Raw genomic sequence first — 576,716 nt, 5'->3', positions numbered from 1 at the left:
TCTCCAAGCATTAAAACAAAAAACCAGAGACAGGGAGTTAGTCTCTAATTTAAGGAAGACAAACAAGTTGGCAATTGCTAACCGTAAAAAAGATATTAAAATTGAGACCTGGAACAATCTTCTGTCATCAGACGTTCTAAGGGACAGCAGTAAATTTTGGGCAACCATAGACCATCCTTTTTTTTCAGGGCAAGAGAACTCAATTCTGGACTGTGTCATTGCAGATGAAAAATGGCTCTCACATTTTAGCGAGATCTATGGCAGTGAGGACATTGCCTGCCTAGAGAACGATAATATGTTCACGCAGTCATAACCACCTTTAATATTCAAAGAGGACGATGTACATAGAGCAATCCTCGAGATGTTGAGATGTCTAAAAACAAAGCCCCAGGTCCGGATGGTGTCCCAGCGGATCTATATGGTACTTTACCCAAATTTTGGGCAAAGAATTTAACTAATGTTTTTAATGCGTCTAGTATAAATGGGTTCCCGGCATCATGAGCTACTTCAATAATAATCCCAGTTTTTAAAAAGGGTCTGAGGGGGGACCCCTCCTGCTACAGACCTATCTCTTTGATAGACTCTGCGGTTAAAATCTTGGGCAGAGTCATCTTGCATAAACTTAGGGATTGGCTGGAGGACAGAGGGGTCCTCTCCAACCTTAAATACGGCTTCAGGGAGAAGAGAAGTACCCTAGACCAATGCCTAAACTTGCAGCTTTTGATAAGCAAATATACCCTGGCCAAGGAAGGGTTGCTCTATATGGGTTTTATGGACCTTTCATCGGCCTTTGACCTGGTTAACCGGGCAAAGCTTTGGTCAATTTTGTTGAGCATAGGGATTGACCCACCTTTGGTAAACTTTTTTGCTGCTCTTCACCAGGGGCTTTTAGCGTCAGTCAGGCTTACAAGGGAAGGTGGATGCACCAGTCACTTTAGATCCCAGCGGGGTGTTAGGCAGGGTTGCATCCTGGCGCCCCTTCTTTTACTTTATATATTAATGCTCTTGACAATTCCTGAGAGGGGGCTTCTCTGGATGTTCCTCGCTTAGGAGATTCCGTAATTCCAGTCCTCCTATACGCGGACGATGCAGTATTATTGGCCCGAACTGGCATGGGGCTCCAGAGGCTGTTGGATTCCTTTGGGGATTTTATGGGATCTTTAGACCTGCAGATTAATAACAAAAAGTCACATGTTATGGTTGCTGGTAAAAGCCCCTGGGGCCTAAAGCTAAAACCCTTCCTATGCAATGGTGCAGAGGTATCAAGGGTACCTGTCTTCACATACCTTGGGGTCCTCTTTGATGAAAGAGGTACATGGGGACCTCAGCAGAAGATTAAAAGTAACACCGTAGCCAGGTCGACGGCGGCACTAATGGGCTTTGCGAAGCGGTTGGGGGCAAGACCCATGGAGGCACTCCTGAATGTTTATACATCTAAATGCCTGGCTATAGCCTCATATGGTGCTTCTCTATGGGGTTTTATACCACAAGAAAAGATACAGGTTGCAGAAAACAAATTTTTAAGATCCCTTTTGGTGGTTCCTCAATCTACCCCACATTTTCATTGCATATGGAACTAGGGCTGGGATACATTACCGGCCAGTTGAAAGTTGCCCCATTTATCTGTTGGATAAAGACTTGGCTGAATCGAGAGATTACATTGAATCACCTTATTTTAAGAGATTGTATCTCTATGGAGAAGGTTGATAGGGTGCCCTGGTTGGTCTATATTAAAGAAATGTTTTTAAAACTCGGGCGCCCTGAGATTTACATATCACCTGATCTTATTAAAAAAGAGGATTTAAGCTGGACAAAGAAAAACCTTTTGGGTATGCTAGCATTGGATCGCGAGGAACTGGAGTTGAAGAAACCTTGTGTAAGAGCTAATTATGTTTTATTAACTTCACCGTCCCTCGAGCCGTACCTAAAAATTGTTACAATCCCTTTTCATCGTCACCTTTTAATTAGATTCCGATTCAATATAATTCATTTGTCTCTGGGTTCTTTTCCAGTCTGCGGCAAACCTGAAACTTCTATCCCTTGAAGTTGTGACAACTTTCCTATCCAAGACACGATGCACTTTATTATGTTCTGTGAGCACCACGCGGATATTAGTAAAAAGTTTCTAGTACCGATACTGAGAGAGGCGGGTTTTTTACAAGTTAGGCCCGGTCTCACTTATCTGCAATTGTTAAGTAGTAATCAAAGACATTTTTGGTGTTGCTAGTTTTTTGGTGGCTGCTGTACAGAATAACGCCAAAAGATCAGCTGTTCGTAATCTCCCTGTCTGATTTTTATTTTTTAAGATAGCATACACATTTTTATCCTGGAATTTTATTATACCTTGTATATTGTATGACAATTGTAATTATGATTGAATGTACATAGATGCAATAAATTGTTTATGTTGGCTTTTATGATTTTAAGTAATCGAATAAAGTGCTTTGACTGACTGACACAGTGCCCCCAGAAGGAGGCACTCAGGCAAGGTCACGTGGGTTCGCGAGTGGAAGAGTCTGTGTGCACTGGCAGATACACTGGTTCACCAGGACTCATTTCAGTGATGCAGATACCACAGACCTGCTCCATCTGGTGGATCCACCTGAAGGGCAGTGGGCAAAGACTGCAAGGCTGGAGAGACTAAACACTGAAGAGACTGCCGGAGAAGCCACCAATTTGGGGAGGGAGGAGCAACTGTTAGACTTGTAACCTTAGGGTGATTTGCTCCTGCTTGTTTCTTCTGAGGAAGTCAAGCACCTATAAGTAATACTGCTATTTAGAAACTTTGGGGCATATTATCAAGCGGCAGCGATAATTATCGTTGGCTGCGCTTAGCGTGAGATTTGTTATTGCGAGCTATCGCTGGAAATTATCACCATGCTAGGACTGTATTAACAACGCATAGCACAATGGCAATAATTATTCCAGTGATAGCAGTGTTTTCCATGGAACATCGCTGGTTTTCCAGCGATATTCCATGGAAAACAGTGATAACCTTGCTGATACGACCCTGTGGTCATATCAGCATAATCCACCCCCAATGTAAAGGATAGGTAAGTCAGTATTTTAGCAGACTTTGGGGCATATCAACAAGGGCCTTATCTCCGCTTTTTTGGATTTAAAAGCCAAAAAAGCAGAGATAAAACTATCGCCCTATTTACAAGTGGGTGCTGACATGCATTAGCGCACGTTAGCATCCATTTTCTCGATGCCTCGCTTTGCATCTCTAATGAGATGCAAAGTGGGCGTCACCGGGCAGTACTGCTTGTAAGATATCGCTGATGTGCACATTGCGATATTTACAAGGAGGCCCCTGCATTTAAGCAGATGTTAGTTTTTGGTGAAAACCGCAGTTTTCGTCAAAAAATAACGTCGGCTAAAATGCTGACTTACCTATACTTCACATTGGGGGTGGATTATGCTGATACCACCACAGGGTCGTATCAGCAAGGTTATTGCCGTTTTCCATGGAACATCGCTGGAAAACCAGCAATGTTCCATGGAAAACACCGATATCGCTGGAATAATTTTCACCATTGCGCGATGCATTGCTAATACAGCGCTAGCATGGCGATAATTTCCAGCGATAACAAGTCTCACGCTAAGTGCGGCCAGAGATAATTATCACTGCCGATTGATACTATGCCCCGTTAGTTTTTGGTGAAAACAGCGGTTTTTGCCAAAAACTAATGTCGGCTAAAATACATGGGCCTCCTTGTGAATATTGCGATGTGCACATCAGCTATATTTTACAAGCAGTACTGCCCAGTGACGCCCACTTTGCATCTCATTAGAGATGCAAAGCAAGGCGTCTGGAAAACGGGTGCTAACGTGCTAATGCATGTTAGCACCCACTTTAAATAGGGCAATAGTTTTTGGCTTTTAAAGCCAAAAGAGCGGAGATAAGGCCCTTGTTGATATGCCCCATTATTCTTTCTTTACTGTAGATGTTATTTGCCAGCATTTGTGCAGTACTGTAATACAGGACTAGTCTTTCTACAAGACCAAGCCCTGATTGGCCATTCTATCTATTGGGGGGTTGTTGTGTACACTGTTGAGTTCTGAGTCTCTAACTCCTCACCTGCTCCATGAGTGAGTCCTGGATTGCTCGCCAACGGCTACTTTGAGAGTCAAATTTTAAAGAGGTGTACTTGTTGCTCAGTTTGCAGAGACGCCATAAATCATGCTGGAGTACATCACTGGTAAGTTATCTCAACTTCCACATTTGGGGCCCAGCAGTCTTTGTAGGGGCCAGGACCCCGACGGAGGTCTAACAAATACCCCAACTAGAGCAAGACGGTCTCTATCATCTACGCTCACACTACATCCATTTGAGAAACACTTCCAGCCTTGGGATACACCCTCATACAGCCCAAGCATTTGTGCCACAAAGGATTACAGGTCAAATACCTTGATGAGTTTCCAAATCAGATGACAGAGCTTCCCCTTGAAATGAGCAGCCACAGTGCAGCAAATCTGGGAGCGGCCTATTCTCCGGACAAACCCCCTCGCATTGCTGTTAAAGGGTGGGGGAGGGGCACCTGCCCTTGTTCAAGTCGTTCCAATTTTCATCCAGATGAGTGAACCGTCTGTGAGTCCGAAAGGGGTACTCCAAGAATCTGTGCAAAGGGAAAGGTTCTGACCTCTCACCTGCAGCAGGAGCATGTGTGCGATCACAACGTTGCAAGAACAGTTTGAATGATCACAATCAGAAATAGTTGTAATCTCCCACCTTTAGTAGAAGTAATCTTGCCTTGTAGTCTTCGGGAGCACTTCGGACCTCTTACTTTAAGTAGGAGTACTTCTTCCATCTCGTCTTCTGAAGAAGTTGTTACCTCTTACCTTTCATGATTCTCTGCTCCCTCACTGCATGCATTTCTGATCTTTTTCCTTTAGGGACTTCTCGCCTTCTATACCAGCCCATCCCTCTCACTCCAAGGAGTTGTTTTAACCAATCAACTGCAAGAAGAGTCCATCTTCTCGTCTGGACCTGCACGGATTGACCTCTCACCATCAGTGTGAGCAGCTCTGACCTCTTACCTACACTGACAGGAAGCAGCTCTGACGTCCTGCCCTCTGGAGTCCTTTTAACTCCAAACCTCCAGGAGCTGTTCTGACCTTTCTCATCTTTATTAGCACTTCGGACATTTCTCTTCCGACACATTACTTTCAGTTGGTAGTTCTGACCCCTCACCTTCAGCAGGGACAACTTTGTCATTGTATTTTGCTACTCAAAAGGCTTTTTTCATTTTTTCTCTTCAGCTGGTTTTGACAATCTTGTTTGTGAAAGCGGGACCTCCATGAAAGAGGTGACACCTGCCTGCCATAGACAAAAGTATCAAATGGAATGTGCGCCTGCAGTACTTCTCCCTAGCCTCTGGGGGGCTGCACCTCTAAGAACCGGGATGTGCACCAAACCAACACGAGACTTGCAGCAGCTGACAAGAGACAGTCCCTTGACAAAAGCCAACTGCTGCTCGCCCTATCACTTAGCCTAAAATCCCAGGATGCATTGTCTTAAAAAGCGGATACATAAAATATAACTACATTAAACAATGTATTGAATGGAGACCATTTGCTGTGACGTCAAGTGGATAACATCAGCGAGCAACGCACGCGCACCCGTGGATCTAGAGGTGATGGAACTTTCCCGCCAGGAGGCACAGCAGGCAGCTCTCTGCATGACACGCGCTGTCGCAGCTCCCAGGGGTCTCGTTAGGGAAAGAAGGCGTGAAAGGTCACTCGAAGTCATTCCTCGACGCCCCCCGCGCAGCCACCCCTCTTTCCCCACACACCTCGGCGCACACCGTGGACAGAACCCCCAGGGCCGAATGAGTCGAACCAGTGTAGAGCCCGCAGCAGCCCGCGTCCCCCGAGCTCTGTCCCTTCTGTGAAATGGAGATGAGATTGCTTGCCCGCAGGTGCTGAAATAATTTCCGTAATGGCTTGACGGTAAAGACGTATGACGGCCAGGGGCATGTGATGATGGCCCAATTTAGATTTGGATGACAACTGAACATCCGTCGATTTCTGGAGGAAGCCCCAAAATTGGAGATCGCTTCTTCGCATGTTTTCCATCATCCTGTCCCCAGGGTAGGGGTTGTTCCGCAGGGGGATTCTATCCGGATTGAGCAATTCCTCCTAAAATCTGAGCACTTTGATTATCATCCAACTCTAACGTGGGCCCCAAAATTGGACTCCTTTGCTGCAGAGCAGAAACTCCATGAGAAGACAATGTCGTTTTCCGTCTTCCTGATATCAGAATCTCCTATGTGCACCTTGCAATGTATTCGTTTTACCCTTTTTAAAATGCTTAAGTGAATTTAAACAGTGCAAGCTTATGTAGGGAGAACTAGAGTGCTCCACTTCAGGACGTTTGTTTAGGCATTTTCTATTGTGCTGACATGACTGGTGACATCTCTAGAAGTGAATTTTAGGGGTGCCACACACTGAGCCACAGATAATACTAGCGGGCCGTCTACAAAGGTTAATATATTTATATATGTCCACTGATAGAACCAACACGACCATAAGTTAGTTATGGTAATAGGATCTTAGCTTACTTTAAAAACCACTCCTAAAAATTCACAGAAAATAAGGTTAAAGTCTTGTTATAGTTGTTGACATAAGATAAAAACTTCTAAAAACTAAAAAGTACTGCAATTCACCAGTTATACTTTTCTGAGCTAACTACAACTTGCACCCTTACCATTCACTGCTTATGACCTAATACATTACATCACCCATGACATTTTAAATGGCATAACATCACATCACTGTGCCCAACACTGTGCGTGCTACCAATATCCCACCATACACAGTCTTTGGCCACGAGTAGAAGAGGGTTGGCCACCAGGAGGGACATGCCTTTAGTCAGGCCCGGCACCCAACCCTCTGTGGACACCTAACCCACATTTGGTTTTATTATTTTGAAAAAAAATTCTCAAGCACCTAGGTACTCCCTCGATACTGGCACTCAATCTTCACCCCCATGGTAACAGAGCACAATGCAAGGTTCCACGAGTAAATATGCATGGTACCTGGGTACCATGGGGTTGAAGCTTGAGTAGGGACTCTCCCAGGAATACCATGGTTCCTCACGTGATGGCTGCTCCGGGACCCCTGGGAGTGCTGTGCTACCAGCGGCACAAAGAAACATTTTGCTTTACATCATGGCTCCTGGAGGACCCGTCTGCGTCCCCACTACAAGCCCCAGGGGGTCAGAGGGACGATTCCTTTTTAGGTCTTGTCTACAGCATTGCTTTGGCAATGCTTGTTTGGCAAGATTATAGTAAGGCTTTCAAAAGTCTACCCAAACTGCGGATTAGGTACAGTGCATGTGAGCCGGGCACGTGCACATCGCCAGCCACATAGCACATCGCACATCATTTGTCTGAGCCTCGGCATCGGACTTCAAAGGAATCCGCTCTCCCGCCCCCACATCAGACTTCAAAGAAATGCGCTCCCTCGCCCCCTCCACAGCAATGCCAAGAGCTTGTTAAATAAATGTTCTCCTAAATGCATTGCAGCTTTCTTAAAAGGTACTGCAGTGTTTTTAAATAAACGTTCTCCTTATACCATATTTAGAAAGGCTGAAACTGTTGGAATTCATTAGCTTTCGTTGTATATCTTTGTTTAAGCACATTCACTTATTACACAAGCACTTTTTGCAATAGGCACAGAGTACTTTGAGCTATACTACTTATAAAGCTAAGTAAACTATCGTAAGACAAGCAATGGACGTATTGGGTGTGTACATTTGTGAATAATTTGAGCAGAATTAATTTACCTTTGAGGAAATTGCTTTGCCAGCCTCTACCCAAGTACTTGCAGCATAATTAATAGATTCAACAGAACGGAATGTGTTTATATGTGCACAAGCTAGGATGTCATATTGTTTGTGTGCTCCCTCTCCACCTCGGGGCCGTACACTCTCCACGTGCACCCACGTCCCGTGACCCCACTCAGCCACACGCACTCCAGGTGGTCCCTGCACAGTCACTCACACGCCACAGGGCCCGCAAACTTCCACATTTTATGCCTGACAGAAAAAAAACCGAGCAGCCCACCTTTCGTGCAGCCCTGAGCACATATGTACTTCTCGTGTCACCCGGAAACAGCGGCCCTAACTACCAGGAAACATACGGTTCCTCCCCGCGCTTGACTCATGCAATAATTGAGCTAAAACAATGCATTTTCAGACCTTCGTTGCAAACTCTAGCAGTCGGGCTTTCCTGTTGGCTACTGGCTTGGCAGAGGTAATGGACTGGGCCCAAAAAGTTTCCAGAGAGCCGGCATTGATCTTGTCAGCTCTGCCTAATGTCGGTTCAGTCAGCTGCGTCCTTGATGATGTGGTATCGGTGACCACCTCCCCCCCTCCCAATTCAACTCTGCGTGCCCTGCGCCGTCCGCACAGGTCTGCTGACATAGGAACCCGTTTCTGAGGGCGTCAAGAGTGTTCACATCAACAGCCTTGATGCCAGGCATTGCATTCCCACTTTCTAACCTTGTTAAATAAACGTTCTCCTAAATGCATTGCAGCTGTCTTCAAAAAACGTTTGCTCAAATGTATTGCAGCATTCTTAAATAAACATTCACAGGTATTGCAACATTTTAAATTAAATGTTTTCTCAAATCTATTGCAGAGTTCTTAAATAAACTTTCTCTCAAATGTATTGCAGCGATTGCAGCGTTTTAAAATAAACTTTCTTTCTCTTTACCTCTCTTGTTTCATTCTTCACTCCTTTTTTTCTCCTTTCATCCTTCCTGTTCTCCACTCACTTCATTTTCTCCCTCTTCTCTGTATCTTAGTCTCTGTCAGTCTCCCTTTCTCTCCGTCTATAATTTTCCTTCCTCAGATATTTCTCTGGCCCTTCTACACCCATTCACACATATCACAATGTTTCTTCTTTCCTTTCGTTGTATCTCCCACTCCCTCCTCTTTCTCCTCGCCATAGATACGTAGCGCACTTTTCATTAACTTTCCTTTCGAAGCTTTCTCGTCACTCCTCGTTGTATTCTCTTTCATGGCTCTCACTCACCCATCTCTTTCCGTTCTCCCCATCTCTCCCACCCTTCCATGTTTCATTCTTTCTTCTTGACCACCTCGTCGCACTCTTCTCTTTCCTCGCATATCTCTCTGACTCTCTTTTACGTTTCCTTCTCACACATTGCTTCATCAGTGGTAGGACGCGCTTTGTAAATACAATTACTATCTTCTGCTACTCTTCCCTTTGTATCAAATCACTAGGCTCGCTTTCTTCACTCCATTCTTCATCTCCACTATCATATTTCTTCCAACATTCATGTTCGCCCTTCCTCTTTATTATTATTCGTGTTCCTATTTCTTGTTCACCCCTTTCTCTCTCCCTTGAGCTCACACATTTTTTCCCTCCACTGTCCCTTCTCTACCCTTGTCACTTTCCATATTTCCCTCTCCCTTATCTTCATTTTTGCTTTTCCATTCTCCTCCTCTTGCTGTACTTTCACTCCTGCCACTCTCATCTTTTTTGTTCTCTCTTGTCTTCAATTCTTCCTTTCATTCCGCCCCATATTTTACACACCGTCCCTCCTTTTTTATCTCTCGTTTTTATCTCTTTTTTCTCCCACTCGTTTTAGCCAGACTTTCCCTCGTTTTAATTTTCACTTTCTTCTCCCCATTTTCTGCCTGAAGCTAAGGTTAATGGGTCTGTCTGAATTCATGAAAGCCAATAAAACAATAGCAGTAAGGACATAAAGTAACTACAAGGAGTCTACTTGTTTATTTACAGTCCGTGTCAACTAATGGGCGCTGCTCACGAGCCCTCTTAAACGTCATTGTATATTGAAAATGTAAGGACGTCAAAGTAACGCACGCTCTTGTGTATGCACTCTTGCTCTTTGTCTTGTTTTTGACTAGCCCCCTCTCTTATACACCTTTCTTCTCTCATCCCTCCTCTGCTTTGCCGTCTCCCTACCATGACCATGCCACCTCTCCCCACCCTGTCCACTTTCCTCTCATCTTGACTCTCCCGCATTTACTGTATCTACCCCCTCTTCATCTTGTCTTCTCCGCCTGCCCTCTACGCTGCCCCCTGCTTTCTACAACTTCCCTATCCGCCGCTCTCTCCCTCTCTACTTCCCGCTTCGCTTCTCTCTCCCTTGTCTGTCTCCTTTTTTCTCTCACTGCCTCTCGTATTCAGCCCTCCTTACCACCACACCCACCACCACCACCACAACATCCACCACCACCACGTCCACCACCACCATGTCCACCACCACGGCCACCACCACGTCCACCACGAGGCCACTACCACGTCCACCACCACCATGTCTACCTCCACCACCAGGTCTACCTCTACCACCACCACATCCACTACCACCACCACGTCCACCACCAAGTCCACCACCACATCCACCACTACATCCACCACCAACACATCTACCACCACCAAGTCCACAACCACCACTTCCACCACCACAACGTCCACCACCACCACGTCCACCACCACCACCACATCCACCACCACCACATCCACCACCGCCACGTCCACCACCACGTCCACCACCACCACGTCCACCACCACCATGTCCACCTTCATGTCCACCACCACGTCCACCACCACCACGTCCACCACCACCACTACGTCCACCACTGCCACATCCACCACCACCACGTCCACCACCACCGCATCCACCACCACCGCGTCCACCACCACCACATCCACCACCACCATGTCCACCACCACATCCACCACCACCACGTCCACCACCACCGTGTCCACCACCACCATGTCCACCACCACCACATCCACCCTCACTCTATCTGTTGCCCTCACTCTATCTATCTATTGCCCTTACTCTATCTATCTATCTATCTATCTATCTATCTATCTATCTATCTATCTATCTATCTATCTATCTATCTATCTATCTATCTATCTGTCCACCTATCTACGAGGCCATTAATTTTGAAGTCACTTAAACACTGTTTCATATCCTCCAAGTTTTTGAGCAGCTTGTTTTTTTTTTTTTTGCACAATCCTATGGTATTGGAACACTTGTTCAGTCCACCATCTTGCCATAGTACTGGAGCACTTTAAGTGCTCACCCGTTACATTACACAAGGACACATATATTGTCGTAGGCAGGGGGAAGTGTAAGAGATTTGCCCAAAAGTACAGATTGTTCAGACGACCCCAAGATTCGAACCTCGTTTCCCAGTTCACCTGTCGGCAGCTCTAGCCATTATAACATATACTCACTTCCCTTTAATCCTTTCGATTCATAGTATGGCCCTAGGCTGTCCGACATTTTGGTGGGCGTGTGCGTCGGATGACATTTGTTCGGCAAGTCCCCGTCAACACTGAACAAGCATTGGCAAAATCAATAGATCTCGGTAATGCCCAAGTAATTGGCCTTGTCAAAGTGAATGTCTTTTAGCCATGATGTCTAGCAGCACATCTGCGTTCAACATGGCTGAAAGTAACTGAAAAAAGCACTATGATGTGGTCAGTGCAGGCCACGTCATAGCACTTTTTTGTGTTAGGAGGGGCAGGACGATAAACTTAACATGGGGGGAGGGAGTGAAGAGACTCAGCACCGGCTCAACATCCTGTGATTCTGGGTTTTCAGTAACTTTCAGCCATGCTGAAAAGCAGATGTGCTGCTAGACAACATGGCTAAAAGACATTCACATTGACAAGGCCACTAGCCCGGGCATTGCTGAGACCTATTGGTTTTGCTAATGCTTGTTTTATAATACCAGTATTTAATTATAAACTATTATTCACTAGCATAATAAAAAATATGCCACCCTCTGCCGCTTCCTGAGGCAATAAATCAGTCTGATGGCTGGCAAAAGCGCACAGAGGTACTGCAACAGCCATCAACAAGATTTACCAGGACTAGCACCTCCCCAATAGTGACATGCTGCAGCGTCACTGGTACAGGTAGCCATGGGCGGTTCTGTCATAATTCCTACTGTGCCCAGGGTTACCCACCAGTCATGCTGTCAGCTCATTTTCTCCCATCTCATCATGGGGGAGAGAGGTTGGCAAGACCCTCACTCACCGCACTCTACCTTATGACAAGATGAGGTAAAAAGGCAAGAAACTGAGAGCTGTAGCCTATGCACCATTCTGCAGACTCCAACTTTGGGCTTCAGGTCTCGAGGCTGGAAGAAGCTGTGTACCTGCCCTGAGAGTTTACCCAGTACTATCAGCTTAAACACAACTGGTCAAGTAGCTGAAGGTAAGTAAGTAAAATAAAATCCTGTGAAATGTTGAGTGTATGTGTGCATGAGTGTGTCTATGTGTGTATGAGGGATAGTGTAATTGAGTGACACTGAGGAGTCAGAGGGAGTGGGAAGAAGTGAAACTAAGTTAAAATTAGAGTTTGTGATCTAGAGTGACTGAGTGAGTGAGAATGAAGAATAGTGAAGGAGGTAATTCTTAGTATATGATGTACCTAGGTAAAATGCAGGCCCATAGCTGTAATTCTTGGCATATGAGGCAGCTGTGGCAAAACGCTGTTGTTGACATACTGGGCATAATTCTTGGTACAAGGGAAACCTTTGTCAAAATGCAGGCACTAGTATATTAGAGGGAATTATTGGCATATTGGATGGGGCAACCATGGCAAACTGCTGGTGCTGGCACATTAGAGGTAATGTGTTTTCCATGGGACACCAATGGTAAAATGCTTGCGCTGACATATTGGCGATCCTTCTTGGTTTATAGGACACCTGTAGCTAAATGCAGGGTTTGCCATATTCAAGATAATTCTGGGGATTAGGGTGGACAACCATGGCATATTGGGTGGGGGACACAGGCAACCACAACAAAATTCTGGCCTTGATATTCTAGTGGTAATTTTGATGTATGGGTAACCCATCATATATATATGGATGCAGTCAATGGAAATATTCTGAAACTGGCATACTGCATGCCATTTTTGGCATCAACAGAGTGCTAGGAGAGAATTATTAACATACAATGCACGGAGGTGATTATTTACATACAGGGGCACCCGTTTCACAGTTTGAAATACATTTGGTCAACTCTTGGGGAGTGTCTGTCTTCGTTGACCTGGCACACCTTCAACATATTTCAATATTTCATAAGAGCACTTTGTGAGCCAGTTTCTTTTTACCAAGTTTAAGTGAAAATTCTGCTTTAAAATACACTGTTTGACGTCGTTTTAAAAAACAAAACAATTTGGGGGAGACACCAAATGGAACCTTCCTAGAAGTTGGGCATGCTTACTTTGCTTGCTCACTGAAATTCAGAGCAGGTATTACACCACTCCTCTTTCAAAGCAGTTATTTGACTTTGATCAACCCATTTCTGTGAGGGACAGGCACAATTTTTTTTATTTTGTATCTCTTTTATAGTGCTATCTGTCCCAGTAATGGGTGTCATAGCGATTTACATCACACTCACATATTGTTCACAGAAATTAATCATACAAGTAAGTAAATAAATTCAAATGAAATGTTACATAAGACAATGAGGGTTACAAGGTGTAAAAGTAGCATATCTTCCATGTTAGTTGGCATTATATGTTAACCCCTTCTGTGCACAGGACGGCCCCCGGACGTCCTACCTTACGCTGGGCGTGTGCTCAGGATAGCCGGGGGCTGTCCGAACGCCTCCGATTCCCCAGCGCAGCGCAAATTCCCTGCCCGCGCTGGAGAATTAATTAGTGGGCGGAGTTCGGATGGCCGCTGTCCTGAGCACACACACCCAGCGTGACGTTTAGACGGCCGTCCTTAGCATGCAAGGGGTTTCGCCCCCTAATTAAATCCCCGCACCATGGCAACATTCACGCCGCAGGGAAGGGGTTATGAGTGCATGGTCTAGTGAAACACAGACAAGAATTAAAACATAGCACAGTGGTGGGGGTTGGCTGCACTAATGAGACTTTATTAACACCCAAATAACCCTTTTTTAGCAATATCAAAAGAAAGAAAGATTGATTAAAAATGGAATACGGTTCTATACTTTGCAGTTTGCATGCAGCTCCTTGATGCTGGTTCATAGTTAACTGTGCTTCAGTGGAAGGATTACAACTAGGGCCACTGGAACTGTGTGATTCAGCGGCTATGGCATTTTCTGCACGATTATGGATTTGTCGTATTTAGCACTTAATCCTTCATCAACTCCATAATATGCTGATTTCAAGGCACAAAATAGTTTCTAGCTCAGTCGGTTTAAAAGTTACTCAAAACTTGGCAACACGTGTTCCTGCGCATTGAAAGGCCCTTCTCAAATGTTGACTGGTCATCTTTCAGTTGTTTATTGCTGTATTGGATTGTTAAACAGATGCTATTGAGGTGAAACCTTTGTCCAGACTGGGTTACAATATTTTATAGTGACAGATTAATGAAGCAATACAATCACAAAAGTTGCATAATTTGTCTTTTCTTGGCCCAAAATTAAGTCACCCCTGCCGCATAATTTGGTCCTCTCCTGTCACATAGTTCTAATGGCCCTAATTATAACTAATAAGCTGCAAGTAACAAAAGAACTTGAGCAGTTACACACTGACCATTCAACATAAAATACGAATCTGTGATCTGCAAGCTACATGTTGTGCTTTGCATTCACAAAAAGATGGCCCTGCACCCTTCAGATATTCAAAATGTTATTTTAGTATTCTTGAAGGGGATCATATTGCATACAATTCAACAATAATTAATAGTTTTCCCAAGAAAAAGTGTAAAGAAGACTCTTCAGTTGAAATCAGTTCTTTATTCAATTTTCCGTTTAAAATGGATAGCCAACGCGTTTCGTCTGTTACCGGACTTCTTCAGGGCTATAGAAATACAAAAACACAAACGTGTTATTTACAATAGTGCAGACATACATTTTTTTTAAACACTACTACTTAAAAAAAAAGATATGAATATAACAGTGTATGTCCATAGTCACATTATGTACAGAATTTTCTTGCTTGGGAAAACATATTTGCCTAACAATTGTATCAGCTTACATCTGTTAAATCATCAGAACAATAATGCATTATCTTAAAGATTTTAGGAATTCATTAAAAATACCAATATGTCACGGAAAAAACTATACACATAGTTTTTTATTCATACAGCTGTATTATGCCACAAAAAGCACAATTTATACATTGCAGAAAGGTTTTCTATTTTTCCACATTTCAAAGATTTTTAAATACTCAATATGTAAAGGCGAAAAAATATACCTTTATTGGCATCATAACAGTCGTAATTCAAATCTTTAAATACTGGTAAATACTGCTAGACTTGTAAGATCTCAGGGGATGGAGGTAGTGTCGTACGCCGATGACACGCAGATCATGGTGTCTATGACCCACTCTGTGACTGTCACCGCTTCTAACTTTAGGTCCTGTATGCAACTTGTTGCAGAGTGGATGATTCTCAACTCTCTAAAGTTGAACGGTGACAAAACAGAGGTCCTGGTCTTTGGCAAAGACCAGGACATATGGTCTGGTGATTGGTGGCCTCCATCTTTAGGCAACTGCCCCATTCCCACTCAATCTGCTAGGAATCTTGGGGTCATTTTTGACACTCGGCTATCTATGGAAGCCCAGGTCAACAAAACTGTGGCCACCTGTTGGGGTGTTATTAGGACTCTGAAGAGAATCCTACATTATCTCCCCCCACAGGCACGCAAGCAGGTTGTAGTCGCCCTTGTTGGCTCAAGGCTCGATTATTGTAACTCCCTGTATGCCGGAGCCAACAAGGGCCTTCTGCAGCGCTTGCAGGTCCTACAGAATGCGGCGGCACGGTTTGTCTTGGCCCTGCCCTGGCTGTCGTCAGCGACTATGGCAAGGAAGAGTCTTCACTGGCTCCCCATCATCTCTAGAGTATCTTTTAAACTTCTTTGCCTCACATATCGTGCCCTTATGGCTGGCCCTGCTGATGCTCTTGGATCTCGGCTTACACGATATGTTCCGAGTAGGTGCTTACGCTCCTCAGAACTTAATCAACTGGTAGTTCCTCGCTCCATGAAGGCTAGATGGGGGAGTAAGGCCTTTTCCATCCTGGCACCCCAAATATGGAACTCACTTCCCCTAGAGATTAAGTCACAACCCTCATTTGATCTTTTTAGGAAAGCTCTGAAAACTTGGTGTTTTGTTAACGCATATCAGTAAGCTCTATCCATCCTTTGACTCAGCTAGGTTAATGTTAGGCGCCTTGACGCCCATTGGGCTAAGTCGCGCATGTGTAAATCCTACTTCATTCATTCTAAATGGAAAGATGCCCATCATCATACACAAGTAAAACTTTTTCACACCAACAGTATTTATTTGTACAAGCATATAACATTATTTCTATATACCAAGTTCTAAGGGTGCTAAACAAGCACTATTTACAACAAAAGAACAATACTTCTATAATATCACAATCCTAGAACATTATCATCTCTAGGTTAGGTTTTTCTTTTTATATCAACCATAGGTATTTAATTTAAACATGTTTTTGCCATAGCACTTTCTCACTTACTTTAAGACAAGTGGTCAGAGAATTCCAAAGGAAAGTTAAAATTCAAGTATAGTCTCTCAAATGAAGTATAAATCCTAAATAAGATAAATAAATAAATACACATAAGTGTTTTGAAACATGGGAGCCCACAAATATATCACCCCAAAATTTCAAACTTCTTAACAGTAAACCGAACATTATCAGTTATTTCCTCTAACTTTAAAGCCGCTCTTGTACTGTAAATGAGTCCAAGTAGCCAATAAGCCTCAAAGGGACATATGGGTATTAAACATAGCCCATAGTGTAAAAGTGATAACAACATTAATGGGACGTAAACCATCGGTCTCCATAAGATATTGGTTCGCACTTTTTGTAAAGAACTAAGGGCCAGATGTAGGTGGCCAATTACCGGTCGGTAACGGCCGAATTCGGCCGTTACCGACCGGTAATTGGATTTTGAGATGTAGGAGCATGCTTTACAGAATCGGTATTTTACCGAATCTGTATTTACAGATTCGGTAAAATTACCGAATCGATAAATACAGACTCGGTAAAAATACAGAGTCTGTAAAAGCATATGTAGGTAGCACATCTTTGAGTGTCGCAGGCCTTTCAGATTCAGTATTTTAACACCCAATCCAATTGGGTGTTAAAATACCGAATTCAGGTGTGCATGCACGTGTGCATGCACACCTAGCCATGTGACAGACAGACATGCCCTTAGGGCATGTCTGTGTGCCACATGGCGCACATGCCTATTTTTGGGGTGCCAGAGGGTGTCAAAGTGACACCCCCTGCACCCTTGCTAAAATCGGTATTTACCGATTCTGTAATTACAGAATCGGTATGGCCCATTGATTCCTATGGGCTTCACAGCCCATAGGAATCAATAGGAAATACCGATTCGGTATTTCCAGATTCGGTAAATACCGAATCTTAAAGATTCGGTATTTACACATCTGGAAATACCTACATCTCCCCCCTTCATATTTACCACTTCTTAAATACCGAATCGGTAAAATTCAGTATTTAAGAAGTGGTAAATAAGAATTACCTACATCGGGCCCTAAGTCTTTTTGGTCAACTGGCCCCAAATATCACCATTTATTTAGTATGGGCAGACTTGGATCCTGATATTATCACTACCCAAGTAAATGCCCCTCATCATAACCCTATGGTATACACCGTAACTCATCATATAGTCAAAAGTTGTAGGCATTTGGATTGTGTCAGCCATCTTTGTGAAGAATCAAGCCTTTCCCCAGAGATGCCTCAACATATCCATACAGCATGTGCCGTTATCATTGTGTCTGCTCTAAGCTAGTCAGCGGGCAATATATTACCATTATGGCTGCCCTCTTATTGGTGGGTAATATATTAATGTTATGGCAGCCCTCTTATTTTTTTCAAGAAACTCAGTCTCTTATTAGAAAGCCGATAATTATGTATTTTCTCGTATTTTGAAAATATTAAGTTTTTAAGTCGACAAGCCAGAACTATATGACAAGGAATAGTTGGTTTATATGATATTGCTTGCCCGAATCTTAGAAAGTGTCAATTGTCGCTACTGCAAATAAGCAATCGAATGTGTATCAGCTCGCCCGCAGCATGGCTCGCACTCACAACAAACGTGGCGGCCATCTTTTAATAGATTAATCCTCCAACTATGAACAGGGTCCCATTAAAACTCGCATGTACAAAAACCACAATTTGGTTTATGTCAAAACACTCTAGAGTTCAATCCGTAAACGCTGCATTATTTAAAAACAGCATTTGCGAGAAACGGCCGCAACAAACACCATTTCCTTCACCCATCGTGGCTCCCACTCACTGCAAGTAAGCGCGATACGTCCAACATGTGGTCATCTGGTTTTGCAAACTCTAGGGCGAAGGGACATTTATATGTTGTTTCATAGGCAATTAACCCCCAATTAGTTGTAATTAATTGCCCGTTACTCTATTTCGGCCAACATATGTCGCCTTAAAGTGACGTGTGTATTTTCCCAACGCAGCCGCCATTTTAGAGTGGTTTTGGGCTAACCCTAATCATAGTGGCACATACGGGCGTCGATCTATAGTCTTTTTTGTGTTTCATAGACACCCAGTCTAACTTGTTTTTCAAACGTTGTATTTATAGGAGTAACCCAATCTACTAGTATATTACATAACCCGCACCCATCTCTTAAATCCGTCTTTTAGTAACAACGCATCTTTCGTCAAAAAAACGCCTCCATTTTTAAATGGTATAGAAACAAAACTGTGCCAGTGATACAATGAGCGGCTATATTCTCCTAGCTATCACATTAAAAATTATCATTTCTGCCATAAGCGTTATATTTCAGAGACAGTGGCAACATGAATTTTAGAATTCTTTAGCATTCAAACATCACCCTCCTTAATCAGACCAAGTTGAGACGTCCTCTTTGAATGGTTAGTCCGAACATACTCGTTCTTCCTTAATGGTCGCCATCTTTAAAGAGATATTATTGCCCTACACCACTCTTATTGAGATGTATCTAACATGCCAGGTGTCACGTAACTACGACACCATAACCAGGAATAGGCATACTTTGCACCTAATCCCTCAAAAGTCAAAAAGGCATGTTATTTTGTCCCGGTGTTACTGACAAATACCTACTAAAAACTACAATTATGTAGCCCGTACCACCATTCACCTATATCAAATTGTCTCATATTCTTCACATCATCACATTTATCAATGTTTTTACCGAAATAGCTTCTATTTATTATACGTAACAATATCTGAACATAGACCGGCATTGCTTTGGCATGTGACTCCTTCAATAGGTCTTATACAATAGAGACACGTCTGAATAGCAAGCTACTCGTTACCTTAAACCTAAGGCTACGTACAAAAAAAAAATGGTCCATCACCAAAGTTAGAATGCATGGTAACCTTAATTCATAGCCATGGCCTCATCTTATGTGCAAGTTTTCATAGTATGTAATCCTAAAGAAAATGGTGGAACTCATTATTGATATTTTATCCCAGGTTTACAGATCTCAATCGACAAATCCATGGTGCTTCCATTTGCCTTAACTGTACTGTCCTATCTCCACCTCTGGAATTCAGTCCTACACTGTCTAAGGCATGAAACCTAATCTCACTATGTTCGGGATAACATTCAGCAATATGTTGTGCCACAGGACTGCATATGTCACCATGTTTAATGCGCCTAACATGCTCTTGAATCCTAGTTTTTAAGCTTCTGATACTGCTACCCACATAGATCATTTCACAATGACAGATGATCAAATACACCACATATGTAGTGTGACAATTGATAAAAGCCATAATTGAGTAACTCTTAGGTCCATTGTATTTAAACATCTTTGTTTTATTCAGCCCATACCTGCAGATAGAACAATTACCACACACATGGAAACCCAACGGTTTCCCTGGTAGCCAGGTAGTTACAGGCGTCACCAGAGGTTTTACATAACTGGGGCAGACACTACTCACTGTACTGGTAACAGTAAAAACTAATCTGAACTTTCATGGGTGAGAGAGCACAAGTTTGAAAAAATGTATAAGTACGCCATATTTACAAGCACGTAGTTAGTTAACATGTACTTTGCACCAGAGTGTTTATATTTAGAAGTGAAATACACCGAGTGTCTTATATTCAGTGGTGAAATGCATAGAATGTTAAGTAAAGTAACAATAATCATAACTGTGTGAGACTAATGTAGAAATGTTTGGAATATATGTGAAAACCTCATGTTCTCGTGTTAAAAGAATCATGTCCGAATTAAATGTAACTTTGAAAATCCAGTATAATGTGTAGGCCTTAGGGCAATTCACAGCAAACCTGAACGTGCTGCTAAATTAATGTGAGATAAGGTTGACATGGTTCTTCCAAAATGTACTATTGAACTTAGGGTTAAAAGTATATGCTTTATAGATGTGTTATTTTAGAAACGTATGCTAGTTAAGAATGTTTGCTGTTTAAATCAAGTTAACGTTTTAAGAGTGCAGGGACCTGCTGCATGTAAATCAAGTAGGCCAGAGGAGATAATGTCATGTCGTGTAAATCGTCATGTGCTCGTTAGAGAAGAGGTCGCGAGGTGTCCAGCACCGAGCTTTGAGAGTGTTTTATGACTAAAGATATGGTGGAGTCTGGAATTTGAGGCCCACTGCAGGACGAGCTGTATGCAGGTGCGAGGGTCCTAATCAGCTCGAATGAAAGGGACTTTGTTCAGTGGCGCCTTGCGCAGGCCTGTAGGAGTTTCCAGGAATTTCAGGGGGTATCAGCGCACTGAAGAAGAAGCCTGGGAACCAAGGTCAACTTTAACGAGGGTCTTCAAGAGTACCATCATGGAGTTTGCCGCGCAAAGATGTACCACGTGAGGGGCGTCCCAAGGGGCGTTTCTATTGGAAATGTGATTTGGTATTAGGGAAAGCGACCCGGGAGGAGAGCAGAGCAGATGATTTTGGGAGCCTAAGGAAGCGGATGGGAAGGCAGATAGGCTGATCAGGAGAGACCCATTATCAAGAGAAGAGACAAAGAGAAGTGCGTGTTCTTCTTAGGAAGTCACCACGGCTGACACCTAGAGGGTTAAGATCTTGCTAAGTAGGGATGTCATTTAAAATAGTGTAGGGACAGACTAACCTTAATTTTCTTTTCTGTAATGACTTTGAGATTGCAACTTATATCTATTTTGACAACCCTTATGGTCTTTGAGCTTGTACTTATTATTTTGTTCTTCAGACTTAGATTATTCAAGAAGTTCATGTTTATAGTGATACCAATTTACCTTTTGAATCTCATTTTGAGAAGTTTGTATCTTCAGTTATCTTTGACTTTATATTAAATCTTTAAAACTTAAATTTGGTCAGTGGTCATTTAGAGTGTTGTAAGTTCTTAAATTGATTGACTTATTGCGAGATTACCTTTACTCAACGACAGGTACCAACGATTCAGTCGACATAGTTTGGGATTTGGTAAGATAATTAGTAACCAGTAATCCCGCGTTAGCAGTTGGTAGCAGAGTGAGGATGGTTATCTTCTTGAGGAAGGTAATCTAGAGAGGTTAGTTTACCCCAAGGCCCGAGACGCCGAGAGACGAGCAGCGGAAGAATCGTGTGCCGAAAGGTGCAGACGGTGCGAGAAAAGCAGCAGTATCGGAGAGTGAGTATAAAAAGGGTCATGCGTGAACAGATTGCGGTGTTTTGTGTTGTATTTGTATTGTAATGTCTTGCGGAGTTGAATGCCTGTAGTGTGAATGAGAGAAGGTTGTGAGCGCGCGCAACCTGGTAAGCTGGTAACCTGGTAAACGGGTGAACTGGTGAAATCTTAAGTTCAGGCCAGAGCTTAAGTGGTTTTGGGTGTATCGAACATCCAGGGTAGTTGTCGACCATAGTACGGAGGTCACGAGGTACCATTGACCGCCGTGGATCCAAGATAGGGGGAGTGTAAGAGTGAGTGTATGAGTAACGGACGCTGGTCGAAAGTTACTGCGTGTGAGTAACCTATCGGAGAAGGCGATTGTCTGGAAGTAAACGGAAAGACATTTCGCCAAGTTAAGGTGACAACTACAGAAAGACTGTGGGCGTACAGTCAAAGAAAGGTGATCGCTTGGACGGAAGTAATCATTTTTCAGAGTATGAATGGGACGCGTGCATGACCGAGGAGACGAGCTGAGAAAGGAGGGGAACTGCTGCGAAGGGGGACGGGTGACGTCGGCTAGAGCCGCGCTCTGATTGAGCGGTTGGTGTGACGTTAGATAGAGCCGCGCTCTGGTTGGGCGGCTAGAGTGACGTCGGAGGAAAGTCGCGTACGGATAGGCCAGTTAGTGAGAACGGGGCTGAGATTGGTGGAATATCATCAGGAAGTAAACGAACGCGGAGAAAGAGCGAAATCATGAAGTGTTTTAAGTGTTTGAAAGGGATTTTTAAACGTAAAAGAAGTGAACATTATTACGGGGAAGAGGCACCGCCGGAGGGTACACCAGCTCATTACATGGCAACGAATGTGGGGCTGCATACGATATTGTGGATTGGGGCTTGGAATAAGCTTACGGAAGGGAATGAGGAAATGCAGTTCCCGAGGTACGGGACGTTTAAATTAGAGGTGTTACATCGGCTGAAAGCAACCATGTCCTCATTGAAACCCTCGCCCAGACCAACACAGTTTGAGGCTCTTAATGCATGGATTAAGGCTGCACACGACCGAAATTTGAACAGGCGTCAACAAAGACTGACGCGATCGGTAAGGGCAGTGCGAGATTCCAAATGGGATGAGGAGGAAAAGCGTTGGAGAGTACAGACTATTGAGGTGGAGAAAATGTATCCGATGAGGGAGGTGTCAGGAGGAGGAAACCTCATGGAAGAAGACGAGGAAAGCGAGTCGGAGGACAATCTGATAAACAGATTGTTAATGGATAGACCACCTCCGAGAGTGGGGTTAATAGAAGATAGAGGGCTCGCAAGGGAAGATGGAAATGACATAGAGGGATATACACCACTCCCTATATCGGAATGGACACCTATTAAAGGCGGAGAAACACCTCCAAACAACACTGTACAGAGTGTAGTGGGAAGGTTTGTGGTGCAGAAAACGCCAACCACAGAAAGGGTTGAGTCTGTGGGATTGCCAGACGCTCTTCAGGTGCCTGTTACCATAGGACCCATAGTTTCGATCTATAATTCTGAGAGAGATAGAGGGGAACAACAAAGGCAATTGGATAGGGAAAGGATTGAGATGGAAAGGAGGAATAATGTGACAAATGCATGGAAACAATTGCCAGGTTCAGTAACATGGAATACCCCATTAGACACAACTGTCGGTCCCAATTCAGAACAGGGAGGTCCGAGAGGACCAATGGATCTAAGGGGACCACGGCCAAGATCTTTTTCAGAGTTAAGAGCTGATTTGAGGGAATGGGACGGGTCCGTAGTATCTCCAAGTAACAGGACAAGAACAGAACCAGAGTGGGAAAGCAGGGGTAACGGGACTGTATCTCATTGTGGGGCCAGCGAAAGCAGTCAGGGCCGGGAAGGCCAAAGTCAAGAGAATAGAGGGGATGCATGTCCTGCAAATCAGAGAGAACAGCCGGAACAAAATACTAGGATTGTAGAATGTGAGGAAATGTCCCGTCTCTGGGGGAAAGGAGGAGATGAGGCGGTACGGGCTTTTCAGAATAGGTTTAGGTGCCTTCATCATACACTTGGGGAAGACGTTCAACATTGGAGAAAGGAGAACAGCGATAGGTCCCGCCACGCCTCGAATAATCAGGAATCACAGGGAAGTAGGGAAGAAAGAGGGAGTAATGGAACATCTTACCCTGCATCCCGTGAAACTAGCCAGGATGGGGAGAGAGAGGCTAGGAGGCATGAAGGAGTGTTTCACCACCCACCCCGAGAAGATGGAAAGGCATGGGATCTAGAGAGATGGGAACAGGGGAGGACTCCCTATAACTCACCAATACCTAAACGTAGATCTCGGAGCTGGGATGGGAGAGATGCGGATGGAGGAGCTAAATTGAGTGTCTTAAAAGCTGAAATTAAGGCAAAAAGGCTTGATGTTACTAGTTTAAAATCAGATGTTGATGAGATAATAGATGGAACATTACCTTTGGAAAGGATAGAATTGTATGAACAGGATGAGTTATTGTTCATGGCAAAGGATATTACTAGGAAAGCTAGAGCGTTTCATGAGAAATTGACTGATTTGGCAGACAGGTATGCCGTGGATTTGTCTAGGACAAGGGCATTACAGAGTAACCACAGATTACAGTACGCAGACCAAGATCTAGATGAGAAGAGAACTACTGGATTAAAAACACACATAAGAGAGCTGGTAACAGGGATAAGAGTGTGGAGGGAACTGGATAAATGGGAAGAAAGGTGGTCGAAAAAGGGCACAGTTAGGCGAAGTACAAATGTGATGACCCCTGAGGGAAGGGTAATGCAGATGGAGGCATTCCCTTTGCGAGAAATATCAAACGGAAATTATGTACATGTGCCCTGGAGTAGAGGAGATTTAGCTGCATTTACCAACTCATTTCCGAAGTTGCGGGACAATCCAGTCGAATGGTATAAACAGGTAGAGAGGTTTGTCAAAATCTCGAAAGTACTGTGGATAGATTTGAACACGTTGTTTGACATCGTGGTCCCATCTGATTTGTGGACCCCGTGCAAGACTAGTGTTGAATGGCCAAATACTGAACCAGTGAGGGATGCTCGGACTAATGGACCGTCCGAGATTGTCATGCAAAAGTACGAAAGGGTAATAGCATGGCTGAAAGATAAGGTACCACCACAGGATATAGATTGGGTAAAGATAGATCGAACAAGGCAAGAACCGAAGGAGACCGTGCATGAGTTTTATGAGAGGTTGCTGAAAACATTCAAGCAATACAGTGGACTAGATGTAATGGATCCCAAAGATATAGGGCAGTTTGTGTCAAAGTTTGTCTTGGGGTTGAGACCTGATATTTCTTTGATGATACAGCAACATTTAATCTGTTGGCAGAACAAACCACTAGATGAGATTTTACGTTATGCGAGGTACTGCAGTGACGAGATAGATTCTAAAGCCAAGAATCTAAAGGAGAAATTGATGGTGGTGCAAATGCAGTCCGCTGGGAAGGGTGGCCAGCAGAAACAGGGGATGGGACGAAAGCCAAACGGTCAGAATAAGGACAATGAGGAAGGGCAGAGACCTAGGATAGACTTTGCCACTTTAAAGAAAACGACAAAGTGTCATCAGTGTCACCAGGTGGGGCATTGGCGACGCGAATGTCCCTTTAACCCTGAAAATGGAGAGCTAGAAGTAGAAGAGCAGGTCCAAGAAGTCCCAGTGCAAAAGGTGACAGTCTCGAGCAGTAAGGTGGCCAAAGGGGGGACTTCGGCTCCACGGGCCCAATTCCCACAGCCACCGAAGATAGCAGCTGGAGGAAAGGTCTTTAAACAAATGCCTCTGTTTATCGAGGAAGAAAAATGTTATTACATTGATCCATTGACAGGACAACGGGTGAGCAGTGAAGAGGACTGTACCCTCGGGGCAGTTCTAGAAGTGGATCAGAGAGGGCCATTTGTTGAGGCAGAAGTGGCAGGGTGTCCCACTACGTTCTTAGTGGACACTGGGGCTACTCGTTCGACTCTGAGATCAGCGGTAGTTCCAGACTTGCCAATGTCAGGGGAAACAATTCAAGTGGTAGGAGTCGCAAATAAAAGAATGACTAGTCCCTTGACAGAACCAGTGTCTGTGAAAATTGGAAACCACATGAACGAACATCAGTTTGTGGTTTGTGACTCGAGTCCGGTATGTCTGTTAGGAAGGGATTTGTTGTGCAAATTGAACTGCACCATATACTGCACCCCGCAAGGAGTGGAGGTACAGACTACCGACGAAGATGCTACTTTTAAGGTGGCCAATTCCAAATCTTGTGTAGAACTATATCCTACTCTGACAATAGAAGATCTTCCCCAAGATTTAAGAGATGCAGTGGCGTCAGAGGTGTGGGATTTCACAGGAGAAGATATAGGATTGATTAAAGGGGTAGAACCGGTAAAAATTCTGGTAAAACCAAATGTTGAGTTTCCAAGAACGCCTCAATACAAATTGTCCCAGGAAACGATTGCGGGAATAAAACCTGTGATCGAGTCAATGATACAGCAGGGAATACTGAAAGAAATCGTGGGCAGTCCTTGTAACTCCCCGATTATGGGTTTGCAGAAACCTAGCGGGAAGTTTAGGATAGTTCAGGATTTACGAAAAATTAACAACATAGTCGTTTCATGTTGTCCCGTGGTACCGAATCCATCAGTGATATTGTTTCAAATACCATGTCAAGCAGAATGGTTCACAGTGATAGATCTTTGTCAGGCTTTCTTTTCAATCCCATTGGATGAAGAGAGCAGGTATCTTTTTGCTTTTAAAATGGAAGATCGCGTTTTAACATGGTGTCGAATCCCACAAGGATTCACAGATAGCCCATCCATCTTTAATCAGTTGCTGAAAAAGAATCTTGAGAATCTAGTACTGCCACAGAATTCGGTTCTGGTACAGTACATAGATGACCTACTTGTTGCGTCAGAGACAGAGGAAGCTTGTAAAGCAGATTCAATTGCCTTACTGAATCATTTAGCTGAAAATGGACATAAGGTATCTCCGAGCAAGTTGCAGTATTGTTTGACAGAAGTACAGTATCTAGGGCACAGGTTAGAAAAAGGGAAACGTAAGGTGTCCCCGGAGAGGATTGAGGCGATAATGAAAATGAATGCGCCTACAACACAGAGAGAAGTTAGAATGTTCCTAGGAATGGTGGGTTACTGCCGACAGTGGATAGTTAACTTTTCACTGAAAGCAAAGCCCTTACAGAAACTGACGCACAAGGAGGTGAGTGATCCGGTACCATGGGATGAAGAATGTCTGGTGGCGTTTTTACAGCTGAGAGACGATTTATGTCGTGCTCCGGCTCTGGGAATGCCAGATTACGAAAAGTCATTTTCACTCTATTGCTGTGAGAGAGAGGGATGTGCTTTGTCAGTCTTGGCACAGACCCACGGAAATGCCCGTAGACCAGTTGCATATTTTTCGGCTACATTAGATCCAGTAGCCGCAGCGTTGCCCGGATGTCTCAAATCCGTTGCTGCAACGGGTGTCAGCATTGAAAGGAGCGAGAGTATTGTGATGGGACATCCAGTAGTGGTGTATGTACCACATTCAGTTGAATTGTTAATGACCAGGACGAAGACGCAGCATCTGACCAATAGTAGGCTCACGCGCTACGAGCAAGTTATACTTGCCGCAGAAAACGTGAATCTCAGGAGATGCTCTGTCTTGAATCCTGCTACTTTGATGCCATTACCTACTGTAATAGAAGGCGAAGGATGTGAAGACCACGATTGCCTTGATGTGACTGAACTATGCACGAAACCCCGACCAGATATTGTGGATGAGCCATTGTCAGACCCCGATGAAATTTATTTTGTTGATGGCTCATGTTTAAGAGACGATACTGGTCGGTTGAAAGCAGCTTATGCTGTTTGTACTATTACTGGAGTTGTGGAAGCCGCTTGCCTGGAAGGAGTACATTCCGCACAGGTAGCAGAAATTATTGCCCTAACTCGTGCCTGCATAGCAGGAAACGGAAAAAGAGTCACCATCTACACGGACAGCCAATATGGTTTCGGTGTGGTTCATGATTTCGGGCAGTTGTGGTCTCAGAGGGGTTACATGACCTCCTCTGGTTCGCCCATTCGAAATGGAGAATTTGTGCGATTGCTGATAGAAGCATTACAAGGTCCTGTTGACATCGCAGTAGTGAAGTGTGTAGCTCATACTAAGAATACAGATTTTGTGTCACAAGGTAATAGATATGCTGATGAAGTCGCACGCTATTGTGCGGAACAAAGTTATTCTTTCTCAAAGGTGGAAATAGAAGGTGCAGAAGAAAAGACTGAATTAAGTATGATGTTAGAAACTGTAGACACTTGGGAGGATTTAAGAATAATGCAGGAGAACGCACCTGAAACAGAGAAAAAGGCATGGGAAATAGCAGGCTGTGTGCGAAGTGAAATGGATTTTTGGGTTTCAGCAGATGGGAGAGCTGTGTTACCTGAAGAATTAGCTAATCCCATGGCGAGAGAAATACATGGTCCAGTACATCTAGGAAGGGATGCTATGATGAGAGTTTTTAGGCAGACTTGGTATTGCCCGAAATTCAGAATAGCAGCAGAATCAGTATGTAAGCGATGTGTTACTTGCCAACAGCTGAACGTAGGCAAACGAACACCAGTCACACTGAGTCACATTGGGAGGTCGGGGGGGCCTTTCAATAGAATGCAACTAGATTTCATCGAAATGCCAAGAGTCAATCGCCTTCGGTATGTGTTGGTGATTGTATGCGTATTTTCCAGATGGGTTGAAGCGTACCCTACACGTAGGTGCGATACACTCACAGTGGCTAAATTGTTGCTCAGGGAGTTGATACCGCGCTTCGGGGTGCCTGCCTCTTTGGAATCTGACAGAGGAAAACATTTTAACAGCGAAATAGTGAAGATGTTGTGCTCCACACTGAATATCGATCAAAAGCTGCATTGTAGTTATCGACCAGAAGCTTCAGGAATTGTGGAACAAGTGAACGGCACGTTGAAGAATAGATTGGCTAAAGTAGTGGCATCCACATCTTTGAGTTGGCCAGATGCTCTTCCTTTAGTGCTCATGAGCATGCGCAGCACGCCTGATAGGAGGACAGGTCTCTCTCCCCACGAGATCCTGATGGGGAGGGCCATGAGACTTCCTACAGTTCCAACTACTGCTCTATTGAATATTACAGATGATCTGATCTTGGATTATTGTAAAGGACTGTCTGACGCCATCCATTCTGTGTCCCTTCAGGTGCATGCAGTTGAAGTTCCAGCAGCGAGGAACCTGTGTCATGACCTGAACCCAGGGGACTGGGTCTTAGTTAAAAAACACGTCCGGAAGAACTGCCTAGATGTTCGCTGGCGTGGGCCCTTTCAGGTAATCCTGATAACGAACACCGCGGTGAAGTGCGGGGGGCTGCCAAATTGGATCCATGCATCCCATACTAGAAGAGTTCCAGCACCTCTAGAAGGAACAGCTCCCATCCCAGACGAAAGCCCGGAAGTGGAAGAAGAGTCGCAAGAAGGGATAGAGGCGGCTGAGGGGGTGTCAGAAGAAGTTGGGAACGCAACGGATTCAGAAGAAGAGCCAAGGCAGGACGGCAGTGAGACAGAAGACGCAACTGAAGGAGAGAGCAGAAGTGAATACGACTCAGACTCAGATCCGTATCAGAGCGACCAAGAACCAAGTGAGAGGACAAGGAATAGGAGAATAAGGCTTGGAGCTGCCACTTGGCCAACAAGGAGAAGAAGGCTAAGTTTGAGGTCGGCCCAGGAAGAAACGCTTACTCCTATATCCGAAGACTCAGATCCAGAAGAAGATATCCAGGATCAAGCCGAGGAGGGTCTTAGAAGATCAAGGAGGGTGCGAGTGCCTAGTAGAAGATACTCTACTCCCGACTGGACCTACCTCGTTGCAGATGTCTGGGAGACACAGAACAGGGAGGATCAGGGAAGTGGAACTGATCAGAACTGACCCGATCATCACAGTGCAAATAAGGTTTCTACTGCCAGGAGCGGAGACCGAAAGGTTGCTGACACTCAACATCGTTCATCCTGCTCTCCTGAGTGGAATAAGAAAATTGATTTTAGAGACAGTTGAGTTTCCAGTTTGCTGTTCACGATATCCAATATTGGAGGGAACTCTTCTTCGTTTGGAAATGCTTGAGCGAGTAGTAGAAATGCTAGGAGCGCTTATTGTTGTGGATTAATACCATATTGTGAATGTCTTCAAAGGGGCGCAGAACTGGAAAGGTGAAGAAAGTGATCTTGATTAGAACGGACCCCTTTGTAATTGTGGATGTAGAACTGATAGTACCAGGAGTGGAAATTGAAAAAACGCTAACTCTCAATTTTGTCCGTCCACTTGTCTTGAGCGAAATAAGGAGAATAATCCTAGAAAAAGTTGACTTTCCATGTTGTGGTACGAACTGCCCAGAACCTGAGGGAATGATACTTCGGATGGACATTTATGAAGACGTAGTATCACTCCTTGAGTCATACATAACTTCAGACGAAAATAAGACTGTTGAAAAGAAATTGTAAAAACTTGTTGCAAGATAACCTAGCGCCGAGTGGAAGAAGAAAAGTGATAGGGGTTTCATTTTAGTGGATGGAGAAGGGCTAGGGTTGTCTATTTTCTACTGGACTTTGAACTGTTTTGCGGAAACAAATTGTTAAGCTTCCAAGTGTTCAAAGAAAGACATTGCAAGAGAGAAAGACTTTGTTTGAAAAGAAGAGGAAGTGAATGCTGGAAGAAAGTCAAAAACTACACTGTTTGAGAACATGGAGGCTGGCAACCCGAACCGCAGGGCAAAATGTATAGCTGTTACACTTTTAGGAGTAGTGGTTTCTCTTATAATTTTAGTGGTAACTGTTTCATTCCTAGTGGGACACGAGGGGGATGAAACCGCAGTCAAGGAGGATACGGGAGTGTCAACACCGAAAACTACCATTATTAAAGAGAAGGGAAACATCAATGAGAAAGACAAAGCATTGTTAGATGCAGAAATAAAAAGGCTTCACACCGACGAGTCACAGGGAAATTACAAGTCAAATGCTTATGCTAAATTGCTTTATGAATATGTTGATGCCATGGAAGTGAAGGATTGTTATGTTTGTATGCAATTACCAGCTTCAGTGGAGGAGGGTATCAGATACCATCATCTTCCGTTGACATATGGAATAACGTGCAGTTTATTGTTGAGCATGTTTTATGGACGAGAAGGATTCGAGTATTATTTCTCGAATTTCGACTCGACATTGCCAGAGGTTCCGAATTTCAAGCATTTGAACAAATGGGACTACTACAAAAGTGAAGACAGATTACACAAATGGTTTATTCCATGGAAAACGTTAGATACTTCACATGCTCGAAGGAACAATCTGACTTGTCAAATATCAGAAGTTGAGAAAAAGTTTATAGCACAGGTAGATACTAGATACAGGAGGCAGAAGATTTTGAAAGCATCAGGACAATGGGAAACAGATTGGACCAAGGAGGAAAGGGCACATCAAAGAAAAGGTAGTATTGGTCCAATTGCTTTGGATAAGGATAAACGGGGAAAACTGTGCATTCACAGGAGTTACTCATATTATGAAAACGTTTATGTAGGTCAAGTCCATTGTGAACATGCCTTTCAATTGGAGTATTACTCTAAGAACTTTTTGAAAGGGATGCAAGCAATACCAAATGTATATTTTGTATGTGGAAGAAATGCCTATGTGAAGTTACCAGATAATTGGTACGGATCATGCTATCTGGCTGTTGTCTTCCCTAAAATATATCATGTTGAGAATTTAGACACGCCTAAGAAAGAAATATCAACTAGATGGAAGCGAGGGCTGGGTGCAGCAGAAGTAGTTGGAGATGTACTCGGTGCTGCATTCCCTTTCTTAGGATTGATAATGAATGACATCAAAATTAGGAGGTTAGCTACAGTCGTAGATAGGCTATCTGCTAGTACTGCAAGATCATTGATGCTGATAGAAGGTGAGATGCAATCGATTAGGGCAATGGTTCTTCAGAACCGACTTGCTTTAGATGTTCTGTTAGCAAAAGAGGGAGGAGTCTGTAAGGCCTTGAAGGTCCAGGAATGCTGTACTTACATTCCAGACAATTCAAAACCTCTAGAGAAGTATATACAAAATATCACTGCCATACACTACGAAATTGAGGACCTAGCAAAGGTAAATGTGTGGGAAAAAGTAGGTCATGGAATGGGTAAAGTTGGAAGTTGGTTTGCCAACTTAGGAAAGGGTATCGTTTGGTACATATTGAAACCCATCATCATAATTGTGATTTGTGTAATCACTTTGTGGGGATTGGTGCGTTTGTATCAATGTTATAGAGCAAATAGGTTACAGAGAGCTATGAAGAAACAGGAAGAAGAGTTGACAGCGATGCAGGACACTCAATATAAGAGTCTGAAAGCATTAGAGAGTATGAAAAGAGGTGGAACTGCCCTGTCTTCACTTTAAAAGGTTCTACATTTTTAGTGTCTTGGTGATGATGACCCCTGAAGGTCATCAAAGGGGGGACTGAGAGAGCACAAGTTTGAAAAAATGTATAAGTACGCCATATTTACAAGCACGTAGTTAGTTAACATGTACTTTGCACCAGAGTGTTTATATTTAGAAGTGAAATACACCGAGTGTCTTATATTCAGTGGTGAAATGCATAGAATGTTAAGTAAAGTAACAATAATCATAACTGTGTGAGACTAATGTAGAAATGTTTGGAATATATGTGAAAACCTCATGTTCTCGTGTTAAAAGAATCATGTCCGAATTAAATGTAACTTTGAAAATCCAGTATAATGTGTAGGCCTTAGGGCAATTCACAGCAAACCTGAACGTGCTGCTAAATTAATGTGAGATAAGGTTGACATGGTTCTTCCAAAATGTACTATTGAACTTAGGGTTAAAAGTATATGCTTTATAGATGTGTTATTTTAGAAACGTATGCTAGTTAAGAATGTTTGCTGTTTAAATCAAGTTAACGTTTTAAGAGTGCAGGGACCTGCTGCATGTAAATCAAGTAGGCCAGAGGAGATAATGTCATGTCGTGTAAATCGTCATGTGCTCGTTAGAGAAGAGGTCGCGAGGTGTCCAGCACCGAGCTTTGAGAGTGTTTTATGACTAAAGATATGGTGGAGTCTGGAATTTGAGGCCCACTGCAGGACGAGCTGTATGCAGGTGCGAGGGTCCTAATCAGCTCGAATGAAAGGGACTTTGTTCAGTGGCGCCTTGCGCAGGCCTGTAGGAGTTTCCAGGAATTTCAGGGGGTATCAGCGCACTGAAGAAGAAGCCTGGGAACCAAGGTCAACTTTAACGAGGGTCTTCAAGAGTACCATCATGGAGTTTGCCGCGCAAAGATGTACCACGTGAGGGGCGTCCCAAGGGGCGTTTCTATTGGAAATGTGATTTGGTATTAGGGAAAGCGACCCGGGAGGAGAGCAGAGCAGATGATTTTGGGAGCCTAAGGAAGCGGATGGGAAGGCAGATAGGCTGATCAGGAGAGACCCATTATCAAGAGAAGAGACAAAGAGAAGTGCGTGTTCTTCTTAGGAAGTCACCACGGCTGACACCTAGAGGGTTAAGATCTTGCTAAGTAGGGATGTCATTTAAAATAGTGTAGGGACAGACTAACCTTAATTTTCTTTTCTGTAATGACTTTGAGATTGCAACTTATATCTATTTTGACAACCCTTATGGTCTTTGAGCTTGTACTTATTATTTTGTTCTTCAGACTTAGATTATTCAAGAAGTTCATGTTTATAGTGATACCAATTTACCTTTTGAATCTCATTTTGAGAAGTTTGTATCTTCAGTTATCTTTGACTTTATATTAAATCTTTAAAACTTAAATTTGGTCAGTGGTCATTTAGAGTGTTGTAAGTTCTTAAATTGATTGACTTATTGCGAGATTACCTTTACTCAACGACAGGTACCAACGATTCAGTCGACATAGTTTGGGATTTGGTAAGATAATTAGTAACCAGTAATCCCGCGTTAGCATGGGCATTGTCATTTAATTGTCTCAGAATGCACCCATTGCTAATGCGAATTAACTCGATAAATGCCATGTCACCGACAGTGATCCACCCTCGAACCTTCATGCCTAGGGGAACAAACTAACTGCACGATTGTTACAAACTACGTGCCCAGGAATCCTCTCGTGCAACTGTACAAACATCCAGGCATCCGACCGTGGAACAGTGTACTCATATTTGTATTTTTAAAGAGAGACCACCTAAATATTGTTCCACAATTCTTGTGTGGACCGTGATCGTTCAGAGATTCTGCGCCAGAGCTTTTAGGTGTCTAGTAAACCGGAATTGTGATGGAAGGATTTCATCTTTTGCACACAAACGGTCCAAAAGTTACTAAAACGCAGAAACACATGTTGCTGCACAGTGCCCTTTGCATAAGTCCACTGGTTACCTTTCTGTTGCTTATTACTATATTTGGTAGCTAAACCAACACTAATGATGTGTAACTATGTCAAGACACTGTTAAATGTAAAAATTGGAAAATAATGAACACTATCACAAATGTACCATACACCGAATAATTTTCCTTTTCTTACCACTTACTTTAGTAAACCCTGCCTCATAAATTAGCCCCCTGCTGTCGCATAATTCCAGTGGCTCTGGCGATACTGCAGTTAGCCTCAGTCAGTGGTTCACAATTAGGACATGCTAGCAGTGAACTACTTTAAGCAGAATGATACCAATATATTACCAAAATACACTTTGTTTTGACACATCTAATTTCTCTCTTTTGCAGTTTCCCACAAGAATGGTATTCTATTTGTCTACAACGTATTAATATTGCTGATTGAAGAGCAACTCAATCAATATTAAATAATACTTTATTGTGTGGTACCTACTGTTGCTTGCCTGTAACTTTACAAATGTTTTTATTTTAATTGTGTCACTAGACATGCTTGCAGAGATAAACAAGCATTTGCAATGCAATAGGTCTCGCATTTACGTGGGTTTGAGCTATTACCATTGTAATGGCATTGTTATTTACAATGCCAATAGCTTAAACTCTCGCAAATACGAGACCTATTGCATTGCAAATGCATGTTTCCTTCTTGTGTCCCGCAATGACGGAGAACTGCCTGTACCGTATCGCCACCATATGGGCATCCCAGATCGTCTGAATAAGTTCGCTGATGCCTCGTTTTCAGCAAAATAATGTTTAGTGGTGTCTATCAATCTCCCTCTAATCTGGGGCAGTTTAAGATACCAGGGGTTGATTGATATGGTGCGTCTAGCAGTATTTCCACCCAGGCCAAACGCCGACCATAGAGGTGTGGTCCGTAATGTCTCATGCCAGATGACGAACCTCCGAAAAACATTGAAGGTGGTGTGTCTAGGTGAATGGATAGTTTATACGGGAGAGACTGCTGTGAGCCCAGAAATGGAAAGGGAACTGCTGTTCCCTGGGATTGTGGATGCACCAAATGTCAGACAAACAGGGTTGTAAGGAAGTCGAATAGTTCAATGGCTTAGTGTCTCTTTAGCGCCGGGAAACCCTTTTTGGGTAGCTGTCGCGCTTTAAAAGCCCAATAGATAAATAAATGTCTGCTCTTAAGTACTACTGGGTCTGAGACCTGAACGGACCTAGCCCATGTAAAGCCCTGGTGCAACATTTCCTAATATGTCGCCAATTTGCCAGTTTGTAGCCAGGGACACATTGTTGGCTTCCTGTAGTTTGCCCAGTGAAGGATGTTTGGTAAATGAAGTAGGATCTTGTTATATTCCCTCTTACTCTTGTGCTGGTGTCCCGTGGTTTTTCCAGTCAAGGATGCTCGGTAGATGAACTAGAATCTTGTATATTCCCTCTTACTCTTGTGAGTGTGATCAGAGGGCAGTGGATTGGCTCAATTAATGGTGTTTCAAGGAGTAGTTGAATCATGCCACCTTCTTCTGAACCCATCTGCTTGTGATTGATGATTTTCTGGGGAAGGTGCATTTGGCAGCTGTAGGTCTGTCCGTACTGAAATGCAAAACACATATCCAAGAAACAATGGCAAAGTCAATCCTGGCTCGCAATGTGATTTAAAAACCACACTCACTGACCATAACAATGTTTTGGTGCAGCGGGAGGAAGCTGCTGGGCATGATTAACAACAGCAGAAGTCCAGCGGCAGGGGAGAAGAGTGCGCTAGATGCACTTCACAGTTGTGGCCCACCGACATGGAAGAACAGTCGCTAACTGCACTCTTGGTGTGAGAAGCATCCAAATGGCAGGGGAGAGGAACCACCGGGCGTGCTCACGGTGTGTGCATCATCTGAGCGGCAGGGGAGCCACTAGGTGGGAATTAAAAGTGACCCCTCTGGCACGGAGGAAACAGTGGCCCCAGCAGCAGGTGAGAGAAATCAATGGTTTGGGATGAGCAACAGTACCATCATCATCATCAAAAACTTTATTCTGACTTAAATAAGGCATAAAAGTACATAGTAAAAACGATAAATCATACAATTCAATGCAGTCCTAAAAGTTATGAAATATTAAACACAATTCATTAATCATCATGTCATATTTTTTAATTTTCCCACACCTCATGAGCGATGCCCCTTAAAACCAATAGCATATCGGTAGACAAAACATCATTAAAATACAAGGCATATTAAACTTTGATCTAATAATATGCAACTCAAAATGTAGTTGCAGTGGACAAACAGCAAGTAAGAACAGTAGGGCCAAAATCTCATGCAACGTGTCCACTATTCTATATTGGACCTCCGGCTATAAAAACGATTTCCTTTAACAAAGCTAAGGGCTGAACCCTGAGTCTACAATTCCACATCTGCTCACCTCTTTACGCGATTTTCTCAGCTTCAGAGATGGTGCCAAAAATACAAGCAACAGCAGAGGCTTTTCAGACATCTTGAAGTAATTGGAGAAATCCAAGGGTACATTTGAGATGTAAAACATTCCTTCATGCTTCATGCATATAAATGGTCGAGGAAAAATGCACCCAAACTCACAATAGAAACGGGAATGCCCTCTGCCAGAGGCAACTGGAAACTTGCAAGGTTAGTGGGATGGGCACACATTCACACACTCACACACATCCATCCAGACGCGCACACACACATGCATCCTGTAGTAAAGTGCATGTGCTTCTCCTTCAAACATGGGTGCATTGACATATTCCTGACTGGCATATTTTAACGTGCCAATAAGCCTCTAATATATGGTACAAAGTGTACCTAGACCTGGAAGTGAAATATCACCAGTGAACTGCAGGAACTTATTGCGCCACCCATCCCGGGGCCGTACAAACCTGTATTCAGGGGACCCTATGTAAACCCTTACACGTCAAAAGCTCCTTTTAAAATATTAGTAAGTCACCCACCCCTATGCTGACCCTGTAACCTACAAGGCAAGGTACATGGCATTAAAAAGTAGGAGAGGTGGAATTTTGATCTTATGTCCTTCCAGGCACTGGCCCCCAAAAGCCATTTTAGTCTGTGAGCATCCTTCTTGATATTACAGACTTGAATCCTGCTTCATTGTTAAATAATGCTTGAAAGGTAGAGAAAAGGCTGCCAAGACGGTTCTTGTGCATTACAAACAAAACTAGGTAGGGGAGGGCCTGAGGGGAGAAGTGTTTAAAGACTCTTTTGGTACCTTGTCCCCCAACTAAGCAATAAACAACAAGAGAGATACCAGAAGTCTGTACACAGGAGCCTAAATAGTACTCACTCTGTAAAACAAAACCAACAGGTTAATGTACAGGTCATCACAATCCAAAATTGACGTGTGATCGCAGGAGAAGAGAAAAGAACCAGGAAAAAGCCCCAAAGGTGCTAGAGAAAATCCCCATCAGCCCGCTCAATAGCGGAGTATCGTCATCTGGGTAGTATGGTTGACAAAAGTAGTGTCCAGAGTGCCCTTCCTTAGGAACAACCCAAGGCTAGCATAACTTGGACCATTACGTTGACCCTCAACCAACAGAGATGCAGACTGAAAAGGGTTAAGTTGCAGTGCTCAGAAAATGTGAAAAAGGAAAAGAAACAAAATTCATAATCCAGGTGTTCTAAAAATACCTACCTTGATGTCATGGGAAAAACTTTATTGGGTCTGACCATCAAGGTGGTATGGTTAAAAGCAGAGTGAACAATAGCATGCAAGGAATTGCTATTCACCATGAATCTTATTCGGTCGACATGTTTCAGCCTTCATAGGCTTTCTTCAGGACCTATGATGCACTACTGCAACAACGAATATTTGTGTAAAAGAAACTTACTGGGTGAAAGAATCTCAATAAGTGGTTCAATACTCCAAAATAAGGAGTAGAATGTCTTCTCCTGCATGTAAAACGATTGAAAAAGATAACAAAATGGCAAACATTATTGCTATTGTAAAAAGGAACTACTAAGTGTCCAGTACACTATAGATTCCTATGTTAATCAACTCACCCAAATTCTAGGGAGGAAAAACCTCACCTCACCTGGCACTTGCTCACAGTGAAGGAGGCCACGCACTAAAAAAGAAAGAAGAAAGGAAAGAACATACGTTTCATTTTAAAGTTTAGGCTTTGAAAGCAAACAACAGATGGCAATAGCAGGGGGTAAAGGATAGTGATAACACACCCTGACAAAAAAGCATCCTATGGGTAGGAAATGCATTGCAAAATACCACACACTCCGTCTATATCAAGACCCATGTAGGCACAACCTCCCATCAGGACACCCACTCCACAGATCCAGGTATGTACCTGGAACAAAGTATCCACATAATTGAAAAAATGTATTGCAAGAATGTGAGACAAGGAACACCAGTCTCAAAGTAATCACATGGTGTCCTGTATATAGGCGAGCAAGAGAGAGGGGTACTGAACTGTCCCAGTCGCTGCGCCTATTCCAACCCTTTGAAATCCTTCCAAAACGCGAGAGCCCCGTGTCCTCACCTCTCCGTCGTTGCCTCGCTCAAAAAATGTGAGCCGAGGGGGAGGTGAGGACATCGTGTGTCCAACAGGAAGAAATACCGAGGCTGCGGACGTGAGTTGGCTGTATCTCTGATTGGACGCGAGGGGAGAGAGTAGTTCTCTCTCACGTCCGCAGCCTGGTTATTTCTTCCTGTTGGACATGGGGCTCTCGCGTTTTGGAAGGATTTCAAAGGGTTGGAATAGGCGCAGCGACTGGGACAGTTCAGTACCCCTCTCTCTTGCTCGCCTATATACAGGACACCATGTGATTACTTTGAGACTGGTGTTCCTTGTCTCACATTCTTGCAATACATTTTTTCAATTATGTGGATACTTTGTTCCAGGTACATACCTGGATCTGTGGAGTGGGTGTCCTGATGGGAGGTTGTGCCTACATGGGTCTTGATATAGACGGAGTGTGTGGTATTTTGCAATGCATTTCCTACCCATAGGATGCTTTTTTGTCAGGGTGTGTTATCACTATCCTTTACCCCCTGCTATTGCCATCTGTTGTTTGCTTTCAAAGCCTAAACTTTAAAATGAAACGTACGTTCTTTCCTTTCTTCTTTCTTTTTTAGTGCGTGGCCTCCTTCACTGTGAGCAAGTGCCAGGTGAGGTGAGGTTTTTCCTCCCTAGAATTTGGGTGAGTTGATTAACATAGGAATCTATAGTGTACTGGACACTTAGTAGTTCCTTTTTACAATAGCAATAATGTTTGCCATTTTGTTATCTTTTTCAATCGTTTTACATGCAGGAGAAGACATTCTACTCCTTATTTTGGAGTATTGAACCACTTATTGAGATTCTTTCACCCAGTAAGTTTCTTTTACACAAATATTCGTTGTTGCAGTAGTGCATCATAGGTCCTGAAGAAAGCCTATGAAGGCTGAAACATGTCGACCGAATAAGATTCATGGTGAATAGCAATTCCTTGCATGCTATTGTTCACTCTGCTTTTAACCATACCACCTTGATGGTCAGACCCAATAAAGTTTTTCCCATGACATCAAGGTAGGTATTTTTAGAACACCTGGATTATGAATTTTGTTTCTTTTCCTTTTTCACATTTTCTGAGCACTGCAACTTAACCCTTTTCAGTCTGCATCTCTGTTGGTTGAGGGTCAACGTAATGGTCCAAGTTATGCTAGCCTTGGGTTGTTCCTAAGGAAGGGCACTCTGGACACTACTTTTGTCAACCATACTACCCAGATGACGATACTCCGCTATTGAGCGGGCTGATGGGGATTTTCTCTAGCACCTTTGGGGCTTTTTCCTGGTTCTTTTCTCTTCTCCTGCGATCACACGTCAATTTTGGATTGTGATGACCTGTACATTAACCTGTTGGTTTTGTTTTACAGAGTGAGTACTATTTAGGCTCCTGTGTACAGACTTCTGGTTCTTGTGCATTCACTGTCTGGTTGCAGGCAAACCCTGCTTTGCCCAATTCGATTTCTGTCTCTGGGTTTTACATATAACACTTGGAGCATACTTAAAAGGAAGAAAACAGAATGCCAAGACAATTTGTCTGTATCCACTGTCTGATTGCTGGAAAACCCTTCTTTTTTCCTACTTCTGTCTCTGGGTTTGGTCAGGGTACAGTGGCTGCTTCACAGAACAAGTTATTCACCTTCTGTAATGCTGTTTCTGGTAGATACTCTTATCTAACAACAGATTCCTCACCTTTTGAATATTTCACAAGTGTCAGACTGGATCCAGAGCACCAGTAGATGGCGTTACACAGCTCCATGGCAGTGCTGTTCTTCTCTGTATGTGAAGCATGGAACCACATGTATGCACCACTCACAATTAGAGGGGGGAGTTGGAGCAAATAACACCGGTAAAGTGATGTTTAGCTGATGTGAAAAGGAGTCACCACTTTTGGAAAAAAAAAGCTTGGGTTATCAGAACCAGCTTGTCTGGAAAGAAAGCAGCATGTGGCGGGATGACGGAGAGGTCTTACAGCTCACTCACCCACCGCTCTAATGTTATCGTCATGAGGAACACCGTCTTGAGGGTGACAAGCTGTAGTGGGGGAGTGTGTAGCAGTTCAAAAAGAGTAAAAATCAGAAAGGTGAGGACTAAGTCAAGGTCCCACCACCATATGATAAAGGGAGAGTGTGGAAACAATTGTTGCAAGCCATTCAAAAAAATGAATCACACCTGGAGATTTAAAGAAAGAAGTTTGATCCAGCAACTGCAAAACGCTGAAAGAGCCGACAGATACCCTTTAACTGTGCCCAAAGCAAGTCCTTGCTTGGCTAGGCACAACATAAAAAGCAATACTTCAGATAACCTGGCTTGAAGTGGGCAAATCTGTGGAGTACTGCACCAAACCACAAACTTTAGGTGAAGGGTGTTCAGGCCCTGATGCCGGACTGTACCCTACTTCTGTAACAGAAGATCCTCTCGGAGCTTCAGCCTTATGAGAGGACTGATGCTTATGCCCAGGAGTTATGGATACTACTCTCCTTGCCCAATATGGTGCCACTAGTATTACTTGGGACTGGCCGCTTATGATCTTTTCAGAACTCAATGCAGGAAAGGTATTGGCGGAAAGACATACAGGAGTCTCGAGTTCCACTCCTGGTGGACAAATCCCAGAGGAATATACTCCTTGGAAACTCCACTGTGTATGCGTGCTGACATTGTGCATTCTCTGTGGTGGTTAATGGATTGAATCAATGTTCTTCAAATTCCCGAAAGAGACATTGTACAACCTCCGGGTATAAGTGCTATTTGTGATCCTCTAGATGCCGGCAACTGAATTTGTCTGCCCTGGCATTTAAAGATCCTGCTGGACCATGCACCACCAGGGTTATTCTCTAGAATTCCAGTCACTTCCAAAGGCTTAGTGCCTCCTGGCACATGGTGCATGATCTCACCATGCCCTGTTTTTTGCGATACCATATGCCGGTGGTGTTGTCTGTGAGCACCTGTATCAGCCTCCCACTGATCGATGGTAGAAAAGCCTACAATCCAAGCAGATGGCCTATGGCTCCACAAGGTTGATGTAGATTAGGGACTCTGCTGAAGACCAGATTTCCACTTCTTCTAAGTGGCCGACCCAACCAAGAAGGGACAGATTTCTGAGAGCCACACTCATGGCAATGGCCCTGTATAGGCAATCTATGGTGCCACAGCAGCTGGTAAATTTTGCGTCATCGCAGACGTCCTGCGTAAGGGCAAAGCTCATGTCATCAGGGACAGACTGGAAATACTAGTGTGAGCCCCAAAGGCCATAAGTACAATAGGCTGTGTTTCATCAACCCCCGCCCCCGTTACAATAAACGATGTCTGCTTTAAAACCCAGTGTAAGTGGCTTAACCACTGAGCCTAACTCAGTGACTGTTCTGGCTGAAGTGCACCTGCTGCCTTCGACGCTAACTCTAACATCTAGAACTGCCTTGTACTGGAGCTGGACAATGCTCCCATTGTGTATGATTTACAGTGTTCCTTCTGGTATTAGTTTTATGCAGGTAGTGATTGCCAAAATGTTGGTAACAATATAAATCACCATAATTAGTAGATTCTAAATACAAATCTTCAGCATCAAAGGCAGCATATTATTTCAAATCAGATAACAAGGCTTCATCGGCCTGAACATCCCAATCATCAGAACGTATATTTTTTTAATTACATCCCCCATAGAAACTCTAAGCACATTAGGGACATTTATAACCTCAATGGGCCCATGAATTTGAAAACGAACAGCTTCCCATACAATCCCATCTATAACAGGCCAAGCAGTGATGTTAACAAAAGCCAAGTCTCTCTTCAATCTACGTGATGAGGAATGGGGAGCCAATGTTCCATTGATATGTCGAATGCATGTTCTCTCCTCGACATAGTGTCCATTGACAAGCCGAAAAAAATACACCACAAAGGCAATTGACATGAAAAGGTAAACTGAAAAAAGAACCAACCAAATGTAGGTCCAAGGGGGAATCAAAAAATGTTTTTTAAACAATTTAGCCAAAACAGAGACCTTTGAAGGTTTCCTCGATGTTTGTGAATCAGTGTCAAATGAAAATCTGGATTCTGTAGCCAAGCGAGTTTGCAAATCAGGCATTGATAAGTCAGTTGGGTAAGTGTAGTCAGTTTCATCAAGTTAAGTACCAGGCAGTGTACTCAATAAAGGACTAGAAATTGCAGGCATCTCGAGGGCAACATCAGGCACTGGATCAGAAGCCGAGGCCAAAACAGAATTTCTCAAAATCGAAGGACATGAGACTGCCAGTGTCATACTAAGAAGAATCGGCCACTCTGTGTATCTTGACATTGTCAATGGAGATATACCTGTTTCCCTTACGACCTGGAAGTGGTGGTAAAATGACTGTTCTTGTGCCCTTCACACCAAGCACTGGAACTGGAGCTCGATAAGAGGGACCAAATTCTTTCTTGTTTTTGATCTTCTCTCGAACCAGTTCTCCAAATTGGGGTAGCCAGCCAACTACCGGGATCTGCAACGCATCATCTGAGGTGGAGGGCAGGTGTTCCTTTGCAAGACTGGCTCTCGTCTCTTGTAGATTCTGTAAAACATTGCAATGTTCATCTACATCAAAGGAGGCAGCAACAGCCGCCTGGTCTAGACCGTCAAGGTCCGGTACAAACATCTTGATAACAAAGAGCATCTTGTATGGGGTCCGCCCACCCAGAGACCTTCTAGGGAGATTATTTAGAGCACGTTGCACGCTATTGAGATGGGCCAGCCAGTTCCTGCCAGTGCCTATAACTCTAGCTGTCAAAGACTGCTTTAAATCTCGGTTCATTCATTCCACTACACTATTACCCTCAGGTCTGTATGGAGACGAAAACTTGACTTGGACCCCCAATGAAGTCATGGCATCCTTATACGCCTTAGAGGCGAAAGCCGGATCCTGATCCGAATGGAAGGTACCACAGGCAAAAATCCCTACAAAGACACGCAAGTCTCTTATGACAGTTCATGAATCAGCGCTGCGGTGTGGCCAAACCCACACAAAGCGTGTGCATGAATCAACTGCTTCTAAGATATACTTATACGCAGTATCAGAAGAAAAAGGACCACAGTGATCTAAATAAACACAACCAAGTGGTTTATTAGAAATGTACAACTGTGTCTGGGGCGGGTGCGCAGCAGTTGAAGGCTTAATCTGCTGGCAAATGTCACATAAAAGGACATAATCACGCGTCTGTTTGTACAGTCCCCGCCACCAGAAACGTTGTTGTAACTGAGATACAGTAGCCGAAACGCCCGCATGCGCAGACCCAACACCTTCATGCGCATCGGTAATCAGCGCTGGCCTGCGGTCCGCGTTGGGAACTAACCTCTCACCAACGTCAGGTATTTTCACATAAGGAACTTTATCAGGACTTAAGTGGTATGAATACTTTGAAGGGAACCCCTTAGGATATTTACTTCCCTTCTCAGTCGCAGCAACGGCTGCCAATATATCATCATCAATCTTACTTTTGGAACGTGTAACTGCTGCAACCAAATATGTCGATACTGCTGATTTTGCGGCCTCATCGGCCAAAGAATTGCCAACAGCATGGACTCCTACGCGCTGATGACCGAGAGTACGAATTACAAACACGAGTGGCAACTGCTTTTTAAGCTCAGCCACTCAGACCCAGATCATTTTATGTTTTATTGTACTACCTTTGGAATCACGATAATCATTCTGAATCCAAAAGAACAGGTTTTCGTTGTAAGACTGGACACAGTAGTAAGAATCACTCACAATAAGAGTCGTCACACTAGGATCAGCGTACTCCAATGCAAGCATCAGAGCACGAAGCTCTGCCAATTGTGCGGTGCAGTCTCCTAAAGTCTGCTTGTGCACGACCCTGGACTTGAACTCATCATTCACCATGGCACCTACCACTATGGCGCAGGCTGAAACGTATGCGTGTCTAGACCCATGCGCAACTTGCGCTGAACCTTCAGTGTAAATGAAACAATGGAAATCCTCCAAAGGCCGCATAGCCAAAGGTGCAGGATGAACAAATTCATACTGCAAAAACTCTTGCAACTGTAGAGAGGCATCAAAAATAAATGTGACATCCAGAGACATCAATGATGCTGCCCATTGTATCCACCGTGGGTGCAAAGCCTTAGAGTTTGGTACACTGGCTTTCGTCACTACCTCTAGTGCAGGATAAGGGGTAACAACCAACATGCGTTTTCCCTGCGACAGTGCACGTTCCTTAAGAATCGCCATTTGCACTGCTGTCAAAACTTTTTCCACAGTGGAAAACCACATTTCAGCCGAAGTGTACAAGTGCGACTTGTAAGCAATAGGTACTGTGTCTCCTTCGTTAAAAGTAAGGTACGTGAAACCCACCGCCCCAGGGATGATCCTTATCACCAGGTTGGTGTGGTTATCACGAGTCAGTAAGAATTTAGATTCTAGAAGATCAGCCTGCAAAGATTGCAAAATAGCTGAATGTTCTGGCAGCCAGCAAGATTTGGTAAAAGTAGGTTGTATCAAAGCATACAAAGGCTTGATAGGCTAGGCATATTCAGGAATGTATGTACGCCCGAAATTCAAAAATCTCAGCAAGGACTAACTTTTTCAGAGTTGTAGGAGCGCGCAGTTGTGCGCATTTCTCCAAGAAGTGTGGAGCCAATCCTCGACCTTCATTGTTGAGCTCATAGCCCAGAAACAACACTGTGTACTCTGCAATATGAGACTTTGCAAAGTTGAATATGTAACCAAAGTCCGCAAAGTTACAAATTATGCGGTCAACGCGACACAGATGCGCCCAAAGCTCGTCGTCTGTGAGATATATGCCATCCACATACGAACACCCATCTGTGTCCACTCTTTCCAAGAGAGAGACTATACGGGCAGCAAACATGCCTGGACTATTCTTATAGCCCATAGGTAAACGTTTGTATTGACGCTGTTTGCCACCACTTGTAAAACTGTTCCATTGGGAACTAAGACCATCCAAATTGTTGGCAAAAAAATAGTTGGAAATGTCAAGTGTGGTTTTAAACCGTTTTCGCACACGACCACCCACTAAAGGAGAGCCGTGGGCATTCTGTACTGCACTGGTACGACAATGCAAGTTCAAATGCCGGTAATCCAATACCAACCGGTACGAGCCGTCTGGCTTGGTCACAGTAAAAAGAGGGTTATTTATCGGTGACACACAAGTTTCAATTACACCTTGATATTCCAATTGTTCAAGGATTTCCGCAACAGAAGCCTTAGCTTCGCGTCGGATGGGATATTGAGGTTGAGGCTGTGGCATAGACCGTAAGGGAATCTCGTGGTATGGGGAAAATTTATCCCAACCACAGTGAGTACGGTACAGAGCCGGCGCAAGGGCTTTAGCCCACTCTTCTGCAAAATTCAGCGCATGCTCCTTTGAGACAGTGTGCGTGAAACTAGGGAGGATTACCTCCTCGCCTCTTGGAGCCGCGAGCACAAAAGGTGGGGGCCAGTCAGCCTCTGCTAACAAAATGTCATAGGTAGTCGTAAGATTTTCCCAAAATACCCCTTTTATGGTACGTTGTATGTCACCTTCAATTGAAAGGACAATGTTATAAAGTCTATCAGGGGGAACTACTCTGGTATCAGCTGTCTCCACAATAACATACTGGGCAGTCGCTGTCACCTTCAGTAGTGGACGCAGGGCCTCTCGCACTATGGTAATCTCCGCCGTGCTGTCTAACAACATCAGCGCCCATGTCAGATTCCGAAGCTGCGTTCTCACTATCTGTGGCATATCTCGCTGTTAAAGCGGCAACTTTCTTTTTATGAAACTGGGGTCTTTTCGGTGTTGAATCGTCCTGCTTGCCATTACTGTCTTTCGGGCGGGGCTGGTCGCGTCCCTGCTGGCCACCCCGACCTCTGCCGCTTCCTCCACCACCGGTCAATGAGGCCGATGAGTCCTGAAAAGAACGAGGAGAGCATTGTTCAGAAACCTGAAAACGATCAGGAGATTTTATCGTCGCGCGTTTGCGCAAGTCATAAACACGTTCTGTAGGTGCAGGCACTGGTGATGCAAGACGTGGGCCCTGTTTCTGTTGCTGTTGTTTACCCTGTTTTTGTTTTTTCGGCCAATTTTCTTATTCGCCTTGGGCTGGTTGTCTGTTTCCAACTTCTGACCTTGGGGTTGTTTTTTCTCTTTTGTAGAAAAAGGCTTGACACCAAAACTATTACGGCCCACGGTCTTATAAGCCGCCGTAATGATTCTCGTTAACTGGCGGGGTTTATCGGCATCGGGAACAGCCTGCAAAGTATTAGACACCTGAAAGCTTACCCTATCTCCCTTGACATTCGCAAGTACGAGATCGGAAACTACTTCAAAACTGCCGCATAGCCGCATACCCAATTCAACCGCTGCCTCAGGTCCGTGCTCATCTTGAACACATTTAATGACCGAGGGTAGGACGGTCATTGACGGAGTGCCAAAGCACCTTGCATACGCCGCCGCAAAAATCTTACCCCAAGACTCACAGTCACCTGCCTCTGGTATCAAGTCTTTTGGCAAACTAATTGTCAGAATCCTGTGTTTTTCAACAAGAGTCGTATTAGGAAATACAGCTTCCAGCTGGTCAAATTTCTCGGCAAGCCAGAAAGGCACATATCCTTATCCTGGGGGCGCTTGCCCATCACTGCATTAACCATAACAGGACTAAGCTTCATACCGCTCGGTCCGGCTGGAAGCGCCGTAGCACCTGGGGCCCCGCCCGGGAGATCTAATTACACTAATTGCGACTGTATGTAGCAGCCGTAAATCCGCAACGGGAACCGCTCCATGTCGAGGATGCGGTGTAAATCCGGCCAAAACAGGCCAGGTATCGCCTGGAATGGACAAAGGACCTAACCTTGAGACCAACAAAGTGTAGGGTAGGGCACCATTAAACCAAACTCGGTGCTGCCAAGCATTAATCGGAACTTCCTGTGTCCTATATGGAACATATTCCTGAGGCACGGCAGTAGCAGTATAAGTGTCGAACACACAACTATTTGCGTTCACTGCAGGGAAGGTCACCCACGAATAGAAAATTTCATAAGGGTAAGCTACTTCCGCATTCACTACTATAATAACTGCCATGCCCTCCAACCCGACGTTATAAGCCTGCAAACGATTGCGAACTGCAATTCGACTATGTTGCGGTATGTCAACGTCAGCCCTAGTGACACAGTAAGAAAGAGGTACAACAAAAAACTATGTAGCACAACTGGGTAGTAATTCAAACGGAAACCATTTGAAAAGATTCAAGCTTGAAAAGACCTATGTAACTATAGGCAGGTTTGCCCGACACCACTGTCTTCCGGAAACAATAGTGAAGGGGGTTAAGGACTGATATAAGCACTACTCAAGCGTCATGTAATAAGACCACCAACGATTTGGCGCAATGTCACATGGATTCTGCTCCTACACAGAACTGTGCATAGAGACTTAGAACTCAGTGAGTGTACCAAAACTCACCTCAGTATCCAAAATCCCCTACCAGACTAGCAATCAGTGTCTCATTGGTTCTTCCATACCCCCAATGATTAGACAACCCAGAACATGGACTTAGAACACCTCCGGTAACGTGGAACACATGAACACTCTTTCGTTATACTAACATACCAGTCCAGAATGAGGAGTAAATGAAGACATGTGCAAGTTTGAAATATTTATTTCTAATGCCGTGTTCTCAGGTGCAGTATCTTAGCTAATACAAGCAAACATATTATAAGCAACAAGGTTATCAGCATAATTACTATTCTGTCATCCCGGCTGTTTGAACGACCTACGGACGGATTGCCTCACCTTTACACAGTGCGACCATTACTGAGTGGGTGTAGGTTTTGTCGATCCGACTTCCCCACCCGTGCGTCATCGACTGGAGACACTGTACATTATATATTTATTCACTTGGAGTGCGATCTACGCCGGGTAAAAAATTAATGCCGGGTAGTCCCTTTTCCGCATTTGTGTGGGTCCAGCCTTTTTGTTTGCGTAGTGCAAGTCTGATTATATCTGGCTGATAGACTTGTGTCTCCTGACAGAGACAAGAGGATTAAGTCTCAGATTATTACTGTGACTTCAGATTGTGCCCCCTTGTGACCGTAATATTGGACGGAAAACACTGTATTATATATATATTCAACAAAAAGAATATTTTGAATGGAAAAAATGATGTATTTGCGCCCTGATGAAGGAATCTAGGACCAAGAGTTCCTTTACGAAACTCGCGTCGGCGCTTTTCTTTTCCTTGTTTGTTCTTGTTTGTATATATAAATCATCTGTTGTGTGCAGTTTTTATGTTGTATAATTTCTGGAACTCATGTGTTGAGGCTGTGATACTGGTGAGATGGTGTGTCCGAATGAGTTGGATGAGTGGTTTGACTGGTTTGGTATGTGCAATTGTTTTCCTAGCTGGGGGTGCGTGTGTATATATTATAAATATCAGTATATAGGATATGTGTAAAAAATTGTTATCACGAGCATGATATTTTGTGATTATAATGTTCTATGCATCAGAAAATTGTGTAAATAAAAATATGACAATGCTTTTTCAATAATCTCTGTTTGTGGGACAATGTCATTATTCTTATTAATGTAGGATATATTACCTAATTTAAATCAGATTTTTGTGAGAGGCTTTTGTTCTTTTACTTGTGTTGCTTACGGATGTATGTCAGTACAACGCGATCTTTTAGATCGCGGTACTTGACATCGCGGATTTTACAACGCAAGTCGTTACAACGACTTGCGTTGGAGGGCGCGGATTTAGGAATTTTATAATTTTATATTCCAACACCAGTCCCCGTAACAGTTGGGAAGGTGTTGGAATATAAAATTACAACATTTCTTATCCCACAGAGCCATCCAGCGCAAGTCGTAGTAACGACTTGCGTTGTAATAGCTGCGTGGAAAAGGTCGTGCGGTGTAAACACCGCGTTGTAAACGACGTTTCCCGTTGCTTACCCTGCCTTCCTCTCATTGTATCCATTTTCAGGGACCCTCTTTTGTTCTTTTGACACCAACGATTGGGCGCAATGTCGCAGGGATTCTGCTCCTACACAGAACTGTGCATAGAGACTTAGAACCTCAGTGAGTGTACCAAAACTCACCTCAGTATCCAAAATCCCCTACCAGACTAGCAATCAGTGTCTCATTGGTTCTTCCATACCCCCAATGATTGGACAAGCCAGAACATGGACTTAGAACACCTCAGGTAACGTGGAACACATGAACACTCTTTCGTTATACTAACATACCAGTCCAGAATGAGGAGTAAATGAAGACACGTGCAAGTTTGAAATATTTATTTCTAATGCCATGTTCTCAGGCGCAGTATCTTAGCTAATACAAGCAAACATATTATAAGCAACAAGGTTATCAGCATAATTACTATTCCATAAAATACAAAGGGAGAAAGCATGTTAAAATGCTAAAGGGAAGAAGGCTAAATGACACCTCAGTCTTACCCTCCCTTGCTAGAATATTATATTATATCTACAGAAGGTCTCTTAGGGTTTTAGAAGGGCGTCCCCATACCTCTGGTTTTAGTAGAAAGGGATCACATCATCTTCTACACCAGCTCTCTGCATGCGAATATTCATCAAGTGTGTGTGCATGCTCTGCACAGTGCATTATTAAACGCGCCAAAAAACAGAGTTGGCCACAGCTGCATATATGTTATGTCTAGGACGTGCGCTGATCAGACCGAATAACAACCACTGTGTTGAAATAACCTTGAAGGCCTCGGCACTCACTGTTCAGACATAGTTTACCAAGCAAAGCTGATACAATAGAAAACATATTATTCTCATGTGAAGCAAAATATTCCACTAGGCTCAAAGCATTAATAACAATATGTGCCGTGTGCAAAAGCAGCAGAAAGGAAAAATGGCATTTAAACTTCCAATAAGCTCATACTAACTTAACACAGTGTGAAGGCAAAGCCTATCTCCATGACAAGTTTGAAGACCAACCTATCCTGCCACTTTTCTGCGATGAAGGTGTTTTTCATATTGCAGCTGACCTTTTTATGACCAATCCAGCAGAATTGAATGATCTTTATCCAAAGATGGGCGTTTTCCACATGACAAAGTTGTGTTGCGGTGTGCAGAAGTTATCTCAGTGGATGTGGCATAGACGATGCACTGATTGAGGTTGAAATCTTTGGAAACTAAACTGTCTAGTCAGTATTGAGCGGAACTCATTATGTTTGTTTGTTACAAGGTATGCTCATCATATCTGAGGCTATAGAAACATTGCATTGGAATGCTTTCTGAAACAAGAATGACAAATTAGGTTTTGCCTATCTTATCTCAGAAGTGAACAAGGCACAGGGTGAACTTCATTCAAAAGACATAATGCAAAGCCAGGCATTGTTCAATAAACACAATTCAAAATCAGAAAACCAGAAACCAAGTTCTTAGAGTTTGTCAAACACTTTGAAGAAAAATCAGAGCTTTGCAAGTACTGGGGAAATGTTTTACACATGATAGCTCTAGTGAAAAACTTGCTACATGCTCATCGGGAAGATAATTGAGAGCTGCACATGAAGACTGTGGAGTCATTGATTACTGTGTTTCATGAATTTGATTGCAAAAACTACCTGAGACATTGGTCCTCGTATTTAGAAAGAGTGAAGAAGCTAGTAGTGGAAAAACCTTACCTCTACATTCAAAGACATCTTGTGGTGAAAGACAGAGAGGGAAGGTTAAATGCTGTGGCTCCAGATATGAAACTGGAACAAATGATCCAAAGCTCCAAGGAAATTGTTGGTCAGACCCGTAAAAGTGAATATGTTGCTCAATGGCTGCTAGATTACCATGTAGTCCTTTTTATATGCAATGTTTTCAAAGAGATGTCAAATTCAATAGACCATCATGAAACTGTTCCTCATCACGAACCTGTGGGAAAGAGAGAGGAACGCTTCAAAAATTATGTTGACAGCCTTATTCATTTCATGTAGCAGCAAGGAAACCTCTTTGAAATGATTGAGCTGGTGCGACTACACAACTTCATGACCAAACGATATGTGGCTAACCATATGAAGACACGGCTACAAGATGTCCTGGAATGTGGATCGAAACTATACACAGAACTGAAGCAGGAGAGATTTGTTTTGAATGAGAAAAAGCTGTTTGACATAACCACTAAAGCTAAACGTCCACGCTTCACTTGCCATAGTAAGAGTTTCGTCCAACCAGTCACTACAAACAGGTTACAAAAAACAACTTCAGCAAGCACCTAGAGAGATGGATGTAGCAAAAGTAAGGGATGACTTTGTCAAGGACTTTTTGTTGCATTGTATTCTTCCAACAAATGTATTATTTGATGGAGATGCTGCAACCCAACCAGAGAAGCACAAACTCATACAAGAGCTTGAAAAAAAACCTTTCAGCTGAAGATTTTCAATTTGAAAAGGTGTCCTCATTGCAAACTGCTGTTGTTGTGGACTGTATGTCACAATAGCATATGGATAAGATTTCATCCATGCAGAACTTCGAAGAGGTCGTTCAGACTGTTCTACAGATATCAAAGTCAGTGTGCACCTTATAAGAACTGCACATTGTCTTTGACAGTTATCTTGAACTACCTGTCAAAGAATGTGAGAGAATCAGACAAATTACTGCAAATGGAACAATTGACCTTGCCTGCATCATAAATACAACACATCCCCTGTGCAACTTGATATATTCTGGTCATCAACATTCAACAAGATGAATTTGGAGAAGTTAACTCGGCAAAACATTACTTATGCTTCAGTGAACACTGAATTTCCAAATATTACAAGTGGAATGATTGTCAACGAGGAGTTGGTACCTGCAGAGATATATTCGAAATGTACGGGCACTATTGTTCAAGAATTTAACAGCAAATTGGAGGAAGCTGACCTACATGTTGTGCCAGATGTGGAGTGAGCTGTTCAAAATGGCACAGAAGTAATTATTGTGCTACTTAGATTTGTTGCAATGTTCACAAGCCAAGGATTGTCAGAGTTATGGATACGTTATGGAACAGGCGAGAAAATACATTTAATCTTGCTTCATATTCTGTGCATGAAACGTGACCCAAAGATGGCCAGTGTTCTTATCAAGGCACATATTCTTACGGAAGATGACACTATGAGCAAGAATGGAACAAAGCTCGAAGAATTAACTGCTGAACCTGTAAAGTTTCTAAAAGGATTTGCAGATACAGAAGAAGAATATGACTTTAAAGATGTAGAAAAATAACTTGTGCATGTGTGGAAAATAAGGTCTCATTGCCATAGATTTGATGATCTTCAGTACAGTGTGTTTAAGAGATCAGTCCCTCTAAGTGACCTTCCACCAATGCCATATTCTGTGCATGGACACTTTAAAAGAGCATTCTACTTGAACAGGATATGTGTAAATGTTTTGGCTCATGCACATGTAGAGAAAGATCTGTGTGAATTTGTTTGGGACGATATTGATGGCGTGCCAAAACCAACAACATTTCTAAAGCCTCTACCCACAGAAATTACACGTACATGTACTTGCAAAACATGTGCTACAAAAACATGTCCCTGTAGATAAGCTCTTCTCAAATGTTCAAAATTTGACAAATGTACCACAAGCGATTGGCGAAACAAATAAATAAAGTGAACAATGAAAATGTGTCTAAAACAGGTGTGATAAACATTTTTTTTCATATTCAGATCATAAACATTGTTTCATGAATACATAAGAGAATTAAAAAACATTATTATTTGTTTCATTTCTATATATATGTCTTCTTCCTCTATTATAGCCGCCATTTTGGAAAATGGCGGAAGGGTTGCTCTGAGGAGTTATTTTCTGTCTCTATAAGGCTGCTTGATCCCAAAACATATGCTTGACACCAAAATGAAGTATATAGGTCTCATGTTTCCTGAAATATTACATCACCATTGCAACACATCCGCCATTTTTTAAAATGTAGTCCAGAAAAATTCAGCCTGGATCAGCAATGTCTAACCAAACAAAATTACTTCTCTAATGATCCAAAATCAGGGAGCCGGGATTTTATGTGTAGAATGAACTGATTGGGAAAGACTTCGAGAACTCAAGTCAGGGACATGTAAGCCCACCCATATATAGATACACACGCAGCTACTTCATAGTGAATTTCACAGTCTGCAAGTTACACCACAATGTGAAACTAGCACTGGAAAAAACAATAGGTCTTGCATCGACAGTTTGTTTAGGATGTATTTGTGAATTATTTTGTATTAGCAGTTAATGAAAAACATCTGGCTGTTGTAATAAGTATAATCAAAGGTTGGATTTGAATGTGACATCATGTTATATTTTATAGATTTCTTTAAAAATTGAAACACCAAAGGAAGCAGTATCAGTCAATTGTCCTATTAGCTTTCAGTAGTTTTTATTGATTGAAAGTGTAAAACCTAGATGTTTCCTTAAATGATGTTGCAAACATCTACAGAAACGCACAAACGCCTGAATAAAGATTAGATTTAAAAAAAAGAAAAGTGCATAAAGCAAAAATGTATTTGGTATTCTAATTATTTTTGTAAACCTATAGTGGTGTTGTTATTAAGTGGAAGTGTTCAGTAATTAGGTGAGATAGATGTGATAGATATACTAACTGGCAGACGGGTGAGACAAGGAAATATATTAAACGGACAGGAAGAGACACAGAAAGGTGTGCAGATAAAAGACACAGGCTAGGCAGCGACAGATAAGCAGAGAAAAATGGATAAAGACATGCCGATGGAGACAAGTAGAGGTGGCGCACAGAGAAGGACCAGTAGAAAATGACAGAGAAGCGTGGCGAGATAGAGAGAGAGAAAGCTAAAGACAGATACAGGCTGAAACAGACAGGCAGGTGGATATAGATAAAGAGAAACTCATAGAAAGAGAGACATGCAGAGACGGATCGAGGCTGAGACAGATAGGTAGAGAACAGATAGAGGCAAATAGAGATAGAGGACACCGGTGTAGATAGCAATGGAGGCACTTAGTGATAGAGACAGAAAAATAGACAGAGAAGATGCAAAGGAGAGATAGAGGCAGATCTAGAGAGAGCTAGATGCAGGGACAGCTAGTTATAGAAGAGACAGAGACAATAACTTGCAAATAAAGACACAAGGACAGAGAGAGACAGTGAACTGACCGATACTTTCAGAAAAAGATAGATGGTAGGAGACAGCAAGAGATACACAGAGAGAAGAGGAGACAGGGACAAATATATAGAGAGGTGTAAAGGATGACTGATAGAGATACGGGTAGAGACTGGAAGGGCGAGATTTTGATCGATACCTTATCACTATAGATCTAAACCCCGATCTGGTCGACTGAACCTTTGTTGCCTGTCATTGAAGGAAGAAAGTGCCTCTCTTACCAAGTTAGTTCACCCAATAAAGGACTCCGCTCCAAAAGATCACAAACAACTTCTAGCTTTCAAAAGTTTATTGTAAGGTTAGGATAAGCTGCAAATACAGGCATCTCAGAATGAGATTCACGAGATACACAGGTCCAACTACATACATGTGCTCTCTGAAAGCCCTCAGACGAGCAACGGAAATTACCAGCACAAGTTCTAAGAATAATAAAGCTATCAGCATTGACGCATATTGAGATCTCTCCTTCATTTAAGTTGGAGGAAAACACACAGGTTAGGCTGTCCCTACCCTGCTCTAGATGGTATCCCTACTTAACCAAGTCTCAACCTAACAAAAGGTGTCAGCAGTGAATGACCCCCAAGGGAAGTCACTCACTCTTAGTCTCTTGGTGAAAACCTATAGTTCTCCAGTCATGACCCCTCTCTGCCTACCCATCCGCTCTCTAAAGGGTCCTCAGGCATCTGCTCTAACTCCACCCAGGGGTGCTGTCCCTAATACAAAACAGTCAACAACATTTGAGACGCCCCTCGTGAGACGCCCCTCACGTGGTGTAGCTTCTGGCTTTTTCCATGCTGCTTTGTATTGGGCCTCATACGTTGGAGTTGACCTTGCTTCTCAGACTCTTCTCCGGCCCGCTGATACCCCTTAAAACATTCCGGAACCCTCCTCCATGTCTGGGCCGTCTACTGAACAGACCTCTATTCATATTATTTATAATCGGATCCTCCCTTTTCTCTTGCAGACAGACATCTGCAGCCAAGAACCCAACTCTCATAGACTTCCAAAAAGGTTCGCAACATTTCTCGGCCCAGACATGTACGTGTAAATCAATGTTAAAACATTTCAGGCCTACAACCTTTCTCATAATGATTATAGCATTCAACTTCTTCATTAATCAAAGCATGTTAATACTCTTATTCTATTATTCAATAAACACATCTATAAATCATGGCCCATTAATGCAATGACCAAAACATTAGTTCAATCTATGTCGTGGAAAGAAACACCTTCCCCTTCCCTTCTAGCTCTGGCCCTGAGGCCTACCACATTCTGCGTTTAACCACATGCCATCTTACATTTTAACAGCTACACGACATGGATTCAGGAATAATCACATCTAATAAAATCATATAGTGTCACACATTTCTGTATTAGTTCCATTTCTACTTAAATCTCTACATTAGCTATACATTCAGAATATAATTGCAGATACTACTAGCACTCATGGCATTTCTCCTCATGATTTGTGCTTACTACGGGTAAGTGTGATGCACTCATACATTTAGGTCAGTTTGCGCTCTCTCAGTTCCCCCCTTTGATGACCTCTCGGGGTCATCACTAACATTTAAACTGCAGTTATTGCTAGCATAACTTGTCTCTGCGTTTCCAGAGCCCTCAGACTCCTGTACTGATTATCTTGTATGGCAGCCAATCTCTGCAGCTGCTCTCTTTGGGCCCTTTCTGACCTTCTTGCTCTGTACCATTTGAATACCCTCACCAATCCCCACAATATGATCCCACAGATCAATATTATGATGATAGGTTTTAGTATATACCACACAAAGCTTTTGCCTAAGGTGGAGATCCACCCTCCAACTTCACTCATTCCGTGGCCCACCTTTTCCCAGACATTTTCTCTACTCAAGTCTTCGATCTCCTTGTGAATATCAGTTATGTTCCTAATAACTTTCTCAAGGGGCTTTGAATTGTCTGGAATGTAAGTACAACATTCCTGGACCTTCAAAGCCTTACAGACTCCGCCCTCTTTTGCTAGTAGGACGTCTAACGCAAGACGGTTCTGAAGAACCATAGCCCTTATCGATTGCATCTCTCCTTCTACCAGCATTAAGGACTGAGCAGTGCTGGCAGACAACCTGTCGACGACTGTTGCCAGTCGTCTAATTTTAACATCATTAAGGATTAGTCCCAAAAGAGGGAACATAGCTCCAAAGACATCTCCAACCATTTCTGCATCTCCTATATCTCTCCTTCCCCTCGATGATGTCTTGCCCTCGATGATCTCTAAGTCTTGTGCATGATATATTTTGGGGAAGATTCATATAAGAGTTTAGCATAAGCATTTGACCTAAAGTCTCCTTGGGACTCATCTACGTGTAACCTGCGGGCTTCTGCAGCTAATAACGCTTTCTCTTGAGTGTTTTCCCTTTTCTCACCAGCAACAGTGGGTGTAAGCGTTTCTACAGATTTCACATCAGTTACCTTCGCCTCTTCCTCATGTCCCTTTACATAAGAAATTGTTACCACTAAAGCTATTAATATTATCACTCCTACTATTAGTGTACCTATTATACATTTAGCTCTGCGGTTCTGGGTGCCGGCTTCCATTTCGTCAGACAATATAGCTCTCTCTTATCTTGGCACAAAGTTCCTTTCTTCTCGTTCCTTTACAGTCTCTTTTTACTCCTTTTGTCTTTAGAATCCACACAACTGGAAGCTGACAACCTTCTTCGCAAAGGTCCTTTAACAGTTCAATAAAGACAACCCTAGCCCTTCTCCATCAACTCAAGGGAAGGTCCCTAATATTCTCTGCTTCCTGGGCGCTAGGTAATCTTCTTTTTCTGCTCGCTTTATTTACAAAGTCCTTTAAGCATCTACTATCAGGTTTGTGCCTGCAGCTTCGATAGCAAAGTTCAGTATTTCCAAACGAAGATTGTGCTCTTCATGGGCTGTTATCGTTGTACCAAAGTCGGGGAATTGCAATTCTGAGAGAAACATGTGTTTTAACTTGCTGAGGCGGGGAGGTCTGGGGAGCATGAATGTTAGTGACCCTTCTTGTTCGACTCCGGGTACCAACAGTCGTATTTCCACGGTGACGATGGGCTCAGAACTGGACACCACCACCGCTCGAATCCTCCCTGTCTCCTGTTTCAAAGACATTTGTCGCCAGATATGTCCACTCAGGGGTGGAGTATCTTCTGCTTGGCACACGCACTCTTCTTGACCTTCTTCGGTCCGGTGCTTCAGCGCCCTGAGCACCTTCTTCCGGGTCTGAGTCTTCTGATATTGGAGGAAGGGTTATCTCTGGAGTTGACCTCAGGCTAGAGCTCCTTCTTTGCGGCCAATTAGCTTCTCCACGTGCCCTTCTACTCCTTCTCCTTCTTGTCTGTTCTCGCTCTCTGTCAGACCTGTCAGTGTCTGACTCGTACTCCCAGCTACTTTCTCCTTCTGTAGCGTCGTCTGTTTCGCTGTTGTACTGACCGTCCTCAGCTTGGTCAGACTCGTTCCCTGCTTCCGCTGGCACCTCTACAGCTTGGCTAGCCCCCTCTATGGCTTCTCGGTCCTCTGCTGGACGTCTATCCGAGAGAGGAGCTGTTTCTTCCCGAGGTGCTGGAACCCTTCGCGTATGTGACGCGTGGATCCAATTGGGCAGGCCTCCCACCTTTACAGCCGTATTCGCGATCAGGATGATCTGGAAGGGCCCACGCCAACGAACATCCAAGCAGCTTCTTCTCACATGTTTTTTCACCAGGACCCAGTCCCCAGGGTACAGGTCATGGCACGGGCCCTGGCACGATGGAACCTCGGCAGCCTGCACCTGAAGGGACACAGAATGAATGGCGTCAGACAGCCCCTTACAATAGTCCAGGATCATATCATCTGTGATATTTAACAGTGCAGTAGTTGGGACAGATGGCAGCCTCATTGCTCTTCCCATTAACACCTCATGTGGTGACAACCCCGTTCTTCTGTCTGGGGTACTACGAAGGCTCATGAGGACCAATGGCAGGGCGTCAGGCCAACTCAGGGTCGTTGAGGAACACACTTTTGCAATTCTGGCTTTGATCGTGCCATTGATCTGCTCCACAATTCCTGAGGCTTCTGGTCGGTAACTGCAATGCAATTTCTGATCTATGTTCAGAGCCGCACAAATCATCTTCACAAGCTCGCTGTTGAAATGCGTTCCCCTATCTGATTCCAAAGAGGCCGGCACCCCGAAGCGCGGAATGAGTTCCCTAAGCAGTAACTTGGCCACTGTGAGGGTGTCGCACCTACGTGTAGGGTATGCCTCAACCCATCTGGAGAATACACAAACAACCACCAGGACATAGCGGAGGCGGTTGCACCTCGGCATTTCAATGAAATCTATCTGCATTCGATTGAATGGACCTCCAGACCTTCCTATGTGACTCAGTGCAACTGGTGTTCTTTTCCCTACGTTCAACTGCTGACAGGTCCCACAACGCTGGCACACTGCTTCTGCTGCTATTCTAAACTTAGGATTGTACCAGGTCTGTCTAAACACTCTCAGCATAGCGTCTCTCCCTAGGTGTACGGGACCATGTATGTGTCTGGCCATTGGGCTCACCATCTCATTGGGCAACACTGCTCTGCCGTCTGCTGAGACCCAAAAATGGGACTCACCCACTACACATCCTGCCTTTTCCCATGTTTCTTTTTCAAAATCAGGAGCATTTTCTTGCATGTTTGCCAGTTCGTCCCAAGTATCAACAGTTTCCAATATCATGGCTAATTCAGTCCTTACATTTATTCCACCCACTTCCACCTCTGTGAAAGAGTACCCTTGTTCTGCGCAATACCGCGCGACTTCGTCGGCATATCTATTGCCTTTCGAGACGAAGTCCTCATTCCTGGTATGTGCGGTGCACTTTACAACTGCGATACCTGCTGGACATTGCAACGCCTCTAACAACAGGCGCACAAACTCTCCATTGCGAATGGGAGAGCCTGAAGAGGTCATGAACCCTCTTTGAGACCATAACTGCCCGTAATCATGAACCACCCCATAACCATATTGGCTGTCGGTGTATATGGTGACTCGAATTTGATTGCTTGCCAAGCAAGCACGTGTCAAGGCAATAATCTCGGCTACCTGAGCGGAGTGTACTCCTTCCAGGCACCCAGCTTCTACAACTCCAGTAATTGTACAAACAGCGTAAGCTGCTCTCAACTGCCCAACTTCGTCTCTTACACATGAGCCATCGACAAAGAAAATTTCATCTGGGTCGGTCAGTGGCTCATCTACGATGTCGGGTCTTGGTTTGGTGCATAGTTCAGTCACATCGAGGCAGTCATGGTCTGTACATTCATCATCATCCTCGATATCATTTGGGAGTGGCATCAAGGTGGCAGGGTTCAAAACAGAGCATCTCCTGAGGGTCACATTCTCTGCAGCAAGAATAACTTGCTCATAGCGCGTGAGCCTGCTGTTGGTCAGATGCTGTGTTTTGGTCCTGGTCATCAACAGTTCAACAGAATGGGGCACGCACACCTCTAACGGGTGCCCCATGACGATATTTTCACATCTCTCAATGCTGACACCCGTTGCAGCAACGGATTTGAGACATCCGGGCAACGCTGCGGCTACTGGGTCTAAAGTAGCCGAGAAATAAGCAACTGGTCTACGGGCATTCCCATGGATTTGGACTAACACAGACAACGCGCAACCTTCTCTCTCACAACAGTAAAGCAAAAATGGTTTATTGTAATCAGGCATTCCCAATGCCGGAGCACGACACAGGTCCTCTCGCAGCTGTAGGAATGCCATCAAACAGTCTTTGTCCCATGGTACCGGATCGCTCACCTCCTTATGCGTCAGTTTTTGCAAGGGCTTTGCTTTCAGTGAAAAGTTCGCGATCCACTGTCGGCAATAACCCACCATCCCTAGGAACATCCTGACCTCTCTCTGTGTCTTAGGCGCATTCATTTTCATGATCGCCTCTATCCTGTCTGGTGACACCTTTCGTTTGCCTTTCTCTATTCTGTGTCCCAAGTACTGCACTTCTGTCAGGCAGTACTGCAACTTTCCCGGGGACACCTTGTGCCCATTGGCAGCTAGGTGATTTAACAAAGCAATGGAGTCCTCCCTGCAAGCTTCTTCTGTTTCTGACGCCACGAGGAGGTCGTCTATGTACTGGACCAGAACTGACTTCTGGGGCAGCACTAGACTTTCAAGATTTTTCTTCAAAAGCTGGTTAAAGATCGATGGGCTCTCTGTATACCCCTGAGGAATACGACACCATGTTAGGACGCGACCTTCCAGCTTAAATGCGAAAAGAAAATGGCTTTCTTCGTCCAGAGGGATCGAAAAGAAAGCCTGACAAAGATCAATCACAGTGAACCACTCAGCTTGATGACATGATAGATGGTACCCTGCCTTTAGAAAGAATGGAAATGTATGAGCAGGATGAAATACTGTATATGGCAAAGGACATCACTCGAAAAGCGAGAGCAATCCATGAGAAGTTAGTCGAACTAGCAGGCAAATATATGGTGGACCTGTCAAGAACCAAAGCATTACAGGGTAACCACAGGCTACATTATACAGATCGAGACCTAGATGAGAGGAGAACGATCGGGCTGAAAACGCACATAAGGGAACTGATCACTGGAATAAGGACATGGAGGGCACTAGATAAGTGGGAAGAGAGGTGGTCCAAGAAAGGGACCGTCAGGAGAAGCACGCTTGGTACGATACCAGGAAGGCTGCAGGGAATAGAAGCATACCCTTTGCGTGAAGTCGCAAATGGGAATTATGTACATGTCCCTTGGAGTAGGGGAGATTTAGCTGCTTTTACCACCTCCTTCCCCAAATTGCGGGAAAGCCCAGTGGAGTGGTACAAGCAAGTTGAGAGATTTGTAAAAATCTCAAAGGTCCTATGGATAGATCTGAACACGCTGTTTGACATTGTAGTACCAGGAGAAACAGTATCACTGATGGATTCGGTACCACTGGACAACACGAAACGACTATGTTATTAATCTTTCGAAGGTCCTGTACTATCCGGAATTTCCCATTTGGTTTCTGCAGACCCATAATCGGGGAGTTGCATGGACTACCCACGATTTCTTTCAGTATTCCCTGTTTAATCATGGACTCGATCACGGGTTTTATGCCTGCAATCGTTTCTGGAGTCAATTTATATTGGGGTGTTCTTGGGAACTCAGCATGCGGTTTCACTACAATTTTCACTGGGTCCACCCCTTTGACCAATCCAATCTCTTCCCCAGTGAAGTCCCATACTTCTGGTGCCACTGTCTCTCTCAAGTCCCAGGGGAGCTCATCTACTGTCAAAGTAGGGTACATCTCCACGCATATTCTTGAGTTTGCAACTTTGAAGTCTGCGTCATCATCATTGGTCAATACCTCCACTCCCTGAGGTGTACAGTATATTGTACAATTCAATTTACACAACAGGTCTCTGCCTAGCAGACACACAGGACTTGAATCGCAAACCACAAACTGGTGCTCATCGCTGTACTTCCCTATTTTCACCTGTACCGGTTCTGTCAATTGGCTGGTTATTCTCCTGTTTGCGACCCCCACCACTTGTATGGTCTCTCCAGACATGGGCAGGTCTGGAACTGCAGCTGATCTGATCGTGGACCTAGTGGCTCCTGTGTCCACCAGAAATGTCGTGGGGCACCCTGCTACTTCTGCTTCGACATAGGGTCCCCTCTGGTCCACCTCCAAGGCTGCCCCTAGGGTGCAGTCTTCTCTTTCCACTCTCTGTCCGGTTAATGGGTCCACATAATAGCACTCTTCTCCTTCTACAAACAGGGGCATCTGTCTATAGGTCTTACCCATATTCCCTACTCGGGGAGGTTGCGGGAACTGGGCTCGGGGAGGAGCCCCCCCCCCTTTGAGCACCTTTCCCTGGTATGGCGTCACCCCTCTCGTAGGCGCGCTCTGGACCTCTTCCTCCTCTTCCTCTTGTTCTCCTATCTCTACATTGTAGGGACACTCGCGTTTCCAATGCCCCACCTCGTTACACTGGTGGCACCTAGTCGTTTTCTTCAAGGCAGCTATGTCTATTCTGGGTCTAAAGGTGGAACTCTCCTCATTGCCCCTGTTCTGACTGTACTGCTTCTTTCCTCCTGTACCTGTTCCTTGCTGCTGTTGCTGCTGTCCCCCCTTCCCTGCTGCCTGCATCTGTACCACCATCAATTTTTCTTTTAGTTTCTTAGCCTTGGAGTCTATCTCATCACAGCAGTACCTGGCATATCTCAGTATTTCGTCTAGGGGTCTATTTTGCCAACAAATCAAGTGTTGCTGAATCATTAAACTAATATCCGGTCTCAGTCCCAGGACGAACTTGGACACAAATTGCCCTATGTCTTTTGGATCCATTACATCCAAGCCGCTATACTGTTTAAACGCCTTCAGCAATCTCTCATAATATTCGTGAACTGTCTCTTTGGGTTCCTGTCTGGTTCGGTCTATTTTGACCCAATCTATGTCTTGCATTGGCACTTTCTCTTTCAGCCAAGTCATCACTCTCTCGAATTTTGCCATCACAATCTCGGACGGCCCATTAGTCTTAGCATCTCTCTCCGGCTCCGTTGTGGGCCACTCAGCGCTAACCTTGCATGCTGTCCACAGATCTCCTGGTACTACAATGTCAAACAGCGTGTTCAGATCTATCCATAGGACCTTTGAGATTTTTACAAATCTCTCAACTTGCTTGTACCACTCCACTGGGCTTTCCCGCAATTTGGGGAAGGAGGTGGTAAAAGCAGCTAAATCTCCCCTACTCCAAGGGACATGTACATAATTCCCATTTGCGACTTCACGCAAAGGGTATGCTTCTATTCCCTGCAGCCTTCCTGGTATCGTACCAAGCGTGCTTCTCCTGACGGTCCCTTTCTTGGACCACCTCTCTTCCCACTTATCTAGTGCCCTCCATGTCCTTATTCCAGTGATCAGTTCCCTTATGTGCGTTTTCAGCCCGATCGTTCTCCTCTCATCTAGGTCTCGATCTGTATAATGTAGCCTGTGGTTACCCTGTAATGCTTTGGTTCTTGACAGGTCCACCATATATTTGCCTGCTAGTTCGACTAACTTCTCATGGATTGCTCTCGCTTTTCGAGTGATGTCCTTTGCCATATACAGTATTTCATCCTGCTCATACATTTCCATTCTTTCTAAAGGCAGGGTACCATCTATCATGTCATCCAGGTCTGACCTTAAGCTGGCGACATCGAGTCTCTTAGCTTTTATCTCAGCTCGCAATATGTCTTTCGAAGGGGGCTCACTGGTCTCCCTACCATCCCAACTCCGAGCTCTACGTTTGGGCTCGGGAGAGTTAATGAGTGCTCTCCCTTGCTCCCATCTTTCCAGGTCCCATGCTCGGCCATCCGATCTCGGAAGGTGATGGAACACGGGCCTGTTACCCCCACTCTTGCTCTGCCCACTCTCTCCTGCTTCTCTCCTTTCACCGTACTCTTCTCTGTTATTTTCCCTCTGGTCGCTACTCTCCCTTTGCCTAGTATCGCTCAGTATCCGATACGATCCTTCCTGGTTCCCCATATTCCCTGGGCTGCGCTCGTTTCCGTCATCACAGGGACTATGGTGCGACCTCTCACAACTCCCATTCAGTTCTCTGGTGCCAGGCACACAGTGGGTACACTTAAAGCTGTTTCTATACTCTTGCGTTCTCCTCTCCCCTTCACTGAGTATTGGGCGCGCCACCCCTCCACTCCCGGGGCCCCCGTTTTCCAGGTCCGTTCTATCTCCACTCCGGGCCCAATGGGTGACTCCCCTACTATCTCTCTCTCTCCAGTCCCACTCCGGGCTGCTCTCCCCAGCCCCGCAGTGAGTCCGAGCTCTGCTGTCCTGACTTTCCCTTTCAGCTTCTGCAGCTATGATGCTCTTGTGAGCCTCCACTGCCTCATCCCACTTCTTCATGTACTCATTTAGCTCTTGAAAGGATTTTCGTCCAGATCCCCTCAGATCCACTGGCCATCTAGGGCCCCCAGGATCCCCTCCTGGATCCCCTGCTGTGTGCATCGGGGTGCTCCACTCTCTGGGTATCGGCATCTGACTTGGGGAATTGATCGTATCGTTCCTCCTTGCCGTCTCTGCTCTTTCTCCGTCCTTCCGTACCCGTTCTTCCCCTCTTGCTCTCTCTGGGTCATATATCGATACTATAGGACCTATGGTAACAGGTACCTGTAGTGCAGCTGGTAATCCGTAGGATGTGGCGCACTCCGTTTCCGGCGCTCTTTGTACCACAAACCTCCCGACTACCTGTTGCACCTGACTAGGCTGAGACAGCTCTTTCTTTGCCTCAGGATCCCACTCTGAACTGGGAAGCGGTCCATGCTCCCCTGCATTGCCCCCCTTTTCTCTTTCACTATGCTCGACCTCTCCCCCTGCTCTATTATACGGGGGTGGCCTGTCTGTCAATAATCTGTTTATCAGGCTGTCCTCTGTTTCGCTCTCATCATCTTCTTCTAGGGGGCTTTTATTTCCGGGCACCTCTAACACCGGGTACAGTTTATTTACTTCCATGTTATGCACTCTCCATCTTTTAGCATCCGCATCCCACCTGGCATCCTGCACTGCCCTTACCGATCGTTTCACCCTTTCTTGTCGTCTGCTCATATTTTTTTCATGCGCTGCCCTAATCCATGCATCAAGGGCTTCAAACTGGGTCGGTCTAGGCAAGGGTCTCATTGAGGTCATGACTGATTTTAATCGATGTAACACCTCTAATCTGAACGTCCCGTACTTCGGGAACGTCAGTTCCTCATTTCCTTCCGTAATCTTACTCCACTCTGATATCCAAAGGATCGTATGCAGCCCAACATTCACTGCCATGTAACGAGCCGGCGTACCCTCCGGCGGGGCTTCTTCCCCTTCATCCGATCCCCGCTTCTCTTTTTTAAACGCCGCTCTCAGCCATTTAAAACACTTCATAATTATGCGCACAATATCCAGCCTCGCTACTCTGTTTACTTCCTGATGACAATCCACCAATCCTAACGCGGCTTTGCTAACTTGGCCTATCGCAGCGCGGTCTTTCTCCGGTCGGCCAATCCCAGCTCGACACTTTCTGACGTCTTTGCTAGCTGGCCTATCACAGCGCGGTCTTTCTCCGGTCAGCCAATCACTGCGCGACACTTCCTGACGTCTTTGCTAGCTGGCCTATCACAGCGCGGTCTTTCTCCGGTCAGCCAATCACTACGCGACACTTCCTGACGTCACTTTTCTCCGCTTCGCAGCAGCACCCCTCCTTTCTCAACTCGTCTCCCGGTCATGCATGCGTCCCATTCATACACCGAAAAATGACTACTTCCGACCAAGCGGTCACTTCCCTCGACTGTACGTCCACAGTCTATATGTAATTGTCAACACAACTGACGAAATGTCTATCGTCTCTCTGATAGGTTGCTTACACACACAGTAACCTCCGACCAGCGTCCGTTACTCACGCACTCACTCTTACGTTCCCCCTATCTCGGTCTTTCGGGTGATCAATGGTACCTCATGACCCCCTTCACACTAGTTGACAATTACTCTGGGTGTCCGATACACCCGAACCACTTAAGCTCTCCTTGAACTTAAGATTTCCACCGGTTGCGCGCGCTCACAACCTGTTCCACAGTCACTCTACAGACATTCAACTCCGCCAGACATTACAACATAGATACAATACAAAAACACCGCAATCTAACACGCATGACCCTTTATACTCACTCTCGACCGATACTGCTGCTTTTTCTGTCTCACATCATCCGGATCTTCTTCGGCGGGCGGTTCTTCCGATCATCGATCTCTAGGGGCCTTGGGGTAAGCTAACCTGGCCTAGGTCACCGTCCTCAAGAAGGCAACCATCCTCTGCTACCAACTGGAAGGGCGAGATTTTGATCGATACCTTATCACTATAGATCTAAACCCCGATCTGGTCGACTGAACCTTTGTTGCCTGTCATTGAAGGAAGAAAGTGCCTCTCTTACCAAGTTAGTTCACCCAATAAAGGACTCCGCTCCAAAAGATCACAAACAACTTCTAGCTTTCAAAAGTTTATTGTAAGGTTAGGATAAGCTGCAAATACAGGCATCTCAGAATGAGATTCACGAGATACACAGGTCCAACTACATACATGTGCTCTCTGAAAGCCCTCAGACGAGCAACGGAAATTACCAGCACAAGTTCTAAGAATAATAAAGCTATCAGCATTGACGCATATTGAGATCTCTCCTTCATTTAAGTTGGAGGAAAACACACAGGTTAGGCTGTCCCTACCCTGCTCTAGATGGTATCCCTACTTAACCAAGTCTCAACCTAACAAAAGGTGTCAGCAGTGAATGACCCCCAAGGGAAGTCACTCACTCTTAGTCTCTTGGTGAAAACCTATAGTTCTCCAGTCATGACCCCTCTCTGCCTACCCATCCGCTCTCTAAAGGGTCCTCAGGCATCTGCTCTAACTCCACCCAGGGGTGCTGTCCCTAATACAAAACAGTCAACAACATTTGAGACGCCCCTCGTGAGACGCCCCTCACGTGGTGTAGCTTCTGGCTTTTTCCATGCTGCTTTGTATTGGGCCTCATACGTTGGAGTTGACCTTGCTTCTCAGACTCTTCTCCGGCCCGCTGATACCCCTTAAAACATTCCGGAACCCTCCTCCATGTCTGGGCCGTCTACTGAACAGACCTCTATTCATATTATTTATAATCGGATCCTCCCTTTTCTCTTGCAGACAGACATCTGCAGCCAAGAACCCAACTCTCATAGACTTCCAAAAAGGTTCGCAACATTTCTCGGCCCAGACATGTACGTGTAAATCAATGTTAAAACATTTCAGGCCTACAACCTTTCTCATAATGATTATAGCATTCAACTTCTTCATTAATCAAAGCATGTTAATACTCTTATTCTATTATTCAATAAACACATCTATAAATCATGGCCCATTAATGCAATGACCAAAACATTAGTTCAATCTATGTCGTGGAAAGAAACACCTTCCCCTTCCCTTCTAGCTCTGGCCCTGAGGCCTACCACATTCTGCGTTTAACCACATGCCATCTTACATTTTAACAGCTACACGACATGGATTCAGGAATAATCACATCTAATAAAATCATATAGTGTCACACATTTCTGTATTAGTTCCATTTCTACTTAAATCTCTACATTAGCTATACATTCAGAATATAATTGCAGATACTACTAGCACTCATGGCATTTCTCCTCATGATTTGTGCTTACTACGGGTAAGTGTGATGCACTCATACATTTAGGTCAGTTTGCGCTCTCTCAAGACTGACATAGGCAATGAAATAGACAGTGATAGAGACAGAGAAATATGTAGTGACAGACGGCGAAAGACAAATATGTGCAAATTGACAATGACAGATCAAGACAACAGAGTCAGATAAATAGGGAGAGACATGCAGAGACAGAAAAAAAAGTGAGGCAAGGACAGAGAGAACCAGCGATAGACAAACTGAGATAGAAATATAGACAGCTAGAGATGGGCAAATAGAGACAGGCAGAGACGGACCCAGATGGAGACAGGTAGAGATAGAGACAGATAGAGGGAATAAGATAGAGACAGAGACATAGATAGAGCTAGCTAGGGACAGATATAGAAAGATGGTGACAGACTGAAGAAAACCTTTGAACTCTGTGTTTGCGTTGACCATGTAAACTGTATTCATTGTAAAGCTGCGATCACAAAAAATCAGACAGGAGTGTCTCTGGCAGCTGCTAAGGAGAGGACCTCCAAGAGGCAAAGCAAAGCTGCTAGGAGCTGCTAGATGAGGGTCACGTGACTATGGGTTTCAGTTCTCCATAAGGTAGGTGTCTAAAGGAGATAATGAGAGCCACAGAACAGAGCACGTGTCCTTCAAAAGTGCCTAAACACGGAGCTCAGCGCTTTGTATTTCTACACACACATCAAATTTCACATTTTCAGATTTCATCTGCAAAGCATGCCCCTGTCTCGCTGTGAGACAAAGGCCTTCAGGTAATGCGCCTATATAGAGATAGATAAATAAAGACAGAAAGATATCGACAGACAAATCAGTTAAATAGAGAGCGAAAGATAGAGGCAGGTAAATAAAGACAACCCACATGAATACAGATAACGACAGAAAGACAGATTTCAACAGAGACCGTTATAAATAATAACATAGAGACATATAGCAGACAGCCAGATAGGGACAGACAGTGACAGGCAGAGAAACCAAAACATTAAACAGTTAAAAGAGCAAGAGCACTATAAAACAATGGGGCTTATGTACAAGCCCCTATCGCCATCGTTGTGGTGGCGATAGGGGCTGAGCCTATGTACAAGGCAGCGTGAAGCCACTTAACGTGTCTTAACGCTGCATTGTACATAAGGCCCCCTTTCACGCTATGGTTAGAGTGAAAGGGGTGTGCAGTGGGTGCTGTGATCATCGTTCCACAGCAACACCCATTCATTTTGATGCTGGCCTCTCTGTAGAACGGTGGCGTACATAAGAGGCAGCGCCAAAATTAAGACCAGGAAAACCCTGGTCTTAAGTTGCCAAAATGAAGAGAAATGCATTATTTCTCCTCGTTTTTGCTTTTTCCATATGTGCAGTCTAGTGCAACACACATGGAAGAAGCAAAATGCCATGGTTTGTTTATGTACAGGAAGGTGTTCTTTCCTGTACATAAAAAAACCTTCAAAAAAATTCAATTTTGTCACTTTCATGTGTGCTGCATGTAGCAGCACACATGAAAGTGACAGAATGGCATTTTAGGATTCTTTATGTGCGGGAAGGGACACCTTTCGACACAATCCCCTTCATGTAGACACCCTTGCACTCAGGTGCAAGGGTGCCTGCGTTGGCGCTAAGTTGCTAAACTTAGCGCCATCGCAGGGGGAATCGCAAGGCTGCACCACATTCTTGTAAATATGGTGCAGCCTTGCGCTTCAGAAGTGGCAGAGCGTGTCTTTAAGCCAAGTTGGCTAAATAAACGCTCCGCCACTTCCTTATACATATCCCCCAATATTTTTAATTTAATGAGAATTCACAGAGCATTAGCCACTCATTTCCAAATTCTCGCTATAGTCCTGAAGGATAACTCAAGTTTCAATTGATGTGCGAACCAACCAATGGAAGAAGGCTGCCCGAAAACCCATTTCTTTATGCATGATTATATATTATTATGTTTGTGTACATCGCGAGCCAGCTTATGCTGTCTCTGGGTGATACTTAAATCACAGGGAGATAAGGTCTGACTACAGGACCCTCCCAGACATAAGTGCATGTACATATAAGGGCCCACGCAAGCCCTGCTATATGCACTCTTAATCCTGGAACCGCAGAGTGTGGTGCAGCAGCAGCGCTGTACAGAGGACACAATAGCATTCAGACATCACACTGAGGCACAATGTACCCTAAGCGGGCCAGCCACTGATAATGCAGGCCTTCAACTTAGATTGATTTTCTATAAAAAGGAATGTTCGTGCTATTCTTGGAAATGGCATTAAGCAGTGACAATCTGCTGCAAGATGAAACAGCTAATATGGAAAAAGCTAATATGAAGCGTAAAGCCAGGGAGAGGTTGGCGTTCATTTCCTGTATGGAAATAGAATGAATGTCAACACTGAAGAAAAAGGAATAAAAAGAGGATTAATCTTTTAAAGTGATGTTTCAAAAACAGTGCTGTGTGGGCCATATCTATCTATCTATCTATCTATCTATCTATCTATCTATCTATCTATCTATCTATCTATCTATCTATCTATCTATCTATCTATCTATCTATCTATCTATCTATCTATCTATCTATCTATCTATCTATCTATCTATCTATCTATCTATTCCCAGCTCGGCCTTTTATATGTACTTGTTAGCATTGAAAAGAATAAAGAAACAACAGTAAGAGTAATTGGGGGGGGCAGCCCTGAGTGTCCCTTGTCATTTGTCACCATAGGCCCAATAGTTGAAGGTACGCCTGGTTATTTTTGGCGTAGTGGTGGTTTGGCACTACTGGTGGAAACTATTACTTACGGAAAGAACTTACACAAAGTTTCTCAACTTTCCCCACCTTACAAAGAGGTCCTGCATTTCTGTGTATCGTGATTTAGCGCTCCTCCGTGTAAGCATGGTACCCTGATTCTGTTGTATCTACACGTTGCATCAGTCATGCTGAAACAAAGGCAGTGTGCTGTGGATAAAAAACTGGATAATAAAATCTAATATCGAGGACACCTATTTAAACAGACCCCCCAGGATTTTGTGATTTGCAAAAGAAAATTGAAATGAGCATTTTTATAAAATTGCAGCAATTTTTACAAAAGTGCCCGCAAAATATATTTAAAAAACTGCAGTTCACCCTCACTTTACTGGCTCTGTGCTGCCACTGAGCCAGTAAATGGAGGGTGAGCAACCTGACCAGCAGGCAGGAGAGGTATTAAATGCCTCTCTCCAGTATTGTGGCAAGGGGAGGTGGGGGGCAGTCTGACCAGGCGGATTGAGTTTTTGGTGCGGCAGCCGCCACAGGAATCACTAGCACCCTCACCATGTTCTTACCTATAGCTGCGGCCGCTGCAGGAATCGCCAGCACCCCACCCCCACTCTTACATGCCACCCCAGGACAGCTACGGGTGCCACATTGTCTAGCTATACCACTGCCTCTGTCACCAGCCTCTGAAAGCAACTAGCCCCCTCCAGAACAATTAACCTGCAAGCCGCCTCACACATTTGTACGACCCCTGCGGACCCTTGAAAAGCTCTCCTGTCCCCCACCATCCACTGCACTTCTCGCCCTCGGCTCCCCTAACCTCCGCCTCATCACAAACCTGGAGTATCCACGGGTCTATATTAAATATTCTGTACCATGCAAAAATCTGCAGACAACAACACTGAGACCGGAGTCACAAATAGGGAAAAAAACCTTAAAGGAAATTACAGATTTCCATCACTCACCAAACCATGCTACATCATCTGGGTCTCCTGTTTTTCGACCACACTGGTGGCTCTAAGGGCTACAACCTTATCATAATGTTAGGGAGCCTGAGGATGTTTTAGTTTGAGTATTTCAGGTCCTACCAGATGAGAGTGTTTGTTTTGTGTGGGAGCTAAGTGCAGTACTTGGGTGAAACGTGAAATTAAAATTGAGTTGTGACAGACCTAAACTTTATTGATGTCTCCCACAATTCAAATTAAAAACAGTGCTAAAAAGACAGTGTCAACAAAGAACTATCTAAGATGTTATAGTGGTCAACATGTTTCAGCACATGTGGTCAATATTCTACCTGTGCTTTCGTCAGGACCCACCCAAAATTTGCTACTGCAACGGAGTCAAAAGCAAATAATGAGAAAAAAACAATACTTTCATTAATTATGTATAAAAATGGTTGGCAACGATACAACCAAATTCACCTATATCTTGGTGTGTGTCAGAACTGGAGGTCTCTAGTTGGCAGGGGTAGGTAACACTGTCCAAATAGGGACCCTTGCTTCTAGTCAGGGTAAGGAGGAAACCCTCTGAGATAACCCCTGCTCACCCTCTAGGTAGCTTGGCACGAGCAGTCTAGGCTAACTAGAGGCAATGTGTAAATTATTTGTACCAACACTCACAGTAACACAGTGAAAACACCACAAACTGACTCCACAAATGTTTAAAGGTATTTAATCTAAACTACACAAGACCAAAACGACAAAAATCCAACATACACAGTTCAAGAATATGGTTGCAAAAGAGTTCTTGCGGTTTGCGATAAAATTCTTCAGGTTGCGATACAATAATCCACAGATGCGTGAAAAGTTCACAGTTGCGTCACGTTTACTCACAGTACCTTTTAGTTGCAACAAAGTTCCAAAAGCAGAAGCTGGTGCGGTGGAAAACAAGCGATGCGTTGCCCCTGAGACCCTGGGTAGGCGATGCGACAGCCCCGCTGCAGCAGCGGGCGTGTTGCGATGAATCCGGTCTGTATGGGGAGGAAGGCCACTTGTATGGATTCCGGTGCGGAGGTTCCGTAGGAAGTTTGTTCTCGCAAAGGCACGATGCGACGATCTTTGGAGTTGCGACGATCTCCGGGACGACGATGCGTGGACCAGCGGTGATCTTCTCTCTCTCAGCTCCTCGACGCGATGGTTTCTGCGACGACACTCGCAGCGACGTGATGCGGTCCGCAAGCAAGCGGTGCGACGATCTCACCCAGCGACGACAGGCTCTGTAACGACACTCGCAGAGATGTTAGACTTTCCCGCACCGGACTGGTGCGTCCCGCAAACAGAGGATGCGACGGCTCTGGCAGCGGCAACAGGCGCTGCGATGATCTCGGCCTTCGTAGCGGCAGGAATTTCCTCGCACTGTCGGGGATGCGCTCCGCAGCGAGCTATGCGATAACTTTTCAATTGCAAAAGTCTCTCAAGCTTAGTTTCAATCTTCCCAGCACAGGTACAACTTCCAGAGGCCCCACAACTGGCTCAAGCACTCTAGGAAGGACAGAACTCTCTCAGCAGAGTTCAGGGAAGCTGGGGTTGAAGCCCTTTTGTTCCTGGGACTTCAGAACAGGGAGCCAGCTCTTCTCAGGCCCTTGGAGATTCCTTCAAGACAGGGGACACAGCACAACAGCAAAGTCCTTCCCCTCTCCTTGGCAGCAAAGCAACAGGTCAGTCCAGCAGAGCAACAGCAGGACAGTCTTCCTTCTTCAGTTTCAACTTCCTCCTTGGCAGAGGTTCCTTCTTGATTCCAGGATGATCTAATTTTCTGTTGTCAGGGGTCCTGTACTTATACCCCTAAAAGTATTCGTTCTCTTTGTGCACATGGGCCCTCAGCCCGGTCTGAACCAGTTCTGGGTGTTTCTTGAGTACTTTGTTTTCCTGGCTTCTCCTTTCCTCTCAGAGTGAGGGGCAGGGTCGTCAGCCGCCCAGCAGGAGGTGGAGCCAGCATTGTGGAAGGCAGGCACAGCCCTATTTAGGCCCAGGTGCTAACTCCTCCCACCACTCAAGTTGCAAATGCAGTCATTCAGCCTAGGGCTGACTCAGCCAGCCTCCTGGGGAATCCCCAGCCCCTGTCACTCTCAAACCAGACAGTCAATACACAAACAGGCCAAGGCACACAGAAGGGTCAGACAAGAGAACAGCAACTTTCTAAAAGTGCTGTTCTCAAACACAGGATTTAAAAACAACCTTTCCTAAAAGATGTGTTATTAAATTCTGAGTTCAGGGATACTAGACTCTTATGTCCTATCTTGTTCCTATGAGAAGAAATGCTGGTCGCCACTGTAGCCAGCATCCCCCATGTTAATCTATGGAGCAAGATAGCCTTACAAATGGCTGCCATTCACTCCCAGAGCATGCCACCTGCACCAGTACATGCTCTACCTTTCACATACACTGCCCCCTGCCCAGGGGGGTACGTTGGGCCTTCCATAGGGGTGACTAATGTGCACAAAAAGGGAAGGGTTAAGCCTGGTAAGTGGGGACACTGACCAGGAGGACATGGCAGTTCACAGACTGCATGCAGGCACTGCGGTGGCAGGCCTGAGACACCATTTTAGGGCTACTCAAGTGGGTGGCACAATCAGTGCTGCAGGCCCACTAGTAGCATTTGTCATCACCAGCCCTGGCACACCCAGTGCACTTTACTAGGGACTTCATGGTGATACAAATATGCCAATCATGTATATCCAATCACAATATCAATGTACCTAGGGGACACTTACACTCTGGCACTGACCAGCAGTGGCAGAGTGTCCAAAGCATCTAACCCAGCAAAAACTAAATCCAGCACAGCATCAAAAATACAGGAGGTAGAGGTAAAAAGATAAGGGGAAACCACGCCAAAGATGCCAGGTCTAACACGTGTCCCCTCCAGCAGAAAGTGGGGAGAACTACCCACCCTCTTGGGAGTTATCTTCACTAAGGCGGAAAAATCTGGACAGACCATCAGCGTTGGCATGCTCTGTACCAGGGCGGTGTTCCACCATAAAGTCCATTCCCTGTAGGGAGGTTGACCACCTCAACAGTTTTGGGTTCTCACCCCTCATTTGCATTAACCATCTGAGGGGCCTGTGGTCGGTCTGAACACGGAAGTGAGTCCCAAACAGGTAGGGCCTCAGCTTCTTCAGAGCCCAGACCACAGCAAAAGCTTCCCTTTCAATCGCACTCCACCTCCGTTCCCTGGGGAGTAGCCTCCTACTAATGAAAGCTACGGGCTGGTCTCCATTCTCCTCAGTGACTTGTGAGAGTACTGCTCCCACACCATGTTCTGAAGCGTCTGTCTTCACTATGAACTCACTGGAAAAAGCGGGTGGCTTGAGCACCGGTGCTGTGCACATGGCAGTTTTCAGAGTTTCAAAAGCAGTCTGGCAGGCTTCGGTCCAGTCCACTCTTTTAGGCAACTTCCTAGAAGTGAGTTCTGTCAAGAGGGCGACAATGGTGCCATATCCCTTGACAAACCGTCTGTAATACCCGGTGAGTCCTAAAAAGGCTCTCACCTCTGTCTGGGTCTTGGGGGGCTCCCAAGCCAGGATGGTATCAATCTTTGCTTGGAGGGGCGCCACCTGGCCGATCCCCACCTGGTGTCCCAAATACACCACAGATCCCTGCACTATCTGGCACTTGCTGGCCTTGATAGTGAGGCCTGCCCTTTGCAGAGCCTTCAACACTTCACAGAGGTGTTGCAAGTGTTCCTCCCACGTGGAGCTGAACACAGCAATGTCATCCAGGTATGCGGCGCTGAATTCCTCCAGCCCGGACAGTACCTGGTTAACCAGTCTCTGGAAGGTGGCAGGGGCATTCTTCAACCCAAAGGGCATGACTCGGAACTGGAAGTGCCCCTCTGGCGTTGAGAACGCAGACCTCTCTTTGGCCCCATCAGTTAAGGCGATCTGCCAGTACCCAGAAGTCAAATCAAAGGTACTGAGGTGCTGGGCAGCTCCCAACCGATCCACGAGCTCATCAGCTCTGGGGATGGGATGTGCGTCAGTCTTCGTGACCGCATTGAGCCCACGATAGTCCACACAAAACCTGAGTTCTGGAGTGGCACCGTGCGCAGCAGCTTTGGGTACCAAGACCACTGGGCTAGCCCAGGGGCTGCTGGAGGACTCAATCACCCCTAGCGCCAACATCTTGGAAACTTCTTCCTTGATGCTGGCCCTGACCTTTTCAGCTACCCTGTAAAATTTCTGTTTTACAGGCAGACTATCACCAGTGTCCACATCATGGACGCACCAATTGGTGACACCTGGGGTCAGGGAGAACAGAGAGGAGAACTGACCCAATACCTGGCGACAGTCCCTTTGCTGTTCTGGGGTCAGGGTGGGCGAGAGGACCACACCATCCACTGACCCGTCTTGCTCCTTAGCTGCCAGGAGGTCAGGGAGAGGATCACTATCCTCCTCCCCTCCTGCATCTGTAGCCAGGAGCATTGTCACTTTAGACCTCTCAAAGTGTGGTTTGAGGTGGTTCACATGCAAGACTCTCAGGGGTTGCCTGGGAGTCCTCAGGTTAACCAGGTAGGTTACTTCACTGATCTTGGAGCGCACAAGGCTCCACTGGCGCCATCACCCACACTTTCTGCCCAGGTTGAAATTCAACCAGAGTGGTATTCTGGTCGTACCATCTTTTCATTTCTTCCGGGCTAGCTTCCAGGTTCTCCTGAGCGAGCTTCCTGAAGCATTGTGTCTGGTTGCGAATGGCCAGCACATAGCTGAACACATCCTGGGGGGTTTTCCCACGGGATTTCTCCCACCCCTCCTTCACCAGTGTGAGAGGTCCTCTAACAGGGTGGCCATAGAGGAGTTCAAAGGGACTGAACCCTAAGGACTTCTGAGGCACCTCCCTGTAGGCAAACAACAGGCATGGTAACAAGACGTCCCGCTTCCGTCTCATGGGCCCCACTAGGCCCATAATCATACCTTTTAGGGTCCGGTTGAACCTTTCAACCAACCCATTTCCTTGATGGTGGTAAGGAGTGGTGAACTTATAAGTTACCCCACACTCCCCCCACAGAGACTTCATGTGCCTAGAGATGAAGTTGGTACCCCGGTCGGAGACCACCTCTCTGGGGAAACCCACACGGGAAAAGATCCCCATCAATGCACGGCCCACCACGGGTGCTGTGATTGTCCTGAGAGGGACGGGTACCGGGTGGCATGGTCCACCAAGACCAGGATGAACCTGTTGCCTAAGGCTGTCTTGGGGTCCAAGGGCCCTACTATGTCTATGCCCACCCGCTTGAAAGGGGTGCTCACCACTGGGAAGGGTTGGAGGGGTGCCTTCAACTTCATTCCAGTCTTGCCACTGGCTTGACAGGTTTGGCAAGACCTACAAAAGGAACCAACGTGCTTCTTCATCTGGGGCCAGTGAAAGTGGGCGACAAGCTTGGTTAGGGTCTTGTCTTGCCCCAGATGTCCTGCGAGAGGCACGTCATGAGCCAGACCCATTAGGAAGTTTCTGAAGCGCTCGGGTACCACCAGCACACGGGCTGCACAGGGCTCAGCAAACTTAGGCTCACTATACAACAAGTCATCTTCCCAGTAGATAAAGTGATCTCTGGCTGCTCCACCTGCTGCCTGGTCTGCAGCCTGTTGCCGCAGACCAAAGAGGGAAGAGCATTCCTTCTGCGCCTGGCAGAATCCCTCCCTGGAGGGGCCACCTTCCTGCTGCCAATGGGTCAGCTCGGGGAGATCCTCCAGTTCGGCCACCTGTTCCCCTGTAGGTTCCAGGGCATCCCCCTCAGATTCTGCTCCTTCCTGGACCGTGGGAATTGCTGGGGTGGGTTTCCCGCGCCCGCGCCCTCTGCCTCTTCCTCTCCTGGCAGGTCTCTGGGCCGCTGTTTCAGGCTCCAGTTCTGCTGAGTCACCCTTACTGGCTGCCATAGCACGCTTGGTCACACAGATCCACATAGGCAAACCCAACATCTCCAAGTGAGTTCTGTGTTCTACATCCTTCCATGGAGAACTCTCCAGGTCGTTACCTAACAGACAGTCTACAGGCAAGGCATCACTGACAACAACTTCCAAAAGACCAGAGACTCACCCCCATTCAAAGGGAACACGCGCCAACTTGCAGAGGCACTCTGAGCTGTCAGCTGCCACTACAGGGCAGAGTACATCAGGGATGATTTGCTCTTCAGACACCCACTGACACCTCACGGATGTCACACTGGCTCCTGGTCTCTCAGAGCCTCTATCTCCCTCCCATTGATGGTCACCATCTGCCCATATTTCATAGTGTTCAGAGGCAGTAAGGTTTCCTGGACCATCTCTTGGTCTCCTAGAGAGACAAGGGACATAACTGCTAAGCCCTCCTCCCCACTGGAAATCAAATCCCCGCCCTAAGCTTCACTCGCTAACCCTGGGATTGGAGCACCAGTGGGTGTAGGATTCTTTTTGGGACAGTTAGGGGCTATGTGACCCACCTCATTGCAGTGATAGCAGGTAGGCGGAGCCCGGTTGTCTCTGTTATCTCTCTTGTCCCGCCTGCCCTTAGGGGGCCATGGCTGTCTAGACTTGGGGGGGTTAGGATTCCTTTCCCTGGGAACTATTTTGGGGCCCTTGTGAGAACTCCTTTTGGGTACCCTTGTCCCCCCCCACTCTTCTGCTGGGGACCCTGCCCACTTTTGGCCATGGTACCCACAATTCCTCTGTGGACCCTGGTACTGGTCCAGCGGTCCGCCTCCTTAGCCAGCTCAATGGGGTCTGTCAGCTTGCTGTCTAAAAGATGCTGGCATAGCTCTGGAACACAAAGACTACTCAAGTGCTCCCAACTGATTAAATGCAACAACCCCTTGAAATCAGTTACTTTAATGCCCTTCATCCAACCCTCCAATGCACGCGAGTACAAATTCACACACTCCATCCAAGTCACAGACTCTCTCTCCTTAGAGTTTCTAAACTGCAGTCTATACTGCTCTGGAGTAAGGCCATACCTGAGACATAAGGCTTCCTTCATATTGGGGTAGGTCATGGCACCTGCCATCTCTAAGAGCTCTAGAGCACTCCTCCCAGAAGCCTAAAAATGTTTCCACAGGCCCGCCCCAATGCTGTTCAGGCACACCATTCATTCTCAATGCAATCTCATACGAAGTGAACCAGACATAAATATCCTCACTCCTATGGTAATTCTGCACAAGGTCCTTGGGAATATATACTTTACCCCATGCACTGGCTGTGCGCTGCCACCGTTTGAACTGGCTTCCACCTCCTTGGCTTTAAGATCCAGTTCTCTCAGGCTCAACTCATGAGCCAAAAGCAATTTCTTCTCCTCTAGGGCACGGGCCTCTTTCTTGTCTTCCGCTGCCCTTTCTTTCTCCAATTCCAATTGCCTCATTTTCTCTCTGATTTTCTTGTAACTCTTCTGGGGTAAGGCCCCTACCGGAATGGTTGCTGCCAGCTCCTGAGCCTACTCTGCCCACTGGTAGATCTGTGACTTGAAAACCATTTCCTGTACTAACATAATTTCCCTCTTGTACCTCCCAATGGGCCTTCAAGATTCTTTGCAGCTCATCCTTCCTGTAGCCGCTCTTTATGGGGCACTCAAATTTGTTGCAGAATTGCTGAAGCTGTGTAACTTTGTAAGAATACAGATCCTCAATGCGAAATTCTAATTCTGACTCCATACTGGGTACCTTTCCATTCATAGACATGATGTTTTAGAAGAGTTATTCAAAAAACTAGAATCCCAAAAAATCAAAAACCAGTAGTATGCGGTGGCGTAGTGGTCTGCACTCACTAGTGATGTACATCAATCACTGTGGGTCTAGTACAAATACAAGTTCAATATCCCACCGCTGCCACCAATGTCAGAACTGGGGGTCTCTAGTTGGCAGGGGTAGGTACCACTGTCCAAATAGGGACCCTTGCTTCTAGTCAGGGTAAGGAGGAAACCCTCTGAGATAACCCCTGCTCGCCCTCTAGGTAGCTTGGCATGAGCAGTCTAGGCTAACCAGAGGCAATGTGTAAAGTATTTGTACCAACACTCACAGTAACACAGTGAAAACACCACAAACTGACTCCACAACAGTTTAGAAAAATAAAGGTATTTAATCTAAACTACACAAGACCAAAACGACAAAAATCCAACATACACAGTTCAAGAATATGGTTTCAAAAGAGTTCTTAAGGTTTGCAATAAACTTCTTCAGGTTGCGATAAAATAATCCACAGATGCGTGAAAAGTTCACAGTTGCGTCACGTTTACTCACAGTACCTTTTAGTTGCGACAAAGTTCCAAAAGCAGAAGCTGGTGCGGTGGAAAACAAGCGATTAGTTGCTCCTGAGACCCTGGGGAGGTGATGCGCTAGCCCCGCTGCAGCAGCGGGCGTGTTGCGAAGAATTCGGTCTGTATCGGGAGGAAAGCTACTAGTATGGATTCCGGTGCGGATGTTCCGTAGGAAGTTTGTTCTCGCAAAGGCACGATGCGACGATCTTTGGAGTTGCGACAATCTCCGGGGCGACGATGCCTGGACCAGCGATGATCTTCTCTCTCGCAGCTTCTTGACGCGATGGTTTCTGCGACAACACTCGCAGCGACGTGATGCGGTCCGCAAGCAAGCGGTGCGGCGTTCTCACCCAGCGACGACAGGCTCTGCAACGACACTCGCAGCGATGTTAGACTTTCCCGCACCGGTCTGGTGCGTCCCGCAAACGAAGGATGCGACGACGATCTCAGCCTTCGTAGCAGCGGGAATTTCCTCGCACTGTCGGGGATGCGCTCCGCAGCGAGCGATGCGATGACTTTTCAATTGCGAAAGTCTCTCAAGCTTAGTTTCAAGCTTCCCAGCACAGGTACAACTTCCAGAGGCCCCACAACTGGCTCAAGCACTCTAGGAGGGACAGAACTCTCTCAGCAGAGTTCAGGGAAGCTGGGGGTGAAGTCCTTTTGTTCCTGGGACTTCAGAACAGGGAGCCAGCTCTTCTCAGGCCCTTGGAGATTCCTTCAAGACAGGGGACACAGCACAACAGCAAAGTCCTTCCCCTCTCCTTGGCAGCAAAGCAACAGGTCAGTCCAGCAGAGCAACAGCAGGACAGTCTTCCTTCTTCAGTTTCAGCTTACTACTTGGCAGAGGTTCCTTCTTGATTCCAGGATGATCTAATTTTCTGTTGTCAGGGGTCCTGTACTTGTACCCCTAAAAGTCTTTGTTCTCTTTGTGCAAGTGGGCCCTAAGCCCGGTCTGAACCAGTTCTGGGTGTTTCTTGAGTACTTTGTTTTCCTGGCTACTCCTTTCCTTTCAGAGTGAGGAGCAGGGTCGTCAGCCGCCCAGCAGGAGGTGGAGCCAGCATTGTGGAAGGCAGGCACAGCCCTATACAGGCCCAGGTGCTAACTCCTCCTACCACTCAAGTTGCAAATGCAGTCATTCAGCCTAGGGCTGACTCAGCCAGCCTCCTGGGGAATCCCCAGCCCCTGTCACTCTCAAACCAGACATACACAAACAGGCCAAGACACACAGAAGGGTCAGACAAGAGAACAGCAACTTTCTAAAAGTGCTGTTCTCAAACACAGGATTTAAAAACAACCTTTCCTAAAAGATGTGTTATTAAATTCTGTGTTCAGGGATACTAGACTCTTATGTCCTATTTTGTTCCTATGGGAAAAAATGCTGGTAGCCACTGTAGCCAGCATCCCCCATGTTAATCTATGGAGCAAGATAGCCTTACAATAGTGAAAAACGAAAATGGCTGCCATTCACTACCAGAGCATGTCACCTGCACCAGTACATGCTCTACCTTTCACATACACTGCACTCTGCCCAGGGGGGTACCTTAGGCCTTCCATAGGGGTGACCAATGTGCACAAAAAGGGAAGGTTTAGGCCTGGTCAGTGGGGACACTGACCAGGAGGACATGGCAGTTCACAGACTGCATGCAGGCACTGCGGTGGCAGGCCTGAGACACCATTTTAGGGCTACTCATGTGGGTGGCACAATCAGTATCAGTGCTGCAGGCCTACTAGTAGCATTTGTCATCACCAGCCCTGGCACACCCAGTGCACTTTACTAGGGACTTCATGGTGATACAAATATGCCAATCATGTATATCCAATCACAATATCAATTTACCTAGGGAGCACTTACACTCTGGCACTGATCAACAGCGGCAGAGTGTCCAAAGCACTCTGCCACTCTGCCAAAACGAAATCCAGCACAGCATCAAAAATACAGGAGGTAGAGGTAAAAAGATAGGGGGAAGCCACGCCAAAGATGCCAGGTCTAACAGTGTGTATTTCTCTTCCTTTGCAATCAACCTATGACTGATGATGTCTAAAAGGCAAATGAAATGAAAATGTATGTCTCAGTATAGCTAGTCCCCAGACAATACAAGAAAACAGAAAAGATCAAACCAATAGTGGCACAAAAGTTTCCAGCTATTATGCCCCAATGGTGGGCCATAAGCTTACAATTCTTACCTAGATGTTGCAAGGAAGCTACCTCACCTCACCTGGCAACAGCTCAGGGATAGAGGGAGGCACAGCTCTAAAAAGTAGAAAGTAGAACCATAAATATGTATGTTCTTCTAACTGACTTAACATCCTCTAAAATTGTTACTAAGCCATCATGTCATGCACCTACTGTCACTTACACATTAACTTTAAAATTGTTCATTATATGGTTAGAGTTGATGTACCCATTCATCATTATCTAAAAATGGAGTGTAGCATTGATATAAAAACACGCTCATTCCTTTCTTAATATCTCACACAATACAGTGCCTAATAGGCAGTGAGTTAGATATATATCTCATTTGGTGTTATATGTTCCCTACTAGAAACCTCTATTCAACTAAAGTACTAGCCCACCTCAATTGTTTACAAAAATGCTCATAAAGCACAAGTCTGTTATCCTTGCTCATGGCTGTTGGATTGAGCCCCAGAATAAGTAGGAGAGACCCTGGTATGTTACCCTCACTTTTTCTAGTAGCAACATAGCCAATAGTTTAGAAACAGTCATATGCCCCGAACAGTAATCAAGACAGTGCAAGCACTCGGTGCAAAGAGCATAAAAAACACCGAAAATGCTGTCAACAGACAATGCCCGAGTACAGTTTGGTTTCCGACTCACCTCTCCGTCTGTACCTCAAGACGGTCAGCCGAGCCGTCGGGAAGGTACCGGTGGGGTGAACGCGTCCCGTTTTTATTCTGGAAGCCATTCCTGTTTCCAAAACTCTGCCGCCTGAGTGTGTAATGATGTCATCAGGGCGCGTCCCGAGGCTCATGGGACATGTAGTTCCAATCGCCCGGGGAGTGTAGTTCCAACCGCTATTACTGGCGATACATGAAAAACTGAATTTGAATCCTTAAAAGCAGTCTCCGTGTGCGAAATCAAATTGTCAAATACTCACAGTAATGTTCAACCGCCTGTATACATAAATATTTTCAAGTTAGCCCGATATGAAAAACCTAAATATTGGAGGTTTACAGAAGCAGCAAATTAGCGCGCAACAATGTAAGTGACAATTAGCTCATCGCTATGTCAAAACACATTGGCAGTATTTTTATAAACAAAACCAACTGACAAGAACAGTGCCCCCAGTTATAAGAACTTTCATCCCAGGAGTCTGTGTGACAGCTATAGGGTGACCAGACGTCCCGGTTTTCCCCGGACGGTCCGGGTTTTTCATGAAGTGTCCCCGTGTCCCGACACTTTCCTGCATACACATGTGTGGATTGCTACATTCCTGTGTGCTGAGTAAGACACACACACTGCAGGAGGTTAGTGCATGGCTCTTCAGTACACTTGAAAGGGTGCTCTTTGATTCAGGGAGAGGTCACTGGAAAGGAGCTGGGGAACATCTCAAGAAGGATGGAACTGATAAGAGAATCATAAAGAGTATGGCTGGGGCCGTGGGGCAACCTCTAATAAATATATTAAACATGCAGCAAACATCCAGATGCAAACCTCTAATCACCTTCATGGCCTCTGTTGTGGGGCTATGAGATATGGAGGCACTCCAGTTGTGACAGATTTCTTTCTGGAGGAGGGGAAAGGCCACGAGTGGGCACTTCAAAAGGAAGCAGACCCAAAAACAAACTTCAAAGACTCAGACCTTAAATCACATTTAGTTTACAGAAATTAATTATAAGAACAGGAGCTCAGGGCCTCCAAAATGGTCAACTACCTAGCAACCAGACAGGCTGTGTGAGAAGAGGAAGCTTTGCAAGACTTTTGCCTGTGACCGGGGTTGGGAGCTAAGACCTGCCAGGTTCCCAGCTGGGTGAGGTGGCATCACCCAGGGAAATCCAAGACCACCTGCCCCTGGAGCCTGCAGAACCAATGCCTGCCTGCTTGCCAAGACCAGTGTACCCTGTGAGGAAGAGGAGAGTGTTTGGAGGGAGTGAAATCCAGTGGGTGATCCTAGGAAATAGATCCCAATAGCAAGGTGTGAGGAGACAGCTACAGCACCAATCGGGTGGTTGCCTGTGTTCAGGTTCATGTCAGCGCCTCGTATGCCAGAGAGGGCTACTGTGAAGATTACTGCCATGCAAATCATGACTTAACCTATGTGTGGAGTGACGTTGGTAACCCTGTATGCCAGCGGGGTCAGCCATGAATAGGAAGTCACTGCTGTGCTGACCGGGCTGTCAGAGTAAGGACAGTGACCTCGTTTGCCATAGAGGGACACTTGTTTAAGCCAGCGTCGAGAGGAGAGGCTGTGCTGGTGACCTGTGTAGGCCAAAGCTGCTGGCTGATGACTGGAACCAGAGTAATCAACTCCCCACCACCACAGGAAAGACTTTCTGTCTCACCGGAGAAAGTGCTGTGGACGTGCAGCCACTGCCCCTGCAGTGCCGTGAGTGTTACTCACTAACAGCAACCGCTGAAGCTCTTAACGACATCCGTGAGTCAAATGCTCTTGGAGACTCTGGTCGTGCAGCTCCTGCAGAAGCAGGTACGACTATTCATGAGCCCGGAAGACCGTGGTGGAACTTGTTCTGCTGCAAAGCGCATTGGGCTCTGTAGCACTTTTGACATTGGAAGAGTCAGAGTGGGACTCCTGAAAATCAACCTCCTATTGAGGCTTACCCTGAATGTTGCCTATTGTGAATGGGGAATAACCACTACCATGATTGAGAGGGAAGTTGAATTCAGAAACCTGTCTATTTAACACTAGAGCTCTGACCTCCAGGGGCTGTGTGTATTGTTTGTGTCTACTGTGTTTTACTTTGTGTTCCTGTATAAATATTCCTTTTTAGGTCAAGCCTTGGCAGCACATGCGCTGTGACATGCTGTATTGGAGAATGGAATAGAAGCCCTGCCCATTCCCCGTCCACATTTGTTATTGGCTTGTGTTATTGTCCTTCGTAAATGCTGGCTTTTGATTCATTGATAGGCTTGTTTAGTGCCGCCTTGTCTTCATTTGTAACCTCCCATGAGAACTGTCCCTTTTACTTCGGTTGTTACACAGTAAGTCTTTTTTAGTCTGTAAGCACTATTTTCTTTAATGAGTTTCTCCTACTGCAGGCACGACATGCTTTCCTGCAAAATTCAGCGCGCCATGGACGCTTTCACTTTCCGAGCAGCCGGGACAATGGCCGCTGTTTCTTCGACTAGGTCTCGCATTTACAAGATTTTAAGCTATTGGCATTGTAAATGACAATGCCTTTTATTTATGTGTTAATTAGCAAAACAGATAAACAAAAGGAATTGTCATTTACAATGCCAATGGATTAAATTCTCGCAAATGTGAGACCTATTGCATTGCAAATGCTTGTTTATAAAAGCAAGTATTTGACTGGACAATCATTTGTTGATGTTGAATGTATTTTGAGTTGTGCCACCCTCAGTGTCTAACACCTGTCTAGAAGCCTTGGACTGCTCAGCCCACATTACCACTGAGAATTAAGTGCTGAAGAGGTACTTGACCGAGTTGCTCAGGATCCCTAGTTGGGCCCTGGGACAAAAGCAGTATAATACCTCAAACGCCACGGTTGGGCACAGTAGCTTCTCCTTGCTCCTTGGCCCTATGTAAGGAGTTCTCACACAAGGCATGTAATCATGGCATCCTGAATCTCTGATGAACAGCAATAGGAGTTCTTCTTAACCAACTGAGAAGAGGGAAGACCTGACGTTCGTTGGCGGCTCGGACTTCCTGTGATGCTTTTTTTTTACGCGCAGCAGTAAGTGACCAAAAAAAGCAGTGTTTCTACATTCTCAAAATGTCTATTTCTTAGCCCAAAAAACTCATTCTCATTTCAGAAAACCTGCCACAATTTTAATGAATGAGCCAGAATTAAAAGACATTGTATTAAAGCAAATGAGGTATGACATTGCATTCCAACTTAAAGAGCACATCATTGAGTCACTTATTCCTATATCTCTCTCTGATGTATTTAGGATGATGTTTCCTCCATTTATCCTAATACAGAAAGCATCTATGACTAGAGGTATTCTGAGCACAAAGTACTGATTTTGTCATGCCTCACAAGACACTTGATGCCTCATTTACCAGGCCATTGTGCCGAGGGTGCGCCACTTTGTTTGACGCACCGGCGGCAAAGTGTACCTGCTCATATTTGAAAGCCACTTAAAGTCACCCTAGGTGACTTTTCATGGCCCTGTAAATATGGGCCCCTTTCATGTATTACTCTGTGTGAAAGGGGCATTCCACAGGTGTTGCTGTGGGTGTTCCCATGCAACATCCATGGAACCTGACACATTCCCAGATTTACAAAGTTTTGTAAAGCTGGGAATGCGTCAGAATCCTACACCTCTTCAAAGAAGGAGTGAGGAGGCGCAACAAGGAGAAATACTTTTATTTCTTCTTGTTTTTTTCTCTCTCCATGCATGCTGCATTCTGCAAATGCCGTAAATTATTTTTCTTTTGCAGGAAGATGTCCCTTCCTGCACATAAACAATCATCACTGCAACGAAGGATGCTTGCAACATGACAAAAGGGTGCCTGCGCTGGTGCATGGCAGCCAATTGTGCAGCAGGGTAAAGCACACAGATGCGTTGTACTGTTATTATTATGACACATCGCTATGCTTTTAAAATGACACAGCTCGGCGCAGCAAAATGGCTTGGCACCATGCTGCATCATTTATTTGTAAATGAGGCCCTGGGTTTTTTATCCACTTTTTTATCCACTTAAATCTATGGCCACTAACCTTAAAGAATCCCCCAATTTAGATCCAGTTCCATATCCTGAGGGGACCTCTTACTCAGCTAGGGTTGAAACACATCGAAACACATTCCAAGGGCAAATGATTTGCCTGTTTAAAGAACAATAGGGAGAGCCTGTCGTCTTAGAAAGGAAAACCATACTATAACATTCGCTTCACCCTCTCTAGAATTTGCTGATGCTGCATTATCTTGGACACCTTTAAAGACTGGGTTACTATCATATAGAATCTCCTTTCAGCCACTTACTCCCCCACATACTTTTTCCCTGTTTGCATTTTCTCTTCTAAAAAATGTAAACGGGTCTGTCCTTGTATCACATTCCCTGGTGAAGGCACATCTTTCACAATATATATTTTCACAACTGATCTGCACTAAATGTAATGTATTTCTGTGTCTGAATTTTGCATATCTTACTATTAAAATGTTTATGTCAAAGATTTGATGGATACCCAATAAATTCTGATAGTGACCAAACAACCATTGCAGAGTCTTGCTTCCTTTGCTAAAATAATTTTGCTTGAAATTGATTTCCACGGGAGGTTTTTTTGTTGTTGATATATAATATATTTTGTGGTATACCCTCGTGCAATGTCCTCCCGCCACACGTTCCAAAAGAGTTTTTTCTTTAGAAACACAGTTCTGACCGTCATTCGTCCTAAACTGATAGTAAATCCTCTTCCACCCCAGGCCTTCTTCAAGGGTCGCCTCTTCAGCCTCCCAGTATCTTCTTTTAGGCCCACCAGGGTCTTGCCCCTCCTTCACCGGAGTTAGGGAGTTCAGTAAATACAACCATATTGGCATAAGACAAAATAGTAGCAGGATATATAGATAAGACACTTCTTAAGGCACATGAAACAAGTCTCCGCCCCGACAGGAAACACTGCCCCTCCTACCAGTAACCCTAGCCACCTCCCATAGGCTCTGTTCTCTCAGAGGAGCCTATGACCCCGGAGACAACCAACCAGAAAGTGAATCCTTTGCAGTCGGGTAAACTTCTGGACCATATCTCTTACATTCAGGATCTCTTTGTTGAATCTCTACTTATGCGAGAGAAGCTTGCACCAATACTGTGACTGGACAGTCCGCACAGCCCTCTGAGCGGTACTATTGTACTCTTTGTAGGACCTAAACAGTGCTTTCCAGACAGAATCTGAGCTGATATACATTTGGTCAGACCAGTGGAGTAACATAAGCCCCGAGCAGCCCCTGCGATGCGGGGGGCGAGCTCCAGTGGGTCCCCTATGGGACTGTGCATGGATGTTGGGCCCCTGGCCCGAGAGTTCCTGACTGAGGGTATGGGGGTTCCATGGACTTTGCAGACAGTCATGGCATCTCTTAGCAAAACATGTGCACATTTATGGAGAGAGGCCTAGATAGCACTGTACTAAGAAGTGCAGTACAAGCACATTGCTGCTCGGCTGTCACCATATGTATGCACTTCCCTCCATTCGTTCTCCACCACTACTAAGTGCAGCCCTGGTGCTACCCTACCGTAGCACCTGTACGTATCCCTCTTGTCCCAGCATGCTGCGTCTGTCCTGCCTGAGAGGGTGCTTGCATGTCTGCTTCCTGTGCTGACTCCAGTGTGTGTGTCTGTGAAGTAAGCTTTTATTGTAATTGTAGTTGTACATTACATTTATATAGCACTTACTACCCCTGAAGAGGCATTTAAGCGCTTGGCATCAAGAAGCTTGCTACTCCGGAGCCCAAGATAACAGGTTAATCGTAGATTAGTCTTTTTTCTATGTGCGTTAGTTGTGTTAGGTTTGTGCGCTTTAATTCTTCTGTGTTTAGTAAAGTTTGTGGTAGGGATAGAATGATGGAAGTGGATTTGAAAGACCAACTAGTAGGTTGTTTTTGTAAGTAGAGGGGGTATGCGCCTGTTAATTGGGTGACATGAGTTTGAGAAACATGTTTAAAGCTTCATATTAGATTGAAAGGTTTGGGATGAGTCACAGAGAGGAGGGATGGGACAAAGTTTGAAAGGAGGTTTAAAAAAAAATCTAAAACAGAAATTAACTTAGAAATACACGTATGCACACAACATTTGCTACGGTACTATTGGATGGAGAAAATTGCTGTTTTTAAAATAACCATTTGTGCACAGAAGCAGTTCTAATTAACATGGTCTGATGTGTACAGTTATCTTGTGAATATGCATGCAAAATGGTCCAGACATTTATCAGAGTTTTAGGAGCAGGCATAAACTCTTCTTTATATGTACCTCTATGTTCATAGTATCAGTAGTGATGACGTTGTTTGATTTTCACGTCTCTTGCGGTGTAAAATACCTGTTTCTCCTTATATGAATGTATGTACTTATAGCAGGAAGCATGGTACAATGTGCAATGACACACATATAACAGCCACTTCATCTCTATACCATGAGAAGCAGAGTTAGTCGTGTCTAAGTATACTGTAGTGGTACACTGTTATGTTGTGAGTATAGTTGTCATGAGTAGAAGAGCCAGCTCTTTAGTAATCTTCTGAAGCTAGGATGAATGTCAGTGGATCTTTTGTGTGTATGTAGTGAATTCCATAGTTTTGCTGCATGAACAGAGAAAGATGTTTCACCCATCGTGTTTTTTTGTATGTTGAAATGTTGTGGTGGAAAGTCATTCTTGGTGTAGGTTCCTTTATTGCACATATTTGTTGATTTCTTTGCGAAGAATAGTGGTCCTTTGTCATGTATTGCTTTGTGTGTGGTACAAAGCAGCTTGAAGGAGGACCATCTGGCAACAGGTAGCCAGTGTATGGTCCACAAGAGGGGGGGATGTGTGTGTGTGGCTTTACATGTAGGAGTAGCCTAGGGGCAGCATTCCATGTTCTCTGTAATCTTCTCCAAGTTGACAGACGTGATCCGTGATACAGACCATTAGCGTAATCCAGTTTTGATAGGACAAGAGAGATGGTAGCTTGAACATTGTGAGGGAATCCTAGGTGTTGGAAGATGTGTAGCAGTGTGTTCAATGTGAGAAAGCTGATTTGGCTTCTTTGTCCACTTGTGCATTATTTGACAGCTTGGCATCCATGGTATTCTGAGGTTTCTTACCTACTTGGATATTTTTAGTGGTGGTCCTAGATTATCAGACCCGGTGCTGAAAGGGTCATAGGTTTTACAGTTACCACAGGTGAGCATTTCAGTTTTAGAGGCATTCAATTTTAAGTGACTCCATGTCATCCATTGATCAATTGCCCAGAGGCAATTGAAGATTTTTGATGTTCTAATGTCCTTTGGCTTTTCTAATTTCAGACGTATCTGTGTGTCATCCGCATCGTTATAGCAGGTTAAGTCAAATCCATTGAAAAGATCTGGCAATTATTTCATTTAGATTTTGATAAGTATTGCTAAGATGATTGTGCCTTGAGGGACACCTGCTTAAATGCTGTATGGTTTAGAAGTGAAAGACGGTGCATGTGTAATATTTGTTCCATTGTGTAGATACGATGTGACCCAAACGAGAGCTGTGCCCTGTTTCAGCTTCCTCAAGTATTTGGAGTAGTATGTCTTGATCCACTATGTCAAAGGCTGCTGAAAGGTCCAAAGGAAGAAAGGCAGCAACTCGATTCTGGTCTACCATGTTTTTAAGGTCATCTCAGATAGAAATAAGGGTTGAGTCAATGCCTCTTCCAGGATGGCATCAAATTCAAAAGCCAGAATGCATGGATTTTTCTTCAATAAAATGTCACATCTGGCTGAAAACTGGTCTTTCTATAGGTTTGTGCAGGAATGGGCCTTTTGCTAACGGTTCATAGCTGTCTTGATTATCCGGGGTAGGATTTTTTTTTCTTCTAATGGGCGTATGCATGCCTTTTTTTAAGTTTTCTGGGAAAACTCCTGTTGATAAGGAGTTGATGATTGTTTTGACTTGGGTGACCGCAGAAGTTGATAGTAGAATGTTTTTAATGATTTGATGTGGACTTAGGTCATAGCCTGAAATTCAGTCGGTGAATTGGGCTGGTCTTTCCCTGGTAGGCTTTGTAGGAAATGGATTTTGGCTATTGTTGCTAAAATAGGAATCCAACAGGTTTGCTTTAGTTGTGCAGTGATTTGCCAGTTTGATACAAAATCCTTGAGAAATTGGTCATGTAGTTTCTGTTCATTTTGGCTCACTGAATTCTGTGAGTATTGTATTGAATTCTTTTTAGCAAATTTTTCATTGTAGATTCGCTTGAAACAGTATACTTTTGCTTTGCCTTTTTTATTGTAGACTTGTATATTCTGCTGTCTGTGTAGGCATATCTTAGTTTGTGGGTTGTTTGTTTTGAACCAGTTTCATTGAAATTTAGCAGTTTACTTCATTTTCTGTTTTAACTCTCCATTCATCCAAGCGGCGTGTTTTCTTTTATTATGCGTAGATGTTTTCTGTCGAATGAGGTAAGTAGTTTTTCTAGTTCCTTCAAAGATAGCTTGCTCCAAGATCGACATTTAGTTGAGATCAAGATGATTTTAGTTGGGGTTGAGTTTTGGTGTCTTGCGTTGGAAGGCAATAAGGTAGTGGCCTGATCAAGTGACTAGATTAATTGTTTGGAGCATGAGTAGGTCAAGGTTGGCGAAGATGATATCTAATGTGTGTCCCGTGATTTGTGTGAGTTTGCGAACAATGTGTTGTAGGTTGTGAGGGACTCGGCCAGTGAGGATGGTTCTTGGGTGTGGCATATTAGGTTTGTCAAACCATAGAATGAGGTCACCATGGATGCATATGCATATTGTAAAAAGGTTTGAAATTGTATCTAGCAATATGTCTGGTAATGTTGCATTGCTAGGTGGTGGTCTGCAGAGAAAGAGAAAGTAACATGAAAAAGTTGGTGAAGGGCTTGATGTGACAAGGAGGTTCTCACAACCTTGTGAAGAAACAACCTCAGCTTTGGTGAGCTTTGTTATTTCTTTAAATATGAAGGCTAAGTCTATGCGATTGGTGTTACAATTTGATTTCCCAGAGGAACAGCTTAATGCAATACTGGTGCCATATCCTCCCCCAGCCATGATTCATTATGAAAAGTAGATTAGGTTCTGTGTCTATCAAGAGGTTAAATACGTGATACTTATTTTTTAGTAAATAGAACAAGAATTTATCAGTTAGCAGTCTAAAGAGTTTTTATTGGAGGTGGTGTGAGTTTGTGTTGCAGGAAGGTGAGTAATGTACTTTGACGTTGCAGGTGATGTGCTTTGGATGATGGTGCGGTTGGAGGTGAAAGAAAATGTTGTGTTTGTTTTTCAAATCTTCCTCCAAAAGGCTAAGCATACTTTTTTTGGGCCTGGTTGTGTGGGTGGTGGCAAGTGGCTTGAAATTAAGAGTTTGTTCTATGGACTTGTGTGTGAAAGGTAGGTTTGTTTTGATATAGACAGGGGGATGCAAGGTTGTCAGGAGTGTTATAGAGTTCCTTTCTTTTGAGTTTGTTGAAGGATGAAGGTGTGTGGGTGAGGGCTGGTGGTGGGGCATGAGGGTCATGTGATATGGCTCTGATTTGAGCAATGTTTGATAGATGTCTGAGTGAGGGTTGTTTGTTTGTGGATTGAGTGAGTGATGTATTTGTTGCATCGGGAGTATGTGGTAGAGATGGCTTTAAAGGGGAATTCTTTTTACTGGTAATTAGGGAAGAATTTATATGTGTAGTAATGTTGGATGTGGAGAGTTTTTGAATGTGTGAGATTTAGTTGAAGTGAGTTTGTTGAAGTAGAGGTGGGTAATTTATTTATATAAGGAAGAACAAGGGTGGAGTGAAGGGGTAGGAGAGAGAATACAGCGGAGAGACGAAGTAAGTTCTGTCTAAAGACCAGCTGGGTAGGTGACGGCTGAAGGGGCAGTGCACCGCCCATCTCCTCTTTAGCTATCAAGTAGCTCCACCGGGCATCAGTCAAAAGGCTAGGTCTCCACGGTCAGAGGTAGCTTCAACAGATTCCCTATCTTGATGGGGTGGGAGTGGGGTATGACAGAGAGACTAGGGACAGTGCCCAAAGTCCGGCTCGGTAGGTGACGGGTGAGGGGGAGTCCACCGCCCATCTCCTCTTTTGCTATCCGGTAGCTCCACCGGGCATAGGTCAGATAGCTAAGTCTCTACGGTCACAGGAAAGATCCCAGAGTAAAAATCCAGAAGGGTGAGCAGGAGCAAGGTCAGGTGAGGGCTGTAATGACGATCAAGGTTGAAAGGCCTGTTTTATTGTCCAGTAGTAGAGCATTATGGAGTGGCCCACTGAGGCGGCCATCTTGAGGTCAGGCACGGGGATTATGTCCATGATGCAAAAGTCAGTCGGTTCCCAGTAATCTCCATAACTTGAAATGTAAGAGGGGTGTGATCTATGCAGTGGTGCGGCCAGAGGACAGGGCCCTTGTTTGCGTGTTTTTTTTTTCTAAAAAAGGGGGCGAATGAGTCACTTCACCTCCAGCCACAACCGTAATTAGAGGAAATGAGGGCAAGTAAGTAGAATAATGCGGTGAATCATAAACCGGTGATGGTATGTGTGTCTCCCACGCAGACCCTAGTAATCTAGGCCAGCACGGGGCTGAATTGCTGCGGAGTGGTCTCTGTACCTGTGGGGCATGTAGCGCTGGCCTGCGCTACTCGCAGGAAGATCCCCAGAGTGCAGGTCGTGGCGGCTTGGACGGAAAATAATGTTTTTGAGAGATGGACGCAGGCTGGGAAGAGAGGTTAATGTGGCTCATTGGTGGAGAAGAGTGCTAAAAGAGTGTTGTCATTGGTGTGTTTGAAAAGAAGCAGACGGCTATTTGGTAATGTGGTATGATAGATGAGTGCAGAAAAGGTATGGAGGAGTTGCAAATGGCATGCTAGGGGAAAGCAGATAGTAGTGAAATTGTTTTATTTTGTAAAGGTTGGATTTTGTGAGATTATCTGTGTGTGCATTTTGTTTTATTCATATGTAAGCTAAATGTGTGCTTTATTGTCTTGCAGTACAGAGTTGTGTTTAATGTAAGATTGTATGTATGTCTGTAGGGGTACAAGTGTATGTTGGAATGATTTATAGATCTGGATGGAGTTTGGTCAGTGGGTAAAAAGTTGAGTAATTTTGTTTGTTGGTTGGGACTGGTATGTGTTTGTTGAGTGTTAGTATGCATTGTTGTGTTTGTGGCCGTGTTTGGGAGTATCCCCATAGAACGTGAAAGGGGAAGCATCTCTGGCCCCCAGCCATAACTAGCCAAACCAAGCACTGGCCTTGTCCTCTTCACCCTAAGCCTTGATGCCTGGGCTGAGATGTCCTGAGAGGAGGGATAGTAGAGGCGGGTGGAGAGGTCAGCTGACTCTCTCTCAGCTTCTAAGGCTCACCTGCAGGCCCAGCCAAGTAGCCACTTAGCAACAGGCAAGTGAGTGCACCTGGGGAAGGGGTTTGTTCAACTCTCTAATCCACAAGCTGTGTCTGGAGAGCAGGTGGGAAGAGGGGAACTGGAGAGGGAAAGGTGGGAAACTGGCTTTTTGAGCAGTAAAATTTTGTTAATAGTGGGCGGAATTGCACATGCATCACACACTTTTAGAAATAAACAGAAGCACAGTTTAAAACCCAAATGCTAAACATTAGCTCTAAACAAGCACAAGGAGTACTCAGCGGTTGGGCTGATAGACAGACTGGGGGAGCCAGGAGGACCCTGTGAGTGAAAAGTCAAAGGGGTCAGAGAAAGCAGGCAGAAACAGAAAGGAAGACAAAGACTCCAATGAGAGAAATCAGAGCACAGAAAGGGAAGCAGAACCTCTAAAATGGAGAGGGTACAGAGTGGGATCAGAGAGAAAAATGGGTGCAGAGTGGAGGATAACGAAAGGAAGACAAAGGCTGCAAAGAGGGAAAGTAGAGCAAGCAAAGGGGAGCAGAAACCCTAAAATAGAGAGGGGTCAGCGGGCTGAGCGGGATCAGAGGAGAAAAGGAGGTGCAGAGCAGAGGATAAAGAGAGGAAGACAGAGGTTGCAAAGAGGGAAATGAAGCTAACAACTTCAGAGTACAAATGGCCCATGGAGTGTACTAGAAATCACAGATTAGCAGGTATTTCGACATATCAATGCTTCTAGACACTTTGATGGGATGTATGACGTTACATCGCAAACTTTTACAACGCACACCGTTACAACGCAATTTTTACAACGCAGATACATTTACAACGAATGCTTTTACAACGCATGACATTACATAGCAGATGCTATTACAACGCATGCCATTACAACGTAAGTAGAGGTAAGTATATTATTTAAAAAAAAAATGTAATTTATTAAAATTTTATTCATTTAATAAATTAAATTATTTTTTAATAATTAATTTGTAAATATATATACTTTAAAAAATAGTTTATTTTAAAAAGAACAATTATTATTAAAGAACTAATATTAAAAAATAATAAAATTATTAAAATTAATTATTTAAATTATTTAAAATTATTTATTTAAAAACTGAACCCTAAAAATACCCGTTACCCTGAACCCTTAAAATACCCATGTACCCCATAACCCATACCTAGCCCTGAAACCTAAAAATACTCCTGTATCCCAAAACCCAAACCTAGCCCTGAAACCTAAAAATACCCCTGTACCCCAAAACCCATACCTAGCCCTGAAACCTAAAAATACCCCTGTACCCCAAAACTCATACCTAGCCCTGAAACCTAAAAATACCCCTGTACCCCAAAACCCAAACCTAGCCCTGAAACCTAAAAATATCACTGTACCCCAAAACCCAAACCTAGCCCTGAAACCTAAAAATACCCCTGTACCCCAAAACCCAAACCTAGCCCTGAAACCTAAAAATACCCCTGTACCCCAAAACCCAAACATAGCCCTGAAACCTAAAAATACCCCTGTACCCCAAAACCCAAACCTAGCCCTGAAACCTAAAAATACCCCTGTACCCCAAAACCCATACCTAGCCCTGAAACCTAAATATACCCCTGTACCCCAAAACCCAAACCTAGCCCTGAAACCTAAAAATACCCCTGTACCCCAAAACCCATACCTAGCCCTGAAACCTAAAAATACCCCTGTACCCCAAAACCCAAACCTAGCCCTGAAACCTAAAAATACCCCTGTACCCCCAAACCCAAACCTAGCCCTGAAACCTAAAAATACCCCTGTACCCCAAAACCCAAACGTAACCCTGAAACCTAAAAATACCCCTGTACCCCAAAACCCATACCTAGCCCTGAAACCTAAAAATACCCCTGTACCCCAAAACCCAAACCTAGCCCTGAAACCTAAAAATACCCCTGTACCCCAAAACCCAAACCTAACCCTGAAACCTAAAAATACCCCTGTACCCCAAAACCCATACCTAGCCCTGAAACCTAAAAATACCCCTGTACCCCAAAACCCATACCTAGCCCTGAAACCTAAAAATACCCCTGTACCCCAAAACCCAAACCTAGCCCTGAAACCTAAAAATACCCCTGTACCCCATAACCCAAAACTAAATATATACTATTAATTAAATTAATTTATTTAATTTACATTTTAAAAAAATGATTTAAAAAATAACATACTTACCAATACTTACGTTGTAATGGCATGCGTTGTAATAGCATCTGCTATGTAATGTCATGCGTTGTAAAGGCATGCGTTGTAACGGATCCTGCGTTGTAATGGTGTGCGTTGTAACGGTGTGCGTTGTAATAGTTGCGTTGTAAGGGTTGTTTCCCCTTTGATGTGTCACCAAAGCGTGCCCTCTTACTGCCTGTTCTTTAACTGCTCTCTGTGTGAGTCTAGCTTGCACATCTGCTGAACATGCTGTTCCTTTGTGTGTGAGGAAGTTCGTAGAGCTGCTGACCAGGCTGTTTACTTATTATCTCTGACTGGTAATCTTACACTACAGCTGATGGTGACGTAGTGGTAATGTATTTGTTCTATATGTACTAGGTAAGTTCGCACAGGTGTTTTTTGTATTAAGCCTGTTCTCCATGACTGAACATTGCATTGCGGCTGCATTTGCTATTTCTGTCCTGGATGTGAGGAGAGTAAATATTTAATTGATGATGCTCATGTTGTTGATGTATCGTGTGTGCAAGGAAACTTGCACTGCTATTGCCTGTGTGACAGGGTGATTTTTCTGTGTGTGTGAGGGAGGTTTGCACTGCTGTTGATGGAGCAAGGATTCGCATGTAAAGCGACTTGCTTGGATCAAGAACCTCAAATAACGTAAATAAAATGTAATCTACCTGTTCGTATTACTAATATTGCACATTTCTACATTACACGGGGTGTCCCAGTAACGCTTGCCTATGTGTTTACTTATCCTAATACGCTTGCCTCTAAAATGGCCGCGGGAATTTCTTCTGCGCATGCGTTGGTCACACTCACGTGACGTGACGTACTCGCAGTTCTGGTGGGAAAACTTTGCGCTTGCGCACTAGTTTAAAATGGCTGCTTTGTGTTCTCACATGCCGAAGCTTGCCCTGCAGCTTATGCAATGCTGTTTGTCTTGCACTAACGTTAATGCTATAGTTAGTATAAAGTAAGGGGAGTCATATAGGGATTCCTGGTATACAGTGTATTCATTTATTTCTATGTTCTAAATTGTTTTCCTTTACTTTTCATGTGGCGAATCTTTTGGCCCTGGGAGTTGTTTGAAACTCCATCTTAGAAGTCCCTACTGCGCATGTCACCCTGGCAGAGGGAAGAAAACCTTGTACCAGTGGAACCCAGCCAGCTGGCAGCCACATTCAAGATGCTCATGAGAACCGACCTGTGACCCAGCAGGACGAAGCCGAGATGTACTGCATTTGAAACAAATGTAATAAAATCTGTGTGCACCATTGTTAGGTAGAGACCTATGTCATGGGAACCCCAAATTCAATAGGCGGTCCCAAAAGATGTAAATTGAAGCTTGTAAAAGTCAAATCCTGGTTGGTGTGTTGACCTGTCCTACTTGTGGACCAATCAAAATTGGGGATTCTTACACTTGCAACATTTGGGGGGTGGTACACTGACCCGAAAACAGTATAACTAGCCTAGGTTAAGCTAGAGAATTTGTCCGACTTGTCCGAATAGCTGACCTGTCACTGACCCAACGCACTCAATAGGTGACTGATACAGAGAGCTGCGGAGCACTCTATCCGTAATTTCCATAGACCCAAGCGGGGTTTTTAAAATCTTAAGTGCTGGCGGAGCACTTTGCTGGGGAATTCGATAACCCAATCGGGGTTTTGACTGATAACTGCAGAGAGGGTGGAGCGCAGGCGTTGCTACCGAACTGCGGGTGCTGGTCTTACCTTGGTGATCCTGTCCTGATCCTAATCTGGTCTTCCTGTCCTGTCCTGGGGTTCCATTCTACACCTGGTGGCCTACTGGCGACTGTCTTCCCTTGGGGTTTCTCCTGTCCTTAACTGACCCGCGGCCAGGGTTGGTCTCCATACCGTTCTAGGTAAATATAAATCTGAGGGAACCCATTTCGCATTCTCTATTTCTTTGCTTTTAATAAAATTGTACTTGCACATTATCCTTTCTTCTTACTCTCCTTTTTGCACTGATAAATGATAAAGTCATACATTATAGTTGTTATACTAGCATGTTCCATTTTTCCCCATCCTATAAGTACTGTCCTACGTACTGTTCATAAAATATAGATGTTCCTTTTCTTTACCCTCCTTTAGCTAAATGAAATGATTGCTCTGAAATATTAGCGTGTTCCACTTTTACCTTCCCCATAGTTACATGTTACCTTCGAGTTTCCATAGACTGACTAAATTCTCGTGCTTTGCTCACTCTTGAAGGGTATACCAACTGTGACATTCTAGCTTGTTCCTTATTTTTTCCCTGTCCTTTAGCTCCTCCACGTCAAGTCTAAATTCATGAAAAGTTCTTACTAGCATGTTCCCTGTCCTTACCTTCCGTTAGAGTCCTAAATGGTTGGTCTTATTTACTTCCTATATGGATATGTGCTCTTTATAATCTTAGTTATTGACAGTTTACTTGCTGTGAACTTTAAAAACTTCCTGAGTCTTTGGTTATTATATGAGTGCAAACATAGAAAAAGGTATTTTGTATTCTGGTGTCTGCCTTTCTTTTACAGCTAGCTCCCTGATCCATTGTGGTCATTAGGTACCCATAGCAGTGGAGTGGTAAGTCGGGTACATTGGAAATAAAATAGGAAGGAACAGGGTTACTGGTAGTAGAGTGTAAGGTTACCCGATTAATAAATATGGTGAATTGAAGGTATGGGCCCAATGCGTATATGGTAAAATTATAGTCGGGCGACATGCGCGCTCTATCAGTAATTTTTCTGGTAGCAGAATGATGGTTAGGGACTAGTTAAAGGTAGGTAGGACTAGTTAAAAATAGGTAGATAGGTTATTTGCTGCTAATTGTGAAAATTTTGCTGCTAATCGATCGATCAAATGTTTTATTGCTTTAAGAAATTATGAAATGTTTTAAATAGTTTTTCTTGCTGATATATTAATATATGTTTTAACAAAACTCGTTAGTGATTGTTATATGTTTGTCTGGAATCCCCGGGGGCAGAATAGCGAGTGGTGAGGAGAATCCACGTCGCAAGTGAGGTCACTACTAGAGGAAAATTGGTGCAGGTTAGGCAGAACTAATTAGGGTTTTTTCTGTCTAAATGTATGAATGAATGGTAGCAAAGAGTTCGCTGGCAAAACTTCTATTGTGATATAACCTAGTAAGGGTCACACGGAAGGAGTAGCAGGTTCAACTAATCTTGATTGGTAGCAAAGGAGTTCACTGGTGAAACTTTTGGCTTAGTATATATCCCAAAGTGGATGAGTCGAAGGAGTAGCAGGTTCACTAATGCTTGTGTGAAGGGTAGGCAGAAGGGTTCTACTCGCAGTATTTGTAGAGCTTTACTTGCAGTGAAACAAATCTTTTCTTTCTAGACACTCGAGTACAGTGGTGAATGTGTTTTCGTTGTAAATTAAACAGAGCACTTGCACTTTAAAGGGTAGAAATCGAAGCTGTTTCTTACCTTGTGAAGGAGGGAGTCAGTTGCGGAGCTGCGCTGACGTCACTCAGTGCCACGCTGGTATTGGTTAAGACAGCGGGCGTGTAGCTGAGACGGAATTGTAAAGGAGGGGTGAGCACAGGAGCGTGAGAACTCGTTTGCGAGTAACGCCGCGCACCCATTGGTTGAATTATTTTGAAATCGCGCATTTGATTGGTTGCAGAAAAATAAAAGACGCATTTAGATTGGAAGTGATTTTGTAAACAAAGTCGTTTGTGGAAAAAGTATATGTGGCATCCGTCTAATCCAGAGACTAGACCTGATCCAAAATATATAGGTTTTGGAAAAGATAAGTGGAAAGGTCGTAAAAGCGTTATGTACGGAAATAAGAGGAAAATGACCCTAGTAAACAAGGTGAAGAATTATTTTAAGAAAGACAAGCCTATCAAAACTAGAGAAGGAGTTGTCATTCCACCACCTAATACTCCCGCATCTTTTATGATGTTTGACAGGGGCTACCATACTTGCGTATGGCTGGAAAATTGGGTGGAATATACTAAAATTTATAGGATTTTGGCATTTCCGTTAGATGGTACCTTTAATAGTAGGATCCTGTTCAATTTAAGTACCCGAATGAATGATTTACATCCCAGACCCAGACAATATGCGGCCTTAGAAGAATGGGAGATAGAGGCTTTTGAGCGAGACAGACCCAGAATGGACAAGGGGTTGACTAAATGGTATCCAAAGGTAAATAAATAGACCCGAGAAAAAAGAATGAAAGAGTGGAGACAGAACACGATAGTAGAAGGACTGTACCTTGTAATAACAGTAGAAGAGCCTCTGGGAGGGAAAAGGACAGAAAAGACAAAGCATTTGATGACCGGTGGGGATTCAGATGATGATTATTTGGAAGAATTGTTAATGAAGAATCCACCTCCTTATAATGAAGGATCAAGACCCGCAAGTGCGAGAGACACCGGTCTGAGGCCTCCTTATCAGGAGGAGCCAAGACCTTTAAGTACAGGGAATCCATTCCTGAAACCTAACTATGGTGAGGGACCAAGTATGACACATCCAACTGCCCCGAATTATATTCCTACCCTAACTCCGCAAATAGTGCATGAAACAAGCCTGGAAAGAGTACTGCAAGAGAGAGAACGAGAGGCTATAGCTAAACAAAGAACAGAATTAATTCAGAAAATCTCCCAACTAAATACAAGTCCTGGAGCCTTGACAATCCCAGTGACTATTGGACCAGTTGTTTCTTTGTACGGGGATAAGCAGAACAGCCCGAAGACTCCTATGATTACCCCATTCCTTGATGGATTTACTGATAAGGGAACCAGAAGGGGTTTCACAGAGGAAGAACACTCCTTTCATTTCAGGAGAGGTGCAGATTGAGTCAGCTTCTGGTACTAGAAGTGCCACAGTAGTGACTCCTGAAGAAATTGAAAGATGGAGTCGAGAATTAGAGAAACAAAATCCTCAGTCGAAACCATTAGATATTTACAAACTAAGAATTGAATTGGAAGAACTGATGGCTGGAAATGTGGGGTTAGACAGACTGAATACCTTTACTGAGGAAGAATTGCTGTTTATTTGCAAAAGTATCACCCGTAATACCAGAGTGTTCCATGAGAAATTAATGGACACCGCGGCTAGTATGGGAATAGATATTGGTAAATCTAAAGTATTGCAAAAACCCTACAGAGCAGAGTTCTCAGACAGAGACTTTGAAAACATGAATGTGTCAGGGAAAAAGGTACAGATCAGAGAATTGTTAAACCTGTTGCAAAAATGGGGGGAATTAGAAAAATGGAAAGCCAGATGGGCAAAGAAACAGGAGGAGATTAGATCAAAACAGATGGCTTTGAGTATGTCTTAAAAGAAGCAGACAAGGCAGAGAAATTTTATCCTATGAGAGAAGTGCCAGGTGGAAAATATGTGCATGTTCCATGGTCCCGACAGGATATTGTGTCCTTTACCAATGACTTCCCAAAATTACGAGAAAAACCTGTAGATTGCTACAGACAGGTAGAGAGCTTTGTGAAGGTCCAGAAGTGTCTCTGGAAAGATTTGGATGGTTTCTTTGACATTGTAGTTCCCGTAGATTTGTGGACAGAGTGTAAAATTGCTATTGATTGGCCTAGAGAGGAATATCCGAGAGACTCAAATACAGGGGCACCTTCAGCAGATTTAATGAAGAAATGCAACCAGGTAATGTTGCATCTCAAAGGAAAGGTGCCTGCAAAGGAAACTGATTGGACCCGAATAGACAGAACTACCCAGAATAGAGATGAAACTGTGCATTTCTATTATGAACGACTGTTACAGGTGTTCAAGACGTACAGTGGTCTGGATAACATCGAGATGAAAGACATGACACACCTCATTTATAGATTTGTGCTAGGATTAAGACCTGAGATTTCACAGTGGAACAAAGACAATAAAATCTGCTAGCAGTCTAGACCAATTGATGAGGTCCTGAAGTATGCTAAATATTGCGAGGATGAGATGGCAGACAAACGAAAAGCATTAAAGGAAAAGGTCATGTGGGCACAGGTAAAGTTGGCGGAACAACAGGAACAGCAGCTAAATAAATTGACCAGTAATCAAAATCAAGGCCCCGGGGGTGGGGGAAAGCCCAGAGTAAAAATGAGCAGAGAGGAGGCCAAAAAGAAGTTCCCCTGTCTCGGGTGCGGACAGATAGGTCACTGGAGAGACGAGTGTCCACATGTACAGAATGGTAACGTACAAATAAATTATTTAAATCCACAGACGCAGAATGAGAAACCACGAAAGACCCAGCAACAGGTAAAGCAGAATCAGTTGCCTCGTGCACCTAGACAAAATTATAGGAGCAAAGCACAACAGGGTGAAGACACCAAAGTGTGGGAAATAAGGGAGAAAAATAATGCAGCAACTTCACAATTTCTGTTAAATGACACGTTTCTCTCTGATGACACCTACTGACGGTGCCGGTGGACCAGTCAGGGCCATACATTGAAGGAAAGGTTGAAGGAAATGACGTCACCTTTCTGTTGGACACTGGTGCTACCCGCTCTACTGTAAGAACAGCAGACGTTCCAAACCTACCACTCTCGGGAGAAGCAATCCAAGTAGTGGGCGTTTCTAATCAGCTAATTAGTACCCCAGTTACAAAACCTATGGAGATTAAAATTGGGAATTTTAAGGAAATGCATAGGTTTGTTGTCTGTGATTCCAGTCCTGTAAACCTGCTAGGATGAGATTTGTTGTATAAAATGAATTGTACTATCTTTTGCACACCAAATGGCGTCGAAATTCAGACCCCAGACGAAGACGGAATATACAAATTAATGTTAGCAAGACCGGACTCAGAAATTAAAAGACTGACAATAGAGGACTTACCTGAAGAGCTCCAAGAAACAGTGAAACCAGAAGTATGGGATTTTACTGGAAAAGATGTAGGATTAATGGAAAATCTTGACCCAATTAAAATAGCCATAAAAGAAAATGCAGTATACCCAAATATTAAACAGTAAAAAATGAGTGCAGAAGTAAAAGCAGGAGTTGCCATTGAAATAAAAAGATTGTTAGAAGCAAAAATCATACAAGAAGTGATGAGCAGCCCATGTAATTCGCCCATAATTGGAATCAAGAAACCTAGTGGTAAGTACAGGGTAGTACAGGACCTGCGCAAGGTTAACAAAATTGTGGTTCCTTGTTGTCCTGTTGTGCCAAACCCTGCAGTAATTCTATTCCAAATTCCATGGAATGCTGGATGGTTTACCGTCATTGACTTATGTCATGCATTCTTTTCAATTCCATTGCATCCAGACAGCAAATTTCTTTTCTCATATGAGTTCGACAGTCATGTCTATGTTTGGAATCGCGTCCCTCAGGGGTACACATAAAGCCCCTTAATTTTTAACCAGATTCTGAAAAAGTGCGTTGAAACCCTAATATTGCCCGGAAAATCAGTTTTGGTGCAATACATAGACGACCTCTTGGTGGCGTCTAAAAGTCGAAGAGATTGTGTAACTGACACAATTGCCTTGCTGAACCATTTAGGTGAAGGGGGGCATAAAGTATCACCAGAAAAGCTGCAATTCTGTACCACATCAGTCAAATATCTGGGGCACCAGATAGAGAGAGGTATCAGGAAGGTCACCACAGAAAGAATCAGGATAATTCGAAACATGGAACTGCCAAATACCCAGAAGGAAATCAGAATGTTCCTGGGAGTTGTAGGGCACTGTAGACAGTGGATTGTGGGATTTGCAGTTTTAGCAAAACCATTGATAAAAATTACAAAGAAAGGAGCAAGTGACCCAGTAGAGTGGGATGACGAAAGCATGACAGCTTTTACAAAATTACGAGAATGTCTGTGTACTGCTCCTGCACTAGGAATGCCTGATTATTCAAAAGATTTTGCTCTGTTCTGTGACACACGAGACAATTGTGCACTTTCCGTCCTAACCCAAATTCATGGTTTGACTCGACGTCCAGTGGCATACTTTTCTTCCACATTTGACCCAGTAGCAGCTGGATTACCTGGGTGTTTGAAAGCTGTAGCTGCAACATGCATGAGTCTTGAACAGAGTGAGTCCATTGTTATGGGACATCCAGTAACTGTGTATGTTCCACATTCTGTTGTAATTTTACTGACAAGAACAAAAATCTAGTATCTCACACCTAGTCGGCTGACTAAGTATGAGAGAATCCTTGTAGTTGTAGGAAACGTGACCCTTGAACGATGTAACATTTTGAATCCAGCTACCTTACTACCTAGCTCATTCACAGAAGAGGTGAGGGAAGAATTTGCACATGATTGCATTGATTTGACTGAATTCAGTACCATACCACGCCCAGACATCAGAGAGAACCCTCTGTACAATGAAGATTATGAGCTGTTTGTAGACGGCTCATGCATGAGACATGAGGATGGTGGCCTAAGCGCTGCCTACTCCGTGTGCACTCTAGAGCGCCCAGTGGAAGCATCCTATTTATATGGAGTCAAGTCTGCATGAATAGCTGAATTGTTTAGATTGACAAGAGCTTGTAAATTTGGGAGAAATTTGAAAGTAACTATATACACTGATAGCCAGTATGGTTATGGGGTTGTACATGACTTTGGCCAGCTGTGGCTACAAAGGGAGTTCCTGACTTCTTCAGGCACCCCTATCAGAAATGGAAAATACGTGCAGGATTTACTCGAATAAATCCAGTTTCCAAAAGAATTGGCTGTGGTCAAGTGTGCTGCTCACAAATCTGGCGATGACAAAGTGACAGCAGGTAATCGATATGCTGACCAGTTAGCCCAACATTGTGCAAAGTACAAAATTTCAATCAATATAAAGATTGGGGGAAACGGAAACAGTTGCCAACTTTTGATGCTAGAGGAAGTGAATACATAGGAGGAAGTGAGAGATTTACAGGAAGCAGCAGAGCCACAGGAAAAACAAAGATGGAGAAATTTCGGTTATCGAAGGAGAAATGCAGATGGCGTCATTGTTTACCTTGATGATATGCCTGTGTTGCTAGACTGTATGCTTGCTCCTATGGCTAGGCTAATTCATGGAAACACACATGTAGGCAGAGATGCGATGATTCGCATGTTCCGACAAACATGGTTCAATTCAAAATTCAGAAGCGTAGCAGAGGCACTCTGCCAGAGGTGTTTCACCTGCCAACAATTTAACCCTGGAAAGAAAACTATAGTGTTACCAGGGAAAATTGGAAAGGCAGAAGGCCCTTTTATTAGATTACAACTTGACTTCATTCAATTGCCCCCTTGTCGAGGAATGAAATACCTACTTGTCATTGTCTGCCTGTTTTCAAAATGGGTGGAAGCTTTCCCTGCACGTAGAAATGACAGCATTACAGTAGCCAAATTATTACTTAGGGAACTCATACCTCATTACGGTTTCCCAGTCTTAATTGAATCTGACAGAGGAAGTCATTTCCAGAATGAAATAATAAGTCAAATCTGTGAAGTATTCAAAATCACGCAAAAACTGCACTGTGCATATCGCCCAGAGGCTTCTGGAGTGGTAGAACAGATAAATGGCACAATCAAATCAAGATTGGGAAAGATGTGTGAATACACTAAGCTGGAATGGCCAGAAGCTCTGCCTCTTGTGTTGATGAGACTCAGAAGTATTTCAGATCGGAACACGGGCTTGAGTCCACATGAAATCCTGATGGGAAGAGCAATGCGGCAAGCAAGGGTGCCAGGATACAAAATAATAAGCATATCTGATGATTTGGTACTGGAATACTGTAAAGAGCTGGCTGACCAAGTACGTTCTATCTCTCGCCAGGTTGGGGGAGAAGACGTCGCCAGACCAATGACTCCAGCACATGCCCTGAATCAAGGTGACTGGGTCGTAATAAAGAAGCACACTCGGAAACGTTGCCTTGAACCGAGGTGGGGAAAGGCACGACAAGTGATCCTGGTTACCACCACAGCTGTAAAGTGTGCAGGAGTACCTCGCTGGATCCATGCCAGCCACACGAAGAAGGTGACTGAACCTGCCGAAACTGAGGCTGAAGGTTGCGCAGCTGAAGGATCCCAAGACCACGGTCCTTGAAGAACTGAAATCTTCATTCTCAGGGAATACTTACTAATAAAAAAAGAACTTGGCACAGAAGCTGACAATATGAAAAGACATCTTTATTAAATTTAATAAGTGAGGCCACGTCACACAGAAGCCGTAGCAACTGAATGAGGTAGTCTGAGGAATACAGAAAACAGAGGCCTTTTATATGTTTAGGGTTACAAACTTCAGCATACAAGTAAGGGGCAGTCCTAGCTTTTGCAAGCATGCAAAAAATGCCTAACATGGACATGCAAGGTCTGCCAAACGACAAACCCATTTTACAGTTGTCCGGCCCATAATCAATCATTGAACAAACCCAAAATTCTTCTTTAGACAAGCCGGACAAACCCATAATAAAAGGACCACAACCCATATCATAAACAGACCATAAAAGAAGGAACAGAAAGAAGGATAAGGGGTGTGTGTGTGCATTCCAAACTCTACAATGTCCTGTGCTTTGATCCTCAATCTTGATCAGCTAAAGGGCAGGAACTGGTTTAACAAGGTGAGTGAGCTTCAGGCAACAGGGTCAGTTCACTCAGGTCAAACAGGAGTCAGCATGAACTCAAGCTAAGGTCTACATGTCCTTAAAAGACTAGTTTCAGCCACAATCATGGCCTATGTGAGGGCAACCACAAAATGGCTACCATACACAAAATGGAACCCATGGGTTCAGAATTCACAGAACCTCAGACCCTCCTTTTGCCCTTACATAGGCAATCACTCAGTCTGTATCTGAATCGATGTCAATATTATCTGTTATTCCCTTCACTAAGGCATTATTACTCGAGTTATCTTTCATGGAACGCAAGGGATAGACTTCGTTGGCATAAAACATTGTCTGATATGCCCATACAGACCCATTGTAACTAAATGACGGAACCAAATAGGGAATACTTCTATCTGTAGTATGTGGCATAAGACCTCACACCCAACAATTAGTGGTGTTCATTACTAACTGGTATTGATGCTGAAACTGTACAAAGGAATTATTCACAAATTCCGACCTTCTAATCTGCTCGTGTTCAGGTAAGATATGAAAAGAATGCAAAGAAGTAGTAGTAGGAAAAGACATAGGTTGGGAGGTGGGTGCAGAAGTCAATTGGGTAGTGAAAACGATCCAACCCACAAAAGACAACGTCATGCTTAAAAATACTAGAAAACATGGTATTAAGAACATATGGACAACAGGAGAAAGTAATGACCACTATTACAAACAAAATTATAATTTTTCACAACTCTAAGCAGAAAGCAAATCCTAAAATTATCTAGTAACATTTTTTTATGGTTCCTATACATTTCAGTAACTTATCATATGTTCAGGTGAAACAGTGGTGATCCTCATCAATGCTCTGAGGTGAAAAGGGATACTACTCTTCCACAGGGAATGGACTTTATTCTGCTTTTACTAAACAGAATACTACTTCAAAAAAATGCCAGCAAAACAGCAAAAATCAGTCTCTTAACACCCATTTTATGCAATCGCACGGGAAATACCCAGAGTCCAAGCCTCTCCGGCAGGCTTCTATTGTTCATCAAATCATCTTCTGTTGTTTTCTTCCGCATGGGCCTCTTCATTCAGGCCTTTCATGAAAATGGTCCTTCTCAGTATCCGTTGGAGTGCCCTCCTGGCAAACACTCGCAGCTTATTTGACAGTCTCAATGTCTCAAGGCAGTGCACCAATATCTCTCCTCTGCGGCAGGCACTACAGATAGTGTGCTCTCCATTGATCATGGGCACAGATCATCTCATGCAGACCCAAGTACTATTAATCAGGAAAGAGCAACAGGCTTTCATACTCAGCAACACTTTCAGACTCCAACACTCGCTTTTCAGTGTCAGAGGATGCTCGGGCTGCTCTTTCATTTAATCATAGGTACCACAATGTAGTGCCTTTTTCCAATCCTGGATCCTCTGGTGCACTGCCTTTCCGTTGGAGCAAAGAAAAGGGGGGGTGTACCCAAAACTCAGGCCAAGGGGCTCAATGGACTGCCTACTGTCAGAGGTTACCAGCACATGACAGGTGAGAAACTAAAAACTTAAAATAACTGGAATCCTTCTCTTTCGCTCTTTTGCACTGAAAATCTGGTTCTGTGGCAAAACCAGCTCCTCCTTCTTTTCTGATGTTCAACGCCTTCTGATGAAGCAAGTACAAAACGTTGGAGATATCACTGATGATACGTTGGCGATCGCTGTCTGGGTGCTGGGACTGTCACTGATGGGAATTAGCTTTTCATCAAAGGTCCGCAGGTTATTATGACTTAATCCCGCAGAACCTAGAGACGTAGGAAATGGGACACATTTGTTATTTTCCTTCAATTTAGTACAAAAACAGTTTGTTTTTAACAAGAGGATTGCAAGCAGGTGGCCTGCAATCTGCGAGGGAGTGGCCATACGCCATGAGACAATTCTGGTCTAGAACACACTGTCATTCTCATAGAATACAAAGACAAAGGCAATAAGCAAAACAGTGCCTCTAATTTCTTCAATTGGGTTTCCATGTGAGAGCATATCCTCTACCATCTAAGGGTAGATAACTATATGAGAATTTTATCTAAATGGATGTCCTCACACATAGTGACATCGTCTAATGGGGTAAACACATTTTTTCTCTCAATAATTACATATAGGTGTTCCTAAATTCCTTATCTAAAACATTTCAAAAGAGAAATCGCATAATACAGATTATCAGGGACATATAGATACCTCCCTTTTAATAACTGTGCATCAAGTGCACTACGCAATACACAGGCTAATAATCAAAATGTGGAAACTTGTCTTATAATAGCATTGAGTCAGTTAACCAGTCCATCACTACCATGACGGTTAGACTGGAAAACATAGAGTTAGGCCTAAAGAAAATTCTTAAAAAACAGTCTAGTCATATAAAAAGGAATTATACATAATATAGGGGTTCCTAGTACATTACTGCAATCTGGAAGTGTGAACCTAATACAATAATAATAATAAAAGAAGGTTAACTGGTGAAAGGAATATGGAAAAGAGAAAATGGGACTAGGACACAGCTAACATCCCCAATTACTAGGGACGATGCAACATCAATCAGGGGAGAAGTGATGAAAGAAAAATCTATAGGAAGAACAAGAAATTACTTGAGTGAATGTTAGCTCTACCGCTGGCCGCTAAACCATATACGGTAATCTCAGCTAATGTTCCAGTTCCTTTCTTCAGGGAAAAATGAAACCTTGTTTCCTTTATGGTACAAGGCATACACTATTCAGGAAGCAGAACAAAACTGACTAAAGTAATATAAAAATTAGGTCACCATGCACAAAAGTCACAGATCTATAATTTATCCTTACGTCCAATTCAGGATACATACATTTAGGGCTGCCTGTTCCTTAAGGGGAGGGGCAGTACGTGACTAACAGCATGTGACACACTTTGATTCTGTATATCTCTTTTTTATTTTCCTTCACATACCATTAAAGCCAAATTTGACATACACTGATGAAGTGTTGTCTGTTTTTCTGTGAAATTTTGTGTCAAAGCAAATCTACCCAACTGTTTGCAGGATACACATCGTCATGTATATCCCTTCACAACACAGGTAAACTTGTAATAGTATTAAAATCAGTAACATACAACAAAAAACATGCAAAAAAACGCACAAAACGCACATGTCAAGCCATCAGATATACTTGCTGTATATCAAGCACAAAAAACATAGACAAGACAATAACATATGTAAATGAGCGGTGACGCACACACTTCAAGTCCTGTACTTTATGCACTGTGAACCTGCAGCTAAAAACCCGCTATCGAGGCCTTCTTAATTTGTCAGGTTTAAAATCAAAATTACACTTTCATCAAAATTACACTTACTTTTACACATTTTCTCTTACTTTCCTCACACTAACTTTCCTCACACTTACTCTTACTTTCCTTACCCTCCTTTTTGACAGCAGATCACCAGGTAGTGGAGATTTAGCTGTCAAATGCAACTTACTGTGTATCACTTCTGACACACAGGACCAGCAGGAACAATTCATAAAAGGATAAAATGCAAGAATATGTAAAATGCACAAACATTTATTTTCAAAGAAATTACGCAAAAACACATCTCTTTTCAACCAACCAAACTCACGTGTCTTGTCAGCCTTAAAATCACCCAGAACAATCCATGAATGATCTGTTGGCAGAAGCAAAAAAAAAAATACACAACACAAAAAAGAGAGACATTTCTCATAAAAAACAGACATTAATTATAACTTTTAATCAGAAGACAAAACATAATACACATTAACAGACACAAAATAAATTTCCATTACTTAACTGTTACCATCTTGTCAGTCACCTTGCAACATGAAGCCCTTTTATCTTTCCAAAAGTAAAATTCTTTCACTGACACTCCATGTTAGCCTTGCGCCACAATTTGTTTTCACTTAGGCATGTAGCCTTCAAAATTTCAATAAAAAGCTTTGTCTTATTTTCTGTCTAAAACTTAATGCAATGCTCCATTTTCGGTCAAATAAAAGCAACTAGCAGACATTATTTTTTAGAGGCAGAGATACAAATATATCATTTCTGCAGAGCAATTAGCATGTGTTGGGACTTTCAAAGAAACCTTTTTCATATTTTCCCTTTGGAATTAAGTTCTTTAATTTTGTGGAGAAACCAGAAACCCTTCCTTTTATAGGCTTGTTTAGCAGGGTCATTCTGCATTTCACAGAGACAAGTCCCTAATTTAAAAGGTTACAAATGTCAACATGACAGCCTCCTTCCATTGTTTACAGGGAAACCAAAGATAGCATCTCAGCGCGACTTGAGCCAGCTGCAGCTTCTTCCAGTCCCCACCCACTGCTCATTCTGAGGCTGACAAAGGCAAAAAGCCTTCCTAATTCCTCCTAACCTGCAATAATTCACTCTATTTTGAAAAATAATGTCTCCTTTTTATGCGCTAAAAAAAGATCTCTGTTTCCAGATTATTAAACAACATTTACTGTGAATATTTCACAGAACCTAATAACACACATACCAGTTTTAGAACAAGTGCTTGTTGCAATGGTACTTATTTCATCAACCTTAAATGAATATCACTGGGCCATTTAAAAGCAAACCCCAAATGAGGACAGCCTGCAAATTTGTATTATACCTAAATGTATGAATTCCCTGAAGCCTAAAAGCACTTTAAAGCTATTATAAATGGCAAAAATACCCAAAATCGACTTTGATATTTGGGGCACTTAAAAATAAATATCCTATAAGTATGTTACATATTAGTCATCCTCAGAATGTTCTTTACATATTACAGATATTAGACATTAGACATATCTCATGTAAATCCTTAGAAAAATGAGTTTTTTTACGCCTGCGCTAAGTGAGATCTCATATGCTAATGTCCTCATTATGCAGTGCAACACAACTCAAATTAAATTATAATGCTAGGAGGTCACAGTATGAGCATTAAGCTTCATGAATAGTAAAAAACGAATTTTGTAGCACTTATTTTTAATAATTAGTTTTCATAATTTAATAATTATATTTAATAAATCCAATCATTTTGGCTAATTTCACATATAAAAGCAAGCTGCATCCCTTATTTCAGAATTAAACAGAAAGGGGTGAAACACTCAGGACACACAATACGGCGCGCTTTAGCCATGCATTTCATAAATAGCGCCAACGCTATTCACTTACAGAAATTACACTAATGGGAAAACCACATAGACATTTAAAGACAAATTTAACCCACAAATCAATACTCAGGACAGAAACCAAGGACAGCCCACAGACTGTACTTAAACCAAACCATTTGTAAATACTAGTTGTAAGTCATATTTACAAGAAACGCTTCTCAATAGTGTTTCAAAAGACTGCAAAAACAGCCCAACAGACTGATGTATGTCCAAGAAGCGAAAATACACTCAATTCACTAGCTTTGGCTAGCAGAACACCAAAAAATCGCTCTGCATATCTTCCTTCATAACATTGCGCAGAACAAAGGATCCTTATATGTATTATGTCATATTTTAATTCCCTGGGGATTACAGAATCACCAAGGAAGAAATATGTTTGTATACTTAAACCTATTTAAGTATTCCTTCTAGGAGAGCCGGCTAATTAATTTCACATCACACTATGGTACCTTCCAAATAAAGCCACACATTCTTATGTGAGCTTTTAAACAGGCATGCCAAAAATATTGCAAAATATACAATATTATAATCAATGTAGTGCTTAATGTACTTTTCGTACGTGCACCGTTCAACTAAACCACATAGAGAAAATTCTCCTCATTACCTGTTCTACACAAATTGCAATTCGCATATACAAACCCATACAAATCCAAAGTTGGCCAACACAAATTCCAAAGTTCCAAAGTTACAGTCCTAAATTTGCTAAGACCAGGCATCTTATAGCTCACTAATCTAGCTTCAAACTTCAAGGGGTTATCAAAAAACGATATACTCGCAAATATACGAGACCCTCGGCTTTGGTAATTGCAATAACCAAATCAAAACCAAGAAACCAAACAAAGTCGTGGGAGTGACCCACTTGTACTTCTTATTTTTACTAATCAAAAGGTTATCCAAATTCTAACTGTCAAGTTCTACATGACCTATGGTCTTTTTTAGAATACTCACGCCAAAAAGGTTCTCAGTCAGGAGTGACATCATGTGGAGGATCAAAATCAGGAAGATCAGAAATATACCGGGCTGCGAAGACAGAGAATCTCCAGAATCCTTGTGCACAAAGTAGCAGAGTCCCATCCTCTCCTCCTCAGTATATTTCAGTCTCCTGACAAGATCACTCCTTCAGAAAGTCACTTCTCTGATGAAGCCCACGTTGGCCGCGCCATTTGAAGAACTGAAATCTTCATTCTCAGGGAATACTTACTAATAAAAAAAGAACTTGGCACAGAAGCTGAAAATATGAAAAGACATCTTTATTAAATTTAATAAGTGAGGCCACGTCACACAGAAGCCGTAGCAACTGAATGAGGTAGTCTGAGGAATACAGAAAACAGAGGCCTTTTATATGTTTAGGGTTACAAACTTCAGCATACAAGTAAGGGGCAGTCCTAGCTTTTGCAAGCATGCAAAAAATGCCTAACATGGACATGCAAGGTCTGCCAAACGACAAACCCATTTTACAGTTGTCCGGCCCATAATCAATCATTGAACAAACCCAACATTCTTCTTTAGACAAGCCGGACAAACCCATAATAAAAGGACCACAACCCATATCATAAACAGACCATAAAAGAAGGAACAGAAAGCAGGATAAGGGGTGTGTGTGTGCATACCAAACTCTACAATGTCCTGTGCTTTGATCCTCAATCTTGATCAGCTAAAGGGCAGGAACTGGTTTAACAAGGTGAGTGAGCTTCAGGCAACAGGGTCAGTTCACTCAGGTCAAACAGGAGTCAGCATGAACTCAAGCTAAGGTCTACATGTCCTTAAAAGACTAGTTTCAGCCACAATCATGGCCTATGTGAGGGCAACCACAAAATGGCTGCCATACACAAAATGGAAACCATGGGTTCAGAATTCACAGAACCTCATCCTGAAGTAGCTGAAGAAGTTCAACCGAGCTCCAGTCAAGAAGATTGGGTCCCATTAATCGATCTGACAATCGACCCTATACCAACTAGAAGTCAAGCCCATTTAGATAGACAGTGGGATAGAGAGGACGAGACAGGTGAAGAAGAAGCTACTCAGATCATCGAAATACACGTTAAATCTGATTCTGAGGAGGACCAGGTAGGGAGAGAGCAGGTAATTGACACACCTCCAAGAACACCTGCGTCAGAGGAGGGACATATAGAAATGAGGGCGGAAGAAAATCAAGAGCTCGAGGAGCTTGAACAGGAACAGGTAGGATTAGACAATTGTGTTCAGGAAGAAGAGATCGAAACAGATCAAACCCAAAATCAGCATATACCTGAACAAGGCCAGTTTAGGGACCAGGCAGAAGAAACAGATAAAAGACCTGGACCTAGTCAGTTAGGTAACAATACTGAAGACGAACTTGATCCCAATGTGCCACAACTGAACGAAAACAAAAAGGTGTTTGAAGAAGGACAAGAGACAGTGCCAGTTAAAAGACTAAAGAAAGGTGACTCAGTACCTAAATTTGTGAAAAGGCTGAGATTGCGTCTGAAGACGATAACCGAGGAGCCTGAACAGATAAATGAGGTCTCGAGTCAAACTGACCAAGTGGTGACAAAGCCAAAGAGAAGAAGTGCTCGAATCAAGAAACTGAATAACAAGTACTCGAGCCCTGAATGGACTTACTTTGTACTGGAAGAATTTGAGAATTTGGAAATAAGTGACAAAAGTAATAAAAGTGACGAAGAATTGATTGCTGAGCAGACCAGGAAAGAAGCAAACCCAACCTGAAAAGTTACTCGAGTAAGCAAGCTGTGCAGAGTTACTAAGAGGGGTTGAAGCTTCTTTTGAGCCAAAATGTCTGATTCTTCTGAGAATGGGAGACCGAGACGAAGTTGTTGTAAAACATGCTGCCAAGTATGTTTATGTAGTGTAGCAATATTACGGATACTTTGGATAGGACTAACAATAACTATTCCTTCTATGATGAGTAAAAACCTGAGTCTTTACCCAAATAATAATTTACCTGACGACACTGTAGAATCACACACTAGAATTACTCCACGAAGAGCAGACGCATTAGACAAACCACTTAGCCTGAAACAAACAAGCATAGATTTAGAAGAACCAGATGAGGAAGGATTACACTTTAACAAAATAAAGAACAAAACTCATTTAAACGTTTTCGCAAACCTGTTAGTACATTATGTAGAAACTATGGAAATCGATGACTGTTATGTCTGCATGAAGCTACCTACTTCTGTGGCTGAAGGCGTGACTTACCACCACCTGCCCTTAACATATGGAATCTCCTGTAGTATACTAACTAGTTTATTTTATAAAAGAGGACCTTTACAGTACTACTATTCAAACTCTGACGTGAAATTTTCTGAACTTCCTGTTCGAAGAAACCTGAACCCTGTACATACAACTAGAGACGTAGCTAAGTACATGAGTGATTATTTTCTAACAGTAGGTAGGATAGATATAGATAACACACACAAAAATAACTTGACCTGTTCTTTACATGAAAAAGAAAAGGAATTTCTGGATATGGTAGAAAAGAGAAGAGAAAGTTTCCAAAAGAAAGCCAAAGACAAGAACCAGAAAGTTCCTAAATGGGCAGAGAGTATAGGGAGCACCTCAAATGGTGGAGCTAATGCTGCAATGCTTCTGGATTTTGAAAAGAAGGGGAAACCTTGTCTTAAACGAGAGAAAACTAGTTATTATAACAATATTTTCATTGGTTCCAGTGAATGTGAACATAATTACAAGGTAATTGGAGGTTGGGGTTTCAAAGATGGGACAGAGCCTGTGTTTCCTGGAATTTATTTTATTTGTGGGAATAAGGGTTACTTCAAATTGCCCGACCATTGGTACTGGAGTTGTTATTTTGGTATTGTCTTCCCAAAGATATACCATGTGGGGAAAATCACTGGAAGCACTGAAAAGACTAATGAATTAGTACGTAGTAAACGAGAAAGTGCTGGTGAAATTGTAGGAGATATTTTTAGTGCACTTATACCTACAGTGGGAGTGGTTCTGAACACACACAGAATTTGCAAATTGTCAACAGTAGTGGATCGGTTATCTACTGACACTGCTGGAGGTTTCCTGATGGTCAATACCGAAGTGGTTGCGATCAGATCAATGGTTTTACAGAACAGGCTTGCTCTTGACACCCTATTGGCAAAAGAGGGCGGAGTCTGCAGAATATTGAAAGCGCAACATTGTTGCACCTACATACCTGATAAAAGCATAGAAATCAAAGGGTATGCGAGGAACATTACAAATTTGGGAAAAGAGCTTAAACCACTTGAGGTTGACAGTGCCTGGAAGAGACTTACTGATGGTCTCTCCGCCGAAGGTCATTGGTTTGCTAACTTAGGTCAAAGTTTTTTGATTAAAGTACTGATGCCAATTGAAGGAAAAGGTTTAGTAGTGTTCATTATATTCATTTGTTGTAAATGTCGAAAGCACCAAAAGAAGTACACTGTAAACAAGAGAGGAGTAAAGAGAAATGTGGATGAACTTGAATTAGAGGAACTGAAAAATCAGATTTATAAAAGGGTGAAAAATTCTCACCCTAATAAAGAAACTAAAGAAAAACTGAACAGAATGTTTGAAGAGATTGAACTTGGGTAAAAGTGAAAAGTTGGCATCTGGTTCCATGATTTTGTGATGATATAAAATATCATCAAAGAGGGGATTAATGGAGCAAGGATTCGCATTTAAAGCGACTTGCTTGGATCAAGAACCTCAAATAACGTAAATAAAATGTAATCTACCTGTTCGTATTACTAATATTGCACATTTCTACATTACACAGGGTGTCCCAGTAACGCTTGTCTATGTGTTTACTTATCCTAATACGCTTGCCTCTAAAATGGCCGCTGCTTACCGGGAATTTCTTCTACGCATGCGTTGGTCACACTCACGTGACGTGACGTACTCGCAGTTCTGGTGGGAAAACTTTGCGCTTGTGCACTAGTTTAAAATGGCTGCTTTGTGTTCTCACATGCCGAAGCTTGCCCTGCAGCTTATGCAATTCTGTTCGTCTTGCACTAACGTTAATGCTATAGTTAGTATAAAGTAAGGGGAGTCATATAGGGATTCCTGGTATACAGAGTATTCATTTATTTCTATGTTCTAAATTGTTTTCCTTTACTTTTCATGTGGCGAATCTTTTGGGCCTGGGAGTTGTTTGAAACTCCATCTTAGAAGTCCCTACTGCGCATGTCACCCTGGCAGAGGGAAGAAAACCTTGTACGAGTGGAACCCAGCCAGCTGGCAGCCACAGTCAAGATGCTCATGAGAACCGACCTGTGACCCAGCAGGACGAAGCCGAGATGTACTGCATTTGAAACAAATGTAATAAAATCTGTGTGCACCATTGTTAGGTAGAGACCTATGTCATGGGAACCCCAAATTCAATAGGCGGTCCCAAAAGATGTAAATTGAGGCTTGTAAAAGTCAAATCCTGGTTGGTGTGTTGACCTGTCCTACTTGTGGACCAATCAAAATTGGGGATTCTTACACTTGCAACATTTGGGGGGTGGTACACTGACCCGAAAACAGTATAACTAGCCTAGGTTAAGCTAGAGAATTTGTCCGACTTGTCCGAATAGCTGACCTGTCACTGACCCAACGCACTCAATAGGTGACTGATACAGAGAGCTGCGGAGCACTCTGTCCGTAATTTTCATACACCCAAGCGGTGTTTTGAGAACCTTAAGTGCTGGCGGAGCACTTTGCTGGGGAATTCGATAACCCAATCGGGGTTTTGACTGATAACTGCAGAGAGGGTGGAGTGCAGGCGTTGCTACCGAACTGCGGGTGCTGGTCTTACCCTGGTGATCCTGTCCTGATCCTAATCTGGTCTTCCTGTCCAGTCCTGGGGTTCCATTCTACACCTGGTGGCCTACTGGCGACTGTCTTTCCTTGGGGTTTCTCCTGTCCTTAACTGACCCGTGGCCAGGGTTGGTCTCCACACCGTTCTAGGTAAATATAAATCTGAGGGAACCCATTTCGCATTCTCTATTTCTTTGCTTTTAATAAAATTGTACTTGCACATTATCCTTTCTTCTTACTCTCCTTTTTGCACTGATAAATGATAAAGTCATACATTATATTTGTTATACTAGCATGTTCCATTTTCCCCATCCTATAAGTACTGTCCTACATACTGTTCATAAAATATAGATGTTCCTTTTCTTTACCCTCCTTTAGCTAAATGAAATGATTGCTCTGAAATATTAGCGTGTTCCACTTTTACCTTCCCCATAGTTACATGTTACCTTCGAGTTTCCATAGACTGACTAAATTCTCGTGCTTTGCCCACTCTTGAAGGGTGTACCAACTGTGTCATTCTAGCTTGTTCCTTATTTTTTCCCTGTCCTTTAGTTACTCCACGTCAAGTCTAAATTCATGAAAAGTTCTTACTAGCATGTTCCCTGTCCTTACCTTCCTTTAGAGTCCTAAATGGTTGGTCTTATTTACTTCCTGTGCTCTTTATAATCTTAGTTATTGACAGTTTACTTGCTGTGAACCTTATGCTTTCTGAACTTGATGAAAACTAGATAAAGGTTTTAAAACTTCCTGAGTCTGTGGTTATTATATGAGTGCAAACATAGAAAAAGGTATTTTGTATTATGGTGTCTGCCTTTCTTTTACAGCTTGCTCCCTGATCCATTGTGGTCATTAGGTACCCGTAGCACTGGAGTGGTAAGTCGGGTACATTGGAAATAAAATAGGAAGGAACAGGGTTACTGGTAGTAGAGTGTAAGGTTACCCGATTAATAAATATGGTGAATTGAAGTTATGGGCCCTATGCGTATATGGTAAAATTATAGTCGGGTGACCTGCGCGCTCTATCACTGTTTCCAATACTATGACCTGCTGTGTGTGCGAGAGAAGCTTACACTACTGCTGCATGTTTTGTACATATTCAGTGTGTGTAAGATATACATGGACTTGTGCTGTACCTGTTCAGTCTGCAAAGGAAGCTTGAACTGCTTGTAGCCATGCTGTATTGGTTCTGTACCTTTGTGTGAGAGAAACGCCTACACTGCTAACTGTGCTGTCCTGCTCTGTGTGTATGTGAGGGAATCTTACTCTACTGCCACCCATGCTCTACTTTTGTGGTGGGTGAACAAAGCTTGCTCTTCTGAGAATACTATATACAGCAGAGGCTCCCCCGCTATGGCGGAGAAGTATCGCCCACCCAGGCAGCACCCTCAAAAACTTGAACAATAAAACAGGGTTAAAACCTGCTTTATTATCGTTTTCATTTTCTTCTAAGTGACTGTGTGCCGAGTCTTGGGGGCAGGGACAGGGGGCATGACAGTACTGGCGGGGGAGTGGTGGGCACTTTTATCAGTGAAAATGACAGTTTGGCCGGCCAGCCAAACTGTCATGTGCACCGTAGCTCTCTCCATCCCAAGCATTGCTGCCAGGTTTGCGAGTGCAGGCACAGACTCCAAGTCTGTCTAGGAGCACAAATTCACAGCACTCAGGCCACTCCTGAAGCTGCTCTTATGCAAGAGAACTTCAAGATTGGCCTCAGGGCAGTCTGGGAGCCTGTGCCTGCAGTGGAAAGGAGCAGAAGAACACGAAGCTGAAGGGTGGCAGGTAAGTTCTTTTTCATTTTTTTATTTTTCTCCTTCTTCCCCCAACAAGCCTCTTCCACCTCTGCTGTTGATGCAGTGTGTCATGGATGTGGATTCACTGAAATGTTTAAGTTAGCAGAAGTGACATCATATTGTCCTTAGACTTCCTGATGACATCACATAAAGTAATAAGACCTTTAACGCTAATCTTTTAAGTGAAAGGTCACATGATGTTGGGCCATGGTGGCATTACAAGATACAGAAGAATAGGTGACAGTGACTTCAGAAATAAGGGTAGTAAAGCAGATAAAAGTATACTTTTTTCACCAACCATGTGTCAGCTGGACTGCTGTAATACGATGCCAGGGGGCAATGACGAAAAGCCAGGAGCTCCACCGTTATATGCCTGTCCCTGTCTATGGCAGTTGTTCCTAGGACTTGGAAGCAAACAAGGGTTGTTCCCTTGCTAAAAAAAAAAACACCCTCGATACAGCTAAACTAGAGAACTTTCGTCCAATTTCTATCCTGCCTTGAGTATCCAAGATCACTGAGGCCTCCATAAATTCCATCTTGACAGGATTTTTGGAAGACAATAACATACTAGACCCCTCTCAAAATGGCTTTTGCACGGGTCAAAGCACAGAGTCTGCTCTCTTAGCTGTGACTGAACATCTGAGGGTAGCACTAGATGCAGGACGTACTTCGGCAGTGATTTTATTAGATCTCAGTGCCGTATTTCCCCCCAGATCCTGCTGAAATGGTTGGAGGTGGTGGGCACTGTGGGCTCTGCCCTTGACTGGTTTTTCTTTTTTTTTCTTTGAAAGGACCTTATAGGTAAAGGACCCCCTTTTTGCCTCCATGATCCATACTATTAAACAAGGTGTGCCACAGGGTTCAGCTCTGAGCCCAACGCTTTTCAACTTGTACGTCCAACCGTTAGCAAATGTAGCCAAAACTAGAGGGCTCATAGCAGTATCATATGCAGATGATACACAGTTGGTAGTAGCACTCTATGATGAGTCCAAGCGGGATGCTCACAAGTTTCACAGCAATCTTGCTGCTATCGCTGAGTGGATAACTGCCAACTGCCTCCAGCTCAACACCAGCAAGTCTGAGGTTTTGCTAGTAGGGAGAGACTCTGAGATGGTGGCCTGATACCCTGGTCTGTGCACCCGTCCCCAAACAGGTGGTGAAAAATCTAGGGGGTCGATTCACAGAACTAACCTGAGACAAAATCCTAAACATACTACTTTTGGTATTCACAGAAGGCATTTAGTAGGAGTAAAGTTAGGATTTTGTCTTAAGTTGGGATTTTAGGTTAAGATAGGATATTGTATTAAATTAGGATTTTGTCTTAAATTAGGATTTTGTCTTAAAACCAAAACTTAAGGCAAAATTAAGTGTAACCGAGGGGGGCGTGGCTGTCGCCGGCTAAGATGGCCGCCTAACACAAGGGCTCCGTCTCATCGAGTCCTCCACCCGCTAAATCCGGACAATATCCGATGAATTCTGCGACCTGAGCACAGCGCAGAACAGCCCTTCCAAAGCTGCGCCTGGCGGTCTGTTTCCGGCCGCGATACGTGGTTCTGCTGCCGCTCCATGGCCCCCGAGACTCGGCGATCGATAACAGGCCTGGAGTGAGGGTGAGCGGCGGTCGGCTACTGCGGCAGGCAAGCCCCTAGCCTTGCGGCCTAATCGGGGGGCGGGGAGAAAATATTGGCGCGAACGGCGTTGTATACGCAGAAAGCACTGCCGCTGCCCCGGTGTCTTGGAGCCAGGAGACAGCTCGAGGAAGACAACACAGGTTCGAGGAAACCCGGGGAAAAAGGCGTAAATTGTGCCGGTGTCAGCTAGGCTAGGACGGTGCTTCTCTGGCTAACGCGGGCCCCCCCTGCCTGCCCCCTGTGGACACTGGTATAAATCCGAGTTGCGGAGGTGAGGTTGTCTCTGCACCTCCGGGGCTTGGCAGGGTGCGTGCCGGAAACAATAGCAACGGCCTGTAGTGGCGGCGCCTACCCTTCAAGCGGGCGGCGACGCACCGCAAAGCAGGGGCACTGTATGCACTTGCCTGGGAGGCCATTGAGTGCGAGGAGACCATAACATACAGCCTGGCTGGCCCTGGGGGCACACCCTCCGTGAGTGCACTTGAGGGGAGCTGAGGATTTCCTTGGGGGAATCCATGATATACGGGTGAGAACTGCTGGCGGGGACTAGGCAGAGACACTGTGCGGCGCCAGGTGGCTGACACGAGCGCCGCGTGCAACCCTGTCACCGGGAGGCGGCGGCCGGTGAAGGCGGTGAAGGCCCCAGAGGCGGAGGGACGAGAGCGGCCCGACGACCCACGACATACTGATCAGGACCCAGGAGTTCCCCCCCTATGAGAGACGGGAGTGGTGGACAGTTACCGGCCCGCACCAACGCTCTGGTCAACACCCTCGGCTGCGACGAGAAGCGCAGCTGACCAGAACGTGAGATCTAGTATCAGGAACTATGAGGCCCGAGCAAGGCACGGCCACTCAGACCAATAAAATCGATAAATATACAGTGCAGAAGGGCACACCGCAGAAGAAGGGTCCGATCGAAGACTCTTCTACCCAGAAGGAGCCGTCACTGTCTAGCATCATGGCAGCCATACAAACGCTGGGCGCCACCCTAGAAACAAAAATAGACAAGGTCTCCATAGAAGTCAACCTATTACGTGCGGACCTAAACAAAACTTCAGGGAGGACCAAGGCCAATGAGGCGGGAATAGCAGAGCTTCAAACCTCCACCAAGAAGCTGGAACAACGAGTGGAGGTGCTAACGCACCAGCATCGTCAGATGGCCCTCCGGCTGGAGGACCAGGAAGGAAGGGCCCGAAGGAGTAACATCCGCCTGGTAGGGGTGCCGGAAGGACTGGAGGGGCCCAGCATGGAACTATTTGTCGAGGATCTGATCCTTCAACATCTCAAGCCCAAGCGTTTATCCAACATCTTCACTGTAGAACGCGCACACCGGGCTCCCATCCCAAAGCCTAAACCGGGGGCACCGCCGAGAACAATCATCGCAAAAATCCTCAACTACAGAGACAGAGACGCTATTTTACAGGCGGCCAGACAAACTGGAGACATGCAGTATGAAAATGTTACCATCCGTTTCTTTACGGACTTCACTGTTCAGGTTCAGCGTGAGAGGAGGCCCTTCGCGGGTGTGAAGGCGGCGCTGAGAGGAAAAGGCCTCAGGTATATGATGTTTTTCCCCGCCAGACTTAAGGTCATATCGGAGGCAAGTCCATATTTTTCACTTCACCAGCGGAGGTGCAGGACTGGCTCGACAGGGAATCGTCAGCAACGGGTGAGGGAGTGGGGGCCCAGGACTGGAGAGACACACAAGTTGGATCTCCGGAGTCAGCGGCAGGGAGATCGGAACTGGACGGACAGAGCCAGCGCTCCTGGAGATGCCGATCTGCGAGCGCCAGATGGGACACCCTGCGCGGGGCGGCTGGTCGTGGAGAGTGAGGAGCCGTCATGAACTGTAAAGTACTGTATTGAGGGGGGTTGTTTCACCGGGGGGGGCTGTGCTCCATCCGCTGCCCTTGTGGGGGGGACACGGTGCCGAAGGGGTACCACTGGGGAGCCAGCCTGTTGACCGTATCTGCTAGGGTGGTCCGCATCCCCTACAACATCCTCTTTCCTTTGCCTTGTTTTCCCCTGTTCCCCCTCCCCTCTCCCCCTCTCTTTTTCCCCCTCCACCCCTCTCTATCACTCCTTGATGGCCTGGAAATCCATGCTGGGGGGTGTCATTCTGACCGTAGGGGTGAGCTACAGATTGATAACGCTTGGATCCCATAATTGGCTGTGAGCGTGAAGTGCGGACACATTGTTCTTTTTGTTGTGTTTTGGGTGGGGGAGAGACTCGGGTGGCGGGGTGGGCCGGGGCCAGTGCGCGCTCCAGCCAACGGTTACGTAAGGAAAGGAAGACAGGTTACGTAGAATTGTTGTTTCTTCCTCTTCCGGGGTGAGTACTGGGCGAAAGGCACTCTGCTAATTGGGGATGTGGGTAGTTCAAAGCCTACGGAGCAGGGGAGCAGGGAGGGGGACAGTTAGGGGTGAACGAAGAAGATTGGTCAGGTCACGCAAGAACTGTATTGTTGTTGAAATTTGTGCTATTATGCAAAGAGGGTCATTTCAGAACTGTATGGATACACATGTGCACGACACAGGGAGTCACGGTGAGGAGGTATCGATAGAAAACATGCATTGCTATGAAGTGGGATAAGAGTTTAAAGATAATGAGTTGGAACGTCAATGGGCTGGGGGACAAGCTGAAGAGGACTATTGTACTGCAGTTCATTAAAAGGCACATCCCTGACGTGGTACTCCTGCAGGAGACACACTTACTGGGCAACACTCGCCATGCTCTAAATAAATGGGGCTATATCCTAGCGGCTCACGCCGGATTTACCTCAGGATCCCGCGGGGTGGGTATCTTGCTCCGTCGTGACCTTCCCCTCCTCATCGACCACACAGACTTTGACCCGCTAGGGCGCTTTGTAATGCTTTCGGGCAAGTGGGAGGGTCGCAGGATTAACCTGGTCTCGGTCTATGTTCCACCTGGACTTCAAACCCAATCATACCAGGACCTGGGTAAACTTCTCCTCTCCTTTCCAGACGGGAATCTCCTAGTGGGGGGTGACTCAATGCTGTAGTGTCAGGGACCCTTGACCGTAACCCTCCTAGGGACATACCAATGGGCAAAGGTGGCTAGCGGATTTCCTCGAGGCCTTCGGCCTCACTGACCTTTGGCCGAGGGACACACGGTACACATTTTTCTCCGGCTCGCATAGATCCTTTTCCCGCATTGACTACATATTGTCACCTCTGCAACGCGACACAACGATCCGTGAAATTACACACCTCGCAAGGGGTATTTCGGATCATTCTCCATTACTAGCCCATCTCACGTTCGGGGACAGGCAGGAGGGCTACATAGCGCCCATAAACACCTGGTACCTGCGTAGTGAAGAAATAAAGAAAAAGCTTACCCTCTCAATTGACCACTACTTCGAGGAAAATAGCGGTACTGTGGTCTCTTCGTCGGTGTTGTGGGAGGCCTTTAAAACAGTACTAAGAGGGGAAGCCCTGTCTGCTATTACCGGTCGCTGCAGGGAGCGGGAAAAGCAAATGACTTCTATGGAGGGAGACCTCCTGGCATTGGAGACCGCGGCTCAGGAGGGGGGTGCACCGAGAATGCTGCACCAGATGGAGCTCAAAGCTGCGGAATATAAGGCCTTAGCCACTGATGAAGCCAAAACTATGGCCAGAGACAGGGAGGGTAGACTTTACGACCATGGGGACAAAGCAGGCAAACTAATAGCCTGGCCTGATAAGAAGCAACAGGCTCAGAGAGTAGTGGCGGAGCTCAAGACTGAATCAGGACAGGTCGTCACGGATCTCCGTGAGATAGTTGAGGAGTTCGCGCGGCATTACCGCAAGGTCTATAGCAGGAGCTATGACAGGCCTGAAGAAGATTCAGATTCCCTGTTGACCGACATTCGACTCCCCGTCCTCTCGGATACGCATCTTGCCACGCGACCAACGTATTGCCACCATAGTGGCTATTCCTAAAGAAGGGAAACCAAGGGACTCATGTGCCTCATACAGGCCTATTTCCTTACTGAACGCAGAACCAAAAATCCTAGCCAAAGTACTCACAAATCGATTCAAACCTGTCCTCCTCGCCCTAGTCCACCCGTACCAGTCTGGGTTCATGCCTCACCGTAACACTGCGCTCAACCTCCGACGGCTACACGGGGTGCTGGGACGCTGTCACACTCTCCGGGAGGATGCGGTTGTGGTATCCCTAGACGCCGCAATGGCGTTCGACACGCTAGAAGGGCCATACATGATGGCAGTCCTCCGAAAACTGGGCTTTGGCCCTACTTTCATAGGGTGAGTGTGTCTGCTATACTCTAAACCCTTGGCCCAGGTCTCTGTCAATAACACAATTTCTGCAGTGTTTGAGCTTGAAAGAGGGACGTGGCAGGGAAGCCCTCTCTCACCTCTGTTGTTTGCACTCTCATTGGAACCGCTGGCTGCCTGGATTAGGCAGGATCTCTCCCTGAAAGGAATACGCTGGACTGACGGGTGGGAAGACAGGATCTCGTTATATGCGGACGATATCCTCCTCTATCTCACGAGGCCTCGTAAGTCCCTTATGGTGGCCATGGATATCTTTGCCAGTTTCGGGAAGAACTCAGGATACAGGATTAATTGGGATAAGTCCATACTGTACACCCTACAGGGTAACACCCCAACCGCACCACGAAACTGCCCGATCGCAGTGACCACTGAGGGGTTTCGATACCTTGGGATCTTTATATCCAAGAAAAGACCACCAGATACGAGAGGAAACTCCTGCCGCCCCTGCAGCGATTAAAAAGAGACTCTGCCTCCTGGCGACGGCTCCCATTGTCCCTCCTGGGGCGGGCGGCGCTTTTTAAAGTGATGGCACTGCCAAGATTCTTATATGCACTGCAGAACCACCCAGGCTTGGTCCCACACTCGTATTTTAAGGCTATCGAAGCCAAACAGAGAGAGCTGCTGTGGTATGGTACACCTCGAATATCCCTCCAGAAATTGACCTTGGGGTGGTATGACGGAGGCATAGCGCTCCCGGACATTCGCAAATACTATTGGGCTGCCCACCTGGCGGCTATCAACCAGGGTACAAACTGTGCTGGTGGCGACCCGGGATATGGCATGGACCGCTGGCTCCTGCCCGGGGGAAATTTCGAGGCGGCGCTTTACTCCAAGCCTGGTAGATACCAACTTACTGGGCCCACGCAACACTCAGTGCAGCTGTGGCACATTGTACGAAGGAAGTTGGGATGGGCTGAGACCCTTACAAAGGCTATTCCCCTATGGGTCTCGGAGAAGTTAGGAACACTGAACCGTACCAAAGGGTTCCGAAGCTGGGACCTCATAGGTATCTCCCGAATTCGGGACCTATGGGGCCCGAAGGGGGTAGTGTCCTTTACCTCACTCCAGAGCACCTACGAGCTGGCCCATACAGAATACTTCAGGTACATGCAGATCAGGCACTCCCTCCAGAAAAATATCCCTGCGGGTACACAACTCCCAGACTCCTCCCCCCTGGAGGACAGACTCCTAGAGGGTCACCTCCCCGAACATGCCATCTCGCTTACGTATAAGAAAATTATTAACAACTCCCCCGACCTCCTGCCCCCCTTAGAAGGAAATGGGAAGCTGACGGCCTGGAAATACTTGAGGAAGAATGGGGGAACGCTCTGGCTTCCGCCAAGGAGGTGGACATATCGGCGAGGCTCCGGCTGATTCAGCTGAAAATCCTGCATCGTGCATACTTCTCAGTAACCAGACTGCAACGCATGGGACACAGTGAGGACGGGCGTTGTTGGAGAGGTTGCGGGGAGGTGGGGACATACTTCCACATAATGTGGGAATGCCCGCTGATTAGGAACTACTGGGCTAGAGTGACCCACTGTATGCAGGAGGTATGGGGGTGGAGCTCCGAGTGGAAGCTAAGAGGTGTCTATTAAACATCTGGGAACCCACAGATCTGCCGCCCCGAGGGAAGCTTTGGGCAACGCTTGGATTTGCCATTGCCAAACGTAATATAGCTAGGCAATGGGGGCGACTACTACTCCTAGGCTAGGTCCCTGGAAGACTGATATTGATTGGTGCATGCTTCAGGAAAAAACAGCATATGTGGCCCATGGCTGCCCACGGAAATGGACAGAAATATGGTCCAGATGGAATGAGTACAGGGGCAACATTTGCGAACCCCCCCTGACTACCCAAATTGACGAACCACTCGCACTTTAAAGATAACGTGATGCATGATTCTGAAAAGTTTCTGTACTAACTTGCAATGTATGTACTGTGATTGCCCTAGATGCACATGTGATTGATCTCTGTCTCGATGTGTTGACTGCCATTTATTCTTGTCTTCCAATAAAATAAAAAGATTTAAAAAAAAATGTAAGTTTAACCTAAGTTTAACTTAAGTTTCACTTAAGACAAAATCCTAACGTAAGACAAAATCCTAACTTTACTGCTACTAAATGTCTTCTGTGAATACCAAAAGTAGTAAGTTTCAGATTTTGTCTCAGATTAGTTCTGTGAATCGGCCCCTAGGTGTTTGGGTGGACTCGGCTCTTAGCTTTCAGGTCCAAACTAAGAAAGTGGCAGGGACCTGTTTTGGTATATTGCGGGGGCTCAAACCGCTGTTGTTTTTTTTTATCCTTTTTTTCGATCCGTCCATCAGGCAGGTTATTGTTCAGGCCTCCATTCTATTGAGACTGGATTACGCTAGCTCGCTCTACCTAGGGGCGGACAAGATATAAATCCTGATATTGCAGAGGGTCCAAAACGCAGCTGCTAGAACTCTCCTTGGCCTCCCTAGAACCTGTCCTACTAGCAGTGCCACCCGTCGGCTACACTGGCTGCCGGTGGCCAGACATGCAGAGTTTAAGTTCCTCTGCATTTCTTTAAAAATTTTAAATTCCTCCCCTCCTGGCATTTTGGACAACCTGCTTTTACCGTATACACCCACTCACCAACTCCGCTCGACGGGTCAACATCTGGTGGTTGTTCCCCTGGTGAGGAGGGTGTGTGCTGGTAGGCGCTCCTTCTGCACACTTGCAGCCAAACTCTGGAACTCTCTTCCAATACATATCCAGAGCATGAATAACTACCTGGCATTTCGTAAGGCTATTAAAACTCACCTCTTCCCTCTGCTATAGGCCCTGCTTTTGTTAGTAGCCTCCTAATTTCTGCTATCAGTGCTGGAACACCCCTTTGCCGGGGCAGCTGTGCGCTTTATAAAATAGTATAATATAACATAATATAACATGCCTGTTACAAATTTATATACCAAACCTGTCCCAAATGCAAGGTATAGCCTTTAATGCCCGAATGCAGATACAAAAGCCCAGGGAATATCTTTACAGCAAAGCCAATATATGCCTTGGCACAATCCATTATGGCCAGTACTGGCTAGTAAATGCATAGTTACTAATTATTAACTTATTAAGGCGAACACTGTGTGGTACACGTGTTAATGATTCCCCTTGGAAGAGCCATTCTGTACTAAGATGGCACAGATCCAATGACTTCTCCGCCTGCTCATCCAATCTAGGCTTTGCTGCTACTGCTGCACTGATCCTTTTATTCACAAAAAATGCACGTGTTCAGTTTATGCTCAGTTTCCAATCCTGTGCCATTCTTGTTTCACAGCCGAGTATATGCACAGGAAATCTGGGTGTCTCCTCTGAGCAGAGTATGTTAATGTTAAACTTGTAGGACTGGCCTATAGGCAGTCAGGCAGTGCCCGATGGGCTGGTCTGACTCATCAGTATGGGTCTTTTTTGGCTGTTTGTGGGCCTGTTTTATAGTATGGTGGGCAGATTTTACTTTTTATTTCCCTAATATTAAAACAAACATTGCCTGCAGCAAGCACAAATCAATGCAGTCTATCATGCCTTGCAAAACACACATCATGTCTTTACAAGTTAAAAACGACCCCATTTTAAAAACATGGGGCACTATTTTAGGTATCTGGTTCACATTTATTTTGGTGCCTGGGCCCTTTTTTCTGTCATAGTCCCATCCTGATGTTAAGCACTGTTTTAGATAGCAAACACCAAATTGTTTGGATACTCCTTGTTTTATGTACACCAAAGGTATCAAACACAGAACAGCTGTATCTGTGCAATTTTTCCAGGATAGGCAAAACAGTGAGGGGCAGAATGCTTGACTTAACCTTAGCCACTGGTTTCTTTATCCACAGATCCACCTCAGACAAGAACCATCCATATGCAAAGTGGCTTGTTGATGCGCCAATAGAAATAGTCCTGCCCAACATGTTGGATCCCCTCTGAGCGGAAACACAAGCAATTTCCAACCAGTTTCACAGTAAGCACTGTGTAGTATCCTGCATTTGTTATGTAATGTATTTTAACTCTCCTGCTCAGCCAGTGCCTGTGCTCTGACTCAATAGAATGTTGGAGTCTCGATGAGCCTCGGAATGTTGGGACACAGAGAGGTGAAGTGACAGTTGGACATGGACTGAGCAGCATACAGGCTGCTCCTGGTGGGGCTGCTCTTGAGAACTTAACTACTTGCTGTACATGTAACTATGTTCAATAAAGTTATCCTGTTTTTCATCCTTCCTGCGTGGACCTTCATCATTACACACTGACTATGTAACTGAGTTTTATTTAGATTAATCACTTGCAGATGTACCATTTTTGAATGTCTTGAAACCAGTGCTTAATTTGAGCTGGTGGTTTCCAGTGCTCGGCACTGGCACTGAACTGCCAACACCGGACTTATGACAATCTGTCAGCTACATGGTTGCGCTGTTTATCTAAATTAGAGATGAGCATAACAACAGTTGTTTATTATTTCTATATACATTGAAATTGCTAATACCTGATGCCCAAGCCATTCTTATAGATTTGGGGGCCTGAAACTGTTGCAATTGTCACACTTATAGGAGTGTTGGCACTGTCATTGGCAGCACTGGCTGGGGCAAGCAGCATGGGCTTCCTTATGTGGGCCCTGGTACTTATTCATTCATTTATTTATTTATTATAAAAATTAAGCACTGCTTGAAACTCTTGTTTCAACAAACTGGGTCTGTGTTGAACTGGTGGACACTCCTGCCATACACTGGTTTAACTGTTTTTATGGCACACGCCACAAACTGAATTGCCTCTTGTTATTTTATTGATAGGTGTTTTACCCACGAGAAAAAATGCTATCAACCTTAGAAGGATTAAGGCCTGTCATGATCCTAACCAGCCAACTAGGATATTCAGATCTCCATTACAGACAGCAAATCCGATTCTCTGTTTACCCCTTGTAATCAATGTCTTGTGCCTTCGGAACACTATAAAAACAAATTTCTACCAGCATGCCAGATCAGCAGTACTCATTATATAGCGAGACTGGCGTTCTGGAAAACAGAGACTGCAAGTTCAACACAGCTTTTAGAAGCAGCATGGAAACTACCAAATTCAAGCTTCCACAAAGATACCCATGATACGAATGCCTGGGATTCGGTCAAATAATAATAAAATGCGCTATTGTAAAAATATTTAGTAGAATTTGCTGTTGAAAGACTTCATTACTTTGCTATACAAATCAGCGCTAGTCCGGGCGTGCTGGAGATGCACAGACAGAAACAGCAATGGTGTCTGGTTCATCTGGGCACTGATATCTGAAAGGGAGTCTGGGTGTCCTCAAAATCCCCTGCTCAATTCTTAAGCGTGCTTGGTTGTCTTTTCCCAGCTCCATTCAGTGTGCTTTTATGTCCTCCAAACCACAGCAACTAGGGCATCTCAAAGAGTACCAAACACTGTCAGGGTTTCCTCTCCTTACGTCCCCACACACTTTCCTTAAAAGGGCCACCGGTGGACAGGAACAAAACAGTTTGTGTTATGTAGTTACTTTTATTATGCATTGTATTATTGCATGATGTGTTGTGTTCTTTTAAAGTACGTAGGTTGAGCGAGGCATAGAATCTCTGTGGTTTCTTCATGGATTCCAATCCAGGTCGTCAGTTGTTACTGGTGTCCTGGAGAGGAAGCTGTGCTCCCTGGCGCTCACCAGTTCTTTTGATATACAAATGAATCTACACATTCCAATTGCCTCTTCCTCCTCATTACACAGTTCTCTTTATCCAGCTCTGCATTGCTAACAATCACCAAAACAATAGGCATTGCAGAATAGCCTTTGCTTGATTACGTTTACTAGAGTTTTACGAGCTGTTGTGACACCATTCAGTGGACGTCCCCCTTTAAAGAACATCCTTACATATTGGCGACCTTGACTAGCGCTCCCTGTACCAAGGCACGAAATGCTCTAAAAATATTTTTGATTTTGCTCAGTAGGCTGTTTTCTAGCAGAAAATAAAGTGCATCCTTGGAAAACCATTCAATGTCTGACGAATCAGCAGTATTTTTACTGGACCCAGAAAGTCACTTACATCTTTATGAGAAAGAATATTGTGTTAACACTTAGAAACGCACACCTCAACAAAACAAACCTGATTATGCTGTTGATAAAAGTAACTAATTTCTTTTGCGTTGCTCTTGATTGCAGCAAACATAACTGAAAACTAAGATTAACAGTTCCTCTGGCTTGCCTAAGCAGAAGAAATGCCTAATTGTTCCTAATATGTCTAAGCACTTAAAACGGCCCACACACTCCATTATGGCTTGCTCTCGTTCCAGGAATCACCTCCTGAGTGTTTATTCCAGATCGGCTAGCTCATATGACAGGTCCTAGAGTAATGACGAGGCTCTTGAGCAGGGACAGTGTGTTTATTCCACCAAGCGAGAGGGGGAGTGAGGAGGAGGGGGTCGGTAGAGCAGGGAATGCGCCTGACTGAGCCACAGACTTCCACTTTCCTGAAGAAGAGGAAAATGTTCCACCCTTCGTCCCCCTATTAATTTCTCAGCTGCAATAGGATGCCGTTCCACCCTTAGTTCTTCATTAAAATCCTATATGTTGCTGAGGAGCGCAGGGAAATGGGTGGTAATGCCTAGCACTGACTCTACCCATAGACCGTCAATAAACTCCCAAAAGCTCCTGAAGGACTAAAGCAGGATAAAGGTGGCAGTGTACATCACTTGACCCAACTCTAGTCCTTCAGCAAACACCTATTGATTGCTGACAGGTGTAAAGGCAGTCCAGAGGATGGCAATCTGTACCCCTGGACCCACCCTAGCCCTTCAATAAACTATAGGTTGAGGAGGAGCTTCGCGCGCAACCAAGATGGCCGCGTGAGCTTAGGGCTCCCGAGACCCTCGTAACCTCCCGTATTTATCCTGTCCATTATCCTGTTTCTCGTTGACGTCTTTGGGAAGGCGAACCGCGAGTGAGGCGAACTTCGCTTTCAGATCCTGAATCGGACCCCGAGAACCGGAGGAACGGAGCTTCGAAGATTGGGGCCTACATCTGTGTGAAGCCTGGCTGTGGAGTTGGCATGGTGCCCGAGCAGTAATTGAATAACATCGGCTGGCGGAGGAGGGGTTGTCTGGTCCGGTGACTTTCACTTTCGATTCTGTTCCAGGGAAGACCTGCGACTGGTGAAGGGACCACCCCACTCCCGGAGTATTACAGCCCTGTGTTACGCACGAGTGTTGCTCTCCAGCACCGTGTTACTCGGTGTGACCATCTGGCCTGTGCCCTCCAGCTTTGATCCCTTCAGCCTGAGGTGAGACGAGGACCGCCATCTTTCTACATTGCCTCATCGGCCCAGATCTGACTTTCGCCCGATATGGCTAAGAAACCGGAGAGTGCCACGCAGAAACTCAAGACCACTAGGCGAGGTGGCTATACACAGACTAATAGTATGGACCGCTATGCCCAAGTTAAGGGCTCCCCCGGTGGATCGGGTAGGTCACAAGAGGACTGACCCTCCGACTACGGCGCGGAGCTGACCTTACAAGACGTAATGGCGGCAATTGAAGGGATCAAATCGACACTGGGACAACAAATAGCGACCCTCGATCACAAATTGGATACAGTGGCGATTTATGTCAACTTGATCCGCACGGACCTGGCGAAGACGAATGAAAAAGTCAAGTCTCTGGATCTTAAGACCTCCAGCCTGACGGGTGATGTCGCGGATCTCCAAACTGAAGTCGGGCGCTTAAGAACTGCCAGTGCCACCCTCACCCGTCGTCTGGATGACTATGAAGGGAGAGCCAGGCGGAACAATGTTCGTATTATTGGGGTTCCGGAGAAGGCCACAGAACCATCGGTGGACCTCTTTGTGGAAGATCTCATCGTTAACCACCTCGCACCTAAGGGACTGAGTAAGTTCTTTATGGTTGAACGAGCCCACAGAGTTCCAGGCGCAAGACCGAATCTGGGTGCACCACCGAGGCCTATTATTGCGAGAATTTTCAATTTTCGGGATAGGGACGCTATCCTGCAGGCCTCCCGGATGAATGGCCCCACAAAGTTCGAGAATGCTACCATCAGCTTTTACCCGGACTTCACTCAATCGGTCCAGAAGCAGAGACTTGGATTTTTAGGGGTGAAGAGGCGACTGCGCGACATGGTTCTCAAGTACGCCATGCTCTTCTCAGCAAAACTACGAATCGAACATGCAGAGCGGACTTATTTTTTCGACAATCCAGAAGTGGTATCAGACTGGTTGGACGCTCTACCGAAGCAGAGTTCACCGGAGGAGCAGTCTGGCAGGGCAGAAGGTGGACTTATGGAACAGGAATGAACTCCAGTTGCATGGTACTCAAGGGTCTGTTGTAGGCTTCAAACTGTGGTTTGAAAATCCTGACAATTGCTCAATGGGACATTGTGGGGGGTGTGGGGACATGGGTGGGGTCCTTTTCCTCCTCTGAGTTTTCTTTTCGTAGCTTAGGTAGATGTGGGGGCGACAGGCACACTGCAAGTTGGGGTGGCATTTTAGTCTTGAGCAGGGGTGCAGGGTGGGGGGGTTTGTAACGGGATGTTGGGGGGAGCGGTTGGGGATTTTGTTGGGATGTGTGTCTGTTATTTTGCAAGGCTATGTATCCTTAAAATGTTTGATCGAAGTACCGGGTTCTGTTTAGGGTTGGATTCTTTTACTTTTTCCGGATGGGGGGGTAGAGGGCTGAAATTCATAAGTTGGAATTTGAATGGGCTCGGGGATAGGATAAAGCGTGGGGTGGTGTTGCAGATGTTGAAGCGTTTCTCTCCAGATGTAGTCCTTCTTCAAGAGACGCATTTGATTGGTAAAACTTGTCATGCTCTTAACAGGAGGGGTTACCGTTTAGTCGCACACTCTGGGTTTTCCACTGGTTCCAGGGGGGTTGGTGTCCTCCTCAAAAGCTCCCTCCCGTCTGAGATTGACTCCACAGTCATAGATGATCGGGGGCGCTACGTCACTCTCACGGGGAGGTGGGATGGCCGGACTCTTTCCCTGGTTTCCGTGTATGTCCCCCCTGGCTTACAGTCCACCACCTTTGCAGACTTGAGGAGGGCTATTCTTGCCCTCCCCGAGGGGTCTCTGATAATAGGAGGTGATTTTAATGCAGTGGTATCCGGTCAGGAGGATCGGCATACTCCCAGGGCCCTGAGGGGGGCGCAGAACTGGCTTCATGATTTCCTTGACACTCTGGGACTGATTGATTGTTGGAGATTGTTACACCCCACTCAGAAGCAATATACGTTCTTGTCGGGTGCTCACGGTAGTCTCTCTAGGATCGACTATGTATTGGTGCCGTCTGCACAGGCCCTCACCATCACTGAGGTCAGGCTTTTGGCTCGGGGGATTTCAGATCACTCCCCACTGTGGTTCCGGGTGGAGTTGGGCCCGGGATCCGAGGGACGGGTCGCCCCGATTAACCCTTGGTATCTCCGGAACCCTAAAACTCGTGTTGCCCTGATAAAAGCTCTGGACCTATATTTTTCGGAGAATGAGGGTTCTGTTTTGTCGGCCGTATCGCTTTGGGAGGCTTTTAAGACTGTCCTCAGGGGTCAGGCCCTATTGTTGATAGCAGATGTGAAGAAACGACGAGACGAGGAGGTCGTTAGGGTAGAGACGGAGATAGCGGACTTGGAGCATGGCCTGGAAACGAGGGGTCACCCGTACTGCGACACATATCCTAAGGCTTAAACAACTTGAATACAGGGCATTGGTCACCGACGCGGCTAAGGTCATGAGTAGGGAGCAGCAGGGTCGTTTGTATGATGTGGGTGATAAGGCTGGCAAATTGATTGCGTGGTTGGACAAGAAAGATAGAGCTAATCGAGTGGTGCCTGTGATCGAGCTGGCTAATGGAGCTCGGGTCTCGGATCCTAGGGAGATAGCGCGGTGTTTCGCGGAGTACTTCCGGACAGTATACACCTCTGTGTCGGATAGACCGGAGGAGGATTCACACCTATTGTTGCGAGATATCGCTCTACCGCGTCTCTCTGATATTGACAGGGAACATATGGACGCTGCGATAACGGCTGATGAGGTGGCTATTGCGATCCGTTCCCTGCGTTCGGGGAAAGCGATGGGTCCCAATGGCTTGCCTATTGAGCTGTATAAGCTACGGCCAGACAAGATGGCGCCCTATCTACGAGACATGTTCTTGGAAACTCGGGAACGTGGTTTTCTTCCCAGTGATCAGCGTTTAGCGACTATCGTGGTGATTCACAAGGAGGGGAAACCGTGTGACCGATGTGCTTCGTACCAGCCTATTTCTCTTCTCAATGCTGAACCTAAGATTCTTGCGAAAGTGTTGGCTAACCGATTGATCACTGTTATAAGTGAGTTGGTACATCCGGATCAATCCCGTTTCATCCCACACAGGAATACTGCCCTTAATCTCCGACGTGTAAACGGGGTTCTCGCGAGAGCTGCGACGTTGCGTGAGCCTGCCATCTTGGCGTCGCTGGATGCCATGATGGCCTTCGACACTGTGGAGTGGCCTTACTTGTGGGCCGATTTGGCTAAATTTGGTTTTGGTCCTGGCTTTTTCGGTTGGGTGAGGCTCCTCTATGAGGATCCCCTCGCACAAATTGTCGTTAATGGCCGAGTTTCCACTCCGTTTAGTCTTGGGAGGGGAACTCGTCAGGGATGCCCTTTGTCGCCCCTCCTGTTTGCGCTGGCGCTTGAGCCCCTTGCAGCGTGGATTCGATGGGAGCCCTCTATGAAGGGAATTCGGCGGTCCTCGGAATTTGAAGATCGTATCTCGCTCTATGCGGACGATATCTTATGGTATCTAACGTCGCCCCGGAAATCATTGATGGTTTTGTGTGATGTTCTGACTTCATTTGGTAGGAATTCTGGCCTCATTATTAACTGGTCGAAATCCTATCTGTATGTCCTTTCCAGCGGCGTCCCTCATCTTCCGAAAAATTGTCCTATCCAGATTGCACAATCGGGGTTTAAATACCTCGGTACTTACTTAACATCGGACCCCGTAATTAGATATGAGCAAAATCTTCTCCCACCGCTGTCTCGCTTAAAGCAAGATGTCGCGGGGTGGCGTAAGCTTCCACTGTCCCAACTTGGCCGTGCTGCCCTCTTAAAATGATGTCGTTGCATCGTTTTCTTTACGTTCTCCAAAACACTCTCGATGTGGTGCCTGCTAGTTATTTCCGGGCCATTGAAGATCTTCAGAGAAAGTTGATTGCGCTATAAATTAACACTCCCGTGGTATGACGGAGGTATCGCTCGCCCTGATATAAAACGTTACTATTGGGCTTCTCAACTCAGTGCCATAAACCACAGTCTTTATGGTCCTGAATTGAATCCTGCCTTTTCCATGAATAGATGGATGTTACCCGGGGGCAATTACTATAGAGCGCTGTATTCTCGCTCGGTAATTAAGGATCTGTCGGTACCCACCAAGACAGCTGTAAGACTGTGGCGGGATGCGAATTGCTCCATGGGATGGACTGATCGCTTGACTCGAGCAACCCCGCTTTTTGAATCCGATAAACTTGGTAAATTGTGGAATACCAAGGGGTTCGATAAATGGGACCTCATTGGCATTAGTAAGGTGGGGGACCTCTGGGTTAAGGGTCAAATTAGGTTTTTCGAGTCATTGCAGACAGTGTTCGAGTTAGGTGCCTCGGAGTACTACCGGTATCTCCAGGTTCGTCATGCACTGCGATCTGTTTTCCCGGAAGGGGCTGCAGTCCCCGAATCGTCCCCACTTGAAGATAGGTTGCTGGATGGCCACGTATTGGACAGCACAATTTCCCTAGTTTACAAGAAATTGATAAATGATAGATCAGGCCTCCTAACACACCTTCGTGATCTGTGGACCCGTGACGGCTTAGAACTGGATGATGAAGACTGGCAATCAGCAATCTTCTCTCCAAAGGAGGTAGCAATCCCAGCTCGACTCCGCCTTGTTCAACTGAAAATCCTACATAGAGTGTACGTCACGGGCCCACGTCTGGTCCACATGGGCTTTTCTGAGGGGGGATTGTGTAAGCGAGGCTGTGGGCAGGTGGGGACATTTCTGCACATTATTTGGGAGTGTCGAGAGGTGGCTGCCTTCTGGAGCGTATGCATGCAATAATGAAAGATGTAACGGGGACTGCCCTCTTACCGGAGGTCAGGCGATGCCTACTGAATGTCTGGGAGCCCACAGATTACAATGCAGCTCAGACTCAGTGGGCGACCCTGGGGAACATGATTGCCAAACGAGACATTGCTCAATTGTGTGGCTCCCAAAGGCCACCTACAGTAGAAGGGTGGAAAGAGAATATGGACTGGTGTATGTTCAGGGAAAAAACTGTATACTTGGACCGGGGCCGCCCCCGGAAGTGGTGTAAAATGTGGGGTCCTTGGAACAGCTACCGTGGAGATATATGTGCACCGCCGGTTGTGGACGACCCTCACCCACCACTTTCCCCCTGACCCTGCATTCTGACTGTTCTACTGTGTGGACTTCTCCTTTACTCTTGCCCTCCCCCCTTCCATTCCTTAACATCGCTGTTGATTTCATTGTACTGTGTTACTTTTCCTTCCCCTTCTAGATTTGGTGCTTCGTGTAAAGTAATTCTTGCCTTGCTGTATGTGTACTTTTCTAAATAAAATTAAAAAAAAAAAACTATAGGTTGCTGAGGGGGGTAAAAACAGAACAAAGTGTGGTAATTCACACACATTGACCTGCCCCTAACCCTTCAGTAATCTACAAAATGACGAAAACAAGTCCAGGGACAAACCAAGTATGCTTTCCTCACACACAAGAGGTACACATCATTGACACAAGTAATTCACGCAATTAAGCTTAATTCTGCATTCAAAGGAATAGCGTGCAAACAAAATTATTACTGTCCCATGTCTACTTTTAAAAGCTAGGGGCCCGATTCACAGAACTAACGTAAGACCAAATCCTAAACTTACTACCATTTTGCTATTCACAGAAGGCACTTACTCATTTTGGTATTCACAGAACGCACTTACTCATTTCGGTATTCACAGAAGTTAGTAGTCCTAACTTTAGGACTCCTAAATGTGTTCTGTGAATACCGAAAGTCTTAAAATTAGGATTTTTCTCAATTTAGTAGTAGTAAAGTTAGGACTCCTAACTTTAGGACTCCTAAATGCCTTCTGTGAATACCGAAAGTCTTAAAATTAGGATTTTTCTCAACTTTACTACTACTAAACTGAGAAAAATACTAATTTTAAGACTTTCGGTATTCACAGAAGGCATTTAGGAGTCCTAAAGTTAGGACTCCTAACTTCTGTGAATACCGAAATGAGTAAGTGTGTTCTGTGAATACCAAAATGAGTAAGTGCCTTCTGTGAATACGAAAATGGTAGTAAGTTTAGGATTGTGTCTTAAGTTAGTTCTGTGAATCGGGCCCAACATTTTTAAGCTCAAATAATTTAAGGCTGACTGTAAAACCTTTTGAACTTGTCCAATTGTTTGCCAAACATGGACAAGTATTGGGACGGAAATGTCTCATGCATGGTTCAGAGTGTGCTCCTCTCTATGCCAGACTGCTACTAAAACCACTGTATTGCTTTATAGGTGTTTTGCCTCAGTGATCACAACACGCATGCATGTTCAAAGAGGGTCTCTTGGGTAACTGTCTGAGATCCCAGATTGGGACTCTGAGGTCATGATAAGCACCCACAGAGCACCTCTCCTTTTGAGAGGGACTATTTCCCTCTCCACTTGACTGGCAGTGGTGGCAACATTAATTGCAGTTGTAAGGACCAGAATTTTTTCTGGTACCTTCTGGAGAGCAGTGCTTTCTGGTTCCTTCAGTTAAAAGGTCTGCTTACTCCCCTCCTGCAGGTCCCTTCACACCATTCCTGTGAGACATAGGTGGACACCTGCATGTAGGAGATAGGGAAAGCAGCTGCTGTGTTGTGCTTTACTATATGGTGACAGGAGTCAATTTTTAAATTTGTGTTTTTGGATGGCTGACAATATGGAGACTTACTATGAGCATACTCAGTCTCCTTGCTGATTGAGATAAGGCACTGGAGCATTCCACTTCCTTTCCTTTGGAATTAATTTTTCTCCAGTACCGTGGTACCTCACCTTGAAGAGAAACGGAAGACTCTCTTTCCTTATGCTTCCACTTCCCCAGAAATGCTACCCTACACAGTTATGTGTAGTGGTTAGGTGACAATGCCTTTCCCTTTGTTTTTGTGTTTGTCTGACATCTTAGTTATCACTGTGTTCTTATTTGTTTTTTACCCTGTTACTTAAGCAACCACCATTGTATACAAAACATTAGGTGATAAAGGAATACTTAAATCCCCCTAAAGGAAAACCATTGCTCCAAATCCATTAGGGAACGCAAGTTATAAACACTAAAGTGTAAACAAGTTCAATTGAACTTTGGATTACTTGTTGTGAAATAGGCATAAAGAAACGTTCAAACAAACCAATACATGATAGGGTCCATTGGGGGGTACAATAAAGATTATTCCCACCCACCACGAGATATTTTGAGCTCACACCCATTTATATTTCATTTTGCACTCTGACCCTTACTCAAACCCTGGATTGGATGACATAAAACACCTTGCGCTCCTCTCCTACAGGGGAGTTGTAGCCCGCACTGGGTACCTTGCAGTCCCAGTGTGAAGAGGGGACCTAATGATGAAGCATGTCACCCTAGGGCAGAGGTCTTCAAACTTTTGTAGGTTGAGCCCCCCAGCTGACATTCTTTAGATGTATGCCCCCCCCCCCCACCACCTAACAGAAATTTCAGGAATCTGGTACACTATACAATCAACCGCCACGCGCATATCATGGGCCATATCTGGCAAGTAATGTTCAACACAATAAGAGTGTTTAGTAAACTGCAGGTTTTGATCTAAAATAAAAAAAAATATGGTTGTTACATGAAACAAAACACATTTCCCTGCAAATAGTAATAGACTCTCTTACATCAATCACATTAAAAAGAAATGAAACAAAACGGTATTTACAGGAATCTGTTTAAGAATTATTCCAGTCCATCAGGGCAAAAACAGAGCTGCCTCTATCAAGGGGCCCGATGAAAGGCTGGATTGCAGTGCATGTAAATGTGTCCTTTTGTAATTTAGGACGAAAACCTTGATAGGACACAACAGGCCATACTTGTGTGCAGGAGCGCAACTAGACCCTAACTTCAGGTGGGGGCTAACACTCCCAGCCATGGCTAGCCCTAGCACTGGTCGCACACAGTGCAACAGTCTGTTTTGTCGCCCCCTCCTCCATTTCCTCCTCCTCCATGAATTCCCTCACTGCCACTCACCAACAAGGCACCTCATCTCTCTATAGCACCTTTCTGGCAAACATTTCATTTTTTATAGCACTTCTCATTGTTTACTCACACTCAGTACTTTGATCTGCATAGTACACGTTCTTTGTAGCAGGCACATTAACCCTCTGCGCTGTGTAGGTGGTAAGAGTACCCACATGAGTGCACGGTGACCCATGCGACAGTGTGAGAGTAGGGTAAGATAGGTGACTGCAGGGTGAGTGAAGTTACCATATGAATTAGGGTGAGGGTGTAAGTGCAGAGTGGGATAAATGAATGTATGGTTATTGATGGGCTTATTTGAGTGAATTTCCAGATTGAGCAGTGAGGGGGACAGGTGAGTGAAGTGTCACATGAGTGCAGGTTGAGAAGTGTGCTCGTGTGACTGCAGGATGAGGTACAGGGTGAACAGTACCAGTGCATTGTGAGTGCAGAGTGATCACTGTGAGTGCAGGGTAAGCAGGTGAATGGTGTGAGTGCATGGTGATAAGTGTGAGTGCATTGTGATCGCTGTGAGTGCAGGGTGAGCGTGAAAGTGAATGGCGAGAATGAGGAGCGATTTGTCTGAATTTAGGGTGCATTCCCTGCTACTTGAAGTAACTCAGCATGTTATTGACTGCAGCGTAGGGTTTCAGATATAACCTAAAACTATTGCTATTATGGCATTAACCAGGGATAAGAGTGGAGGAAATAAATGTGCTTATCTTGTAACAAACCTGGGGGCATATCAACACGGGCCTTATCTCCGCTTTTTTGGCTTTAAAAGCCAAAAATGCAGAGATAAAACTATCGCCCTATTTACAAGTGGGTGCTAACATGCATTAGCGCATGTTAGCGCCCGTTTTCCCGACGTCTGCTTTGCATATCTAATCAGATGCAAAGTGGGAGTCACTGGGCAGTACTGCTTGTAAAATATTGCTGATGTGCACATCGGGATGTTTACAAGGAGGCCCAAGCATTTTAGCATATGTTCGTTTTGGGCAAAAACTGCGTTTTTCGCCAAAAACTGACGTCTGCTAAAATGCTGACTTACCTATACTTTACATTGGGGGTGGATTATGCTGATACGACCACAGGGTCGTTTTTAGAAAGGTTATCGCCGTTTTCCAAGGAACATCGCTGGAAAACTAGGGATGTTCCATGGAAAACACCGCTATCGCTGGAATAATTATCGCCATTGCGCTATGCATTGTTAATACAGCGGTAGCATGGGAATAATGTCCAGCGATAGCTGGCGATAACAAATCTCACCCAAAGCGCAGCCAGCGATAATTATGGCTGCCGCTTGATAATATGCCCATTCCAGTTTTATAATTAGGGTGCCAGGTCATTATTTTGATGTCCCAGGTGATACAGAAATAAGCAGTCACCTAAAGCTGTATTGCGAGCACTTGTCTGTGCATACTTGGAACAGGACATAAATAGAGAGCACTTTTAATTGTGTTCTAGGGCTGTCTGAATGATCCATGACTGATAATAAAAGGGGAAAAAGACAGAAAAGTCACATTACAAAGGAATACATATTTTTTTAATTATAAACATATTTAATGTCAAGACAAGTAATTTGCAGGCTATTTAAACTACACATGGCTGGCTGGCATTTTGCTTTTGGCAACTTGAAGCCCTTTTAGCCCTGTGGGGCATTGTGCGCCTGCCTGCATAATTTTAAAATAAACTTTGTCTCCTTTCTGCTAAGAGCTAACCCTCCCAAAACAGAGTTAACTCTGAAACTGAAAGAAAGTAACAGTCACTTTCAGCTGCAGTGGGAGGCTATGAAATCTAATGCAAATGAACAGGACTGTCTGTTCATTTGCTTTCAGTTTCCACTGCCTTCCACTGCAGCTGAAGTATTTCAGCTCCACCAATTAACCCCCTCCAAGGACAATTACAAGTAACTGTTAGCTCTTAACATGTCAAAGAAAGAGCACCCCTCCGCCCCTCTGTTACCGGAGTTCTCCCTATTAACTGTTCAATTTGAAATGGTTTGTAGACTTGCGATGCGGGACAGTTAATGACCAACACAGGTAAAGTTTTATGGTGGAGTGCGCGCCCCCCCCTGAGATGGTGTCGCGCCCCCCTGGGGGGCACGCCCCACAGATTGAAAAACACTGCCCTAGGGTGACAGAGGGTTCTCGTCTTAACACAGGAGTGCTTCTTTCTCCTCCTCCCCTCTACTACGGTTGTGTTCTTCACTATATACCATCCTCCCTACCTTTTTGGGATGTACGTATGGAACTGTCATTTCAGAAAGATTTGTTACTGAGAGGTGACAGAATAATTCCACCGAAAATATTACGAAGAAAAAGTATTACAATTATGGCATGAAGGACATTTTGGAGTAGTTAGAACAAAATTGGTGGTTAAAAGCATTTTTTGGTGGCGGGTGTTGACAAGGAAGTAGAGAAGTTTGTGAGAGAGTTCTCAGTTTGTTCCTCAGCTGATGAATCCTTTAAGACTTTGTGACCTCCGATGAGTGAGGGGTTGAGTCCAAATCTTCCTTGGGAAGTAATAGCGATTGAAATTTTTGGACCTTTTGGAGAATCTAAAGAACAGGGCATTGTTGCAATTGATTTATTTACCATGTGGCCTATGGTTAAGATAGTGGAGAAGGTGGATACACACGGTGTATTAAAGTTTTTAAATAAGCTATTTGTATTAGGAGATTTGCCTGTGTGCGTGTTGAGTGATAATGGGGAACAATTTACCTAAAAAATTGCAAAAGATTATTTTCAGAAATGTGGTATCAAGCACAAGACAACCTCACTATATAATCCCAGCGGCAATGGCACGTTGGCACGTAGAACACTTTAACCGCGTGCTAAAGTGTGTGATCCAAGCTGCAATTTAGAATTTGTACATTTGAAAAGTAAAGAACATTATGACACATGTCATGGTGCTAAAGATGTTGCTGTAAGGGTTGGTGATTGGGTTCGAATTAAAAGACCTATTAAAGTTCACAAAGGTGAAAGCAAGTTTGAGGCACCACAACAAGTAGCAGAGGTTTTTCTTAATGCTATTAGACTTAAGGATGGAAGAATCTGGAACATGAAAAATGTTGCATTTGATTTACAACAGCAGCATGATGTGGAAACATCTGTCTTTGAACATCCATCTAATTTTGAGTGAGTGGAGGAATATTTTAATCACAGTACAATTCAAGCTGATTTGGGTTGTGAAGGTTGTGCACCAACAGAAATCGTTGAGGATAGTGAATCAGCAAAGAGAAACCAAGTCACCACCGAAATTACAGATGTAGATATCGTTCCTCTGGATGCCACCCCTATTGTGAGGAGGGGGGAGGGGTTTCCGAGTGCTTCTAATTTTAACACTGAACTTGTGAAGGAGGGTGTTGACAGGAGTATGGACACGGGTGACATTGGTAAGAGGAAAATAGTTCTACCTGCATGGCTGAAGAAATATGTTATGTAGTTCCTTATATTGCATGTTTCTACTTCATTACTTACATTGTTTTGGCCTCTTTCTTTTCTTCTCCAATTAGTATCTTTATTTTCCAAAGGAGGGGGATGTGTTATGTAGTTACTTTTATTATGCATTGTATTATTGCATGATGTGTTGTGTTCTTTTAAAGTACGTAGGTTGAGCGAGGCATAGAATCTCTGTGGTTTCTTCATGGATTCCAATCCAGGTCGTCAGTTGTTACTGGTGTCCTGGAGAGGAAGCTGTGCTGCCTGGCGCTCACCAGTTCTTTTGATATACAAATAAATCTACAAACTCCAATTGCCTCCTCCTCATCATTACACAGTTCTCTTTATCCAGCTCTGCATTGCTAACAATCACCAAAACAATAGGCATTACAGAATAGCCTTTGCTTGATTACGTTTACTAGAGTTTTACGAGCTGTTGTGACACCATTCAGTGGACGTCCCCCTTTAAAGTACATCCTTACATATTGGCGACCTTGACTGGCGCTCCCTGTACCAAGGCGTGAAACGCTCTCAAAATATTTAAATTTTGCCCAGTAGGCTGTTTTCTAGCAGGAAATAAAGTGCATCCTTGGAAAACCATTCAATGTCTGACAAATCAGTAGTATTTTTACTGGACCCAGAAAGTCACTTACATCTTTATGAGAAAGAATATTGTGTTAACACTTAGAAACGCACACCTCAACAAAAACAAACCTGATTATGTTGTTGATAAAAGTAACTAATTTCTTTTGTGTTGGTCTTGATTGCAGCAAACATAACTGAAAACTACGATTAACAGTTCTTCTGGCTTGCCTAAGCAGAAGAAATGCATAATTGTTCCTAATATGTCTAAGGACGTAAAACGGCTCACACACTCAATTATGGCTTGCTCTCATTCCAGGAATCACCTCCTGAGTGTTTATTCCAGATCGGCTTGTACATATGACAGGTCCTAGAGTAATGACGAGGCTCTTGAGCAGGGACAGTGTGTTTATTCCACCAAGATTATTGAACTTGTACTGTTGGTGCCTGTATTGTACTTGTTGTGGACAGGAGGGATGCACACACTGCTGTTACCGTGCTTTATCTATAATATGTATTAAAGTTCTCTTTTGTGGTTTCAATTAAGCTTAATTCTGTATTCAAAGGAATAGCGTGCAAACAAAATTATTACTGTCCCATTTCTACTTTTAAAAGCAACATTTTTAAGCTCAAATAATTTAAGGCTGACTGTAAAACCCTTTGAACTTGCCCAATTGTTTGCCAAACATGGACAAGTATTGGGACGGAAATGTCTCATGCATGGTTCAGAGTGTGCTCCTCACTATGCCAGACTGCTACTAAACCCACTGTATTGCTTTATAGGTTTTTTGCCTCAATGATCACAAAACTCATACATGTTCAAAGGGGGTCTCCTGCGTAACTGCCTGAGATCCCAGATTGGGACTCTGAGTAGGAAGGGTGACGCTTGAGTAGGAAAGGTGACACTCAAGTAGGAAAGGTGACCCTTTAGGAAACGAGAGACTTGAGTAGTAAAGTGACTCTTGAGTAGAAAAGGTGACGCTTTAGTCGGAAAGGTGACGTTTGATTAGGAAAGGTGACGCTTTAGTCAGAAAGGTGACGCTTTAGAAGGAAATTTGCAGCTTTAGTAGGAAAAGTGATGCTCTAGTACGAGACACGCTGCTTTATTAGCAAAAGTGACCCTCTGGTATGAAATGTGCTGCTTTAGTAGCAAAAGTGACGCTTTAGTAGGAAATGTGCCGCATTAGTAGGAAAAGTGATGCAGTAGTAGGAAACGTGACGCTCTAGTAGGGTAAGTGAGACTCCAGCCGGAAAATGTGACACATCCAAGTAGGAAATGATGCAATGGCTCAGTCATGCTGCAAACCATGAAGTGTGAGGTTCCTTTCACTTTCACTTGCATTATTTTTGTCTGTGCTGGCCAGTGGATGTGCTTGGTGTGATCTCTTGTGATCTGGTGTGTGATTTGGTCTTGTAGGTGTCTCTGCTGTCCTTGTTCTGTAAGTTTACTGTCATTTGTGTACTGTTTATGTATTTTCTAACCTCTTCCGTGCTTATGACGCCCCCCGGCCGTCATGAGTCACTGTGGGCGTGTGCGCACGATGGCCGGAGGCCGTCCGACGCGCGCCCAAGATTGGAATGTTCCAGCACAGTACCGGAATTCGCGCCGCAGCGAAGCAGTTAAAGTTGTGTTTGCTGTAAGGTCAGGTGTCTGTCGGTTTTGGTGTTAGTAGTTTCAGGAGTAGGAAGAAGAGGTAGAATTTGTTTGTGTGGCTAATGTGGGTAGGGAGATATTGGGCAGGGCCATATCGAAGAAACTGACAGAAGAGGAGTTTGGAGGGCTGCTGTGGCAGCTGATGCGTTGCCTGCCACACATCATCAGCAGTGGAGGTAGGGTGAGCCAAGGCTACCCTACACGTGAGATGGGAGCGGAGGCTGAAGGTGCAATACCAAAGGAGTAGAGTCTTCAATGTCCAGTGGAGCATCCACCAACTAAAGCACAGATGGGCAGATGACAGCTGGGAGGCTAATCTCCTTGATCACCTGGGGATTGAAGTTGGTCGGACTACTGGTAAGTCCCTACATGCTATGAGCTCGTAGGTGTGTGGCTTTTAGAGAGATCTGTTAACGTGTTTTGTTCAGGAAGACCCAGATATGTATATGGGTTAGTATAGCATGATATGGGCTAACTCAGTCCGATGAACAGAACATGCTACAGGTGTCTTTTAATGGGGTTTAAGAGATCTAAGGATGTTTATTCTTGCATAAACATAGAAGGCATTGGGTTAGCTTATTTTCCAATATGGATTGTGTAACCTGCTTGTCTTTCAGACCAGCTTCAGGAAGGGGTCTTTATCTATTGGTGTCTTCTCTGCTCATCTTCCAGGAATGCCCTCAGGTAAAACATAGAAAGAGCCTTTAGTTATCAGGCTTGCTCTAAGCATTAGCAATCTGCCACCACACAGAAATGGGATAGGATTCGTGGAAATGGAGAAGGGTTTAGGTCTGTAACTCTTGAGTGCCCGTATACAGAATTGGGGTGAAGAAAACAGGAGGATGGAAGATTTTGCCTTCCTACTCTCATGCAACTGAAACCTCCCATGCTTTATGAGAGGGTCTGGACAATTTTTTCTCCCCTTGTTCCCCAGTGAAATGCTCTCCTACGAGGCCCAGATAGAAAACTGCCTTCTATGTCACGGACCTTTGACCTTTCCCGTCCTTGAAACCCCATGAGATAGCCTCACGTTAGTGACCAATAAATCTCATGGTGAAAACCCCCTTTTGGTCCTTGCCTGAGGCTGTGACTCTGTCCTTGAGTCATGGTGGTCTCACCAAATCACCTTTACCTGTGGTCTGCTGTACAGCGTCTACCTCCCCTGATAGTTGTAGCTGGTCCTGACAGTATATTGGATCTTTCTCCGGCTATGTAGCCTCCTCGAGCTTTTACGGCTAGCCCAACTCGCGCTAGTTCGCCTCCTCCTCTATTGACCTCTCGACTCCCAAACTCCAGTCATTCTTCACCTCAAATCTCTGCTGTTTGGCATCCTCCTCATCCCGTACAACTTCCTTGTCCGCTTCCTGGTCGAGTGCACTCCCCGCTGGGTTGGTAGGCCTATAAAAGCACCCGGAGGCTTCCAGGGGTGTGGCTTGCTCAACCACAAGCATGTAAGCCTGTCTCTCCAGTCAGGGTTTGGTTCTGGGTATCTCATCAGGTGCATGTTTACAAGCTGGTTTACTGGGGCATGACAATAGCAAAAACATACCCTGCATTACAGGGGAGGCCCCTAGGGGAAGTGGGACCCATCCAGCACTGTGCAGGGAGTATTGTCATCCAGCCTGCTAGGTCATTACTGACTCCAAACTGTGGGGGCCACCCGCCATGTATGTTGTAGGGGTGCGCATTCACATGTCATCAGGCCACAGGTTGCAAAGGGTATTTGGTTTACTCCCATGAAAGGCAAACATATGTGTAAATAAAGAAAAATTGTATTAATTCTTGTGGGAGCCTGTACACGCCTTAAATGATCATTGTTCATGCACAGTGCTCCATACACATGGAAGGAGTGTGGTGAGGAACACAAACAAGCATGCATACTGCTTGATGTGTGCAGCATTGTAAAGAACATGTATTGACATTAGAAGGCCCCAGCATCATTAAACCATGCAGAATATGGTCAGTCAAATTGGACTGTTTACATTGCCATCACTATCCCAAATCAGCATTTGGAATTGTCACTGTCTTGTTTCACTGTGTATTCCCCAGGTATCTTTTTCTGAGGGCTCCTACTTATACTCTTGGTGAAGGTGATCTAGCACATTTAACATAATATTTAGTTTAAATTCTTATGTGGCTTGCAATTATTGGTTTTTATCCTTCTCCATGTATTTAATTTACCTCCACCCTTGTGGCATTAAAAATACAAAGTAGGACCGCCTTTTTTGAACTTTGAATGATGGTTCATGATACATGCATACTCTTTTTTCCTAGGTTTTATTTTTAATACACATGGCTTCCTGATGAAGGCACCCAGCCGAAACGCGCAAAGGATACAGATTTCCATGAGCCATGCCAAATATAACTGTCCAAAGTACTAATGACATAACTATGTTGTTTTCATGTGTTTGATCAAATTTGAACATTTGAATATATGGCTCCATATATCCATGTTAGACATTGTATACATCTCATTTATTGTTAAACTATCCCTTTTTCAAAATAATAAGCAATGGGATTGTTTGAATCAATCATGAATATTAGAGGACTGTATTGTTTTATCCAATTGTTTTGTATTTATCTTCATTAATTTATATCTATCTATTTAATAGAAAGAAAAAAATAAAAATATTTTGACATTATTGTATTGGATTGCATGTACATGATGTTCACGATAGATATTTAGGTTCACTAACATTTTCATCGTTCCTAAATGGTGATATTTACATACTACATTGCCATCAAAGCCAGCCTCCCTTGCACCATGTAGCAAGCTATACTGGTCTTGTACCTTGTCTGCACATGATGTGCAAGGTTTTTTCTCAATACACAGCAACATGGTTTGCATAGGTCCAGCATTAGGGCAATCAAACTCTGCCTAACGTTATACGTCCAATGTTCAGACAATCCCACCCATTTGTGAAGTCAGTGTACTATGCTTCATATGTACACAGTGTACATATTCAGCATTCCTAGAGTAATGTACCATCTTTTTGTCTTATAGCTGGACCAAACCCATGCACCTGTGGCTTGGTGGCGACCTTCAGAGATCCCAATGCAACCAGTGAGTGTCAACTGATTGTTCCGGTGCTCTATAAGGAGTGTGCGTGTTCCTGTAAATTGGTTGCAGTGAGCGTTGTAAGGTTTCTCGATAGTCAGTAGAAATAAGCATTACTTTACATGTAGAATCACAATAGAAGTAGGACAAAGTTTCATGTGCAAATGTCAGGGCTAAATTGCTATGTAAAATAAATCCCCATGTATGGTGACCCACATGATGCTTGGCTCAGAATCTGCTGTGCGAATCTTGTACAAGTTATGGAGTAGTTGTTCAAAGGACATGTATCATCACTTGCTCCAAACTCAAATGATGATCATTATTTCAAATGTCCTCTTACATATAGTTTGGACAGAAAGTGCCAAATTGTTCGCAAAATATGTGAAAGAAATGTTGCATGGTCCAGGCTATTATATTCCTGACACAGTATATTTTACCAAATCCAAATGTGCACAGGACACAGGTGTGGGTGGGGTGTAACACATATCCCAAACAACACAACCAATGGTCAACAGCACATCTAATGTTGCCCAGTGCACAGTGCAAAGCTTTTCTAAATTATCTGTTTTCTAATTGTGTCTTCACATCATACCATGCATATGCCTGCACACTACGTTCCTCCACCCTCCCAAAATTGGTACTGTCTAAATGTTTGAAGCATGTCAGGCATACATGCCAATGCTGTTACATGCCTGACATGCCGTCATATACCTAATGCCCTATAATAGATAAGTCTCCATACCTTTGTAGTGTTTTGTGAGGAATACGGTCAATGTGTTAAGTACCACAGGCATGTATGTACTGTGTTGTCAGCATATGGGCCATTTCCCATTCCACCAACTACTGCCATTACCAATACTATATCCCCCAGGATTTGTCACCATTGAACACTTTTGGGCAATTACCTGCAAGATACAGCCAATACCCTCAAATATCTAGGATATACAGCATGCATGCAAACACTCATCACGTGGAGTAAGTATGAGTTGATGTGCATCTAGGTAACAATTCATACAGAAATGTATGGACAGACTATTGGGTATATAAAGGAGCCAATGCTCTTTTTTTTTCATTACGTGATCTATGTTAAAGTGCTTTGGTATGTCCATTCATCAACTTAGGAAGTGTCCAATAGGTCTGTTGAATCAGAGGTAGATGCCCACACTCTGTCTATGTTTCAACTACCTGACACAGAGTAAATCTATGCTGCTTTGTGTATAGTCTTATGTATATGCCATAACAGTAAAGCATTGCTGAAGCACAATATGTGTACTTGCTACACATCACTCCTTTCACATAGGTGATTGGCCATTGATTTTACCCTCTTGCATGTTGCATGCCAATCCCCAGTGAGTACCTAGATGGATCGTGTGCACCATTTCATGTGTACACAACATCATTGTTCAGAATCTGTCTTTATATTCAGATGGGTATATGTTCATGGAGCCAGACACTGCCATTTCCTGTACATACAATGTCACGACCTGAGTACTTTAACATTGTAATTTCAGGGGAAGTACATGCTTCTCATGACGGTTGGCCATGATTCGTTCCATAGCTGTCATTTTTTGGCTGGACATGTCAAGTGTGCTGCTAACAGTAATTCATGCATGCAATTGATGACACTTTGCACAATTCAGCTTGGTCTGATACATGTGTCCTTCCTTTCCAATAGACAACCTCCCTGATCTGGAGTAATCCTATTATATTTACCTGGAGAAGTACAGACATATACGGCACGTTGCCAAGGCTTTCAGGTGCATGGGAAACAATTATGAAAAATCAAGGGCAGCAAGGAACTGGAAGTCGCCACCTGAGGGACAGAAAGCAATGGACATGGTAAGAACCATGCCACAAGTGGAAGATTCCCAGGGCTGTGATCCAGGGGCAGTTCAGGGACCCCCCCCCACAGCCCCTCCAACAGTGTCATCACCAAATATCACCAGTAAATCCACTCAGCCAACTGAGTTTGAGAGGCAGTTGCTGAAGGCACAGCAAGAGACAAATTTGAAGCTGGCAGGACTACAACTACAGGTATCAACCCTTATGCAAATGGCTTGCACCTTATAACAAACTGTGAACTGTATTGACCACCAAATGTAGCCCCTCCCTCCAGTGTTCAGGTACTCCACAAATCATATTGCTTGTTATTATTGTTTATACTTCAAGCATAGGTTAGGTTAGGTTTCAGAATTTTCACAGGTTAGGTTAGTTTTAGTGTTTTTACAGCTTTTAAGATTCATCTGTTTTAGTTAGGGATATGAGTGGGTAGGTTGTTAAATGGGTGGGGGTTAATGTTTAGTATGTGTTTTTAAAAAAAAGTTTACAAAAATACCCAAAAAGATATATATATATTTGTTTAGGTTTTAATGTTCATGTAGTATGTCTGTAGGTGTAGTTCATGTTTGTCTCATGTGCAATTGTGTTTCGAGGGGGTTGGAAGGTTGTTTATAATGTCTGTTGTGGTATATGTGTAGAGTAAGATAAGTTAAGGATAGGTAGGTTAGGTTATTTTAAGTTAGGATAGTGTAAGTAAGTTAGTACGGGTTAGTTTAGGCATAGTTTAGATAGGAATAGTTAGTGTAGGTCATAGATTTTAAGATTGTAAGGTTTTTATGGTATATTCAATAAATATGCGCGTTTCAAGAGAGAGAGAGAGGACTAGAAAGCTAGTCCGAGTCCCCGTAGTTTATATGTGTTATCAAAAGAGACTAGCTTAAATATGACCAATATTGTTAGGAATATTGGTGGGCCCGATGATGAAGCATGCCACCAACCAGGTTGGTGGGTGAGGGCTTCATGAACTCACCAACGAGGTGCCCATGACAAATCTAATCAGAGTCCTAACAATATTGGTCATATTTAAGCTAGTCTCTTTTGATAACACATATTCAATAAATAATCTTTTGCACTTTCACAACTACTTACTTATTAACTGTGTAGCAGTTGTCATATTTGCTTAGATTGGGTTAAGCACGTGCTGTTGGAATTCCTGGCAGTGTTTGAATATGTGTGCTACTAGGTGGAGCGCCTAAGGAGTAGATCATGTAAAGTTTGCAATGGAGTCACTTATGGGATCTTCAAAGGTGATAGTGCACTGTAAGTGGCACTCTTGCTGTGAATTAACACACACCCCAAAACAAGTATTGACCTACTGTTGCACTGTGTGTATATTTGATTCTGAATGTTTTGCATGGATGATCAAGTCACACCATTGTGACTAATCTAGGATGTGTTTGGTGCCACACTGATGGAAGCCACTTACACACTCTCCTCTCACTGTTACTTGCTGGCAGGCATCCATGGAAGTATACCCCACCTTGGCAGAAATATCATTCAATCTTACCATTGACTGACTGTTAATTGTAGCACTTCATGCACGTGACCTTATGTAAGTACTTGCTAGTTTAGATGCACATAAGGATCACATACATTATTTTGCACAGACTGTGCAGACTTAACCCTGAAGCAATAAAACACAATTTCCTTTAGATGTTAGGTAGTGTCTGTAGGGTCAGCACACCCACCATTGTTTACTTAGTCGAATATGTACCAGAAATACAACACACTGGTACCAGAGCGCATTTTTTTAACCAAGGAACAAGTGGCAGTCCTTTTGGCAACAACCCTGACATAGTTTGTGAGTCATTGGATGTCCAGACAGACTCCATGTGGGATAAATGTCATGGGAAATGTGGAGTATAGGAGTGTTCCAGTGAGGAGGAGGACCAAATTGCTATTAGGGAAGATAGGCCATATAGACAGTCCAAAAATAGGTGAGATAAACAGGTGGGAAATCAAAGGGAGGGCAGGACCAGTTGTAAAGTATACTGGCATGGTCATAAGCACAGGAAAAAAGCGAAACTAGCCATGTGGCAAAAAGAAATGCTTCAGGGCAGTTTTTCAGTGGAAAGAGGGGAAGTCCACATCTTCGTCCTCTGATGTGTATGGTATCTCCCGTGAGGGGAGTATTGTTGGTGCCGGTGGAGGGATTAAGATATGGATCCCCTGTCCCCAGCAGAGAGGCAGCACAGCACTAAGGAGGGTCAGCTGTTTTTTTAGCACAGAGAAAACATTGTGGTGTAAGGCACCCATTGTTGCTGTGTAGGAGTCCTGCTTCTGCTTCTGCTCCATGGACTCCAGAATGTTGCGGTTCACCCCCATGTGGTTGGCAACGTCGCTGGTACCACTTCAGCAGGGCATTTGTTCATGCCTCTGCCTCGTGACACCGGTGGTGTCGGCCAGTGACTGTTCTAAGCCATGGAGAGGCGGCTAAGTGCCTCTAATGTCCTCCAAAGTGTCCTTATTGGGACAGAGGCACCTACGGGCTCCCACTAGGATGCCCAACATGGTCTCCATCTCAGCCCACACTGCATCTATCAGCTCCCGCTGGACTCCTACCGCATGATGTTGGAATTTAACTTGGGAGTCATCAGAGTTCAGGGCTGGGGTGTTAAAATTTAGATTGCGACGTAAACATTATCGGCGCCATCTTGTCCCTTTTCAGGTACATATGTGCGCGTAAGTAGCAGCCATTTTGAATGCCATTGCCTCTCTGCCCACTGCCGATAGCCAGCGCATCTCTCTCTCTCTCTCTGACCTCGCAAGCATCCCCCGCGCACTGACATCCCCCGCTCTCACATGCATGGGCCATAAACCACCCCTTCAGCACGGCCCTGCCTCGGAGCCACATCCCGTACTCGGCTAACACCTCCCTCCATCCCTTTCATGATCACACATCCTTTGATGAACCCCCTTCCTCTGTGCCCAATTGTCCGGCCCGATCCCAGGCCATCACCTGGCCCTGCGGATGCAGTTTATTGCCCCTTACAGTAGGAAGCTGTCCCTCTTCAAAGGATCTATGACTGATCAAAGCCCCCACCCCATGAGATCCGATCAGCCGCACACATTCCGGGAATCGACGGAATATCCAGCTGCGCGACAGTCATCACCTACTGAGATCGGGGTGGAGACTTCTACTGTAAATGTGTGTGGGAACGGGCTTGAAGCAGGGATCCCGAGGATGTCCCGTACTTCAAAGTATTGACAAGAATGTGTTTCATACAATAAAGCCATAAACCTGTGTATAAGAGGCCAGGCCTCAGGGATGCGGTTAGAGCACCTCGAGAAAATACCCTGTTGTCTGATTTGATGTGTTCTGCTCCGTCGGAATAAACTTCTGTTTCCTGCCTTCCAATCTCCAGCGCCTGCCTCTTTGTTTGGTAATTTCGAGTGGTATGAGAGGCGACTAACGCCGGGCAATACTTAAAGGTTATCGGTTGAAAACTGCCTACCCTTTTACAATTGGCCTCCCAAACGTGGGGCCCATCAGCGACACGTGGATCCAGTGGGAGAGGTCCTGACGACAGAGTGAACGACTGCAACGATCGGGAGTGCACCTGCCCGATAGACCCTCGTCTGGCAGCCAATCATCGGAACTTCACCGGTTCCGAGCAGACCTCTCTCGAGTGATCTACAGTCCTGACTGGGAACAATCAGGAGTGCCGTGGCAATTACGGAGAATAGAGGACGATCGGGCGCTGGAAGCGGGAGACGAGAAACTGTCCATGCGGTCCGGGTAAGGTCGTGTAACACGACAAATTGCGAAACGATTGTTTGAAAATACTAGTATTGCTCATCGATTGTTTTTGAGATATTCTCTGCCTGCAAACGGGGAAGAATAGAAATATTCTCTCTTCCTTTGCAGATAGTGAAGGATAGGTAACTCGAACGTTTGTCCCCCTTTGTAATCTGTCGTGCCTATTTTTCTCCCCAATGATTGATTGATTGTCCGAACATTGCTTGTTCGAAGTTGGTTCTTTTTGAGATATTCTCTGTTTGCAAATAACGTAGAATAGAAATATTCTGTCTAGTCTAGACCTTTGTCCCCCTTTGTAATCTGTCATGCCTATCTTCTCCCCACTGATTGGTAGTTGGTTCAGCCCGGACCGCTTATTAGAGATGAACCATCCAGCTCCACTGGAAGGCACCCCTAATAAGGACATGTTCACTAAATATGGACTAGTCGCCATAGCCTATAGTAAGCTATGGCATAAATATACAAGAAAGGATCAGGAAAGTCAGTGGCCACTGTTAGGATCCTTTGATGACGATAAAATAAACGTGCCGGAAACAGCCCTTCGTAACAATAAGACAACACCCACTATGCTTGATAGCCTCGGCATGTGGCGCAAAGAAGCAGAGCAACGGAAAAAGAGAAACGAAGTTAGATTAGAGAAAGAGCTACGAAAAGCAGCTCACCTAGCTGCTAAAAAGTTAGAGGAAGAGATAAAGGAGAGAGAGAAAGCCAAACAGAAACAAGATTCCGAAACATCGGGCCAGTGTCCCGTTAGAACACCCTCTACGCTCTACCCTGAGTTACCCTCGAAACAACGAACGATCGATGATTTATTACTAGGTCCCCCAATCATCTACATGCCCCCTCTATACGCCCCTTCCCAACGCTTAATACAACACCCGCAGCCCCCAAGTACAGGTGAGAATAGTGCCAGGACCTCGGTCCTCACGGCCTCCGCGCCGGCCGAGCCCCTTGTACCCAACGCAGCGCAAACAGTAACACTAGATGACCCTGAAGCTAGAAGGAAAGATTCCACTAGAATGAACCGATTAAGCAAAGACGAACGAGTAGGAATCGATAAGATGGTGAAGACACTGGTGGAACCAAAAGAGAGTGAGGAATACGTAACGGATATGTACAACTCATATGCCAATAGCCACAGACGACACTTTGTTGTGCGATTTTGTTATCACATCCTCAATGCCTATGAGGATCGATACCAAGACAAAGGTCCTGAGAGCCTAACGACTCTGTATAGGAAAGTTGACATTGGGGATGAAGGCACGTGTGATGTGACGGACCTCTTCACACGTACGCTTGAAGTTTTCCGCCACCTCACCGAACAGAGACCAGAAACTAACGCTACGACTCCTGTAGCGACCGAACCCCGAACAGAAAAAACTGACACAATGATGCCTATAAAGGAGGCCGCTCCCTACTGGGTTCCCCCAAGAGGACAGGGAACGCATGATGACATTAACCACCAAGATGCGAGAGGGAGAGTAGTTTATAACTGGGTCTACCAACCATGGGATCGGCAAGACATCCTGACTTTCCGAAAATCCTTGCCTGATTTACGAAAGAACCCCACTGCCTTTTATACTGAATTAGGCACAGCCTTGGGTTCGACGATTATGACCCTAGCGGACATCGATTTGTTTTTCGGGCTATGTCTGCCAGCTGATGTGTGGAAGCAAATCCGGAAAGTCGACCACCTTGAGCTGTTCGGACATACCTGGTCACAACTCGATGGCATAGATAGGCAACGAGAGCCCGGACAGAAACCTTTAAAATCCATTCTTGACCTCCCAGACAAGATCGTCCAGAAATTGAAAACCCTGATCCCAGAAAAGAAGGTGGACTGGTCGATAGTAACGGCCTGCCGCCAGAAACCCCAGGAAGACGTATCAGAATACTTCTCCCGGTTTGAGACGGTGTTCTCCGATTACAGCGGCCAAGACATGACCACTGCAACCGGACATCATCTGTTTGTCCAGAATTATGTCAAGGGTTTGTCGCAGGAAGTCTCGCAGAAACTACAGACTAGCGAGAGTAGTTGGGTGGCCTCCAAGCCCGCGGCTATCCTTCAGATGGCCCAGTACTATGAGCATCAAAAGAATGAGAACGATAGGGCGGCTGAGAAAAAGAAAAAGGACCTAAAAGAAAGGGTGATGATTGCACAGTTGCAAGGGGTGACAATAGGAAGGGAACAGTACAAAGGTAGTTACCAATCGAATGCTCCTAGAAATTCACCCCCTAGAGACCGTACATCCGCACCCTATGCTGGACGTAAAGACATCGATGAGAACCAGTGTGCGTTTTGCAAAGGATTTGGTCATTGGAAATCCCAGTGCCCGGTTCTGCAAGAAGCAAACATAACAAGCATTTACAATGCAATGGTCTCGGCATCATTAAAGGAAGAGCTATTGGCATTGCTCATGACATTTCTTTTTTTTTCTTTAAATCATAAACAAATGACATTGTCAATTACATTGCCAATACACAGCACTCTGCACTCAACAGCACACAGCACTCTGCACTCAACAGCACACACTGCTCTGCACCTGCACTCACTGCTCTTCACACTCACTCTGCATTCTGCACTCACTACTCTGCACTCACAACTCTGCATTCTGCACTCACTACTCTGCACTCACAACTCTGCATTCTGCACTCACTACTCTGCACTCACTACTCTGCACTCACAACTCTGTACTCACAACTCTGCACTCACAACTCTGCACTCACAACTCTGCACTCTCAACTCTGCACTCACAACTCTGCACTCACAACTCTGCACTCTGCGCTCACTACTCTGCACTCTGCGCTCACTACTCTGCACTCTGCGCTCACTACTCTGCACACTGCGCTCGCTACTCTGCACTCACTACCCTGCGCTCACTACCCTGCGCTCACTACCCTGCACTCACTACCGTGCACTCACTACCCTGCAGTCACTACCCTGCACTCACTACCCTGCACTCACTACCCTGCACTCACTACCCGGCACTCACTACCCTGCACTCAATACCCTGCACTCACTACCCTGCACTCACTACCCTGCACTCACTACCCTGCACTCACTACCCTGCACTCACTACTCTGCACTCACTTCTCTGCACTCTGCACTCACTACTCTGCACTCTGCACTCACTACTCTGCACTCTGCACTCACTACTCTGCACTCTGCACTCTCTGCACTCTGCACTCTCTGCACTCACTACCCTGCACTCACTACTCTGCACTCACTACTCTGCACTCACTACTCTGCACTCTGCACTCACTACTCTGCACTCACTACTCTGCACTCTGCACTCACTACTCTGCACTCTGCACTACCTACTCTGCACTCACTACTCTGCACTCACTACTCTGCACTCACTACTCTGCACTCTGCACTCACTACTTTGCACTCACTACTCTGCACTCACTACACTCTGCACTCACTACTCTGCACTCACTACTCACTACTCTGCACACTCACTACTCTGCACTCACTACTCTGCACTCACTACTCTGCACTCTCTACTCTGCACTCACTACTCTGCACTCTCTGCACTCACTACTCTGCACTCACTACTCTGCACTCACTACTCTGCACTCTGCACTCTCTGCACTCACTACTCTGCACTCACTACTCTGCACTCACTACTCTGCACTCACTACTCACTACTCTGCACACTCACTACTCTGCACTCACTACTCACTACTCACTACTCTGCACTCACTACTCTGCACTCACTACTCTGTACTCTGCACTCACTACTCTGTACTCTGCACTCAGTACTCTGCACTCACTACTCTGTACTCTGCACTCACTACTCTGCACTCACTACTCTGCACTCACTACTCTGCACTCACTACTCTGCCTCTGCACTCTGCACTCACTACTCTGCACTCACTACACTCTGCACTCACTACTCTGCACTCATTACACTCTGCACTCACTACTCTGCACTCACTACACTCTGCACTCACTACTCTGCACTCACTACTCACTACTCTGCACTCTGCCCTCACTACTCTGCCCTCACTACTCTGCCCTCACTACTCTGCACTCTGCACTCACTACTCTGCACTCTGCACTCACTACTCTGCACTCCTCACTACTCTGCACTCCTCACTACTCTGCACTCCTCACTACTCTGCACTCACTACTCTGCACTCACTACTCTGCACTCACTACTCTGTACTCACTACTCTGTACTCTGCACTCACTACTCTGCACTCACTACTCTGCACTCACTACTCTGCACTCTGCACTCACTACTCTGCACTCACTACACTCTGCACTCACTACTCTGCACTCACTACACTCTGCACTCACTACACTCTGCACTCACTACTCTGCACTCACTACTCACTACTCTGCACTCTGCACTCACTACTCACTACTCTGCACTCTGCCCTCACTACTCTGCCCTCTGCAATCACTACTCTGCACTCTGCACTCACTACTCTGCACTCCTCACTACTCTGCACTCCTCACTACTCTGCACTCACTACTCTGCACTCACTACTCTGCACTCACTACTCTGCACTCACTACTCTGCACTCTGCACTCACTACTCTGTACTCTGCACTCACTACTCTGCACTCACTACTCTGCACTCACTACTCTGCACTCTGCACTCACTACTCTGCACTCACTACTCTGTACTCTGCACTCACTACTCTGCCCTCACTACTCTGCACTCACTACTCTGCACTCACTACTCTGCACTCACTACTCTGCACTCACTACTCTGCACTGCACTCACTACTCTGCACTCACTACTCTGCACTCTGCCCTCACTACTCTGCCCTCACTACTCTGCACTCACTACTCTGCACTCACTACTCTGCACTCACTACTCTGCACTCTGCACTCACTACTCTGCACTCACTACTCTGCACTCTGCACTCACTATTCTGCACTCTGCACTCACTATTCTGCACTCACTATTCTGCACTCTGCACTCACTTCTCTGCACTCACTACTCTGCACTCACTACTCTGCCCTCTGCACTCACTACTCTGCACTCTGCACTCACTACTCTGCACTCACTACTCTGCACTCCTCACTACTCTGCACTCCTCACTACTCTGCACTCACTACTCTGCACTCACTACTCTGCACTCACTACTCTGCACTCACTACTCTGCACTCACTACTCTGCACTCTGCACTCACTACTCTGTACTCTGCACTCACTACTCTGCACTCACTACTCTGCACTCACTACTCTGCACTCTGCACTCACTACTCTGCACTCACTACTCTGTACTCTGCCCTCACTACTCTGCACTCACTACTCTGCACTCACTACTCTGCACTCACTACTCTGCACTCACTACTCTACTCACTACTCTGCACTCACTACTCTGCACTCACTACTCTGCACTCACTACTCTGCACTCACTACTCTGCACTCACTACTCTGCACTCACTACTCACTACTCTGCACTCACTACTCTGCACTCTGCCCTCACTACTCTGCCCTCACTACTCTGCCCTCACTACTCTGCACTCACTACTCTGCACTCACTACTCTGCACTCAGCACTCTGCACTCACTTCTCTGCACTCTGCACTCACTACTCTGCACTCTGCACTCACTATTCTGCACTCTGCACTCACTATTCTGCACTCTGCACTCACTACTCTGCACTCACTACTCTGCACTCACTACTCTGCACTCTGCACTCACTACTCTGCACTCACTACTCTGTGCTCTGCACTCACTACTCTGCCCTCACTACTCTGCACTCACTACTCTGCACTCACTACTCTGCACTCACTACTCTGCCTTCACTACTCTGCACTCACTACTCTGCACTCACTACTCTGCACTCACTACTCTGCACTCACTACTCTGCACTCACTACTCTGCACTCTGCCCTCACTACTCTGCCCTCACTACTCTGCACTCACTACTCTGCACTCACTACTCTGCACTCACTACTCTGCACTCTGCACTCACTACTCTGCACTCACTACTCTGCACTCTGCACTCACTATTCTGCACTCTGCACTCACTATTCTGCACTCACTATTCTGCACTCTGCACTCACTTCTCTGCACTCACTACTCTGCACTCACTACTCTGCACTCACTACTCTGCCCTCTGAACTCACTACTCTGCACTCTGCACTCACTACTCTGCACTCACTACTCTGCACTCCTCACTACTCTGCACTCCTCACTACTCTGCACTCACTACTCTGCACTCACTACTCTGCACTCACTACTCTGCACTCACTACTCTGCACTCACTACTCTGCACTCTGCACTCACTACTCTGTACTCTGCACTCACTACTCTGCACTCACTACTCTGCACTCACTACTCTGCACTCTGCACTCACTACTCTGCACTCACTACTCTGTACTCTGCCCTCACTACTCTGCACTCACTACTCTGCACTCACTACTCTGCACTCACTACTCTGCACTCTGCACTCACTACTCTCTGCACTCACTACTCTGCACTCCTCACTACTCTGCACTCCTCACTACTCTGCACTCCTCACTACTCTGCACTCACTACTCTGCACTCACTACTCTGCACTCACTACTCTGTACTCACTACTCTGTACTCTGCACTCACTACTCTGCACTCACTACTCTGCACTCACTACTCTGCACTCTGCACTCACTACTCTGCACTCACTACACTCTGCACTCACTACTCTGCACTCACTACACTCTGCACTCACTACACTCTGCACTCACTACTCTGCACTCACTACTCACTACTCTGCACTCTGCACTCACTACTCACTACTCTGCACTCTGCCCTCACTACTCTGCCCTCTGCACTCACTACTCTGCACTCTGCACTCACTACTCTGCACTCTGCACTCACTACTCTGCACTCCTCACTACTCTGCACTCCTCACTACTCTGCACTCCTCACTACTCTGCACTCACTACTCTGCACTCACTACTCTGCACTCCTCACTACTCTGCACTCACTACTCTGCACTCACTACTCTGCACTCACTACTCTGCACTCACTACTCTGCACTCACTACTCTGCACTCTGCACTCACTACTCTGTACTCTGCACTCACTACTCTGCACTCACTACTCTGCACTCACTACTCTGCACTCTGCACTCACTACTCTGCACTCACTACTCTGTACTCTGCACTCACTATTCTGCCCTCACTACTCTGCACTCACTACTCTGCACTCACTACTCTGCCCTCACTACTCTGCACTCACTACTCTGCACTCACTACTCTGCACTCACTACTCTGCACTCACTACTCTGCACTCTGCCCTCACTACTCTGCCCTCACTACTCTGCACTCACTACTCTGCACTCACTACTCTGCACTCACTACTCTGCACTCTGCACTCACTACTCTGCACTCTGCACTCACTACTCTGCACTCTGCACTCACTATTCTGCACTCTGCACTCACTACTCTGTACTCTGCACTCACTACTCTGCACTCACTACTCTGCACTCACTACTCTGCACTCTGCACTCACTACTCTGCACTCACTACTCTGTACTCTGCACTCACTATTCTGCCCTCACTACTCTGCACTCACTACTCTGCACTCACTACTCTGCCCTCACTACTCTGCACTCACTACTCTGCACTCTGCACTTACTTCTCTGCACTCACTACTCTGCACTCACTACTCTGCACTCACTACTCTGCCCTCTGCACTCACTACTCTGCACTCTGCACTCACTACTCTGCACTCACTACTCTGCACTCCTCACTACTCTGCACTCCTCACTACTCTGCACTCCTCACTACTCTGCACTCACTACTCTGCACTCACTACTCTGCACTCACTACTCTGCACTCACTACTCTGCACTCTGCACTCACTACTCTGTACTCTGCACTCACTACTCTGCACTCACTACTCTGCACTCTGCACTCACTACTCTGCACTCACTACTCTGTACTCTGCCCTCACTACTCTGCCCTCACTACTCTGCACTCACTACTCTGCACTCACTACTCTGCCCTCACTACTCTGCACCCACTACTCTGCACTCACTACTCTGCACTCACTACTCTGCACTCACTACTCTGCACTCACTACTCTGTACTCACTACTCACTACTCTGCACTCACTACTCTGCACTCTGCCCTCACTACTCTGCACTCACTACTCTGCCCTCACTACTCTGCACTCACTACTCTGCACTCACTACTCTGCACTCACTACTCTGCACTCTGCACTCACTACTCTCTGCACTCACTACTCTCTGCACTCACTACTCTCTGCACTCACTACTCTCTGCACTCACTACTCTACACACTCACTACTCTGCACTCACTACTCTGCACTCACTAGTCTGCACACTCACTAGTCTGCACACTCACTAGTCTGCACACTCACTACTCTGCACTCTGCACTCACTACTCTCTGCACTCACTACTCTGCACTCCTCACTACTCTGCACTCCTCACTACTCTGCACTCCTCACTACTCTGCACTCACTACTCTGCACTCACTACTCTGCACTCACTACTCTGTACTCACTACTCTGTACTCTGCACTCACTACTCTGCACTCACTACTCTGCACTCACTACTCTGCACTCTGCACTCACTACTCTGCACTCACTACACTCTGCACTCACTACTCTGCACTCACTACACTCTGCACTCACTACACTCTGCACTCACTACTCTGCACTCACTACTCACTACTCTGCACTCTGCACTCACTACTCACTACTCTGCACTCTGCCCTCACTACTCTGCCCTCTGCACTCACTACTCTGCACTCTGCACTCACTACTCTGCACTCCTCACTACTCTGCACTCCTCACTACTCTGCACTCACTACTCTGCACTCACTACTCTGCACTCCTCACTACTCTGCACTCACTACTCTGCACTCACTACTCTGCACTCACTACTCTGCACTCACTACTCTGCACTCTGCACTCACTACTCTGTACTCTGCACTCACTACTCTGCACTCACTACTCTGCACTCACTACTCTGCACTCTGCACTCACTACTCTGCACTCACTACTCTGTACTTTGCACTCACTATTCTGCCCTCACTACTCTGCACTCACTACTCTGCACTCACTACTCTGCCCTCACTACTCTGCACTCAGTACTCTGCACTCACTACTCTGCACTCACTACTCTGCACTCACTACTCTGCACTCTGCCCTCACTACTCTGCCCTCACTACTCTGCACTCACTACTCTGCACTCACTACTCTGCACTCACTACTCTGCACTCTGCACTCACTACTCTGCACTCTGCACTCACTACTCTGCACTCTGCACTCACTATTCTGCACTCTGCACTCACTATTCTGCACTCACTATTCTGCACTCTGCACTCACTTCTCTGCACTCACTACTCTGCACTCACTACTCTGCACTCACTACTCTGCCCTCTGCACTCACTACTCTGCACTCTGCACTCACTACTCTGCACTCACTACTCTGCACTCCTCACTACTCTGCACTCCTCACTACTCTGCACTCCTCACTACTCTGCACTCACTACTCTGCACTCACTACTCTGCACTCACTACTCTGCACTCACTACTCTGCACTCACTACTCTGCACTCTGCACTCACTACTCTGTACTCTGCACTCACTACTCTGCACTCACTACTCTGCACTCTGCACTCACTACTCTGCACTCACTACTCTGTACTCTGCCCTCACTACTCTGCACTCACTACTCTGCACTCACTACTCTGCACTCACTACTCTGCACTCACTACTCTGCCCTCACTACTCTGCACTCACTACTCTGCACTCACTACTCTGCACTCACTACTCTGCACTCACTACTCTGCACTCACTACTCTGCACTCACTACTCTGTACTCACTACTCACTACTCTGCACTCACTACTCTGCACTCTGCCCTCACTACTCTGCACTCACTACTCTGCACTCACTACTCTGCACTCACTACTCTGCACTCACTACTCTGCACTCTGCACTCACTACTCTCTGCACTCACTACTCTCTGCACTCACTACTCTCTGCACTCACTACTCTACACACTCACTACTCTGCACTCACTACTCTGCACTCACTAGTCTGCACACTCACTAGTCTGCACACTCACTAGTCTGCACACTCACTACTCTGCACACTCACTAGTCTGCACACTCACTACTCTGCACACTCACTACTCTGCACTCACTACTCTGCACTCACTACTCTGCACTCACTACTCTGCACTCTGCACACTCACTCTGCACACTCATTCTGCACTCACTACTTCACACTCTGCGCACTCTGCACTCACACTCACCTTCTGCCTCACAGAGGGATGAAGTGAGCGCCGTTCTACTGGGCAGACCTGGGGTCGGGCGTGAGGGTCACCAGGGGCGCGCACGGCTTATAGAGCTATACCGATCAACACAATATTCTCCGGAGTGCCATCCATCTACCGCAGTAGCAGGAATTAGTTTGAAAGCATTGTCGAAGAATGCAAAAAAAGCGCCTCATTTAGAAGCGATGAACAGAATTCCATTTTTAGAGCTCCCATGATGTGAAAACAATTTACAATGTACTGTGAACAAACTATTTACGAAGATAAAATATTAGTGAGATAGGTAGTAATCCTTATGCATATTGCCAGATAAGCAGGTGCACCAATGGTCCTCTACACTGGAAAGTCATTTTGAGGATGTAAACACTTCTCAGAAGACAATCTCCTTGACTACAGCAGACCTGCAACAGTGTGCAAAATGTCATGACATTTTGTGTTTATGTACTCTGCTGTATAGATATTTATTGCCCTAATTTCTTTTCAGTATTAGAGGATATCTTTGAAAATACAAGCCTATTATGGAAGTGGATAGAAATGATTATGATCATCGTGGCTAACACAAAGGTGCAGTGAGGAAAGTGAGTGGCAGATATCGCCACCTCATGGTAACTGAGTATAGTGGGTCCAGTGGTAGCTTGCACAGCCACGTTCTTTCACTCCGTGTCCGGACTTTGACACTGTGGAATGGGGTTCAAGTCCCAGCGTCGGCTCTCCCAGAGATTACAAAAAAACATGCTGATCGAAAGAAATAAAATTAAACAATACCGATTGGCGATGACGAGGATAAATCCATGTGCAGTTCACTGCCCCGTGCCTTGTAGACACCGCAGCCCAAGAAAACATGATTGACGGAGCAAAACGGTGGTCTAATTGTCCATAGCTGTTAGACGGGGACCTGGAGGGTCGGCCGAGCACAGTGATCGCACAGACAGGTAACTTCCCCCCCACAGATGGACACCACACAAAGTTCAGGGTAACACCTTTTATAGGCACTTCTGGGAGTAGAGTGGTACGATACAAGGCAATCAGGACACGATGATCCTCTCAATTCTAGTCTCTAGTAGGGGAAGGGGGTAGCGGGACAGTCTGGGTACCCACGGGTACGGGGGTGTAACGGTGATGGCTCACAATCCTCGAGCTCGGTGTTCGGAGGGGTCAGACCGCGGCAGCGCCGGCAGGTCCCGGAGAGGTCGTAGGTGGCAACGGGCCGCGGCAGCGCCAGCAGGTCCCAACGAGGATGAAGGTTACAACGGGCCGCGGCAGCGCCAGCAGGTCCCACGAGAATGCAGGTTGCAACGGGCCGCGGCAGCGCCAGCAGGTCCCACGAGGATGAAGGTTACAACGGGCCACGGCAGCGCCAGCAGGTCCCAACGAGGATGAAGGTTGCAGAGGGCCGCGGCAGCGCCAGCAGGTCCCAACGAGGATGAAGGTTGCAGAGGGCCGCGGCAGCGCCAGCAGGTCCCAACAAGGATGAAGGTTGCAGAGGGCCGCGGCAGCGCCAGCAGGCAGGACAATAGTTCACAAGGCAGGGCTGTGGCAGCGCCAGCAGTCCGTCAAGGATGAGTTCGTCGCGGTGTCTCTCGACTCCAGGATACAACTGCCTTCCTGTCCTGGGGCTGCCTCAGTTATAGGTCTGGCGCCCTTTGATGTCCGGACCCTCGCTCTTGGAGGTCGGGAGGTCTGGGATGAGGGAGTCCAGACACCCAGCAGGGGGGTGGAGCCAGCGCCCGAGGAGGCTGGGGGTGCTCGGCACCTGGCGGGGGAGAGCCATCGACACTTCGTACTCCCATTGACCTGCCAAGTGGGCCGTTCACCTCCTGGGTGGAGGGTGGTGCCGGGATGTCGGGGCCTGGCCAGGCCCAGGGTTGGGGTCGGGCTGAGGCCGCACGGCCGCGTGGTGCCGTGTCCAAGATGGCGGCTGGGCCGGGCAATGGTGCTGACGGTGGCCCGGGCCCTGTCCTGCGGGGAGGGAGCGAGTCCTTCATGTGGCCTGTCCAACATGCGTCCCCCCCAGCTGAAGGCGGGGAGAGTCACCCATCTTCTTGGGGACTTTCCTCGTCGAGGCGGAAAAAGCGGGACAGGCCATCCGCGTTGGCGTGGTCTTGGCCGGGTCGATGTTCCACAGTGAAGTCCATCCCCTGCAGGGAGATGGACCAACGTAGTAGTTTCGGGTTTTCCCCCCGCATCTGCATGAGCCATTGCAGGGGTCGATGATCGGTCTGGACCCGGAAGTGGGTGCCGAAGAGATAAGGCCGGAGCTTTTTGAGGGCCCACACCACGGCGAAGGCCTCCCTCTCGATGTTGCTCCAGCGTCGTTCTCGGGCCAGGAGCCGTCTGCTGATGAAAGCCACTGGCTGGTCAAGCCCTTCGGGGTTCAGCTGGGAAAGGACTGCCCCAACGCCATGGTCGGAGGCATCTGTTTGGACGATAAGTTCCCGGCTGTAGTCGGGGGCCTGGAGCACCGGGGCGGAGCACATGGCGGCCTTCAGCTTCTCGAAGGCCGCTTGACAGTCTGGGGTCCAGTTGACCTTCTTTGGTTGGTTTTTGGAGGTAAGTTCCGTGAGGGGCCCTACGATGCTGCCATAGTCCCTCACGAACCGTCGGTAGTAGCCTGTGAGTCCCAAGAAGGCGCGGACCTCGAACTGGGTGATGGGGGACTGCCACGACTGGATGGCAGCGATCTTGAGTTGCAGAGGGGCCACCAGACCGCTTCCCACCTGGTGCCCGAGATAGGTCACGGACCCCTGGCCAATTTGGCATTTGCTGGCCTTGATCGTGAGGCCAGCTCGTTGGAGGGCCTGTAGCACCTCTCGGAGGTGGTGGCGGTGGTCGGACCAGTGGTGGCTGTACACAGCGATATCGTCCAGGTAGGCGGCGCTGAATCCTTCGAGTCCTGCCAGGACCTGGTTTACTAGCCGCTGAAATGTTGCTGGCGCATTCTTCATGCCGAATGGCATGACCTTGAAGTGATAGTGGCCATCAGGGGTAGAGAATGCCGATCGTTCTTGGGCCCGGGGTGTGAGACCGATCTGCCAGTAGCCCGCTGTCAGGTCGAAGATGCTGAGGTAGCGGGCAGCTCCCATGCGGTCGATTAGTTCATCTGCTCGGGGGATGGGGTGTGCGTCTGTTCTGGTGACCGCATTCAAGCCCCGGTAGTCGACGCAGAACCGGAGCTCCGGCGTGGCGCCGGGGGCGGCCGCTTTGGGGACCAGTACCACTGGGCTGGCCCAGGGGCTGTCTGAGGGCTCGATGATCCCGAGTGTGAGCATCTTGGCCACCTCCTCTTGGATGCAGGCCCGTACCCGATCTGGTACGCGGTAGGCCCGATGGCGGATAGGGGGACTGTCTCCAGTGTCCACGTCGTGTAAGCACCAGGGGGTGACCCCTGGGGTGAGGGAGAACAGGGTGGAGAACTGGAGCAGGAGGACTCGGCAGTCTTGGCGCTGTTCCAGGGTGAGGGCCTCCGAGAGTCGGACCCCGTCCACGGAGCCGTCCTTCTCCCGTGACCGTAGGAGGTCAGGAAGGGGTTCGGAGTCCTCCTCGGTTCCATTGTCGGTTGCCATCAGGAGACTGAGTTCGGAGCGTACAAAGTGGGGTTTCAGTCTATTAGCGTGGAGGACCCGGAGAGGGTTTCGGGAAGATTCCATATCGATGAGATAGGTGACAGGGCTCTTGCGCTCGATTACTTTGAAGGGCCCCGTCCATTTGTCTTGCAGGGCGCATGGTTCGGTGGGAGACATTACCCACACTTGTTGGCCGGGTTCAAATTCGATGGAGGATGCATTTTGATCGTACCACCTTTTCATGTCCTCCTGACTGGCCTCCAGGTTTGTTTTTGCCATCTCTCTGAACCTTCTGGTCTGGTTGCGGAGGGTTAGGAGGTACTTGAAAACATCTGGAGGGTTCTTTAGAGGGGGCATTTCCCAGCCTTCTTTGACTAGGCTGAGCGGGCCTCGCACCGGGTGTCCATACAAGAGTTCGAAAGGGCTGAAGCCGAGGGACTTCTGGGGGACTTCTCGGTAGGCAAAGAGAAGGCACGGTAGTAGCACATCCCACTGGCGACGGAGGGGCTCTTCCAACCCCCCAATCATCCCTTTGAGCGTGCGGTTGAACCGCTCAACCAGTCCGTTCCCTTGAGGGTGATAGGGGGTCGTGAATCGGTAGGTGACCCCACACTGTTGCCAGAGGGACTTCATGTATTTTGAGATAAAGTTCGTACCCCTGTCGCTGACGACTTCCCGGGGGAAGCCCACTCGAGAGAAGATCCCCATCAAGGCTCGACCCACTACTGGGGCTGTTATCGTACGAAGGGGGACCGCCTCAGGATAGCGGGTAGCGTGATCCACCAGAACCAGGATGAAGCGATGTCCCTGTGCTGTTCGGGGGTCCAGGGGCCCCACAATGTCTATTCCCACCCTTTCGAACGGGGTGGTCACCACGGGGAATGGTTGTAGGGGTGCCTTGAGTTTGCGGCCGCTCTTCCCACTGGCCTGGCAGGTCGGGCAGGACCGGCAATGGTTGGATACGTCATTTCTCATTTTGGGCCAAAAAAAGTGAGTCACCAGGCGGTGGTCGGTCTTGTCTTGGCCCAGGTGCCCGGCCAGGGGGGCATCATGGGCTAGGTTCAACAGGAAGTCTCTGAAGTGGAGGGGCACCACCAGCACTCGCCCGGCCCCCAGTTCTGCGATTTTCTGTTCGCTGTACAATAGATCATTGTCCCAATAAACCCAGTGGGCCCCGGTGGTGTCTCCTTGGCTCTGGGCGAGCGCTTGCTGTCGCAATCCCTCGAGGGAGGGGCAGGTCTTTTGCTCCTGCCGGAATTGGTCCTGGGTGGGCCCCCCTTCTTGACGCCACTGAGCCAGGTCGGGAAGCTCGGGGGGTTGTGTGGACCCCTCTGGGGTGGGGTCCGGGTGGTCGGTCTGGAGGAAGTCTTCTTCTGGAGTGATCGAGGGCGGAGGTGCTGCCCATTCTGGTTCTTCTGGTCTAGGGATGGTGCGGGTGGCCATGGACCGGGTGGTTACGCACGCCCAGTCCGGGAGACCCAACATCCCCAGATGCTCTCTTCTTTCCACAGCGGCCCACGGGGAGCTCTCGAGATCGTTCCCCAGGAGGCAGTCTACGGGGGCATCGTCACGGACAGTTACTTTCAGCATGCCGGACACTCCTCCCCATTCGAAGGGGACGCAGGCCATCCGACACAGGCTCTCCGAGTTATCTGCCGATCGGACGGGGCAAAGTACGTTTGGTAGGATTTGTTCTGGGGTCACCAGGTGACAGCAGACAGCCGTCACACTGGCCCCGGTGTCACGCAGGGCCTCGGCCTTGCGCCCATTGATGCTCACCCATTGGCTGTACTTCCGAGTGTTGGCGGGCAGGGGAGTCCGCGGGACCATGTCTCTTCCTCCTAGGCATGCCAGGGTCATGGCGGCGGGTTCCCACTCGAACTGCTCCGACTCATAGGTCTCCGTGTCTTCGGAGACTTGTTCTTCTCCCAGGGCGGCGGCCGCCATCTGGCGGGGCCCGGGGGCCTGGTTCTTCAGGCAGGTCGGGTCACTGGCATAGTGGCCGACTCGCTGGCATCGAGGACACGTCACGTTAGCTCGGAACCCCGGGCGCATCGGGGGGTTTCCCCGGCCTGCTGGGGCCGGGGTGGCGTTAGTGGGTGCGGCCGGGGCGGCGTCTCTGCCCCGGCCCGGGCCTCCTCCTCCTCCTCGGGGACGATGGTGACCTTGGTTGGTTCTGTTCTGCTCATTCGGCCCACTCCGGGCCACTCGGGTGCTCTCCCACCGGTCAGCCTCGGTGGCGAGCTGCCGGGGTTCAGTCAATTTACTGTCGAGGAGGTGCTGCCTGAGCTCGACAAAGCAGTTGTTGGAGAGGTGCTCCCACACAATGAGATTGAAGAGTTGTTCGTAAGTGGTTACGTTGTTACCCTTGATCCACCCCTCGAAGGCTCGGCTGAAATAGTTCACGTATTCCAACCACGTCGTACCTGGGATCCTGGTGCAGTTGCGGAACCTCTGGCGGTACATTTCGGGTGTAAGTCCATATCGACTGAGGAGGGCGGCCTTCATGTGGTCATAGGACGTCATTTGATGGTCCGGAAGCTGCAGCAGGGCATCACGACCCTCGTTGACGAATCTCCCCCATAGACCGGCTCCCCAGTCACTTCGAGCGACCCGGTGGGCGGTCATGGCAATCTCATAGGCCTTGAACCACTGCTGTATGTCGTCGTTCCGGTGATATTCTCGGACCACATCCTTGGGGATGTGGACCTTCTGCTCGGTAGGACCCGGGGAGTGCGGTTGCTCGGGCACCCCTAGGTTTTTGTTCAGTTTGCGCATTTCTATCTCCGCTAGTTTGCACTCGTGCTCGTATGCCAGTCTTTTTTCTTCGAGGTCTCTCTGTCTCTGTTTTTCCTCTCGCTCTTCTCTGAGCCGTAAGTGTTCTAAGTTTATTTTTTGTTCCGCCAGTTTCAATTCTCCGTCTAATCTGAGTCGTGCCAAGTCTAACTCGTGTAATCTATTTTTTTCCCGCTCTTGGATCTCTTCATGGGAGGGGCCTGTTCTCCGTTCCTCCGTCCGGGTGGTGTTGACTTCCGGGGCTGCGGGGTCCCGGGGGGTTGCGGTATTTGTCTCTGTCCAGGCCTCTAGGGCGTTTTTGAAGTCTTCTTTTGTGCTTAGCCCGGTGGTAGCAATGCCTAAGTCCATGCAAAATTGTTTGAGCTCTCGGTGGTTGTATTCTTCCAGCTTTTCCATCTGGAACTTCTCCGCCGATCCGCTCTCTTTGGTCGTCATTGTGGTTTTAGTCGTAGGGTGAGTTACTGTCTGTACGGTACGCGTTGGTTCGGATCCCGCCGCTAGCCACCAATGTTAGACGGGGACCTGGAGGGTCGGCCGAGCACAGTGATCGCACAGACAGGTAACTTCCCCCCCACAGATGGACACCACACAAAGTTCAGGGTAACACCTTTTATAGGCACTTCTGGGAGTAGAGTGGTACGATACAAGGCAATCAGGACACGATGATCCTCTCAATTCTAGTCTCTAGTAGGGGAAGGGGGTAGCGGGACAGTCTGGGTACCCACGGGTACGGGGGTGTAACGGTGATGGCTCACAATCCTCGAGCTCGGTGTTCGGAGGGGTCAGACCGCGGCAGCGCCTGCAGGTCCCGGAGAGGTCGTAGGTGGCAACGGGCCGCGGCAGCGCCAGCAGGTCCCAACGAGGATGAAGGTTACAACGGGCCGCGGCAGCGCCAGCAGGTCCCACGAGAATGCAGGTTGCAACGGGCCGCGGCAGCGCCAGCAGGTCCCACGAGGATGAAGGTTACAACGGGCCACGGCAGCGCCAGCAGGTCCCAACGAGGATGAAGGTTGCAGAGGGCCGCGGCAGCGCCAGCAGGTCCCAACGAGGATGAAGGTTGCAGAGGGCCGCGGCAGCGCCAGCAGGTCCCAACGAGGATGAAGGTTGCAGAGGGCCGCGGCAGCGCCAGCAGGCAGGACAATAGTTCACAAGGCAGGGCTGTGGCAGCGCCAGCAGTCCGTCAAGGATGAGTTCGTCGCGGTGTCTCTCGACTCCAGGATACAACTGCCTTCCTGTCCTGGGGCTGCCTCAGTTATAGGTCTGGCGCCCTTTGATGTCCGGACCCTCGCTCTTGGAGGTCGGGAGGTCTGGGATGAGGGAGTCCAGACACCCAGCAGGGGGGTGGAGCCAGCGCCCGAGGAGGCTGGGGGTGCTCGGCACCTGGCGGGGGAGAGCCATCGACACTTCGTACTCCCATTGACCTGCCAAGTGGGCCGTTCACCTCCTGGGTGGAGGGTGGTGCCGGGATGTCGGGGCCTGGCCAGGCCCAGGGTTGGGGTCGGGCTGAGGCCGCACGGCCGCGTGGTGCCGTGTCCAAGATGGCGGCTGGGCCGGGCAATGGTGCTGACGGTGGCCCGGGCCCTGTCCTGCGGGGAGGGAGCGAGCCCTTCATGTGGCCTGTCCAACAATAGCCAAAGTATATAACAAGCTGAGGATCAACGGGCGCGAAACAGCGTGGTGGGCGCACACGTGACGCAGCGTGGGCGTGCACATCAGCTGAAGATCGCCGGAGAAGACACCGAGTCTGCCTGCTGCCGTGACTGACCCGCTGGAGGGAAAGAGCCCGGTGAGTGGGGGTAGAGGGGGGGGCGGCAGAGAGGGAGTGGGCAGAGAGGGAGGGTGTGTGTGTGTGTGTGTGTGTGTGTGCGTGTGTGCATGTGTCTGTCTGTCTGTGTGTGTCTGGGGCGTGCCTGCCTGCCTGTGTGTGTGCGCGTCCACAGACCCTGGTAGGCTCGTGCACCGCTCTGTCCTCCCTTGAGAGCGAACTCAACTGCAATAGGGCTCGATGCCGAGCCCTAAAAAGGGACACAAGAGACATAGCGGGTGGGCCAAGGAATAGAGGACAGGGATGTGGGTACACGAACGACACCAACAATGACAGGCCAGGCAGACCGAACACGTTTGACCGTCCCCGACAGAACCAGTACCAACAGTCTGACTGCAACGACACCCACGACTTCGCATAGGACTGCCAAGGGCAAGGGAGGGATCCAGTCGAGCTCCATGTTGACCAGCAAGGTCCTTATGTCACCGCTAAGGTCCTGGGTACGAAGTCTCCATTTCTGGTAGACACTGGCACAATACGTTTTGCGTTATCTAAACGACTGATTCCAAGGGCACCCTTGTCTCTCTGGCTCACAGGTAACATCAATAGGTTTTGATGGAACGCCCTCCACTAATCCCTTGTCCACACTGATCTCCTTTGACTTGGAAAACAACACCACTGACACAACGTTTTTGCTCTCATCCAACACCCCCGATGCCATTATGGGACTTGACTTATTGAAACATTTCCGAGCTACTATTAGGTGTTCACAAGACGGAGTTCGAGTCATTCTGTACGACAACCCGACTCTGCTCAGACCTTGTCCCACACGACGCATGTTTTCCATCACTGACGCTGACTTGTCCCTGCTCGACACTCTACCTCTGTACCTGTGGGCCAAAACTGACTCGGACGTAGGACGCATGATGAATGACCCTGTGCATATAACTGTTCGACAGGACGCAGTGCTCCCACAACTTCCACAATATCGGATATCGCCCGAGGGCGAGAAGGCATTGGTAAAGATCATCCAGTCTCTGATAGATGCAGGAGTGGTAGAGGAAGTAGTTAGCAATGTTTGCAACAGCCCTATCCTACCCATTGTAAAGAAGCAGGGTGAGGGAGATGAGAAAGCACACCGCTTCATCATCGACCTACGAGAAGTCAACAAAGTAGTTGTACCTCAGTACCCCGTAGTCTCAGACATCACCACCATTCTGACTCTGAGTCCTTCCACTGCCACCACCTTCACTGTAATTGACCTCAAGAACGCATTCTTCTCCATCCCCATCCACCCAGACAGCCGCTACCTTTTTGGCTTCACCTTAAAAGCCCGCTCATATAGATTTTGTAGAGCACCCCAAGGCTACACTGAAAGTCCCAGTATCTATAGCCAGGCCCTCAAGAGACAGCTGGACGCATTCCAGTTACCGAATGGAGTGGTGTTGATATAGTACGTCGATGATATCCTTTTAGCGGCCGACACCACTCCACTTGCAGTCACAGCCACCATCCAACTCCTGCACTTCCTCCCGGAAAATGGCCACAAGGTCTCCAAGAAGAAGTTGCAATTCTGCCAATCCCAGGTCACTTACCTAGGCCATCTCTTGTCCAAAGACGGGAGGAAACTTACACGCGATCGAATTCAGACCATCCTAGAAACCCCTGTCCCTAAGACCCAGAAACAAGTCCGCTCCCTAGTAGGCCTCACCTCCTTCTGTCGACAATGGTTGCCAAATTTCAGCCTCATTGTGAAACCACTACTTTCCCTGCTAGCCAAAGATGTCCCCTTCCCGCTCCCTTGGACCCCCGAATGCCAATCCTCCTTCAAAGAACTACAAGACGCCCTTTGTTCTGCACCAGTCCTAGGAACCCCCGATTACACAAAGCCCTTCTCCCTCTACACTCACGAAAGGGAGGGGTGCGCTTTGTCTGTCCTGACTCAGTCCATTGGCCCCAAGCAACGCCCATGTGCCTACTTCTCTGCCACTCTTGACCCCGTAGCCAGAGCTTTGCCTGCCTGTCTTCGAGCTGTGGCTGCCGCTGCTATCTCTATCTGACAAAGTGAGGGGATCGTGCTCTCGAACTCCCTCACGGTGTTAGTGCCCCATGCGGTCGACACCCTCCTAAACCAGACTAAGACGCAGCATCTGACTAGTGCACGACTGACTGGGTACGAACTGACTCTGCTTGCACCCCACATCACACTGAAAAGATGCACCACGCTGAATCCAGCCACTCTGTTGCCCCTACCTGAGAACGACCCCAATGTGTCCCCTATACATGACTGTGTGACCCTCACGGACGAACAGACTAGGAGTAGGGTTGACCTCCGAGACACTGCTTTTCCAGATCCTGACGGAGAGCTATGGGTGGATGGCTCTTGTATCAAACTCCCCGATGGCACCACCTCAGCTGCTTATGCAGTTACCACAGCCCGAACTGTAGTTGAGACCGCCCGCATCACACAGCGATCTGCACAGGCAGCAGAACTGATTGCCCTCACACGAGCGTGTATCCTAGCAGCAGGGACAACAGCAAATATTTACACAGACAGCCAGTATGCCTTCGGGGTGGTTCATCATTTCGGGCTCTTGTGGAAGGAGAGGGGATTCCTAACCTCACACGGCACACCCATCCTACACGGAGATCTAGTCTCCGCTCTGACTGAAGCAATCCTCCTTCCCAAACAACTTGCTGTAATCAAATGCCAGGCACACAAAAAGGTGACAGACATCATTGGGCAGGGGAATGCACTGGCCGACATCACTGCCCGGACCACAGCCGAGAATAGGACAACGACACGCATGTACATGACCAGGTCACAAACAGAAAAATGGAAGGACTCTAGGGAAGCTATTAGGGACATCCAGATGGCTAGCTCACCACACGAACTGACTGAATGGGCACGGGTGGGACTGAAAGACGATGAAGGCTGCTGGCCGACAAATGACACGAACAAATGGTTGTTACCCAACTCGTATCTGATCCCCATACTGACCATGTCACACTCCCCTTCACACATAGGATCTGCCCCTATGGCCGAACTTGTCTCCAAAGTTTGGCACAATGACAAGATCACAGACTCAGCTAAACGTCTAGTCTAACAATGTCTGATATGCCTGCAACACAACCCTGGGAAAGGAACTGTCGTACCCCGGGGAGGGTTTGGGGTCCCCAATCATCCATTTGAAGTCTTACAGATGGACTACATCCAACTAGAAAGATGCCAAGGTCTGAAGTATGTACTTGTTGTCGTGTGCGCATTTAGCAAGTGGGTGGAAGCCTATCCAACTCGCGACAACACTGTCATTGCTACTGCAAAGGTATTACTGAAGGAATTCTTCCCTCGCTACGGCCTTTGTCGAATTTTATGGAGTGACAATGGCCCCCACTTCATAGCCGAAGTCATCCAACTCATCTTGAAGGGGATGGGTGTCAAACAGTAATTTCACGCAGTCTTCCACCCCCAATCTGCTGGACTGGTTAAGCGACATAATGCCACGTTGAAGCTCAAACTAGCTAAAATAGTGGCTACCACAGGACTGAAATGGCCAGACGCACTCCCACTGGCATTGCTATCAATGCGTGCCACCCCCACCAAACACCATTTGACCCCTTACGAGGTCATTTTCGGCAGGCCCATGAGCATTTGGTCTGCACCAAAATGGACATCCATTCCCGATGTCCCGAACGTCCTAATGTCTGACTATTTGTACAATCTGACTAAAACACTGTCTGTTATCCATCAACAGGTGCTGAAGGCCATCCCCGATGCTTCCAGGGGTCCCGTGCACAACCTCCAACCTGGAGACTACCTGTTAATCCAAAACTTCCAGCGTGCAAAGAGTCTGGAAGGGAAGAAACACTGGCTGCACGCACACCATTGTAAGAAAATCTCCTCTACCCTGACGACGACCGAAGACGTGGCCACCCAAGAAGAGCTCCTGAACAAGGACCGACCATCCCTGAGCTGTTACCCTGATACAGAGACACTTGAACTGGCGGAATTCCCCGATCCCACTGTGCCATCCAGAGAAGGGTATAACCTGCGACGAAAGGAGGGAGCTTCGGCTAAGCAGACCACTGGCTAAGTTACAATTCTCAGAGCGGCGCCTAACACTACTAAGGCTGCCAGGAGCGAAGCCAAACGAAGTTTGTGGTTCTGCCTGCTACCGAGCCCCTTGAAAATGATGGAAGCGCCCAATACGAAGATGATGGAAGCACCCGACACGAAGATGATGGAAGCAAACGGACATCCGAAGACCCACTACAGAAACCCAAAGACTAACAAAATACACAGCTCAAAGACTATTGCCCTCTTTATCGCCCTTCTCTTTTGCCTCCTCCTCATGACCACCCTCTGGATCGTGGAAGAGAGCGCACCAGCTCATAAGACATTTCTAACTACTGCACAGCCTACCACCATGAAAGAACACTACCTGGTCTCTCTTTCACCTCAACTCCGAGAAAGACGTAAGGAGTTCTGGAACAACTCCTTCGTGCAGTTGCTGCACCAACACAACCTTGCTGCCAATGCCACAAATTGCTGGATCTGTGGGTTGATCCCACATGCCACTGGACATGCCATCCCCTTCATCCCTTCACCTTTCTCTGTCCATGGTTCCTGCCTTGCTTGGCTGATCCACTTCCAAGAGAGTTACAGGGATAATGCCACTTCCAGCAAAACTATGTCGCACTTTCATCATGGGGTCTGGCTGAACAAAACAGGAAGAACTACTGCTCCCTTTTGCCCTCTGACATCCAATGCCTCTACACACATGGACATCCCTGCCAAAGAACGGATTGAAATGCAGGTGTTCAACAACCCAGCCGGACCCACCTTCTCTTACCTCTGAAAACGAACAGCTGCCACCCTGACTGTGGCCTTATCTGGTGTCAACATCTCGGGCCTTGTATGCATCGAAGGCCTTGGGACACAGTTGGTGGGCCACAGCGCTTGCCGCATCACCAGAACGTTGGATTCAACTGATCCACCCTCTTTTGTCACCTCTCCGAACATGTACTTTGTCTGTGGTACAAAAGCCTACACTTGGCTCCAAAGGGCTGGGGAGGTACCTGCTACATTGCGCCTTCATCCTTCTTCCAACCTATGTGGTCCCAGCAAACCATCACCGACAAAAGCGAGCAAGAGACATTGAGCAGGCCGACTCCACCGGAGCACAGTTCCTGGATGCAATGAAGGGACTTGTTCCACTCTGGGGTCCGATGGTGAACATCCGTGCCATCCGACATTTGACCCAGGCAGTTGAAACGACGATGAACATTACAGCTGACATCCTCACAAACAATACAGCCGAGCTTCAGGCGGTCCGCCTGGTGGCCCTTCAGAACCGTCTTGTTCTAGACGTCGTTCTAGCGGATCGTGGAGGAGCATGCCGTATCATTGGGTCCAGCTTCTGCACCTACATACCAGACAATTTGCCCTCAGTCTACAAAGCCATTGAACACCTCCACAGACTTTCCTCAGAAGTTCATCAGGAACAAGAAGAATGGGCGCTTGGGAGTTGGTTCTGGAGTGCTGTAAAGGACTGGGGGTGGAGGTTGTTTATGATCGTATTGATACCAATTGTCGTAATATGTGGATTCTGCCTGGGTGTTCAATGCTTGCCACCCCTGTGCTCACTCTTTGCTAACTGTATCTGCCCTAAGACTCTGGACTTTGAAGCTAGCGCATGAAAGCTTAGTATGAAGTAGAAATCCGTAATATGATGGGGATAGACATAGATTGACAAGCTGGCTAGATATGTTGAAAAGGGAGGACTTTTAAAATCTAGATTGCGACGAAAAACATTATCGGCGCCATCTTGTCCCTTTTCAGGCTCATATGTGCACGTAAGTAGCAGCCATTTTGAATGCCACGGCCTCTCTGCCCACTGCCGATAGCCAGCGCGTCTCTCTCTCTCTCTCTCTGACCTCGCAAGCATCTCCCGCGCACTGACAGCCCCCGCTCTCACATGCATGGGCCATAAACCACCCCTTCAGCGCGGCCCTGCCTCGGAGCCACATCCCGTACTCGGCTAACACCTCCCTCCATCCCTTTCATGATCACACATCCTTTGATGAACCCCCTTCCTCTGTGCCCGATTGTCCGGCCCGATCCCAGGCCATCACTTGGCCTTGCGGATGCAGTTTATTGCCCCTTACAGTAGGAAGCTGTCCTTCTTCAAAGGATCTATGACTGATCAAAGCCCCCACCCCATGAGATCCGATCAGCCGCACACATTCCGGGAATCGACGGAATATCCAGCTGCGCGACAGTCATCACCTACTGAGATCGGGGTGGGGACTTCTACTGTAAATGTGTGTGGGAACGGGCTTGAAGCAGGGATCCCGAGGATGTCTTTCCGTACTTCAAAGTATTGACAAGAATGTGTTTCATACAATAAAGCCATAAACCTGTGTATAAGAGGCCAGGCCTCAGGGATGCGGTTAGAGCACCTCGAGAAGATACCCTGTTGTCTGATTTGATGTGTTCTGCTCCGTCGGAATAAACTTCTGTTTCCTGCCTTCCAATCTCCAGCGCCTGCCTCTTTGTTTGGTAATTTCGAGTGGTATGAGAGGCGACTAACGCCGGGCAATACTTAAAGGTTATCGGTTGAAAACTGCCTACCTTTTTACAGAGGGTAGGCTGGCTGGTGGGGTTTGTTGCATTTGTTGTTCACCAAGGGCCACATCACATGTTGGATGTGCTTTCACAATGGCCTCTTCTCTGTCATCCCTTCCCAGCTGCAAACACAAGTGGGAGACTGTCAGACACAACAGTGCATGTATCTTGGTCAGGTTACCTGGCAATACACATATCCCTTCTCACCTCCTTGCTATGGAATGTCTCACCATTCAGACGCAGCAGCAGTTCGACATGCTGAGCTCGCACCTACAATTCACTGCACTAACAGTGGCCCACCAGGGCCACACACCATCTTTTGTTTAAATACACATGGTCCTTTGGTATGCATCACTTGCATTCATCCCCACACTCAGTCTGATTTTGGTAATGACAGGAATTTGGCAGGTCCCTAACGTGGGAGCTGACACCTGTGTGCTGGCACCACTTATGTCAAAACAGCTGTGTGCTATGTAGTTTCAGCATTTTACTATACATGTGACTCTTGGTATGTTCCTATCTGTTAATCCTTCACATGTCCCACACCTGCCCCTGCCCCAGGTGTGGAGTTTTTCCTCAGACAATCCTGTTGCATTCCATTGGTTTACAGTCCAGATTTGTGAGCATGGGCCCAAGTTACACCCAGTGGCATCATGGTGCAAGGTGGCCTGCATTGTAACAGTCAGGTTGGGCAGGGTTAATGTGTCCAAGCATGATGTGCTATTCATTTAAGAGTTTTAGACACAGGGCAGCGCAGAAAGCCACTTTGCTGCCCTGCCCTGAGTCAAAAGGAAAGGACAGGCAGCAAAGTATTGAGCATATACAGCTAACCCAGAGCAGGTAACTCTGCCCCGACAACGGAGTTTGTGGGTTTTTGCCTACTCCGGCTGCGTTCCAAACACAGAGTTTAGGCAAAAACTCCCCTCTGTGGCGGAGCAGAGTTAGCCAGCCCCTCCCCACCCAAATTAATAAAAAGTTAAAAAATAAGGTACTTACCTGATTGGCTGCCTCCTCCTTTGCCTGACCGCTCTCCTTCCTGCTCCTCGCCGTCCTTCTCCAATGAACGCAAGACGCACAGCGTAGTAGGCATATTTCCACTGAGGTTTTTTCAAACTCTGTGGAAATACGGGCAGAGGCACTACGCCTGGGTAAACATCCTTTACAACGCAATTGTTACAACGAAGTACCTTTACAACGCAACCATTACAACACAACTTTTACAATGACTTGCGCTGGGGGGCGCTCTAGGATAGGGAATAGTTTCCAACACCTTCCCTTCTATCCACGGGGACTGGAGTTGGATTAGTAAATTAAACTATTCACTATCCAGCGCCCCCCAACGCAAGTCGTTGTAAAGTTTGCGTTGTAAAACTTGCGTCGTAAAGGCATGCGTTGTAATAGCATGCGTTGTAATGTCATAGATCCCTACGCCTGCTATGCCCAGGCTTATACACAGCTCATTCCTATCCTTTCTGCCTGCGGCGACACACAAATTAGTGCCGAGCACCAAAGCAGGCACCGATGCACCACGGTTCAAAGTGGCCTGAGTGAGTTGTTGCCATGATTGTTTTTGTGCAGAAAGGTACACCTTCCTGCACAAAAACATAGAGATTATTTCCTCTTTGTATGTGTGCTGCAGAATGCAGAATGCAGCACACATAGAAAGAGGAATAAATGAGGAGAATAAAGTTATTTGTCCTTGTTACTCTTCCCCTGAGGAGGCCCATAGTTTGCATGCATTCCCAGTTTTACAGGTCTTTGTAAATCTGGGAATGTGTCAAAAACCATGGGTGTTGCATGAAAAAACCCACTGCAACAGCCATGAAATGCCTTCTTGACACAGGGTAAGGCAACACAGCGCTTTGTGCTGCCTTGCCTTACTCCATATCTATGAGGCCATGCAAAGCCACACAGGGTGGCTTTGCGTAGCCTCATAGATAAGATTGAGAGCAGGTGTGGAGGAGCGTCTCTCACTGGCTCAGAGCCATTATTTTTCAATATTGTTTTATTTTTAAGCCACTGGATCTGCCAGTCTGTACAGGGAGGGGCGGGCGGATGCATGGGAGGGGGAGGAGGAATTCTATGTGCACTCCCTAAGTGCTCATTTGTGTTTAGTCGGCCTTCTCGGCTGGACCAAAAGTCACATGCGCACTTAGGTTTCTCCAGCCCGGCTACATTGAGCAGCCGGGCTGGGTAAACCCCACAGAATACCTGGTCTAAGCAGGGCATCTTTCTAGCCTGCGCGTATCAAGAGAGAGAGAGAGGACTAAAAAGCTTTTCTAGCCTGCTCAGGCCAATCCCCTTGCTGCTCTGCAGCGCAGGTATTGGACAGGGAGACTGTGACGTAGTCACAGTGCGTCTGCTGGGACAAGAAAGCCCCAGCACCGGGGCGTGAGCGGGATGCGGCTGGCAGCATGCACGCTTAACTTTAAAAATGTTTATATTACTTTAAACACTCTTCCGTGCCCCCTCCGTTGCTCCCCACACTCCCTCTCCCCACACCTCTTCCGCTCCTCCCTACTCTTTTTATATATGGCGGCCACCACTGATGAGAGGCCTGCATCACCGGAGCATCATCAAAAGTGACTCTCCATTGGCGCAGCCCTGTTGTAAATGAGGACCAATGTTTTTGCTTTGTATTTTGGGGCTTTAAGTTTTGGTGAAAAATGTCATACATTCCACTACAAGTGCCAGTATACAAAGGTGAACCTGGACTGGTGCTGCACTTTACACATCAGTGGGATAAATGGAAGGGAGCTGGACTGTGCTGTGCTACATGTGACTGGGCAGTGTTACTTGCATATATGTAATGTTTAACGATACATGACCCAGATTCATGTCCTTTACCCTGCACACACAGCAGTGGAGCGCTGGAATCCAGCTAGCTGCTCTACACAGCATGACCATTTCCCCACATTGTCCCTTGTTTTGACTTACCCTGTAGGTCTTGCTATTTCTCATGGACTGCACTGTTTTGTCCCAGGCCTCCGGCCACCAACTCCTCTGGGATGACAGTTGACACCCGCTCCTCCAAGGCATCCAGTTCCTCCTGTGGCGCCGGGCTCCTACCTTCGGTCTGATTGGCTGCCTTTAGGTTGTTGGCCAGTTTATCCTTCATCCTGCACTTATAGTTGTGCCAAAGTTTCTTGCAATAGGTAAATGTCCTCTTGGCCTGTACCACTCTGTTGATCTTGGCCACTATGGACTGCAAAATGCCTCTTTCTTTCCTAATGGCAATTCTGAAGTGACAATAAGCTGATGCTGGTGCTCTGTCACCGCAGTTATCAAGAATTCATTCTCCTCCTCAGTAAAGTTGCACTTCCGCTTCCCCTAGGAGTCTGTCTGGACATTCCGGCTGGTTCTGGGGTTGTTGTCCCGGCTGCTGCTCTGTTTTCCCTGCTCCATGGCTGCTTTCTGTGAGGCATCATTTTTTTAATGTTTTTTGACACTTGATGCAATGAAAAGTGACGCTAGGGTGATTAGCGTTGCTTCACAGGCAGCTGACCAGCCTTACGTCAGTTTTCCTCCTGATGCGTCAGTTCCCGACGTGACAACACGCCCACGTCGATATTTTTTTACGCTGCCTGATCCCTATGCCATGGTGTGCCATATCGTAAATATGGAGCATCCATGGCATTTAAAAGTGACATTGTGAATCGTAATGCATTTTGACTCATTACTAATGCAGCGATGTGTCAGTTCTTATAAATGAGGCCCTTAGTACTTAGTTGTCAGAGTGTTTATGAACAATGACTAAGCCGCATTGGGCCATTAGAATGTTGCCTTGCCTGAGAAGCCTTGCATAGCAGTGAATGAAGTATTGAAGTCAGTCACTTCCCTGACAGAGTTGGCTCCACTCCCTCTTCCTGCTGTTCTGCAAATCAAAGAGTGTGACAGCCTATAGGAAATGCACTAACACCTCAAAAAACAGACGTAATCCAAAATTGACAAGAGGCACCTGGAACAAAAATTTGTGTCTGCAAGCCACAGAAAAATACTGGATAAAAACCCAGGTCAATGTGTCATGATACACTTTGAAGGGTGCCCAGCAGCAGTGTCCCAGAGTTATCTAGTGAGCTTCAGGGCTGGCTTCTTGCTTGTAATGAGCTGAGAGCTGAATTTGGTGTCCTGAACACTTCCAGGAGTGGGAATCAAGAAATGAAACTCGTAGGCTTGCGTTATTCCTTCCCCAAAGCGCATCATTCTCGGGTGGGCTCTGACCACAGCCGCTCTGCTTCCTCCCCAGCTCATGGTGGTCTGCACAGCACATGGTGGGATGCGTCTGCACATGGTGGGCTGCGCCTGCACATGGTGGACTGCATATTCACATGGTGTGCTGCATCTGCATATGGTTGGCTGCATCTCCACATGGTGGGCTGTGTCTGCACATGGTGGGCTGCGTCTGCACATGGTGGGCTATGTCTGCACATGCGCAAAATGAGATCGTTGGCCGTGGGTGGGATGGAGAAATAATGCAGACAATAGCAAAGGCATCATGCTCCAATACTGGACACTTAGGCAGCTATTAAGTCGGTTTGTATTTGAATAGTTTGGAATGCTTAATTCTGTCCGTACACTCAGACCCTGACAACTCCAGTAAGTAAAGACTTACTGTTTAGACAAATAACCAGTAGATAGAGGCTTGTTGTTTATAGAAGCCCTTATCGATGCAAATAAGCTGTGTCTTATGAATTGTGCTGACTCTATGCAAAAGTCAGTAGGTGGGGCGTGTATATAGTATAAAGCCTGTATTAAAATACTTGTTGTTTTTCCAGGTTAATTGATCTTTTCATGTCTAGTATTTAGCGGTGTGTAGAATAAGGTACTTTTTACTTTTAAAAGAAAATACTGACTGGATTAGTAGCATTACTGAGTACCATTATTGTCTCTACGCAGCGCAGCCCCCACGAGGCTGTGCTGCATTGCGTAACAGGCAGGGAGATGGAAAGCGCTATATATTTAAAGATATAGATCTCTCCTCCCCTTTCCCTTATGCTGATTTCAGCTGCTGTGTGCCATGCACACACCTTAGCGCCGTAGCGTTTGGGTGTGTGCATGAATGTAGCATAGGTTTTGTACAGGTAGGGTACCCTTCCTTTACAAAATACTAAGCTAGGCATGATGCAAAGGTTTTCCCACTTTGCATACGTGCTGCAATGTTATATTCCATATCGGTACCCTATAAAAGCACCAGTAACAGTGCAACCTTTCACCTATATTCTTCCCTACATTACATAGATAACGGTTCTTAGGGACTGACCTTTTAGCTACATACAACACTGCAGTCAGAACGTGGATTATTCCCTAGTTCCAATCTCATACAAGAGGCTTCTTGGAAGCACAGCAGCACTGACAGCAGGACAAAGATCTCCTGTACAATAGCTCTGTATAAAGTCCAGGCCCGACGTCATCCTTTAGGACGACACAGTAACACAGAGAGGTAGGACCCTGGGGAGACCTATGGGTATAAATACATCACATCTTGCTTAGAAAGATAGAGGAGACTGAGACTTCCCGGCTGACACCCTGATCAGAGACGCTGAGGTTCCTGCATGCAGACGCTCCAGCTAAGTCTAACATCTTGCGCAGGGTGTCCAACTCGAGGGTCCGATATTCTCTCATTCTCAGGTAATGAGGTGGACTAAATCGTAGAGGGATTTTGGCATAACACCTACACAGATGCTAGGTACATTTAGGTACATCTAGTTAGGGAGTGTTAGAAATGGGATTTGTGGTTGGCTAAGGCTGGCGCCAAAAACAGGCAGAAACCACCACTCTAGTCAAGGCAAGGGAGTTACACGCCAAGATAACCCCTGCTCACCACCTTGGTAGCGTGACACGAGCAGTAAGGCTTACCCCGGAGGCAATGTAAGTTAAGTATTTGCGCACTCACCCACCAGCCACAACATCCCCGGCCAACCACAAAAGGAAACTCCACACAAGGTTATATATAAAAATAGCCTTAGTATTATACCAAACACATTAGATAATAAATACACACTTTACAATGTACCAGAGGCACGGGCAGAATCTTCAGGGGATTATTTGCATGGGACAGGGCCACATGGACCACTGTCAGGAATAAGCACTTTTAGAACCAGCACTTGGTTGAACTAGCACTCTGTAGAAATAGCACTTAGAACATAGAACACTTGTAGCACCAAATAACAAATATAGCACACAACCAGTAACCACTGGTAAAAGGTAAATACCACCTACCCAACCCTAACCACCTTAGGAAAATATCACGCAGGGAACCAGGGACTCACTAGTATAACTGTACTAGGAAAAACAACCAGCTAAGCATAAAAATACATTTAGAGGTATAAAGCATTACACATGATGAAGGTATCACATTTGCGCCAGAATATCACGGAATTGACCCAGGCCAACCTGGCCTATCAGGGGCTGAAACGCCCTGTGTCCAAAATGTTAGGGCTGGCTGCGCGGGCAGCCAAAGAAGGATGCAAGGGCCTAAACGAAGTAGCTGCCCACTAAGTGCTGGACAGCTGTAGCAACTGAGCCTGGCACCAGCGTGCTTCCTGGCTCTCGTTCTGGGGCTCGAAAGAATAGTAGGGGCCAAAAACCCCATGGGAGCCTTGTGGGCTCTATGCACAAAGTGCACGGGAGCATCGTGGGCTCTGTTCAATAAAATGCCCCTGTCGTTGGAGTCCCGCTTGGGGGACTCGAAATCACAAAATGTCCCCGTGCAGGGGGAGCCTCGTGGGCTCGAAACAACTGTGGCCAAACAACGGTGGAGCCTCTCGGACTCGGACTGAAACCATGGCCCCAACTACCGTTGGAGCGGCCCACTGTCAACCGGGGCCACTCTATGCCAAAAGAAACTGCCCCCGCACTCACCGGCCTGCTCTCCTCGCCGGTCGGGGGACTCTCAGCAGCCGGCTCCGCCCCGATCTCCTGTACTCCGTGCTCCACCCGGCCTGGTTCCTGCAACTGCCCGAGAGCGCGGTTTCCTTCTAAGGGCAGCCAATGGCTATGGGGTGCTTGAGCCAATCCCAGCGCGGCCCTTGGAACAAGCCTCCAGGCTCAGGGGTGCTTGGGCCAATCCCAGCGCGGCCCTTGGAACAAGCCTCCAGGCTCAGGGGCGCTTGGGCCAATCCCAGCGCGGCCCTTGGAACAAGCCTCCAGGCTCAGGGGCGCTTAAGCCAATCCCAGTGCGGCCCTTGGAACAAGCCTCCAGGCTCAGGGGCGCTTGGGCCAATCCCAGCGCACCCTTTGAACAAGCCTCTAGACCCGCTGCGGGGATCTTTTTTGGAGCAAAAACGAGAGGTAGGCACCCTCTTGAGGAAAAATATAGTTTGAAGATGGGTAGGCTCCCTCGGAAGACCCCGTCCCTGGTGGGGTGGGCACCTGCCAGGGCTTTCAGCACTGGCACAAGGTCAAGTCGCAGGGTGGGCACCTGCGCAATAAAATCACTCTGACCGGGGGATCCCCACACCAGGGAATCCCTCGAGGAAGGACGGTCGCAGCTCCCTGCTGCAGTAAAAGCAGAAGCGCTCCCCTGGAGGAGAACAAAGCGATGTAAAGGCAAAGCGCTCCCAGGCGCTTGGGGTGCGCAAAAGAAGTCCAGGGAAAGTCTAAAAAAAAGTAATGAAGGCAAGGGGGGGGCACAGGATGGGCCCAGGGTCCAGCTCACAGGTCCCTCCAGGCAGGGAGGCAGTCCCCAGTGGCGGTCCTCCTGGCACCCAGCAGCAGCAGTCTCCCTCCAAGATAGGATCCAGGAAAAGAACATTTTGCAAGGGGTCACAGCCCCTTTTTATACACATAAATCCTTTGTCTTTGTCTGTAGGGTGGAGGGAAAACCAGTCACAGCTGGTTTTGGAGCACTCTGATGTGCTCAGCCCCTCTTCTCATTCACAGGCTAGGGACATTAGACGCACCACAGGGGGCGGAGCCAGCATTGTATGGGGAAAGTCCAGCTCTATTCAGGTCCCAGGTGCACCCCTCCCTCACTTGAGTCATGCAGATCTCTCCACTCACCACCGGGGCAGACCCATCCTGACTCCTGGAGCCAGGCTCACCAGCCAGCTCCAGCCAATCACAAGCCAGACAGCCAATTCACATAATTTACACAGACATGCCAACTTCTAGAAGTGGCACTTCCACACTAGACACAATTATGCAACACACATCATCGCGCAGCATTTAATCACACGAGTCCGCACATACCAAACTCGCACCTGCACTCCCCACGCATCAGGAACTACCAGGGACACATACATTCCTCATGTATTCCTATGGGAGGGCAGGCCAACCCCACTACTTGCACGCACTTTACCCTGGGACACAGTGGTAAAGTGTGCAGAAGCCCAAAATCACTAACACCATGTCACATATCAAAAGCAAAAAGTTTAGGGGTGAACCTGCCAGAAGGGCCAAGTCCAACAGGGAGACATCGTAGGAGTACGCACTTTTTTATCATGTGTTGTATATACTTGTATGTATTCATGATTATTGCAAGATGGTAGAGCTATACCATTGATTTACTTTCTTAGTGCTTCTAATCATATATCTATGCTATTGTCTAATGGTTGTTGTAGCTCATCAATTCTACACTAGAATAACAACTGTTCAATAAATCCGTATTGAAAAAATGCCCAGTATGTTTATTCTGTGTATCTCTGAGAGAAACTAAGTGAGCACGAGTGACTGTGCACATTGTTTCCATGATTCCGAGGGATCAGGGTTGTCATGTTCTGAGTTTGCCAGGAACTATTCTCTCCCTGAAAAAAAAGGAGATTCTAATGTTACTGTGAGCTAGCTGATACAGACAGGCTAACGTATCCAGTGGGGGTGCACAGAATCAGTCTAACACCAATCCCACAGTTTTATGTTATTCAAAGGCGCAGATTCTGTATCGGGTATATAGGAACTACACGGCATGGGGCCGCCAATGTTGGTTGGGTACTTATTTAACAGTAGAATCTGAGTAGTTCAGTCGTGCTATTCTCAGAGACCCCTACACACAAAACAGCAGTGGGTGGGAACAAACTCTGCCACAGCTGAGTAGGTGAAACATGAACAAATGCCATTCTGGGTAGCGCAGAAAATAACTTAGCTAGAGGCAGTATTCCCGAATACTACCCCATATGAAAAACACAGAATGTTAACAATCTGTTTGCCAATGGGGATAACAAGTAGAGGATTGTACCACTTGGGGTACAGTGTTTGCTGCCATTTATACCAGGACTCATGGCTTTTCCTTCATTAGCAGTAGTACCAGATGTATTAAGACAAACGAGTAGGGAGCAGAGCCTGCCCTGAACTTAGGGATGAAGTTACTAGGTAACTATGCCCAGATATCAGCAATAATACTATCTAATATTAAAGGGAAGGCAGCTTCAGTGGCAATCTGCCAACGCCTGAGGTAGTTCAGTCCTTTAGAACAGGAACACAAACTACCTAAAATAATTGAAACTGCATATGCAGGATTAGGCAGAGACAGTCTGGGTGGGAAAGCTTTAAAACCACAACTGACGGGCAGTCCTGAAAAGGACACTTCTAAGCAAACACCTGCCTCAACTAAGAAGAAGTGAGGCAATAAAAAACATCAACATTTTAAAGGAAACAGGTCTCAATCCCGAGGCAGAAACTCCTCCACAGGAGCCCTCCGAAAAAAGGTATAACCTTAGGAATAGGGATAATATTAGGAAACCTGACAGGTATCAGTATACTGATACACGTTCCTCTCATTCCTTTCAGGGTTCCTTGAAAAACTCTGAGAGTGAAGGACGGTCAGAAAGACAAGAAGAGCGTACAAAGTCCAGAAACAAGCAGCACGCTCAAGATTACACTTCTAAAAAAAAAGAGAAACCAAAGCAAAAGCCACAGTTCAGAAAGAAGAAAGTTGCAGGTCCAAATATCAGACATGCCCAGAATTCTAAGGATCCAACTTCTGAATGAGGAATGGGCTTTGACGATGCTAGACAGTGCGGCAGAAGTAACAATAGCTTGCCAGACCCTGATGGAATTTTTGGTGACAGGAGACCTGAATGATTATATAATGGTAGAAACACCTGATACTAGGGTAAGTGTCCCCATAAGTTATATGAAATAACACTCCAAATGGAGGGGGACAAGTGTAGAACAGTGAGAGGTCTCTTTTAGGAGAATCTGACATTTTGCTATGACATTTTGTTAGCTAAATGAGATTGGCCACCAGCATTTGTCATGGATTGCCTTAAAGGGGAAACGGTAAGTCTCCCGGCATTCGCAGACCATTTTCCCAGGCACTTACAACACACATATGCTCAGGAGTGGGCGGTAGCCCAGGCTCCAGCATTATCCAAGAACCATGTTGGATAGGATGAGGATTCAACCCACCACATAATTCCTTTAAAAAATACTCCAACTGCACAAAGGCGGTATTCAATAAAGCAAGACGGTAAAAAACAAGTTACAGAGATCTTAGATCAATACCAAGGGGAGATCGATAATTGCACCTCATCAATGAATAATCCTTTGTTTCCCGTATCGAAACCAGACAATTCACATTGTTTAGCTTTAGATTACAGACATTTAAACACTTGCACTAAGACATTTGCGGTCCAAAGTGCACACACTGCTACATTAATGAATAACATTGTGCGGAAATATAATACACTACTCAATATCTCAAATGGATTTTTCTGCCAAACTATAGCACCTGAAAGCAGTTATGTAACAGCATGCTCAGTGCCAGGGTCTCAGCGTCAATTTTGTTGACTCCTCCAGGGGTGTAAGAACAGCCCGGTGTTGTATTCGGCCAGAGTAACTGAATTACTTCAAAATTTGGATGAAGAGGCATTGTCCAATGTGGATGATATTTATCTGACAGATGATGATCTAGAGGAGCACTTGAACAGAGTGAATACAATAATTTTGGGATTTGCATCTGAGGGATACAAATTCAACTTTAAAAAGTCAAAAATTGCCCACCTCAGTGTCCTGTTTTTAGGATATGAGCTTTCAAGTGAAGGGAAAAGCCTAGCAGCTAATTTTGTTTTTAAATGTGCGCTGCTCCAACCTCCCAAATCATTAATAATTTACAATCAATCATGTGATTCCTAACTTTTGATAGGACATACATTTAGGAATACGCAGAAAGAGTAAAATCTTTCTAACACTTTATAAAACCTGATTTTTCAGTAAGACAATAGACACAGGAACACATAGATACACTTCGTTCCTTACAAGCTGACATGATAGCTTCCAAACACTTACAGACATGCGTAAACATACGCAAACTAATGATATGTATATTTGCGGGTCAATCTGGGTACACCTATCTAACATATAATGAAGGTGAAACAGTACCAATAGCATACAAATCACATTTGTACACAAATGCTGAGATGCACTCCGCATCTACAGAAAAGATTCTAACAACAGTACAGACTGCTGTAGTGAGAGAAGAGCGCTGGCTCTGAGGAAGCGAAAAATAGTAGTGACTCCGGATCCAACCTTAGAGGCTGCGACAAAGGCAAGTGTTCCTAATGCTAAAGCCTTACATCCGAGATGGGTACAATGGACTAATTCTCTCACTGCAACACATGTAGAATACTGGCACGACCCAAATCTAAAACCACAAGCATTTCTGCAATAAGAACAAGAATATCCTCTACCAAACGAACAAATGCCTCTAGATCAGTATGAATATTTGTTTACACTGACGGATCTGCTCAACCGGCCATAGGAAGTAAAAAACAATGTAGCGCAGCATGTGCTATTGTTAAAAGTCGCATGCGGGATGGAAAGTTCCATCCTAGTGGCACAAAAACGCAATCTCTAGGAGACTGCATAGTTGGCAGAGCTAAAAGCCATGGTACTGGCACTGGTAAATACAGATCGAGAATTCCCACACTAATTGTGTGGGATTCCTTTTACTGTGTGCAGTCAAATAATGAATATTTGCAGTACTGTGTTCAAAACGGATTAAAAGATGCAAAAGGTGGCACAATTAAGCATAAAATGCAATGGGAACAGGTAGTAGAGTTGAAAACCAAACTACCCAGAGCTCACGTGATACACACACTGAGTCATCAGCGTGATGGCGTTCACGTTGAAGGGAATTCACTGGCTGATGAAACCGCAAAGGGTGCTGTACTGTACGCACATCTTCCGTAGCTGTAATTACTCATTCTAAATGAGAATAGACGGTGAGATTATGGTGGCTGTCATTGTTTCACGCAAAAACAGCAAAGCAATACCGAAAAAGTTTCCACTCAAGTACTCCTACAAGGTAGATGCCAATAACATTCCATTTGCTCAGATTCCTGGAGTGGGGGAAAGTGTAATTCCAAACATGGATTGTAGGTTAGGTGTAATTCTAGCAGCACACAAAGGGATAGGTTCCGCACATGCAGGGGTTACCGCGACTGTTTCTTTGTTGAAACAACGCTATTGGTAGCCTGGTTTAAGAAAGCAGAATAAAGACTATGTCTGGAAATGCGACATCTGCCAGCAGATGAAAGGTTCCACCGTAAAACGTCCAGCGCAGACACCATTGTTACTATCTGACAAACCACTAGCATGTGTTTACTTGAACCACTGCGGAACCTTACAAAAAGATGGGGCTTACAGGTATATCATGGTTGCAGTGGATTCCTGCTCAAGATTCCTATGGGTGTGGCCCCAACACTCAGCTGACGCTCAAACTTTTATAAAAGATTTGCGAGTCTTCATTGGGACATACGCAATCGGCACATTACATTCTGACCAGGGCCCTGCTTTTAGCTCTTGGGCCTACAAGGGGGCCATGGGAGGATTGGGTGTAGCAATGGGGTACTCCTCTCTTCACCATCCTGAGGGAAATTCAGTTGTGGAGAGGAAAAACCGAGACTTAAAGCAGTTTTTAACAGCTAGAGTATTAGGCACGGGTGAGAGCTGGGTAAAGCATCTGTATGGAGTGCAGCGAGCTTTGAACAACATGCCTAGAAGTTCTCTAGGGGGTGTCACTCCATATGAAGTCCTATTTGGGACAAGAATGTGGGTATCTGATGTTGATTGTGAAGGCGCAGTGGCGGATGAAAAGCCTTTTGACATCCATGATCGTTTGGCTGTTTTACAGCATCTAAATGTATCCAGGACACAACAAAGTAATGTTCACCTGAAGCAGACCACCACTGGGGAAGTCAAATCAGTCACAGCAAGACCTGTCTGGATCCCAAAAGTCAGGGAGTTAGTCAGAGAGAAGTAGCGGACAAGAAGGAGTTTGGACCATCATACAGAAAGCCTGTACCGGTCCTAGCCATTGAAAGAATAAAAACTGTACTTGCCGGAAAAAAGGAGAAAAGATTTGTCTCAATCGACCTAATCAAACCACACTATGTGACCGATACTGAGTAGTAGGCTATGTGGACTCCAAAGTAGCAGACGCCCTCCTCTCACTACAATTCAAGAAGTTCAAACGGAAAAACTCATCACGTTCGAAGTGTCCCCTGTACGGAATGATGGACAATGCAACAATGCTATGGAACTCATTCCTCTTGAACCTGAAGTTCAATTTCAAAAGCAAACTCAAAATGAAAGACAATTTGCTCTAAGACGAAGATGTCCACATCAACATGCCTCAACAAGAGCAAACTACAATTTTGTCAAATCCTGCAGCAATTCCAACAATTGATCGAACTGCTTCTGGCTACTTCATAAACTTTTATATGTTTTCTTTGGATCCAAGGGAACCTGAAACGATGCCAGCCCAACAATCAGGCAAGCAGCAAGTTAAAGACTTTCTGAACTTTCATAGAAAAACTTACCTGATATCACCTTGGGTAGAACTATGGGTAATTACCGGGTACTTTTCTTTCTTTACAGGTTAGGTGATAGCTTTTAATATGCTTATTAATGGACAATACATTCAGCTAAGCTCTGCAGCCCAAAAGGTGAATTTAATTTTAAAACCACGCCAATCATCTCATCGAGAACAAAGAGACCTATCATCAGGGAACATTACAGCAGTTCCTATACCTGATGGTATAGTTTGGGACATTTTGACATATTTTACACGACCAAACTTTTAAAAATTCCTCATTTATTTACAAAATCATTAAGTGATATCATTACCTCAAGTACTTTTTCCGATGATTGGGATTCTGAGACTGTAAATAACATGTTGTCTGATTTAGAAAAATTAGCTGCATGTTCTAATAGTGAATCATTGGAAAACACACCAGATTTCGAATCCATGTATTGTTTTCAAAATTTTGGTCAGCATTTTCTGCATAAATCAACTAATTCTAGAAATGTGTTCACATTCCACCAGTGGGAACATTGTCCAACACCGCCGAAAGGCAGTTCAAAAACATTTACACAAAAGTTTACATATTTTTCAAGGGCTTAATATGTCTGACCCAGCCTCATATTATTATAAGGTTGCACCAACATCAGCACAGAAAAATATGTTAACAAATACCATCAAATCTACTCTGCATCCTTTATTGACGAGTTGTCTGAACAGGGGTATGACTTATGGAAACACACCATAGACTTAAAATCAGTCTGGGGTACTAGAGAATGGCAAGTTCAGGGAACGGAAGCTTTCTTTAGAGCATGCCTCATCCCTCAGCAGATCATGTTTTTGAACGAAACAGTGCAACAGAGGTCTTGGCATGGACTAGCCATGAACAAAGACTTGAACACACCTCGGTTACCACCATCACACACCAAGGGTAATAAAACAATACAAAAAGGGATTACATTAGATGACTTCCTACAATACAATAGATTGGACCCCGATTGGAAGAAATGGTTGATTTGGCCCACAGACACCAATAGTTGTCAGGCAGATTCATTTAGTATCCATAGGCCAGATCCAAGCTATGTACAGAGAGAACATCCAGTGGTAGTGACATCCTATAGTGTTGGGAAGTTGTGCCTTGATTGGCTAAAAACCTCAACACTCACATAGGTGAAACAACACTTACCCTTACAGTCACAGGATATGGATCTAAGTGATTTTTTGCTAGGTCCCAGAAAACCACGTCAGAAACGTTACATATTTTCTGGCATTTATACTGCCTATAATGAAATATGAAAGATATCCTAACAAGCGGCCGCAGAGAGATTACATGAAATAGACCGCATAAATCTAGAAAAATCTCTAGCAATGGTAGACAATGGTTTAACTACATTGACCTCCAGGATATATTCCTTAGGCAACATTGTATCTATTACGATAGACATATTAGAACAAGATTTGGCCATATTACAAATCTCAATTACGTTCTATTATGTTGTTAAGCTGGACGCTGCATTCTTTGCTTGCAGGCTATGTGCCTTCTCGTTTTATCAACAATAAAAACTGTTTTCTGAATACAATCTAACAGATAAACAGATAGAAACAGCACAAAAGGGAGCAAAATATACAATGCTGCGTATTGGAAAACTGGATAGGTTACCATTTACAGTGGCAGAATCACCGTCCAGGGAATGGCTAATCCATGGCCACATAACACTACCAGTCACTATAGTTTCAATATTGACTTGAACAAAAGCAGGCAGGCAGATATTAAAAAAATGGGTTAGGAATATATTAAGGAATCATGGGAACTACTAAACAGATGTCGATGCTGGAGTCGGGATCAAGAAGTGTTTCTAAGTGGTACAAACTATGAGAATGCTTTTAGTGGATCACTCATATGTCAGGATATAATGCTGTACGGAGCTTATAATGGTTCTGTAGCAAACTTGTCCTGTCATCTGAGGGGTGCCCCAGCTGCAGTGATTACTCCAGCATTCGGGGTACTCTCAAATGGGAGTTACTTGATGCTGAACAGTCAAGGGTGCTGTGGAATGCTCCTGGGCATCGCATATCTGGTACCAGTGAGCTCCAGGGTTACTTGTTGTATACAAGTATTGTTTCCACCAACACATACAGTCAGGGAGGCGCTGGTATGGCCTTCACTGAATGTTTCTTTAATACGGTTTGATACTCTAAGCAGAATGAAACACATGCTTCTACAGAAGTCAGTACCCTTAACATCCGCTTGAGAGACTTTTGATCTCCAATTTGCAAGATCGTCAGCAGATATACAGGCGCTTATTCATACAAATTGCCCTTTCCATTTCACAGGAATGGTAAATCATATCTTTAACATGTCTGATACAGCAGGCGTAGTCCACCTATTTAGGACCATAGGTTCGGGACTTCTAAGCACCTTTCAGATGGCATTTGGAGTTAAACCGAACTTCATACACTCCGTATTCGGAAGCATCTTTGGAGGAATTCTGCTGATCCTGTTTCTAATAGCAGGTATCCTGATTGTCTTCTATCTGCTACGCAATGGACATGCCAGTCACCAAAGAAATGGAAAAAGCACTCCTGGAGCGTAAATATTGTGACCGCATGGTACAATATCTCTCATTTCAACTAGTCTAGTGTTAGACCTTTGTTTGACACTCCCATCATGTGCGTAACCGGATGTGAATGTATTACTGGACCCGATAACGGCCCATGTTCTGCAGAGTCCTCACTGTATTCCAATGTTGATGGCAGCATTATTTGGGCCAACACAGGTAGTAACTCCATCTGTTGGTATGGACACCGGCTCCTCCACTAACACCCAGTCTTTGGACGGTGCACAGGCTGCCCCACCACCGGCTGTGGACAACGTGGAACATCATCTGTGCTCAATTGACATACTCTGTAAGGTGCTACAGGGGCCGTCTACTGCGGAAGCAAGCAACGAAAATGTTACGTCTACCAGAGAGGACACATAAGCATTTGACTCATTTTGGCTCATTGTGTGCTGGAAGAAATTTGCCCTTTATTTTTAAGCAAACTCAATTTGGAACTCATAAACTAAATTGGCATTCCCCTTATTACTGGGCATCAGTAGCGGTTGGTGGTGGGAGTAGTTGCCGGGCGGTGACCTGGGGAGGGGCAAGATGTGGGGTAGTAATCTATGGATTAGGGGGATTACAGGTAACTAAACATATCAATAAATAAAACAAATTTGGTTGCGCCCACTGCATCCCCAAATGAGATGCAGTGCACGCAACAAAATGTTTTATTTATTTATTTGTTTACTTACCTGTAATCCTCCTTAATCCATAGATTACTACCCCCCACCCTGCCCCTCCCTCCCCCACATCACCGCCCAGCAGCTACTCCCACCACCGACCGTTACTGCTGGGCATACATGGCTTTCAAATGCTTATAGTTGTTCGGACTACAGCTACGGACACTTTAGAGCTATGGCTTACAAGATTTTCTTAAAGATTTTTAGAAATTCTTAGATGTTTTAAACATTTTAGAAAAATAAATGTTTTTAAACTTTGTGTACACCAATATCTAGTTAGGATTGTAGTACAGTAATAGGTTACATCGGTCATCCAGTTGGAAGAGGAGTGGGTGTTATATTCCATATAGGTACCCTATATAGGTGCAGGTAATAGTGCAACCTTTCACCTATATTCAGTGCTTAATTTGTAAAAAAAGAAGTGCAGGTGCTGAAAAGTCTGCTAAGGAGGCCACAGCTCACTTCTTTCTCTGGTGAGCCCCACTTTCAACACTCTCACTGCCTCAGTCTCTATCTTCTAACCTTGATCTGTTGTCTGTCCCCTAAGTCTTTGCTCTAAGAGTCTATCCTCTCACCTCTCTAATTGTTTTCTATCATCTTTGTCACACCTGGTGTGTTACCTTATTTCCTGCATTTCTGATTTGCCCTATATTCATTCTACCCTGGCCCTTTTTCCTCTTCACTTTTATCCATGCTCTGCTCTCTCTCCCCTAGATCTTGGCTTTTTACGATCACTCTTCTAGAAGTGATTAGCTGTGTCTCCGTTTTCTCATTTGTCTGCTTTTTTGTCCTCTGTCCTGCCCTCTACATCCTTTCATTTTATCTTCTCTCTTCTTAATGCTCTCTTCTTCACATCATGGCTGCTTTCTCTTTGTATCTGATTTGCTCTCCTTTTCTTCTACTTAGCTCCATCTTATCTCGCTCCTCTCCTGTTGTTTCTTTCTTCTCTTTACTCCTGCTCTCTCTCATCTATAACACTGCTGCTGCCTGTGACCCCGCCTGTACATGTCCCTGCTATTTTGAACTCTGCGTTTTCCTGTTGTCTTTTCTAAAGATGAGGAAGATGACGTGTTTTACTTTCTTACCTACACCGAGTGCAAAAACAAAATGTACACCAAATGAAAAGGCTTTTTTTGCACATATTAATCAGTGCAGTATAACTGGGTTATTTGCAGAACAGGTAGCTGCTCGAGCACAGCAGGTGATGTCACTACTAGTGCTGCCTGCAATAGAGGAGGTCCAGGGATGGTGACGGCATTTGCATCCACTGCTCAACTTGCTGTGACCCTGCCTGTCACAGCACAGGCATTGCCCCCAGCCGTAATGCTGCCAATGCCGGTAAGTATGGCTGTGGTGCCTACTGGACTCACACACGCTCAGCAATTACCATGCTGGGGTGACGCCATGGTGCACAAAAGTTGTGTTGGACCACAGCCGCATCAAGCACGTTGAGGATAGCAGCAATGCAGGGCTGCAGGATATGCTACTCTGGCTACACAGCAAGTGGAAAGTCCACACTTACTTTCGTTTATCCTTCCTCAAGAGCCCTCACTCCCAAGTTCCAAATGTGCTCTCACAGCTTCCTTGCCTCAACTCCGTCTTGAGCCAGCCCCCCGCTACAATTATCCAATGGGAGGCTTAGGCTCAGGCAATGGCAGGGTGCAGCATACTCGGGGAATAGAGTGTAAGATATAGTTTGTTGATGACTTCTTGGATTTGTGATCGGCGAGATGACATCATCACTAACGTGGTGATACACAATCATGCCTGCCTGGACAGGCGTATGCTGGCCTGTCTATGAACATTTACCAGCCAGTCACCATGCAATGTATGTTATTCTTTTTATTTTGAATTTGAACAATTAATATTAAGACCACCACCTGCAGGGTCAGAAATTGTAGCCCCGGCCCTGTGAAAGAAGTGCAGGTGCTGAGCACCTGAAAGCACCTGCTCAAATTAAGCACTGCCTATATTCTTCCCTAAATTACTTACATAACGGTTCTTAGGGACTGACCTTTTATCTAGATATGATACTGCAGTCAGAACGCAGGTTTTTCCCTAGTTCGAATCTCATACATTATGCATGAGGCTTCTTGGAAGCATGGTAGGACTGACAGCAGGACAAACATCTCCTGTATAATATCTCTGTATAAAGTTCAGGCCCAACGTCATCCTTTAGACCGACACAGTAACACAGTAAGGTAGGATCCCTGGGATGACATATGGTTATAAATGCATCACATCTTGCTTAGAAAGATAGCTGAGACAGAGACTCCCCGGCTGACACACTGACCAGAGATGCTGAGGTTCCTGCATGCAGACGCTCCAGCTAGCAGTGGTCTAACATCCCTCGCGGGGTGTCCAAGTCGAGACCAGGACGGGGTCCCATATTCTCTCATTCTCAGGTAATGGTGTGGGCTAAATCCTGGAGAGATTCTTGGCATAACACATACACAGATGCTAGGTACATTTAGGTACATCTTGTTAGGGAGATATCGTAGGAGTAAGCACTTTTTTATCATGTGTTTTATATACTTGTATATATTCATGATTATTGCAAGTTGGTAGAGCTATACAATCCATTTACTTTCTTAGTGCTTCTAATCATAATTCTCTGCTACTGTCTCATGGTTGTTGCAGCTCAACTATTCTACACTAGAATAACAACTGTTCAATAAATCCTTATTGACAAACGCCCAGTATGTTTATTCTGTGTATCTCTGAGAGAAACTAAGTGAGCACGTGTGACTGAGAGAAAAGTAGTACATTGTTTCCACAATTCTGAGGGATCAGGGTTGTCATGTTCTGAGGTTGCCAAGTACTATTCTATCCCCGAAAAAAGGAGATTCTAGTGGCACTGTGAGCTAGTTGATCCAGACAGGCTAACGTATCCGGTGGGGGTGCACGGAATCAGTCTGCCACCAATCCCACAGTTTATGTTATCCAAATGCGCATATCGTGTATAGGGCATACAGCAACTGCATGACAGCACAGTGCAGCATGCATGCTAGGTCAGAAAAGGAAGGAGAAATGAAAGCATTTCTCCTTCCTTATGCCTAGTTGAAAAGGGCGCAGTTTTCTCACGCTAAACCCAATATACTGTTTCTAGTAAATTGGGTTTACTGTGAGAAACCTTGGGTGGTTGCATGGCACACCCCTGCACCACCCTTGGTATGCCCCATGGTGCAATGTTATATGTAGCAGCGCATGCGCTGCTTCGCATTACTTTTACGTTATTTCCAGTGCTAAATAAATTTAACGCTGGAAAGTTAATTAGAAAAAAAAGATTTTGCACCATTTTGCATCACTTTGTGATGCAAACACGATGCAAAATCATAGTAAATCTCCCCCTTTGACTGCTTTGCCCCATATCTTAAGGGACAGACGCTAAAGGGGTCGACCTGGTGATCAGTTTGGAGTCCAACAGTAAAGCAGCCCAGGACATCACTGCCACAAATGGAGTCCAGTAACCAGACTACCCTGGGGCCTCCGTCCCGCAAATCAGTTCCCACAACAACGATATGAGAATATTTCCGTTTGGAGTTCTTCACATTGTGGCATAAATAATGGGTATGTTAATTTTACAAACGTGTTACTTTATATCCATCCACTGCTTGTAATTCACATTTGATTTATATGTAAGCACAAGAGATGAAATGCCCTTGGAAAATGGACCACAGCAGACAAGCCTTCATCTGGGTCAGTTAATAAGGATGCTTGGCTTTGGGTGGGTGCTACTTACAGATTCAGAATAGTTCAGCCAAGAAGTCCTTAAAGAGGTACCCACCTGTTAACTCCCTCAGCAGCAACGTTGGAAACAGCTCCCAGTTGAACTACTAGTTCTCCCCTGACAAAGCGCATTTGATCCCAGGTAAATCTGAACAAGGGACTCCTTTTGCATGAAGAGACTTTTGAAAAACATCTTGGCTGGACACAATGTCCATTATGACATTTTTTCTGTGCCACTATGCAATAATGTATTTTTTTTTGTAAGATGACACTATAGTAATGGTGAGGTGACACAGAGGCTGTTGGAGGGGGTGGAGGTACGAGACATTCATACCTTCAGCTAGGCAGGAATCCCTATATAGGGCCAAGATTGTGCCACTTCCATCTGTCATATGAACAAAATGATCAGGTTCTTCTTAGCCTGTTCTTGTTTCAAAATGTGTACATTTTGTCAGAATCAATCTGTTATTTTGTCTCCCCACACTTAGGGGTCGATTAGGATGGCGGACGGACTTGCGTCCGTCCGCCACCCCTGAGTAGGAGGGACCGTCTGCATGGGCAGCGGCGGTCCCTCCATGGCAATTAGGATGTGACCGCCAGGGTGGCGGTCACATCCTGTATTTTTTACATTGCGGCGGGTGCAGCTTCAAGCTGCACCCGCCGCAATGTTAAAAATGCATGTGTTGCATTTACATACACAAAGCGGCAGGCACCGCACGGTGCCTGCTGCTTTGTGTACGCAAATGCAGGGGGGTACCATAGGTACCCCCCATGTGCACCCCCCACCCCCCATTCACCCAGGGGGCCCGCAACGGGCCCCCAAAGTGAATGTCCGTATGCTTTTCCATGGCGGAAAAGCCGCCGTGGAAAAGCATATTTACACAAACATCATAATATGGCGGACGGTGTCTCATAGACACCGCCTGCCATGTTATAGCTTTTCCGCCGCGGTCGGAAGCCGACCGCGGCGGAAAAGCGGCGGACGGAATTCCAGACCCACCAGCCATCCTAATTTGGCGGTGGGTCTTTGGAGTCTCCGCCGCGGTTTTTCCGCATCCTCCAGGCCGGCGGACACTTCCCCCGGCCCGGAGGATGCGGAAAAACCGCCATCCTAATCGGCCCCTTAATATTTAGAAGGGTAGAGAGTACACTATTTCCAGGCCAACTTTAAAAGCAACACCATCCCATCATGACAGTCAAAAGAGCATCAATAAAAACTTTCTATGCCTAAAAAAATGTGAGAAAGGCAAGATGACCCCTCACGGGCGCACCACCAACGGGAATCACTGGTTGGTACTCACCAGTGTAGCCCTATTATCTTCATTGGTGGTCATCAAGTCTTGAAAAGAAAGGTGTCCAAACAAAAATATAATGTAAGTGCAATTGAGTGCAGTGAAAAAGAGAAAACCAAACCAAAAAATAGATATACTATAAAGTTAGAGATGCACGTCATTAATCACTTTATTATTTAGACATTGTGCAGTCTAATTAATTAAAAGATGGAAGAGGTATAGGTTGCCAATCATGCAGCCCTAAACCCACCAGCCAACATGTTTCATTGCCTTTTACCATTTGAGGCAATTTCATCAGGGCATAAATGTTCTCGTCATCACTTCAATGCTGGACACACCATTAAATAAGACCCATAGAAGCCATGGTGACTCCTACCAGCTGCATGGGTCAATTAAAACTCAGGTCCGACCCCTGCTGGAAGTCGACCTCCGTGTGCTTTCTCAATCGGTAAAGAACACGCGAGCCTCTTTGTCTCGTTCCATCTGTGCCATCTAGGCATTTTTACTCATTGCAACAACTACCTGACTTGTATGATTGCTGTTTAGAACACTGGATTGGGGAAATACTTTCTGCCATGCCCCTTGGGCAATTGGAGCAACTTCATAGCTGTTATTAACATTTGAGAGACCTCCTAGGAAGGTATAGTAAACAAAGTACAGGACCTATTTTTTTCAAACAGAATTTCCAATGGTACATTCCCACTTGGCTGCTTTGCTCTGCCCATGCCCATAATTTGGTGACCCCCAGGTTCAGAAAAAACGCTTGGGGCAGCAGAAGCTTTTTGGAAGGTGCTGCCAGAATCTGGATCAGTCTTCCCCTAGCCTTAAAAAGGAACACCCAACTGCTGGCTTTCAGGAAAGCCCTAAAAATCTGGCTGTTTAATCTTTGATCCATCTAGACAGGTCTCATGACTTAGTTGCTCTACGAGCTAGTGCCTAGACACCTTTGGGTATTTGTTCGTGCTCTATAAATAAATTTTTCATTTAATTTCAAAGTGCTGCATAGGAAAACAGCATAGCAGAGTCCTGCAGAAGAAGTTCCATATTCTCCCTTAAGCCTTAAGCCATGATTCTGGGCCATTTCCAGAAGGAGGACATCACTGAGACAGACTGCAGCAGTGCATGTTCTGCCGTGTAGAACCTGGTCATGTGTGAGCAATATTAACCATTATTTGACGTTCTGCTTTGGCAGGAATTGAATAATGCAAAATGTAACCACAAAACACTTTTCTAAATTCTAAGTTGTGCTGAAGGATGAACATTGACTCAGAATGGCAGGTGAGGAAATATGTAATCCCCTCTACCACTTTCACACCCCCAGACCTACTTGGAGCCCTTTTCTATCCACCATGACGCAGCACTTTGATCTTGCACTCGGGCATTGTGGCAACCAGAAGCCCAGCGTGGCTATACCTTTCCATCACCAGCTGCAATACCCGCTTCAGACATGAGCACCTTGCTGGAGGATTTTGACAATCGACTTGAGAGATTCTGCCCAGGTTGTCCTGGTCTTGTGATCCTGACCGTCGACTGGTCAATGCCTTCGAATGCTTTGGCTGAAATGAAATGAAATTTCAGCATTTGTAAAGCACACAGCTACGTCGGGAGAGGTGTCCCGGCGCTTGGGCTGCCGGGAAGATTAAACGAGCTATTGCCCAGAGTCCATGTGGTGGGCTAGCTTGCCGCTGGCACTGGGGATTGAATCATGAACCCCGTGGTCTGAAGTCAGGCGCCCTGGCCGCTGCGCCACACCTCTTCAACACTGAAGATATGTTTCACCTTAAAGAGATTCAGCGGGCATTCCTGCACCCTTCAAGCCTGGCACAACAAGAGTTCTGTGTGACTCAGGCCCTTTCTACTGTACACTCATACACACACTTGAATGGCTCCACTGAATGTAATGATTTTCTGACTCTTCATTAATGTTACTGAGGTGGTTTACACCCGATTTTCATGCATTACACCTTTTAACGGTTCGATTTGATAGTAGATTTTATCAGTTTATAAATGTTCTTTCCTGGACCTTGCATACTCTGCTTTTCATTTAAGATTCGGGCTGGCCAGTAAAAATATATGTCTTTCATTCACATTTCATTTCCACCTTTCGTGAGTTTGGTGTGGTGGGAGTCAAGCTTAACTGAGTATGGGGGTGGGGGGGGGGCAGTACAAGAGGTTAAAAGAGCCCCTTAACTACAGAACGTTTATGTTTGGTTGTGCTGTTGCTGCAGTTGGGGTCCTTCCAGCCATATATTTCCTTTAGTAAGAGAACCAGGCAGAGAGAGAGACGGTAGCGGCTCCGGGAGGAAGTGCTGCAGGGTGGTGGGGCGGGGTGGGGGGTAGTAAACTCCGGCATACGGCCGAACGGAGCGCGCTGCAACACAAATGGCATTGTAGAGCGCAATGTAATTTGCTTTATTTCTTTATCTATGTACTTACCTCCGTTCAGCCGTTAGACGGAGTTTACTACCCCCATCATGCCCCTCCACCGCCCCATCCCACCGCCCTGCCCCAACGCCCGCCCCACCGCCCCGCAGCACTCCCTCCAGGAGCCGCTACTGGAGACAGATATAGAATAGTCTTTGGTTTAGCCTAACCCTTTGTGCAGTTTATATTGTTAAAAACGAAATTACATTTCGAACTTGCAAAGACATGTTTTCTGCAAGAGCTCTGATATTTAGGATGATGTTGGTTCATAAATAAATACTAGTCATGTATTCCTGCAGTGCCAGCAGTCTGCAAGTTTGTTGTGACTGGAACTATTCTTTTTTTCAAATGTTCTTTTGTTCAGCGTTGCCAAGGGCACAGCACATGAACCCCAACAGGATGTACCTGGGTAGGTTTACCAATTGCATTTGCACTGGTGCAGCCAATGTTCTCACGTAAAAATGTAAGCAATCATATTTTCACATGAGATAATGGAATTCATAAAAGTTTTATATGGATATGATTTGAAGTCTGAGACTGTGGCAGATATTCATGTGTAACCTGGAAAGTCTTAGTCAATCCCAAAATGTTGTAAATCCCCACCGATGCATGGCCACACATCCTTTTATGAATCCTGTCCTCAGAGGCTAAACAAGCATTTACAATGCAATGGTCTCGGCATTATTAAAGGTAGAGCTATTGGCATTGCTCATGACATTTTATTTTCTCAATCATAAATAAATGGCATTGTCATTTACATTGCCAATAGCTTCATCGCTCGCAAATGCATGACCTATTGCATTTACACCCACACAGTCACACACACAGTTACTCACACATACATACAGAGCCACCCACACAGAGCCACCCACACAGTCATTCACATAGGACAACCTACACAGAGCCACTCTCACACAGACAGAGCCACCCACACATAGAGCCACCTACAAAAAAAGCTATCCACACACACACACACAGAGCTACACACACACAGAGCGCCACACACACACACAGAGCGCTACACACACACACACACACAGAGCGCTACACAGAGCACCACACACACACACAGAGCGCCACACACACACAGAGAGCCACACACACACAGGCAGAGTCACACACATACAGAGTGCCACACACACACAGACAGAGCCACACACACAGACAGAGCCACACACACACAGGCAGAGCCACACACACACACAGACAGAGCCACACACAGACAGAGCCACACACACACAGACAGAGCCACACACACACAGACAGAGCCACACACACACACAGAGCCACACACACAGACAGACAGAGCCACACACACACAGACAGAGCCACACACCCACAGACAGAGCCACACACACACAGACAGAGCCACACACACACACACACAGACAGAGCCACACACACACAGACAGAGCCACACACAGACAGAGCCTATTGGGGCATGTTATTAGTCCTTTTTCAGTCTCACACGCTGCCTCTGCCTTAACCAATATGACAGCTCTGTTTTCCAGTCGCCTGTCAATTTCACAAGCTCCTTGGACTGCACGTCAGTGTGCCATATCAGGTTAATTTGCTTGCCGCTGGCATCCTACCAATGACACTTCGAGGAAATTGCTGCCCTCACAGCTTACCGTTTTTCTTCAGTGGGACTTCATTGCTGGCATCGACCCTGTAGCAATCTCCATCCACTTTGTCGACTGCCACCCTCATGGTGAACTAGCACACTGGTATTTACCAGAATCTTGTTTGAATGGCCCCTGGCTGTCCTGGGGAACTGAGGTACAACTTAGGGCCTTCTAATTCTTTCTTTTTCACTTTATCCCCTTCTGCTCTATTTATTGTTTTTGTCATCATTACCACTGCAGGCTACCCAATGGGTTAATTTTTCCATGGATGTCTGCTGGGGAGTTATCACACTTCTCAGGTGAGGCCCTCTGCTCCGCCCCTCTGCTCCTTCTCTTTCCTTTGTTGAAAAGACCTTTTAACAGCCATAGATGGATGTGGAAAAAAATGTTGGACAACAATCAAAACATGACAATAGTGAGGTACACTGGTAAACCGGAAGTAATTTGCAAGTTTTTCAAGTTATACTTCTTGGGTGCACACAAGGTATCCCCCTCTGACCTTAAGGGAGTAAGTCCAAAATGATTGCAGCACCAAGTAAATACTGGGTGTCCTTCTGTGGCACTCCGTGGATGGTCAAGAGTGACCTCTTTTTAGAATTAAAGGAATTTCAAAAATGAGTTTATACAATGTTAAATTCTGAACAATGATCTTGTTTTATTGATCAATGTAACTCTTCATATCGATGCTTCTCATATATGAATATTCTTTTCATTTAAACATATCGGATTTCCAAAACACTAAATTTGTGGTCCCAATGCATTTTGAGTCACAGACTCTTCATCAGGGGTTAATTATCCTATAAATAAATGTATTTGAATCAGCAACAGAACATCGGATCCTTCGAGCAAGAGCAACTTACAATCAATGAAAATTCTATAGGAAGCGATAAAGCTAGGTAAACGATTGTGAACCATGCGGTTAAAAGCCTGAGTGCTCGGTAAAATAAAGTCTGTAACAGTAAACAAAATTAGGCGTGTAGAAGATCGAAATCTATACAGAGTGTTAGGTAAAATGAGGAGTTTGTTAAGAGTAAAGGATTTACGACGTGTGTTTAAATGCGGCGTGACAAACCGGTGCATACGACGAAAGTGAACGATCTACAACAGTGGACGTGGTTCGGTGAAGCGAAAAAAGGTACCCGGGAAAATAAACCCCTAAACAATCTCACTTCAGGTCTTGTTGATGACCGAGCGGTCAAACGCTGTAAATAAAGTTCAACGCATCTAAAGAAAAAGAGTCAACATAAATACGGGAAACAGTTTTACCGATCACGAGGTAGAACGGTAGTTGATCGGGGTGCAAAATCGCTTACCTGTGTGTTTGGGACGTAACTCTGGGGTGAATGATCAGCGGAGGAAAATACAAACGGGAGCACTGCTGATTAAGACGCGTGGTTGGGAAGTGAACAGAGAAAACAGACAGGCCGATTAAGAGTGGAAAAAGTGAGCGCCATATTGTGTGGGTGAATAAGTTAAGGTGAAGAGTAAAACCGGGAAGAACAAGACTAACCGGACTATAAAAAGATAATAGTAGAAACAAACACCTCTGAAAATAAAGTACATAAGTTATTCGGGAAAACATCCAACGGTTGTAACAAATGAACAATGTACACAGGAATGTAAGTAAGACTCAATGTGAATAAACAATAAATGCAGCAAGTACAAAAGAACGTGTCATGTACCCCGATACATATATCACAAAACGGCACAAACAGGGGGGGCAGGGGCACGAAAAACGGCACAAACAGGGGGGCAGGGGCACGAAAAATGGCAAAAACAGGGTTGCAGAGGCAAGACAAGGGATAGTTACCTCATGTCCTCGTTAGACGCTGCTCTCCTGGATTTACCGAGCAGCAAAATGGCGGCCGCAAAGCTCCGAAAATTTCAGAATCGGGGCGTGTTTTTTTGCTGAGTGACGGATGACGTCACTGGTTAAAAAATGCAAAAAACCATGCCCGCGAATCTGCTCAAGCCGGGGCCTGAACCGAGTGACGCACATCTCTTCCAATGGCTAGCCTCCATTTACAAAGCTAGCCAATGGAAGAGAGAGGCGGGTTAAAGCCCCACTGTAGAAGTCATAAAATCTTCGGCTCCGCCCACTGATTTGCAGTGTGACGGTAGCCTCGACCTAAAAAAGGAATGCTCCGACGAAGCTCCCTCAACAATGCATCTAGGAGAGACACTGTTCGTGGGCCTCCTTGGAAAGGCAAATGGCAGAATTTGAGGATCGCTTCCAAAGGAGGCTGTACGTTAGATATGACGCCGGACTGTGCATTTGTGCATGACCATAAGCACTGCCTGCGTGCGGAGTCAGGGGTGGCTCTTCTGTTGGAGCAGAGGAGCCTCACCCAATTTAAACTCCCCCAAAACTGCATGAAAAATAAAATGGCAATTTATTACCATTTTATTTTTTGTCCCCGTCCCAAGCCAAGCTTCCGGACGGGGCGGAGTCTGTGCTGAGTGACAGAAGCAGGCAGAGGGTGGGCTGTCTATGCATTTATGTTTAAAGTGTGCATGTCATTTTGGCTGGCCGTCTGGAGTTGGCCAACCACACAGGCACACTTTAAATATCTCTAACCCAGCTGTTTTAAGACAGCTGGGTTAGAGTTAGGACAGGCCTCCGAGGCACTGTGGAGCAGCGAGTGAGGCCGCTCTCTCCAATCAGGGCACTGCTCTCATAGCATGAGAGCAGCACCCTGATTGGTCAAGGGAGTTCCAGGCTCCAGCTTACAGTTCCTGTGGAAGTCCAGAGTAGATGACATCACTTTCGCTCGGTAAGTTTTTTATTTATTTGTTTATGCGTTTATATTTTCTGTGCGCCCATACGCTCTCCTTCTCCCTGAAGATGCCAGCAGCTACTGTGCAGTGCATGCACAGTATGCACATGCAGTAACTGAAGAATCCACCCAGGTGCACCAGTGTAGGAGCGAATGTGTAAAGACTCCCTAGGACGTACACAATGTAATTTTATAATTAAAAACAGATAAGTGCTCTTTCTGTGTACAGGGCCAGTATATTTAAGCCCCAAACACATTGTGATGATTTTTGGCACTTAATAACAAATTTGACTGTTTCTTCAGTGCTGGAAAATAGGAGAAACCTGCCAACAAGCAAAAAACCCAGACCTGATTTAAAAGGTCATCAGTTCTTTTTTCGTTCAGCTATCATGTTCCCTGGGAGCTAACTAGTGCCTAACACCTAGATACCAAGGAAACAAAGGCACACAGATTATCACTTCACAAGTACTTTAGAAAAACTGTGGTTTGGAGGTAGGTTTTTGACTTATCTGCGCGTGTGATTAATTGCATAAATAATTATTTAAAGGGATCTAATTTTTTATTAATTCGTTTATAGCGCTTCTTATCCCAGTGTACAGAGTCAGCGCGCTTTACAGCGCACACAGAGGAACAATACATCATATAAGTGTGTAAATAAATGTTGATGAAATGTAACATAACATAATGAGGGTAATAAGGTGTAGGAATAACATATCGTCCATACTTGTAGTCATTATATGTTACGAGTGAATGGTGACGAGAAACACAAAGTCAGGATATTCGATGAGGCACAGTGACTGTGGCTGTCTTTAATAAAAAACGACTGGAATACTTCCCAAAGGAACAGACTGGGAATTAAAAGAATAAGCATCTAAACCCAGGGCTTACAGTCTGCATGCAGACCATTGATGCTGGTAAATAGATCATTGTGCTATTGTGGAAGGATTGCAATTTATGAAACGGAAGTAAGAATATGATAGCGTCAAAAGCAATTACCCACTTACCTATCTATAAAAACATAAATCTGAGGTCTGCATGTTACACAATGTGCTTTGTGGCAGGCATATCAACCCTCTCTGCTACTTTATGAGTCAAAACTGTGACTAGACATAACACTGAACCCTCCAAGAACTGACTTAACACTAGAGTTCTATTACCGCACATATAATCTCCTCAAAACAGCTGGGCCAGAGATCTATGAAGTAGGTGTCTTACCCTATAGGATACTTTAAAATCCAGCCTCTTTGTTACACATTAAGTAAGCTGTAATAGATTTACTGTCACATGTGTCCTTTTTGTCAATTTCTTTGCAGAGGAATTCGACAGATGACGGTATAAGTAATATTAAATAAATAAATAAAGCCACTGACTTTTCGCTCTGCGCATCACCGCGTTGGCGATGAGGGAGCACAAAGAAAATGGCTATATTTATTTATTTAATATTAGTTATCCCGTTGTCTGTCGTATTCCACCACCCCCTGCTCCGCCTCACCGCTCTTACCTGTGCGAGCCGCTACTGGGGGAGAGGGCACCAAATTGTGCTCTGCCCAGGGCGCTATGTAAGCAAATGCCATCTCTGCCTTGTGGTAGAGCTACTATGCCCGTGACCTGCATGACAAACAATGTAAACCTCTCCAGCGCGCACCAGATAGATGCAACTGTGGTCACGTGGCACTTCGATAAGGTGGATGCCACTATATATAGGACTTTGTTTTTTTCTTACATTCCCTTGTAAAAACAAAAGAACATTACCACTTAATCTGTGCTTTTTATCCGCGTTGTAACTACATGAGGAGGCTCCACCCCAAGACAGATCATTTCCCCCGGCGTTCTACACAGCTAAGTGTAACAAACAGAAGACTTTCTTCCATATTAACTATAACAATACGCCTCCACCCTCTCGTAGCAAGAATCCTCATCTCACGAGATGAAGACTCATTTCTATGAAGCCTATTTAAGCATGAAACAAAACCATCGCTTGTTTTAGTTAGTGCCCTCAATGGAATACAGAAAGTGCTATGTGATCACAAAAATACAGAGGCAGGCCAGCAGGTTGACGAGGTATTTGAAATCACTGAGCATGCTCTACTTTTTGGGTACTGCTCAGGCACATGTAGTCAGAAGGCTTGGATGGTAGATGGTCTATCAGTTCCCCATCTAAGTGGAACTCTTTCGAGGGTACTGAAGACGATTGGTGGGAAGAAAGTGGTAGTAATTGTAACAGACCCATACTGGCCCATCACTCATGGATTCTTTTACTGAAGCAATTCATGATGGATCCCTGCTTTCATCTTCCAATGAACAGGCCACCTCTACAATGACCAATCTTATGCCAAAGGTATTTGCTGAACCTACAGCTCATGGCTTCGAAAGCAAAAGGCTTGCTAGCCTAGAATGTTCTAGGGAGGTTGCAATAGGCATTTAAGCTTTTAGGAAAAAGTCTGTTCTCTGTGCCTATTCTAAATTTCTGCTCACTTTAAAAATTGGAGTCCATCTAGGGGTTTAATGTCAAAGTAATGTGATTCCCTTAAAATGTTTGAATTTTAAAGGATAGTATCCTAATGGGCTTAGCACTATCCAGCCTCTCTGCTAAGTGGGCAGCAATTAGAGGATTCAGAGAGATGGGTTCTGACATTTCTATGGTGTTTCTCATAGCATACAGATTATTTACCAATTTCAAATTAAGAAGAACAGTTGTGCTAACTCAATTTCTTACTTGAAATTTACAGGGGTTTTTTAAGATTTGAAACGGAATCCCTTTGAACCTGTAGATAAAGCAAATCATTCTTGGGTTTCTTGAAAAGTTGCTTTTCTTGTGGTAATTACATCTACAAAAAGGCTGTGGGTGTTGGAGATCCTTAGTGCATAATTATCAATACTTAAAGGTTTTTCCAGTCTGTGTTGTCCTGAGATTGGATTAAAACTTCAGACCAAAAATTCTAAAACATTTTCATTTTCTTAAGAAATAGTCCTGCAGGTCTTCGAAAGGGCTCTGATAATTCTATTCCTGACTGTAAGGATATGAAAAGAGCATTACTCGTTTATCTAAATTGACAAAAGTCTTTCACACTTCAAAAGCCCGCTTTATTTCTAATGGGGCAGCTAATAGAGAAAGAAAATGGTAAGAAAGGCGACCTTAGCAGTGGGTCGTACAAGCCTTATCACAAGCCTACTTGTCTGCAGGGCATGAGGTTCTCAAGAACCTGCAAGGTAGCTCAAGATGGTTACACATCTTTGTCATCTGACTGCATGAAATTTGCAGAGCAGCCACGTGGCCTACAACAGACACATTTGTTTCACATTCGAGACTAAATTTGAGTGACTATGATTCTGTTTGTGCTATTTCTGAAGCCTTGAAAGCTCCAATGGAATTATTGTAAGAGTATTCTCTTGTGCTAATTACATGTGTGTTGCAGATACTACATGTTTCAGTGCCTAGATACTCAGTTTTTGTATCCTCATGTAATAACGACAGGGAAGAGAAGCATGGATGAAGGGGTAATGTAGTTTACCTGAAACAAATATTTTCACTTTTGAAAGTGCGTCATAGTAGACAGAGTTACCAACTCGCTTACAATCGTAGGATATATTTCTATTTAAATACCCCGCCAACCCCTGAGCCCAAAGCTTTTTTGAAATGTGTCACACATGTAATATTAATATATATGCAAATCGCTGAGAATCACCATTTAAAGAGCTGGCATGTTGCCACTGTGACTTCTAGGGTAACCAATCACTCACAGGTAGAAAGTGCACTTTTTAATTAATATTAGAAAATCACAACTCCAACATACTCTGATGCATTTTAAAAATTATCCTTTGACTTCCTAACTTTTTTTAACCTGTAATAACAAAACCAGACTGAACAAGGAATAGTATGTACATAATTTCATGTGAACTCGGAAGGAACATGTCTTATGACCAGATATTAGAAATAAATGAACTGCACAGACAAATAGATTAGAAAACCCAGGGAATCCAGATTTTAGGCTGTGGGAGAGAGATCTTGCAGTATCCATGTAAGCTGTGACCGAACACCCACATTACCCAAACAGAAGGCCCCACAAAGTTTAGTTGGTTTTGATAGGGTGACCTTTGCTCACCTTTGTTAGTTTAGAATGATCAGCAAAGCTATGACCACAAAGAATGTTTGATGCTGTGTGTAACAAACCAAAGAGCAATGTGTTATAGAAAGAACATAAAATATGCAAAGTTTATTTTAGCAATAAGAATCTAAATAAAATATGAAAAAAAGAAATAATCAAATCTCACAATAGATTTGAAAGTTATAGTATAAAGAAACGTTCATCCAGTAGCAAATATAAGAACATGATTTACAATGGTCGTCTGCTGGAAAACATTTTTAAAAAAACGGTAAAATGTAAACGTCCCAACATGACTTTTAAAGTAGGGGAAGAGGGTCCTGCAAGGCAGACTCTGGAGTGAGCACAACCGGTTACTATGAGGTGATCGATTCCCCTCAAAGTTTCAATATTCTGAGAGAACGATTCCTACACCAAACATTATTTTATGATATTGAAATTGAAGACAAAGCAGAAACCTGTATCCAAGCTCTACAGCCTCGGGCACACTGTGCCCTACCTATTTTTGTGAACCTGTGGATATCTGCTCTAATAAAACTGGGAGATGGATGAAATGACCTCTGACGAGTGATACTTGCGGACAGGATTGGTGCTCTCTGTAAGTTGTATGAGGTAAGTAAGTAATTCTTTATTGCACGATTAATAAAAATCTTTGCAATTGGTCTAAAAATACATAATGAGCACTTTTGCAAAGCACATAAAAAGGCAAAAAATAAACGAGAATATTTCATTACAATCACATTAATTTAAAAGCGTTTCAAAATTTGCTATATTAATAAATATGAAAATATAAATATGTACAAAAGGAATCTTATACTCTCCTTAAATAGAAGTTAAAACCCACAGGTTCCTGTGAGACGCTGTCAATGTATAATTTTTGTCCTTAGAATTATGAGCAAAAAAAACTCTGTCAAACTTTGGCAGGGGAAAGTTCTTTACAGTTAAGAGTTTTTCGCAGATCTGTAAGTTGCATGTTTTGGGTTTTTTTTTTGGGAGTCCCTGGGCTTTCTCTCTTTTTTGTGGGTGCTGACAGAGACCTGTCTGTGTCTAATCAATGCAAAATGACCAATGCTTACGGGTTTGAGAGCTCCTGTCTCCAACTCATTTACCTTTTTTATTGCACATTTTTCACAACTTTAGAATATTAGATTTGCACAGTTATATGATTATATACTAAATACCAACAGTAAACCCCACATACATTCAGTTACACATTAAGCAACGTCAGTGTAAAACTATGGGGTGCCGCCTGAAATGGCACATGCAAATCAGTGGAAGTGAGGTGAGCGCAGACAGTGGCAAGTGACAGGGTGACTAACTCCAGGATGTGACAAGAAGCTGATACGACAGCCCACTTATCACCCCGATGAGGTTTGCTCTCTACGCCACAGCTGCATTCTGAAGATGTGTATTGGAGATGGCGTATTTTAGCCTAACTATTACATGGTTCTGCACCTGCCATGATGACTACTCCAACGACAAGGACTTGGTGTGTCCCCTCTCCAGTGCCTGGTAGTGCTCCTATAGCTGCGGCACAGACCTTATTGTAGTGCAGCCGAGAGCTGCCCTAAGCCTATACGACCTATGATCCCTAAATGGGTCTGGCTGGATCTTCTCACAGACAGTCTTGTTAGTTGGTTTATCATATTGCCGTGTTTGGAGGGGTTAGTTTGCAGGCATGAAGACATCAACAGCACTCTTCCTGCTACCCACTGCCAAAACCTAAGCTCCTTCTTTTGTGACAGCACTTTCCTACAGAGCATTACAAGCAGACCATCCCAGAGCCTTATCTACAGACCTTTCCACAGCATTACAAGCAGAACCACAACATCTCTTTCTGTTGCATTTTTGTCCACTTGCACACTGACTCCAAAGAAGGACTAGCCATGGTTCCTATTGCCTTTGATGAAGATGCGCAATGAAGATGGAAGTGGTTCCTGTCTCTTTTGATGAAGATGGAATTATGTTTGTATGATCACCTCCCCTCTGTATGTGACAGTGAAACTTTTCACATCTCTTTCTCAAGAGGGGCTTCCGTAGTCCTGACCAGCAAATCTTACTCCCTTCTGTTCACCTTGCTGGCACTTCTGATGGACCAGGTTGTGTCAGCATCTTTGTGGGCAATAGCGAATGCGAATTCTATTATCGACCCTGGTCTGATTCTTTACTGGCTCATTACTTCCATCTGGGGTGCTCTATAACCATTGCGTACCCTTGATTTGCTTGGAACATTTTTCATCTGCCTCAATTGGGTCTGCATATGGTTATGGGACAACCGAGGTGGATCCTTTTATCCTGTTTATGCTGGGAGCGCCATAAGACACACTCCAGTCAAACTTCATCCCCTCCTTAAGAGACTGCCAAAAGAGATTTCAGGGACGGCCCTTTCCTTTGACTTCTTGTTTCCTAGCTATGGAGCAGGACTGTCTATATACAAAATCCAATAACTAGCTAAAGCATTGCAGGAGGTAGCGAACCGACTACAATTGCCCTTGGGTCGATCTCTGACCAATCGTAAGCACAGTGAACAGTAATTTTGCAGAATATAATGGCTTGTGACTTTATCTTGGTTGCCAAATGTAAAGCTTGTGCAAGTGTAGACTCCGCATCTTGTACTTTTATGCCCAAGTCTCTTTAAACATTTATGAACTGACCAATCAAATACTCGGCAGTGTTAAGAGCTTACACACCATCTTCCACTGGATTGACTTTAAAGAGTGAAGTATTTGGTCTTGGCTGAAAGATATTTCTGGTCGTTGGGGAAGGAAGATACCTGAAATTGTGCTGGTTATTTTTGTCATTTACATTATTGTGCAACACTGCATTGCCTCCATCAACCATATTACTGAAATAATGGATACTTCTCCATTTTATCCATTGAAAAAGATCATACTAAATATGATTATGGTGCTTTGGAATGTTTTGAGCTTGATAGTAATCTGGAAGTGGATTGTTTATGATTATTAATGTGTCTTAAATTGCACAGTTAAGCAGTGAAAGTGGTAGGGGCTACCAGTGTAAACGCAATGCCTTAATCTTAATGTAAATTCTGTGGGCATTTTTTTAAACTCATGCTGATGATGCCCTAAGGAAATGTACATCTGCCACCTTCAGGCTCTCTCTTTGAAATCTGGCTCTTGAGGTACGAAAGTGTTGATTAACTTGTTAGGAGGACAAAGTTTATATTCTTGTAACAACCAAATGTCATCTTTTTTCTTTCTCATCCACTGTGTACTATGTCTGTTTCCTGAATTCATGCAATTCTCCTAGAAAGCCTGTTTGTGGAATACTATGGGGCTTATTTATGAGCCCTTGCATCACTTTTACACTGCGGGTGCAGCACTTTTTGTGACGCACCAGCGGTGTAAAAAATGCACCATGTTGCACCTTATTTACAAAGTGACGCATCTAGGCCAATGCGTTTTAAACCCCTGTGCCACTTATACCTGCATCAGATTTAATATATGCAGGGTGCTTGTTCCCCAGCAAAAAGACTTGTAGGAGTGACGTGTTGAAATCTATGAGATTTTAGTGCACCACTTCAAGGACGCCATTGCGTCAATACCTTATGCCTACCTCACAGCAGGCGTAAGACTGATGCAGGCCCTTTCACATGGGGCAAGCCCCATGTGAAAGGACACATTGCTGGAGTTGAGTCTGTTTTCAGACACACCCCAGCAATGCGTCACTTTTGCGCCTTCCGATACGGCAAAAATACTGAAGTATCTTTAACTCCTTGCGACATGATGCGTCATACAGTAAATGTGACGCATCCATCATGTTGCAAAGAGGGTGCACTGAAAACTGTTGCATAGCTGTTTTCTCGTAGCGATGCGCCAGTTTTAATAAATAAGCCCCTATATATTTGTGTCTCTGCTTAGCAGCACATTCTATTTTACGGTAGCGGTGTAACGAAAATTGAGGGTGGCCTCCTGCAAGGTACATGAAGGGGCCTGCCCCATGCTCCGGACCCAGTCAGGAGCTCTCAGGCAGGGGCCCGCCACAAGTGCACACCTGCCACGGCCGGTAGTGGGAGTACCGGCCGGGCGGTGACGTGGGGAGGGGGAGGGGCAGGGTGGGGGGTAGCAATGTATGGATTACGGACTTTTAAAGGTAAGTAAACATAAAAAAAAACCGAATTTCGTTGCACACACTGCATTGCATTTGGTGATGCAGTGTGTGCAACGAAACTCGTTGTATTTTTGTTTATGTTTACTTACCTTTAAAAGTCCGTAATCCATACATTACTACCCCCCCACCCTGCTCCTCCGCCTCCCCACGTCACCGCCCGGCCGGTACTCCCATTACCGGCCGCGGCTGGTGCACACTGTCTGAGGGATTCCCCTGGCGTCCGCCTCCCCACCCCCCCGCCCTCGCATAGGCTGTTGGGGCTAATGTTACGTCACTGTTTTAGGGGTGCTAGGGACCTCCTTGTCGACCAATTCTCTGATTAAGTAATATTTCCATATGGTTAATAAACCCTTTATGAATTCCATTGCATTAGCCTGAGCGAAGAGCTTATTTAAAACACCAGCAGTCAACCATGCGTACTGTCAATTATACCACAAAATAAAAATAAAAAACACATTTAAAAATAATCCCTTTCAAGGTTTACTCGTTTGAGTAGTATGTGACTTCCACAAGTAATGTTTTAAATATTTTGCTCTCAACTTGAGAACCTAGGGCAAAAGGGTCTGATTTGCTTTAATGTCCCAGGATTAGAGTTACCACGAATGCAGACTCTTTCTTCAATCAATTCCACATTCATATGGCGGGACATGCGTGTCAATATTCTCAAAAACAGATCTGTTTTTTAATTACAGGATCAGTAAATGAGGTATTCAAAAACGTTTGAAGATCAAGCCGTTCAATTTCCAGGAATCACAAATCACCATCCGCAGGGAAATGAATTACAGGAATATTTCTACCAAATCCTTCCTCGTGCAGTAAAGAGCACACCTGCTCTGAAGCGTCTGCTGCTATAAACAGATGCAGAAAGTGTCTCATGGCCACAAGGCTACAACAGTCCATCAGAAAACAGAAAACCCTTCTGCTTTTTTGAAGAGGCAGGGCCATAATACCAGTTCCTTGCTCACAGCACACACAGGGGTCCTAGGGACAAAGGCAGGGTACTCCCCAAATGTCCGCCCCAAAAGTAGTTCATGAAGTAACTTTCCTCTCCTACACTTTTCTCACACAAAATCACATTTTGTCAATAATTTCATATCTACGTAAAAGGTTTAAGATGGGCATCCGATTTCCCTAAAACATAATATTAATACCATCATTATTTAAAACTATTGGCTTTTGGGGTATTGCCAATACACTATGTTATCAAATAACTTATAAATCGGTAGGGGTCTGGTCATGTAAGACAGTCTACCTAAGTGGACTAGCCTCGACATTTCAGAATCTAGAGACAAAGGTTAATTCTGAAGGAAAGTAGTCACAAAGATATTAAGCGAAATCGGGGAAAGAAAGCACCCCAATTATTTATAAATAACATTTAAATGTAATGCCAACATAGATGGCTCTGTGTGTGACCGAGCTCTGGTGCACAGAGAGCCGTTTATGCTGGCATGACATTCAGAATTCGTGGGTGGGGTATTTAAATGAACACGTTTTCCCACAACAGTTCTGCAGCACCCTCTGGTTCTGAACCCTCTCAGTTAAAGCTGGAAAAGATGCAGAGTATTCCCTCTCATAGCTTAAAAATAGATGAAGATAACTAAGGGGCATATTGCCAACAAGTAGCGATATTTATCGCTAAATAGGCTTAGCAACGATTTTTTATCGCTGAGCATCGCCAAAATTTATCGCTGAGATAACGTGCTATTAGCAACGTTTATCTCCAAAGCGATATATTTTCCGGCGATAGCGGCGAAATGCGTGAATATCGCTGAGAATACAGCGATATTCACGCATTAGCAATGAAATGCTCTTAGCCATGTTATCCACCTCCCATTGGATAACATGGCTAAGAACTGGTCTGGACAGGTGTTAGTATTTGGAGATATTCGCGCTTAGCGTGAATATTTCCATCGCTACGCCTGCCTTGCTAATAGGCGATACCGATGTTAGCGACTGTTTTCGGTCGCTAACAGTTTGGGTACGCCCACTTTGCATGTCATTAGCGATAAATATCGCTAACATGCAAAGTGGGCCCCAAACCGCTCGCTATCACCTAAAAGCTGTCGCTAACTGCTGTTAACGACAGCTTGCTAATAGGGCGATAGAATTATCGCCGCTTAGCGGCCGCGGTGAAAATTCCCTATCGCCACCCTTGATAATATGCCCCTAAATTCCTTTCTGCAGTTTGATCTTTTCAGAGCACCTTATGTATACTGTAGATACCAAGACATGGATACCACCCGGTTGATAATAATGAATAATTTGGAAGCTACTGCACTAACATGCCAGCCTGGTGACCCGACGGGTGTAGGGAAGACACATCACGTAGACTTCTAACTGGGTTTGGATGCTCCGCAGCTCTACCACTGCTTTATGGTTTAGTTGTTCACATATAGCACAGAGGCCTGGCTTGAAGCCATGCAGGCCCGTGGTTAGGACATTTACCAGTTGAATTTCTACCATAACCTTTTTCGGTCATCCTGTTGTACTAAGATATCCTCAGACTGCACCCCGATGTCACCTGTGAGAGAGGGTGCACTGAGAGGTGACTGAGAGACTGAGGTTGTTGATAGTTGAACTGAAATGATGGGTGTTTTTCATTGTTGTTGAAAGGAAAAGTATTTTGTGAAAATCTTTGCCATTGAGGACATGATTGGTAACCCTGGGCGTAGTTCGCGTAGCCGCACTCCGCGAAGCTACGCGAAGACGCACTTGCACTCCGCGAGCTACGCGTAGCTCCGCGGACATGCGTAGTAGGTTGCTAGACCCGTTCGCGCGCCGTTTTTCATCTTCGGGAGCGCGCTGCGCGTGTTCGGGGCGCTGCCTGCATGCTCGCGATAGCTAGCGCGCTAAGTTACTCAATGAGGTTTGTCCCGCCCGCTTGCGTTCCCTTATTTCCGGTTCCGGGTCACAAGTAACGTGTTCGCGTTGTGTTAGACATGTTCGGGAACTCATCTTCTCGTTCGCACTGCCAAAGTGCGTGATCGCGTCAAATATCGCGCGAACTTACCGCGGCGGTCGCGACGGGCAGAGCCATCTTCGATTTCACACTCTGGCTATGGTTTTGGGCCTACTTCAGCATCTCACTCCTATCTCTTCCATCCTGGTCTTTTCCCTCAGTTTTTCTAACTTTCTTTACTTCGTACCTATTTCTGTCTGTGCCTAGGTTTATATTTCTCATTTTATTTTTACTTTTACCACTTTTTTTGCAACTTTTCTCTTGTTTTATATTACTTCCTTCTTTTATCTTTCTTCTTTCTTCCCCTAACCTTTTTGTCTTCAACTTTCCTTCTCCCCTCCACCCAGAACCATGGTGAAGGGTGCCAGCAGGATCGGCGGCTCAAAGGGCAAGGCGGCTGTGCCTAAAAAAACCAGGCTGCCTTGCGGCAGAATGCGCCCGGCAGGAGTGACGCCCCGCCAACTTTTTGGGGAGGAGGAGTTGGCCGCCCTGGTCTTTTTTATCCAACGTCACCTCCCCTTGACTTTGGCAGCAGGCGGCAGGCCCGGCTCCGGATACCAGCACATTGAAGAGCGTCTCCGGCGGTGGGCGAAGGTGCGCCGTGCAGTCTTCCGCTGCTCCGGTATCCGGCGTACCCACCATCAGCTGTCCCACCGCTGGGCCGACATTTTGGACCGTGAGCAGGACCTGTTGGACCTGCTTGGTGTGGAGGTTGTGGGTCTTGGTGAGTGGCTACCCCAAAAATAAAGTGTGTATATATATATATATATATATATATATATATATTTATATACATATAGATTATATATATATATATATATATATACATATATAGATATATAGTTGTCTAAATATTGTTATTGTATCTTTGTAAATATTGGCTGAATAAGTAACGCGATGACTGTTGCCCCTAGTTACATTTGCGATGTATTCCGGTATATCTACTGTCATTGTATGACAGTGTTCTTCTTCTTCACTGGCTCTTGCGTGTTGTTTCAACTTGGCGCTAGCTGTTGCTGTTTATTGATGTGAGATTTTCTTTATTGCTGAGAACTGGAGTTAGTTAATGCTATTAATAGAGTCTTGTCCTTCCTTTGTCCGTCAGTGAAATAGCGGTGGATGGATAATTATTAATTGTACGTTGTTTGCATATTGTAGCATTTTTTTCACGGCCTTCTCTTCTGCATGAATGGAATCCTTTTCTTGCAAAGAATGCTAACGTTACTTTGTTCTTCTTACCTCAGCCAGGGCCGGCTCTAGGGGGCATGTGCAAGCTGTGCAACTGCACAGGGGCACCAAACTTCAGGGGCCACCGCACCAATAGATATCCTTAATGTAATAATACTCTAAGGATGGATACATATTTGCGTTGCGGCCCCTGGCATGGATTTGTTGCCTCCGGCTCTGTTCCACTGTAGCAGTGTGATTTGCAATTATGTCTATGTTTCACATCACTCAATGTATTTATCTATGTTTATTATTTTAATTTTTACATGAACCACAGAATCCAGGGGCAAGCAGAATACAGGGACCGAGTCGGCGGGTGAACCACCAGTTACACAGAGCTCCTCTACTGCGGATCCTGCTGCTGTCCCCAGTAAGTCCAACAGTGCTTGTTTTTTCCTCTGTAATGTGTCTGCAGTGCTTTGTCAATTGACAGCAACCAAGTAGGCATCCAGAATGATGTTTGTCTAGTATTTTTGTAAACGTTAGTATACCACTACTAGTCTTGTGGGTATTCTTCTATCTCCTACGGAGTTATATACATATTGCACAACTATGTAACTATGCACACGAAAATTGGATGTTGTTGGTACTGATAGGCAGGTTGGACCTTACTTACACCTCAGTCACAGAACTCTGAGGAACGCACAATTCACTGAACGTCAGCCTATATGGCCTGAGTCATTGGTCTATTGTTCAAATCACACTCCTGAACCCCAATACCAAGATGCCGAATGCTTTTAGGACACAAACCGTTAGCTAAGAAACCCCCTTTTGCTCACTCACTCGTGTGAGTCTCTAAGACAACAGACAGTGAAAATAAACTTCAGAGTCAAAGTGGTCATTCAAAAGCTTTATTTTGTTAGAAGTAAGTAAGTAACATCAATGTTTTTAAGTGCTTCCGTCCAATACGTTGAAGGGCCCACCAGAAAAAATCCAGAGTTAAAACAGGCATAATAAAGTAATCAACATTTGTACAGCTACTAGTGCACAATAGGGAAATGTGGCAACTATCGGAGACCTCTCACCAACGTATACTGGTCAGATATTCCTCTTTTTTTGTAAGCTATGGAAATGTCCGCTTCGTAGAAGGCAATCTTCTCACCTGCCGAAAAATAATGACAAAAGTGGTGCACGTTAGACAGTATTAAATACATTTATGCCAGTTTTATGCAGCCATGCTAAAAAGAAGTTGTGTAACCTGTAAGCAAACTGTATCCCACAATCCACATAGAAAACTTAAATACGGGCCCTTTTACTTTCCCACCTCTTCAGGTGTATGCATTGAACAATGATGTGTTGCCCCAGAGCGTCTTCTCGTACTGCGCAACAAGCTGCGAGTTAACACATGCGCAAAACTGGATACATTGATGTACAAAGGTTACATAGTTCACTTCCAATTTCCAAGGACTAGAGTAGCAGGACAGATGAGATGAGCTTGGGTACCATACCATAACAATGAATGCTAATAATATGTGTAGTGACTCTGCTGTACTATGCAATGTGGACTCATACTGATTACGTACGTTGGACTTAACTGTTTTGAAGAACTCCATTCTTGGTGAACAAGTACAAAGTGGGCTGTGCATCCATCTAAAAAGGCGTACTTATTTTTATAGGTGCAGAACCCTTACCATCGACCAGTGCCGACGGGGACAGCGGCGCTGCTTCAGCGCTCCCGGCGGGGACAGGAGGAACAGAGGCACCTACACCAGCAGCAGTGGGGGGGGAGCCAACAGCGGCGGGCGATGGTAAGTTACATTCAATAGTGATCTGCATTACTTGGTGGGAGGGGAAAACTTTCTCACTGTACTCTACTGGAAAATATATGTTACCTTTACTTGTCATTAGCATGCTAAGCATTACCACTACAGTAATGCAAGTGCCTGATAGCAGTCGGATGCATGGGTTGTTGTTAAAGCATGTAAAGGGGAAAATACAGCTGCCAGCGTGGTTGGGAGACACACCCAATACCGGTGGTTAGTGGATAGTCTCAGCAGCTGCGGTGTTTTGGGCAAACCCAAAGGCAAGGGAAGGAGGGGACGACTGGGTGCATGGGTCGTTGCTGGTGAAACACAAACCAAATAAGGTTTGTTGCGCGGTATAAAGTATTATAGTCTTTACTAGACATGTGCTACTAGCTGCCCCCTGTTAATTAATGTTACTTTGAGAGTGTTCCCGCCTTCCCGGAACAAAAGGAGATATGTAAAAGACAGGTGTTCGTTCTAATGTGTGTGACCGTTGAAGTACACCCATGCTAATAGGGCAGACATAAAGCCGTGACAAAAAGTCCGAAAAATGAATAGAGGCTGTAGAATGTTCAAGATAGACGCAACACTATTTCTGGTACTCAGCTTGCTTGCTAGTGCTACTGTGCCGCCCACTATGTGTTGAATCAATGTTGTGTTCTTGATTTGCGGGGAGTTTGGATTAACAATTCTGTTTCTTTCTTTATAGTTACTCCTTCCCAAAAACCAACCAGGAAGGAGTTGGCAGTCCGGGCCCGGCAGCGGAAACTGCAGGCAATTGTAGAGGCCTACCGCCGGCTGGTGGATCAGGCCGAGGAGGAGGAGGAGGAGGCGGCGGCAGCAGCTGCTGCCTCTTCCAATGCCCCGGGCCCCAAGCCTGCAGGACTACGTCGCCGTGGTCAGGCAGCCGCCCGCCGCCGCATTGTTACATCTTCGGCGGCCCCCCCACAACAACAACAACAACCACATGCATGCAAGTGTAGGTGCCGTGCTTTCAAAGCAAAGATTCTCCGCCGGGTAGCGAAGTTGGAGGAGGAGCGGAAGAAGCAGGAGGACGGTCTAGAGGAGCGTGTCAAAATACTGGTGGACAAACACCTGAAAGCCCACCGGCTTTGAAATGGACCCTGTTTTTTGCCCCTTTTTTAATCCTTTTGTTGGTGGGTGGGATGTGGGAGTTGGGGTGTACATTTGGGTTGAAATTTGGTTGGGGTTAGGGGAGGGTAGGGAGGGACAGCTCTGGGTCAGGGGGTTACATTTGTTATATATTTTATTTTTCTATTATCATTATTAAAATATAAAAATAAAACAAAGATATTATTTTCACAAGAAAACATTTGAAGTTCATTTGTGTTTGTTGGGGGGGTGGAGGGGGGACTGTTTCACCAAATAATGTACGTTGTGCAACATGAACATGCACTACGAACGATAAATTAAGTACTGACTGCACCTGTAGTAGTAGGGTCACAAGTGCATAAATAATTTATATTATTAAATAAATTGCCCATCACGTGAGTCTGAAGTTACTACTAGCATACTTTAATTCCATGCACATTTGCTCAGAGTCGGCTAAACAATCCTATGCAATGCATTGCATCATTCCTTTAACATACCTGTCCTAGTTGTCAGGGAAGAGGAGCTCGTCCTCAAACTCTGTGCGTTCAGACAGAAGTAGGTCATGTAACCCAGTAGTGAGGACGTCTTCTTCACACTCGCTTTCTTCATCCGGCGGTGATTCACGTACTTGATAGTCTGGTGGTATGAAGCGTTGATTCATTTTTATCATTGTCAGCCGCTCCACGCTTTTGGGGGAGAGACTAGTCCTTTTCGATGTGACAATGGCACCAGCAGCACTGAAAACCCGCTCAGAGGAGACACTGGCTACAGGACAAGCCAGATACTTTATCGCCAGCCTGCTCAGCACTGGCCACTGTCTCCTTCTTTCATACCAATAGACCAATGGGCTTTGCTCCATGAACACCTCTGTTGTGTCATCCAGATAGGCCTGAACCATCCGCTCAATGTTCATTGGTGCTCGGCTTTGCTGGTCCTCTTTTCCCTTTGCAACAGCAACGGACTTACCCATCCCTTTCTGTATAAAAAAATCAGTTATGCTTTTCGTTGGGTCTGCTGAATCAGATCGTGTAGGTGCTGCTTTTGGTACTGTTGGTGCCTGCTGGAAAGCAGACGCACTGCTCTCACGCTGTGAAGAACTTGCGTCAGGAGTACTTGGACTGGCCTGGGCTGGCAGTGGCAGGCCTTTAAGTAACAGCCGTTCAGTTTCTAACTCATTAGCTTCCGCAGCTATGGAAGTTTTGTACTTGTCAACATCCTCATCTGAAAATGGAATTACTTCGTTACTGCTGACAAATAATTTGTACCGTGGATCCAAGATTGTTGCAGTTATGTAATGTTCACCTGACACAATATTGTTGAGCCTTACATTTTCACACAAGCGGTTGACTAAGCCCTTGGCTAAGGTATATGCATCAACTTTTTGTTCGTCACCTTCGTATGTTTCACAGACCTCCTTCACCTGTTGCTCAAGCATGTACAACAATGGGATGGCTTGGCCCATAGTACAGTCCTCCCTGCTAACTGCACGTGTGAAGACCTCAAAGGGTTGCAGCATCTCTGTGATGCATTTAATGAGGTCCCACTGCCACATCTCAATGGTCAGGGCTTTAAGATTAACAGTAGGATCCCCTAATCTTCTTGACATGACATAAGCATTCAGTGGGATGTACTGCTCAAAGAGACGCTCAAGCATGAAATAAGTTGAGTTCCAACGTGTTGGGACCTCCTGTATCAGTGCTTTGACTGGCAACCTATGCTCTTGCTGAATGACCCGTAGCAGCTTCCGTCCTTTGAAAGAATGGTTAAAGTGCGTGCATATTCTTCTGCAGATGGCCATTATGTTGCTGACTTTGGCTTCATTTTTCAGAAAGTCTTGCACGACTAAGTTTATGCAGTGTGCCAAACAGGGTACCCTGAAATAATGTCCTTCTCTCATTGCCTTCACTACATTACTGCCATTGTCGGTGGAAACAAAACCAATCTTAAGGCCTCTTGGTTTCAGCCATTCAAAGACCTTGTCATTAAAGTCAGACAAAATGTTTTCAGCAGTATGACTTTTGTCCATACCAAACATGGCTATAGTTGCATGTCTGCGCGTATCATTAAAAATTCCAGCAACGTCACGGAGGCCTGAAGTTAACTTGTCTTTAACACCTGCAAAAGAGATCCAGTGTGCGGTGATGCACATGAAATCTGTAGCATCGCAACTGCTCCACATGTCTGTTGTCAGGTGGATACAATGGACAACACTCTGTTGTAAGGCTTTCCCAATCAATTCCAGCACATCGTGGTGTAGTGCTGGAACAGCCACTCGGGCAAAATAGTAGCGACTGGGAACGTTCCATTTTGGGCAGAGGGTTGCCACTAATTCCAGAAATCCAACAGCCTCAACAAATGAAAATGGGAGAAGGTCCAGTGCTAACATTTTCGCAAGTTTGGCATTGTATAAACGTGCTACTGGGTGGTTCCGCTCGTACTTTCCCTCCTGCCTTAACATGCTAGGAATGGTAAGCTGCTTTGCATGTCTTTGAGTTGTGCTAGACGGACCACCTTGCATCGCAGACTTTGCACTCCTTGGTGTTTCCAGCTGACTCTGGTGCCACTGAGAAGTTGCAGATGCGGAGGATGTGGTCTTTACCACTCCAGTGCTGGCGACAGGGGTCGATTGTGTACCACTCCTAGATAGAAGGTCATCGTCTCCCTCTTCTTCTACCTCCTGATCAACCATGAGTGGACCTTGTACCACTGTATCCCCACCAACACGAGTGCTAACATTTTTTAAGCTTGCAAGGTGGTTCTCCCACCTGATCACGTGTGTTTTTTTCAAATGGGTCGTTTGGCCTCCAGTCCCATAGTTTGTACCAAGCTTACCACGACTAACATTGGCATGACAAATGGTGCATACAGCAATGTTCTCCTGAACTGGGTGAACCGTAAAGAAGTCCCACACTGGGGAGGTAAACTTTTGTCTCCTGCCATAGGAAGAGGAGGACCCACTGCCAATGCCGGATGGACTGGAGGATTGTGGAATTTGACTATGGGACAGCTCAGTCCTAGTACTGCCACTACCTCCTTCTGTTGAAGTGGCGCTTCTGCTGGATGTCGGATGCTGCCGGGCCTTCGCTGTTGAAAAAATTGGAGCTGGTGTTACTGTGGGTGTTGAGTGTGTAGGAGTTATGCGTGGTACCTGCTCATCAGTCATTGCAGCATTTCTGGATAGGGTGAAAATGTTTGTCTCTACATCCTCTGCACCAGGAATAACGCTTGTGATGATGACAGTGTCAGACCAGTCTTTATCACCAGCAGTATCCTGCTCACCTACATCGACCTCCATAAGTTCAAGCCTGCCTGGAAACTTCCTTTTTCCTAGCATGGTCTTCTTGGGATGTCTCTCCTTTGAATGCGCAGATAGTTGTGGCTGCCAATCCGTATCAAGGTCATCGGAAGCGATGCTTTGCGAAGAACTCGATGCACTAACCCTCCTTTCCCTTGGTGAATTCGAAGGAAATAGATCACCTACAGAAGTGGCTTCCTCTTCTTCTTGCTCGGAAGGAGGCTCTACTTCCTGAACTGCCCCGACTTCGGGAGGAACAACTACTACTATTTGGTGCGGAGATGGTGGTTGTTGTTCTTGAGGAAGTACTATTGCGGGCTGGGGTTTTTCAACAACAACTGTTGCGGGCGGTGGTTGTGGTTGTTCAACAACTGTTGCGGGAAGTGGTTGTGGTTGTGGGTGAACAACTCCTATTGCGGGCGGTGGTTGTGGTTGTTGAACATCTACTGCTGGCGGTGGTTGTTGAGCACTTCCATCTTGCGTGGATTGTGTACTACTTTGAGACAGCGATAAGTTTAGTTCTGGCTCAGTATCACTGCTCGCAAGCAGAAGGCTGGCTACCTCTTCGACCCTCATCATGTGCTTGGCCCTGGGATGCTGGCTTGCCCCCACTAATGCAGATGTGCTGGTCCCAGCTTGCACCCCAGACCCCGCTGCTGCAGGCGTACCTTTTGGGGTGCCAAAAAAGGTTTTGGGGTCCATACCAGACTTAAGTGACACTTCCTTCTGCTGTTCCTTCTTCGCAGCAACTTTCTTTGTGGTGGAGGACCTGGTAGCTTTCTTAGGGCCCATCTTGTTCTGATGTCAGTCAGCTCACAGCAGCACAAATTGCAGAGATGTCTGGTCAGATGAGTCACACACCACACGTGGCGTCCAACTGAAGGACGTCCGTCTGGCGGTAGAACGAGCGATGGATGAAAAAACAACCAGCACCTCCTCAGTCTTTTTTGTGCACCTACAAGTAAAGAAGGCAGAACAACATCAGTCAAACAAGCAGTAAGGCAACGTGAACAATTGAAAGACACACAGGTCAATGTATAAAAGACAAAACAGAAGACTAATAATACCAGTCCAGCAGCACCACAGCTCAAAGGCCACATGAAGTCCAGAAAGAACCAATAAAGTGAAGCAGGCCTATAGATACCAATATGGACAGAAAAACGAGGATGCCTGCTGCACATGACAGGTTAATGTGCAAGGAATAAATAGCCCATGGCTAAGACAGAGGTTGTAAACATAACACCGCAAAAACACATACAAAGAAACCCCTGCCCAGGCTCCCAAAACAACAACCAAATGACAAATTCTGTTTTTTTGGGTGCACAAGAAAGACCTGCAACATTTTTGAGAAACTTTTATGCAACTCGGGACATATTGTCCGCGAGAATGCTAAATCGGCATGTTCGGCAGCGCGAACGGAATAAAAAGTCGTGTTCGCGTTCCCGAGCAAGTACATTGAGTGCGCGAACACGACAAAAAATGTAAGTTCACGTGCTCACATGGTGCGAAGTTACCAAAACTACCCAAGCTGTATTCCTAGGGTTACCTAATGGCAGAAATTGACAGAGTATTTAAAGTTTAAACACACCCAAAACCAGAAATACCCCACACATAAAAATAAGATTTTCTATATCAATCCAAGCCATCCATGATTTTCACATTTAAGGGTACACCACAAAAACAGTTGATTAACTTTCATGACCCTATGAGTAGTACCTATGGCCTACTGCCAGAGTAGGCCACAAGGTTGGAGGCCTATGCCTATGGCAAAAGCACAAAGGAAGGACACACAAAATGGCCGCCGACATAGGGCCTGGCCACCGACAACAACATGGCAAAATATATCACAAAGGAAGCATACACAAAATGGCCGCCACCACATGGCCTGGCCACCAACAACAACATGGCAAAATCACAAAGGATGTAGATACAAAATGGCCTCCACCACATGGCCTGGCCACCAACAACAACATGGCAAAATATATCACAAAGGAAGCATACACAAAATGGCCGCCACCACATGGCCTGGCCACCAACAACAACATGGCAACATCACAAAGGATGTATATACAAAATGGCCTCCACCACATGGCCTGGCCACCAACAACAACATGGCAAAATAAATCACAAAGGAAGCATACACAAAAAGATCACCACCATAGGGCCTGGCCACCAACAACAACATGGACAACTTTACAAAATGGCCTCCACCACATGGCCTGGCCACCAACAACAACATGGCAAAATAAATCACAAAGGAAGCATACACAAAATGGCCGCCACCACATGGCCTGGCCACCAACAACAACATGACAAGAAAGAGAAGACAGACAATAATGCCTATGGCAAAGGGACAATGCTTTGCTTCAGAAAATGGACACACCACACCACCGCCCAAATTGGTCACCCCACCCCAAAAAAAAAAAAAAAAATAACAGAGGAGAGAAAATGGAAGTGGTCCATGCTCCAAAAAGAGAAAAGTACTAACAAAATGAGAACATAACATAAATGAGGAATTTTTAGGTGCACAAGAAAGACCTGCAACATTTTTGAGAAACTTTTATGCAACTCGGGACATATTGTCCGCGAGAATGCTAAATCGGCATGTTCGGCAGCGCGAACGGAATAAAAAGTCGTGTTCGCGTTCCCGAGCAAGTACATTGAGTGCGCGAACACGACAAAAAATGTAAGTTCACGTGCTCACATGGTGCGAAGTTACCAAAACTACCCAAGCTGTATTCCTAGGGTTACCTAATGGCAGAAATTGACAGAGTATTTAAAGTTTAAACACACCCAAAACCAGAAATACCCCACACATAAAAATAAGATTTTCTATATCAATCCAAGCCATCCATGTTTTTCACATTAAGGGTACACCACAAAAACAGTTGATTAACTTTCATGACCCTATGAGTAGTACCTATGGCCTACTGGCAGAGTAGGCCACAAGGTTGGAGGCCTATGGCAAGAGCAAAGTGGCTGGAAACATTAAATGGCCGCCAACACATGGCCAGGCCAACCACAGAAAGTTAATAAAATGAACTCATGCATGCCTACACACTAACTACATGGGGTACTAGCTACTAGGGTCACATATTGGCTTAAAAATTAGAAACATTTTAAATTCCACAAAATGCAATGTTAGAAAAAATTTACAATTTGGGACCTCATGAAAGTACAGGCCTCCATCAATAATTTAATTCCAGGATTGAATACTGTTGTTAAAAAAAAATCAAATCAAACAAGCACAAGTCTACATCACTCATACATTACACAAACTTACTTGAAAAAGAGAATTCCAATTCAAAAAGTCCTCATTAAATCCAAGGTAAATCAGTAATGCAGCCAACACAGACAGAAAGTGATCCTTCCAGCTCAAAATCCAAAGGAAAGTGAGCACCACATGGACAAAGCACTGGGAGGAGCCTGGTGGACAGGAACAGGAAGTTGTAAACTCAAGAGCCCTTCCTCCTTACTCTGCAAAACAAGAGTAGAAACAAAAAGAGGGGTCCTTCCCCCCTAAAAATAAAGCCAAAGGTACAACTTTAAGGTTTTTTGCCTTTTTTTTCCTAACCAAAATGGTAATTTATTATGGTTTTAACATGCTCGCGAGTTATTCTGTGCAAGAATGCAGTTTCTGCGTGTTCGGCAACTCGATCTTACCAAAAAGCATCCTCGCGCGTCCTTATGACGCTATCTCGCATCAAAATGACGTTATCGCGTTCGCACAGTCGCACGGGACTGTGCGAGAGTGTTTCCAAACATGGTGGCACAAGCGACCAGGAAAAAACGAACGCAGAACGAAGGTAAGCCATTGCCGCGCACGCGATAATGTTATTCAGCGCGCGAGAACTACGCTACGCACCGGATCGCGGAGTTATCGACAGCTACGCGTTCTCCGCGGAACGCGGAGCTGCCGAAACTCCGCAAGCTCCGCGAGCGGAGCGTAGTTCTTCGCCCAGGGTTAATGATTGGTCGGTTGTTTGTTACAAATCTTGAAGGCAAAGCGCTAACAAACCCCAGCTACCCTTGGGCAGGGCGGTGCTGGGGATTTCAGTTTTGTTCGCTCATTGTGCTCTGTGGGCCTGGGCTCTGCCTATCTTATGAGTCACACCGAAAGCAGAAAGAATGTAGGAACGGTTTTACTTGATGTAAGCTTCAGCACCATCAAAACAGAGCAGCGACCTCCAACTTTCCCTAAATATCCCACTATCATAAAACCCAGTGAGCAATCGACATTACCTTTATATGTTTTAGGAATGATGTACGAGGTGACATGCATAATCCAGCTGATACAGCCATTACTACAAGAAGAAAGACAGGCAATGGCATAAACATTACAAATAGGCAGTAACAAACACAAAAGAAAAAACACAATAAATACAGCTCAATTTGGAAAATGCAGTCTGGCTACTTTAGGGACACAATAAAAGCTAACTCTCTTTAAGCAACAGTGTGCTCTTATGCTGCACCTGGCTTGGTTTAGTCATAATACAACATTATCTGATAACTCTTCACTGTGTACTTCCCTAAAGAATTTCTGTATTTTGCAGATTGTTTCAAAATGTGATCGATGTTTATTATAAACTTCCAGTCTTGAGCGAATTCTCCGTCAGAATGCAGTAACATGGTTTTCATTTATTCCCACAGCCCGAGGGTAGACCCAGTGTTCCTGCACAAGAAGCAGCAGAGAACAGACAGCAGGGGCTGGTGAATTATCTCCAAGTTCTCACCTACTGTCATGTGTTGTCATCTCTAATATGCATGTCACAGGCACAGCCTGCTGCTAATGGGAAGCGCAAGCATTTTAAGATACCTTCAGAAGGAATCTGTAATGATGCATTAACTCCACTGGGGGAGGCCCTCCTACACACCTGCATGGACGCTAATGGACAGTCGCCTCAGTCATATCAGGGTTTATGGATTTTAGTTTAAACTCAATCCAGACACAGAAGCGGAGCAGCATTCACACAAGGGGAAGACATATTTCTAATCAGAACATACCCTCCCCCCACACAGTCTTCCCTTTAATGCTTTAACAAACAAACATTGGCAAACGCAATAGGTCTGGCCATTTCGGTCTCAGTCTACAGCGCAGCTGTCTGATTTGCTTTGGACATCTTGGAGACATTCAGAAAGCTGTCCTGGGAATGCCATCCTCCCGTTGCTTACCATTGACTTTGTGGATTTCTGCTCACATTTTTTGGCAATCTATTTGCTGGGTTTACTTGCTTTAGACTGTCAACCTTGAGTTTGTTCCTCCTTTTGCCCAAACCTTGTTTACCATTTTTTTCACAAACTCACTTACTATAAACAGGCCTTTAAATCTTGTTCCTATATTGTCACAATTGCTGTGCATTCAAAGATAGAGGCCAAACGTTAAGTTCTCCAGGATTTACTTTTTTTTCTCTGACTTAATAGTGAGACAATGTATGTGACAATCCTGCTGAGTATCCATGGAAAAGGAGAGGGTGTGTTTTTTAGCACAGAACAAAAAAATAACTGTGCTGATGTTTCCAAATATATTAGAATAACAAATAAAGCACCTTTTTTTACTCTGTAGTGTGTTGGAAACAAATATTTGAATTGATCAAAATACCTCAATACACTAGATAATGCTGTTTGCACAAATTATTTGTGTGCAGTAAAACCATATTTCAGTGCAAAAGGTAATGTTCATTTCAATTGAAAATTTGTTTTCTGTAATGGCAGTGCGCAACTACACTATACATACTCATCACTATGCCACCCCACTCCACTCTATTCCCTTCCAGCATATGCTATGCCACTCCATTCTACAACACTCCACTCTAAGACACTCTACGACATGCCACGCAACCCCATGCTACTGCAATCTACGCCACTCACTCCATGACAGAATGTGCCACTCCACACCACTTACCCCACTCCACTCTATCTCACTCCACTCCAATCCATTCCACTCCTCTCCAATGTACCCCAGTGTACCCGACCCCACTCCGCTTCACTAAATCTACACCACTCTACTCCACTTCAATCTATCCCACTCAACTCCACCCAATCCACCCCACTCCAATTTACCCCACCCAAATTTACCCACCCCAATCCACCCATCCCACTTCAATCTACCACAATTCAATCTACTCTACTCTAACCCCACCTACCCCACTCCACTAAAATCCAATCTACCACACTCCAATCTACTCCACTGCACTTTTATCTACACCACTCCACATCACTCCACTCTTTCTAACCCAATCATTCCCACCCCAATCTACCCACTCCACACCAATCTACTGCACTCCAGTCAAATCTACCCCACTCTGCTCCAGTCTACCCTAGTCTACCCCACTCCACTCCAATCTACCCCAATCCACCCCACTCCAATATACCCCAAACCACACCACTCCAATCTACCCCTGTCCAATTTACCCTACTCCATTCCAATTTACCCCACTCCACTTCAAACTCCATTGCAATCTAGGCGACTTCACCCACTCAAATCTTATCCACTCCAATCTACACTACCCCATCACAATCTACCCGCTTCAATTTAGTACAGTCTACCCCAGTCTATCCCACTCCACTCCACTCATATCTATCACACTCTAATGAACCCCACTCCACTCTACCACACTCCACTCTACCCAAATCTACCCACTTCACTTCTCTTGAATCCACCCACTACAATCTACCACACTCCACTCAAATCTACCCCACTCCATGTAATCTAACCCAGTCCACCCACTCCAATATACCCAACTCGACTACACCCCAATCTACCCTACCCCTTCCCAATCTCCCCAACTCCAGTCCAATCAAACCTGGCCCACCCCACTCCATCTATCCTACCCCACCTCAAACTACCCTACTCCAATCTACCCCATCCAATCTACCCCACACGTCCCCATCTACCCCACACCACTCTATCCAACTCCACTCCAAACTACCCCACTCCACTCCAATCTACCTCATTTCACTCCAATCTACCTTATCATAATCCACCTAATGTATCCAACTCCAATCTACCTCACTCCACCCTATTCTACCCCACTCCACTCCAATCTACTCTTTTCCTATCTACCCTACTCCACTCGAATCTACACTACTCCAATCCATCCCACTCCCCTCCAATCTACCCCAATCCACTGCTCTCCACTTATTCCCAATCTACTTCACTTCGCGCTAACCTACCCCAATATATCCCACTTCACTCTACCCTATCTACCCCACTCTAATCTATCCCACTCCACTCCAATCTACCCCACCCCAGTTCAATCTACCTCACACCCCCACTCCAATCTACCCCATTCTACTGCACTGCAGTATACCCCACCCTATCCCTATCTACCACACACCACTCCTATCTACACCACTCCCCCAATCTGCCCCATTCCACTCCACCCTTATCTACCCCACTCCAAGCTATCCAATATACCCTCTCTATTTCACTCTACCCTAGTATAATCCACCCAATTTACCCCACTCCAATCTACCCCACTGCACTCTACTCTCCCCAACTCCACTCCAGGCTACCCCACTCCACTCAAATCTACCCCAGTCTATTCCACTCCAATACACACCAATCTACCCCACTGAACCCCAATCTACCCCACTCCAATCTACCATGCTAATCTACCCGACTGGCTAAATCCAATCTACATCACACCAATCTACCCCAATCTACCACACTCAATTCTACCCCACTCTACTCCATTCCAGTGAACCCCAATCTACCTCACTTCAATCTACCTCACCCTGCTACTAACTGTTAGCCATGCTGAATAGCAGCCACACTGGTGTACATAATGGATAAAACCCGTATGGCCCTGCGGGGTGACATGTCCAGGGCAAAATAATTTTGGGGAGTGGAGCCACTCCTCCCCTTTAAAATAAAAAAGCCCGGGGGATGGGATCCCCACAGTCAGGCCCTGTGGCCAATCTCCTGCCACACATGGTTGAAGGTCGTGTGCAGTATGGGGTTGGCTGCTTTTGTGGGGGCTGGTTAGGCCAGGCCCTGTTGCCAACCCCTCACTGCACATGGCCAAAGGCCATGTACAGTGTGGGGTTGGCTACCTTTGGAAGGTTGGTCTCAGGCCCTGGTCAGAAGCCAGGGCTTCTGGTCAACACCTCACTGTGCAGGGCCAAAGGTCGTGCACAGTGTGGAGTTGGCTGTATGCCAGGGGTTGGCTGTAGGGCCTGGTCTGGCCACCCACCCATTGTGCATGACCAAAGCCCCTGCGCAGAGTGTTTTTGGCTGCCTTTACAGGGGTTGCCCACAGGGCCAGTGCAGTCAGGGGGTGGGATTTCCGTATTACATCACTCATGATATCTTCTATGACATCATTGATGATATCACTGCAACATTTGCAAAACCTGTGCATGGCAGGGGTGCAAGTTATAGTTACCTTAAGGCACGAGTTATAGTTACTTGAGAACTATAACTAGTGAATTTATGTGGCTTTTAGAGCTTAAATATTACGTTGTTACTGAATATTTCACCTAACTATAACATTGCTTTACCCTTTGGTTTTTCAGTGATATATATATTTTTATGATTTAAGGATGAGTAAGGGTACTGGGTGGTAAGTATGTTTTTAGGGTTTGGGGTGAGTAGGGGTATCGGATGGAAAAGGTGATTTTATGGTTACGGTGGATAAGGGTATTAGGTGACATGGGTGTTTTTAGGGATTAGGTGTGGGTAGGGGTATTGGGTGGTGAGGGTGTTTTTAGGGTTTAGGGCAAGTAGGGGGCATAGGGTGGTAAAAGTGCTTTTAGGGGTAGGTAAGGGTATGGGGTGCTAAGAGTATTTTTAGGATTTAGGGGTGGTAGAGGTATTGGATGGTAAGCGTGTTTTTAGGGTTCAGGTATGGAGTTTCAGGTTGTAACTGACGACAAGCTTCTCCTTAATTTATTTAAAGGCAACACTGCAGATCATCCTCCAGCTCCTCCAAGACCCGGATAGTGTTGGAAAGATGGCCTTGATGCTGAACCCACTAGCATTGGTAGGTATAACGTGGTGTAGTCGACAAGGAGTATGCACAAGTCTAGGAGGCCAAGAAGCCTCAGAACCACCCTCACCTGGATTGAAGATTGAGCCTGAAACATAAGGATCATAGTCTAGATGTTCGTGAATCATTGCAGCGAGGGAAAATCTTGAATTCCGCGCTGGGACGCCCCCGGGTAGCCATGCGCTCTACAAATCCAATTCCATTCCATTCCCATTCCATTTCCAACTCCATCCTGTCCAGGATTGTTCCAATGAATGGAAGACTATGTGATAGAATCGGTGGAACTTTAGCTCATTTATGGTAAACACCACTGATGTTAGGAGTTTCGCCATTGTCCAAAAGTGGTCTATGACTGACTTATGCAATCTCGCCTTCAGCAGACAGTTGAGGAATGAGAATACGGGAACTGTCAATTTCCAAAGACAGGCATTGTCTGCCAGCATCACTTTTGTGAACATATTAGGGGTCCTGGTGAGGCCCAAAAGGAGCACTCCAATTTTAAAATACTCCTGGTGCATTTTAAATAGCAGGTAATGCCTGTAAAAGTGCAGGATAGGTGTACGACAATACATGCCCTGCAAGTCCATGGGCACCATCCCTTATCCTGGATCCAGAGCAGAAAGTATATGAGCTAATGGGAACAGTTTGAATTTGTCTTTCAGCTGGAAAGCCTTCAGGGATTCGAGGAGGGCATGAGAACCCATCCTTTTCTGGAACGAGGAAATAACAAGAATAATAACCTCCACCTTTCTCCAAGTATGAACCCTCTCTATCTGGCACCCTTGGGGAGCAATAGATGTAATTCCAGTAGTATGATTACAGAAGCTTTTCCAAAATGTGTTCTAGTGTGGAAGGGATGTTGGGTGGGGTGGAGAGAAAAGGTAAGGTATAACATTATAGAACAATTTGGTAGATCCATTGCTTGAATATGATGGATCACCACTCTGGTAGTAAGTGTTGAATCGTTCATACCAATACTCGATAATGTCAATATTCATAGCTACCAAGTGGCTCCTTTCAACCATTCCCAGCTATCATCCAACAGCACCTTGTCTGCAGTGGACAGGAAATACATACATGGGACATGGACTACGACGTCAATGGCACACTCAGATGTATACATCCGAACAGTGAATGCACTGAAAATAAGACAGGGAGAAATAAGGACAGATATCTATGTCAGGAGAACAAGTACACTGGCAGAAAATACACTGGCACGGGTGCATGGACTTGCATGCATCTGAGTTTGGAATAAATTGACAATGGAGAGACACATCATGGTAAGAGAGAAAAAACATTGTGACAGGGAGACATGGACTTTAGTATAGCAAAGCAATTACAAAGAGAAATGGGAGAGACTGATACAAGGACACAGAATACACTGACATTGGGACAGGCAGACACATGCACCAAAACTATCTCAGTACTAAGAAAGAACCTCAGGAAATATTTTAGGATGGTAGTAAATGCAACATGAGACATGCATACTGCGTCAGAGACACACAGAAATATATTAGCACTGTACCTGGAATGCCTTGAAACTGTGACAGAAAATACACAGTCACTTGGGACTGGTAGACAACTACATTGGGACTGTGAAAACACTAAGGGGCTCATTAGTCCGCCCGCCATACCCCTGGGAAATGGGACCGCCCGCTAAGGGTGCGGTGGTCCCGCTAATCCCATTAGGATGCGCCCGCCACACTGGCAAGGCATCCCGCATTTCTGACATTGCGGCGGGCGGTGCTGAAAGCACCACCCACTGCAATGCCAGAAATGCAAGTTGTACATTTGACAGCACAATGTGACAGGTACTGCGTGGTGCCTGCCACGTTGTACTGTCAAATGCAGGGTGTACAATAGGTACCCCCCATGTGCGCCACCATCCCCCAGAATCCCTGGGGGCCTGCTATGGGCCCCCATTGCTGAGAACCGCATGCCTTTCCGTGGCGGCGTTGCCACCATGGAAAGGCATGTTCCCGCCTGCATACTAATATGTATGGCGGTGTCTACCAGACACCGCCACCATATTAACAGCTTTTCCGCCCGGTCGACTCTTCGACCAGGCGGAAAACCGGCGGACGATCTTTCCGTCCGCAGGGGTCCCCCGCCATGGCGGGGGTAAATTTACATACGGGCAGGGGAACATGTCGGGTGGATCGCCGGCATGGCGGTGGCGATCCGCCCGACATACTAATGGGGCCCTAACTCTCAGAAAGGAAGGCACGGAAATGGGGTGCATAGATATAGTGACACTGGTATAGGTCATGCATTTACACCGTGACGTAAAATACGTTCCCACTAGCACATGAAATAGGATGAAGAGGATGTAGCCTTACAGCTAGAGTGGTCGACCTCGAAGCTGGGGAACCAGGTTCATGTATCGGCAACGACTCTCAACATCCTGTGATTCTGGGCAAATCTCTTAATCTCCCGGTGCCTAAAAAAAAGGAATGTATCCATCTGTAACGATACTGGTGCTCATGTAAAGCGCTCTGATACCCGATGTCTCGGGACTAGTTTACCCGATATAAAACTCTAAAAAGAAAAAGAAAGAAAGACTTTTCTTCTCCAGCACCTGCAAACATTCCTTTTTTCCAAATGAAATTTTAGTTTTTTCTGTTGCACACAGCACACTGGGGAATAGAGGGAGCAGCACAGACCATTGACACCGTATTTGTGTGAAAAAGGCTGCCCTTTATTGAAACAGGTGCACATCACAAATCATTCCTGGGCCTTTTGCCGTACAAAAGTAAAATCTCACTATGTAAATATGTTCAACTATGTTAAACTACCTCCCACCTCTAAATGTCCTTCCCCCCGACAAACGTTAAACCAGCAAGTCACCACCTCCACCTGGGCTGCTCTTCGGCAATTGAGACATTTAACTCCCCCAAACAGTTATACTGCAACTATTAAACATTGAACAGTTAAACGTCCTGCCTTGTCCAGGCATGAGCTTGTCTACCCATTCCCTTTCAGCCTGAACTGCTGGTATCAACAACAGTAAACGTTGCTAACCCGTGCCAGCTTCTTAGCCAACCGCTGCTGCCCTGCTTCTAAGCGACAACCATTCACAATCCTCTCCCCCCGTGCACCTGTCCTAAGCTAAATCCAGCAACAATTAAGTCCTAATGCAAGTCCTAATGCAAGGGTATCCTGGCCCTAAATTACCCAGAATAAGGAGTGGGAGAGTGGAAAAAACGATAACCTGACCTAATACCAGCCACTATGTCACCAAAACAAAATGGTGGCAGGTTACCTCAAATGGTTGGTTTTATACCCTGGGCTATCTCATAGCCGAAAACCCGAAACAGTTGTTGGACTGCTCCACTTTTCCAAATTTCTCAGGGGACAGATCTCCCTGGGGCCGGCTGCCCCCCAAGATGAGAAGAGGGGGAACAGCGCAGACCACTGACTCCAGATTTGTGTGAAAAAGGCAGCTTTTGTTGAAACAGATGCACATCAGAAATCATCCCTGGGCCTTTCACCTTACAAAACTAAAGCTTCACTATACAAATATGCTCACCTATGTTAAACTACCCCCACCCCTAAATGTCCTTCCCCACCACAAAACCTAAACCTGCAAGTCTTTACCTCCTCCTGGACTGATTTTCGGCAATGGAGACCTTTAACCTCCCATACAGTTTTCCTGCAACTATTAACATCTAACAAACTTAACTTCCTAATGAACCTTAAACCTCGTGCCTTGTCAAGGGGTGAGCTTGTCTACCTGTTCCCTTTCAGCCTGGATTGTCGATGTCAACAACAATAAACTTTGTTAACCCATGCCAAATTCTCGGCCAATGGCCACCCAGAAAAAGGCCCTAGCCCGATTTTTTCTGACCCCCGACACCCACCGCCGAATATTTTATGCCTTGGCCAAAACGTCTCTCAACTCTAATAAGTACAACTCCATTCCATGAAAGGACAAGTAAACATTGTCCCCACAGAAAAACTCCCAAGCCTCATAGCGTAAGTCTGCATGCTCAGTTCTGCTGATACCAAAGTTCCTGCAAATACCCTGAATCTCCTTGTTAAGTTTCCTTGAATGAACGCCTATTTGTATTGCGCAAAAGGAACTTAGCCCCAAGGGGCATCAAGGCGCTATCAGATGGAAACGACAGAGACATAACCTGAGGCAGAATATCAAAAAGAGTGAAAACGCTGAAAGTATCACACTTAATAAGCTAGGGAGAACAGCGATGTTTTTATAAGTTTGCGAAAAATTGTCAGGGATGGTTGTCTGGCAATTTCCGGCGGGAACGAATTCCATAGTTTAGGGGCCAACAAGGAAAATGCTCTACCGCCCCATCTCGCCTTGTTAACCCTCGGAACCATGAGCAAATTTTTCGAGGCAGATCTAAGGCATCTGCTGGGAGTGTAAGGTGTCAATATGGATTTAACCCCTTCCGGACCTGATCCAAAGAACACACTGTGGGCAAAACAAAGAATCTTCAATGATATTCTCGCCTGAATAGGCAACCAATGCAGTTCTCTACTAGCCGCTGTCGCTGACGATCGCCTAGGCAGGTTCAGAACTAGCCTGGTGGCCGCATTCTGGGTTACCTGAAGTCTTTGGATCGCTTTCTTGTTTATACCCCCATAGAGAGCGTTACAATAGTCAATCCTGGACAATACCAGGGCGACCGTAAATTGTTTACGCGCCTCAGGGGACAGGAAAGGGGCTTCTCCCCTTCTCTGTCAATTCCAGCTGGACTGCTATGCCAAACTCTCCTGGGAATGAACTCTGTCCACATAACGTGGCACACTGCCCACAGGAGCTGTATCTTTTTTAGATCCTACTTCATGGCTCTCATTGTGGCCAACCCTTTTTCTACTACCAAATCGTTCTTGCCTAAATGTAATAGCAACACTTATGGACAATTTACTCCTACTAAAAGTGTGTTTAGACAAGGCAGAAGCTCCTTCCAACACATGTACCCCATGCCATGTCAGAGCACATGGAACATGTTGGGGTCAAGACCCAAGTTTCTGCTGTGGCTGTTCTGCCTCACCAACCTTTCCGCCCACTTAACAAATTCCCCACGATCCCCAAGGACAGCCCCACAGCCTCTGAGCCAGCAACCAAACCTTAAAAACAACAACAATTGACAACTGGAAATCAGTCAGTCTATCCCAACCCATGATGTTCTCCCGGCTTCAGCCTCTCCTACTCGCTTCCGTCACCATCAGTATGCAGAAGGAGTGAGTTCCATAGCTTCGTGCCTCAATGCCTCCGTGCACAAGTGCTTTGCGCAAACTAGACAACAATTTGAATAACATTTCAGGCCTGCCGCCGGAGTGTTGGAAAACTCTCCCCCCCCCCACCAACGGCCTCCGGGCCCATAGGGATGTACCCCATTTTCCTGGCCTGTACCTGCCCACTGGAATTTCAAAGCAACACGGCCTTACCATGGCCCCCCGATCCCTCCTTGACCTGTGGAACCAAACTTGAAGGCCCAACTCACACCAATGCACTTCCTCCCATAATACCCCCAACTGCCCTTACCCCCTAAGAGCTCCAACACCCAGAACACACTAAAGAGCATCCACTTCATCAAAGCCTTGATCAACACAAGTCAATTTCCCCCATCAGAACCCAAGCAAACTCACTATCACCTCGTAAAACAAATCTCAAGTCAGGAGTCTCCTCTTTGGCTCTTTGTGAATGTCTTGCATAGCTCAGCCTTCAAGCATCCTTTTTCTCGGTTCCCTGACTGATGGAGCGTAACCCCAAAGCAGCTTTCCAATAAAAGCGATACCTGCCAACTTTCCTAACATCGTAACTTTAGACTGCTGTATCTCTGTTATTGTCAACATGAATTGACCCACATCCTCATACCTAGCCCATCCTTCTCATTTCCACCATGCCCCGCTATCTGAAAACACCACCCAGGCCTCCTTATGTGCCCATCTTGTCGACACGGGCAAAGACTTTACCACCAACTGAAGCATCCTCTATTGTCTACTGTCCAAAGCTCCTGTGGCATCCTGGTCCTGACTCTGTCTGCCTACGTGGCCAGCCCATGGAATCGCTCCCAGTATGAACGAGAAAAAGCATCTGCAATCTTGTTGTCCACTGCTGGAACAGGCCGCGCACTCAAAAAAATTTCTTACTTCAGACACCTCAGCACAAAAACCTGCAGCAATTTCAAGACTTGAATACATTTCAATTCCCAGGAAGGACAGCAATGTACTGGATCACACTGTCTTCTCCAGAGCCATGTCCTCTGAAGAATATTTCACTGATACCTGGTCATCAGGGATGAAGTCATTGACAGAGGTGCCCTCTGGCCAAAAAAGCTGCTATATTAACATGAACTGCCCTGACTCTTTTCTCAGAACCAATCCGATAGGTGATACAATTAAGTTCGCCATGGGCTAATCATCAAATGGGCCAGTCAAACACCATCTATTTGCATGCCCGAACAGATTTTAGGTTGTTTGCCCACCTACACACTCTCAGTCCTGAACCCCCATCTAAACCCCTCTGCAGCAGCTGGGCATCCTCCTTCTGATCATGCTGCAAGAGCCATAAATCAAACTGCTCCAGATTGACTGGTGTGAAAGCCCTTGCTCCCAGGTCACTGCACTCCCCAGCCTGCCCTGATGCCTGACCAAGTTGCTGAGCACTTGTGGATCCTTACTGATGCTGCCACTGCCCTGATGTGTAACCTGAGTTTCCCCTCATCCCATAGCAATGGATAATGGCATGTCACTTGGCACACTTTGAGCATTTGTGCTGAATATGCAATACTCCATGGTGCTAAGTCCTTTATTAAAGTTCCAGCACATGCCTGACTGACCACTTGAGTGAGGCAGCCCTGAAACGGCATGTACACTATCGGTAGCCTGCAGGCTGTGAAAATCGTTTTTTCGAACTTGGAGGGGCTCATCGTATGTTGTCAGAGGTCCGAGTCAAGCCTCCTTCTTTGTGCGTTGGGATCCAGGGCCATGCAAGCACCAAACTCATCGTCATATTGGGTCCAAGAGTCACCCCCATTATAAATCTGTGCCTTTCGTATAGCAAAGATCAGAAAGGCCGCTGTCAAATTTTCTATAGTTAATGGTACTTTTGTCCTCTTTGAAGCTCGAATTCCTCCTTGTAGCTCTCCTTAGTCCTCAACTCCCTATGCAAGAGTTTTAACATTTACACATACATGCCTTTCCATATCTTCTCCTTGGTTGCTAGGATAAAGTATGCTCCCAAAGGATTGAAGAACCCCATGTTAGACAGGTTTTTAATCTTTAACTGCTTGCTCTTCAGGCCATCAGCCTTTCCTCGCTGTTTTCACTCCCTTTATCCCCCTATTTGCCCATATCTGCTTCCTTACTCTATGATTCCTGGAGACTTCCATCTGCCCATTTGACTCCTTTCACCGACTTAGAGACACATGGTTTAGTGACCCCTTTACTTGGCTCTTTTACTACCCTCCCAGCTCTGCCTTTCTCTTCAGCGCCCACCCCAGTATCCATCACACATAATCATTTTCCAACTCTTTGGGACTCCCTCGCATCCACATCAACTGATACCATTCTGGCGGCACGTAGACCTCTCTGTACTTCTTTACCTGATGCCAAAGTCCATGCCTGCTCTGGTACCCGCCATTTTGCCAGCTTTGCTCTCTGTTATGGCATTCCATGTCCTCCGTAAGGCTTCCGACCCACCCTGCACTGGACACGACCCATCCCTGCACTGGACACAGACTGGTGAACATCCCTTTTGTTTTGTCTCTACCCACACCATACAGCCTCCTCTGAAGGCACGTCATCCGCCAACAATTCACCCTCCTCCAAACTATCCTCATCATAATCAAACATTGACTCCTACAATACATCTGCATCCGCAGCCTTCATGTCTCCTTTAGCTGCCCACCACTGTGACATTATGTGCTGTATTCTGTATTCATGCTGAGTCGATGTGTGCTGAACGGCCATACCATGCCCTCCCAACCTCTCCACTGATGCGGGATGCAGCATCTCGTGCCACATGCTGCCGGGGGTAGTACTGTCCCTACCGACTAGTTTCACTGTTGAAGCAGTTCTGGACCTACTTGGGGTAGTGATCTTGCCATCCAATGCTGCTGTCGAGCTGGCCTTGCATTCACTTCACCTTGCAGTAGAGGAGCCCCCCAGAACTCTCCTGAGTCCGCCCAGCCAACGTACTGCCCCTCCTGCAAAAAAAAGAGTAGGCCCAATGTGCTGGTGACTACCTCTTGCTACAGCGGGGTTCCCCGTGACCTCGCAACCAACCATCATTGCCCTGCCATTTGCCTTCCCACTTTGTGCACCATGCTGGTCCTTCTATGCCTCTGAAATGCTATGCCTCTGCGCTACCTGGCTCACTCCACCTGCTCGCTAGCCTGACCTAGTATAAACTCTACACGACTTCTTCCTGTCGGCCGATCTACTTTGACCCCCTTCCTGCACGTCTCCAGACATGCTCCTGCATGTGTTCTCCTCCCTCTTGCTCCATTCCAGTAATGCTTCAATTGCCTGCACCAAACCCGGTTCACATGCCTGTGAGTGCTGGGCTCCCTATGCCTGCTGACTGCCTTGCCCCAAGCTCCAGTAACACCCCCTGCTCCAACTACACCTGTGTCCCTGCTGGCCCCTTCTCTAAGCAGTCGTTTGGATCCCAAGGTACTGGGGTCCAGTAAACCCCCTCCTATCTTGTACTGGCTCTGAATGCCACGTTTTTTAACTGTCTGGGGGCCTGCTTTCAGGTCATCCTCCCTCCACATTATGTCGTCCCCTTCATCAACTGCTTGCCCACCCTTCTCCTCTCCCCAAGCCTGCCAGCTCATACCCTCCTGTGCCGCTCTCTTCAAATTCATCGCCCCTCCGAAGCCTGATCTGGCGGCTTTCCCATCCCTCCCCTCTCTCTCTCTCTCTCTCTCTCTCTCTCTCCAGCCGCATGCAAATTCCATTGGGCCCCGCCCACTGCTTCACCACATGAGGCATGCACCTCAGAAGCGGCGTGTGCTCGCCGTGATCTGCCCTGGCCCCAACGCACTCCCCCGAGGACTCAAAAGTGCCCTGTTTCACATCAGTGATCGCTCCCACAGGCCTCCTGTACTCAGCCTCTACCCCGCGACCTGCTGCCAAGAACCTTGGGACGTTCACCTGCTTCTAGAGTGGCCCCGTTCACTTACCTTAGGACCAGGGCCGGACTGGGAACAGAAACCGGCCCTGGCAAACTGGGGTGAGGGGGGGTGCAGCTGAGAAGTTTGCCAGGGCCGGTTTCGTCTGATTTTGTTACAGGGGGCCGATATTGCCGGCCCCTGGTAACAAAAACGGCCCCCCAGGGGCCCAAAACCGGCCTCCACCCTGTTGGCCTACCGGGGAAACAACTGGTGCCCGCTATGGCCAGTCCGGCCCTGCTTAGGACATGATATTGTGGGGTTCCAGCGTGGCTGTGAACATGCGATAACCGCAGTCATGGCTCTTTCGACATCTGATGCGTCGGGTGGCCTCTGCTCTTTGCCTCATGCATTAGCAAATCGAAGCACCACACCTCTTGTAAAAGCCGTAGAGCTTGCACAACTTTATCTCCTGGTGAAATTGTGCAGCAAACACCCTGCTCTTCTCAAATCCTGCAAAGACACTACCTGATAAGCACCGCTCAAAAACGTTACCTTTCCCGAATACTGGCCACCAAGTCACCAAGACAAAATGGTGTCTGGTTACCTTAAATGGCCAGTTTTATAAATGGCCATTAGCACATAGCCCAAACCCCGAGCAGCGCAGGACTTGTCTCACATGCATTCATGCATGTCTATAAGTAGTAGTATTTGGATTGCAAGGCAGGTTACCAGATAAAGCACCTCAGAAAAGGACCCAAAGACATCAGTCTTGGAGAAAGGGAAGAAAAGGCCAATGGAAGATACAATGGTAGATACATACATATTTAGATAGGGCAAACACTTTCAGAATCAGACAAATCACTTGCGCGGTCTCAGCCACATGAGAACCTAGCAGTCCTAGCAGTATCACTTCCAAGTCACTAGAGGCACAGGCACAATAAAGACTTACCATGTGCAGTAGCAAGCTGACTGGCAACTGCTATTGTTATGACTACATCGCTAACGCTTTGTCTCACACTTGGCCTACTTGTAGCCTCATTTTCCCCTACTCGGTTCCCTGGATTCACTATCCCTGTAACTTGCTTGTAGCTAATGTCATTTTTATGTCCCAATTCCTAGGTTTCCTCCTTACTGGTGCTGTTGTGCCTTTTTTTCATTCCTCTGCTCTTGAGTGGGACTCCAGATACGATTGGGAGCTAGTAACTTACTTTCTTCCTGCACTTTGCGTCATGTAAGTCAATATCTAGTTCCCATGATGCCTTTGCTCATACCTTTGCTATATTCCCCTCCACTGACTGTCAGGGCCGGTTTTAGAGCTGGTGGCGCCCGGTGCGGCAATCAGTTTTGGCGCCCCCACGGTCCAGGACCGCCGCCTCTTCATATTCTTTCACTACCTCCTGCAAAATTGCCCCTCATCTCTCCAATCATAAGATATTGATCAACACAGCTCTCCCCCTGAGGTCACAGCGCCCCCTTCACAGGTCAGCACCCAGTGCGGACGCACTGGTCGCACTGCCCTACAGCCGTCTCTGCTGACTGTGCTTACTCTCCCAAGTTGGAAATTTTAATTACCCAGTGAATATTGGTTACAGAAGCTGTGCTTTCCATTCCAGTTTTCAATCAACCAACCTGCAGGAACATGTCTCTCCTTCAATCTCCTTCCCTCCTTACCCCTTTTCACTTTTACTTGTGTCATTCTCACAGGAAATTGAGATACTCACATGGAGTGAATAGACCTGTACAGGTAGGAGAAGAGTTTGGCTGTGACATCCTCAACACTATCTGAGCTCTGGTCATGACATTGCACACCATTCAGCTATTATGAATATCACGTGATGCCTTTTGGGTTGAGAAACATTTGTGCCACTTTTTACTGCTTCATGGACTCTATATTCTGTAATATCTTAAACCATTTTGCATTTCTTTGCTTGGGTGACATTTTTGTCGCTTCAAAGACCTTTGAGAAGAATCAAGAAAATTGAGGTCTGAGCCTGTCCAGAATCCAGCAACATCATATACACTGCAAACCGGGAAGTGAGTATTTGAAAGTGACTAAAAATGTTAAAAATCTACACCCAAACGTTCTAAGCACTAGTGATATCACATATTGACTGTGGTTTACAATAATAATCATCTTAGAAAACTCTCCTGTTGCCTTTCTGTGATTTCTGAAGTCTATCTCCAGACTCATTTCTGGAGAGAAATAGTTTGAAGACCTTGCAAAGTGCTGAATGACCGCTGCTGGTGTCCACTTGAAACCAGATTTAATTGTAAAGGAACTTGCTTGGTCTTTAACTTCTTCATCAGCAGCATGAATCTGTCTTTTATCTGAGATTTGATGATTACTTTGTGGTAGATCCTCACCAGTACTGTGTAATTATGAGAATTACAATATGAAATGGGAAACAATATGGGACCAATTTTCCAGGTCATAGAACCACACAGAATTCCCAATTCCACAATATTTTACCACATACATTTACTGTATGCTGTAAGCAGGTGGTAAATGTGTCTGGCTATCAGTAGGTGAAGTGGGTGTGAGGGAGGGCACTGGGAGGAAGTAGAAGATGGAAGGGGAAGGATTTTATTATTGGGAGGAGCATTTACGAAAAAGTACAATAATATTTGAAAACCAGAGTTTATCTAATGCATCTTTTTACTTCCTTTATGCATCCAGGTACTTGGATCTATAAAAAAGCATATATAATGCACTACCCTATTTCTCATCCTATACCTCTATCAATAACTGTAATCTACATATACCTACCACCTTTATGCATCTGTAACTGTATAGCCCAACATCCTGGCAGGGCCAGGATGTCGGGCTATACGGCGGAGCTTCAGAGCTGCGCAACCATCTTGGTCGGTTACCTGGTCACGCCCCCCCCCCCTGCAATTTGGTATTTGAAAGAGATGCCCTAAACACTCCCCTTTCAAATACCAAACTGCTATACACAAATTGTGATTCAGTGATGTATTATCGAATCGCTATTTGTGTTTTGAAATTGCCTTTTTTGCAGTCTGAAACAGACAGATTCTTCTAATCAAGCCCTTTCAGACCTCAAAAAGGCTTTTGTACGTACAACCCATGGTTATGAGGAACAGGAGAAATAAGGTAGAGAAAAAGGAGCAGGGAATTACAGGAGAGCTAGGGAGAGAAGACCCAGTCTACGGCCTAAGAAATGGTAAGAGATACTTTAAATGAGGGAAAATCACAGGTTACAAGCTGTAGGAAAGGCAGGTAAGTTACAACTTAGGTGGGGCTTGCTATAGCGAAACAAAGGCAGTGGCGGCACTTATCATAAACAAGCGGATACTCTGATATAGGGCAGCAGTGGTTTCTTCATTAGGACAGAAGAGCGTAGACCCCCCACCCGCTGGCAGCCGTGGCGTAGCAAATGGGAAAAATTAAAAGGCAGTGAACATCGATCCCCGACTCACTGGGAGCCATGAGTAGCAAATGTGAAAAAGAAAAATTGCAATTAAATGATTTAATTGCCATTTTATTTTTTACGGATGGACAGCTGCATCCTGACCGAGCTGAGTGAAATATGGGGGCATGTCCTTTGCTGCTGAAAGGCAACATGGAGAACTGGAGTAGTGGTCATACATTCCACAGTGCCCATGTAAGTTGGCTAGCTGTCTTGCGGCGGCCAGCCTAACATGCGCACTTCGAATCTCTCCAAACTGAGCTGTGTTAGACAGCTGGGTGAAGAGCAAGCACAGGCCTCCAGAGTCTGAAGGAGCATCCAGCTAGCCAACTCCATCCAGTCCTGGCACTTCTCGCTTGTTGGTTAATAGCATGAGAGCAGCGTCTGGATTGGTTAGAGGAGCTAGCTCTTTGACTTATGCTCGGAGCCACGGACTGCAGAAGAACATCGAGGAGGACGAGCAGCGGCTCGATAAGTAACATTTCGTTTTACTTCAAATGTTAGTGTAACGCATGTCAATTTGTGCTTTTGTTTGTTTTTATGTTGCACGATGCTTGTTGTTTTGTTTCTGGCTTTCGGGAAGCGGTGAGGCACTTAACTAGTCCTATCAATTTCAAATCTTACCAGCCGCCCCTTGTATAGGGGGACTGGCACTATTTTTCCATTTCCTGCACTGAGTAAAGGTAATATGGGCTCTAATGCAAGTAATGAAAATGACTCCCTACACAAAATTTGGTGGTAAAACTCTGCCACAATTGAAGTCCAGAGAGCCCCTCATACCCGGTGAAAATGCACCTGCTTAGCTATGCCCTTGGGGGCTTGAAAGCAAGTCACAGATGGAGACATGAACACACAGAGGGGGCACGAAGGGAGGACACTGCCGTGAAGGTGGCACGATTCAAGAAAGGGGGGCAGTAAAAGTAAAACAAGTTAAAAGTGCGTGGACAAAGGCAGGCAAAAGCTCAGAACCATGTGGAAACGTAAGGCAGGAAGAGACATGTGCCACACGGGAGCGCATGGAGACAGACAGAGCAGACAAACAGAAACAGGAAGATAGACTGTACAGGACGGGGTCTCGGGATTGTAGTCAAAGAGCGTAAAGACAGGCGAAAGGGAGAGAGTTGCAAACGCAGGTGGCCCCTAGAAGGCCTGCAGCCTTGTTTTTAAGGTTACATTTATAGGAGCCTAATTACTCGCCCACTTGTAACATAAAAGGCTCTTAAAGCGACGACTACCCCGCTGGGCTGCCGTCGTGAACACGAAATGTGTCTAAATGGTGCCCATTAATAAAGCCCGTTGTTTAACTTAATGTCCTCCCTTCTTCCTCATCTGAAAAGGTTACAATTAAAAATGCTCTTTTCCGTGCCAGCCAAGGCTCTTCGCACAGAACGTGAGAAGATGAAGTTTGCCGCTAATATTCACTGAAATGAAATAAGGGTAATTGAACATTTTACGGCGCCGCCGCCCCCCTCTGTTTTAATGAGGTCGATCCCTCCACAGCCGCGCAGTCTCGCCAGGCCGGCCGCGCTCCGGCGCCACCTCACCGCTGCTCCCAAATCGCAGCGGAGCCAAGGGTCATAAAAGTGCGAACCGGGCACTTCATCAGGTCCTGGCAGCGCTATGTGAGGCTGGCAGGGCAGTCAGGTAGAGGGCACAGAGGTTGAGCGCGCGCCTCGCCTGCGCCCCCTTCCTCGTCTCCGCGCTGGGCCTGGCCGCAGGTCTCTGCCAGGCTGCAGAGCTGGCATTGAATAGCAAAGCCCAGATCCAACAGGTGTTAGAGTACCTCATGCGGGAGGGGGCGGGGAGGTTGGCAAGGGGGGTGGGGGGGGGGGGGGGGGTGTTTACACCGCGCTGCTGGCCTATGGCGAGAGATGAGGGTTAAGTCACCGAGGACTTGCTTTGAGATTTTTCCACAAATCAATACAATAATGTTTGAGGATTAAGTAAGCGTTTTATTTAATTCATTTGTAGAATGCAGCATTGGTATCCCTCGAGTCATTTCAATACGTTTTTTTCATGATTCGTTTTCAGTTAGCTGCATTATTTATGCCGCCTGGTGGGGCGGATATCGAAGAGGATTTAGTGAGCCACAGCCATGCGTGATCTGCATAAAAGGAATCCTTTGGGTTACACTTCGCGCATGTCAAGTTTTTGTTTGTTTATATCATACAGGACGGGCTTATATTGTGGTTTAATCCTGAGGAAGAACCCGATTGGATGTTTTTAGTAATACATATGGACTGCAGTGGCCGAAACATTTGCACGTTAGAAGATACAGCTTGTACCAATTACACCTTGTTATATGCTATGTTATGTTATAAGAGACTACTCTGGAGTATCCTGGCGCGAAACGGACTCAGACGTGTGAAAGGGAAAATTATAAGAAAGCTTGCCTAAGTAAGTAGGTTTTGAGAAGTCTCTTGAAGACACCGAGATCCTGCGTGTGGCGTAAAACGACTGGAAGACTGTTCCAAAGCACAGCTACCTTAACCGAGAGTGACTGACCCCCCAATCTGGAGCGTCGGAAGTGGGGAGTGGTCATCAAACGGTGTGCAGCAGAACGCAAAGAGCGTTGGGGAGTATAAAAGGACAACCGTTTCCTAATATACGAGGGTCCCGAGTCGTGCAGGGCTCTGTGCGCTAGAGTAAGGGCCTTAAACTGCACTCTCTGGGCCACAGACAGCCAGTGGAGGTCAAGGAGGCGTGTCCTTATGCTGTTTCTCTTAGAGATGTTAAATAAGAGTCTGGCCGTCGCATTTTGAATCAGTTGGAGTTTGTTCGTTAGGTAGCCCAGAATGCCCAAAAAGAGCGCATTAGCATAATCTAAGCGGGACAAAATAAGTGCCCGGGCCACCATTTCCTTGGCTGGCCGAGAAAGCAGAGGGAAAAATCGACTAAGTGACTTGAGTGTGCCGAAGCAGACACCTGTAAGTCTCTTGATGTGATCAGAGAATCTGAGATCCTCCCCGAACCAAACCCCTAGATTTTTTGCCGGGCCACCCTCTGACAGTGGCAGGGGAAAATCGGAGGGCTACAGGGCCTCCACAAAGTTAGGCGGAAATTGTCCGTATAGAAGGACTTCCGATTTCCCCTCATTGCATTTTAGCTTAGCCTGTGCAAGCCAAGAGAACACGGCAGGAGAGGCAGTTCTGCGCAGCCTCTGTGCACAGGTCGGGGCCGCTCCAGGTAAATAAAAGAAAGCTGGGTGTCGTCAGCATAGGCCATAATATTGGCCCCCAGCTCTTCAGCCAGGGAGATCAAAGGAGTCAGATAGATGTTGAAGAGCAAAGGACTCAAAGTCGAGCCCCTGGGGACTCCAGTTATGACCCCCCTGGCCGAGGATGAGAAAGGAGGTATCCAGACTTGCTGGGTACGGGTGTCCAGAAAGGACTCAAGCCAGGAACGCACGACCCCCGAGATGCCAATGGCAGAAAGGCGAGAAAGGAGAAGCTGGTGGGGAACCGTTTCGTAGGGGGCAGAGAGGTCCAATAAAATCAGAGCCGCTCTGCCGCCTCCATCCAAGCATTCCCTGATTGCCTCTGCCATTTCCACCAGAGCTGTCTCAGTGCTATAAGATGTTCTGAAGCCTGACTGGGCCGGATATAAAGCCCCCGAGGATTCCACAAAGGCATCTAATTGGCGAAAGACCACTTTCTTGCAGACCTTCGACAGTGCAGGTAGTAAAGTGATAGGGCGATAGTTGGCAGGGACATCGGGGTCCACTGTCGGCTTCTTAGGTAGAGGTAGAAGCTTAGCTTGTTTCCACTGTCCCGGCACAATTGCCTCCTGAAGTGACCAGTTGACAATGGTCATTACTTCTGTGCAAACCACATCGGCCACTTCTGCCAGGACTCTAGCCGGACACGGGTCAGAAGGGGAGCCTGACTTGAGGGATTTCAAAACAGAAAGAATGTCAGACTCCACACGAGTGAACTGTGAGAATGATGTGGTAAGGGGGATACAGCGGAGAGGTATTAGAAGAGGATTCCGCAATGGCACTGATAGATCCAGGCCTTCTTGGATTATTTGTATCTTATGAATAAAAAATCCAGACAACTCCTCACACCATCATGCAGAGGCTGGAGTGGCCTTAGATTCCGCACAGGGTGACATGAAGCTTTTAAAAATAGAGAAAATCTCTTTTCCGTTGTTATTGGTCTTCATTATTCTGTCAGCGTAGAAAGTGCTCTTAGCTTCCCTAACTGCTGTATAGTAGAGTCTCTGTACAGCACGCAGCTCGGACTTCTCTGCAGGACCATAGGCCGTCCTCCCCTGACGTTCCAACTTCTTACAGCCCAGTGTCATCTCCTTTAAAGCAAGGGAGTACCAGGGCTGGGAAGGAGAAGACCGGTAGACCATGGAAGAAAGAGGTTTGCCAGAGGATTCGACCCCCCGGCTGACCCAGGAGTTAAACCGGTCAACCGCCTCCTCCAGGTTGGCAGCAGGGTCGACCTGAGAATGCCTAAGGGCCTCCCTTAATCCTAATGTATCGACCTTACTGGTGAGGGGGCCCGATGGAGCAGGTGGCCTACAGGAAGGTTTCTTTATAGTCCAGGAGAAGGTAATCAGGGAATGATCAGACCAAGAAACAGGTAGTGGATCGTCCACATGCAATTCAAAGTTTGAACAAACCAGGTCGATCAGATGACCCCTCAAGTGGGTGGGCTTTGCGACCCACTGGGTCATCTGTGTCAGGGCCAAAAGGTCCAATAGAGCCATGGCATCGGGGGACTCACGGTTATCCAAATGAATATTAAAATTGCCCAGAAGGAGGAATTTAGGGAAACGCAGAGCCCGACCAGTGATAGCCTCCCCCAGAGTCTTTAGGAAGGCACCAATCTGGCCGGGGGGCGGTAGATCAATGTGCCACCCAGCGTGAAATGGGATGATAGGGTGAATGAAAAATCCAGGGCCTCACCCTCTGAGACCTCGTTAGAGGCCTCACAAACAAAGGCCTTGTGATCTCTGAACACCACCGCTGTTTCCCCACCTCTCCCCGTCGTACGGTCCACGCGGGCTAAGTGATAGCCCCTAGGAACGGCAAGCTCAACCACCGGCTCACATGACTCCCCAAGCCATGTTTCGGTGATGAACAAAGCATCAAGCTTACAATCTACAATTGGATCAAAAATGTTTTCTGCCATTGACCATTGGCAGGGCGTTGATAAGGGCTGCCAACACGCTCTGCTCCTGCCCCACTAAGCGTCCCTCGCTAAAGGAATCAGAAGCCAGGCAGAAGCTGCAGCCGTGGCACCCCCAGTAAGTTCTAGAATAGCGTCACAGCGTTGCTGACCTGTGCTAGTAACCGGGTCCATAGAAAGCAGTTCAGCACGAGTGTAGACCAGCCGGCACGCCATGGCTTCGGTGCCAAATCCGGCAGTATGGCTGGCCCTGGGTCCGGCCGGGGCGTGGACGGGCGCAGACGGGCTTGCCTTTGGTGCGCCCGCTATGCGCGTCCACCACACGCTCGATGGCTCATCTGAATTTAAATGTGAGAGGAGGCAACTAGAACGCCAACCTCAGCACCGCGAAACCGGAAGTTGACTCCCTCCACATCAATCGGGACCAGAGAGCCCGCGGTGGAACGAGGAGTGCAACCGGCCAATATAAAGTGACAGGAGTAAGTAAAATCCAAGGCTAAAATGAGTTAAAAATTATTACAAGAATCGTAATTTTAGCAGCAGCAAAATATTTTAGCAGCAACAAAATATTTTAGCAGCAACAAGGTAACAGAATTAGCGACAATGGAATGGCACAGAGGACATGTGTTCTAAAAACGGTAAAATAAGAAGCATTCAGCTAGCAGGCACTGTCACACGCGCGTCCGTCTTGTTGGGAAGAAGTGAATGGCATGACAGTGACCCAGCGGATAGGGGGTGTAATCAAGTGAAGCACAGCCAACGTGTTGTCAATATTTAACAAAGGACTTTTTGGAGCACTTTTTAGGACTTGCGCCCTGCGTTGCAGTGCTCAGCACTGTCCGCGCAGGTGAGAGCCCTTTTGTCTGGGGTTTGAAAACGGACCCTGGAATCGCACACGCTCATGCGTGTTCTTTTCCCTTTGGGTTCCGCTATTGGGCTTTGTTTGCGCGTTTTTTTTAAACAGAGCACGCAATAGGCCAAAGGCGGGTGCATTGCTCCGTCCATGGCCTATTGGTGTCTGTTACGCGCACCAAAGCCCATGTGGTTTCAATTATCGTGCCCAGACATGGGCGCAATAATTGAAATCATATGGCTCAGAGTGGCGCTCGCGTGCGCTCACCACTCACCGGCGTGTTTTTTTTTTTACAGTAGCTATATCCAATTCCTACTCACCCCATGCTCTCTGCAGGATTTTTCGGTGCTGCTGCAGATTTCGGTCGTGCCTACAATCAAGACATCCTCCACAATGGCCACTGAGAAGAAAACTGGCATGGGGCAATACCAGGGTACAAGCTCCGCCTTCCCAGCGCCTTAACAAGGGGGCGCCAGCGTCTGGTCCCCCTCGCAGCGCTCTGTCAGCATGGGAGCAAAGGTTGCCCATCCTCTGCGGAGACCAGAAGGCCTGCTTCCACTAGGATCTCCGAGACAAATCACCCGAAGAGAAAGCAAGCCTGTCCCAGCGAACACTTTCGCTGTCTGTTGCCTCCCATCAATAACTCAGTCATCACCATAACACTTTCAGTGAGAACCAACCACCTGTCTGCTGCAAACAACCTTAACCTGCTTTTCAGGCAGCTGCTATAACAATATCCTGTTTTTGCTTCACACTCCAGGAACTCGGCGAGGGGTGGGGGCAGCGCTGTCAGAAGTGCCTTCTTCTTACCGCGTCAAATATACTGCAGGTTTACTTACACCTGTTTCTAGGCGTCCCAAATCTGACTCAATGGGATAAAATAACGTGCAGAAGATCACACATTATAGACGTGAAGTGTTGGGAATAGTCAGTCGTGTATCCTAGTTCCTCAGCAGAAGTTGAAAGGCAAGATGTGAATGATCAACTTCCGGGCTGACGCAACACCAAAGAAGTAGTTAGTGGCCGGTCTAGAGCGCGCTCACCCCACGTGTACCCCTAGTCTGCGACACTGGACACGCCTGCAACAGCAGCAATCCCCTGACCCTATGTCAAATAACCAGGTATTACTCTTTTAACACTGTGCTGAAGGCACCTCACATGAAAACACCGGTCCCACTGAACTTCCTCTAAAATGCGCTGGGCTTTAGGAGTGCACTTATTTCTCGAATCTATACATAGTACACCTAGACCAGGTGTGTTTAATTTCATTCCAGTATTCGTAGTTCCATGCCACACATTATTAATCTAGAACTACAACTACCACAATGCAAAGCGACACTGCGAACTACCAATGCAATTAGGAAACTTTCGCGCTCTGGCCGTACAGTTTAAGAGCTGTTTGACTGAAAAATGGTAGTCCGTCGTCAGGAAATATGGGCAAATCGGGTGACCCTGGCAAATACCTGCCCAACAGAATTATGAAAGTAAACAATGCATGCTTTTATTAGCTAAAAGAGGAGTTACCCTCTTAAAGGTAAATTACCAGCGGGAAGGGAAATGTCAGACTTGTCAAACAACACAAATAATTCTAGATTCCTTAAATTTCGATCTCATTCACTTTTCACCATAATAGAAATTGGCAGTATTACAATTAATGTTCAAGCATTCAAAACAGAAACCTCAAACTAAAACACGAGTACCTTTTCCTGAGGTAGTGAGTGTTTTCAGGGAATCTCCCTCTCAGAGAGTGTTCACTTCCTGTTTTGGCTCTTTGCACTTCCTCAGAACTCACACGAACCACAGAAAGAGGGTATTGTGGGACCACCTTTGGTGAGCACTGGCATAGGAGGCGGATTTTAATTTGTTTTAAAAAACACTATTTGTGTACTATAAGCCCCCAACCTTTGCTAAAGGCAATGGCATACAAATATATATAAAGCTCCAGCTCACGAGGCATGTCAGTCCTGGGTTTTCTTTGCATTCTGGTACTAGTAGTTCCTATTACAGGAATGGATGAGAATTAAAATAACTCAATACAATAAATGACTCACAGCTGATCATATCTAATAAACTGCAATGATAAAAGAGAAAGGAAATAGCCCTCCCCTTACTACAAAATATAGAACCTTATTGGGAACCTTTTTTCTAACACTTTACATGCATAAACTGTCACACTCATCATACGATTACTTAGTGGTACAAAGTGAATAAAAACCATGCATGGTTGCCAAATTGCCTCGTGCATCTCCAATCCCCCCTTTTTGCCCACGGCACTTTGCATTCTGGAACATGTAGTTTTGATACTACCATTATTAGTATGGACTTCATATTCCCAGCTTGACACATGATGTTAGGCTGAAAGCCAGGGTTGACTAAGGGTGTCACATATAACATGATGTCTGTCACTTAACAGCGTTGCTGGATTTTAGGTGATGCAGTCAAATACAAACTTATACTTACCAAACGTGGGGCAAAGTACCCACACCTCTTTAATTCCGCAGTGCTATCTAGAAACATAAACAATAATACAACTTGTAAAGTTATATTTCCCAAGACCCTGACTCTATATATTTAATTAACATAGCTGCATCTAGCTCCGTGTCATGTGTGACAGCATCAGCCAGGCCTGATTTTGTTGCCAAAAGCCCATGCGGAGAATTAAACAACAATAAACATTTACCTTATCAAAAAAATAACTATGCGTTTCTGAGTGCCTATCTGATGCCAAGTAAGCTGAACACCAATAATGAGCCCTGAATAAAAACAAGGTCTGCTAAAGCCAAGAGGCCTGGTTTGCATTTTCACTTAAGAGTAAGATCTACTGGTGTTGCCAAAGATGCCGGAAGAGCTGAGTTTACAGTGCAGTATAGAGCCTGGCAGCAGGTACAGAGGAGCGGACAGGCACACTGAATCTTATTGGTAGCTTGACAGCTGAGTCAGGTTGCTAGGGACACGGAAGGATCATTCTTCTAATGGGAAACCTTAGAGCAATGACCTTAAATCAATCAATCATTTGTAAAGCGCACTACATACCCGCGAGGGTCTCAAGGCGCTGGGGGGTTACTAATCAAACAGCCAGGTCTTGAGTATCCTCCTGAAGGTCAGCAGGTCTTGGGTCTGTCGTAGGCTCAGTGGGAGGGTGTTCCATGTCTTGGCGGCGAGGTGGGAGAAGGATCTCCTGCCGGTGGATGTTCTTTGGATGCGCCGGACAGTGGCGAGTGAGAGGTCGGCGGAGCGGAGCTGGCCGTTGGGGATGTAGAAGGTGCGTCGTATGTTGAGGTAAGCTGGGCCGGTCTTGTGGGGTGCTTTGTGTGCGTGGATGAGGAGCTTGAAGGATATCCTCTTGTTGACGGCGAGCCAGTGCAGGTTTCCCAAGTGGGGGGTGATATGGCTGTGTCGTGGTACGTCGAAGGATCAGTCGTGCCGAGGCGTTTTGGATGCGTTGTAGTCGTTTGATGAGTTTGGTCAGGGCTCCCACTTAGAGGGCGCTTCCGTAGTCGAGTCTGCTGCTGACGAGGGCCTGGGTGACTGTCTTTCTTGTATCTGTCGGGATCCATCTGTAGATCTTGCGGAGCATGTGGAGGGTGTTGAAGCAGGAGGAGGAGACGGCGTTGACTTGCCTGGTAATTGAGAGAGTTAAGTCAAGGATGATTCCCAGGTTGCGTGCGTGGTCGGTGGGTGTCGGGGCTGCCCCCAGTGCCGTCGGCCACCAGGAGTCGTACCAGGCTGAAGGGTTGGAGCCGAGGATGAGGACCTCCGTCTTGTCCGAGTTCAGCTTCAGACGGCTGATCTTCATCCAGTCGGCGACGGCCTTCATTCCTTCGTGGAGGTTGGCTTTGGTGGTGATGGGGTCCTTGGTGAAGGAGAGGATCAGTTGAGTGTCGTCTGCGTAGGACATTATGTTGAGGTTGTGCTGTCGGGCGATGTGTGAGAGCGGGGCCATGTAAATGTTGAACAGTGTCGGGCTGAGGAAGGATCCCTGGGGTACGCCGCAGATGATCTCGGAGGTTTTGGAACGGAATGGGGGAGGCGGATGCTTTGGGTTCTGCCATAGAGTAAGGAGGTGGTCCATTCCAGGCAATGTCTCAGATCCCTGCGGTGTAGAGGCATGTGCGTAGAGTGTGGTGGCAGACTGTGTCAAAGGCGGCGGAGAGGTCTAGGATGATGAGTGCTATGGTCTCACCGTTGTCCAGCAGGGTGCTGATGTCGTCGGTGGCGGCTGTGGGTGCTGCGGAACCCTGACTGGGAAGGGTCCAGGATTTTGTTTTCTTCGAGGTATCGGGTTAGCCTGTTGACGATTTTCTCGATGACCTTGGCTGGGAAGGGGAGCAGAGAGATGGGCCAGAAGTTCTTGAGGTTTCCTGGGTCTGCCTTAGGTTTTATGAGTAGGGAGTTGATCTCAGCATGTTTCCAGCTCTCTGGGAAGGTCGCGGTCTCGAGGGAGAGATTGATGACGTTGTGCAGGTGGGGGTGCGATGGAGCTGCTTGCTTTGTTGAAGAAGTAGTGTGGGAATGGGTCTGACGGAGAGCTGGAGTGTATTGTGCTCATGGTCTTGATGATGTCATCGATGCGCACGCAGGCCCAGGCTAGCAGGGGGTCGTGGTCGATGGTGTGCGGAGGGTCTGCTGTGTTGCTGTCTGTTGGGGCTGTCTGGGTGTTGAAGCTGTCGTGGATGTCTACTACCTTTCGGTTGCCGTTACGTTTGTATTGCCCTTAAATTAACAAGCTTATCTTTCAGTGAAAAAATGACATAAAAGGGTTGCTTTTTCTATACAATGCAGGTATAAGATACATTAATATGAGTAAAACTGTGATGACTGAGTGTTCATTTCAGATGTATAATAGCCCTTCAAGCACTGCAATGCAACCAATTCCTAGGAGGAGGATCCAACATGTGACTGACACTGTCTATAAGCAATGGCCGAAGGAGCCTGACCCAAACAAGCCAATGGCTCAAGGAGCCTGAACCAAGCAAGCCAAGGGCTAAAGGAACCTGACCCAAGCAAGCCAATGGACGAAGGAGCCGAGACCTAGCAAGCCAGTAGCAGAGAGAGTTTTAGACAATGCCCACTCTATATATGCCAACAGATGTGCTTGCAAGCTAGATCTAAAAAAATCTTGAAAACAAAGTTTAAAGTATAAATTGTGTGTTTCACATTTTGCTAATCTGCTGTTCACCTGGTGACGTGGTTGTCCTGAGGGAATCAGATGTTATTAAATAAAATGCTAGGGGGCACCACAGTCATGACTTGCACTCTAAAAGACATGGGAGCCTCGTCGGGGAGCAATGCAATAGGTCTCGCATTATTAAAGTTTGAGCTATTGGCATTGCTAAATAATGTAACACCAATAGCTCAAACTTTAATAATGCGAGACCTATTGCATTGCAAATGCTTGTTTGCAGTGCACAAGCACTTTATCTGCCACTTTCTACACAGGAACATCCTGTCCAAACGTAGATTTGTTTTACCAGTATAGGAATGTGCCCTGCGTTGATCATTGATGGGTCATAATTGAAGTGAGAGGAGTTCGATATGCGACCTCAATGTATAATGTTTAATGGATGTTAAAGGAATTTCGACAGAACCACGTTTGATAAATCTGGGACTGAGTGAGCAACACAAAGAGTGAGGGAGCAGAGACGGGGAAGCAATGCACAGGCAATAGAGGGCGAGAAAGCAAGAAAAATCATGCACGGTCACGGACTGCTGAAATCACAAGAAAAAAGTAGTTCCCTGGTTAAAAGTAGTGGATGGATATGTCTCCCAATCACAAGTGTGGTAAAGTGGAATTTCTAAAGTTAAGTCAATGATAAATAGGTAGTTCCACTGGTTCATTAGTTTTGGGCTAAATGGGGTCCCCCGAATAGTTGTATCACCCCCTATGCTGCAGGTTGCCTGCTCGGGAAAGCATGGTGACTTTCCTGAGCGCTTACCTATTTCTTAGCCCATACCATTCCACACCTCATGGAAGGCATGCATTAGAATGGCATTGGGAGGTGAGGTGGGCCCACTCCAAAACAAGGAACCCTGGGGCCCCCACATTGCAGGGGCTGTGAGGGCCTCCGTTAAGCCCCTGGCAGGGACTACTGGGCCCAACCGTCGGGGTTGAGGTCTTTTACTCCTGATGTTCCAGGGCTCGGCCCACTGTGGACCCTGAGCAATTGGACCAAATACTCCTATTGCCCTTGACTCTCAGTGGTAGATCTAAACAAGAAGCCTTATGCTCCTTTAGGGGGGGAGGTGTGTCCCACCCGTTCCTCGCAATGTGACCGGGTTATTCCCCAGTTACTGGTGGCCACATCCAGGGAATGCTAACTAATAGGTCTTAACTTAAGAGTCCACTCTGACTCTTCTATTGCAGTAAAAAAGTGTTTTAGCACTGCTTTGCTTTTAGCAGTGAGTCCCCTAGGACCTGGTAGGTCCATAACAAGTCTTACCCCTCCAGTTGAAAGGAAGTGTGCAGCATCTTGGAGAAATCCCGGTCCGCAGGCACTCTTAATAGCTCTGCTCCTGCTCAGGTGAGTCAGCTACACGCAAGTTTTACAGCAGCACTCAGAAGGCGATCAGTAGTGTTTCCACACTCCTCCTGCAGGATGTGTGCACGCTTCCAAAAAGGGGTGATTCTGATGCTCCCGTTGAGGCTCCAATGCTTCCATAGCGTCCTAACTCGATCCACAGGGCCAGGACAGATGGAGTTCTCATTGCTCCAGGTGAAGTGCTCACAGTTTGGGGGCTCCCGTCCAATCCACATGGCTCAATTATTCCTCACAGCTCCTCCTGGCATACAGGGTTGCCCTGCCATTACCCCACAAGACATCGGCCCTTACCTTACCATGGTGTTCCCTCCTGGCATACAGGACTGCTGCTATTGTGTCGTACAGGCTTCGGCTCTTCACCGCAAGACAGTCTTTTCCACGGCAGCCCCTCCTTGCACACGGGGTCACTGCAATGGTGCCGCACAGACTTCCGCCCTTAATGTACGTCAATCTTAATATGGTTATCTTCACGGTTGGCCTCTCGTGGCATAGGAGGGGGTCACTGACTCAAGTCTGCTCAAGGGCAACTACCCGATCGGTACAGCAGACGTCTCCTCACAACTCGTTCTGGGAATCCCCTCAACAGGGATCTCCAATGGCCCACTCTCCCTCAAATGCTTTCCTCTTCCTTAGAAGGCACACTTTTCTTTGCAAGCAGGCAGAAGCTGGAGCTCAAAGCTCCAAAGCAGGTGGTCTTGGTTTCAGTGGGCGATGTCCCCTCACCCTGTAGGGAGACAGGCAGGCATTGGCCCCCAGTCCTGTTCACAAGCAGAAGTCTTGCTGAGCTTCCCCTCCTCACACAGCCAGACGTGGCTGGCAAATGACAATATTTGAGTCTTCTTAACCTTTCCTTCTTATATTCCATTTTCAGGCACCAAATGTGATTTATGATTTGGATCTTTGAAGTTTTCTGTTGGGGTCTCCTTCTTTTGAATTACACACTTCTCCTCCACCTCTGCCTCTTGAAAAACTGTCTGTCACAGCAGGAGAGACTCCAAGGCTGATAGTCCCATAACACAGGCCATGGGAGTGACTAGAGTTCACATGTGGATGTCAGCCACAGTGATATGCACATCAAAAGGTTAATCCTGAGATCCCAGCCCCACTGTTTATGATTCCCTTATCAGCCCCATCTCCTTCCTGGAATATGTCCAGGGCCTCTTCCTTGTGATCTCTCAATGAATAAAAGAGCACCATTTGAAGTGTACAGTAGGGGCCTCTCTTTCTCCAGTGTGTCCCACCCAGCTCACAGGAATGCAGCAATATACAAATCTGTCTAGGGAATTCCTCTACCTCCTCATGTCTTCACAATGCAGGCCTTGGCCTCCCAAAATGGAGTCCAGGGATGTCCATGTAATGCAGATTTACAAACACTCTTGCACACACACTGTCCAGCACTGCTACCTTCATGTATTGTGCAACCATAGGTAGACATACATTTGGCACACACATTCTCTCAACATGCCCTGCTCAGTACTTTAGCCTTTCTGTGTTGCCACTTGCAAGCACACATGCAGTCAACACACACATTCACATGCGTGCCATGCACAACTCTACACCCTGCTTGTACTGTGCTCCTCTCAAGTACACATACACCAAGTACATGCACTCACCATGCATGCGCTGCACAGCACTGCATTATTTATGTACTGTACCCCTCGTAAGTACACATATACCCAGTACATATGCTCACCAACACACACAGCATAGCACTGCTCTATCCCTGCATTGTACCCTTTCCAGGCAGACATACAACTAGTGCAGTGACCTGTGCTGCACTGCACAGCACTTTACATCTTACTGATTTAGGCCCAAGGGCAAATTGAGCACACAGGAGTGTAACATTGAACAGTGAGTGGGCCTTTAGGCCTCACTCCAGTGACACAGGTTAGAAGGACCTGTTCACTCCTACTGATCACTACATGACATGCTGCCCCTGTCCTCCTGTTGCTGAACTCCTGGTGAAGGTAGTAACCCTTCACCACTATGAAGTGACACACCGAGGACCTCATCCTTCTAGACCTCTCTGCAGCATTCGGTACCGTCTCACATCCCACACTCGCAACCAGACTTCATGACGCAGGGATACAAGAAGCCGCCCTCGACTGGATCCAATCCTTCCTCTCCGGCAGAACCCCGAGGATTAGACTCCCTCCCTTCCTCTCCGAACCCAAGGAAATCAACTACAGAGTACACCAGAGAGATTTGTAGGCGTAGGTGAGGAGTTTGAAGGTGACCCTCTACTCAATGGGGAGCCAGTGGATTCGTCATAGGTGTTGGATCATGTGCTTATGACACAGTGTCCCCAGGATGAGTCTGGCTGTGGCGTTCTGGATGGTTTGGAGTTTGTGTAGCAGAGTTCTGTTGATTCCAGCATAGAGGGCGTTGCCGTTGTCCAGTCTGCTGGTTATGAGTGCGTGGGTGACGGTCCTTCTGCAGTCAGGGGGGTCTATTTGAAGGTCTTACGGAAGATGCAAAGGCAGTTGAAGCTACTGGTAGCAATGGTCTCAAATGTTCTGCCCATATGACCATACACGCTCTTTGTAATCTGAAAATGTTGCGTAAAGCAGTCCCACAAAACACTGGCTGTCACGCCATCAGGACCGGCCCTAGGGCGGTGCGACCACACCGGCCACTGACTCTTGGTGGGAACTTCGTGTTTTTAAATATATTATGGTTTGGAAAGCACTTGCTGCTACGTTTCTGGCCTCCAGCAATTTTCAGACAACAATAAAAATGCCAAGATAACTCTAGTGATTAATGTTCATTCTAGCAAGAGATCGAAGGTTTGTCTAGTGGCAGCTTTGACTCATCTAAGAAAGTACAGTGAGTTAATATCCCTGCGGCAAAGAACGTGTACCATGCAGACAACAAAGTGCACATAATGTAGAGCGGTCAGTGGGTTACCGCTTTTGTCTGAGAGATCCTTTTGTTACTTGCTGTTAAATTCCTAACAAAGAACAGTGATTTATTAACTGTCATCAAGGAGCTGCTTGCAAACTGCAAGATATAGATTCAAGCCTTATGATTTGTTCCTCAGTCTTTCACTATCCTAATTTAAAAAAAGAGGTTTATTTGGATAGAAATCAATTCTGATTATTAAAGAGAACCCTGAACCATGGTACTTTGTTTTAAATTTTGAGTTTGTGCTTCTCCAGACCAAGCACTATTAAGCTACACTGTTTACCAGTATGTATGACATGTGACTCTTACACCTTGTAGTCCTCTGTCGTACATAACATTTCCTATACACTGATTTACACATCTAGGATTCATTATCTCTGTGCAGAGTATGTGATTGAAAGTGCTCTGACACTCTACACTGATATGAGTCGTGCTATCAAACTAATTAAATCTATCTGCGAGACAGTGTTTATGGGGACTTGAGGGGCATTGTTAAAGGGTGGTAGTGGGGGAATCCGTGGTGGAGGTGGTCATTGGGGGGCGCCAACAAACATTGTTACACTGGGTGCCACCAGCACTAAAGCCGGCCCTGCACACCATACAGGTACCTCAGCAACCACGGTCATATGGCTTCCAGTTTAACTGGTGTGGTTGCCTTTTTCCACCACCCCTCTGTTCTCATTCCTACCATGTCCCTTTGTAGATTGGCCTCCACTCCCTGTTCATTGCAGGATGGGGGGGCCAGATGTATGACCTACCAAATAGTGCCTCGCAAATTGTGTCGTATTTGCGACTCGTAATTTTCGAGGTGCTATTTGGCATGTACAACAGTGTGTTTAACACTGTTTGCATTTCCCAATGTGAGGCTCATGAATATTAATGACCCTCTCACAATTTGCGATCCCATTGGGAATGACAGGCCCTCCAGGGTGTCTTCCCCCACATTTGGAGCTTTTGTACCTCAATCTACAGAGATAGTCATGGCAAGGTCCCTTGTTGAAGTTCTAGCAAGCTCCCATTGGTCCTGTCTGGCAGCTCCTCATCCCCTACCCTGCCCCCCAGCCCCCTTGGGTGGGATGACCATGAAAAGGTATACTGTGCAGCAGCAAACCACTCGCTGTGCTTGGTGCGTGCAGCAGCTCGGTGGATGGGTCATGTATTGTAACTATACTTTGTTGTCTATTTACACTAACATTTGGTGGTTGATACGCTATTTCTGGATCTAAATTCCTCATTGCACCTGAGCCAGGCCAGACTCCCAAAGCTGATACTGGCTGCCATAATGCTATCCATATATTTCCACAGAGCCATGCTGTGCTCAGGGGCTATCTCATGTATTGTACACGCATAGATATTGGGCCAAAGCCGAGGGTGCTTCCCTACGAAGGAAAGATACTCTTGGACTACGCATATATCCTATTTTGACTGCCTTGAACGTAATCCTAATGACACTTCAACTAGAATTAGCTCCACAGGATTCCAACCCTAACGTTGACTGATCTGAACCACACGCAGGCCGACATTACAGCCATTAAATAGTGTGACCTGGAGTACGCAGCACATACTACTCACCTTAGATTTCAGTGCAGGACCATGTCAATAGGCCCAACCAATTTAACCTGTGGAAATGTGACGGTAGTCAAGGTCAAGCGCCGCCTCTCTCCACCTTAGCCCAACTCATTTCCTCCCCCCACAAGTTGTTGTTACAAGTTTTAAGAATTATGTACATGGCTGTTTGATCACTAACCTTGGCAATACAGCATAGTTGTAACAAAGTCCGCTTCAAATAAGTACATACGCAGGTGGGCACCTCTTGGATGTATGAAAATTGGTCTGGTATCGCTACAGGTTATACTCTATATGTGACCTCCTTTTGTTGCAAGACTCTATGCTGTACGGACATACATTTACACATTTGTTATCTGTTAGCATGCACGTGTACCATCTTGCTTAATACTTTTTTCTTTTTAATATAACATATGCTTTCGTAAGTAACATGGAAGCTTGTAATGTGCATAAATCCATCTTAAAAACTTAATAAACAGATCAAACAAAAAATGCTACTCGCTTAGATGGTAAGGGCTGCTGTTCACATATCAATGTTAATTGCCACTTTAGCCAGCTTGTCGAGCTGCTTTGGGCCTCTTCCTGCATTTGACATTCCTGTGTAAGAGCTTGAAAATATCCACTATCCTTGTGACTATATATTTTCTTTGCTGCTTAGCAGGAGGTGCACACCAGGTTGAGCAGCTACCCCCATGCAAGGAAGCTTCTCTGGTTGGTCTGCCTGCCCCCCTTTGATGCTTTCATTTCCTTCCCTCCCCTTTGTGCCTCCTCTCCCCTTACACTCTTCATTCCTATCAAAGTCTTGTTTTTCCTTTCAATAGGCAATGTCACCTCTTGATCTGCCCCCTTGGCTGGATGGCATAACCCCAAATCATCCATCCCTTCTGTCTGAGCTGACAATGATGTGGTGCTTCACTGCGCTAAGAATGTGTCCCACGATTCCCACCATGCGCTCTGCATGTTCTCAAATGGTCTTTATCCTCTGCATACCAGATGATCCTTGCATTTCCTAACACAATCTCTCTTGACTCCTATGCCAATTTCTCGGTAGCCAAAGTCATAGCCCACCCATCTCTGTACTCACATTCACATTCGTCCCTGCAACGTGTTCCGCTTACTGCTCTCCTGGGGTGATTCTCTGTCTACGCCCTCTGTTATTCAGCCTGTCCAAACTGGCCAGCGCCTTTTCTCTCTCCACTCCTCCTTGCTTCTTCAAACATCCAACCCCTCATGTTTGCTGTGCCCGTTCCCCCTGTTCCACTTTCTTCACCAATACTTAATCAACATACTCACCGTCGCCTGATGCTTCACTTATTGAGCTCCCTTCCGCAATGCCCACAATGTTCTCCCATACTACCCATTCCCATCCAGGCCATGCTCACGAGCCCCTGCCAGAGTCATGCATCAATACCGTTGCAGCCATGTGCTCCACCTCCATGCAGGAATGTGATCCCTTGTCCCCCTGTGACCCAAGCTCCAGATTCTGCTCCCCGGTCCTGCATTAATACAATGCTGTTGTCCAGATTGTTCTAAGTCTCCAATACGGTCCTGAGCGGCTCTGCCTCTCTGACCATTGCCAATCTAGCATCCAGCTTGCACCTGTTGGGATAACCCAAGACTGCCTGCCATGTAAGAGTCGAATCCTGGACTGAAGCTAGCACTGCAGGGGCTCGACTTCCATCATTGTGTCTCCAGTTCTGTGCGGTGTGTCTAGTTTTGACATGCAGGGCCCCTGCAGCACTCCCGTCTGTGTGTGTTCCTCCTGCTCAGTTCCTTCCACTCTGAGGCTGGCCAGTGGTCCCCTGCACCTGTACTCCATTACTGACTCCTTGAGTGGAATGTAAACGGGTTTGCTTCTTCTTGATCCATCCTGGGCAGCATAGACATGTCTGCACCCACTCTCAGCTGCCGGCCCAGCTGAGTGTTCCTTTCCTGTGTTATTCCTCACCTGGTTTCCATCTCCTCTCCCAGGCTTCCTGATTGGCCCCACACTTAGGGGCTTAACTGCACCCATTCCTTTCCAGATGACTTTGGTAGTCACCTAACGTATCTCTTTTTTGATTAGCCTTTTTGATCATGGGCGGGAGAGGTAAGAAGTAACATGGGGGAGGGACGGGTCAAGCAACACCATGGAAGGGGTTGGGAAGGAAGGGACAAGCAAGCAACCATGCTGGAGGGACAGGGCAAACAGCAACAATGCAGGACATGGATGAGAAGGATGGGGCAAGCAAGCATCAATGCTGGAGGAATGGGGCAAGACACATCACAGGAAGGGGTTAGGAAGAAGGGGGCAATCAAACATTAAAGGGGGAGGAATGGGGAAGAACACCATGAGAGGGGGTAGGAGGAAGAAGGCAAGCAAGCAACAACGTAAGAGGGGGCTGGATGGGATGAGGACAGCAACAATGTGGGCAAGACATGAGGGACAGGGCAAGCAAGCAACAATGTGGGGGGGGGGGGGCAGGTGAAACGAGGGAGTGAGAAACTCTTATGGAGTGCTGGAACTAAAAGAACATGTAGCTCCGAAAGTGCGAGCAGTGTGAGGACACTGGGCAAGGTAGTTGGGCCATGCTCCAGGGGACGGAGAAACATGAAAAGGAAGTGTAGCTGCCAAGCACTGATCAAAGTGAAGCAAGGAAATGAGAGTGACAATGAAGTTAAATGATGGTAAGGAATGGGCATCCTCTAAGCCCCCTCTAAGTAAACAAAATGTCTCACAAGTGACAGCTTGCTTGAGTCCTGAACGAGAGGTCTATGAGTGAATTGGATATGTAGTGTCACAGTGTGCCCAACAATGGTGGCTTACTTTAAGCCTGCAGCTAAGTAAGCCATTCTAATCAATTACACAGCCACAGTAGCTCATTTACTCCAAGAATGATGTCCGTAAGGGGAAGAAAGTTAATGGCTTTTAGTCCCTGCACGTTGATAATTTGTTGAAATGCATTTTAACATCAGAAAAAGAAAAGGTTGCAGCTTGACACATTTAGGGATAAAACACCCATTCAGAACCAACTATTTAAAGAATATGAACTCACTGACCACCACACCACTAATAATCTCACCCAGCTCATGTTAATGTAATCTCTCTCAAAGAAACAGGAATAAATGCATGGAATGGTTTGCCGAGCATACAAGTGTAGTCCCAAAAATTAGCAATGACCAATAATGCTAACCTTTGGTTCTGGAGCAGCATGCTGACCAGGGTAAATTGCTTTAATGCCTCGGCTGGGGTAGTATGCGCTATATAAATTCAATTCAAATTCCAATTCAAGACACTTCCTTTTCCTGTTTTTCCTATAATTTACGTAGACTGACCTCAGCAGGTTTTTTCATGCTGAGGGTTCTCAAATTCTCCCGTTTATTCCATTTAATTTAAAGAAGACGGTGATGATGGCACTCATCTTCTCAGAAATTGATTATTGCAATGCCCTTATCTAGGCATTTCTAAATATTTGATAAAAACAAGTACAGTCTTTGCAGAACGCTGCAGAAAGTACATTACTGATAGTCCCCAAATTTGGACCAATGGAAAAGAGGATTTCATTTAAGGCTCTGTGTATAATTCACAAGGCTCTCTACAGATCCGGTCCGACCTTTTTCAGGATCGATTCTCCTGGTATACTCACTGTATGAACCTTAGATCGAGCTTCGTGAATGATCAAGGTCCCAAGAACATACAAAGCAAAATGAGGTGGAAGAATGCTCTCGTAACGTGGAGGGAAACTATGGAACGCCTTGCCTCTTGCCTTACGCTCGCACCCCATCATGCAACAATTCTGAAAACAGTTGAAGACCTGGTTGTTTTCTCAATAGGTTATTAAGCTATGCCAAAGGTGCATCCTTAGGTTGAAGGCTTTCCTGGTTTTTGATCCGTCTAGCGCTAAGAAACCTTCGGGTTTTGCCCGCTCTATAACATTATTTAATTCATTCATTCGTTCCTTTCCCCATCTTCCTCTGCGCCCACTGTTGGATCAATACAACAAGAGAGAGACGCCAATACTGATACTGTAACTTATATATCTAGATATCATTCAAATAAAGATGTTGGATCAAGGCTTTGCTACCTTTCCTTCCAAATTGTCCATCTATATTCCAAATGCAGGTTCCATTTAGATAATCTTACTGCCCAGGGTGCTCTCAAGCAAGTTCTCAAAGTTTTGCTTCCATGCACGCAAATTAAATTAAAATATTAGGTGTGATGTTTTTTATTTTTATTTATTGAGATGTCGAATGCTGATGTTTGCAAAATAGCACTATAGCACTGCAATGATCCAACAAATTGAGCCAACATCTGGGAGACTCTATTTATTTGTGTCTGTCTTGGCTCTGGCGATCGTTCAGCGACATCACTGGCAGCATCCCTGTGAGAAAGTGTCTCCCACTCTGGGGCAAGTGGAGCATCACAGAGCCTCAGAGCTCCATACCCTTTATGGAAGAGACGTGCGAACCTTAGAGAGGAAAGAAAGAAGAATGGTGAAGACAATGGGGTCAGGATAAACAACAAAGCAAGGTTGGGTGGGATAGAGAGCAATACAGGGTTAGATGGGATAGAAGGAGAACATGGTTGTCTGGACATGAGTGCTGCCTATTGTGGAAATGGGTCATGACTTTGCTAAAAGTAGGCCACGCCCAGGGCTTTTAAGTGGGATGAAAAACTGGGGAGGGGGAGGTAGAGTCTCTTAAAGGGCTGTGGCAGGTGAAATTAAGGGGGTGGCTTTAAAACACGTAATCCCAAAAATCTGTGCTTAGCATAGTGTGCCCCCTGACTGGTATTTTGCTGCTATTGTCACTGCATCCAGATATGTAATAAAAGTAACACTACACCTACAACAAGCCAAGACTGTTGGCTTTTTCAATGGTTGTTAGTTGCGTAAGATAAATAAGCAACTATAGATTTGTTGTATATATCATATTGAAAATGCTTCCGTTCTGAAGTGATGAGACTGAAAGTACTATGATGAGTCTCTTTGAAGTAACATCAAAGTCAGTGAAGGGTAGGACTGCTGAAGAGTTAAGGATTGTTTTATCCTGAGGGTGAGGGCAAAAATGGAGAGCCCAACAGGAACCCGTCTTAGCATCTGCTTTTTATAACTGCTGGTGCTGAGTACCAGCACGACCCGGCTCACTTAAAGCCCTGGCCACGCCCTGAGTAAACGTCAGCGGCGTCTCCTCCACATTGGCGCAGGAGCGTTGCCCCACTGCTTTTAAGCAGTAAGAAACATAAAATGACAATAACCTAGAGTTATTGTCATTTTATGTTTCATGTCCTGCTGCTTTGTGACGGGGCTGCTCTCTGAGCAGGGCAGGGGAGGATTGGTTTGCCCACTCCTAAAGTGCCCAATAACTGTTTGGTTGGCCCTCTCGGGCCGCCCAAAACACTCATGCACACTTCCTTGTTCTCTATGCAGGCAGCATTACAGCCTGCATGGAGAACATGCCCAGCCCTCCAGCCACTAGCTGAGCCCCATGTCACGGCGCTTATGAGAGGAAGCTTAGCTTCCTGTTCCTGTCAAAGGCAGGAGAGCAGGCGAGCAGGAGCAGAGCAGAGAAGACGCAGGACCCGGCCTCGAGGTACATTTTACTTTTTTTTTTTTTACGATCCCCCCTCACACTCCCTGCGCGCCACCCAGCCCCCCCACCCTTGCCCTTGCCTGCCCCTCCCCCTACTCACGAGCCATGCCGCCCACGACTGGTAAAAGTGGGACACGCCAATAGTGTAAGTGGCCTGCAGCCTACGAAGAAATATGTTGGGCCCCAGAGCTTATTATTATAATTCTTTTTTTTTTTTATTTAGGCACAGGTAAACCAGCTTCCTACAACCTGATATTCACCTATTCTTTTCTATGATTACATATTCCATGATGTATTTCTCTATCTTCTGTACAGTTCAATTAATACCAAGTGGGCACCTTTGTAACTGTCATAACATCCCATCTAACCCTCTCTGCCTATTTTATCTGAGGTTTTTCTGGTGCAGCAAACTGACACCCCTACCTGCATCCCCGATGACCTGCACCGCAGTGTCTTACCCTCTTTCTCTCTTACCCCTTGACAACAGCTTACAGCTCCTCTTATTATGACTGATAGGCTCTTGGCAGTGGCTTTAGTTTCCCCTGCTGCGGCCCCCATACCCCTTTGGCCATACCTCCCGGCCAGTGGCTGCTCCTCCACTGGTTTTCTCAGCAGTATAAGAAAAATAAAATGAAAATAACCCAGTTATTATAATTTTATATTTTCCTTTTTGGTGCACATCAGCTTGGTGAGGCGAGGTGGAGGGGCTGACAGAGCAGCCGAGGAGTCGTTTGCCCCCACTCCCAAGTGCGCAATGACTGTCTGACTGGCCCTCTCAGGCCACCCAAACAAGTCATGCACACTTTCCCTCTTTTTCACCCTGGCTACATTACAGCCTGGGTGGAGAACATGCCCAGCCGCCGCCACAGTGCTCAGACCAATCACAACGCTGCATTGCAGCATTGTGATTGGCTCAGGGGAGCCTGGGTGCTTCCAGGCTGCTTCCTGTTCCTGCCGGCAGGAGAAGACACGCAACCAGGAGGATCGGTAAGGAGGACGTGGCAAGCAGGTAAGTTCATTTTTTAATTTATTGCACCTCCCCCTTCCAACCCCTAACACCCGCGCCGCTCCCCTCCCTCCACCCTCGATCGGTGACGGTCGCTGCTGCTCCTGGCACGGCTGCACACCGAAGCCAGAGAAAATATTGAATCCCAAAAATTGAAAGGTAAGTATAGACTTTCTATAATTAGCTCCTTATCTATGTACACTGACGATAAATACAACGTCTAGTCAGATGTACAGTGAAGAATATTAACTCCATACATCCTCTATATGCACTTACCTTTCAATATTTCGTTCACAATATCCTTGCTCCACGATATTCATAGCCGCGATATTCAATAGTACAATCCTTCAGCAATGACTCTCATCCCCTTTGGCAGTGATTCAGCCAGTTCCTGGCAGTGGCTCCCAGTGTCCAATCCTCCTGGGCAGGGTCTCCCTGCTCCATTAGTCACAGCTTTCAGTCCCTCTGGCAGCGGCTTCCAATATTCTTGTAGAGGATCCCTGTTCTTATGTTCTATGGCAGTGGCTCCTGCTCTCCTGACACTGGATCCCACACCCTGTCAGCTAGTGCCTCTTCCCCTCACTTTGGGGTCCATTAGGATGTCGGGCGGATTTCCTCCGCCAGGCTGGCGGTGGCTACCACCAGCCTGGCGGAGGAAATCCGCCCGACATCCACAGCCCAAATCCCTCCCGCCATATTAGTATGGCGGGGTGGACCGCGGCGGTGAGAAACACCGCCTGCATGTTTACCGCCCCGGTCGCCTGGCGGCCGGGGCGGAAAACGAGTAACATGGTGGCGGTGTCTGTTAGACACCGCCCGCCATATTACAATGGGCTGACATCAATGCATTTCCGTGGCAGCAATGCCGCCACGGAAAGGCATGCGGAGACTCCCTGCGGGGGCCCGTTGCGGGCCCCCTGGGAGTCCCTGGCTTGGGGGGTTGCACATGGGGGGTACCTATGGTACCCCCCCGCATTTCAAAGTGCAACATGGCAGGCACCGCGCAGTGCCTGTCATGTTGCACTTTGAAATGCACAACGTGCACGTTTCACAAGGCGGCGGGCGGAGATTACTGCTCCGCCCGCCGCAATGGCAACAATACAGGATGCGCCCGCCTGTGTGGCGGGCGCATCCTAATGCACATTTCGGGACCCCCGCCCTCGAGGCGGGCGGTCCCGTTTCCCGATAGGGTGGCGGGCGGGCCCGCCATCCTAATGGCCCCCTTTGTGTCCAAGCAGAGCTGGAATGGAAACCAAAATCAGCCCTGGCAAAACTGTTGAAACCAGGCCCACACTGCAGGATGCTGTTACCAGCATGATGCGCTCAGCCATGGTTGTGTCATTGCCACCCCATTCTATTCAGAAAGTAGCTTCCTTCTCTGTCTCCCACCAGGAAAATGCCAGAGTGGGATAAAGGCTGGCCCAGCCCTGGTAACCAGACCACGTATGAATGATTCCATCTTTCCCTGGCAGTAGCCCCATCCCCTCTGGCTGTGCTCCCTCTCTTCCGTCAGAAGTGTGGCTGATCTAAAACCTTTATTAAAAAAAAATCTTTTTATTGTATTTTAATGAACAAATACTTACAAATAAGTCAAGTTGACACTTGTAAGACACCTCAGCACATCTTTCGTGGATCACAATAAAAAATTGCACGCAGACATAGCAGCAAGTCCCCATTTGTCTAAGTATATGTCTTCCTGCTATGGAGCAGTTTTGTAAACCGTGAGGTCTGCCTTCATACACCAATTCAGACCCATTTTCCATCATGCAATCGAATGAGTTTACTTGCTACCCCACCGTTTTACAATGTTCTGCCTTGCCATTGCTAGTGACCCATTGCAATAAAGGTTAGTATATTTGGGTGGTCTCTGGTCACCCCATATTCCCATTATAGACAGTGATTAAATAATTGTCAGGTTGTCTTCCATCACTCTTGATGGACATCCACTCACCTGCAACCAGAATACTTGTATTTTAGGTCCCAGAGTGTATGAGCCAATGTGCCGCTCTGGCCACAGTTCCACGTGCATCTATCATACTGAACCATTCGGAGGAGGCAGCTTTGTGTGAAGTATGCCTGGTGCAATATTTTGAGCCACGCTAGTCAGAAAATCAAATCTAATAGCCACCTCCCTCAGATAGCGAAGTACCTTTTCCCAGTCCCCATCTCACAAGCTTTCCAGAAACACCTCCCACCTATTCTGCAGATATATAAGAGGTGGCAGACAGTTATTGAGCAGTGCCCGTTAGATCAGTGAGATTGCATCTCTGTGTAGGATTCTAAACTCCTGTGGAGTTTCTTCCACCTCCTCCTCTAGTGCCTCTTTGTAGCCCCAGAGAGCATGTTGCACCTACCTGCAGTGATAGATTTGAGAGTGTTCCAGATCTAACAGACCCTGTAGTTCCTCAAAGGAGAGCAGATCCTGTGGTCCCCAATATCTACTAATTTAGATATGCTGATCATATCCTACTGTGTTTTGCATTCCAGCCCACGAAGTCCCACAGAAGGAATTCCAGCAACAGTCGCCCTTCTGTGACCATTTGAGCTGTGAATACTTTCCATGAATTAACCACTAAGGGGTATATTACCAACAACTAGCGATAGTTTTTGTCTCTAACTTGTTTAGAGACAAAAATTATCGCCGCAAACTGGCGATTTTTATCGCAGATAAACCTTGCTATTAGCAAGGTTTATCGCAAATGCGATAAAAAACGGCCGCAATGCATGAATATCGCTGAAAAGTCAGCGATATTCATGCATTATCGAGCAAATGCTCTTAGCCATGTTATCCACCTCCCATTGGATAACATGGCTAAGAACTGCTCAGGGCAGGTGTTAGCTTTTGGAGATATTCGCGCTTAGCGCGAATATCTCCAAAAGTTGGTAATAGGAGATAGCGATGTTAGCGACTGTTTCCAGTTGCTAACATCTTGGCACGCCCACTTTGCATGTCATTAGTGATAAATATCACTGACATGCAAAGTGGGGCCCATGATGGTCGCTATCTCCTATTAGCTGTCGCTAACTGGTGTTAGCGACAGCTTGGTAATAGGGAGATAATTTTATCTCCGCTTTCTTGGCTTTTAAAGCCAAAAAAGCGGAGATAAAACCCCTTGATAATATACCCCTAAGTCTGTTGGAGAGGGTTTTTTTGTGAGACGGACCCTATCGTAGAGTTGGCGGATGTATCCCTGTGAGGCCATGGATTCCCTATCAGCCTGCATCGTGGGCACTCATCGAGGGGTGAACGACCAATCGTTTGTCCAGGAGCACCCCCCTCATAGAGGTCCCAATCCAGCTTTTCTAACATAAGCTGTGCTGTCCCTCCATCCCGCAGAAGCAAGTGAGTTACTCTTGCCACTGCATGGAATATGGCCTTCTGAACCTCACAAAGTGTGTTATGTAATTTGTACAATGGTTTGGGAAGCACTATCATTTTGTAAAGGGCTGTCGGACCTGCTGGGTTACCCTTCTAGAACAGGGTCCAAGTTGGCTCTCTGACTCTCCGCCGGATCCACAGTTACCTGGATTCCAAGGTATCGGAAGCCCTCTGGAGACCATTCAATGGGCATGGCCAGCCCACGGGCAGAGTCCAAAGTGTGAATGGGAGGGCCAAAGGTCTTGGGCCAATTGATCCGGATTGCCGAGTAACCTCCAAAGGTGTCCAGTGTTTCCAGGGCCCTAGGAATGGCATGTGGGGGGTAGGCCAAACTAAACAGTACATCATCTGAGTACAGGGGGATAATACATTCCCAATCTGGGCTCCACTGCAGTCCCCTCAACTGGGCATCCAATTGCACATAGAATGCCAAGGGCTCCAGGGCCAGAGAAAACAACAGGGGTGAGAGTGATCGCTCCTGTCTCATCCCTCAGCCCACAGTGAGTTCTTGTGAAAGGCGGCCACTGAACAGCACCCTAGCTAGTGGCTTTGTATAGAGAAGAAGGACCTATGATGTAAAGTCTTTGAAAAACCCTATTTTGTCCAATATGGCAAATAAGGAATGCCATTCAACGTAGTCTAAGGCCTTCTAATCATCCACAAATAGAGGTTCCCTCAAGGTCAGCTGCCTAAAAAGGCATCCAAAAAGGCACCGCAGATTGTGTTGTTCAAGCCATGGGCATAAATCTCGATTAGTCTGGTATGATAAGTTTCTCACTCACCCACAGATGGAGGTTTTCTAGCATTTGAGACAGTATTTTGACCTCAATATTTAGGAGCGTTATTGGCCTGTAGGAGGCCCACCGATCTGGGGGCTTGCCCTCTTTGTAGATAAGAACAACGGCTGTCAGTTTAAGATCGTAGGATAGGCTTTGACCTACCACCTTTCACATCAGCTCATCACTCCCAACACTGTGGCATCCCTCAGGCGTCCTTCATTTCTGCTCTATTATTCCATTGCCACCTAACACCCTTACCAAACCTGATTAAATCATTCAACCTCACTTCTTACAACTATAAAGATGACTCATAAATCATTCTAAAAAATGAATGGCCTTGAAAACCTCAACAATCTAAACTTGATCATTATCTATATAACTATCATTACTTCATAAACACTTGGCTGTTGGCCAACTATTGAAACCTCAACATGCAAAGAGATCATGGCCTGTGGACAATGGCAAAAATTCCAGCTTACCACATATACCCCAAGGAAATTAATGCTCCTCCAACAACATCAACGAAAGTCAGACTCATAGGGGTATCAATGGATTCAAACCTATCCTTGATACCTCATGTCAATGTCACAAAGTGTGTCTTTTACACAAAGAAAGCACTGAGTCACATCTTTCCATGCCTTGCATACCAACAAAATATGTAAGCTATCTTCACCCTTTTAATCTCCAAGCTTAACCATTCCAACACTCTATAGGTTGGTGCACCCAGATGCTTTATACCCAAAATACAACTAATCCAACATACTGTTGCAAGACATTTTATTTGCCTTCACTCAAGAGGAAGCATGACTCTAGTCTGGCAATCACTCCATTGGCTTCTTAAAGATAGAAGAGCAATGTTCAAGGCACTCTCCATTGTCCACAGAGCCTTCCAAGGAAAAGGACCACTGTACCTACAAGTTGCACCAAGGGCAAGATCATCTTGATACTACCTTACCTTAAGAAATCCTTAGGAGGTACTGTTTTTTCAGTACACGCAGCCAGGCTCTGGAATCACTAACAGCCAAAATGCAAAGCATTCTGGAGCACAGACAATTCAGAAAACATTTCAAAACATGGTGTTCTCCAAGATAACTATATCATACCACACCTACTGGATATAAGCCAAAAAAATAACCTCACCTTCAAGAACAATTTACAGTACAGTCCACAGACATGTAACAGCCCTGCCTGCACACACATTTCTATGTCCAGGTAAGCTAAGAAGGGTTGGCCTATGATTATTCTAAGTTTTACATAGTAATGTCAATTCATATATAACCCTTCAGGCCCACACTAATTCTAATTCCATAAATACCCTGCAGTCAGCAGCCAAGGGTAGGTTAATCCTTTTATTCTCACATGAGACATATCGGCTATGGTTCTTGTCTATCACCAGTCCTGTATCAATCAATAAACCAGCCACCACCAACTGTTCAGGCATGGGATAACAGAAGAGATCAGTCACATATTGCTGGCCTATCGGAGGACTTTCATCCAGTACACCATTGCAGGTCCCAGCTAGCTACACACCATGACATTTTCTTTAAATCACACATTGACATTCGGATAGGGGATGATGATAGCAAAGCCCATCTCATTAGTTCTCACACCACTCTGTCTCCAGCGAAGGTTCACATCTGTTTAACCAATTTAACCAATGTATCCCTCAATGTCCTTCAAGAAATCAGGACATGTTAGAAGATAGGCCTAGATTCATCACTACCTTTGGTGATCAATACAAAGCAATACAGAGTATCATGAACAGGAATTGGCACATACTTCTCACAGATAATCATCTTGAGGATTGCATTGGTCCCAACCCCTTCATCACATACAGTAGAAGTTCTTCATTGAGGGGTAAATAGGTTAAATCAGATGTGAACTGTGGTGATATTTTAGCAGGGAGGGAGCTGAAAGGTTTCTTTATGTGTGATTATTGCAAGGTATGAAAACACAGCAATAATGTTGCCTCTTATAATGTACCATATTGCAACAAACCTATGTACATTAATTAATTCTACACAATTAAATCTGACTTTGTGATATATGTACTGATGTGTGCCTGTGGTTTACATTATATAGGGAGCACCATCCATCAAGTAAGGAAGTGTGTACTCGAACACATAAGAGCTATACAGGTTAGGAATCCAGCATACCCTGTAGCCAGTCATTTTTAAGATAGACATAACTGTGGCTCCAGCATGCTGAAGTTCTTGATCACAAACAAGATGAAGGAGACCAAAAAAGGAGGTGACAGGGAACTGAAGCTTAGGTATATGGAAACCAAGTACATAATTCCTTTAGAGACCATATTCCCCAAGGGACTCAATCAGGATGAGAAATTAAGGGGCTGATTATGATGTAGGGCGGATCGCCACCGCTCGTATGGCGGTGGAGATCCGCCCTACATTTCCCTCTGCCTGCCACCAATTTCCCCCGCCATATTAGTATGGCAGGGGGACCCTGGCGGACGGAAATACCGTCCGCCAGTTTTCCACCGGTCGACCATTCGACCAGGCGGAAAAGGGATTAGATATGGTGGCGGTGTCTGCTAGACCACGCCATCCATATTAACATGGGTGCGGGAAGCAGCCTTTCGGAACGGCATGCAAATTTTGCTGTCGGGGGCACGTTGCGGGCCCCCAGGTTATTGGGGGGTGGGGTGTGCACATGGGGCTACCATTGTCAGGTGGCAGGCACCGCGCGGGCATGTCACCTTGTGCATGACAATGCACATAGCGCATTCCCAGCATTGTGGCAGGCGGTGCTGTGAGCACCGCCCGCCACAATGCTGGCAATAGAGAATGCCACCGCCGCGGTGGCATCCTAATTGTAGGTGCTGGACCGCCGCACCACTGGTGGCCGGTCCCAGCACCGCTAGGGTGGCGGGCAGATGAAAGTCCGCCCTCCATCCTAATCGGCCCCTAAGTGGCAATTTTGATTGATCAAAAGCATACTGTAGTGAACGTTTGATGATGCCCCTTTTCTTTGACTCAATAAAAAAGTATCAAGTGTTTAAATGGTGATTTTTTTAAAGGTTTTGAACGGATATATACACATGTATTTATGGTTTTTTTATGTCTTTGAGAAAATGGTGATGTTGACGTGCAGCTCTATGGTTATGCTGCAGATGCAAAGATTTATTACAGACTTGCTGTACATTTTGAGCAAAATTTTGTGTTGCATGTATAGCCCACTTGCGCATGATAATGTTTTTTAAAAAAACTGACTTTTATTTATTCTATTTATGTATGAACTTAATCAGGGATGATGATTACATGAGAAAACGTTTGATATATTTACTTTGTGTGCACTTGGTCACTCCAAGTGCATGATGATTATCTCTTTGTTATTTTGGTATTTTTACTTTGATTTGCTTTGTTAACCCCTTCCGTGCTCCTGTCGGCCATTGGCCGTCGCGAGCACTACCTGGCTGGTGCTGCGAACAGCTAACGGCCGACGAGTCCCCGCTCACTCTGGAGAACGCAGGCACTGCGCCGAAATAACCGCCTCGGTAAACGGGTTAATTTTGAAGTTCATGATTTGGAATTTGCTATGTATGTTATTGCATTTTGCTTGCTTTGTTTATCTTTGGGATATATGTAGATTAAGACTTGTTACTATTCGAATATAGCAGCCGTTTTCGAGATAGCATTTTTCCTCTTTTCTTGTCTTTTATTTATTTTGTTTTGTCAGCACATACTTTAAATTGGTTACAATTCCGCGAAGGGTTATCAGTGTTCAGACTTGGATGGCGCACAACATGTAGTGGTAAAGTAGTCACGATGGGGTAAAGTTGTTTGGTGCTGCTTGTTCAGAGAAAACCCTATAACTCTGAAACCAAAGGGTGAGAAGGCTAACCCTTATGATAAATAAAATGTCCAATCAAGCGCACACAACAGTTTCAATGATATGGGTAATCAAGTTAAAGTTTTCCAAGGATAAGATCACACACGAGTGTTCATTTTCATTCCTGTTCCCGCATCCGGCGAATACCCTCCACTTTACCCGTACGGCATAACGCCGTCTAAGCAGTGACAATTGGCATTACCCGCCATTGTCGAACTACGCTTTTCGGTTCACTAACATTGTTTCCCTGTGCGGACCGTTGCACACTTCAATTTTGAATACCCGAACAGGAGCTGTTTGGAATTATCACCGTTCCCCCGAGATCACAACATTCCATACTAGTGCAGCCCTGAAGAGTCATTGGGTTAATACCCTTACTGACGAAACACGTGTTGGCTGGTTTCTTTCTATATGGATCTCCTCTGAACAGGAGAAACGTCCACACACTAATTAAAACAGGAATGAAAATGAACACTTGTGTGTGATCTTATCCTTGGAAAACTTTAACTTGATTACCCATATCATTGAAACTGTTGTGTGCACTTGATTGGACATTTTACATACTTTAAATTAAGAGATGCTGTTTTTGGCAGACACCTGTGATCAAAGCTTTGGGATGAAATGCATTGGGTGCCACCCATTCCTAGCTTGAATAAACTTTTGCATTAAGTGCTACTGAGACTTGAATCCAGTGGCAAAGTGAGCAAATGTATTATACCCAGATCAGTTGACTGGGGGTGAGTGCTTGCAATGTTCAACACTCCGTCCATCATCCCCTTTGGTTTTGCTTTGTTCTCCCTAAGTTGGCAGGGTATGCCCAGACGTGGGTCTCTTGCTCACTTTGCCACTGGATTCAAGCTAGTCTGGCTGATGACGGCTGATTAGCCAGAAACCGGTCCCAGGATTCTTGTTTCCGGTCCAGGGAAGACATGGCCTGGCCGTTCGGGCTGGACTGTTCCCATGAGGCACAGGGTCAGACTGATTTGCATATGGCACTGTCTGAACTGGGGTGGCGAAGTGAGCTAAAGAATGATTATGGATTAAACCCAGATCAGTTGACTGGGGGTGAGTGCTTGCAATGTTCAACACTCTGTCCATCAAACCCTTTGGTTTTGCTTTTAAAAATAAAAGGTACCATTGCTTTATCTGACCTCGGGCCCTGGAGCCTGGTGGACACCAGTTGCGGCCAGCATGACTCGCGGGTGGGAAGACTGGTGGGGGTCGCGCAAGTTCGTGGGGGGTTTAATAATTTTTTTTTAAACTTACCTTACCGGGTCCCTCGCCATCTCAGCTCCTGGACGGGTCCCTTGTTTTCCCAACAGGAAGCAGCCACAGGCAGCCTCCCTCCCCTCCCGTAAGCCAATCACAACGCTGCAATGGCAGCGGCGTGATTGGTGGGGACAGCACCCAGCCGGGCATCTATGAGGAGGTCATTTTCTATATGTAGGCTGTTTGCAGCCTAGATAGAGAAAAGCCAGAGTGTGCATGACTGGTTTGGTCGACACCACAGGGCCGACCAAACAGTCTGGGCCCACAGCATTGGGCACGCCACTAACTCCCAAAGTCCCCCCCCCACCCTCCCCCAACCAGGCATACCCTTCTGCTTTCTCGCAGTGTGAGAAGCAGAAACATAAAATAGTATTCAAAATACCATTTTATGTTTCTGCTTCTCGCACTGCGAGACAGCAGTGGGGCGTCTCACCCACCCTTCTCGCCGGGTTTTGTTGGTCTAACTTTCTCTTCTTGTTTATCGTTCTCGTTAGACTCCTCGGCCTGGGCAGGCCAGAGGACCAGACCTTTATCTCTCTCTCCACTGGCTCCTAATTTGTCTCCACAGATGCTCTCCAAAGGAAGCAATCTTTCCCCTCACTGGAATGAGACTGAAGCTAATGAGGATGTGTGAAAAAGACAAAGGGAGGAATGAAAAGGGAGAGCGTCGCTGCCTTCAAGCCCGCGGGCGATATCCGCCTAATGAAGAATTCATCTCGTTCTAAGACGTCAACAGCTGATAATCAGAATGGAAGAGGGAAGTAAACAGGGCGGGAATTCCCAAGAGCCTCCCCTTCTCTTGAGACCGGTGCTTTGTTCCTGGTCACCCTCCCGCCCCCGTCTCTTTTCTCTCGACCTTCTGTGTTTAAGGTCGACTAAGTGTACCTCAGGCGTTACTCAAGCACCCGAATTTATTTATATAAAGTTGCCCCCTATCTCCTACACTCTATGCCCCGCCTTATTTTCTCAATTTCTCGCTCCTGTGCCCCCACCTTTCCATTCCGTTTGTCCCATAGTACACTGAAGCGGATTTGCGGTGTTGTAAGCACTATGGGGCTTATTTACAAGTCCCATGCGCCACTTTTGCGTCCTTTTTAACATAGAAAAAGTGACGCAAAAGTGGCGCAAGGGCCTTGTAAATCTGCCCCTATATGAGCGACCGCCACGATATAACATTGTTTTCTTCTTTCTCCTCAGCCAATATACCATCCTTACCTCGTACCTGCCACTCATTCCCCTTCTGTTGCCCCTTAGCGCACTAAAGCAGCCCAGGAGACATGTAAGCGGTATGCAATCAACCAACAGGACCTAACCTCATGTACAGTGCTACTTTGTCATTCATGTTTACATGGCTCCCTGCACATAATTCAACACGCTGTTTCAAGCTCTGCCTCACAGTTATGTGTGCTGACAAGCTCTGGCTACACATTGTCACTGACTACAAATGTATTTCTTTTTTTCCTTCCTCCAAATGTTGTGATAAACCTCCTATTTCTCCCAGAATCTTTAATGTATTGCACTGTCACCATTCAGCGCCTCGCAGCGTATAGACAAAACGATTAAACAAACATTTAAAAAAATATAAATACCCACCTACCCTCCCTCTCACTTGCAGCATCTTTCCCTTATTCATTCAAAGGTTACCTCCCTCCCTCTTCAGCTGGCCCTCAGCTCTTTGAAGCAATGCAAGTGTGGTCTGGGAACCACAGAAGCAGCTAACATGACAAGGATTTCCAAAGGGGTGTCTGGCCAGATCACTGCTTGTTCCAAATGTGGGCTTTCCCGAACCTTACTGAACAGAAAAGCTGGTTTGGTTGGTACAGTTTTTAAGAACTCTTAGCTGTTTAAAAAAAAAAAAGACAAGCACTGATAAAACAGCCACGCAGGTGCAGCCTTGCGCACACACGAATACATCCTGCATAAATCAAAAAGACCAGCAAGGGACTCAAACATTCCATAACACTTACAGAACATTTGCAGGTCTCGAACTACTGACCCGAGTTTAGACGCACACCACCACCGCACAGAGATGTGGATGATTTTGTTGCATCTGGGGGAGAAGTACTTTTGGCCAAATGTCTTCACACTCTTCTTGGTAATTTGACTGCCAGAGTCCACTGTGGTCGTTTGGGGGAATTGACAGCACCATTTGGCTTCTCCTGTGGGGTCCGCCTAGGATGCACCCTTGCCCCGGCATCAGTCATTCTCTGGACTAACATTCTTATCCTTTCTCTAGACAATGCTCTGATGATACCCCAGTGATGGGGACGAACCGCGTGCCAGCTTTGATATGTGCTGACGACGCGGTAATCATGGCCAGCACTGATAAAACAGCCACACAGGTGCAGCCTTGCTCACACACCAATACATACTGCGGCCACTCCGAGCAAACTAGACGTTGGGAGCAGGCATTGCTGGGGTGCTGTCCGGGCGGGTACGAGGCCTCAGGAAGAGTAAAACCACCCTGTCATCCGGCGGCCTGGGGCCCGCTGTGATCAAGGATGAGTGGAGGAGGCAGAAAGGAGTGATCGACACCAATAAGAAGTGCCCTCCAATGCTACCGGCGTGCAGCCCGCGGAGGTGAGGAGGAAAGAAGGGGTGCTCCGACGGCCCGTCCCCGGCAGAAAACAGCAGTAACTAAGAAGAGAGAGAGGTGGCTGCCGAAAAGGCTGCAAGGGTATCCACTGCAAATTGAAAGCAAAAGATAAAGGCAGGTAGAGGAAGGAACATCGGGCCTAAGTATATAAAATAAGCAAAAAAGAGTGCTATAACAACAGCAGGGCGTCTGCAGTGGAGTCTGGTGGGACCGCATAGGAAGCACAGCAGGAGGAAGGTCCGGGCCCGTAGATACACGCACCATCAGGCTCGACCTGGAAGGGATATGCAGACTGAACTCAGCAGGTGGTGACCCCCCCCCCCCCCCCCCATGGCCGGGTGGGAACTTTCCGATAAGCAACTTGGCAGAGGAGCGAGAGATTGTCTACAACGGAAGATATCAAGTGGGAGTGATTATGAGTCCTATCGGGTAGCACGTGGGGACTGGTAGACAATCCCAAAGAAAATCAAAGGGAGAGGAAAGAGTGTCAGGGGAACAGGGTGCAACCAGGCCCGACTCCAGGAATTTTTACTTGGGTGGGCCAAGGCTACATTTGGGTGGGCCTCTGCGGGCTCGATTTGTCACATATATGTCTGGGCAGGTCTGCTTCAGGGCCCTCCTTTATCTCTTCTTAGTCTTACAAGGCCCAGTAAAACGCACTCTTTTCCAAATCTCTTTCTAAATATTATCGCTCTCAAAAAGTGTTTTTTCCATGTAATGTTCCTATGATGGGAAGAGGAGGTTTCTGAGGTGGGAGTACCAGGCAAGTGGCACTTCACGAGTTCTCTCTATGCGAACCTTCAGGGTGAATCCCTCTTCATTACTACCTCCACCTGACCCCGGAGTCTGCAAGTACTCCCTTACAGGCTTGATTATCCACTACTCCTCTCCAGTGCACCTTATCTCACAGGTGACCTTGGGCGCCAGCCCCATATCAGGTATCATCCGGGCTCCACTTTCATTTTTCCTTGTAAAAACATTAGTAAAATCACCTTAAAACTTAAAACATTGAATATAGCAGTAAATATAATTAGCACGCACTTTAAAGTATGTTCCACAGTAGCCCTTATGACCCGACTGCTAATTAAATAAACAAAAATAGAAAGGCCATGACAGGGCCGGCTTCAGCGCTGATGCAAATGTCTTTTTTGTGCCACACCAATAACCTCTTTCTCCGTAAATGCCTTTACCATCACCTTCCAACAGTGCCCCTCATCCCTCCATGGCCCCCCTATTGACCTCCTCCTCGGATTCCCTCACTGCCACACGCCACTAGTGCCCCTCATCTCCTCACAGCCCCTCCCCTTATGACCTCCTCCTTGGATTCCCTCACTGCCACCCTCCACCAGTGCCCTTCACCTCTCTGTAGCCCCTCCCACTCATGGCCTCCTCCTCAGACTCCCTCACTTCTACCCTCCACCAGTGCCCCTCATATCTCTGTAGCCCCTCCCCCTCATGACCTTCTCCTCAGACTCCCTCACTGCCACCCTCCACCAGTGCCCCTCATCTCTCCCTAGCTCCCCCTCCACCCATGACCTCTTCCTCGGATTCCCTCACTGCCACCCTCCACCAGCACCCCTCATCTTTACGTAGCCCCTCTCTCATATGCATTTCATTTGTTGTACAGCGCAACTCATATCAGTGTAGTGTGTGTCAGTACTTTACACCACGTACACATTATACAGAGAGAATGAATCATACAAGTATGTAAATCAGTCTACAGGGAATGGCGCATAAGGCAATGAGCATTACAAGGTTTAGGAATCACGAGTCATCCATACTGGTGGGCAGTTTATTTTAAGAGGGTTTGGTCTGGGGAAACACAACCTTAGGATTTAAAGAGTATTCCATGGGGGTCAGCTTTATGGATAAAAATGTATATCTGCCCAAACATACTCATTTTAGCAACATTAGAATAATGAAAGACTGGGGCAGTTCTAACTATATCACAAAACAAAAAAAGTGAAGTTCTAACTATACCATTCATGTTTGTATGAAGCTCTTTGATGACAGTTCATTGGTCACTGTCCTATGTTAGGATTGTAACTTCTGAACTGCAAGTAACACAAGGATCTCCGTCCGCATGACATTATGGCTGTGATACAGGGTGTACAAACGGCGTTGGAGACCCGAATAGCCTCCGTTACGACCGAAGTCTCCTTGCTCCGTTGAGATCTGCGTAAAATGGGGGCATGAGTATAATCAATAGAAGACTCCATAAAAACTCTGCTTCAGGATACCTCGGCCCTCACAGCCCAACGAAAGAAATGCAAGCTTGCACGGTCCAACTGGAGGCCAGGCTTGATGATCAAGAAGGGCGCTCGAGAAACAACCAGGTGCGTATCCTGGGGATTCCTAAAAGGGCGGAGGGCCCAGCAACTGACCGCTTTGTGAAAGAACTGATAAAGGGGCAACTCCAACCAAAGGGTCTCTCTACTTTTTTCTTGGTGGAGAGAGCTCATCCGGTGCCCGAGGGCTGCCCCAAAACTGGGGGCCCTCCGAGACCTATCATAGCACGACTCATCAATTACAGAGATCGAGACGCTATTCTGCATGTGGCCCGAGTGGACCCCCCAGTCCTAGTTGAAAACTCACAGATAGCCTTCTTCCCAGATTTCACCCTAAAAACTCAAAGACTAAGGCGCAGTTTCATCGAGGTGAAGAGGGCGCTCAGGGATAAAGGGGTGAAATACTCCATGCTCTTTACAGCGCGCCTATGAGTGGAGTCCGAGGGGAGGGCTTGGTTTTTCACCACACCGGAAGAGGGATGGGACTGGTTAGAGAGTTGGAAAACAGTTGGAGGCACTGGTGGCGAAGCCAGCTGAGGAAGACCAAAGAAAACAACAATGGACTCAAATGTGCTACTCCCTGAAGAGGAGCACACAGGTGGGAGAGGAGCTCATGCTCTCGTCTAAACAATGACTTTTAAATGTGTGTGGGGACACTGACTTGGGGCGAGCAGACCAGACCTGGGTAACTCTGGGTCTTATGCTGGCAAAACGCAATATAGCTTGCCACTGGGGGGTTATCCTCTCGCCCAAACTCAGAGACTGGAAAAGAGATATGGACTGGTGTAGGCTGGCGGAGAAAGCAGTCTATGTGAAAAGAGGGTGACAGAAAAAGTGTGGGAAAATCTGGACCAAATGGAACGAGTATAGGGGTAATCGTTTTCGTAAATCTTTATTTCGGTAAATTATCACCATAAAAGATATTGAAGCAGCATTTCATTAAGAATTATTAAAACATTAAAGCATTATAACATTGCACATCCAACGGAGTCCATAAAAGTATTTCGTAGTACGAGGTATCACAGTTTTACTACGGTAGAATCAGAGACCGGCCTTGAGGCATTGTCTTCTCAGAGACCACATTGAACCTAGGTATTTAGCCACAGCAAAAACAATGTGGTCCGTCAGGTCAGTTTTAAGGACTCTGAATGTGGCCAGACACTCCACAAACCCCAAAATCCTGCATACAGGAACAATCCATTTCTTACGAATTGCGCTATAAGCTGGGCAGAAAAAAATTATGTACTGCTCAGATTCCTTGGACACTCTGCAGGCCGGGCATGAGCTAACGGCGTGTTCACTCCACTTGCTAGTAAGGGCTCGAAGTGGAAGAGTCCCGTGCCTCCATTGCAAGTAGAGTTTCCTGAGTAAGGCAGGGTATAATTTGTCCAGGACCGGTTCAAAACTGTAGATATCCTTGATACGTAAAAATGACTCCGTGAGTGTCCCAAGGTTTGATCGACGACAGAGTACCGCTATTTTGCTGTCGTGGTAAACCTTTGCCAGCCTCTTTTTGGGAATTAATGGACAGGTGGATAAGGGGTCAGACCAAAGGGTCAGTAGGCCTAGACCCTCCAACTCAGTTCTAATGAATTTAAGCCATTTAATTTTTCCTGCATTAGGCATAGCAAGCACCTCCTGGAGCCCCTGCCTATAACTGATCAGTTCTGGAACCGCCCACAGCCTACGCCAATAAACCAAGGGACGCAGTGCCAGATCTTCATCGAGAGGTCTCATCCCCAAATCTAACCTTAATGGGACAAGAGGCATGCTGGGGGGAAGTGCTACCACCCGCCTGATGAACTTATTCTCCTCTTTCACTAGGTCTGGAGAGACTGCATGGCCCCAGAGCTCACTGCCGTACATGGCAGCCCCTCTTGCCTGTGCCCTGTAGATCTGGAGAGGTGGGCCAACGGGTTGGATGGATGACCTATTTTTCCCCACGAGCTTCATAATCCCACCCGAGTACTGTGCCAATTTGAGTAGTGCTTTCTCTTGGTGCGGGCACCAAGACATTTTCTCGTTTAGCGTGACTCCAAGGTACTCGAAGGTTCGAACCCTTTCGAGTCTACTTGGCCCGATGTGGGGGCTAGAGCGGAATTTTGGTGGGGGATTGAAGGCCATAAATTTGGTCTTTAGAGTGTTCATTTCTAGACCGTGTTCCCCGCAAAAGTCCACAAACCCATTAAGAACACGCTGGATCCCCATCGGAGACTTTGAAAGCAGCAGGGTGTCGTCAACGAACATAATCGCCGGCACCCTGCTGCCTGCCAGCTTAGGAGCATCAGAGTTTTCAACCCCATTCAGGTGGGAGATTACCCCGTTGACGTCGAGGCAGAACAGGGTCGGTGCAAGCACACAGCCCTGCCTTACCCCCCTGTCAACGGGGAACCTGTTCGATAGGGCCCCCTCCTTACCACACCTTACCTGTGCAAAGTTGGCAGTGTGGAGACAGATAATCATCTCAAGCAAGCCCTTAGGGACCCCCAGTTTGGCCAACACCTCCCAGAGTTTTCTGCGGGGAACCAGGTCGAAGGCCGCCCTTAGGTCCACGAATACAGTGTAGAGGCTGCCACCCTCCAACTGTACCGTTTTCCAGAAAATAAGGGCCAGCCTAAAGACCTGGTCTATCGACGAGACCTTCCTTCTGAACCCTGCTTGATATGGGCTCAGAATGTCATGTTCCGTCATCCAATCCGACAGACGATCCAGAATTAGCCTAGTGAAAAGCTTCTGGGAAACGTCTATCAGGCTTATTGGCCTGTAGTTGGCTGGGAGCAGAGGCGAGCCCTTCTTGAATATGGGCACTATCTCTGCCCCCAGCCAAGTTGGGGGGATCGTCATGCCATTCAAGATCGCATTGAACAACACCCTAAGATACGGGGCCCAGATCTTAACTTCGTGCCTGAAGAGGTCACCGGGGAGCTTGTCTAGGCCTGGTGCCTTTTCAGCAGCAAGGCCCATAATCGCCATAATGAGCTCCTCCAAAGTAAACCCATCCATAGGGGATGTACGTTCAGTGGGTTGGGCCATTGCTAGTTCGGATGGGTTCCCCAGTTGGTCCAAATCGGCGGCACTGTACAGGGTTTTGAAGTGGTCCTCCCACACAGCAGATGCAATATTTGCGTCTACTGCCGCAATAGGTTCAGCAGAACCATGCTTGACGATGTGCCAGAATTTCCGGGCATCTCGTAGTGCGAGGGCAGCCGTCATTTCCGACCAGTTATCATGGTCCCATTCTATTTTAGCATTGCGGAGGACAAGCTTGTAGGCCAACCGCTTTTCCCTAATCATACTGGGGGTTTCCCGAATTTTGAGGGACTCCAAAAGATCGGCCTTTGCTCTCCTGCAAAAAGCGTTGAACCATGAGGCTCTTCTCCCCTTGGCCTTTTTCGTCCTAGCCACAGGGTTCAGTACTTCTGCTAGGTTAGAGCAGAGCTCAGACTGAATGTCCCCAAGCACAGTGAACTCAACAGAGGTGGATAGCTGGGGGATAAGATCCACAACTTTTTCAAGGGCAGGCACCACAATCGCGTATAACCTCTGGATATCATTGGGATTCTCCGGGAGTTTTGGCCATCTGATTCTACGTCTGTTGCTAGTTGCAACTAACCCGGCAGGAAATGCTGGATTTTCTTCATGGGTACTGGTGGGCATTCCCTGGACCACGAACCTCAGCGATAGTACATTGTGGTCACTGTCGGTCCTTGTGACTATCCCAAAGTCCCTCACTTTAGCCCAATCCTTCGTTGAAACCAGGATATAATCTATCCGTGACTCCTGGCCCACTCTATTAAAAGTGGGCTTAGGAGGAATATCTCCCTTGAACCGCCCATTACAGGCCCCTAGGGGTAATCCTTACACACCTCCAGGGGGTGAAACAATTCTCTCTGCGATACATTCAGAGACTAACTGAGGCGGATCTCAATATAACGGTGGGCGAATAAGCAGGAGACCCAGCAATGAGTAATAAGAATGGCATGCGACAAAGTGGAATCTTGCTTGGTTGTGTACTCAGTAATGACAATGTAAAATGATTTGTACTGCTCTGTTACAATAAAAAGATTGTTGAAAAAAAAAGATAAGCATCCTGGATTTTTTTGATACACCTTAGGCCCAATCCAAGGAAGATAAACGTCCGGTTAAGCTTCGTTATTTGAAGCTCACCCGGTCCGAGAGGCTCAGTAGGAAAGATCTTAAGAGCTCCGTTGGGGACTACCTTCAGATCAGGTGAAGAAGCCATATAATGCTCTACACATTGGAAAATGTCCCTCCTAGCCCGTTTTAGGGATGGGACAGCTTGGCACCTATTATGCTTCCCTCTGGGGTCTGGTGAGTACAGTGGTACTCTCCCTGCCTTCCCGTGCAATGACGTCTCCTTCCAGTCTTTATTGCATTTTATGTTTTTTTGTTAAGTTGTTTTTTGATAGATGCTTAATACCTTTTTTTAAACCTCTTGCGTCCAGGCAGTGCAGAATATTGTTACTTTTCCTGAAGCTTTTAGATAATTTTAATATGTGTTATAGAGTGTGTTTCTTCCAGAAAGCAACAGTAAGAGCAGGTAAATCCAGGGAAAGATAACTCAATATTAGTTAAAAAGCAATGCTCAATATTAGCACATTCCATCTCGGTATTTTAAATGCGTTATTCCTGCATCTCGTTCTACGCATGCAGATAGCTGGTTTGCCTCATATGTTGGTTCAGGGATTTTTTGTTTGTTTCTATATAAATGTTCCCATCCCAGACGCACTACTTAATTCTATCACATGGTGAACCTACAGAGGCTTTTTGTTAACATAATTGTTTTGTAGCTGGCAGGAAATGCCACTTTATTACATCTTGTTATTCCGTCTTATGCACTCAGCAATCTTAGTCTTGTCTTGGCAGGAAGTTTTTCCTGTACATTTTGCATGCACTTTATTACCACTTAAGGAACGCTGTTCTGCAGTTTTGTGTATGAAGCAGTTTTTAACTGTACTTTTATGATTTTATTTAAAATCGAATAAAGTTTTTTTTAATTGAATTGTATAGATACACACGAATAGAATTTAGTTAGGTTATGTCACTTCCTTCTCGAATTTGGGATCTGGCATCATGCCCTCTGTTAACAGCGATATTAACCGTGCTTTCTGATCAATCCCGCCGCATAAATCGTTATCTTTCAGAAGCCTGAACTTGATGCAGTAACGTAGTGGAGGATTTCTTGTGGGAAATCTAATTAAAGTCATGCAAAATACTCATTAGTGCGGCTAATTAGGATTTTAAGTCTGATTCGGAATATTACTGGAGCGCTGATTAACCTCTTCCCAGTATATAAAATGCTTAGTACTTTTTCACAGCATGTGCTTCAAATTGATGATTAGATATAAAGGCTTGGAGCGCCCCCCAGGACTTGTAGAAGAATTGCAGTCTCGCGAGCTTGTAATGATACCGCCCCCATACCTCAAGGCACACAGGGAGAGTGGGGTGAACAGGTCAGATCCTATGCATTGCACTCAGTGCCTCAGGGTCATTGGTGATGCAGATTGCAAAGGCTCTCCAAGTCTCCCTCAGTCTCTTTGATTCTCCATTGGTAGCTGTGGTCGAGCTGTCAAGGCGTACCCCTACCGGTGGTTGGGGGTTGGGTTCAGACCAGTGCGTTTTGTGCAATAAAAAGTAAGTATCATACTTAAAAAAAAATTGTAGCCACCTCCAACCTTCACCACTGGTGCTGCTCACTCTCCCATCACAGGGGACACTGGACTTCCACCACTGACTCCACGCGCTGCCTGTAGGGACAACACCCAACGCCATTGGTAACTCTTGCTAACCCTCTGGTCAGTTGTTGGGTTTGGAGGTGGGTGTCCAAGGTGTGTGGGAAGGAGAGCTTTAATCTTTACATGAGAGTCTTTAAAGTTTGTGCTGCTAGTCATCTCTTACAGGGTTGACAATAATAAACAAAAGAGTGCAAACAGACTGTGGACAAGTAAACAGTGCAAAATGCATGCTGGATCAGTGGCGGCTGGTGACTTTTGAAAATGGTGAGGTTTGATACTGGAAGTTCATTACAGTGAGTGAGTGATATGGATGAGCCTACCTTCCTGAAGTGGAGTTGAGGGTGATTCTCCTCCGGGAACATTTTAATAATACCAATTCATTTCATTGCCTTCTTATTTATCGCCCACCTGGCCCTAGGAGCGCATTTTTTCAAACTGTGCAGGACTTAATGGAGCCTTGCATTGATCTCCCCAACTTCACCATTATAGGGGATTTTAATTTCACTTAAAATACAGATACTGAACATCAAGAGGACAACCTTAGTAGTTTGGATCTTATTCAGACCATAAACAAAATGTACCCACCAGTCCAATCATATGCTAGCTGGAGTATTTACTAATATCCTGGACTTAAGTCTGGAAAAATCCTGCCTCTAGTATGGACAGACCACAAGGCCATTTATTTTACATTTTAAGTTCCATTTAATAATTGTTCACGCTCCAATACTCCCAGCACATTCATATTCCGTTCTTGGAAACACATTGACTCGCAGGAACTTTATTTCAAGCTCTTGCCCAGTTTAAGACAATAATGTTGAAACCACAGCAGTGAGTTATGTGAACTGGATACACTCCACAGTATCGTTGTTAGCCACTGAAAAAACAGCAGCCAGTAACAGTAAGAGTCTCTCAGACCCCTGGCACTCGTTGGAACTAAAAGATCTAAAACAGAAATGTAGATATCAAGAACACAGGTGGATGAAAGAATATCTCTCTGAAGGAAAATAAAATATAAACTGCTTCTCAATGAGTATAAGTCTCTAATTATCTTAGCGAAGTCCAAATACTTCACTGAAAGAATTAGCTAGGCCAACGTCTCTAGTAGAGAGATATTTAAAACAGTCAAATCTTTGTTCAATTTTAGCAATGACAGCACTTTTAATGCGGATCAATCCTTCTTCAACAAACTGCCTGAGCTTTTCAGGCCAAAGCGAATCTTATCTTCCAGGATTTCACACTCAATTTTAATACTTCTTCTACCAATGAACATATTTTACCTTCCACTTTTACAGAAACTCAGGAACCCAATATTGGTACTGATCAAAATCGTTTTGACAAATTCACTTTTTTCTTCATGGAGAAAGTAGTCAAACTCATTAACTCCACAAGGTCTGGGGCTCCCACTGTCCCCCGTCCCCCTCATGTTTTACATGAGGTTTCTAGTAGAGTGTCTGTCTATCTTACAGAATTACTCAATACAATTTTGACTGTAGGACAGTTTCCAGCTCTCTGGAAAAAAGCCTCAATACTCCCTCTGATAAAAAGCCCTTGTGAGATCCTCAGGACATGAAACATTAGCTGCCTATATCCCGCCTCCCCTTACTAGTTAAGATTCTGGAAATGGCTTCAAATTAGGAAATCCTGTCTTTTTTAGACTCAAACCATCTTAGTGACTTCATGCAATATGGTTTCAGAGCTAATCACTGTACAGAGTCAGCCTCAGTAGCAGCTACTGAGGTAATAAGAATGGTGGTTGACAAGGGTGGGTAAGCAGCGTTGAATTTATTACATATATCTGCCACTTTCGGCATGGTCAACCACTCACTTCTTGTTAACCTGCTCAGGACGATTGGCTTCAGGAATGCAGCATTAGCTCTTTTTTATGTGAGAGCGAGCAGGGGGTGGCTCTTGGAGACCTCTTTGATCCTTTCTCACTTCAGTGTGGGATGCCTTAAGGGTTACTCCTTAGCCCCACACTTTTTCATATCTATGTTAGCCCCCTGGCCAATCTTATCCGCAGCTTCGGTTTCGCGATAATCTACACAGACGACACACAAATTGTGGTGTCTATATCTTTAGAAGTCGAGGAGATGGCTAAAAATATTTGCAACAGAATGGCTCACATTGTGAGCTAGATGCAGAGAAACCGTTTGAAATTAAACTCAGATAAAACTGAGGTATTACTCTTTGAAAACAACTCCACCTCTTGGAACACTTCATGGTGGCCGACCAATCTTGGTTCTCCTCCCTTCCAAGTTGAAAAGGCCCAAAATTTGGGAGTCGTAGTTGACTCTAAATTATGCTTCACAGACCAAATAAACCAAACCATCTCCTCTTGTTCCTTTTTGCTTAGGATTCTAAAAAAGATGTTTCCTTTTATTCCTTTAGAACTATAGAAGACGGTTATTGTGGCACTTGTTATCACAAGGATCAACTATTGGAGGGCCTTGTATATGGGCACCCAGAAGTGTTTGGTGGAAAACTTAAATTCCTCCAAAATGCAGCAGCCAGGCTGCTGTGGAAAATTGTGAAATTTGCTTCTGTTTCTCAATCCTTGTACAACCTTCACTGGCTATCAGTCAGAGAAAGGATTAATTTTAAAGCGCTATGTCTGGTGCATAAATCTCTTCATCTGATAGGACCTGCAGTTTTAAAAAAAAAACTTATTTTGGCATTCACCTGGCAGTATGCTTAGATCAAGCGCCGCTAAACTAGTGGTCATCCCCAGAATAAATAAAGCCAGATGGAGCAGCAGGAGCACTTCCTTATATGCTAGCAAACTTTGGAACTCTGCCATTAAATTTAAGATCTCAACCCAATCTATTGTAGGTAAGGAAAATGTTTAAAACCTGGCTGTTTTCTCAGACATAATAATATAACTTTTATCTCTGGTTAGGCTGTGGTGGTTTCTTGTGTCAAAACTCCCTCGGGTAATTGCGCTCTATATACGTTTTAATTATATTACATTACATCATGTTAGCTGTGCTGCCAGAGATTGAATAGCTATACAACTACTAAACACTGGGTCAAGCAGTCTGATTCAGGAATACATACTGGCTTGACACACGGAAGGGTAAGTGTGTGAATCAAAGTGCACAGTTTAAAACATTCTGTAAAGGATGCCCTGCTGCCCCCGAGGCCTGCAACGAGAATAGAACACTGGGCACCCAAACAACCTCATGATTATGCAGATATTTCTGCAGAACATGTGAGTGCAAGTCCAGATATGCAAGGCTTAAGTTCAATTGGGTGCTTATTATATAGAAATTAGCTAGATAGATGCCTATAATGGGTCAAAGCTAGGATGCACATTATGCCCCATCCTTTTTAGGTTTCGCACTGCGAAACTCTATTGTGATCGTTTCTGCTTTCAAGGAGTCAAGGGAGACAGGAGACAAGTGATATGCACGCGCAACCTTGCGAACTGGGATCAGGTCGCGCGCGTTTCCTGTCTCCCATGGCTCCTTGGAAGCAGACTCACATGCACGCACACACACACACATACAGATCCCCCCCCCCCGCCGCCGCGCATACACACACGCAGGTACACACAGACACATACATACAGAACCCCCCCCCCCCCCTTCCACACACTCATCCCCTACCTTGGCTCGGCATGTCTTCTCATCACAGCTTGCGCAGGGACAGCCAACGTGCACACGCACGGCGACGGCGTCTCCTGCGCTACAACCGTGGTTTCGGTTTCGGCCTAACCTTGTTCTGTGCTTGTTAACAGGATGCCCTGCCATACTATACTTTATTAAAATACAGAACTGTCCGCTATAATCAAAGTGTTCATTTTGTAAGAAAAACGTGCATATATCTTCGACGTAATAATGTTCTATTGCTTTTTTTGAAAGCGTGAATGATAAAAAATTTTTTTTATATCGACATCATCTTTTTATATCACCTCGAACATGCACTTTCCTCATATTCTCTCACCTGACGATTGCATAACGGAGTTTGCCTTCACGCAAGGGCGGCGCACGTTTGTATTGGAAGTAATGAGGTCGCTATAATTAAAACGACACCTTGATGACAATTAATAGATTGGAAGAATTAGTACAGTTCCCCCTGGGCCCGCAATCAGCCGCTGCAGTCAGCAGCTCGGTTCATGGCAGTCATGTGATAGGGCCGCCGACCACGGATGCAGGTTTGCTGCCTTCCTCGCGGGCCCATCTCTCCCACATAACGGGCCCGCAGTGCACAGCAGGCTTGTGAGGCTGCGGTCGAGGAGAGACGGCTACCAAGCAGCCGTAGGGTCGGGCGCTGCAAAACACCTTTAACGCCGCTCGATCTCCGCACCACAAATCTGCCCGTTTTTGGGCCCTGGGCGCAGATTGTGGCAGGTATCAGCTCATCGTGGGAGCAGCCACTTGATTTTGGTCCTCAGTGCGGGAAAGACCGAGGTTGATTCTGGATGCTTCTCCCACACCGGGCAGCTCAGTACACCCGAGAGTGTAGACCGGGAATGGAGGGAGGTCTGTCAGGTGGGTCCCAATGCCTTCAAGGAGCTCCTATTGATGGACTGCACCCGTCCAGCCTACAAAATGTAGTAAGTGTGCCTAAGCGCTTTACTGGTAATGTGCAACTATTAACAGTTGAAATCTTCCTCTTTATTCGGATATGTTGCCTAATTGCACAGGGCCTCTGACTCTGCAGCACGCGCGCCCTCACTTAGCAAACTACTTCAGCATGCAGCAGAGAGGTGCGAGTCACGGTGGTTTTTGACGTTTCGGTTTGCAATGAACGTTTGCTATGCTTGCTTGAATTAACATCTTCGTTTTTAAAGTTAAGTGGTATGCAGACATGCTGTGCTGCCTCCAATAACATATACTTACTTCGTCCGATGTCTGTTGTGTCAGAAACCGTGCACAAGAAACTGCACTATGTTCATTATCCGGTATGAATGTTTTCATTATCCGGTATGAATGTTTCACCCAGGCCTGGAATTTTCTTTGCATTCTAATGTGTGTTGTTATTAATCGTACCAAAATGAAAGAAAAAAAACCCAGACCAAGTCAAGACACAGTGAATAAGTAGAAAACACTTTACCCCCACCCATTACAAGGGCACTAGGTTAGTGCCCTTCCAATTATAGTGCTTTGCAGATGTTTGAAGGTCTTCTTACGAGTTTTTTTTTTGCTCAAATTGGTGTAATTTCTGACATTTATATTTTTCCCTAGTCTTCATTACTTGATATTGCTCGTAAGAAAGTGTCACTCATAGTCGTTGAATTGTCACTCATAATTGCACTGAAATTATGAAAATGTCACACTTAGCAATTTGAAACCTTGGCAGCTATGAGGTTTCTCTAGTAATTAACCAGCGTCTGTGTAAGCATTAAGGCACGAATTCACCCCCTTAATTATCTAGACAAGGCCTTTGTGAGGCTTAGACGGACCTTGGGCATTTAACCCCTCAGGCCCCGGGTCTGGGCTAGGCCATAACATACAGCTTTGTTGTCAGGGTAAACCTGCAGCAGGTTTCAGGTGTAATTAATGATGACATCTCATTTAATTTCACCCTTTTTTAACAAAAGCCACATCGTTTGCTTAATTGGGCCATTTCTGTGAATGGAGCACACTCACATTTTTCTGTAAGATAACTATATTGGTGATTTTATTGTGTGTTACTCTGCAATTGGCATTGCTTGGTCACGAGGAAGCAATGGTAAATCATTGTTTTTAACTTTGTAATTTTAGCTGAAATCGTAATTGTTCCTTGCACATTTTTATGGAGTAATCCAATTAATTACAGTTTGATTCTGTTTTTCTGTTGTAGGGAAACTGAACAAGGTCCTTTTTGAACAGGAACACAATAATATCTTGGTTGTGTCCCAAAAAAGCATGTACTCCTCCTTTCTAGTACATTTAACTGCATTATCTACTGACCCACTATAGGCCCTCTGGTGTCTCAAAGCCTGGTTTGCGCTGCTTAAAACTATAAATAAAAAAATATAACTAAGGTTTCATATAACTACACAGAAAGAAACACATTGCCCTGGACCCCCTTAAAAGCTTGCATGTCGTTTTTTTGTTTATACATAATGATAATCGTATTGTATTGCTGCCACTGCAAATCACTTTGTAACAAACAAACTAGGCTACACACACGTTGAAGTGAGGTAGGTGGTTTATGTGCAGCAACAAAACTCATATAGATAGAAAGTCAAGTAAGGTTACAATCTGGTAGGCCAGAGAGGGCTCCTTTCTGTCAGATGTTTTCTAGGAAAGGCGTCTATTGTAGCTTATCACCGGTGGAAGACTCCTATGAACTAGTCGGTCAGTTTTCAGCTGTTTTCTAAAGAGAAAGTGGTTTGTGTGCTCAAGGATTACTGAAGAGAAAAGCGGACACTCAGACACGTCTACGGCCATGTCGTCCTCTCGGAAGCAAGGGACTTTTAAAAACTAAATGCATAATATTTGAAATTTTAACATTTGAAATTAGATTTAGGCTGCTTATTTAAACCCCCCCTGCTGATGACGGAACCGCTCCGTCATCAGCTGCAGTGGCGCTGTGCTGATGACGGAGCAGTTCCGTCACGGCCCGCTCGGCGCGCCTGCGTGGCGCGAATTCCGCGCCTGCGCTGGACGTTCCATTGAGCGGGCGGGGCCGTGACGGAACCGCTCCGTCATGAGCACAGCTCAACCGCGGCTGGTGACGGAGCGGTTCCGTCACCAGCATGCGGCGGCCGCCCCGCCCCCCTTAGCACTGCGGCGAAATAGCCGCCGCAGTGAAGGGGTTAAGAAATGCATTATTAGACCCATAACTTGCTTAGAATGATTCGCTTCCTGTCTCCCATGGCTCCTTGGAAGCACACACACACGCACGCACACACACACATACAGACCCCCCCGCGCATACACACCCTCACATAGAGAACCAACACCCCCGCCCCGCCGCCGCCGCGCATACACACACGCACGCACACACACACATAGAGAACCCCCCCCGCCGCCGCGCATACACACACGCACTCACACACATGGAGAACCCCCCCACCCACCCCCGCAGCCGCGCATACACACACACACGTACACACACACACACATACATACAGACCCCCCCCGGCGCTTACACACACACATCCCCTACCTTGGCTCGGCGTGTCTTCTCATCACAGCTTGCGCAGGGACAGCCAACGTGCACACGCACGGCGACGGCGTCTCCTGCGCTACATCCGTGGTTTCGGTTTCGCGGCCTAATCTTGTTTGTGAATGAATGAGATTTGAGCTATGATTTTGTAACAGTCAGGCCAATGTCGCCCCATTGGCGATAACACAGTTCCGTGTGCTGTAAATTAATTTCAAGGGCATACTGATGCACACCATTAACATCTGATTCGACATCTTACTACCATTAGAAGGCGTCTTATGTGTTGAGTGATAGCCGGTGGCTTCATATATTGTAGTGGTGTAATCTGTGTTGCGTTTATAGCGCTGGGACGCCCAAGGGTATCCAGGCGCTCTATAAAGATTAGATTAAATATTGCTGCTCTCCCGTGTTGAATCTGTTTCTGAATTTCAGTAGCCCTCACACCGATTCACATGATCTTGTTATGGCTTAAAGCTAAAATAGGGCGAGTTTCACATCGGATCCAATTACAGGTTGTAGGTACCTACACCTCAGAAACCCTATTCTCCCGGGCTCACCCATGACAACCCTCAAATGCCAGAAACAAAGAGCCCTATTATCCATCCTAGATACATGACTCAGTGAGGAGCACTACAGTCACACACTAGGTTCCATTAAAATCACCCTACTTGAAAAAATAAATAAAGACCAAATTACTGAGAGCACTATGCTAGGCTTCCCCTTCTTGGTCTCAGACAATGCAAACTTTTTGACAGGAAATATCTTACTACGTTAGTGATCCATAACAAGTCCAACTCTTCACCCTGTCTGACGACGAAGGCCTATCTTCTCCAAATAACAAGCATTTGCAATGCAACAGATCTCGCATTTACGCGAGTTTGAGTTATTGACATTGTAAATGACAATGCCTTTTATTTAGGTTTAAAAACGAAAACACAAATAAAAGGCATTGTTTTTGCAATGTCAATAGCTCAAACTCTGCGTAAATGCGAAACCTATTGCATTGCAAATGCTTGTTTAATTTAGTTGTTTCGGATCTTCCTGCTTTTACAAAATGTGTACACCAGTTTCCCCCTAACGTTTGGAGGGTTGCATATCATCTTTTTATTACGGTGATGATCTGGTCTTCTTTATAAACATCTTATTAGGCTACAGCAACATATACTGGTATTGTGGAACGTAACAGCTTAAATTATTATGAAAGGAATTTGACTGAAAATAAATGTATGGTTTTTGGTAATAAGGTTTAGAAATGCAATGGATGGTGTTCATGCTCCAGACACAAGGCCTTTGTTGTCACATATTCAGCAGCATACAGCGGGCACCGAGTAGGTTGACCAGCACCGTGAGCCTTTTGATGAATGTGTGACTACAAAGGACACTGTCCCCCTCTTTGTTTAAAGGAGATGGTATCCCCTGAAATCTACGGTGCAAGTGTGAGTAATCTAATGTTTGTTTTCAGTCAAAAACCCTAATCGGGCTTTCCAACTGTAGCTGCCGTATTTCTTGTGATAACAGTCTCTTTCTAGGTGGCCGTATGGCTGCTTCCCTACTCCTCTCTCCAGTGTGTTTGGTGAATTGCTGGAGTTCTCACGGGAACATGGTGTTTTGCACAGCAAGATATGTCTTCAGCAAGGCCTGTTGGGGATATGGTTGAGGAGATCCAAGATCGACCAGGTGAGGTGGAGTAAGTGGGTGTGGCTGTAAGAAGTGGGTAGGGTGGAGGCTTACCCAGTGAGTAAGTGGCGCCAGTTTCAGGTTTGGACAGGGCACAGGTGTGAGGCAATTTTTTGTCATGAGAGTGGGAGAAGGTAGTGCCTTTGAACTGTTCTCAGTGCTGTGTATAGCTTTGTGTAAGCTGGGGAGGGATGCGGCCAGCTTCAGGGCGCACTCCTTTAGGATTGTGTCAGCAGTGGCATGTCTAGAATGGTTGTGAGCAATACGTACAGAAATAAGGTTTTTTTTTGCATCAGGGAGGTATTGTGCGTGTCCAATACTAACACCTGCTTTTTCCCCTGTAGGATGCATGAGCGGACCCGAGAGGAGTAAGCTGGTGACTTGTATAGTAGGTCACACTTTTGTGCACTGGGCAGCTAAGTATACAGACCAACAGATTTATGTACGGGACCGGGGATTGCCCAGCAGCAGGCATGAGGTGCTCTGGTGGGGTAGGAGTGGGATGCGCTAGGGTACTCCTGTGAAGGGGTTGTGTGGTAATGCCCCTGATGCACTTGGGTAAAAATAATTTGGTCCCGTTGTCTGGCTTGACTTTACTGCAGTACAGGCAACAGGACGTGCAGTTGATAAAAAGTAGTTTGGCGTGGACATGTGTGCTATGGACAAAGTTGGTGCCTAGGGGACTGTGAAGAGGTGCGATTAAACATGCGGCCTTGGACAAGACCAAGAGGAAGCTCTACAAGGCTATGCGGGTGTTTTGCATGTCCAGGGACATTAAGGTGCAAGCCCGTGTAGACATTAAGGAGGAGGAGCAGTTTCTTTTTAGGAATGATGGGGTGCACCTTTCGCAGTTTGGCAATGCTTACTACATGATGGAGATGAGGAATATGCTTAGTAAGCTGTGGAACACGCTTTCCTGGATGGCAGTAGTTGGGGGGGGGTGAAAAGCCAGATGTAGGAGTATCTACCCCTCGGGGTGTGAGGGGAGCACAGGCAAAGGAAGACTGTGTGGGGTTTTTGGACCAAGACAAGGAGACTTCATTATTATTTATTATTATTATCATTTGTTAAGTGTAACGTATCTTCGCCGATGGGATCTCTCTGCGCCCCAGTATCAGACAACAGATAGCAAAACAATGTCCAGTTAAAGATTAAACAGCCAAGTTTTTAGGAGTTTTCTGAACTAAACTACGTTAGTGCAGGACCGAATGTAAAACAGTAGGTTAATCCAGTGGTGGGGGGTCAAGAAGGAAAAGGAACGACCACCCAGTCAAGCTTTATTTATCTGTTTAGGGCACAGTAATAACTGGTCACAGGATCTGAGTAGTCAGCTGGGAGTATAAGGCTGTAATTTATTTTCTAAAGTAGACTGGTCCCTTTCCCTGCAAGGTTTTAAAGACCAGACATAAAAGCTTAAATAGAGCCCTTTTTTATGGGCAACCAATGGAGCATGTGCAGTAGTGGTTCAGATGGTGACCGCGGGGGACGATTAGGAGCAAGGTGAGCTGCTGTGTTCTGTACCACCTGGAGCCTCGAGAGAAGTCCTTGCTTTGAGCCGACCAGTAGGGAATTACCGTAATCCAGTCAGCTCACTATCAGTACCTGGATCAGGGATTTTCTGGCAGAAAGAGGTATCCAAGGGAACACCTTCTTAAGCATCCGCATCAGGCCAAAACATGTGCCCGAAATGCTTTTTACATGTTCGTCTGTGGATAAGCCATCATCCAATAGGACACCTACATTTTTCATGCTTTTTTTCGGAGTCCGGGAAGATCCAAATCTCGGAGGCCATCAATCATCAGACCATACTGCGTGTGCTTTTCCAAACAAGAGAATTTCAGTTTTGTTTGTATTGAGATTGAGGACATTCGCAGTCATCCACGCCGCAATCTTCCACATGCAGTTTTAGATTTGTCCTTAGTTTGGGAAGGATTGGTGTCTATATTGATAATCAAATTCAAATTCAAATTCAAATTCGCTTTATTCGATTTTCATTTTGAGATAAAAAACCATAAAAGCATGATACACACATCTATATTATACATTTTGAACACTCTATTTAAATTCATTGTTAGAAAAGTACCGAACGCCACATTATATTAGTACTTCCTTGTTCACATTTACCAGGTGAAAACATTTCTCCATATATATATTGATAATCAATTGCATGTCATCAGCATAGGAGATGGTATTAAACCCACATGATCTGATGAGCTTAGCCAGGGAGGACACATAGATGGTAAAAATAGTGGGACTAAGAATCGAACCCTGAGGTACCCCTTTGTCGAGAATCATGGACTGATAGGTGAACAAATCCGGCTGCACTACCTGCATTCCTTTCTGAAAGAAAATGTTCTAACCATTTTTAAGCATTCCCGCCAATACCAAACTCCCTCAGTCTTTGAACCAGAATCTGATGGGAAATGGTATCAAATGCCACTGATAAGTCAAGGAGGATTAACATGGCTGGGGTCCCTTTGTCTAGAGCTTGCTTGATGGTGTCAGCGACTTCAGTTAAAGCTCATTCCGTGCTATATGAAGCACGGAAGCCCGTCTGAGAGGGATCTAGCAGTTTTTTAGATTTTAAATAGTATGTCAATTGGTTATTCACCAGTGCTTCTAGGATTATGAAGAAGAAGGGAAGTAATGATATGGGTCTGTAGTTCTGCAGATTCTGAGGATCGGCCAACGATTTTTTAAGATTCGGTCTGATTCGAGCTGTCTTCCATTTCCGCGGGAGGGTAGCAGTCTTTAACGAAAGGTTACAGATGTCTGTAATAGGGGCAGGTAGGATAGAGGCCAGAGAGGTGATAACATGTGAGGGGGAAGATCCAGAGGGGAACCTGCTTTGATCTTGTTTAGTAGAGCCTGCACTTGGTCATTTTTTAAATAAGTTCTGAATGCTGTTTTATAGATTTGTTTATCCTCTTCCAGTTTAGATTTTCCTTATCTCCATTCCCATTTTCTGCAAGTAGATTTTTCCTTCTTAAGGGTTTCAGTGTACCAGGGTGCTGGAGTGTTTTTTTTTTATGGATCTTACATACATTTAGTAGGGCAATCGTGTCAAAGGCCTTTGCTAGTGAGTCCTCCAATGCTGTTAATGCTGGCTCGCTGTTCACCACGAAGTGCATTATGGCCAGCAGATTGAACGTGAGGGTGAAAGTGGAAAGAGCCACCTTCCTTCATGGTCCGGGGGTTTAATAGCGTCAGGGGGTGTTCTGCTATAATTGGGAGTATTTGAAAAAAACTTTAAGGCTAGATGATCCACCCACATCAAAGCCATGGGGGGGGGGGTCAACTGCTATGTTTGATGTATTAGAAACAATGGTGTCCAGTCTATGCCCCGCTATTTGAGGAGGGCTAAATACCTTTGGATAGAGACCAAGAGATTCCATAGCTGCCGTCAGGTGGTTGCAATCACGGTCCGACGGAATATCAAAATTGGTATTAAAATCCCCTACTAGTAGTTATCTGCTTGTAGGACATAGGGGGCTAGTCCTTCCAAAAGCAATGAGCTAAGGTCTTTTTTGTTGCCCGGTGGGTGATAGACTAGCGCGCCTGTCCATTTTGTCCTGCGGGCTCTCTCAAATCTGAACACCATCATTTCTAACCTGGGAGTAGAAACTGAGTCCAAAAGTTTGATTTTTAGAGAAATGCGAGCCACAATTGCTATTTCTCCTCCTTTTCTTTGCTGTCTATCTGGTCTTGTGACTATCATCTCCTGGAAATGCAATTGCAAGAGAAGGGGAAACATACCTGTGCAACCAGGTTTCTGTAATGAAGAAGATATCTGGTTTTGTTGTATCTAGGAGATCCCAGAGTTCTGACGCATACTTTGGAATGGAGCGGGTATTGAGATAGAAGCCCTGAAATTCATGTTTATGGGCATTATTCCCTAAAGAGTTCTTATATATGATCCATGCGTTTATGGGCAAAGGTTCATTTGCCTGCTTATTTAACGGGAAGTGGCAGGGAACTGATTACACTTTGTACATTGCTACGGTCCCCCCCCATACAAGTAGTCCTGGCATGGTTGATTCCAATCTCCAGGAGCTTAGACCTAAGGTGGTGAGGGAGGCATACCTCTCTAAAGGAGGGCCCAAAAAGAAGCAGCATTCCTGGTGGCTGGGGGCATTCAGGCGCGGATGGGCGCAGACAAGCTTGCCTTTGGATTAAGTAGATAGGCTGAAGCCCGGGAAGAGTATTGTGGGGGATGACTAGAGCGTTAACCGCTCACAATTGGCAGCTGCCAACGTCCCATCCGACCTCTAACAGGGCTGACCCTCTCCACTCAATCGGCACAAAAGAAGAGTCATGGTGGCCAGAAAGAGATGGAAATGATAGTGGTGGGCAACTAATAAAAATATCAAGAGCATTAATATTTATAAAATACTTCAATAAGCCAAACAAATATCCCGTGCAAATTGCACTAAAAGTATAACAGTACCAGTGTCCTGTTCAATTTGACCAGCGAAGAAGAGCTAAAGTCACCTGATTACTGCTAGGCAGGAGGATGTTTGGTAGAAGAAGCGAGAGAGAGAGAGATTGAGGAATGTAAGGAGATCAGTGAGTGAAAGGGGAAAGAATGAGGCAAGGTATGGGGCATTGGGGTGAAAGATTGGTGAAAGGTGAGAATTGTTGGGGGAAGAAAGAGATGATGTAACAAATTGTTTTTGACATTATGTTAATATGATTTACGGATTTGCAACCCTGTCCTTATGACCTTAAATAATTCTTAAACCGATTTATTCAAATAACATTTCCTTTAATTCATTTTTATTGTGAGGAATGTATGAGAGTCTATTACAGACATTTTTAGACAAATATGTTTATGTTTCATGCAACATCCATAAAAAGTTTTTTAGATCAAAACATGACCTCACATAAGAGACATGGGAGGGGGTGACAGAAATTCTTTGCAGCAATGTTAGTGACCTGCTGCTGTGTTACAATATTAAAAAACACACATCACTATCCCTGAATATTAGATGTAACACCTTTAGAATTTGGACCAGTATGCCTGTGCACTGTCAGTGGCCTGGTCAAAGAGGGCGTGAATGAACTGTAACTGGGTCATACATCCAAAGCTATTCCACACAGGGCCCCTTCAAAATACCTTTAGTCCTGGGCCCCCAAAATCCTTAAGACGCTTGACCGGGAATAGGTAGGGATAGGGGAAGACGTGGTGTGGTGATGGGCCTCAGCAAGGCCTACCAGTGCTATGGGTTCTCTCTTCTCTGCACAGAGTACTCAGACCATAGAATAGAAGTTGGCACAGAAACTGGAATAGAAAAAACAAGATTTATTAAACCTCATGAGGTGGAACTACATTCACACAGCACCCTTCGGTAATGTATGAAGTAGCACACTGAATGGAAGGAGCTTGGTCCTTTTATACCCACACAGGGGCTCAAATGAAGGCGGTACAAGTACAAAATGCTAGTTTTAGGTACATATAAGGTCATATAAGGTCATACAGAAAATGCACAGTCAACAAGTGGGAGGAGCTAACAGTGGCTGTTTTTTGGCAAACACATCCTGACAGTTACATTCTAGTGGCAGCTGAAAAGACAGCTGCAAGCTCAACTGAGCATGTGCGAAGGTGGAAGATGCTAAATATATCTCGTCTCTAGGCAGATTTCAAGAGCAGTTAACAGAAAGGTAGGACAGAGCACATGGTAGCACATGGCAAACAAATTGGCTGACAGAAATACAAAATGGATTCCACAAAACGGACAAGATAGTCTCTAAATACAGGATAGCTTCTGCTAATGCTAACCTAATCGCTGCCAAATTACAACAGACAACCCTTTTAGCATTAGCTGAAGACATTCGTTTATCTGGGATAATCTAGATATGCATCCTGTACATTGATGCTCATAATCTTAATGATCTCTTTATTTAGCATTTGTTGTGCTTTCATTGATGCAAAATTTCTCTTGACGGGTGTACAAGCAGTGTTGCACATGGAGCAAAGCATAGGATCACATTGTATACAAGTACAGCATGTAAATAATATCGCCAACAGTATACATAAAATAGTCAGTAGTTTCCAGCCCCAAGTAGCAAATAGTGTCCAGAACCAGGTCAAAAAAGTCCATGTACCAGTCTTTGGGTGAATCTCTGCAGTAATCTTATGCAGTTTTGATATTGCGTTGTATACTGAAGGTGAGTGATCGTGTATAAATACGCAGCAACTGCTACCGATGATGCAACATGCACCACCTCGATCAGACAAAATCACATCAAGCACCATTCTGCCTTGGAGTGCTACAATCCTTGCAATTTGCAGTTCCTCTGTAATGTTCCCAAGTGCCATTGCTGTCTCATTGGTAACAGCTTCCACAACACGAGTGAGTCTCCTTATTTTCCTACTGTTTAATGCAGCACCCACAAAAAAGAACAAACCCAAATTAAAATCAACATATTGTTGCAAAGTGGTATCAGTCTGATCAACCTCATCACTACTTATTTTCCTCTTATTTCTGTTCTTGGAAATGTAATTGTACAATTTGAAGTCGAGGTGATATGACGCAGGTGCCAAAAACACAGGGGGCAACAGAAAGGACACATAGCAGATTCCTGACAACCCAACAGGTAGTTGATAGTATCCCTTATTCCCGCACACAAAATAAGTATTATGTGAGGCTGTAAAACTGCTGTTATTAACACCTTCAATGGTCAGAAATACTGTACACTCACTCCTTCCTGCTGGAATTCTCCCAACACTACTAATAAACAAATCTGCTTTAGCTCTAGTAACAGAAATTACAAAAGGTCCATTGTTCTTAATATTTCTCATACTCGTGAAGACATATGGTGTCAAAATATTGTCAGGTTGATACTCTTCCCATTCCCATTTTGTCCCTTTAGCTTGAGGATAACCATCTGTATCTTGAAAGCATACTTTATTCAGACGAAAGTTAATCCCACCTACTGAAGGCTTTCCAGAAGCAAACAAAAGTGCATACCAAGCTTGACATGAACCATTATGGGAAAACGGCAGAGGAATAAAAGGTATTCCTCCCTTTTTCTGGTGAGCAGGTATCATCCCACACACCCAACAGTTGGTGGTATTCGTGGCATTATGTGTATGATGCAACATTTGAATAAAAGTGTTGTTTAAGTAGGATTGTCGATGCTTCTGCTCGTGATAGGGAAGCGTGAAGTAGTGATGTTCCATTGGTACTGTAGTAGTGGCAACATAAAGCTGTCGAGCAGGAGCCACCTTCTCAACAAACCAGGTGACTATTTCCATAACCACCAGAGCAACAACAAACCCTACAACACAAATGAATATTTTGTTCTGCATTTTAGCAACAGCGATAATTGATCTTTCTACAAACTCGTTGAAACAATGGTTGGAGCTCTTATCCCTGGGCAGCTGCTGATTTCTTCACCACGGGCCAAGACGGTTGTCACTACACGACGCAGGACTGATCCCCCCCTTGCCACATCAGCGTTCCGTTTCACTAACCCAGGCCGGTAGCTCAACCAGCCTTTTTCGGCAAAGCAGATTCTTTCCTTGGTCTCAGCTGATATCGGGATTCTCCAGCGATCGTGTGGTCCGGGAAGGCTTCCGCAGATACGTCAGGTGAGATAGCTTGATCTTTCTCCGTCTCTAGAATCTCTCGATGGTCGGTCAACACAGCAGGTTCCAAAAAGGCAGGCGACGCACGTTTGCAGTATGTGCTATGGACCCAGTTATTATTGTTCATCACTCGAACTGCTGGCCTTGTTGCTAGGAGCACCTGCTACGGTCCTCGCCAGCTCGGTTCCAAACTGTTCGATCTGTTGAAGACCTTGACAATCACGTGGTCGCCAAGACGGAGTTCATGGGCCTCACCTGTAGATCTGTCAGGAAGAGCTTCTCGAACCTGTTGATAAATAGAGATCAAACTGTTGGTTAACTGTGCCAAATAATCATTCATCAGAACACATGGAACATCATGCATGGGGCGTTGCTTAGGAACTCCCCAAATGTTCATTTGTCTCCTAAAGACCACTTCATATGGGGTAAGGCCAGATCGTTAATGTGGCACTGATCTTATGGGCAACAATGCCAAGGGTAGTGCATCTGGCCACTTCAAAGATGTGGAAGCCAGTATTTTCACCAACTTCAATTTCAAAGTAGCGTTGTACCTCTCCACTAATCCTGCTGATTGTGGGTGGAAGGCTGCATGGAATTTCTGCTTGATCCCTAATCCTTTCAGGACATGCTCAACAACTTGCCCAATAAAATGATGTCTGTTGTAACTCCACAAAAGTTTACAAACACAATATCTAGGGAAAACCCCCTTTAGAAGCACCTTTGCTGTGGTGAGAGCAGTATTATCCTTTGTAGGGTATGCCTCTATCCATTTACTGAAGGCACATACCACCACTATGATGTATTTCAGATTATTGCAGCGTTCAAGTAGGATGTAATCCATCTGCAAAACTTCAAAAGGTGCGGTTGGAATAGCAAACCCTCCTGTAGGAGTTCGTGTCCCTTTACCAGGATTATACTGCCAACAAATCAAACAGGACTGTGCTACTCTTTTAGCTGTGCTGGCAATTTCAGGATGCTCCCAAATTTGCGTAAGCAATTTAGTTATTGCTAGAGCTCCAACATGTGCCAGCCCATGTGCCATTTGAACCATAGGTTGTAAATAGGCTCCAGGCAATTTCCATTTATCCATGTCTTTGTTGCGCCAACAACCCTCATCGTCCAATATTCCTTCTTTAGCCCATTGCTCAAGTTCTGCTACAGAAGCAGATCTCTGTACATCTAACACTTCCTGTCTAGCATCATGCCATCGCTCAGCTTGAGACTTCACTACATACATAGAAGTAGTGCTTTGTTGCATTGCAGTCCCACGAGCTACACGATCTGCAAAGGCATTACCTTGTCCTATCTTATCAGTCACTTTTTTGTGTGCACTACACTTCACAATCGCTATCTTCTTCGGATATGTCAGTGCAGTCAAAAGGTTATGCACTAATTCTACATGCATCCCGTGGGATGTAAGAAAGTCTCTTTCCTTCCAAAGCAGGCCAAAATCATGGGCCACTCCAAAAGCATAGCTGCTATCTGTATAGATGTTCACACATAAGTCAGTGTTAATCTCACACGCTCGTGTCAAAGCTATTAGCTCAGCTGCTTGAACCGACTTCTGAGGTATGCGAGCTGTTTCCACTACTGTCTGAAGTGTCGTAATTGCATATGCAGCTGAGGTCGTACCATCTGGCAACTTCAAACAGGACCCATCAACCCACAGTTCCCCATCTACATCTGGATGGGGCGTGTCTTGCAAATCGATGCAACCTTTTGTCTGTTCCTCAGTAAGGAATATACCATCGTGAGACTGAAACGCAGGATATGGAAACAAAGTGGCTGGGTTCAGTGTCGCACATCTCTTCAAGGTAATATGAGGTGCTAACAGTGTCAATTCATATCCTGTCAGACGAGCACTAGTTTAGTGTTGTGTCTTAGTCTGATTCAAAAGGGCATCTACTGCATGGGGTACTAGCACCAACAGTTTGTGTAATAAAACTATCCCTTTACTCTGACATATGGACACAGCTGTTGCTGCAACTGAACGAAAACACCCAGGCAATGCACGAGCAACAGGATCAAGGACGGCTGAAAAATATGCACAGGGACGCTGCTTGTCACCGTGTGTTTGTACTAGAACTGACAATGCACATCCATCTTTTTCGTGTACATAGAGTGAAAAAGGCTTTGTGTAATCTGGATTGCCTAACACTGGTGCATAACAAAGAGCTTGACGTAACTGTCGAAAAGCATTCTCACATTCATCTGTCCATGGAAGGGGCATTGGAGTATCTTTCGTCAAAAGTGCTAGCAAGGGTTTGACAATGTGAGAAAACCCTGATATCCATTGCCTACAAAACGAGGTCAGACCAATGAATGCACGGACATCTTTCTGAGTGGAAGGTACTGGTGTATCTAAAATTGCTTTAATGCGATCTGATGTAAGTGCATGCCCTCCTTAGACAGAAGGTGACCTAAGTAGGTTACCTTCGGTGTACAATATTGCAATTTCTTTCATGACACTTTATGATGGTGTGTAGCAAGAAAACAAAGCAAAGTCAAAGTACACTTTTCACACAGTTCAGACGTATCGGCTGCCAACAAGAATTCATCGACATATTGAATGAGAGCCACTCCTTTAGGTAAGACGAAAGAATCAAGTTGTCTTTTCAGTACTAGGCTATAGATACTAGGACTCTCAGTGTACCTTTGAGGAACTCTACAAAATCTATACGATCGATTATTCAAAGTGAAACCAAACAAATATCGGCTATCAGGATGAATAGGGATCGAAAAGAAAGCGTTTTTCAAGTCTATCACGGAGAATGTAGGTGCTGTCGGAGGAACCAAAGTAAGTAGTGTTGTTATGTCAGAAACCACAGGATATTGCAGTACTACAATCTTGTTAACTTCTCGCAAATCAATAATGAATCGGTAGATCCTAGTATCAATATCCTTTTTCAAAATGGGCAGAATAGGACTGTTACAAACATTGTAAGGGACCTCCTCCACAACCCCCACTTTATTCAAATCATGGACAATGTGACTGAGTGCTTCTTCGCCTTCCTGAGAAATTTTATATTGAGGCAAGTGCAGCAATGAAGTGCCCTCCTTGACACTAATATGCACTGGTGGAATAACCATTTGTCCCACATCAGTGTCTGAAGTAGCCCACAAAGCACTAGGGAGTGAAGCTAATGCAGTATCTTCTTTAACCAAGCAAGATCTCTCAGTCATGGGGTAGTTGTCATTCAAAATAACATTCACTCCTTCAGGAGAACATCCTATCGTAGCCCTAAAATACTTGAGCATATCAAGACCCACAATATAGTCTGGTGTGTTCGGAGAGAGCAAAAATGGACATGGAGCAGTAAACTTATCAACATGGAATGCGAGTGGTTGTGACAATGGGCTAAGGGAAGGCATTCCATCGAACCCTATCGATCTAATGGTTGAGCCAGACAGGGGAGCCCTTGGAACCAATTGTTTAGATAAGGCGCTACGAGTAGCTCCTGTATCACCAGAAACTGATCAGTAGAACCCAAAACATGTGCTGTAACATAGGGACCCCTCTGATCTACTGGAACTTCAACGGATTCCTTACCCCATCCTAGGCAATCCTATGCATAAGCAGAATCTTGAAAATCAGACGGCACATAGTCGGACATTTGATATTGGATCCTTCTATCAAAAGTGTTAAATCCACCCTGCCCATGTGTATTAGCTTCAAACTTAGCACAATCCTTCGTGCTTCCTCTAGGCCCTGGATATCCTAAACGATTTCTCATTTGTCCCCGACCACGTGGACACTGCTGAGCACGCAGCACTGGGCAATCAGAAATCCAATGTCCAAATTTCTTGCAGTACACACACTGGTCAATAGACAAATTCGGACGAGCATAAGAAGAAAAAGATGAACCATAAGATCCACGTCCACCTCTATCATTACCTCTAGAAGGCAGACCATAAGCCTGAGCCAACATAACCTTTGTTTTCAACTCTTTAGTCGTTTTATCCTCATTACCCTTCGCTTCTAATTCCTGGCGTTCATAATATTGAGCCATAGTCAAAAGAGAAACCAGAGAAGAGGTAGTCCATGAACTCGCACTGACCTTTAGGTGACTAGCTATTCCTGGCAAAAAGTTTGCAACATATTTATCGACAAACAGATGCCTACCCGTGTCATCTGTCAATGATTGGCCACTAAAATCGTGGAATGCCTCCACAAAGCGTGTAAAAAAATCTGAAACCGATTCCTCTGCCTTTTGCCTACACGACGCTAATACAGTCAAATCTATCTTTTTAGGGGGAATAATCATCTTTAACTTAACTAATATAGCTGTAGGGAGATCTAAAATCAATTTACATGGTTTCTGTGCAGGCTCCCGCTCTACATCCATTTGTTCTAACTCTTTCCATAATGCCCCAAAAGTTGCACGATCATCAACTTTTACGCACAGTTCTCCACATGTCAGGCAGCAATATCAATCCGAAAAACAAATCAATATCAGGCAAAGTCATGGTACAAGAGCTAATAGCACCCTCAACTTCCTCATAAAAAGCTGCTGGATTTTTGCGCGGATCAGGCAATGCATTTTTAAGGGCCATAACATCCGCTCTATTTCAAGGAGTATAGACCCAATTATAAATAAAGTAACCCTTCGAATCAGCAGTACTTTTATCATCGCCTCTAGGAGGAACATACAAAGGCGCGGCTTCCCTCATAGTGTTATCTGTTCCGAAGATAGAAGCTTTTGCCACGCCGGTCTGAGATGTTTGTGCAGCTGCGTCTGCTGCCTTTTTCTCCTCTCGCAAAAGGACTGCCTCAACACGTAATTTAACCAAACGCCTGATAGAGTCAGCCACCTGAGAAAAGAGAAAAAGACCATCATGGATTTGCTTACAATCATTTGCTATATCAACAGGCTCCAATTCCTCAGAATGTTTCCTAAACCGTTCAACTACTTCTGCGGCAAACACCTCTGTAAAATATACTTGCTCCCTTTCCTGCCAATTAATCTAAAAGTTCAGAGGCAGAAGCAGTATTACGGGCAGCTTTGCGAGCAGGAGATCTAAGCTCAGCAGAGCGCGCAGTAGGCAACATAGAACGAGTCTCTGGCGCTTTATCCTGATCAGTAGAAGATTCCTCATCGGACTTTTGAGGAGCGGAAGGGAAAATATACGGAGGTGGAGAACGATCTAATAACAAGAAATCATCTTGCGGTTTATTAAGGATAGGATAAAGGGGTTGCCTAACAGCGTATTGGCCAGTTACCTGTAAATGGCGCTCCCTATCCTCTCTCTCTTTTAGTTCTTTTGTTTCCTTGTTTTTTAACTCTAATGCTTTCGCATAAATCTTCTTTCGCTGTTCTTTTTCAATCAGTCAAACATATCTTGCCTAGTCTTTCGCTTAAACATACATTGTTCCATATACTGAATCTTTCGCAAATCAAATGACCCATGCATAGGCCAACGCAACTCAGGATCCTTATGACTGTATTTATTCCATAAGGTGCTGTACATTATAGAAGAAATACCATGCTTAATATACATGTCCCTATTAGGCGTCTCCTCCGGGGGGCCGGTTGTGCTTCATCGAGTCTCAAACTGGTACCTCTATATAAGCAACACATCCTACGAAGTGTGCTAGAAACAGGCATGCCAAAAATAGTGCAAAATATGCAGTATTATAATCAAAGTAGCGTTTAAGGTACTCTTCGTACGGTGCGCAGTTCAACAAATTCAAATAGAGAAAGATATATTCTCATTACCTGCCTATATAAATTGCAATTTACATATTACATACATACAAATACAAATATTGGCTAATCATTCAAATCAAAAGCCACAGTAAGTGTTACTAAACTACCTTACCAATCCAAGGCATCAAAAACCAACACCATGTGCCACAGAACAACTCTTACCAATCAAATGGTGTCCAGGTTCCAACTGCCAAGTTCTCAAATTGACCAAATGGTCACTGCACGGCGAATCAACAGAAGAGATCTCAGTTGAGGACCTGCACCACCTGGATGGACAGATCAGAAAGAAAGGAAAAATGCCGTGGTTGCCAAGACTCGGGTCTCCTCAGGCAGTGATCGTGGCCAAAGGTACATATAAGGTCATACAAAAAATGCACAGTCAACAAGTGGGAGGAGCTAACAGTAGCTATTTTTGGCAAACACATAATGACAGTTACATTCTAGTGGCAGCTGAAAAGACAGCTGCAAGCTCAACTGAGCATGTGCGAAGGTGGAAGATGCTAAATATATCCCGTCTCTAGGCAGATTTAAAGAGCAGTTAACAGAAAGGTAGGACAGAGCACATGGCGAGCACATGGTAGCACATGGCAAACAAATTGGCTGACAGAAATACAAAATGGATTCCACAAAACGGACAAGATAGTCTCTAAATACTAATGCTAACCTAATCGCTGCCAAATTACAACAGTGGCAGCTAAGGAAAGCTACTTTAGTGGTCAGTAAGGGCATGGACAGCCTCTTTCTGACACCTGAGCACCACCAGGTGGAAGGGGGATGTGAAGTCCACCTTCCCACTCTACAGCATTTGAGGGAGTGGTGAGGGTTAGTTTGGTTCAACAGTGAATGCCATAATAGCACAGGTTATAGGGGCATCTGTGTTATTTGGGGGGAGGTGGAGAGTCAGATGCAGGCGTATCCACCCCTCAGGGGGACGAGGGCAGCACAGGCGAAGGTATACAGTGTGTGGGATTCTTGGAACAAGACAAAGAGACTTCATTGAAGGATGTTTGATAGGGGAAGGGAGACGGAGACATTGGTAAATGGAAGAAGATCAGTGACTGAAAGAGGAAAGAATGAGGCAAGGTATGGGGCGTTGGGGAGAAAACTTGGTAAAAGGTGAGAACTGTTGGGAGAGGAAAGGGATGATGTAACAAGATGCTTTTGACATTATGTTAATGTTGTGAAGTTGATTTACTGTTTTGCAACCATGTCCTAGTCAATAGCCTTTTACGCTTCATGGTGGTGGTGTGTGAGTTTTTCACAATGGCTGGTTCTTGCGCAGTCTCTGCATCCTGAGCATGTGCTGCATTCAAGCAGTTTGAAATACCTGTGCTCACCTTCGGGGAGTTCAATGACATTCCTTACAAAGATCGCAACCACTTACAACCTCCCCCACACACACACCCACATGCAAATTCAGGCTCTGGTGTTGGAGTGATGCACCATGATCATGCTTGTCTCACAAGCCCAGTAGGTTATTCTGCAACCTGCTGAAAGGAAGTTAAGAATCCTCAACAGATGTTCTGCTGCTTTTCTAGATCTCTAAAGGAAGCAAGGTCACAACTGCGCTACAGGCACCCACCAATCCCAATGTGCGAGGCAAAGCAGGATTGAGTGCCCCTTCCCCTAAGAAGTGATTGGACAAAGCATCTTCAAAATCATGTAATTGCTGGAGTGGCGTGTTACACTCTACTAGCTCAGAGTACTCTATTTGTAAAGCTTATTTTCTTGTCACAAAAGATGGGGTGCCATGTGGCAGAGCTGTGTTAATACATGGACAAAGTGGACAAGGGCTCTGCCCTCTTGTAAAGTGGGCAAGAAGTCAGAAGTCCCAATGTACAACAGATTTTTTTTATTTCGATAGCTAGTTTCACAGCTAGGCTTGTGAGTTCTTTACCCTCGTGCTCTCAGGCAGTTGGTGGCCAATCAAATGCAAATGCATCAGTCTGTCTTATGTCTTTCTCTTGACATTCTCTAGACATGCTGGTAATTGATTTACCTTGATGGCGCCCGTTTGTTGTGGAGTACGAGATTGGAACTAAACTGAGAGAAGTTGGTCACTGAGGGATATTGCGAAATTGCGACTGTGGAGCAGGATTCCAGCAAGGGCTCCCAAACTGCCCTCTCGCCCCCACCCCCCTTCTTTGGGTACTAGGAATAAAACGGAGCAAGTTGCTAGTTAAGGTTTTCTCACTACTGTGCCATTGGATTGGCTTTAGGAATTCCTTATCACCCTGTCCTGAGGAGGCTAGATTTGTTGGAAGGCCGAAACGCGACCGCGTCGGCACTTTCACTACAGAGGAGTCTTTATGTTAAAATGTTTTGGAATTCATAACCATTTGACACATTTTCTTTTAGGTTCTGTGTAATTACTCTTGGAACTACTTGTCTCTGACTACCTCTATGTGTATCTTCTAGATCAGTGTTTCCCAAACTGTGGTCCGCGGACCCCCAGGGGTCCGTGACACATTCCCAGGGGGTCCGTAGGCAGCAGTTTTAAAAGCACAGAAAAGTTTCTTGTGTAATTAGCAGCTTTCCAGCAACAATAAAAGTATCAAGATAATGCCAGTGATTAATGTACCTGCTGGAGAGCGAGGCGAGTTTTGCTCAGTGGCAGCTTTGACTTAACTAATGTAGCACAGAGGGTTAATGTGCCTACTGCAAAGAATGTGTAACATGCATTTTAGAAAAGCAGTATTTTATGTGCATAGGTTTGTGGTTACTGCTTTTGTCACAGAGATTATTTTATTACTGTGCACTTCATAAGTGGCAATCGTAATCTAGCAGAGGGGCCTATAAACTGTCATCAAAGAGGTCTTTGCAAACTGCATGGTACCAGTTAGTAACTTATGTTTTTCCCAGTTATTCATCATCCTGATGCTGCTAAAAAGATTTATTTGGGCGGAAATACATTTTTAATGTTAGTAGCCACTGTGTTATGTTCTGAATCCTGAGTTTGTGCTTTTCCAGACCAAGCACTCTTTAAAAATGCCTACCAGTATGAATGACATGTAATCCTTGTAGTCCCCTTTACCTTACGTAACATTTTATATACACACTGATTTACATGTATGATTCAATGTCTCTATATGTGTGTGATGTAAAGTGCTCTGACATCCTACAATGGTATGAGAGATGCTGTAAAACAAATGAAATCCATGTGACAGATTCAATGACAGATATCCTTCAATGTAAAATACTAAGGGCCAGATGTACGATCCGTTTTACATGCGCGAATGGGTTCGTGAACCCATTTGCGCATGCAAAAACCTATTGGACCATGTACATAGCCTATTTCGCGAGTCGCAATTTGTTTGTGACTCGCTAAATAGGTTTTACAACTTGCTATTTGGAAGGGGCCTTCCCTTCCAAATAGCGAGTCTCAAAACCATGTACAAATTATTTTCGGTCGCAAAACACTTGCAATTACCACCTACTTCAAGTAGATGGTAATGCATTTGCAAATGGGAAGGGGTCCCCAGGGGACCCCTTTTCCCTTGCAAATGCATGCAAAATTATTTTTTAAGGGCAGGCAGAGGTCCCAGGGACCTCTGCCTGCCCTTAAAAAATGAAACTAAAACGTTTGTTTCTTTTTTTTTTTCAATGCATGGTAAACGGCTGCATTTTAAAAAAAACTTTTTCTTTTCCTTCGCATTTCTCTTGACTTCAGCTCACCTCTTCAACCTCATACTCTGTCTTTGCCTCTACCTAGCTCAGCGTATGTCTATATCTCTTTGTAGCGTCACATGCTCGCTCTTATCTGATATTTTTCTACTGCACTTAAATCTACCTCACTTCACCCTCAGTACGCCTCACTCTAGCCCTCTCCTATGACCTCACCTCACTCTAACACTGTTTGTGCCTACCACTACATCGCCATCTCTCTTTGCCCCTCTCTCTACCTAAGCTCTCTCCCTCCCAAGTCCCTCTCTGCGCATCACTGATCTGTTTCACTCTCAATTTTCTTTATCTCAACCACATCTACTTCCCCTCAATCAAGCTCTTCTCTCCCAGAAGCGACGGGATATGCTTACCACCAACATAATGGTGCGCCCGCCAAATATAGATGCAGACCGACCTTTGCTTTAATCACGGCTGAGACTACTCCGTCTCTGCCGTGACTAAACCTCTCCATCTGCCGTGTGGCGTAAGGGCCACAAGAGGCAGACCTCTAATCCCACCCATCTAATTTAAATGGCCAGAATTAGAGGTCAGTTTTCACTGCCTGCCACCGCCAGGAAAACCTTGGCAGTAAGGGGCAGTCAAAAACTGCTACATGCTCCGCTCTCCATGGAAGAGGACTCCTATGTCATGAGGAGCATTTTATTTTTATTTTCAAAAAGAAAATCCTGCTTCTGGATTTTTTTTAAAATAAAAAATAAAACAGTTTGTTGAGCCCTAGACCAAACTGCAAAAAACACTGACAAGAATGCTTTAAGAATGACTGTATGCTTGGCAGCCATTTCTGAATCTGGTAGATGGTACATTGGTTAGGGCGACCGAGTAATAAAGTCCGTTGCCCCTTGCCCTGGTGTTTTTATTCTGTCGCCCTGGCTGAGAAACGGGTCGTCCTCCAGATTATAAATCTTGCCCATGTTCCCACACAGTGCCTCTATAATTATAAATGTGTATTTGGTTTTATGTACAGTTTTGATTCTTTTTTCATAATTACTTGAATAGATGTCCAATTCCTCCCAGGAAGCTGTACTTTGTTGATCATGTACATGGGCATTTTTGAGCCGGGGTCAGAATTAATCCACCAACTTTTAAGGCTGTAGTAACTTGTAGAATAATCTCTGTCAAAGGAAACATATACATTAATATTTTGTGGGGCGAAAGGAGGGTGACAGGCGGAGTAATACAGCAAGGGTTGTTTTTGAATGGAAGAAAGAGCAATGCGGATTTTCTCGGAATGAAAGGGTGTTTTGAGGTCTCTGGCCAGCCCCGGGGACTATGGAAGGCTCTGTACAGCACTGGAAGAAATATATATAAAATGTCACCACATCTGGGAAGGCTACTCTGATCTGACATTGTAAAGGAACACTGATTCCTTAAAGGCATTCTACGTCTCTGTCTGTTACCAACCAGATAACAAAGGTTGCCTCCAACAGTGATAAGCAGACATAATTCAATAATCAATAAAATTCAGCACTGCAAAGAAATACTGTACGCGTGGTCCTGACAGTTAAGTACAATAAAACATTTTTTAATATAGGTTTAGCTTAAAATCAAAGAAAACAGCCTGAGTTCACAGAATTCTAACTGTGGCAATAATACAATATCTCTCTCCTGACAAATAAAACCAGGCATGCTAGTGAGAAACAGTGAGAAGGTGTGCTGCGATGAACAGAGCAGTACAAAGGCGTCCTGGAGGATGGTGACCACCGGCACCAGCCATGAGGACTGACCACTGTAGACCGCACTGGATTGAGAGAGTGAGGCGGCTTGCACAGGTGGAACATGTATCCCACCCCTAGCCTGATTAGATTTATTGGATGTTCAGATACATGAAAAAGGGTCATGACACTTCTGTTTTTCCTCTTGGTTGAAATGACCTTTACGCACTAGAGGGATGTGGAAGAGTCATCTTCCCAATCTAATGCACAGATGTCCAACAAGTGAAGAAGAAAGAGGCTTTCCAGGGCACTGCGCTGTCGTGGGTGAAGATTTTCAGACCACCACGCATGGGTCAGACTCTGCGATCCCTTGACTTTGGAAAGGCAACAGTCCTTCACTGCAGGACACTGGCCTTTGACACGGCAGTAATGGGGGTCTTCCACATGGACATCTGCACTGGGGTGGTAGGGTCTTGGCTAGCAGGCAGATCCCATCCAGAAGAAGAAACACGGAAATCTCTTCGGAGAAGGCTTCTTTTCATCCAGCAGATGGTCCAGAATATGAACTGTGTATTAAATCAAAACCAAACTATAGCTGAGGTTTGGACCCTTCAGGCACCCTTCATACGCCCTTGAAGATGATTAACAGCAAGTTGAACACTGAACAAAGCATCTTAGGGATAACACAAAGGAAGGAAGATTTACTGCGCTCCCAAAGTGAAAATTCAATGAGTCCTCCTTTCCTTCGTGAGATAGAATTTAATTCTACAGAGCTTATGCCCAGCACCCCTACATCTCAATCACTGTGCGTGAGGTCCTGCAGGAAGACATGACCTCTTGTGATGTCACATGAATGCGACATCTGAAACCTTACAAAACATCTGGCACACAAAGGACCTACTCCACAATGCACTGTTAATTCATTGGTTAGTGTCTGGAGGTGATTGATGGCTGGGGCTGAGGATATCTTAGGGTCATTCAGCAAGTGCTTCAGTGAACCAATTCTTTCTCACAGCTGGACCCAGTCAGAAGTCTGTTGCCAAGCAGAGGTTCTTGATGTGGAACTGATGCCTTGCGACCTCGGCGCTGTCACAATACCCTGCTCTAGTGTCTGCTCCCAAGCCTTGTAGTGGATTCAGCTCTACGGGGAGAATGGTTTCCCTTATTATGCACGCTGCAATCTACTAGCCCCGTGTGGATATTGACCAAGTGGCATTGCTCGCCTTGACTATTTGGTTCCGTGTTGCGTATCAGGCTGAGTAGTAGAACTAAACTGAAGAGCCAGATGGATTACTGGGGACCTTCCAGATCGAGGCTGCTGGGGGGGTCCCTCTTCCTCAGCTGATTTTTGACAATGGTCTGACAATACCACATTGTTGATAACCATTAGTGCAGCTGTCAGTGTTTTGCAGACACCCAAGTAATCCAGAAACCGAGAGCATGTTTTCCCCGTGATACACAGCTGAAGGGGCCCTATAATTGTAAAAAATAAACAAAAAACAAAAACAACATTTCAAGATAATTAAAGAAAGAAGAAAAATCAGAGAAAGATGGACTAGTAGAACCCCCATAGTGGTGATGGCTGGTTTCAGTTACGGATTGTGGGGCGGAAGTGATGAAAGAGGGAGGGTGGCATTGATTTTTGATTGGAGGGCTAGGTAAGGCGATGGGCAGTGTATGACAGCTGCAGCTTTTGTTCGGAGTGGTTGCCATGTATTGCTTACATTAGTTGTGAGCAGGCTGGTACCATGGGCTGTGACAGTCCATTGGGTGGGATGCAGATAAAGAGAGAGAGAGAGAGGGGCTCTCTATAAGATTTCAGAGTGAGAGCCGTACATCTGCTATAGGCTGAATACTGAGAAAACTGAGGTGCTCTTTTTTAACCAACTGGTCCCACCTCCCTCCATGCTTTGGTAGCCACCAGAACTGAACCCCCCTCCTGTTCCAGTGGAGGCGGTGAGGAATTTGAGGTTTAAAGTTGACAATGCCCTCTCTTGTAAGACCCTGATTTGTCAGGTCTCCTCCTCATGCTTCTGGAAACTGCGAGCCTTGAGGAAATCCCATTTTCTCCCGCTGGATTGCAGGAGTACTGTAGTTCTTGCCTTGGTAACTTCTCACCTGGACTACTCTAACAGGCTCTACTCAGGACTTCCAGCATATTTGATCCGCAGACTACAAATAGTTCAAAACGCTGCGGCCAGACTGATCTGCAAGGTGCCTTTCTGTCATTTAATTTCTCCCCATTTGCATAGATTTTACTGGCTGCCCGTCAGTAGGAGAATTGAATTTAAGCTACTCACTTCTCTATGGCTTACATAGCCACCAGGGTTTGGGACTGGCATATCTGAGAGTCAGATTGCAAAGTTACCAACACGACCAGATCCTGAGATCAAACCATTTGAATTTGCTCATCACTCCCCGCTTTCGTACGGCCAGGATAGGCAGCAGTGCATTTGCGGTTAGAACCCCGAAGCTCTGGAATACCATGCCCCTTTATCTCCAAATGACGGAACCAGAATCAGCCTTCAGGAAAGTTCTGAAGACTTGGCTATTCAACCGCACTTCGCCCTTTTCTTGTCCTGCTCTATGATTCTGTCGCCATAGCACCGGGACACCTCCGTTGGAGGTAGCTGCGCACTCTATAAATGTCAAAATAAAATAAATAGGCACATTGTGCACCTCAGAGGTGAGGACAGCCGACCACCCTGATACAGCAAGACAGGGGCTGATATTCACAAATTGGGTCTGTGCAGAGGCAGTTTGCCCACTGCGTTGTAGTCCCACTGCTTTAAGAGCAGTGCAGAGGAAAAATAAAATTGATAATGATAGAACGTTATTATTATTTTATTTTTAGTATTGCATTTGCACGGCAGCCAGGGTATGGTTAGAGTGGGGTGGGGCAGGGCTGGCTGGGCTCCCATGAACCAGAGAGCGGAGGAGTGGCTGCTTGACCTTAAGTGCGCATGATGGTTTTGCCGGTCCTCTTGGGCCGGCCAAACAGTCATACACACTTTGCATGTTCTCCACCGGGCTGTAATACACAGCCTGGGTGGGGAACATGCAGAGGCTCCCAGTCCCTCTCTGAGCGCTGAACCACGGTGCTCATATAAATCATAACGCTGCTGTAAATCAGCATCGTGATTGGCTAGGGGAGTCTGTTTGCTTCCTGGCAGAGGCGGAGGCTGAAGACCGGTGAACAGCAGATACGTTTTCTTTTTCTTTTTTTTCTAGACCGAGGTATTGTTTCACAACTGTCCATTTTGTAGGACCCTGTACAGAAATGTTGACGCTCTCCATGACCTTTGTTTTTCTGTGGTAATTTCTACTCTTTTTTAAGGGTCGGAGTGTGCTGCACCTGGACAGCCATGTAAGTGGAAGGCGAAAACCTGCTCAAATCTTCCTTCTGCCAGCAAGTGTGCAAAAATCAATGCTTAACCAACTACCTCTTTTAGAAATGGGGCTAAATTGGTGACTAAAAGTTCCCACCAAAAGTTAGTTGTGCAAGAGAGAGTCCTAAGCAGACTCTCTCTTATAGAGAGGGCTCTCTATAAGATTTCTGAGTGAGAGCCGTACATCTGCTATAGGCTGAATACTGAGAAAACTGAGATGCTCTTTTTTAACCAACTGGTCCCACCTCCCTCCATGCTTTGGTAGCCACCAGAACTGAACCCCCCTCCTGTTCCAGTGGAGGCGGTGAGGAATTTGAGGTTTAAAGTTTACAACGCCCTCTCATTTAAGACCCTGATTTGTCAGGTCTCCTCCTCATGCTTCTGGAAACTGCGAGCCTTGAAATTCCATTTTCTCCCACTGGATTGCAGGAGGACTGTAGTTCATGCCTTGGTAACTTCTCACCTGGACTACTCGAACAGAGTCTACTCAGGACTTCTAGCATATTTGATCCACAGACCATAAATAGTTCAAAACGCTGCAGCCAGACTGATCTGCAAGATGCCTTTCTGTCATTTCAGTTCTCCCCATTTGCGTAGATTTCACTGGCTGCCCGTCAGTAGGAGAATTGTTATTGTTATTGTTGATACCTGCTGCTTACCAGGGTTCATCAGCTCTTAATGGTGTGTGTTCCCGGAAACACTGGTCCATAACTATTTGTCTCTTTGAAACAAAGAAACCATCACAACAGCCTTACCAGGTGTTATGTTATGTTAATTGGTTTATAAAGCACTCAACTCACCCTGGGGCATCTCGGTGCTGTCTAGAAGAATAGGATCCTGCGAGAGGAGCACGGAAAGGATGGAGGGAGAATTAAAACAAAAAGGCTTTCAGTTGTTTTCTAAAGATGCCGTAACTAGGGGTTTCTCGCAGAGCTTGGGGGAGCTGGTTCCAATATCTTGGAGCAAGATATGAGAAGTCTCTGCCGCCAGTCTCAGTGAGGCGAATTCGAGGAACATGAAGAAGACCCCGCAGACTGGATCTAAGTATCCTAGAGGGACAGTATTTGAAAGTTTTCTTTGTAGGTAGAGGGGACCTCTGTTATTCAAGGCATGGAGGTTAGGCAACAGATTTTCAAAACAGATCTTTTTTTCACCGATAGCCAGTGTAATTCTCTGAGCAACGGAATTGAAGGAGCGCCCGCAAGACGGTTTAAAATCATTCTAGCTGCTGTGTTTTGAACCACTTGCAGTTTGGCCAGATGTGTCTCCCCTACTTCTGCCAGCAGAGCATTACTGTAGTCCAAGCGGCTGGTTACCATCGCCTGCACTAGTGTCCTTGGATTAGGGGTAGGCATGAATGGAAGAATTTTCCGCAGGAGTAGAATGCTATATTAGCATGAGCTGGTCATGGCCGCAATGTGGTCCTTCATGGACTGCTGTCGATCTACTTTTATACCCACATTTTTTACTGACAGTTTGGGAGTAGGAGCGGAGCCAAGTTGCGTGGGCCACCATACATCTGACCAGATGTCCGAGGCTTTCCCCATCAACATGATCTCTGTTTTTTCTGGATTTAATTGAAGGCAGTTTCGAGTAATCCAGTCAGAGATCGCCTTCATACCAATGGCAAAAGTTTTTTTTCTTGCTTTGGATTTTCTGCGACAGTGAACATGAGCTGCGTGTCATCTGTGTATGAGATGATCTCGAAGCCCAACTGCTCCACTATCCTCGCCAGTGGGGCCATGTATATATTAAAGAGGGTAGGGCTCAAACAGGAGCTCTGCGGGACACCCTTCTCCAAAGACATTTTAGGCGAGGAATAGGGGCCTAAGCTGACGGTTTGAGTTCTCTCACACAGAAAATGCTGTAACCACTTCAGGGCTGTCCCCCCGACACCACAATCGGATAATCTCTCTGCTAGCTTTATATGAGAGATGGTATCAAAAGCTGCGGAGAGATCTAGGAGAATCAGTATCGACGAGCCCCCTGCATCTATTGTCTGTCTGAGCGAATCTGTCACTGCTAATATGGCGGTTTCCATGTTGTAACCCGGTTGGAAACCCGATTGGGATGGGTCCAGGATTTCATTTAGTTCCAGATAGGAGCTTAGCTGTTCCCCAGGAGAGGTAGTAGGGAAATAGGCCGGTAGTTGCTAAGGATTGATGGGTCCGCTGCGGGCTTCTTTAATATAGGGCCAACAGAAGCCTCTTTCCATGCAAGGGCAATAATACCAGTTGTTATAGAGCTGTTAAAGATATCACAGATTGCAGGAGCACAGCTCGTAGCTAGGAGAGCCATGATTATTGGAGGACACAAATCATTCGGTGACCCATATTTTGCCTTTGAAAGGCCTTTAATGACCTCTTCAATGGTGGTTAGTTCAAAGCTTTCCAAGGAGCTGTTAGTTACCTTTCCCCTGTCTTCAAGATTGGACAGAATTTCGGAGGCTGAGGGAGCTATCAAAGGGAAATTATTGTAGATTCTAGATATCTTATCCTGGCAATAGGTAGCCAGGGAGTTGCATAGATCCTGAGATTCGGGTGGAGACTGGCTACAGGTTTTAGAGAATGAGAAATCTTTAACTATACTAAACAAAATTTTCAAGGAGTTGCTGGTTTGTTCTATCTGTTTGAGAATGAACGTGTGTCTCGCTGCTTTCAAATTCAGATCATATCTGGCCAGTGCCTGTCTATATAGTAGTTTATTTTGCTGGACCGTACTTGCCCGCCAGATTCTTTCTAATCGCCTACATTTGGCTTTTTCCATCTTAAGCTTCTCTGTGTACCAGGGAGTCGAAATTCGCCGTCTGGTGGAACCGTGTTTTTTGGGTATAATCTCATCAAGAGCAGATTCTAGTGCCGCATTGAAGCCCTCCAACTTTTTGGGAGCCTCCATTAAGTGGTTTGCTGATTACGGGAGGTAAGCCTCATTAAAAGCTTCTAAGGTAAGATTACGCCATGGCCTACGCAGTTCTGATGTTTCCCTGCTATGTGGTTCCCCGTTCCTTTACCGCGTCTGGTGGATAAAGAAGGTGATCATCGAATGATCAGTCCAAATCAGGGATTCAGGGGGGTCGCAGCTCAGTTGGTCATGGTTGGTAAACGCTAAATTTAATAAATGACCAGCTTGATGTGTGGGGCCTTCCACTCTTTGTGTAAGTCCCATTAATTCCAGAGAGGAGAGGAGTTTGTTAACCTCAGAGTTGGAGGTGTTTTCCCCATGAACATTGAAATCCCCTAGCAGAAGAAACGTATTTGCCGCGAGCGCATGTAAAGCTATGTGTTCAGCCAAAAGGTCAGAAAAATTAGCTTTTGATCCTGGGGGCCAATAAATTAAGGCACCGTGCCAGCTATCCATGGGGGATATGGTGACCTTGAAAATTCCTAATTCCAAACATTCATTTTTTACCGTGGACACCCAATTCACTGTAAGGTGATTCTGGAATGCAATGCCTATACCTCCCCCTATTTTCCCCTCCCTGTCCAGATGGATACATTTATAATTTTCTGGGATTGCTAGATTTATCAATGCGTGGTTGGAGGGATTCAGCCATGTTTCCGTGAAAAAACAGTGCAGGGGAGTGTGAGGCAATCATGTCCCAGATTTCAAACGGATGTCTTGCAAGGGACCTTACATTGCACAATATGTTTTTAATCCCCTGATGGCTGGCTCTGGGGCCTTCCTTGCAGGGAAAAAATCCTCTGCTTGTATGACCGTATGGATTTGGCAATGCTTACACGTTACCGGTCCTTCTAGCATAATGGGGAATTTCTGGGAGCAATTACTGTGGCTTTGATCCTTAGTAAGTTCAAGCGTTCTTATCGCCCGCAGGGATTCAGCTGAGTAACATATAAGGGTGCAGTTGTTATTATTTACCTTATAGGGGGCAGCATCTCTGACCTCTGGGCTCGGCTGGGCGCAGACGGGCTTGCCTTTGGCGCGCCTTCGGTGCGCCGCCGACACGCACGAGTTATCATCCTCTTTTGTAGTCCCCGAGGAGCAACGACTAGCGCGCTACCTGGGCTGCCTGCCCAATATGTCTGCCCGCTACCTGTGGTACACCAAAGCATGCTTTTGAACCCTCCCGAGCCCAGCACCTAATCGGCTTAGAGTGAGGTGAGCAACTTGAGCAGCTTTATATTTAAAACAAAGTGCAATTTACAATTAAAAAACATGCAGCGCAACTGAATAATAATGACAGAACAGAACTACTCCCGGCTTCCGCCTCAGGAGCCTATCAGCTAGTGCCTATCAGGTAGGTGAGACAGGTTGGCTTATCTATGTACCCTGAGTGGTTCCTGTGCCGCAAGTAGCATTGTTGCAGGTCCCAGTGCACACTGCGGTTGATATTGGCTACAGCCTCCACTGCGCAGGGTCCTCCTGGACTTAAACAAGATCCAGAGAAAGCCCAAGAGTTGAACATATGGATGCTGAGCCAAGTGGCCATATATCTTCTCCAAGCCGTAAGATAGCACAATAAAAGTAAGAAAAAACAGTAAGCAGGTAATGAGGGTCACCACATCAGGTCAACCTTTACAGTCACTTTGGGGCTTATTTACAAGCCCCTTGCGCCACTTTTGCGTCATTTCTCCCATGTTACAAATGGCACAAAGGTGGCGCAAGGGGCTTGTATATAAGCCCCTTAGTTTCTTGAGGGGTGATATTCAGACCCATCAGAATATTGCAGCAGGCTGGTAGAGCACCTGAAAATGACCCAGTGATAGTTAGTCGCGGGGTGCTAGGGTATGTACTCCTTTGACCAAACCCACATCCTCTCTGTAGAATTGCTTGCATTTAATGCTCCTCCTATTGCCCAAAGGGCTTGAAAGGGCTTCCTCAGTGCCATGGAAGCTTCTGTGTTGGGGTATCCTGGGCATCTCAGTGTAGTTCCAAGTCAGGGAACATTTGAGGCCAGGTGCTGCTCCTCCCATCTTCTTTCCTGTGTCTGAGTGGCCACTGAGTCTCCAAAATGATTGACCCTCGTGTGTATAGTCCACCTGTGTGGATCACCTGTGTGGATCAGCTCAGGCCTTTCCGGAGGGTCTGAGTGGTCCTTATCCCCCAGGAGGATCTCGTTATTCTCCCCCCTAGGAAATTCTTATCAGCACTCTTGTCTGTATACCCAGTAGTCAGCATTCTGAGCTAGGAGTTCTTGTTAATTGGGTTACCATTGTAATGCCCGGACTGTAAAAGCATCTGATGGTGGCAGCATGTACTACCCATCTAACAGTTTCCATAGCTAATTGTAGAGAGGGTGAACCTCCTTCTTGTAGTTCATCAACAAGGCAACCTACTAATGGGAATTGAGGACAAGAAGCAGACACAGAAGCTGAGCTCCAAAATAATAAATCGTGAAGCAGCTCAGTAGGTTAATGCACATGCTGAACAGCCTGCACCATAACATATACTAAAATAATGAAGTAACATAAGATACAAAGAAACAATACTAGCCTCTAAGATCATGATATTAAAAGAGCAGCTCTGGAGCTCACTTACACGAGAACACCATGGGCCAGATGTAGGTATCCAAATACCGGCCGGTAACGATTTTCGGCCGTTACCGACCGGTATTTGGATACTGAGCTGTAGAGCATTAAAAAATACAGATTCTGTAATTTTACCGAATCGGTAATTTTACCGAATCAGTAAAATTACCGAATCTGTATTTTGAAATGTAGGTAGCACTGTAAACAGTGCTACAGGGCTTTAAGGATTCGTTATTTACCACCAACTATTAGTTGGTGGTAAATAACAAATCCCTATGTAAATGCAAATATTTGCATTTACACCGCCATGTGACAGACATGCATGCCCTTAGGGCATGTAAGTGTGCCACATGGCACACAAACACTAATCAGGGGTGCAACAGGGTGTCAAAGTGACACCCTGCCACCCTTGACTTTTTCGGTATTTACCGAATCGGTAATTACCGATTTGGTAATTGACTTTCATTCCTATGGGCCTCCAGGCCCATAGGAATGAATGGCAAATACTGAATCGGTAATTACCGATTCGGTAAATACTGTATCTTACCGATTCGGTATTTTTTACCGAATTATTATCTACATCCCAACGGCCACATGCATCAACCTATTTAGGAAGTGCAAACGGTGCGAATCGGTAAATTCGGCCGTTTGCACTTCCTAAATACGTTTTTGGGATGCATGAAACAATGTTTCAAAATTCGCTTTTTTTTGCATTTCCTAAAAATGCGAATGCATTTAAGGAATCGCATTTGTGCGATTCCTTAAATGCAATGCATCAATTTTTAAAAAAATGCGAATTTTGAAATAGGAAGTGCAAATTAACACGAGGTTGACCCTCGTGTTAATTTGCGAAAAACTTTAAAAAAGCACAAAAATGCATTTTGGAAAGTGTCATGTTACAGACACACATGTCCTTAGAACATGTGTGTGTGAAACATGCACTTTAAAATACATTTCAGGGGTGCAGGTGGGGGTCCTTTGGACCCCCCTCTGCACCCTTGCAATGCATCAACAAATTGCGATTTCCAAAAAAAAGAAATGCAAAACGGCATTGATTCCTATGGGCCTCTAGGCCCATAGGAATCAATGTAATGCCATTCCTTAATTGCGATTCGCAATTAAGGAATCGCAAATTCCGAAAATTAAGAAATCCTAAAAAAAATTTGGATTTCTTGATGCATAGGATTTTGCAATTCCTAAATTGCGATTCCTTAATTTTCGCAATTTAGGAAATGCAAAATCCTACAATGATGCATGTGGCCGCAAATACCGATTCTAAAATACCGAATTGGTAAAATTCGGTATTTTAGAATCGGTATTTTTGGATTACCTACATCTAGCCCTAAATCAGAAGGTGCATCTTTTCTGTAAGAAGATTTTATGTACTATTTATAAACTGGTTTGTTTAAAAAAAAAAAACATTTTTAACACTGTGCACAAAATCATTTTTCCAATAAAGAAGTTGTTTTGCAAAAAAAAAGCTTATAGTTTGGATGCATGGGATGTAAGTGTCTGAATAGCATAAGGTAGAGGCAGTAAATAAACAACAAGAAACACAGGGAACAACATTTTGTTAATGGGCATCTCTATTGCAGAAATACCTTTTCTGCTGTGCGTTATCATCCAACTAGACATTGTTTTTAGGTAAAAATGGACCATGATGCAATGTAGCATCTCACAGCATGCATTTGTATATATTTACCTCCACATTTACTGCCAGCATGTTCCTGGTGGTAAAGTGGCACTTTTTGTGTTGAACAGGCAGATGTGATTTTACCTTGTCCTGATGCGTTAAAACCAGCCTGTGCAAGTGGTCTTACCACTAAACTGCTAATGCATGTGAGCGATACTGTGTGCAAATGTCGTTCCTCACAGTTTCCACAGCACATTAAAGTAGTGGTAGTATGTAAGCTAGAAGGTAAATGGCATCATAAGTCAAAAAGACATCCGACCTAAGTTTTATGTCACAGTGTTTCGAGGTTGGAGTCGTCAATTGTATGTGAAGATAGAACATACTTAAAATAGAAAAATAATAAATCAGAGCAGTTTGACCTTTGTGTGTACTTTGTGTGTACGGTGCTAAGTTAATGGAATGTCTCTTGGTTAGTTTAACCCCAACTAAATTCTTTATCTCCCTAGATTTAAGGATTAGGAGGCAATCGTTTTATTTGTTGGTAAGTCTTGGAGATATTATTGGCTTTTCTTTTCACACACATATGTAACCCAGTATGTGTATGGTTCATTATACAACATTACTGCTCTTTTCAGCTGCAGAACGGCAATATAAATGCAGATCCCAGTGTCGAAATAATTACCAGCAGTTTGTCAGAGGTTTCATTGCTATAGACAGAGTCTTTGAACACGCATAAAATGCTGCTAGGCAAAACACTTCAAATGTCTCCTTATTGCTAATTTACTATTTGAACTCCTACATGTTTATCTGGAGGGAGGGGGGGCTACATCATCCCCCACAGCCCTAGTTCCAGCACCACTATATGCATGACTTGATTTTACTGCTTAGGTCAACAAAGGCCTGGGAGGACACTGTATACCGCAGTGGAGCGTCGAAGCACATTTGGGCCATTGCACCCTGTTCTGGTCAGTGTAACGTGCATTATGTGTCTATTGCAGGTTGTATGCTTTAAATCTGTTGATCAGAAGAAAGGCAGCATCAGGGATTGCACAACTGCAGAATATCACCGTTTAGCAATTGCTGCTAGGAGCTTTACATACCACAACAAAGAGACATCATTGTTATAGTCTATTTAGCCTACAACACCTTATTCAACACTTGAACCTTATAGAGAAACACCCCACAGGCATTAACACAGAGGAGAAATTTCAATAAACTGAAGCATGTATTCCAAGAAAATAAATACACAAACAATCGCTAGAACTCCTGCCTAAAGTGGGATAATCAATCAATCAATCAAGACATTTATAGAGCGCACTACTCACCCGTAGGGTCTCAAGGCACTAGGTGGGGGGGGTGCCGTTACTGCTCGAACAGCCAGGTCTTGAGCTTCTTCCTGAAGGAGAGGTGGTCTTGGGTCAGGCGCAGGTCGGTCGGGAGGGAGTTCCAGGTCTTGGCGGCCAGGTAGGAGAAGGACCTTCCTCCTGTTGTCGCTCTCCGGATGCGGGGGACGGCGGCGAGGGCGTGGCTGGTCGATCTGAGGTGGCGCCTGGGAGCGTAGAAGTTGATTCGGTTGTTGAGGTAGGTCGGGCCTTGGTCGTGTAGGGCCTTGTGTGCGTGGGTGAGGAGACGGAAGGTGATCCTTTTGTTGACGGGGAGCCAGTGCAGGTCTCTCAGATGTCCGGAGATGTGGCTGTTTCGTGGGATGTCGAGGATGAGTCTGGCTGAGGCGTTCTGGATCCGCTGGAGTCTCTTCTGGAGCTTGGCGGTGGTTCTGGCGTAGAGGGCGTTGCCGTAGTCCAGTCGGCTGGTGAAGAGGGCCTGGGTGACAGTCTTCCTGGTCTCGGTGGGGATCCACCAGAAGATCTTCCGTAGCATGCGCAGGATGTTGAAGCACGACGAGGAGACGGCGTTGACTTGTCTGGTCATGGAGAGGGAGGAGTCCAGGATGAAGCCCAGGTTGCGTGCGTGGTCCGTTGGTTTGGATGCGGTGCCCAGGGCGGGGGGCCACCAGGAGTCGTCCCAGGCGGAGGGCGAGGAGCCCAGGATGAGGACCTCCGTCTTGTCTGAGTTCAGTTTCAGGCGGCTGGTCGTCATCCACTCGGCTACATCTCTCATCCCTTCGTGCAGGTTGGCTCTGGCGGCGGCGGGGTCGTTGGTCAGGGAGAGGATCAGCTGGGTGTCGTCGGCGTAGGAGATTATGTTGAGGTTGTGTTGGCGTGCGATGGCCGCGAGGGGGCTCATGTAGACGTTGAAGAGGGTGGGACTCAACGAGGATCCTTGAGGGACGCCGCAGATGACTTCGTTGGCCTCTGACTTGTACGGTGGTAGGCGGACTCTCTGTGTTCTTCCGTCAAGGAAGGAGGTGATCCATTCCAGTGCCTTCTCCTGGATTCCGACGTTGCCGAGGCGTTGCACTAGGGTGCGGTGGCAGACAGTGTCGAATGCCGCGGAGAGGTCCAGGAGGATGAGGGCCGCTGTTTCTCCGTTGTCCATCAGGGTTCGGATGTCATCGGTGGCGGCGATGAGGGCGGTCTCGGTGCTGTGGTTGGCTCGGAAGCCAGACTGTGAGGGGTCGAGGGATCCATTCGTCTCGAGGAAGGCGGCCAGCTGTTTGTTGACGGTCTTTTCGATGACTTTGGCCGGGAACGGGAGGAGTGAGATGGGACGGTAATTCTTGAGTTCGGTGGGGTCCGCTGTAGGTTTCTTGAGTAGAGCGCTGAGTTCGGCGTGCTTCCAGCTCTCAGGGAAGGTGGCGGTGTCGAAGGAGGTGTTGATAATGTCCCGCAGGTGGGGTGCGATGACAGCGTCGGCCTTGTTGAAGACGTGGTGAGGGCAGGGGTCGGTCGGCGATCCGGAGTGGACGGAGTTCATTGTGCGGACGGTGTCTTCGGTGCTGATTGGAGTCCAGGCGCGGAGGGTGGCGGTGGGTGGCGTTGCTGCGGCTGTGGCGTGCGTCGGTTGGATGATGAAGCTGTTGTGAATGTCCGCGATCTTGTTGTGGAAGTAGGAGGCGAGGGAGTTGCAGAGGTCTTGCGATGGGGTGATGTCGTTGTTTCCGGCGTTGGGGTTGGAGAGCTCTTTCACGATGTTGAAGAGTTCCTTGCAGTTGTGTGCGTTGTTGTCCAGCCGGTCCTTGTATGCATTTTTCTTGGTGGCGCGGATCAGTTGGTGGTGTTCCCGGGTGGCGAGCTTGAGGGTGGTCATGTTGTCCATAGTTGGTTCCCTTCTCCATACTTTTTCGAGGGCTCGGCAGTTCTTCTTGAAGCTCTTGAGTTCGTCGGTGAACCATGGGGCTTTTCTGCTGCCGGGTCTGCTGGGCGGGGTCCTCAGCGGGGCGAGTTCGTCCGCGCAGTTGCTGATCCACTTCGTGAGGTTGTCGGCGGCCTGGCTTGGGTTCGCTGAGCCGGCCGGAGGGTGCTGGCTCAGGGAGGCGGTGAGCTGGTCCGCTGTGATCTTGTTCCAACTTCTTCGGGCAACCTGTTGCTGGTGGTGGTGGATCGTCATTCTTTTGAAGGTGAAGTGGACGCAGCTGTGGTCCGTCCAGTGGAGTCCTGTTGCGTGGGTGAAGGCGATGTCTTTGCTGGATGAGAAGACGGCGTCGAGTGTGTGTCCGGCGAGGTGGGTGGGGTAGGACACCAGCTGCTTGAGTCCGAGGTTGGCGAGGTTGTCAAGTAGGGTGGTGGTGTTACGGTCGCTGTTGTTCTCCAGGTGGAAGTTGAGGTCCCCCAGGAGGATGTAGTCGGTGGAGGGGAGGGCATGCTGGCTGATGAAGTCGGCGATGTCCTCGCTGAATCGTGTGCGTGGTCCCGGGGGTCGGTAGATGAGAGTGCCTCTGAGGGTGGTCTTCGGGTCGGTGTGGATCTGGAAGTGCAGGTGTTTGGCGGTGGTTAGGGTGTCGTCGGTGTTGGTTGTGATGCGGATGGTGTCCCTGTGGATGATGGCGATGCCTCCTCCCGTCTGGTTGGCGGTGCGGTCCCTCCCGGTGATCTTGTAGCCCTCTGGGATGGCGATGGCGATGTCGGGCGCTGAGGAGGCGTTCATCCAGGTCTCCGTGAGGAAGGCGATGTCCGGGGCTGTGGTGTCGAGGAGGTTCCAGAGTTCGACGGCGTGTCTGTGGACGGAGCGGGTGTTGAGCAGGATGCACTTGAGGTGGTTGCTGTTGGTGTTCGGCTTGGTGGGTGCTGGTGCAGGGTGGGTCCGGATGCAGGTGAACTTGCATTCGTGGCAGCTGAAGGGTCCGTGGGTGTGCTTCGGGGTGGCTCGTTGACATCCCGGGATGCCGCCGGTGTTGAGTGCGATGAGGTCGGCGGTGTTGTAGGTTCGTCGGGTCGGCTTCCGTCGGTGGGGGCCAGGGGTCCTGGCACTGGGCGCGGTCCAGGCGCGGACGGGCGCAGACGGGCTTACCTTTGGCGCGCCTTCGGCGCACAATCGGCGCGCCCGCTGCGCGTCAACGCTGCGCGTTCGCACGGTCGCCATATATGGCCAAGTGCGCGGGGGGCGGAGCAGCTGGGAGGCGGGAGCGGGGAGGGAACAGAAGGAAAAAAGGGCGGGGTTAGCGGTGGTGGCGGGAAGCGGGGAGGGGGGGACGAAGGGCAGTGAAAACGGCCAAACAGGAAGGAAAAGACAAACCTAAATACAAAACTATTACACAGGCAATACAGAAGGGCTAAGATTACACAATTTAAACAGCAAAACAGCAAAAAACGCCAGGGGCAGGACAGGCGAGCACGGACCACGCCGCTCGAGGGCAGGGGGCGTGGTCACACGGCGGCAGCGAGGTAATCAGGCAGAGGGGGCACACGCAGCAGCTGGTGGCCGTGCGGCGCGGGGGTGTCCTAGAACTAGGTCGGTTAGGAACTAAGTTAGGAACGTCCGTTGGAGGCGTGCCAGCGCGCAAGAATTTACAGTTCATTGGACTACACCTTTCTGGAAATTTAGTACAGAATTCACCTAGATCACTGGCAGAATTTGGGTTTTGAAAACATGTCCATGTGGAACCACTAGGCAGCCACTGCCTCTGCAGATACAAAGATGAAGGTCTTGCCTCCTCAGTAAGGTTGAATGGCTCAAACACAAAGTTTGCTGCCAGTGGGTGGGAGCTTTAAAACTGCTCTTTTATTATTTTATTTTTTTGCAGATTTATATAGCGCGAACTCGACTCGAAGGTATTGGAGAGCTTTACATGAGCACTGGTTACGTTACACAAGGACACATTCATTTTTATTTTTTAGGCAGGCACAGGGAGATTAAGTGGTTTGCCCAGAATCACAGGATGTGGACGTGACCCCGAGGCTTGATTTCTCAGCTCCAAAGTCGGCAATCTAGCAGTCAGACCACATACTCTCTCCTCTTGCTCTTGCCAGCTGGGAGCAGACTTGTATTCTGTTTCCCTGCCTGCACTGATGTGGGCAGGGAAACAGAACAACAGACTGCTCCCGCTTGAAGGAAGCAGCATAAATAGGTGCTCCCTTTGGGCATGAGCATGGCAGCCTTCTGGGGCTGCAAGGACGCTGGGGCTCCACCGCGACACCCAACATAATTCTTGGTGGTTGCCTCTAATGGGCACCCGGGCACCCACCTTTAAATTATAGAGGCTCTGGGGGATGGAGTCCCAGGGCCAAAATAGGCTTAGGGAGGGGCGCTGCGCGGTCAACCTCCCATTTGAAAAAACACCTGACCCCGGGGATGAGGTCCCCAGGGCTTGAGATGGTTCATGGAGGAGGGCCCCACAACCCCTGTCCCTTTTTGTATTATATTTGGACCCAGGGGCTGGGGTTCCTGGGGCCTAATAAGGGTTGGGGAGGGGGGCTGAAAGTCCCCCTCCCTTTCCTTGACATTTTAGCACCAGGGATGGAATTCCCAGTGGCCATAAAGGCTCAGGGTGGGGGGTGCATGACCCCCTCTCCTTTTATTGACACTTTGGCCCGAGATATGGGATCCCGAGTGCCCAAAAAGTCACAGGGAGACAGCTGTACGCCCCCTCACACTTTTATTTAGATTTTGGCCCTGGGGATGGGGTCCTCAGGGCTAATTATGCTCAGAGAGGGGGGCGACATGTGCTAGGAGTCAGCTAGGAGTCAGCTTTCAGATGTCTACAATTCTGGCGCCATTAAAGTGAGTAAAAAGCCCCCGAGCCGTCTAGAGATAGATTTTGAAGTTGGTGCTCATTTAGAAGCACCAGAGAACTTACAAAAATTGTATGTAAGTAAAGAATCTTTTTTGTTTCTTATAACGTTTAATTGACTATTAATGTTTTCTACAACAATGCACAGGTGCATTAATTGCAGCTGGCTAGAACACTTATGTGCTAATAGTATATTTTGTGTTTAGGATTTCTTAGTAAAGATAACAAAAATTTGATTGCAGACTCTGAATATCAGTATCTTCATGATAATCGCATTTTTTGTTCATCACCATCTTTGGGTTGGCTGAGTCGCATGAAGAAACTGAGAGAGCGCAAACTGATATAAATATGTGAGTACATCACACTTACCTATAGAGAGCATAATTCATGAAGAGAAATGCCATGAGTGCTAATAGTATCTGAAATTATATTCTAAATGTATAGCTAATATAGAGATTTAAGTAGAAGTGGAACTAATACAGAAATGTGTGACATTATATGATTTTATTAGACGTGATTATTTTGAATCTATGTCGTGTAGCTGTTAACATATAAGATGGTCTGTGGTAAAACGCAGAACGTGGTAGGCCTCAGGGCCAGAGCTGGAGCTAAAAGGGAAGGTGTTTCTTTTCACGACACAGATTGTTTAACGTTTTTGGTCATTGCATTAATGGGCCATGATTTAGAGTAATGTTTTCTAAATAATAGAATAAGAGTTTTAACATGCTTTAATTAAATGAAGAAATTGAATGCTATAATCATAATGTGAAATATTGTAGGCCTGAAATGTTTTAGCATTGATTTACACGTACATGTCTGGGCTGAGAAATGTTGCAAGCTTTTTTTAGAAGTCTATGAGAGTTGGGTTCTTGGCGGCAGATATCTGTCTGCAACAGGAAAGGGGGGATCCAATTATAAGTGAATGAATAGAGGCCTGTTCAGTAGACGGCCCAGACATGGAGGAGGGTTCTGGAATGTTTAAGGGGTATCAGCGGGCCGGAGAAGAGACTAAGAAGCAAGGTCAACTCTAACGTCTGAGGCCCAATACAAAGCATCATGGAAAAAGCCTGAAGTTGCACCACGTGAGAGGCGTTTCGCAAGGGGCGTCTCAAATGTTGTTGACTGTTTTGTATTAGGGACAGCACCCCTGGGTGGAGTTAGAGCAGAGACCTGAGGACCCTTTAGAGAGCGGATGGGTAGGCAGTGAGGGGTCATGACTGGAGAACTTTAGGTTTTCACCAAGAGACTTAGAGTGGGTGACTTCCCTTGGGGGTCATTCATTGCTGACACCTTTGTTAGGTTGGGATTTGATTAAGTAGGGATACCATCTAGAACAGGGTAGGGACGCCTAACCTGTGTTTGTTTTCCTCCAACCTAAATGAAGGAGAGATATGCGTCTATGCTGATAGCTTTGCTATTTTTAGAACTTGTGTTAGTGATTTCTGTTGCTCGTCTGAGGGCTTTTCGAGAGCACATGTATGTAATTGGACCTGTGTATCTCGTGAATCTCATTCTGAGATGCTTGTATTTGCAGCTCATTATATCTTTACAATAAACTTTTGAAACCTAGAAGTTGTCCGTGATCTTTGAGAGTAGAGTCCTTTCTTGGGTGAACTAATTTGCAGATAGGTGTACTGTTTCCTTCCAAGACAGGCAATAAAGGTTCAGTCGACCAGAACGAGGTTTGGATCAATAGATATAAGGTATCGATCAAAATCTCGCCCTTTCAGTTGGTAGCAGAGGATGGTTGCCTTCTTGAGGACGGTGACCTAGGCCAGGTTAGCTTACCCCAAGGCCCCTAGAAATCGATGATCGGAAGAACAGCCCGCAGATGAAGATCCGGATGACGTGAGACAGAAAAAGCAGCAGTATCGGTCGAGAGTGAGTATAAAGGGTTATGCGTGTTAGATTGCGGTGTTTTTGTATTGTGTCTATGTTGTAATGTCTGGCGGAGTTGAATGTCTGTAGAGTGACTGTGGAACAGGTTGTGAGCGCGCGCAACCGGTGGAAATCTTAAGTTCAAGGAGAGCTTAAGTGGTTCGGGTGTATCGGACACCCAGAGTAATTGTCAACTAGTGTGAAGGGGGTCATGAGGTACCATTGATCACCCGAGAGACCGAGATAGGGGGAACGTAAGAGTGAGTGCGTGAGTAACGGACGCTGGTCGGAAGTTACTGTGTGTGTAAGTAACCTATCAGAGAGACGATAGACATCTCGTCAGTTGTGTTGACAATTACAGATAGACTGTGGACGTACAGTCGAGAGAAGTGACCGCTTGGTCGGAAGTAGTCATTTTTCAGTGTATGAATGAGACGCATGCATAACCGGGAGACGAGTTGAGAAAGGAGGGGTGCTGCTGCGAAGCGGAGAAAAGAGACGTCAGGTGGTGTCGCGCAGTGATTGGTTGACCGGAGAAAGACCGCGCTGTGATAGGCCAGCTAGCGAACACGTCATACAGGGTCGCGACGTGATTGGCCAACAGGAGAAAGACCGCGCTGTGATAGGCCAAGCTAGCAAAGCCGCGACAGGATTGGTGGATTGTCATCAGGAAGTAAACAGAGTAGCGAGGCTGAATTTTGTGCGCATAATTATGAAGTGTTTTAAATGGTTGAAAGCGCTGTTTAAGAAAGAGAGGCGAGGATCGTATGAAGGGGAAGAAGCCCCGCCGGAGGGTACGCCAGCTCGTTATATGGCAGTAAATGTTGGGTTGCATACGATCCTTTGGATATCAGAGTGGAGTAAGATTACTGAAGGAAACGAGGAACTGACGTTCCCGAAGTACGGGACGTTCAGATTAGAGGTGTTACATAGATTGAAATCAGTCATGACCTCAAAGAGACCCTTGCCTAGACCAACCCAGTTTGAAGCCCTTGATGCATGGCTTAGGGCAGCGCATGAAAGGAATATGAACAGACGACAAGAAAGGGTGAAACGCTCGGTAAGGGCAGTACAGGATGCCAGGTGGGATGCGGATGCTAAAAGATGGAGAGTGCATAATTTGGAAATAAATAAACTGTACCCAGTGTTAGAGGCGCCAGTAAATAAAAGCCCCCTAGAAGAAGATGATGAGAGCGAAACAGAGGACAGCCTGATAAACAGATTACTGACAGACAGGCCACCCCCGTATAATAGAGCAGGGGGAGAGGTCGAGAATACTGAAGGAGAAAAGGGGGGCAATGCAGGAGAGCATAGACCGCTTCCCAGTTCAGAGTGGGATCCTGAGCCAAAGAAAGAGTTGCTCCAGCCTAGTCAGGTGCAACAGGTAGTCGGTAGGTTTGTGGTACAAAGAGCGCCGGAAACGGAAAGCGCCACATCCTACCCATTACCAGATGCACTACAGGTACCTGTTACCATAGGTCCTATAATATCGATATATGACCAAGAGAGAGCAAAAGGGGAAGAACGGAAACGGAAAGACAGAGAAAGAGCAGAGCAGGCAAGGAGGAACGATACCACTAATTCCCCAAGTCAGATGCCGATACCCAGAGAGTGGAGCACCCCGATGCACACAGCAGGGGACCCAGGAGGAGATCCTGGGGGCCCTAGATGGCCAATGGATCTGAGGGGATCTGGACGAAAATCCTTTCAAGAGCTAAATGAGTACATGAAGCAGTGGGATGAGGCAGTGAAGGCTCAAAAGTGCATCAATGCTGCAGAAGCAGAAAGGGAAAGTCAGGACAGCAGAGCACGAACTCACTGCGGGGCTGGGGAGAGTAGCCCGGAGTGGGACTGTAGAGGGAGTAGGGGAGTCACCCATTGGGCCCGGAATGGAGGTAGAACAGACCTGGAAAACGGGGGCCCCGGGAGTGGAGGGGTGGCGTGCCCAATACTCAGTGAAGGGGAGAGGAGAGCGCAAGAGTACAGGAACAGCTTTAAGTGTCCACACTGTGTGCCTGCCACCAGAGAACAGAATGGGAGTTGTGAGAGGTCGCACCATAGTCCCTGTGATGACAGAAATGAGCGCAGCCCAGGGAATATGGGGAACCAGGAAGGATCGTATCGGATACTGAGCGATACGAGGCAAAGAGAGTGTAGCGACCAGAGGGAAAATAACAGAGAGATGTGCGGTGAGAGGAGAGAAGAAGACGAGAGTGGGCAGAGAGAGAGTAGGGATAAAAGGCCCGTGTTCCATCACCTTCCAAGATCGGATGGCCGAGCATGGGACCTGGAGAGATGGGAGCAAGGGAGGCCACCCATTAATTCTCCTGAGCCCAAACGCAGAGCTCGAAGTTGGGATGGTAGGGAGACCAGTGAGCCCCCTTCAAAAGACATATTGCGAGCTGAGATAAAAGCCAAGAGACTTGATGTCTCCAGCTTAAGGTCAGATCTGGATGACATGGTAGATGGTACCCTGCCTTTAGAAAGAATGGAAATGTATGAACAGGATGAAATACTGTATATGGCAAAGGACATCACACGAAAGGCGAGAGCAGTCCATGAGAAGTTAGTCGAACTAGCAGGCAAATATATGGTGGACTTGTCAAGAACCAAAGCATTACAGGGTAACCACAGGCTACATTACTCAGATCGAGATCTAGATGAGAGGAGAACGATTGGGCTGAAAACACACATAAGGGAACTGATTACTGGAATAAGGACATGGAGGGCACTAGATAAATGGGAAGAGAGGTGGTCCAAGAAAGGGACCGGCAGAAGAAGCATGATTGGTATAACACCAGGACAGCAGGGAATAGAAGCTTACCCTTTGCGTGAAGTTGCCAATGGGAGCTATGTACATGTCCCTTGGAGTAGGGGAGATTTAGCTGCTTTTACCACATCTTTCCCCAAGTTACGAGAGAGCCCCGTGGAGTGGTACAAGCAAGTCGAGAGGTTTGTAAAGATCTCAAAAGTCCTATGGATAGATCTGAACACGCTGTTTGACATTGTAGTACCAGGAGATCTGTGGACAGCATGCAAGGTTAGCGCTGAGTGGCCCACAACGGAGCCAGAGAGAGATGCTAGGACTAATGGGCCGTCCGAGATCGTGATGGCAAAATTCGAGAGAGTGATGACTTGGCTGAAAGAAAAAGTGCCAATGCAAGACATAGATTGGGTCAGAATAGACAGAACGAGACAGGAACCCAAAGAGACAGTCCATGAATATTACGAGAGACTGCTGAAGGCGTTTAAACAGTATAGCGGCTTGGATGTAATGGATCCAAAGGACATAGGGCAATTCGTGTCCAAGTTCGTCCTGGGACTGAGACCGGATATTAGTTTAATGATTCAGCAACACTCGATTTGTTGGCAAAGTAAACCCCTAGATGAAATACTGAGATATGCCAGGTACTGCTGTGATGAGGTAGACTCCAAGGCTAAGAAACTAAAAGAGAAGCTGATGGTGGTACAATTGCAGACAGCAGGAAAAGGGGGACCGCAACAACAGCAGCAAGGGACAGGTACAGGAGGTAAGAAGCAGTACAGTCAGAACAAGGGTAATGAGGAGAGTACTACCTTTAGACCCAGAGTAGACATAGCTACCTTGAAGAAAACGACTAGGTGCCACCAGTGCAACGAGTTGGGGCATTGGAAACGCGAGTGCCCTTACAATGTAGAGATCGGAGAGCAAGAGATAGAGGAGGAAGAGGTCCAGAGCGCACCTATGAGAGGGGCGACGCCATACCAAGGAAAGGTGCTCAAAGGGGGGGCTCCTCCCCGAGCCCAGTTCCCGCAACCTCCTCGAGTAGGGAGTATGGGTAAGACCTATAGACAAATGCCCCTGTTTATGGAAGGGGAAGAATGCTATTATGTGGACCCATTAACCGGACAGAGAGTGGAAAGAGAAGACTGCACCCTTGGGGCAGCCTTAGAGGTAGATCAGAGGGGACCCTATGTGGAAGCAGAAGTAGCAGGGTGCCCTACGACATTTCTGGTGGACACAGGAGCCACTAGATCCACGATCAGATCAGCTGCAGTTCCAGACCTGCCCATGTCTGGAGAGACCATACAGGTGGTAGGGGTCGCAAACAGGAGAATAACCAGCCAATTGACAGAACCGGTACAGGTGAAAATAGGGAAGTACAGCGATGAGCACCAATTTGTGGTTTGCGATTCAAGCCCTGTGTGTCTGCTAGGAAGAGACCTGTTGTGCAAATTGAATTGTACTATATATTGTACACCCCAGGGAGTGGAGGTATTGACTAATGATGATGATGCAGATTTCAAAGTTGCAAACTCAAGAATATGTGTGGAGCTGTACCCTACTTTGACAGTAGACGAGCTTCCCTGGGATTTGAGAGAGACAGTGGCATCAGAGGTATGGGATTTCACTGGGGAAGAGATTGGATTGGTCAAAGGGGTGGACCCAGTGAAAATTGTAGTGAAACCGCATGCTGAGTTCCCAAGAACACCCCAGTATAAATTGACTCCAGAAACGATTGCAGGCATAAAACCCGTGATCGAGTCCATGATTAAACAGGGAATACTGAAAGAAATCGTGGGTAGTCCATGTAACTCCCCGATTATGGGTCTGCAGAAACCAAATGGGAAATTTCGGATAGTGCAGGACCTTCGAAAGATTAATAACATAGTCGTTTCATGTTGTCCAGTGGTACCGAATCCATCAGTGATACTGTTTCAGATTCCATTCCAAGCTGAGTGGTTCACTGTGATAGATCTTTGTCAGGCTTTCTTTTCGATCCCTTTGGACGAAGATAGCCATTTTCTTTTCGCATTTAAGCTGGAAAATCGCGTCCTAACATGGTGTCGTATCCCTCAGGGGTATACAGAGAGTCCATCGATCTTTAACCAGCTTCTGAAGAAAAATCTTGAAAGTCTAGTGCTGCCCCAGAAGTCAGTTCTGGTCCAGTACATAGACGACCTCCTTGTGGCGTCAGACACAGAAGAAGCTTGCAGAGAAGACTCCATTGCTTTGTTAAATCACCTAGCTGCCAATGGGCATAAGGTATCCCCGGGAAAATTGCAGTACTGCCTGACAGAAGTGCAGTACTTGGGACACAGAATTGAGAAAGGCAAACGAAAAGTGTCACCAGATAGGATAGAGGCGATCATGAAAATGAATGCGCCTCAGACCCAGAGAGAGGTCAGGATGTTCCTAGGGATGGTGGGCTATTGCCGACAGTGGATCGTGAACTTTTCACTGAAAGCAAAACCTTTGCAAAAACTGACGCACAAGGAGGTGAGTGATCCGGTACCATGGGACAAAGACTGTTTGATGGCATTCTTACAGCTGAGAGAGGACCTGTGTCGTGCTCCGGCATTGGGAATGCCTGATTACAATAAACAATTCTTTCTTTACTGTTGTGAGAGAGAAGGTTGTGCGTTGTCTGTGTTGGTCCAAATCCATGGGAATGCCCGTAGACCAGTTGCTTATTTCTCAGCTACTTTAGACCCAGTAGCCGCAGCGTTGCCCGGATGTCTCAAATCCGTTGCTGCAACGGGTGTCAGCATTGAGAGATGTGAAAATATCGTCATGGGGCACCCGTTAGAGGTGTGCGTGCCACATTCTGTTGAACTGTTGATGACCAGGACCAAAACACAGCATCTGACCAATAGCAGGCTCACGCGCTATGAGCAAGTTATTCTTGCTGCAGAGAACGTGACCCTCAAGAGATGCTCTGTTTTGAACCCTGCTACCTTAATGCCACTTCCAAATGATATTGATGATGATGATGAATATACAGACCATGACTGTCTCGATGTGACTGAACTATGCACCAAACCCAGACCCGACATCGTAGATGAGCCACTGACCGACCCAGACGAAGTTTTCTTTGTCGATGGCTCATGTGTAAGAGACGAAGTTGGGCAGTTGAGAGCAGCTTATGCTGTTTGTACAATTGAAGGAGTTGTGGAAGCAGGGTGCCTGGAAGGAGTAAACTCCGCTCAGGTAGCCGAGATTATTGCCCTAACACGTGCTTGCTTAGCAGGCAATCAAATTCGAGTCACCATCTACACCGACAGCCAATACGGGTTTGGGGTAGTTCATGATTACGGGCAGTTATGGTCTCAAAGAGGGTTCATGACTTCTTCAGGCTCTCCCATTCGCAATGGAGAGTTTGTGCGCTTGTTGTTAGAAGCATTGCAATGTCCAGCAAGTATCGCAGTTGTAAAGTGCATCGCACATACCAAAAATGAGGACTTTGTTTCGAAAGGCAATAGATATGCTGATGAAGTTGCGCGGTATTGCGCAGAACAAGGTTACTCTTTCACAGAGGTGGATGTGGGTGGAATAAATGTAAGAACTGAATTAGCCATGATACTGGAAACTGTTGATACTTGGGATGAACTGTCAACCATGCAAGAAAATGCTCCTGATTCAGAAAAGGAAACATGGGTAAAGGCAGGATGTGTAATGGGTGAGACTCATTTTTGGGTCTCAGCAGATGGCAGAGCAGTGTTGCCCAATGAGATGGTGAGTCCAATGGCTAGACTCATACATGGTCCCGTACACTTAGGGAGAGATGCTATGCTGAGAGTGTTTAGACAGACTTGGTACAATCCTAAGTTTAGAATAGCAGCAGAAGCAGTGTGCCAGCGTTGTGTGACCTGCCAGCAGCTGAATGTAGGGAAAAGAACACCAGTTGCACTAAGTCACATAGGAAGGTCTGGAGGTCCATTCAACAGAATGCAGATAGATTTCATTGAAATGCCAAGATGCAACCGCCTCCGCTATGTCCTGGTGGTTGTTTGTGTGTTCTCCAGATGGGTTGAGGCATACCCTACACGTAGGTGCGACACCCTCACAGTGGCTAAGTTACTGCTTAGAGAACTTATCCCTCGTTTCGGGGTGCCGGCCTTTTTGGAATCAGATAGGGGAACACATTTTAACAGCGAGCTTGTGAAGATGATTTGTGTTGCACTGAATATAGACCAAAAGCTCCATTGCAGTTACCGACCAGAAGCCTCAGGAATTGTGGAACAAATTAATGGCACGAACAAATCCAGAATAGCGAAAGTTTGCTCCTCAACGACCCTGAGTTGGCCTGATGCCCTGCCATTGGTACTCATGAGCCTTCGTAGTACCCCAGACAGAAGAACAGGGTTGTCACCACATGAGGTGTTAATGGGGAGAGCCATGAGACTGCCATCTATTCCAGCTACTGCACTGTTAAATATCACAGATGATATGATCCTGGACTATTGTAAGGGGCTGTCTGATGCCATGCGTTCTGTGTCCCTTCAGGTGCAGGCTGCAGAGGTTCCAGCGTGCCAGGGCCCTTGCCATGACCTGTATCCTGGGGACTGGGTCCTGGTGAAGAAACATGTGAGAAGAAGCTGCTTGGATATTCGTTGGCGTGGGCCCTACCAGGTCATCCTGATCACAAGTACAGCTGTAAAGGTGGGAGGCCTGCCCAACTGGATACACGCGTCGCATACGAAAAGGGTTCCAGCACCTCTGGAAACAGCTCCTCTCTCGGATGGACGTCCAGCTGAGGACCAAGAAGCCATAGAGGGGGCTAGCCAAGCTGTAGAGGTGCCAGTGGAAGCAGGGAACGAGTCTGACCAAGCTGAGGACGGTCAGTACAACAGCGAAACAGAAGACGCTACAGAAGGAGAAGACAGCTGGGAGTACGAGTCTGACCCTGACAGGTCTGAAAGAGAGCGAGAACAGACCAGAAGGAGAAGGAGTAGAAGGGCACGTGGAGAAGCAAATTGGCCGCAAAGAAGAAGTTCTAGCCTGAGGTCAACTCCAGAAGCAACCCTTCCTCCGATATCAGAAGACTCAGACCCAGAAGAAGGTGCTCAGGGCGCTGAGGCACCGAACCGAAGGAGGTCAGGAAGAGTGCGTGTGCCTAACAGAAGATACTCCACACCTGAGTGGACATATCTGGCGACAAATGTCTGTGAAACCGGAGACAGGGAGGATCCGAGCGGTGGTGGTGTCCAGTTCTGAGCCCATTATCACCGTGGAAATACAACTGTTGGTACCCGGTGTCGAACAAGAAGGGTCACTAACATTCGTGCTCCCCAGACCTCCCCGCCTCAGCAAGTTAAAACACATGTTTCTTACAGAATTGAAATTCCCCGACTTTGGTACCACGATAACAGCACATGAAGAGCATACTCTTCGCATGGAAATATTGAACTATGCTATTGAAGCTGCAACCACAAATCTAATAGTCGATTGTTAAAGGACTTTGTAAATAAAGCAAGCAGAAGAAAAGAAGATTACCTAGCGCCCAGGAAGCAGAGAATTTTAGGGAACCCCTTGAGTGGATGGAGAAGGGCTAGGGTTGTCTTTTTGAACTGTGAAAGGACTTTTTGCGAAAAAGGCTGTCAGCCTCCAGCTGTGTGGATTCTAAAGACAAAAAAGGATTGAAAGAGACTGTAAAGGAACGAGAGGAAAAGAACTTTTTTTGCAAAGAGAAAGGGAAAAGCTAGATTGTCTGACGAAATGGAGGCCGGCACCCCGAACCGCAGAGCTAAATGTATAATAGGTACACTAATAGTAGGAGTGATAATATTAATAGCTTTAGTGGTAACAATTTCTTATGTAAAGGGACATGAGGAAGAGGTAAAGGTAACTGATGCGAATTCTGTAGTAACATTTACACCCACTGTTGCAGGTGAGAAAAGGGAAAACACTCAAGAGAAAGCGTTATTGGCTGCAGAAGCCCGCAGGTTACATGTAGACGAGTCCCAAGGAGACTTTAGGTCAAATGCTTATGCTAAACTTTTGTATGAATACGTGGATGCCATGGAGGTTAAGGATTGCTACGTCTGCATGCAGTTGCCTGCGTCTGTAGATGAAGGAATTCGATATCATCACCTCCCTCTGACATATGGCATTACATGTAGCTTATTGCTTAGTATATTTTATGAGAGAGATAGTTTTGAATACTATTTCTCCAATTATGATTCTGTGTTGCCAGAAGTCCCGAATTATAAGCAGATGAATAAATGGGATTACTGGAAGAGTGAAGACAGATTGGCCAAGTTCTTCATTCCTTGGATTACCTTAGATACTTCACATGCCCGTAGAAATAATCTGACATGCAAGGTGTCAGAAGTCGAGAAAAAGTTCATAGGGCAGGTGGATGATCGTTACAGGAGACAAAAGATTTTGAAAAAATCAGGACAAGGGAAATTAGATTGGACCGAGGAAGAGAAGTCACACAAGAGAAAGGGTAGTAGTGGTCCAATAGCTTTAGATAAAGCGCAGAAAGGAAAGTTATGTCTTCACCGAGCCAAAACGTATTATGAAAATGTATACGTGGGTGAAGTTGACTGTGAACATGCTTTTAATTTAGAGTACTACACTAAGGATTTCCTGAAGGGAATGCAAGTGATTCCAAATGTGTATTTTGTATGTGGAAGAAATGCTTACGTGAGACTACCTGACAACTGGTATGGATCATGTTACTTGGCAATTGTCTTCCCCAAAATATATCATGCACAAGACTTATTGATCATTGAGGGCCAGACATCATCGAGGGGAAGGAGAGATTTAGGCGATGCAGAAATGGTTGGAGATGTCTTTGGAGCTATGTTCCCTCTTTTGGGAATAATCCTTAATGATGTTAAAATTAGACGACTGGCAACAGTTGTCGACAGGTTGTCTGCCAGCACTGCTCAGTCCTTAATGCTGGTAGAAGGAGAGATGCAATCGATAAGGGCTATGGTTCTTCAAAATCGGCTTGCATTAGATGTCTTATTAGCAAAAGAGGGCGGAGTCTGTAAGGCTTTGAAGGTTCAGGAATGTTGCACTTACATTCCAGACCTTTCAAAACCCCTTGAGAAAGTTATTAAGAACATAACTAATATACACAAAGAGATCGAAGACTTGAGTAGAGAAAATGTCTGGGAAAAGGTGGGCCACGGAATGAGTACAGTTGGAGGGTGGTTTTCCACCTTAGGCAAAAGCTTTATTTGGTATATCCTAAAGCCTATCATCATAATATTGATCTGTGGGATAATATTGTGGGGATTGGTGAGGGTATTCAAATGGTACAGAGCAAGAAGGTCAGAAAGGGCCCAAAGAGAACAGTTGCAGAGATTGGCTGCCATACAAGATAATCAGTACAGGAGCCTGAGAGCTCTGGAAGCGCAGAGAATGCCAGCAATAACTGCAGTTTAAATGTTAGTGATGACCCCGAGAGGTCATCAAAGGGGGGAACTGAGAGAGCGCAAACTGATATAAATATGTGAGTACATCACACTTACCTATAGAGAGCATAATTCATGAAGAGAAATGCCATGAGTGCTAATAGTATCTGAAATTATATTCTAAATGTATAGCTAATATAGAGATTTAAGTAGAAGTGGAACTAATACAGAAATGTGTGACATTATATGATTTTATTAGACGTGATTATTTTGAATCTATGTCGTGTAGCTGTTAACATATAAGATGGTCTGTGGTAAAACGCAGAACGTGGTAGGCCTCAGGGCCAGAGCTGGAGCTAAAAGGGAAGGTGTTTCTTTTCACGACACAGATTGTTTAACGTTTTTGGTCATTGCATTAATGGGCCATGATTTAGAGTAATGTTTTCTAAATAATAGAATAAGAGTTTTAACATGCTTTAATTAAATGAAGAAATTGAATGCTATAATCATAATGTGAAATATTGTAGGCCTGAAATGTTTTAGCATTGATTTACACGTACATGTCTGGGCTGAGAAATGTTGCAAGCTTTTTTTAGAAGTCTATGAGAGTTGGGTTCTTGGCGGCAGATATCTGTCTGCAACAGGAAAGGGGGGATCCAATTATAAGTGAATGAATAGAGGCCTGTTCAGTAGACGGCCCAGACATGGAGGAGGGTTCTGGAATGTTTAAGGGGTATCAGCGGGCCGGAGAAGAGACTAAGAAGCAAGGTCAACTCTAACGTCTGAGGCCCAATACAAAGCATCATGGAAAAAGCCTGAAGTTGCACCACGTGAGAGGCGTTTCGCAAGGGGCGTCTCAAATGTTGTTGACTGTTTTGTATTAGGGACAGCACCCCTGGGTGGAGTTAGAGCAGAGACCTGAGGACCCTTTAGAGAGCGGATGGGTAGGCAGTGAGGGGTCATGACTGGAGAACTTTAGGTTTTCACCAAGAGACTTAGAGTGGGTGACTTCCCTTGGGGGTCATTCATTGCTGACACCTTTGTTAGGTTGGGATTTGATTAAGTAGGGATACCATCTAGAACAGGGTAGGGACGCCTAACCTGTGTTTGTTTTCCTCCAACCTAAATGAAGGAGAGATATGCGTCTATGCTGATAGCTTTGCTATTTTTAGAACTTGTGTTAGTGATTTCTGTTGCTCGTCTGAGGGCTTTTCGAGAGCACATGTATGTAATTGGACCTGTGTATCTCGTGAATCTCATTCTGAGATGCTTGTATTTGCAGCTCATTATATCTTTACAATAAACTTTTGAAACCTAGAAGTTGTCCGTGATCTTTGAGAGTAGAGTCCTTTCTTGGGTGAACTAATTTGCAGATAGGTGTACTGTTTCCTTCCAAGACAGGCAATAAAGGTTCAGTCGACCAGAACGAGGTTTGGATCAATAGATATAAGGTATCGATCAAAATCTCGCCCTTTCAAAACCCATAGTCATTTTTTTGCCTGACGGGTTTGGTGGAGGACAGTTTAAAGTTATTTAGGGTGCGCAAGAAAGAACATGTACTATGGGGAAAAATAACGTGACTAGTTTTTTAAAATGCTGCAGCTTGTCATACATAAACATGTTGGAAGGCTACAGGGACAGTAGGAGGTTATCGTTCTTTTGTCTTGTTTATTGTTCTGGTGTTGCCATCCCCAAGATGTGCTCACAGTGTGTGTTAGATTAGAAGGATATTGGTGTGAATGCTATTCTACTATTACTGGATTATGGCAATTGCTTGAATATAAACTTTTCTAGCTACAAATTGAAAAGCATCCAATGTGTTCCGAATGCATGTGTGCCTTTTTAAAAACGAAGGCGCAGATTTTCTCTGAGAATACCTGTGAGGGACCCTCTCGTGCTAAGTCAAACTGAAAATACAAAACTGATAGCTCTTGATGAAATAAGATAAGCATGTACAGCAATATTAGTGTGTTAAACCTGACAGCCTTAGGGTGGTCTTCTACAAACGTTTTGCCTGCTTACCTCCACTTTTTGCTGTATTCTTTTGGTTGGCCTTTGGACTCTGAGCACTTCACCACTGCTAACCAGTGCTAATGTGCACGTGCTACTCCCAATAACATGGTTTCATTAACTTCTCCACAATTGGTATATTCAATTTATCAGTAAGTACCTAGTAGAGTGCACTCCCTGTGTACAGGGCCTGTATATTAAATGCTGCTAGTGGGCCTGCTGCACTGTTTGAGCCACCCACACAAGTAGCACTTTTAACATGTCTCAGGACTGCCACTCTAGAGCTTGTGTGTATGGTTTACAATGCCATGTCGAATTTGGCACTTAGGCCTTAAATTCCCATATTATTACATATGCCACCCGTAAGGTAGGCCCTGGGTAGCTCATAGATCTGTGTGCTGTGTAACCTAAAGGTTTTGCATGTCCTGGTATTGAAAAACACCAAAATTCGTTTTTCACTACTGTGAGGCATATTCCTCTCATAGGTTTACATTGGAGAGGAGTATTACACTTTTAAGCGGGGATTCCTGCTTGCGAAGGAGTAGATCTCTCATGTTTAAGATTATTGGTATGGTAGTGATAAATCCCCTTTGCTTGCAAAGTTGGATTTAACATTACTTTTTTATATTAATGCCACTTTTAGAAAGATAATATTTTGTAGGTCTACAAGGGTTTTTTTGACAAAAAAACTTAGCAATTCAACAAAACAAATTTCTAAAGCCCCAAATAATGGCTTCTGACAGACAAATTTGCAAAGTTATTATATTCATTCAAGACGAATATATCAGCAATAGAAAAAGGGGAACAAAAGCAAAAAATGCAAAAAATACAAACAGGTGTATACTTTTAAATACAGATTTACATAGAAAAATGTGTTGCAATAAAGGGTACAAAAATGCAATTCACATAAATACAAAAGGGCCTGAGATGGATTTTCTTCACAAAAACTATTTTTTCATGAACACTTTTGTTATAACCCATTTCTCATATTTTCGAATAAGGAAAACATAATTGAAAATACAATGAAGAATTCCAGAAAGGACATTTACAAATGAGAATGGGTGGGTTCATTGACGTTTCAGTCTTGTCTTCTGCTAAAATCCAAAAGACCACCTTCAGGACAAAATGTTCATATGTGGGCTGCAGACCCTTGAACAAAAATGAGCAGAACCATATGCTCAAGACATATGGATGATTATTACCAGAAGTGGAGAAACAAATAGCCTAAAAAAATCCAAACATATGTGGTGATGGCTCACCAACTACCCTAATTCACCACAAAGCTGGAATCACTTAAGGAGACAAACACCCCCTCTATAGTCCTAAAAGTTGCAATTTATCAGCTCTCAAAACTATAAGCCTGCAGCCTGTCTCCTATACACCTCTGGGATGGGTGGCATGTGGTCTTTGTGCATTTATTTTAGACAGGCACACACAAAGGATGGGTAGGTGCCCATATGCACCCTGATGGCTCAACCTCTGCAAGCTGGGAGGGAGAAGCTGACACACCTAAATGGGCAGTGTTCTTTTCCCACACAAAGGGCTGCTGTACCTTCCCTGTAGTGAGTCTCTAGCCTGGGATGAGAATGGGGCTGTCTGTGCACTTTAAAACCCTCTTTGAAGCCACCTCCACTTCAAAGGCACAACTGGGTCTCTGACCCTCACCAAATCAGACAATTTTAGACCTGTAAAGAAACTCTGCCATGAAGAAGGACTGATGTGCTGCTAGTAGGACTGCTACTCTGCTGGGCTACTGCTCTAGAAGAGCTGAGTTTTCTGCTGTGCTGCTCCACTGTCTGCTTCCCACTGCACCTGCTAAGGAATACCTGGGCTCTTGCCTCCTGTTTTGAGACTCGGGCTATCAAAGTCTTAACTCCTACTCCTTTGCCTGTTCCATTGAAGTGGATCCAGGTGCTTGCTCGAGTGGATCCAAGGTATCCTTTGCTGTTTGAAGCAGAACTGACGCATAACCGCTGTTGCGGGAGCATACCCAGTGCATCGCACTTGGAACCAGTGCATCGCCACAAGAACCGATGCATTAGAGATGCTGCTGCAGTTGAAGAAGACAAACGCATCAACTCGACTGCATGGAAAAACTAGGCGAATTGACTTTGGAATCAATGCATCTCAGCTATGGTGCTTTATCTCCGGAACTGGTGTATCGCCATCGTTGCGTGGAGCAAATCGACGCATCACCGCACCTGCAGCAAGTTACACCGATGCATCACTTGGCTGCACCCTGCATCTCGCTGTTGTGACCTTGATGAAGGTAGTTTGTTCAGTGAGCCTTACCTGGCTCATGTGCCTCGCTCGCGCTCCTTCGAGGTCGGCCTGAACACTTGACTTTGTCCCGGTCCAGTGCGACCAGATTAGCCCCATAGGTGTTATTTTCACTTTTATTCTTTAAAAATTCCCAACTCAACTTCTACGTATTGGATTTTTGTTGTTTTGTTCTTGTTTTATTTATAAAATCATAATCTAATATGGAGTCCTTATGTGATGTTTTTTTTTGTGTTACTGTTTGAAGTGCTGCCCAAATACTTGACACATTGCCTCTTCCATTAGGCCTGCTTGCTCTGTGCCAAACTTTCAGAGGGTGAGCACAGGTTACTTTAAAGTGTTTTTCTGACTTCCCCTGACTAGGATTGTGGCTCCTGCTTTGACAGGGTGCATACCTCTGCCAACCAGAAACCCAATTTCTAACATTGGTGATCGGCGGTGAGTAAAAGACTTGTTTGTGTAGTGCCACACAGTAAACCACTTCTCCCTAATTGACATCTTTGATTTTTCCAAAAGTCTTTTTGCCTGATTACTATTTTTTCTGCTAGGTCTGTGGCCTTACTTGGCAAGACAGAATTCGAGCTGGCCAATTTGGAGACCTACACAGTGGTTCAGCTCAAGGGGTTCTGCCAGGACAAGAGGCTTCTCATTAAGAAGAGTGCAAAGAAGGCAGAGCTTCAAACAGCTTTAAGAACATGGGTAGCAGTCCATCAGACCACTCCAACTACTGAGGAGGAAGGGTCAGAGTCGGAGGAGGAGTTGGAACAGGTCTTGTCTGGAAGTCTTGTCATGCAGCCTACTGAAGAGGAGGGTAACATCCTCCTTGGGCTAGAAATCCACCCAAGAGCAGGCAGCAGTGTGTATTCTACAAACCTGAGAGGAGAGGACAGCAGGCAGGGAGGAGAGAAAGCGAAAGCTGGAGCTTGCTAATCCGAGAATAGAGAAAGAGCAGGCTCTAGAAGAGAATAGAGGAGAGGATGATGGCCCACAAGCTCAGCCTGAGAGAGCTGAACATCAGGGCCATGAAAGTGTAATCCAGCAGCAGTAAGTTTTGCATCCCAAAGGATTTGGTACCCAGTTTTTTTGTGGGTGATGATATAGACAAGTGGCCTGCCCCCTATGAGGTGGCTCCTAGGGTGCAGAATGTTCCTGAACGGTCCTGGGGGGTAGTCTATGGAGATCCATGCCCACGGTTAGGAGGGACACACTCTTTACACTAGAGCTCGAAGATCAGACACAGTACAACCCCATAAAGGCCATTTTACTTAATAACTTTGGGCTAACCCCCGACAGGTATAAGTAGATGTTCAGTGACAGCCACAAGATCTGCTCACAAACATGGGTAGATTTCCTGGGCTATGCATGCATGGCACTGAAGGGTTGGGTGAAGGGAAGCAAGGATGATGATTACTCTGTGTTGTACAACTTAATTTTTAAGGAGCACATGCTAGATACTTGTTTTCCAGAGGTGCACCAACACTTAGTGGATAGCAAGCTTACAAACCTCAGGAGACTTACTGAGGAGGCAGGCATCAGGGTCAGCACCAGTTTGTCCAAGAAGACATTGGGGGGCTCCCAAAAGGGTGGTTAGGGTTCCCGCCAGAAAGAGGAGGAGGGGCAAAAAAGGGTTCTCTCAAGGCCCACAAAATAACTCTGAGGAAAAAGGGACCCACTCCTAATCTGGCCACCAGAAGATGAGCTTACTTGACAAGTGTCAGATGAAGAAACCCAAGTGCTATAAGTGTTTTGAATATGGGCACTACAAAGGGGGTGCCAATAAAGAGTACAGCCTCCTACTGAAATGTAAGACACCAGGGGTGGTGAATGCAATGCTGGAGGAGGACTTTGTCCCAGTAAGTGGGGAGGGGGAGTTTAATGAGGTTACCCTAATGTCCCTGGGTAACAGTCAGATGATTCCTAAAACCCACGTACCCACAAATACTGAAAAGTATAGGCAATGGGTTACCATCAGTGGCCAGGGTGTTGAGGCTCTGAGGGATATGGGTGGCAGCATGACTATGGTAAGGAGTCAGCTGGTGTCCTCAGAGCAAGTGATATCCATTGCCACTGGAATTATGAGGCAGGAGAGAGCCAAATTATGCTGCAGTGTTAAGTACATTATGTAGCAAGAAAAGGCTAATTATGTGGCAAAAGGCAGCACATTTTGTAGTGGTATTCATCATTTTTCTTTTTTTGAAAATCTTTTTATTAAGAAAAACAAATCAAATAATATCACACACATCAACACAAATACAAAAAAAGCAGTCATAAATATATACAATAAGGGTGAAATCAAATGTGGCCAACAAAGAATCATAAACAGTATAAAAGGGGCACGGTTTACAAGAGCTTAAATCCGGGCTTTCCCATTAGGACTGCGGCCTAGGAACACAAGATCACAGTGATTCATTGTCAACAGCGAACGAAGAGGTATCCCCAAAGGGGGTGCACAACCAACCTCTTCTTTCATTCCACGGGCCCCAAATGTTTGTCCACTTACCCGGGCAACCTCTACTTTCATACACCACTCTCTCAGCCTGCATGCACCAATCCATATCAGACTCCCAATCCAAGCATTTCAATTCAGCTCCACCCTTCCACGTTCTGGCGATGTTACATTTAGGCACCATGCAACCTAGGGAGACCCATAGTCGCTCGGGCCTAGTCAGGTAAGTGGCCTCCCAAATATTCAAGAGCCAGAATCTCAGAGTAGCGTCAATATCCTTACAGCAAACCTGGGATAAAGCGGAGATAATCTCCCTCCAGTACCTCTGAAGAGTGGGACAATCCCACCATTGATGCAAATAGGTGCCTAACTGGCCACAGCCACGCGGACTCATTGGAGAGTTCTGAAGACCCATTTTAACCAAGACAGTAGACAGTTCGTATAATAGGCCCTATGCAATAATTTAAGTTAAATTAATTTGAACCGGGACCGAATCGCAACCTCGCGAGGTGAGGGCCTCCCTCCAGTCCTCATCGTCAATTTCACCCACACCTGCAAACCATTTTGCACGGACTTTGCCAAGAAGGTAAGGTGAGTTATTGAGGATTTTCTGCTAGGTTATAGAGATGGTCTTGTTCAGAAAGTAGTCATCCAAGAGCCTGTCCTCCAAAGGGGAGGACACCGGCAATTCGTCCCCCCTGGAAAGCTCTTTAGATAGTGCATTTCGCACCTGAAGATAGTGGAAAGCTTTGTTCTCATGCAAGTTAAATTTCTGTTGCCGGTCACCAAAAGGCACTATTCCACCTCCTACTCATAGATCGCCCTCCTTTGACAATCCAATCAAGTCCCACTTATCAAACCCAGGCTGACGCCAAAGTAGACTCAAGTGACACTAATCAAACAATGATGTCGCTTGTGTAAGTCTACCCCTCCAGCTGAGGGCCGAATTTGCTGCGTGCCAGATGGAGACAGTCGTCAAGGTCGGAGTGAATTAGGGTTCTAGTTTTAATCCTCCATACAGTGCCCTGAAGTTAGTGCCAGGCAGCATATTGTGTCTGTCCATTCTATATGCAGGATCGGCAATGGGTCGATGCATCCAATGATTAAGAACAATAAGTTGTGAAGTCCAGTAATAAGACCTGATGGCCGGCAGTGTATTTCCGCCATCATACTAGCTCTTGTTTAGCTTGGCAAGTGAGATTCGGGGTGGTCCGTCGCTTCACAACAGGCTACACTCCTCAGACTTGATGGAGGTAAAATAATGAGGTGGGACATGGTGTGGTGTAATCTGTAGTGCATACAGGAAGCGGGGGAGCACCATCATCATCTAGAGGGCTGTCCTCCCTAAGAGCGTAAGAGCAAGGGTCTTCCAATGTTGGACGTCAGCATTGAGACGCAGAAGAGGGGGCCAGCAAATTACGTTGATAGAAAATCGCCGTATCTGTCGTAATTTATATACCCAGGTATTGAAAGCCCTCAGTTACAATTTTGGCCCCACAACCCGATGGGAGCAGGGGGGTTGCCCACTCAGGATGTATATCAGGGACTTATCCTAGTTAATGATACAGACAGAATATTTTTGAAAAAGGTTAAATATATGGAGTACATTATTAATCAAAAATCTGGGCCTGGGGGGCGTGGCTAGCAGCCGATGATGGCGGCAGCATAAGGGACAGGCTCTGTGATTGAGGCGGCCTCTCCTATAATCCGAACAGTAATCCGATAATATCCAGAGCTCTGGGAAAGAGACCCGAAACCCAGGACCAGGCGGACCAAAAGGCGGCAACGCGGGAGAAAATCCGAAGTCGGGAAGGCAAGTTTTGGCGGAATCCCGTAGCGGCCTGCGAGGTGAAGAGAGGCCGGGGAGTGTCCTCCCGGGAGAGCCCGACAGGAAGTGGTGCCGATCCGGGGACGCCACACTGGAAGTATCCGATCAATGCCGGGATCGCGGACAAGATGACAACACCCGGAGCTGTAGAGGCGGGAGCCGAGTGAGAGGCAGCGGCTGCACCGCCGCGGAAGGACACAAGCCTAACTGCGCGACTAACGGGAGCGGCTGAGGTGGCCGGAGGTGAGGAGGGTGGCCGCCATATTGTCCCGACGGGACGGAGCGGGATGTAGACAGAGCCGATCAGCGGCTGGAGAACGGAGGAGCCGGCATCAAACGCTGGAACGAGGAGGGACAGAGGTTACGGGTGACGGTCGTCAGTAAATGAGACTTGGACCCAGAACGTGACGCAGGCCCCACCGTTCCTCCCCCCACCGCCATCGGAGATCCAGAGCGCACGACGAGACCCGAGGATGCCAAACGTGCAGACTGGGGCAGCACCAGAGTGAGATCCTGCACAGAACTACAGTGACAGCGCATAGCAGCTGGCCCCCGGGGGCCCGACCCTGGGTTGTTCTCCTACGAAGGCGGGGGGCCGCGGCCGCCACTGCCCCAAACCGCACCGGCCCTCCAAAAGGTGCAGAATAGGCGCGATACATAGAGGAGGAGACTGCGGCTCCCCGCCTGGTTACTTTGGAGGACCGACTACTGTCTGACCGGCCACGTCAGTCCCGCTCCTAATACCAAGGGAACAGAACGCGCGATAGACCCTTATTGCCTAAGGAACACACCTGAAGCTCCGCAGAAGCTGGCAGCCCCGCGAGCATCCTATGCACAGGCGACCACGGCTGATCCGATGACCACGACCACGAACCAGGGGTGATAACAAAGTTAGCGACACGGCACCGCGACCGAGTGTGGGAAAACGCAACCTTCCACTCCAGTACTGACCTCACGCAAAGCCACACGCACTGCACCTGCAGGGGTTGACTGCACCCTCGACACCCGGTGGGCTAGAAGAAGGTGACAGGATAACAGTGTGCAGGGGTGGACAATAACACACTGAAACAGTGCCGACACGCCAAAAGACAGCTCTAGTGGCGGAAGGTGCCTGCAGAGGAGCCCATAACAATGGCTGGCAGAGGCCCCAAGAGTGGCACCACACAGACCCGCATCGACAAATATGCGTGTGACAAGACTACGTCCTCCCCGAAGGATGAGAAAACACCGGGCGGCAAATCCGGAGACGGAACAGGAAGCAAAGGGGCGACGCTGGATGATGTGATGCAAGCATTAACGCAGGTACAGGCAACTGTGGGATCGATCTCCACTGAAATTACGCTGATCAGAGCGGACTTTCATAAAATGTCGGAAAAGGTCAATACGATGGAGATTGTGACGAAATCGTTGGTGGAAGATGTGTCTGAGCTGCAGACGGCGGTGGAACGGATGTCCGCTGAGAATAAAGCATTGAGAGACCGTCTGGATGATCAAGAAGGGCGCTCTAGACGTAATAATGTCCGCATAATTGGAGTGCCGGAGTCTGAGGGGTCGAGGGCAATGGACCTCTATGTGGAGGAGCTGATTAAAAATGAACTGAAACCAAAGGGTCTGTCCACATTCTTCTCCGTAGAAGGGGCGCACCGTGTCCCGGGAGGACAACCGAAACCGGGAGCAGCTCCGCGACCCATTATTGCCCGGCTGTTCAACTTCCTTGATAGGGACGCGATCCTTCAGGCAGCGCGAACATCCCCTCCAGTCAAAATACAAAACTCCACGCTGGCTTTCTTCCCGGACTATACGGCGGAAGTCGCACGTAGAAGGAGAACGTTCTTCGAAGTAAAGAAAGAGCTCAGGACAAGGGAGATTCCGTACTCGATGCTCTTCCAAGCCAGGCTACGTATTGTGGCGGATAATAGGACATGGTTCTTTGACACCCCGGAGCTCGCACGGGACTGGCTGGAGGGGTGGAGGCCGGCTAATCCACCACGCAGATCCAACAGAACGCAGAAAAATCGGGACAATGGCTACCGTCCGAGCTCCCAAGCATCAGGAGGCGAGATGGGGGAACAATCACCACTGAGAGAAATTGAGGGCGACGAAGAAGCTGAGAAACAATAACTTCCCGACTCGAGCAATGCGACTTTAATGCACGGCCTGCCTGACGGACTGCCAATGGACACAGGGCAGAAGGCCTCCGAGGAGAGGATGAGAGGCCGCTGACTCCGGAGTTTCCTTTACCCCAGCGCGCAAGTACACTGTATTGGGGATGGGTCAAGCACTCTGCTAAGTTGGGGGGGGCGGGCAGTTTTGAGTCCGTATAGCAGGGGGGCAGGGAGGGGGGGAGCTAAGGGAAGGGATGTTTTCAACCTTTTACATAGTTTAACGAGCAAGGGTAACTGTTTGACTCATGACATCACGACACGCCACGGGACTATCGCTGTGGGGACTCACAAGCTGGAAGAAATGACACACGTAGGCGTGACTACATCACATGCATCTAGCTCACCACGGGTGGGATGCCATGATCCAGGCGAAGAGGGATGGGGCGACCCCCCGGGAGGTTCATTCATAGAGGGATGGCTACATTCATTCCAACGGCATAATGGTGGCCCCACGACAGAATAACGCCTTAGGCGAGGGGGACCGAACGGCCCCGGTGGTGCCGCTACAGATAATGTCTTGGAACGTCAGAGGGCTGGGGGACAAGATAAAAAGAGGACTGGTACTTCAGGGCATTAAGAGACTGGGCCCGGCCTTGGTACTTCTTCAAGAAACACACTTAGCGGGCACTGCTCGACGGGCGTTAGACAGACGGGGGTATCAAATGATCGCACACGCTGAGTTCACTTCCGGCTCACGCGGAACAGGCATATTGTTACGAAAATCCTCACAATTCATACCTCAGTCCACCAAGGTAGACGATCAGGGCCGCTTTGCTGCTGTACACGGACAATGGGAGGGTAGACCGCTAAACGTGGTATCGGTTTATGTCCCTCCGGCACTACATGCCGTGGCATTGCCGGACCTCGGCAGGTTCCTACTAGAACTTCCGGAAGGCAATTTAATTGTGGGGGGAGATTTCAATGCAGTCATACACAACACCCGTGATAGGTTCCCCGCACGATCGCAAGTGGTTGGCACCAATAGATTCAGCGGCTTCTTGGAGGCACAGGGCTTGGTGGATATCTGGCGTCAGACACACCCGGAAGAGCAGCAATACACTTATTATTCCGCGACACACAATAGCCTGTCCAGAATTGATTACTTCCTCACACTAGGCAATGGTCTTCTCACTGTAGATGATGTTCAGATAAAACCGAGGGGCATCTCGGATCACTCACCACTAACGCTGTCCCTGTCCAGTCATGAGAAGACCCGCAGAAGAATATATCCGATATATCCAGGGTATTTAAGGGTACCGTCGATTGGTAAAGACCTGAAGAAGGCTACCCGACATTACTTTGAAGAAAATCTAACCTCAGTTGACTCCCCCTCAATCCTTTGGGAAGCCTACAAAACAGTCCTCAGGGGCAAGCTATTGCCACGATAACGGAATATAAACGTGCTCAAAGGAGAGAGTTGGTAGAGCTTGAACTGGAGCTCGGCAGGGCAAACGCATCTCACATGGCAAACCCAACAAACGACACACTACACTCCTTACAACTGTGCCAACGCCTTCACGATGACCACCTGAGACGCCAGACGACAGAAAGTAGGGAGAAGGGAATAAAGCCCCTTGACCAACGGATGGCGACCATTGTGGCTATACCGAAGCCAGGCAAACTACCTAGCGAATGTACGTCCTACCGGCCCATATCGCTCCTCAATGCAGAAGCGAAAATCCTTGCAAAACTGTTAGCGAACAGGCTGCTGCCATACCTGCAGCAGTTGATACATCCAGACCAGTCGGGCTTTATGCCACATAGAAGTACGGCACTGAACCTCCGGAGGGTACATGGGGTGCAGGCGAAAGCACCGTCATTGGAGGAACCGGCAGCAATACTGTCACTTGATGCCAAAATGGCATTCGATATGGTGGAGTGGCACTACCTATTTTCGGTACTGACTCGCATGGGGTTCGGTCCCAAATTCATTTCCTGGGTGAAACTACTATACACTGACCCCATGGCACGAGTAGTGGCGAACGGACACATATCACGCGAGATCCGCCTGGCAAGGGGGACCAGACAGGGATGCCCGCTATCGCCCATCTTGTTCGCGCTGGTACTGGAGCCACTGGCGATTACCATTAGGACAACGCCACTGCTCAAGGGAATACGCTGGAATGACAACTGGGAAGACAGGGTGTCTTTATATGCAGATGATATGCTGATTTATCTGACGGACCTGGAGAGAGGTATCCCGAATCTCCTAGCAGTGTGTGACACACACGGTCAAGCGTCGGGCTACACTATCAACTGGGTGAAGTCGATAATTTATGTACTGAAGGGCTCCCCCCCTGCGCTTCCTGACACCTGCCCTCTGGCAGTGGCCACCACATCCTTCAAATACTTAGGTATCTACATCACACAGGACTCTGCCGAATTTTTCGAGTCCAACCTGCTGCCTCCCCTCATGCGATTACGTAGTGATGTGAGGCACTGGAAGGGGCTTCTACTGACGCTGCTGGGCAGGGCAGCCTTGTTCAAAATGGTGGCATTGCCTCGTTTCCTCTACATACTCGAAAACACACCACTTCTAATACCTCAGAGTTACTTTAAAAAAATAACGGCGGTGGTATCGGGTTTACTGTGGGGTGATCGCCCAGCTCGCATAGCACATATAAAACTGAACAGGAGCTGGTATGATGGCGGAATTGCTCTGCCAAATATGCAACTGTATTACTGGGCGGCGCAGCTTAAAATTATTAATCAATGGCTTCACGCCCCACAGACTGATCCGGCATTCATGGCTAATAGGGCTCAACTAGGCATGCGTAGCTTACTGGCACCACTATATCACAAGGGAGCCGCTGGAAAACTTATAGGACCCACAAAACATGTAGTAACACTGTGGTATAGGGCACAGACAAGACTTAAAAGGAGAGGAGTTATAACGAAAATGACCCCGTTATGGGATACGAAGGTGCTGGGACACCTACGACGCACTAAAGGTTTCCCCCGATGGGATGATATAGGGATTTCGACAGTCGGGGACATGTGGTCGGGAGAAGGGGTGGTCCCATTCTCACATCTTCAACAACACTACGAGATGGGTCCCACAGAAAGATTTAGGTACATCCAAATTACACACGCTCTACAGGCAGCTATCCCACCAGGGACACACATCCCAGAATCCTCACCACTTGAGGATCGCCTACTTACGGACTTCATGCAGGAAGGAGCGACCTCCCTGACGTACCGGAAATTACTGAATAACTTGCCCGATACGTTGGGTAAGTTGCGGGAGAAATAGGTGGAGGATGTAGGAGCCTTGGATGACACAGAGTGGAATGCAGCAATGGCGTCGCCGCGGGAGTCTGGCGTATCGGCTAGGTTCCGTCTGATACAATTGAAAATCCTACATAGGATATACTATACACGAACCACACTGCACAAACTACGGAGGACGGACCATCCGAACTGTCTCAGGGGATGCGGAGAAGAGGGTACCTTCATACACACAATTTGGGGTTGCTCGGCCCTCGAGGGTTACTGGCAGCAGGTGATGCGCACCATTTCACAGACATTAGAGGTCTCACTAACCCCTGAGCCCCGAGTGTGCCTATTGAACATATGGGGGCCTCATGATCTATCATACCACGGACGGCTGTGGACTACAATAGGCCTCATGACAGCCAAACGTGACATCGCGCAGAAGTGGGGGGCGGCAGAGCTTCCTACTTTGGCGCAATGGTGCAGAAATGTAGACGCACTTATGGTAACAGAAAGGGCGGTATACAAAACAAGAGCTAACCCACGCAAGTGGAACAAAGTCTGGCAGCCGTGGAACACATACAGGGGAGACATTTGTGACCCGTTATCAGAGGACGAAGTAGATAGCTCTGAGGATGAGACAGAGGATAGCTGATTGATTGGCGTGACTAGCCGGGGATATTGCTAGAACTTCATGACGACATGATTTCTGTTCAGATTAGGAATATGGACCTTTACGGGTGGGGGTTAGGTGCTCATACCGCACACTACTGTGATGCCTAGCAGGATAGACTGGAAATTCTATGAGACAAGGAATGTCGTGTGTTATTTTACTGAGTCACAATTTGAGTTGTTTTTAATATAAAATAGAAAAGCAAGATGATAACAAATGAATGTAATAAAATGATAAACAGCCCGATAAGTATTAATACCTGCGGAATCCGTGAACCATATGACAGTAACAGCCGGCCTCAGGGTTGTAGGCGCAAATATGTATGCTGTTGGACATTCAATAAAATCATGCATTATAAAAAAAAAAAAAAAAAAAAATCTGGGCCTGGCCAAGTATAGCAGAATATCATCCGCGTAGATGGACACTTTGTCCATCCACTCCGGTGACCGATCAAGTCCGCGAATCGTGGGATCGCCCCTGAGCCATACAGTGAGAGGTTCAAGACCAAGGGCAAATAACAAGGGAGAAAATGGGCATCCTTGTCTAGTACCTTGCCCCAACTCAAAGACTGCGACCTACTCCCATTCACCGCAATTCTCACCAGAGGTTTAGAGTAGGAGACGCACCCAAGACAGAAACCGACCACCAAAACCATACCTCTCCAAAGCAGCAAAGAGGAAGGGCTATTCGATCATATTAAACACCATTTTAGCACCCAAGGCCATAATAATTGAGTCCTTCTGAATGGTGGGAGCGCGCCCCAACACCCCAAACAAACGGCTCAATTAAGTGCCGTATTTTTGGTTGGCATAAAGCCATTTCGATTCGAGTGGATCAATTTATGAAGAAGGGGGGAAATGCAAAGAGCCAGGATCTTAGCCAACATTTTTACCTCGGGGTCAAGAAGGAAAATGGGTCGATATGAAGAGCATCGATCCAGTGGCTTTCCATGTTTATGGATAACAACTATATTAGCCAGCCACTGTGTAGCCATGAGAACACTCTCTTGCACGCTCGCATTGTACATACGCAGTAAATAAGAGGCAATGTGTGAAGTCAAAGCTTTCTATAGTTCAATCAGGAGCCCACTGGGGCTCATGGCCTTACTGGACTGTAGGGAGGAAAGGGCAACTGTTAGTGCCCCATCTAGATCCGCAATCTCCTGGGAGTCAAGGCGCGGCAGCGGCAGTGTAGCTAGCAACTCAGCAGCCTCCTCCTGAGTGGAAGTAGACACTGGGGAATATATCTGGCTAAAATGAGCGGCAAAGGCACCTGTAATAGCAATTCTGTCTTGATTTCGAATGGCACAATCATCTACAATTTCTGCCACCCATCTATTAGCTAGGTCCCTCCTGTCGAGCCACGGCAACAACTTGCTAGCCTTATCCCCAATGTCATAGATCCTGTGTTGAGAGACCCTATAGTAAGTCTTAGCCACTTTGTTCGCTATATCCCTGTTTTCTTTTTGCTTAGTATTCAACTTATGCGAGATCTCTAGCAACGTCTCTGAAACTCGGTCTTGTTCAAGGGTCATAATCTCATCTTCAATAGTCTCAAGTTGGCGACGCTTTTCTTTCTTGTGCCCTGCTACAGCCACACACCCACGTACCACGGTTGTAAAGGCTTCCCATAATATCACATCAGACTGAACCGAGCTGTCATATTCTGCAAAGTATTGATTGATAATCTCAGTCAGTCCGTTACGAATTTCTGGGATTTTAAGATACCAAGGACTAGGACCATGTCTCGATGACTGGCGAATGGTGTGCCATCATAATAAGCGACAATTGGTGAATGATCAGAGATACCCCTAGGCAGGAAGGACAATTTATCAAACATGGGGAGCTGATCAGCCTTACAGAAAAAAATCAATACGGGACAAGCTACCATGCACACCTGAGTGAAAGGTATATTGCTTCACGGCAGCATTATAGACACGCCAGACGTCTATGATACCAAGAGCCCTCAGAAAATCCGATAAAATCCAGATGAATCACTCAAACGAGGGGGCAGGCGGTCCAGCGACCCATCCAACGCTGCGTTACAGTCACCACCCAAAAGCATATCTCCGTCAGGCAATCCCAACAGATGTACACCCAAGTCATTTAAGGTGGTGGAGTGGAGCTTAGGGGGATATACAAGGATGTGACATTGAGAGACCTCCGCTCCCATGTCCCTGATACTGAAACAAACAGGCCCTGAGGGTCACGCACAATATTCTGAATTTGAAAAGGGAGGGCACTACGCACCAGGATACCAACCTCCCTGGAACCACGTGTATAACAGGCGTGGGCAATAAGTTTATATCCCCACCTGTTAAGCGCACAGTACGTACGGCTTTGTATGTGGGTCTCTTGAAGAGGTACCAGGTCAGGAGACTGTCGGTTAAGGTATTGCAGCATAATGCCCCTCTTGATCCGATCACCTAGACCATTAACGTTCCAGGAGAGAAGTTTAAGGCTGCCCAATGACGGACCCACTTGATCAACTGCACTCATACTGTAAAATGGGATAGGGCCCCCGGACCCTCATAGGCCAGAGGGATGTAACAAACCACTCGGAAAGTCTCAATTTTTCGCTTATCCCTTCTTCTCTTATTATTCTTCCCCTTGTCTATCTCACCTCCATATCTTGTCTTTTCTTCCTCAATCTTACCTCGTTTATTCTTCACTCCTTTCCTCGCTCCACACCAAAATGTCCTTACTCTATTTTGTCACCCTTTCTTCTACTTCTAGATGTTGCATGTGTGACACAGCCCAATATTGCCAATATTCCACCTATGTGCTGCTTTGAGCTTCTATGTAATTAGATGACAGACTCTGCGGTCATCAAATTGCAAAAAAGTTCAATTCATGATGAGCTCCAATTTGTAGCCTGTGATATAGGCTTGCTTCATTCTATTTGAGTCTGTGGCTTCCTGAGACCGACCTCACTCTCCTTGAAAGCTAGCCCCATGGAGGCACTCGCAAAAGAAATTCTGGACAGTTGACATATTCATTAAATTGCAGCTGGTGCAGGGCATGCTTGGCTTCCTGTACCTCTGAGTCCTGGTGTAATTACATTGGCTGCACAATTTAGCTATGCCTCTGAAAAGGGCGGGACTCCTGGCAAACTTAGGGGCATATTTACAAGCCCCTTTTGCCACTGTAGCATCACTTTTTTCTGACACTCCGGTGGTGTAGCATCATTTCCCATATTTATACGGTGGCGCTATGCCACTTAAAATGGCTTAACACCACCTTGTAAATATGCCCTTTCCGCCGCAGTCTGCGGAGGCAAAGAGGTGGACAATGGGTGTTGCAGTAGGCATTCCACAGCAACGCCCATTGCTTTTTGATGTTGCCCCATATTTACAAGGCTGGGGCAGCACCAAAAACTACAGTCAGGTAATACCTGGTCTTAGAATGGGGATATGAGGAGAAATTATTAATTTCTCATCGCTTTTGGCTTTTTACATGTGTGCTGCATTCTGCTGCACACATAGATGTGCAAATCGCTATTATTGATTGTTTATGTGCTAAACAATCGTTTCTGCAGCGCAGACACCCTTGCAACATGGTGCAAGAGTGCCTGCGCTGGCGATATGCAGCTTTGTTAGCGTCAACACTAGAGGAAACTCAGGGGTGCATCGTATTTTGTAAATACGGCGCATCCCTGCATTTAAAAAATGTTGGAGCGCGGCGTTGCCAAATTTGGTGTAATACATCACTCTGACATTTTTTTGTAAATATGCCCCTTATTCTGGATTATCCTTTCTTTGTCAGAGAATATGATAGAGGAGGCAAAGAAAAATAAGTCCTTGTTGGGCCTGGACTTAAAGATTTCCACTATAAAAAGCCTTAGAACTTCCCTTGCTTGCAGTCACAGCTCGCAATACTTGTGTGGGGAGGTGTGAGGGGCGGTGTGTGAGGGTTTACCGCGGGGAGGGGGGGTTAAAATAAAAAGAAAAGAAAAAAACCTACCTGACCGGGTCCCGCGCCTGATTGGCTTGGGGAATCAAGGTTAATAGAAAGAATGTCGGCATAAGATATAGTCAACCAGTATATCATAGGAAATGTTATGATAACTGACCCATTTGTGTTTTAAAGTAATGAGACTCTGCTGGGCTTCACAAATAAAATTTGGCATCTTTTGACTTTCTCTGCTAGACTTGGGAAGTAGATGCACAGAGATTAGAAAATTTCAATATTTTTGCTTACCTATGCCTTTGTATGCCAAGATTGAATTTTTTGCCAGGATACGTCGAGAGTAGGGGAGCGCGACTCTTGACTACAAGACGTGAGAGGCAGTGTTTTTTCCATAGAACTGCGCAGTATGGATAAGAAATTCTGTGCACTCGTAGACAAGTGAAAGTTTGCAATCACTTTCAGCTGAGATTGTGGCTATTTAAGTTTCCAAAAACATAAAGGTGAGTTTGTGGTGGGTTTGCTAGAGTGAGAGAAAGGGTATTTGGCAATATCTGAGCTGAGTAATGGAGAAGCACAGTAGCAAACATCACCAAGTGCTTACCTTGTCCTCTTCAAAGTCTTCACTGGTGAGTAAACGTTCAAGGCATGACTCCAGTGAAGAAGATTTGGTGAAGAATAATGTTGGGTGTAGGTTGGAGATCCCAGCTTCTCTAAAAATAAATCAAACCAAAGTATATCAAAGTTCTGTAGATGTGCATAGCAGTGGCGGCCAGCATGGCTTGGGGGTGGCGAGGGTGCATTTGTGTAGGGGGATCACATGGGATGGGGGTCACACGGGGATGTGAAATATAAAATAAATAAACTTACCTTGCCGCATGGTCCTGCCTCTCTGCTCCTGCTCTCCTCGTCGAACTCGAGGAACAGGAAGCACAGCCAGGCCCCACTGACCAAGCACAACGCTGCAATGCAGCATTGAAATTGGTCTGAGTGTCCTGGTTGGACGCTCAGCCAGGGAATGGGGCCCTGGGCATGTTCTCCATGCAGGCTGTAATTCAGCCTGCATGGAAAACTGGGAAAGGAGCATGACTGTTTTGAGCGGCCCGAGAGCAGCCCCTCGCACCCGCAAAACAGCACGAAGCATAAAATGATAATAACTTAAAGTTATTATCATTTTAGGTTTTACTTCACACTGCTTAAAAGCAGTGGGGCGACGCTCCTCCACCATTGCGGAGGAGCCACCACTGGTGCATATATAGCTTCTGATTCCTCAAGCACTAGAGGAGAAGATATGGAAGCATCCTCTAAGGGTCAAAGAAGTACATATATAGCTAAAGATGTCTTACCAGACAAACTAACCCATATACATATGGATATGTTTTTGCCATTCTAGAAGAACCTGGATGTTCCTCAAAGACATTACTAATGCAGTTTCAAAGACATCTCCAGTAGAACTTGCACATTTATGAACATATTCTTAATGTCATCCATAGAGAACGGAAAGATCCTAAGAAAATCTCTATGCCCGAGTTGATGGCAAAATTGTATCCATTACAAAAAATGACTGAGAATGTTTCAGATGTACTGCATGTGGATTCAATGGAAGCAAGCATAGATAGTCAAACTTCTATGGCAGAGGAATCAATCCATCAACAGAGAAAAAGATAGCTCCATCCTTGGTAAAAGTTTATGGTGGATCAACGCGGACCCTGAGAGGTTGAATATTTTGTGCTAATGCAGCATAGTTGCTAATTTCGGGGTTCAAATAACTGTTTTAAGCAATTTAGAATGGAACATCATATTTATCCTTGCTTGAAACAAGTACTGTCCCAGGCCATCCAAAAGTTCTCCAGAAAGTGGCCATAATACCCTTCCCAGAGACGGCGAAAAGTTGGGGATTCTACTCAATAATGTTCTTGCTGCTGAAGGTATAAGGAAGGTTCAGAACAGTTATAGATATGAATATGCTGAACCATTGAATTATGTCCAAGAATTTCAAGATGGAGACACTTTAAAAATAATTCCATTGATTCAGCCTGGATATTATATGATACAAATAGGCTTACTTAATGCATATACCACATTCTGATAGCAAGTGACCATCAACAATATCATAGACTTTGTATTCAGGACTAACTCTATCAGCTTTATGTTCTTCCATTTGGCCTGATTTTTGCTTACAAAGTGTTTTAAAAAGTGGTGGCCCCAGTGGTGGCATGCCTTAATCTTTATGGATTGGCAGTGTATCCATATCAAGATAACTTGTTGCTTCGTTATAAATCCATTCAAAAACACTGAAACGTCTGGAAATGATCAAATCTTGCTTGAAAAGCCATGGATTCATTCTCAACTGCAAGAAATGTCATATAATACCATCACACCATCGAACTTTTATAGACGCTAATTTCAAAATGCATTCTCCGAAAGTTTTCCTCCCACGAAAGACAGCAATGAGATTCCAGAATCTTTATTTATATCTATTACAAAATCCTTTCCAAATGTACTGAAAACTAGTGGCGCAGGACTTCGAAAATATGGTACTAGTAAAAAAAAAGATTCAGGATTGCCTAAAGTAGTGTATGAATCCTGTTTGCCTGAAGATAGAGATTTTCCTTTCAACAGTATGACAAATGATAATAACAATAGATAGCAGCTACCTTGGCTGGGGAGTTCTGATGAAGAATTTATCAACCCAGACCCGATGGAATGCAGCAGGGAGCCAGAAAGGTAGGTGACAAGCAACGCTCTACAAATCCACCTTACATTACTTTGGGTACCAGTGACGACCGACACAAACATAACGTGGAGGGCGGGTGGAGGGGGGCACAGGGTAGCACAAGAGGGGGAGCACGGGAGGGGGAACACAGGGGGGTTCATACAGCTGACGTGGAGAAACCTGACTGCACATGCCTGTTTGGCGGGCCTAAGACGGTCGGCCAAACAGACATGCACACTTAGAAATGCACATACCACTCCATTCCTCCTCCCTTCATGGCCCAGCCCGCCTCCTCCCTACACACACTGGCTCATCCAGCAGCTGAAAAGTAAAACGATAATAAAATATTGTTTTATTTTGCAGCTGCTGGCTCTGAGCCAGTGGGAGGGTGCTCCTCCTCCATTGCTGAGGAGCCGCCACTGTTGGGTTCTTACTTTATATTGTACTATATCCATCCCCTTTACCAATCTCACAAAGTACCAAGTTATTCAACCAGGACTATTTACGAGACTTTTCTTATTTAATCAATTCATACACTGGAATGGAGTTTATGGAGATGCCCCACCATAACACCTCAAGCTTTGACCTGTCTTCATATTCATATAGATAGCTCTTGGTGTTTTGGGGTAGATGCAGCATGTAGATCTATTCATTGTGTAGGGAAAGAGTTAAGACAATGAAAGTTGGCTTTGGATTTTATTGTGTTGGCGATGGCTGATGATGTTTGACAGCTGTTCGTGTTGTAGGATTGGAAATGTATGGAGACGGAGACCATGTATGTGTGAGAAACTGGATTACTAACTCGGAAAGGAATGGCACTGGGTGAACAGCCACACAATTAGGTACCCGATTGACCAACAAGTGTAAATCAGATACCAATGTGGAATCTTTGGCTAACCCCAAGAAGCTGTGACTCAAAGCAGTCAGGCTTTTCTTAGAGAGAATGTGTCTAAAATACTTTAGCAGCACCAAAACACCTTTATGATCAGTAAATTAGTGAAATACCCAAACCAACTTAGAAAAAGCACAATACGATTACATTAACATTATGTTACGTTACGTTATGTTGTGTTCCCAGATTTGTAAACCATGACAAACTAAATCACAGAGGGAGTGCTGTCAATCCCCTGAGGAGCATCTTCACAGGTCATAGTTATTGAAAAGGCAGATCTTCAAAACCTTTTTGAACCTTAATAAGGAAGAGACAGGTCATAAAGGACCTGGTAGATAGTCCCTGAGCTTTGCCACCATCACCAAAGAGGCTTTGTTACCTGAGGGAACCAATTTAATTCTGGGCACAACCGGAAGTTGTGGCCAGAGATCGTGATGGAGTATAATTGAGAAATTTCAGACTCAATTACTCAAGGCCACTGTGATGAACTGCTTTAAATACCAGGCAAATGGACCTAAAAATCACTAGTAGTCAATGTGGGGACTTTAGGGCCTCAGCAGCAGTAATTGGCAAATAGAACCAGGGGTTATGTTTTTTTTTTTTTAGAAAGAGTCAAAAGTCACCATTAGCATCTGATGGAGGCCAAAATACAATGCAGCAGTATTGCACTATGAAAAGTGGCAACTGGAGGCCTTTTTAACCCCCTCAGGCAAGGCATCAGCACAAGTTCCAGTTCTCACTAGTCAGATATCGTATTTGTCCTTCATTTTCCATTTGATAACAGGCAGCCGGTTGTACTGAACCAATGGGAATCAGTTCAAGAGTTTAGGTACAAAGGAAAGCACAAACTAAGGTCTCAGTCTTCTTCCCGGTAGGCAGCACACATAAGCCAGGCTGTTATCCTTTTTAGGTCGAGCATTCGAGACCTAGTGTAAAGTCTCTTGTGGACTTAAAGCCATCCCCCTGCTTTCCATTTGTTTGTTTGAGTGTCCTTTAAAATTACTGTCTATTGTTCTTTGTCTATTCTTTGATGGACTCTTTTTTTTCTTGATTTCCTGATCTGTTACTGTTTACCTGGCCTCTCCTTCCCTAGAAATCTTTCTTGCATGGTTCTCTTTTGCTCTCTTTCTCTTCCTTGCTGCACCTTTCATGCATCTCCTACACTCTTACAACTCATCCCTTTCTCGCTCTTCCATGCTCCTCATATATCAATCAATCAATCCATCAATCAATCAGAGTATTTGTAAAGTGCACTACTTACCCGTGAGGATCTCAAGGCGCTGAGGGGATGGGGGTGTCGCTATTGTTCGAAGAGCCAGGTCTTGAGGAGTCTTCTGAAGGCGAGTAGGTCTTGGGTCTACCGTAGGTGGGTAGGGAGGGTGTTCCAGGTCTTGGCGGCTAGGTAGGAGAAGGATCTGCTGCCGGAGGTCGTTCATTGGATGCGGGGGACAGCGGCGAGGCTGGCGGAGCGGAGCTGGCGGGTGGGGGTGTAGAAGCTGAGTCTGCTGTTCAGGTAAACTGTTCCGGCGTTGTGGAGTGCTTTGCGTGCATGGGTGAGGAGCTTGAAGGTGATCCTCTTGACGACAGGGAGCCAGTGTAAGGCTCTCAGGTGGGGGGTGATGTGGCTGTGGTGGGGGATGTTGACGATCAGTCGGGCGGAGGCATTTTGGATGCGTTGTAGTCGTCGTAGGTGTTTGGCTGGGATTCCTGCGTTGAGTGCGTTGCCATAGTCCAGTCTGCTGCTGACGAGGGCCTGTGTCACCGTTCTTCTTGTTTTGGTTGGTATCCACTTCTAGGACCTTCGGAGCATGCGGAGGGTGTTGTAGCAGGAGGAGACGGCGTTGACCTGCTTCGACATGGAGAGGGAGGAGTCGAGCGAATGCATGGGACACGCAGCTGTTTACATGTACAGTCAGCCCCACCATGCACAGGTGCCAGTGAGTAAGGCAGGGGTGGCCCCAGGTGCAGCATCCAGCCAGCTGTGTTCGGGCCACACATTGTGGTTACAGGAGGGGGGCTGCTCCTGGCATATTGGAAAGTACTTTTGAAAGCAGGATGGAATTGGTGAAGACATGCTGCTTATTCCCAAATCGGCAGTGTAACAGAAGACAATCCCAATGCAAGGGGGAATTATATTTCCTCAGATTCTGCCCCGACATTCCATGCATGCACACCTTTAAATGGGTTGCACGTATTTTCCACAGGAGACAAAACGCTGGTACTAGGCGGAACAGCTCTCTACCAAATGTCCATCCAAACCCTCCAACTACATGCCTCTGCTCTGGAAGAGTTGACTTAGCTGTCATGAAAACATAACTTTTTGTTTCTTTCGTGAATCACCAGAACATTTCCCTATTCGGATGTACTTCAATGCAAGATATGGGCACCCTGAGCAGTCATGGTTTACAGCTCAACTATCTGGGACTGGCTGTAGATGTGCTCTCCATGGCTACCTCTTCTAATATTTCTCTCCTCTCTCCCTATTCAACCGCTTTCTCTCTTTCCTTCTTTTTCACTGTCTATCCTGTCTTTCTCACCTCTCTCATTCATTATCTCATTTTCTACTCCACTATCTTCCTTCTGTGTCTTGTTCTGCTGTCATCCTTCATTTTTTCGTTCCACTTTATTCCCTCTGGTCTTCCATCCTCCATCTATATATATCCCCGTCCCAGCCTCACCTCTCTGCTATTCTTTTTTATCTATTGTGCTCTTTCTCGTACACCTCTGTTTCTCTACCCTCCCTGCCCCCCAGAGTATGCCTACTTTCTTTCCTTTCTCTAATCTCCTATTTTGTCTAATGTCTCACTACCCTTTCACCTTCCTTTTTCCCTGTTTCAACCCTGCATTTGCTTCTCTGTCCACCTCTAACAATTTGTTTTCGCTTTGACTTTCAACATTTCAGGGTCTTTATGTGCCTCTCTCCAGACAGCCGACCCCTCGTTCTTCCTGTGTTTCACTCCCCACAGTAACTGACTGCCTCTTTTCATTTCCAAAACACAGTCTTCTCTCGGATATCCATTTCCAACCTCACATCTAGCAACTGTGTCATGTGTATTCTATACCAGAGCCCCTTCAACCGAAGCTTGAAATAAGAGCAAATTCAAATGCTTGTAAAGAATCTTTTTTTTCTGGAGGTCTCTTAACATCATTGCTGGAGCCACATACATCCACTCAATTATACATGGGTAAAAGACATTGCCATTTACAACTCCAATAGCTCTAACTCAAGCAAATGCAAGACCTATTGCAATTCCAATGCTTGTTCTTCATGTCTTTACGCCTCGTAGTGTTTTCTGCTCCAGGAGGTAGAGCCCCAAGATACAAGAGTCACTCACTAGCGGTCACTGAAGGACATAAGACATATCATTTAATTATCATATGAATGATGTCTCCTGCAAGATCTCGCAAACATTTAAAGAAATATTGTTGAGTTGTTGTCATACGCAATAAGTGGATGTTGCCACTCATGATGCAGGACATATCCTTGACTGTATTTTCTCCAATGATCTTTGTATTAGGCTAGGGACCATCATGCAATACAGTTTGCCTTGGTACTCCTGGTAACTAAAGAGGTTTCAATGAGGGGCGATAGTAAGATGCCTAAAAGGAACTTTAAAAACATCAACTAGTAAGCCTTTTCCTAACCGGACATTCATAGAATACTCAAAGTGGATTGGGGCAGCAGTTAACTCTCTTGCTCCTCTTAAAGAGGTGTACATAGGAAGTAAAAAGCCTACAACCCTGTGGTTTTCAGAAAAACTTGTTTCTTAAGCTATCCTGACGCTGGTCAAGAACGTATTTGGCGTAAACATTATGACCATCGGAGAATATAACGTACAAAGCTAGGCTGTTGGAATATGAAATAGCTATTAAAATCAGATAAATCATCATATTTTACTCATATGGCATAATCCTTTAAAACTCCTGGAGATCTTTTTAGTCTGATTAGCTCATTATCAAATCCTCCTATGTCCATTCAGCACGACAGCTCACAGGTCTTTTGTGATGGAATGCCTAACTATTTACATTCTAAGATTGCTAAAATGAATTTCTCCCTGGAGAATCTTAATTCTAAGCTTCTCAACTCAGATTACAATATACATTTTTCGTTTCTCAGTTATTCTTCTAATGTGGAAAGGGAACACTCTCTATCTGCCTTTCTCCCTCTTTCTAACAAAGAGACCGACCAGTTTTTAGAAGGGATTAAATCAGGCTCCCCGTTGGAACCCTGCTCCCCAAAGGTAATGAGGTTAGGAAGAGAGATCATTGTCCCTCACCTACAACGACACTCAACTTGGCCATCACTTCTGGATGTTATCCATGTACCTGGAAAACAGCAGTCTTCAAGCCTCTATTAAAAAAGAAAACTTAGATTCTACAGAATTTAAAATGATCAACCCATTTCCTTACTTCTGGTTCCTGCTAAGATCTTGGAGAAACATCTGAATGCACAAATCAGTAGGTATCTTGAGCAACAGTAGCTACTGGATCCCTTGCAGTATGGATTTAGAAGCTGCCATGGGATGGAAACTGCTTTAATAATTGCAGTAATTAATATTCGTACCTTGATAAATGCGGGAAAACAGTGCTCCTGATTTTACTTAATTTGTCATATTGGAAAGCAGTGTGCTGCACCGGGTTCAGTGCTGGATATTTTTGATAAAGCTCATAAACTGTAGACCACTATTCAATCAAAATACACAAAACAATGTATGTAGAAAAATATATATTTTTGATTTATTTTTTCTATCTTATTCTTACTTTTTTTCCAACTATGTTTCAAAAACAGAAGATTATATATGCAACATTATTTTGATAGACATTGAATTTCAGACATAGTTAATCATCCATAGGTAACAAATTATTATAGACAACATGATAATAAGTCTTAAAACCACCGATTGACATATATTGTATATGACCCTACATTTGTCTGTATCTTCAGTTTTTTTGCTCTAGTAAACTAGGCATACAGAGAAGAAAGAGAAAAAAAACACAATTATAGTAATTATTTTTAAAACATTGGTTTTAGTTGTTGGCTACCAATGCGTTTCGGCAGTGCCTTATTCGGGGTTTTCTTTACCAGTGGTTACCAATATTATATGTTCCTTTTCTATTTTTTCTGAAGAGATTTCTGCTTCACTCCGATCTCGGTAGGTTATCTGCATTAAAAATAATCTTCCATCCGTTCTGTTTGTTAGGATTTGACAAATTACTCCAACCGTGTTGTATAACTACCTTTTTGATCTTGATACTTTCCACCCTGTGGGGATCGTTCAATGATTTGCTGAATATAAGCGGGTGTCAACTCGATCAGTTTGGTATATTTCTCATTTGATGCACGCAGTTCCTACTGTATATTAATAATAGGATCAATCTCCTCCTATGTTGCTTGATAAACCATTGATCCTCAAACCTTAAGGAGTTGCGGTTGAGTTGAGTTGTTTTTAGGTTAAAGCACATGCGCAGTCTCGCTGGCGAGATTTAGTGATATTGGGTAGCTTTCACTAGTGGGTTTGAGCCCTGCCCCTCTTTCCCATTGGCCGGCCTCCCCGTTTATGCTAAATGGTGGCCTGCCAATGGGAAAGAGCTTGTGGTGACGTACAGTTTTCTCTCTTTCTGCCGTCCCACGTGGACGGACTGCCCTGACTTCCTGCTGGCGTAAAAGGTTTGTTATCTTCTTTATGGGTCTAAACAGATGGCCTCATAAAGAAGGTAATAAACCTTTTACGCCAGCAGGAAGTCTAAGTGCGCGGCAGAGAAAAAGAGAAAATGAGTCATCCGGCTTGTTTATTACGTAACGCAGAGCTCTCAAACTTCCCACCTAAAAAGGCTCAGTGGCAGCGCTCTAAGAGGGAAAGAAGGAGATAAGTGGGCATTTTCCGATGATGAAACAGGAGGTTCGATTTTGTTCTAAATAAAAAAGCTGAAGGTGACAAGGTGCGTACCCCAAATAAAGAAGGCTAACTCAGCAGCCATCTTGGATCGGCCTTTGTCCTCTTCTAACAGCAAGTTACTATCGTTATTCTGGAGCTGACCAATAAGACCAGTCGATTGATGGGTTGCCGGCGTATTTAAAACGAAAACTGCACTTTTCCGTTTTAAAATATGTTTTCGTAGACTCAAGGGAAACCTCTGGGCTTCTTTGTCAAGTTAAAAATGAGCTTGTTTCATTTAATACTTTCCGGTTGAATTGCCGCCAGTACATGAGGGGTGTTACGTTTCCTTCTGAATACATCAGTATGTGTCAATAAAAAAATAGCATTTTCTGATACCCACAACCAGAAAGTTCCGCTATATTATCCTATATACTTGGGCTAAGGCGTCGATCCGTCCGTTGCCAGCTCGTACACTGTATTTTGCAGGTCCCTTTGTGGGCGGGGCTTTTTTTGGTAACGGGAGCGCGGTTTCTGCGGAGCTGATGGGAGATCTGATGCGCACTTGGTCGCGTTGGGAGTGAGTTCTCTCTGTGGGGAGGTCGAATCGGCCTTATCCCCACAATATTATCCGATATTATCCCCACAATTAACGGATGGATCCTTATAACGAGCTAAGTAGACCCCCCCTTAGCTGTAGTGAGGACCCGTACTTCCCCGAGGACGTGGCCAGTACAATGGGCAACCACCATCTTTTACAAGAACAAAGTAACCCCCACTTTGGTTACAACTTACCCCTAAATCATATATATCCCGACTGAACTCCGACCATCTTTTAAAAAACACACACACACACACCAAAACATTGAAGATAGCACCTCTACTCAGGATTGTTACCCTAACCCCACTAGAAACACATCAACACTACACGCCTGCGTCCCACCCACGCAGCTGCCTTAGTAAGCCATATTAACCAGTAACCTCCGCCTTAAGAGGCATATTATCCAACCCCCACAGCCCATCGGGTGCCACACGATTGACGCTGTTCTATGTATATAATCTGGAATGAAAAGTCACTTGGTGCAATAACTCAGTTTGGTTAAGCTGCTGGAATAGACCCTGTAGTGTCTTTTTTATAACACACAAACATCCTAATTCGGATTTTTATGACCATTGTATTGGGAGGTATGCTGAACTGATTAAGTTGAGACCCCAGCTTTCACCCGGAAAGAAAAGCAATCCCAAATAAGCTATGTTAATCTGCAGGACTCATTTTCTCTTCAGCATCACCTCCCTATTAGAAGTCTCAAAATGAGTGCAATAGTCAATATGCAACTATCTACTCACACTTAAAATCTAGTTCTAACAGCTCACTCCATGCAGAAAACGTACAGGTGCCCTTCAATAAGTACAGTACTCGCCGATACTTCTGTTCCGTGCCTTCATAAATCAAAATTGGTAAGAATGCATTACTGTTGGAACTGGAAACCAAGCTCACAAGATTCAAAAGGCATAGTTTTTATTTTGGACAAACTAAGTCAAAAGATAGTTTAGGATGCCTCTTGCACTTCAGTACCACAATGGTAATGTCAGTAGGTGCCAGCTAGATGAGTTAATGAACTAAGTCAAATTTCTTTTCCATCTGCTCACCCGTTTGGTTCCCCCTCTTATTGACAAAAAGTCACTTGACTCCATCAAAGCTGCAGTGGGTACCCATAGCTTCCAACAAATAGAGCTTCTTTTACTGCCACAATTGACACGTGATCTGCCAACCCCTCTTACCTACCGCCCCCTTTTGACTAAGAATAGCTTGCACGCATTGAGCACATACAGGAAGATGGTCTTGAACCTAATCAGAACTCTTAACTTAAAATGTAATTGGCCTACAGGATTTCCCAACGTTTTAATGGCTGATTGCATTCTATTGCATCCCAAAGACCCCAGACCAATCCATCCTGGTCTTGTCCCTCTGATTAAGAAGGTTCTTATTGACCTGTCCTTAGGATAGCTCCCACATACGAATAGCTACTTTTTATGTTGAAAAAGACCACCATAAATGTCTTTAAAAAAGCAAAAAGACACAAAGTGCTTTCACAACACTGACTTTTATGGCACTACTGCAAACTGGAAGGAACAAAGATCTGGTATAGCAGAGAGCCAGCTGGGCTGACTCGATGAATCGTGGAACAATGATGGCCTAAAATGGAAAGATAAGAAATGCTGAGATTGTGGACAGAGTGATTTTTTGAGGGATGAGGTTAGAAAAGGAACAGGAGGAGCGTGGGCTGCTGGCATTAGGATGGGCTTGGTGAAATGAAATGAAATTAAATGAAAAAGAAACTTAATAAAGCACACTGCGGCCAAGCGGCTTCCTGGCGCTGGGGACTAGACCTGACTCAACGGTGGAATCCGAGGGAGCTAGCAGGGGAATGCCTGGGAAAACTAAAATGTTTTCAGGGCTTTACGAAAATGGATGTAGATGGGGATGGAGCGAATGAAGAGAGGAAGACTGTTCCAGAACCGGGGGGCCAGGACTGAGAAACGGGTGCCCCCCGTTCTGGATTTGCGGAAGCGGGGAACGTGCAAAAGAGAAAGAGAAGAGGAACGGAGAGTGCGGCTGGGGACGTAAGGAGTGATCATAGAACTAATAAAAAGGGGAGCTGAGTGGGTGTGCGCCCGAAAGGCCAGACAGGCCAATTTGAAGAAAGATCTAAGGTGCACGGGGAGCCAATGGAGGGACTTGAGTGCAGGGGTAATGTGGGAAGATTTGGGAAGACGAAGAATGAGGCGGGCTGCCTGATTTTGGATGGCCTGAAGACGTCGGGTTTCATAAGCGGGAATGCCCACGTGCAGGCCATTCCCATAGTCAAGGCGGGAGGTGATGAGGGGCCATGACTATGGATTTAAGGGTGTCCGCTGAGAAATACCGGGAGATCTTACGAATGAGGCGAAGGGACAGAAAACAAGAAGATACAACGGAACTGACTTGGGCATGCATGGTCAGATCATGGCTGACCTTGATGCCCAGGGTCCGAACGGAGGGAACCGGAGAGGGGGGGAACCAAAGGAAGGGGGCCAGTGAACCGTGGACCAAGGATTTAAGGGGCCACCAGTGAGGACAAGCTCCGTCTTGTCCGGATTGAGCTTCAAGTGATTGGTGCTCATCCATTCAGAAATAAAGACTAAAGTGGAGCAGAACTTAGGGAGAGAGTCCGAGGGGGAGGAGAGATCAAAGACGAGCTGGAGGTCGTCCGCGTAATTATACACAGAGACCCCCAGCTCGCGTAGGGAAATGATAAGGGGGTGAATATAGAGGTTAAAAAGGAGGGGGGAGAGGGAGGAGCCTTGGGGAACCCCGCAGGTAACCGAGCGAGGGGGAGCGGAAAAGCCCGAAAGGTGAACCGCTTGGGACCTGCCTTGAAGAAAGGACGCAAGCCAAGAAAAGGCTGCGCCCGAATGCCCGCTGCGCTGACACGGTCGAGAAGGATGGAGTGGTCGACCGTGTCAAACGCAGCGGACAGATCGAGGAGAACCAGGGCTTGGGGAAGATTGATGTCAGCTTTCCCCTTAAGTTCGTCCAGGACCGCAATGATCACTGTCTCCGTGGAGTGTCCTGGTCGGAAACCCGCCTGATGGGAGGCCAAGAGTTGGTTCTCCTCGACATAAGAGGACAAGCAAGATGTAACATAGCTTTCAAGGATCTTACCCAAGTAAGGAAGAAGAGAAATTGGCCTGAAATTAGAGGGGAGGGAGGGATCTAGACCGGGTTTTTTAAGAATAGGAAAAACTATAGCGGTTTTAAAAGAAGAAGGAACGGAGCCCAGGGCCAAGGAGGTGTTGAGAAGGGCAAGAGGAGGGGCGGGACAACTGGTAAAGAGAGCTTTGAGGATCCGTGCCGGAGCACAATCCGCCGGAGAACCAGACTTGACTTTTGAGAGCAGGGTAAGGAAACGATCAATGGAAATGGGAGGAAAGTGATCCAAAAAAGAGGAGGGTAAAGGGAGGGGGCATGGGGCACCAGATTGATGCACCGTGGGAATGTTGGCCTTTATGTTGGCGATTTTGTCAATAAAGTAGTCATTGAGTGAAGAGCAGAGGATCTGGGTTGGAACAAGACTGGTGCTAGTGCGGTCAGAGGTGGCGAGGTGACGGACCAGGGAAAAAATTTCTCGGGGTTTGTTAGCAGATAGGGCAACTCTCTCGGTGAAGTATTTAGTTTTGGCCGTCAGGATCGCTTTTTGTAGTCATTAAGGAGAAGTCTGTATTTAGCACGGAGAGTGGGGCAGTAGTTTCGTCTCCAATGGCGTTCCGAACGTCTGAGATAGAGTTTGAGGTCTTTGAGCTCCCTGGTGAACCATTTATGTGCGTCATAGGGGCGGACGGATTTGACCTTTTTAAGCGGGGCAGCCTGATCGCAGGAAAAAGAAAGCCAGGTGCTAATGGCTTCTGTCTGTGAATCTAAAGAGAGATCGGTAAGATCAGGCACTGAGGAGGCCAGGGAAGACGATAGAGGATTAAGGTCCGTTTGGTTCCAACTGCGAACTAGTACATTTTTAGGTAAAGACGGTTTGTCGGTCAAGGCCGAAAAAATGGAAAATGAAATAATGAAATGATCCGACCAAATACAGGGAAGTATAGAAGGGGGTGAAACATCACGGCGCAATGACCAGATTTGGTCCAGAGTGTGACCCTTGACATGGGTGGGGGCCAAGATGTGAGACGAGAAGTTCAGACACTAAAGGGTGGCAGAGAAGTCTTTGGAAAAAGGATCTTCCCTTGGGTCACCTGGCCAGTAGTTAAAATCGCCGAGCAGGATAACCGATGAATTGTTGACCGCCAGTGTGGCCAAAAGATCCTGTAAGGCAGCTACAAATAAAGGCATGGATTGAGGGGGACGATACATGAGGACAACAGTAAGAGGATCGGGAAGATTAAGAGATCGGGCCACCAGGTAGTCCACGTTGGGTATGGGTGGGTGAGCAAGGATTTGAAATTTCAAGGTGGAGCGAATAATCATCGCCACACCACCCCCAGCCTTCCCAGCCGGGCGATCCGCTCGAAGAGCATAATAGGTGTCAGGGAGAATGGCCAGGAGGTCCGGAAGAGAGTCGGTGGAAAACCAGGTTTCAGTGAGAAATAAATAATCTGGAGAGTCAGTGTTCAAAAGATTGAAAAGTTCCATCTGATGTCTGACTGCCGAACGAGTGTTGAGCAGGCAAGCAGCAGCTGCAAGGGGGGCTGGTGAAAAACGAGTGGCAAGCGGAGGAGGGGAGGGAGAAATGGAGCTGTGGGTAGGAGGGAGTGAACAAGGAAGGTGGGGGGCAAGAATACCAAAGGAGTCAAGACGTTGCAGGAGAGAGGGGGAAGGAGGGAAGGGGGCCGGGTGTGCAGAGAGTTGGGCTGATGAGTATGCCAGAGGACGGGCAGGGTCTGTGGCCCCTGGTCCCGACCCGTCGCGGATGGGCGCAGACGGGCTTGCCTTCGGCGCGCAAACGGCGCGCCCGCTGCGCCCGTCCGCTGCGCGTACGTGGAAGGCACATGTTTTGTAGCGATGTTCAGGGCGTGGCCTCGTACAGGTGGGCGAGGCCTGAGGGGAGGCTCGCTGATGGCGGCCAGTGGGGAGAGCCTGTCCCGCAGCAGCGTTCACCTCAGCTGCGCGGGGGCAGGGAAACTAACAAAAGCGCCAGAGAAAGGTGAGTGGACAAAAGTTAAAAACAAACAAATTAGTACAATTTTTAAAAAAGATCGAGATTTGGGTTTGGCCTGTGCTCCCGGGGAAGCCTCAGGAGAGTCTGAATCAAGGGCCGAGCTAGTAGTCAGCTCCTATTAAGTAAACAGGTGGGCGTGGCCTTGTACAGGTGGGCGTGGCCTGAGGGGAGGCTCGCTGATGGCGGCGAGTGGAGAGAGCCTGTCCCGCAGCAGCGTTCACCTCAGCTGCGCGGGGGGCAGGGAAACGAACAAGAGCCCCAGAGAAAGGTGAGTGGACAAAAGTTAAAAACAAACAAATTAGCACAATTTTAAAAAAAGATCGAGATTTGGGTTTGGCCTGTGCTCCCGGGGAAGCCTCAGGAGAGTCTGAATCAAGGGCCGAGCTAGTAGTCAGCTCCTATTAAGTAAACGGGTGGGCGTGGCCTCGTACAGGTGGGCGTGGCCTGAGGGGAGGCTCACTGATGACGGCGAGTGGGGAGAGCCTGTCCCGCAGCAGCGTTCACCTCAGCTGCGCGGGGGGGCAGGGAAACGAACAAAAGCCCCAGAGAAAGGTGAGTGGATAAAAGTTAAAAACAAACAAATTAGCACAATTTTTAAAAAAGATCGAGATTTGAAAACTCTGTTATGTTCACTAGAGTGGGGTTAGTGTTAAGAGGTGAGGTGGAAAGGTGTAGTGTCTCAAGACCGTCTGATACAGTCCACTTGCACTATCATGCTTTCTTTTGCTCATTTTGGCATACCACCTGCTTTTTGATCTTTGTGAAACTTGTCTAATGACTTCTATAAGGTTTGCACCAATTTGTATTTTTGTTTAGTCAAATAACCAAGGGGTATATTACCAACAACTAGCGATAATTTTTGTCTCTAACTTGTTTAGAGACAAAAATTATCGCCGCACATCGGCGATTTTTATCGCAGATAAACCTTGCTATTAGCAAGGTTTATCGCAAATGCGATAAAAAACGGCCGCAATGCATGAATATCGCTGAAAAGTCAGCGATATTCATGCATTATCGAGCAAATGCTCTTAGCCATGTTATCCACCTCCCATTGGATAACATGGTGAAGAACTGCTCAGGGCAGGTGTTAGCTTTTGGAGATATTCGCGCTTAGCGCGAATATCTCCAAAAGTTGGTAATAGGAGATAGCGATGTTAGCGACTGTTTCCAGTCGCTAACATCTTGGCACGCCCACTTTGCATGTCATTAGTGATAAATATCACTGACATGCAAAGCGGGGCCCAAGATGGTCGCTATCTCCTATTAGCTGTCACTAACTGGTGTTAGCGACAGCTTGGTAATAGGGAGATAATTTTATCTCCGCTTTCTTGGCTTTTAAAGCCAAAAAAGCGGAGATAAACCCCTTGATAATATACCCCCAAATTCCCTATGCTTCTGTAGGGGGCTACTCCAAAAAGAGCCAATTCATAGTTAAGGATGCTTACATCCCCGGGGGTAAACCCGATCCATCGCCATTTCTTCCTCACCCCTTAGAGCTTGTAGATGTCACTGTGATCTATGTAGAGAATCAACATTACGACAGCCAGGATGGTGGCTCCTAGAGTGAAAAAGAAAGCTGGGTTTCCTACCGCCCCCTCCCCACCTTTAACATCCTTGCTGTAGCGCACACACCGAAACTCTGTTCTCCACAGATGCGGTTTTGGTTTCAGACGTTGAATCCACTTCGACCTAAACTAGCCGACTTTTATTTAGAGATGGGAAAACATGTTCTCGATGGGTTTCCTGCATGGCTTTGAAGAGCCACGCTCACCTGCATCGAGCTCCCTGTGTCAAACTGAACGCTCTACTGGCTTGCTGCCAAAGTAAAAATCTGTTGCACTCGGCACTTAACGCATAACTGCTGCAATTCCACATCGCTGCTATTAGTTTTTAAATAGTTCATACTCTATGGGAGATTGCATGTCAGCGTGAGCCCAGATACTGTTTGTTTTAATGTCGCCACTTTTAATTGCTTTTTTGCACTTTTGAGGGTTATCTAACGGGAGCGGAAAACCTATTGGTAGTGGTGTGTTATATACTACACAACTTGGGAGGGAGGGGCTTAAGCGCCATCTTGGTCAGTGTTCTAGTGTTTATGGAAGCTGGCCTTAAAAGCAAGGGCGCTGCAGGATGGCTGCCGCGGTAACAATTAACAAGCATTAAAAATGCAATAGGTCTCGCCTTTTATTAAGTTAAAGCCATTTGCTTTGCTATACAATACCATTAGCAAAGCAAATGCCAAGGCTGCCCGGGGAGCTTCGTAGGGGACCCTCCAACAGGGCGGCCGCCTTCGTGCCACAGGAAGGCACAGAAGTTGGCTGACCAGGCTCCCTGGGCGAGAGACCAAGGGGTCTGCTGGCCGCGTCACTTCCGGCTGTGGAAGGAGGACAGGGGTACAAACCCTTCCCCCAGCCGACTGGGCAGTCTCTTGACCGCTGTCCGTCACGCTGTTCGGACGTGTGTCCCCTGCCCTACCGTCGAGGACCACGAGGTTAGTTATCACCCGCCCCCCTCCCCCGGGTTCTACCAAACAGGCTAGACCCGGTGGGGACTCGTTCCTCCCATATTGTGCCCCTGGTCCCCGTGAGGTAGCATCCACGTCCAGGGTGACCAGGGGACAGTTAGTGGGACAGGGATCCTGTGCAGTGGGGGGATGGTCCTGTAGGAGGCAGCCGCACTGGCCTGCACGGCACTTGACGGACACGGCCGCCTATGTGGGGGAGTTCTCGTCATGAGCGATCTCCGCACTCGAAGACAGTGAGGTTGTGTGCCCGTACTTAGGGGCACCACGTGGTGTGAAGGGTAGAGCCTCTGACCCGCCTCTCTTTTCAGGTCAGAGGCTGCCTGACACCCCCCATCAGCCCTTCCTCGTGGGCAGGCCTCGGGAGCTGGGAACCCGCCTGCTGTTGCAGCGGGTCTTTAGCTGCAGGCTGGGGTTTGCGCTGAGGAAGGGTCATTTTACCAGTGAATCGGTCTCCCGGGGTAGCCCGGATCTTACATGCATGTAGACGCCGTCTGCACCTGGGCCTCGTCGGTACTGTAGGGAGGTGGGGCGGGCCAGAGTATAGTTGAGACTTGATGTAGTGTGCTGAGGGGCTCATGCTTGCAGTGGTCTAGTCGGTCTGCTCCCACGACCGATGTTTGAGGAGTGAAGCATGCTGGGGGAACATGCGCGGGCCGGGTGGCTCTGGGCCCAGTCGGGCACACAGGTTCCAGGCGCACCCGCTGATGCTTACTTCATGGACCACAATGCTTTGGGGCAACACGCTGATAGGACAAGCAATGTGCGACCAATTGGACTTTCCTTTAAATAACTCTTCAATGGCCCCGTTTTGACCGTGACCGAGGCCTCGTCTTGACATAGGCTACGGGGTTGGTATGGGCTCCTCCCCATTTATTATCGGCACATTGCAGGTCTTGTGCCCCGCAGTGCCTCGTGCACATTTCGGACTGGAGTTTGCCGGGCTGGTAATGGGTGAATAGGGACATGTTGCATATCATCCACGGGAGTAGGGCACCCCGGTATGGCCACGGACTAGTTCCAGGTGTTGTGCGGCTGCGGGGGCATCGGATATGGAGCAATTAAGAGGACACCCCGGGATGGCTTGGCGATTGAGGAAAGGGCATAAACATATACGTGTACTCATTAGCATTATCTACAGTTACTGTTTTCGCGCTGATTTTTTCCGATTCCGCATGATATGTCATATCTGCATGATAGGCTAGGCACTTATTCGAGGTTGGGGCGAAAGGGGGTATTGGAGGTGCTACTGTTGTCGGCACAGCAGCGTCCTCGGTATTGCCCCCCACCCCCCATTTTGCATGTCAGGTGTTGTAGCAATGTTGAGCAGAATCAGAGTGGAAACGTTTCAATTTTTGCAAGCCATTTTGACTATTTATCCCCATGTTGCTTGTTAGGAGCTGTAGCAATGTTTATTTCAATGCTATTTTACATAGCGCGGACAGTACCCAAAGGTGTCAGAGCGCTTTACATAAGAACCAGTTGCATTCCATAAGGACTTTGGATTACATGAGTAACATAAAAGGTACAAACAGCAAGAATTTGCTTATAAACAAGTTGCAATTGGAAGCGTTTCATTTTATCAAGCCATGTTTACTGCTTATGGAGATGTACATTGTAGATCCATTTGGAAGCCTTTATTGCGGACTTCTTGTAGGTACCAGGTTATGTGTGTCATATATATGAATGCATTGACAGGCGCAGCATTTTACAAGTTTACATGCTCACCATACTAGGCACAGTCCTGTCGTGGGGTCAAATTGGATGATGAAAGAGAAAAAAAAAAGAAATTGGGCATCTTTAACTCGTGCCTCGCGCAGGGGATTATTTATACAGCATGATTAGCAGGGTTCAGTCCCCCCCACCCCATTTCCCAGGTTACCTGAAGGTTAAGGGGTTTGTGTATGTCTTATATATGTTTTGTTTTCCAGAGTTACTACAGAGAGTTTACGCACGCCAACAAGTCTTCGGGTGGCACGAGGTCAGCATTCGCGACAGGGTAGGTGTGGAAAGCAAGGGCATGAGGGGATGTACACCAGGCAACAGAAAGTGCATAAGGTGACGCAGCCGATGGGGTCATGGGGACAGGGGGTCTTAACGTACCGGCAGGGTATCTACCTGGGGGGTGCAGGGGGTGACCAGTTGGTTGACCATTCATCATGCTTGTTTTCTCCCAAAGCAGGTCAGGACCAGAATTGCCCCCACACCCTCACCGACAGCAAACAAAACAGGTACAGGCGGGGTGTGAACAGGGCCTGTTTGGGCGTGGAAGGTGAATACTTCTCCCGCACACTGCATGTAAGAGCATGCGGCAGTCTTAGCATCGGGGTCACGGGGCCACCATGCCTCCCAGGTTGGGGGGCAAAAGCTTGGGTGAAGGATCAGGGGTGGGGTAAGAGCTAACATTACCTCTGCTTCATCTCCGACCCAGATTTCACAGAGGTACGCACTGAGCTGCTTCCAATTAAGAACGAGAGCACACATTCAGGACAGTAAGTGCAGATGCAGGTTTGGGTGTGCACAAGGGACAACAAGAGGAAATTGAGTGTGTGAAGGGACGGGGAGGTGCAAGACTACGGTTGGGGGGTAAGCTAACCTAACCTCTGCTTCATCTCCACCACAGAATTCATGGAGGCACCCATTGACCATCACCCGTCCAAGCATGTTAGCTCACATCCAGGATAGTAAGTACAGGTGCAGGTTTGAGCGTCACAGAAGGGACAACAGGAGCATCTTGGGAGTGCCTGTTCTCATTGGTCAGGGTTGTTGCTCACAGCTGTTTTTTCTTCCAGGTTGAGTCATCCTGCTCAGGATAACTATGGATAGCCAAGGATCCCCTTCGCTTTTCTCGTTGACGTCCCAAGTGGAAGAAGCCCAGCAAAGCACTTCCCAAGACGCACAGCTAGCGGCCATCGTCGAACTGGCCAAGACCAAGGGATTGGCTTGGACCGTTGAACTATTGAAGGCTAGCAATCCGGAGGATTCCGGTATTGTCTGTGGGGGTTCGATCGCAGAGCAGGAGCCTTGTCAAGAGGCAGGCCCCTCCCGGCCCAAGCGGACATGCAGGGCAACAGTCAAAGATTTAACAGCAGACCCGCCGCCATCCAAGAGTCAGCCAGTCGCCACTACTCGAAGTGCCCTGCTGCCCGTCCCCCCACCTGTGACACAAGGACTAGCCTCTCCCCAGCCGGCAGCACGCCCCAAGTGAGCTTTGCAACAATTGAGGACTTGGGTAAGCTCACTGACACTTTAATGAACTTCATGGCAGAGGTCAGAGCTGGTCTCGCCGGGGCTAGCGCGAACGTTGGGGCCACCACTGCGAACAATGGGGAGGTAGGGGTGGCAGCGGCAGCGAATGTGTGGGCCCTCCAAGGGAGCTCCACCCAAGTGCAACAGTTGCCCCCCCCCCCCTGTGACGGCACCCGGATTAGGAGCTCAGACAGGGACTGGTTTAACGGGTACTAGCATTGGTACAGGAACTGCTGGGATGGTTGGTGTCCTTGGGCTAGGTAACCAGACTCTGACTCCCCTGGGTGCGTCACCTACTGCTCGGACGTCGAAGTGGGGGGGGGGCTTATGTAGTGGGGGCAGCGACTATCACCACTCAGCGCTCCCCTAGTCGCTCCTTCCACAGCACTCCAGCCTGTTGCAGCAGCAAAAGCCATTACAGTGCAGCCCCCTGTGGCACAATCAGGGCACACATCGGTCACTCACGCGCCGCTCTTGTCAGGCCGCAGCTCCTTGTCCTGGGAGGTGCCAATTGCTGTTAAGGAATTCATATGGAGGCGTGAATTTCTAGACATTTTTTCCCTGCTCCTGGCGAGGACGCCTGGAGGATTGGGGGGAAAGATGAGGATAAGAAAGTCAGGTTCCAGGCATGGCTGGAGAAGTCTATAGACAGCTGGCTTTTGGCCTTCTCCATTTTTCAGTCCGTGATCTTGGAAAAATTCCCGGAGCAAGGGCGGGCGCTGGTGCTATACTAAAGACTGATTCACATGGAAGCACAAAAGTGGGGTGGGTCAGGGTGGTTGGACTATGGCCGCTAATTTAGGAAGAAGATGGCAGTATGCCCAGAGATGGGGTGGGACCAAAAGGAGATCCAGTTGTAGATGGACCATATGGGGTCCCGCGAGGTGCAGAGCACAGTGAAGCAGCCTAAGGTGAACGGGGGGGCTCACCCAGGGTCAGAGTTCTCCCAGACAAGCACAAGTTGTTTCAAGCAATCCTTTTGTGGGACGCGTAGGGGGCACAGAGGGGGTTTTGGGAGGGTGTCTCCAGGAACGTGCAACCTCTATAAGGCTGGGGCATGCTCATGGGGGATCAAGTGTAGGTTCCAGCATGCTTGCAGCAAATGCGGTGGCCGACATCCCGCGACCTCATGTCAGTCCAAACAGGATAAGAAACCGTCAGCCAACGGTAAACAAGACAATTGAGGCAGCACTGACAGAAGCAGATAGATCACTCCCTACAGCATATGACCCTCCATGCAGGGTCTCAACCGCACTTGTCTTTCCACCCAAGCTTGGCGAACCCTTGGCATTCCCCAGGACATGGGCTCGCCCTCACACTCAAAGGGCCATCACCTATCAACATGAACAACATCCTCCCCCTCCTCCGACATTACCCTAACAAGGTAGATGGGGCTTTATTGCTGGGAGGGTTCTTGGAAGGTTCTGTGATCCCTTATGTGGGTCCCCTCTCTTGCAGGGAGGCGGACAACCTCAAGTCATCCAGGGACCTTCCATCAATAGTGCAGGCAAAATTCAGGAAGGGATTGGAGCTAGGGAGTGTAGCAGGGCCCTTCAGGGAGCCCCCACTGGACAACTTTGTAGTTTCCCCACTGGGGTTGGTACCTAAGAAGGAGCCTGGGTCCTACAGACTTATCCATCACCTATCATACCCGGAAGGGGACTCAGTCAACGATGGGCTTCAGGAGGGAGCTTGCTCAGTATCATACTGTACTCTAGATGTGGCTCTGAACTTAGTCAGGAGGCCGGGGAAGGGGGCATGGTTAGCAAAGGCAGACAGTGAATCTGCGTTCCGCTTGCTTCCAGTGCACCCGAGCAGCCAACACCTGCTGGGTTTCAGGCTAAATGGCTGGTACTTTTTTTGACAAATGCATGCCCATGGGGTGCGCAGTCTCCTGTGCTTTCTTTGAGGCATTCAGTTCCTTCTTGCAATGGGCGTTACAGGACACCTTTGGGGTGGGAGTGGTTTCCCACTACTTGGACGATTTCCTTTTCATTGGGTGGGATGGCACGCAGGAATGCAAGGTGACACTCTCTAATTTTCAGTCCCTTGCGAATCCTTTGGGGGTCCCCCTAGCACCAGGGAAGACAGAGGGGCCTCCACAAGTGCTTACGTTCCTAGGGATTGAATTGGACACTGTGTTAGGGGAATCCAGGCTGCCTGCAGACAAAGTTCGGGACCTGGGACAGCAGATTCGGTTAGCAGTGGGGAAGGACAAGGCCCCGCTGGCTTTCATTCAGAGCCTCCTGTGGAAACTCAACTTTGCTGCCAGGGTCATTCCCGCAGGGAGGGTCTTTGCGCGCAGGCTGGCCAGAGCCACGGCGTCAGTTAGAAAAAAGCATCACATGGTGAAACTGAGCAGAGGCATGAGAGAGGATCTGCTAATGTGGGCTGACTTTTTGGACAACTTTAATGGGTCTGTCATCTGGTGCGCACCCTGGTCTGACTGCACAGAGTTGTCATTGTTCACGATGCGTCTGGAAGGGAAGGGTTCGGGGTTATCCTGGACAGGGAGTGGTGTGCTGAGAGGTGGCCTAACTCTTGGCAGAAGAAAAAGATCACTTCCAAGATCACTGTGTTGGAACTCTTCGCCATAGTAATAGCTCTCCACCTTTGGCCGGGGGTGCTGGCAGCGAAGAGGGTCCTGTTCTGGTCCAACAACCTAGCGGTTGTACAAGCGATCAACTCTCACTCAGCCAGCCCGCCCATGGTGTTGTGCCTTTTGAGAGAGCTGGTGAGGGCATGCCTGTTAAATAATGTTGAATGCAGGGCTCGCCACATTCAAGTGGTGGAGAATGTGGCTGCTGACTCTCTCTCTCGTTTCCGGGAGGCGTGGTCGAGAGCGAGAGAGGAGATGACCCCTTTCCCACCACACTTATGGCATCTTCTGAAGTGAAACAGCGGATGAGGGGTTTGGGTGAGCTGTCTCTGGCACCAAGAATGGTGAAGTGCTACAGGACTTGTGTAGAAACATGTTGTGCAACTATGGGAACGTGGGAGGATGAGGGGTCTTCTCTGCATCTCAGAGTGCAAAAGTTCATCCTGTGGGCCAAGGACGGTGGGAAACCCCACCCTTGGATCTTGGGCCATTTGTTGGCCTTCAGTCATCACGCCAGGTTGAGAGGACAGGATGACCCTACCAAATCCTTTGTAATCAGGGCTGCACTTAAGGGATGGGTATGGAGTGAACCTCGATCCCCGGACAATAGGTCCCCAATCAGTTACACAATCCTGCAAGGGATGCTGGACAACATGCCCAGGGCCACCGGCTCAGGGTATGAGGCAACCCTATTCTCTGCTAGTTTCGCACGGGTCTTTTTCGGGGCCTTTAGGATTGGGGAGCTGGTGGCACGATCTAAGCAGGACACCTCGGGGTGGCTTTGAATATCAAGGACATTACCATTAGCGCGTCATGCCTCAGGATAGTGGTGAGACAGTCCAAAACTGATTAGGCAGGGGAAGGGAGAGTGGTCCTGTTACAGGGGCTGGGGGACGCTAGGTATTGTCCTAAGCTCTTGGTACAGGCTTATTTGGGCCTCCGCCCTGGGATTGCGGGGTACTTCCTGGTGCACGAGGAAAGGTCTCCGGTTACAAAGTTTCAAGTAGAACACATCATGCAGGCATGCTTACAATTGTCAGGACAGACAGGGGTGGGCAAGAGATTCAGTAGCCACTCCTTCAGGATTGGGGCAGCAACCACAGCCTTCCTATCAGGGATGCCGCCAGAGCGAATTAAACAGGTGGGACGATGGGAGTCTCAATGCTATAAACGATATATAAGGCCTTGAACAGAAGGGTGTGGCGAGAGGACTTTTAGGTCCAATGTTCCAACCGTCATTTATGTGTATAAAGGTGTACAATTCTGGCCCGGTTTGCCAAGTGATGTTGCATTGATGTGGTTTGTTGTGCAATTGTAGACTTTTAGTGTGTAAATGTTACAATAAATATGGTTTTCAAACACAACATCTCTTTATTTACCAAGGTCTGGGTAATGGGCCATTCAAGCATTGTTAGAGTGGCACGGTGAGCAGAGAGCAGAGAGTGGCAGCGTGGCTTCTCCACCACCGAGATAACGTGGCTAAGTATGCGCTGGAACGAGCTGATGAGGAAGCTACAGCAGAGACTTCGGGGGGGATCGCTCCACCTCATATTCTGGTCATACACCTGGGAGGAAATGACCTGACTACACTGGGGAGGAAAGTGCCTCTACAAGACATGAGGAACACCATGTGTCAGTTGAGTATTCAGCTGGGGGCATGTAAACTGTGGTGGTTGGAAATTTTACCTCGCTCAGTTTGGCAAAGGGCCAGATCGGGAGACGCCATGGAGATTTTGCATAGGAGAGTGAACAGCACCATGCTTAAATTCACGGAGCAAAGGGGGTTTGGCTTTATCAGTCATGGTTTACTTCATGCCAAGTCTACTGGATGCTGGGAGGCAGATGGGGTTCACCTCTCAAGGGTAGGCATGTACTTATTTTTGCTGGACCTTGGGGATGCCTTGGAAGCAACAAGATGTAAATAGGAATATCTGCCTTGGTGGGGGGCCCTGGTTGTGACGGTGGCCACTCCCAGAGCTGTGGAGGAGTTACAGGGCGATCCAGAGTCTGTAAGGTACAAAAGGGTACTATACTGCAGCAGCACAACAATGGTGCTAAGCCAAGGATACCCAGGGATGTCTTAGCGTGTCCCCTGGAAGAACTACGGTGCCCCAATAGTCCTACGGGCGGTTGTGGGTCTGAGCAACTGGGGGCTGCCTGGAACGCTCCGCCCACCTTTTGGGGGGCACGAGTAAGGGAGTGGAGTGGCGGTCCACTGACGGGAGGGGTGGCCCCTCCCAAGGGTTGGTAGTCACCGATTGGTGATGGCAACGGTGCAATTTGGCTCATCAGGTGGGCAGGCCGCATAGGGTCTGGCCTGCCCTGGGATCGCCCGTAAGATAACCCACCATGTTGGCATATTGGTTATGCAAATAAACCTCCAGCAAATTTCTCCACTAAGAAGGTGTTGTGTGATTTATTTATATATGTTGCTGTATGAGAACGGAGGAATGTTGCCGATATTGGCACTATGGCTTTAACTTAATCAAAGGCGAGACCTATTGCATTTCCAATGCTTGTTCTTGTTAGGCGGAGGTGGTGCATTCCAGCTATGGTTGCTGTGGTTTGAAGGCTGCCTGATGATGTTTGCAATAGTGTCATCTTAAGGATTTTGGGGGCACTGGGCAACACATGTTTTGGGGCTCCTGTTCACAACAACTTTGAATTTATTATCTAATTTTCCTCTAATTTATGCCTCGTGAAGCCAAACAATATTACATTATATGATAGACGATGGGAAAGAGAAATAGAGGTAATATAGAAAAATGTTCCCTTCCCAGGGGCCTCTTGGAAGAGGGAGAGGGGGCCTATGTTATGCAGACTTGTCCTATGCCTTAAAACATCTGTGGTTTGCGAGCTATTGATTTTTTGGTGGTTGAACAGTGACTGGCGATGCCTGTCAACTAGGGGCTTTCGAGATTTGCAGGAGTGTCAGGAGGGAGGGAATGCAGGCATATGCCAGATATGTGTTGAATGGGAGGGTGGTGGACATTGTGCGTTATGGGTCACTCGTGATTTATTGCACCAAAGCAGTTGCTTGGCCGGGGGTTCAGATGATGTATACTGGCTATGGGCTTGGTATTGGTTAAAGGGCGATTGGTTGTGTTTGCAGCAGTGGATCATGGCTGGTGATGGGCATACAGAATGCTTCAAACCAGCAAGAATTTTGTTTGAGAAGAGTACACAGCAAGGGAAGGGCCAGACAGGCCTTTTATTTCACCTGGCGTTTCCAGGGTGGGTTGGAGCCCATGGAGATTGGTTTTAAAAGCCCAGGGCCCTTCTGGTGCCTCTGTCACTATCCCCAGCTCAATGAAGATTAATCACAGAAGGCCCAGGAGGCTTCAAGAGAGAGAGAAAGAGACAGAGTGGGGGGAAGTAGAGAGAAAGTGATCAGAGATGGAGAAGAGAGAGGGGTAATGGATGGTGGACTGTAGTTGTGCATTTATTTGCTTATGGGAGAGCCCCCATCAATATATGCCAGCTATCAAATGTGTTTGCCGGGCTGGGGAGTCGGATGGGGAGGGGGTGGCGAGGGCGATGTATGCCAGCTATGGATTTTGTTGGGGGAAGGGACAGTGTTTGGACTTCTTGTTATTCCTATCGGCAGCTGTGTATTTTCTTTCGGGAGGATGGACACATGGTGATTGGTGATACATTCCAGATATAGATTGTGTTCAAGAGGGGAGGAAGGGGTTGCCTGCTTGTGAACATCGATACATACAAGTTGTGGATTTCGTTGGGAGGAAGAGTGAAAGCAGGATAATAATGAATGCTAGCGAGAGATTTTGCTTAGAAGGAGGTACCGGTGATGTAGGCGCTATAGATTTTTGGAGGGAGGGCAGAGGACGACGGACGGTGTGAGCCAGCTATGGATTTTCCTACACTCTGTTAGCAGTGACTTAATGAACAAATATGCGAAGCCAATGCTTGGGGGTATGCCATTATTCACATCTTCAAAGCATGCTGGGTAGTGGAGGTCACTGGGACTCCAGCTGAGCACACTGAGGCAAGGACGGGCAGGGCAGAGACCTCTCAGCCTGCCGAGGAGAGAGAGAGGAGGGCACTGCATGGGAAGTGCGATAAAAAATACTGAATGAAAGAGAGAGGCTGAAAGACAAACAGCAACCGGGTGCGCGAGACAATGTTGGGGAAATGCACGTAGGAAGGAAAGCGACTAAGACTGTACACGTTAGATACAATAAACTAGAGAATTAACAAAAGGAAGATAACGAATGGGAGAGAAATTGAATTAAAGGGAAAGGGAGATAGATAGGGAAGAAAGAAAGACACCGTGAAACAATGACAAAGGAAAGGAAGGCACAGTGGGCATAAGGCCAATAATGGCCGATAATGCATCAAAGGGATTTGCGGTTGTAAAGCCTGCGATTTGCAAAAACCACAGATTCTGAAATTATAAACTCTAATAGAGAATGTGCAGAACGTTCATCATTAGTTCAAATGTCTTTGCCTCTGTACCTAGTATGAGTCCTTTTCATTTGAAAGGTGGAAGGATATGACTATTCATAATAAAATATATCAGTGCTTTGAGACTGCGATTGTAGTCACAAGCCATTGATGACATAAAGAGGCCAGGAAGGGGGTGGGGTTGCATCTACAAAGTGGAAGCTGTTCATGAGAGTCACTTGCACATGGTGAAGGCAGGCTCTGGCATTGGAAAGATAAATGCCTCCACAGAGCACCTGGCATCATTTGAACTGTCTTTTTCTTTCCAGCCCTTGTCCCTTTGATAGACAGCGACTGCAATTAAAAAAACAAAATAAAAAAAAACACAATTTTGTGACTGTGAATGGAGGGACACAAGTCTGCTACCCTTTATAGGCTTCTATTCTTGCATTCACAGGCATTCGGCAGGATTCACAAAGCACACTTGTGCCTCTTTAATATGAATATTGAATCCTACTGAATGCCATTTTGTGCTGTGATCATTTTTAGGGCTCAGGCCTGCCGTACACTGCGCATGCAGTGTCGCGAAACAAGAGTCCATTTCCTGGGGAATTGGAAATGGACCTGGAAATTCCACGCAGTTCGTGCGTGTTATTTCCAAGGTCCATTTTCATTGGCCTTCGCATGTGTGCTGTTTTTTAACAGAGCACGCAATAGGCCACAGGCGGTCACGTAGCTTCGCCTATGGCCTATTGGTGTCTGTTACGCGCACCAGAGGCCATATTTTTTAAATTATCGCGGCTTGACAGCCGCGATAATTCAAAACATATGCTCGCAGTGGCGCACAAGCACACCACTCGCGGGCCTTTTTTTTTTTTGTAGTTCGGGAAAAACACAGTACACTATGCAATGTATAAAACTGAAAATAAGTGGCAATCAGACTGGCAATGCTGCAAACTCAGGAACTCATCTGGGCTTGGCTTTTGCTGGGAACCGCAGGTACACGTTTATTTGCAAAATCACATTTTGCCTTTTTGATCGTTTCTGGTCTGAGTGCATAATGGTTTTGATTGAACTGTATTTTTTGGGTTGCATTCAGAATGAGGATGGATGGATAGAGATGGGCTTAGAGGCAGCAGTGAGCTCTGAATTACTCGCGTGGCGTTTTTATTTAATTTTTCTTTGCAGTTCATATTTTTATTTGTTCATAGTTCACAGAAAGTCCCGGATTTATTTGGGCATTTTTTATGCAGATACAAGAACCGGCAACCTTGATTCGCATGGTAGGAGTCATGAGTACCCCTGGATATGTTTTTGCCTTCATTCTATTTTTTGCTCTCACTACTACGTATGCAGTTCGTAGACACATCCCTGGATGTTTGTGCGCCTTTCAATTATGGAGGCACAAAAGGGGGTGGTGATGGACGGAGCATCTGAATCAATCAAACACTCACACCCAGTCAAAAGATCTGGGTTTGATCCATCACCGTTCTTTAGCCCACTCTGCCACCCCAGTTCAGACCTGGCTATATGCAAATCAGTCTGACCTTGTGCCTCATGGGAACAGTCCAGCCCGAACTGCCAAGCCATGCCTTCCCTGGACCGGAAACAAGCTTCCAGGACCGGTTTCTGCCATTCCAGCCGTCTTCAGCCCGGCTTGCTTGAATCCAGTGGCAAAGTGAGCAAGGGACTCACGTCTGAGCATACCCTGCCACGCTTATGGCAGCCAAAGCGGTACAAAAGGGGGTGGTGATGGACGGAGCATCTGAATCAATCAAACACTCACACCCAGTCAAAAGATCTGGGTTTGATCCATCACCGTTCTTTAGCCCACTCTGCCACCCCAGTTCAGACATGGCTATATGCAAATCAGTCTGACCCTGTGCCTCATGGGAACAGTCCAGCCCGAACTGCCAAGCCATGCCTTCCCTGGACCGGAAACAAGCTTCCGAGGACCGGTTTCTGGCATTCCAGCCGTCTTCAGCCCGGCTTGCTTGAATCCAGTGGCAAAGTGAGCAAGGGACTCACGTCTGAGCATACACTGCCACGCTTATGGCAGCCAAATCGGTACAAAAGGGGGGGTGATGGACGGAGCATCTGAATCAATCAAACACTCACACCCAGTCAAAAGATCTGGGTTTGATCCATCACCGTTCTTTAGCCCACTCTGCCACCCCAGGTCAGACATGGCTATATGCAAATCAGTCTGACCCTGTGCCTCATGGGAACAGTCCAGCCCGAACTGCCAAGCCATGCCTCCCCTGGACCGGAAACAAGCTTCAGAGGACCGGTTTCTGGCATTCCAGCCGTCTTCAGCCCGGCTTGCTTGAATCCAGTGGCAAAGTGAGCAAGGGACTCACGTCTGAGCATACCCTGCCACGCTTATGGCAGCCAAAGCGGTACAAAAGGGGGTGGTGATGGACGGAGCATCTGAATCAATCAAACACTCACACCCAGTCAAAAGATCTGGGTTTGATCCATCACCTGGGGATGAGTGTTTGATTTGCTCAAACGCTCCGTCCATCATCCCCTTTTGTATCGCTTTGTTCGCCCTAAGTGTGGCAGGGTATGCTCAGACGTGAGTCCCTTGCTCACTTGGCCACTGGATTCAAGATAGCCTGGCTGATGAGGATTATGAATCCGAAACCGGTCCCAGGATGCTTGTTTCCGGTCCAGGGAAGACATGGCTTGGCAGTTCGGGCTGGACTGTTCCCATGAGGCACAGGGTCAGACTGATTTGCAAATAGCCATGTTTGAACTGGGGTGGCTGAGTGTGCTAAAGAATGGTGATGGATTAAACCCAGATCAGTCGACTGGGGGTGAGTGTTTGATTTGCTCAAACGCTCCGTCCATCATCCCCTTTTGTATCGCTTTCAATTATGGAGGCATGTTCCATTCAAGCACAGCACTGAACCCTTTCTTCTTTTTTAATGTAGTTATTTGTAATTATGTCGAAGCCATGAATTCACAGCCATTTGACGTACATCCTTGATTGTATTTTAGCACTACCCTTGTCAGCAATCTGCGTGTTAGTTGTTGTGCTGCAACTGAATTCGTCCTTTTAATTTGATAAAACTATTATATTCTGTTTTTCAGTACTCTTGCTATATGCAGCCATTGTGTGTATTTCTGTATATAATAATATTTATGTGCACATCCACTGCCCTGGGTTATTTGTATGTTGCTGCTGATTGTGTCCTATATTGTGCTGCTGGCTGGAGCAAAGTGTTCTATGCATTTGGAATTTGGAACAGTGCATCGTATTTCTTTAATGCCTTCATCTCATTGTTAATATTCTGGGGCTGCATGTGACTAGGGTGCTGTGATGTACAGTCTAATGCTGCAAGAATGGCAGAAATACAGTTTTACGAAAGAAGCCAGGCGACATTGGTGTGCATGCTCAGTAAGGGTGGGGGCATTGGCTTTCGGATTGTCAGCTGTCTAGAGTGATACAGTATTGGTTTTACTGCAGGATCTTTGGGTTGAATACAAATTGTGTTGGTGTAAAGTGGTGCCTTCCTTAAATCTCAAGAGGGCAGGGGTGGAGAGTCATGGCTGGGGGAATGGATGGTTCTTGTTCGCCTGCATGCTATTTTTTTTGTGATGTAAGATACCACTGTGCATTCCCTTTGTGAAAATAAAGATATGTTATGCCCCCAGCTGGTTGTCCCAACCTGGCACTCTGGTGTGATCGTGCATGTCACGAGAGAGTATGGGCTGTGTTCAGGTGACATTTGTTACTGAATCCTGCGTGAAAACTGTACAGTTCTACAACTAAAATAAACAATTGATTTATGGTGTAGGATGCCCAAGCTAGTGAAACAAGGGTCCTGCTCTGCTATGTGGTGCATGCAGGAAGGTGTGCCTCACCTGCATTGGTGTCTCCCTTGCAGTCAACTATCCTCTGCCTTGAGGCAATTGGCTTGTGCCAGTGTCACGTCGTCTCCTCCGCTGTTACCGACCCTTGTAGCTCTCCACAACTTGTGACCAATCCCAGGACACAGCCTGTGCCACTCATTGGGTGTCCAAGCCTACCTTCACATCCATCACCTAGCCTCCCCTCTCCTGCAACCCTGACCTTGTACCTCTGCTGCTGCCTTTGGTTTGCTGAGAGGGACTGCTCATCAGTCCACTGCTGTTCCATTTCCTGCAATTGTTGAATATGTGAAATACATTTTCTGCATGGTTTGTACTTGTTTTGGGAAAGCTTGCAGAAGAGTGAGAGTGACAGCAGAGTGAGAGTGACAGCATGAGTGACAGCAGAGTGAGAGTGACTGCAGAGTGAGAGTGACAGCAGAGTGAGAGTGACTGCAGAGTGAGTGACTGCAGAGTGAGTGACTGCAGAGTGAGAGTGACTGCAGAGTGAGAGTGACTGCAGAGTGAGTGACTGCAGAGTGAGAGTGGCAGCAAAGTGAGTGACTGCAGAGTGAGAGTGACAGCATGAGTGACAGCAGAGTGAGAGTGACCGCATGAATGACTGCATGAGTGAGAGTGACAGCAGAGTGAGAGTGACAGCATGAATGAGAGTGACAACATGAGTGACAGCAGAGTGAGTGGCAGCATGAGTGACAGCAGAGTGAGAGTGACTGCAGAGTGAGAGTGACTGCATGAGTGACAGCATAGTGAGAGTGACTGCAGAGTAAGAGGGACTGCAGAATGAGAGTGACTGCATGAGTGACAGCAGAGTGAGAGTGACTGTAGAGTGAGTGACTGCAGAGTGAGTGAATGCAGAGTGAGTGACTTCAGAGTGAGAGTGACTGCAGAGTGAGAGTGACTGCAGAGTGAGTGACTGCAGAGTGAGAGTGACTGCAGAGTGAGAGTGATTCCAGAGTGAGTGACTGCAGAGTGAGAGTGACAGCATGAGTGAGAGTGACGGAATGAGTTAGAGTGACAGCATGAGTGAGAGTGATAGCAGAGTGAGAGTGACAGCAGAGTGAGAGTGACAGAATGAGTTAGAGTGACAGCATGAGTGAGAGTGATAGCAGAGTGAGTGGCAGCATGAGTGACAGAAGAGTGAAAGTGACAGCATGAGTGACTGCAGAGTGAGAGTGACTGCAGAGTGAGAGTGACTGCAGAGTGAGAGTGACTGCATGAGTGAGAGTAACAGCATGAGTGACAGCAGAGTGAGAGTGACAGCATGAGTGGGTGCATGGGTGAGAGTGACAGCAGAGTGAGAGTGACAGCAGAGTGAGAGTGCCAGCATGAGTTAGAGTGACAGCATGAGTGAGAGTGATAGCAGAGTGAGTGGCAGCATGAGTGACAGAAGAGTGAAAGTGACAGCATGAGTGACTGCAGAGTGAGAGTGACTGCAGAGTGAGAGTGACTGCAGAGTGAGAGTGACTGCAGAGTGAGAGTAACAGCATGAGTGACAGCAGAGTGAGAGTGACAGCATGAGTGGGTGCATGGGTGAGAGTGACAGCAGAGTGAGAGTGACAGCAGAGTGAGAGTGGCAGCATGAGTGAGAGTGACAGCATGAGTGCCAGCAGAGTGAGTGGCAGCATGAGTGACAGCAGAGTGAGAGTGACAGCATGAGTGACAGCAGAGTGAGAGTGACAGCATGAATGACTGCAGAGTGAGAGTGACTGCAGAGTGAGAGTGACAGCAGAGTTAGAGTGACAGCAGAGTGAGAGAGACAGCAGAGTGGAAGACCCAGCAGAGTGAGAGACACAGCAGAGTGAGAGTGACAGCAGAGTGCAGCAGAGTGAGAGTGACAGCATAAGTGACAGCATGAGTTAGAGTGACAGCATGAGTGACAGCAGAGTGAGTGGCAGCATGAGTGACAGCAGAGTGAGAGTGACAGCATGAGTGACTGCATGGGTGAGAGTGTCAGCAGAGTGGGAGTGACAGCAGAGTGAGAGTGACAGCATGAGTGAGAGTGACAGCATGAGTGACTGCAGAGTGAGAGTGACTGCAGAGTGAGAGTAACTGCAGATTGAGAGTGACTGCATGAGTGAGAGTGGCTGCATGAGTGAGAGTGACTGCAGAGTGAGAGTGATTGCAGAGTGTGACAACATGAGTGACAGCAGAGTGAGAGTGACAGCATGAGTGACAGCAGAGTGAGAGTGACAGCATGAGTGATAGCAGAGTGAGTGACAGCATGAGTGACAGCAGATTGTGAGTGACAGCAGAGTGAGAGTGATAGCAGAGTGAGAGTGACTGCAGAGTGACTGCAGAGTGAGAGTGACAGCAGAGTGAGAGTGACAGCATGAGTGAGAGTGACAGCATGAGTGCCAGCAGAGTGAATGGCAGCATGAGTGACAGCAGAGTGAGAGTCACAGCATGCTTGACAGCAGAGTGAAAGTGACAGCATGAGTGACTTTAGAGTGAGAGTGACTGCAGAGTGAGAGTGACAGCAGAGTGAGAGTGACAGCAGAGTGAGAGAGGCAGCAGAGTGGAAGACACAGCAGAGTGAGAGACACAGCAGAGTGAGAGTGACAGCAGAGTGAGAGTGACAGCATGAATGACAGTAGACTGAGAGTGACAGCAGAGTGAGAGGGACAGCATGAGTGAGAGTGGCAGCATGAGTGAGAGTGACAGCATGAGTGCCAGCAGAGTGAGTGGCAGCATGAGTGACAGCAGAGTGAGAGTGACAGCATGAGTGACAGCAGAGTGAGAGTGACAGCATGAATGACTGCAGAGTGAGAGTGACTGCAGAGTGAGAGTGACTGCAGAGTGAGAGTGACAGCAGAGTTAGAGTGACAGCAGAGTGAGAGAGACAGCAGAGTGAGAGACACAGCAGAGTGAGAGTGACAGCAGAGTGCAGCAGAGTGAGAGTGACAGCATAAGTGACAGAAGAGTGAGATTGACTGCATGAGTGACTGCAGAGTGAGAGTGACTGCATGAGTGAGAGTGACTGCAGAGTGAGAGTGACTGCAGAGTGAGAGTGACAGCAGAGTGAGAGTGACTGCAGAGTGAGATTGAGAGTGATAGCAGAGTGAGAGTGATAGCAGAGTGAGAGAGACAGCAGAGTGAGAGAGACAGGAGAGTGAGAGACACAGCAGAGTGAGAGTGACAGCAGAGTGAGAGTGACAGTAGAGTGAGAGTGACTGCAGAGTGGGAGTGACAGCAGAGTGAGAGTGACTGCAGAGTGAGAGTAACTGCAGAGTGAGTGACTGCAGAGTGAGAGTGACTGCAGAGTGAGAGTGACTCCAGAGTGAGAGTGACTGCAGAGTGAGTGACTGCAGAGTGGTGAGAGTGGCAGCAAAGTGAGTGATTGCAGAGTGAGAGTGACAGCATGAATGACAGCAGAGTGAGAGTGACAGCATGAATTACTGCATGAGTGAGAGTGACAGCAGAGTGAGAGTGACAGCATGAGTGAGAGTGACAGCATGAGTGACAGCAGAGTCAGTGGCAGCATGAGTGACAGCAGAGTGAGTGGCAGCATGAATGACAGCAGAGTGAGAGTGAGTGCAGAGTGAGAGTGACTGCATGAGTGACAGCATAGTGAGAGAGACTGCAGAGTAAGAGTGACTGCAGAGTGAGAGTGACTGCATGAGTGACTGCAGAGTGAGTGACTGCAGAGTGAGTGACTGCAGATTGAGAGTGGCTGCAGAGTGAGAGTGACTGCAGAGTAAGTGACTGCAGAGTGAGAGTGACTGCAGAGTGAGAGTGACTCCAGAGTGAGTGACTGGAGAGTGACAGCATGAGTGACAGCAGGGTGACAGTGACAGCATGAGTGACTGCATGAGTGAGAGTGACAGCAGAGTGACAGTGACAGAATGAGTTAGAGTGACAGCATGAGTGAGAGTGACAGCAGAGTGATTGGTAGCATGAGTGACACAGAGTGAAAGGAAAGTGACAGCATGAGTGACTGCAGAGTGAGAGTGACTGCAGAGTGAGAGTGACTGCATGAGTGAGAGTGACTGCATTAGTGAGAGTGACTGCAGAGTGAGAGTAACAGCATGAGTGACAGCAGAGTGAGAGTGACAGCAGAGTGAGAGTGACAGCATGAGTGAGAGTGACAGCATGAGTGACAGCAGAGTGAGTGGCAGCATGAGTGACAGCAGAGTGAGAGTGACAGCATGAGTGACTGCATGGGTGAGAGTGACAGCAGAGTGGGAGTGACAGCAGAGTGAGAGTGACAGCATGAGTGAGAGTGACAGCATGAGTGACTGCAGAGTGAGAGTGACTGCAGAGTGAGAGTAACTGCAGAGTGAGAGTGACTGCATGAGTGAGAGTGACTGCATGAGTGAGAGTGACTGCAGAGTGAGAATGACTGCAGAGTGAGTGTGACAACATGAGTGACAGCAGAGTGAGAGTAACAGCATGAGTGACAGCAGAGTGAGAGTGACAGCATGAGTGACATCAGAGTGAGTGACAGCATGAGTGACAGCAGAGTGTGAGGGACAGCAGAGTGAGAGTGACAGCAGAGTGAGAGTGACAGCAGAGTGAGAGTGACTGCAGAGTGAGAGTGACAGCAGAGTGAGAGTGACAGCATGAGTGAGAGTGACAGCATGAGTGAGAGTGACAGCATGAGTGCCAGCAGAGTGAGTGGCAGCATGAGTGACAGCAGAGTGAGAGTGACAGCATGCGCGACAGCAGAGTGAGAGTGATTGCATGAGTGACTGCAGAGTGAGAGTGACTGCAGAGTGAGAGTGACAGCAGAGTGAGAGTGACAGCAGAGTGAGAGTGTCAGCATAGTGAGAGAGACAGCAGAGTGAGAGACACAGCAGAGTGAGAGACACAGCAGAGTGAGAGTGACAGCAGAGTGAGAGTGACAGCATGAGTGACAGCAGTGTGAGAGTGACAGCATGAGTGAGAGTGACAGAATGAGTGCCAGCAGAGTGAGTGGCAGCATGAGTGACAGCAAAGTGAGAGTGACAGCATGAGTGACAGCAGAGTGAGTGACAGCATGAGTGACTGCAGAGTGAGAGTGGCTGCAGAGTGAGAGTGACAGCAGAGTGAGAGAGACAGCAGAGTGAGAGACACAGCAAAGTGAGAGTGGCAGCAGAGTGAGAGTGACAGCAGAGTGAGAGTGACAGCATGACTGACAGAAGAGTGAGAGTGACTGCATGAGTGACTGCAGAGTGAGAGTGACTGCATGAGTGAGAGTGACTGCAGAGTGAGAGTGACTGCAGAGTGAGAGTGACTGCATGAGTGACAGCAGAGTGAGTGACTGCAGAGTGAGAGTGACAGCAGAGTGAGAGTGACAGCAGAGTGAGAGAGACAGCAGAGTGAGAGAGACAGCAGAGTGAGAGTAATAGCAGAGTAAGAGACTCAGCAGTGTGAGTGTTCCAGAGAGTGCAGGGTATGCTTGAGTGACAGCAGAGTGAGTGACAGCATGAGTGACTGCAGAGTGAGAGTGGCTGCAGAGTGAGAGTGACAGCAGAGTGAGAGAGACAGCAGAGTGAGAGACACAGCAAAGTGAGAGTGATAGCAGAGTGAGAGTGACAGCAGAGTGAGAGTGACAGCATGACTGACAGAAGAGTGAGAGTGACTGCATGAGTGACAGCATGAGTGAGAGTGACAGCATGAGTGACTGCAGAGTGAGAGTGACTGCAGAGTGAGAGTAACTGCAGAGTGAGAGTGACTGCATGAGTGAGAGTGACTGCATGAGTGAGAGTGACTGCAGAGTGAGAATGACTGCAGAGTGAGTGTGACAACATGAGTGACAGCAGAGTGAGAGTAACAGCATGAGTGACAGCAGAGTGAGAGTGACAGCATGAGTGACATCAGAGTGAGTGACAGCATGAGTGACAGCAGAGTGTGAGGGACAGCAGAGTGAGAGTGACAGCAGAGTGAGAGTGACAGCAGAGTGAGAGTGACTGCAGAGTGAGAGTGACAGCAGAGTGAGAGTGACAGCATGAGTGAGAGTGACAGCATGAGTGAGAGTGACAGCATGAGTGCCAGCAGAGTGAGTGGCAGCATGAGTGACAGCAGAGTGAGAGTGACAGCATGCGCGACAGCAGAGTGAGAGTGATTGCATGAGTGACTGCAGAGTGAGAGTGACTGCAGAGTGAGAGTGACAGCAGAGTGAGAGTGACAGCAGAGTGAGAGTGTCAGCATAGTGAGAGAGACAGCAGAGTGAGAGACACAGCAGAGTGAGAGACACAGCAGAGTGAGAGTGACAGCAGAGTGAGAGTGACAGCATGAGTGACAGCAGTGTGAGAGTGACAGCATGAGTGAGAGTGACAGAATGAGTGCCAGCAGAGTGAGTGGCAGCATGAGTGACAGCAAAGTGAGAGTGACAGCATGAGTGACAGCAGAGTGAGTGACAGCATGAGTGACTGCAGAGTGAGAGTGGCTGCAGAGTGAGAGTGACAGCAGAGTGAGAGAGACAGCAGAGTGAGAGACACAGCAAAGTGAGAGTGACAGCAGAGTGAGAGTGACAGCAGAGTGAGAGTGACAGCATGACTGACAGAAGAGTGAGAGTGACTGCATGAGTGACTGCAGAGTGAGAGTGACTGCATGAGTGAGAGTGACTGCAGAGTGAGAGTGACTGCAGAGTGAGAGTGACTGCATGAGTGACAGCAGAGTGAGTGACTGCAGAGTGAGAGTGACAGCAGAGTGAGAGTGACAGCAGAGTGAGAGAGACAGCAGAGTGAGAGAGACAGCAGAGTGAGAGTAATAGCAGAGTAAGAGACTCAGCAGTGTGAGTGTTCCAGAGAGTGCAGGGTATGCTTGTGCGCTTACACGGTGCACTGACACACAGGAGCAAAAACAAAGAACAGCTGAACACGTGTCTTGGGAGCTTCATGGAGGCAGCCGGCCCTCTGTGAGGGGAGCAGCAAGGAGGGGACGCCCCAACCAAACAAGCGCAACTACTCACAACCTACTGTACGATTACAACACAGGCCAAAGGGCAGAGCTAGGTCTTTTCGCACTACGTAGGGTGAGCAGTGTGTGAGTGTGTAGGGTGAGCAGTGTGTGAGCATACAGGGTGAGCAGTGTGTGAGCATGCAGGATGAGCAGTGTATGAGCATGCAGGGTGAGCAGTTTGTGAGTATGCAGGGTTAACAGTGTGTGAGCGTGCAGGGTGAACATTGTGTGAGCGTGCAGGGAGAACATTGTGTGAGTGTGTAGGGTGAGCAATGTGTGCGTGTACAGGGTGAGCAGTGTGAGAGTGTGTAGGGTGAGCAGTGTGTGTGTGTGTGTAGGGTGAGCAGTGTGTGCGTGTGCAGGGTGAGCAGTGTGAGAGTGTGTAGGGTGAGCAGTGTGTGGTGTGCAGAGTGAACAATGTGAGTGTGCACGGTGCGCAGTGTGTGAGTGTGTAGGGTGAGCAGTGTGTGAGTGTGTAGGGGCAGTGTGTGAGTGTGTAGGGTGAGCAGTATTTGTGTGTGTAGAGTGAGCAGTGTGTGCGTGTGCAGGGTGAGCAGTGTGTGAGTATGCAGGGTTAACAGTGTGTGAGCGTGCAGGGTGAACATTGTGTGAGCGTGCAGGGAGAACATTGTGTGAGTGTGTAGGGTGAGCAGTGTGTGAGTGTGCAGGGTGAACATTGTGTGAGTGTGTAGGGTGAGCAGTGTGTGAGTGTGTAGGGTGAGCAGTGTGTGTGTTTGTGCAGGCTGAGCAGTGTGAGAGTGTGTAGGGTGAGCAGTGTGTGTGTGTGTAGGGTGAGCAGTGTGTGAGTGTGCAGGGTGAACATTGTGTGAGTGTGCAGGATGAACAATGTGAGTGTGCAGGGTGTGCAGTGTGTGAGTGTGTAGGGTGAGCAGTGTGTGAGTGTGCAGGGTACGAAAACCCGAACTAAGTCCACCACACACACACACATAAGACCACACACATAAGACCACACACACACCACCACACACACACTCGCACACCACTCTCTCACACCCACACACTCACCACCACACACGCAACCACACACACAACCACATACACACACCACCAGCCATCAGTGCACGCTTTCACCGGGCACAAACACCACCAGCCATCAGTGCACGCTTTCACTGGGCACAAACACCACCAGCCGTCCGTGCAGGCTCCCACCAGGCACACACCACCAGACGTCAGTGCACGCTTTCACCAAACACACACACACACCACCAGCCATCAGTGCACACTTTCACCAGGCTCACACAACACCAGCCTTCAGTGCACGCTTTCACCAGGCACAGACCACCAGCCATCAGTGCACGCTTTCACCAGGCACACACACCACCAGCCGTCTGTGCACGCTTCCACCAGGCACACACACATCCAGCTGGCAGTGCAAGCTTCCGCCAGGCACACACACCACCAGCCATCAGTGCACAATTTCTACAGGCACACACACCACCAGCCATCAGTGCACACATCAATTGTTAACACATCCACAATTAACTATTGTAGCAATCGCAGTATGGTGCACTTTACTTTTAAACATATTCATCTAAAGCGCAGCATGCCACCATTGCTACAATTCCAATCCAACCCACATAATTCCACTACACACCACATGCATACACTCCATAACATATGGCTAAAAGACATTGCCATTTACAATGCCATTATCTCTAACTCAAATAAATACGAGACCTATTGCATTTCCAATGCTTGTTTATATCTACCGCTGCACAGAAATATTTTGCAGATGCTGAACAAAGATTGCACCTGTCGTGCGTCCTGAGATTTGCACATGTGGCCATGAATGAAGTCCACTGAACAGAAAGAGGGTGTAAGGAGGGGGAGTCACTGAGTGTGAAATACAAGGAGAAAGAGAGGGACCGAAGTAGGCAAGAGAGACTAGGATTGTGATACGCCATGAGAGCGAGGGTGAGAGAGAGAAAGAAACTAGTGAGATTGCAGGACGAGAGGAACGTTCAGAATGTGAGATGCATGAAGAGAGAGACAAAGACATGGAGAGGAAGGCGGTGGAGACACTCAATGCGCGGTACAATGAACGAGAGACTGTTAAAGTTGGTGCTCGAGACAGTGAATGTGAGTTGCATGACGAGAGAGTTAGAGGAGGAAGTTGAGAGATACATGGCACTTGAGGCAGCCTTGCCACCAATTAGCCTGCAGCTCAGAGCACAGTAGGCCACATAACCTGGCTGCCAAGATGAAGTCAATCACAGCCAAAGGAAAATTCAATCCAACTAACTCACCAATTCCATCTGGGTGACTCGTCTAGATGCCTGAGACAAGTGGGAGGGTGTGGAGACCTGCGCCTACTAAGGCCTGGTAACTTTCTAATGAGATATGGGCTAGAACCACCATGTTTCACACCACAAACCTCGCAGCATTACAGCTCCTCTTATTATCACCTCTATACATTATTTTCCATGTACCCATGCACCATCTCGAACATCTCAACAAGCAAAGGTTGCAAGCCTGCAAGACAACCAAGTATGCATAATGCACATAGTTGCATTAGCATCCCATTCCTCGCCTCGCAAAGCAAAACAATCTAAAAAAGCTTCGTGTTGTTTCATGCTCATGCAGAAGCAATGTATGCAATGGACATAAGTGATTTCATCAAGAGAAATAGTTTTGATGTCATAGTGCTTGAAAAACCCAGTCAGGGAGACCGATGGTCACCTACAACACTACAGCATCCAGCACACTGACTTTCTGAAAAAACTGGATGGGGCACTGTGTCTGTCCATCAAGGATTGGGGCCATGCACACTATAGCTGCACTCACAGCCTTCTTCTTCCATTTTCTTCTGTCAATCACACAACAACGTTCTGTCAACGTGCACAAACTCAGCCATCAATGAAGAAAAATCCAGACTGGTTCATGCATCCTACCCCAGTACACAAACAATGTTGTCACTGGTGACTTCAGTCTCCAGGGAGAGGGACAAAGGACAAGAAAACCGCTCACCTTCACTAGAAGCAGATGTTCCCAATTTGCCGTATTTCACATGTGGAGTAATGTTCTGATTTCACGGGGGCAGGCGGTCTCCTCATCCTCTTGGCTGAAGGAATTTGTGCCCAAGAAGGGCAGCACAATTTGAGGCTTATGGCAGGTGATGATGAAGGCGCAGGCGGGGTTTCTGCTAGGTTGAGGGCTTGTGATTTCCCAGAGAGCCACGTGGGGTGCTTGGTCAAAGGCAACATTACTAGGAAGGGAAGTTTCTTGTGCAGGGGATGGTGCGAGATGTCCGCGTTGGTCATTGGACTTGCTGAGCCAGAGGGGCTGTGCTCCAAGCATCTGCTCGCTGCAATGCAGATGTTTTTTGCTGCTGCAAAAGGTCATCAAAGCTCCTCTTTTTTAAAGAAACTTGCAAGCTTTGAGCTCTCCTTAGATTGTGAAATTAAAATAAATTTAGTAAGCTGAGTGTTGGATGATTTTGCAACGTTACACACCTTTAGGTATCCACCAAGACCATAAAGGATTCCATCGTCAACCTGCCCGATACCACCAACATTGCCCAGCTCATGATGACAATATCTCCTCACACTAAGGTGAACATCCTGGACCTGTTGTGCACCTAAATGACAAATCTCACCTGCCATCCAACACAGCAGGTAAACTGGATTAACAATGCTGCCTTTGTCTTTGCCCTGCTACACATAACTCCAAGTGCACTCAAAGTCTTTGAAGAAGATGAAAAGGTACTTCACTTGTTCACCATGACAGCCCGCCATCATTGGCATCCATGTCTGACACCAGCACTATATCCATTCCCTTAGGATGAAAACAACTCCACACCCCACTAAAGCCCCACTCTGTGAAGGTAAGCCCTTTGCATCATGGTACACATCATGGTACAGCCACGAATTAATCAACAACAAACAAGTAATTGCACATCAGCAGAGTATTTCGCAGTGAACATAGGTGTAAAAAATGTAATTCATGATGGCTCAACAGGCCTTCTGCAGCATCTACTGTCAGCTCGTCGTAGAGGCCTCCTACTACACGACCACTCCCTGCTAGGCTTCCACAGAAGCAGGATGCCCTTCAAGATGATCAAGAACTGTGTTATCCCTACACTCACTTCTTTGCTCGAATACTCCAAGATGAAGTACACACCAATCGCTTACTTCTTCAAAGACTAAATTGACAAAATGCGGGTGCACATCTGTCATTAGTGCAGCAGGTACAGTGATACTGGGCCCAGATGTTTAAGAGGCCCACCGGACCACAGTTATGGATATCCAATCAAGGACTAAAAGGGTTATTTTGTCTTGCTTTCGGTTTTGGGCCCAGGGAACCCTTGCTTTGCTGCCGACAATATCTTTTGGCACATCACATAAACCCTCGACATCACCATATCCAGCCAACGGTGTAACCAAATTCACACTTTGAATCCCCTCTCCTCTCACAATCTGGAAATGTTCTTCCTCCAATATCTGATGGTCGCCATGCATTAAAACTAAATCATGCTGTCATTTCCAGCTAATCAAACCAATGCTAATGAAGCCCTAAACCCCTCGACTTAATATTGTGCAATCTGCATCTCCAAGGGTCCTTTCTGGAGGCCCTCAGGTCAGGAGAGATTCCACCCTTCGTGAAGAAGCTCCATCCGGACCCTCTGACCTCACAGGTTACTGCTTGGTGCACCCACCTTTCTTAGTCTGAGTTTAAATTGCAATGGTATGGAGACAACAACCATCCAAGAGGGCATGACACCCTATAGATCCATGGCACTGGTGACGACACAGGCTCCCTCTCCATGCTTGAACTTTCTGCATCCCTCAGTTTTGCCTAAAATCAAGCCTTGCTTCCAACCCTCACATCTGAAATCGCCTTGAATGGAGGGGCCCTTGACAATAATTTGACTCCAGCTGGATGATTTCCTCAAAATATGAGCCCATTTTGTTGGTCCAAGACAATCACTAAATGGCGTTTTCCTCATTCAGTGAGCTTCAACATGTATACTGAGCTTCTGGGAGGTCTACTGGGTGACAAGGATACCACAGTTCACCGGTACGCATGTGTTCACCCTGCACACTCACACAACTCTCGCTGAATGTCTCATCTGGCTTCCACATCTATTGCCTGAAGTATATTTTGCTAAAAACCAAGAACAGTATCTGAAGGCTCGCTTTACACTTAACCCCAATAAGATGGAATCTGTGCTCTTCTCTACTTACTGCAAACAAGAAGTCAAGGCAGCTTGCCCGAGGTGAATCTTAAAGGATTCACTCCTTGACGCGCCAAAGAAGCTAGCTCCTGGGGCTTCCACATTAACACCACCTGCAGCTTCAGAGCCCATATTGTGAATCAGATGACAATAGCTTGGAATAAACGGGCCTGCTCCATAGAGTTAACTAGTTAAGCATATCCTACTGAAACTGCCTTGAGAACTGCCACCCAGGCCCTGGACCATTTACATTTCATCTAAGACAGTGCTCTGCTGTCCATCGCCCCTGAGATCTATCTGACTCCACTGACGAGGGCGCGCTGTACAGAAGTACACTTCATCTGAGATGTTTGCAAGTCCAACAGCAGCACACTGACTCTCAGATACCTTCACTAGCTCCCACTAGTCTCACACTGTCAGCTGACCACCAACTTCAAGACCTCCAGTGGAGTGTGCACACCCTGCAGCAGCAGCAGCATTACACAGCTGGGACAAGGGAGATGATGGAAAGAGAAGACAAGATGCCGGGCATTCTCTTCCTGGGCTCATAGTATTTCGAATGCCATTCCAGGGCGTATCTGCCAGAGTCAACCTTTACAAGGAGATAAAAAAATCATATCTTTAGGCAACACTTCCCCTAGGGCAGCCCCCTAGATGCCAGAGCAGCTCCCGGTGCCGCTCCACCCCACCTCACTCCTTTCCCTTCCCACCTAGGGCTCGGACCCTCCTTCATGGCTCAGACCTCCGTGCGAGCCTCTCCCCAGGACAATCTCTGTCTTCACTGCTAATCCCTACTTTGGATGTTACCTCCAGCGACGCGCCTGCCTCTGAACCATCTGGTATAAAACGACCACCGCGTGCACCGCAGCGCTGCTTTGTAGCGAGGTCCCAGCATTGGCCAAACTTAAAGCGAGAGAAACACCGCGGAAGGAATGAAATGTGAAATTCAGTGAAACAGAGAGAAAGGAAGAGGGAGGGAGAGAGAGGGACACAAACACACAGACAGAGAGAGAGACAGCGAGAGACACGGAGAGACAGACAGAGAGAGACTCTCATGGACCTCCTCACTTTTCCTGCCCGCCATTTTGCTGCTGCTCTCGGCCGTTTTTCTCTTGTCCCCGGCTTGTCTTCTTGCCCATTCCTTCGTCTTTTACCCTTTTCCCTCGTTTCCCCCTTGATGTTCCTCAAATGTTTCCTCCCTTTTATGCATTGCCTTCTCTCCCTACCCTTGATTCCCTCCCACCCTACCTTGGTGTTGTGACTTCGTCCCCCCTACAACCCCACTTACGGGAACTCTACCTGAGGATCTCTACTATGTGTGCTTATTTATGTTTATAGGGATAACTCTTATCACTAGTATTTGCAGTAGATCTTTGTGCCATCTACCGTTCCTATGTGACCCTTGAGTATATCCAGTCATATCCCTTCCCTGTGTATATAGAGATAACTCTAATCACTAGTATATGCAGTAGTCCGCTGTGCTCTCTTCCATTTCTATCAATCAATCAATCAATCATGGACACTTATATAGCACACTACTTACCCGGAGGGTCTCAAGGCGCTTGGGGGGGGTGCTGCTTCTGCTCGAATAACCAGGTCTTGAGCTTCTTCCTGAAGGAGAGGTGGTCTTGGGTCAGGCGCAGGTCGGTCGGGAGGGAGTTCCAGGTCTTGGCGGCCAGGTGGGAGAAGGACCTTCCTCCTGTCGTCGATCTTCGGATGCGGGGGACGGCGGCGAGGGCGTGACTGGCTGATCGGAGGTGGCGTTTGGGAGAGTAGAAGTTGATGCGGTTGTTGAGGTAGCTCGGGCCTTGGTCGTGTAGGGCTTTGTGTGCGTGGGTGAGGAGACGGAAGGTGATTCTCTTGTTGACGGGGAGCCAGTGCAGGTCTCTCAGATGTCCGGAGATGTGGCTGCGTCGGGGGATGTCGAGGATGAGTCTGGCTGAGGCGTTCTGGATCCTCTGGAGTCTCTTCTGGAGCTTGGCGGTGGTTCCGGCGTAGAGGGCGTTGCCGTAGTCCAGTCGGCTGGTGACGAGGGCCTGGGTGACCGTCTTCCTGGTCTCGGTGGGGATCCACCGGAAGATCTTTCGTAGCATGCGCAGGATGTTGAAGCATGACGAGGAGACGGCGTTGACTTGTCTGGTCATGGAGAGGGAGGAGTCCAGGATGAAGCCCAGGTTGCGTGCGTGGTCTGTCGGTGTGGGTGCGGTGCCCAGGGCGGGGGGCCACCAGGAGTCGTCCCAGGCGGAGGGCGAGGAGCCCAGGATGAGGACTTCCGTCTTGTCTGAGTTCAGTTTCAGGCGGCTGGTCGTCATCCATTCGGCTACATCTTTCATCCCTTCGTGAAGGTTGGCTCTGGAAGCGGCGGGGTCGTTGGTCAGTGAGAGGATCAGCTGGGTGTCATCGGCGTAGGAGATGATGTTCAGGTTGTGTTGGCGTGCGATGGGCGCGAGGGGGCTCATGTAGACGTTGAAGAGGGTGGGGCTCAGCGAGGATCCTTGAGGGACGCCGCAGATGACCTCGGTGGCCTCTGACTTGTACGGTGGTAGGGGGACTCTCTGTGTTCTTCCGTCGAGGAAGGAGACGATCCATTCCAGTGCCTTCTCCTGAATTCCGACGTTGCTGAGGCGCTGCACTAGGGTGCGGTGGCAGACAGTGTCGAATGCCGCGGAGAGGTCTAGGAGGATGAGGGCCGCTGTTTCTCCGTTGTCCATCAGGGCTCGGATGTCATCGGTGGCAGCGATCAGGGCGGTCTCGGTGCTGTGGTTGGCTCGGAAGCCAGACTGTGCGGGGTCGAGGGATCCATTCGTCTCGAGGAAGGCGGCCAGCTGTTTGTTGACGGTCTTCTCGATGACTTTGGCTGGAAACAGGAGGAGCGAGATGGGGCGGTAGTTCTTGAGTTCGGTGGGGTCCGCTGTTGGTTTCTTAAGTAGAGCGCTGAGTTCGGCGTGCTTCCAGCTCTCCGGGAAGGTGGCTGTGTCGAAGGAGGTATTGATGATGTCCCGCAGGTGGGGTGCGATGACAGCGTCGGCCTTGTTGAAGACGTGGTGAGGGCAGGGGTCGGTCGGAGATCCGGAGTGGATGGAGTTCATCATGCGGACGGTGTCATCGGTGCTGATCGGAGTCCAGGCGCGGAGGGTGGTGGTGGGTGGCGTTGCTGCGGTCGCTGTGTGCGATGGTTGACTGCTGAAGCTGTTGTGTATGTCCGCGATCTTGTTGTGGAAGTAGGAGGCGAGGGAGTTGCAGAGGTCTTGCGATGGGGTGATGTCGTTGTTTTCGGCGTTGGGGTTGGAGAGCTCTTTCACGATGTTGAAGAGTTCCTTGCAGTTGTGTGCGTTGTTGTCCAGTCGGTCCTTGAATGCAGTTTTCTTGGTGGCGCGGATCAGTTGGTGGTGCTTCCGGGTGGCAAGCTTGAGGGTGGTCATGTTGTCCGGTGTAGGTTCCCTTCTCCAGTCTTTCTCGAGGGCTCGGCAGTTCTTCTTGGAGCTCTTGAGTTCGTCGGTGAACCATGGGGCTTTCTTGCTGCCGGGTCTGCTGGGCGGGGTCCTCAGAGGGGCGAGTTCGTCCGCGCAGTTGCTGATCCACTTCGTGAGGTTGTCGGCGGCCTGGCTGGGGTTCGCTGAGCTGGCGGGAGGGTGCTGACTCAGGGAAACGGCGAGCTGGTCTATGTGACTCCTAGAGTACCATTCGTATCCCTTCCCTATGTATATAGAGTAATCACTAGTATATGCAGTAGACCTTTATACCATCTTAGAGTATATCAACGTGTATCGCCTCCTTGTGTGACTTTACATCTTGTACATTTGCAATTTTTTTCCGTGTGTATCCTTTTTGTAACACATGTAATCCTAAATCCTTATGTTTCTCAACTGGTGCTTATGTAAAGCGCTCTGACACCTTCGGGTAAAGTTCGCGCTATAGAATATCGCATAAATAAATAATAAATAAGAGAGAGAGACACCTGACTCGTATGAGATACCGAGATGAGGACGGGGTAGCGAGTGGGCGTGACAGGGACAGCAATGCACGGAAGATGTAAAGAAAGATAGAGAGATGCAAGGAGGACTTAAAGGGAGGAGAGCGAGCCAAAGAAGGAGAAAGAGCGCGGGCGAGAGGGCAAAGGAAGACAGTCACAGTAAAATACAACCGGAAGAGGGAGGGAGGGAGGGAGAGAGAGGGAGAGAGGCGCAGACATAGACAGGGAGGAGTGAGCTGTTATACAATGCAGAGATAGCCTGGGGAGAGGAGGTGTGCCGTTTGTTCTTCATGATGTTTAGAACTAAATACGATATTAAAGGTAACACGAGTTAGCAGGCAGCACTATTTTAGGTAAATGCATCACATTTATGCGGCATTATTCATTTGTACCCCTTCTTCTCCTTGATGCCCCTAATATTCAGAAGGGGTCCTCTTTGACAGATCAAACTATTTGTATATCAGATGTAGTTATGCCTCGCTTTGCCAAAGCTGCTCTGATTTGGGTTGTCATGGCAATATAGTTCAACTCAAAGGCATCGACATAGAATCCGGCGAGGGATGACGCGGGAGCGCGAGACGCAGGCGGGCGCGCGCCCAGAAGAGTGTGGAGGCGCGAGAGGACCACGAGCTGCCTGGGCAGGGAGGGGGCTTGCACCGCGTGCCCAAGACTGCCCGGGCACAGCTGAGACCTCTGGGCCCGGGCAGGCACCCCACCTTGTTCATACTCTTCTTCCGCTCTGTGAGAAAAGGCCACGTGTGCACGGGACTCACCGAGAGAGTCTATGGAGTGAGCCCGCGGAGTGCGCTCTAACCCTCCGGCACACACTGGGCTCAGTGTGGGCGGCATCTCTTTCAAGAATATACCCCCTCCCCCCCCACCTTTTACATAACTCACTGAGCGGGCTCCAGGACTGAATGCTACATTCCGCACAGAAGTCACTGAGTGTGAGGTAAAGAGCAAGTCCTGTTACAATTAACTCACTGAATATGGTGTAGGCGTCGAAAATAGCCTCTTATGACACAGGACTCACTGAAAGTGCTCTAAAGGTAGACAATACTTTCATATGCACGCCTGGCTCAGTGACTGCATAGTGTGGACTGTGCATAATGTAACAGTTATCTAGGACTCGACGAGGGTAGACTATACTGTGATAATGCCATTTGACTCATACTCGACTCACTGAGTGCCAATTACTCAGGGCTCACTGAGTGCGGTGTGAGGGAGGAAAGTGTTCTTTCTGCACGAGTATAACAGTGTGTTTATATTACTATCCCATCACAATGGACGCTCTGCATATAGCCTGGAGTTTAAGAATGTTCGTTTGTGCATACTACACTCTCTAGAGCGCAAGATTACCTCCTTCTTTAAAATTGACTTGCCGGCATGGTTTATAGGTTAAGATTGCATTGGCCTCGCTGGATGCGGGTTACGAACGAGGAATGCAATTTCTGCTCACACTGCCCCAGCACCGTGAGCACTCTTATTGGGGAGACCTGCCCTGCTTCCACTGAACTCACTCACTGAGTTTGGTTCTTAAGTGAGAGTAACCATACCCTGGCTGTGCATTGAAACCCTGCCTGTCTCACTCACTGCCTGAAGTCTACAGGTGGGCAATGCCCTTCATACCCACTCTAGGCTCACTGGGTGCGGCCTGCACTGGTTCACACAGTGCTGCTGTCATATTGAGAAAGCAGACGAATCCACCGCACTCTCGAAAAATACCCGCGTGGGGGCGTTTCACTGTTCACGGCAGGTAGTGTAACACGCTTCTTGTCTGAGCAACCCCAGTCAGTGTCCCTGCCCAGTTCCTCGGCCGCTGCGGTGGTACCGAGGCCTAGCGCCGCTCTTCACCAGCTGCCTCTAGGCGGCCCTTCCGGCTGCACGAGTCGATATATTAATACGTGAAACCGACGGAATTAAACAGCTGCATGCGTTGGCCGAAGCCTCATTATCAACCAAGGTACGCCGAGGCATCTCCATATCCGGGGGGCGATAAACGCCCCTGTGACCCTTGGCAGGTCTTCCCCGCGGCCTGCAATAATGCCGATCTGTCGCCTGCATGGAGGGAACGCTACAACCCGCTCCCAAGGGGTCCGATAAGGGCTGAGTGATGCTATCTCATTCAGCTGGTAATGGATAACAATTTTCTTTATTGATTGTATGTAAATCCTCGGACAAGAGGCACCAGCAGGGCCTGTGAAATACTGCCCGGGAGGCAGCGGCGATGCTTAGAGCAGATTTGTAGGGCTCCTCCACCCCCGGCCTGGCACTGCTCGCGCTTTGGCTCCCACTCCCAGCTCTTGTTCGCGCTGTAAATCTGAGCTGTGCTTGTCTGGGTGCCACTGAGTGCTTTCAGCTTGTTTCTTGTTCATCCGATGGAAGTTCCATTGATGGAGGTCATTGCAAAGTTGGCGGGAGATGTGTGGGGCTGTGGTGCGGCCCTCTGGGTACAGCTGTACACAGGAAACACTGAAGGTTGTGGGGAGGGAGCTGCAGGGTTGTGGTGAGCTGTAGGGCGAGGCGCTGTCCATTGGATGGAGCTGTGTCCAGTAAATATTAAGGGGCAGATTTATGTTAACTGGCGCATCCCCAGGGATGCGCCAGTTAATGTGCGACACAGTGCGCCACTGCTCCGCCACCCATGGTGCGCCGCATTTACAATGCGGCGCACCATGGTGCAAGGCAGTGAAGATGCGTGACGCATCTCTCGGCGTACGGGCGGTGCAGGAACACCCCCCCCTGCGCAGGAACGCCTCCTTATGGCGCAGGGCTTTCCAACGTGACGCATCTCCTAGATGCGTCACATTGTAAATAGGGTGCATTGTTTGCGCCGCAGTTGCGTCACATTAAGTGACGCAATTGCGGCGCAAAGAGGCGCAAGGGCCTCATAAATCTGCCCCATAGAGGGGCTGCAAAGCCGAAGTGCTGTCTATTGTATGGAGCTGTATGTAGTAAATACAGGGAGTGACTGCAAGTAGAGCTGTGAAACCGAGGTGCTGTCTGCTGTATGGAGCTGTATACAATAACTACAGAGAACGGCTGCAGAGAGAGCTGTAGTGCCGAGGTGCTGGCTGCTGTATGGAGCTGTATACAATAAATGCAGAGAACGGCTGCAGAGAGAGCTGTAGTGCCGCTGTGCTGTCTGCTGTAAGGAGCTGTATACAATAGATACAGAGAAGGGCTGCAGAGGGAGCTGTAGTGCCGAGGTGCTGGCTGCTGTATGGAGCTGTATACAATAGATACAGAGAAGGGCTGCAGAGAGAGCTGTAGGGCCGAGGTGCTGGCTGCTGTATGGAGCTGTATACAATAAATACAGAGAACGGCTGCAGAGAGAGCTGTAGTACCGCTGTATGGAGCTGTATACAATAGATACAGAGAAGGGCTGCAGAGAGAGCTGTAGTGCTGAGGTGCTGGCTGCTGTATGGAGCTGTATACAATAAATACAGAGAACGGCTGCAGAGAGAGCTGTATTGCTGCTGTGCTACCGCTGTATGGAGCTGTATACAATAGATACAGAGAAGGGCTGCAGAGAGAGCTGTAGTGCCGAGGTGCTGTCCGCTGTATACAATAAATACAGAGAACGGCTGCAGAGAGAGCTGTAGTACCACTGTATGGAGCTGTATACAATAGATACCGAGAAGGGCTGCAGAGAGAGCTGTAGTGCCGAGGTGCTGACTGCTGTATGGAGCTGTATACAATAAATACAGAGAACGGCTGCAGAGAGAGCTGTAGTGCCGCTGTGCTGTCCGCTGTGTGGAGCTGTATACAATAGATACAGAGAAGGGCTGCAGAGAGAGCTGTAGTGCCGAGGTGCTGTCCGCTGTATACAATAAATACAGAGAACGGCTGCAGAGAGAGCTGTAGTACCACTGTGCTGTCCACTGTATGGAGCTGTATACAATAGATACATAGAAGGGCTGCAGAGAGAGCTGTAGTGCTTATGTGCTGTCCGCTGTATACAATAAATACAGAGAACGGCTGCAGAGAGAGCTGTAGTGCCGCTGTGCTGTCCGCTGTATGGAGCTGTATACAATATGTACAGAGAAGCGCTGCAGAGAGAGCTGTAGTGACGAGGTGCTGTCTGCTGTATGGAGCTGTATACAATAAATACAGAGAAGGGCTGCAGAGAGAGCTTTAGTGCCGCTGTGCTGTCCGCTGTGTGGAGCTGTATACAATAAATACAGAGAAGGGCTGCAGAGAGAGCTGTAGTGCCGCTGTGCTGTCCGCTGTGTGGAGCTGTATACAATAAATACAGAGAAGGGCTGCAGAGACAGCTGTAGGGCCCAAGTGCTGCCCTTTAATGATTGTTTATGTGCAGAGAGGTTTCCCTTTTGTCCCTTCCTGCACATAAACAACAATCCCTGCAAAACAGGGACACTTGCGCAAGGGTGTCTGGGTTGGCACTAGACCGCTTTTTTAGCACCAGCGCAGGGAAAAACACAGGGGTGCACTGCATTCTTGTGAATATGGCTCATTCCTGCATTTTTTAAATGACACAGCGCAGCGCTGCTAACTTGCTTGCAGCGCTCTGTTGCATCATTTCTTTGTAAATATGCCCCCAGAGTGGTGTGTGAGACCATGCCTTTCAATTTGTATGACTCCTTGGTCCTTAAATGCAGGGAGACATACAGGCCATCAGGGTCCCCACACACTGTATGAAGATACCTCTGGTGGATACCTCTATAGTCTTGATAGACTAGTCTCACATGCATTTTTCACAGTTTGGAATGTGGTTTGGGAGGACGCAGATGAGGACAGCCCATAATCCCTCTCGCTCCCTCGATCGCAGGTGGTGGCATCTTATGTTGCTGGGTTTCAATATAGCCATGTATATGAATGATCTCGGCTAGACATACTGCCCTTTGGAGCCACAGCTGCCTCCAGGTGCCAGCAGGCTGATTTTACATCCCCTGTCTGACTCCCACTCCTCCTGTTGCCTCACTGCCTTACCCAAGACTGAGGTTCACATGCCCCTTGCAGCTCCCCGTCCTGGGTGCCTTTTTGAATGCTTGCGTGTACTTGTACAGTGTTGACCTTGGTGCAAGGCAACAAAGCTCTGCACAACAGTTGTAGCCAAGGAATATATTCATTTGCGGTGTGGCGGGCTGTTCTTGGCTGATGGTTTTCTAACGCTTCAAGCTGTAGTGTACTGTGAAAAGTGGGCTTTCAGATATCTTCGGAATTGTGATAAGATCGGGCGGTTCTAAAGTCAACGGGGCTCCAGTTCCTGGGAACATAGAGAATTTCTCTTTTTGCAAATGTTTTATTTCAGTTTGGTGAGGTCCTGTCTTCTTGCAGGTTGCATCCTTTCCGTGAGCCTTTACTACAAACAAATCAGGCCCAGGGTGCACAGTATAACCTGCAGCCAGGTGCCCGGAATACCAAAGAGTGTTGTTCTCTCTTGTGGCCTAACACCTGCATCAAACTTCTTTCCGTTAGTCACCTGGATGGAACCAGTAGTAACACACTGTGGGGCTTATTTGCAAGCCCCTTGCGCCGCCGTGCGTCACTTTTGTGTCTTTTATTATTCACCGGTCTCCTTTCAAAGTGTGTAGTTGCCAACTTCTGTCTCTCTTGAGAGGTCCAGTGCAAGAATGGAAGGTGTTATGACTAGGCCCAGGTGAAACTGAAATTACATTGGCGTAAGTTACATATTTTGAAAATTTCACAGTACGCCATTGTTATGTTATGTTAGCCTCCACTTATAACGCACACAGCTACTCTGAAGTGTCCCGTGCGAAAGCCAAATGGTAGAGAATGGAAAGAAATAACCAAACATAAGATTACTTAAATAGCAAGGTTTTTAACTGTTTTTTGAATACCCTGAGGCTCTCAATGTTTCGTAATTCCAGAGGCAGGGCATTCCAAGCCAAGGCTGCTTTAACAGAAAGGGCACTACCGCCTAGCCTGGTCTGGCGGAACCTAGGAACAACAGCAAGGCATTTTCCTGTGGAACGAAGAAAGCGAGACGGCTCATAAAACGAAAACCATCTCCTAAGATATTGATGCCCTACCTTGTAAAGGGCCCGTGGACTAATGTCAAAGCCTTAAACTGTACTCGCTGCTCCACCGGGAGCCAATGCAGCTCGCGAAGGTTCTGACTGGCACTGGATCTACCCGGCATACCCAACAAGGCCCTTGCCGTCACATTCTGGGCAATCTGGAGCTTTTTTAACTGCTAAGCCGGAGACCAATGTAGAAGGCATTGGCATAATCTAATCTTGACAGAATGAGCGCACGGGTCACCATTTCCTTAGCCCTTTTAGGTAAAAGAGGCAGAAACTTCTTTATGCGTTTCAGTGTGCCAAAGCACACCCCCGCCAGTTTGTTGATCTGCGGCCGAAATCTCAGATCTTCCCCAAACCAAACCCCTGGATTTTTTGCTGGACATCCGGAAGAACTGGGCAAAGGGTAGCCCACCGGCCAAATATCCTCTCTGAAATGCGAGGGGAAAGAACCATAGAGGAGTACTTCCGATTTCTCCTCATTGCACTTCAGTTGGGCCTTTGCTAGCCACTTAAAGACCTCAGCAAGGCAGTACTTTGCAGAGGTCGGAGAGGAGCCCATTTTGTTCCACGTAAAGAGGAGATGGGTGTCGTCAGCATAAGCTATGACCTTAGCACCCAGCTCCCCTACCAAGTAGACCAAGGGTGTCATATAAACATTGACAAAAGCGGGCTCAATGTAGAGCCCTGAGGAACGCCCGTATTCAGACTTCTAGGAGTAGATGAAAACGGGGGCAGCCAAACTTGCTGTGATCTATTGGCTAGGAAGGATTCTATCCACTTCCATGCCTGCCCTGAGATGCCGATATGAGACAACCGTGCCAAAAGTTGTTGGTGTGGCACGGTGTCAAACGCGGCGGAGAGATCTAAAAGCACTAATGCTGCTCTACCGCCCACATCAAGGCACTCCCTAATAGCTTCCGCCATCTCAACCAAGGCCGTCTCAGTACTGTGAGACACCCTGAAACCAGACTGGACAGGGTGGAGGGCGCCCGAGGTCTCAACAAACTCAGAAAGCTGCTTATGGACAGCTTTCTCACACACCTTCGCCACAGCCGGGAGGAGTGAGATTAGACGTTAGCTAGCAGGAATTGTGGGGTTGAGTGAAGATTTCTTCAGCAAGGGAAGAAGTTTTGCCTGCTTCCACTGTGCCACATAATTGTCTATGGTTTTTGTGAATTACACAAATTTAGCACATCATCAGTCATTACCCAAATTCATTATGGTGCTGGAGAAACAGGGATAGCCTATCCTTAAAAGGAAAGGCCCCTCTGAGCAGAGGATACAATTAAACTTCTGCTCAAATACCGCCGTACTCGAATCACAAGATCTGAGAGAAGCTCTCGGAACTCACTTTTTGGTATTTTCATTACATTACCCTCCATCGAAAAAAATCAAGCTGTTTATTGTAAAACGAATTAGTTGCAACAACCATTCAACATAAACAAGTTCTGGTCCAAGTCCTGTTTATTTTTCACATTTTATGGAACACACACACACCTGCAGCCTTGTCTTTACAAAAATAGAACATTGTGTGCACACCGAGAGAGTGTGTGTGTGTGTGAGAGAGAGAGAGAGAGAGAGATACTTTTAAGGTCCAAAAGTAATGGGCGGAAGTGATGCTCAAGAAACAAAAGGCGTGATCACTGGTGTTGTAAAGGGTGGAAATGAGCATGCACTTAAGAGTAGGAAGGAGAATGTACCGGTGCAGAAGGTATTCGGTGCTAGCTGCAGTGATATTGCAAAAGTATAACGATTGCCAGCGATACTATAACATAACATAACATAACATATCAGAACATAATATAATGTGTTTGTAAGTGCACGTTGACCCAGAAGGGTATCTTGGTGCTGAATTACAAAAATTTATTGCTACCCAACTCAATGGTACTCATTTTTTCGACCTCACAAGGATGAAAGACTGACTACTAGGAATAATGGCTTTTACGCCACTCACTGTTTTATTTCAGATGCAAATCCCAGTCTATTGGTCTCCGCTCGTTCAAAATACCTCTTTGAACCTCTGAATTACCTCTCTGGGCCCTCCTTATGAATAGCATCTTAATACAGCTTAAGGTGGAAACATGTTTTCTTCCCAAAATGTTATGATGACATCTACTGTATAATACTAAATGCAGGTGCAGCTCATTTTCCGGGGACATTTCCTCCAGGTCAACCTTAAAATAATTTGCTACTGAAAAAAGCTGTGTAAAAAATGTGGCTCCAGACCTTATTTTCTCCTGCTCATCGGGGGTTAATTTTTGAACGCTTGCTATACCTCTGCCTGGCATTGCTGGGGTCCCTGGTCTTAGTGCAGTATTAAAACATATGCTAATGTCAGCTGGAAAAGGCTACTAACGAGGGCCCTGCTGCTTTCTTTGTTGATTAGCTGAGTCCGAATGACTGCATAGAATGTAAACACCCAGGCCATCTTCATTGTTGTTGAATATGCCACTGTGCCACTGCTCTGGATCACACCAGGCACTCAATATTCAGTCAAATGCTCACCACCGTATGACCACTACACCATACCTCTTCCCTGACACCTACTGCATCCAGGTGAATGGCAAACAGTGTGTTGTGGTAAATTCTTTGGGATCAATGTCCATGGAATGATGTATTTCACTAGTCCATCATTCGCAAAGATTCAAGTCAGTTGAACATTCCCACTGCAGAACAGGCTTGCGTTTCAGATCATCTTTAGAGAAAGGGAAAACAAGGCATTTCCATAGCGTGCCATTGCCTTTATAGAATGAAAAACATACCTGCCAACTCACACGGTTCCACTGTGTGACATACGATCTTGGCCCCCGTCACACGGTCTCCCGGTGGGGAGCTGATATCGCAAGATGGCAGGGAAAACGAGTTGAAAACAACTGTAAATAGTGGTTTTCCAGCTTGTTTTCTAAGGCTTTGTACTGCCGTCGACCATTAAGGGGTGTGAAAACACCCCAGGACACTGGCACCAGCCTCAGCAAGCTTTTTGTGGGGGGTAGGGGGTGGGGGCTTGGGGCGGGTGAGATTTAAAAGGGCCTCATAGGTAGTTTTGGCATGAGGCCCTGACTGCTTCAAGGCCCCGCCCCCTCCTCACACAGTGAGATTGTTCTTCAAGTTGGCAGGTATGGAAATATCTGGTTGTATCTGTGTTGGATATTCTATTTACTCTACTTGTAAGCCGACAATGCAATCCTGGTTGAAGGGTTTTTATTCAATACCAGAAAGTCTGTGCAACTTTGTTCAAACTTACCAACTAGAGGCCTCGAGGCTGGTAACACACCATGGGGCATATTACAAACAAATAGCGATATTTATCGCTAAGTAGGGTTAGCAGCAATATTTTTATCGCCGCGCATCACCGGTTTTTATCGCTGAGATAACTTGCCATTAGCAAGGTTTATCTCCAAAGCGATAAAAATCAGCGAAATGCGTGAATATCGCTGAGAATACAGCGATATTCACGCATTAGCGACAAAATGCTCTTAGCCATGTTATCCACATTTTATCCACCTCCCATTGGATAACATGGCTAAGAACTGGTCTGAGCAGGCGTTAGTTTTTGGCGATAGCGGGAATATTTCCATCGCTACGCCTGCCTTGCTAATAGGCGATAGCGACGTTAGCGACTGCTTTCAGTCGCTAACAGGTTGGGTACGCCCACTTTGCATGTCATTAGCGATAAACATCGCTGACATGCAAAGTGGGCCCCAAACTGCTCGCTATCACCTAAAAGCTGTCGCTAACATCAGTTAGCGACAGCTTGCTAATAGGGCGATGATATTATCGCCGCTTAGCGGCCGCAAACGGCCGCTAAAGCGGCGATAATGTAATTTCGCCAGGCTTGGTAATATGCCCCCATGCTCTTTCCTCCACAAACGTAATTTCCACTGGAGGATTCTTGGACAGAGGAATTACCATCTCCTCTTGGCGATGGCAATTCCTCTGGCTGAGACTCCTCCAATGGAAATTACCATTATGGAGTAAAGACTTTACAAGGGGAATAGTACTTCCTCTACCAGACAATTCGCCAGTAGAAATTATTCTCATGGAGAAAATTGAGCACTGCTGTAAATTGTCAGTGTTCGAGCCCTGCCAAGCTCTTGATTCGCCTGCTCTGTTTAGAGTCGTTGGAAGCACTGAGTTTACACTGGAGGTGTGCATCAGTGCCATTGTTTTTTTGTTTTCTGACAACAAACTCCAACTTTGGAAGTTTATTTTCAGAAAACAAAAAAACGTTGCTGAGCAGCCCCATCCAACATGGAACCCATTTAGCAAAGCTTCAGTGCCTTCAAGAGAGTTATCACAGTGGCATCTCCATTGAAGGCAGTGAGAGCATGGTTCTCTGCCAAGGGAGTGGCGGTCATAGCCTGGCCTAACCGGGCTGGGCTGTCCCACCGTACCGTTAAAGGGGGCTCTAAAAGAGGCCCTAAGTTGCCATTGGTTGTGGGAAACACTCAAATGGGTTCTGAATGGGATCCCAGGTCAGGTCACTATTTTCTCAGCTGGAGCTCTGCCCTAGGTATCCATCTCTCCTCCTCCTACAATCGAAGGGTTTTTGTGTCCCCTGTCTGTCCTTCTTCCTCGTTTGGATCTCTAATAGCATAAATGTATATATATATATCCCTGTTTCTGCCTTGGACGACCCTTCGTGCATCCACCTATTCTCCCAATATCAATATTTTTCTTTCAGTCTTCCATTTCTCGTTGTGTTCTTATCTATCAGTCTCTCTTCTTCTACCTTTGATTTCTCTCTTCCTAACTTTGAAGATTCTGCGTGCCAATCTATCCTTTTTTTCTTTCTACCTCCTTTGAGGTTTCTTCTCCTACTTCCAATGACTAATCTTTGTGGGTGTGCACATATCACTCTCCTACCTTTGACGCTTCTTATTACACCCATACATCTGTTTCTCTTCTTTCCTTTAACTTCCATTTGTGAACGTATATAATATATCCACCACTCTATTCTCTTCTCCTCCTCACACTCTGTTATGTCTTCCTTTGTGTACTGCCAAGCCATCTCTGTTCCGACATCCTATGCCTAAGCACCTATCCACCCACCTACCTTTGAGCCCTCTCCATTTGCCATCAGTATCTCTATGACTGTCTCTCCTTCCATCCACCTTTCTCCATACCCGGTGCCTGCCTATCCGACCATCGCTGTGTGCTACAAGTGACTTAAAGTTGGCATCCGGTGTGGCTGAGAGATGGGCTTTGTTGGCGGAACACCTGCTCCACTAAACATGTGTGTCATGGCGGCCAGCCCAGTACTTTGCCGGCTTTTCCAGTGAGACCTTCTTTATTCATTTGCCGTGAAATCAGTAAAACTGAGCAGATGGAGTGGACATAGGCACTGCCAACAAGCGCCTTGCCATTGGCTCGCGCCAGAGCTGGCGCGCACACGCGCCGCGCGCTGCGCGATTGAGACGGCTCTACGGGTCTGTCAGGAAAAAGGCCTTTTTTAGCCGCTGCAGAAATTACTTTCCGCTAGCGGGACCTTTCGATCGATCGGCCCTAACATCCATACCAGTTGAATTCCCGCGTGTTGTCAAGAGGTTTTCGGAGCCTAATTATTTCACCTGGCTCTCAGTATAGATTTTCCGGCTTTCACAATCACTTTAAGAAGGACGAGTCTGTTCTGCAGGCGCTCCCCGGAGGCGAGCATCGTGTGGGGGCAGGCCAACAGCCAGGCGAGCAGGAATCAAAATGGTGGTCCGTGTTATCAAATCCAACCAAATTTGCAAATCCATCACTTTTATGAAGTAACGCTTTTGCTCTCAAATGTTGTGCCTAGTGCTGCAGTTTGAGGGATTTTGAGACTGTGTGTTCATTCTTGCAATATAAGGCTAGCGTAAATATAGTTGTCAAACAAGAAAAAAATGTGCCAGCAGCCCTTCTAACCTGTCGTGTGAATATGTTGTTTTTTACAAACTTCAAATGTTTTTTTCTCCTTTCTAATGCACTAAAAAGCTCTAAAGCCTGGGACCCTAGGTATACCCTTTTTTTGAGCCTATGGTGAATGTATGCAACAAAAATCACTTTTAAAAATGCAGCTTATAGTTTCAGCGTTTGCCATTTTACTTATTAGATCCTATTCTTTGCTACTCCAAAGGCCCGTCAGTTCCAGCTAGCCTTTTCTTTTTTTAATTTCTGTAATTTTTTATTGAGTAAAAAAAAATATATATTTACATGGAGCATGAGATATACATGAGTGGAAAATCAGAGAAAGAAGAAAAGAGGGGAAGGAAGGGGCGCGGGGGGGGGGGGGGTGATAGTTCGATTGTCCATGTTCTGTTGGTCTTTGTTTTATGCTTCCTCCTTTGCGGAGCTTCGTTGTTCGTTGGTATTCCTTTCCCCAGCCCAGCAGCTAGCCTTTTCTACTACTGATAATATACAAAATAAAGGGCAACCAGTGTCCCAAGGAACCCAGCAAGGAATATGTAAACAAAGAATGTGGTTCCCTCGAGGGAAGCTTGAGCCTGTGCTTCCGAGGCAAAAGAGATACACGTGGGCAGGGAGTGGATTTTTTTGACCATCTATTAATATTCTGCTCTGCACAGTCTTGTTCAGGTCTCGCATATACACAATTATATATAACACACAGCCGCGGCCGGTGCAGGGAAGAGCGGTGGGCCAGGTCAGGAGTGGGGGGAGGGGGGGGGTAATTGAACAGACGATGATGAGGGAAACCGCCGCTCTTACCTGCACCGGCCGCGGCTGATAACACAGTTATTAACAACTCGTAACAAAATACATGAAGTAGGTGCTCTTGGCGGGTGGCCCACTGCAAGTGAGTGCTGAAGATTCAGTGTGCAAAAAGTGCTCTGGGAAACCTAAAACATTCCATTTTGACTTATAGATGCACAAATTGGAGTGGAGAAGTGTGGCTCAGTGGTGGAGAAGTGTGGCTCAGTGGTTAGAGGCGGCAGACCCGGAAGCTGAGATCGGCCGTGGACCAGGGTTCGATTCCCCGCCTCGGCGGGTCTCGGGCTCTAAAAATCCACGGACTCGATAATTCTCGCTCCGGTGCCTACTCGACTCAAGGGGTCACACTCTGCGACTCTGGGCAATAGCTTGCTTAATCTCTACTATGGCCCCTCGCGGCGGGATGCTTGGCTTTCACCTTGTGGATACCCTGCCGGGGTATCTCACAGGGGAATACCAGGACGGGTTCCCTAAGCAAGCGCTTAGATACCGTGTCGGTGATTTGCATTATATAAATACATGTACATTTACATTTACAATTCAAGGTTAGTGAAGCCCTGTGTCCAGGTCCCCACAGATGGCACGTTTGTAATAAAGTCAACAAGAACACAACGACGTTTGGACCCCAATAATTCAACTTATAAATAAAGTCTCCTTCAGGACAATACACGTAGACACTTACAATAAAGGATAAATAAACTCTTAGTAATGGTAGAAGTGTGATATTACTCAATAAGTGATGTCCAACAGGAGAAAAAGATAAGGCATCTTACCTCTTAGTGTAAGAGATATGTATGGGATAAGGTTGTTGTGACTCAATCAGTTTCACAATTCTGATCTTTAAGGTATAAGGCTGTCATTAGGTAAAAAAAGCTGCGTGCACGAAAACCCAAGCATTGGTGTCTGCATGCATCCATCTGATGAAAAGATAGGAAACCCTGACGTGTCGTCCAAGGATGAGGCCAGCAGAATGACCTATTCAAGAGAAAAACACAGTGTGGGTCTGTGTTATCTAACTGGCGCAACATGAATGTAATGTGCAAAACACTATGTGGTGCCAGTGGGCTGCAGTGGTCTGACTTTTCATAATGCCAAATGGATAACTGAGGCACAAGCGGAAAAAAGCAAAGACTGGTGAGCACAGCCAACAGGAAAAAAATTGTCCTAGGCAAGCTCACCAGTAGCCTTACAAGTGCCAGGCCCCAGGACCATGTACAATGGTCTGCGATGGTCTGACAGAACAAGAGTCCTGTGTAGGAACTGATACAGCGATTGTTAAGAGGATGGGATATTGAGGAGATTGTTTTCCTAGGGCACCCAGGATTGTCAATTGGAGCTTTTTTCCCCTCTGGGGTTCTGCAGCCACCTTACTATTGGACCCTAAACTGAGCACCAAGACACCCACATAGCACTTTATCCTCAGGGTTGTTGCATATACTATGACACTGGCCTAATTCTACAAGGTTTGTTTTTTCTGTCCTGTGTGCCCAAACTTAGTTCAGTTACCAATGCTTGAGCGTGAAAGTCGCAGTTATTGTAGCCCCATATAACCCCACTTGACATACTCGTCAACATGTCCATGTTTTCTGGGTTACTTGCAGTCCTTTGAAGGAATCAGGGACGCAGTGGTAATTCAAACCCAATTTCATTCTATAGAATAGCACACACAAGTATTGTACTAAGAAAACGACCTATATATTTAAAAGTGTTTATTTCAAGAGCCTCATTCTTTTGCTTAACACGTGAGTAATAGCCACGCAGAATAGATGTAGAACAGTCCTAATGCATGCCACTAACTGTTAAAATAATATCAACACTTAGAGGGCATGGAGTAGCTAACTTGCCTCTATAGTTTCTTGGGATTTGGAGAACTGCATTACTGTTCACAGCAGGAAAGCTGTGATTATCAGACTTTCTGCCAGGAGAGAATGTTCCCTCAAAAGGAAAACACACATATCAGCAGTGTTCCTGGTTCTCCTCTCTGTATAAGCTCTTTATTGGCTCTCAGCAAAGGAATGTTTGTTGGAGCAATTCCAGTAGTATGGCAGTCTGGCAGAACAACCTCTTGTGATAACCTGGGGAGAAGACCTCTCTGAAACAGTGGTCAATTCATGGATTTTTTATAGGGTTGACTGCTTGCACTCTGTTGTTTGTATTGTTCCTGTGCATTCTAGGTAATTTGTTTAAGGTGGATATAATTACTTAATGTGACATAATAGTATAATTTTGCAAGATAAATTGGCCTTTAGAATAGCACATAGAGCCTAATTAAATAGGTGCAACACAACCAGAAGAGCACATTTAGGCACCCGAATCTCGGAAGCGAAGAGCTCCTCTAAAGAGCTCTTCAAGATTCTTAAGGAGTTTACCAACCCCATATCTAATAATCCTTCCCCACGCCTAAGCAAAGGCTATGTGATGACTTAGCTAATCATTTTAAACAAAAGATTGATAAAATCTATAGCTCCATTGGATCGGAAGAGGCCTGTAAGGCGGGAGCACCCCCTCTGGAAGGCATCCTATGACCTAGTCTTGAGTCTATCTCAGCTATTACTGTTGAGCAAGTGGTGCACTTATTATTGCGCCCATGAAATCAGGCTCCCCGTGAGACCTGACCTCCGCTTTTATTATCTAAGAACTTGCTCTGGTCTTTTCTTATTCGCTCTCTGAAGTCTGTAATATTTCACTAGCCTCGGTCTTGTTCCCCCTTGAGTGGAAGAAGGCGCAAATTAAGCCACTGCTGAAAAAAGCACTAGCTGACCCCTCAGATTTACAAAATTACAGACCTATTTTTCTCCTCCCATGCTGCTAAAAAATTATGGAGGCACTGATTAATAAATAACTCTCCGGTTATCTGGAACAAAATAACCTACTTGACCTTTCCCAGTCGGGATTCCGTACATGTTTTAGAACAGAGTCTGCATTGACTGCAAACCTGATACGATAAGGATGTCACTGGATAAGGGGACTCCCTCGATATTAGTTCTTCTTGATTTGTGGCAGCCTTCAACACCATCTTTCATGGAATCCTTTAGGATCAGCTACAAGAGATTGGTGTCAGAGGAATTGTCTTAAAATGGCTGCAAAGTTTCCTGACCACCAGAACACAATGTGTGCAGTTGGACACCTTTGTGTCACAGACCACGTTAGTGGACAAGGGGTTCCCTCAGTGATCCGTCTTAAGCCCTACCTTTTTCAATATATATGTGGCTCCTCTGGCCTCCATCATTAGATCCTGCTGGTTCGAGCGATCTCGTATGCTGACGACACTCAAGTGATGGTCCCCATAGAGTCGGACCCCACAGTGACCAGAGCAAAGTTTACAAATAGTATGTTAAAAATAGCCATATGGATGAGTTTAAACTTCCTTCAGCTCAACTCCAATAAAATTGAGACCTTGTTGTTTGGTAAAGCTGAGGAGCTGTGGACTGCTGAATGGTGACCTGTAGAACGCTGGGAATCTCCGATACCAAAAAAGCAAGCAAAGAACTTGGGTATCATAATTGGTGACAAACTCTCCATGGAGGAGCATTTGAAGAATGTCTCGGGCACCTGCTTCCGTATAATGCGACTGTTGAGAAAAATCTTTCCTTGGATTCCCCTCATGGCCAGAAAAACCCTTATACAGGTGCTTCTAGTCAGTAGACTAGACTATGGAAAATCACTACTAGTTGGAATTAGGGAAGATCCACTATCAAGGCTGCAGGTAGTCCAAAATACAGCAGCCCTTCTTGCCCTCAATAAAACTGCACACACCCCGTCATTACCTCTCCTACAACAATTGAATTGGCTTGCTATCAGGAAAAGAGCAGTCTTTAAGCTCTTGTGTACAGTGTTTAAATACCTTGAGGGGATGGATCCTGCCTACCTTAAGAAGAAACTAGGGGCCAGATGTAGGTAGGCTTTTACCGGTTGGTAACGGCCGAAATGGGCCGTTACCGACCGGTAATAGCCTTTTCCTATGTAGGTGGTATATTTACAGATTCGGTAAATAACGAATCTGTATTTACCGATTCGGTATTTACCGAATCATCATTTACCGATTCGGTATTTACCAAATCGGTAAATGAGATGTAGGAAGCACTTTAAAGAGTGCTTTTGTGCTTTAAGGATTCGTTATTTACCACCAACTATTGTTTGGTGGCAAATAAGGAATTCCTGTGTAAATGCAAATGTGTGCATTTACACCTGTGCCATGTGACAGACATGCATGCCCTCATGGCATGTATGTATGCCACATGTGCACACCAGCACTATTCAGGGGTGCAACAGGGTGTCAAAGTGACACCCTGCCACCCTTGACTATTTCCCTATTTTACCGAATCGGTATTTACCGATTCGGTAATTGACATTCATTTCTATGGGCCTCCAGGCCCATAGGAATGAATGGCAATTACCATTACCGAATCGGTAAATACTGATTCGGTAATTACCGAATCTTAACGATTCGGTAATTTTTACCGAATAATTACCTACATAGGATTTACCGATTCTAAAATACCGAATCGGTAAAATTCGGTATTTTAGAATCGGTAAAACCTATTTACCTACATCTAGCCCTTGATCTGTACAATCTAGTGCGTCAGCTGAGATCGAGCAACTGGAAATTGCTCTGCACGCGGAGAATCAAGAAAGCTAAAATGGGCAGTCGTGCTTTTTTTCACCTAGCCCCTGTCTACTGGAATAGATTGCCAGATGAGATCCGAGCCTGCCCTAATCTGGCACAGTCAAGAAACTGCTCAAAACTTGCATGTTTTAAGAACTGTTCTTTCATATGTTGTCCTCTACTCAGGCACCGAGAGATCCCCTTGGGGATGATTCGTTGCGCCCTACAAGTCTCTAATAATAATAATAAAAGTAACAAGAGCATCACAAGGTTACAGCAATTACACTACTTATGCTGGCAAATTTCACCTAGGCCTAATTTGAATTGCAATGATCCTGCTGTCAATACTATTCACGATCCAGTCCCTTCTATATAGTAAAGGTATTAAGTATGTCATATAATAGAAAAGAAAATTCATAGAGTATATATTCTGTGTCACCTAAATTGCTTTCTTGAAATTTTCAAGATGAATATAATTTACTGTTTGCTGGAAACTAGGGGGCCCATAAAGACTTAAGTTTCACTGCCAGCCCCCCACTGTGACGGTCCAGAAAACGCTGCCAAGCTGGCGGCATCCCGCCTGATATATCACAAGTTTCCCACTGGGCTGGTGGTGTGTCGGAGGTGGAGTCACAGTGGCAGCACACTTCAGATCTGGTAATGAGCTGAAAAGCCATTGCCAGCAATGCTACATTGCCTCCACCAAGACGGGCGCACTGCTTTCTTGCATTACATTGTGTAGGAGAAACAGTGTGCGCACCTGACCCAAAGGCATTGGAGGGCAAAACATGAGCACCAGTCACTTTTCACAAGGGCACATTCACCCTCAAACCGTTTTTTTGCCTCATTACCTGCCTTTGTACCGAATCTCGCATGACAGTGTTCCCCCCAAGGAAAAGATCAGCAAGTCCTGCTTCGGCCAGTGGGAAGCTTGGCAGGACCTCCTCCATGGACCGCCTCTGCCTCTCCAGTCGCAGTAGCAGAAATGCTGGCGGTGTTGTGGTAGTCTCATCGCAGATCGTAATCGGGTGACTGGACCGCCGAAAAGGTGAGGTCAGACCACCGAAAACGCGATGGCAGGACAAAAACCTCCATCATCATAATCGGGCCTCAAGTCACAACTGTGTTTTAAAAAAACATATTTTTACATGCTTTTTCTGAAAATAAGTTGACTTTGTTTGCTTTTCTACAAGATTTCTTTACAGTCTTGTAGTGTAGTGTTACCTGAAAGGTGCCAAGTGCGCTTTACAAACAACCGGGAAATACAGTGACAAAGAATGTTGAGAGAAGGGACAAGGATATTAAGAAACAGGAAGAAGGAGATGAGAGGAAAGTAACCTCTCAAAAGAAGAAGATTGGTTGAGGTGAAAGTGGAGCAGGTGTGCGTTTTAGCTTTTTCCTGAAAGTTTGTCAGGTTCAGTTCTGATGGAAGGAAGGAGGAAGTTTCCAGAAGGCAGAAGCAGATCCAAGAAATGGTTGTCTTAGAACTATGAAGGTGTTCAAGATGGGTTTTTGGAAAATGAGAGAATTCTTGCTTTTAAGAGCCCCCCTCAGCCAGATGTGGCCGGTAAGGAGGGGTTTTGGGGTGATGAATGATACATCCATTTTGAATTTGATTCTGGCTTGGATTGGTAGCTAGGGGAGTTCCTTCACCACTGAGGTCATTTGATCAGATTTCATTGAAGAGAAAAAGATAATTTTGTCAAAGCTACAAAAAACCACCATGGTGGGAGCATGGGAAAATGCTGGAACTCCCTCAGGAATAGATAGGATTGCCATAGTCGCAGTGAGAATGATAAGGCAATGTTGTGTAGTTCTTGGTTGGAGCATGAAGGTAGCAGTTATGAGAGAGCGCTATTTACAGTGAAATTTGTAGGGGTGCATCATATGTACAAGTAGTCAGCACCCGTCTATATAAAGGACTTTTAATCATGTTTAGATGCAATGTGGGATGGAGAACTAGAGTAATTGGTATTAGAATTCTGAAGAGCCAAGGTTATGAATTACATTCACATTTGCTGTTTAACATAGAGATGTAGTTGAAATGAAATCTTTCACTAATGAGAAGCGTGTTTAAACAAGCACTGTCGTGATTTCAGATTTGCTTATTGAAATGTATAACTGTGTCATTTATACTCGATAACTAGCAACAATAGAAAATGCATTAGCTATGAAGGTTAGAGGCCTAGGGAACCAAGGGATTGCTCATGCAAAATGTTGGGCCTATAAATCAAGTCGAGGCCTAGTCAATGAAACTCGTGCAGGCCTGTTTGGAAAAAAGTCTTGCTTAGCATTTAGCTGTGGAAATATTTTATAAAGATGCTTTTAGAAAACTTTGCAACATTTATGGAATGTGAGCCGAATTGCATGTATTCCTTTGCAGGTGCACCACTGTGTAGGCATCAGAGTAGAAGGGCCCATTGTGTATGAGAGTTAGAAATGTTAGACTCAGACATGGAGGAGTAGACCAGGAATTTGAAGATACAACTTGAAGCGACAGAGAGTCTGAGACCCAAGGACGTTTTAACGGACAAGGATGGAAGAATGCCATAGTGGAAAACTTCTTGAAACCAACACTTTCGAGAGGGGCGTACCGAAAGGCGTGTCGTTTACATTTTGGGGTTTCGTATTAGGGACAGCACCCCGAGGGTGGAGGCAGAGCAGATGGGCTGAGGAGCTAGAGAGAGCGGTTGGATGGCAAGGAGCTTAGCTAGGATTGAGAATTACACCTGATTCAAGAGAACGTGAGTGAACTTCTTTGGAAGTCACCACGGCTGACACCTTTTGCTAGGATGAGCTGTTGTTAAGGAGGGATGTCACCTAGTATAGAGTAGGGACAGTCTAATTTGAACTTATGTCTATTATCCCAATGAGTACTAGAACCCAGGTTATAGCAATTTTGTTTAGTCTGATGATTCTGGAATTGATTCTCGTATTATTCATCAGTCGCTTGAGACTTTTCCGTAGAATTATGTTTGTATTAGTACCAGTATATCTTTTGAACCTCTTGCTGAGGTGCTTGTATCTTCAGTTGTTTTTGGTTATGTAATAAATCTTCAAACTTAGTTTTGGTCAGTGGTTCTTGGGGGAAGCTGTTGGGAGTTCTAAAACTGTTGTTGATTCCATAGACAAGATTGCCTAATTCACTCTATGACAGGTAAAAAGGTCTAGTCGACCTGTGACGGGATTCTGGAGAATGGTAAGCAGACTCTAGAGGTAAAATCCCACCTTTCCAGTTGGTAGCAGAGGATGGTTTATCTTCTGGAGTGAGGGTAATCTAGAAGTAGGTTGAGATTTCCCCGAGGCCCATAAAGAAGCAATGAAGAGTGTCCAAAAAGCTGCGGACGGTTGGCGTTCCCCGGAAACTGACGAAGAGTGACAGTGCGGCAGAAAGCAGCAGGTCGGAGGAGAGTGAGTATGAAAAGGGTCATGCGTTGTTAGATTGCGGTTATGTTGTGTTGCTGTGTTGTGTTGTCTTGCGGAGTTGAGTGCCTGTAGTGTGAAAGAGAACAGGTTGTGAGCGCGCGCAACCGGCGAAAATCTTAAAGCTCGAGGGGAGTTTAAGTGGTTCGGGTGTATCGAACACTCAAAGTAATTGTCGACCATTGTAAGGGGGTCATGAGGTACCATTGATCGCCCGCAGGACCGAGATAGGGGGAACGAATGTGGGAGTGCGTGGGTAACGGACGCTGGTCGGAAGTTGCCGTGAGTTTGTAACCTCTCAGTTGAGGCGATTGTCCGGTCGTTCGCGGACAGACATTTGCCAGTTTGGTGACAATTACAGTTAGACTGTGGACGTACAGTCAGGGAAGTGGTTGCTTGATCGGAAGTAATAATTTTCAGCGTGTGATTGGGACGCATGCGTGATTGGGAGACGAGCGAAGAAAGGAGGGGAACTGCTGCGAAACGGAGGCGAGTGACGTCAGAAAGAGCCGCGCTGGGATTGGTCGGCTAGCGTGGAGCCGCGCTGGGATAGGGCGGTTAGTGAGAAGCCGCACTGGGATTGGTGGATTGTCATCAGGAAGTTAACGAGTGCAGTAAACAAGAAACGTTGTGAAGTTTCATCATGAAATGTTTTAAAGTGTTGCGGAAATGTTTCAAGGGCGACAACAAGATAGAACCTCGGGGTGGGGAGGAGGCTCCACCCGAGCATACTCCAGCTTATTATATGGCAACGAATGTTGGGTTACACACCATATTGTGGCTTGGTACCTGGTGTAAGATGACAGATGGAAACGAAGAATTGACATTTCCTAAATATTGAACGTTTAGACTAGAGGTGTTGTATCAGCTGAAAGCGATTATGGCTGCGTTGCGACCTTTGCCCAGACCAACACAGTTTGAAGCACTAAATGCATGGATCAGGGCAGCCCATGAACGGAACAGAGATAGGAGACAAGAAAGAGTGAAACGATCAGTTAGGGCGGTTCAAGATGCGAGATGGGATGCATTGGCCAAGAGGTGGAGGGTACAGACCATTGAAGGAGATAGGTTGTACCCATTGTTGATAAATACGGGAGATGCACAGAGGAAAAGTACAGAGGATGAGGACAGTGAGACAGACGACAGCCTGATAGAGAGGCTGTTGTCAGAGAGACCACCTCCATACAATCCTGAGTTGGAGGGAACGCAAACACCAGCAAAGAACTGGGAAGTCTCTGACGGGGATGGTGGGGTTAAAATGGTGAGTGGGTCGAGTAACTTAGGGGACAAGGTTTGCCCAGTAGAGGGAGAAAAGGCACCTCCACCTTCCCCAGTGGCAAGAGTAGTGGGAAGGTTTACAGTACAAAAAGTCCGGGTAGAAGAGGGCGTCAACTCTCAGAAACTGCCAGATGCTCTTACTGTACCTGTTACCATAGGTCCCATAGTATCCGTGTACAATCCAGAACAGAAACAATGCGAGAGTCCACCACAAAGAGAGAGCGAGAGATGTGTCAGTGAAGACAGGAGTAACGTGGCGGATGGGTGGAGGCAGTTGCCAAGGCCCATAGAAAGAAGCACTCCTTTGGCAGCATCAGCAGACTCCTCAGAGGAGCAAATGGGTTGGAGAGGACCAATGGATCTAAGGGGACCGAGGCCGAGGTCGATGAGAGAATTAAGGCCAGATTTGAGAACTTGGGAGACCATTGTGGACACTCAGAGCAATAGATCAGCGAATGAATTTGGGTCTGGAAGCCAGGAAAGTAGGAGGGTGTCCCACTGCGCACCTAGTGAAAGCAGGCAGGAATGGGAACGCGGAAGTGTGGAGAATAGGGGGGCATCCCACCACACCTCCGGAGACGGCAGACAGGAGTGGGACCGAGAAGGTTGGGAAAACAGAAGGGTTCCCCCTAACACACCTGAAGAAAACAGACGAGAGAGTCAGGACTGTGGCGGGAGGGACTCTAATGGGACTTCTAGTCAAGGTACATTGAGGGCTGCAATTAAGGCAAGAAGGATAGATGTGCTGAGGCTGAAATCAGAAGTGGAGGAAATAGTGGAAGGTACATTGCCACTAGAAAGAATAGAACTCTATGAACCAGACAAGCTGTTGTTTGTGGCTAAAGATGTTACCCGGAGGGCTAGGACAGCCCATGAGAAACTCTCTGAATTAGCGAATAAGTATGCAGTGGATTTGACAAAGACAAAAGCGCTACAGGGTGGCCATAGGTTGCAGTACTCGGACCAAGATCTAGAAGAAAAGAGGGTGATCGGATTAAAAACCCACATCAGGGAACTGATTGTGGGGATCCGAACGTGGTCAAATTTGGAGAAGTGGGAAGAAAGGTGGTCAAAGAAGAAGACGGTTAGACGAAGTGTTATTGAGACATCCCCGGGAGGAGGATTGATGCATACAGAAGCGTACCCCTTGCGGGAGGTGGCTCATGGGGGTTATGTACATGTACCCTGGAGTAGGGGAGATCTGGCTGCCTTTACGAACACATTTCCAAAGTTGCGTGAGAGCCCAGTGGAATGGTACAAGCAGGTAGAGAGGTTCGTTAAAATCTCAAAGGTGCTGTGGATTGATTTGAACACGCTGTTTGACATTGTGGTACCAGGAGATTTGTGGATAGCATGTAAGGTCAGTGTTGAATGGCCCACCGCAGAGCCAGAGCGAGATGCTGCCACAAACGGGCCGTCACCCAGGGTGATGGCAAAGTATGAGCAGGCGATCACGTGGTTAAAAACCAAGGTGCCACCACAGGACATTGACTGGGTGAAAATAGACCGGACTAGGCAGGAACCAAAGGAGACAGTGCATGAATATTATGAGAGGCTATTGCAGATTTTTAAACAGTACAGTGGGTTAGATGTGATGGACCCAAAGGACATGGGACAGTTTGTGTCCAAGTTTGTTTTGGGACTGAGGCCTGATATTTGTCTCATGATAGAGCAACATTTAATTTGTTGGCAAAACAAGTCTCTGGATGAGATCCTGAGATACGCGAGGTATTGCAGTGACGAGATTGACTTGAAGACAAGAAAGCTTAAGGATAAACTGATGTTAGTACAGATGCAATCGGGAGGACAGGGTCAGTCAGGAAATGGCACTTTGGGGAGGAAATCGGGGGGACAGAAGAGGGACAACGAGGAGGGTCTGAGACCAAGGATAGATATAGCGACCCTGAAAAAGACGACCAAGTGCCATCAATGTAATGAGGTCGGGCATTGGAGACGCGAGTGTCCCTGTGAGAAGTTGGCCTGATATGCAGTTCTCACTATTCTAGTGATCACTATGTATCAGTCCAAACAACCCTTATTGATGATTGGTTGTAAGTCAACCTTATAGACCAGCTATCCTAGTAGCATGGATACGAGCAGTCTAAGGCTAAGACTCTAGAGGGCGTGTTAAGCCAGCTGTTTTACCATCACATTACCCCTTGAACACCAAGTGAAAGGACACCACATAAGTTGTTATCAAAAATAAAGTATATTTATTTATAACAAGACTACCCTGGCTCTTTATGAGACAGGGAGCTAAGCACACAACAAAACTCTTACGAAAATACTAAAAGTCACACAATTTACACAAATGCCCGAGGGGCACGAAAAACCATATACACAAGAAGTGGAATGCGAAGTTACTAGCAGGTAAGTAATACTTTTCTAGACTGTAGAAACGCTAGGCCTACAATGCTGAACCCTTAGATTAGAAGCAGGAGGCCTAGGGACGCCGTGTGCAGAGTGGGAACTCTCACGCGTAATGTGGGAACAAGTCTATGGATACTAGCACTTTGCAAAGTTACTGTTCTCGGGCGAACCCGACTAGGTGGGTCGAAAACAAGGGTGGATCCGAACACTTAGGGTGTTGGACTATGCTGGAGCACCGGAGTACTCAGTTTACCTAGCCCAGGGGCTGCGGCTGCATAGGGTTCAAGTTGCGTCGGAAACCCTCGTTGAAGATCCAGGAGCCTGAAGAAAGAAGTTGCTGGCAGGCGGCCAGTGAAGGAGTTCGTGGTGATCCAAGCCTGGATCAGGGAAGAAGAAACCTGTAAGCAGAGGGGACCAAGTTCTGAATCACTAGCCAGTGATTTAGGTGGGCACCAGGATGGCACCGGACGAAGTCACCTCAGCCAGGTGAGTGGGTGCTGCTGGGCTCTGCAGTCTCTCGAACCAGGAGGCGTTGTCGGCGACCAGGATGGAGGTGCGAGCTGTCCCACGAAGGTACTTGCTGTCGACGTCGCTGGACCCAGGATTGGGGCAACAAGTCTTGGCAAATGCAAGGCCCACGCGGTGGACCTAAAATGGCGTCTTGAGTGGACCAGGAGGGTCCGGGGTACTTCTCTGAAGGAGGGAAGCAAGGGCCAGTCTGGAGCAACCAGACCAGCGGTGGTTGTCGTTAGAGTTCGTCGTCAGAGGGTCACTAGCCAACGGGCAAGTGACCTGGACAACGCGGTGAGCAGCAAAAAGCAGAAGGGCCCCACGCAGATCTCGTGGATGCAGGGGAACTGAACTTCGGTGCTGGAGCTGCTCAGGGTCGGGGCTTCTCTTACCCCAAAGCACTCGGTCGAGGGTCACTCGGTGGTCGTGCTGGACAAGCATCGTGCAGTTCTGAAGATGGCCGGTCCCTCGAGGTCTCGTCGCACCCACGGATCACAGCTGGGCTGATGATGTAGGTTGAGGTCAGAGGTGCCAGGGAAGCCGGTTCTCGTCGTGCTGGAGCAGTCTTGATCCGGAGGAGAGACTGGCAACAAACCAGTTTGCTTGGTTGGTTGGTGCCTGCTGCTGCTGCAGGGTGACTACTCCTTAGTCACAAGGGAGAAATCTTGAGAAGAGTCTTGAGTTCTTCGTGTAGAAGGTCAGTTCAGGATTCAAAGATTGATCTAATTTGGAAGGGGGCCAGTTCCTACCTTTATCCTGCAAAAAGGGGCTGGCACGCGACTAAGTCCTGCCCTATGGGTGGGACTAGGAGGGGGGTGGTTACACCCCTCTCCTTTGGCGGGCTTTCCCCAGATCAGGGGCTGGAGTGCCCCTGGAACTGGTTCCAGCCGGCCTATGCACAGTGAGCACCGGGGTGCCACTTGCAGTCACCTTCCCCTAAAGCCCTGCCTACCTAGGATACACAAAATCCTGTCTGGGACGGTGCTGGCACCGCCCCTGGCAGGAAACCCTTTGTCCTTGCCTCCTGGGCTGGGAGGACTCCCAGCAGCAGGAGGGCAGACTTGTGTCTCGGTGGCAGCATCCATTTTGTGGAGCTAAGGCTCTGTCTGACTTTAACCGGGGTTACAGGTTACATACATGTCGTGTCCCTCTAGAAGGGTGGAATGCTAACCCCGTCGCCAGAATTGGCGAGGGGTTAGTATTCCAATTCGTATGACACCTTACTCGACATGTTTTGATAAAGCGATACCAGAGTTGGCATATAACCGCGAGGATTATAATGCACTTAAGAGTATATGGTATGCGATATCATGGAAACGGCTAAGGGATGGATCCCGAAAGCCCCAGACAGGCTCAGCTCATGCCAGAGCACTATCTCACACGATTCCAAGCACTCTGCCTTCAGGATTGTCAAGGCCTGCCATAGGAGTGACTGATAGGAGATCTGTGTGTCCATTTAGGTTTAGATATAGGAATACTATATCTACAGCAGAGGGTGAGTACACCACTTTGCCCCAGCTGTCAAGCAGCCAGTTGTGTCTGATTTAGTTAGTCAGCCCAGGGGTGGCATAATGCATGCTTCAGCCCCAGGGAGACTTCTGGGTGCACCTCAGCCCTGGGTACAGGGACTTGGAGAGGGCCCAGTGCCAATTCAGTACCTGGGTACAATTTGGAGTAGAGAGAACAGCTAGGCTGTGGGTCTGATTAGCAGGCCCACAGCCAGGGAAAGTCGTAAACCAGTGAAGCAAAAAGCAAAAATCTGGGTGATCATAGGATTGCCGACCCTACTCTCCTACAGTCCCCATAACCCAGACAATCAGGTACAGGAGGAGGAGGAGGAGGAAGTCCAAGCCCCTCCAGTACGAAAGGTGACTGTGACAAAATACCAGACGACCAAAGGGGGGACTTCAGGCCCTAGGGCTCCGGTTCCCCAGCCACCGAAGATATCAGCAGGGAACAAGGTTTACAAGCAGATGCCTTTCATAGTCGAAGGGGACGAGTGTTATTACTTTGACCCCGTGACAGGACGGTACCTGGATGGGGAGGAGGGCTGTACTCTGGGAGCGGTGCTGGAGGTAGATCAGAGAGGACCATTTGTGGAGGCAGATGTAGATGGACATCCCACCACCTTTTTGGTTGATAATGGTGCTTCTCGCTCTACTGTGCGATCTGCGGTAGTCCCTAACTTACCCCTTTCAGGACAGACCATCCAAGTTGTAGGAGTCGCAAACAGGAGAATGACAAACCCCCTGACCGAGCCAGTCCCTGTGAAGATCGGAAGTTTCAGAGATAGACACCAGTTCGTAGTGTGTGATTCCAGTCCCGTGTGCCTGTTAGGAAGAGACCTTTTGTGTAAACTCAATTGCACCATCTATTGTACCCCAAAGGGAGTGGAGCTACAGACTAACGATGACGATGCTGACTTTAAAGTTGCAAATACGCATGTGTGCATTGAATTGTACCCTGCTTTGACGGTGGAGGAACTCCCTTGGGACTTGAGAGATTCAGTCTCACCGGAGGTTTGGGACTTTACAGGGGAGGAAATCGGATTGATTAAAGGAGTAGAGCCAGTCAGAATTCAAGTAAGGCCGAATGCTGAATTCCCAAGAACACCCCAGTACAAGTTGACCCCGGAAACAATTGCAGGGATAAGACCCTTGATTGAGTCCATGATTAGACAGGGAATTCTAAAGGAGGTCATGGGCAGTCCCTGTAACTCTCCGATAATGGGTTTGCAGAAACCAAGTGGGAAGTTTAGGATTGTGCAGGATTTACGAAAGGTTAACAACATAGTTGTTTCATGCTGTCCAGTGGTACCGAATCCATCAGTGATACTGTTTCAGATACCGTTCCAAGCTGAATGGTTTTCTGTGATTGACTTGTGCCAAGCCTTCTTTTCCATCCCATTACATGAGGAGAGCCAATTTCTTTTTGCGTTCAAAATAGAGAGTCGCGTCTTAACATGGTGTCGTATTTCTCAAGGGTATACAGAGAGTCCATCAATCTTTAATCAGTTGCTGAAAAGGAATCTTGAGAGTCTGGTACTGCCGCAGAACTCTGTTCTTGTGCAGTACATAGACAACCTCCTTGTTGCGTCAGACACCGAAGATGCTTGTAGGATTGACACCATTGCCTTGCTGAACCATTTGGCAGAGAATGGACACAAGGTATCCCCCAACAAGTTACAGTACTGCCTGTCTGAAGTGCAGTATCTGGGTCACAGAATAGAGAAGGGAAAGAGGAAGGTGTCGCCTGACAGGATTGAGACGATCATGAGAATGACGGTGCCTTCGACCCAGAGAGAGGTCAGGATGTTCCTAGGCATGGTTGGCTACTGCCGACAGTGGATTGCTAACTTTTCTCTGAAGGCGAAACCGTTGCAGAAACTGACGCGAGTGATCCGGTACCATGGGACACAGATTGTATGATGGCCTTTCTCGAGCTGAGAGAGGACTTGTGTCGCGCTCCGGCTCTGGGAATGCCTGATTACACCAAATCATTTGCATTGTTCTGCAGTGAGAGAGAGGGGTGTGCTTTGGCAGTCCTAGTGCAGGATCATGGAGGAGTCCGTAGACCAGTTGCATATTTCTCGGCTACTTTAGATCCAGTAGCCGCAGCGTTGCCCGGATGTCTCAAATCCGTTGCTGCAACAGGTGTCAGCATTGAAAGATGAGAAAGTATTGTGATGGGATATCCACTGACAGTGCATGTACCCCATTCTGTGGAATTGTTGATGACCAGGACCAAGACACAGCACTTGACCAATAATATGCTCACACGCTACGAGCAGGTTATACTTGCTGCGGAAAATGTGACTCTCAGGAGGTGCTCTGTCTTGAATCCTGCTACTTTGTTGCCATTACCAAACGATATAGAAGATGATTGGGAAGACCATGATTGCCTTGATGTGACTGAGCCATGCACCAAACCTAGACCGGATATTGTTGATGAGCCATTGACGGACCCCGATGAAATGTACATTTTTTTTTTTATATATAGCGCGAACTAGAACCGAACCGAATCAGTTATCAGAGCGCTTTACATAGCACCAGTTACGTTACATGAGGACACACTTTCATTTTCTTTTAGGCACGGGGAGATTAAGTGATTTGCCCAGAATCACAGGGGGTTATTGGCGTCGTTACCGAGACTCGAACCCAGATCCCCAGGTCCGAGGTCGAGCGCCCTAGCCGTTAGGCCAACTCCTCTCCCCCACTTTGTAGATGGCTCATGTGTAAGAGACAATACTGGTCAGTTGAGAGCAGCGTTTGCTGTCTGTACCATTTCTGGAATAATTGAAGCAGCCTGCCTGGAAGGAGTACACTCCGCGCAGGTGGCTGAGATAATTGCGTTGACGCGTGCCTGTTTGGCAGCCAACGGGATTCGGATCACCATATTCACTGACAGCCAATATGGGTTTGGGGTGGTTCATGACTTCGGTCAATTGTGGTCTCAGAGGGGCTACATGACATCATCGGGCTCCCCAATCAGGAATTTATCAGGTTATTGCTGGAGGCCTTGCAAGGTCCTGCAGAGATAGCCGTGGTAAAATGCACAGCCCATACCAAAGGTACAGATTTTGTGACAATGGGGAATCGTTATGCTGATGAAGTTGCCCGATATTGTGCGGAGCAGGGATACTCCTTTACTGAACAAACAATTGAGGGACCAAAGGAAAGAACCGAACTAAGCATGATGCTTGAGGTGGCAGACACATGGGAAGAGTTGAGAGACATGCAAGGACAGGCGTCAGACTATGAAAGAAGGGTGTGGGAATCGGCTGGTTGTGTCAAAGGAGAGTTGGACATGTGGGTTTTGGCTGACGGAAGAGCTGTGTTGCCGAATGAGTTGGTGAGTGCAATGGCACAACAGATACATGGTCCTGTGCATCTGGGAAGGGATGTGATGATGCGTGTGTTCAGGCAAACATGGTACAATCCGAAATTTAGACAGGCTGCGGAAGCAGTATGTCAGAGATGTGTAACCTGTCAGCAGCTGAATGTTGGGAAAAGAACACCAGTTACATTGAGTCACATTGGGAGGTCCGGAGGACCTTTCTATAGGATGCAACTGGATTTCATTGAGATGCCGAGGTGTAACCGCCTCAGATACGTCTTAGTGATTGTGTGTGTGTTCTCTAGATGGGTTGAGGCATATCCCACTTGTAGGTGCGATACACTCACAGTAGCGAAACTATTGTTGAGGGAATTGGTGCCACGATTCGGGGTTCCGACCTCTTTGGAATCGGACAGAGGAAAGCACTTTAATAGCGAAGTTGTGAAGATGCTCTGTTCTGCCCTGAACATTGACCAGAGACTGCATTGTAGCTACCGCCCAGAGGCTTCTGGCATAGTGGAGCAAATAAACGGAACTCTCAAGGCCCGAATGGCAAAAGTGTGCTCATCCACATCCCTGAAGTGGCCCGATGCATTGCCATTGGTACTAATGAGTATGAGTAGTACCCCAGACAGGAGGACAGGGCTCTCACCTCATGAAGTACTGATGGAGAGGGCTATGCGACTGCCATCTATTCCTACAACTGCCTTGCTGAATATCACAGATGATCTGATTCTTGATTACTGCAGGGGACTTTCTGATGTCATCCGTTCTGTGTCCCTTCAGGTGCAGGCTGCTGAAATCCCGGCTTCTAGCGACCTTTGTCACGACCTGTGCCCGGGTGACTGGGTCCTGGTGCGGAAACACGTTCGGAAAAGTTGCCTGGACGTGCGTTGGAGAGGACCCTTCCAAGTCATCCTAGTGACAACGACTGCTGTGAAGTGTGGCGGATTGCCAAACTGGATCCATGCTTCTCATACCCGACGAGTCCCAGCACCCCTGGAAGGAACAGCTCCTCTAGAAGAGAGAAATTCTGACGAGGAAGAAGATCCACAGGAGGGGTCGAGTCAAGCTGAGGGGGTACCAGTGGAAATTAGGGACTCCCCTAATCAAGCTGAAAGTGACCACGACGATAGTGACACTGAGCCTGCCTCAGAAAGGGGAAGTGGCGACGAAGGTGATCTGAGCGCAGAAGAGGCTGACAGTGGGGACGAACAGGGTGTGCAAACGAGAAGCAGAAGAGCCAGAAGTGCAGAGGCTCATTGGCCCGAAAGACGGAGGCGAATGAATGTGAGATTGGCTTCCGAAAGAGATCTTGCTCCTGTGTCTGAAGAATCAGATCCGGAGGAGGGAGAACAAGAATCAGAGCGAAGGGGTCCGAGAAGGTCAAGGAGGGTGAGAGTACCTTGCCGAAGATACGCCACTCCTGAGTGGACCTACCCTTTTACAAATGCCAGGTGTACTGAGGTCCGGGAGGATGAGGTCAGTGGCTGTGACCAGTACGATCCCAAACGTTAAGTTGCAAGGGATACTGTTGGTACCTGGACTTGAAATTGAAGGCGTACTGACACTCACAATTCCCAATCCCCCTTACCTAAGCAAGATACGTGATTTATTCCTGGATAGACTGATTTTTCCTACATTTGGTCCAGATATACCAGCCTATGACGCAGTTGTGCTCCGCATGGAACTTTTAGACTATGTGTTGCAGGCAATTGGACCCAGTATCATCATAGACTATTAAAGACTTTGTAAATAGCTGTTTAACCTAACCTAGAGCCGAGTGAAAAAAGAACAAATTTAGGGACTTTCCACAGAGGACGGAGAAGGGTTAGGGTTGTCTGTTGTGGTTAAAGCAAAAGAAGAACTGAAACGGATTTCCGATTCCCAGCTGTGGTTCGAGAGACTCAAATAACAAAGAAAGAGACTTTTGTGTGCTTTCCGAGAGCGAACTACTTTGTGCTGAGACCATGGCGCCTGGAAACCCGAATCGTAGAGCCAAGTGCATAGTAGGCACTCTTTCAGGAGGAGTGATACTCCTTATAGCTATAGTAGTTTTAGTCTCCTATTTTGCACCACACGAACAGGTAGAGAAGGCTGAGGGGACACCGGCACCTACCACCCCTAGCCAGAAAGAAGACAGAGAGCGAAGAGAGAAAGCTTTGTTGGCTGCAGAAAGTCGCAGGCTACATACAGATCTGTCTAAGGGAAACTTTGGACAGAATGCATATGCAAAGCTATTGTATGAATACATTGATGCGATGGATGCGAAGGACTGTTATGTGTGTATGCAACTGCCAGCTTCAGTAGATGAGGGCATTAGATACCATCACCTTCCCTTGACATATGGAATATCCTGTAGTTTGCTGATTAGTATACTTTATGGGCGAAATCATTTTGAATACTTCTTTTCGAATTATGATGCTGTGTTACCAGAAGTCCCGAATTACAAGCATTTGAACAAGTGGGATTATTATATGTCAGAGGACAGACTCGGATATTTTTTCATTCCCACACAAGAGCTAGACACCCCGTATGCACACCGACACAACTTGACATGCTTATTATCTGAGACGGAGAAGAAATTCATTGAACAGGTGGAAGACAGGTACACGAAGCAAAAACAGTTGCGAGATTCAGGGCAAGGCAAAGTAGATTGGACGGAAGAAGAGAAGCAGCATAAGTCAAGAGGGAGTTATGGTTCGATAGCTCTAGATAAAGTGCAGAAAGGGAAGTTGTGCCTTCACCGACCACAGACGTATTATGAAAATGTGTATGTGGGTCATACTACATGTGAACACACTTTCACATTGGAATATTACACAAAAGATTTCTTGAAGAGCGTGGTGCAGGTGATTCCTACTGTATATTTCGTTTGCGGAAGTAATGCGTATGTGAGATTGCCAGAGAAGTGGTATGGAACATGCTATCTAGCAATTATTTTTCCCAAGATTTATCATACTGAAGATTTTGCGCTCTTAGAGGGAGGGCCTCAAAGGAGGGGAAAGCGAGGGGAAAGTGCTGGAGCAATTGTGGGAGATGTGTTTGGAGCCGCGATACCTATGTTGGGTGTCATTTTGAATGACATAAAGATACAGCGGTTGGCAACTGTAGTGGATGAATTGTCAATGAATACAGCCAAGTCCTTAGTGTTGGTTGAGGGTGAGATGTTGCCGATCAGGACAATGGTTTTACAGAACCATCTTGCTCTCGACGTCATCCTAGCAAAAGAGGGAGGAGTCTGTAAACGTTTGAAGGTCCAGGAATGTTGCACTTATATCCCAGACAATTCTAAGGATCTGGAGAAATATATAAGCAATATTACTGCAATCCATTATGAAATTGAGGATTTGACACAAGAGAATGCGTGGGAGACTGTTGGCAAGGGATTTGGGAAAGTTGGAAGCTGGTTTGCCAATTTAGGGAAGAGCTTCCTTGGGTTTGTACTGAAACCTCTCATCATAGCAGTGGCATGTGTGATTGAATTGTGGGGTTTGGTGAGACTGTACAAGTGGTACAAGTCCAATAGATTGGCGAGATCAATGAGAGCGCAAGAGATGCGAATGGAGAGGCTGCAGGACAGTCAATACCGCAGCTTGAGAGCGTTGGAAATGCTCAAGCGAGGGAAAATGGCCACGAGCACAGTTTAGAGCGGTTCTTACCCTGAGGATGGTGTAAGGGTGGTGATGACACGGGTCATCAAAGGGGAGAACAGAGAGAGCGCCATTTACAGTGAAATTTGTAGGGGTGCATCATATGTACAAGTAGTCAGCACCCGTATATATAGAGGACTTTTAATCATGTTTAGATGCAATGTGGGATGGAGAACTAGAGTAATTGGTATTAGAATTCTGAAGAGCCAAGGTTATGAATTACATTCACATTTGCTATTTAACATAGAGATGTAGTTGAAATGAAATCTTTCACTAATGAGAAGCGTGTTTAAACAAGCACTGTCGTGATTTCAGATTTGCTTATTGAAATGTATAACTGTGTCATTTATACTCGATAACTAGCAACAATAGAAAATGCATTAGCTATGAAGGTTAGAGGCCTAGGGAACCAAGGGATTGCTCATGCAAAATGTTGGGCCTATAAATCAAGTCGAGGCCTAGTCAATGAAACTCGTGCAGGCCTGTTTGGAAAAAAGTCTTGTTTAGCATTTAGCTGTGGAAATATTTTATAAAGATGCTTTTAGAAAACTTTGCAACATTTATGGAATGTGAGCCGAATTGCATGTATTCCTTTGCAGGTGCACCACTGTGTAGGCATCAGAGTAGAAGGGCCCATTGTGTATGAGAGTTAGAAATGTTAGACTCAGACATGGAGGAGTAGACCAGGAATTTGAAGATACAACTTGAAGCGACAGAGAGTCTGAGACCCAAGGACGTTTTAACGGACAAGGATGGAAGAATGCCATAGTGGAAAACTTCTTGAAACCAACACCTTCGAGAGGGGTGTACCGAAAGGCGTGTCGTTTACATTTTGGGGTTTCGTATTAGGGACAGCACCCCGAGGGTGGAGGCAGAGCAGATTGGCTGAGGAGCTAGAGAGAGCGGTTGGATGGCAAGGAGCTTAGCTAGGATTGAGAATTACACCTGATTCAAGAGAACGTGAGTGAACTTCTTTGGAAGTCACCACGGCTGACACCTTTTGCTAGGATGGGCTGTTTTTAAGTAGGGATGTCACCTAGTATAGAGTAGGGACAGTCTAATTTGAACTTATGTCTATTATCCCAATGAGTACTAGAACCCAGGTTATAGCAATTTTGTTTAGTCTGATGATTCTGGAATTGATTCTCGTATTATTCATCAGTCGCTTGAGACTTTTCAGTAGAATTATGTTTGTATTAGTACCAGTGTATCTTTTGAACCTCTTGCTGACGTGCTTGTATCTTCAGTTGTTTTTGGTTATGTAATAAATCTTCAAACTTAGTTTTGGTCAGTGGTTCTTGGGGGAAGCTGTTGGGATTTCTAAAACTGTTGTTGATTCCATAGACAAGATTGCCTAATTTACTCTATGACAGGTAAAAAGGTCTAGTCGACCTGTGACGGGATTCTGGAGAATGGTAAGCAGACTCTAGAGGTAAAATCCCGCCTTTCCAGTGAGATGACTAGGCCCTTTCGTTCATGTGAGAGTTAGAGTTAGGGTGCGATCAAAACTGAAACTTAAAGATATGGCTATATCTAGAAGCATTGGTGGAGAGTTGCCGAAAGAGTTAATTCAGTAGAGTTGTGTCAAATGTGTTTTTGTTCTTAGAGGTGATAAGTAAAAATTCTCTCTTTTGCATGTTGTGGAGGAAATTACTTGATGATGCATGCAGATATTAAATTATTTTATATTGTTGTATATTGTTTTGTATGTCAACTAGATCCACAATATATACATTAAACTGCAGGGGGTGAGAATTAAGCCCTGGGGTACATCACAAATCATTCTGAATATTGAGGAGCATTTGTTCTCTATTTTGACCAGATGTATACAATTAAAAAGGTAGGAAGAGAATTAACTAAGCACTTGATCGAGAAAACCCATTCTGTGTTCGAACAAGTTTAGCATCTTGCCAAGATCTATGGTATAGAAGGCTGCTGAAAGATCAAACAACACCAGGAGTCTTGAGTTGCCCTTATTGATGATGTGATAGATGTCATTGAGCACCTTAAGAGTGGCTGTCTCTGTTCTGAATCCAGACCTGGAGCTAGGTTGTTGAGGGTGGAGACAGTGAGGACATTTTCATTGATGAATTTGGACATCTAAAGAGAGACACATTGTTCAGTGGTTTTGCTTGTCACTGGGTTACATGTCACTCATAATTATTGTTCTTGGAGGTTACTGCTCAGCCCTACATCCTTCCATCTATCCACTGCTTTTTTCCACAATTCTGTGCCTTATCCTTCCCCTCTTTTGCTTCTCATGCCTCGCTTCCCTATCATTTATTATTTGTGGCACCCCCCAAGCCACCTTATTTCACTCATTGGTAAAATTAATGTATTTCCCCTCTCGCCCATGCACTTAATCGTTTTGCTTTTCCACATTTTTTGTGGGGTTCCTTGTCTATAATCCCATTCTTCATTCTACTCTTTTCATACTATGGGGTTTATGACACATTATTGGCAACTAAAATATCTTGATTGATAAATATTGTTGCCTAGATATAGACTCCAACAATATTGAATTTTAAGACACCCTATGTAAACACCAAAAAATCAACAACTATAATATTGATTAAAAATACTGTCAAAACAACAATATGTCACAACTTGTAATGTTCTTACCAGTTCTGGCGTGTTATATAGATTCTTGACTTTGGTTCTTGAGGGTTCTGGTCTGTCCGAGGTAAGGGTAAACCCTTTTGGTAGCTGTGGTGCTGCCAACAATGAAAAGCCAGAGCAGATTGTGCCTTCCAAAAGGAGTCCAGAGAGGAGAAAACTCAGTAGGGGAAAACCTCTGTTGAAGAGTGTGGCGCAGTGGCCAGGGAGCCTGATTCCAGACTCCAGGGTTCACGGTTCAATCCCTGGTGCCGGCGGCAGGTTAGCCCGGCACCATGTGACTCGGGGCAATAGTTGCTTAATCTTCCCGAGGGCCCTCAGCGCCGGGACACCACTTCGGAGGCAGCAGCGTGCTTTACAAATACTGGTATTTCATATTTCGGGGCTGAGACTCCAGGAACGGAAAGGAAGAAAAGAACACAAAAATAAGAGCAAACACCAGCAAGGAGTGGAGAATAGAAGGCAAGAATTCCAAATAGGAGTGGAAGGTTAAAAGGAATCAAAACTGGAACAGGAAGTGCCAACTGGAAACAAAATTGTGCCAACAGGAAGCAAAAATACACCAAGCAGGAGCAAAGGTCACCACAGGAGTGAGGACACACCAGCAGGAGCAAAAAGTGTTGCAACGCAAGGCAATGAAGGGTTCACCCCCTTAAATACCCATAGACAGGAAGTGATGTAACAGGAAATAAGCAGTTGCCATCTTGAATAGGGAAAAGGACATGTAAGAAATAGGAAAGGTTGCCCTCTTGGAAAGGGTAAAACAAAGAACCTTCCCAAGGCCCTCTGGGAACCAGGACAGAGGGCTCAAGGGAAGGAGAAGTAACAAGATGTTACCAGGAGAATATGCTGGAAGCCGCAGTGAAATGTGCAAAACAGTAGGTGAGTGTAAATATGCCCCATAGAAGTACTGGAAGCCGCAGCTCCAAAATTGGAGCTGCGATGTTCCTACTGTGTATTAATGAACATTAATGGGCCGCCGTGTGGTGCTGCGGCGTGTCTGACTAGACATAAGCATTGTGGAGTGTAACCGCGAGGCTGAAACAGCGGGCAGCAGTGCAGCATCCGAGAAGAAGGAGGTGCAGCGGGGGGGGGCGTCGCAGGCTGCATCACGGCTTGCGATGATGAAGTGGGCAGTGCCACAGGCTGAGCCATGGCCCGTGGTGCAACTGTAGGTTCCCCTCCTGAAACCCCAGGTTTGTTGGGAAAAATCTGAAAAAATCTGCGGACAAGAACAAGATCGTGCACTGAGCCTGCATACTCCCAAGACTATCACTGGGAGGGTAACCTTTTCAATGAATTAGGAACTGCAAGTGGTTCCTAAAGACTGGTTAATCACAGATTTCCTGAACCTTATATTCAGGAACATTATTAACCAAAAAAGGAGGAGGCAGAGGAAAAAACCCTCTTACAAGGATCTGTATCATAGGTTTTCAATTGTGAAGTTTGGAAAACAGGGTGTATTTTACAGGAACGTGGTAGTTGTAGACAAAAAGACACTGGGTTCACCACTTCAATGATTTTAAAGGGTCCACAAAAACGTGCCTTGAATTTACTAAGGGACAAGTGGTGAGGTAAACATTTTGAGGAAAGCCAAACTTTACAATTAACATGATATAATGGAGAGTGATGCCAAAGGATGTTAGCTGTGCCTTTTATTTTATTTTTGCCTTCCTAAAGATTAATGTGTACTCTTTGTCTGACCACTTGGAGCTGTCGGATAAAAGAGGCTGCTTTTGGAACTGTAGTGTCTTGTAAAAGTGATGGAAAGGTCCTAGGATGTTAACAATACAGTCAAAAAAATGGGTGAGTCTTGGAGGCACTATGGACAGTGTTATTATAGGAATATTCTGCTAAGGGTTGATATGAGGACCAGTCACTTTGGGTGGAGTTGTAAAGGCAACAAAGGTAGTGTCCCAGCCCCTGATTTAAATGTTCAATTTGACCATTTGTCTGGGGATGAAACCCTGAGACTAAGACTACTTCAATATGAAGGGATTTTCAAAAGTGTTTTCTAAACCGGGATATATCCAGAGGGCCTCGGTCGGATATAATGATCCGTGGAAGACCACAGGGGCGGTAAATCTCCTGTATGAAGATTGTTCCAAGTTCTTTGGCAGTAGTGAGTTTACTTAAAGCAGTGATATGTGCCACTTTGGAAAAGGAGTCTACTGTCACCATAATGACTTGGTTACCTGCAGAAGGAGCTAGAGAGGAAATGAAATCAGTGGACATGGTATGCCATGGTGCCAGTGCAACAGATAAGGGCTGGAGTAACTCCACAGGTTTAGTGTGAGCTTGGGCACAGACAGGACAAGAGGATACATAGATCTCAGTATGTTTTGTTATTGATCACCACCAAAAAGAGCAAAGTAATAACTCTAGAGTATTTTTGAAACCACGATGACCAGCAACAGGAGAATCATGACACATCTGTGGGGGTTCAAGTTGCACTTTTTGGGTTGGGAGGAATAATACTCTACCATAGAAATAGTATCTATCTTGTTGCTTAATCCGGTTCTTCAGCTTCTTCTATTATTCTTGGTTTACTCTGGATTATGTGTCTAGGAATGATTGAACTTTGCCAATGATTAGATGTGGCTAAATTATGTTTTGCTGTGGGAGCACTGGACCTTATGGAAAACAATGGGATAATGCGTCTTCCAGACTGTTCTGCGACCCTGGTATATAAGTAATGGTAAAATCGTATTGGCTATATTGTAAGCCCACCGGCCTGACAACTATTCTCACACTGAATGTTGCAAAGACATTCTAGATTCCTATGATCTGTTCTGAGTTCGAACGGTTCCTTGATACACATTAGGAAATGTCTCCATTCACGACAGGCCAACTTCATGGCTAATAGGTCTCGTTCAAAAACAGAGTAGTTTCTCATGGAATCTGACAGGATGTGTGACAAGTAAAAAACAGGATGTTCCAGTAGTCATCTTCTTGTTGTTGGAGGAGCACATCACCTATTGCTTTGTCTGAAGCATCTGTTTCTACAATAAACTTCCTTGTTGTATCTAGATGATGTAAAAGGTAGGAGTTTGAGTGAATGCCTGTTTGAATTACTGAAAAGCTCTTTCAGCAGCTTCCGTCCATTTGAATCCTTGTCGGAGATTTTCCATCTTTAAGGTGTGGGAGATATAACTTGTACGCACTGTTCCCTCTAAGGTGCGCGGCCGGGCGTGCGCGCAACTATGCTCCCGTAGCACGCATTTAAAAATGTACACAGGCAACTGAGGACCTTCACGCCGCCGCTTTTAAAATGCGTGCAGCGCGAAAACGGTCAGGATTGTGTGCCTTTTGTAAGTAATCATGTTAATCGCAGCGCCCGTCATGCGCTGCAATTAACATGATTACTTTAACAAAGGCACACAATCTGACCTGCAGCTGTGCCCTATTAACAAATGAAAGGCAAAAAGTCCACAAGCACTTTGTGCTTCGAGACTTGCTGCATTTCATTTGTGAATAGAGATTGGCATATAGTTTTGTGGGCTCGGCTGGACAGTGTCTGGAGTCTTATCCCCGGCACGCCCGAGTTTTTCACAGGTCTTTAAAAACCATTTGAACATTTACACACATTTCTTTTTTGTTTCATTCCTTATTTATTTCATAACTAAAATTCACAAGTAAAAAGACACTTTCCAAGTCTTTTGTTGTCTTTTGTAACACCTTTGTTTTCTCCACTGTTTTTCCAACCCATGTGCATAAAAGATGGGCTTGGATTTTATTTGTTTATTGTAACTGTTATACGATTGGTCAGCCGGAGAGTGAAGCACCAATTAATAAAAATGCTTGCTGGAGATTAGGGCATCCCTATCCCACCCCACATTTTCACCTGGGGAACATCAGATAGGTCCTAGTGCCAGAGTCGCTCAGCTCCCATATATACCCCCCACCCAGGTCATTTGCTTCTTCTAATCCTCATTCATGTTTGGCCGCTTGTAGCCTCCTTCCCATTCCTGTCCACCTGGGACTGCTGTGCCGCTGATTAAGTCCATTCTGACTATGGTCAGTAGAGGCAAGAGTGAAGTCTGTTCAAGTGGGCACTGCACATGTGACAAATGCAAGGCTTAGCCTTGCATTTTCTGATCTCTGGGGTGCAGCTCCACACGAAGCACTGCTGGATGACTCGCAGGTTCTGCTTCCAGTTCTCCACCTTAAAGCTGTTGACATGGGAGCAGTCGGACAGACTCATGACAGAAGACACATGAATTCAAGGGGTTGAGGGCGCCGGGGGAGGGGAGCCTGGTAGAGAGTTCCAACACAGTCACAGATGGAGGGGGGTGGGGGTTGGCAGTGACTGCACAGTAGCTACAGGGGAAAGGGGGAGGTCCTGTGCTTGGAATAGGAAGAGCAGTCCTGCAATTTGGGCTTTGTGGTCTGATGGGGTGGAGGCTTCAAGTGCATGTATCTCAAAGAGGAATCAGTCTTGTATGTGGCGGTATCGAGAGGGAAGGGATTTGAAATAGAACATACAAGAGGTAGCAGCCGTGTTGGTTTCTTATGGAGAGGTTGGGATGAGAGCGTATGAGGCAATCTCTGGACTAAAAGCAACACTCTAATTGAGATGCTAATATGCCTCTGGAAAAGGAGTATTGAGTGGGATAGGTACCTGAGAAGGGAGGGTAGAGGAAGGGGGAAGATGAGTAGGGGTGCCCATGATGGGAAAGTCTCTCTCAGTGGGAGAGCCAGCCTCTCTCATATACCACTGCTTCTCACCTCCGCGGCCCGGCCCCCCTCGCTAGCAGCGCATGGAGCGGCCGCTCCTCCTCCTTTACTGTCCAGAGGACACACAAAGCAGTGCCTCAAAGACCGGGGGCCCACGCAGCTTGCAAGCACCCTCTAATTCATTGATGGGCAGAGGGAGGGGTCCAGGCTGCACTCCCCACCGCTGCCTCAGCCACCTCTCTCCAGCCAAGCAGCACACCTACACACATTTGTAAACTGGTTAGCAAGGCTTACATTTTTTTTGTTGGTTCCAATATCCCCTGGTCCCCACTCTGCCGATTTCTTTGCAGGTGTGTGAGAATCCATTTTGTGAAAAGGAATCCAAAGTAGTGTTGCCAAAAAAAATGAAAGCCATGTGTTGTTTAAAGAGCCTGCAATACCTTGTCTTGACACTAAATATGGTTATAAATAAAAAAGTATGTATTCATTTGTAATTTGACTTTTCTGTCTTTGTTCCCTTTAAATGAGTCATGGATCATTCAGGCTGCCCTAGAACACAATTAAAAGTTATTTCTATTTATGTTTTCTGCACATATGAGTGCTGAAAATATGGCTTTAGGTGACTGTTTATTTTTGAACTGTCTGGACATCAAAATAATGACCTGGCAACCCTAATCATAAGACTGGAAGTTTTTTTGCAGGAGCAGCACATTATTTATTTCCTCCACCCTCAATCACTTATTAACGCCATAATAGCAATAGTTTACCTTGTATCTGTAACCCTATGCCACCGTCAATAACATGCTGAGTTTCTTCAAGTGTCTGGGAATGCACCATGTGTTAAGACAACTCACTCCTCATTCTTGTCCTTCTCTTTAACGTCTACCCTGCACTCACAGCGATCACAATGCACTCACTGATCACCATTCACCAGCTCACCCTGCACTCACAGTGATCACTCTACACTCACAATGCACTTGCGCTGTTCCCCCTGTACCTCACCCTGCAGTCACATGAGCACACTACTCAACCTGCACTCATGTGACATTTCACTCACCTCAATCTGAAATCTCACTCAAACAAGCCCATAGCTAACCAAGCATTCATTCATCCCCCTCTGCACTTACATCCACACGCAAATTCATATGGTCACCTCAATCACCCTGCAGTCACTCCTCTTACCCTACACTCACACTATCGCATTGCTCATCGTGCACTCACATGGACACTCCTGCCACCCACACAGCGCAGAGGGTTAATGTGCCTGCTACAAACGTGTACCATGCAAATCACAGAACTGAGTGTAAACTATGACTAGCACTATAAAAAATTAAATGTTTGTCAGAAAGGTGCTATAGAGAGATGAGGTGCATTGTTGGCGAGTGGTAGTGAGGGAATTCATGGAGGAGGAGGAAATGGGGGAGTGGGCACCACAAAGAACTGTCGCACCATGTGGGCCAGCACTGACTGGGAGTGTTAGCACCTCCTGAAGTTTGGGTCTATTTGCTCCCCTGAGAAAGCCCCCAAAATTGGAAGGACACTAACCTAGCTAACCTGATTGTACTGTTACAAAAATGATGTAACCAATACAGCCCTGCAGCCACAGGCTGTCACAGAACTAAACACCACTAGCACTGACCAGGCCGGCGGCTCTGCTGACTTAACGTGCTGATGCTGAAATTAATTGGACCGGCACCAGGAGGGCGGCACGCTGGTGTTATTAATAATTGAAAGTACATTTTGAAGCAGTGAGAAAAATGCCTCACCAAGGCACTACTTATTTTGCGAGACGTGGGGCAGCAATTGGTATGGGCCGCTTCACCGTAACAACTCCCTTGGCAAACGCCGGCCCGAGCATGATTCTATGGCTCAGTAGCAGCTGCACGGGGACAAACTTTGGCCTCTCAAGAAAACTGTATAAACGGCCAGGATGTTTCTCAATGTGGAAACCCAAAACCCAACCAGGATGTCTGGCTCCGCTCTGTTAATTTTATGCCGACTTGCCCTTTCGTGGAAACCAAATATTCTAATCCACAAGAGGCCTAGTAGACATGGTGCGAAACAGGCGAAGGAGGCGCACGGCTAGCAGTCACATATTCAACCCGTCTGGCACACACTTGACCCCAAGGCGATAGGCGGCTCCACCATTCCATCAAGTCATACTAGCCTAGTGCGCATGAACATGATCCCGTATCATTCCTCATATTTCCCCTACAGCCACTCAGAACTTACCACCATGTTGCCTTTGACAGCGTGGGCCATTGATGCTTCTGCACTGCTTGGTCAGGGCATCACCACACCTACACCAGCCTTCAGCCATTATTGCTTTACCCCGTCTTGCTGCGCTAAAGTGAACGCACAACCTAGCCCCACCCGCCTCTAGTGAAAGTTACAATTCTGACTCCGCTTTGTTTTGCTTGGAGGGAGCAGTCAGTAGAAAACTAAAATAAGCGCACAGGAGTTAAAGTCAGTCAGTTAAAATAAGCACAGAAGTTAAAGTTAGTCAGTGAAAATCAATCAGTCAGAATTAGTGCATGAGTACTAGCGCTCCTGAGGACTCGCAATTATGCATTTCAGTGCAGTGATGAGGACCACCACATGAAATGCGTTAGTCTAACGCCTAATGCGTGGTACTTGGCAGGGCTGAGACTTCAGAGACGATTTAAGGCATAGCCAAAGTGGGCTTTGGCCCAGGGCCCCAGCCTTTCAGGTGAACCTCCTGATAGTCTTGCCGTGGTGGCCTTGAATAATTAGTAAACTGATTGTTTTGAATACCATTATCCCTCAAATTATTTTTAAAGTGGGTGATGTGTTAGAGTCTACTATAGCCATTCTGCAGTGAAAGGTTTATTTTTCATGCAACATCCATAAAAAGGTTTCTTTTAGATCGCAACATGACCAAACATGTGAGAAATGGGAGTGGATGACAGATATTATTTGCAGTAATCTTAGTGAACTGCTGATGTGTTATAATATTGATAACACACATCACTATCACTGAACATTAGATGTAAACACATTTAGAATTCAGACAATTGCGCCAGTACACTGTCAGTGACCTGACCTAAGAGGGCATGAAAGAGTTGAAAAGCAATCACAGAATCAAGCCTGTTCTGAACAGGGGCCCCCAAAATAGGTTTGGCCCAGGGCTCCCAAAATCCTTAAGATGTCCCTGGTAGACGTACTGCATTTCTTTGGTTAATAGGGCTCAGCCGCAGGGCCAGGGCCGGCCTTAGGGCTGTGTGACCAGTGCCACTGTACCGGCTGCTGACTTTGGGAGGTGTGGGAGGGTGCACGCCGTGTTTGCAAGTATATTATTGTTTTAAAAGAACCTGCTGCGACGTTCCTTGCCTCCAGCAATTTTCATGCAATAATAAATATGTCAAGATGAGTCTCAGAGTTTTCTTTAGTGTAAGTTTTAAGGTAGCAACAAGGTTAATATACCTGGTGCAAAGAATGTGCACCATGCAGATCTCAAATTGCAGGCTGTTCCATGGTGGTACCTATAAAAAAGGCACTGATATGGGAATGCCAAAGCAAATTCCTGCAGGGCATAGACTGCCAAGTTCATGCCCTGCAGGAACTGGGGGGTGCATGCACACTGGGGGGGAGGGGGCATAACATGTGCCCCTGCATGTATCCCGAGGTATGCGATCTTGTATATGCTTCCAACATTTCCCTACCATATGAACAGAGCTCTAGTTGTGAATCTTTAGAGAAATCTTATATTGGTAACACAGCTGGAGTACTGTGCTTTTCTAAAGCTGAAGTGTACTTGCCTGTGTAACCAATTTATGTCATGGTGTGTGTATGTAAATTGCAAACCTGCCTTAAGACCCATAATGTGGCGCTGTATGTGTGGAATTCACCAAATTTTCATTTTTTAAGCAAAGGTTTGGAGTGATGTCTACCCTGATATTTGTTGTTGCACCCACATGCGTGGTCCAGTTCTTGGCGCACATATCAATGGCTGCAATGCACAGAGACCTTACACTGCCGCACAAAGAGGAAAAAAATTAGAGGGAACATTGCTTGTAGGGTGTAACATTATCGATAAATTGGCGATAGAAGTTTGTCAAGCCCAAGAAACATTGGGTTTCTTTGATGGCCAATCTAAAATAGCTTTAACTTTTTGCGGATCCAGCGCAATCCCTGTCTTGTTGATCCGGTAACCCAAATATTCCACTTCAGATTTGTGGAACTCACACTTCTCAGGCTTACAGAAAAGATTGTTTTGACGTAGTCTTTCCAGGAATTGAGTGATGTTTGCATAATGCAACTCAGGAGCAGCTGAATAAACCAGAATGTCCGCTAATTATATTACAACAACCTAATGTAAGAGATCCGAGAACACGTTATCCATGAATCTTTGAAGGATGGAAGGAGCATTGGTTAGTCCAAAGGGCATAACTCAATATTCGAAATGCAGTAGCGGATCCTCGAGGGAGTGATGCGGGGCAGTCGGGTAAGGCGGGGGGGACAGGGTAGGGGGTAGTAAACTCCAGAATGCTGCCTAACGGTGTTGTGTATATAAATATAATAAATAAAAACAAATGACATTGCGTTCTGCAACAGCTTCTACTAACACTACAAAAAATACCTGTACAACTAGCTAGTCCAATGCAGTCAATACAAAACTTTAAAAGAATCATGAATATAAAAAGGAGCAGAATAACATACTTTACTAACACTTGAAACCTATCAAGAGATTGACACACCCCTTACTATAACACACACTCAAGAAGACTTTGTACTCTAAAATTAGAAACGTAAGAAGCTGGTCTGGTATATGATGTACACTTATGTGGACACCTTGCACCAGTCCAGACAACCCTTATGGTGATTTAAGATGTCTTAGACAACCTTAGAAAGCTCTCTAAGTGGTAGATGTGGAGAGCAGCCTTCAGGCTTAGTCCAGGAGTGCAAAGCAGCTTGTTTTACCAGAATGCAATCTTAAAGTATAGATTAAGTGAAAAGAACCACACCAAGTATTTATAAAAGTATGTATGTATTATATAATACTCTGTAGTACTCTCTAGTATGTACACATATCTCCTACACAAAGATAAACACAATGCACACAATTATCCAGAAAAGAAACACTGTAAATAGCAAGAAATACACAGTGGCTCCAGGAGGGGACCAAACCATATACTACGAAATTAGAATAAGAACCAGACTCAAGTCAAGACAGTGTTGAGAGGACGTAGAAGTGCTGGGACACCAAGGAACCATCCAAGGTGAGTACATAGGGTGCCCATGGAGAGCGTGTGCAGTGTAGGAACACGACTGCATGCTCCGTACAACTGTACGTGTAAGTCGTGGTTGGATTTTTAAAGTCTAAGGACCCTTCCCAGTGGACCCTGAAGAAACCCAGTGGAAGACAGAAGGTTGGAGAGCCACCCCACCCGTGGATACCCTAGTACCCATGTTACCTACACCAGAGAAGCCAGGTGCATACGTGGGAAGTGGTGTCGGAAACTGCTGTCGAACCCAATGGAGGGCTTCAGGAAAGTGCCGCTGTGGAAGAAGGAGAAAGTGTCCAGTGGAATCCAAGGATGGGTTCTTGATAAGCAGTACATGCAAGCAGAGGGGAGAGAATCTATGTCACTCAGGGATGAACAGGAGACTTGGAAGACGAATGCCCTCCAATGTCGGGTGTTGCAAGTTGGATAACGAGGACCGTGACTCTGCAGCTGTTAGGACCAGGTGATGCTGAGGAGGACCAGAGGCCATGCACTAGCTGTGCCACAAAGGATGTAGAGTGCTGAGGGGTCGGTGTCCGGCAGGAGCACCAACAAGCCTTGGCAAAAGCAAACCACAAAGGAGTCAAAGAAAAAGCACTGTCGGAACCAGCAAGGTCCAGGGGACTCACCAGAGGCAGGGGAGTCAGGGCAGGCCCTGAGCAATCAGGGGAGCCCAAAAGAAACAAGTGTGACCCTCAAGTGGACCCACGGGCCGGAGGCACAGGAGTCGCAATAGGACCTCAAGCAGCTCACCAAAAGATGCAGGCCACGATGCACACAATGTAGTGTGGCTGAAGATTCTGGTCACTCGAGGTTGGGTCTACTTGGAGCCTGAATATCTTCCTGCAAAGAAGCCAACAAGCCTTTGCAACTGCAACTGCAAGTTGGATGCAGTGCACAGGGGTTTGGATATTGCAACCCCCAGGAGGGATACTGGCCCCAAACTTGGTAAGAGACCAGGGTTGGTCTTGGGAACTGTGGAAAACCACCACCTGTGTTGCAGAGCCCATGGAGTCGGGAGGAGCTCAGGATCTTCAGATCAGTCGACACAGTTGTGGTGCCTGCAATGCAGGGGAGAGACTCCTCCACAGACGATGCAGCAGACTAGAAGGGAGACAAAGTCATGCCCAAACAAAGTCCAGAGAAGTCCAGGGTGCCCAGAGGGTAGAAGAGCAGTGGTATCTGATCTGAATCATATCCCACAATGAATCTAGGGACCTACACCCAGGTAAGCCCTTAAGTACTCTAGGTAAAGGGCTGGGGAAGATTCAGGGGACCCTCCCAGGGAGGGTCTGGACAGTGTGGAGGTTACTCCTATGTCCTTTATCCAGTTTTGTGACAGAGCGGGAGCCTAATGGCTCCCAGGACTGGTTTGAACAGGACTCTGCACAGAGACACCAAATGTGCCCCTCATGCAGACTTCCGCAGCTGGCAAGCGAACCCACCTAGTCCCAATACACTAAATCCTGTCTGGGAGCTAATCACACCTCCCTGTGACACGATGCCTATTGTTCTGCCTTCTCCTGCTCAGGCTTGTCTAAGCAGCAGGAGGGCAGAAATGTGTCTATGGTCGGCAGCAATCATTTTGTGCTTTCAAGAAGGCTGGCACCGGAAACACTGAGAGCCTAATCGGAGGGCTCTTCCAGTGCTTGGAATCATACCACCCACACCGTTTATGGTGTAGGGATATAATTCCAACATGTTTGATACCAAACATGATAGGATTAGTTGCAGCCGCTTTCGAGATGGCCATTGCGTAATTACGCAGTGCCCCTCTATATGGTATATGGCTGCTTCACTGACAACCCGGGAGAATGGACTTCGTAGGCTTCAGGAATGTTCTGCTCATTCAGAGGCACCCTCTCACTTAGAATCAAGCACCCTGCCTTCAGGATTGCAAAGGCCTGCTACAGGGGTGACTTATAGGTTTTAAGTGCAGTTACCGTAGATATAGAAAACCTATATCTTTAGTGCGTGGCGCTAGCACCAGCTTACACAGGCTGCCATGGTATACTGTAGTTCCGTTTTGAATGGTCTCTCATGGATGGCATAATACATGCTTCAGCCCATGGGAGACCTATGCCCTGGGTACCTTAGTACCGTATACTAGGGACTTATAAGGGTACATTAGTATCCAATCTGGGATGTACCTAGGTACTGAACACTACAGTTTAATGAGAAAGCAGATAGGCTGGGGTCCTGATTAGCAGAAACCCAGTCAAACTAGTCAAAATACAGCTTAGCACCAGGCAAAAAGTGGGGGTAACCAAAGAAGCAGATCCTACTTTCCTACAATGGTAAAACAGTCATTTTCAGCACTGTCAATAATATACTAAAACTAACAACACAAATACTGAGTAGGCGATTCAGGTTATGATACTTTAACTAAATCTACATAATACGTGGAAATTTCGTCAATATATAATTCTTAACAATTTTACATCAAAAAAATCAATAGATGTAACGAGTCAAAATCATCGCAGTCTTTAAAAAGCAGTGATCAACATCAAAAGTTTAACTTAATCAAGTAATTTAGCACCAGTTACAAAAAATCACACTGATTATGGAATACTCAACTCAGAGGAATTTTGCATTGAATTAAAAACTTTACTAGCTCTGGGTACCGTTTCCCCTCCCCCAGTGAAGCTGTTTAACACCATGATCTCTCTGTAGACTTTCCCTACTCAGTGTTTGAAGTGGTGGAAAAAAAGTTGGGGAATTGTGAGTGGAGAATCAGATGACAGGAATAACTAGAGGATTGGAAGAGTGGGAGGAGTCAGAGTTGTGACCAAAATGTGCAAAACCTCCCAGTTTTTAGTATTTGTCTGGTATTTCACTGACCAGTTACAGCTTATTATGTTATTTAATTCAACCAATGGATACACATGGTTATTTAAGGTTTAATATGAGTTATTGACATTTAAATACATTCACAAAGTGGGATAGGTTTCGAATCACAGAATGTCCCAAATACGCTTAAAAGTGGAATCACAAGCCATTTGTCTGCGAGCCATGCAGTTTCTGTCATTAGCACTTCTCCTTTTTGTCCACAAGAGTAGTTCAAACATGAATGGCGAAATACCCTAGTTTGCAAATGTTTTCTATATAATTTATGGCTGTGCCATATTTGCCACATAATACATCACAAGCTGCATAATCCTACAGTTTTAACTAATAAATTGTTTGTAGCTCAAACGGATAAAAAGTTACAAAAAAATGTGACTTGTGTTGCTGCAAAGTGGACGGCCCTTTGCAAAGGTTGACTGATCACCTTTCTCACTGCTGCATTTGTATGTTACACTGGTACTAATGAGGCAAAATCTAAGCAGAGATGTTTAGCATGTGTAAAAATATCAATATAATAAAGTATTAGAAAATATATTGCATTATGCTGCAGCCTTTTTTTGCTGCATAATTTAGGCAATACTGCGACATAATTTTGTCCCCCACTGCTGCATAATTCCAGTGGCCCAACAGCAGGCAGCACATGTTAAAAGTGTTTGTGCATGAAGCAGAACGACTGTGAAGTTACGGAATTTAGGGGCTTATTTACAAGATCTGTATAGATGCACCAGTTTCCTTGCTCCAATGTGCGAAACCCTTGCGCCACCATGGGTGCGCCGTATTTACAATACGGTGCACCATTAATTTAATTAATTGTGGGTTTCTAAAGCGCTAGAATCGACTCCCGAAGGAGTATCTCCGCGCTGTAGACCGCTGGGGAACCCGTCCTGGCTTTCCCTGTGAGATGGTCCCTACTGGGTATCTCCAAGGTGAAACCAGGCATCCCCAGCGTATGTGGGGGGCCGTTGTGGAGATGAGGCAAGCTAATGCCCAGAGTTGCCGAGTGTGATCCCTGGTTAGAGTAGGCACCAAGACGAGAATGATCTAGTCCGCTGACCCTGGTCCTTGACCCTGCAGCGTCGGGAATAGAACCCTGGTCCCGGGCCGTCCTCTGCTTCCGGGTCTGCCGCCTCTAACCAGTGAGCCACACCACTCCACTGGCGCAAGGATGGACAGATGCGTCACAAATTTTGGCGCATCTGTTAGTGCAAAGTCACACATTGCTGCAGTTGTGATGTAAGCAAGACGCAACTCCAGCAATGCATGGGGAGGCCTATTCCCAATAAAATGAGTCACTCCTTACGCCTAATCCAAGCAAGCGCAGGGTTTTGACAGAAAGGCGTCCTAGGAGTGGCGCAGTGAAGTCTTGTAGATTTCACTGCATCACTTCTATAAGGATTCCCCGCATGGGAATTCCCACACTGCATACATTATACCTGACGCAGGTAAATATAGTGCAGGCTTTACAAGGTGATGCATCGCCCTAGATGCGTCATGTTGTAAATGGGGTGCAATGCGCCACATTTTTACGCCGCCTCTGCGTCACAAAAAGTGACACAACTGCGGCGCAAAGGTGTTGCAAGGGGCTTGTAAATTTGCCCAAATCCTGCATTGCCGATCCTTGATGAGTTGCAGCTACTACTGCTGAAACAAGGCCAATGGAGGTTCCAATGGGTGAGGAGGACTGACCTCAAGCGCAGGGCCGCTTTAGCACTAGTGGCACCCTCTGAAACAATATTTGTTGGTGCGCCCCAATGATCACCTACGCCGTGAACTCCCTTACTACCGCCCTTTAACAGTGCCCCTCACGTCTCCTTAACCACACTCTATCTCAGATGCACTTAACTTGGTTTACATCATCATGTACGGTGTCAGAGCAGTTTACATCACACACATTACACAGAGACAATCAATCAAATGTGTGTAATTCACTGTATAGTAAATGTTACATAAGACAAAGGATCACATGGTGTAGGAGTCACATGACAGCCATACTAGTAGGCAGTATAGTTTAATAGTGATTGGTCTAGAGAAATACCAACTCAGAATTTAAAACATAATACCATGCTTGGGGGTTCTCTTTAATAATCAGAATGTATTTTTATCTAAATTAACACTTTTTGCAACATTAGGATAATCAAAGACTAGGGGAAAAAACATAATATTCTAATTTATAGCTTGTAGTTTCAATGCAGCTCTTTGATGACAGTTTATAGCTCACTGCACTGTCCTAACGGCTAGGGCGGTCGTCCTCGAATCTGGGGAACTGGGTTCGAGTCTCGGCAAAGACGTTGGTACTTCTGGATTCGTCAGCGGCTTTTGACACGGTTGTTCATGTCAACTTGATCAACCGTGTCTCAGCCCTAGGTGTAGGATGAAAGGCTAAGGCTCTTCTGTACTCCTTTCTTTCCGAACGGACTCAGTCAGTCAGCATGGGCGACTATAATTCCTTAGTCTTTGCTCTCCCCTGTGGTGTTCCACAGGGATCGCCGCTAAGCCCAACCCTGTTTAATGTATTTGTGACGGACTTAGCACGAGTAATTAAGACTTTTGGAATGGGTCTCATGTCCTATGCCGATGACACACAACTTGTGTTAGCGGCGCATAAAGACGGTGAGGCAGTGGCGGCAGGCTTTCATGATGGCATGCTGGCCATTAGCTCGTGGATGGCAAATAATTAATGTTTGACAAGAGCCTCACTTTTAAACAGCATGTCAATGCAGTGGCCTCTTCGTCCTTTTACGTTCTAAGGAAGATAAAAAGATGCTACCCTATCTTCCGATGAGTGCTGGAAAAACTCTTATTAGTGCTCTAGTTATGTCAAGAGTTGACTATTGTAACAGCCTGTTGCTTAACGCACAAGAAAATGTGCTAAATAAGCTGCAACGGATACAGAACGCAGCCGCTAGGATATTGTCGGGTACCCCAAAGTTTAAGCCCATTTCCAGTGTCAGGCGTCAACTCCACTGGCTGCCTATAAAAAGCAGAACTAAATTTAAGGCGTTATGCATTGCTTATAAAGCAGTCCACGGCACAGTGACGGAATATCTGAAAAAGCCCTGCGAGCACATGTACCCAGCAGAGACTTACGCTCGACAGCCGCAAATCTTCTTGTCGTTCCCAGAACAAACAAAGTTAACTGGGGCGACAGAAGATTTGTGGTGGCAACGGCTAAACTTTGGAACTTGCTCCCTCTACAGATTAAGACCTGTCCAACACTGTTATCCTTTAGGATACAAGTACAAACTTGGCTATTCGAGCAATAGAAGCCTTCCGCTATCCTTTCAGTCCATAGCGCCAAGACACCCTTGGGTATTTGCGCACTTTATAAATTGTTAAAATAAAAATAAATGAATAAATATATAAAACTCCATAAAAAAACCATATAAACTGCAAGTAACAAAAGGATCTCTCTGACAAAAGCAATAACCCACTGACGGTTCAGTGACTTAATATCGAGGGGCGTAATATAGAATGCCCAAAATTTCGACTCCAAAATATCGAAGTACAGAATATAGAATCCCTATCTACAAACAGGTAAGTACTAAAATATCAAATCCAAAATATAGAATGTTAAAGTATAGTAACCTAAAATATCAAATTTTTTAAATGTATTATAAATAATATAAAAAGTATTAAATATTAAAACCAATTAAATAAAACATACTTAAAATAATGTAAAAAAACTTAAAATGTAAAAATAATAAATGTAATGTAAAAAAAAGTAGAGAATTTGTGCAATAGTAGGGAAAGCGTTGAATAGTGTAGGGGTAAAAATGACTATTCCCACTCCAAAGAGTGCATCAGTAGGGAAAGCATTGGATAGCGGGCAGGGGGTCAAAATGACTATTCCCACTCCAGAGAGTGCAACAGTAGGGAAAGCTTTGGATAACGGGAGGGTAAAACTTACTAGTCCCACTCCAGTGAGTGCAACAGTAGGGAAAGCGTTGGATAGCACAGGGGTAAAAATGACTATTCCCACTCCAGTGAGTGCAACAGTAGGGAAAGCATTGGATAGCGTAGGGGTACAAATTACTATTCCCACTCCAGAGAGTGCAACAGTAGGGAAAGCGTTGGATAGCGGGAGGGTAAAAATTACTATTCCCACTCCAAAGAGTGCAACAGTAGGGAAAGCGTTGGATAGCGGGAGGGTAAAAATTACTATTCCCACTCCAGAGAGTGCAACAGTAGGGAAAGCGTTGGATAGCGAGGGGGTAAATATTACTATTCCCACTCCAGAGAGTGCAACAGTAGGGAAAGTTATAATTTAATATTAAAATAAAATGTAATTAATTATCAATACCAATAAAAACATTAATTAAAAATAAATACCAATTAATACAAAATAATTACCAATTAAAAACATTAATTACCAGTTAAAAAAATTAATTACCAATAAATAATCAATTAATTATCAATAAATATAAATACAAAAATGTTTTACTTTATTACAATTAAATCACTTCCCACCCTATTCCCCTATAAACCCACAACCTGCTCCAAATAATAAATAATACAATTAACATAATTATCAATTAATCAATTAATAAAAACAAATGACCAATAATAAAAATTAATTACCAATTCATAATTAATTATCAAGCAATTAATTATCCATATATGTAAATAAAAATAAATAACTTTATTACAATTAAATTACTTCCCACCCTATTCCCCTATAAACCCACAACCCGCTCCAAAGAAATAATACAATTAACATAATTATCAATTAATCAAATAATAAAAATGAATTACCAATTATTAAAAATGAATTACCAATTAATAAAAGTTAATTACCAATTAATAAACATTAATTACCGATTAATAATTAATTATCAATCAATTAATTATCAATACATATAAAATTTTAATTAAATTACTTCCCACCCTATTCCCCTGTAAACCCACAACCTGCTACCGAATCAAATTACGCAAAAATTAAATGACATAACATTCATTACATAAAAAAAATTAAACATACAGTACAAAACTAATACATAATTTTAACACATATACTACCATACATATCACAAAAAAAAATCGATATTATGGAAATCGATATTTTAAATTCGATATTATGGAAATCGATATTTCCTACCCCAAATTCGATATCCTGACTAACTATTTTTTGGTAATTCGATATTCTGTCCTATCTATATTTTGGAGTCGATATTCTGTCCATTCTATATTTTGGACTCTATATTTTGGTTGTTTACCCCACTGAACTAGTAACATGATGTGCACTTTGTGATCTGCATGGTTGTTTACAGTAAGCACATTAACCCTCTGCAATTCCTTTCCAGTAGTCAACCCTTCCACTAGACAAAACTCTGACCTCTCTCTCAGAAGAAATTTAATCAATGTAGTTATCATGACTTTTTTATTGTTGCCGAAAGTTGCTGGAGGCCTTGAAGGAGGCAGCAATTGTTTTTAAAACCATGATATGCTTGCAAGTACTACGCCCCACCTGAAATCTGTGCCCAGAACGGTCACACTGCTCGCACCTCCCTTACCTGCTCAAGAGTCATGTGACCTCAGTGACAGAGTGTTAGAACTGGGGGTCTCTAGTTGGCAGAGGTAGGTACCTTTGACCAAATAGGGACCCTTGCTTCTAGTCAGGGTAAGAGAGTACACTTCTAAAACAACACCTGCTCACTCCCTTGGAAGCTTGGCAGACAGGCTTATCGCAGAGGCAGTTTGTAAAGCATCTGTGAGCACATACAGTAATACAGTGAAAACACTAGAAATGGACACCACACCAGTTTAGAAAAATAAGTAATCTTTACTAGACTTAACACAAGACTAAACGACAAAAATCCACAATACTGTAATCAAAAATAGACTTTAAAAAATTTAGAAATAGCTTAGTTCACTGTAGATGGTAAATGCAGCACTTTACTCTCAAAGTAACTTGGATGCGTCACACAATACAAACAAAAGGGTCGCAGGGAAGGTGATGTGTTGGTTCCTTGCTTCGGGGAAGGTGATGCGTCGGTTCCTTACTGCAGCGCAGGGGAGGTGATGCGTCACTTCCTTACCGGAGAGGAGGTGATGCGTCGGTTTCTTACTGTGATACGGTGCAATGCGACGAGATGGCGCCTCGAGGCGATGTGACGATCTGGTGCGATGTGAGAAAATGGCGTCTCGATGCGATGCGACAACGTTGGATGTGATGCGTGCACGCCTGATGGCCGTGCGTCATACTTTCATAACTTCTGAGCCACGACAGGCCCTGCGACACTCTTCTCTGGGGATGCGACGGCGACCTCGGCGGCGGCGACACGCTTCTCCGATGATGTGACATGCTTCGTCGATTATGCGACGGCGAACAACTGCAGCGGCGACACGCTTCTTCGGCAATGCAATGGCAACTGCTGCGGCGGCGACATGCTTCTCCTCGTTGCGTCGCGCTTCTAGCTCCCAGCGACTTGCAGTCTTCTCAGAGGGCCTAAACAACAGTAGGCACCTCTCTGCAGGCAGAAATACACAGCAAGGGAATCCAGGAGAGCTGGTGGTGAAGTCTTGTATCCCTGAGGCTGCAGGCAGGAGGCAAGCTCAGTACAAGCCCTTGGAGATTCTTCTTCAAGATTGCAAAAGTACACACAAAGTTAATTTTCTCCTTTCCTTGGCAAATAAAGTAACCACTGCAGGCCAATCCCAACACCACAGCACAGGGGCAGTCTCCTTCTTCAGTTTCCTTGGTTCTTCTCCTTGGCAGAGGGTCGTCCTGATTCCCAGAAGTGATCAAAAGTTTTGGGGTCAGGGTTCCCCCTGTTATACACCAAAATCCTTTGTCTCTGAAGGCAGAGAGTGTCTGTACCTAGTTCAAACCAGTTCTGTCCAGTCCTGGAGCACTTTGTTTACAGGACTCCTTCTTTCCTTTGACACTGTGCGCTAGGGTCATCACCAGACATACCACAGGAGGTGGAGCCAGCATTGTGAAGGCTGGCACAGCCCTATTCAGGCACAGGTGTTACTCCTCCCATCACTCCTCATGCAGATAGGTCTATTCAGCCTTGTGCTGACTCACCTTGTCTCCTGGAGCCACCCCAACCCCTGTCACTCACAAATCAGACATGGAATACACAACCTAGCAGAGACAGGCTTGGATGGTTAGGCAATACCTACTTTCTAAAAGTGGTATTTTCAAACACAGAATATTAAAACCAACTTTACTAAAAGATGTATTTTATCATTCTGAGTTCAGGCATACTAAACTTGAATTTATGCCTAGTTCCCTGAATCAGTTAGGTTTAAAAGATGTTATAATCCAACTGCCCACTCTATCCTATGGGAACAGGTAGCCTTGCAATAGTGAATAACGAAATTGGCTGTAATTCACTATCAGGACATGGTACACACATAAGGCCGTGTCCTATCTTTTACATACAATGCACCCTGCCCTTGGGCTTTCCTTAGGGTTGACTAATATGTAGAAAAGGGAAGGTTTGGGGACTGGCAAGTGGGTACACTTGCCAAATCGACATGGCAGCCCCAGGCTGAACACAGGCTCTGCAATGGCCTGAGTCACATTTTACAAGCGGCTTCTGTGGATGGCACAACCAGTGCTGCAAGACCAGCAGCAGCATTTGATTTACAGGCCCTGGGCACAAATGGTTCACTGTACTAGGGTCTGACAAGTAAATCAAATAAACAAATCATGGAGTCACTAATCCAATTCAACACTTTACAATAGGGAGCGCTTGCACTTTGGCACTGAATAGCAGTGGCAAAGTGCCCAAAGCATCTAGACCAGCAAAACACATAGTAAAAATACAGGAGGCAACAGCCAAAAATGGAAGGGAGACCCACGCCAATGGTTCCAGGCCTAACACAGAGTCACTGTTGCTCTAGGGTGTGCTGCTCCAGAGGCCTGCCTGCAAGACTGATGGTGAACTTCAGTATTGATTGTAGTGGACAGGCCTTCCAGGTTAACCGACACTTGCCACTGCTAAGGTCCACCTGCTGGGGTGAAGACACCAGGGCTTCTAAGGTCTTGCAGGGCCTTCTAAGGTCTAGCATGGAAATGTGCTCCCTCAGGAGAGTGGTATAGGGACTGGTCATGAAGGCTGAACTTGGTTCCCCAGTTCCAAATTCGATGCTCTGGCCGTAGTGCCACATCCTCTCCCCCACTGATCATCATACTTGCCCCACTTAGAGAAACTTATGCTGCCTTCAGCTACAACCCAATTGTGCCCCGCTGTAAGCACCTGTATGCGACTCAATTCAAATTACACACAATAGTAATATGTTGCCTGGAAAAAAAAAGTAATAACCTGCTAGAAAAAGCTAACACTCATAGCGAATGCAAGATTAAGTAAACCATGTGAAATGTAAGCAGGAACAACATGGTTACCTTAACGCTTTTACACTCACTGTTCAGAAATCAGTGAGCGCGTTTGCCTGAAAAGTTAAGGACATGACTACTTGGTCCAGAAAGGACCCGTTTCAATGTACTTTGCTTATATCCTAACAAAACGTAAGCAGTATGGTTTAAAAAGACCACATCCATAAACACAGAGCCGTAGTACGCATTTTGTTTTCCAATCCACCCATTACCCAGTTATTTCAGTACCTACAGGAATGGTGCACGTCCCCACCCAGGGAAAACAACACTGTTCAAAGAAAGACCAGAAAACAAAAGTAGGGTTCACTGCAAACTCTGTGAAGTGGTGCTAATGTGTTTGGGTGTGAATAAAATCAATCTGGCCACTTTGCAACCACTCTGTCTTGCTTTATTTAGTTATGTATTTATTTTTCATATTTTGAACCTTTCATTTCTCTCTGTCCCAAGGCTGCACTTTGGAATAGAAAAATATCAGAAAAAGACATTTCCAGCAAAAGTGTTTTTCGCTTTTGGATCCATTTCACTGGAGAGCAAAAATGAAATAAGGTAGGAGATGGTAAGAACCTGTTTCTTCAAGTCACAGTTTTCTGTAGGTGAAGAGGAGCTAGACAGAAAGAGAGGAAATAAGAGGAAGAAAGAGATGGGGGGCAGCTACCAGCAGCAGAGCAGAAGTGGACACTGTCCTTGTCTTCTCTGGGCAGGAAGAAAGAGACAGTGTCCTTTTCTTTCTCTACCTCCCCGTCCCTGAATGGCCACGAACGCCAAGCCTTATCTGTAGGCCTTGGCTATTTCTACTGTCCTGGGATGCATGTTAAAAAAGTAGGGGAACGGAATCTATTGAATAAAAGAAGTAGAGGCACTCATTCATTCCATGTTTTTTCTTCCAAACTGGAGCTCTGATACTTACGGGCCCATTAGGATGTAGGGCGGATCACCACCGACCACATGGCGGTGGATAATCTGCCCTACATCCTATCCCGCCCGCCACCCATTTCCCCCCGCCACATTAGTGTGGCAGGGGGGACCGCGGCATACGGGAAGACCGTCTGCCGCTTTCCCGCCCGGTCAATGAGTTGACCGGGCGGAAAAGGGTTTCATATGGTGGCGGTGTCTGCTAGACACCACCATCCATATCAGGATGCAAGCGGGAGGGTGCCTTTCCGTGGCAGCCTTGCCGCCACCGAAAGGCATGCAGTGTTTGTGCTTGGGGGCCTGTAGTGGGCCCCCAGGATGTTGGGGGGTGGCACATGGGGGTACCAGCAGTTCCATGAACAACATGGCAGGCATCGCGCGGTGCCTGCCATGTTGTGCATGGAAGTGCACAACATGCCTTCCAGGCATTCTGCCGGGCGGTGCTGAGTGCACCGCCCGCCACAATGCCAGGAATGCATGATGCGCCTCCCACTGTGGCGGGCGTATCCTAATTGCCCACATGGGACCCCCGCCCTTATGGCGGGTGGTCCCAATCCCTGAAAGGATGGCGGGCGGACAAGGTCCGCCCGCCATCCTAATGACCCACTTAGACTCTTGTTATATATTTTCTTCTAAATAAGAATGACTTGTATTAACATGCAAAATAAACACATGTAATAGATAAATGGTTCACTATAAAAGATCTGAACACTGCCAATGTCTTTCTAGTTTCCTTCTTGATTGCACAAGGAAAGGGCGACTCCTCCCAGAAGCCAGAGTGCCAGCACCTACTTAATAATCATGCAAAATGTATCAATTGTCTCCTTTGGTGGATCCCAGTTAGTGAGAAAAATCCACAAAGGATAGAAAAACGCTCCTTGGCAATGTAAGTATATCTCTGTTGAAGATACCAGATGGTACAGGAGTTGACAAGCAAACCTCTAAAACCCCACTGAATTGAGCATGTCAGGTACAAAAACGCATCAAAGAGTGCAATGAGCATGATGAAAAATAAGGGAATGAACGTGTTGTGATGCATTTATCTCTAGACTAAAACCACCTTATACATGAACTAAACAGGAAATGACATCATAGGAAAAGCGGTTGACACTATCTTGGATTGGGATCTTCAGGCAGCAAGCACTAGAAGCATGATCCTCTCAGAAAGGATTATGTTTAAGCCTTGTCATGCCCACTGCTTCAGGAGAATGAGTTTCCATAATTGGCTGGCTTAACAAAAAGTAACCCATGTTTGACAATCTTCCATACCTCCATTCTTCTGCTCTTCTGCAGCAGTTTCCTTATCCCTGTGCTCCATAATAGAGGGGGCACAGCCACTGAAAGCTTGAGCCTGAAGTCTAGCTCTTGCTTAGTTCAAGGTCATGTTGGAACCTCGAGCCCATAACAAGGTGAGCTTTCAAGTGGCTATGCCTGACATCCTCCTGGTACCCAGAATGTGCTGTTATGGCGAGAGCTGCGGACTTTGGAACTGGGAAGCCTGGTTCAAGTCTCAGCATCATCTCAACATCCTGTGATTCTAGGCAAATCAATTAATCTCACATGCCTATAAAAAATGAACGTGGCCATGTGTGATGTAACTGGTGCTCATGTAAAGTGCTCCAATACCTTCTGGTAGTGTTTGCACCATATAAAGCATGTAGAAAAATGCACAAACAGGTCAAAATGAGTAAGGAAGATCAAATAGAGACCCATTTAGTGGCTTATTTGTACAAAGTAAAATTAGAAAATCAGGATACATCGCAGTTGCCCATTGTGCAACTGTTGCTACTTATTTTATTTCACCAAAAATTATTTTACTTCATTATCACGCATGAAAGCACTTACAAATATGTGAGGTCAGAACAACAGCTGCGCAAAAACCTATTCTGTTTGATTTAGTTGGCTAAAATGTAATAATCTCGGCCATGTAAAAGGTTTATTTATGACAACTGTCTTGGCACTTAGTTCACTAATGATTCGGTTTTAACAACTATCACTTTTAATAAGTACTTCTCAGTGCAGTGCTATAATGTGACATATTAATGTCAAAGCTTCCACACGTTAAAATAATACACTTTTTCGAATTTTGAGGAGATATTATAATATTTTATGTGATGTTTGCTGTAAAATGTATATAGCAAACAGGGCTCAGCATGTGCATGGCCTCTGAGCCAGACCGCTGGCTTGGCTCTGTCTAAGTTCTACCTGTTAATTTGTTGGCTCAGCCGCCTCGACTCCATACGACACATGGATCAACCCTCCCATTAACCCTGCCCGTGGAAGTGCTGATGCTGGCAAAGTAAGCATGCTACCTCTTCAGGTGAGTGTGGTCCACACCATAACATTTTTTAAATCCACAGACAAAACTCAAGTATATACCATATGTCAAAAACGTTATATGGAACACAAAAATACAAACCTTTTACATCTAATTGAACATAACAAAAATCGATAGGCACAACTAAGAACATTTAAAAAAACAAATTAACAAAAATTACAAAACATTTCCTAAGTATATAAAATATTATAAGAAACATATGTAGTACTTAGGTGAACAAATCATCTTTTAACGTGCAAAATTAAAATGGTTACTCGTAAGATTATTCATACAAATAATACAAACAGTGGTACAACATAAATTAAATAAATGAAATTACTCATTGGCCCTCATTACGATGTCTGTTGGAGTTGTCTCTGACCGACACTGTTTCGGTGAGGGAACCGCCTGATCAAAGGTCAGCGGTTCCGAACATCTAATTACGATACGACCGCACATAGTGCAGTCAGAAACTTATATTTCTCTTTGGAAGCTTGTGCAGTGGACAGAAACCGTCACCAGCACAAGCTCCCATTGAGAAATGGACGTTTGTGAATATCCCTGCACTGCATGACAGGCATCTCACAGTGCCTGCCACTTGGTGCAGGGATGTTCTGGGGAAAAAGGCTCAAATGCGGAGGCCGCAGAGGGAATGGGACCTTGGTAGGGGCTCCCAATGTCTCTTTCCAACAGCCTTTCCATGTCGGAAAAGCATACATGGATTGGCTGTTGGAAACCGGCTTCATAATCCCGACGGCAGAAACACCATTCTTAAGGGATTACGGTGAAGTTTGTATTACGTTTAAAATATTTTAAAAAGTGTGATTTTTTATAATATATTTTTAAAGAATAAAAATGTTTTAACTGTATAGTAAAACTATACATATGACAAACCTAAAACATATAGAAATATATTTATTATACAATGTGTTAGTAACAATATTTACAGTTGATTGACTTACAAAAGCATTTATTTTTTTCATAATTTACAAACAAGAAAAGTTGCATAATTGTTTTTTATAGCTTCTGTTATTAATCTTGATCTGAAAAAAACAACTTTAAGTATTTTTACAATTGAATGGCTATGTTTTTGTATTTTTTTTGTACTTCTAAGGAAACATTTCTTTGGTGTTATTTGTTTAATTATCCAATACGTAATGTATTATTTTGTAAGGAAAAGACATGCTATTTTAATATCACATGTAAATATCTACTTTTAATGTATTAAGCAAATTTCGTATTGTTTAATTTTTGCTTACATTATATTGCAACTGTAGAAACATAACTGCAATTGATAAATCATTAGAAAAATCACTTTAGCTGATTTACAATTCTAACTGCAACTTCACACTCATTGGAGAAAGTGTAAAAATGGCAGGGCTAACATTTACTTTTCTAACTTCGGTCCCACAAACAATGGTGAAATGAAGTATGTAATTGAAGTGTCAGATTTAACATTGAAATGGTGCTTTTTACTGAGAATTCGTCATGGAGAAGCAACACTTTTCGACTCTCTATATGAGTTTTTTTTAAATAATATTTTTATTCTTTTTTGTTATAATATTTTCGATCAAAACTGTATTTCTACACATGTTTTTCAGGCTGTATTAGTTTTCTTAGAAATAGGCTTCTATTATTTTCTTGTTTAAATGAATTTACATCTAGCGAGGGCATAAATGTGGCAGATATGGCTGGGCACAGTGTCCTGGCTCTCAGAAACCAGTCAAGACTCTGTCCAATATAGTGGAGGATGCCAATGATGTCACAAGCAGTGTAACCCTGATATAAATAGCCAACCCTGACTATGTCCCACTCTGTGTAGATAGGTATTTGTGGATGGGTTGGCGAGAGGAGCCCCTAAATTCTTACAACCCAATAATCCAATAAAACCTAAATAACATGCCTACAGGTGGAAGGGTGAGGATGGCGTTAAACTTCAATTCCATAAGACAACGTGTTCCATGATATGGCACAACAAGACATCAAAAATACAGTCAACTAAGTAAGGAAAATGTATTACAAAAATTCAAAAGATACAATACAGAAGTTGTAAATGCTGATGCATAAAGTCATTGCCATGAGGGCTCTCTTTAATGGGGCACAATACAGAATAGAAGCAAAAGCTGAAACATTTAAAATCTCAAAACGGCAATTAAATCAGTAAGAAACCGGACAACATTCCTGGTAGCACCAAAAAGTCATCTGGCTCACCCCTAAATTTGAGGGGTTTTATACAAAATCTCTTCATAGTACATAACTAAAACTGGAAATTCATCATCGTATGAGTAAACAAAATACAATTTTGACAAATCAATAATTATGAAACATCGTACTGCCTTCCCGTCTAAGCACTATAACATTACATGAATATTCATATAGACCAATTTATGCTAATGTCATTCAGATATGGCATGACAAATTAGTAACAAAGTAGTGAAATATTTGTGAATGAACGCAGTCAGAAACAGACGGAAGAGACTTTGAGCGGTTGCTACATTACTAAGCCCATGTTGGAAAAGTTTTCTTTGAGAACAGTGAGAACAACGTCAATGAAAATAAACAAACATGACTTTACTTGACTTTGTGCACCAGAATTATTAAACAGTGTAGGTGAGAGTGAGAAATCCATTTTAAACAAGATGGCGTTGAGCCCTAACTGAGATGTACTAAGCAGAAGCCAAGAAAGGGCACTTTCACATGTCATAGAAAAATAGTTTCAAAGACCGTAGCATCAAATAGGTGTATGGATGTTAATTCAAGTGTGGACCATATCTTGCACGCTGTTAATAATGCACAATTTTATAAAAATACAGAAAAACCTCAAAAGATGTATGATGTTCAGTGTCCCTGGAGGCAGTAACCAGACCAATCCCAGAACTGGAGAGGCAGGTGGATGTTGGTGATGTCAGAGGAACATTAATTACTGTTGTCGTACCCAGCCAGGACCCATATCGAGACAGCGCAGCCGGATAAGATTGGATCACTCTGATGTCAGCAACAAGCATATCACACCTAGTTCCACAATGGGCAAATGGGTGCCAGTAATCCCTTGGGCACAGTGACCTGCTGTGAGTAGCTATTGTGGCCCTCTTCCTACCGCACACAGGATAGGCTTGATAGTGATGTCAGGAGCACACTGATTTTGCCTTAAACAAACAGCCCTGGTCTTGACCAGCAGAGGACAGTCGCGTTGAACGCTGGGGCACAACTATTCCTGCTCAAGGGTGGACCTCCGTATGCACCGCAGGATCTTCAAGTGGATCCCCTCGACACGAGAAAAAACGTCACCCAGGCCCTCATCACCAACAGACTCGACTACGGGAACGCCCTCTACTCAGGAACAACAAACAAGCTTCTGAGACGACTCCAACGTATCCACAACACCTCGGCCCGACTTGTCCTCGATGTCCCCCGCCGCAGACACATCACACCCCACCTGAGAGGCCTGCACTGGCTCCCCGTCAACAAAAGGAACACCTTCAAATTCCTCATCTACACACACAAAGCACTACACAACACCGGACCCACTTACCTCAACAACCGACTCAGCTTCCACACCCCCACCTGAAGCCTCCGCTCAGCCAACCTCGCCCTCGCCACAGTCCCCCGCATCCGGAAAACCACCCCCGGCGGCAGATCCGTTTCCTACCTCGCCGCCAAGACCTGGAACACTCTCCCCACCATCCTACGACAGACCCAGGACCTGCTGGCCTTCAGAAGACTCCTCAAGACCTGGCTCTTCGATCATTAGCGGCCCCCCTTCCCCAGCGCCTTGAGACCCTCTCGGGTGTGTAGCGCACTTTTCAAATGCAGTGATTGATTGATTGATTGGACATGGGCCAAAGATAGATCTGTTCCTAATCTTCAAGTGCCACTGGGAGCTTCTCTACACTGTAGAGTTTTCTGAGACCAATATTCATACCAGTGAATACACATTTACTGGTGGCTCATGGGTGTGTACATCTTTAGTGCATAACATAGGGTTTATGGTGAAAGGACAGAATGCGGAAATAGGCAAAGTCCACTGCAAATTCAAGGGCCTCTCTCATGTGCATATTGTCACTTCCACCGAATGCTCTGAGTGACAACCAGTCGCACTGCCCTCAGTGCCAACTCCTCACAGTACATCTGGTCACAGTTGCTCACATTGCCCTCAGCACCAACTCTCCATGGTGTGCCAGTTTCAACTCCCCACACAAGTGGCCCCCAAGGTCAACTCCTTACATCGCCAAGCAGTGCTAATAGCTTACGCTGCTTTGTGTGCCTGTTTCACACTACCAAGCGTAGCCATCTGTCCACACTGCCCTCCTTGCCAACTCCCTACACTACCCTCAGTGCCAACTTTTCAAAATGCCCGCAGTGGCAACTCCTCACACTGTTCCCTCCCCGCTCTTCACCCTGACCCAGAAGTAACTCCTCCCTCTGCCCCCATTTTCAAATCCTGACACTGGCTACAGGTTCCAGCTGCCCATACTGCTCACCAGTGACAACTTGTCATATGCCTCATCAGCTCTAGATTTTCACAATGCCCATGTGTGTATCTCACACTGCCAAAGACAAACTGCTTATGAAATCCAACTTCATACATTGCTCAATAGTGCAGCACCTTAAACTGCCCATAAGTGTATTCCCTTCCCCCTCTACTAGAGCCAGTTTATCACAGTGATCACAGGTGCCAACCTCTCATACTATCTCTCTCTACTCTCTTGTCACATTGCCTTCCAATGTGATCTCCTTGACCCGGCCACCAGCAACCACCAATGTCACTGTTTGCATTGGCCCACTTCTCACACTGCCTACTAGGGTAATCGGTGTTCAGCAATGGCTGTTCCTTACACTGAACCCCTAATCACTTCTGCCACTGCCCGTTTGTCTTGCTCCAAAGGCCTTAATCTTCCTGCCTGAGAGCACCCTCTTCTGGAACCAGACATGTTGGAGAGCTTGCCGCCCAAGTCATGGGCACACTATGGTCTTCAAGGTATTCCTTCCAAGTAACAGATAACCAATATATGCATTATTCCTGTTGGTATAGCGCCTTCCCTCTTACCTTTGTGAAATAATAAATTCCCTCGTAAGAGGAAGGCTGAAAAATCGCCACTCTATTGTGGTGACTAGAGAGCCTTCTCATTAGTGCCGTGAAGGAAAGAGGCTGTAAAACGACTTGCCTTCTGTAGTGGCCCTGAAGCCTTGTTCGTAAAATGAAAGAACCTCCCCACAATATTGGGGTCTCCCTTGGCCTGCCACAGAGAGAAGAGACAATATTGAAACTTGTACATAAACTGCCTTAATCTGAAGGGCTTGATTTAGATCTTGGTGGACTAGTTACTCCGTCACAACGGTGACCAGTATCCCATCCGCCGAAATATAAATTCCAATCATGTCCTCTGTCAGAATGTAGTCAGCAATATGTAACCCTTTATCAGCAAACAGTAATATAAGGAGACAGATGTTTATGTATTGTAAAAGTCCTTAAGTACAGAGCTGTGGCACCCATCAAGTCTAGTTTGCGCTATTTAAAACGCCTAACAGGTAAATAGGTAAAAAAAAAACAAGAATGCAAATAAATACATTGATCATTGGGAGAATGAATGTGGCACAGAGGTAACTGCTCAGACTATATACCAGTCAGGGCTCTGTTAATATTGATAAAATCAATGCCAATGCTTATAATGATAGATTCATATGTAAGAACAAAATTGCATCTCATTTATCGAATTCATCCGTCATGAACTCTCCATCAATCATGACTCAGAAATACATGGTCACACAGGTGCTGAGACCTAGGCCTGAGGTTACTGATTGACAGGTCACAAGTGGAGTGGGACGTAGCCGGCAGACAAACCCGCAAACAGGAAACTCCAGTCAATCCCTCAGATAAGCGCAGTGACACCACATTGGTCCAGGGAGATTGGCCTCAATAAAGCACATATACCCACAGGGGTGTGTGTATTCCCAAAAACATCACATAGATGCCACATGAAGTTAGGAACATACAGCCAACCAGTACATTGCACACACAGTACACACAGTGATCATGTGCCGCTCATACCAGACAGCTGGACATGTTACTCACTGGCCCCCAATGAGTCCACGTATGGTCGAGGAATTTGTTATCACGGGCCTTATTTATGACTCCAAAGACAAGGCTGCATTCTTTTATCAAAAAAGGATCGACTGAAGCACTTTACGATTAGGGGTGGGCAGCAAACTCCCCTTTGCTGGAGGAGTTTGCAGAGTTTTGCCACTTTGTGCTCCGCTTGGAGGGCAGAGTTCAGCAAAAGCTCCGCCGCTGAGCGGAGTTTACCGACCACCCAAAGTAATGAGTCACATCTGCATCTATAAGTGACACACAGGGCCAAAACACTGGCTGGTGACATACTGGTGACATACTCTCTGCACAGCGGCACGAGGAAGGGGGAACCTATAGCTGAGGAGCAAGTATGTGAGGTGCCTGGGCAGGCTCGAGATGAGGCCATTGTGCAGGGATCATGACACGCCAGTGGCTCCATGCGTGCTACCCACATGGTGCTGTAATTTAAAAGTTTTGAGAAACACAGAAATGTGACCTGAAACCAGAACAGAGAAAATAGGTGCAGAATTGAGAAGTCAGCAAAGAAGAGGCAGGGCCAGGGATAGGCACCCGTGAGGTAGAGGAAACACCGAAAGCAACTGCCATATTAGAAGCACAGTGAAAACGACAGCGTTCTTGGCACAGATGAGAATCAGCGGCTGCAGGCACTAGTCTCAGCAGAGCCCGCACAACGGCAGCTCCGGTCTGAGAATGCTGCTGCCAACTCCGGTATGCAGCGCACCACTGTTTCTGCTTTCCACTTGCTGCCTCTGCGTCTGCAGAGGTAAGAAACATTTGATTCCTCCGATGCTGAGCACACGTTCCTCTTGCATTGATTAGGTTCCTTCAGTGCGCGCGCACTCTAGCACTACTATGCACCTTTGTCTGTCGCGTTGTCCAGCACCGGGACAAGGACACCGCCAGGTAGCACACCTTTCGGCAGGCACCGAATCCAGAAAGGCAGTCCGTCTCTTGCCTGTCTGTCTCCATAGGCAGTAGCCAACACATCCTGAAGACCATTCTCTCCTGGAGAATGCCGCGCAGGTGGCATTCTCCAGCTGGAACCCGTCCCCAAGTGTTACAGTTTGCAGATACCTACTTAGCAAGCTTCCTAGGACAGCACATGCGCACAACAACGGTATCGGAAACACAGATGCATATAAAGTGCAGGCTGCGTCTAAGTACTACAGAAAATTGTGATTCACAACAAGTCTTAACCTGTCAGTGGCGTATGAGAACTCCGCTGAAACACTCAAAGTTTTTGTGTAACTCAGCGGAATTCCGCAGAGTACTACTCCGCAAGTTTCACACAGCCCTATTTACAATACATCAGTGTTCAGATTGATTGTACTTTGAGACAGTTCTCAGACCTCCTTCTGTAGCTGTGCTCCCGGGCGAAGTGTTAGAATAAATCAACTGTTCCTGTTTTGCGAAACCCCTTTAGTCTTTTATTTTTTCAAGGTAAATTCATATTCGAGCAACAGCCCCATACTAGCCAGACGCCTCACATCCAAGATCCCCCCTTCAGAGACTCCTATACTGGGTTCTAGGGCTCCTTAGGCATCCTTCAGTCTCACGCATCTAGCCTCCAGCCATACTCAACACTCAAAGGTAGTCTGAAAAGAGAACACACTGGTCTTAGAGGTCGGCAACCGATAAGAGACGTCTGTTAACTTTAAATCCCCACTGCACGTGCTCTCAAGCCCACACTACTGTGCACATTTTCAGCAATCGGCCAGGAACTCTTGAAAGGTTTGTGCTAATATTAAACATTATAATTAAAAAAATGGAAATCTGAAAGTAGACTAGCCAGTAAGTCTTCATTTCTATTGACTTTCACACTTGCAGCCCTTTTTAGGTCTCGCCTAGTGATGCAGCGCATGCGCTGTTTGCTTGCGAGACTATTGTCGTCGGTTTTGCTTTGGAAGCGGGGTGGAAGCACCACCCATGCTTCTGATTGGCGCGGGTCAAAAATGCGTGCTTTTCATTGGAAGGGAGACATGTTTTGTTCCCTCCCTATCTCCTGCTCGCCGTGCCTGCCCGGACAGGCGATGTGCACGTGCACGACGGCCTACCATAAACACACATGCATGTTTTAGTTCGAGTTATGACCGCCACAGTATTTTTAAGGTATTAGTATTTTTAGTTGCAGATTACATGTTTTATCGATATTTGTTGCCCGATAATTGTTCACTTTATGATAATCCATCTTAAGCATATATTTCTTCCCCGCGTTTACAACACAGTACCACACTCCAATATGGTGGCCATGAGGCTATCGTATACACTCACACTAGCCTTCTTCACTTTCTTGTGTTTCCGCGGAAACCACATTCCACATTGAATCACTTCATGCATGGACATGCGGACTGATACTACACAGAACGGTATGCTGTACACAGATTTGCGTCAACGCGCAGCATGTATTGCTTTTGTTTTTATGCTAATATCACTGTGAGATATGGATAACGCATGCGATTTCACGTAGAATGTGTACCATCAAAATACGTTGATTTATGGCTTGTACACACCTGCATAGGCACAAAGCATGGAGCGTTTTGTTTTTAGCTTATTTTCACCTTGATAGCACCACAAAATATGTGCACAGCATGGAATTAGTTTGTTTACCAGCACAGCAATACAGACACTAGTACACACATGGAGACATAACCTATATTGTCATTTTTTATCTGCTCCAACACATCATGTAGGTATTAGGGTTTCACCGATTATGATTATGGTTATTCCTTAACCTGACAGCTTTGGCATGAATACGGGGTTGCATGTACTTATTCAGCGCATCCATTTCTTTGGAGATAGCTTAATTAAATTATTTTTTTCATTCACACTGTTTCACTATGCGCACATCGAATCACACCTTTTCTCCAACTCACAAATGGAAAGTTGGGGGTTCCTTCTCTTTCCCCTGGATATCGTACAGAGCTACACCCGGACTGGACTGGACTCATCTGTTGCTCGTCACCCTTAGGCCTGCCCACCCGGACTGGACTCAGTCTCGTCTGTTGCTCGTCATGCGAGCGCTTGTTTTAGGAAGGCACAGAGAGCAGACGCCGAGACTCGAACCACGTTCCCCCAGTTCAAAAGTCCACAGCTCTGCATGTTATCCCACATTATCTCTCCAAAGCAATCAGCTTTTTTAGGACTCGCTTATTCTATCCCGCAGGGATAAATAGGCGAGATTATAGTAAGCAGAAAAGAAAAGTCTACCTAGCTGCGGATCGCGTACAGTTCATGTGAGCTATGCGCGTGCACATCATCGCCAGCCACATCACACAACACCATTTGTCTGTGCCTCGGCATCAGACTTCAAAGGCTGCCACGCCCCCGCTCCCCCGCATCAGGCTTGATGCACTCTCCAACCCCTACCACAGCAATGCTGAGAGCTTTTTTACATGGCTCGTTACTTATGTCCTGTCTTTCTCTGGCTCAAATTTTACTTTCTTCTCTGACTCATGCTTTTTTCGTCGGATCGTGCATTCCTTTCCCCACTCTTTCGTCTGCTAGTGCTTTTTTTCCCCACTCTTGTCGGCTCAAGCTTTTTTCCCCCACTCTTTCGTCAGCTGGAGTATTCCCTTCCCCACTCTTTCGTCGGCTCGTGCTCCCCCCGCTCTTTCTCATGCATTTTTTCCCCCTATGCCTCACACTGCTGCACGCCACTCACTGCTGCATGTCACACACTGCTGCACGCCTCACACTGCTGCACGCCTCACACTGCTGCACGCCACACGCCACACACTGCTGCACGCCACACACTGCTGCACGCCTCACACTGCTGTACGCCTCACACTGCTGCATGCCTCACACAGCTGCACGCCGCATACTGCTGCACACCTCACACTGCTGCACTCCTCACACTGCTGCACACCACACACTGCTGCACGCCACACACTGCTGCACGCCTCACACTGCTGCATTACTCACACTGCTGCATGCCGCATCCTCCTGCACGCTGCACACTGCTGCATGCCACACACTGCTGCACGTCTCACACTGCTGCATGCTGCACACTGCTGCACGACACACTGCTGCACGCCACACACTGCTGCACGCCACACACTGCTGCATGCCACACACTGCTGCACACCTCACACTGCTGCACGACTCACTCTGCTGCACGCCTCACACTGCTGCACGCCGCACACTGCTGCACGCTGCACACGTCTGCACGCCTCACACTGCTGCACGGCTCACACTGATGCACGCCTCACACTGCTGCAGGCCTCACACTGCTGCACACTGCTGCATTACTCACACTGCTGCATGCTGCACACTGCTGCACACCACACACTGCTGCACGCCTCACACTGTTGCACGCCTCACACTGCTTCACGCCTCACACTGCTGCACGGCTCACACTACTGCATGCCACACACTGCTGCATGCCACACACTGCTGCACGCCACACACTGCTGCGCACTGCTGCATTACTCACACTGCTGCATGCTGCACACTGCTGCATGACACAATGCTGCACGCCTCACACTGCTGCACACTGCTGCATTACTCACACTGCTGCATGCTGCACACTGCCGCATGCCTCACACTGCTGCACACTGCTGCATTACTCACACTGCTGCATGCTGCACACTGCTGCACGCCACACACTGCTGCACGCCTCATACTGCTGCACGCCTCACACTGCTGCACGCCTCACACTGCTGCACACCACACACTGCTGCACGCCTCATACTGCTGCACGTCTCACACTGCTGGACCCTCACACTGCTGCATGCTGCACACTGATGCACGCTAACACTGCTGCACGCCACACACTGCTGCATGCCACACACTACTGCATGCCACACACACCTGCACGCCTCACACTGCTGCACGCCTCACACTGCTTCACGCCTCACACTGCTGCAGGCCTCACACTACTACACGCCACACACTGCTGCATGCCTCACACTGCTGCACACCTCACATGGCTCCACGCCTCACACTGCTGCACGCCTCACACTGCTGCACATTGCACACTACTGCATTACTCACACTGCTGCATGCTGCACTCTGCCGCATGCCTCACACTGCTGCACGCCTCACATTGCTGCACACTGCTGCCTTACTCACACTGCTGCATGCTGCACACTGCTGCAAGCCACCACTGCTGCATGCCTCACACTGCTGCACGCCTCACACTGCTGCACGCCTCACACGGCTGCACGCCTCACACTGCTGCATGCCTCAAACTGCTGCACGCCACACACTGCTGCACGCCACACACTGCTGCACGCCACACACTGCTTCACGCCACACACTGCTGCACACTGCTGCATTACTCACACTGCTGCATGCTGCACACTTCTGCACGACACAATGCTGTACGGCTCACACTGCTACATGCCACACACTGCTGCACGCCACACACTGCTGCACGCCACACACTGCTGCACACCACACACTGCTGCACGCCTCACACTGCTGCACGCCTCACACTGCTGCACGCCTCAAACTGCTGCACGCCTCACACTGCTGCACGCCACACACTGCTGCATGCTGCACACTGCTGCATTACTCACACTGCTGCACGCTGCACAATGCTGCATGCCTCACACTGCTGCACACTGCTGCATTACTCACACTGCTGCATGCCACACACTGCTGCACACCACACACTGCTGCAGGCCTCACACTGCTGCACGCCTCACACTGCTGCACGCCTCACACTGCTGAACACCACACAACATCACCACATCACTCAGGGACACCATCATATGACTCTAGGACACCACCACATCACTCTAGGACACCACCACATCACTCAGGGGCACATGACTCAGGGGCACCACCACATCACTCAGGGGCACCACTCAGGGGCACCACCACATCACTCAGGGACACCACCACATCACTCACAGACACCACCACATCACTCAGGAACACCACCACATCACTCTGGGACACCACTACATCACTCTGGGACACCACCACATCACTCAGGGGCACATGACTCAGGGGCACATGACTCAGGGGCACCACCACATCACTCAGGGGCACCACTCAGGGGCACCACCACATCACTCAGGGACACCACCACATCACTCACAGACACCACCACATCACTCAGGAACACCACCACATCACTCTGGGACACCACTACATCACTCTGGGACACCACCACATCACTCTGGGACACCACCACATCACTCTAATACACCACCATATTACTCAGCCCAACCACATCATCACTCAGCACCACAACAGCGTCACTCAGCACCACAACAGCACTGTTCTTGCTTGCTACCAACAAGCATTGCCAAAGCCAATAGGGCTCGCATTAGGAAAGTGTAAGCTATTGGCTTTGTGAATAACAATGCTATTAATTTATATATTTTCAAAGCAAACGCATATTAAAAAAAATGGTCACTTACAATACCAATAGCTCACACTTTCCTATTGCGAGACCTATTGCATTGCAAATGCTTGTTATTTAAGGGGATTTGTCTTAGTTTCCGTTAGTCAGTTACCCTCACACCATTCAGCCACCCTTAACCAGTGCTTAATTTGAGCAAGTACTTTCAGGTGCTCAGCACCTGCACTTCTTTCACAGGGCCGGGGCTACAATTTCTGAACCTGCAGGTGGTGGTCTCAATATTAATTGTTCAATTCAAAATAAAATGAATGGCTGGTAAATGTTCCTAGGCAGGCCGGCATACGCCTGTCCAGGCAGGCATGATTGTGTATCACCACGTTAGTGATGATGTCATCACGCTGATCACAAATCCAAGAAGTCATCGACAAACTATGGCTTGCATTCTATTCCCCTAGTCTGCTGCACCCTGCCACTGCCTGAACCTAATCCTCCCATTGAATAATTGTAGCTTAGGTCTGGCTCATGACGGAGTCGAGGCAAGGAAACTGCAAGAGTGCATTTGGAACTTGGGAGTGAGGGCTCTTGAGGAAGAATACATTAAAGTAAGTGTGGACTTTCCACTTGTTGCGTAGCCACAGTAGCATATCCGGCAGCCCTACATTGTTGCTATCCTCAATGTGCTTGATGCGGCTGTGGCCCAACACAACTTTTGTGCGCCATGGCGTCACCAGTAGAATCTGTGCGCTGCACCCCAGCATGGTAATTGCTGAGCGCGAGTGAGTCCAGTAGGCACCACATCCATACTTACTGGCATTGGCAGCATTACTGCTGGGGACAATGCCTGTGCTGTAGCAGGCAGGATCACAGCAAGATGAGCAGTGAATGCCGATGCCATTGCCATCCCTGGACCTACTAATTACAGGCAGCACTAGCAGTGAAATGGCCTGCTGTGCTCAAGCAGCCGCCTGTTCCTCAATAAATCCAGTCTTACCACAATGATTAATATATGCAAAAAAAACATTTTCATTTTGTTTTTGCACTGGGTGTAGGTAAGAAAGTAAAAAGCGTCATCTTTCGCTTCTTTAGGAATGACAACAGGAAAACGCAGAGTTCAAAATAGCAGGGACATGACAGGGGTCATAGGCAGCAGCAGTGTTAGAGATGAGAGACAGCAAGAGTAAAGAGGAGAAGAGGAGAAGAAACAACAAGAGAGGAGAGAGATAAAACGGAGCAAAGTAGAAGAAAAGGAGGAGAGCAAATCAAATACAAAGAGAAAGCAGCCATGATGTGAAGAAGAGAGCATTAAGAAGAGCGAAGATAGAATGGATGGATGTGGAGTACAGGACAGACAAAAAAAAGCAGACAAATGATAAAATGGAGACACAGCTAATCACTGCTAGAGAGTGATAGTAAAGAGCCAAGATCGAGGGGGGAGAGAGCAGAGCGTGTATACAAGTGAAGAGAAAAAAGGGCAGGCCTAAAATGAATAGAGGGCAAATCAGAAATACGGGGTGTGACAAAGGTGATAGAAAACAATTAGAGAGGTGAGAGGATAGACTCTTAGAGCAAAGACTTAGGGGACAGACAAAAGAACAAGGTTAGAAGATAGAGACTGAGGCAGTGAGAGTGCTGAAAGTGGGGCTCACTGGAGGAAGACGTGAGCGGTGGCCTCCTTGGCAAAATGTTCAGCACCTGCACTTCTTTTTTTACAAATTAAGCCCTTCCTCTATTTTACTTCCCTGGGCGCCCCCGTGAGCGCATGAAAAGGGAGTTCACTTGATTACACTGAAGTGTGCTGTTAGGAGGTGGACCCAGACGATCATGAGGATGACGCTTCATTCCATTTCAAGGCTTCAAAGTGAGGAGAGCACTGCCGTAAATACAGAGTGTATCATTAAGGTAAGAACGTCATAAATACAGCTTTGTGTACAATGATTCCAAAGACTATAGCACATCTAATAACGTTAAAAAGCAGGCCCAGCTCCAGGAATTTTTATTTGGGTGGGCCGAGGGGGCATTTGGGAGGGGCACTGCGGGCTCTATTTGTTTCATATATGTCTGGGCAGGCCTGCTTCAGGGCCCTCCTTTATCTCTTCTTAGTCTTACAAGGCCCAGTAAAACACACTCTTTTCCAAATCTCTTTCTACATATTATTACTCATTATTACTCTCAAAAACTGTTTTTTTCCATGTAAATTCTTTTGATGGCAAGAGGAGGTTTCTGAGGTGGGACTATCGGGCAAATGACACATCTCGGTCTCCCTCTGTGCGAGCCTTCAGTGAGAATCCCTCTTCATTACTACCTCCACCTGACCCTGGACTCTGCAAATGCACTCCCTTACAGACTTGATTATTCACTACTCCTCTCCAGTGCACCTTATCTCACAGCTGACCTTGGGCCCCAGCCCCATATCTGGCACCATTGGGCTCCACTTTCATTTTTCCTGGTAAAAACATTAGTAAAATCACCTTCAAACTTAAAATATTGAATATAGCAGTAAATATAATTAGCACACACTTTAAAGTATGTTCCACAGTAGCCCTTATGACCCGACTGCTAATTATATAAACAAAAACAGAAAGGCCATCACAGGGCCGGCTTTAGCGCTGATGCGAAAGTCTTTTTTGGCGCCACACCAATAACCTCTTTCTCCGTAAATACCTTTACTACCACCTTTTAACAGTGCCCTTCATCCCTCCATGGCCTCCCTATTGACCTCTTCCTCGGATTCCCTCACTGCCACACGTCACAAGTGCCCCTCATCTCCCCATAGCCCCTCCCCCTCTTGACCTCCTCCTCGGATTCCCTCACTGCCACCCTCCACCAGTGCCCCGCATCTCTCTCAAGTCCCTCCCCCAATGACCTCCTTCTCGGATTCCCTCACTGCTACCCTCCACCAGTGCTCCTCATCTCTTCATAGCACCCCCTCCACCTCTTGACCTCCTCCTCGGATTCCCTCACTGCCACCCTCCACCAGTGCACCGCATCTCTCTCAAGTCCCTCCCCCAATGACCTCCTTCTCGGATTCCCTCACTGCTACCCTCCACCAGTGCTCCTCATCTCTTCATAGCACCCCCTCCACCTCTTGACCTCCTCCTCGGACTCCCTCACTGCCACCCTCCACTAGTGCCCCTCATCTCTCTGTAGTTTTACATTTATTTATTTTTCCCCTCCACCCCATGACCTCTTCCTCGGGTTCCCTCACTGCCACCCTCCCCCAGCACCCCTGATCTCCCTGTAGCCCCCCATTGACCTCCTCCTTGGATTCTCTCACTGCCACCCTCCACAGCACCCCTCATCTCTCCATAGCCCCCCCACTCTTTGACCTCTTCCCCAGACTCCTTCACTGCCACCCTCCACTAGTGTCCCTCATTTCTCTGTGGTTCCCCTTCACCCCTTGACCTCCTCCTCGGATTTCCTCACTGCCACTCTCCACAGCGCCCCTCATCTCTCCGTAGCCCCCACTCTTTGACCTTTTCCTCAGACTCCCTCACTGCCACCCTCTACTAGTGCCTCTCATTTCTCCGTAGTTCCCCTCCACCCCTTGACCTCCTCCTCAGACACCCTCACTACCATCCTCCACCAGTGCCCCTCCTCTCTCCCTAGCTCCTCCCTCCACCCCATGACCTCTTCCTTTGGATTCCCTCACTGTCACCCTCCAACAGTGCCCCATATCTTTACGTAGCCCCTCTCTCATATGCATTTAATTTGTTTTACAGCGCTACTCATATCAGTGTAGGGTATCCAAATCCAAATCCAAAAAGCTTTATTCGACAGATTGTCATAAAAGCAGCCCACAGTACATCACTATACATTACACTATAAATAATACATGGACATCACATAATTAAAATAGTTATTAAATATCTTGAATCTGTAGTTTTGGAATACGCATAGCTTACTTGTTAATGGGTCATATAACAACAATTAAGAAAATAAAATTACTCCATTATTAAAAAACAGTTTCAGATAAAACGCAGGTGATTACTAGCTAGCAGCATGAGGTTGGAAAGTGCGGGTGCGTATAATCCAAGACCATTTTAAAAATTTTGCAATTGCTACAGCTATACAAGGTGAACAGTCAGATTCCAGTATTCGTAAGGCATCTTTATACTTCCGTGTGCCCAAATTCAAGCAAATTGGTTTTAACCATTTACGGCGTGGAGCACGATAAAGAGGGCATTCAAAGAATATGTGAGCAATAGACTCAACCTTATATTTACAATTCTGACATTTATCACTTCCTGGTGGTACCCATTTAGAGCTGAAGGCTTTTACTGTAAGTGTGCCTATTCTAAATTGGAAATGTAATTTGCGCTCTTGAGGCCTTTCAATAATATCCCAGTATGCCTCACAATGGGGACGCGATTTAAAATCAAGAAAGCGGCCAGTTAAATTGGTGCCAGTACTACTCGTATGGACTCTCTCACAGACCATTGCCCAATATTTTTCTTTTAGGAGCTTTTTTGATGGGAATGTTGTCATGTCAGAAGTATCCCATAGCTGGATAAGGTCCAGATCTTTTAGAAGTGTCCTTAATTCACTAAGCCACTGGATTACATGAGATTTATCAGCCCTTATTATATCTCTCAGGGCTGTTGCATAGTGAGCCAATTCAGGGGTAGTGCAAATACGCCGCCAATACAATAATGGCCTCAGTCTCGCTACCTCAACCACATTTTGCCTGCCTAGATCAAACAACAGCGGGACTGTGGGTGTACTTTGTGGAACACCAACCAACCTTCGTAGGAATTTCCTCTCAGATGTTGCTAATTGGGTTAGATTAGAAAATCCCCAAAGCTCTGATCCGTACAGGGTGGCACTTACTACTTTTGTTTGGTAAATCTCCAGGACAGGTGTAATGGGCTTAGTAAAGGAGGTTTTATGTTTGGATGCAAGAGCTCCCACAAGTTGTTTAAATTTCAGGGTGGCCATGTTTGTATGGCATTTCCACCCCATATTGTTCTGTAATGAGATGCCCAAATAGGAAAACGCATCCACTTCCTCTAGGGGGGTGTTGTTAAGGAAATTTTACATACAGGTTTTTTTTCCATAAATTCAAGGACATGAGTTTTGTTTTAGAGGTGTTAATCTCTAGTCCACGTGATTCGCAGAATGCCCCAAAGATGTTAACAGCCTTCTGCAACCCACTTGGGGTACGCGAGATGATCAGCGTATCGTCCGCGTACATAAGTACTGGGACCCGAATCCCCGCTAAGACAGGCACATCAGTGGGAGATCTACTAAGGTGATCCGCTATACCATTAATATATAGTGAAAATAGCGTGGGAGCCAGGACGCATCCCTGCCGAACACCTCGCTCGACAGGGAACGCGTCAGTGACCTCTCCTTGACCCCCCCATCTGATTCTTGCAAAGTTATTTTCATGCAGTCGAACTACAAGAGTCAACAGCTCAGGGGGCATTCCTTGATCGGCCAGGACCTTCCACAGCATGGGACGGGTGACTAAATCAAAAGCAGATTTAAGGTCGAAAAAAACTGCACAAAGTGACCCTTTAGATAAAACAACATTCCTCCAATATAATGAAATGAAATAAAAAAAACCTGATCCACAAAGCTGGTGCAGGGGCGGAAGCCAGCTTGGAATGGGGATAAAACATTATGTTCCTCTACCCACATTTGTATTTTATTTTGGATTAGCCGACCAATAAGTTTTTGAGCCGAGTCAATTAGACTGATTGGTCTGCAATTACTTGGGAGAGATTTATCACCCTTTTTGTAGACTGGTATAATTTCCGCTCCTTTCCAAGATAAAGGAATAGGAGCACCCAATTCCACTGCATTTGCTAGTAGTAAGAAATATTGGCACCAGGTCAACCTGTCACTTAAAAAAACATCTGCAGGGATGCCATCCATGCCCGGGGCTCTGCCTTTTATTACACAGTCTAATGCTGTACTCACATCCTTTAGGGTAAACAGCTGGAGGTGATAAGTAGTGGGTGGTATCAACTGTGGTACTCCATTCATTTCACTGCACGCATATTGAGGTTTGAAGAAGTCCACTCACTCAGTTTTAGCAACATTATTTTGCGGGGGTTCAGCTATTCCTCCCCTATCCCATTTTATAATGTCCCAGAACTTCTTAGAGTCTTTTGCAGAACTCGCGGCCTGCAAATCCCGCCATTTATCTTCATCCCATTGTCTTTTTGCGGCACTTTGCGTGCGTCTGTAAAAATCCCTTGCCTCTCTTACTCTACATGAGTTTTTCAGCCTTAGTTCTGCAATCAGATTCCTACGGGCTAGCTTACATGCTTCGTTATACCAGCTGGCCGTGTACAACTTGTTCCCTCCCTTGGCCATTTTTACTGTTTTACTAAAAAGGGCTTTTAGTCTAGAGAAAAGCTTTGAATGTGTCTCCACCATAGTTTTAGGGAAATCCAAGCTACCTATTTGTGGTGTCAAAAGGGCTAGCTCTCTCACCACCTCCTAATGAAGTGCTTCTAGTTTTGTAGTATTCTCAATAAATGTACCCCATTTGATATGGCGCATATTATTTGTGGGGACTATTTCTAATACCCCCCCCCCCCCCACCCCCCCCCCCTGGGGTGTCCTCTCTGATCCTCACATGAGTTTGAAATGTAGCACAAAGGGGTTTATGGTCACTCTCCGGCCTAGATTTAACGACCATATCAACCAAATAGTGCCAGGCTCGCATGTCTACTAATAAATAATCTATTTGGCTGCTGTGCCTTCCATTGTTGAAAGTAGTTGCTCTTTGGCGGTCAGAGGGTGTTCTTCCGTTAGCTGCTCTAAGCCCTCTACCTAGGCACATACCCTTCAGTTGTATTGCTGCTGCTGTCCATTTCTTAACATTGGGGCCATCTAATTGTGGAATTCCCTATCTGCTGTCCTCATCTGCAGTTAGCATCTGATCTTCATAACCAAGTGGTTCAAGTGTTGTATTGAAGTCACCACCCGTTATTGATATTAATTGTTCCGGAAGGGACTCAAGCTGGGAGTCAAGGAGATCTATTACTTCAGATTTTTGTCCACCTTTTTGCCCCCTGGCATAAACATTTGAAAGTGCCACCCTAAAGCCATTCGGCCAGTTCAAAGTAAGTGTCATAAGGTCATGTGATAGGTATCACATTACTTTACATCACGCACACATTATACAGAGACAATGAATCATACAAGTATGTAAATCAGTCTAAAGGGAAGTTCTCATAAGCCAATGAGGATTACAAGGTGTATGAATCACGTCATCCATACTGGTGGGCAGTATATTTTAAGAGGGTTTGGTCTAGGAAACACAACCTTAGGATTTAAAGAGTATTCCATGGGGGTCAGCTTTACCGATAAAACTGTATATCTGCCCAAACATACTAATTTTAGCAACATTAGAATAATGAAAGACTGAGGAAGTTCTAACTATATTACAAAACACAAAAAAACGAAGTTCTAACTATACCATTCATGTTTGTATGCAGCTCTTTGGTGACAGTTCATTGGTCACTGTCCTATGTTAGGAGTACACCTTCTGAACTGCAAGTAACACAAGGATCTCTGTGACAAAGGTAGGAACCCACTGAGCTATCCACATAAAATACAGTTCATCTGCATTTAAAAAACTACTAACAGACAAATGGTTGCTCTCCAGAAGGATCATTAATCACCAGTGTTATCTGGGCCTTTTGTATTGTCTTATGGTTGTCCTGCACCGGCAATGATAATGATAAAAACTGTTTAAATGAAGCGCACATAAAGTATGTGTCCTGCTGGCCCTGTGGAGATTAAAAAAAATAGTAACACATTCTCCTACCTACTACTCCATTATTCAAACTTTGTGTCACAGCCTCATTGGATACGCAGCTGCATTGGTAAGGAAAGGTGAATAGGAATAAACAAACTTATTTTCTCCTGCACTGCATAGAAAAAGAAATATCCATGCAGCAGAACAGTAGGCAAAGGTTACCCTTGTCAAAGAAAGGATTTGTCGCCTTTCCCCATGTGGAGATGAAGGGGTGAAAAAATAAACAAAGCCTTTTTAACATGTAAACGGTCTCTTAAAAACCTGTGAAGTACTCGTGCGGCTGCAATAATCTCAAAGGCTGTCTGTGTGTGTGCGCACCCAAGAAGCTGTCTCAGCCCGAGCGCACACACACACAGACAGCCTTTGAGAGTATTGCAGCCGCACCCGAGTACTTCACAGGTCTTTAAAAGACCATTTACATGTTAAGAGGGCTTTGTTTATTTTTTCACCCCTTCATCTCCACATGGCGCCTGCCTTCAAGCCCTCACTGTGAGGGCCAAGGCATCTGTTTGGGTGGGCCAGGCTCATGTTTGGGTGGGCCTGTCCCACCCGGCCCACCCGCTAGAACCGGGCCTGTTGCAAAGGCATCCCAACAGCACAGGACAAGCGCATACAAGCGCATACACGTAAAACTTGCAGAGCCTCGCACCCCGAGTCTCTCTTCTGGGACCCCTCCCTGCCAGCTCTCACAACATCCACACACCACTTATAGCTTATCTCCCTCATCGGGCCATAAATCTCAGGCTGCTTGTTCCCTTTGCTCTCACATCCTATCCCAACCATTGCAGCCCCGTCTGGAAAAATAACCTGTAATATGTCTCACGATTTTCTCACCCCAGTGGTCAGCTGCCAATCTGTGTCACCCCCTCCCTCCCAACATCACCTGCCCATCACTGCTTGTTTACCATCTTAATGCCAGATGTCCATTGATGTCCATTTTGCTTGTCTCGTCTGTGCGTTGCCAATGCTTGTTTTAACTGCAATAGTGCCGTAAGCTGTTAGGGGAGAGAGGCTCCTGGTTACTTTTTCAGAGTTCTTTTAATTTTTAAAATTTTTACAAGTCACATCCCAAACTCACCTCGCTTCAGGATATTACTAGAGGAAATTTACGGTCTTGTAATATCTTAGCTGGTGCTGTTGCTCTAGTTTTTGTGTGATGAATTGGGGAGTTGGGTGGAAGAGTTTGCTTCTTGTTATCTGACCCCAGTACGACAAAGAATGTGTGTGTTTTTTAAGCAGCCTGTGGTGTGCCTTGCTTCTCGGAGGGGACGGGCGTAAATTAACAGATCTGCCTTAGGAATGGCCAAACCACCCTCTAACTAAAACAGCTATTCCCTATGTGCTGCAGTATTAAGTTCCATATAAAACAACCAGGGCAAACAACATCAGAGGATAAAGCATCCAGTGCATATCTGCTGCTCTTTAGTACTGCTCATAGCACCACCCGAAAGGCTGCTGCCACATCCAGAACCTATGCAAAAACAACAATTGATGGACGGAATGTTGCACAATGGCAAAACATTCACCCCCAGTCACAGATCTGGGTTTAATCCATTGTTATTTTGCTCACCACACCACCCCAGTTCAGACATGGCCATATGCAAATCAGTCTTGACCCTGTGCCTCATGGGAACAGTCCAGCCCGAACTGCCAAACCATATGGCCATGCCAAAATAACGATGGATTAAACCCAAGTCTGTGACTGGGGGTGAGTGTTTTGCCATTGTGCAACATTCCGTCCATCATCCTGTGTGTTTTGCTGTTCACCCTATGTGGGAAGGGTATGCCCAGACGTGGGTCCCGTGCTCACTACGCCACTGGAGTCAAACTATCCTGGCTGATGAAAGCTGATAGCCAGAAACCGGTCCTAGGATGCTTGATTCCGGTCCAGGGAAGACATGGCTTGGCGGTTTGGTCTGGACTGTTCTCATGAGTCACAGGGACATGTCTGAACTGGGGTGGCTCGGTGAGCAAAATAACGATGGATTAAACCCAGATTTGTGACTGGGGGTGAATGTTTTGCCATTGTGCAACATTCCGTTCATCATCTTGTGTGTTTTGACATCCAGGACCTGGCATAATTTTTAGGGATTATTCAGTAGCTATGTTGAGTTTGCATTGCCTTTTTGTGCCAGTGTCTGTAATATGCGACACAAAGTAAGGGCACACAAAGATAATCATTCATTCCATATGGTTCAGCACTGTTACATTCCACTCCCCACCCCTTGTTGCTTATTACAAAGCTACATCTAACTTGAATTCTGCCTTTTCTGACTTCCCAGTCCGCCTACGGTTATATATTATTTTTGTGTTACTATTTGTTTTACCTTTGCCTACAATTCTGGATGCCAATAAAGTAATTTGATCAGGTTGCATTAAAGCAGTTCAGAACCCCATTCATTCAGTCACACAAGGATCACCTCGACCTGAGCATAAATATATATGAAAAAAAAATCATCTGATTTACTTTATATCGCAATCCACTACACACACAAAAAAAAGTAAAAAACAATGCCATTTACAACGCCAATAGCTCTAGCTTTTACAAATGCGAGACCTATTGCATTGCAAATGCTTGTTCGATTTCGAGTGGTTCCAGCTGTTTCTTTTCGCCATCTTGTGTATCTTTTTAAGATGATTTAGTATCTATTATTCCGTGTTTATTTACACCATATTGGACGCCCTCCAAGCTGTGCAGGCTTCGCCTGAAAGAAAATAACAGATGCTCGAATATCAGAAAGAAGAGGCTAGTTTCACACACGTGGCAGCAAAGTGCAACAAATGACAGGCACTGGGAGAAGGTTAATGAAAGAGTCAGTGCAATAACAGCAACAAGCGTCAAAGTGAATACATGGGTTTAATGACAATAAATCCTCAAATTGTAAAGACAGGACAAATGAGCAAGAAGGACCAGCGAATAAATATGAAGTCATTTTGATGCAATGCACAATTACGATTGCGTTGTCGCAGAGGAAAGCTGTTGTGTTTTATTGTGTATGCCCCACTTATTTCCATGCCCCCTTCCTGTAATTTTTGTGTAATACGGATTAGAGATTGAATGCTATTGTTTATTTGTTTATCTATTGACGTGGTACGTGTGGCATAGCATGATAAGCACGTAGGGTGAATAACAGAAACTACAGTGAGTGACTGAGGCATACAGATGTTGCGTTGTGATCAATCGATAGCAAAGCCAAACAAGCATTGACAAAGTCATTAGATCTGGCATTGGAGTTAGGATTTGGCTTTGTAAATGCTAGTTTTGTTTTATGATGGGTTTTGGAAAAAACGTTTTTTTTAGGAAGGTGCCAGGCACTCGCCATTGCTAAAGAAAAACACATTGGCTAACAGCAAAAATATTTTTTGACTTAAAAAAGTACACATTTCATTAGTAGTCGCAGGCACTGTTCAGTTCAGTTCAGTTTACTTTATTTCGGTGGTTAAAAACCATCATAAAAATACATAATACAAATCAACAATCACAAATTACATTATATCACTGAACTTTACCATGTTAAAATTTTAAAATAACATATTCATATTAGTTTAAAAAGGAATACAATTAATTCATTTCATCCTACATCAACCCCTAGTATTTCGTAATTTGACCACAATTTAAAAAAAAACTCAGAATGGCACACAGAGTACGCGTATCAGTTGCTCTTTGTAAAAATAATAATGCAGTTTTAGCATGATACATTTTTGACTCCTTTAAAATGTCCACAAGAAATCTCTTGCGCGGAATACTATAAAAGGAACATAATAATACAAAATGAAGGGTGTCCTGCGGAGACCTATTGTCGCAGCCGCAGGCACCCTTCTGCTCAATTGTTAAGGTAAAACCAGACGGGTATGCTAAAATATTAGATAACAAGTTGAGCCTAAACAGGCACATTAAAAACCTCTCATGTGGGCTATACATTAGAAATAGATATGGTTCCATCCCCATTTCATTGCTCACAAGAGAGTGCGCTGCTACAGATGTTTTGGTGGAGTCAGATTGTTTCCTACTAGAGTCATATTTTTCAAGTAGCTGCTTATGAATGCGATGTTTACAGGAAGTGTCGATCATTGATGGGTCAGTAAATAGACTTTGATGATCCATACAGACTAGAGATTCTTTAACGTATTTAAGCCATGGGATTTGTAGGCACCTATCTCTTAGACAGCAATCTTTAATTATTTGTCTACTGAGTTCGGCATTTGGATTTAACCAGATTCGAAGCCAGGTCAGGATCGGTCTCACTTTAATCAGGTCAGAGATGTACGGGGTGCCCAGTTCCTTGTGTATAATTGTTGCCGGAATGCTTTGTGGTAATTTCAGCAATTTCCTTAGGAATTTATCTTCCTCAACTTGTAACTGGTGTGCAGCCCTAAAGCCCCAGACCTCTGCCCCGTACATGGCTTTGGTGGTGCTGACTGCTCTGTAAAGCGTCATTATTTGTTCTGGGGACCAGCGGCCCAGCCTGCGTGCGAAGTTTAAGATGGCACCATTGGCTGATACAAGTTTCCTACACCTTTCCTCCATCAATGGGGCAAACCTTATATTTTCATCAAGCAAAAGGCCCAGGTATGAGAATGTATTTACAGTGTCCATGGAATGTGCTCCTATTTTGAACACGAGTTTCTTGGTCGGTTTCTTCCCTGCGACCATGACAAATGACTTTGTCAGGTTTACCGAGAGGTCTAAATTCTCCATGAACCTAACAAAGCCACTGATTAGCTGCTGCAAGCTCACTGCTGTTCGTGCAAGCAGGACCACGTCATCCGCATATAAAAGTACCGGAATGTGACGCGATCCTACTCTTGGGCAATCGGTCCCCAATATCGTCAGAGAGCTCTCCAGGTCATTTATGTATAGGGAGAATAGGAACGGGGCCAGGATACACCCCTGCCTCACCCCGCCAGTGCACGGGAAGGGATCGGTACTCACCCCTCCCGCGCTATAGCGGACTTTGGCAGAGGTGTTCCAATGGAGTTCCTTTAGGATGTTAATAAGATCTGGGTCAATTCCCAATTTGAAGTGCCCAGAGTTTAGTTCTATTTACATTGTCGAATGCAGCTGCCAGGTCCATGAACCCCATGTACATTGTTCCTTTCTCAGATATGGTGTATTTGGCAGCTAGTAGATATAGATTCAGGCATTGGTCACTAGTTGACTTACCTGCTCTAAACCCATACTGAGTATCTACTAGGGTGTGGTGTACTTCTGTCCACTCAGCAAGGCGGTTTAAAATTGCTCTGCCTAATAGTTTAGCTGAGACATCAATTAGCGAGATTGGTCTGTATTATTGTGGATTATCCCTACAGCCTTTCTTGTATATAGGGATAATCAATGCTGTTGACCAAGAACGCGGGAGTCCTGTTTTAATTGCGGCGTTTAATACTCTAGTCATTATCAGTGCCCATAAATCACTATTACTTAAAAAAAGGTCTGGGGGGGTGCCATCCGGGCCTGGTGCTTTATTACGCGTCAGGCCCTGGATTGCCTTAGAGATTTCTAATAAAGAGAATTCTAAATCTATTGCTCTAGGGCCCTCCCACGCTCCTTCCCTAACTACCACATCCTGTTGGTTGTAAAGACTTTTGAAGTGGTTAATCCATTGTTCGGGAAGTATGTTGGTGCTAATTATTGGGGAGCTGGAGTCTTAATAACAAGGTCTATTTATAATTCTCCAGAATTGGGTGTAGTCCCTATTTTCTCCTGCTTCTCTAAGATCTGACCAAGCTTTCTTTTGGAGTGTGGTCTTTCTTAGCTTAACCTGCGTTTTATAATTACGTCTACAGAGAGCGACTTCATTCTTTTCTCTCTGAGACTTCTTGAGGCTCTGTTTTAATTCTCTCAGTGCCCGTGAGCAGTTAGAGTCAAACCATCTTGGGGTTGTCAGTTCCTTTATGGGCCGCTTAGTTTTTAATAATCCCTCGACTACTCTAGTTAGGGACTCAAATGCCAGGACCACTTCTCTACCCTCTATTGTAGGATCGAGGCAAATCTCTATGTGTTCTTTCCCTCTTTCCACTAGCGTACTATAGAATTCTTGTGGGTTAATCATTGCCCATCTTATGCGCCTCCCCTGGTCAGTGGGACAAATTACAGTATCTTCCCTGTGATGTTCTACAGGTAGGTCGTTATATACTATTTTAAGAGTTAGGGGATTGTGATCGCTAAAGGGGTTCCACTCTGTTCTGACCTCTTTAATCTGCTCTTTAGCGAAGGCAGATAGTACTATAAAGTCTATGATCGAAGAGCAACCTCTTCCTTTAAATGTTGGTACGAGAGTGTCCCCTTTTTTCAATGGCAACAAGTCCATTGTGTGGGTGAGGGCAAAGCTATCCAATAACTTCATTAGCAGTGCACCTTCTCTATTATGTTCAAAGTGTGGTCCACTTTCTTCAGGACAGGATGACCAATCAGGTGACATAGGAAGTAATTTAGGGCACAGGTGACAATTAAAGTCATCCATCAGCAATACTATTGGTTCGGTGCCCCCCTGCCTTTGGTCTATTTCCTCGTTTAATCTACATTCTAACTCTTGTAGTACAGGGGAATTTCCTTCGATTTGTCCTGAATTATAGAAGTTTAAGATTAAAAATCTCTGTCCTTGTCCCTGGAATGTCACTGCTTGTGTGGTATCTGATACCCATGTAGGTTGTGACAAAATACCTTTTAAATCTAAGTCCACGTATATAACTAGCCCTCCCTTCGCCCTCCCCGATCTTGCTTCCTGTGCTGGCCTGAAGAAGCATTTATAGCCTTCTAGTTGGCATGAGTCGGCATCTCGTGCCCATGTCTCCTGTAAGGCTATAATGTGGAAGCCCCTTATATAATCCCTCCACTCCTTGTTTCCAAGTTTGCCCCCCAGACCTGCTATATTCCACGACAAAAATGCTAGCCCTGCCGTATTTGCTTTTGTGCCCTCTGAGCTGTGGGTGTTTGATCTAGATTCGCCTATATTACCGGTTTTTAGGGGGATACCAGTCTCCTCCCTCTGCTTTGGGGGGTCCTTTATCCTCATTACTAACCCTTTCATAGTGTGAGCGATTCCTTCCACTCTTAAGGTACTTACTTGCTCCCCTACTGCAGTACTTATTTGCTCGTTATTTGTTGGGGGTAGTCAATCGTTATCTTCGAGCGACTGCAGGGGGGCAAATCTGTTTCTCCACTGGGGATAGTCCCGGGGAGGTAAGAGTTGGTCTGGGTAATTCATTGCTCTTTCCTTTTGGGTATAGTGTGGCCTTCCAGAGTTCCGCATTTGGTAATCAAGATTGTTACTGCTCCGTCTCCTGGGGTAAAAGTACCCCAGGGGGAGCGCACAGATTGTGCTGGTGTGATTTCTATTTGGGCTTCTCAATATGTATTTCACCAGTCTAACATCTCTAAAGTTTGCCACAATACAATCCGCTATTATATCTTTTTTCTTGCCTCCTAGCCAGTTGACTCTTCTTACATGCACTATCTCTCCCCCTTTCCCCGTTATTCAATGGCCTGTGGATGTCCAGCCACTTTGCGATTTTCGAATGAAGCTGAGAATGCGATTCTCTATCTGATGCCCTGAGTTCTGGTACTCCTGCAAATACTATTACATAGGGGCTGGCTTCTGGTGGTAGGTTTATATGTGGGGGGGGGGGGTTTCTAGGCTGCGGAATGGATCAAGGTCCTTGTCGAATAAGTTTGAAGGGCCATTACTTAAGTGATGGTCTTCCTGGGCCTTTGTATGAATGGTTGCTGGGGGCCTTTTTCGATATTTTTAGTGCACGACTTTTGATTTGCTACCCTTCCCGAATCCTGGGGAATTTCTGGGGTGTTATGTACCTGGGCGATCGTGTGTTGGATGTTACTGACACAGCTATTAATACTTGCTATTTTGTCAGTAGCCACACTTGTGGGTTGATTAGGTTGATTAAGACCTGAAGGGGAATTCTTACTTATCAGGTCTAATGTCTTGCCTTGTTTAGTTAATTCGTTGGCTATTTTATCCACCCTGCTTACAATTGGTTTCAGCTGGGCGATAATGAATGTTTCCATATGTTTCTTAAATTCTCCTAAAACCTCCTCAATCCAGCCTGGTGGATTTACGCTTGTATGCACTCTATTGTCTGTCAGGGTAACCTCTTGTCTCTTTTCAGGACGACCAGCTCCTCTAAGTGATTTATTTTTCCTTTGTTGTCCCTTACTCTTCCTCAGTTGTTTGGGTTGACTGTGGGTGATACGGCCACTGTGGTCTGAATTTTCTACCCCAGCGAGTGGTATATATTGGGCGCAAGGAACACCTTCAAATGGGTTACTTGCCGAGAGTATGTTTTCAGTCATGTTGGGACTATCAGCTACTATTTGATCCCTAGATTGTGTTGGCATAGCTACTATAAGAATGGGTGAGGCGGATAGACTCCTTTCCATTCGATCTATCTCCCCCGTTACCTTCCTTAACATCAAATCAATTGCGGTGTTTTTTTGTTGTTTTATTAGTAGGTGCACTGGTTTGTGTTGGGGTTTGAGCTAGGTATGCTCTGCTCGTAACCGAGCGTGTTTTGGGGGGATTTGACATAGTGAAAGTATTTTTTGGCTAGGTCTTCCCCCCCCTATGTGCAGTCCTAGCTTCCTTCTTGTGAGTGACTAAGCTAACCTATAGAATGCTATACTTACCCCTCGCCCCCTTCTCCTTCTTGAGCAAATAAATGTCAATGTCTTCGGTTTCCCTGTCGAGCAGACAACCAGTCCAGTTTTACAGTACCTGTCTCAAAAGCAAAGTCAGGGGGGGTGGCCCGTCCCGTCCCTGGCCGGCCCCGGATGGCCACAGACGGCCCACCCTCTGCCCGGGCTCCGCCCGACGTCACCCGCGCGCGTCCCGTGACCCGGGAGAAGCGTCGCGTCTTTATGCGCCTCCGGGCGCGGTTCAGTGACGCTGCAGGCGGCGTCCCCGAGTCCCATCAAAGGGCCCTGGGAGATGTAGGCAGGCAGGCTTGATTTTGCAGAATGCACCCCCCACTCAGCGGTCGCGATGGCTGAAGCGGCGGCGGGGGAGGGCAAAGCGAAAGACGAAGGTGCGTGGAGTCCAGGCGGGCTTAGAGGTCAGACTGGAAATGCCCCCCATCATTGTCAGGCCCCACTCCACAGCAGGAGCGTCGCGTCTTTATGCGCCTCCGGGCGCGGTTCAGTGACGCTGCAGGCGACGTCCCCGAGTCCCAGCAAAGGACCCTGGGAGATGTAGGCAGGCAGGCTTGATTTCGCAGAATGCACCCCCCACTCGGCGGCCGCGATGGCTGAAGCGGCGGCGGGGGAGGGCAAAGCAAAAGACGAAGGTGCGTGGAGTCCAGGCGGGCTTAGAGGTCAGACTGGAAATGCCCCCAATCGTTGTCAGGCACTGACAGAAATAGTTTGTGTGTGTATGTGCTCCTTGTGATAGGTCAGAATGCTGTCATTCACAGTGAAGTTAGCCAGTACCTAAAGTATGCGGAACCACTGCACCGTGCTGTACGTTGTAGTGAGCACACTCAAAGTATGAATGATACAATAATAAACTAGCTGTCGAAGAGGGCTGGATGAAAGTCCCTATAAGCAAAGATATTACTATATATTTTTAATAAAAACAAAAGGAGTTGGCTAAGGTATGTCAGAAACTGATTAACCAGAAAACTCAACAGACTGACTAACAGGAGATGCCTGGGTCCAGCAGGAGCAATGAATGCTGCCTGATGCCCAACTGCGCTCTCCAGATCAAGCATTGGATACGCGTAATCTGTGACAACACCAAGGTGCAGGGGAAATATGGAATGAAAGAGAAGATATGACACAGACTTCCGAAAGTGGCTGTGCTGATGTGTACCTTTATACTGCTCTGCTTCGTGACGTGCCTCGCTGCTTTTAAATCGCTGCATCTCTTCCTTTCGATTACATTCTCTGGGCACATCAGGATAAAAGAGAATGTTTACTAAACCTCCCCACCACTGGATGCTCAATCCCCTTTGTGGCCTTCCGTGTGTGTGCATCCCCCCTTCCCTATCCCACCCCACGCCCCACATACCTTGTTTTTCCTTGGAGCCTCTCTTCGCTGCTGGTCAAAGTATTAATGTCCAACCTCAAAGGTTTTTCTACTGTAGATCCGAACTCTGAACTTGGTGCTTGAGAATTTGCCTAGATGTGCTTTAGTCTCTGAGTGGCTAAAACTTTGCATTCTCAATTGAGCTAAAGAGCTGTTAGCTTTATCTGGTTGTTGGGTCTTGTTTCTGTCACAGCAACTTCCTCAAATAATCATGCTTAGCCTCACACAATGACTCACAAGTGTTCTCTTAAATCGAAGATTAGTCTATCATATTTCCAGTTAAACTAGATGTTCAGCACACACATAGCTCAGTAAGAATTGTACTCATCTGAGTCTTTTCTTTTCCATTTTTTGTTGTGCTGGAATCGGTGCAGATCAGGGATGCTGGGATGCTGTCCGCTGAGAAGACTGGACAATCAAGAGTGAATTTGTTGCAGGAAACTGGACAGGATTGTGTAGGTAAGTCTGACAATCGAACAGGAGCTTACTTGCACTGCTACGGAGTTCCCGATTGCCAAACATGGCATGTCAGGTGGGCATGCCATGTATAATCTCTGGATTCAAAATGGCCAGAGAAGATTCCAGAAGGTTCTAGATTCAAAATAATCACTGAGAAGATTCCAGAAGGTTCCAGATTCAAAAATGCCCACCAAGAAGTTTCCGGAAGGTTCTCAACATAGGTAACCTAGTGCAAGTGGGCCAAATCGGATTGGTGGTGAATTCTGTGGACAGATGGCTCTTTGAACACTTGGATAACTTCAATGCTATGATGTTAGGCCTGACCCTGGTTGTGCCTCAAGGTACACAAGTGACAATGTGTTCCTGACTGCTCCTACTGGCTGTTCCACTACCCCCTTGTGTTGTGTATCAAGCAATGTTTTAGGGGTGCCCAGGTGATCTTGCGGGATAGTTACGATACACAACTATACTTAAAGGTCACTTCGCTGGAGGACATTTAAACTCCCAACTTAACTCTACAAAAAACTCAGACTTGGCTGGTGGAAAACCACCTGAAACTAAACACCCTCAAGACTGAATTCCTCCTAATCGCTCCACCGAATCAAACAACCATCATTGAAGAACTTCTTAAACAACTAACAGCGCTCAACTGCCAACCTCATATTATTAACTCACCGAAATCGCTGGGATTAACAATTGATAGAAATCTAAACATGCAGAAACATATCAACTCGATGGCTAAATCAGCCAGGTTCCACCTGTGCTACCTATGGAAGCTGAAACCCTTCATCGATACTCCTGACCTAAAAATGGCAGTCCAAGCACAAGTCATCTCGAGGCTGGAATATGGCTGTTTCACCCTCTCGGGATTACCCAAGATCTCCCTGGCACCTTTAAAAGCCTGCCTCAACACGCCCGCCAGACTACTTACTGGCACTAGGAAATTCGACCACATCTCTCCACATCTGAAAGCTTTGAACTGGCTCCCCCTTGAGGCCAGAATACAGCTGAAACTGGCATGCATTACACACAAGGCTCTATACACAAATTCCCCAGCTTATCTGGCACAGAAACTAGTGGTATCTGGAGGAAGCAGGATTTCCTGGTCTGTCAGAGACCTCTTGCTCCAACCTGCCCGTTTTCGGGGGAAAAAAACTTACAATCAGGCTTTCTCCGGGGCTGCACCAAGAATTTGGAACTCTTTCCCACCCGCCATCAGAAGAATCCCTTCTCTTGCACGCTTCAAAACTTCAAAAAGGAGGACAAAACTTTCCTCATGGGTAAATTCCTTGTCTAATTGCTGCCTTCAACCACCACAGTGTGCCTGACTAATCTAAGACTATCGCCTTTTCCTCAGACCACCTATTCACTCCACCAAGAAACTGTGAGATTTTTTACTGATTCTAACTGTAATTGTAGCCAAACACTTGTGTCCCTCTATTTCCCCTATGTGTCCAGCACCCCTGAACCTCTCCAATCGTTTTGTATACTTCAGTACTTCTAAGCCTTCTGTAAACTTTGTAAATCGCTCTGATACCCTCATGGGTCAATTTTGCGCTCCATAAAACACAAAAAAAAAAAAAATATATATATCAGTGTCGCAACAAAAGGAGCAAACATTCAGATGAACACTTTGAGAAAATAAAACACTTCCTTCCCGCAAATGACTTCAAACTGGCAGTTCAAGCACTAGTAATCCCAAAACTAGACTATGGGAGTGCAACGCTTCGCAGACTTCCAAGATCTACAATGGCCCCTCTAAGAGGGTTCAAAAAGAAGCTGCCACATTACCCCCGACATTAGAGCTCTTAACTGGCTACCATTCGAAGCAAGTATTCAACGAAAAATCGCTTGCATGACTCACAAAGCCCTACATCACAATACTCTGAGTTATTTGGCCCTGAAACTGGTGCTCTCATGTGGCAACATATTCTCCAGAAGTTCCAGAAATCTTCTTCCACAACAATTTGCCAAAAAGAAAACATAAAACGTGCCTTCTCTGGGGTCGCTCCTAGGCTATGGAATGCACTGCCCCCAGAAACCAGATTGAATCCCTCTTCTACATCTTTCAAGAAAGAAGTAAAATCTCTACTCTTGAGTAAATTCACATGAAAAATGTAACTAACTCTCATAACAAGACATATTTATGACATACAGTGTTCTTTTTGTTTCATCTTTCTACACTTGTAAACCGCTCTGATGCCTGCAAGGGTAATGTTCACGCTATATAAAACCTTTAAAATAAATAAATAAATAGTGGCAACTCAGGGCAGAGCACATTAGAGGGCTTTGAGTGAACATGACAACCCCATTCCTATGAAAAACTAAAAAGAGAGACTACTTTTATGATAGTTCTATTTGCAAATAGAAACAGGCATTGGCATAGGCAATAGAGCTTGCCTTTGGGACCTTAAAGTGTTTAGTTATCCAGCACAATATCCTTGGTACAACAACATCAACTATTGCATGGCTAAACACTTATAAGGTCCCAAAGGCGAGACCTATTGGCTATGCCAATGCTTGTTTTTGTAGAGATGGGGAGATGAAGTGATTAGCCCTGAATCCCAGGATGTGGAGTCGAACCCGAGACTCGAGCCTTGGTTTCCCGGCTCCAAGGCCGGCAGTCTAGCCGTGAGACCACATCCTCTCCCCGTTTGCTGCTGAGAGGCGGGTAGAGAGAGCCCTTCACATATTCGATGCATAAACACATACTTTTGGGTGACGCCTCGCCTTTCCATTGAGGACCCGTGCAGTGCCTAATTTGCAAAAGAATACATGCCTGCCGTTTTGGAATTCAGTAGCAAGTGCAGCCTGAATACAAAGGCTGCATGATCTTCATTTCACCCGGTTCCTCTATAATCCACCGCCAGTCAGTCGCTCTCTGTCCCTTTATCACTCATGTTCAGGCTATTCTGTGTCCCTGTTGTCTTTGTCACTGTTTCCTGTCTTTCTCCCTTTCGTGTTTTCCTGCCATGCTCGAGGTCAAAGTCTAATGAGTAAGAAATCTGTGCTGGTAAGCCCCACCTGCAGACACAGCTCCAAATTAAGAGCATGTGCACGGCCCTTGAGGGTGGGGCCTGCGTGCTGATGCTCTGCCCCGGGTCAGGTATGGACATGCCCGCCAACTCGTGCACCGTGGAAGGAGGGGATCCTGCTGCTCACTGGTGTCAAGTCTCCTAAAAACGCTTGTTCGTCGGCTAAACAGCTGAAGGCTGCTCCCGCTGGTGTCTGTTACGCATAGAGGCTTTTGGTACTAGTGAGCAGGGGACTAACCAGTGTCCTGGGTGGAGGCTTCTACCACCAGCGTCCCGGAGGTGGAGGCTTCTTTCTGTGGTGTCCCGGGGGTGTAGTCCGCTCGCACTGGTATCCATGAGTGGAGGCTTCAGACGCTGGGGTGATGCTCTCACTAGTGTTCCTTTTGTACTGGGTGGAGGCGGCTTCCACTAGTGTCTGTTCCGCGCGGAGGCTTGTGGTGCTAGTGTGCCCGAGGTGGAGTCTGCTCCTAGACGCGCCTCTGGTGAAGGTTGCCGATGCGCTCAGTGGGGTCCTGGGTGGAGGCTGCTTTCACCAGTGTCCTGGGTGGATTCGGCTCCCACTGGTGTATGTCAGTCATGGAAACGTCTAGTGCTTAGGGTGTCCTGGTGCCCTGGGTGAAGGCAGCTCTCATTGGTGTCATGGGAGAGGCAGCTCCCACTGGTGTCTGTTCCTCATGGGCGCTGGTATGCAGGGGCATGCCTCAGGTGGAGCCTGCTCTCACTGGTGTCTGTCTCAGGTGTGAGGGTGAACGCTGCTCTCACATGTGCCCAGGGCGGAGGCTGAGTGAACCGGTGCTGGTCCCGCGAGCAGAAGAGCCACAGAACCTCCGCCGGGAACCAAGACTTAGGTATGGGCTTGTCTTTACTCATTCTCGACCGTTGCATTGCAAACACCGGGAAAGGGTCTGTAACTAAACGTCCCTGGTTGGTTTAGCCTCGCACTACAAGACACTGACCCTGTACACGCACTCGCGCCACTGCACGTGACGGTGCCGAAGCGCTTGCAAAGAATCTGATCAGACCTGACAGGCCAATTTATTATAAGTTATTCGTAATTATTTATAACCAGGAAATAAAAATTAACAGTTTAAAAGGAACTGAGGAGGTTACGCACATCTTGGCGGGCCACTTCCAGAGCCGCGAATTGTGATTATTAAATTGCACATCTGTATTTTAAGCCAATAGTTTTCATACGCGTGCCTGAGGTCTTTCCTAGATATGAAATATTTATTTGAAATATTAGCGACAGATAGGAAATCTCAGTCATTGCAACACCTAAAGTGTCATCAAACTCTAGGACCCAGATGCTACATTTGATTACAACCATGTCCTGCAAACGGGGAGAGAAAGACTGCATTTAAACCAGGCGTGCACATTACCACCCGGCTTCTTGTGAAATGCTTACTCCCAGAGCGTTTTGCTCTCGGGAGACAAGCGCAGGCACCCTAATTAAAAACACATGGCCCCATGCGCCGCTGCTGGCTCCAGAGAGCAAAACGCTCTGGGAGTAAACATTTAACAAGAAGCTGCGACCTCCACACACCTTTGGCCAATTGCGTACTAAAGCCAGACGCAAAGGCCAATCGCGTGTGCGGACCACAGGCACGAGCTTCTACTGAAGCTGAAGTGATTCCAAGAGGTCGATTTCCTATGCAGCGCATGCGCGCTGCTATAGGCTTGACCTAAAAATAGGGGGGTGTTTATTGAAATGGGTCTGCACACAAATGCTCTCCAAAAATGGCAGTATTTGTATTCCCTACACACAAAAATCACAATATTTGAAATTATAGGAGACACTGAAAAAAATCACTTTACCACAAACATATTTCTTTTTTATACCAATGTATTTTTTTTCAAGAATCATCATACATTCATTGCAGAAGAAAGGGCTGCCAACATATATTTTGCAACAGCCATCTATTGCTTTCTCAAGGTTATCACTTTATATTGCATCCTATGTATTTTTGTTCAGATCTGTTTGCAATTCATTTAAACACTAGTGTGAATAACATTTAGGGTCTTATTATGAGTATGGAGGACTGCCATACTCGTGGTGGCAGTCCAACCACCAGCACCACTACAGTTCCGTCTGCAGTATTTTGAGTGTGGTGGTCAGACCACCACGGGACCGGGGGTCAAAGGATCCCTCTGCGCCGGCGCTCTTCAACCGGACCCAATATGCTGGTGGTGCCAATGCCGGCAATGCCGAGAATATTACGGGTTGGCTTTCCACCGCCCATTTCATGGCGGTGAGTACGCCATGAAAAGGGTGGCAGAGCGGCACAAAAGTGGGGCCTAACAAGGCCACCTGTCACTTCTGGGCTGGGGGGTGCATACGGATGGCACATGTTGTGCCCCCCTTGAATTGCACCCCCATTCCTGCATGGTGTGGCATGCATGCCATATCATGCAGGGATATGCTGCTGGTGCATTCATGGCAGCAGTTGCTTTTAAGGCTCTCCTATGAGTCTTATAGAGCCGCCAACGTGAGACCATCGCAGCACCGCCCGTCCACCCTGGATTACACTCTTAATCTGGCAGGTGGGCGCACAGCGGGCTTGGTGGTTCTCCTGTCGGCGCAGTGGTGGTGGATTGACAGGAGGACCGCCAAACTCCTAATAAGGATATAGGTATATTCCTGTCCATCAAAGCTCCATACGTACAATGTACTTCAAGATTATAGTGAAGCAGTGCTGGGTGTGTGGTTGGAAGAATGTTATCTTTATTTTGAACATATGTGAAAAGTATTTCCATTTCATGCGTAATGACCACTGGGGTGTGGTGATTGTTTTATGGGGCGCAGAGCGTAGCCGCATGTTGGATGACGAAGTGTGTGAGGCAGACATGCAGTCTCATGCTTTTCAGAATCCTGGTAGCTTCGAACAGCTCTTCAGGTCCCTTTATGATATTTAGTATGATATAATTTGCTTAGCTGGTTACTGCACTTGGTCGTCCAATCTGAGATTTTGTGTGTATTTATGGTCCTAAGCTAGCATGGTTGGAGGGAGAGAGAAAAGAGAAATGGAGAGACGTGTTGGGATGGGCATTTTTATTATCATCCCATATCTGAGTGTATTTGTGAGATGTGAATAAGCAGTCAGATTAGATAGATAAGGAATTTACCTGGAAGAATCACCACACGTTCACACAGCATCATGCTTGTATGTTACATATTAAATAGAAACAGTGGTGGGAAAATGGTTTTTCAACATCTTTTTCAGTAAAGTGAAACTTCTTTGATTATTGCTATCTGACTCATGAGAATCTATTAAAGATCCATTACTTTACCTGTAGTAGAGTTCTCCATCGTTGATATTTTTTATAGAATCAAATGCAGCACACAGGCCTCTCCAGGCTGATGGTTCCCAATCCAATGGATCATTTCAATCCCCCGACGAAATTTAAGGTATGGTGGTCTGTAGACGATGTAAAATTCAATGTAGTCTCACCTTATCAACAGAAGTTTGGGTCTTCTCAATGAAGTGATTGTGCGACTTAAGTTGTATTGTTTGCAGACGTTCACATTCAGTTAAATCTCAACCTAGTATTTTAAGGTTACTGTGGGACTTCCAACTCGACAATGGTGAATCATTCAAGCATGAGAGTCTATGAAACATCCAATGATGGCAAATGTGGAAAAACATGAAGATTAGGGAATGGGGATTTCAATAGTTACTAATCGTAACTCTTGGTGTAGTGGAACACACAAATAAACACAACCATCTTAAACACTAAGCCACTTGTTCAAAGGTAAGCTGCTCATTAAAAGCTTATAGTGGTCATCCAACCGCATGCCATATACAGCAAGTATGGAGAATACCCTTCCCTATGCAAAGTTCCAACTAGCAACATCCCCACAAGATACCAATTATTAGTCCTTAACAGAGGGAACAGCCAGCATGCAGAGTAGCTGGATAAAAGCAGAACACTTCAAAAGGAAGAGTTAGGTAGATTTTAAAACTTTCTTTTGCATGTGCCAGGGCGAGCCTCCTGGTTCTGAGAAACCATTTAATCCCAGTATTTACACTTCTTTTAACACATGGCTTTTGAATCAGATGGTGTCACTAATCAACTTATGATGTGCAGTCTCAAATGTAAGTTCTGCACAAGAGCAGTCACATGTTTTATGATAGTAATAATGCAAAGTCTGGACAACAAGGAAAGAACCGTCAATAATCGACAACTGAGCCCAAACATGAAAACAAATGTAAAGGGATCCTTTCGAACCTTAAACAGAGTGGCCTGAGACAGAAGTGGACCGTCGAGGTGCCCCACTATATGCTTAAAGGTGTTGGTCAGCAATGGCAGGAGGCCAAGCTGTGAAGGATACTGAGGGGCATCTGGTGGCACTGCAGATGACTGCCAATGTGCTGACATAGTCTGTGTTTTACATTTAGTCTCCATCTTAACAGGGATTTCAGCTAAATGAACCTCTGGCACAACACCATGCCATAACCACTCAACAGTGTAATGTTTCAATGTGTCAGATATAGTTGATGTAGTCATGCTATGATTTGAGAGTGTAAAAGAATTAGGAACAGATCGAAGTGGGGCAAGGGTGCAGCCTTGAATTTGAGGGTGTCAATATGTGCTCCAGTGGTGGACACTAGGAGGTTGGCGAGATCAGAATCTGGACTCTGTAGAAGATTCATTAGGTGTGAACAGGAAGTTCATACTCTCTCTGTGGGTGTGTAGCAGGTAAGAATGTTGGCCAGGTAGCCCATGGCAATGCCATGGACGGCTTTCATCACGATTACCAACAACTTGTAAAGGTCTCTGTTTTTATCAAAGAGGTTTTTCATGGCCCCTACTTATAGATTTGCATATCAACAACATTTTAATGATAAAATATATGGGATTACAAATAAAAAAACAGTAACAATTGCAGATTTCGATTGGTGTGGCTGAATTTAATGGAAAGGGTTTGGATTCAATGTAGGGTCAAGCAAACCAAGATATATTATTTCCCTCTAAAACTTCCCAACAAGCCCAAAGGAGGAATGATGTAAAGCAACAAGACGAAGAGAAAATGGTGTGCTGTGAACTACTCACTGATTAAGAGCTCACAGAGCTACCTACCTGTCCACGCTGCAAAGAAAGGTGGTTCCATCCGGCGCCCTAATATCTACTAATAGTTTAGCATGAGGTCAATGTGAACTGCAGACCACATTCGCTTTCTGAGACTTGAAAATATGTTGAAGAGGCAATCCAGTGAATGATGTCACAATATACCTCAAACCCCAATCACCCATCATCTAAGAAAGGAACATTGTACAACACGTATTTTTGGTGATTGCTAGATATGCCATTCTAGAATGCTTATTGTTGGTGATTACTAGATATGCAATTCTAGAATGATTCTTGTTGGTGATTGGTAGATATGCTGTTCTAGAATGCTCATGGTTGGTGATTGCTAGATATGCCATTCTAGAAAGCTTATGTTGGTGATTGCTAAATAAGCCATTCCAGAATGCTTATTGTTGGCGATTGCTAGCTATGACATTCTAGAATGCTTATTGTTGGTGATTGCTAGATATGCCATTCTAGAATTTTTATTGTTTGTGATTGTTAGATATGCCATTCTAGAAAGCTTATGTTGGTGATTGCTAAATAAGCCATTGCAGAATGCTTATTGTTGGTGATTGCTAGCTACGCCATTCTAGAATGCTTATTGTTGGTTATTGCTAGATATGCCATTCTAGAATTCTTATTGTTTGTGATTGTTAGATATGCCATTCTAGAATGCTTATTGTTGCGTATTGTTTGTGATTGCTAGATATGCCATTCTAGAATGCTTATCGTTGGTGACTGCTAGAAATGCTGGGATGGGTAAAGAGGAATGTGTTATTTCTTTACACTGGATGGCTTCTTCCCAGAGCATCACACCACACACCTTGCACCAAAGTGGAACCCTCTTGTGGTATGGAAACATTTATTTATTTGTTTTAGTAAAACGCTTCACATCACCAATAGGCACTACTAAGAGCTTGCCATGAGGAAGAGTTATAGAAGTTCTCGATATTCTGTGAAGGTTTATGTGCACTTACTGCACAATGTGTTGTGGCACCAGAGTAACCTCATGTTGAGTCTGTAATGCAAGTACATTTGTAACACTGAGGTAGGAATACTAATGAAGTACTAGAAGTCGAGAAATTCCATTACAATCTGTGGGTAGTAGGCTTTGAAGCCTGTCATGTGGGCTTTGGTCCTCGGATTCTGACTGACCAGGAGCCAAGAGCTGCAAAGAGTGTATAATCAACATCAAGTTGAAGCGGGGCGACGAGAAAAGGGACACCTCTCCTTGTCAAAAGTGAATGAAAAGAGCTGAGTTTTAAAAGCTTTACAAAACGGTAGATGCTCTACATCAACCCTGAGATTTATTCGGAGAGTATTCAAGAGAGAAGAGCCTTGAAAATGAAGTGATCTAGCACCAACTTTTCATAACTGGATGGACGGATGGTCGATAGAAGCAAGGTGGTAGAATTCAGATGTCTTAGTGGATGTGAAGTTTGGCAGAGCTTGGAGAGGTGGCTGATAATGCCGTGGAGTAGCAAGGAGAACTCAGGGCCGGTTTTAGCGCTGGTGGTGCCCAGTGCGGCAATCAGTTTAGCACCCCTCCTCATGACCTCCTCCTCAGATTCCCTGGCTACCACTGGGCAAAAGTGAACCATATCCCTCCATAGCCTCTCTCTCACATACATTTCATTCATTTTAAAGCACTTGTAAAGGCTGGCTTGGCTAAAAAGAATCTATATCTACCCAAATTAACTCTTTTTAGCATCATTAGGAATAGATCATGAAGAACCAGGGCAAAAAATATAATGTCCTATCTATTTTATGAAGTTTGCATGCAGCTCTTTCATGACTGTTTGTAACAGTCACTGTTCTATATTTGGGACGTATTTTATGAACTGCGGTAATACAAGGATGTCTGTGATAAAAGCAGTACACCACTCAGCTCTCCATACAAAGTACAGATTTGTGATCTACACGGTACGTGTTCTTTGTAGCAGAAAAATGAATCCCCTGAGCTACTTTATGCCACTAGACAAAACTCTGATCTCTCTCTCTAACAGGAACATCAAACACAAGTTATCTTGACATTTTTATTGCTGCCTGAAAGCTGGATGCACAAGGTGAGTTGAAATCATGTTATTGCTAAGCACAGTGTCCCTCGACCCCCCGAGGTCAGCACCCTTCCGCTGGTCAGCACCCAGTGTGGCCGCACCAGTTGCATTTTTTCCCATACTTGCATCAAGAAACCATTCAAATGGGGGTTGTATGGTTTAGAAAAAATCTAGGCATAACAACCTTCCTAGATTTAAGCTAAATCGTTCATCTTCTCTTCTTTCCTTCCTTCTTTTTTCCTTCCTCCTTTCTCCTGTTCTCTTTGAACTCTTCCTTTTTTTTCATAGTTCCTCCTCTTCTTTTCTTTTTCTTACTTTCTCCCTGTTTCATCCTCCCTCGTTTCCTTCTTCCCCTCCTTTTTTTCCTTCTTCTGTTCCCTCTTCTAATACTTCTTCAACTTTTCCCCTCTCCTCCTTTGCTTCATGCATCATCTCATTATATCCTTATCTCTTCCTTTCGTCTTGCACCTCCTCTCTCTCTCTCCCTTCCTGTGTTCCTTTCTCATCCCCTTCCTTCCACCCTCTATAGTTCCCTTCTTGTCTCTATAGCCATTTAACATTGTAATTTCTCTTTCTCCTGTCCAGTCTCTGAGCACCAGGGGGTCTCTTGTCCCCACCCTAACTTTTCCCAAAGCTCTGATTCTGCATGTGTTTACTCTAGCAGTCGAAGTGCGTTAAAAAATAAGGGAACTGTGTTGCTGTGCACAATGGGGGCGAGGGTGAGTAAGCGTGGGCTGATCAGAGCTCTGTTGTCCGTATTGACCTCAGACGCAGCCATTTGCCACGCCACGCTCGCCTCGCCCTGCACGCATGCAGTGCGGACTCGCAGGAGGAGAAACCGCGGGCCTGTGGATGCCGCGCTAAAGAGATCAAAGGTAACCTCGAGCCGCAGGGATTGGAGAGCAGCAGAACGTAAAGCAGGGGGGTGTAGTACCCTAAAGCCCCCGGTCCCTGGCTCCCCGGCTGGGGAAAGGAAGCCGGAAGATAGAAGTGTCAGCGAGGGGCAGAAGACTTGTGCTGTTCCAGGCTCTGTCCCCCCGGGTTGTAGGATTTGATATCGCCTCTCCTGACATAAGTGGATTATCGCCCTGACCATAGGAACCAGTGATTGAAAGAAGGTGCTGGGTCTCCAGCAGGGCCGGACTGAGAACCAAAACCGGCCCTGGCAAAGTGCTCGGCCAGCCCCCTGGGGGTGAGACCGAGCTCTTTGCTGGGGCCGGTTTTCGGCCGATTTTGTTACAGGGCCGATTTTGCAGACGGCCCTGTAACAAAAACGGCCCCCAGGGACCAAAACCGGCCCCCACCCTTGCGGCGCACCGGGGGATTGCCCGGTGCCCGCAACTGCCAGTCCGGGCCTGGTCTCCAGGTGGCAGTGTACAGCGTATAAGTATTAAAAATGATCTGTGGCGGAACCATAGCGGCACGGCACAGGGCAAGGTCAATCAACTTGCGGCACAACAGAGGTAAGTGTGTGTTGTATTTATTTATTGTCTTAGCCCCCTCTGTATCGGCTAACTAAATAGCAGAGCTCAAGGGGCTTAAAAACTCCTGGAAGCCACCAGGAAGGACGCTGGTGGCATAATAAGTTTTCGCCTTGGGGAGCCTAGGATGATTTACACTGGACTTGTTTGTCTAATAAGGAACTGATTAGTACGTGTGACTAGTGATGGCCCCAAGAAGGAATAAACCCCAAAAATAGAATACTGAGCAAGGATCCGTGACTAGAGAGCCCTCAATGGAAAATAGGGCTTCAGGGGAGAGTATGGAAAGCCCATGAGAAAGAGCAAAAAGAGCAACCACGAGAAGAGCAAATAAGGAAGCAGTTAAGGGAGCCACACAAGTAATAAAAGGGGGTGCGGTATTCTCCAAGTCGATAAAGGACTTTGTGGGCAAACATTTTAAAAGAATAGGCTCACCAATGAAGCTCCTAGAGGTTGAACAGCAGAAAGGGAATGGATCATCTGATCATAGTGTACAAATATTGGATTCATCTTTTTTGGCAAATCAATCATTTCCAAGCCACAATGACCTCATTGCGGAACCTCGGCTGTCCTCATCCCCGCGGATCGTCTCATTGCGGTATCAAGAAATGGGGGTATTAGACCCACTGGAGAATAACAGTGAGGGTTCAAGGATTGGCTGGAGGGACGCCTCATATACAGCTTTAAGGCCAAATTTGAATATGAGCCTAGAGCAGCCAAGCACCCAGAGAACAGAAACGATAGAAGGCTTGGGGCGAAACCTCACACTAGATTTAGACATTTCAGCAACCCCCGCTTCCTCAATGTTGGACATAATGGTGATGTTGTAAATAATTTTTCAAGGGTTATTGGAAGTCACAATGCTAAACAATGATGTTCTAAAAACCCGAAAAATTCAACTACAGAAGATCGTTGGGGAACTACAAGTAATTAGGGGCCAAATGCCAACTATGATAAGGCCAGTCCCGGACCCGCAGTCTCAGGCCTCTGCTGGTGACACAGTGATACCAGAAGATTTACAGAATGTATATATTTCAAGATGTCCAATGTTGATAAAAAGAAGGGGTGATTATTCGAGATATAGGCCACGTAACCACATGAGACAAATAGGAAGAAAGATACAAAAAAAGGTGACGGTAAAGGTCGCAAAAAGAGGAAGGGATGAAGAGGGTACTCCAGAAAATGTCTCCCAGCAGATGCCGCCCACTAAGATCCCCAGGGAAGTGGGAGAGAGAAAGGGATCAAAAAAAGGAAGGAAGAAGCGCACCACAGTGGGATAAAGAAAGGCCCAGTTAAAATCACCTTCGCAACCCAGCAGTGAGAGCCCTCTAGCAATTACGCCGGGGAAAAATCCCAGAAGAGAAACTTACCCAAGGGATAAATAGAAGTTAGGAGTAAACCCAGGCTGCTACCAGGGAGAACAATTGGCAGCCACGAGTGAAAACCCCAAAGGTGGGAAAGGAGGCAGTTGGAAATAAGTGGTTATACTTTTAACCCATACACTCAGAGAAGGGGGGGATAAGGAAGATCTTACCCCTAAACAGGTCTTAACTCTTATGTTCATTCTCAAAATGCCTGAGTTTGAAAAGAATTGGAACCAAAGACCTGCGACAGATGGGTTTCAGATATAACTCTGAGGGGAAGGAAATCACCAGGGTGTTCGTTTACTCCAATTTGGTAAAGGTGGCAATTGAGAAAACGAAACGTGAGGTACTGAAGAACGTAATAAGGCTAATCCCGGAGGGAGAATTAGAGGGGAGTAGCCCACCAGGTGGAGGGTTCCTAAAGTGCCATGCAGGATTAGGTAAGAGACAGGAGAGGCTACTTGAGGAAGAAGGGAAAGATGATGGAAACTTTAATATAGTAGTTAATAATTCAGATATTTGTAAATTATGGGGGAACTGGAGTCAAAGAAGTAGCCTCGCAGGCCCCTTCCAGTGGTATAATGAGGAAGATGATTGTTTAAATGATGTGGAGTAGGATAATGGGTTGTCGCATAGCGTTAAGTTTGTATATTGGAACATAAATGGTCTTGGAGAATTGGTAAAACAAGAAAGCATAAAAGAGCTAGCCCAGTGTGCCAAGCTTATATGTCTACAGGAAACCTGGCTATGTGACAAAACCCCAATAATTGATGGCTTTGTCCAACTTCACCGACCCGCAAAGAAAAAAAGGTTTGGGAGCCCTTCTGTCTAAAAAAGGTGTGAAGCATGTGACACCCCTAAGCGTAAAATGTAAATGGTGGTTTGCATGTAGGTTATCACTGTTGGTCACAGACAATAAGTACGAAAACTTGTTTTTTATAAATATTAATATGCAATGGGGGTGCCCTGAGGAATATGGGGCTGTGATGGGGCATTTTAAAGAAGACATGGATTCTCTAAGTGAAAAGTATGGCACTGATATATTTTTAATAATGGGTGATTTTAACCATAAATTGAATCAAAATAAGTTAGATCCTTTGTACATGGAAATTCTGGAAGCTAACAATATACGAATGGCAACCTTCCCAGACTGTGCTTCCTCAAGCCAAGACATAACCGTAGGCAATTATTTGGAGACAAAGGGCTTATTTTGCCTGAATGGCAGGACAAAAACAGATTGCCCGGCTAATAAAACATTTAAAATAGGTTCACAAAATTGCCCAATAGACTATTCTTTTACTTTTGCTTGGAACTTTGCATTAATAAAGGGGTTTAGGGTATGTCAAAGGGAAGGCAGTGATCATAACCCCCTGCAGTTTGAGGTCCAAGGCATGATACCGAGCCTACAAGACAAAGTAATTCCACAACAAGTAGAGTATCCTAGGCGGGTGACAACTATATTAACGGAAGAATACGTAGCAAAGTTGGCAAAATTACAACAGAAGCTAGACTTGGGAAGGATCAGAGGGCACAATTTGGTATGGTCTGAGGAAGAAATAGAACAGGTAGTGCAATGCCTCCAAGTTGAATTAAAAAATGAGAAAACATGGGCAAAACAGCAACATAAAATCCCGGTAAGGCAAGCTAAGTGGTTCTCTGTAGAATGTTTAAAGAAGAAGAGGGGGATAAGGAGAGAAGCACGAATCTTCAGAGCTAAATATGATTTGGGTAGATTTTTATATCTCAAAAAACTGAGAAGAGAATATAAAATGTTAATCAGCAGCTCGAAAGAAGTTTGCAAAGAAAAATGTTGGGAAAACCTGTTGGAAACCATTGAAACAAAGAATATACGCCAGTTCTGGAAGCTGATACAGGCAGCAGCAGAACATCCAGTTGGGGCTATGAATTGCGTGGTAAAAGAGGCCGCAATGGGTGGAATATTGACGGAACTGTATAGCTCCAGTAGTAAACCTGAAGAAAGAAAGTCGCTGCATTGGAGTGGGTTAGTGGAAGATTTAAAAAGAGACTTTTCTGTAGCGAATGTGATGAACTCGATCAAAAAAGTTAAAGCTAACCAGGGCTGCAGGACCAGATAATCTTCCAGCCATTATAATAAAGTCTCAGTTGAACTGGTGGGCTGAATTTTTGTCCCACGTCTTTTTAGTCATTTTAGACTCAGGAAAAATTCCTAAGAATTGGAAGGGAGCAGTAATCAGACCGGTATACAAGAAGGGTGACACAAAAGCCCCGAAAAATGACAGATTAATTAACTTACTGGACATTGAAGAAAAAGTATTCGCAAAAATAATATTAGGCAGACTTAAAAATTGGGTGGATCAGTGGTCGATTGTGCCGGCAGAGCAAGGAGGCTTCAAGGAAGGCCACTCCATTGTCGAACACTGCTTTGCACTATGGGCAGTGGCACGGAATTCAATTGAGCAACAAAAAGGAAAGCTATATTGCTGCTTTGTCGACTTCCATGCGGCGTCTGATTTAGTGGACCGTAAATGCTTCTGGGAGACTTTGGAAAACTATAACGTACCGGAAGGTGTTCTGGCTATAATTAAAGAGCTACATAGAGGAAACTGGGCGCAAATTATTAAGGATACGTGGGTCTTTGACGCCAAAAATAGCGATTGAGAACGCTCTCAGACAGGGCTGTGTGTTGGCCCCCTTGCTCTTCGCCATATTCCTAGCAGATTTGCCCTCTGCCATAGGGGTGGATAGAAGTACCAGCCCGAAAATGTATGGTAAAAAATTGTCATGCCTGTTGTACGCAGATGACCTGGTAATTTTTTATCAGACTAAGCTAGGCCTCCAAAGGAAGTTAAACGCTGTGAGGCAAAGTTTTTAACTGTAAATATGGATAAAACAAAAATGTTATACTTTGGGAAAAGAGACCCCAGTTTTAGTTGGTTTTTAGGCCCATTAAAATTGGAAATTGTGAGAGAATAAAGATACCTTGGGGTCTGGTTCGATAGTACTATAAAGTGGCATACACACTTAGAAGCCCAGAAAGCAAGGGCCCTTACATCGGTTTGTGGGTTGAAAAAATGTAATCGAGATTACGGAGATATGTCCCATAGACCGTTGTTAAAGGCCTATAGCCCAATGATTACCCCTCAAGTACCTTATGGAGCAGAAGTCCTTTACCTAAGTGGGAAAAGTGACTGGGACTTAGAGGAAGGGAAGTGCTTAAAATCCCTACTGTCGTTACCAGGCTCAGCAATGATCCAGGTCATTAGAATTGAGCTAGGAGCAACATCATGGAGCACACAGGGTCAAGTGACTTTGTTAAGGTTCTGGAAACCCCACGATCCCAGGCGGGACAGAAGGTCTCACAGTGGTGGAGAAATGAGATTCAGCTTAGTAGTCTAAAATGAGGCAAGGAGACTAGAAAGAAATTGTATATGGTTGGTGAGAACTTAATGGTGAGAATCTGTCAACAATCACAGCAGGCAGAATTTACCAAGAGTATACTTAGATCACAAGGCCAAAAATTGTCCAGGAGGGTAGACTTGGAGTACTGGAGCACGAAAAAATGGGTACAATTTATGAGGGTTTCCTGGTTGAAGGAAACCTGGTACCCTTACCGGGACACAGTGAAGTTTTAAGACTAAAAATTGGCATTAATCCTTGGTTGGCAAATGAGAAAATGAAAGCAGAAAGGATACAGCCTGGTGGAAACTGTAAATGTATGCTGGGAGCAAAAAGTGATATTTTGCACATATTAGATTGTGCTGCAGTTTTAGCCCAGGGTAAATTATTTTGGCACCCCATTTTCTTAAAATACGATATGGCGTCACAAGTTCAGGCGGTAGACTTACTTACAGATATGTCTATTCTCAAGATTCCAATAGCAATTGGAAGTTTTATGAAGGCTGTAAAAAGTTTTGGGGGGGGGAAATTGTAGTCGTTTTTGTGATCTTAAAGGCTGAATGTTATTAATATGTACTTATTTATTAACATAAAATGTAACTAACTTAAACTTTTATTAATTTTAATGGGGTCGTACTGATAAGGTTCATTTAAGGAAATTATGTTATTGTGTTACTCAATGTGGGATATTCGTTTTGTAAATTTTCCGCGTAAAGTTTACCTATTCATATGGAATCATTGATGAAATTGCATTGTTTTCTATTTATGAACGTTGTTTTATTGCTGTTTAAAGACTATGGTCTGAATAAACATTACTTTTGACTTGACTTAAGTAAGCATGGGGGCCGGTGTCAAAGGCGTGGCTAAATAAGATGAAATATTCTGTAACTTTTTTCGGTCTTTCACCCTCAGGTATGTACATATAAAATAACACACAGCTTAAATATAAAATAAATGCAAGTTAAACCTTTAACTGCAAAGGTCTGTTTCTGTAACCAGATAGTCACGGACCAGAAACCTGGCTGTGGCAGTGGAGAATAGTTAGAGGTGTATGTAACACAGGCTCCTGCAAAAAGCACACAATTCATAGCTCAGTTGGTAACCCCTTTCCAATACCATTCAAAAAGAATACATCTGTGTCATCAAGAATTCTCAAGAGATTCCATTAATAAAGCCAATACCAACTTCCGAGCTCCCTTTACATTTGCAGATTGACCAATTGTGCACATTTACATTCTTTTCAGGAAAGCATGCGCCCTGACAGGAAGGCTTGTTTAGCTGTCTGTCCGGCTTCGGTTTCACAGCACAGGAGGCCCCTTCCTTACATTGAAGCTGAACGATTTCAACTCTCGGAATTAACCGTCTGGGGACACATCTTTTCACAGAATGTAAGTGAACTGTTTTCCTTAAATTAAAACAGTATGAGCACGTCGTGCCCATCCGATCTCACCCACTTCGACCACTAGCTCAATCCCAGCTACCATCAGGCAGTGAAACAGAGCTAAGGCTGCCACTGGGCATCCGGTGCAGTGCTGTCCTTTTAAGGAAATCCTTCGTCCGCCGAACTGATGCCTCTGGGGTGTACTTGGACGACGGTTTTCATAATTCTGTCTGCTCCAGTGGGTGAGAGCTTTTACCTAGAGCCCCCCGGGGGAGGGCCGAGGTGGAGTACTGCCGGGAGAAGGGAGCGTTCTGCACCGGTGGCTTCTACAGGCGCTCAGTCTCAGCCTGATTTCACCAACTCCGGAAGAAGGTCCTCGCCTAACGCTAAAGGCCTAGGAAAGGATGCATGCGAACTGATGTGCAGACAGTACTGCACTGCCGGCCTTAGGCTAAGAGGGAGGAAGCACGTCCGCGGCACACTCTCTTCTCACTTACTTATAGTCTTATTACATCCCCATAAACCCGTCACCGCTGCAGGAGCAGCTGGTCTCCGAGGCCCCTCGCCGCAGTTATGGAGTCTACGTGACCGCAATGGTAGGAGCAGGCGGCGGGCAGGAAGCAGCTAGTGAGAGGGAGGAAGGCAGTGTGCAGGAGCGTGCAGTCCCGTCCATGTAACTGCCAATACCTGAGCAGAAGAGGTAGACATTGACGTACATAACATCTCAGGGCATAAACGTGAGCATAGCCACGTTACAATAGACACTGGGCGTTAATCTTTATTATACAAACATGTCTGTAAATATGCTCTGCACGTGTGATATTAATTGTGTTAGCACGTTTCTAGTGATCTATATTTTTTTCCTCCTTGGGCGTCCATCTTGGCATTATAAGAGTTGTCCTCTGTCTGTTTCTATGCCACTCTTAGCCTCCATTTTATATGGTTGGTTGAAATGAAATGTTATAGATTTACATGCTATAACACTATACCGTGAACACTTCTAGGTATGGGTAAGAGAATACATTTCTAATCCAATAACAGTGCTTTTGACTGCTCTCAGGGGCAGCTCTCACCCTGTTGTTTCCAGGTGCGTGCTCTGAATCTAGTTAATGTTTCATCACTTTTCTTACTTAGTAAAATGGCGTTTCCCATAGCATAATCTGTTGCCAGACGGTTGTAAAGGCTCCATGTACTAACACAAGTCTGTTATTACATTAAAGTGAGACTGAATTATGTGAGTGTTGGATATGAGCATGCGAGGAGCTATTGATAAAAAAAAAAAAACCTCAAAGTGAATTAGAGGTCCATCTAGTCAATCTGTTTTAGTCAGTGTAAGAGACCTATCATTTTTGTTAGTACAGTATTACTTTTACATAAATCATGCCTTCCTAAAGTTAGTAAGGCACATATGCAAAATTCAGTATTAACAAACATAACTCCTTATTTTCCTTGGATTTGATGAAGGTGTAGATGGCTAATTCAGACTTTTGGCAATGAATAGAGAAATATTGTAAATGTTATGTATTTACCAAGGTTCTTACATAGATTTAAAACTCCCCGAAAAAAGAACATGTTATTATGAACTGCGATGAGGATTGGCAACGATTTTGCAAAATGACTAGTGTAAAGAATAGAAACAAATTATTTCTTACCAACTTTTCCTGATTACCATGCACTACAGCAGTTCTCAAAAACTGAACACTGTAGTTTTCTTCAAAATGGTTTACTTAATGTCGAGTGTCCAGAAGAGTGGTCTTTTCATTGCTGGGAGGCCATTTTAATGTGAACATCAACTGAATAAGGAATACAGAATTCAAGAAAACAGAATCCTGCAGGTAGGTGCATGTGTGGGCTGCATGGTACCCATTATGGCACAGCCTGGCTCACATCATTGTATGCGGTATGGCACTGTCCCAATAGAAAGGGGAGTGTGTGCATCCTAAGGGGGCGGGGGAGGGGGCAGCACCCCATTCAAGCTCTGTATTTTAGGAAGCGTATTGTGGATACACTTTTTTTGCAATGTATTCTTTCGTATGTACGTAATGTGTACCTGCCACCAGCATCTAATAGCAAGTACTCTTAAGATAGCTGCCAGGCATATTATTTCACACACATGCAATCAATGAGTCTCCCAATGAAGCTCACAGCCACATCTGCACAAATAATCTTTAAAAGGTGGTTGCTTTGTAAGAGGTGAGGTACCCCAATATTTAATATAATCCTTATCCATGGCCAAAGCAGAGTTAACATACACCATTGCGTCCTGGATCACTGCAGCCCAGCACCGCCTCGCCAGGCCATCTGTTTTTCCACAGGGCAACCGGGAAGTACAACTCGCGAGGTACCAATACTTTTCGACCATTCACCTCTTATACATGCCTGGGGAGGCGAGACTTTCTGGTCACATTTGTCCAAACGATGCACGCTGGACTGCAGTGATACTGAAACCCTGTAGGTTATCTTCCTTCCTTCCCCGGTCCATAAATGTCTTAACTGGATCACTGTGTGCTGGCTTAGCTTCTGTTCCAGCTCAAAATTCGGGTGTGTAGTGAATGGGCACTCCTCTGGGTGAAATTCATGTGTATATGCTATGTATGTGCTGTGACTTTGAGAGCTAATGCAGACCAAGATGTTTCCAAAGCCCTCGGGTCAATAACCATACAATTATTATTTAATGTGTTTATTTATGCATCATGTATTAATTTATATGCAGCGATGGCACCTCCGTTATAAGGGAGGAGCATTGCCCCACTGCCTGGCTCAGAGGCAGTAAATGAAAAATAAAACAATGTTTCCCGGCTCTGAGCGAGTGCGGTAGGGAGGGGCAGGGACGAGGCCTGAGAGTGGGGAGGAGGAGTGCTATGTGCACTCCCTAAGTGCGCCTATGTGTTTGGCTGGCCGTCTCAGACCGGCCAAAACACACATGCGTACTTAGGTTTCTCCAGCCTGGCTGCATTGAACAGCTGGTCTGGAGAAAACCCACAGACTCCCGAGTCTGAGCAGAGTGTCTTTCCAGCCCTCTCAGGTAAATCCCAGTGCTGCTCTGCAGCAGAGGGATTAGGTGGGAGTCTGTCCCAGGGGCTGCTGGGACCAGTAAGAGGGCACGACCCCTCCCACGTTCCCTCCACCCGCCTCACCATCCTTTATTTGTGGCAGCACTCTCAGCAGCCTCCAAGCTCGTTTCAGAGAAACAGACAATGGAGATAAGGTGAAAAAATGTTGATCAGGAGGAATGGGTCTTTTCACAGAGAGAGTCATAATGACAGCCACTCTTCTTGTTAAGTCCTCTAAGGAGTAATTGCATGTGTTGTTTTCAGGAACATTAATCACTTTGAGATTAATCATGGGTGATTATTCTCAATGCATTTTTTAAAAATTGCTTTTATTATCTGATGTTCCTTTTTCACAAAATCTACAAAATATTTCTCCAGATTTCCTTTTATTTGTTTTTATTTACATTTTTATAGGTAATTCCCACGTACCACTCTTTTCTCTTTCCCTTATCCTTTTCTTTTTATTTCTCCCTCCACAAGTCCACCCATGTACTTTCGGTTTTGCCAAAAACTTCCTCTTAATATTATGTCTATCAACCTTGCTCACTCTATATTTTACCCTTTCCTTCACCCTATTTCTATCACTAACCTTTTTCATAATTACACTTATTCATACTATAATCCCTCAACTTAAACCTTGTTATGGTATGTTATGTTATGTTAATATGTATTTATTAAGTGCTCGTACGCCCAAGGGCTTCATGGCGCTAAAGAGAGGAAACACAACACAGCAGTTAAAAGTGAAATACAGCTCAACAGTAGGCCTGGGAGAACAGCCAGGTTTTAAGAGAGTGTCTGAAGCTAAGGAGGTCTCCGCTCAGTTTCACTTGTAAGGGAAGCGAGTTCCAAAAGGTGGCAGCAAGATGGTCAAAACAGCTGCCACCAAGGCGCTTCCTTTTGTAAGATGGAACAAACAATAAGGATTTTTGAGCCTTAGCCTTATACGTACTGGGACCCTTCCCAATTGTTTTCCTTTTATGAATTTGTCCTCCTGAACTTCATATTTTTTTCTCTTGTGGTTTTTCAACCACCAAAAAAAGATGTCACTAGAAAGAGTTACTAAAAGCCGGAAAAGCCCTGTAGAAAGAAGGAATGTGTCTGTTGGGTTCTTAGCACATGACAAGAAATTGTGTGAACTAAAGTGAGGAGGCTATGTTCAAGTTAGCTGGCAAATGATCAGTTCAATCCCAGTGTGACAAAGAAACATAAATCTTCCAGGATTGGGTTTATGTAATATCACCAAAACACCCCACCTTCAAAACCTGGCTGATTCTCACCTGCCAACATCTCCAGGGTGGCTTTGCGTGGCTTCATAAATCTGAGACAGAGCCCTGCGTCACGCTTGTACCCCTTTACGTGGTACAAAAGTGACGAAGGGCTCTCATGAATGAGCCCCTATGTTTCTAACAATAGCGCCACAGCCAGCTCATCCGTCAGAAACATCTTGTTTGGGAAGGCTCATTCACTTTAGGGCACGTCTTACATTTTTTTGTTCAGGGCTTCCACGTGACTAATGGGCAAGAAAAAGCAAACAATGTTCCCCCTGCGCTGTGAACAAATCTCATCAGATAGCGGATTTTTATTTTCCAAAAACAAACCATCACTTTCCGGTTTTGCCTTTAGAAAATGAAATGAAAACAAAGGGCTCCTGGGTCATCATGCTTCCATGCCCTTAGTTCTTAATTTCTTGGTGCATCAGCCGGCATTGTCTGTTTTCCAGTTTTTGTAAACATTTCTGAAGCAGCTTTGGCATAATATACCCTGCTAGGACAGAGCTAAACTCTAGATGTAGAATACAGATTGCGGATTGGCCTGCAGAGGCAGTGCTTCAGCCGAGGCGGGCCCTTGGAGACCTGTCGAGGCAACTGTAGATGAGAGTGTAAGCACCTTTGCATTTATTTAACACGGTCTTGAAATCTGCAAGTATTTAGCTACTGATGGAGAGAATATAAGAAGAGCTCGTAGACTTTACGATTTCAAAAAGCGTACAATCATAACAAGCATTAAATCCATGTGTTGAGACCATATAAAGTCAGACACCATACAACTGAGTGGAAAGGGGTTTGCCCCCTTGGGATATTGTATGAGTTGATGCAGTCTGAGGTCTGCAGCTGGCGTTTTGGGCTGTTTTTGGGCAGTATTTGGGCTATTTTATAGCCTATAAATACCCAGACTTTTTGGTGACCGGCCACCAATTTGTCAGTAGGTGACACAGTGACTGGTATGGTCAGGGAGTGCTTTTTGGACCAATTTCATGTGTAAAGAGCAATTTTAACTACAGGACCGACACTTAGCTGGCATATGCCAGCAATAGAAGCAGGTCTTGCGTCAAGTTTGTTCTTGACGCCAGGATGAAGTTTGATGGCGCGAGGTGGCCGTCCGGTATGCCACGTGTTATGTCCTGCGAGACATGTTCTAGTGTCTCAACAGGCATAGTGTTTAGAGCCACTCCCCTATGGGAGTGGGAACACTTGCACCCCCACACGCATCCCTCACAGATGTGACAAGTGACGTGAGCCTGTTAATAAAAGGGTGCACGTGCTCGAGGCCAGTTGAATAACGATATCCATGGTGTCTGTGTCATTACTCAGTTAGTATTGTAGTGAACCCCTGACGAAGTGCAAAGAAAGGCACGAAATGCATTGGGTGACGGAAATGATTTAATCGAAGAATACCTATGTAGCATTCCATGCTATAGAATAAGGCTCGTTATGGCATGTCTACAGCATTAAGGAGTTTAAATGTGAACATAGTATGGCCAACATGTTATGGTATTCTGAATTTGTTAAGCGCACGGGTACCCAGAGGTTTCATGGCGCTGATAAACCATGAATAACGTAATACATGGAATGACTCCAACAGAAATAAAAATTGATGAACTTGAACTACTTTTGGCATCTTTGTTTTGCACTTAAAAGCTGTGCGTCCGGTGTGGGGTGCAAACTCGCCCCACTTCCTCCGGGGGGCCCGGCCCCACAACACCACATTGGCGACGATACCTGGGGTGCTGACTCTCTGTTCCTGAGAGGGGGAAAGAGTAGCCGTGATAGAAGGCACCTCTGCACCTACTGGGAGCATGGGGGCGAGATCATGCTCCCTGCCTGCAGCAGTCTGCTACGATGACCGGCCCTGAAGTAGGAGAGATGAATCCAATCCTGCCCCACAGTTCGGGAGTCCCGTTGGGCCAGCCTGGTGAGTTGCGGCATGTATAAGAGTGATGCAAGGCAGCAGGTGGATGAGCCCACGAACACCCCAGCGTTACAAGAGGGCATTAGACTAGTTTTGCTCCACGCCTGTGGCGTTGCAAGCTGCCCCTGCCTGCCACCATTCGCCTCCGAAAGTCAGAAGTGCTGCAAAGCTAAGGCAGGGCAGCGCTGGCCGGCAAGTGCAAGGAGGTCGCACTAGTTCCGAGTTACCGCCTCTTGCACAGCATGCCCCATGCTGGTTTTCTACAGCGTACGGCGAGAGGAGGAACAGCCTGCAGCGCTGTGACCATTTCACTGTCCCCGTAGTTGCAGAAAAGCACGCAATAGCGGCACCACCTCCCCATGGAGAAAGCGGTCTCTGCCACTAGATAGAACAGCACCCGGCCCTTCACATGCAAACAAGGAATGGAAGGAAGGCTCCTGCACCTCTTTCCCCCGCCTACAGAGTGCTGGCTCTGCTAACAGGATGGACAGCAGTGAGGAAAAGCAATAAGCACCGACCGTCTCGCGAGCGGAGATACTGCACCCAGGAGATATGGCAGTGCTCTCTACGAGAAAGGAAAGGAAGCCAACACTTACCGGAGTCCCTCCATGCGGCCGCCCCGACCGGGGCTAAGGTAATGAGCTCCCAAGCACTTGTGCCCTCACCCGCATGAACAGCCTTAACTTAAGTGCAGCTTCAGAGAAGAGAGCTGTGACACCTCCTGGCTGCCATTGGCGGAATAGCATCTGCCACAAGAAGCACGGAAGAGATGCTGCAGAGGCTGCCGTGGCCTAGGAAAATAACACAACGCCACCTAGCGGTCAATAGGCCACACCACAGGCAAGCACCCTACATGAATGGAATCCAGCAGTCTCCTGGGACCATGATGCGTGTTAGGCAAAGCCCTGAGATTTGCAAGCTGCAAACTGGGGCATCTCTACACCTACCTTCCTCAAGAGAGATGGAGGCTGTCAATCACAGCCACAGCAAGCACTGACTGCACCCTATGACTCACTCAGCCTGAGACATTGCCTTCAACGGCAGCCCTAGTTACCAGTAAAGTACCCCAGTCAAGCTGGAGGCAAGGGGTTAGAAGCAAGAACTAGCCGAAAGATAATAATATGGCTCTCAGTGGTAATCAGACACTTCAGCAATGGAGAAAATGTCCCAGGAAGCCTAATGGCCAGCAGTCTAACAAAGAAAAATGACCATGCACAATGTCAGGTGCCATCAGCACTCGTTGCATGCATGCTGGATAGAAGCATAAGAGGCAGCACGTGGCAAGCATCATCCCTGGAAAAGAAGACAGCGCAGGAATGCCAGACATCTGTGAGAGGCACTAGCTTACCTGGGTGGGACCTCACCAAGTGTGCAGAGACAATGCAAGAGCACCCGGTGCCAGAAGAGGGCACCCAAGAAAAGATAAAGCATGGCCAGTCAGAGGTGCGTGACAAATGCACCCAGAAGCGCGCCAGCATGAGTAAAGACTCAGGAGAGAAAAAGACCTCTCCACGAAAAAGATGAGAAGCACTGCTGGAACCCGCAGGGAGATCCCATACATCACCACAGCAGCAACTGAGCCCGGAAGGGGCCAAATGCAGCACAGTGTCCTCCCTCACACTGCCTCAAGCAGGAGTACTCAGTGACCCAAGGCTGATGAGAGGAGAGTTGTACACCACAAGTGGCCAGCCGCCACCACAGCTCTCTACTGCCCGTGGAAGCCATTCCCTGGATAGGGAATACCCTGAGTAGGAGCGTCAATAAGCTATAGCTCACCACTGCCCATGGAAGCCATTCCCCGGAGAGGGAACACTTAAAGGAGGAGCATTGAGATGCTGCCTGAAGAAGTTGGACCCAAGATGAGTGGCTGCTCACCATGCAGCAGAAGAAGAGCGACAGAAGTCTCGCCTGTATGGTCAAGAGACCATGGAAGCTAACAGGCCCAGTTGGCCTTCGTCAACATGGTGCATGTCACTGCACCCAGATAAGAAGCAGAAGAAGAATGACGATCCTGTCACCTGGAAGAGCCGGACATACATAGGTGCACCCAGGAAAGAAGAGGAGAAGCACGAGGACTCGTAGCGCCACCAGCCAAGAGCACACTCAGAGACATCAGACAGCCACCAAGGCGGACCGAGGTCCCTGGCGACAGCCCCAGAGGAGAACCGAACGTAAGCCGCAGCAAGCGCAAACCGTGTTGCTCCCAACGCTTCACAGTGTGACCGTCCAGCCCCGAGTATCGGCAGTAGAAGTCGGATGGCGTCCCTGCTCTTGTCCCCAAATGCCAGAGGTGAAAGAACAGCTTCAGCAAAGCAAAGACAAGCAGCTACGATGTCCCTCCAGAAACCACCTCTCCTAGCTGATCATCGCCACCTGTCGTCGAGGCTCATTGGCAGCTACATCATCAGTGCCATGTGCATAATGCGCCGGGACGCCCCTTTGCTGGGGCAGCTGAGCGCGGTATAAGTACAGATAACATAACATAACATAACATAACATGACACCGCACTCAGCAAGAAACGTGGAAGTGTAACCGGAGGGTCTACACCAAGAATCGGACAACCAGCTGAGGTCAAAAGGGGAAGTCGTGAGTGGCAGGGCCGGACGATGTAGAAAAACCAAGCTACAGCAGGAGTGAGTCCTGACACAGCGACAGCAAGGGAAGAGGGGGATAACCCGAAGAGGAACTGTCAACCACACAGCGGGAGTCCGAGGGTAAGGTGCACAGCCTGCGCGAAGTGAGTCTCATGCCTCACGTTTCTTAGTGGATGCATCGCTCCTCGTCATCAAAGTCCCAACAGCCCAAGAAGTCCAAGTACATGAATGCAAGAGCCTCCCCAGAGTACATGGAGGTACCTGGCCACTCCCTGCCTCAGGTGATCGACTCCAGACTAAACGCCTGCAACCATCAAGGTACGTCATCACCCGACGTCCCAATTCACCAAACGGCTGGCACTGCTACCATGCCAGTCCTCATCAAGTGCGTCTATCGACACCATCTCAAATACACATGGAGTGGAGTCATACAATATTGCCAAAATAGCAAACAAGAAAACTCAGGCTACCTGCTAACCTGGTCTGCACCTGAACTGCGGTAGCGAGAGCATGTCCTGGCCAAGACCCATACACCCTTGAGGTTTGTGCGAGAGACTGGCTACAGGCTCCTCGGTGGTTTGCAGCTGCCCTCAGCCGGCACACACGCAGACCCATCACAGCCTACCAGCAGGCCTGTGGCAAGCCCGACGAAGGGCATCCCCAAGCAGGAGAGCGGGAAGAGACATTGCCCCACCAACAGGTCACCGGACACAGCAAGACAGCCTAAGAGAGGCTTCAGGAAATACAGAAATAATTCAGTGAACTTTCACCATGGACTTCCACCATGATCTTGACGCACCCAGTTAATGAACGATTGTTACACGCCACATACCATCATCCAGGTCAGCGGACAGAACTTGCATGGGACTAAAGGACATGCTTACACTGGCACGTTCTCTGTGCGCAGATTACATCTTCAAGCAACCGTTCGTATCCTGAACCAATCAGGTTAAATCATGAATACCTGCTGAGAGTGTCCTGCCACAGTCGAACTCACCAGCCCTTGTCGACCATCTTGCTGATGCCGAACCCGAGGAACGGATGGACCCTGTGGTGTATACTTCGGTACTGTTTATCCATACAGGTTGAACTATAGAGCTGTTGCATTATTAAAATTTGGGAGGAATGTTATTGTCCTGTGAGACACATTCTAGTGGCACTCTTGCACCCCCCGGACGCATCCGTCAGAGGTGTCACGAGTGACGTGAGCCTGTTAATAAAAGGGACCGGGTGCACGTCCTCGAGGCCAGTTGAATAACGATATCCACAGTGTCTGTGTCATTACTCAGTTAGTCTGTGGGCCCCGGGCCCACAACACCACACCACGCATCAGAGGGCATCGTAGCTGTGGTGCTGGCATGTTCACCGTCGCGCCCCCTCCATGGGCAGAATATTGTGAGTGAAAAGGGCCGCTCAAGATGGAAAAGAGCAGAACTTAATGCAGGCGGGAGGGAGGAGCGCAAATTTTGACACCAGCCTTTTCAAGAAACAGGGAGGAAATGAGCAGCTGAGAGGCCCTGCGTGTGGCGATGGCAGAGGGGCCCCTGGAATGCTCAGGCCGCCTCAGCGAGGGGGAAGGAGAGTAAAGGTATGCCACAAGCAGGCCACATTTTGCCCAGTGATGCCAAGATGTGGTTTTCGGGAGGTGGGAGGAAGGGGGTCCCAAATGCCAGGCGAGGGGGATTAGACCAGAACAAGGCAACAAGGGGTGGATAATATATGACAGCAATGGGCAGGGCAGCAGGGGCTAGGGGAACAGAAAGTACCAGGGAAAGGGGTTGAGAAGGCTCAGGAACAGAGCACCCCTCAGTGTCCGGCCTCTGCCATTTGGAAGCCCTACTGTCTGGAGTGAGAGCGAAGAGGTAGGTGATGAGAGAGATTCAGAGGAAGAGCTGGAAGAGTGCCGGAGAGGCCAGTCCGCAGGATGGGCTGTCGAGCAGCATTGTTGGGGCACAGGTTTCTGGGAGTGGTGCAGTGTCAGGAGCGCAGCAGATGGCTGGCTGCCAGAGGTGGGGACAACGAAGGCATTGCTAGCGGCAGGGATCAGCACACTGTGCCTCTGTTCATCTTTTTTTTTTTTGCAGGTGAGGTAGGAGGGCTGACTTGGGAGATCATGATGTAGCTCCAGTGACCCAAGGCGAAGTGAAGGCAGGGCTCAGTGCTGCCGACCAGATGACGTGGACCACACAAACACTAACCCAAGAAGGTCCAGGGTGGCCTTGTCACATGTAAGGCATGACGTGCAATGGCAATAGTAGGCAGTGCGTGAGGAACAATGTGTGGGGGTATGGAGGCCTTTGAGGACACAATGCTGGATTACAATGAGGGGTGTCTGCAGGAGGGTGAACTGGTGAATGATGACTTACAGACTGCGGATAATCAGTGGTGGTAACAACAGGGGGTGAGTGAGGTGGGGAGAGCTAATCAGCATGTGCCTAGTATCCTACTGGAGTCAGATGTCGGTCGACAAACATATGGAGGACCTCAGGTGTGGAAAATGACAATGTATATGTACATAAGCGGCGTTCATTTGTGTTCACCCTCCCCACTGTTGTAGGTAAAGCGAAAGTCACGGCACAGTGGCCCCGCCATCTTGTCCCCTTTTAGGCCCCATCACGAACATAGATAGTAGCCATTTTGTGTGTCATGACCTCTCTGCCCACTGCCAATAGCCTGCATCTCTCTCTCTCTCTCTCTCTCTCTCTCTCCCCCCAGCCTCGCAAGTATCCCCCCCCCGCGCCCCGACAGCCCCCGGTCTCTCCTGTTCGGGCCATAAACGCACCACTAAACACGACCCTGTCTCCGTGCTGAACCCCTGCCCCCCCCGCTCTTTCATCCTACCCATAGAACAGACCCTTTTGGTAACCTCTTCCTCCCTGCCCGATTGCCCGGCCTGATCCAAGGCCATCACCTAGTCCAACAGATGCAGTTTATTGTTCCCTACAGTAGGACCTCGCCTCACATCAGAGGAGCGGTGATTAATCAAGGCCTTCACACCCCTAGATCTGACCGACACCCCTGCATTCCTCCCAGGAACACCCTTTCTCTCTTCTGATGACCCCCCCCCCTGGCTACACCTGGCCTCTCGACCCAGTCCCATATCATAAAACTAGGTCTCGTGGATGTACCCCCTCCGGCCCCGCATAGCGAAACATGATCTTATCGCCTGCCCAACCTTAGATCTGACCACCCCTCTTGCCCTCGTGTCCTGTTGGGACGTCCGGCTGCAGATTACAATCACATGTTACATTTGGGAGGGGTAAACAACATCAGAGCGACCGGTATGGGAATAGGCCTGAAGCTGGGATTCCAAACATGCCTTTTCGTACTTCAAAGTGTCTTTATTACAATAAGGAATGTTTGTACATCATAAACCTGTGTATAAAAGACGGAGCCGTAGAGAAACTTGTTAGAGCAACTCGAGAAGATACCCTGTTGTCTGATTTGACGTGTTCTGTTCCGTCGGAAATAAACTCCTGTTTTCTGCCTTCCAGTCTCCAGCGCCTGCCTCTTTATTTGGTAATCGTGAGTTGGGTGAGAAGCGGCTAACGCCGGGCAAACCTAGAAAAGGGGTAAAACGACCTGATCTGCCTGAACCCTTTTTCATCACAGGTGCAGATAAAAGGGGACAACTGATAAGGCAGCAGGCACCAGAGCGGGCACTGATCTTGGTGCCAGGTATGGAATTAGTGAATGAGGCAAAGGCCTCCAGAATGGTTTCAATTGGTGTGAATGCAAGAGAGGTGCTGGAGAGCGGGGACACTAGGCTGAGGAGGGGCCTTTAAGACACTGGTGTGGGCACAGAGGAGCACAATGAGAAGGCCGAAGGTGTCTCGGTGGGGCAGGAGGATAGCAAGCAGGGTGTTATTACACATAAAGGGGACACGAAAGGGGCAACAAGGACATCCCGTAGCGAGCAAAATCTCATAAAAAAGAACACTGGTGGAGACGCAGGGGAGGGAGGAAAAATTGGAAGGTAAGACTAATTAGCTGGAGAGCAAGGAGCTGAAGGTCAAAAATCTGCCCTAAAGGGAAAGGGCCAATCCTTTGGGTACGCACTTAATTCTGGCCACCCCAAAAAATATGTATATAAAAAACAAATATGGAAGGGAGAATATATAGAGATGCTAAAACTTTTACTCAGAGAATTGCGGGCCAAAGAGTGGTGAAAGAAAGAGGAGTATGAGTTATGCAAGTGGCCTAAAGTGTCTCTGACTATAGCAAAGTAGATGGCGGCCTTCTTAATATCTTCTGGAGATTTCTTTGCGCTGATACTGTTTTACCTGCGTAACGTTTGGACCCCTCCTGAGGCTTGAGCCGGGAGGTAGAAGTAGACAAGCTTAACTGTGTGCTAAATTGTGTGCATTTGACGTTGACTGATAGCGTACTGTACATGAACATTACTTGTAATTTTAGACGCCGAAATTGTAAAATTTTAAAATTTGCATTTTGCTCGTGAAAAGCATTCGGATAGAAATTGCACTCACCCCGCCCCTATAAATCACTCCCCCTGCACTTTCATCGGTTACAGCCGATTTCAGGGCTGTTTACCGAGCAGAAGGAAAGAATATACACGGCAGACATCTTGAGTGGGAGGCGGCAGCTGGGTCAGCGCTCTAGCCATCCCTACAAAAGGATACGGACTTTCGCCGCGACAGCGGACGCGTGCAGTGGACGCGCCTCGCCAGCGCCGGAGTCACGCCAGAGTCAGTCCGTCTGCGCCCGTCCGCGCTAGGACGGGCTGGGGGGCTGTGGGCCTTGCGCCACTCGCCATAAAAATGCATACAGGTCAGTTAACCAGAGAAAAGCTATAACTTAAACCCCAACACCAAACAATGCCACCATGCAATATCAGTAGACAGTTGGCGAGGACCAATTTCATGTATCACATGTAAACAAACATTACAAACTTACGTAAAATATACTCCGAAAATTACTTATAAATCTATTAAGGGAGGACTAATAAACGCACGCTCCATGTGTAAAAATGCCCTACACATATATGATCTGATTAAAGAAAACAATTTGGACTGTCTTATGGTCACGGAAACATGGCTAAAAAACTGGTCAAACCCCGACATTGTATGTGCACTCCCACCCGGATACACGATACAGAGAATGGATAGAACTATACAAAGAGGGGGAGGGATCGCTATTATTCACAGAGAAACCCTCACATGTAATATTCAGGAATTACCGGAAATAAAAGATGCGGAATGTTTAGCTTTTAATTTAAAAGCACACGACTCTTTTACCTTCTCAGGGGCACTAATCTACCGCCCACCAGGACATGGCAGCCACTTTTTAGAAAGTCTAGGAGAAGCACTCACAAATATGACACTCAAGGCCACTAACTTTACCTTAATGGGAGTCTTAAATCTCCATCTCAATTGCACTAATGATACAAACGTACTATATTTCAAAGACATTATGCATGTGTTGGGGCTCACAATTTTGACAAATGAGCCCTCACATACAGCGGGCCATGTGTTGGACTGCATCTGCACAAATCTGAAGTCAATAAATGTCTCTACGCCCCTACCCCAAACGTGGACAGATCATAAATTCATTGCATTTCACCTCAAAACGGAAGAAATGAAAATGTCAAAACCAGATAAAATCAGAGAGGAGAAGCCAACTCCTTGCTGGACCAAAATCATTGAACATCCGAACCTACAAGACTGGGTCAGAGAGAATAAACCAGAGACAGTAGGAAACGCTACCATTGACAATCTTAGTTATGATAAATGGATGAGAACCATAGGTGAGAAATTGACGTCAGGAAGAAACAATAAAAAATCCACATCTAAACAGGGGAAAACATCAGCTCCCTGGTTCACAGAAGAACTGAAAGACACACGACGCACAGTTCGTAGACTCGAACGCAAATGGCGCAAACAATATGATGAGGGAGATCAGGTCAACTTTAAAATTGCCAGGCAGAATTACCACGCACTTATAAAAAAAACTAAAACAACTTATTTTACCAAAAGAATAGAAATTTCACAGAATGACCAAAAATAAATTTTCCGTATAGTCACAAGTTTCAGAAACCCAAAAATACTATCTCACGAGATACCACCATCACAAAGTTTCTGTAATGACATTGCAGACTACTTTGAACAAAAGATTGTAAACATCACCAAAAATTTCCCTATTACCACGGAAAACAAAGAACATAATTCGCAAGAAAGTAACCATGGGATAACAGTTAGATGGAATACTTTTGACTCGATTGAGAAAGCAGACACTCTGAAAATTTTATCAAAAATCAAATCTGGATCGCCACTTGACCCATGCCCTCCCTCACTAATCCAGGCTATCAAAGAGGTCGTAAGTCCCATGATCAATGACATCATCAATGCCTCACTTCAATCCGGAGAAGTCCCCAATGCGTGGAAAACGGCCATTGTAAAGCCATTACAAAAAAAGGCTTTACATGATCCATCTGTCCTAACTAACCTACGTCCGATCTCCCAACTCCCTGCATTGTGTAAATGCACTGAAACCCTGGTCAATAGACAGTTAACAACATTCCTGGAAACAAATAACATTCTACATCCAAACCAGGCTGGTTTCAGAGCTAAACATTCTACCGAATCAGCTCTGTTATTTACAACAGAAACCATAAGAACTGCACTAGACCAGGGGGGCAGGGCTGTCCTTGTCCTCCTTGACTTATCGGCAGCTTTTGACACGGTGTCCCATACCATATTATTACATCGCCTGGCTGAGGCAGGTATAGGGGGCACCGTGTTGAACTGGTTTACAAACATTTTGTTAAACAGAAAACAAATCGTCAGGTTAGGACAATTTTATTCAAAGGAGAAGGAGATTGGCTCAGGGGTACCTCAGGGCTCTAGCCTGAGCCCTACCTTATTTAATTTGTACATGGCTCCCCTGATAAGTCTTATTGCGTCCTTCAATGTGAATACGGTCGCATACGCCGACGACACCCAACTGGTCCTGATTCTGGACAAAGATATAGCCAAAGCAGAACGAGACCTAAAAGAGTGTCTGACGGCAACCTTTAAGTGGATGCACGAAAACCATCTGAAATGTAACTCTGCAAAGACAGAGATTATACCATTTGGGAAAAATAACTTATTTTCCCCACTCACCTGTTGGCCACCTGATGCGGAAGCTCCCCCAGACTTCATCAATGCCACTCGAAATCTGGGCATAAAATTTGATAATCTGCTTTCTTTTAAGCAACAATCCAAAGAAATAGCAGCTGCCTGCTTTAACATCATGAAAGGGCTCCGCAAATTTTTTGACTATCTACCATTGCCCGCCCGCCGAACAGTAGCAGTTGCCCTAATAACATCCAAAATTGACTACTGTAATAGTCTGTATGCTGGAGTAACAAAATCTACTCTACATAAATTACAGACTATTCAAAACGCGGCAGCGAGATTGGTCCTAAGGTTGCCTAGAAGATCATCAGCATCAGCTGCCCTGAACAAGCTGCATTGGCTTCCTATTCAGAAGCGGATCTTATTTAAAATCATTGTGATCACATTCAGGTGTTTTCACAAACAGGGCCCAAAATACCTAAATAACAGATTCCACAGGTCTTATCCCTCGAGAGAACTTAGATCAACCACAGCCAATCTGATCACTGTCCCCAAGTTTAAACTTGCCACCAAGGGGGGAAAATCATTGGCAGTTCTTGGGGCTAAGGCCTGGAACACACTCCCTACAGACCTTCGTCTAATATCTTCAGAACAGACTTTCAAAAAATCTTTAAAAACATTGATCTACGGACTCCCAGAATCAAAATGCAAAACTTTGGTCTAATTATACTCAAACTTCCCAAACGCAGTCGAAACACCATACTACCTGTCAGCAATGAAGATAAAAGCGCCAGGATGCTCCCTGGAGTGACAGAGCGCTATATAAAAACCACAAACATCAAACATTAATATATGCCGGCATTTATTGTGAAAAGTACCCAGAGAGGTGTGTTGCACTGTTTAAATACATGGATGTAATAAGGAAGGCCCAGATTAATTATAAGGGCTATAAGTGGGCTCAATATGATGATGACTTCCAGGCATGCATGGCACTGGATCTTGAGAGGCACGGGGGGGGACTCCGTTTTATGGCAATATATGATGGGAACATCCAAATTCAGGAAGACTATCATTACAGCAAGTCGACTGCCAGTATTGTACCAGCCCTTCAAGGGGAGTGGTGGGGGCCACGGTAGTTAGATGGGAGTATGTTGGGACTTCAGTAAAGGCTGGTGCACGAGTGAATACCGCAAATTCCATCATGGGTTTTCCAAGTGATCAGGAAGGCATGCCCTTCTCTATTGTTATGGGGCAGCGGGACAAACAGGCTCATATGCTGGAGTGTGGGAGCAACAACATGGGACACAGGTGCTTAGCAACACGGAAAAGCGGCGGGTTTCCGGGGAGGTAGGGGGATACATGGATCTAGTGGCAAGGGCTCGTACCTCAATTTAATTAGAAAGGTTGGCTTTCTGTCTCTGACTATGTGATCACAATGAAGATGCTGAGTTACTGAATGGAGGATTCCACAGGGGATTCAGACTAGGGTACTAGGGCCTGAGGATGTGTAGATGGGCAAACAATCTGAAATCAGTGAGTGCGCACAGACAGGTGGAGAGAGATAAGTTGCTTAAAGAAATCCAAGAGAGCAGTAGGGCTGGACCGTTTAGGGAGAGGCCAATGCCTACATTGATCATGGTCCCAATTGGCATTGCCCCCAAGAAAGAAAAGGGACAGTGCAGGCTAATACAGCATTTATCATGCCATGAGGGAGCCTTGATGAATGACTTTATTCAGGAAATTCAAGTATTGGTGACTTGCTCCTCAGTGTAGGTGGCTCTTTCCTTGGTAGAGACAGCAGGAAAGGAGGCACACAGGGCAAAAAGCCACGAGTCAGTTTTTCGATTGCTGCCAGTACACCCGGAGGATCTTCAGCTATTGGGCATGCAGTGTGAATGGAACTGGTAGGAGGACAAGGCCATACCCATGGGGTGTTCTATATCTATTGACCTCTTTCATCGCTTTTGGTAGATTCTTACAGTGGCTTTTCTATTGGCAGGTCACGTGGGACTGACACATTACCTGGATGATTTATTTGTGTGAGTAACCAGCTGCTACTGGCACGTTTTCAGGAGTTCATGGGGCATTTGGGGGTGCCGTTGGCACCTAAAGTAGACAGGGGACCCAGTACGGTCCTGTATTTTCTATCAATTGAGATTGATTCAGTGCCCATGGAGGCAAGCCTCCCAGCAGATAAGAAATTGACAATACATTTGCTTTTGGACTATATTGGCTGTATTTCTGAGGAACTGAGGGGCATATTATCAAGGGGCTTTATCTCCGCTTTTTTGGATTTAAAAGCCAAGAAAGCGGAGATAAAATTATCTCCCTATTACCAAGCTGTCGCTAACACCAGTTAGCGACAGCTAATAGGAGATAGTGACCATCTTGGGCCCCGCTTTATCACTAATGACATGCAAAGTGGGCGTGCCAAGATGTTAGCGACTGAAAACAGTCGCTAACATCGCTATCTCCTATTACCAACTTTTGGAGATATTCGCGCTAAGCGCGAATATCTCCAAAAGCTAACACTTGCCCAGGAGCAGTTCTTAGCCATGTTATCCAATGGGAGGTGGATAACATGGCTAAGAGCATTTGCTCGATAATGCATGAATATCGCTGACTTTTCAGCGATATTCATGCATTGCGGCCGTTTTTTATCGCATTTACGATAAACCTTGCTAATAGCAAGGTTTATCTGCGATAAAAATCGCCGACTTGCGGCGATAATTTATGTCTCTAAATAAGTTAGAGACAAAAATTATCTCTATTGGTTGGTAATATGCCCCTGAGTTCTACAGTGGGTTCCGGCAGGGTGCTGACGTTCTTTGGTATTGAGATTGCCAGTGGGATCCAGTACGGTGCTGGCCTTTTTAGGTATTGAGAACAACGGTCGGACCCAGTATAGTGCTGGCTTTCATCTGTATTAAGATTGACAGTGGGACCCAGTACAGGGCTGTCTTTTTTAGGTATTGAGATCGATTCTGTGGATATGGAAGCATCCCTTCCAGCTGATCAGAAAATAACAATGCATTTGCCCATGGATTCCAGGTTGGCTAGGGCTAAAGTATCGGTCTAAGAGATAGAGGTGTTGCTACGGCCTCTGAACTCTGCCTGTGGAGTAGTGAGAACAGGGAGGACTTTCTGCAGGCGTCTGGCTCTGTCAATGTATACTTTACCGTTGTCACATCACCACATACGGCCGACAACAGAGGTGCGGGAGGACTTATGCAGGCGTCATTTTTTAATGGAATTGTTCGATGGAGTGCCACGGAAGAAGGTTGGAGAGGTGGATTGGGATGGGTGCCGGTGGGAGTTGGCTTTTGTCTGTTTTGGCAGGGGACATGGTGAGAGGAAGAATGGCCACAAGACTGGAAGCAGGAGGGAGGAACATGGCGTTTCTGGAGTTCTTTCCTCTGGTGGTGGCAGTCACTCTATGGAGGAGGGTGTTGGTGCACAAGAAGTAATGTTTAGAGTTGATAAAATGGCAGGGGTGCAGATGGTGAATCAGCAGTCCGCAAGAGATGTGCAGGTGTTGAAGCTGCTGAGGAAATGAAATGAAATGAAAATAATTTATAATGCGCAAAAGACAATAACCCGCAGGTATCAAGGCGCCTAATAATACAATCAGAATTTGAAACAGACGTCCTTACATATAGGCTTGTTGAAAAAGGCGAGTTTTTAGGACCATGCGGAATTTCTGTAAGGATGGAAGAGATCGCAGGTCAAGGGGGAGATCGTTCCACCATTTGGGGGCTAGCGTGGAGAAAGCCCTGCCACCCCATTTAGCTCTTCGTACACGGGGGGTTTTAAGAAGCAATTTCCCAGAGGAACGCAAGCTTCTGCCAGGGATATAATAGGAAATGATAGATCCAATACCAGTGTCGCTATTTTTAGTGATGGCTCTGTAGGTCATGCAGAGGACTTTAAACCGGATTCGGAGTTCGACCGGTAGCCAGTGCAGTGATTTCCTGGCTGCAGTGGCTGAGGAGCGTTTGGGGATATCCAAAACAAATCTGGCTATAGCGTTTTGGACCACCTGTAAGCGCTGTAGGTGGCTCCGGTTTAGCCCAGCATACAGCGCATTACAGTAGTCCAAACGAGAGCCAATTAATGCAACAGCTATTTGTTTTCTTGCCTGCAAGGAAAGATATTTCCTGATCCTTCGCAGGGTATGGATCAAACCCCAGCAGGTCGAGACAGTTCTGTTCACCTGACCGCCCAAATCAAGGGCTGGATCTAGCATCACCCCAAGATTCTTAGCAGATGTTGTGGGGGAGGGACATATTCCTAATGAGTCAGGCCACCAATTGGCTGACCAGATGTTTTCTTTCCCCCCAAACACCAATACCTCAGTCTTCTCCCCATTCAATTTGAGAGAGTTCTGAATCATCCAGTGACCAACCGCCTCCATACAAGATCTAAACTTGGAGGCGGTGGGCACATCAGAATGGGGAAGAGAGACGAGTATTTGAGTGTCATCTGCATAAGAAACTACCTCCATCCCGAAAGATCTTATTATCCTGGCCAGTGGGGTCACATAGATGTTGAAAAGGGTCGGACTAAGCGCCGACCCTTGAGGGACCCCACATAGCACTGGTCGGGATGGAGATAGGAACTCTCCCAGCTTGACTCTTTGTTCTCTCCCAATAAGGAAGGAGGTCAACAGATCCAGGGCTGCACTTCTCACCCCCACCTCCCTCAGGCGAGATGTAAGCACTGAGGGGGAGAGGGTATCGAAGGCTGCTGTTAGATCTAACAGGATCAGGAGGGTGGTCTGGCCCTCATCTACTGTCGTGCGGATCTTATCAAGCACGATGGTGAGGGCTGACTCGGTGCTATGTTCCCTCCTGAATCCATGCTGGGAGGAATCCAGACATCCCGAGCTTTCCACGAAAGTAGCGAGATGCTTGTTAAGATGTGCCTCAAGCATCTTCGCAGGGGCAGGAAGCAACGAGATGGGGCGAAAGTTTTTTAGGGTCTCCGGATCCAGGGATGCCTTTTTTAACAGGGGTTTGACTACTGCCTTCTTCCACTCTGTAGGGAAGATACCATCTGTAATAGCTAGGTTCATTATGTCTAGCAATGGCGGTAGGAGGGTCTCCCTACATAGCTTAATAATTTTCAATGGACAGGAATCCAGAGGAGATCCCGACTTGATCTTGTTAAGCAGGATCTCCAGATCTTGTAAGGTCAAAGGAGGAAAGGAATCCAGGGTGCACAGTGGGGAGATGCCAGTAGTATTCATGTTCATCTCAACCCGGGTGATAGGTGCACTAACAGAGAGTCTTTGTTCCTCAAGAGCCAGATGGATATCCTGTATCTTGGTGTGGAAGAAGGAGGCGATCCTGTCACATAAGTCCTGCGAGGGGATAACTGGGTCAGGGGCTTGCAGGTTGACTAAGGAGTCAATCGTTTTAAAAAGCTCCTTTGGCGAGGAAAGCGAGGTGGTCAGGGTAACAAAGTAATCTTGTTTGGCCTGTGTAATCTCGGCTTTATATTTCCTAACAAGGATTTTGTGATCCTCCTTATTCTTAAAATCCCAACTGGCATGCCAAAGTCTTTCCTTTCGCCTCACTTCTTGCCTCAGAAGTCTGAGGGAATTGGAGAACCAGGGGGCGGATGGTCTCTTTCTGGCTCGGCGGCGAGACTGTACTGGGGCCAATTCATTCAAAGCCTCAGTAGTGACCAGTTCGAAGTGGCCAACTGCATTCTGTACGCTGTCCAAGCCAGTAACAGCGAGACTTATAGCCCAGGGCGCAAAAGAGTCACAGCTAAGATTCCTGAAGTTTCTAGCGGTTTCCATGGCATGATTCCCTCTTTTGCAGGAATCCGACCTATGATGTTCCAGAGTAAAAGGAACCGCTAGATGATCAGACCAAGATAGATGTATCGGATCCTTGATGGTTAACCGGGAATCATTCGAGAAGATGCCATCCAAAGTATGGCCTGCCCGATGAGTGGCTCCGCTAACTCGTTGCGTGAGTCCACATGCCTCCAAAGCCTCAATAAGGTATGATGTATCGGATAAATCATGTCGTTCTAGGTGGTAGTTAAAATCACCCAGAATAGACAGATTTTGTTGGCCGAAATACGGTTCCAAAGCTTGTAGAAGATTGTGGGTGAAATGGGTTCTCGAGCCAGGTGGTCGATATACTAAGATCCCATTAAAAAAGGGGCATTGCACTTCCTTTAATGTAAAGTGGAGTGCTTGAAAGCTATCCGAAAAATCGGATATAGGTGCGAGATGACATTGCAAATAGTCCTTATAGAGGATCGCTAACCCCCCTCCCACTCGACCCTGTCTATCGAGTCTGACCAAACAATATCCTTCTGGGACCGCTTCAATTAGGTCGGGGTCAGAAGAATCTTTAGCCCATGTTTCCGTGATAAATACTATGGTAGGTGATTTCTCCAGCACCAGCTCTTTAAACATTAATTTATTCTTAACAAGAGAGCGGGCATTGAGTAAGATGCCCTCTACTCCTCCTTTCTTATGGCTGGAAATAGCGGGACGAGCAGAGAAGGGATATTTAGGTGCAGAACAGGAAAACCTACACATAGAGGAGCAACCGCAACGGAAGGGGAGGAGGAGATCATCCGGCTCGTATGTGTGCGAGCATCGCAGCCGGTTCGGTTTCAGGCACAGTAGTTGCTGAAGGGAGTAGCTATAGAGGGCGGGGGGGGTATCGCCGGAGTCCAGAGTACAGCCGTCCAGCGCGTCCTCAGCGCGGACGGGCGCAGACGGGCTGGACTCTGGCGTGACTCCGGCGTCACTACGGCGTCCACGCTGCGCGTATACGCTGCGCGCCATATCCTACTGTCTATATAGGGCTCTGATGAAACCACGTGTCTTCTCCAGCCAATGGCTGAATAGCGCCAATGACCCACCCAAGATGGCGTCCCAGACAGAACAGAGCGCGGGGACCGGGCCGCCCGAATGGCGGTGAGTGCAGACCAATTAAATGCGGCAGTGCGAACCGTGTCCAAGGGCACAGGTGGGGAGCTAGTAATACTAAACAATATTCTAAGCCCTATTCTAACTGTTTTAAAATCAGGGGAAAAAGAGCGCGAGTCAAAGTAAATAAAAAACGGGGTGATTAAAATGCTATTACAGGCTTTCAGCGCGTAGCGCTATATGCAGGACGAGTATCAAGCAGGAGTGAAAGACTCTCCTACCTGCTTTAAATACTGTCCTCGGTTACTGCCTCTGATGAAACCACGTGTCTTCTCCAGCCAATGGCTGAATAGCGCCAATGACCCACCCAAGATGGCGTCCCAAGAGGGGTTTTGTATCATGCAGATAGATTTATGAAGCTAATTTGCGATCGCAATTGCTGCGATTTAGCAATTGCGACCGCATATAGAGTAAAAGCAATTCATGAAATTGAAAGACGCAAAATTTCGGAAGCGCTAAAATAAAATAGCGAATTCGCTAATAAATTTGCAGAATCCTGAAACCTGCCCATTTGCGAACAAGAAATAGCGAGAATCCAAGGATTCTGCGAAATCATTAGCGGAAGCGCTAAATATTCGCTATTGCCATTCATGAAAAATCGCAGATTGCGAAAAACACAAAATTCGCAAATAGCGACGCGCAATTTAAGGAGAACCCAAACCAGGTGGTAACCAGCAAAGAAAAAAAAAAGTTGATTAATGTTAACTGCATACAGGTACTGGCCTGAGCAAACACACTAAAGGACATGCAGCTGGAGACTGAGGACTCTCACAATGCCAGGACTCTACATGATGGTCAGGCGGCGTAGGCTGCAGCGAGCAGCACAGAACAGGCGTAGGATCCAGGAGCGGATATTCTGGCAGCGGGTCACCCTTCTGGGCCAAACCAGGGAGCAAATCTATGCCAAGTACTGCGTAAGTGGCCCAATGATCATCAAGCTGATCCAGGACCTAGACCCCCTGCTGCAGCATTCAACAAGGAGAACCAATGCCGTTCCCACCCATGTACAGGTATTGTGCAGCCTGCACCTACTGGCCTCCGGAAGCTTCCAGGGGATAGTTGCTGTCGCTGGGGGTATATCCCAGCCCACCATGTCCCGCTGCCTAAGGAGTTTCCTGGATGCAATGCTGACCCGGCTACACCACTACATTTCATTCCCCACCACCCAACAGGACCTAAATGACACCAAGCTCAAATTCTACAACATTGCACATTTCATTTTCCGCATGTTATTGGATGCATTGACTGTACCCATATCCACATCTGCCCACCAGCACAAACGGAATACATGTACCGCAGCCGCAAGTCCTACCACTCCCTCAATATCCAGATGGTGTGCAACGCAAAGAATTACATCATGGACATAGTGGCACAATATCCGGGCAGCACACATGACTCCTTCATCTTCCGGCACTGCGGCATTCACACACGACTGGCAAGGGGAGACTTTGGCGAAGGACACCTACTGGGTAAGTACACATGTCCCCAAATACTACACTTTGAGCATGTATCTGTGCAGAATAGTCACTCACCCTCTGCTCATTACCCGCAGGTGACAGCGCCTACGGTCTACGTGAGTACCTCCTCACCCCATACCTCAACCCTGCCACACCACAGCAACGGCGTTACAATGCTGCACACATACGGACAAGAAATTGCATAGAGAGGACATTTGGCCTATTGAAGAGCCGACTGGTGGGGCCATCAAATACACACCTGAGGTCTGCTGCCGCATCGTGGCTGTGTGTGCAATACTCCACAACAGTGTTTCCCAAACTGGGGTCCTCGGACCCCCAGGGGTCCGTGACACATTCCCAGGGGGTCCGTAGGCAGCCGTTTTAAAAGCACAGAAAAGTTTCTTGTGTAATTAGCAGCTTTCCAGCAACAATAAAAGTGTCAAGATAATGCCAGTGATTAATGTACCTGCTGGAGAGCGAGGTGAGTTTTGTTCAGTGGCAGCTTTGACTTAACTAATGTAGCACAGAGGGTTAATGTGCCTACTGCAAAGAACGTGTAACATGCATTTTACAAAAGCAGTATTTTATGTGCATAGGTTCGTGGTTACTGCTTTTGTCACAGAGATTATTTTGTTACTGTGCACTTCATAAGTGGCAATCGTAATCTAGCAGAGGGGCCTATAAACTGTCATCAAAGAGCTGCTTGCAAACTGCATGGTACCAGTTAGTAACTTATGTTTTTTCCCAGTTATTCAGTATCCTGATGCTGCTAAAAAGATTTATTTGGGCGGAATTACATTTTTAATGTTACTAGCCACTGTGTTATGTTCTGAATCCTGAGTTTGTGCTTTTCCAGACCAAGCACTCTTTAAAAATGCCTACCAGTAGGAATGACATGTGAAACTTGTAGTCCCCTTTACCTTATGTAACATTTTATATACACACTGATTTACATGTATGATTCAATGTCTCTATATGTGTGTGATGTAAAGTGCTCTGACATCCTACAATGGTATGAAAGATGCTATAGAACAAATAAAATACATGTAACAGAGGGGCTGTTCCTTCAATATAAAATACTAAGGGCCAGATGTACGATCCGTTTTTATATGCGCGAATGGGTTTGTGAACCCATTTGCGCATGCAAAAACCTATTGGACCATGTACATAGCCTATTTCGCGAGTCGCAATTTGTTTGCTACTCGCTAAATAGGTTTTGCAACTTGCTGTTTGGAAGGGGCATTCCCTTCCAAATAGCGAGTCTCAAAACAAAGTACAAATGTTTTTCGGTCGCAAAACACTTGCAATTACCACCTACTTCAAGTAGATGGTAATGCATTGCAAATAGGAAGGGGTCCCCAGGGGACCCCTTCCCCTTTGCAAATGCATGCAAAATTATTTTTTAAGGGCAGGCAGAGGTCCCAGGGACCACTGCCTGCCCTTAAAAAATGAAACTAAAACGTTTCATTTTCTTTTTTTTAAATGCATGGTAAACGGGCTGCATTTTTAAAAAAATTGCTTTATTTAAAAGCAGTCCCAGACATGGTGGCCTGCTGAGCCCAGCAGGCCACCATCCCTGGGAGGGAGGGAATTTCCAATGGGCTCGCAAATTGCGAGAGGTTCATTAATATTAATGAGCCCCGCAATTTGCGACCCCATTGGGAATCCCAAACAGTGTTAAACACACTGTTGTACATTTCATTTAGCGACTCGCAATTCGCCAATTGCGAGGCGCTAAATGAAATGGTTGTACATCTGGCCCCAAAATCCTTAGTACTTTGAGTATTTGTTTTGTGTGAACACGTGTGTGGGTTTTTTTTAATTACTGTTTTAATATTTGGAATTTAACTCCTACAAATTGCTTGGGGGTCCCCGGCTTCCAGTGGTGACTCAATGGGGGTCCTCAGGAGTCAAAAGTTTGGGAACCACTGCTCCACAACATTGCTACCAAGCGCAGGATACCAGTGGAGATATCTGGCAGTGAGTCAGAAGGTGACAACCGGCCGCCTCCACATGTACGTCATGCACGCGGAGAAGATCCTGCTGAGGGACACAGGCGCCGCAACCACATCACTATTAACTGTTTCTAGTGCACCCATTCCCCTATCACAACACTGCACCCATGCATGACTAATGTAATAATGACATGAGTGTGAATCATCTTTGACCATTATTCTTTATTGTTTATGCACAATAAATTGGCCTTTAATCATTGAACTGTATGATGGAGAGAGTATTGCTCCATACCTCCCCATGCTGGGGTAGGGGGTTAGCAGGGGTTGACTGCATGGCCTCCCTCAGAGTGTGTGAGTCCTTACGGTCGGTGACGACGAGACGCCCCAAGTCGTCTCTCTGCATCCTGAGGGACGGTGTTGGCCTCAGTTGCTGATGTTGCCCTGCTGCTGCAGCGACGTGCAGGCATCGTTGGCAAGGATGCACTGCTGTTGGTTGACGCAGCCTCACTTGCGTCGTCAGCCCCCTCTGCTTCTTCATGGGCAGTGGCCTGGCGGCCGAGCACTTCTGTGGTGAGTAGGTCTAGTGACCTCGCCACATCCTGGCAACACTGCACCATCTGGGCCTGCATGGCGAGTGACCTTCGTGCCAGCTGTGATGTAGCATTACCTACTATATGATTGGACCTAGTGTAGGCCGATAGGCGGGACAGTAGTTGGCGGTGGCGTCGGCGGGTCATGTCCTGCTGGGCTACAAGCAGCTGGTTGTTTTCACGGACTGCAGCGGTCATCTGGGCTATGTGTTGGCCGTTCGCCTGCATCTGTGTGAGCATTGCTGCCATGTGACGCGCCTGTGTGCGATGCACCGCCAGCATGCGGCGTTCGATGACCAGGCCTGGATCTGGTGTTTCAAGTGCACTGCCGGTGCCTGCTGGGCCCTGGCGCTGCTGGCGCCTCAGTGCGCTGGTGTGTGACCTGGCACCAGCTGTGCGCCTCGTCTGCCTCCGGGGTGGTGGTGGTGGAGCCTGTACCACTGCTGTGGCTGTTTGCTGGGGTCTTGGCTGCACGGCTGTGGCTGCAGGGGTGGCCCTGTACGCACGGGGTGGTGGTGGTGGTGGTGGGAGCACTGCTGGTGGCTGTGATGGGCCGGGTAGTTGGGAGGACTGGCCCTCACCCTCAGTGTCCTCCTGGCTCTCAGCGATGCGCAGCGCATCACTGTCTGTGCTGGCTTGCTCACCTGCACCTGTAATGTGAAAGGGTGCATGATTAAAGTCATGTATCTTGCGCATGCAATGTTGATACATGCATGCAGCCTTGCTTTCCCTGACTGGCTTTTGGATTTACTTTGCATTGACTGCTCTGGCAGTGTTGGGCTAACTGCGGGTACATGATTACACTACAACTTCCACAATGCAATGGGGCTTTTTTGGTGTGCATGGGCTGCATTGGTGGGGATGTCATGTTGCTAGCTCAGGACTTAAGGGAATTGTTGGGGGACTGGGTCGCAGTCGCATGGCACTTACCTTCAGGTTGTTGGCTGGGACGAGATGAGTCCAGCTGAAGGACCCCCACGCAGGCTTCAGACGCAATGGTGTCCTCAATCAGGTCCTCCAATGGGGTGTTCGGTGTGGCTACAGGATCCCCTCCACCGGTGGCCAGTCGCTCCCCAAGCCTCTCAGCAATCTGATCCTTAGAACGACCTCTCAGGTCGTACCAGCGCTTTTTTAGTTCGTCAATTGTGTCACACCAACAGAATTGACCTTCGCGCGGATGCGCTGCCAGATCCTGCGCTTCTCTGCCTCTGGCAACCTCCGGGAGTCTTTTCCAAAGAGCCGGGCATAATCCTTGCAGACCCCCTCAATTAGGTGCTCCAGTTCTAATTCGGAAAACTTAATTTTCCTCTTTCTCTCCTGCCCACTGCTCCCTGCTGCATCCTGGGACATCTTGGCAAACTTTTTCTGGCTGTGGTGCTGCACAGTGTTGGTTTTGGTGCTCCTCAGTTTCCTGCTGCCACTCCCTGGCTCTGTGTTCTGTTTGTGGGTGTGGTGAGCCTACTTCCTGGTTGTGATGTCATCAGTGGGCTCGAAATGCGACTTCCCGTTTTTGCGATCTCGCAGTTAGCGAGATCGCAAATAGCGATATCGCAATTTCAACATCAAAAATTACCGATTCTGCGATTATTTTGCGATTGCGGCGAGATCGCAATCGGCAATTGCGATCTTTTGCAAATCACATTTTTTGCTCGCATTTGTACATGAATTGCATTCTGCGATTATCAAACTGCGAATCGCTAATTTTCGTAATTTGCTAATCGCAAAATGGTACCTTCATGAATCTATCTGATGGTGCCTGAGGTACAATATTTTCTTTCGGGCTAAAGGGATTTGTAGGGATCGGACAATATGAGGTTATTTTCAACATGAAGGACATGGATGTTCTTTTACACTTTTTGCGTCTCAGAGTTGTTAGGCGGTAAGGGGAGTAGGGGATTGTTCTTGGAGAGGGTGAGGTGGTCTGGGCAGGGTAAAAATGTGGTTATACAAGTTGGACTCGGAGCAGCAGTGGAAGGATAGGCCGCTTTGACTTGGGTAATATCCAGTTGACATGCTATTGCCCGTTGAAGCTGGCTGTCTCCTTATGGAGTAGGGTAAACACAAGGAGATGATGGACGGAGCGCTGAAACCTTTCAGACTCTCACCCCCAGTCACAGATCTGGGTTGAATCCATCATCATTTTTTAGCTCAGTTTGCCACCTCAGTTCAGACCCAGCTATATGCAAATCAGTCTTGACCCTGTGCCTCATGGGAACAGTCCAGCCCGAACTGCTAAGCCAGGTCTTCCCTGAACTGGAAACAAGCATCCTGGGACTGGTTTCTGGGTAACACCCTTCATCAGTCAGGCTAGCTTGAATCCAGTGGCAAAGTGAGCAAGGGACCCACGTCTGGGCATACCCTGCCAAATTAGGGTGAACAAAGCAAACACAAGGAGATGATGGACGGAGCGCTAAAAGTTTTAAAACATTCACCCCCAGTCACAGATCTGGGTTGAATCCATTATCATTCTTTAGCTCACTTCACCACCTCAGGTCAGACCCAGCTAGATGCAAATCAGTCTTGACCCTGTGCATCATGGGAACAGTCCAGCCCGAACTGCCAAGCCAGGTCTTCCCTGAACCGGAAACAAGCATCTTGGGACCGGTTTCTGTGTAACACCCATCATCAGCCAGGCGAGCTTGAATCCAGTGGAAAAGGGAGCGCATACCCTGCCAACTTAGGGTGAACAAAGCAAACACAAGGAGATGATGGACGGAGTGCTGAAACGTTTCAGACACTCACACCCAGTCACAGATCTGGGTTGAATCCATCATCATTCTTTAGCTCAATTCGCCACCTCAGTTCAGACCCAGCTATATGCAAATCAGTCTTGACCCTGTGCCTCACGGGAACAGTCCAGCCCGAACTACCAAACATTCTTCCCTGAGCCGGAAACAAGCATCCTGGGACCGGTTTCTGGGTCACACCCTTTATCAGCCGGGTTAGCTTGAATCCAGTGGCAAAGTGAGTAAGGGACACACGTTTGGTCATACCTTGCCAACTGAGGGCGAACAAACTAAACACAAGGAGATGATCGACGGAGCACTGAAACTTATGGAGTAGGAACAGGGACACAGTAGGGACAGTGTTCAAACATGAGAAATGGAAGCCAGCACAGCATTTCAGCAGTTAGCGTTTCTGCGCAAGCACCTTCTCATTTGGGGGTTGAGTCAAAAGGCTATGGAACACGTTCCTTCTGCATAGGAAAGGCGTCAGAAGTGGGTAAGAAGAGTTAGAGTCGGAAGAGAATAATGGGGCTGGGGCTGGGGCTGGTGGTCTTCAGAAGGCCTTTGGCAGTATGTTTGGCGTGGTGGGGCGGGGATTGGGGAGCCATTTTCAAACTCTCACTTGATTTTGCTGTGTTTCAGGTTTCGGCCCGGTCCGGAGGCCATGGGATTATCTATATGAATTACGGGTCACTCATTTGTGAAATGGGCAGAGAGGCAGGTGTGCCAGCAGAGTCATGGAGCGAATGTGAGGCTGAATCCCATCATGTTCAGCATGTGGCAGGGAAGGAATGCATTGAAAAGAATTGTGGTCCTGCCTTAACTAGCTTTTATTAGGAGGGAAGTGTCCAGTTGTACAAGTCTTACATCTGTGTGAGAATGACTTGGTTGTGGGACAGGGGTTAGCAGTGATGAGGGCAATGAAGGAGGACTTGAAGAAGATAAAGCAGCAGTGGTCAGGATGTTACGTCGTTCCAATGGAACTCATTCCTCTGAGAGCTTGGTGGGGGCTATCAAGCCAGCAGAGGTAGATAATGCCAGGAGGAAAATTAACAAGGAGTTGTCGGTCTTTGGAAGGGATTTTGGCATTGTTATGATTGAGCATGAAGACCTGTGTTACGACAATGTTGAGTTTGTCAGGGGGGAACGGAGTTCACTTGTCTCATTATGGTACGGAGTTAGACTTGTTGCAGCTTAGAAAGGTGTTGGGCGCCATGTTGAATTTGATTTTATGAGCAGCAAGGGAGAGGCAGAAAAAGTCCAGCTAGGTTCTTTTTCTGGGTGGTGGGTGACTGAGAAATTGCCATGATTTTTTGTGAATTTTATTGTTGTTGGCAGCGGTGAGCTAGGCTGAAAGGGAAGGGTGGACAGGCTCACGCCTGAACGAGGCAGGAAGTTTATGGTTAATTAGGAAGTTAAGTTATTTAGAGGTTAATAATTGCAGTAAAACTGCATGGGAGGTTAAAAGTCTCATTTGCTAAAGATCAGCCCAGGAGGAGGTAGAGGCTTGCAGGTTTAAGTTTTGTGTGGGGGGAGGCATTTAGGAGTGGGACTTAGTTTAGCATAGGTGAACATCTCTGTGTAGTGAGGTTTAAATTTTATAAGCCGAAAGGCCCAGGGATTATATGTGATGTGCACCTATTTCAATAAAGCTGGTGTCAGTGGTCTATGCTGCGCCCCCTGCCCCCAAATGAGAGCTACCAACAAAATGGCGGCCTAAGGGAACAAGCAGCTAATAGGACAACAGTGTAGGTGGCTGTGATGTTTATTGTGAAAGGAAAGAAGTCGTTGCAGCCCCCTTACATAGAGCAGCTGCACTCAGATGCCAGTAGAGACCATAGCTCAAGGGGCCACCCTTCACCTCTACGTCTCAAACAAGTCCCACGTGAGATATTTATTTTTTTCATTTATTCATCAGGGATTCCTCCGGCCGGGCAGCGCAGACCTGAAAATAAATGGCTTCAGGCCTGGCTGGTGACAGATGAGGCAGCAGCTGAACAAGAAGAAAAACACTTTCCCTTTCTACGAGATCCTCGTGAAGGAAGATCGATCGCAACGAGTTTAATTTCTGGTGCCTCTTGATTTGTGTTCTGTAATCATGTTCCGCTAAGAAATATTAAGACAAAGCTATTGTAGCTCTGTCAGTCTGTAGAAAGGGTTCCATACGCTTTGTGTGTAATGTATGTTTTATTTGTATGAAATGAAATACCACATAAATTCTGTTTATACCCACATATAGTGTGTATATCTCAGTGCCAGACTGTGGAACTTTATAGCTATGGTTAGGTCTCCCTTTCCACTGAGAAGGTGCTTTCTGATTTGTGAGGACCTTTGCGGCTGTTTGATGGATCTGCATTTTACCCTAATAGACAAACAAGACAAGTGGCTAATCTTTCTTCAGCCCCATCAATGGACAGTGGGGAGGTGGAGAGAGGAGTTGGCGCGGGCGAGAAAATGCCGTATTTGATTTAACTGGAAAGTATTTTGAATTTCTGCTTTATGCTATAGAGAAAACTGCTGAATGAAATGACAGAATTTAGCATGAAATTAAAATTTAACTCAGCCTACGGACTGACTTAGGTTTAGTGCAAAAATCCCTTCAGTTATTTTAACATATGTGTATTATAGCAAAGGTGTCGGGTGGGTTTTGATGAGCTAATCAGTTGTATATATTTGTTATTTATTAGTAGTCAGTTTGCAAACCTTCAGTTTCAATTTTTTTAAATTAAAGGAAACCTATTGGACAAAGGAGCGTTTTCTGTGTTTTATTTTCAACCTCAACTATGCTCCGAAGAAACCTATGCTCTGATTGGTTGGCACTGACAGTAATATTTCTATTGCGACTGGTCTTGCCCTGCGCCAGTGGGCTCCAAAGATGGAGAAAAACAACAGCTGATTTTGCTGCAGTTCTGTAAGCCCTAAGCTGGATTTGCAGACTCCGGGATCTGCCAGGGAGCTGAATATCCACTGGCAGACTCTAGGCCCATGATCCCGAAGAAAAAAATCCCCAATGAACTGGCCAGGTCGTGGAGCCACATGGTGAGTTGGGCCCAGGGCCCGGCCAATTGTCCAGATAGATTACACAAGCCTCACCATGCACAGCTGAAAGCTGTGAGGAGCTGGGGTTGGCTGCAAGGCAGCGTGGGTGCAGGGCCTGGGGCCAGGCTGTGCCTTGTAGCCTTTCCCTTGCTCTACACAACCGATGGTCATCTGTGGGGGGAGGAGGTTAGCCACCTTACAGGTTGGCCATCTGATGAATTGGGTGCAAATCTTTGTTCTTCAGGCCCGTCCAGCCAAGACCCACTGCGTACAGCTGAGGGCCATACTCAGTGGGTGTTAGCTGCTTAGCGGGTTGAAAATAATAGAAAATAAAATGAAAGGAGATGAATGTAGCATATAATTTGAGAAATAAACAAACGTTCATCAAAACTTTGATGAAGGTGAACCAGAAATTCACTGTAAACACTTTGATGTGGCCTCATATTACATTAACATATTTTAAAAAATCACTGGAAAAGTCACAGTTTACATTTACATTCTGGTTATGAAACATAACACAACTTAATAATGACTGGAAAAGGTCAGCTATTGGTTATGGTTAGATGAGCAAAGCAATGCACTACTCATGACCAACACATAATGTCACAGAAGACATTGTCATAAGAAGTATGTAACTACGATTCTTACTTCCACACCTACTTGCTAATATTTACAAAGCTGTGCAGTTGGTTAGATCGATGCCGTAGGTGCAATATTACAGTCATGTGATGTAATGCATATGATTTAGGACCACATGTATCAAGATTTGGAATTGAGATTACCTAATCGTGATCTTCAGCGATTGCAATTAGGTAATCACTATTCCAAATGTATGGAACTCCAAGAGTTTCATTTAGCTATTTGTAACGGGCTCGTAAATCGACCTACCTTACTAATATTAATGAGGTAGGTCGCAATTTGCAAGACCCTAGGAATCACTAAAATCACAGGGGTGGTGGCCTGATGGGGTCAGCAGACCACCATGGCCCTGATTGCTTGTAAATAAAGCGAGCATTGTTTTTTAAAATGCAGCCTGTTTTCCTTAAAGGAAAAAGTGGTGGCTCTGGAAGGGGGCATCACGGCCTCTCTTTAAAACACGCATTGAAAATGCAATAGGTCTCACCTTTTATTAAGTTAAAGCCATTTGCTTTGCTATACAATATCATTAGCAAAGCAAATGGCTTTAACTTAAGCAAAGACGAAACCTATTGCATTTTCAATGCTTGTTGTTTTGTGCAAATAAATGAAAAACAACTAAAATAGGAGTCCAGAAGGGTAGAGAAGCAGGGGAAAATTGGTTTGTATATAGAAGGTATCGGGAATCGCAGCACCAGGCGAACCACTTAAAAGGAGAGAAATGATATACAAGCAGAGCAAACTGTTGCTAAAGCCACAAAGCTTACCAGAAAATATTCTGTGGTTGTGTTTATGGGAAGGTTGCAGGAGCAGGATCGTGAAGCCAAAGGGAGATCAAGAGAATGCATAGGATTGCCGGGAAAAAGCAACCCTTTTCAGCCAATAATTAGTTCCCTATTTACATGAACATTCAGTCATATAAAGTGCTAAAAGTCAGAGAATAGGATGCGTGCATTTCAGATTATTAAGAAATACATTTACCGTTGCTTCTTGGCAAAGGTGTGTTCCTAAATACTGCAGAAAGATGGACATAGTTCCTCTACACCAGACGGTCCAATAATAATAAATACTAATATTAGCGTGCCTCATATAACATAAAATTCTGCTTTTAGGCTGTTAAAGTGTACGAATGATGGTGCATGCTTGGCTTTTACAACTACCGAGGAACGATAACTTTAGGAACCTATTTTAGTCGCTGGCAAGGAATGAAACATGGCTCCCATTGTGTGGTTCAAACTTCGCACTCACTGCCCGTGTGGAGGGGGGGGGAGCATGTCCCAACTGTTGTGTGCGGGCAGTGGAACAATCCGACGCCGATACATGTAAAGTGAAAAATGGTAGACTGCTGTTAAAAACAAGATAAAATAAAGCATGTTAAATGTAAGCAGGAGCAACATGGCTCCCTGAACATACTGGAACCTGGTCATAATACAATGAATGATGACATGCAAAGTGAGTGGTGGTGGAGGGAGGACAACCCACGGGGATATAGGGCACTCCTTGTTCAAGAGGCGCGTTCCTTAAAATAAGAGGAGGGGGAGGAGGAGGCAGTCGAGGAGAGAAGTGATTGGCAGCTGAGCGTGAGGGCTGCTGGAGTGTCATCAAAAGGTGCGCAGCCTTAAAATCATGTAAGGCAAACCTATTTTCCTCTCGGTCAAGGAATAAAACACAGCTCCTATTGTGTGGTTCAAAGTTTCCACTCGCCACCTTGCGCAGAAGTGACCTCTAGGTGTCTGTGTGATAACAGGTTGTGGATGGGTGTCAAAGCAGGACATGACTGACAGCTCTGCATTTTATGGTGAATTTCTCACATGCAGAACGTGCTCATGGGAACCATAGTGTGGTATTCTGCCTTCTTCTCTACATGTGACGTTTTAGTATAGAATTCTGGCATGTCATTTACAGCATGTGGGATGAGTCATTGACCGAGGTCATGACATTCTATGGGATGTTTTGTAAGTAAACCTGAGCAGTTGATGACAGATCTGCTGGTTGATGGATGGGATTCTTGGTGGAATAAACTTAAGAAGAAACTGCATACCTGTGTCCAGTTTTATGATTTAACCTGCTTCACTGGCGTAGTCGGCATCCAACATCAAGAATCTCAACACAGAAGATTGGTGAGATTATTTTCTCTTCATCTAAGGACAACTTAAATCCACGGTAAATTCTGAGTGGTAATTACCTTCATGGATCTTTAAGAAAAGACAGTTTATGGAAAGTAGAAGAAGGATTTCTGAAGTTAAAGGGGTTTCTGCAATTTTAAATATAATAAAGGATTGGGAGCATCGCCGCATTAATACCTTGGCTGTTCCCAAAGTACTCTATAAATTGCTAGCTTGGTATTTTATCGGTGCAGGCTCATCCTATATTTCATCTAAAACATATGGTGAAATCCTTCTGAATGTACATAGACTTGTGAGATGCCCCATCTTATTTATTAAAACATACAATCTCTGCTGATCAGCAGGAAGTGCTTGTTGTCTGACAATAGAGATAAACTGAATAAGGAGAAACGCACTTTATCTGTTGAAAATGAATGATTTTAAGTCTTCAAGCTTTACATTTTGAACTCATAATGTCAATGACTGTGTTACTAGCTGCGGTGCTGCATACATTTCAAGCATTTGTTTTTCAAACTGGATGTTATTGACTGGTGGTAATCGAAAAAATTACAGTTGCTCGGTTTTAATGGATAACATCGTGTATTGATAGTTTGTCGTTACCATCATTGAAAATAAACCTTATCGTTACCTAGTGTTTACGTTCGAACTCTGAGCACGGAGTGCTGAGCCTCAAGTTCGCCATTCCTGGTGTTTACGTTCGAACCCTGAGCGCGGAGCTCTGAACCTCGAGTTCACCATTCTTTCTTGAAAAGCTAGTTTCACGGAGATGCGGCTCAGCGTAGGGTTCCCACGTCATGACGTATGTTAAAGTGGAAGCCATTTTGTGTTGGGAAATTGTTAAATAGAAGATACTCATTGCGCATCAGATTGTTATGCTGATGCGCACGGCACGTATAGATTCCTACGCTGATGCGCACAGCACGTATACCACAACCGCCATTGTGGTAATCCTTTGATTATTGCGAATCAGTTTTTTTTTTACGCTGATGCGCACAGCATGTGAGTTTCATTTTTTTTCTTCTCAATAACTAATGCAGGAGTGAGGATCGGAAGTAAACAAATCAACTGCATATGTCGTGCTGATTTCATGTGGATCTCATTCTGCATTGAGGTAATTCATTGAGATTTTCTTCATCTAATACGCTGATGCGCACAACATGACTACATCATTTTATTATTATCATCAATAATCCTTGTGCGCACAGCTCTTGCACAATGTTTCTGCTTTGAAGTAATTCATTGAGATTTACTACATCTAACACGCTGATGTGCACAGCAGGACTACATCATTTTCGTATTATTATCAATAATTCTTATGCACACAGCTCTTGCATAACGTATCCGTACAGCTTTAGGATGTATATTCGAAAACAGCAGTTTTAAAAGCTTATAGAACATACTTTCAAATTCAAGTTATATGGAAAATATAGACAAATTGTTTTTAATACATTTGTTTACAAATACTTGTGGAATTTAACATTTCTCACTGAACTTAAATTTATATATTTTTTTTTCCTTTGTCGTGTCACATTCGTAAAGTATAACCATGCAAAACGTTACTGCTGAACCTTTCTTCCTTAGTGCACCAGGTGATCCTCCCATTCAGTGGAAGAAACAGAAGGTAGTATTTGAAAGGTACGCTAGAGTTTGCGGACCCTCACTCAGTGCAGAAAGGAAATCTTCATTGTTATTACACTGTTTAGGGTCAGAATGCTAAGACGTAATTGACCATTTACCTGATTTGTTTGGACAGGAGGCTAGTGGCCTCAATGATTACGAAGTATGCATCAAGAAATTTGATAAGCATTATTTGCCAAACGTGAGCACGATTTTGGAACGTTATAAATTTGCAAAAAGAATGCAAGGTGGTGATGAGACTGTGGAATGATATGTAACATATTTGAGAAAGCTTGCATCTTCTTGCAAATTTGATAATCTCACTGACGAATGAATACGTGACCAGTTCATGTTTGGATGTAATATGGAAAGAGTCAGAGAAGAGTTATGGCTATGAGATGAGCCTACTCTAGATGAGGTTCTGAGTGTTGCAAAGAGGATTGAACACTCATTGAAATGTGTTGCTGTATTAAAGAAGGATTCTAATAAGGTTTACAGAGTTCAAGAAGGTAAAAACAAAAGTAGAACAGATATCACTTTCAAAGATAAACACAAGGGTGCAGTGATAAACAATGGAAGAGTTAATGAAGTGGTCCAATGTTAAGTGTCTCAGATGTGATAAAACAGGACACTTAGCAAATGACAAGAAGTGGCCGGCCTTCGGCCAAACTTGTTCTAAGTGCAAGAAGAAAGGTCACTTGACGTCCTTATGTAAAAGTTGGCCTATACAAAAAGTTAAAGAAGTTGAAATATACGATAGTGAGAATGGGGAATCAGGAACGGATGATTATGAGTGCGGACAAATCGTTGTACAAGTTGTGAGTGGTGATAAAAAAAAGAAAAGTCTTTTTGATAACATTTTGGTTGAAGGAGCTAGCACAAGAGTATTATTTGATTCTGGTGCAAAAATAACTATTGTTTTGGGTGGATTCTACGTAGAAAATTTGAAAGGGAAATTAAATCTTTTAAAACCTGATATTAGGCCTTTGGCTTATGGACGAGAACCCATTAAGCTTCATGGATATTTTGTGGGTCTCATTGAATATAGGTGTAGACTAGGCTCAGGGAAGATTTATGTTTCAAAGAAAGGAGATCCATCAAGGTGATCTTGGAGTATACCTTGACCCTAATACTGATCCTCCCATTCAGCTAAAAGAGGACGTGAATTCTGTACTTGTTGAAAGTTGTGATGGTAGCTTTATTTCTGAGCTCAAGAGAGACAATCCTAATGTTTTCAGGAACAAATTAGGTTGTCTTAAAGGGTATCAACATAAGATTATGCTTAAGAAAGACTCAATACCCGTTTGTTGCAAAGTAAGGAATTTACCTATTGCGGTGAGGGATGACGTGAGAAAAGAAATTGATAAACTTCAAGATTGGGGTATAATTGAGGACGTTGAGGGCACTGAATGGTTGTCCCAAGTTGTGGCAGTTTGGATATCCAATGGGGATTTGATGCTATGCATCGACTTGAGACAATTGAATAAGTGTGTGGTGGTTGATAAATATCCATTACCCAATATAAATGAATTATTAGCTTTGTTAGGTGGTGCCAAAGTTTTTAGCACAATAGACCTCACCTCAGCGTATCATCAAATAGAACTAGAAGAGAAATGTAGAGACTTCACCTCATTCATAACGCCTTTTGGAACTTATAGATTTAAACGTATATCCTTTGGTTTGATATCAGCCTCTTCTGTCTGCCAGAGAGTTATGGAGAGAATTCTTCATGGTCTTCAATGGGTTTATATGTATCAGGATGTCATTTTGATATATGGCGATGATGAGACTCAGCATGATGGTCGATTAAGAAAAGATTTGGAGAAATTATGTGATCACAACTTGACAATTAAAGCTGAAAAGTGTAAATTTAGAACAAACTCAATAAATTATTTAGGTCACAATATCATCAATGAAGGGGTAAAACCATAGTCAGATTTGATCAATACCATACAATAAATGAGTTCTCCCTCATGTAAGAGTGAACTGATGAAGTTTTTAGGTATAGTATAATACTATGCTAAATGTGTGAAAAATGTTGCTGATTGTGCGGTCAACATGAGGCATTTGTTGAAGAAGGAAGTTAACTTTGAATGGTCTGAGTCTTGTGAAAAATAATTTATTGAAATTAAAGAGAAACTTAAAGCCGCACCTTCTCTCAGTAGTTTTAACCCTCAATCTAAGCCTATACTCATCACTGATTCAAGTGAAAAAGGCTTGGGTGCAGTCTTACAACAACTAGGTCCTGGTGGAATGCAAACTATAATATTGTTATCACTAACTCGTAAAGACCCAGAGACAAGATATTCAGTGGTGGAGAGAGAATCTCTAGCTGTATTTTTAGCCATACATTTTTTTTTTAATTTCTTTGGAGTTTTGACTTTGAAGTACGAACTGATCATAAACCTTTGATTGAGATATTTAGCAAAAAGGGACTGGATTCAATCTCCAGTAGAATAACTAAATGGGTGATTGGCTTGCAGGAATACAATTTTGTAATAAAATATATTCCAGGTTTGGAGAACAAGGTAGCAGATATCTTGTCTTGCCTCACACCCAAATCAGAACTTGTAGAGGAAGATTTTGAAGATGGAGAAGAGTGGGGTTGTGCAATTGATCAAGAGGTAATTTCTGAAAAACTGTGGTGTGATGAAATGCTTCTAGATAAGACTTTTGAATGAAGTCATGAAACCCATTAGGAAAGGTTGGAGAGTAATAAGGAAGGATCAGAGGCCAGTAAGAAATTATGGCCATTGCGAAATGAACTATCCATTGATAAACGATTGTTATTTTGTGGTACAAGAATAATTCCACCTAGTATTCTTAGCAAATAGCTCATTGATTTGGTGCATTCTTCACATGGAGGTTTAACTAAATGTAAAGAAAGAATACGTATGACATATTGGTGACCAGGGATGGATAAGGAAATTGAGCGGATGTTACGAGATTGCATTCCATGCTCATTAAGCGATAAATCTAAAAGTCCGCGTGTCCAACCAATGGTTTTAAGAAGACGACCTTCTGGGCCTTGGCAAGATATCGCCCTAGATTTTTTGGTTCCTGTACACAGTAATGGTTCACAAACTTCTGTATTGGTTGTTATGGATGTGTTTTCACAATGGCCTTAAATTTTCTTTTGATCAACTATTGACTCTAGCCATGTTATCAAATGCTTGAAAGATTTATTTTCTAAAGAAGCGATTCCTGAATCCTTATTAACGGACAATGGAGTTCAACTTGTTACTGAGGAGATGAGAAATTTTCTTTCTTCCAAAGGGGTCATTCATAAAACATGCTCTCTCTCTCATCCCAAGGCTAACGGGATGGTAGAGAGAATTAACCGAGTGATTAAAGAGACTATTTCTTTAGCAAAGTCTCTCGCTCTAGACTGGAAGTCTGAGGTGATGAAGAAAATTGAGGAGTATAGGCTGTCTCCTCATTCTACAACAGGGAAAACACCTTTCTTATTAGTAAGAGGAAGAGTTCCTAATACAAATGCAGAACCAGGATGGATAAACAGGTATGAATTAAGTAAAGGAAAGGAAAGTAAATGTGATAATCTTGAAATTCAAAGGGGGATGAAGAAAAGGCTAAAGTAAGGAAGAGTTACTTTGATGCAAAGAAGGCTGCAAAAACAACTGAGGTAGTTGTAGGTGATCTTGTTATGATAAAACACCCTGTTTTATGGGAAACTCTCCTTCAAAATTCATTAAACCAATTAAGGTAATAAAAGTGTTTAGAAATGCGATAAAGTCTCAAGATCATCACATCTGGAACCTTAATAGAGTTGTTGAGGTTAAAAGAAAGATGAATTGTAACTCAAGTGAAAGTGTGAGTGGATCCTAACCACTAATTGGTGGAAAGGGTGGGAGTCGCAGCTCATCTAGAGTGTGTAAATGGCCATCATATCTTTCTGATTATGGATAAGTGTTTTTATGTATGTATAAATGTTCTTATTTAATTTGTTTAAGTAAAGAGGGGAGGTGTGTGGTATACAGCCTTCTTCTCTACATGTGATGTTTTAGTATAGAATTTTGGCATGTCATTTACAGAATGTGGGATGAGTCATTGACCGAGGTCATGACATTCTATGGGATTTTTGTAAGTAAACCTGAGCAGTTGATGCCAGACCTGCTAGTTGATGGATGGGATTCTTGGTGGAATAAACTTAAGAAGAAACTGCATACCTGTGTCCAGTTTTATGATTTAACTTGCTTCAAATAGTCTCTCTTTGGTGCGCAACTGAATGTTGTCACTCATGAGCCAATTAGTTAAGTATATTAATTAGGTCCCCTCAGCTGCTGAACTATAAGAAACGCAAACAAAAAGAAAATGCAGCGTAATATGATTCCTCTACGATATATCTGGCTCAATGTAAAACCCTTAATTTTATCTCTACTAAAGACCCTCAGGCTTCTGTAGCCCCTTCCAGTGGGATGCGCTGCTGTGCTGTCTCTGCCAGCCTTGTTACCACAGACATATCCCAGCTCTATCACCTTTTCCCATTATTAAAACTAGACTCCAACGGCCTGTCCCTTGTCACCTGCAGCTGGAGTTTACCCTACTCCACGCCTCACGATGCGGCTGCCCCATGAGGAGATGCGAATCACATAGGTGCGCGGCACCCACCCATACCAATCAAGCTGCAATCAAGCTGTTGGTGTTGGGAGTGGCATATTTTAAAGATGCTCAACCATCACAGACATGTTCTGCCCTGTTTGGAGCTCTTTGCTTTGATGTAGTTGACATGCTTGCAGGATAGTAAAGGAGGGTGGGGGGGGGGGGGGTCTGCAGGTAGGAGGAGCGCTTCTTTGGCACCTGTGGCCATTATACATTAAACGAACTCGGTGTCTGAGTTTTGCAGTAAAAAAACTGAAGAAAAGTTTGGTCGGTAGGGCCGGATCTCCCCCCACACCCCCTTCCACCAGGCACACGGATCGGTGAGTGCTGTGAGGGTCGTGGCATTATGTTATGCGTCCTGGGACTGGGCGACCCTGTGCAACTGGTATTACTTGTTCTGAATGTAAATGTAAATGTCATGGTACTTATAGAGCGCACTGTCACCAGACGGTGTCGCCTATTCAGCTTCCTGGCGCTAATACTCATACCGCTGTGGAACCTCTCCTGGCTTTCCCTGTGAAGTGTCCACTCCTAGGCACCCCCAGGGTGAAGCCAGGCATCCTTAGCGCTGTTGGGGCCGGTGTGGAGGCTAAGCAAGCTATTGCCCAGAGTTGCAGTGTGGGGCCCGTGATTAGAATAGGCACCGAGGCGAGAATTAACAGGTCCGAGGAAATTGAGCCGAGACCCCGCCGAGGTGGGAATCGAACCCTGGTCCCTGGCCAGAACTCTGCATCAGGGTCTGCCGCTCTAACCATTGAGCCACACTCCTCCACTCCATACCGCGGAGATTCCCTCTGTGCTCGCTGGTTGAAAGTTACCCTCCGGTCACACCCTGCTAATACTTCCGAAGGTTTAGGAGGGATGCCTCCCTCTTCTTGCTGTCTGGCCACTTCCTCCTCTCCCACAGACGACCTGAGCGACCTATACAATTTAGCAGCCTGAGCGGCCTTCTGGTTTAGCAGCGCCTCCTACACTCCTGCGGATAAATCTGCAGTGGGTACTTTTAATGTGCCCTACCCTTCTTAAACTTCATAGAGCATCGAGCCACAGAGGCTTGCGGGAGCTCCGTGCAGTGTTCAATATCCAGTGTGCACGTGAGAAATGGAGCAGACGGAGAAAGTGGGTCAGATGAGTCCTGTAGACCGGCGGCCTGATGGAAAACAAGTTTTAGCATTCATGACAGTGAAGTGATGAAGATGAAGATTAGGCAAAAACATCTCTAAACCCTCAAATTTCTGCATCGCACAATGCGAGCTGGGGAGGCGGCATGGTTTTGTTTAGCAGTGTAATTAATAATCACATTATGAAACAATCTTAAGGACAAACCGAGTAAACACAGTAAAAACAAGCGGTGGTACTTTAAGTGAAAAGCACGATGCGAAAATAAACACGTGGCTGCCTTTGCCAAAGCCAAAAGCCGAATGTAAATAAAAAAGTGCATACCACCTAAGCAAGGTAGAGAGTGTCACGCCGCCGGTAAAAGATCAAATCTCGGTGGGTGTGGCCAAAAGGAGACAAGGCGACAACAGGGAGGGACTAAGAAGCCTCCGTTACAATCAAAAGCCAGCATTTTGCATTGAAGTTGACGCTGGGCAATTAATAGGATGGATGGGGCTTCAACTCCACCTCCGAGAGATTCGGAATCTGTATTGATTCCAAGAAGCTCTCGACGGCCGAGATCTAAAAACGGCCCTGGGAAATGGGATCCCCAGGGACTTTTAAAGGCTCGGGGAGGAGGGGGATCAGGCAGCCTCTCCTATTTAATAAAAAAACGGCCCTGGGGGATGGGATCCCTGGGCCTAATGGGGTTCGGGGAGGAGGAGGGCACTTTGCCCTCATCCTCTTTAATTTAAAAAAGAGGCCCTGGAGAATAAGGTCCACTGGCCCTAATAAGGCTTGGGTAGGGAAGAACTTGGGAGATGGGGTAACGTGGGCCTAAAGGGACTCAGGGAGGGGGGTATATTCCAGCCCTGGGGTGGGCTGTGTGGGCCTTTAATGACACCCCTCCCTTATTTTATTTTTTTAAAACAAGCCCTTGGGTGTTTGGGTCCCCAGGGCCTAAAGAGGCTCGGGTGGGGGGGCACGTGGCCCCCTCCCCTTTTAAATATATATGGCCATCGGGGATGGGGTCCCCAAGAAACACAATAGGCTTGGGGGCACCTGGCCCCTCTTCCCTTCAAAATAAGATAACGGCCTGGGGGATAGGAGCCCCAGGGCCTAAAGAGGCTAAGGGAGGGGTGCCACGTGTCCCGCTCCCCTTTACAATAAATATGGCCTTGTGTGATGAGGTCCCCAGGGCCTAATGAGGCTAAGTAGCTTAAAAAACCACAACCCTGGGGAATGGGGTCTCCAGGGCCTTTAAAGGCATGAAGGCGGGGGTCACGCGGCCCTCCTCTGCTTTAAGAAAAATGTGGCCCAGGCGGATGAGGTCCGCAGAGCGTATTGAGGCTCATGGGGGACCCACACGGCCCCTGTCCAATTTTTTATTGGTTTCGCCACATGGAGTGGGATCCCCGCGGCCTAATATGTGTTGGGAGAGGAGGGCTGCGCACACACCCCTCTCTTTTTTTTCTTGTATTTGGCCCTGGGTCCTGAAGGCCAATTTTATGCTTCACACTGCAAAGGCATGGCCACAGTGTGGGTTTAGGTGCTTGCTGGGTTTTTGGATGCAGGGCCTGGCAGAGGGGTTGGCTTTACGTATGGTAACAATATATTACTATATCTTTAAAAAAAAATGAAATTCGAAGAAAAACAAAGGTTAAAGTAACGTTATAGTCAGGTGAATATTGCAGTGAGAACATTAACGTTTTGAATTTTTTTAAAACACAGAAATTCACCAGTTATAGTTAGCAGAGCTGTGTACTGCTTATGACCTGACATCACGCATGATACATTTAATTTCAGTGAATATATTGAGTACCCTGCCAGTCAAACTCTAAATTTAGCCCAATATTGCTCACTATTTTTAAAATGGATCTAAAGAGGTTATTTAGTGTTCATAATAGATTAAATTATCCCAAGGGAACTTTTAATTAAGATACTCTGTTGTCTTCTATTCAGCCATATCTCCCTCTCTCATTATTCCAGACCTTTTCATGATGATCCACTTGAGATCTTTTTCAGTACACCTGAACTCTAAACAGTGTTGTACTAGAGGAGCAATTCATTTCTGTGTGTACAGCTGATTTATCCTCACAAAATTGTATCCCCATTTGCCTGTTTGTTTCCACAACAATTCTAATTACAAGGACAAACGATCAAACCGATTAATGAATTATAGAATGAAAAAGTTATCTGTCTGAGATATCTAGTGTTGCCATTAGAAACAGTTTGCCTGTAATTAAAACTGTGCCGCATGCCTAGCATGCACCAGATCTATGATTTCTCTTTATAAGAGGTAAATTGTTTAGAGTCCTCTGGGAGGTATATGCAAGCTCTCTTGGAAACATATGTACAAGACTGGTGGGCCCTTTTTTAAGCTTCTGGATAAGGTGATCACACATATAGCACTAAGATACTCACATGTTATGCTTCTAGGTGATTCTAATCTTCACCTGGACAAAAAGGATGACAGAGAGGCCACGGAGTTGAGAGAAATGATTTTTTCTTTATGCCTCAGTCAATATGTGGTGAAGCCTACCCATCAGGGTGTCCATATGCTGGATCACCTGTTCTCCAATACTACTATACAGGCGGAGGACCCTCTGTCCCATGTCTAGTTGGACCATTATTTAATTAGATTTTCATGGCAGGTCTCAGTAAAACCCGAGCCTTGCTCGTCCGGACTGATAAGCAAGTTGAGTTCTGTTTATAAGATAAAACCTTTGGAGCTTGTGTGCGCTCTGGAAGATGATATCCGTGCTATGTCTGGCATGGTGGAGGATGATATCACAAAGTTTGATATATGGATTCGAACTGCTACAGAGAAACTAGCACCAGCTGTACTGTGAAGGAGTAGAAGGAAGCCTTCCAGTCCTTGCCTTGGTTCTCTGATGAGCTTAAAGCAGGAAAAAAACATTGTAAAGTGCTAGAACTGAAATGGAGGGAAAGGCTACAACTATGGCTCCTGGTTTTATGGTATTTAGGGGCATATTACCTAGCAATAGCGATATTTATCGCTAAGCATGGTTAGCAGGAATAATTTTATCGCCGCGCTACGACGATTTTTATCGCTGAGATACCTTGCTATCATCAAGGTTTATCTCAGAAACGATAAAAATCATTTGTAATGCGTGAATATCGCTGGAAATACAGCGATATTCACACATTAGCGTGACAATGCTCTTAGCCATGTTATCCACCTCCCATTGGATAACATGGCTAAGAACTGCTTCCAAAACTACGCCTTTGTAGGTAATAGGAGATAGCGATGTTAGCGACTGTTTTCAGTCGCTAACATATTGGCACGCCCACTTTGCATGTCATTAGCGATAAATATCGCTGACATGCAAAGCGGGCCCCAAGATGCTCGCTATCGCCTATTAGCTGTCGCTAACTGGTGTTAGCGACAGCTTGGTAATAGGGCGATCAAATTATCGCCGCTGTAGCGGGAAAAAAGTCCCGCTAAAGCGGCGATAAGGGCCCTTGGTGATATGCCCCTTAGTTTTTTTGACAACGCCGTCTGTATTCGTCCATATTTTTTTCCTCTATTGTATCTGTATTCATCCATTTTTATTAAGTGCTTAGTGTAAAAAATAAAGCGGCAATGGGTATATTTCCATGTTTATTTAACTGGCAAATGTTTAGACACGTTAGTATGTCCAATGCCTATTTGACATTTACAGTACAACAGAGTCACATGAAATTGTATGCATTGCAGAATATCTTAAAACAACGGTACTGCTGCAGCAATGTAAGCTTCATTGGGAAATCTTTTTAGATTTTGTACCGTCAGTCATCACAGCTATTGACCTGGCATGGCTGACTGACAGTAGTGTAAAACGTCCAAAAGGAAACCTATTTTCTATATTTCCCCATATTTAGAAATAAATAGACAGCAACATTGATTGCTTTCTGTGTATTAATTTGTAAAAATCAGTAAAAACGGAAAACTGGGAGCCTTAACTATAACTTGCAGGATAGAGATTACTACAAATGAGCTTTAAGGCATAATCATGATGCAACAAGAGCAGCCAAACAAGGCTCCTATGAAGAGAAGATTGAAGACCAGAGAAATGTCCTCAATCGTCAAGAATTTTATGTCACCAACAGCATGCAGTAGTTCTCATCAGGCATTGGTAGAATGGTGTGAACAGATAGCCAGTTTCTTTAATACAGAGGGCCTTATTTATGTGATGTGTTGTATCGCTGCGACAAAGCAGTGATGCAACACTACTCATTGCGCCCTCCTTGCAACACCATTGATGCGTCATATTTATTGTATGATGCATCATGTCAGGAATGACAGATATGTCAATATTACTGACGTATCTGTCGGAGGAAAACTGATGCATTGCTGATGTTGTGTTGGAAGCGTGATGCAACTCCAGCAATGTGTCCTTTCACATGGGGCAAGCCCCATGTGTAAGGGCCTGTGTCAGTCTTACGCCTGCCATGAGGGAGGCGTAAGATATTGACGGAGTAGCGTCCTAGAAGTGGCGCACTAAAATCTTATAGATTTCATGCGCCAGTTCTACCAAGCTTTTTACGAGGTAACGCCCACCCTGCATACATTATATCTGGTACAGGTATAATGTGACGCCGGGGTTTACACAGTGACACATTTGCCCAGGCGTGTCACTTTGTAAATAGGGTGTGACGTGGTTCATTTTTTACACCACTGGTGCATCACAAAAAGTGACGCTGTGGTGGTGCAAAAGTCTCACAAGGGCTCATAAATAAGCCCTGAAGAATTTAAGCATCCAAGCCAGTATGTCCTCATCCACAAGGGTCAACGAAGATGTATGAATTAAACTGCAGGCCAGTTCAGCTATGTTTTTTAAGGCAAAGCTGACCACCTGGGAGCCTATTTCACTGGTTTGCTCTCTGAGGGCCTTGAAAGCCATCAAATCTGTCTCTCCAGGCGATCCATGACCCCCCTAATTTAATGACAGCAGGTGCTTCTATTATTAACCATATAGCAAACTTGATACATAATGCATCAGTAGAGCCTGCCATAGTTCCCTGTTCATGGAAGCAAGCAAAGATTTTACCACTTGTGAAAAAAACATCAGCAGATCCTACTATTCCAGATAACTATAGGCTGATCTCCTTGCGGCCTTCTCTATCGAAGATACTGGCCAAACATGTGAACAAACAGCTCTCCGGCTGTCTGGATGCCAACAATCTGCTACACTCGAGCCACTCAGCCTTCAAACTCCATTATAGTACTGAGATGGCACTTGTTGAGGTCTCAGAACATATCAAAGGCATTCTTGATACTGGGGAAAATGATGTACTGATCATGTTAGATCTATCTGTAGCATTTGACACTGTTCCCCATGCCATGCCGCTGGACTGGCTCCAGGCCATTGGGGTAATACGACTGGCCTTGGATTGACTAGCATTTTTTCTGTCAAACAGGAGCCAACAGGTTTGTATTCCCCCGTGTTCCAACCCTCCTTGCAATTTGTCTGTAGGAGTCCTCCAGGTCTCTGCCCTAAGCCACACCCTTTTTAATATCTACCTTCACCTTCTGGCCCAGTTAGCAGAAGGCCTGGGAGCCAAAGTGATCTATGCAGACAATACTCAACTGTTATTCTTATGGAGCAAGGGAGAGGAGCTGATGGGCACACAAATTAAAACCTGTTAAATAGCTGTCTTCTACTGGCTAGCATCCACCCAACAAAAGTGAAATGAAGAGAAAATGGAAATTCTCTTCTTTAGTAACACCCCTCCAGTTTCTTAGCAGACTTTCTGGCCTGATGATGCCTCTCCATCAGGACCCCAGAGTGGCATAGTTAAAAATCCGCGTAAAAGATTTGACAACAACCTGTCCTTTAAGCCTCAAGTTAAAGCATTAGTAGGAAACTGTTTTGGCATCATGTGGTCCCTAAAACATGTCTTCTTTTGCTGTCCTTTACAGCTAAAAATTGGTAATTCAGGATTTGATTATTCCCAGAATCTACTACGGAAACATCTTGTATTTTGAGCTAGAATATCTGGGCGGCAGGTTCCAAATGGTCCAAAATGCGCCCGCCTGCCTTTTTGTTTGATTTGATCTTATTTCGTTTTCATTAACAAAGTGGACATACACATTGCAAATTACATATTGTTTCAGCCATCCTTTGCTGAGTATATATGACATATCTTACATTGGCATAGGGGTGGCTTGAACCTATAGGAAATGTTGGTATTAGTAGTTACTCATGCCTTCAAAGGGCTTGCTTACAACTCGTGTTGTCCTCCTTCATTGTTGGCGGTGATTCAACCTCCAGACTTATTCCATCTGGATTTCCATGATGTGTTGGCTCTGAGGCAGCCTGCTAATATGGGAGGTGGGTAAGAATGAATTGGGACAAAGTAAAAGAAACAGGTAGTGGCATATCTAACTGGAGCAGTCCCTGGTCCCCCCTTCGATATATCTTCACAGTTATTAATTGCTGGGTCACTTGTGTGCACACTGTGAAGTCTGTGTTGAGTGTTGTGTGAGTGTATTCACTAGCAGAGGCCTCACAACTATGTGTCAGGGCCGGTGTTCCTCCTCCAGTGCGTGCCCAGCGGTGTTATTGGGAGTCAACGGGTCTACCGCGACACTATGGTCACTCTGCAAATCACTCAGAATTGCATCCCAATTTGCTTCAATTGGGGTCCTTCAGAGGCCAAATGTGTCTTCCCGATGTAGTGCTACGCTTTCTGCTTTAGACCATATCTGCAGGGAGCGCCACCAGGCCACCCTTTCAGAGGGTTTGGGGGATTTCCTTCCTTCAGTGATCAACCACTTCGCTACTGCCATTCCCAAGTCAATAACAGGAAGTCACCATTTGATTTTGGCCTCTGCGGTAAAGGTGTAGGATTAAGATCTCCCATTTGAAGGGAATAGTGCATTCCGTGCAGCAGGAGAGTGTGTCTGCCACTGCATTCCAGTATACCTGGAGGTGTGGGCATCCTCATAACATATGTAGCAGGTTAGAATCCACAAGGAGGCAGCTCGAACAAGTGGCATCTGCGCAATTGAAATATTTGTTGATTTTGGCTGGGTGAGATAACGCTCTGTGCGATGTAGCATTGCATCAGGCGAAATTGCGCATTCCCTCTTAGGGCCTTCCAACACAAAGATCCATTTAGTGTCTGTGAACAGACATCACAACAGTCATAATGTGACTGCGGTATGATGCCTAAGGGAGGCGGAAAACGACTTTGTAAGATGCCCACCCTGCCCCATCACGTGTAAATATTTGATTGTTAGATATGTCAGGGGTTCATTGGTCATGTCTCCCCATTGGTTAGTCAGGGCTGCTAGAAGTGAACGGTGCAGCAGAAATTGGCCTGGATGCAACCCGTCTTCCTCAATCAGTGTGACATATGGTATGACGATGCCCTCCTGATACAGGTCTCCCATGCCATGAATTGCGGCCTCCTGCCAGTGACGTAATTCAATTGTAGTGGTCACGCGACCTCTAGGCGTGCCCCACAATGGCAAATCGGGTGCATATGGTTTCACGTTCCGGGTAATGTAGAAGCACCTGCGATAACATCAGTATGCTGCATTAAGCAGCAAAGGCGCCAGTGTCTTCGTCTTTGCGCAGGGATAGAACAGGTTAATCAGGGTAGTAAGAGACCACAGCGGGGAGGTGGTTGGCATGTCAGGAAGGTGACAGCCAGCCAGCCATAGGGCCGCCCATTGTAGCTGCACAGCAATATAGTATTGTTCCATATTTGGCGCTGCCAGTCCTCCCTGATCGGTCAGCAGGTAGAGTTTTTTAATGGCTACCTGGTGATGAGAGCTCCCACAGAGGAAGTCTCTAATGGTACCTTCAAGAGCGCAGAAGAAGGGTGGTGGGATATATAGGGGTACATTGTTAAAGTAATAGAGGAACAGCGGTAGGACATCCCTTTTGGTGAGAGCCACACGGCCCGCAACCAATAACAGGAGCGTATCTGAGAAGGACATATGGGAGCGGACGGACGTCAGTGCCCTGCCCAGGTGGCACTCAAGGAGGTCCACCTGTTGGCGATATGTCCTTGTTTCTAGGTAGCGGAAGGCGTCAGTTTTCCATTTTATTCACACTCCATTGAGCGCATACATCTGGTCTGGGCACTTACTATCAAAAGGATACAGGCATGATTTTGTTGCATTCACTCTCAGTCCTGACAGGTCGGAGAAGTCTCCTAAGGTGTGCGCCAGCCAAGGGGGAATCGATCTGTTATTTCTGACATACACAAGGTTGTCATCCGCATATAGTGAAATTGTATGCATGCCATTCCCAGTGGAATCACCAAGTCCACGTCCCCTGCACGAATGGCCTATGCCAGCGGCTCCATAGCTAATGAAAAAACAGTGGGCATCCCTGCGGGTGTTCCCCGTCTCACCGTGATTGGAGCAGATATATATGGGCTTGTCCTCACCCGCACCGTTGGCTCACTAAAAAGTAGTCTAATCATGCAAATGAAAGTCCACTCAAGTCCATAACGCTATAGCGGGGCAAATAAAAAGTCCCATTTGTTGAAGGCCTTCTCAAAATCCAATATTAAGCATCCCGAGTAAGGCCATCTGCCTGCAGAGTTTGTGGCGACTCATATTTAAAGAGGTATTGCGGGCAGGCACAAACCCATTTTGACCAGCATGGACTAGGGTTGGGATCATGGGTGCCAGTTGGTCAGCTAAGACTTTCACCAGAACCTTATAGTCAGTGTTCAATAGGGCCAATGGCCGATAGGAGCCCAGGTCAGATGGGTCTCTTGTCAGTTTTTGTGAGCGAGACCAGGCATGCTTCGCGAAGTGAGAACAGACTCCTCTAGTGCCGCAGTACATAGGGCATGCAGGCGCGGTACCAAAGTCCCGGCATAGGCCTTGTAATATTCAGCTGACAGTCCTTCAGACCCAGGGGTTTTGCCTGTCGCCAGCACCATGATGCACTCACGATTTTCATTAAGAGCAGTTGGTGCATTCAGCGCCGTGCACCACTCAAAAGTGATCTCAGGCAGTCAAACGGAGTCTAGGAAATGCTGAACGGTAGATTTGTAGAGCGCCGCCGAATGTCGTGTCTTCTCTGAGTGGATTTCATGTTGTGTGTATAGCATGTGTCCCGTGCTGACATAGGGCGTGTATAGGTTATCAGGTCTGTTCCTGGCACAATAACCATGCCAGCATCTGACCGGCCATGTCTGATGTTGCATGCTCACCTGCAGAATGTGTTGCATAATTTAGGTATCTGAGCCTTTCCAACAATTCAATGTGTTCCCTGCATAGCTTGCCTAGTCGTCGTGTCTTCCGTGCTTACATTCAATCCCACTAACAGATTCACTCAATTGCTTGCAAATGTTCCATTTAAGCCCTAGACTGCATCCCCTGATTGTCACTTTAAAAGCATCCCATTCTATGAGCCATCGTCAACCTCAAAATATTCTGCAGTTGCAGCCCCTAATAAAGCACGGAACGCCTATTCCTCTGGTGCCGCCGGTTGGAGCACCAAGTGGGAACAGACGTGGGTCCGCATCCAACCTGAGTTGCATGCGCTGGGAATTGTGATCTGAATGTGTGCTCCCCAGGTAATCCGCCCGTCTAACAAGGGGAAGCAGTGCAGATGATCCCACAATGTGATCCAATCTGACATGAAGGTTTTGTACAGGGGTACAGAAGGAGTATGTGCGCGTGTCAGGATTGCGAGTACGCCATATGTCGATCAGGGACCAGTGCGTCAGCCAGGTAGCCAATGCTTGCACATTCAACGCAGCTGTGGTGCATTTTAAGGGTGGAAACGATCGATACAGCGCAACATCGAGCACCGAGTTGAAGTTGCCACCTATTAGCCAGAGGATCTCACTCCACTGGGCCAGGACATCAGTCAGTTTGTGTATGAATGAGGTTTGCTCAGTGTTGGGGGGGTAAACTGAGCCAATGAGTATACTTTGACCATTTAGTCTGCCCTTTGTGATCACATATCTGACACCCTCGTTGGCTTCCACCTCTTCTACCAATATCAGGACCCCCTGGTTTGAGAGAACTAGTTAGTGTTGTACACTATTCCTCACCTGCACTGGGGCAGGGGGTCCGCTTCCGTCTGTGCTAAGTAGGTTTCTTGTAGGATCGCTATATTGGCGGAAATAGGCTGCAAGTATGAGTATATGGAGTATCAACGTGCAGGTGTATGTATGCATCTCACATTCCAGGTGAGGACGTTCACATGTGCCATGTTGAGGTTTGGTTGTTACTTGTGTTGCACATGTGATACGCTCTGCTTGGAATCGCTACGGCGAGGAAGTACAGCCGTGTGATGGGGGACCAGGTGTCAGCTCATTGCTTCATGAGCCTCAAAAGTAAGACATGGGCCTTAAGTGTAACTTGCACAACCTTAAAAGGGGGGGACTTGCAACGGGA

At 46.1% G+C, this 576,716-nt stretch overlaps 2 long non-coding RNA genes across 2 annotated transcripts; one reads left to right on the top strand and one right to left on the bottom strand.

The window, feature by feature from the left end:
• The first annotated feature begins 220,844 nt into the window (after positions 1–220,844).
• Positions 220,845–224,033, top strand: LOC144822779 (uncharacterized). Its single transcript, XR_013608686.1, has 3 exons — positions 220,845–221,562; positions 222,809–222,940; positions 223,647–224,033. It is a non-coding gene; the product is annotated as an uncharacterized LOC144822779 (long non-coding RNA).
• Positions 222,030–225,047, bottom strand: LOC144822780 (uncharacterized). Its single transcript, XR_013608687.1, has 2 exons — positions 224,548–225,047; positions 222,030–222,294 (listed from the first exon to the last, which is right to left on the bottom strand). It is a non-coding gene; the product is annotated as an uncharacterized LOC144822780 (long non-coding RNA).
• Positions 225,048–576,716: the final 351,669 nt, after the last annotated feature.

Source organism: Lissotriton helveticus, chromosome 3_1 (assembly GCF_964261635.1).
Source record: "Lissotriton helveticus chromosome 3_1, aLisHel1.1, whole genome shotgun sequence".
In the NCBI taxonomy this organism is placed as follows: Eukaryota; Metazoa; Chordata; class Amphibia; order Caudata; family Salamandridae; genus Lissotriton; species Lissotriton helveticus.
The sequence above is the reverse complement of the archived record's forward strand: the minus strand, read 5'-3'. Positions and strand labels throughout refer to the sequence as shown.